This window comes from Salmo salar, chromosome ssa05, assembly GCF_905237065.1.
Source record: "Salmo salar chromosome ssa05, Ssal_v3.1, whole genome shotgun sequence".
Taxonomy (NCBI): Eukaryota; Metazoa; Chordata; class Actinopteri; order Salmoniformes; family Salmonidae; genus Salmo; species Salmo salar.
In genome coordinates this window covers 21431249-22007964 of record NC_059446.1, presented here as the reverse complement: position 1 = coordinate 22007964, position 576716 = coordinate 21431249, and the positions used below count along the sequence as shown (strand labels likewise).

The 576716-nt window shown below is 42.7% G+C and overlaps 13 protein-coding genes, 1 long non-coding RNA gene and 1 other non-coding gene across 28 annotated transcripts; 4 read left to right on the top strand and 11 right to left on the bottom strand.

The window, feature by feature from the left end:
- Window positions 1-19321: 19321 nt before the first annotated feature.
- gfra4b (GDNF family receptor alpha 4b) lies at window positions 19322-107494 on the bottom strand. Of its 2 annotated transcripts, XM_014199109.2 has the most exons (8): window positions 106991-107493; window positions 37080-37355; window positions 35866-35946; window positions 27775-28120; window positions 26860-26969; window positions 25491-25625; window positions 22966-23129; window positions 21260-22648 (listed from the first exon to the last, which is right to left on the bottom strand). In XM_014199109.2, exons 1-8 carry the CDS (start codon window positions 107031-107033, stop codon window positions 22508-22510), a joined length of 1296 nt encoding a protein of 431 aa, XP_014054584.1. In that variant the 5' UTR covers window positions 107034-107493; the 3' UTR covers window positions 21260-22507. The 2 variants fall into 2 exon arrangements, with proteins under 2 accessions (XP_014054585.1, XP_014054584.1); XM_014199110.2 differs by lacking the exons at window positions 21260-22648; window positions 22966-23129 and adding an exon at window positions 19322-19515 and having other exon boundaries at window positions 106991-107494.
- A 30533-nt stretch (window positions 107495-138027) lies between these two features.
- Window positions 138028-152249, bottom strand: LOC106604471 (histone-lysine N-trimethyltransferase SMYD5). Its single transcript, XM_014199111.2, has 13 exons — window positions 152121-152249; window positions 151539-151647; window positions 149951-150090; window positions 147868-147989; window positions 147099-147168; window positions 146563-146667; window positions 143062-143124; window positions 142763-142833; window positions 142516-142622; window positions 142189-142245; window positions 141935-142029; window positions 141547-141617; window positions 138028-139635 (listed from the first exon to the last, which is right to left on the bottom strand). The coding sequence occupies exons 1-13, from the start codon at window positions 152211-152213 to the stop codon at window positions 139518-139520; spliced, it is 1221 nt and encodes a 406-aa protein (XP_014054586.2). The 5' UTR covers window positions 152214-152249; the 3' UTR covers window positions 138028-139517.
- Window positions 152250-158599: 6350 nt separating this feature from the next.
- Window positions 158600-188722, bottom strand: LOC106604472 (sideroflexin-5). 4 transcript variants are annotated; one of them, XM_045717982.1, is made up of 15 exons: window positions 188577-188663; window positions 175103-175187; window positions 174381-174449; window positions 173858-173935; window positions 170270-170296; window positions 170077-170131; window positions 169956-169981; window positions 169626-169679; window positions 169434-169490; window positions 168301-168366; window positions 167996-168086; window positions 160904-161019; window positions 160266-160351; window positions 159868-159985; window positions 158601-159498 (listed from the first exon to the last, which is right to left on the bottom strand). In XM_045717982.1, the coding sequence occupies exons 6-15, from the start codon at window positions 170093-170095 to the stop codon at window positions 159421-159423; spliced, it is 711 nt and encodes a 236-aa protein (XP_045573938.1). In that variant the 5' UTR covers window positions 170096-170131; window positions 170270-170296; window positions 173858-173935; window positions 174381-174449; window positions 175103-175187; window positions 188577-188663; the 3' UTR covers window positions 158601-159420. The 4 variants fall into 4 exon arrangements, with proteins under 4 accessions (XP_014054587.1, XP_045573938.1, XP_014054588.1 ...); XM_014199112.2 differs by lacking the exon at window positions 175103-175187 and having other exon boundaries at window positions 158600-159498; window positions 188577-188722; XM_014199113.2 differs by lacking the exons at window positions 174381-174449; window positions 175103-175187 and having other exon boundaries at window positions 188577-188722.
- Window positions 188723-195644: 6922 nt separating this feature from the next.
- On the bottom strand, window positions 195645-200526 carry LOC123723775 (flocculation protein FLO11-like). The gene is made up of 3 exons (XM_014199115.2): window positions 198188-200526; window positions 197074-197212; window positions 195645-196719 (listed from the first exon to the last, which is right to left on the bottom strand). The coding sequence occupies exons 1-3, from the start codon at window positions 200524-200526 to the stop codon at window positions 196459-196461; spliced, it is 2739 nt and encodes a 912-aa protein (XP_014054590.2). The 3' UTR covers window positions 195645-196458.
- A 197-nt stretch (window positions 200527-200723) lies between these two features.
- On the bottom strand, window positions 200724-212490 carry LOC106604473 (rab11 family-interacting protein 5-like). Its single transcript, XM_045717981.1, has 4 exons — window positions 211634-212490; window positions 202714-203270; window positions 201840-202461; window positions 200724-200849 (listed from the first exon to the last, which is right to left on the bottom strand). The coding sequence occupies exons 1-4, from the start codon at window positions 212011-212013 to the stop codon at window positions 200729-200731; spliced, it is 1680 nt and encodes a 559-aa protein (XP_045573937.1). The 5' UTR covers window positions 212014-212490; the 3' UTR covers window positions 200724-200728.
- An 18037-nt stretch (window positions 212491-230527) lies between these two features.
- Window positions 230528-249509, bottom strand: bend4 (BEN domain containing 4). Its single transcript, XM_014199119.2, has 5 exons — window positions 248680-249509; window positions 244832-245443; window positions 243763-243854; window positions 234930-235170; window positions 230528-234611 (listed from the first exon to the last, which is right to left on the bottom strand). Exons 1-5 carry the CDS (start codon window positions 249191-249193, stop codon window positions 234379-234381), a joined length of 1692 nt encoding a protein of 563 aa, XP_014054594.1. The 5' UTR covers window positions 249194-249509; the 3' UTR covers window positions 230528-234378.
- Window positions 249510-252665: 3156 nt separating this feature from the next.
- shisa3 (shisa family member 3) lies at window positions 252666-262294 on the top strand. Its single transcript, XM_014199120.2, has 2 exons — window positions 252666-253576; window positions 256614-262294. Exons 1-2 carry the CDS (start codon window positions 253306-253308, stop codon window positions 257204-257206), a joined length of 864 nt encoding a protein of 287 aa, XP_014054595.1. The 5' UTR covers window positions 252666-253305; the 3' UTR covers window positions 257207-262294.
- Window positions 260212-470860, bottom strand: atp8a1 (ATPase phospholipid transporting 8A1). 4 transcript variants are annotated; one of them, XM_014199121.2, is made up of 38 exons: window positions 470549-470860; window positions 409805-409925; window positions 395666-395765; window positions 392045-392143; window positions 381984-382029; window positions 378999-379039; window positions 375677-375750; window positions 374144-374213; window positions 373599-373726; window positions 373083-373194; window positions 372769-372934; window positions 372461-372466; window positions 369510-369637; window positions 369168-369245; window positions 368754-368842; window positions 363906-363950; window positions 358834-358906; window positions 342844-342949; window positions 341825-341907; window positions 338860-338909; window positions 336653-336722; window positions 334492-334576; window positions 334016-334155; window positions 319656-319794; window positions 316409-316473; window positions 306309-306481; window positions 304671-304854; window positions 302677-302787; window positions 296879-296953; window positions 294400-294522; window positions 289600-289678; window positions 286855-286916; window positions 286307-286363; window positions 285883-285990; window positions 271018-271106; window positions 269936-270028; window positions 267107-267198; window positions 260212-262719 (listed from the first exon to the last, which is right to left on the bottom strand). In XM_014199121.2, the coding sequence occupies exons 1-38, from the start codon at window positions 470595-470597 to the stop codon at window positions 262622-262624; spliced, it is 3507 nt and encodes a 1168-aa protein (XP_014054596.1). In that variant the 5' UTR covers window positions 470598-470860; the 3' UTR covers window positions 260212-262621. The 4 variants fall into 4 exon arrangements, with proteins under 4 accessions (XP_014054596.1, XP_014054598.1, XP_014054597.1 ...); XM_014199123.2 differs by lacking the exon at window positions 363906-363950; XM_014199122.2 differs by lacking the exon at window positions 372461-372466.
- LOC106604478 (uncharacterized) lies at window positions 462005-463855 on the top strand. Its single transcript, XR_001328678.2, has 3 exons — window positions 462005-462280; window positions 463020-463139; window positions 463264-463855. It is a non-coding gene; the product is annotated as an uncharacterized lncRNA (long non-coding RNA).
- Window positions 470861-480249: 9389 nt separating the features above from the next.
- On the top strand, window positions 480250-485689 carry grxcr1a (glutaredoxin and cysteine rich domain containing 1 a). The gene is made up of 4 exons (XM_014199127.1): window positions 480250-480760; window positions 483679-483918; window positions 484273-484338; window positions 485312-485689. Exons 1-4 carry the CDS (start codon window positions 480344-480346, stop codon window positions 485489-485491), a joined length of 903 nt encoding a protein of 300 aa, XP_014054602.1. The 5' UTR covers window positions 480250-480343; the 3' UTR covers window positions 485492-485689.
- Window positions 485690-495565: 9876 nt separating this feature from the next.
- Window positions 495566-510184, bottom strand: slc30a9 (solute carrier family 30 member 9). Its single transcript, XM_014199128.2, has 18 exons — window positions 509878-510184; window positions 509090-509239; window positions 508760-508954; window positions 507800-507950; window positions 507354-507446; window positions 507072-507154; window positions 506646-506704; window positions 505874-505944; window positions 504821-504923; window positions 504326-504381; window positions 504056-504191; window positions 503769-503808; window positions 503333-503404; window positions 501150-501257; window positions 500563-500728; window positions 499141-499270; window positions 498678-498791; window positions 495566-498243 (listed from the first exon to the last, which is right to left on the bottom strand). The coding sequence occupies exons 2-18, from the start codon at window positions 509196-509198 to the stop codon at window positions 498199-498201; spliced, it is 1731 nt and encodes a 576-aa protein (XP_014054603.1). The 5' UTR covers window positions 509199-509239; window positions 509878-510184; the 3' UTR covers window positions 495566-498198.
- Window positions 510185-511400: 1216 nt separating this feature from the next.
- Window positions 511401-521024, bottom strand: gsr (glutathione reductase). Of its 2 annotated transcripts, XM_014199133.2 has the most exons (14): window positions 520720-521024; window positions 520017-520176; window positions 518698-518724; window positions 518399-518487; window positions 517320-517389; window positions 516999-517146; window positions 515741-515795; window positions 515511-515610; window positions 515304-515390; window positions 514778-514948; window positions 514344-514455; window positions 513950-514081; window positions 513069-513202; window positions 511401-512066 (listed from the first exon to the last, which is right to left on the bottom strand). In XM_014199133.2, exons 1-14 carry the CDS (start codon window positions 520791-520793, stop codon window positions 511917-511919), a joined length of 1509 nt encoding a protein of 502 aa, XP_014054608.1. In that variant the 5' UTR covers window positions 520794-521024; the 3' UTR covers window positions 511401-511916. The 2 variants fall into 2 exon arrangements, with proteins under 2 accessions (XP_014054608.1, XP_014054607.1); XM_014199132.2 differs by lacking the exon at window positions 520720-521024 and having other exon boundaries at window positions 520017-520286.
- A 244-nt stretch (window positions 521025-521268) lies between these two features.
- Window positions 521269-528272, top strand: LOC106604480 (uncharacterized). 3 transcript variants are annotated; one of them, XM_045717978.1, is made up of 2 exons: window positions 521269-521422; window positions 524629-528272. In XM_045717978.1, the coding sequence occupies exon 2, from the start codon at window positions 524853-524855 to the stop codon at window positions 526881-526883; it is 2031 nt and encodes a 676-aa protein (XP_045573934.1). In that variant the 5' UTR covers window positions 521269-521422; window positions 524629-524852; the 3' UTR covers window positions 526884-528272. The 3 variants fall into 3 exon arrangements, with proteins under 3 accessions (XP_045573934.1, XP_014054606.2, XP_014054604.2); XM_014199131.2 differs by lacking the exon at window positions 521269-521422 and adding an exon at window positions 521447-521547; XM_014199129.2 differs by lacking the exon at window positions 521269-521422 and adding an exon at window positions 523289-523533.
- Window positions 528273-543407: 15135 nt separating this feature from the next.
- On the bottom strand, window positions 543408-556205 carry LOC106604483 (cytokine-dependent hematopoietic cell linker). 4 transcript variants are annotated; one of them, XM_014199134.2, is made up of 16 exons: window positions 555966-556205; window positions 549351-549504; window positions 547983-548035; window positions 547794-547851; window positions 547607-547669; window positions 547143-547177; window positions 546958-546977; window positions 546768-546842; window positions 545723-545744; window positions 545503-545527; window positions 545343-545418; window positions 545216-545241; window positions 544984-545081; window positions 544717-544794; window positions 544172-544339; window positions 543408-543778 (listed from the first exon to the last, which is right to left on the bottom strand). In XM_014199134.2, the coding sequence occupies exons 2-16, from the start codon at window positions 549481-549483 to the stop codon at window positions 543626-543628; spliced, it is 1083 nt and encodes a 360-aa protein (XP_014054609.1). In that variant the 5' UTR covers window positions 549484-549504; window positions 555966-556205; the 3' UTR covers window positions 543408-543625. The 4 variants fall into 4 exon arrangements, with proteins under 4 accessions (XP_014054609.1, XP_014054611.1, XP_014054610.1 ...); XM_014199136.2 differs by having other exon boundaries at window positions 544184-544339; XM_014199135.2 differs by having other exon boundaries at window positions 545723-545741.
- Window positions 556206-572063: 15858 nt separating this feature from the next.
- LOC123743270 (U7 small nuclear RNA) lies at window positions 572064-572117 on the bottom strand. The gene has a single exon (XR_006770078.1). It is a non-coding gene; the product is annotated as a U7 small nuclear RNA (small nuclear RNA).
- Window positions 572118-576716: the final 4599 nt, after the last annotated feature.

Below are 576716 nucleotides of genomic sequence, written 5' to 3'. Positions count from 1 at the left end.
AGCGATTATAGCCTCGAGTCTTCTTGGGTATGACGCTACAAGCTTGGCACACCTGTATTTGAGGAATTTCTCCCATTTTTCTCTGCAGATCCTCTCAAGCCATCAGGTTGGATGGGGAGCGTCACTGGACAGCTATTTGTACGAGATCTTCTCTCCAGAGATGTTTGATTGGGTTCAAGTCCGGGCTTTGGCTGGGCCACTCAAGGACATTCAGAGACTTCTCCCAAAGCTGCTCGTGTGTTGTCTTGGCTGTGTGCTTAGGGTCGTTGTCCTGTTGGAAGGTGAACCTTTGCCCCCAAATCTGAGGTCCTGAGCACTCTGGAGAAGGTTTTCATCAAGGATATTGCTGTACTTTGCTCCATTCATCTTTCCCAAAGTCCTGACCAATCTCCCAGTCCCTGCCACTGAGAACCATCCCCACAGCATGATGCTGCCGCCACCATGCTTCACCGTAGGGCTGGTACTAGGTTTTCTCCAGACGTGACGCTTGGCATTCAGGCCAAAGAGTTCAATCTTGGTTTCATCAGACCAGAGAATCTTTCATCTTTATCTTTAGTTGCCTTTTGGCAAACTCCTAGCAGGCTGCCATGTGCCTTTTACTGAGGAGTGGCTTCTGTCTGGCTACTTTACCATAAAGGCCTGAATGGTGGAGTGCTGCAGAAATGGTTGTCCTTCAGGAAGGCTCTCCCATCTCCACAGAGGAATTTTGGAGCTCTGTCAGCATGACCATTGCCCTCTTGGTCACCTCCCTGGAGGCCACTGTGTTCTTGGGGACCTTCAATGCTGCAAAAATGTTTTGGTACCCTACCCCAGATCTGTGTCTCGACACAATGCTGTCTCAGAGCTCTACAGAGAATTCTTTCAACCTCATGGCTTGGTTTTTGCTCTGACATGCACTGTCAACTGTGGAAACTTATATAGACAGGTGTGTGCCTTTACAAATCATGTTGTCGTGTCTTTGGCATCATTACAACTGAAGACATGTTTATCAAATAACTCTCTGTAATTATTATTACGCAATTAAACTGATTAATCGTGTAACGGTAATTAACTAGGAAGTCGGGGCACCAAGGAAAATATTCAGATTACAAAGTTATAATTTTCCTAATATAACTTTCAGATATTATAATATCTGATCTATTAGTCTTCTGATTAATGACGTATTAGTTACCTCGTCAGTCTCATTCCAAACGTCGTAAATTGTTGGTTATCTGCACGAACCCAGTCTTCGCTATGAGTCATCCATACATCAATTGTCTTAAAATCATTTATTTACTAACTAAGTAATTCACAGAAATGCATAACAAACAGATATGGTTACAAGGAAATGATAGAAGAATGTGCCCTAGTGGGCTAAACCGGCATGGCGGCTTGTTAGACAAAAGGGGAGTGGGGTCAACAGAGAAGACACTACAGAGTTGATAAATATTAACAATTGAAATGCTAACCCTTTGCACATGAACGCTCACTCATTTGGGAACAATTGCAATCAATATATATATTTACGCTCAGTGTGTTGTCGGGATCTTTGTTGAAATTTTGTTTCTGTTGGAGAGTCTGTCCCTCTCTCTCTCTCTCTCTCTCTCTCTCTCTCTCTCTCTCTTTCTCTTTCTCTTTCTCTTTCTCTTTCTCTCTCTCTCTCTGTTAGAATGGATATTTCAAAGTGACATTCATTAATGTTGGTATAGGACAGATGTTTCGTCGGTCTTCGCGTTCAATGATATCGAATTCCTAGCTGCAGACTAGTAATTAATATTAGACTTGTTATTATTCTGTCGGTCTCAATAGTCTAAGAGTTTAACCACGTGGTATGGTTAAAGTTCAGAATGAGGAATGCATGGTCAAACCTTTAGCCACTCGTAATGGAGGTAAGCTCTGTCTCATGATAGAAAATCTGGGTGGGGGTTATATTCGGAACATAGAAAAGGCCAGGTCCCGTCTGGTCATGGGGGCGTGCCGATGACTTGGTGAAACTTTAAACAGAGATACAATTCTCTCACATTAACTTGTTGGGGCTAGGGGGCAGTATTTTCACGGCTGGATAAAAAAACGTACCCGATTTAATCTGGTTACTAATCCTACCCAGTAACTAGAATATGCATATACTTATTATATATGGATAGAAAACACTCTAAAGTTTCTAAAACTGTTTGAATGGTGTCTGTGAGTATAACAGAACTCATTTGGCAGGCAAAACCCTGAGACATTTTCTGACAGGAAGTGGATACCTGATGTGTTGAATTACCTTTAAGCCTATGCCATTGAAACACACAGGGGCTGATTAATGTTTTGGCACTTCCTATTGCTTCCACTAGATGTCACCAGCCTTTACAAAGTGTTTTGAATCTTCTACTATGAGATCTGACCGAACAAGAGCCTTGGAACGGTGATGGCCGATTAGACTCTGGCGCGCGAGGTCATGTTGGGTACCCTCGTTCCAATTCGTTTTAAAAGAGAATGCATTCGTCCACCTTGAATATTATTCATGTTCTGGTTAAAAAAGGCCCTAATGATTTATGCTATACAACGTTTGACATGTTTGAACGAACGTAAATATATTTTTTCCCCTCGTTCATGAAGTGAAGTCCGGCGGGCTTAGATCATGTGCTAACAACACGGAGCTTTTTGGACATAAATGATTAGCTTTTTTGAACAAAACTACATTCGTTATGGACCTGGGATTCCTGGAAGTGACATCTGATGAAGAGAATCAAAGGTAATGGATTATTTACATAGTATTTTCGATTTTAGATCTCTCCAACATAGCCATTTGTCTGTATCGCAAAGCGTATTTTTCTGGGCGCAGTGCTCAGATTATTGCAAAGTGTGATTTCCCAGTAAGGTTATTTTTAAATCTGGCAAGTCGATTGCGTTCAAGAGATGTAAATCTATAATTCTTTAAATGACAATATAATATTTTACCAATGTTTTCTAATTTTAATTATTTAATTTGTGGTGCTGACTTGACTGCCGGTTATTGGAGGGAAACGATTTCCTGAACATCAACGCCATAGTAAAACGCTGTTTTTGGATATAAATATGAACTTGATAGAACTAAAAATGCATGTATTGTCTAACATAATGTCCTAGGAGTGTCATCTGATGGAGATTGTCAAAGGTTAGTGCATCATTTTAGCTGGTTTTATGGTTTTGGTGACGCCTGTCTTTGAATTGACAAAACATTACACACAGCTATTGTCAATGTACTCTCCTAACATAATCTAACTTTATGCTTTCGCCGTAAAACCTTTTTGAAATCGGACAACGTGGTTAGATTAAGGAGATGTTTATCTTTCAAAGGGTGTAAGATAGTTGTATGTTTGAAAAATTTGAATTTTGACATTTATTTGGTTTCAAATTTGCCGCTCTTGAAATGCACCTGCTGTTGATAGGGTGCACCACGGGTGGCACGCTAGCGTCCCACATAGCCCCAAGAGGTTAACATCTTACAAGCATCCCAACATATTCCAAATAGCTTTATCCTTATTCATTCATTTTATACAACCATTAGATGTAAGTCTCACAACTGAGGATATTATATAAACAGAGCCATGGTAATGTGGTCGTATCGTCTCTCATGAGTTTCACAAAATTGTACCAAACGGACCAGTTCGCAGCTGGATTCTTCACCGATCTTTTATACCTTCTCCAGAACATAAATGTCGTTCGGTTCTCCAGTCCTGTGAGGTGGAAGAATTCCTGGATTCTTTCTATGAAACCCACTCTCTCTTTATACTGTGGCCATGAGGCGGGACATTTTCTTAGGAATTTACGACCGCTCTCACAGAGCCTGGGTAAGGGGAGGTAGGGGGATGGTACATAGAAAACCCAAAGAGGGCAACGTCATGACAATGTCCAATCAATTGAATTAACCACAGGTGGATGAAGTTGTAGAAACATCTCAAGGATGATCAATGGAAACAAGATGCACCTGAGCTCAACTTCCAGTCTCATAGCAAAGGGTCTGAATACTTATGGAAATAAGATATTTCTGTTTTTCATTTGTAATAAATTTACTAACATTTCTTAAAACCTGTTTTCACTTTGTCAGTATGGGTATTGTGTGTAGATTGATGAGGAAACACATTTATTTAATCTATTTTAGAGTAAGGCTGTAACGTAACAAAATGTGGAAAAAGTCACAGGGTCTGAATACTTTCCAAATGCACAGTATATATATAGATATATACACTGCTCAAAAAAATAAAGGGAACACTAAAATAACACATCCTAGATCTGAATGAATGAAATAATCTTATTAAATACTTTTATCTTTACATAGTTGAATGTGCTGACAACAAAATCACACAAAAATAATCAATGGAAATCCAATTTATCAACCCATAGAGGTCTGGATTTGGAGTCACACTCAAAATTAAAGTGGAAAACCACACTACAGGCTGATCCAACTTTGATGTAATGTCCTTAAAACAAGTCAAAATGAGGCTCAGTAGTGTGTGTGGCTTCCACGTGCCTGTATGACCTCCCTACAACGCCTGGGCATGCTCCTGATGAGGTGGCGGATGGTCTCCTGAGGGATCTCCTCCCAGACCTGGACTAAAGCATCCGCCAACTCCTGGACAGTCTGTGGTGCAACGTAGCGTTGGTGGATGGAGCGAGACATGATGTCCCAGATGTGCTCAATTGGATTCAGGTCTGGAGAACGGGCGGGCCAGTCCATAGCATCAATGCCTTCCTCTTGCAGGAACTGCTGACACACTCCAGCCACATGAGGTCTAGCATTGTCTTGCATTAGGAGGAACCCAGGGCCAACCGCACCAGCATATGGTCTCACAAGGGGTCTGAGGATCTCATCTCGGTACCTAATGGCAGTCAGGCTACCTCTGGCGAGCACATGGAGGGATGTGCGGCCCCCCCAAAGAAATGCCACCCCACACCATGACTGACCCACCGCCAAACCGGTCATGCTGGAGGATGTTGCAGGCAGCAGAACGTTCTCCACGGGCGTCTCCAGACTCTGTCACGTCTGTCACATGTGCTCAGTGTGAACCTGCTTTCATCTGTGAAGAGCACAGGGCGCCAGTGGCGAATTTGCCAATCTTGGTGTTCTCTGGCAAATGCCAAACGTCCTGCACGGTGTTGGGCTGTAAGCACAACCCCCACCTGTGGACGTCGGGCCCTCATACCACCCTCATGGAGTCTGTTTCTGACCGTTTGAGCAGACACATGCACATTTGTGGCCTGCTGGAGGTCATTTTGCAGGGCTCTGGCAGTGCTCCTCCTGCTCCTCCTTGCACAAAGGCGGAGGTAGCGGTCCTGCTGCTGGGTTGTTGCCCTCCTACGGCCTCCTCCACGTCTCCTGATGGACTGGCCTGTCTCCTGGTAGCGCCTCCATGCTCTGGACACTACGCTGACAGACACAGCAAACCTTCTTGCCACAGCTCGCATTGATGTGCCATCCTTGATGAGCTGCACTACCTGAGCCACTTGTGTGGGTTGTGGACTCCGTCTCATGCTACCAATAGAGTGAAAGCACCGCCAGCATTCAAAAGTGACCAAAACATCAGCCTGGAAGCATAGGAACTGAGAAGTGGTCTGTGGTTAACACCTGCAGAACCACTCCTTTATTGGGGGTGTCTTGCTAATTGCCTATAATTTCCACCTGTTGTCTATTCCATTTGCACAACAGCATGTGAAATTTATTGTCAATCAGTGATGCTTCCTAAGTGGACAGTTTGATTTCACAGAAGTGTGATTGACTTGGAGTTACATTGTGTTGTTTAAGTGTTCCCTTTATTTTTTTGAGCAGTGTATATATATACACCCAAAATAATAATTAAAACAAAGTGGATAGCACAGAACATGTCTACGGTTTCCCCTCACTACTAGGACAGACCAGATACTTAGATAGGCAGTTTTAGAAACTGTTCTTCGCGCTGTGAGCACTTACATGGTAACACAGGACTTTCTGATAGTGTACAGGACTGTGGGCCAGAAGATTGCAGGTTCGCAGACCACCATGGACAAGAGTAGGGGTGGAAAGATCTCCTTTATAGTAAAAGCATTCCAATGAACTATCATCGTATTTGCGATATGTGCAATAAACTCTAAATTACCACTGATAGTCACACTCAGTGGTCGCACAATTTGCCAGTCAGTGTTTCCCGTTACTTTAACACTACTTCCCAGATGTCCCAGATGTCAGTATCAACTTCTGATCCAGGCTTGCTTCTAATAAAAGCTATCAGAGCATTGTTTATGGTGACTGAAATGTACCACAAGAGAAATGCGTAATTTATTTCCATGAGATTACCTGGAAGTTCTATTCTAATAAGTGCAGTTTGCCATTTGCAGATATCAACCTTTGGTGGCCTGCATTAAACTTGACATTTCTTGATATGAGTGTCTGACCACCTGTGAAGGATGTCCTCTCTCCACCCCCTGGGTTACCATGACAGCAGTGAGGCTGATTGGCCACCTGCTGCCTAGCCCTAGAGTGTGCTTATTACAGACCTCTAATGTAAAAAAGCTACAGGGACTATTCCATAACCTTGTAATGAACAAATGACACACTGTGTTCAGCCGAGTCCATTCCAAGTAATTATGTTTAGAAATTTTCGAACTATGTGATAAAAGAAAGCAAAATCTTTCTGAACTGGAGTGAACCCGGATTCAAAGTTATTATTGACTCACTTCTGTATACCATTGAATGCGATAGTTTGTTGGAGTAGGTCTGCAGTGCACTTTCTAAACAGAAGGGGGCAGTCTAGCAACAGCCTCGTTTTCTCCACAAACAGCTCCAGGGCTCTGTCGCAATAATTCCTCTCCTCGCCTCTCCTTCAACACTCCCATCTAAAGGAACTGACCAGGTGAAAGCTAACCTTATGAGCTTCCACTACATTGTTTTCACCTGTCCAGTCTTGATTAGGGGGAGGAGATGAGGAGAGGATGGATTTTCAAGCATCTGAGACAGAGCCCAAGTGTGTTATTCATATGAGTCACCCAAGCAAGAGCTCCTACCCTGTCTCCCTCTGTTTCTTCCTCCTTTTGTTAACTAAGGTCTTGCCTTTGAATAAGAGAGCATGGAAATTAGATTGTTGCCTGGGTATCTCAGCAAACAGCAGTAGCCTAAAGCGGACCTGTGTTGCTAAAGCGTTTAATGACCTATATCAGTGTTTGATTGTCTAAGGTACTCTACTGATTGCCTGTTCCGTGTGTTTTGATTGCTAATTGCACCCTGCCTGTGTTCTAACAAAAGTTCACGCCACCTGAACTTAGCTTAGCTGCGGATCATAATTACAATCATACAATTGAAAACATACAATGAGTATTGCCTTGCATCTTGACAAAAATATTGGCAAGCCAAAAGCATTTGTCATCTTTATACTGCACAAATCTGTAAAAAGAAGAAACAAACAATCTGATAAGGATTCAACACAATCAAATACAATCGGAAAGGTTTGCTTTTGAGGACCGGAAACGTGTTATTTTTACTAGGCTATCATCTTTAACATTAAGCTCAGTAATAGGTCATGAGTTGATATCAAGGCAGTTGGTTTCATTGTGTTGTGTAATGTCATTCTGGCTCTTGTTAGGTATAGAGCAGACACATCTGTTTAGGTAACCCTGTTTTCATTGTTAGCTCTAGGTGAGCCTGGGTCAGGCTCTTTATACATTACAGACAGGTGCTGGCTTTGGCTTGCAGCTGGAGCCATATGGATGCAAATACACGGCAGTGATTGATGTCTGTCTCAGAATGTAGAAGAGGGCGAGCGACAGAGTCAACATGCCAACCCCCAGCCCATATCTTTACCTATCCAGAATCTTCGCCCTGGGCAAAATTCTATGCCGGCTCCACTCAGCACAGCTTCCCTCATAACAATACTGACCAAGCGAGGACATCCAGGGGATGTCATGCGAACTGACATCCCCGTGCACTGACCTCACCAGCCTGTTGCGTTCAGAATGTCTTATTTCGCAACCAACCAGAAATGCACAAACAACGCTCAAAAGAGATTTACGGTCAGCGAATCGTTTCGAGTCAAGACATTGAAACCGAAACAAAGGCTCTTTCTCAATTCATCTTTCCTTGATACCTCGTATTCTCTCTCCTTACCTCCTTATTAAAACGCATTGGAGAAGAATGTCCGAGGGGAGGGACCTGGGACCTTCAATTCAAGAGGCATGGCGATTATGCGACCGACTGTACTTGAATTCAGCCTGAACACATCAGTATTGAGTACCAGAACCTCACATTGTTTACTCCTTAAGTTCCCTATATAGGTTGAAAATATTATAACAAATGTATAAATAGTGCAAGCACTGGCGATCAAGGAATCGTGGAGAGATGAATTGAGATTGAGCCACAGACTGAGAACTAGGTTAGTTATTTCTCTCTTTTCAAGCAGGAATAGCTCAAAGCCCACTGTTGATCTGTCAAGAGAGACGACAGATGTAGATTAAGCGATGAATTACTTGAGAAACTTCAAAGTAATTTCCCAATGAAGTATTCTAATGGTGGCTGGAAATCTCGACTTCCCACTTGAGAGTTGTGTAAAGTCAAGGGGTTTCTCAGCTTCGTCAGCCAATTAATGGGAGTCTGGGGCTTTTTCAACTGTCAAGCACGCTGTTGACATTCTGCTTCTCTATTCTTATGCTCAATTTGATGATACCGTGGTGCTTTCCAATTTAAATGTGCAAAACTGGAAGTCCACATTATCTGGAACAGAGCTCTTCACCACCCATCAAGGGTGTATTGACCCCTACTTTCGTCTTCTGTGAGATGAGAATTCCTGCGACGTGTCTCTATTCAGTCTGTTTATTGATTTGTTCGCACTCTTCTCGCTGGTTATTACAGTGCAAGCGTATGTTACCTTGGACCGGCTTAATTAGAGTGCACCCTTTCAGTGACACAGGTTTGACACATATTGCTATGCGCCTGTAAGCAACTCTTCTGAGGCAGAGTCAACGTTGGGAAAACAAGCAATACATATAATACAGAAGTCTCCAAGGATGTGAGGGTGGGAGTTGTGTTGATGTGTCGTTGGGCCTTTTGTCCTCTCCTGTACACAATGCAAACCAGCTATACGGAGCCATAGAGCAGAAATCTCACACTGTCGATGTGTTGTACCAGAATTCAGATGTCACTTTAATATGCACTACCGTGCCTTCTCGCCATGTCTTCACTCACAAAGACTTCACAAGTCTGGATTAACCTGTTAGGGCTAGGGGGCAGTATTGACACAGCCGGATAAAAAACGTACCCGATTTAATCTGGTTACTACTCCTGCCCAGTAACTAGAATATGCATATAATTATTGGCTTTGGATAGAAAACACCCTAAAGTTTCTAAAACTGTTTGAATGGTGTCTGTGAGTATAACAGAACTCAAATGGCAGGCCAAAACCTGAGAAGATTTCATGCAGGAAGTGGCCTGTCTGAGAAGTAGTGTTTCATCTTGGCTCTTTTTATTGAAGACTGAGGATCTGTGCAATAACGTGACACTTCCTACGGCTCCCATAGGCTCTCAGAGCCCGGGAAAAAGCTGAACGATATCGAGGCAGGCTCTGGCTGAAACACTTTATCGCTTTTGGAAAGTGGCCGCTCAGAGTACTATGGGCTTAGGCGCGTGCCCGAGTCGACCGAATGCTTTCTTTTCTTTTGTCTGTTTACCTAAACGCAGATTCCCGGTCGGAATATTATCGCTTTTTTATGAGAAAAATGGCATAAAAATTGATTTTAAACAGCGGTTGACATGCTTCGAAGTACGGTAATGGAATATTTAGAATTTTTTTGTCACGGATTGCGCCATGCTCGCCACCCTTATTTACCCTTTCGGATAGTGTCTTGAACGCACGAACAAAACGCCGCTGTTTGGATATAACGATGGATTATTTTGGACCAAACCAACATTTGTTATTGAAGTAGAAGTCCTGGGAGTGCATTCTGACGAAGACAGCAAAGGTAATAACATTTTTCTTATAGTAAATCTGACTTTGATGAGTGCTAAACTTGCTGGGTGTCTAAATAGCTAGCCCTGTGATGCCGGGCTATCTACTGAGAATATTGCAAAATGTGCTTTCACCGAAAAGCTATTTTAAAATCGGACATATCGAGTGCATAGAGGAGTTCTGTATCTATAATTCTTAAAATAATTGTTATGCTTTTTGTGAACGTTTATCGTGAGTAATTTAGTAAATTCACCGGCAGTGTTCGGTGGGAATGCTAGTCACATGCTAGTCACATGCTAATGTAAAAAGCTGGTTTTTGATATAAATATGAACTTGATTGAACAAAACATGCATGTATTGTATAACATAATGTCCTAGGGTTGTCATCTGATGAAGATCCTCAAAGGTTAGTGCTACATTTAGCTGTGGTTTGGGTTTATGTGACATTATATGCTAGCTTGAAAAATGGGTGTCTGATTATTTCTGGCTGGGTACTCTGCTGACATAATCTAATGTTTTGCTTTCGTTGTAAAGCCTTTTTGAAATCGGACAGTGTGGTTAGATTAACGAGAGTCTTATCTTTAAAATGGTGTAAAATAGTCATATTTTTGAAAAATTGAAGGTTTTGCATTTCTAAGGTATTTGAATAATGCGCCACGGGATTACACTGGCTGTTGAGTAGGTGGAACGCAAGCGTCCCACCTAGCCCATAGAGGTTAAGAAAACAGCATCAATGTAAAACATTATTGCCACCCATTTCCAGGTAGCCATGCAATAGCTACATAGAAGCCTCATGAGTCTGGATGGTGATACTGTATTAACTGTACAGTGTTCATGAGTCTGGATGGTGATACTGTATTAACTGTACAGTGTTCATGAGTCTGGATGGTGATACTGTATTAACTGTACAGTGTTCATGAGTCTGGATGGTGATACTGTATTAACTGTACAGTGTTCATGAGTCTGGATGGTAATACTGTATTAACTGTACAGTGTTCATGAGTCTGGATGGTGATACTGTATTAACTGTACAGTGTTCATGAGTCTGGATGGTGATACTGTATTAACTGTACAGTGTTCATGAGTCTGGATGGTAATACTGTATTAACTGTACAGTGTTCATGAGTCTGGATGGTGATACTGTATTAACTGTACGGTGTTCATGAGTCTGGATGGTAATACTGTATTAACTGCACAGTGCGTTACAAGGGCACCATGACATTACATGTCATGATTAATGAATGTACTGTACCCCAAAAGAGCGACAGTTTCTGGCTAAATGGCCCCTTGCAGGCAGAGTTTTATGTCTTGGGCTAGCCTGGTCGGCCCCCAGGGAGTCTCTAGACTCAGATGGAGGGCTCAGGGGTAGTGTGAGTGGGGCCCCACAGGGACCAATGGGCCAGCAGAGAGAGAGGAAGAGGGAGTGGGCAGCCAACCCAGTCCAGCTGATCCCCCCCATGACTCCTCTCTGTTCAGGGACATAAGTGCATCTGCCACACTGCAGCCGCTGGCCGCTGTGATAAGAGCACCACACACACGAACGCATGCACACACACACACACACACACACACACACACACACACACACACACACACACACACACACACACACACACACACACACACACACACACACACACAGAGAGAGGGGAGAGAGATTGATAAACACAAGATATGCATGTGCATACACACCCACTGCCGGACACACACACAAGCATGTGCTCATATGGAGCCACTCTGACCCATTTGCTGAACCCCCACTGTAACCTGTGTGTGACTTTTCAACTTCCCACAGAAAGCCAGCTGGGAGACAGGAGACAGGAGACAGGAGACAGCCACAAACACACACAAACATGGAGATCAGGGCTGCAAGACACGCACGCACGCACACACACACACACACACACACACACACACACACACACACACACACACACACACACACACACACACACACACACACACATACAGTTGTTATTCATGAATGATGGATTTTATTGCCATACATGGGGGAGCACAGAAAGATTGATTATTTCACATACCCTAAATTTCATAGTCTTCCACTGACATGCACTTGTATTGAATACAATCTCTGTATTTGAGATGAGATTGACTTATCTTGGAGTTCGTACTTTGGGGACTCTTCCATTGGTTCCATTGCATCGGGCAAACCTGTCACATTGGCATGAAGGATCGGGAGACAGGCGCAGGAATGCGTAATAGGGGTTAAGCCCAAATTACGACGTGCCGTGTAAAGGCACGGGGACGAAAACCAAACAAACACGTAACAAAAACACAGGGTTGAAACCTAAACAAAAGAGCGAGGAGTACCTTGAATAAATACACACACGCGCACGATGATTAACACACGGGATGAGACCCGTAATCATCTGCGCAATCCACAAGGCATGAAAGCCCAAAACACACAGCACAGATACTCACACGCACCAACGGACATTGTAGCAATAATCGCCAAGACCATGGAAACCAAAGGGCACAACTTATACAAGTACTAATCAGTGGGAATAGGGGACAGGTGTGCGAAATGAAAGTTCCGGAGGGATCCGTGACAGTACCCCCCCCCCCCCATGCGCTGCAATGACACCGGCCTCGAGGACGATCACAGGAATGCAGTGCGGGTCGATCAGGACCTGATGCAGCTGCCAAAGGTGCGTAGTCGTCGGACAGACCAGTTGCCGCTGCCGAAGTTGCGGCGGCGTCAGACGGACCAGTAGCAGTGGCGTCGGACGGACCCGTTGTTGCGGCATCGGACGGGCTAGTTGCAGCTGCAGAAGTTGCAGCCGCGCCGGATGGACCAGTCGCAGCATCGTCGGATGGGCCAATCCCGCTGTCTCCCTTAATGGTCGATTATTCTGTCACGTTGGTATGAATGATTCGGGAGACAGGCGCAGGAATGCGTAATAGGATTTTTTATTTAGCCCAAATTACGGTGTGCCATGTAAAGGCACAGGGACTTAGACCAAACAAACACGTAACAAAAACACAGGGTTGAAAACCAAACGAAAGAGCGAGGAGTACACTGAATAAGTAACACATGCACACGATGATTAACACGGGACAAGACCCGTAATCATCTGTGCACTCCACATTGGCACAAAAGCCAAAACAACAAGGCACATGTACTCACACGACCAACGGACATTGTAACAATAATTGACAGCCCAATGGTGAAACAAAGGGCACATTTATACAAATACAATCAGTGGGAATAGGGGACAGGTGTGCGTAATGAAAGTTCCAGAGGGATCCGTGACAAAACTAAATCAAGCTCAGCACAAATATTTGAACATGTTTGACATGCATGTGACCCAGGTCGACTACAGTAGGCTGATGTTCCAAAAATACTTTGTTTCAAATGTCATTGAATGCTAGTTGATTGTTCCAGACTGTGCAGTGCAGTGACAGGTTTGCATTAGCCTCAACCCAGTCAGTGTTGAGGACTGAGCTAGAGCAGAGATGAAGCTCCTGCTTGGGAAACACAGCAATGCCCTTCAGACAGATTATTAACACTGAGTTGGACTGATTAAAGCCAAACTGTGCAAACAGACTACAGTATGTGGATTACATTTTCAACCAAATAAAGCTCAAACACAAAGGCACAGCTTTACTCTGCGTGTCCTCCTTAGACAACTAGAGAAAATAGTTATCATAATTTATGATGAAAGCTGTGCAAAACACATAAAACTCACACCTTCTCAATGAAGTTTAATTAGTTATTTGAGTGTATGATGGAAATTTGATAAACTGTGCGAAGCAAACAGAACTCTCACCCATCTCAATGGACGACAATGAAAACAGGGGCATGCTTTTGAATGTGTTTTTTTGTGTACGTACAAGGTCAATATAGTATTACCTTTCCCCAATTTCCAAATTGAGAGTAAATACTAAGTTGATGTGAGCATTTGTCACAGGCTTTAGAGAAGGCAAGCAATGGGGTTTACCTCTGTGTTTCATTGCTAGGGGTTGAACTCATAAAATGACTACAAACAAGACATTACTCAGGAGAGTAGAGCTCAGAGAAAATTAAGTTGACATGTTTCATGAACACAGGCTCTACTTTGTTGCAGTGTTTACAGCAATGAGCTGGGCCAAATCGATCCCAATTCTCCTTTGCAAAGGCGGGCTTTAGAAGGTAATGGAAAAAGCAAGCAACTCCTTGGAATTCAAAAATATGATTGGTAAAAAACTCTGGGTAGATATTTGCAGGTGAACTCGGGACTCTGCAATAAATGGCAAAGGGTTGCAAGACTCCCAGGGCAATACTCGATTGTTTCCAATGATGGTGTCTGAATTCGAAACCGTCATTGGGTAGAAATTGAGGTGAATCGGGCATTGGCCCAACTGATAGTCCCAAAGGTCCCTGCAGCTTTTGGGGGGAATACATGTATATTGGAAGCAAGGGAATGGCAGAGGGAAAAAGTCAGGTACAAATAATTACTGTTATTTTCTTTCCCTTAGCTGTTTATTATGTCAGTCTTCAATTTGTATTCTTATTTGTAATTCTAAATGGCTGCTTGGAACATGAAAGATTGAAGACGGTGGCTTGGAACACGAAATATTGAAAGAGGATGGCTTGGAACATGAAAGATTGCGACCCCATTAGCTTTATTATTGTTCAAAATATTTTTCATCCCATCATCCTCTGGAAATTTGTAGGTCACTAGCTGCCACTGAGTTTCATCACTGTTGGGCAAAAACAAGTGCTGTGGCAATATTCACTCATCCTGTAGAGTACTGTATATAGGTTGTATCTTCTTGCAGAGGGTCATGTCATCACCATGTGGTACCTAAATCATAAAATATTAGTCCCATCTTAAAGGGAGGCCAGAGCAGTGTCTCTGCACTGTCTGGTAATAAGTACTTGAGGGATTCCATGTGCAGCAACATCAATCCATAACTGAAGTCATACCATGAATTGTCCATTAATTGCACATTCCTTTGGAGCTTTTACATGGGAGATAGCATAACCATTTCAATTACTTGTGAAGTTTGTAAGCCCCCAACAGACTTTGATTGCAGTTTTGCAGCTATCCAATTAGTTAAACTCTGCCCATATTGTTGTATTTCAGGTAACTCTTTAAAAAATGTTTTTCCATATTGGACAAAAGAAATATGATACAGTGAATGTTTCATAGGATTCTTGGCTACACAAAACTACATATTCTGGTTTGGGAATCTTGGGATGAGTAATGTCTATCAAATTATATTTTTAAAAAGCAAGCATACATGTGATATTTGTTTACAGTTGTATATCCCAATGAATATTAAGCAATTTCAATGTCAATATGAATTGATTCTTTTATTTTAAAGTAAAAGTCTACTTTCGGCAACTTCCAACCAAGTTTTTATGTTGGTTCTATGGTTCTACGGCAGCGCTTTCAGTAAGTTCTCAGGGTTCAAAGACTACTCTTATCTCCTCCTCCCCTGATGTTTTTGTGCATTTGTGTTTGCAACGGAAGCCGAAAGTAAAACGGATCCACAAAAATAAATGGGAAACAGCCTATTCACATTCTCAGAGGACGGCTATTACTTCTGTAGTCTTTAAATGTCAAAAGCAATTTTCTGCTCAGTAAAAAAAAAATTGAGGCCTAGACTCATCATAAAAATTATAAATGTTCCTTTTATATTCCCCCCTGATGTTGTGGGCTTTCTTCATTCTTTATCACGCCATACATGTTTTCTTGGGCTAATCAAAAGCATTGTCAGAGAGGATAGTGAAAGAAATGCCGACGCATACCTGGGAGTGCAGCCAAGTCCAGTGGTGTACGGTGATACAAACCTGGCAGCGCTGATATCCTCGCAACACCACACTTCCAATATTACTATCAGCCACATTCAGAATCATAGCCACACCATTGTTCTATTTTGTGGTGTTATGGCCGCATGGCATGATACACCACAATGAAAGGTCAGTGTAATTCTTTTTTTGAAAGAGAGAGAGACCTCTTTTCTGGGATACAAAATCCATTGAATACAATTGTAGCCAGGTCATTCGAGGTAAGCCATGTGGACCTGTTCCATGTTTTTCTCACAGAACGTTAAATTAAAAGCCATCAGTCATGCTATGTGATGATTTGAGTATACAGTCGCACCAAGCCAATACATCCCTCTCACTGGAAATCATCCGAACCACTCCAACTGAGTATTCATATTGATTACTACAATCTGTTTCACATCAACAAAGTAGGCCTACAAATGCAAATATGGGTTTTCCCCGTAGTACTGTCTTTTGGAAGTCACCTCTTGAGAATGGTTAAACCACTGATACCCTTGCCACAATCTCACATTGACGTAAACAAGGTATCCTTGATTTAGGGCTCTATCTAATCTGGATCGCTGAAGCGTTACAGATTGAGTGATAGAAGAGTAAGGTCATTTCCGATTGAGACGACATCTCGTTCCTCGCCTTCTTCAACGCGTCATTCTTCGCCAATGCCACCTGACTCTCCGCCGATGACGAGTGACTCTCTGCCAATACCACCTGGCTCTGGACCAATGCATCAGATGATTCATTTTACAATCATGGCTAAAGCGATTTAATTAAGGGTTTCAGTTAGGAAAATATGGCGCTGTACAGCGGGACCGGTCGGGAGTAGGCCTAAGCTACTAAGTGACTGCAAATGAAGAGCAAAATAATCCTAACATTTTCAAATAAAAATTAAATAAAGATTGATTTATCAAGACCAGTCCCCATGCTCTGTCATTCAGTAATATGTATTCCCTATTATCCTACTGATAGTTGAAATAAACATCTGCATTTTGAAAGAGTATTTTTATCATTATGTTATTAACGAAAGCATAAATACTGTACAGTACATGCATCATCTGACATCAGGGTGACAGCGTAGCACAGTGGTTAGAGCGTTGGACTAGTAACCGAAAGGTTGCAAGTTCGACTCTCTGAGCTGAAAAAGTACAAATCTGTCATTCTGCCCCTGAACAAGGCAGTTAAACTACTGTTCCTAGGCTGTCATTGAAAATAAGAATTTGTTCTTAACTGACTTGCCGAGTTAAATAAACTTGAGATTTGGAGTTAGAAATGTACAACTTTAGAGTACATTGCAAGTTGCGGTATTTTTTTTCACTCCTACAGTAGCCGAGCTATTCGATAATCCTTTTGTAAAGTTTGAAGACTCTATTACCCTGCTAATGGCCCATACTGGAAATGTTGTTTGCAGAATTCACAGCCTGCTACGCTTGTGAAAAACAAAATGCCTCCAGCTGTCCATCACTACTGTAAATAAAAACACAGAATATCTAAGGGGCTTTTATATAATTATACTGCAGGGTTAATAATAATAATAATTGTTGGATAACAGATCGGCTCTCGGAACTCAATAAGAGGCGGCTTCTATCTTCAATATAATCATTAATTTAGAAGGTTAAACCCATAGGTTTTTGGCCTGCAGTAGGTTATAATAAACGGAACATTGCGTGTCAATTCATAAACCATGTGCCATGGAATCGGTACATCGAAAATCTCTTCCCAACCATTCTGCAATCTATATGGCACAGCTGTCCATTTTTTGGTCCTTAAATGAAACTGGTATATATTTTTATTTATCACAATTTTCTTAAACCAATTTTGGTCTTTAATTGAGGGCCGACAGTTAAGTCGGCCGTTTTTCCCCCTTCCACTTGATAAAGGTTCCAATTGATAATGTTTTTTTTAATCAATTAGTATATTTGAGTTTAACCACAATATTTGTTGTATTATTTGTTCTGTCTTTTCTGGTGGATTAAACTGAATTTGCAACCAACATTCTATGGCTTGTTTAAAAAAGAATGATATTTTGGAGATTATTTCATTTTCAAATAACCAAAAGTGAGCGGTTGTAATCTTAATAAAGGGAAAAAGGCCATTATTGAACATGGGGTGAGACATTCTTACTCATTTGTAAATAAAGGCAGTTCGTTATTTAGAAGGATTTATTTCTGTTTTTAGAGGGAGAAAAACCAAAAGCCCACCGTGCCTATTTTTCAAAAATCGTCAGTCCACATGTCAAGTGTAATTCCCCCATTGTATTTAAACAAGTTCTCTCTTAAAACTCCAGGACCGCCGACAGTTTTTGTTGTTGTTGCCTGATGCAGGAATCCAGTGCCAGAGAAGAGAGACTCTCAGACTTAAAATGCCTCCATTCCTCTACAAAAAGATAGTCAATTTGTGCCATAGTTTATACTATCAATAGATCAGCGCTCTAACTCCCCCTTGTGATAGTGTGGTGCAATAACAGAATGCCACCATCTACAACTAACGGTTGCGGCACAAGCTCATAACTTTTAAAGGAAGAACCCTTGTATGCAGCGTTAACCGTGAATGCAGTCTCCGACAGAGTATGTGAGCGGAACTCGAGCAGAGCGAGGAACGGAGCAAGCCCAATTTGACTGGAGCGTGTCGGCCTTCTCGCCAACTCCAATTTCGCTCCAGTACCGCTCACTTCACGAGCTCAGGGCATGCCCGACCCAGCATGCATTTGTAGTGTACTTGTGTGCCGCTATAGCCCCTTGCTTCAGCTACTGTCTCGGAGTTCGTGAAATAGCATAATGGTGTACTTACTACGTGCACATGCTAACAGAAAGGAACGAGGTTGGTAGCTAACTAAGTTCATCATTGTATTTATAAATAAAAAATCAGATCTCTTAAAAGTTTAATTTTTGTTCTATTATCTATACAATAGGCCATAATTGATTTTGGCCCAATAGGCTTGACATCCCTGAGCAAGGCACACTGTTCCCCGGGCACCAATGACGTGGGTGACGATTAAGGCAGCTCAGTTTCAGAGGGGTTGGGTTAAATGTGGAAGACACATTTCAGTTGAATGCATTCAGTTGTACAACTGACTAGGTATCCCTTTCCCTTTATTCCTACTTTTAAGGAGCTTTCCATTTTGATCGGGTTATACCTTTAGGTGTTTAGCATCCCCAGTGGCTCTGCAAGCATAGAGAGGATATTCTCAGCTGCTGGCCTGCTCTCTAGACACCATCGCATGAGCTTCAAGCCACAGACTCTGGCCAAACTCGTGTTTCTACAAATTAATTCAAAGGCACTGTAGACTGAGCCTAATAAGGCATTTTTTGTTTCATTTGTATTTCATTCTAAGTGACTATAATGATTTAATACAATGAAATGTTGAACTCCCTATGGTTGAGTTGATGTCCGTGCCTCCGTGGAAATCTAATTAGTATAATAATAATTAAAAAACATAAAAATCTGTCAATTTAAACTAGAGATATCTGTTTTTTTTGCTTTGGATGCGTCTCAATCCACCAAATCCGCCTATGTAACACTTCTGTTAGGCGGAGCAGCACAGGGGAACCCAAGAGCAGACTCAGACCAGAAAACAGGGATGAATGAACCAAGATATTTATTGTAACAGGGAGAGATGAAGTGCGGATCCAGGGAAGTTCAGATGAGTTGTAGGAAACCAGATGTGGAGGCTGAGGTTGGAGTGAGCTGTGTTGGGACAGGGTTAACAGGTCCGGAGGGGAATCCAAGGGAGTGATGGTGAGCTGAATCCAGAACAGGGTAGCAGGATGGTGAGATGTGGAACAGGAGACAGGAACCAGAGTCAGAGCAGCAAGACTGTAGTGAGAGGAGAAACAGTGTTAGGCAAGGAAACAGGCACAGCAGGATAAAGGATCTTAAATAATAACAAATAGCTAGAAGCATGACTGACTGAACGGAGATTACGATCTGGCAGAGTGGAAGTGGCAGGACTGAGTATTTGTAAAGGTCTTGATTATAGAATGGGTTGCAGCTGGTGGGGAACTGCTCTGACTCCAGCACACCTGTCTCCAACCACACAATCACACACAGAGAGGGAGAACTAGGGGAATGGCTGCAGGTCAAGGAGACATCAGATGTCCACTAGGGGGTATGGCAGGAGCAGATGTGATAACCTCCGCATCTGCGGGTGAAATGTGGTTCAGATCATGAGACATCCCAAAAATCGGTCTTCTCACAAAATCATCTATAGCGTCCGAACGGTTTGGCCTTCAAACTATTATAACCCCTCTACGGATAGATGAGACTCTCATGAACACGATGGTTTTCTCGATTTTGCTCTACGACTCATTTGAAGTTGGTACAGGCGATCTGCAAACTTCCGTCTCTAGCATCCGAACAGTTTGGGCTACACACTAATATGTCCCCTCTGTGTAAAGATGAGACTCTCACGAACACATATATGTTGGTTGTTTTGCTCTACACACGTCTAAAGGTCCCCTGGTACCAGTCGAAATTATGGAAGTATATATGGAGACTGTTTAGTGACAGAAATAAGGGGTTAAATACATGTAAATAAAATATATCCAGTATATGTTTCCTGATCTTTCTTATATCTCTCAGATATAGAATAGACACTTCAGAACAAACTTCCTTTAGATTACCAGCCTAGTGTCGCACTCGCAAATGCCTCACAATGTATTTCTTTGTAGGCTATTGCCTTGAAATAATAGGCTCCCTGTCTGGTTCCTGACCTATTTTGAGTGTTTATATGCGATTTAATATGATATGAAATTATGAGTGCTCCTTACATTCACCTTTTCATGTTTATTAAAATACTTTTGTTTCATATCATATGGTTTTGTTTCAGAACTTCATAACCAAATGGTAGTTCCAGGTAGTCACAAAAATAGATTGTTAAATTGTGATTTTAATGAATGGAGCGAATTCGGAGCAGCAGTTTTTTTTCATGTGAGCGTGGAGCGGTTTAAAAGGATGTGGAGTGCCGGAGCGTTCACACCGCTCCATTAGCGATGAGTGGGATTGCCTTTAAATTTCAATCACGCCGTAACGCTGAATTTCCGTGATACGGATAGAGCCCTTGCTTACAGTAGTAATACACACTGCCAACCCACTCCCTGGTTTCTAAATCATTTTTCATAGAAGAGCTGGCCACTAGACGGTTGTTTTTGAGAGTGAAACGGCTTGGATTCACCTGACTGATTCTACCTCACAGCTACTTCTCTGTTTATTTTCTAATCATGGCGCTCTCCAAGGCATCCTTCTCTTCCATTATTGAAATGTGCAGAATACTCAGAGTTGTCATTAGTGTTCTTTGCGTATACTGTGCCTGATAAGACCTCAACTTTTCAACTTTAATTAATCAAGCCGTTAATTGTGTCCAACCCATACCCCTATGGTCCAATTAATATTCGAACAAACATAAACAAATACACATATTACTGTACTCAGCAAAAGCTCTACGGGACAGAAATCTGCTTGAAACGTCATAATCTAATTGCTTGTTTGAAGAACTGATAAGGATGTTTATTGTCCAATCACTGAACAGGACATTTACTGTATATTAGGAAAGAGAGAAGCATTGGATTTTCTGATAGCTTTTATTGGCAGCAATTCAAATGATTCCTATGACATTGGAAAATTTCCGTCCTCCCCATAACATCATTCATGACCATATTTTATTATGAACAGGTAACATATACCGCATTTCACACTATTGTGCTGACCCAAACTGTACTCTGCTATTGGCTCTAAAATAAAATGCCTTTTATTTTCACATTGTGCATTCCAGCATGGTTTCAGCAACTATGGTGGCTGTGTAACAAGGCCAGCACAGTACAGCTCGGCTTCTCTTGGCTAGGCTCAGTAGTGTGAAAAGGGTCAAATTTAGCCCGAAATGTTGAGACACAAGTCCTTCTTCCTATATGGCACACCGATTCCGACACCCTTTAAACAATGTCCATCTACACAATGAGGAACAGAGGGCAGTGCTTCCACACAAACGCAGAACAATGGTACTGTACACGTAAAGAGAATCTGTTTGCTCATACAGTAACTTCATTTCAACAAAGGAGAAGAAAGTGTTTTATAATGAACACTTAGCTAATCATTAGCGAGAACAAATGAACTGGCAGTAGACAAAGAGCCCAATCTTCACTGCGGGCATGATAATCATTAGGTCCAGGTATTCTGAGGTGTCCACATCTCTTGCAGCCGACAGCACTCGGAATGATCTGAGTCAGTGTATTTGTCCAGAATGGCTGAATAAGCCATAGCTCCATTGTCCATCTCTACCATTCCAGTATTGATTAGAAATAATGTTCCTCCTTCACTCAAGTCAAAGCGAACTGTATTAAAGCACTTATATCCTCAAGGGTCTTTTCCAATCAGTTTGTGCAGTTGAGTACCAAATAAAGACAAAGTTCGCAGTTCATTGACAACATTTTAGGTAAGAGCTTTCCATTTATATATAGATCTTAAAGGATAACCGTGTAGTTTCCAATGGTGCTTTTTAAATTCACTCTTGAAAACAATGGATGTGCTTGGATAGCTGGATGGTAGGTTAGTCCACATAAAAAGTACTTTTATCTTGACTTGAAGCGATAACAATGTACAAGTGTACAGATTGGTTTCAATCTGTCTCAGTCCCTCTCTGTACACTTAAAGGGCTCGCAGATGCAGTTGAACCACTAGACACAAAAATATAAAAACGACTATGCTGTACATGTTTCGGAGGAGGAGAAGCCTATTGGCCAAAGAGTCAAATTTCTCTAGAGCCAACAAATCATCCCATCTGCTCTATGGGTGGTCCTTGGCAGTGCTTCCTCCTTTACTGTCCATATAAGAGCAGAGGTAGGAGCACAAGGCCGGTAAAGACCGTTGGAGGCAGAAGGCCAAGTGCGGGGGCAGAGTTTGGGAGCCCATCCAATGGGAGGGTAGAATCTCCCCACAGTCGGTCATTTCCGCTGGCCTAAGGGTGAGAAAGAGAAATCAATGTTGACCAAAAAACATTGAAGCCCACATGGTTAGCCTGAAACAAAACAGAACAAAACTAGGGAGGTATTATTCACTGTCGAGAGCCAAATCTAAGATATGCTCCCTCATTCTGATTCAAATGTCAAAGGTGATCAGGTGGGAGTACTGTAAATATGCAACTGTAACCTCCCTGAACTTAACTGGCAAAGGTTTCAACTCTTGGCAAATCTAAAAAAAAAATATATTGTACAAACAACTGAACATCTATTTTATCCCATTCTAGCTCTGACCCTGATGAAACAATCACCACACCTGTGTTGGTATAATTGGGTCCGGAACGTTCCGTGTGGTCTCCACGGTAGCAGGCAGAGGGGTGGTGGCATGGTTCTCTCTGCCTGCGGCAGGGCTGAGCAGTCCCGATAGACTGGGAGTGGGCGCCATATCTGTCCCGCTCCCAAATGCCAGGAGGGCATTCCCTGTTTAACAAGATGACAACAGGCACAGTTTGAGAAGAGACAATTTGACTCAAGGCTCCCGAAATGGACCTGACACGTCTTCATCAATTTCCAATCACGCCCACATTCAGTTACTGCACAGTCAGGACCCATTCTGCATTCTGTCTGAGCGGCTTGGCTCGGGCAAGTTTGGATTTGCTCGGTGGAGAAGAAAAGGCGAATACTCAGTATTCTCTTCAGGTTTCCCCAACTGCACCTGCCTCTCCACATCCTCTCATTAACTCACAGATGAGTGGCATTGGCCAAACAAGCCTGGAACCTCGCTCTGTGTCCTTTTTTGTCATGGAGAGAAGAGGCCAGCAAGGAGAGGAGAGGCCACTGAGAAGAGGAGAGGTCACGAGTAGAAGAGAGGAGCGGCGAAGCAAGGAAAGAAGAGGCCACCAAGGAGAGGAGACGATGAGGAGAGGAGAAGGAGAGGCCACCAAGGAGAGGAGAGGAGAGGAGAGGAGAGGAGAGGAGAGGAGAGGAGAGGAGAGGAGAGGAGAGGAGAGGAGAGGAGAGGAGAGGAGAGGAGAGGAGAGGAGAGGAGAGGAGAGGAGAGGAGAGGAGAGGCTATCAGATGGCTTTAGAGTAACTGGTCGTCACTGTTTACCACAGCCACAAAGTCATAAAGCCTGCCTATTTCTACAATTTAATTTTAAACCTAACCTTAACCATAACCTTATCCATAGTTCAAACCTTATGTCTATCTCTAACCTTAAATGAAGACCAAAAAGCACATTTTTACTTTGTGCCCATACTATCTAGTGGAAACCAGATTTACCTTGCGCTCTCCGGGAGGAAGATAGCCCGTCTGTTTAAACAGGTCAGATGAAAAACACTGTAGCAAAGTCAATAATAAGGACAATTAAGTATTCACTACATAGAAAGGGCATAAGCAAAATTGGAATAGAGATGGAAGACCATTAGGGTGAGAGAGAAAAAATCGCAGGGAAATGTGTGTACTGAGTCACGGTGCTGAGACAGGATGCTCCTGAAATAAAGCTGAAAGTGAAGGTCTGGTTCATGTGGTTGAAAGCACTCTTCATCTTCTACAAGGGATCATAAACATATCGCACAAGCACCATATTGTCTTTCATCCTTGTTTCCTTCTCTGTAAACCATCAGAAGGTGGAACTAGCTTGTCTCCCATCATGTGAGGTGATATTACACTTATTACATGTAATAACGCAATTATTACTGTGCCATTATGGGTTAAGTCTATAGGTTGAGTCTTCTATGCCAATATTTACATCAACTGTTAAAACAGGAATAAATGCACAAGCCATTAAGACGGAGAGGGTGAAATCATAAATAAGTGATTACTTTAGAATCACAGGGATAACCTATTTCCTTTTCACTCGGGGAAGGCACTGTGAACACCCAGGTGGAATTACCAAGGATACAGCAGGTATTCATCAATGAAAATAGGCTAGGTTCAACACGGAGTAACATCATCCCTTATTTCCATCATCAAGAAAAAACAAGTTGAATAATTCCAAAGGCATTGTTGCGCAGACCAATTATTGTAATAGAAAACCATAGTGTTGGATGAATCATTCCTCAGAGAGAAAATAAATCTAAGCAAAAATCTAAATCAAGTATAGTAAATACATTTACCAGTACATAGTTTGAAAAATAGGTGCTATCTAGAACCTAACACTTTTGGTTCCATGTAGAACCCTTTCCCTAGAGGGTTCTACATGGAACCCAAAATAGTTCTACCTGGAACCAAAAACGGTTCTACCTGGGACCAAAAAGGGTTCTCCTATGGGGACAGCCGAAGAACCATTTGGAACGTTTTTTTTCTAAGAGTGTAGCCTACCGCACATGAGACATGACAAAACACTGACAGGCAAAATCCCCAGAACTCATGGAGTTCTGCTTTATCTCCTAAAACCTGCTACAGATGTCACACATTCACGCTAACAATCACTATGGCTATTCAACTGTAAATTATCACTACCTTCCATGAAACCGCCCCATATCATGTACCATTAGAACATAAGGAACAATACTTTATAGAAATAGCGCTTTTTGAGATACAAGATGATGTTGCTCTTGTTCTTTCCCAGTCTAAACCTTGCAAACATGTTCATTAGGGAACACCGTAGCAAAATGTTTCAAAATGTTTCCAAACGTTGAGATAGTACTTTGGGCTGTTTTCCTTCATTTCATGCCTAGTGAACACAACCCTACACTAAGGCTGCATCCCATATTAAACCCTATTCCCTATATAGTGCATTACTTTTGACCAGAGCCCTATGGAACCTCCAGCCTAAGTCACTGGAGACTGCTTTCAGTGATGACTTGATGGATTAGGAGCCATTGGGAGCCACTCACTGAGACAGACGTTGTCGGTGAAGTATTCCAGGAAGTCGGAGCACTCTTCTCTCTGGTTCCCACTGGCAGAGCAGGAGCACCATGGGGCCACGCTAGACGTGGAGTTATCCACATAGTTGGGAGTTATCGAGCTGCCTGTAGAAACAATGTGTGCTCAGTTCAGTATCAAATATTTATTCCCTCCAAAGACCGATTGTTACAAGACTGTTTTTACAATGTTATACAAACTAAAACATTTATGAACAGTATTTGCAATTCACAGTTCACTCGCACAATGTAAGGTGGAATACTGTTCAAGACATTAGCAGAAATGCAAGTGTGTTGAGGGTAATTCTTGCCAGTTATCTGTTGCTTGTTTTTATGAAGTCAAAGATGCTTCAATTTGTGCTTCCTTTGAAAACGTTTAAAAGTGTTTGTTGTGCCATTTCTCTCCCAAGTTCTGAAATGGAGTGGAAAGTTTTCAAGTGCTTAATAAATACAGGCCAGGAATGAAAATGCCAAGTGTTTGTTTGTGCTAGAGGGCACCATAGGAAGCTCTTGAAATGCATTAGGTCGCTATGTGCTCTTTTGAAGAGCATGAAAAAGAAACGGCCGTTCTTTGAGCGAGTGCATAAAACAAAGCTAATAGCTTAATCACTGATCAAGCAACGTTATGGACTAAACTTTGAAATCCTGTTGCTGCAGGATTGTTTTTCTACGACAATACGGTTCAAATTAAGATCCGACATCTGTACTGATTTAAACCTCCACAAATAAGATCTACTCAAATCCTACTCATACTCATTTATTATAGGCCTACAGTATTAAAGAAGGTACATCTAGCATTTCAACGTGCAAATAGCAAATATTTTCCGTGTAGGTACATGCATCAGCATCTTCCTGTTTCATGATTGGTTCTCGTTCGTAAGGTTGCAAACATAAACAACATAACATTACGCCCATGCAGCAGATGTAATTTGGGTTATGATAAGGTCAGAAAGCAGTGCATAAGCTATTTATGCTATTTCTAAGATATACTTTGAAAACCACAAGGGAATCTGAATTATTGCTAAATTGTTACATGTAGCTCCTTTAAACAGCAACTTTAATTTCCCCTCCAAAGTAATAATTTCCTTTCACTATTTCTCCTGTTCTTTATTCATTAGTTTACCTTTTCTATCCTTCCCTCACTCCTCATTTCCCCTGTATCTAACTGTTTTCTCCATTTCAGTACACTGTAGGCTAGTTACATTTCCTCCACTCACATTCTGTATGTTAAACACTTAATTTTCTCTTTCTCCTGTTCTTTATTCATCGATTTACCCTCTCCTCCACATGTTCGGCTTTCTCCCATCCGTTTCACATTCGCTCTCTCCATCTCTGTACCCACCTATCAGGCCTGTGTAGGCGAGTAGACAGGCTCCATAGTTCCCCTGCTTGCAACCGTTGGCAGACGACTCGGCTGGTTGGCAGTCGTACTGGAACTGAGCCAGGCGGGACCTATACAGAGCCAATACAACTAGTACTGTTTAGCAGTGAGCAAGGGCCGGACACCAATTACAATGATGGCATACCGTAAAGATAGCATGTTTTATTTAATGGTTTTCACTGGAGGAAGAGAGGGTTTCGCTATCTCCATGTGCTATAGATTTGGTACAACACTCGTATGTTTAAGGCTATGTGGCAAACTGCAGTGAGGGGCATTGGTTTATTTTATTTGTTTCATTCCACAAGCCAGAATCATTAGTTCAGCCCCAGAGCAGTAAAAGGGGTGGTGAAAATAATGTTCATGACCAACGATTGCAATGAGCGATAACTCTAATCCATCTTATGTTTTATCTGTGTTAAATATTTGATGTGTTATTGCAGCACACTCTCCAGGGGGTTTGGGGGTAGAATATTGAACCATTTTGTTGATTGAGTGGTTTGCTTGTTCTGTTTTGTGTGCTGATAGAGGGGTGGTTCCCAAATAATGGGTCATGGCCCCACTGGTTGGTCACAGCTGGTACTGTCTGGGTCAGGACTAAAGAATGTCTTTGTTTGGTTGAGTTGGTGGGTTACAAGATAATACAAACAACTACATTTTTCTTTCAAAGTGATAACAAGTTTGGAAGCCACTGTTAAACATTTTACACTGAGAGTAGAAGAATGGAAGAGATGAGCTGGCAGAGATCTACCTCTCTGGGAGCGAGCTGAGGCACAACTTGACCAAGAACAGAAAGAAGTGGTACAGTAGCAGCTCATTGTGCTCTATGTCCCAAAGGATATAAGTCATGATGTTGTGTTATTGGAGCGTCTCACTCACCTGCACACATAGTCAGCCTTGCAAATACGCATCTGTGTCAGGCAGCTGGGTTTTTCCGAGCCCTCGAAGGAGCAGCCGGGAACTATGGTCTGCCTGCGTCGCTCTGCGCACGCCGTATCCGTGCAGGGGCAGAAGAGTAGCTCATGCGTGTAGTCTGGAGGGATGCGATCAAAGAACCGGCGTAAGGCCTTGTTGCACTTGGCCTTGTTGCAGAGGCCAGACTTGGCAGAAGGCTTGATGCAGGCAGATACGTACTCTGTGCGGAGCTTCTGGCACAGGTCGTCGACATTACACGCCTTGGCTGCATCCAGGCAGCGGTTCACCGTCACCATGCCAGCCTCGGAGTCTGTTGGCGGAAGGGGAAGGAGGGATCAGAGAACCATACAATAACAAGAGAAAGACAGAGAAATTATTTTTGGGTAAACGGTATATCACCTATCAGTGATACAGTGCCTTCAGAAATGTGACTTTCTCCACATTTTGTTGTGATACCACGTGAACTTAAAATTGATTACATTTAGATTTTTTGGGGTCACTGCCCTATAATGTCAAAGTGGAATCATGTTTTTATTTATTTTTTACAAATTAATTAAAAATTTAAAGCTGAAATGTCTTGAGTCAATAAGTATTTGACACCTTTGTTATGGTATTCCTAAATAAGTTCAGGACTAAAATGTGCTTAGCAAGTCACATAATAAGTTGCATGGACTCACTCTGTGTGAAATAATAGTGTTTAACACTATTTTTGAATGACTACCTCATCTCTGCATCCTACACATACAATTATTTGTAAGATCCCTCAGTCGAGCAGTGAATTTCAAACGCAGATTCAACCACAAAGACCAGGGAGGTTTTCCAATGCCTCACAAAGAAGGGCACCTATGGTAGATGGGTACAAATAAAACAAACAAAAAAGCAGATATTGAATATCTATTTGAGCATGGTGAAGTTATTAATTACATTTTGGATGGAGTATCAATACACCCAGTCACTACAAAGATACAGGCGTCCTTCCTTCCTAATACAGGCGTCCTTCCAACTTCCTAGTTGCCAGAGGAAGGAAACCGCTCAGGGATTTCACCATGAGCCCAATGATGACTTTAAAACAGTTACAGAGTTCAATGGCTGTGAAAGGAGAAAGCTGCTGATGGATCAACAACATTGTAGTTACTCCACAATACCAACCTAATTGACAGAGTGAAAAAAATAAAATAAGGGTTGAAAAACATGCATCCTGTTTGCAACAAGGCACTAAAGTAATACTGCAAAAAATGTGGCAAAGCAATTAACTTTTTGTCCTGAATACAAAGTGTTATGTTTGGGGCAAATCCAATACAACATATTACTGAGTACAACTCCATATTTTCAAACATAGTGGTAGCTGCATTATGTTACGGCTATTGTTTTAATCATTAAGGACTGGAGCTAAGCACAGGCAAAATCCTAGATTTTGAGTTGGACTGCAGAGTGTAGAGGAAAACCAGGTTCAGTCTGCTTTCCACAAGACACTGGGAGATGAGTTCACCTTTAAGCAGGACCATAACGTAAAACACAAGGCCAAATCTACACTGGAGTTGCTTACCAAGAACACAGTGAATGTTTGAGTGGCCGAGTTACAGTTTTGATTTAAATCTACGGCAGGTCCTGAAAATCGTTGTCTAGCAATGATCAACAACCAATTTGACAGAGCTTGAAGTATTTTGAAAAGAATACTGGGCAAATGTTACACAATCAAGATGTGAAATGTTCTTAAAGACCTACCCAGAAAGCCTCACAGCTGTAATCGCTGCCAAAGGTGCATTTACTAACAGTACCAGTCAAAAGTTTAGACACACCTACTCATTCAAGGGTTTTTCTTTATTTTTACAATTTTTTACATTGCAGAATAATAGTAAAAACATCAAAACTATGAAATAACACATATGGAATCATGTAGTAACCAAAAAAGTTTTAAACAAATCAAAATATATATTAGATTCTTCAAAGTAGCCACCCTTTGCCTTGATGACAGCTTTGCACACTCTTGGCATTCTTTCAACCAGCTTCACCTGGAATGCTTTCCAACAGTCTTGAAGGAGTTCCCACATATACTGAGCACATGTTGTGTCACGTATACTCCCTCTCTGGCCTCTAGGTCAACAGGTTGCTTGTTATGGCGCACACCTGTCACCATCATTACGCGCACCAGCCTGATTACCTTCCCTATAATGTCGCTCCCTTTGGTTCCTTCCCCAGGCGTTATTGTTTCTCTTTCAGTTTCCTGTCTGTGTGTTGTTCGTGTTTCCTGTTTTGTATTATGTTTCATTTATTTATTAAATTATTCACTCCCTGATTTTGCTTCAAGACTCCCTGCGCACACGTTACATGTTGGCTGCTTTTCCTTCACTCTGCGGTCCAACTCATCCCAAACCATCCCAATTGGGTTGAGGTCGGGTGATTGGGGAGGCCAGGTCATCTGATGCAGCACTCCATCACTCTCCTTGGTCAAATAGTCCTTACAGAGCCTGGAGATGTGTTGGGTCATTGTCCTCTTGAAAAACAAATGATAGTCCTACTAAGCGCAAACCAGATGGGATGGAGTATCGCTGCAGAATGCTGTGGTAGCCATGCTGGTTAAGTGTGCCTTGAATTCTAAATAAATCATAGACAGGGTCACACTTCCTCCTCCATGCTTCACAGTGGGAACCACACATGCGGAGATCATCCGTTCACCTAATCTGTGTCTCACAGACAAGGCAGTTGGAACCAAAAATCTCAAATTTGGACTCGATTTACACCCGTCTAATGTCCATTGCTCGTGTTTCTTGGCCGAAGCAAGTCTCTTCTTCTTATTGGTGTGCTTTAGTAGTGGTTTCTTTGCAGCAACATGACCATGAAGGCCTGATTCACGCAGTTGATGTTGAGATGTGTCTCTTACTTTGAACTCTGTGAAGCATTTATTTGGGCTGCAATCTGAGGCTGCTAACTGTAATGAATTTATCCTCTGCAGCAGAGGTAACTCTGGGTCTTCCTTTCCTGTGGCGGTCCTCATGAGAGCCAGTTTCATCATCGTGCTTGATGGTGTTTGCGACAGCATTTGAAGAAACTTTCAAAGTTATTGAGATTTTCCGGATTGACTGACCTTCATGTCTTAAAGTAATGATGGACTGTCATTTGTCTTTGCTTATTTGAGCTGTTCTTGACATCAAATCAAATCAAATGAAATTGTATTTGTCACATGCACCCAATACAACAGGTGTAGACCTTACAGTGACATGTTTACTTACAAGCCCTTAACCAACAATGCAGTTTTTAGAAAATACCAACAACAACAAAAAGTAAGAGATAAGAATAACAAATAATTAAAGAGCAGCAGTGAATAACAATAGCGGAGCTACATACAGGGGGTACCGGTACAGAGTCAATGTCAATGTGCGGGGGCACCTCGGTGTTGAGGTAATTGAGGTAATATGTACATGTATAGGTAGAGTTATTAAAGAGTGATTACACATAGATAATAACAGAGAGTAGCAGCAGCGATTGGGGGGGGGGGACGGGGGGGGACGGGGGTGCAATGCAAATAGTCTGGGTAGCCATTTGATTAGCTGTTCAGGAGTCTTATGGCTTGGGGGTAGAAGCTATTTAGGAGCTTCTTGGACCTGGACTTAGTGCTCTGGGACCACTTGCCATGCGGTAGCAGAGAAAGGAGTCTATGACTAGGGTGGCTGGAGTCTTTGACAACTTTTAGGGCCTTCCTCTGACACCGCCTGGTATAGATGTCCTGGATGGCAGGAAGCTTGGCCCCAGTGATGTACTGGGCCGTACGCACTACCCTCTGTAGTGCCTTGTGGTCAGAGGCCGAGCAGTTGCCATACCAGGTAGTGATGCAAGCAGTCAATATGCTCTCGATGGTGCAGCTGTAAAACCTTTTGAGGATCTGAGGACCCATGCCAAATCTTTTCAGTCTCCTGAGGGGGGATAGGTTTTGTCGTGTCCTCTTCATGCCTGTCTTGGTGTGCTTGTTCCATTTTAGTTTGTTGGTGATGTGGACGCCAAGGAACTTGAAGCTCTCAACCTGCTCCACTACAGCCCCGTCGATGAGAATGGGGGCATGCTCAGTCCTCCTTTTCCTGTACTCCACAATCATCTTCTTTGTCTTGATCACGTTGAGGGAGAGGTTGTTATCTTTGCACCACATGGTCAGGTCTCTGACCTCCCTATAGGCTGTCTCATCATTGTCGGTGATCAGGCCTACCACTGTTGTGTCATCAGCAAACTTAATGACGGTGTTGGAGTCGTGCCTGGCCGTGCAGTCATGTGAACAGGGAGTACAGGAGGGGGCTGAGCGCGCACACCTGAGGGGCCTCCGTGTTGAGGATCAGCATGGGGGATGTGTTGTTACCTACCCTTACCACCTGGGGGCAGCCTGTCAGGAAGTCCAGGATCCAGTTTCAGAGTGAGGTGTTTCGTCCCAGGGTCCTTAACTTAGTGATGAGCTTTGAGGGAACTATGGTGTTGAACTCTGAGCTGTAGTCAAGGAATAGCATTCTTACATAGGTGTTCCTTTTGTCCAGGTGTGAAAGGGCAGTGTGGAGTGCAATAGAGATTGCATCATCTGTGAATATGTTCGTGCGGTATGCAAATTGGAGTGGGTCTAGGGTTTCTGGGATAATGGTGTTGATGTGAGCCATGACCAGCCTTTCAGAGCATTTCATGGCTACAGACGTGAGCGCTACAGGTCGGTAGTCATTTAGGCAGGTTACCTTAGTGTTCTTGGGGACAGGGACTATGGTAGTCTGCTTGAAACATGTTGGTATTACAGACTCAGATAGGGAGAGGTTGAAAATGTCAGTGAAGACACTTGCAAGTTGGTCAGTGCATGCTCGAAGTACACGTCCTGGTAATCCGTCTGGCCCAGCGGCCTTATGAATGCTGACCTGTTTGAAGGTCTTACTCACATCAGCTGTGGAGAGCGTGATCACACAGTTGTCCGGAACAGCTGATGCTCTCATGCATGTTTCAGTGTTACTTGCCTCAAAGCGAGCATAGAAGTTATTTAGCTCGTCTGGTAGGTTCGTGTCACTGGGCAGTAGTACGATTCGATCTTAGTCCTGTATTGATCTTTGCCTGTTTGATGGTTTGTTGGAGGGCATAGCGGGATTTCTTATCAGCTTCCGGGTTAGAGTCCCGCTACCCTTTAGCTCAGTGCGAATGTTGCCTGTAATCCATGGTTTCGGGTTGGGGTATGTACTGTCATGACGTTGGCCTGTGGGTAAGGTTTATGACCCCCCCCCCATAAATACCTTTCTCCCTTCCCATCTCTTTCTGACCCTACTGAAAGACTGTTGAATAGCCTGTGTTAAATATAGAGAGTCTGGGAACATCAAACAAATGGGGAAAAGGAACCATATTTTGGTAATAAAACCAGTTGGAAATATGCTTTTGAACGTAATGAGTATGGATGTCAGTTCGGTTGTCATCTGAGACATTATGACTGATGACAGGACGACATAAACTGTACCTGGGAAAGTATACACCCTCTAGTTATCAGAGTCACATGGAATTGTTATGCAATTGAAATGTTTGATATTGAAATTGTTTGTTAGGAGATTAAATGTAATTTTAGCTTCCAAATGAGAGAATTGCGTTTTCATAAGGAAAGTGCCCTGCTTGATCAGTGGCCCGCCCCTGTGAAGAGACAGGGGTTATAAACGATGAAACACATCCTTCCCCCTCTCCACTATATAAGCCTTTGACGAAAAGATAACCACATGTTCCACTACGTGAGGTCTGCAGCCTCTGCGTTATAAGGACACACATGTCAAGTACAGAACTAAGCCAACCTCGGCGTGAGCTTTGGTGGCGAATGGTATGAACTTTGAGCTTATTCACTACAGAAGTGATACTTCCTAGCCGTTGAGTTAGCAGCGGCCGCTGTAGACATGGCCTAGGAAAGGACGGACGACGGATCCAGTCTAACAACCACAGACGAAGATACCACCACGTATCCACTTTACCACCATTGACATTCTTCCGAGGACAGGAAGATCTGTTGGCCAACCCGGCCAGCATCTACGACCAATCTATCGAAGCGCAGCTTCCAAATGAGCGGTAATTTAGAATGCATAAGATAATGTATTTACGATAGCATAGCTGCTGTTTATTTGTTCCTAAGTCTTCCCACTCTTTCATTTAAGCCAACCCCCTTCCTTTGTGTAACAAATGTCGGCTCCGTCCACCAGGGACGTTTTCTGTATGACATCATTTGTATTCTGTGTATATGTAATTCTGTGTGATTAGTTTAGGTATTTAGTAAATCAATAATTAAACCCAATTTTGTATTTCTGATTCAACTTGTTAGCCAGGGTTCGTGAAGATAACCAATAATTTACAACTTTCATTATGAGACTGAAAATAAGATGATTAAGATGACGGCTATCGATGTAAAATATTAATAAGTATTTTAAGAGTTTATTCGGAAGATAACGTCTCTATAAACGTTCTTCCGTGGTGCCCCGACTTTCTAGTTAATTACATTTACATGATTAGCTTAATCAGGTAATATTAATTACAGAGAAAGGATTTTATAGAATAGCATGTCCTATCACTTAATCTGGCATAGCCAAAGACACGACAGTACATACAGTCACAGTGGGGACGACATCCTCGATGCACTTATTGATAAAGCCAGTGACTGATGTGGTGTACTCCTCAATGCCATCGGAAGAATCCCGGAACATATTCCAGTCTGTGCTAGCAAAGCAGTCCTGTAGTTTAGCATCTGCTTCATCTGACCACTTTTTTATAGACCGAGTCACTGGTACTTCCTGCTTTAATTTTTGCTTGTAAGCAGGAATCAGGAGGATATAATTATGGTCAGATTTGCCAAATGGAGGGAGAGGGAGAGCTTTGTACGCATCTCTGTGTGTGTAGTAAAGGTGGTCTAGAAATGTTTTCCCGCTGGTTGCACATTTAACATGCTGATAGAAATCAGGTAAAACTTATTTAACTTTCCCTGCATTAAAGTCCCCGGCCACTAGGATCTCCCCCTTTGAATAAGCGTTTTCCTGTTTGCTTATGGCCTTATACAGCTCATTGAGCGCGTTTTTAGTTCCAGCCACAGACCGATGTCTGTGGTGATATGTAGACAGCTACAAAAAATACAGATGAAAACTCTCTAGATAGATAGTGAGGTCTAAAGCTTATCATTAGGTACTCTACCTCAGGCGAGCAAAACATAATATGGACTTGGTCTTTTACCAAATAGGGCTATCTTCTGTATACCACCAGTACTTTGTACACAACTGATTGGCTCAAACACATTAAGAAGGAAATAAATTCCACAAATTAACTTTTAACAAGGCACACCTGTTTAATTTAAATACATTCCAGGTGAGTAACTCATGAAGCTGGTCGAGAGAATGCCAAGAGTGTGCAAAGCTGTCATCAAGGCAAAGGGTGGATACTTTGAAGAATCTCAAATATAAAATAGATTTGATTTGTTTAACACTTTTTTGATTACTACATTATTCCATGTGTTATTTCATAGTTTTGATGTCTTCACTATTATTCTGAAATGTAGAAAATAGTTTAAAAAAATAAGAAAAACCCTGGAATCAATAGGTGTGTCCAAACTTTTGACTGGTACGTATGTAAATGTAATATTTCAGTATTTCATTCTCAATAAATTTGCAATAATTTCTAAAAACATTTTTTCACTTTGTCATTATGTAATCTAATTTGAATTAAGGCTGTAACACAACAAAACGTGGAAAAGTGAAGGGGTATGAATAATTTCTAATCTAGTTCCTCTATTGGTCTGGTTCATTGTTCTTCTGTACTTGTCTTCCTCAAAATGAAATGATAAATCAGATGTAAATGAGGGTCTTTGAAACGAACATATAATTTGTAATATTGCTAATTGTGTTCAGACTCTTGGAAAATGTTTTCATTTTTAACTATGCCTCCAGGACACAATGTGGACTATTCTATGCCTAAGGCTGCCTTCCAGGGGACCTAAACGATATAAGACGGGTTCTTTTCTTTCTTTTCTTTCTTTTGGTTCATGGTGAAAAGGTTGAGATCAAAATTAACCGAGGTCACTGTACTTACCAGCCGTGATGGAGGCCAGACGAACGTAGTCGTAGTCTCTCTCCATGGCTTCATAAGGGTAACTCTCTACCAGGTTGAGTCCTGAGAGAATATGGAATGACACATTGCATGACACGGTAATGACACATTATCCCTTTGGAGCTAATGAACAGGATTCACACTAGGATTGGATGGTATACCGTATATACCGTATACCGGGGTATTTGGAATAAGCCATGGGATGGTTTTTCAATACTGTCAATACCATTGAAACTATTTCTTTGAATTTTGTTTTTGACATTTTAATATTTGTAGCTACTTTTTAAATAAATACCTGCAGTCAACTTGTGCAATAGGAGCGAAAGAACATTGTGTTCTTAATTTCACCAGTCATTATTATGAAGCTTACGGTAGTCCCCAGTCACGTAGGGTTGAGACTAGAGACCGGAGCCTTGTGAGTCACTCACCGTTGTGCAGCACCAGGTGATATAATTAAAGTATGGAATTCCCTACTAAATGTTTGCCAGCTGGATATCGTAGAACTATTAAATTAACTGTCTAAAATGTGCTTAATCTCTGCAGTTGTGCATTTGACTTGCTAATTTAGTAGCTAGTTAGCTATCTAGCTAAGTGGTTAGCTTCTTCCAACAGCAGAGAATCCCCTCCTGGATCAAGAGCCTAGCTGGCTAATATTTATTTGGTGCGTGCAGCAAACTGTGAGTAGCATTTTTGAGTTACTTGTATAGTTTAGGTCAGAAACTTTACAAAATATTCGCAATGCGCTCATTAACATTTAGTTAGCATTCTCTATGGGATTTTACATGTAGTTGTTGGCATTGCTAACCTTCGGATGACAGAGTATCAATGGGGTTTGAAAATAGGGCTGGTATTACTGAATATCCCGGTATAGCACCAGGTCAGTATGAAGGCATAACACTCTGGATAATGGCCAAGCCTAATTCACACATTATTAATTTCCTGTAGTCGTTTACTAGCTCTCGTGCAGGTTAATACAGGAAAAAAATACCCCTCTCCAAGGACCTTCAGTCAATTATTCCACAGTGACACCAGGTGTAGTGACTGATAGCTGACTGTTTGCCAGGCATCATGACTCAGCTGCATCAGCCACATTATGTTCTGGGTAGAGAGTTAAATCTGTAACCTGTGTTACATAAATGGACTTGGCCGCTGTCCCATCCAATACAAATGACTGAGCACCTGGCTAAATTGCTCACCGTGTATGACAGACTGATGGAGACTCCAGTAGATGCTGAGGCAGTTCTTCTCCTTCTTCATGCCTCGCTTGCACTGGCAACCGTGCAGGGGGCTGGAGAGCAGGGCCGACACGGCGTTGGCGCACTGGCTCCGGGCCCCGGGGCCCAGCTTCATGCTACCATTGCCCGCTACGCACTGACGCAGGGTCCGCAGACGTGGGCTGCAGGTCTCGTCGCTGGAGCACGAGTCCCCAGCCACCAGACAGTCTCTGCCTGCTGACAGAACTACCTGCAGGGCTACAGGTCAGAGGAGGGGAGAGGGAGGGTGGAGGGGAAGAAAGTCGGGGACAATTAAGATGTACTTTATAGATATGGTAAGAATAAGTCTTGATCTGAAACTGCTGTAGAGGAATAAAAAGACTAATCGAACGTTCAGTGCCAGTTCATAATGATACACGTATTGTAACAGATTATTTCAGGTCGCTGTTCATTTGGGAAACCTCATTTATCATTATGCAGATCACCCAACCCATCAACAAAATCATCGGTGATTACCTTGTATAATCCAATTGAATGAAAAGTCTGACGCTCGTGAAAACGTCTTGTAGAAAATATGTGGCTACAACTAAAGGCTGCAGCATATGTTGGTGTTCGTTGGTCTATTGCAACCAAAACCCTTTCTCTGTATTACCACCAGACCCTTTTCTCTGTTGGTCTACTGTAATACCACCAGAACCCTTTCTTGGTGGGTCTACTGTAATATCACCGGAACCCTTTCTCTGTTGGGCTACTGTTTTAGCACCGGAACCCTTTCTCTGTTGGTCAACTGGATTACCAGTGGAACTATTTCTCTGTTGGTCTATCATATTACCACCAGACCCCTTTCCCGGTTGGTCTATTACCACCAGAACCTTTTCACTGTTGGTCATCTGTATTACCACCAGAAACCTTTCTCTGTTGGTCTATTACCACCGGAAACCTTTCTCTGTTGGGCTACAATATTACCACCAGAACCCTTTCTCTGTTGATTTACTGAATTATCACCGGAACCCTTTCTCTGACGGTCTACTGTATTACCAGCAGAACCCATCTCTCTGTGGGTCTACTGTATAACTACTGGAACCCTTTCTCTGTTGGTCTATTACCACTGGAACCCTTTCTCTGTTGGGTCTACTGTATTACCGGCAGAATAATTTCTCTGTTGGTCAACCGTATTACCACCAGACCCCTTTCTCTGTTGGGCTACTGTATAACCACCAGAATCCTTTCTCTGTTGGTCTATTATCAAAGGAACCCTTTCTCTGTTGGTCTACTCTATAACCAGCAAAAACCTTTCTCTGAAGGTCTACAGTATAGCCAGCGGAAACCTTTCTCTGATGGTCGACTGAATTACCTACAGAACCCTTTCCCTGTTGATCTATTACCACCAGAACCCTTTCACTGTTGATAATCTGTATTACCACCGGAAATCTTCCTCTGTTGGTCTATTACCACCGGAAACCTTTCTCTTTTGGGCTACTGTAATACCAGCATAACCCTTTCTCTGTTGGGCTACTGTATTACCACCAGAACCCTTTCTCTGTTAGTCTACTGAACTACTAGCGGAACCCTTTCTCTGTTAGTCTACTGTATTACCACCAAATCCCTTTCTCTGTTGGGCTACTGTATTACCACCAGAACCCTTTCTCTGTTAGTCTACTGAACTACTAGCGGAACCCTTTCTCTGTTAGTCTACTGTATTACCACCAAATCCCTTTCTCTGTTAGTCTACTGTATTACCACCGGAACCCTTTCTATGATGGTCTGTTACCACCAGAACCCTTTCTCGTTTGGTCTACTGTATTACCAGTGGAACCCTTTCTCTGTTGGTCTATTACCACCGGAACCCTATCTCTGTTGGTCTAATGAATTACCACCGGAACCCTTTCTCTGTTGGTCTATTACCACCGGAACCCTTTCTCTGTTGGGTCTACTGTATTACCAGCAGAATCATTTCTCTGTTGGTCTATTACCACCGGAACCCTTTCCCTGTTGGTCTACTGTATTACCAGTGGAACCATTTCTCTGTTGGTCTACTCTATAAACCAGCAAAAACCTTTCTCTGAAGGTCTACAGTATAGCCAGCGGAAACCTTTCTCTGATGGTCGACTGAATTACCTACAGAACCCTTTCCCTGTTGATCTATTACCACCAGAACCCTTTCACTGTTGATAATCTGTATTACCACCGGAAATCTTCCTCTGTTGGTCTATTACCACCGGAAACCTTTCTCTTTTGGGCTACTGTAATACCAGCATAACCCTTTCTCTGTTGGGCTACTGTATTACCACCAGAACCCTTTCTCTGTTAGTCTACTGAACTACTAGCGGAACCCTTTCTCTGTTAGTCTACTGTATTACCACCAAATCCCTTTCTCTGTTGGGCTACTGTATTACCACCAGAACCCTTTCTCTGTTAGTCTACTGAACTACTAGCGGAACCCTTTCTCTGTTAGTCTACTGTATTACCACCGGAACCCTTTCTATGATGGTCTGTTACCACCAGAACCCTTTCTCGTTTGGTCTACTGTATTACCAGTGGAACCCTTTCTCTGTTGGTCTATTACCACCGGAACCCTATCTCTGTTGATCTAATGAATTACCACCGGAACCCTTTCTCTGTTGGTCTATAACCACCGGAACCCTTTCTCTGTTGGGTCTACTGTATTAGCAGCAGAATCATTTCTCTGTTGGTCTATTACCACCGGAACCCTTTCCCTGTTGGTCTACTGTATTACCAGTGGAACCATTTCTCTGTTGGTCTACCGTATTAACACCAGACCCCTTCCTCTCTTGGGCTACTGAATGACCACCAGAATGCTTTCTGTGTTGGTCTATTACCAAAGGAACCCTTTCTCTGTTGGTCAACTGTATAACTAGCGGAAACCTTTCTCTGATGTCTACTGTATAACCAGCGGACACATTTCTCTGATGGTCTACTGAATTACCACTGGAACCCTTTCCCTGTAGGTCTATTACCACCAGAAACCTTTCACTGTTGGTGATCTGTATTACCACCAGAAATCTTTCTCTGTTGGTCTATTCCCACCGGAAACCTTTCTCTGTTGGGCTACTGTAATACCAGAGTAACACTTTCTCTGTTGGACTACTGTATTACCACCGGAACCCTTTCTCTGTTTGTCTACTGTATTACCCCCGGAACCCTTTCTCTGTCGGTCTACTGTATTACCAACAGAACCTTTTCTCTGTTGGTCTACTGTATTACCACCGGAAAACCTTTCTCTGCTGGTCTATTACCACCAGAACCCTTTCTCTGTTGGTCTACTGTAATACCCCTTGAACACTTTCACTGTTTGTCTATTACCACTGTAACTCTTTCTCTGTTGGTCTACTGTATTACCACCGGAACCTTTCCCTGTTGGTCCACTGTATTATCACCAGACCCATTTCACTGTTGGTCTATTACCAGCGGAACCCTTTCTCTGTTGGGCTACCACATTACCAATGGAAACCTTTCTCTGTTGGTCTACTGTATTACTAGCGGAACCCTTTCTCTTTTAGTCTACTGTATTACCACAAGACCCCTTTCTCTGTATGTCTACTGTATTACCACCGGAACCCTTTCTCTGTTAGTCTATTACCAACCGGCACCCTTTCTCTGTTGGTCTACGGTATTACCACCGGAACCCTTTCTATGTTGGTCTATTACCACCGGAACCCTTTCTCTGCTGGGGTACCGTATAATCACAGAAAACATTTCTCTGTTAGTCTACTGTAATACCACTGGAACCCTTTCACTCTTGGTCTATTACAACCGGAACCCTTTCTCTGTTGGTCTACCGTATTACCAGCAGAACCCTTTCCCTGTTTTTCTACTGTATTACCACCGGAAACCTTTCTCTGTTGGTCTATTACCACCGGAACCCTTTCTCTGTTGGTTTACTGTATAACCACCTGAACCCTTTCTCTGCTGGTGTACCATATTATCATAGAAAACCTTTCTCTGTTGGCCTACTGTACTACCACCGTAACCCTTTATTTGTTGGTCTATTACCAACGGAACAATTTCTCCGTTGGTCTACTGTATTACCACCGGAACACTTTGTCTGTTGGTCTATTACCACCAGAACCCTTTCTCTGTTGGACTACTGAACTACCGGAAATCTTTCTCTGTTGGTCTATTCCCACCGGAAACCTTTCTCTGTTGGGCTACTGTAATACCAGAGTAACACTTTCTGTATTACCACCGGAACACTTTCTCTGTTAGTTGAATGTATTACCACCGGAAACCTTTCTCTGTTTGTCTACTGTTTTACGAGGGGAAGCATTTCTCTGTTGGTCTATTACCACCAGAAACCTTTCTCTGTTGGTCTATCACCACCGGAAACCTTTCTCTGTTGGTCTACTGTAATAACACTGGAACCCTTTCTGTGTTGGTCTATTACTAAAGGAACTCTTTCTCTGTTGGTCTACTGTATAACCACCGGAAACCTTTCTCTGTTGGTCTATTACCACCAGAAACCTTTCTCTGTTGGTCTATTATCACCAGAAACCTTTCTCTGTTGGTCTACTGTATTACTACCGGAACTTTTTCTCTGTTGGTCTATTACCACCAGAACCCTTTCTCTGTTGGTTTACTGTAATAAAACTGGAACCCTTTCTCTGTCGGGCTACTGAATTAACACCAGAAACCATTCCCTGATGGTTTACTGTATTACCACCGGAACCCGTTCTCTGTTGGTCTATTACCACCAGAACCCGTTCTCTGTTGGTCTACAGTAATACCACCAGAACCCTTTCCCTGTTGGTCTATTTCTATAGGAACTCTTTCTCTGTTGGTCTACTGTATTACCACCAGAACCCTTTCTCTGTTGGTTTATTGCAACCAGCACCCTTTCTCTGTTGGTCTACTGTAATACCACCAGACCTCTTTCTCTTTTGGTCTACTGTATTATCAATGGAAACCTTTCTCTGTTGGTCTATTACCACCGGTAACCTTTCTCTGTTGGTCTACTGTAATAACACTGGAACCCTTTCTGTGTTGGTCTATTACTAAAGGAACTCTTTCTCTGTTGGTCTACTGTATAACCACCGGAAACCTTTCTCTGTTGGTCTATTACCACCAGAAACCTTTCTCTGTTGGTCTACTGTGATACCACCGCAACCCTTTCTCTGTTGGTCTACTGTATTACCACCAGAACTTTTTCTCTGTTGGTCTATTACCACCAGAACCCATTCTCTGTTGGTTTACTGTAATAAAACTGGAACCCTTTCTCTGTCGGGCTACTGAATTAACACCAGAAACCATTCCCTGATGGTCTACTGTATTACCACCGGAACCCTTTCCCTGTTGGTCGATTTCTATCGGAACTCTTTCTCTGTTGGTCTACTGTATTACCACCAGAACCCTTTCTCTGTTGGTCTATTGCAACCAGCACTCTTTCTCTGTTGGTCTACTGTAATACCACCAGACCTCTTTCTCTTTTGCTCTACTGTATTACCAATGGAAACCTTTCTCTGTTGGTCTATTACCACCGGTACTTTTCTCTGTTGGTCTACTGTATTACCAGCGGAACCCTTTCTCTGTTGGTCTACTGTATTACCACCAGCCCTCTTTCTTTGTTGGTCTACTATATCACCAACGGAACCCTTTCTCTGTTGGTCTATTACCACCAGAACCCTTTCTCTGTTGTTCTACTGTATTACCACCGGAACCATTTCTCTGTTGGTCTACTGTATTATCAATGGAACCCTTTCTCTGTTGGTCTACTGTATAACCACCGGAAACCTTTCTCTGTTGGTCTATTACCACCGGAACCCTTTCTCTATTGGTCTACTGTGATACCACTGGAACCTTTTCTCTGTTGGTCTACTGTATTACCAGCGGAACCCTTTCTCTGTTGGTCTACTGTATTACCACCGGAACCCTTTCCCTGCTGGTCTACTGTATTACCACCTGAACCTCTGTTGGTCTATTACCACCAGACCCCTTTCTCTGTTGGTCTACTGTATTATCAATGGAACCCTTTCTCTGTATAACCACCGGAAACCTTTCTCTGTTGGTCTATTACCACCGGAAACCTTTCTCTATTGGTCTACTGTGATACCACTGGAACCCTTTCTCTGTTGGTCTACTGTATTACCAGAGGAACCCTTTCTCTGTTGGTCTACTGTATTACCACCGGAACCCTTTCTCTGTTGGTCTATTACCACCGGAACCCTTTTTCTGATGGTCTACTGTATTACCACCAGAACCCTTTCTCTGTTGGTCTCTTACCACCAGAACCCTTTCTATGTTGGTATACAGTAATACCACCGGAACCCTTTCTCTGTTGGTCTATTACCACAAGCAATCTTTCTTTGCTGGTCTACTGTATTACCACCGGAACTATTTCTCAGTTGGACTAATACCACCGGAACCCTTTCTCTGTGGGTCTACCGTTTTATCACCTGAAAACTTTCTCTTTTGGTCCACCGTATTACCAGAAGAACCCTATCTTTGTTGGGCTTCCGTAACAATTACCGAAAACCTTTCTCTGGTGGGCTACTGTATTACCAGAGTAACCCTTTCTCTGTTTGGCTACTGTATTAACACCAGAAACCATTCTCTGATGGTCTACTGTATTACCACCAGACCCCATTTACTGTTGGTCTACTGTATTACCACCGGAACCCTTTCTCTGTTGGTCTATTACCACCAGAACCCTTTCTCTGTTGGTCAACTGTAATAACACTGGAACCCTTTCTGTGTTGGTCTATTACTAAAGGAACTCTTTCTCTGTTGGTCTACTATATTACCACCAGAACCCTTTCTCGGCTGGTCTATTACCACCAGAACAATTTCTCTGTTGTTCTACTGTTTTACCACCAGAACCATTTCTCTGTTGGTCTACTGTATTATCAATGGAACCCTTTCTCTGTTGGTCTACTGTATTACCACCGGAACCCTTTCTCTGTTGGTCTGTTACCACCGGAATCTTTTCTCTGTTGGGCTACTACCACAGGAACCCTTTCTTTGATGGTTTACTGTATTACAACCGGAACCCTTTCTCTGTTGGTTTACTGTATTACCACTGGAAACCTTTCTCTGTTGGGCTACTGTATTACCACCAGCCCCTTTTCTTTGTTGGTCTACTGTATTACCACCGGAACCCTTTCTCTCTTGGTCTATTATCACCAGAACCCTTTCTCTGTTGGTCTACTGTAATACCACTAGAACCATTTCTCTGTTGGTCTATTACCCCCAGCACTCTTTCTCTGCTGGTCTACTGTATTACCACCTGAACAATTTCTCTGTTGGACTAATACCACCGGAACCCTTTCTCTGTGGGTCTACCATACTATCACCTGAATCCTTTCTCTTTTGGTCTACCTTATTACCAGAAGAACCCTTTCTCTGCTGGGCTACCGTACTACCACCGGAAACCTTTCTATGGTGGGCTACTGTATTACCAGCGTAACCCTTTCTCTGTTGGGCTACTGAATTACCACCAGAAACCATTCTCTGATGGTCTACTGTATTACAACCGGAACCCTTTCTCTGTTGGTCTACTGTATAACCACCGGAAACCTTTCTCTGTTGGTCTATTACCACCGGAACCCTTTCTCTATTGGTCTACTGTGATACCACTGGAACCTTTTCTCTGTTGGTCTACTGTATTACCAGCGGAACCCTTTCTCTGTTGGTCTACTGTATTACCACCGGAACCCTTTCCCTGCTGGTCTACTGTATTACCACCTGAACCTCTGTTGGTCTATTACCACCAGACCCCTTTCTCTGTTGGTCTACTGTATTACCACCGGAACCCTTTCTCAGCTGGTCTATTACCACCAGACCTCTTTCTCTGTTGGTCTACTGTATTATCAATGGAACCCTTTCTCTGTATAACCACCGGAAACCTTTCTTTGTTGGTCTATTACCACCGGAAACCTTTCTCTATTGGTCTACTGTGATACCACTGGAACCCTTTCTCTGTTGGTCTACTGTATTACCAGAGGAACCCTTTCTCTGTTGGTCTACTGTATTACCACCGGAACCCTTTCTCTGTTGGTCTATTACCACCGGAACCCTTTCTCTGTTGGTCTACTGTATTACCACCAGAACCCTTTCTCTGTTGGTCTCTTACCACCAGAACCCTTTCTATGTTGGTATACAGTAATACCACCGGAACCCTTTCTCTGTTGGTCTATTACCACAAGCAATCTTTCTTTGCTGGTCTACTGTATTACCACCGGAACTATTTCTCAGTTGGACTAATACCACCGGAACCCTTTCTCTGTGGGTCTACCGTATTATCACCTGAAAACTTTCTCTTTTGGTCCACCGTATTACCAGAAGAACCCTATCTTGGTTGGGCTTCCGTACAATTACCGAAAACCTTTCTCTGGTGGGCTACTGTATTACCAGCGTAACCCTTTCTCTGTTTGGCTACTGTATTAACACCAGAAACCATTCTCTGATGGTCTACTGTATTACCACCAGACCCCATTCACTGTTGGTCTACTGTATTACCACCGGAACCCTTTCTCTGTTGGTCTATTACCACCAGAACCCTTTCTCTGTTGGTCAACTGTAATAACACTGGAACCCTTTCTGTGTTGGTCTATTACTAAAGGAACTCTTTCTCTGTTGGTCTACTATATAACCACCGGAAACCTTTCTCTGTCGGTCTATTACCACCGGAAACCTTTCTCTGTTGGTCTACTGTGATACCACCGGAACACTTTCTCTATTGGTCTACTGAATTACCACCGGAACCCTTTCCCTGTTGGTCTACTGTATTACCACCGGAACCCTTTCTCTGTTGGTCTATTACCACCAGACCCCTTTCTCTGTTGGTCTACTGTATTACCACCAGAACCCTTTCTCGGCTGGTCTATTACCACCAGAACAATTTCTCTGTTGTTCTACTGTTTTACCACCAGAACCATTTCTCTGTTGGTCTACTGTATTATCAATGGAACCCTTTCTCTGTTGGTCTACTGTATTACAACCAGAACCCTTTCTCTGTTGGTCTACTGTATTACCACCGGAACCATTTCTCTGTTGGTCTACTGTATTATCAATGGAACCCTTTCTCTGTTGGTCTACTGTATTACCACCGGAACCCTTTCTCTGTTGGTCTGTTACCACCGGAATCTTTTCTCTGTTGGGCTACTACCACAGAAACCCTTTCTTTGATGGTTTACTGTATTATCAATGGAACCCTTTCTCTGTTGGTCTACTGTATTACCACCGGAACCCTTTCTCTGTTGGTCTGTTACCACCGGAATCTTTTCTCTGTTGGGCTACTACCACAGGAACCCTTTCTTTGATGGTTTACTGTATTACAACCGGAACCCTTTCTCTGTTGGTTTACTGTATTACCACTGGAAACCTTTCTCTGTTGGGCTACTGTATTACCACCAGCCCCTTTTCTTTGTTGGTCTACTGTATTACCACCGGAACCCTTTCTCTCTTGGTCTATTATCACCAGAACCCTTTCTCTGTTGGTCTACTGTAATACCACTAGAACCCTTTCTCTGTTGGTCTATTACCCCCAGCACTCTTTCTCTGCTGGTCTACTGTATTACCACCTGAACAATTTCTCTGTTGGACTAATACCACTGGAATTCTTTCTCTGTGGGTCTACCATACTATCACCTGAATCCTTTCTCTTTTGGTCTACCTTATTACCAGAAGAACCCTTTCTCTGCTGGGCTACCGTACTACCACCGGAAACCTTTCTATGGTGGGCTACTGAATTACCAGCGTAACCCTTTCTCTGTTGGGCTACTGAATTAACACCAGAAACCATTCTCTGATGGTCTAGAGTATTACCACCAGAACCCTTTCTCTGATGGTCTACTGTATTATCACCAGAACCCTTTCTCTGTTGGTCTACTTTAATAACACTGGAACCCTTTCTCTGATGGTCTTTTACTAAAGGAACTCTTTCTCTGTTGGTCCACTGTATTACCACCGGAAACATTTCTCTGTTGGTCTATTACCACCGGAAACCTTTCTCTGCTGGTCTACTGTATTACCACCGGAACCCTTTCTCTGTTGGTCTACTTACCACCGGAACCCTTTCTCTGTTGGTCTACTGTATTATCACCTGAAACCTTTCTTTCTTTCTGGTTTACTGTATTACCACCAGCCCCCCTTTCTCTGTTGGTCTACTATATTACCACCGGAACCCTTTCTATGTTGGTCTATTACCACCGGAACCCTTTCTCTGTTGGTCTACTGTATTACCACCAGAACCCTTTCTCTGTTGGTTTATTGCAACCAGCACCCTTTCTCTGTTGGTCTACTGTAATACCACCAGACCTCTTTCTCTTTTGGTCTACTGTATTATCAATGGAAACCTTTCTCTGTTGGTCTATTACCACCGGTAACCTTTCTCTGTTGGTCTACTGTAATAACACTGGAACCCTTTCTGTGTTGGTCTATTACTAAAGGAACTCTTTCTCTGTTGGTCTACTGTATAACCACCGGAAACCTTTCTCTGTTGGTCTATTACCAGCGGAACCCTTTCTCTGTTGGTCTACTGTATTACCACCGGAACCCTTTCTCTGTTGGTCTTCTGTATTACCACAGGAACCCTTTCTCGGCTGGTCTATTACCACCAGAACCCTTTCTCTGTTGTTCTACTGTGATACCACTGGAACCCTTTCTCTGTTGGTCTACTGTATTATCAATGGAACCCTTTCTCTGTTGGTCTACTGTATTACCACTGGAACCCTTTCTCTGTTGGTCTATTACCAGCGGAACCCTTTCTCTTTTGGTCTACGTTTCCACTTGAACCCTTTCTCTGTTGGGCTACTGTATTACCACCAGCCCCCTATCTTTGTTGGTCTACTGTATTACCACCGGAACCCTTTCTCTGTTGGTCTTCTGTATTACCACAGGAACCCTTTCTCGGCTGGTCTATTACCACCAGAACTCTTTCTCTGTTGGTCTTCTGTATTACCACCGGAACCCTTTCTCTGTTGGTCTATTACCACCAGAACCCTTTCTCTGTTGGTCTACTATATAACCACCGGAACCCTTTCTCTGTCGGTCTATTACCACCGGAAACCTTTCTCTGTTGGTCTACTGTGATACCACCGGAACCCTTTCTCTATTGGTCTACTGAATTACCAACGGAACCCTTTCTCTGTTGGTCTACTGTATTACCACCGGAACCCTTTCTCTGTTGGTCTATTACCACCAGAACCATTTCTCTGTTGTTCTACTGTTTTACCACCAGAACCATTTCTCTGTTGGTCTACTGTATTATCAATGGAACCCTTTCTCTGTTGGTCTACTGTATTACAACCGGAACCCTTTCTCTGTTGGTCTACTGTATTACCACCGGAACCATTTCTCTGTTGGTCTACTGTATTATCAATGGAACCCTTTCTCTGTTGGTCTACTGTATTACCACCGGAACCCTTTCTCTGTTGGTCTGTTACCACCGGAATCTTTTCTCTGTTGGGCTACTACCACAGGAACCCTTTCTTTGATGGTTTACTGTATTACCACCAGCCCCTTTTCTTTGTTGGTCTACTGTATTACCACCGGAACCCTTTCTCTCTTGGTCTATTATCACCAGAACCCTTTCTCTGTTGGTCTACTGTAATACCACTAGAACCATTTCTCTGTTGGTCTATTACCCCCAGCACTCTTTCTCTGCTGGTCTACTGTATTACCACCTGAACAATTTCTCTGTTGGACTAATACCACCAGAACCCTTTCTCTGTGGGTCTACCATACTATCACCTGAATCCTTTCTCTTTTGGTCTACCTTATTACCAGAAGAACCCTTTCTCTGCTGGGCTACCGTACTACCACCGGAAACCTTTCTCTGGTGGGCTACTGAATTACCAGCGTAACCCTTTCTCTGTTGGGCTACTGAATTAACACCAGAAACCATTCTCTGATGGTCTACTGTATTACCACCAGAACCCTTTCTCTGTTGGTCTACTGTATTACCACCAGAACCCTTTCTCTGTTGGTCTACTGTATTATCACCAGAACCCTTTCTCAGTTGGTCTACTTTAATACCACTGGAACCCTTTCTCTGATGGTCTTTTACTAAAGGAACTCTTTCTCTGTTGGTCTACTGTATTACCACCGGAAACATTTCTCTGTTGGTCTATTACCACCGGAAACCTTTCTCTGCTGGTCAACTGTATTACCACCGGAACCCTTTCTCTGTTGGACTACTACCACCGGAACCCTTTCTCTGTGGGTCTACTGTATTATCACCTGAAACCTTTCTATTTTGGTCTACCGTATTACCACCAGACCTCTTTCTCTGTTGGTTTACTGTATTACCACCAGCCCCCTTTCTTTGTTGGTCTACTATATTATCACCGAACCCTTTCTATGTTGGTCTATTACCACCGGAACCCTTTCTCTGTTGGTCTACTGTATTACCACCAGAACCCTTTCTCTGTTGGTTTATTGCAACCAGCACCCTTTCTCTGTTGGTCTACTGTAATACCACCAGACCTCTTTCTCTTTTGGTCTACTGTATTATCAATGGAAACCTTTCTCTGTTGGTCTATTACCACCGGTAACCTTTCTCTGTTGGTCTACTGTAATAACACTGGAACCCTTTCTGTGTTGGTCTATTACTAAAGGAACTCTTTCTCTGTTGGTCTACTGTATAACCACCGGAAACCTTTCTCTGTTGGTCTATTACCAGCGGAACCCTTTCTCTGTTGGTCTACTGTATTACCACCAGAACCCTTTCTCTGTTGGTTTATTGCAACCAGCACCCTTTCTCTGTTGGTCTACTGTAATACCACCAGACCTCTTTCTCTTTTGGTCTACTGTATTATCAATGGAAACCTTTCTCTGTTGGTCTATTACCACCGGTAACCTTTCTCTGTTGGTCTACTGTAATAACACTGGAACCCTTTCTGTGTTGGTCTATTACTAAAGGAACTCTTTCTCTGTTGGTCTACTGTATAACCACCGGAAACCTTTCTCTGTTGGTCTATTACCAGCGGAACCCTTTCTCTGTTGGTCTACTGTATTACCACCGGAACCCTTTCTCTGTTGGTCTTCTGTATTACCACAGGAACCCTTTCTCGGCTGGTCTATTACCACCAGAACCCTTTCTCTGTTGTTCTACTGTGATACCACTGGAACCCTTTCTCTGTTGGTCTACTGTATTATCAATGGAACCCTTTCTCTGTTGGTCTACTGTATTACCACTGGAACCCTTTCTCTGTTGGTCTATTACCAGCGGAACCCTTTCTCTTTTGGTCTGTTTCCACTTGAACCCTTTCTCTGTTAGGCTACTGTATTACCACCAGCCCCCTATCTTTGTTGGTCTACTGTATTACCACCGGAACCCTTTCTCTGTTGGTCTTCTGTATTACCACAGGAACCCTTTCTCGGCTGGTCTATTACCACCAGAACTCTTTCTCTGTTGGTCTTCTGTATTACCACCGGAACCCTTTCTCTGTTGGTCTATTACCACCAGAACTCTTTCTCTGTTGGTCTACTATATAACCACCGGAAACCTTTCTCTGTCGGTCTATTACCACCGGAAACCTTTCTCTGTTGGTCTACTGTGATACCACCGGAACCCTTTCTCTATTGGTCTACTGAATTACCACCGGAACCCTTTCCCTGTTGGTCTACTGTATTACCACCGGAACCCTTTCTCTGTTGGTCTATTACCACCAGAACCATTTCTCTGTTGTTCTACTGTTTTACCACCAAAACCATTTCTCTGTTGGTCTACTGTATTATCAATGGAACCCTTTCTCTGTTGGTCTACTGTATTACAACCGGAACCCTTTCTCTGTTGGTCTACTGTATTAACACCGGAACAATTTCTCTGTTGGTCTACTGTATTATCAATGGAACCCTTTCTCTGTTGGTCTACTGTATTACCACCGGAACCCTTTCTCTGTTGGTCTGTTACCACCGGAATCTTTTCTCTGTTGGGATACTACCACAGGAACCCTTTCTTTGATGGTTTACTGTATTACCACCAGCCCCTTTTCTTTGTTGGTCTACTGTATTACCACCGGAACCCTTTCTCTCTTGGTCTATTATCACCAGAACCCTTTCTCTGTTGGTCTACTGTAATACCACTAGAACCATTTCTCTGTTGGTCTATTACCCCCAGCACTCTTTCTCTGCTGGTCTACTGTATTACCACCTGAACAATTTCTCTGTTGGACTAATACCACCAGAACCCTTTCTCTGTGGGTCTACCATACTATCACCTGAATCCTTTCTCTTTTGGTCTACCTTATTACCAGAAGAACCCTTTCTCTGCTGGGCTACCGTACTACCACCGGAAACCTTTCTCTGGTGGGCTACTGAATTACCAGCGTAACCCTTTCTCTGTTGGGCTACTGAATTAACACCAGAAACCATTCTCTGATGGTCTACTGTATTACCACCAGAACCCTTTCTCTGATGGTCTACTGTATTACCACCAGAACCCTTTCTCTGATGGTCTACTGTATTATCACCAGAACCCTTTCTCTGTTGGTCTACTTTAATAACACTGGAACCCTTTCTCTGATGGTCTTTTACTAAAGGAACTCTTTCTCTGTTGGTCCACTGTATTACCACCGGAAACATTTCTCTGTTGGTCTATTACCACCGGAAACCTTTCTCTGCTGGTCAACTGTATTACCACCGGAACCCTTTCTCTGTTGGACTACTACCACCGGAACCCTTTCTCTGTGGGTCTACTGTATTATCACCTGAAACCTTTCTATTTTGGTCTACCGTATTACCACCAGACCTCTTTCTCTGTTGGTTTACTGTATTACCACCAGCCCCCTTTCTTTGTTGGTCTACTATATTATCACCGGAACCCTTTCTATGTTGGTCTATTACCACCGGAACCCTTTCTCTGTTGGTCTACTGTATTACCACCAGAACCCTTTCTCTGTTGGTTTATTGCAACCAGCACCCTTTCTCTGTTGGTCTACTGTAATACCACCAGACCTCTTTCTCTTTTGGTCTACTGTATTATCAATGGAAACCTTTCTCTGTTGGTCTATTACCACCGGTAACCTTTCTCTGTTGGTCTACTGTAATAACACTGGAACCCTTTCTGTGTTGGTCTATTACTAAAGGAACTCTTTCTCTGTTGGTCTACTGTATAACCACCGGAAACCTTTCTCTGTTGGTCTATTACCAGCGGAACCCTTTCTCTGTTGGTCTACTGTATTACCACCGGAACCCTTTCTCTGTTGGTCTTCTGTATTACCACAGGAACCCTTTCTCGGCTGGTCTATTACCACCAGAACCCTTTCTCTGTTGTTCTACTGTGATACCACTGGAACCCTTTCTCTGTTGGTCTACTGTATTATCAATGGAACCCTTTCTCTGTTGGTCTACTGTATTACCACTGGAACCCTTTCTCTGTTGGTCTATTACCAGCGGAACCCTTTCTCTTTTGGTCTGTTTCCACTTGAACCCTTTCTCTGTTAGGCTACTGTATTACCACCAGCCCCCTATCTTTGTTGGTCTACTGTATTACCACCGGAACCCTTTCTCTGTTGGTCTTCTGTATTACCACAGGAACCCTTTCTCGGCTGGTCTATTACCACCAGAACTCTTTCTCTGTTGGTCTTCTGTATTACCACCGGAACCCTTTCTCTGTTGGTCTATTACCACCAGAACTCTTTCTCTGTTGGTCTACTATATAACCACCGGAAACCTTTCTCTGTCGGTCTATTACCACCGGAAACCTTTCTCTGTTGGTCTACTGTGATACCACCGGAACTCTTTCTCTGTTGGTCAACTGTATTACCACCAGAACCCTTTCTCTGTTGGTTTATTGCAACCAGCGACCCTTTCTCTGTTGGTCTACTGTAATACCACCAGACCTCTTTCTCTGTTGGTTTATTACCACCAGAACTCTTTCTCTGTTGGTCTTCTGTATTACCACCGGAACCCTTTCTCTGTTGGTCTATTACCACCAGAACTCTTTCTCTGTTGGTCTACTATATAACCACCGGAAACCTTTCTCTGTCGGTCTATTACCACCGGAAACCTTTCTCTGTTGGTCTACTGTGATACCACCGGAAACCTTTCTCTGGTGGGCTACTGAATTACCAGCGTAACCCTTTCTCTGTGGGTCTACTGTATTATCACCTGAAACCATTCTCTGATGGTCTACTGTATTACCACCAGAACCCTTTCTCTGTTGGTCTACTGTATTACCACCAGAACCCTTTCTCTGTTGGTCTACTGTATTACCACCAGAACCCTTTCTCTGTTGGTCTACTTTAATACCACTGGAACCCTTTCTCTGTTGGTCTTTTACTAAAGGAACTCTTTCTCTGTTGGTCCACTGTATTACCACCGGAAACATTTCTCTGTTGGTCTATTACCACCGGAAACCTTTCTCTGCTGGTCAACTGTATTACCACCGGAACCCTTTCTCTGTTGGACTACTACCACCGGAACCCTTTCTCTGTTGGTCTACTGTATTACCACCGGAAGCCTTTCTCTTTTGGTCTACCGTATTACCACCAGACCTCTTTCTCTGTTGGTTTACTGTATTACCACCAGCCCCCTTTCTTTGGTAGTCTACTATATTACCACCAGAACCCTTTCTCTGTTGGTCTATTACCACCGGAACCCTTTCTCTGTTGGTCTACTGTATTACCACCAGAACCCTTTCTCTGTTGGTCTATTGCAACCAGCGACCCTTTCTCTGTTGGTCTACTGTAATACCACCAGACCTCTTTCTCTTTTGGTCTACTGTATTACCACCGGAAACCTTTCTCTGTTGGTCTATTACCACCGGAAACCTTTCTCTGTTGGTCTACTGTAATAACACTGGAACCCTTTCTGTGTTGGTCTATTACTACAAGGAACTCTTTCTCTGTTGGTCTACTGTATAACCACCGGAACCCTTTCTCTGTTGGTCTATTACCAGCGGAACCCTTTCTCTGTTGGTCTACTGTATTACCACCGGAACTCTTTCTCTGTTGGTCTACTGTATTACCACAGGAACCCTTTCTCGGCTGGTCTATTACCACCAGAAACCTTCCTCTGTTGTTCTACTGTGATACCACTGGAACCCTTTCTCTGTTGGTCTACTGTATTATCAATGGAACCCTTTCTCTGTTGGTCTACTGTATTACCACTGGAACCCTTTCTCTGTTGGTCTATTACCAGCGGAACCCTTTCTCTTTTGGTCTGTTTCCACTTGAACCCTTTCTCTGTTAGGCTACTGTATTACCACCAGCCCCCTATCTTTGTTGGTCTACTGTATTACCACCGGAACCCTTTCTCTGTTGGTCTTCTGTATTACCACCGGAACCCTTTCTCGGCTGGTCTATTACCACCAGAACTCTTTCTCTGTTGGTCTTCTGTATTACCACCGGAACCCTTTCTCTGTTGGTCTATTACCACCAGAACTCTTTCTCTGTTGGTCTACTATATAACCACCGGAAACCTTTCTCTGTCGGTCTATTACCACCGGAAACCTTTCTCTGTTGGTCTACTGTGATACCACCGGAACTCTTTCTCTGTTGGTCAACTGTATTACCACCAGAACCCTTTCTCTGTTGGTTTATTGCAACCAGCACCCTTTCTCTGTTGGTCTACTGTAATACCACCAGACCTCTTTCTCTGTTGGTTTATTACCACCAGAACTCTTTCTCTGTTGGTCTTCTGTATTACCACCGGAACCCTTTCTCTGTTGGTCTATTACCACCAGAACTCTTTCTCTGTTGGTCTACTATATAACCACCGGAAACCTTTCTCTGTCGGTCTATTACCACCGGAAACCTTTCTCTGTTGGTCTACTGTGATACCACCGGAAACCTTTCTCTGGTGGGCTACTGAATTACCAGCGTAACCCTTTCTCTGTTGGGCTACTGAATTAACACCAGAAACCATTCTCTGATGGTCTACTGTATTACCACCAGAACCCTTTCTCTGATGGTCTACTGTATTACCACCAGAACCCTTTCTCTGATGGTCTACTGTATTATCACCAGAACCCTTTCTCTGTTGGTCTACTTTAATAACACTGGAACCCTTTCTCTGATGGTCTTTTACTAAAGGAACTCTTTCTCTGTTGGTCCACTGTATTACCACCGGAAACATTTCTCTGTTGGTCTATTACCACCGGAAACCTTTCTCTGCTGGTCAACTGTATTACCACCGGAACCCTTTCTCTGTTGGACTACTACCACCGGAACCCTTTCTCTGTGGGTCTACTGTATTATCACCTGAAACCTTTCTATTTTGGTCTACCGTATTACCACCAGACCTCTTTCTCTGTTGGTTTACTGTATTACCACCAGACCCCCTTTCTTTGTTGGTCTACTATATTATCACCGGAACCCTTTCTATGTTGGTCTATTACCACCAGAACCCTTTCTCTGTTGGTCTACTGTATTACCACCAGAACCCTTTCTCTGTTGGTTTATTGCAACCAGCACCCTTTCTCTGTTGGTCTACTGTAATACCACCAGACCCCTTTCTCTTTTGGTCTACTGTATTACCAACGGAAACCTTTCTCTGTTGGTCTATTTACCACCGGTAACCTTTCTCTGTTGGTCTACTGTAATAACACTGGAACCCTTTCTGTGTTGGTCTATTACTAAAGGAACTCTTTCTCTGTTGGTCTACTGTATAACCACCGGAAACCTTTCTCTGTTGGTCTATTACCACCGGAACCCTTTCTCTGTTGGTCTACTGTATTACCACCGGAACCCTTTCTCTGTTGGTCTACTGTATTACCACAGGAACCCTTTCTCTGCTGGTCTATTACCACCAGAACCCTTTCTCTGTTGTTCTACTGTGATACCACTGGAACCCTTTCTCTGTTGGTCTACTGTATTATCAATGGAACCCTTTCTCTGTTGGTCTACTGTATTACCACCGGAACCCTTTCTCTGTTGGTCTATTACCAGCGGAACCCTTTCTCTTTTGGTCTAGTTTCCACCTGAACCCTTTCTCTGTTGGGCTACTGTATTACCACCAGACCCCTATCTCTGTTGGTCTACTGTATTACCACCGGAACCCTTTCTCTGTTGGTCTACTGTATTACCACAGGAACCCTTTCTCGGCTGGTCTATTACCACCAGAACCCTTTCTCTGTTGGTCTACTGTATTACCACCGGAACCCTTTCTCTGTTGGTCTACTGTATTACCACCAGACCTCTTTCTCTGTTGGTCTACTATATAACCACGGAACCCTTTCTCTGTCGGTCTATTACCACCGGAAACCTTTCTCTGTTGGTCTACTGTGATACCACCGGAACTCTTTCTCTGTTGGTCAACTGTATTACCACCAGAACCCTTTCTCTGTTGGTTTATTGCAACCAGCACCCTTTCTCTGTTGGTCTACTGTAATACCACCAGACCTCTTTCTCTTTTGGTCTACTGTATTATCAATGGAAACCTTTCTCTGTTGGTCTATTACCACCGGTAACCTTTCTCTGTTGGTCTACTGTAATAACACTGGAACCCTTTCTGTGTTGGTCTATTACTAAAGGAACTCTTTCTCTGTTGGTCTACTGTATAACCACCGGAAACCTTTCTCTGTTGGTCTATTACCAGCGGAACCCTTTCTCTGTTGGTCTACTGTATTACCACCGGAACCCTTTCTCTGTTGGTCTTCTGTATTACCACAGGAACCCTTTCTCGGCTGGTCTATTACCACCAGAACCCTTTCTCTGTTGTTCTACTGTGATACCACTGGAACCCTTTCTCTGTTGGTCTACTGTATTATCAATGGAACCCTTTCTCTGTTGGTCTACTGTATTACCACCGGAACCCTTTCTCTGTTGGTCTATTACCAGCGGAACCCTTTCTCTTTTGGTCTGTTTACCACTTTAACCCTTTCTCTGTTGGGCTACTGTATTACCACCAGACCCCTATCTTTGTTGGTCTACTGTATTACCACCGGAACCCTTTCTCTGTTGGTCTTCTGTATTACCACAGGAACCCTTTCTCGGCTGGTCTATTACCACCAGAACTCTTTCTCTGTTGGTCTTCTGTATTACCACCGGAACCCTTTCTCTGTTGGTCTATTACCACCAGAACTCTTTCTCTGTTGGTCTACTATATAACCACCGGAAACCTTTCTCTGTCGGTCTATTACCACCGGAAACCTTTTTCTGTTGGTCTACTGTGATACCACCGGAAACATTTCTCTGATGGTCTACTGTATTACCACCGGAAGCCTTTCTCTGTTGGACTACTACCACCGGAACCCTTTCTCTGTTGGTCTATTACCACCGGAACCCTTTCTCTGTTGTTATACTGTATTACCACCGGAACCATTTCTCTGTTGGTCTACTGTATTATCAATGGAACCCTTTCTCTTTTGGTCTACTGTATTACCACCGGAACCCTTTCTCTGTTGGTCTGTTACCACCGGAATCTTTTCTCTGTTGGGCTACTACCACAGGAACCCTTTCTTTGATGGTTTACTGTATTACCACCAGCCCCTTTTCTTTGTTGGTCTACTGTATTACCACCGGAACCCTTTCTCTCTTGGTCTATTATCACCAGAAACCTTTCTCTGTTGGTCTACTGTAATACCACTAGAACCATTTCTCTGTTGGTCTATTACCCCCAGCACTCTTTCTCTGCTGGTCTACTGTATTACCACCGGAACAATTTCTCTGTTGGACTAATACCACCAGAACCCTTTCTCTGTGGGTCTACCATACTATCACCTGAATCCTTTCTCTTTTGGTCTACCTTATTACCAGAAGAACCCTTTCTCTGTTGGTCTACTGTATTACCACCAGAACCCTTTCTCGGCTGGTCTATTACCACCAGAACAATTTCTCTGTTGTTCTACTGTTTTACCACCAGAACCATTTCTCTGTTGGTCTACTGTATTATCAATGGAACCCTTTCTCTGTTGGTCTACTGTATTACAACCGGAACCCTTTCTCTGTTGGTCTACTGTATTACCACCGGAACCATTTCTCTGTTGGTCTACTGTATTATCAATGGAACCCTTTCTCTGTTGGTCTACTGTATTACCACCGGAACCCTTTCTCTGTTGGTCTGTTACCACCGGAATCTTTTCTCTGTTGGTCTACTACCACAGGAACCCTTTCTTTGATGGTTTACTGTATTACAACCGGAACCCTTTCTCTGTTGGTTTACTGTATTACCACTGGAAACCTTTCTCTGTTGGGCTACTGTATTACCACCAGCCCCTTTTCTTTGTTGGTCTACTGTATTACCACCGGAACCCTTTCTCTCTTGGTCTATTATCACCAGAACCGTTTCTCTGTTGGTCTACTGTAATACCACTAGAACCATTTCTCTGTTGGTCTATTACCCCCAGCACTCTTTCTCTGCTGGTCTACTGTATTACCACCTGAACAATTTCTCTGTTGGACTAATACCACCGGAACCCTTTCTCTGTGGGTCTACCATACTATCACCTGAATCCTTTCTCTTTTGGTCTACCTTATTACCAGAAGAACCCTTTCTCTGCTGGGCTACCGTACTACCACCGGAAACCTTTCTATGGTGGGCTACTGAATTACCAGCGTAACCCTTTCTCTGTTGGGCTACTGAATTAACACCAGAAACCATTCTCTGATGGTCTACTGTATTACAATCGGAACCCTTTCTCTGTTGGTCTACTGTATAACCACCGGAAACCTTTCTCTGTTGGTCTATTACCACCGGAACCCTTTCTCTATTGGTCTACTGTTATACCACTGGAACCTTTTCTCTGTTGGTCTACTGTATTACCAGCGGAACCCTTTCTCTGTTGGTCTACTGTATTACCACCGGAACCCTTTCCCTGCTGGTCTACTGTATTACCACCTGAACCTCTGTTGGTCTATTACCACCAGACCCCTTTCTCTGTTGGTCTACTGTATTACCACCGGAACCCTTTCTCAGCTGGTCTATTACCACCAGACCTCTTTCTCTGTTGGTCTACTGTATTATCAATGGAACCCTTTCTCTGTATAACCACCGGAAACCTTTCTCTGTTGGTCTATTACCACCGGAAACCTTTCTCTATTGGTCTACTGTGATACCACTGGAACCCTTTCTCTGTTGGTCTACTGTATTACCAGAGGAACCCTTTCTCTGTTGGTCTACTGTATTACCACCGGAACCCTTTCTCTGTTGGTCTATTACCACCGGAACCCTTTTTCTGATGGTCTACTGTATTACCACCAGAACCCTTTCTCTGTTGGTCTCTTACCACCAGAACCCTTTCTATGTTGGTATACAGTAATACCACCGGAACCCTTTCTCTGTTGGTCTATTACCACAAGCAATCTTTCTTTGCTGGTCTACTGTATTACCACCGGAACTATTTCTCAGTTGGACTAATACCACCGGAACCCTTTCTCTGTGGGTCTAACGTATTATCACCTGAAAACTTTCTCTTTTGGTCCACCGTATTACCAGAAGAACCCTATCTTTGTTGGGCTTCCGTACAATTACCGAAAACCTTTCTCTGGTGGGCTACTGTATTACCAGCGTAACCCTTTCTCTGTTTGGCTACTGTATTAACAACAGAAACCATTCTCTGATGGTCTACTGTATTACCACCAGACCCCATTCACTGTTGGTCTACTGTATTACCACCGGAACTCTTTCTCTGTTGGTCTACTATATAACCACCGGAAACCTTTCTCTGTCGGTCTATTACCACCGGAAACCTTTCTCTGTTGGTCTACTGTGATACCACCGGAACCCTTTCTCTATGGTCTACTGATTACCACCGAACCCTTTCCCTGTTGGTCTACTGTATTACCACCGGAACCCTTTCTCTGTTGGTCTATTACCACCAGACCCCTTTCTCTGTTGGTCTACTGTATTACCACCAGAACCCTTTCTCGGCTGGTCTATTACCACCAGAACAATTTCTCTGTTGTTTTACTGTTTTACCACCAGAACCATTTCTCTGTTGGTCTACTGTATTATCAATGGAACCCTTTCTCTGTTGGTCTACTGTATTACAACCGGAACCCTTTCTCTGTTGGTCTACTGTATTACCACCGGAACCATTTCTCTGTTGGTCTACTGTATTATCAATGGAACCCTTTCTCTGTTGGTCTACTGTATTACCACCGGAACCCTTTCTCTGTTGGTCTGTTACCACCGGAATCTTTTCTCTGTTGGGCTACTACCACAGGAACCCTTTCTTTGATGGTTTACTGTATTACAACCGGAACCCTTTCTCTGTTGGTTTACTGTATTACCACTGGAAACCTTTCTCTGTTGGGCTACTGTATTACCACCAGCCCCTTTTCTTTGTTGGTCTACTGTATTACCACCGGAACCCTTTCTCTCTTGGTCTATTATCACCAGAACCCTTTCTCTGTTGGTCTACTGTAATACCACTAGAACCATTTCTCTGTTGGTCTATTACCCCCAGCACTCTTTCTCTGCTGGTCTACTGTATTACCACCTGAACAATTTCTCTGTTGGACTAATACCACCGGAATTCTTTCTCTGTGGGTCTACCATACTATCACCTGAATCCTTTCTCTTTTGGTCTACCTTATTACCAGAAGAACCCTTTCTCTGCTGGGCTACCGTACTACCACCGGAAACCTTTCTATGGTGGGCTACTGAATTACCAGCGTAACCCTTTCTCTGTTGGGCTACTGAATTAACACCAGAAACCATTCTCTGATGGTCTACTGTATTACCACCAGAACCCTTTCTCTGATGGTCTACTGTATTACCACCAGACCCCTTTCCCTGTTGGTCTACTGTATTATCACCAGAACCCTTTCTCTGTTGGTCTACTTTAATAACACTGGAACCCTTTCTCTGATGGTCTTTTACTAAAGGAACTCTTTCTCTGTTGGTCCACTGTATTACCACCGGAAACATTTCTCTGTTGGTCTATTACCACCGGAAACCTTTCTCTGCTGGTCAACTGTATTACCACCGGAACCCTTTCTCTGTTGGACTACTACCACCGGAACCCTTTCTCTGTGGGTCTACTGTATTATCACCTGAAACCTTTCTCTTTTGGTCTACCGTATTACCACCAGACCTCTTTCTCTGTTGGTTTACTGTATTACCACCAGCCCCCTTTCTTTGTTGGTCTACTATATTATCACCGGAACCCTTTCTATGTTGGTCTATTACCACCGGAACCCTTTCTCTGTTGTTATACTGTATTACCACCGGAACCATTTCTCTGTTTTACTTTATCACCGAACCCTTTCTCTGTTGGTCTACTGTATTACCACCGGAACCCTTTCTCTGTTGGACTACTACCACCGGAACCCTTTCTCTGTGGGTCTACTGTGATACCACCGGAACCCTTTCTCTAATGGTCTACTGAATTACCACCGGAACCCTTTCCCTGTTGGTCTACTGTATTACCACCGGAACCCTTTCTCTGTTGGTCTATTACCACCAGACCCCTTTCTCTGTTGGTCTACTGTATTACCACCAGAACCCTTTCTCGGCTGGTCTATTACCACCAGAACAATTTCTCTGTTGTTCTACAGTTTTACCACCAGAACCATTTCTCTGTTGGTCTACTGTATTATCAATGGAACCCTTTCTCTGTTGGTCTACTGTATTACAACCGGAACCCTTTCTCTGTTGGTCTACTGTATTACCACCGGAACCATTTCTCTGTTGGTCTTAGGAACCCTTTCTCTGTTGGTCTACTGTTACCCCGCCTCTCGTTGGTCTGTTACCACCGGAATCTTTTCTCTGTTGGGCTACTACCACAGGAACCCTTTCTTTGATGGTTTACTGTATTACAACCGGAACCCTTTCTCTGTTGGTTTACTGTATTACCACTGGAAACCTTTCTCTGTTGGGCTACTGTATTACCACCAGCCCCTTTTCTTTGTTGGTCTACTGTATTACCACCGGAACCCTTTCTCTCTTGGTCTATTATCACCAGAACCCTTTCTCTGTTGGTCTACTGTAATACCACTAGAACCATTTCTCTGTTGGTCTATTACCCCCAGCACTCTTTCTCTGCTGGTCTACTGTATTACCACCTGAACAATTTCTCTGTTGGACTAATACCACCGGAACCCTTTCTCTGTGGGTCTACCATACTATCACCTGAATCCTTTCTCTTTTGGTCTACCTTATTACCAGAAGAACCCTTTCTCTGCTGGGCTACCGTACTACCACCGGAAACCTTTCTATGGTGGGCTACTGAATTACCAGCGTAACCCTTTCTCTGTTGGGCTACTGAATTAACACCAGAAACCATTCTCTGATGGTCTACTGTATTACCTCCAGAACCCTTTCTCTGATGGTCTACTGTATTACCACCAGACCCCTTTCCCTGTTGGTCTACTGTATTATCACCAGAACCCTTTCTCTGTTGGTCTATTACTAAAGGAACTCTTTCTCTGTTGGTCCACTGTATTACCACCGGAAACATTTCTCTGTTGGTCTATTACCACCGGAAACCTTTCTCTGCTGGTCTACTGTATTACCACCGGAACCCTTTCTCTGTTGGACTACTACCACCGGAACCCTTTCTCTGTGGGTCTACTGTATTATCACCTGAAACCTTTCTCTTTTGGTCTACCGTATTACCACCAGACCTCTTTCTCTGTTGGTTTACTGTATTACCACCAGCCCCCTTTCTTTGTTGGTCTACTATATTATCACCGGAACCCTTTCTCTGTTGGTCTATTATTACCACCGGAACCCTTTCTCTGTTGTTATACTGTATTACCAGCGGAACCCTTTCTCTGTTGGTCTACTGTATTACCACCAGCCCTCTTTCTTTGTTGGTCTACTATATCACCAACGGAACCCTTTCTCTGTTGGTCTATTACCACCAGAACCCTTTCTCTGTTGTTCTTCTGTATTACCACCGGAACCATTTCTCTGTTGGTCTACTGTATTATCAATGGAACCCTTTCTCTGTTGGTCTACTGTATAACCACCGGAAACCTTTCTCTGTTGGTCTATTACCACCGGAACCCTTTCTCTATTGGTCTACTGTCGTACCACCGGAACCATTTCTCTGTTGGTCTACTGTATTACCAGCAGAACCCTTTCTCTGTTGGTCTACTGTATTACCACCGGAACCCTTTCCCTGCTGGTCTACTGTATTACCACCTGAACCTCTGTTGGTCTATTACCACCAGACCCCTTTCTCTGTTGGTCTACTGTATTACCACCGGAACCCTTTCTCAGCTGGTCTATTACCACCAGACCTCTTTCTCTGTTGGTCTACTGTATTATCAATGGAACCCTTTCTCTGTATAACCACCGGAACCCTTTCTCTGTTGGTCTATTACCACCGGAAACCTTTCTCTATTGGTCTACTGTGATACCACTGGAACCCTTTCTCTGTTGGTCTACTGTATTACCAGCGGAACCCTTTCTCTGTTGGTCTACTGTATTACCACCGGAACCCTTTCCCTGTTGGTCTACTGTATTACCACCTGAACCCTTTCTCTGTTGGTCTATTACCACCAGACCCCTTCTCTGTTGGTCTACTGTTTTACCACAGGAACCCTTTCTCGGCTGGTCTATTACCACCAGAACCCTTTCTCTGTTGGTCTATTATCACCGGAACGCTTTCATTGTTGGTTTAGTGTATTACCAGCGGAACTCTTTCTCTGTTGGTCTACTGTATTACCACCGGAAGCTTTTTTCTGTTGGTCTATTACCACCAGAAACCTTTCTCTGTTGGTCTCTTACCACCAGAACTCTTTCTATGTTGGTATACTGTATTACTACCGGAACCCTTTCTCTGTTGGTCTATTACCACAAGCAATCTTTCTTTGCTGGTCTACTGTATTACCACCGGAACTATTTCTCAGTTGGACTAATACCACCGGAAACCTTTCTCTGTGGGTCTACCGTTTTATCACCTGAAAACTTTCTCTTTTGGTCCACCGTATTACCAGAAGAACCCTATCTTTGTTGGGCTTCCGTACAATTACCGAAAACCTTTCTCTGGTGGGCTACTGTATTACCAGAGTAACCCTTTCTCTGTTTGGCTACTGTATTAACACCAGAAACCATTCTCTGATGGTCTACTGTATTACCACCAGACCCCATTTACTGTTGGTCTACTGTATTACCACCGGAACCCTTTCTCTGTTGGTCTATTACCACCAGAACCCTTTCTCTGTTGGTCAACTGTAATAACACTGGAACCCTTTCTGTGTTGGTCTATTACTAAAGGAACTCTTTCTCTGTTGGTCTACTATATTACCACCAGAACCCTTTCTCGGCTGGTCTATTACCACCAGAACAATTTCTCTGTTGTTCTACTGTTTTACCACCAGAACCATTTCTCTGTTGGTCTACTGTATTATCACTGGAACCCTTTCTCTGTTGGTCTACTGTATTACAACCGGAACCCTTTCTCTGTTGGTCTACTGTATTACCACCGGAACCATTTCTCTGTTGGTCTACTGTATTATCAATGGAACCCTTTCTCTGTTGGTCTACTGTATTACCACCGGAACCCTTTCTCTGTTGGTCTGTTACCACCGGAATCTTTTCTCTGTTGGGCTACTACCACAGGAACCCTTTCTCTGTTGGTTTACTGTATTACAACCGGAACCCTTTCTCTGTTGGTTTACTGTATTACCACTGGAAACCCTTTCTCTGTTGGGCTACTGTATTACCACCAGCCCCTTTTCTTTGTTGGTCTACTGTATTACCACCGAACCCTTTCTCTCTTGGTCTATTATCACCAGAACCCTTTCTCTGTTGGTCTACTGTAATACCACTAGAACCATTTCTCTGTTGGTCTATTACCCCCAGCACTCTTTCTCTGCTGGTCTACTGTATTACCACCTGAACAATTTCTCTGTTGGACTAATACCACCGGAACCCTTTCTCTGTGGGTCTACCATACTATCACCTGAATCCTTTCTCTTTTGGTCTACCTTATTACCAGAAGAACCCTTTCTCTGCTGGGCTACCGTACTACCACCGGAAACCTTTCTATGGTGGGCTACTGAATTACCAGCGTAACCCTTTCTCTGTTGGGCTACTGAATTAACACCAGAAACCATTCTCTGATGGTCTACTGTATTACAACCGGAACCCTTTCTCTGTTGGTCTACTGTATTACCACCGGAACCCTTTCCCTGTTGGTCTATTACCACCGGAACCCTTTCTCTATTGGTCTACTTTAATACCACTGGAACCTTTTCTCTGTTGGTCTACTGTATTACCAGCGGAACCCTTTCTCTGTTGGTCTACTGTATTACCACCGGAACCCTTTCCCTGCTGGTCTACTGTATTACCACCTGAACCTTTCTGTTGGTCTATTACCACCGGACCCCTTTCTCTGTTGGTCTACTGTATTACCACCGGAACCCTTTCTCAGCTGGTCTATTACCACCAGACCTCTTTCTCTGTTGGTCTACTGTATTATCAATGGAACCCTTTCTCTGTATAACCACCGGAAACCTTTCTCTGTTGGTCTATTACCACCGGAAACCTTTCTCTATTGGTCTACTGTGTTACCACTGGAACCCTTTCTCTGTTGGTCTACTGTATTACCAGCGGAACCCTTTCTCTGTTGGTCTACTGTATTACCACCGGAACCCTTTCTCTGTTGGTCTATTACCACCGGAACCCTTTTTCTGTTGGTCTACTGTATTACCACCAGAACCCTTTCTCTGTTGGTCTCTTACCACCAGAACCCTTTCTCTGTTGGTATACAGTATTACCACCGGAACCCTTTCTCTGTTGGTCTATTACCACAAGCAATCTTTCTTTGCTGGTCTACTGTATTACCACCGGAACTATTTCTCAGTTGGACTAATACCACCGGAACCCTTTCTCTGTGGGTCTACCGTATTATCACCTGAAACCTTTCTCTTTTGGTCCACCGTATTACCAGAAGAACCCTTTCTTTGTTGGGCTTCCGTACAATTACCGAAAACCTTTCTCTGGTGGGCTACTGTATTACCACCGTAACCCTTTCTCTGTTTGGCTACTGTATTAACACCAGAAACCATTCTCTGATGGTCTACTGTATTACCACCAGACCCCATTCTCTGTTGGTCTACTGTATTACCACCGGAACCCTTTCTCTGTTGGTCTATTACCACCAGAACCCTTTCTCTGTTGGTCAACTGTATTAACACTGGAACCCTTTCTGTGTTGGTCTATTACTAAAGGAACCCTTTCTCTGTTGGTCTACTGTATTACCACCGAAACCCTTTCTCTGTCGGTCTACTTTTACCACCGGAACCCTTTCTCTGTTGGTCTACTGTATTACCACCGGAACCCTTTCTCTGTTGGTCTACTGTATTACCACCGGAACCCTTTCCCTGTTGGTCTACTGTATTACCACCGGAACCCTTTCTCTGTTGGTCTATTACCACCAGACCCCTTTCTCTGTTGGTCTACTGTATTACCACCAGAACCCTTTCTCGGCTGGTCTATTACCACCAGAACACTTTCTCTGTTGGTCTACTGTTTTACCACCAGAACCCTTTCTCTGTTGGTCTACTGTATTATCAATGGAACCCTTTCTCTGTTGGTCTACTGTATTACAACCAGAACCCTTTCTCTGTTGGTCTACTGTATTACCACCGGAACCATTTCTCTGTTGGTCTACTGTATTATCACCGGAACCCTTTCTCTGTTGGTCTACTGTATTACCACCGGAACCCTTTCTCTGTTGGTCTAGTTACCACCGGAACCTTTTCTCTGTTGGGCTACTACCACAGAAACCCTTTCTTTGATGGTTTACTGTATTATCAATGGAACCCTTTCTCTGTTGGTCTACTGTATTACCACCGGAACCCTTTCTCTGTTGGTCTGTTACCACCGGAACCTTTTCTCTGTTGGGCTACTACCACAGGAACCCTTTCTTTGATGGTTTACTGTATTACCACCGGAACCCTTTCTCTGTTGGTTTACTGTATTACCACTGGAAACCTTTCTCTGTTGGGCTACTGTATTACCACCAGCCCCTTTTCTTTGGTGGTCTACTGTATTACCACCGGAACCCTTTCTCTGTTGGTCTATTACCACCAGAACCCTTTCTCTGTTGGTCTACTGTAATACCACTAGAACCATTTCTCTGTTGGTCTACTTATACCCCCAGCACTCTTTCTCTGCTGGTCTACTGTATTTCCACCTGAACACTTTCTCTGTTGGTTACTAATACCACCGGAACCCTTTCTCTGTTGGTCTACCATACTATCACCTGAACCCTTTCTCTTTTGGTCTACCTTATCACCAGAAGAACCCTTTCTCTGCTGGGCTACCGTACTACCACCGGAAGCTTTTCTCTGTTGGTCTATTACCACCGGAACCCTTTTTCTGATGGTCTACTGTATTACCACCAGAACCCTTTCTCTGATGGTCTACTGTATTACCACCAGACCCCTTTCCCTGTTGGTCTACTGTATTATCACCAGAACCCTTTCTCTGTTGGTCTACTTTAATAACACTGGAACCCTTTCTCTGATGGTCTATTACTAAAGGAACTCTTTCTCTGTTGGTCCACTGTATTACCACCGGAAACATTTCTCTGTTGGTCTATTACCACCGGAAACCTTTCTCTGCTGGTCTACTGTATTACCACCGGAACCCTTTCTCTGTTGGACTACTACCACCGGAACCCTTTCTCTGTGGGTCTACTGTATTATCACCTGAAACCTTTCTCTTTTGGTTTACTGTATTACCACCAGCCCCCTTTCTTTGTTGGTCTACTATATTATCACCGGAACCCTTTCTCTGTTGGTCTATTACCACCGGAACCCTTTCTCTGTTGTTATACTGTATTACCACCGGAACCATTTCTCTGTTGGTTTATTGCAAAGCCCTCTGTTGGTCTACTGTATTACCACCAGACCCCTTTCTCTTTTGGTCTACTGTATTATCAACGGAACCCTTTCTCTGTTGGTCTACTACCACCGGAACCCTTTCTCTGTGGGTCTACTGTATTAACACCCTTTCTGTTTGGTCATACAAAAACCTTTCTCTGTTGGTCTACCGTATTACCACCGAACCTTTGTTGCTACCAGACCCTTTCTCTGTTGGTTTACTGTATTACCACCGACCCCTTTCTCTGTTGGTCTTCTGTATTACCACCGGAACCCTTTCTCGGCTGGTCTATTACCACCGGAACCCTTTCTCTGTTGTTATACTGTATTACCACCGGAACCATTTCTCTGTTGGTCTACTGTATTATCACCGGAACCCTTTCTCTGTTGGTCTACTGTATTACCACCGGAACCCTTTCTCTGTTGGACTACTACCACCGGAACCCTTTCTCTGTGGGTCTACTGTATTATCACCTGAAACCTTTCTCTTTTGGTCTACCGTATTACCACCAGACCTCTTTCTCTGTTGGTTTACTGTATTACCACCAGCCCCCTTTCTTTGTTGGTCTACTATATTACCACCGGAACCCTTTCTCTGTTGGTCTATTACCACCGGAACCCTTTCTCTGTTGTTATACTGTATTACCACCGGAACCATTTCTCTGTTGGTCTACTGTATTATCACCGGAACCCTTTCTCTGTTGGTCTACTGTATTACCACCGGAACCCTTTCTCTGTTGGACTATCCACCCTCTGTGGTCTCTGTAATCACCGGAACCCTTTCTCTGTTGGTCTACTGTATTACCACCGGAACCCTTTCTCTGTTGGTTTACTGGATTACCACCGGAACCCTTTCTCTGTTGGTCTATTACCACTGGAACCCTTTCTCTGTTGGTCTATTATCACCGGAACGCTTTCATTGTTGGTTTACTGTATTACCAGCGGAACTCTTTCTCTGTTGGTCTACTGTATTACCACCAGAAGCTTTTTTCTGTTGGTCTATTACCACCGGAACCCTTTTTCTGTTGGTTTACTGTATTACCACCGGAACCCTTTCTCTGTTGGGCTACTGTATTACCAGCGGAACCCTTTCTCTGTTGGTCTACTGTATTTCCACCAGACCCCTTTCTCTGTTAGTCTACTGTATTACCACCAGAACCCTTTCTCTGCTGGTTGGTCTATTACCACCGGAACCCTTCATCTGTTTGGAAAGAGCTTTGAGGCTGAATCAATCAAGTCTATTTATGAGGTATTCTTCACCTCTAACACATATTCAAGTGCTGTATTTGCATAGTCCTCTGCTCTATTCTCACTCTGAATTTCTCTCTGGCAATGTAAGCCACCCAGATTTAATATGTCTCTGTTAGAGCTATTTGACCCTGTCTCTGACTCTCCGATTAAACCGGGCTGAAACGTTAGGACACTAGTGGATGTTGGGGTTGACATCCGTTTTGTGAGGAGCATTCAAAGGACATAATGACTATAGCAGCACTGTATATGTTATTAAAAACAAAAAAACTATAGTTTGAAACTTAAGCAACCTGCAACATTGTTCACAAGTTCAATAGGCCAAAATAACTACTATAGTAGGTCAAAACTGTGTGCTGGAAAACCTTGGTAGAGCATAGGTGGAGTAGGCATTGTGATGCTCATGTGAATTTCCTTTATTTTTTTGTTTCAGACCAATGCCTACTTCTCACTTAAAACTTAGCTTTTTGTTTTTAATTTCCATGGATTTTACACCGGAAGGTGATTATGCAATTTTTTTATACAACAGCATAACAGCAATACAAGTTAAGTAAAAGTAAACAATAATGACAAATGGCAACATAAATAATGTAGTTATTAGAAATGTGTCACGGTTGTCGTTGGTTAAGGAGGACCAAAACGCAGCAGGTATATGTAAGCTCATCTTGAGGTTTATTAACTCCAAAATGAACACCAAAATAACAAAAGAGAACGAACGATCAACACACAGTCTGGCAAGGCACAAGGCTAAACTCAGAACACAGAAACACAGATCGGCGGCAGCTAGTAGACCGGCGACGACGACCGGCGAGCGCCGCCCGGCCGAGGAGGGGCACCATTTTCTGTGGATACTGTGACAAAATGATTTAATATTAATAGCTGATTTTCCAGAGGGAAGACAAAAAACAGAAACCCCTTCAAGCCAATATGGAGTAAAACTGGAAAACATTTCCCTGATCTCGTTTAACAGGCAATCAACAAAGCTCCTGGAAAATACACAAATAATCAACATGTAGCCTACCCATTAACTATGTACATACATTATTGACTGTCACATTAGATCGCTCAGTGAGCAAGGCATGAAATGGAATAAACTGCTCGGTGTTCTGGGCCAGCAGAGGGCCTGTGCTGCTTCTCCCCCTGACATCTTAGTCATCCACCTCGGTAGAAACGACTTGGAATACACCAAGCGGTCAGCACTGGTGCGGCAGGTGTGTGGATTTAGAGATGGTGATCCGAATGTTTCCTGGGACAACAGTGGTCTTCTCTGACATCATGCAGAGGTGCTAGATATTCCAGTGGGACCATTAGATAAACAAATGCATAGAGAGGGCCCGGCATGCCGTCAATCAGCCAGTGTATGCATTTCAGGGAATTCTTCACCCTGACATTAAGAAGTGTGTCCCTGGGATGTACCATAGGGGTGGAGTGCATCTGACGGAAGAGGGCAATGACGTATTCCTTGAGAGATGAGAGTTGGTATCTCCATTCTCCACCGTTCATTCCTCCGTAGTAGCAAGACGGAGAAGGGTGCAATTGCAGCCCACAAGTCAGGGCGTTCTTGCATGTGGGCATTCCTGCATCTGCAGGAACCCCTCTTTATACTTATAATTGGTCAATATTTACGCTAGGACCCGGTACACAGGCGGGAGGGCTCCAGTACAATAGGTGGCAGTAATGCACCATAACAATGGATGCTAACCGCCGATAAACACCACAGAAGAAGAGGAGGGGGCGACAACGCCAGTAGTTAGCTAGGACAATGGTAGACAGTGTCCTTCCCTCTCGCCTTTCGGGCACGTTTTCGACGGCGAGGGCAGGTGTTCGGCAGGTGTTAGCAAAAGACACTGGGTGCTAGTTAGCTAGTTAGCTAGCTTGGACTCCGGTACAGGGCAGGCGGGATAGGTAGCTAGCTAACTAACGATAGCTAAGACATCAGTAGACAGTGTCCTTCACCCCGCCTGTCGGGCACTGCTTTCCCGCAGTTCTGTTAACAACGGCGAGGACAGGCGGGAGCAAAGGACACAGTGTGCTAGTTAGTTAACTAGCTAGCCAGCTAGTTAGTTAGCTAGAAGGACTCCAGTACACAGCAGGTAGGAGGTGGGGGCAAAAACCGGTAGCTAGCTAGGACACTGGGAGACAGTGTCCTTCGCCCCCCCAAAAACTCAGATAATACTTTAATTTCCCTTTTATTTTGACCCCCATTTTAATTTCATAGACAATCAGGGGAAATCCAGTATATCAAAAGTATCGCACAAGCATGAAAAGGGCGTGCTCGGGGTGGGGTGGAGGGGGGAATAAGCACACGCCATGCGTGACTGGGAGAGGGGTGTCAAAACAATGGTCAAAATATCTCCGCCAAGAGGCAAACCATGGACCTTCAGATTCCATGGTGGTGACGTTAACGCTTATGCTACGAACACTGTCATGAACGCATTATCTGGAGACAGTCTGGTGATGACAGGAAGCTTTTCTTGTTGTTCAGTACTGACTGAACATTTCTTTCTTTTGCTTGGAAATTTTTTCGGGACTGAAACAGTTGATGTGTTGAAAACAGTCATATAGCTAACCAAGTTATTTTGATTGGGCAAAGGTCACGCAAGCAAGCAATGATGTTGGTGTTGTTTAACCTGGCTGCCCCTGCACCCCCCTGGCTACCTTTCACTTGGAGGGCAACTTCAGGTTTTCAGGAATACATTGAATAGTAACTTCACACTGTGTTAATCAGTCAGCGCATATGTGGATTATAAAGACAAGAAAAAAAATGCATTGACAGAAGGGAGTGGACTGAATCAATGCATAAGGTAAGGGCTGTAATGTTAGCTTGCTACATTGCTAAGCAAGCCAGGTTGATTAGCATATGGAGAAACGTTAGCTAACGTTAACGCTAGATGAGCAATGCCCATTGCATGTATTATACACTAGGAGCGTGGCAGTTTCCCAAAGTTTGGTGTTGACTATGAACTTTACTTAGCTAGCTTGCTAGCAACTAGCTGTACTTTGTGGAAGAATGTGGGAGATGTTGTAAATATTGAGTTGTGCCAGTGCATCGCGATCTGTCCATACAGCTAATGTTAAAGCCTTATTGGCTTGTAGCTAGCTAACTGGCATTAGCAGCCAAGGACGTTCGCCATCTTATCTGTGCTTATTTGATTGTGCTCTGATTACACGGAAGTGTCAAGGCCAACAGTTAACACAGATGACTTCAGCAATGGGAAAAAGCTTCCATAGCCAAATATAGCTAGCTTCCTATGCTTGTAGCGTGCCTCTCATTTTACTGGTGTTAGCTAGCTACTAGCTCTGTTGCTGCACAACCCAAGTGCTTTTGTCTGGTTTTAGAAATCTGAGATTCCGTTGAATTTGTTTTAGCCTTGTCAGAAATGCTACAAAAAGGTAGCATACATTTGGTTCTTAACGGACAGAAATGAGTACGTGAGAGTGATAAATTATACATTTAATCAAAACTGTTGCCCCTACAAACTTATTCAGTCCGAAAGGTGGCAAGTCTAATGGTCACTTTATGGACGCCTAGATATTTCCTAATGCTAACAACCTTGTTGAAAATCCGGTATGTGTCTCTCTGGAATGGCCGAGAGGCAGGGAGTGTGTTGTGTACCTCCAATCAAATTTTCATCGACCCTGGTGTCATATTGGCTTACATATGGTAGGGTGATTTGAATTTAAGCTTCAACCAATGCATATACTATTGTGGGGCCAACTCCCCCATAACAATCTATCTCTGCTTTGGGGAGCCTGTCCCAAGTCCTTTTACAGCTCTCTATCTGTCTCAATACAACGACATGACAGCTGGCAAAATTAGGCTTCTATCTTCTTCGAGTGTTCTTCTGAATCTGCTGTTTCTTTACACTCTTTGAAAAAAGGGTTCCAAAATTGTTATTCGGCTGTCCCCATAGGAGAACACATTTTGGTTCCAGGTAGAACCCTTTTGGGTTCCATGTAGAGCCCTCTGTGGAAATGGTTCTACATAAAACACAAAAGGATTGTACCTGGAACCAAAAGGGTTCTACCTGGAACCAAATAGAGTTATTTAAAGGGTTCTTCTATGAGGACAGCTAAAGTACCCTTTTAGGTTCTGATAACACCTTTTTTTCTAAGAGTGTAGAGGATTAAGGAGGGATAACTGTATTTGATACAACCCTGGCCAGTGGTGCGCTCATCAAATGAAACATGATGAGACAATGCATTATTTATACCCGACTTCCTCATTCCCTCTCTATTCCACACTCATATTAATGAGGGATTTTCAAATACAATCATTAACCTACTCTTCATACTCTTTTAATTTGTATTTCTCTGTCTAATTTACGAGTAGCCTTTGTCGGGGTTTTCAAAGGTTTTTTTCAGGGAGCCTTGTGCTGATAGATGAGGAGAAGGACTGTCATGACTGAACATGGTTGATGTAGATGGGCACTCATTGCTGAGGCTTTTACAAACAGTAGTGAAGTGCAGGGGTCTTCATGCTGAGTATGCCAAGATAAGATAATGATCAAATGATGGCGCTGGATGGTAAGCATTTCACTGTAAGGTCTACACCTGTTGTATTCGGCGCACGTGACAAATACACTTTGATTTGATTTGGTGGAAGTAAGTGGGGAAATAACGGCAAGTGGCTAGAGCAGCGTTTCTCAATCTCGGTCCCAGTGGTGGAAGAAGTACCTAATTGTCATACTTGAGTGAAGGTAAAGATACCTTAATAGAAAATGATCCAAGTAAAAGTGAAAGTCACCCAGTAAAATACTAAAAGTATTTGGTTTAACATATACTTAAGTATCTAAAGTAAATGTAATTGCTAAAGTATACTTAAGTATCAAAAGTAAAAGTTTAAATCATTTCAAATTCCTTATATTAAGCAAACCAGACAGCACCCTTTTCTTGTTTGTTTTTTATTTACGGATAGATATGGGCACTCTCCAACACTCAAACATAATTTACAAACGAAGCATGTGTGTTTACTGATTCCACCAAATTTTCAGTAGGGATGACCAGGGATGTTCTCTTGATAAGTGTGTGAATTGGACCATTTTCATGTCCTGCTAAGCATGAAACATTTTACGAGTACTTTTGTCAGGGAAAATGTATAGAGTAAAAAAGTACATTATTTCTTTAGGAATGTAGTGAAGTAAAATTACAAGTTATCAAAAATGTAAATAGTAAAGTAAATTACAGATCCCCCCAAAAAAACGACTTAAGTAGTACTTTAAAGTAACCAAAAAGGGTTCTTCAAAGGGTTCTCCTATGGGGACAGTCGAAGAGCCATTTTAGGTTCTAGATGGCACACTTCTTTCTAAGAGTGCAGGCTTTAGTTCCCTGAGCTCATGCCTATGCTGTAGTTCCCTGAGCTCATGCCTTTAGTTCCCTGAGCTCATGCCTAGGCTTTAGCTCAGCTGGCGAACACAAGACCCTGTGCCTTGACCCAAGATGATTCTCTGTGAAGTGGAGGTCAATGGGGGGGTGAAGGGTAACCCAGATGGTTCCCTGTGAAATGGAGGTCAAAGGGGGGTGAAGGGTGACCCAGATGATTCTCTGTGAAGTGGAGGTCAACGGGGGGTGAAGGGTAACCCAGATGGTTCCCTGTGAAATGGAGGTCAAAGGGGGGTGAAGGGTAACCCAGATGGTTCCCTGTGAAATGGAGGTCAAAGGGGGGTGAAGGGTAACCCAGATGATTCTCTGTGAAATGGAGGTCAAAGGGGGGTGAAGGGTAACCCAGATGGTCCTCTGTGAAATGGAGGTCAAAGGGGGGTGAAGGGTAACCCAGATGATTCTCTGTGAAATGGAGGTCAAAGGGGGGTGAAGGGTAACCCAGATGGTTCCCTGTGAAATGGAGGTCAAAGGGGGGTGAAGGGTAACCCAGATGGTCCTCTGTGGAGTGGAGGTTAACGATGGGTGAAGGGTGATCCAGATGGTTCCCTGTGAAGTGGAGGTCAACGGGGGGTGAAGGGTAACCCAGATGATTCTCTGTGAAATGGAGGTCAAAGGGGGGTGAAGGGTAACCCAGATGGTTCCCTGTGAAATGGAGGTCAAAGGGGGGTGAAGGGTAACCCAGATGATTCCCTGTGAAATGGAGGTCAAAGGGGGGTGAAGGGTAACCCAGATGGTTCCCTGTGAAATGGAGGTCAAAGGGGGGTGAAGGGTAACCCAGATGGTTCTCTGTGAAATGGAGGTCAAAGGGGGGTGAAGGGTAACCCAGATGGTTCCCTGTGAAATGGAGGTTAACGATGGGTGAAGGGTGACCCAGATGGTTCCCTGTGAAGTGGAGGTCAACGGGGGGTGAAGGGTAACCCAGATGGTTCTCTGTGATGTGGAGGTTAACGGTGGGTGAAGGGTGACCCAGATGGTTCTCTGTGAAATGGAGGTCAAATGGGGGTGAAGGGTAACCCAGATGGTTCTCTGTGAAGTGGAGGTTAACGGTGGGTGAAGGGTGACCGAGATGATTCTCTGTGAAGTGGAGGTCAACATGGGGTCAAGGGGAACCCAGGTGGTACTGTGTTGCTGGAGACCTGAAGAATTGGGTTAGCTCCCTGACCTAACGTCTAGTCATTCATTTAGCAGACTTACAAAGTCTTGTGGCATACAGATATCAAATTGAACCCAGTCAGTCACGAAAGCTCCACATCCTTCATAGAGGTTCTATGGATACCAAATCTATAGATAAACATGTAGTTTTAGATGATGAGTTTGTTACATTGTTAAATAAATAATTAGTTTTGTCTCTCCAAGAAAAGTTTACCTCATGCCCTCAAGGCATGTGAGACAGCTTGTGTGGAACTACAGTAACTTCCTGAGATGACAAGAGATGCCACAACAATAACACCACCTACACTACATGACCAAAAGTATGTTGACACCTGCTCGTCAAACATCTCATTCCAAAATCATGGGCATTAATATGGAGTTGGTCCCATCTTTGCAGCTATAACAGCCTCCACTCTTCTGGGAAGGCTTTCCACTAGATGTTGGATCATTGCTGTAGGGACTTGCTTCCATTCAGCCACAAGAGCATTAGTGAGGTCGGGCACTGATGTTTGGCTATAGAAACCCATTTCATGAAGCTCCCGATGAACAGTTCTTGTGCTGACGTTGCTTCCAGAGGCAGTTTGGAACTCGGTAGTGAGTGTTGCAACCGAGGACAGAAAATGTTTACGCGCTACGTGCTTCAGCACTCGGCGATCCCATTCTGTGAGCTTGTGTAGCCTACCACTTCACAGCTGAGCCATTGTTGCTCCTAGACATTTCCACAATAACAGCACTTACAGTTGACCGGGGCAACTCCAGCAGGGCAGAAATTTGACGAACTGACTTGGCTGTGTGCTCGATTTTATACACCTGTCAACAACAATGCTCCATTTGAACATGCTGCTGGACTTCCTCCCATTCTACACTGTGGGTAATTGTGGAGCAAAATTGCACCATGAGAGTTCTATCGATTTTTGAACAACACACTGTTCAATGAAGGACACCTAAAACGGTCAGGTGTAAGTGTAACAACACCGTTCCCCTGTAAGAGTATCGACCCTGAGTCATAGCATGGATACTCCCAACACTTGTCCTCTATTCAACCCAAGTCAACTAAGTTCATTGGACAGAGGGATGTTAGCCATTGTTGCAACAAAAAAACTTGAAATCTCAAAAGTGAGCCAACATCTCAGTAGGACAGATGCGCAGTTGCAAATTTCAGGCAGAACTCCCAGCCTTTCTCTATAGTTTGTGTCAATTTGTGTTCCTGGGCAGAAGCTGGAATAGACACTATACATCAGGAATGCAAATGAGGTGCTTGATTTGACATTTCCAATAATCCCGTCTCAATGTACCAGTGGGTTTAGCCAATTAACCATGTCAGTAATCAATGCCTTCGGAGCCTTGGTTAAGTCCTCAGTTTGTCTGCCACATAAATCATTGGGAGATTAGCCGATCAGTTACCCAGACGCATTTAATGGCCCACTTCAGAAGAGATAAAATGGAAAATGAAGCTTAATGAACTCTGGTGGAATGTTAAGCCTAGCCTATCCCTCTTTACAATATACCTGCAAGGCAGTAAGGCTGTGAGGAAGAGGTAATGCATCAGTCTTCTTAATGCCTATCAGAAAGAGTTTCAACACTCTGAATATACAATTACCGACTTTGACATGAAGTACCAGTGAGATAAATATTTCATCACCATCCAAATGCAAATAAACAATGTTGGATCTGTGTGTCATTTTATTTCATTTAATTTACCGTTATGTCATGTCACGTGTGAATATCTGACGTCACGAAAAGTCAACGTTTTTTTTTAACCTTTATTTATCCAGGAAGTCCCATTGAGGTCAGAAGACAAATGAGATCTTAACGATAGAGATGGAATTTAGGCTGACGAGTGTTTTAACAATTCATCTTTCCTACAACAGCCGAAGTTCCTACATGTGTTTCCCAAAACACCATGCAGAGAGAACGGTCGCTAAATACGTCGTTGGAGCATGTGTCGATACTGATAGGATCAAAAGAAAAGGGAGCGCTGCTCTTGGATCAGCTTTCTCTATTCAAATCTTAGAATTATTTCACAATACTGATGACGGATCAACTCCTCGAGAGATTACCTACTACGGCTGCAAATATTGAGGCGGCTTATCCTAATGCTTATCCTATTATATTGCACCACATCAAGATTTGGCACATCATTGCTCACGTTAGACTACACATCATGAAATATATTGATACAAATACAGACAGTAGCCTACAAGTAGCAACATATAACTCAATTGATTGAACATGAAATTTATTTCAATGTGATTGAAATAGGCCTATAGCCTACTGTTTATTTTAATGCAGTCATCTAGGTTTTCATCTGAAGCATATTTTTATACTTTGCTTGTTTGAATCATTTGCAAAGACATTGGCAACTTTGTATTGTAGTCATCGGCGGGCACAAAGATGGATAAACCATGTGATTCTATGTTTAGCGGAGATCGTCTGTGTATAAAGTGACACGGGATGGCAAAAAATAATCAATGGACACGCTTAGCTGTTCTACGAGTGGTCTCGTTAAAATACGAGCGTTTTCTAGTACAATGCATGTCTGTCCTGTGTAGCTCAGTTGGTTGAGCATGGTGCTTGCAACGCCAGGGTTTTGGGTTCCATTCCCACAGGGGACCTGTATGAAAATGTATGCACTCACTACTGTAAGTAGAGTGTCTGCTAAATGACAAAAAATAGGTTAATAGTACAGTTTTGCGAAACAGCTGGGAGACTTGATGATGGTTGTAACAATGAACTTAGCCTTAAGATGCTTTTTGGAAACCAGGCCCTGACAAATTAGATTTTGATCAGAGGAAGCACAGCTAAGACCGGAAGTTACTTTTTCGTAGCAGGTTAGAGAATTTACTCAGCAGGTTAGGATAATTAACATGGCAGGTTAGGAGGCTTAGGTTAAGGTTAGGAAAAGGGTTAGGGATAGCTAAAATGCTATCCTAACCTGCTACGAAAAGTCACTTCCGGTTGCTGTCACAACCGGCAAATGCAGTATGATTATAATGGCAAGGGGTAGAAGTACTTAGTAGACTTTTCATCAATCCAACTTCAGATTTCCTGCTGGTCTTATTGAAGTCCTTAATAATAATAGTATTAAGCCACTGGAAAGACAAATTAAAGTACTTGAGTGACTGATGATGAATCTTACAAAGGTTATTGAGCTTTCCCAGAATGCTTTGAGCTTAAAGGCATCTAATCATGGGTACCATAATCTACAATTATATCCACAAGCACCACTTCAGATTCCTGAGATATTTAGCTATGTGCCTTCTGACATGTGTCTAACTTAGAGAACTAGAAGCATCTGTGAGGGGTCTACCTGATATCAGTTCCTGAATCCATTTGGTGATGCTAACTCGCAATGATGCTGCATGTTTGATTGAATCATTCATTTGCTTTTTGTTTGAATTCCCCATGAATGTAATCTGCAGAGATTGTTAAAAATAAAACCTTGCACTAAGGACACCTGCTCTTTCCATGGCATAAACTGACAAGGGAAACCCAGGTGAAAGCTATGATCCCTTATTGAAGCCAATTGTTAAATCTACTTCAGTCAGTGTAGATGAAGGAGGAGAATGTGCAAGACAAAATATGGTAGTATGTGCCAGGGGCACCGGTTTGAGTGTGGCAAGAATGGCAACACTGCTGGGTTTTTCATGCTCAACAGTTTCCCGTGGACATCCAGCCAGCCAACTTAACACAATTGTGGGAAGCATTGGAGTCAACATGGGCCAGCGTCCCGGTACGCTTTCGACACCTTGTAGAGTCCATGCCCCGACAAATTGAGGCTGTTCTGGGGGCAAAAGGGGGTGCAACTCAATATTAGGAAGGTATTCTTAATGTTTAGTACACACAGTGTATTAACCCTTTGTGGCCAAAAAGACTTCAGCCTTTATTGTGTTGTGTTTGTGTCCTTGATAATTTTTTATGTATGCAATGTTGTCTTCAGGCTGGAGTAACATACTACTTTTTAATTATTTAATGAATTCAATGAATCAATCAGGATTCACTTCTACTTTACAGTAAAGAGGTGCTGCAAAAAAACAAATCACTTAATGCATAGAGTTTTCTGCACCTCCTCTCTACCGTAAAGTAATATGATACTGTCTGGCCACAAAGGGTTCACTTGGGGGGGGTTGTATCTTGTAAATTAAGTCTTGTGAATTAGCGCACAGGATAAGACAACAATATTTGCATTTCTGGCACAAAAAAACATGAATTACAGACATCAAAGGCAAATAGATTGATGTTGGAGAACTGAGACAGCAAAATACTGAAGTTCTCTTAAAAAGGAGGCAATGTCAGCTCTCCTCAATCTTCATATTCAACATCAAACATATTCTGGTATGAGAGAGGTAGGAAAGACAGATTAACCTGGCATTGTTTTTACAGAGAAGCAATTATTTTTCACGCTGACTTTCAGGGAGAAATGTGTTCTCATGCGACATTACACAGCAGATTTGCGAAAAAGCTCTTTGTCAACTGTAACATTGCTTAGTTTCTTGAAAAAATGATGCACTCATAAAGTATAGCCATTCAATGGTGCTGTGACTTTCAGCATTGCTACTATGCTTTTGATCTCGTACAAAGGCAATCCAGAAATGAAGGATGACTGTGTGATGGGCATGGACAGCCATATGAATCAAAGCGATTGAACATCTGAAAATGAAATGGTACTGTAGTCCATGCAATCTAGAAGTTTGAGATCATGGGCCCATTTGAAAGATGGCAGCTTGAGACATCGTAACAACACACGCACATACTCACACGAACGCGCCAGGACGCGCACTCTCACACATACCCCCACAGACATCCCCAACACAGCCGATGAAGAATAAGAGGCATTGAAAGATCTTGATTCCCCTAATTGACAGTTTACACTCCACCTTGATAAGATCATCATGTCAAGAATGGCGACTGTGTAGGTCTCTGCTAATCTCTGTTCTCTAGCTCCAGTCTTTGCTGAGAGGTGCTTTCATTTGAAAGGCAATGGTTTTGTCAATAGGAAGCGGACCTGAAACACACACAGCGTTCATATCTCCAAACGTTACCTTCGAGTCTGCAGAAAGGAGTACTATGGAAGAGCAGACAAGCACAATCCCTGGGTGTGTGCAGCTGTGTTACATTACCTTGGGGTATTCAAGTCCTTCCATAATAAGCAATTTTGAAAATGCACAATACTGCACATCCATGTAATGATTTGGTAATAAAAACCAAGTAGCAGGGAATGAACCGCCGTCCTGCCCCCTTCCACTCCTTTAATTCTGTTCATGCTCTTATGTCTTTTCCCCACAGCTTTCTGGCATTGACAAACATGGTCCTAGTTATTAATCATGGTCCGTCATTGGAGGCAGGAGCATGTCGTTGCCATAATCTCATGCTACCATTACAAGGACTCGATACATACAGACTAGGCTCTTGTAGGACCAGGGGAAAACGCCTGTACCTCGCTATCTTTTCCTGTTGATTTCCTACATGGCATGCTTTCCCTGATAAGATTCAACAAATTCCAAATTTCAGACCCCAGTGCACATTGAAAAATGCCTATAAATTGCTTTGCAATGCCCTGGCTGCTTTGAAATTGTGTGAACGTAAACAAAATATTATATTGAGAGACACTCTTGAGATGTTGGTTATTATTCCGCCTGAACTGTGTGCTTCAAACAAGCATCCATGTCAGCTTGATCCAAACACTAGATTATGAATGATTGACGCTGTTGCCGTGTAACCGGCCTCATGCACGGCTAGTTGGAGTGTTTGTAGAGTCTGCCATATGTGCACACAAGTAACAACCTGTGTGCCCAAGCCTTAACCCCCGGTTCCCCTTCAGGTGTTTTCCAAAGGTCTCCGAACTGCCAGGGGCTTATATCACAGGCTGGCTGCTGCTGGTCAGGGTGCCCTGGGCTTGTTGCCAAACAGAGTCAAACACAGCACAGGACAACTCACACAAGCACATCAGCAAACCTAGCCTTCATTCTGAGATGATAGGCTAATAACTCTCGGAACCACCTTCGCTTTTATTGACCTGTAAGGAAGACTCCGGTCTCCATGGAATAGGCACACTGGACCCTGTATATACAATTAACAACAGACAATTTGCTACCTAGAAGGGTGAGACAACGAGCTACATTCACAGCCATTTTGCTAAAGCTAATAGGTAGGAGGTTGGACTGTGACAGCAAACATTTATCTCCCCCGTCTAAAAGGCACACATGAGGCGATGAGAGGACAGAGCAGGTGCGCACAATGGCTCAATGGTTTATGTACTGTACTAGAGAATGGTACATGAGAGCATTACGTGGCATGGCAGAGCCCGTCAATGCAAAGGAAGCGTCTGAATTAGCAATGCAATGCGGAGAACAGAGAAAGATGCATGAAACAGTTAATCGAGATACATGTATTTGAGGGACAAAATGGAAGAAAAGAAAACAAATAAATGTCACATAATAATAAAGCTGAGGGTGTTTCTTCTCATGAGATATTGGAGGAGTATTGTGTGAAGCTAGCATGCTATCTTTGGCCCTTGATTAGAGATTCATTCAAGCCCTGTTGATTTGTTAACAGGAACATATTCAGAGAACATCTAGAACAACAGTACAGATGTAAGATATTAATCTGATCACCCTGTTGCAGGAGAAATTTCCTACAATGCAGGAAATATAAAACGTGTAGTGTATTTGAGGTTTAAAAAGGCTTCTGAAGTTTGTGATTTCCTCGTAGAAATTTCAGACTTGATTTTCCCTTACAAAAAATGTATCAACCCCTACAAAAATGTCCATTAATTATAATCCACATAATAATTTACATTTCCTGTTGCTGCAGGATTATTTTCCTGCTGTAGCAAACTGGCTTAAATTAAAATCCTATATCTGTAATTGCTACCTGGATCCTTTCACATTGTAACTCCCCTTTAAAGCAGAAACAGCTGCTGACATTTTATTAACGAGGAGACACAACTAATCGTTAATGAGAATGTGAAAGCATGGAAGCATCCATTTTCCTATGCAAAATAGAGCATGTTTTCTTCAGATTTTAATTTGATTCATTTTGTCAGATTTATTTAAAAAACGACAGTGATATAAAAAATGTCTGATGGCAGAAAGTGAAGGCCAACTCTTATGCTGTGTGTGTGATGGCTTGTCAAGTTCAGTCTCAATGTCACGCCACAAAGGCACTTTATCTCAAGACGGGAACAGTGACATTATAACAGCGTAGTCTATTGGTTCGTAATGGTCGCAATTAACTTATCAGCGTATCGTCCTTCGCTCGTGAGGGTGAGAGCGTGACTCACCGCATTTCTTCCTGTTAAAGTACTGAACGCCCACCAGCACAAAACAGAGGGACACATGCTATCCAGAGCACCAGTTATTTGGACTGCCAAGATGAAGGCTTTCGTAATCTGACGTTCACACTAACCCTGAATCATCAATAGAGCATTTGCACATATTAACATACAGTAAACGGAGGGCAATTAACACCCACATTTATAATGAGACCGCTATGTTTCCTCACTAAAATATGCCACAAGTGATCTTTGTCTATATCATTAATCATTCCATTAGGAGTAGCCTAATCACTATTCACTTCCGACCTGGGTCTCTAATGGGTCTTCTGAATGACACTCATAAAATAACCTTTCACGATTTAAACAGTTATAGATTTAGTCTAACATCATTTGCGCTAAATTGGTAAATTGCTTTCACCCTGTGTGTGATGTGACAGGAACAGTGCAGAGCAAGTCACACTTTTTCAATCACATCCAAGAAGAACCATGATTTAATGTCACAGGTTGTGACACACAAACACACACAAAAAAAGCTCAGTCCTGAGTTCTCCAATACGAGTGATGACCTTCTGGTCTGTGATGTGTCAAGACAGAGCCATCGTGGCCTCCAGCTGCGGCTGCAGTTGGAGGGAGGAGCCAGACACCATTACATCTTGCTGATGAGACTCTTAACTTTGCGCCGCCATAGCCCTATGTGGTCCCCTGGCCACTGAGCATGCTGGGTAAAGGGCCCGCAAGCTATGGAACCGGCAGCAGGCATAATGTGATGGTGGGGTGGGGGAAACGATCGGGCCACTCACATGGATCTTGAGATAGGGCTTTTCAGTTGATTGCCTCGACTTATATCCACTTAGATAAAAAGGTGCAACCAGGGTAATACCTGTACGTTTGTGTGTTTGGGGTAAAAAGAGAGAGGGACAATTGCGATACTCTTCATTTATGAGGCTTGATGACACTCAGCTTTAATTGAGGTCAGGCAATGTAGAATCTGGCTTGATCTGGTTCAGTCTGAAAGCTCAAAGATATTCCAGGGCCTTAATATTCACTCATAGCAGCATTGCTTTATTCCTATTCTCATGTCCCCCACTGTCTATCTAACAAGCCATTGTTACTGTACAACACCACGTCATCCCTATATAACAACCCTATTGTGCATAGGGAGCTTCAACTTGGGACTTTGTTTAGTATCATTTCCAACTGGGTCAACACCAGGACGCGGTAAAAAAAAAGATAATTGACCAGTTAGACGGCATGAGAGTTGTCCAATCACTGGAGGAAACAATGTCTCCCTCAATGTGTGAGGTCATCCAGTGGAGGGCATATAGAGGAAGAGATTGTCCATCACGGGGGCCCTCTGGGGTCTCTCGTGATTCACTGCATTAGAGCTCCCCACGGAAAGGGTCAAGCACTGATCGCAGGGCCAATACAACTTTAGCCTCAAGATCAAAAAGGAAGTACTTCACTGAGTCAATACGAGCTGGAATCAGAGGTCAGAGAAGTTGAGTCAGAGTAGCTTTTGTACAAGACATTCTAAACTCTTCTTTAAAGTCTGGCCAAGAGGAGGTCAGTCAATCGGGCTGTTTGATCAAACAGATTATTTCATGTGGTGCGGTATCATAAGGTGCAGTTAAGGAATGAATGATAACCGATTCTATTATTTAAGGAGGAAAACATGAATCTCATTCAGGAGTGACAATTTGTTTTGCAACACAGAGAGTTAAACATAAAAGCATGCTGAGACACAGACTCATAAACTGGCTCAGGGAGAAAATGGAGTCCAAAGTTTCCCCTCTCCTCATTAGCATAATATGAAAGTGATTCATAACATGGAGATGTGACAGAAGCCACCTGGTCACTGTGGGTTTTAGACAGGTGGTGAGTTACTGTTCCTCTATGTATTTTCGGTGCATTTTGTTGGGATGAAAAGCTAACGACTAGTTTCAGGATCATTTCCTACGCATATCATTATTCCTCCTTTTTTTTATATGAAAAAGATAATTGACATTTCTCAGAATTATATACATGATAAATCAAAATTATCGAACTGGCCTCTGAAAGTGAACCATTCAAGTAAAAACGAAAGGAGAGGGTAGTTTTTTTAATCTTCTGGCTCTGGATTGATTTTCAATTTTAATCTCACAGTTACTTTATAGTCTGTTGTAAACACAAAGTATCGATCCAACTATGCAGCCATGCATTCACATGCCAAGGCCCAATTATATGTTTTGCGAAAAGTCTAGAATCACCAACAATACAGAAAATTAACAACTTTTGTTTGTTGTTGTTTTTTAACTCACTGCAATATACTTCAACATGGAACTAGCTATATATTTTACCTCTTTGCTCTCTAACTGGGGTTTCCTTCGTCAAAAAAACGAAATAATGTCAAACAGCAAGGAGCAGACAAGGAGTGTTGCCTTCTAATAATAAAGAGAATGAAAAATAAAGCATAGTACCTGGAGCTCAGCTATATAATGGTACCTGGAGCTCAGCTATATAATGGTACCAGGAACTCAGCTATATAATGGTACCTGGAGCTCAGCTATATAATGGTACCAAGAACTCAGCTATATAATGGTACCAGGAACTCAGCTATATAATGGTACCAGGAACTCAGCTATATAATGGTACCAGGAGCTCAGCTATATAATGGTACCAGGAATTCAGCTATATAATGGTACCAGGAACTCAGCTATATAATGGTACCAGGAACTCAGCTATATAATGGTACCAGGAACTCAGCTATATAATGGTACCAGGAGCTCAGCTATATAATGGTACCAGGAGCTCAGCTATATAATGGTACCAGGAGCTCAGCTATATAATGGTACCTGGAGCGCAGCTATATAATGGTACCAGGAACTCAGCTATATAATGGTACCAGGAACTCAGCTATATAATGGTACCAGGAGCTCAGCTATATAATGGTACCAGGAACTCAGCTATATAATGGTACCAGGAACTCAGCTATATAATGGTACCAGGAGCTCAGCTATATAATGGTACCTGGAGCGCAGCTATATAATGGTACCAGGAACTCAGCTATATAATGGTACTTGGAGCTCAGCTATATAATGGTACCAGGAACTCAGCTATATAATGGTACCAGGAACTCAGCTATATAATGGTATCAGGAGCTCAGCTATATAATGGTACCAGGAGCTCAGCTATATAATGGTACCTGGAGCGCAGCTATATAATGGTACTTGGAGCTCAGCTATATAATGGTACCAGGAACTCAGCTATATAATGGTACCAGGAGCTCAGCTATATAATGGTACCAAGAACTCAGCTATATAATGGTACCAGGAACTCAGCTATATAATGGTACTTGGAGCTCCGCTATGTAATGGTACCTGGAGCTCAGCTATATAATGGTAGGCGGTTCACATTATCTACATTGTAGCTTAAAATAACTTTTTACCATAAGCAGATACCGTAAGTGGTTGGATTAACGCTATCAATGTGTTTTGGTAGAGGTCAAGATAAGATATTGAAAAATCATCCAGTGGTAGACTAATTATAGTGTTTGCACCAGAATGGCAAAATGAAACCAGATATCTTTGTGAATGCCCAGAAAAGGACAGTTAAATGAACAGAAAAGCATCAAACAATTGTTTCATAACAAGCCTCAACTCCTCACCACCCCTTTGTGATCCGGGTGAATTGCTGAGTTAATGTTATAGTCCGTTTTTCTGTTTTAGTGTGTGTATCTGTGTGTGTGTGTGTAGCTGTATGTGTGTGTGTGTGTGTGTGTGTGTGTGTGTGTTATCTGTGTGTGTAGCTGTATGTGTGTGTGTGTGTGTGTGTGTGTGTGTGTGTGTGTGTGTGTGTGTGTGTGTTTTTTAGAGAGAGAAATGCACCATTGTTAACATCACTAAAGCCTAACCAGATGTATTTACCTGTCAGTCCCATTTTGATGTACTGTAGCTTTCACCTGGATCCAACTGGTCAGTGTTTGTCAAGGAAAAATCTAATAAAATCTAATAAAATGTTTATTTGTCACATGCGCCGAATACAACAGGTGTAGACTTTACAGTGAAATGATTACTTACAAGCCTTTAACCAACAATGCAGTTTAATTAAAAAAATATATATATAATTGAAATATAACTAATAACAATGAATAAAATAACAATAAAATAACAGTAGCAAGGCTATACAGGGGGTTCCTGTACAGAGTCAATGTGCGGGGGTAATTGAGGTAATATTTACAGTACATGTAGGTAGAGGTAAAGTGACTATGCATGGATAATAAACAGAGAGTAGCAGCAGCGTAAAAATAGTTGGGAACAATGCAAATAGTCCGGGTAGCCATTTTATTAGCTTGGGGTTAGAAGCTGTTAAGAAGCCCTTTTGACCTAGACTTGAAGCTCCGGTAACGCTTGCCGTGCGGTAGCAGAGAGAATAGTCCATGACTATGGTGGCTGGAGTCTTGGACAATTTTTTGGGCCTTCCTCTGACACCGCCTGGTATTGTGGTCCTGGATGGCAGGAAGCTTGGCCCCAGTGATGTACTGGGCCGTACGCCCTACCCTCTGTAGTGCCTTGCGGTCGGAGGCCGAGCAGTTGCCATACCAGGCGGCGATGCAACCAGTCAGGATGCTCTTGATGGTGCAGCTGTAGAACTTTTTGAGGATCTGAGGACCCATGCCAAATCTTTTCAGTCTCCTGAGGGGGAATAGGCGTTGTAGTGCGCTCTTCATGACTGTCTTGGTGTGTTTGGACCATGATGGTTTGTTGGTGATGTGGACACCAAGGAACTTGAAGCTCTCAACCTGCTCCACTACAGCCCTGTTGATGAGAATGGGGGCGTGCTCGGGTCCTCCTTCTTCTGTAATCCACAATCATCTCTTTCGTCTTGATCATGTTGAGGGAGAGGTTGTTATCCTGGCACCACCCGGCCAGGTCTCTGACCTCCTCCCTATAGGCCGTCTCATCATTGTCAGTGATCAGGCCTACCACTATTGTGTCGTCGGCAAACTTAATGATGGTGTTGTTGTGCTTGGCAATGCAGTCATGGGTGAACAGGGAGCACATGAGGGCACAGAGCACGCATCCCTGAGGGGCCCCTGTGATGAGAATCAGCGTGGCGGATGTGTTGTTACCTACCCTTACCACCTGGGGGAGCCCGTCAGGAAGTCCAGGATCCAGTTGCAGAGGGAGGTGTTTAGTCCCAGGGTCCTTAGCTTAGTGATGAGCTTTGAGGGCACTATGGTGTTGAACGCTGAGCTGTAGTCAATGAATAGCATTCTCACATAGGTGTTCCTTTTGTCCAGGTGGGAAAGGGCAGTGTGGAGAAAAAAAGAGATTGCATCATCTGTGGATCTGTTGGGGCGGTATGCAAATTGGAGTGGGTCTAATGGTGTTGATGTGACCCATGACCAGCCTTTCAGCACTTCATTGCTACAGACGTAAGCAGGTTACCTTGGTGTTCTTGGGCACAGGGACTATGATGGTCTGCTTGCAACATGTTGGTATGACAGACACGGTTAGGGACAGGTTGAAAATGTCAGTGAAGATACTTGCCAGTTGGTCAGCGCAGGCCCGGAGTACACGTCCTGGTAATCCGTCTCGCCTTGAGACCTTGTGAATGTTGACCTGTTTAAAGGTCTTAATCACATTGGCAACGGAGAGCGTGATCACACAGTCGTCCGGAACAGCTGATGCTCTCATGCATTCTTCAGTGCTGCTTACCTTGAAATGAGCATAGAAGTTATTTAGCTCATCTGGTAGGCTCGTGTTACTGGGCAGCTCGCGGCTGTGCTTCCCTTTGTAGTCCGTAATAGTTTGCAAGCCCTGCCACAGCCGAGGAGAGTCGGAGCCGGTGTAGTACAATTCAATCTTAGTCCTGTATTGACGCTTTGCCTATTTGATGGTTTGTTGGAGGGATGGATTTCTTATAGGGCTGGATTTCTTATAAGCAGGTGTTCATATTGTTTTGTACAATCAGTGTAGATGTAGTGTAGATGCATACATTATGATGTCATAATCAACATCTGAAGTGACCAGATAAGAGTTGCTTGGAAAGTACAGTATCAGTCAAAAGTTTGGACAGACCTACTCATTTCAGGCTTTTTCTTTATTTTACTATTTTCTACACTGTAGACTAACAGTGAAGACATTAAAACTATGAAATAAATCATGTAGTAACCAAAAAAGTGTTAAACAAATCAAAATATATTTTATATTTGAGATTATTCAAAGTACACACCCTTTGCCTTGATGACAGCTTTGCACATGCTTGGCATTTTCTCAACCAGCTTCATAAGGTAGTCACCTGGAATGCATTTCAATAACAGGTGTGCCTTGTTAAAAGTGTTTTTTTGTGGAATTTCTTTCCTTCTTAATGCGTTTGAGCCAATCAGTTGTGTTGTGACAAGGTAGGGGTGGTATTCAGAAGATTTGGTAAAAGACAAAGTCCATATTATGGCAAGAACAGTGCAAATAAAGAAAGAGAAACGACAGTCCATCATTACTTTAAGACATGCAGGTCAGTCAATACGGAACATTTCAAGAACTTTAAAGTTTCTTCAAGTGCAGTCGCAAAAACCATCAAGCGCTCTCATGAGGACCGCCACAGGAAAGGAAGACCCAGAGTTACCTTTACTGCAGAGGATAAGTTCATTAGTTACTAGCCTCAGACTGCAGCCAAAATAAATGCTTCAAGTAACATACACATCTCAACATCAGCTGTTCAGAGGAAACTGGGTGAATCAAGCCTTCATAGTCGAATTACTGCAAAGAAACCACTACTAAAGGACACAAATAAGAAGTCTGATGAGTCCAAATTTGCGATTTTTGGTTCCAACCACTGTCTTTGTGAGACACAGAGTAGGAGAACGGATTATCTCCGCATGTGTGGTTCCAACTGTGAAGCATGGAGGAGGAGGTGTGACGGTGCTTTGTTGGTGACACTATCAGTGATTTATTTACAATTCAAGGCACACTTAACCCTCATGGCTACCATAGCATTCTGCAGTGATACACCATCCCATCTGGTTTGCGCTTAGTGGGATTATCATTTGTTTTTCAACAGGACAATGACCCAAAACACCTCCAGGCTGTGTAAGAGCTATTTGACAAAGAAGGAGAGTGATGGAGTGCTGCATCAGATGACCTGGCCTCCACAATCACCCAACCTCAACCCAATTGAGATGGTTTGGGATGAGTTGGACCGCAGAGTGAAGGAAAAGCAGCCAACAAGTGCTCAGCATATGTGGGAACTCCTTCAAGACTGTTGGAAAAGCATTCCAGGTGAAGCTGGTTGAGAGAATGCCAAGAGTGTGCAAATCTGTCATCAAGGCAAAGAGTGTCTACTTTGAAGAATCTCAAATATAAAATATATTTTTTGGTTACTACATGATTACATACAGTTGAAGTCGAAAGTTTACATACACTTAGGTTGGAGTCATTAAAACTCGTTTTTCAACCACTCCACAAATTTCTTGTTAACAAACTATAGTTTTGGCAAGTCGGTTAGGACACCTACTTTGTGCATGACACAATACATTTTTCCAACTATTTTTTACAGACAGATTATTTCACTGTATCACAATTCCAGTGGATCAGAAGTTTACATACATTAAGTTGACTGTGCCTATAAACAGCTTGGAAAATTCTGGAAAATGATGTCATGGCTTTAAAAGCTTCTGATAGGCTAATTGACATTATTTGAGCCAATTGGAGGTGTACCTGTCGATGTATTTCAAGGCCTACCTTCAAACTCAGTGCCTCTCTGCTTGACATCATGGGAAAATCAAAAGAAATCAGCCAAGACCTCCAGATTTCCAAATGCCTGAAGGTACCATGTTCATCTGTACAAACAATAGTACACAAGTATAAACACCATGGGACAGACGCAGCCGTCATACTGCTCAGGAAGGAGACGAGTTCTGTCTCCTAGAGATGAACGTACTTTGGTGCGAAAAGTGCAAATCAATCCCAGAACAACAGCAAAGGACCTTGTGAAGATGCTGGAGAAAACAGGTACAAAAGTATCTATATCCACAGTAAAAACGAGTCTTATATCGACATATCCTGAAAGGCCGCTCAGCAAGGAAGAAGCCACTGCTCCAAAACCGCCATAAAAAAGCCAGACTACGGTTTGCAACTGCACATGGGGACAAAGATCATTCTTTTTGGAGAAATGTCCTCTGATCTGATGAAACAAAAATAGAACTGTTTGGCCTTAACGACCATTGTTATGTTTGGAGGAAAAAGCGGGAGGCTTGCAAGCCGAATAACACCATCCCAACCGTGAGGCATGGGGTGGCAGCATCATGTTGTGGGGGTGCTTTGCTGCACGAGGGACTGGTGCACTTCACAAAATAGATGGCTTCATGAGGTAGGAAAATTATGTGGATATATTGAAGCAACATCTCAAGACATCAGTCAGGAAGTTAAAGCTTGGTCGCAAATGGGTCTTCCAAATGGACAATGACCCCAAGTATACTTCCAAAGTTGTGGCAAAATGGCTTAAGGACAACAAAGTCAAGGTATTGGAGTGGCCATCACAATGCCCTGACCTCAATCCTATGGAAAATATGTGGGTAGAACTGAAAAAGCGTGTGCGAGCAAGGTGGCCTACAAACCTGACTCAGTTACAGCAGCTCTGTCAGGAGGAATTGGCCAAAATTCACCCAACTTATTGTGGGAAGCTTGTGGTAGGCTACCCAAAACGTTTGACCCAAGTTAAACAATTTAAAGGCAATGCTACCAAACATTAATTGACTGTATGTAAACTTCTGACCCACTGGGAATGTGATGAAAGAAATATAAGCTGAAATAAATCATTCTCTCTACTATTATTCTGACATTTCACATTCTTAAAATAAAGTGGTGAACCTAACTGACATGAGACAGGGAATTTTTACTAGGATTAAATGTCAGGAATGGTGAAAAACCGAGTTTAAATGTATTTGGCAAAGGAGTATGTAAACTTCCGACTTCAACTGTATGTCGTCCTCTGTATGTGTTATTTCATAGTATTGATGTCTTCATTATTATTCTACAATGTAGAAAATAGTCAAAATAAAGAAAAACCCTGAAATTAGTAGGTGTGTCCAAACTTATGACTGGTACTATACTTTCCAACCAACTCTTATACAATGAAAATCTATGTAAATGTGGTCTTCTATTCAAATGAAATCTATAAAATAGTATTTTGTACTTCAGCCGACAGGTTAGTTTGTTTAATTTCACTTGCCTCTATATTACAATTTTTATGATAATCACAGATTGCTTTCCCGCATGGGTTCTTTGTCCATGAATACAGAGGCTGTCAAGGCTATAGCTCATAATTATTTGAGGCCTCTGCAGCCTTTCAAGGATTCTGGGCATTGAAACTTGAATGTACATGAGGGTTCTAAGTTATCTGTGTATATAATACTATTTTATATGGTTCTCCTTCATTTGATACTGTTTAATGATGTAAAGGATGTGTTGTCAATTAAAATTCATACAGATAATCCTATTCTTATGTGAAACCTTTTGTAACCTTCAACTCTTCTTGATGTCAGTATCAGAATAAGTATTGTTGTCCGTTAGTATACTCCAATCAGGGTAGGGGTGGTGGGGGGTGGTGGGGGGGTCTAGATTTTAATATATATATATATAAACAAAATAACTCCTCTTGATGTATTTTCAACTCTTCAACTCTTCATTTCAAAACATAAAAAATGTATGTAGTGTTCATACTGTAGCAGTGCATTCCGGTTTTCCCATAATTTATAACCCTTTACTATAACTTATAACCCTTTACTATAACTTATAACCCTTTACTATAACTTAGAACCCTTTACTATAACTTATAACCCTTTACTATAACTTAGAACCCTTTACTATAACTTAGAACCTTTTACTAGGCAGTTCTATAAAATTATAAAATGGGTAGTTTGGGTCCTGGATGCTGAATTGGCTGAAAGCTGTGGAATATCAAACATTATAAACTGGGTGGTCCGAGCCCTGAATGCTGATTGGCTGACATCCGTGGTATATCATACCGTATACCACGGGAATGACAAAACATTGAATACACCATGGGTATGATGAAAAAAGACTTGTTTAGTATTATATTTATGATGGCAACCAGTTCATAATAGCAAAAAGGCTCCTCTAGGGTTTTGTGGTATATGGCCAATATACCACGGCTAAAGTCTGTATCCAGGCACTCCGCTTCGCGCCGTGCGTAAGAACAGTCCTCAGCCTTGATATAATGGCCATTATAAACTGGGTGGTTTGAGTCCTGAATTCTGATTGGCTGAAAGCCATGGTTTATCTGACCGTATACCACGGGTATGACAAAACATTTAGTTGTACTGCTCTAATTACATTGGTAACCAGTTTATAATAGCAATAATGCACCTCGGGGATTTGTGCCTAAGAACAGCCCTTGGCCGTGGTGTATTGGCCATATACCACACCCCCTCGTGCCTTATTGCTTAAATATACCACACCCCCTCGGACCTTATTGCTTAACTACACCACAACACGGGTGTGATATGGCTCCCCGAAATTATGCCGAAGCGTAACCCAAAATGGTTGCCTTTATTTGTATTTAATTGCACAGCCCGGAGTTGATTATAACTCAGCTACTTGCAGCAGAAGACAATACTAACACACACACATTTTATTCACTGGAGAGAAAACTCATGTTTAGCTTGCTTTGTGCACCTCTGCAGCTAGCAAGCCAGGTAGGTCACTAGCTAACTCAAGGATCTCTCACCAATATAGTTGTTTTCCACCTAACCTTGGAAACAGCAGGTCAAACCAGGAACATATGGGACTTTTTCACTTGTTTTAGTTTTGCCACTTGCGTAATGACTGCATCATTGTAACAGACTAGATAAATTAATGTCCATCTCTGCCCACAGCGAGTCATAAAGCAAATGAGGTAAAGCAAGAGCTTTCAGCAAGAATCTAAGCAAACGCTAGCTAGCCAGCAACCTACATTTACCTGACACATTTCTCCCTGTTATTAGACCTGCGTCATAAAATGATGGTAAACAGCAAGCAACTCTTAAATAGCTATTCTTAACTTTTGGACTTGTTTGTTTGTTTTCTTACATCGACCAAGAATGCTGAACTTTCTCTCAGGAGCAGGAACACCAGTCTGGAAGGTTTGCTGCTTCACCAATGGCCTTACAGAAAAGGGAGAAAGCTTAAGCAATTTCAACATGACCTTTTGTTTCGCACAACACTGCCATATGTTGTCTCTAACCTCAAACAGGTGATTCTCGGGTTCGAAGGGCATGTACAAGACTACTGAGGCAGGTAATCTCAAGCAGCAGCCGGTTTTCTGCATCCATACTGCTGCCTTCCTCCAACATGGCTCATCTACACTGCTGCCTTCCCCCAACATGGCTCATCTACACTGCTGCCTTCCTCCAACATGGCTCATCTACACTGCTGCCTTCCCCCAACATGGCTCATCTACACTGCTGCCTTCCTCCAACATGGCTCATCTACACTGCTGCCTTCCTCCAACATGGCTCATCTACACTGCTGCCTCCCCCAACATGGCTCATCTACACTGCTGCCTTCCTCCAACATGGCTCATCTACACTGCTGCCTTCCCCCAACATGGCTCATCTACACTGCTGCCTCCCCCAACATGGCTCATCTACACTGCTGCCTTCCTCCAACATGGCTCATCTACACTGCTGCCTTCCTCCAACATGGCTCATCTACACTGCTGCCTTCCTCCAACATGGCTCATCTACACTGCTGCCTTCCTCCAACATGGCTCATCTACACTGCTGCCTTCCCCCAACATGGCTCATCTACACTGCTGCCTTCCTCCAACATGGCTCATCTACACTGCTGCCTCCCCCCAACATGGCTCATCTACACTGCTGCCTTCCTCCAACATGGCTCATCTACACTGCTGCCTCCCTCCAACAAGGCTCAGGCACTGCACGCCCTTTTTTCCCTGAGTGTGATGCTGTGAGCTGGAATATGAGGCGCAGACTCATTACAATGCAGGGCAATGGATCAACCCCCGCAAAGAAATAACAAAGCTGCCAAAAACTTGGACTGAGACTCAAGCTCTTGTAGTTGCCGAAGGCTTTTCCCCACATGATGTCACAGCTCCTACCGGTAATGTTATCGAGTCTAACTCGGTGGCTGACCCAGGCTGGCACGAGGGCCTCCCAAACTTCCTCAGCTACTGCCTTATATGGATGGATGCCATGCACTGTATATGGACCATAGGATTGGTCACGCATGGCTTACTCCCAATCTGTGAAATGTCATTCCTCCTCACGTCTTTCGAGAAGATCAGAAGCACTGACTATACAGTGCAATTAAAGTATACATTTGTGCAAAATCACACAATCTGTAGAACTTTATCAACAAACTTTGTTCTTGCATGAAAAAAGCCTACAGTATCTGCCCTCTAATATTACCATCATTATGACCAGTCATCCAGACCATAATTGTTGATACCTATATCGCAAGCCAGTCATGAAAGTCATTAGCAAACTAAGTGCGGTTGGTGCTGCTTCATTTGACTGGTTAACACGAAATCTGTGTTATATCCCCTGCCTCTGAGAAAGAGAGTCAATGGGCCTAATATGGAGTGATCTTCTCCAGGGGCAGAACCCTGGTAGTGGGCCTGTGTTCTTAGCCGCCACTCACACAGACCTGTCAAATGCTTACTGACATTCTCTCAATCCAATTAATTAGGGCCTAACAAGCTATGGGAATGGGTGGGATTGGGTACGGAGCGATGGCAGAGGCACAACCCTTTTACAGATCCAACCGTCAGCATTTCAGAGGATGCCCAGTAATGAGGTGGCTGAAGGAACTTGGTGGCTCGTGTCATGTGCCTTGGCTCACCTAGAGGATACATTTGCTGGTGACGTCTGTGGGAAATCTGGGCTTTCTCCCCTGTAATACTTTGGTAGAGTGCTTAAATTTCAAATCACAGTTATAGTAATGCTGTGAACGCACTGCATGGCTTTGTGAAACAGTCACCAAACTGAAACAAAGAGCATAGCTGCGACATAATCATTTTGCAAAGTAAGACCAAATTTGTATTTGTATTTATTATGGATCCCCATTAGCTGCTGCTTGCCAGCAACTACTCTTCCTGGGGTCTAGCAAAATTAAGGTAGTTTATACAATAATAAAATACATTACAATACATTCACAGACTGTGTGCCCTTAGGCCCCTACTCCACCACTACCACATATATACAGTACAAAATCTATGTGTACGTGTGTGTGTCGTGTGTATGTTATCGTATGTGTCTGTGCCTATGTTTGTGTTGCTTCAGTCCCAGCTGTTCCATAAGGTGTTTTTTATATCTGTTTTTAAATCTAATTTTACTGCTTGCATGAGTTACTTTATGTGGAATAGAGTTCCATGTAGTCATGGCTCTATTTAGTACTGTACGCCTTCCATAGTCTGTTCTGGACTTGGGGACTGTGAAGAGACCTCTTGTGGCATGTCTTGAGGGGTATGCATGGGTGTCCGAGCTGTGTGCCAGTAGTTTAGACCGACAGCTCGGTGCCTTCAACATGTCAATACCTCTCATAACTACAAGCCGTGATGGAGTCAATCTCTCCTCCACTTTGAGCCAGGAGAGATTGACATGCATATTATTAATGTTAGCTCTCTGTGTACATCCAAGGGCCAGCCGTGCTGCCCTTTTCTGAATCAATTGCAATTTTCCTTTTTTGTGGCACCTGACCACACGACTGAACAGTAGTCCAGGTACGACAAAACTAGGGCCTGTAGGACCTGCCTTGTTGACAGTGCTGTCAAGAAGTTAGAGCACCGCCTTATCATGGACATACTTCTCCCCATTTTAGCAATTGTTGTATCAATATGTTTTGGCCATGACAGTTCACAATCCAGGGTAGCTCCAAGCAGTTTAGTCACCTCAACTTGCTCAATTTCCACATGATTTATTAAAATATTTAGTTGAGGTTTAGGGTTTAGTGAATGATTTGTCCCAAATACAATGCTTTAGTTTTAAAAATATTTAGGACACATCCCAATGATGAACAAGGGGAAGACTTGTTCTGTGCATAGAGGATTTGCAATTACAGTTTGCCTCCTCTTCCCTGAGTCTGAAATAATGAATCAAGTAGCGGTGAGCGGAGGTGGCAGCCTCTCCTGCATGGACCAGATGTTGTAAATCCACGGAATCTTCCAGAGACAGGTGCCCTCCAGCCGGTTCCTGTCTGCTGCCTTGGTAATGGTTTGTTTCCTTTCCTGGAACACTGGAGAAATCAGGCAGCACCACTCCAACCTCTATCATCTCCACATTACAAGGTTATACAGCATTTCCAATGCTGGCAGTGGTGTCCTATGACTCTGCTTTATAACGGCTACAATTACTGAGTGGCCAGAGTAAAGACAGTTTGGCCTGTGGGGTCAAAGGATTACCGGTATGTCTGTCTCTTGTTGCCATTATGCCATTTCCTGTATTTGGGCTGCTGTCAAGCAAAGATCTCTGATTTCTTGGTACAGGCCAGACAGTACTGATACGATTTATTACTTGGAGACAAACATTTCAGATCAGACTTTATATCAACAACCACAATGAGGCCACTAGACTGGTTTAATGGATTTGATTAACTGAAGAGCCCCTCATGAAAATAAACGTCACTGGATTCATTTCGGCAAAAAACTATTCGGTGCCATGGCCTGACTGGTATTCTGGCTGTGCCTACTGATTAGACTGGATTTTATTGGGTTGCTGAATTGCAGTGTAATTCACTTCACTGTGCATGTAGGCAAACATTTAAATGGCCCCATAGTAATTACATGCCATGGAGATTGAGGCCACATTTACGTTTAATAAAATAATAACAAACCAAATAATACATGCATAGTGATGGATATAAAACCTGTTCAGTCAGTGGATCCCATTCATCCTGCCTGTCATAAAAGCTGTGTTGCGACCACAATGAAATTAGACAGCTACATCCATCACGGCTTTGCCAGCGATGTCTTCTTAGAGCTCACTCCCGGGCTCTATCTCCCGTTTTTCAATTATGTATTTTGTGTACTCTTCCCCCTGTTTCCTCAGTTTCTTTGGCTTACATCTCCAAAACTTCAGGGATTAAAAAGGGATGAAGAAAGGATGAATACTGTCATAAATCGTTTTAGATTTTCTGGTAGTAAAGATGAGAGGGATACCTGGTGAAAACAAAAATTTCATCCTAAAGATACCAACTGTACACAGCACCTCTCATGTTTACTGATGCAAGAGAAGTTAAAAGGAACGTGAAACAAAAATAACTCCATTAAAACAACACTATGATGAAAGTTATCAAAAGAGTCCAAATTTATCCTAGCAGGAACAGAAAGAGGTCCATGGTTTCACCTCCAATCTCGCCTTTTTTAAACCAGTAACAGTCTGCAATTTCAAGTCTGACATTTAATTAAATAAATTATTTCTCTGAGGATCTTACAAAACTATAGTGGACCACAGGTCCGCAGCTCTGTTTCCGATTGACGCAGGTAAACCGGCTGCTGATGTCGCATCTGAAGGGGAGTCAGTCTTCCTTGAAACACTTCCTCACATTTCCTCTTCATCACAGATGGAATATTAGGTAAACATACTCATTCTCACTCAAAGACCATATTGTCTGTATTAGGTGCAATCTGTGCAATCTAAATATACATTTCACAGCTTACTACAGGAACTTTGAAATATAAGTCCTTGGACAATTGACGGCCATTCTCTTTCCAACAAACCTATCTACCTAAATAAAACTTCAGTCAGTCATCCCAAGATAGCTATGTCCCAGAAACACAGTGGCAGACTGGGTAGCTATTTGGTAGCCGAGCTTAAGCCCTCCATTTGAAGTTGTGTCACAAAGGAGCTGTGTCTACCTGTCTGGAACAGGCTTTCTCTCTGGATAACCGCCGACAGACTCCGAACTAATGAGGCTCTGTTTGGCCCTTGGAGGCCACTGTATGTCTATAACCCCAGAGCCATCTCCTGAATTTCTTAACAGGCCTGGTGAGGGGAGAGCCACAGCTTTTAGCCCTACCAAGAGCCCTACTTCTAACAAGTACCATTTCAGTCCAACTTCGCATTTTTAGCTCCGGTATCAACAGTAATTTCCAAATGACCACAAAGATGAATCCTGAGCCAAGGACCTCAGGAGTTCTTCAACTGTGACTCGCTCCTAACTCCTTACATGATGTGTTGTCTGGAGCTAGTAGGGTTTAATATTGTAGGCAGATGATTACGTGTAGTATTGAATAATGTCAGGAGGAAAGGTCAAAGCCATCAAGCTGATTGACACTAGATGAATGGCAAAGTTCCGGGCAGCAAGGTTTAAAGCATCTATTAGGCCCAGACAATATGGGTTTAAAGCATCTACAAGGCCCAGACAATAGGGTTTAAAGCATCTATAAGGCCCAGACAATAGGGTTTAAAGCATCTATAAGGCCCAGACAATAGGGTTTAAAGCATCTATAAGGCCCAGACAATAGGGTTTAAAGCATCTATTAGGCCCAGACAATAGGGTTTAAAGCATCTACAAGGCCCAGACAATAGGGTTTAAAGCATCTACAAGGCCCAGACAATAGGGTTTAAAGCATCTACAAGGCCCAGACAATAGGGTTTAAAGCATCTATTAGGCCCAGACAATAGGGTTTAAAGCATCTATAAGGCCCAGACAATAGGGTTTAAAGCATCTATAAGGCCCAGACAATAGGGTTTAAAGCATCTATTAGGCCCAGACAATAGGGTTTAAAGCATGTATTAGGCCCAGACAATAGGGTTTAAAGCATCTATAAGGCCCAGACAATAGGGTTTACAGCATCTATAAGGCCCAGACAATAGGGTTTACAGCATCTATAAGGCCCAGACAATAGGGTTTTAAAGCATCTATAAGGCCCAGACAATAGGGTTTTAAAGGCATCTACAAGGCCCAGACAATAGGGTTTAAAGCATCTACAAGGCCCAGACAATAGGGTTTAAAGCATCTATTAGGCCCAGACAATAGGGTTTAAAGCATCTATAAGGCCCAGACAATAGGGTTTAAAGCATCTATTAGGCCCAGACAATAGGGTTTAAAGCATCTATAAGGCCCAGACAATAGGGTTTAAAGCATCTATTAGGCCCAGACAATAGGGTTCAAAGCATCTATAAGGCACAGACAATAGGGTTTACAGCATCTATAAGGCCCAGACAATAGGGTTTAAAGCATCTATAAGGCCCAGACAATAGGTTTTAAAGTATCTATAAGGCCCAGACAATAGGTTTTAAAGTATCTATAAGGCCCAGACAATAGGGTTTAAAGCATCTATAAGGCCCAGACAATAGGATTTAAAGTATCTATAAGGCCCAGACAATAGCAAGGGAACAGAGGCAGCTAACAGCTTTTAACGTCAGGTTCTACCAGGAAGAATATCATGATGATCACATCTCAAACACTAATGACTGGGTCTGGATGGATGGATAACTAGGTGGATGCTACAGTATGTGTCCTTTTGATTAATTTATTTTTATTCAGGGGATGAAATGGCAACGGTACTTAACTGAAATGATACAAGTCTGAGGAGGAAATTGTTTCCACTACTGTATAAAAACAAGATCTGAATGAAATCTGTTCATGTGACCTACTCAAAGACATCAAAATCACATCATTTTATGATGTGACGCTTGTGACAATAGTATAATATTGTTATATTGGTTATTATAGGCATTATAATCCAATATTGAAATTGATTGCTTCCTAATATTTCTTTATAATGTGAAGATCAGTTGCAGTTTTCAGTGATGTATTTTCTATTGTTCTACCTCACAAGGACAAAGGGTCACACTTACTCCTCAGGACAAGTCTTATTATGAAGAGAACAATAAGATTTTTTTTTTATTTTTTATCATCAACAATGATACATATGAGCATCTGATGTGATTGTAATGACTTGGCCATTTCTCCCACATGAGAAACCGTGCACATCTGCTATATGCTCATCATGGGTAATACCTGCCTCAAATGAGATTTGTGACAAATCCCTTACAAGAACACAGCCAATATGCTTGATGATAGCATGCTTGGGGGTGTCTCCATTAAAGACACAGGTCATGCCCCACAATGTCAAAACCCTTAAACATCACATTGCCTATATGATAGAATAGTGAGGTACCCATTGAATCCATAAAATAGTGAGAAACCTATTGAAATCATTAAAATAGTGAGGAACCCATTGACTCCATTAGAATAATCAGGAACCCATTGACTCCATTACAATAGTCAGGAACACACTGACTCCCTTAGAATAGTAAGGAACCCATTGACTCCATTAGAATAGTAAGCAACCCATTGACTCCATTAGAATAGTAAGGAACCCATTGACTCCCTTAGAATAGTAAGGAACCCATTGACTCCATTAGAATAGTCAGGAACCCATTGACTCCATTAGAATAGTAAGGAACCCATTGACTCCATTAGAATAGTCAGGAACCCATTGACTCCATTAGAATAGTAAGGAACCCATTGACTCCCTTAGAATAGTCAGGAACCCATTGACTCCATTACAATAATCAGGAACCCATTGACTCCATTAGAATAGTCAGGAACCCATTGACTCCATTACAATAATCAGGAACCCATTGACTCCATTAGAATAGTCAGGAACCCATTGACTCCATTAGAATAGTCAGGAACCCATTGACTCCATTAGAATAGTAAGGAACCCATTGACTCCATTAGAATAGTAAGGAACCCATTGACTCCTTTAGAATAATCAGGAACCCATTGACTCCATTAGAATTGTCTTCCCTGTGGCTCAGTTGGTAGAGCATGGTGTTTGCAATGCCAGCATGGTGTGTGCAACGCCAGGGTTGTGGGTTCAATTCCCACAGGGGGCCAGTACAACAACAAAAAATGCATGAAATGTATGCATTCACTACGGTAAGTTGCTCTGGATAAGAGCCTCTGCTAAATGACTAAAATGTAGAATAGTCAGGAATCCATTAGAATAGTCAGGAACCCATTGAATCTGTTAGAATAGTAAGGAACCCATTGATTCCATTTAAATAGTAAGGAACCCGTTGACTCCATTAGAATAGTGAGGAACCCATTGACTCCGTTAGAAGTGAATCAATCTGTCTGCATTTTGGTTTGTCTGACTCGTACTGAAATACAGACAGAATCGGGTGTGAACATTACACACTGTAAAAGTGCTCATTTATCTGTGATTAGTGCCTGTTGTATTTTTCTAAAGCAGAAATGTCATAAGTTTGATAGCTTTAAAGCTCATTTTCAGCCATTAGATTAATCCCTACCAATTCAAAACTCTCACTCCTGCTGTGGAGTAGTTGTCAATCATTTTCAAATTGAAATGGTTCCTAGTCTCAATGCCACCAGAGATCATTTCTTACCCATTCAATATGAACCAATAATATTCAATGCAATCACCTTGCGCTACAGTTGGACTTGGCTCCTTGATATCAAATGGTAGTGATCTGACTGATGTACCATAGATGGTATCTCTAAGTTAACATGGTGGGCGAATAAATAGAAAAACCAAAAAGGGAACATTGCATTGCACAAACGTATTCAATCCTGTATCGTTTTGGCCCCCATATGGATCTGTCAAAGGCAAACCTTGTGCACATTCATCATGCAGATACGATCAATGCTTGGACAGTCTCTTCTGGCTTTTCAAATTCTTCTCCTTTCTCATTGGGGTGGACAAGGTGGTTATTCACACTGAGCTCCAACTCATCTGAATGCAGTATCTGGCCTTCCTGTTAGATGAATGTCTTCTTGGAGACCCTAGGCCCTGGACGGAAGATCATCATCCCTCTTGGTCTACATCTCTCTCGAACCCAAAGAGGTAGAGATTACTGTAGTTTCACAAAACCAGCTAGTCTTAATGAGTAATCACTGAGGTTTACAGCAACCTAACATACGGTATTTTGATATATATATATATATATATATATATATACATACATACATACATACATACATACATACATACATACATACATACATACATACATACATACATACATACATACATACATACATACATACATACAAACACAGTGCCTTCAGAAAGTATTCACACATTTCTTGACTTTAAAAACCTCCCTGGTCTTTGTGGTTGTGTGCTTGAAATTCACTGCTCGATTTAGGGACCTTACAATTATCTGTATGTCTGGGGTACAGAGATGGGATAGTCATTTAAAAATCATGTTAAACACTATTATTGCACAAAAGTTAAGTCCATGCAACTCATTATGTGACTTGTTAAGCACATTTTTACTCCTGAACGTATTTAGGCTTGCCATAACAAAAAGGTTGAATTCTTTTTGACTCAAGACATTTCATTTCTAATTAAGTTGTAAACATTTCTAAAAACATAATAACATTATGCGGTATTGTGTGTAGATCAGTGACACAAAATATCAATTTAATCAATTTGAAATTTGTAACACAGCAAAATTCGGAAAAGTTCGCAAAGAAGGACACCTGACATTGAATATCCCTTTGAGCATGGTGCAGTTATTAATTTTACATTTTGGATGGTGTATCAATACACCCAGTCACTACAAATATACATGCGTCCTTCCTAACTCATTTGCTGGAGAGAAAGGAAACCGCTCAGGGATTTATACATGAGGCCAATGGTGACTTTAAAACTGTTACAGAGTTTAATGGCTGTGATAAGAGAAAAATTATGATGCATCAACAACATTGTAGTTACTACACAATACTAACATAAATGACAGAGTGAAAAGAAGGAAGCCAGTACAGAATAAAAATATTCTAAAACATATAATACAAGTAATACTGCGGAAAAATGTGTCAAAGCTGAGTGTACAGAACATTTGGAACATCTTCCTAATATTGACTTGCACCCCCTTTTGCCCTCATAACAGCCTCAATTCGTAGGGGCATGGACTCGAGAAGGTGTCGAAAGCGTTCCACAGGGACTCTGGCCCATGTTGACTCCAATGCTTCCGACAGTTATGTCAAGTTGGCTGGAGGTCCTTTGGGTGGTGGACCATTCTTCATACACACGGGAAACTGTTGAGCGTGAAAATCACAGCAGCGTTTCAGTTCTTGACACACTCAAACAGGTGCGCCTGGCACCTACTAACATACCCTGTATATTTTGTCTTGCCCATTCATCTTCTAAATGGCACACATACACAATCCATGTCTCAATTGTCTCAAGGCTTAAAAATCCTTCTTTAACCTGTCTCCTCCCCTTCATCTACACTGATTGAAGTGGATTTATCAAGCGACATCAATAAGGGATCATAGCTTTCACCTGGTTAGTCTGTCATCGAAAGAGCAGGTATTCTTAATGTATTGTACACTCAGTGTATATTCAGCTGTAGAATATTCTTCTATATTTAACCATATATTCTCACAATGCTCTCCATGGAAAGATGGTAATATGTGTAGGTCTATTTTTTACAGATGGTCACTGATTCCATCCCAGACCGAGTGTTTCCTTTAGTACAGTATGTGCTCTTTTATTGCATTCCTGGAAATTGACATCATTATGAATCCCCAGTGTTATCGATGTGCAATGGGAGCAGTTTGATCAAACAGGCTGTTCTATCTATATGCTGTTGTTTGACATGGTTATGTGAGTTAAACCCCAGTCTTATCAACCACACTGCTGCCTCGTCAGTAGGCCACATAAATGCATAATGTCATCTACAGAAATTGTGATCTATGTACACTGTGCCTTCGTTGTTCTGATGGATTGAATTGTTGCCTGTGCTCATTAGTTTGGACAAGTGGCTCAACAACACTGCAATTACCTCAGAAATGTGCCAATGCAAATACAAAACACCTATAATACTGCAAGTTTGTGTGAGAACAAAAGACAATGATTGAATACTTAAGCTGGAAAATTGCACCATTATGCTTCTGTTGAGGTAAAGCTAGTTATGGATGCATAGCAGCAAGATCCATCCGTTATTGATGACAACTGCAAACACCTAATTCAGAGAAGAAAATGGCAGACCATCCAATTGGCTTAAACAGACCTCTTCTCCACCTTATGCCAATTGAATAGACATTGAATCATATCATGTTATGATTCTCAATGCATAACTGTATTCATTTCCTTTCAGAATTCCCCACCTCCAACCCCTTCATTTCTCTAATGAAAACAGTCCTGGAGTTGCTGAAGAGAATATCAATACTGAGTGTAAATGTCTGTTCTCCTGTTAGCCAGCTGTTGATGAGTTGGGAATGCCAGTTCCCAATTGAGATAGGAATGATCAACTCTGGTGTCATGGCCGTGTCAATAACCATAATGGTATTATCCCCGCCTTGCAACAAGGTCAGGATTAACATGTCAGTGTTGTCTTGACTAATAGACATTGATAGTTTACAACTTGCGGCTCTCCTTTCTCACTTGCACGCATCAGAGGCAAAAAATCGATAGCGACTTCATCCAATCACACTGAGAGCGTCTGTCATTCAACAATGATGACGAAGCCACCCAGGTACCTCTGTGAAATTGGTTGAAATTATTAATATGGGGGAATGTGTCACCTTTTCTATACTGTTAATCTGAAATCATTCAAACGATCAGTAGAACAGTTCAATGCAGTGGCAGTCAAACGATCAGTAGAACAGTTCAATGCAGTGGCAGTCAAACGATCAGTAGAACAGTTCAATGCAGCGGCAGTCAAACGATCAGTAGAAAAGTTCAATGCAGTGGCAGTAAATGAGGGTACCAGTAAATTGTGAAGGTTTCACCAGCACCACTCATAAAGTGAAGGAAAAACGTGATGTATCTTCTTGAATTTAGTAAATATATGCCCAAGTAGGATTAGATAGAATGATATCCACTAGAGTCCTATGAATGCTACAGTTAGATTGGACAAGACTCGTATCCCCGTGGACCAGTTTGTACATTAAACATTCTCCATTCAGGCTACAAAGGCTTCGATTGCCTCCTTAACTCGATTGAATGGCGAGAATACAGAAGAAAAAAAAACAGGAAAAATATGCTTTCTTTATGAAACCCCATTTTCAACCATAATGATAGAGTGGCTAATGCCTAGGAATGATAGCACAGGATGTTGCGTATTGCGTTTAGCCAATCAAGTTGCAATGGTCTGTTGTTTACCCCTGGCTGAAAGCTGGCACAAAATCTGGAAGTAGCATTAGCCACTCTTGCATGGTGGTGGAAAATGGTGTTTCATTTTAAAAAAGTGTGCAAATTTTCCCAGTTTTTTCCCAACCATTAAATCAAGTTGTGGTATTAAAAAAACATTCAGTTAATGTGTTCTGTCACGTACATGAGGTAGAATTGCATGAAATGCGTTTTTTTAAAAAAATGCTGATTTTTATTATGGCTTTATTATAAAGTGGCTATTTCTTCAACAGTAAATTTACTTACTACCCATCGAATTGCATTTTGATGCATGGATTTGTTTACAGGGGTTGTGGTCAGGCAATTTCTTAATCTGGCCCTGTTTGAATGCTAAAATGAAACAACTCATTATCATCATGTGCAGGTCTTTGGGCTAGGTTGTAGCCTAATGTTGTCAGAGAGTAGTTGATGTACACGCACGTACACACACAATTTCAATGAGTTCCTACAATAGCCCACATGTTGACAATATCCCGTCATAATGGTGTATGCGGATTATTGGGCCATATCAATTATTTATATAGGTATCAGGACACCATAGAACACTTATGAAGTGCTAGTCAGTCACTTAATTTCGACCTCATATTGAGATTCAATGTGGCATACATTGCAAGGAAGTAATCGCAGATTCTCCAAATGGCGTAAACATAATATCCGACAACTAAAATGTAGGCAAAATTATTGCGCGGCAACAACTAAATCACTCCTCATAATTTCTACCATAAAATCAACTTCCACCGAAATGTATTATTGTGCTAGTGGGAACATGGTTTTATTGAAATATACATAGGTCAGTGATAGAAAATAAAAGCATACTTTATTTTCCTAAATGTACTTTGGTAGCCTATTCGCTCAACAGAAATAGTTATCTAAATATGCGGGTTTTCTGCATATTGCGAACAGGTTGCAAAACTGAAAATCTCCTTGGTTTCTGTATCCCATGAAATCTTGATCAGATGAACGTGTCTATCAATACTCAATAGTTGCAATATCTCGTAGGGCAGTACAGGTAGAAAATACGCCTGTTTACTTACCGAAGAAGACGAGATGAAATAGGTAAACTCCCCAAAGATCCATTTTGATTTCCGATGTAAAATTCTGTTTAAATGATTCCAGGTAACGCACCACTACACCTACACCTTTGAAATTACACTCAAATACATCCTCCTGTACAAGTGGACTGAATTGTTACAAAGGGATTGATAACCAAAATAACTCCTTGTTCACTAAATGTTTCAGAATTCCAGAAGTTTCCCGAAAGTGGATGGATTAATCAAATGTCATGGACATAAATAAATAAAAATACGGGCGTAATCGTTATGTAAAACGAACATGTAAAACGTGTTATAGACCCTGAAAAGTTATCTAGGCTACATCTAGGATCAGGTATGTGAGAGTTTGGGGTTGCCCGCCGCTGTTCTTTCTCCGCCGAAAGCAAGTCCTCTTCGAACGTATTTTCTGTTGGTAAGTGGGAAAGAGAGTGGCTCGGATGGACTAACTGCTGAGAGCGACGTAGGTGAGCATGAGGGAATGGGAGAGGGTGGGGGAGCAAAAGGGGTTACGTAGAGTGGAAGGGACAGTGACACATGACATGCAATGCTCGTGTAAAAAAAATCACGCAGCATAATATCGCCTCTACAATCCAACAGGCATATAGGTCAAGTTATATTGTACTATTTGTTTCCCAATCTTTCTCAGTTCCGATTGGAAAAGAAGATATACCTACCAATTAAGTGAAACTGACTAACAATGATGGATGAACAACACCATAATAGATAGTCTGACTGAATTCAACAAGATGCATACAAATGTCCCTGCACTTTAGGACTGGTGTTGCATTTAAATCATTGTTTATGTTTTATTATCCCAACTTTGCGTGGCAACTGGCAAGGCCAGCACTGTTGATTCAGATTGAAGACAATTGTAAATAGGCCTACACACAATAAATCTTGAAATTACACTGTGACAGAATGATAAGAAAACATGCAAGAGGGAAAATAAATGTGTAATTAAAAGGGGTGCTAAAACAAAACCACGTTTTGGGTGGATACAATTCAATCTATAGATATATCCATAAATCTATAATAGGAGACAGATAAACTCCTGGGGGGGAAATAATATTTGGCTTTCGGCACTAAAATAATAATTTGCTGCTGTCTGCTTCAGTATCTGTTTATTATTTCTATCTTGTTTGTAAAGCACTTTCCTCAGTCATCGTTTTTTTCCATTCTTGGCTCTTGTATGGCGCTATCTTGGAGGAGACTACCAGATTCCATGACAGCTGGTCCATTTGTGGGTTGTTTTGTGAGAAACACACGAGCCCGGGATTATGACTTTGTTGTTAAGAGTAACAATGACTGGGGAGGGACGAGGGAGGGTAAAGGCTCTGGGAGGTGGTTGGTTGGATAGATGGACGGGTGTTGTGCATTGCAGAATGTCTAGAATATCATGTGACTTGTTGCGCACATAACAATCTCTATAAAATATATCAAAGAGAAGCGTCGAAATGAAGCTGGGGACAGCCTTCTAATACCATGACACTGATTCTTGAACGGTTTAAAATATGACTATTGTGTCAAGTCCATCTTTAATGTGTCAGAGACTCACAGCATCTTCTAACTAGAGAGCAGGGCTGGGAAACTCTGGTGCTGGAGAGCTGCGTTGGTTCCACACTTGATTCAAATGTTCAAATAATCATGGTCTTCAATTTGGACAATGATTATTTCATGACATGTGTGAAGTTTATGGCCCAGCGCCTAATTCAATGACAGCAGTCGTCCAGGAAGTGCATTTGGGCTGTATTGATCCACCTTTTGGCTCAGCTCCAAAATGGTGACAGCAGCCAATTGAGTTTCCACATGATCCATCCAAACAGAGCTGGCAGGAGATAACCACCGGTCGGTCAACCATGTTGGATCACAGTGTAAGGCTGCCTACAGGTCCAGCAGGATTGCTGCCATTGGACACAATGCAACTTGGGCAGTATAGCAGCTTTCTTTGATTTCAAAGGAAGCATTCCCTCAGTGGCTGATGGCTGATGGCAATGCCAGACGTCTGATGGCTGTAGTGCCCACAGGTCCAAGAGGATCATCCAGCTGTTTGCTAAAGACTGAATGGAGACCACTGGAGAACAGTTGTAGCTGCTTGGTGTCTCGTTGATTGTCATTCATGGTTTTCCTCAACTATATTTGAGTGTACAGCAATAACAATCCATTTTGGTTTCATTTTTACCATACCGGCATGGGTGATAATGGGGGGCAATTATAATGATGGCCTATTTCATTTTGAGTGCTGAAATTGGAGTCACAAATGTGTCCATGCAGGGCAATAAATGAATTACTGAAGATTATATGTTGGAGTGCTGTCCAATTCATTTATTTATTTTTTTGACACGCAGGCAGCCATCCAGAGGAATCACTAATTGTACTGTACAACAACCTAGTACACTTTATGTTTGTCCTGGACTAGTTCACTTCCTAATACGCATTTGAAACAAAACAACATTACCATCTCAGTCGGAAAGTGAGTACTGCTTATTTAGGGGGGAAATGAGCTCTGACCATGTTTGATATATAAATAAAAAAATTACAGACACAAAGTTCCTTGGGGATTTTTTGGTAAATCACATATTTGCACTGTGCATTTTGAATTTGTTATTCAAATCGACACTAAATGTTGCAAGAAAAGCAGAAAGCTCTCTCTGAGGAAAAGGGAGCTTAAAAAAAGGAGTACAGCTTGTTTATATTTTTGTCTTAAGCCGTGAGGTCTCCCTGACATTCTCTGAGGGACGTTCTAAGTGCTGAAGGCTATGTGTCAGTCTTTTCCTTACATTAGAGAAAGGGTGACCTAACCTTATCTGACCTGCACCACCTCCACTGAGGATACTCCTAAGGAAACCATTGAGGAGATGAATGCTTTGTCAAGGCAAGCCTTCCTCATAATACATACCCTCTCCATCTGAAGGGCTTTCGTCTCCCGGGTTCTCAATTAATCCAAGCTCTTCTCAGTCCTCTGGACTGCTTAGCTTTCAGAAGGGATGGTGGGTCAGCTTTGAAGGCAAAGGAGATGGACAGGCATCACTTTCTAGCCGCCGGCGAGGGTACACTGATTTCCTATCATTCAGAGCCGAAGCGGTGTGGACATTTTATAATGAGGGATTACTACTGTATCTGTGATCATTTCTATGTCCATGCGGTATAGAGGTAGATGGATGATGAAGTGGGCACTGCCGCTCAGTAAAATGTTTGTTGGACACATTTAATGGCTACTTTTACTGCAGAATTTAGCCCTACATTGGGTTTTGATGTTTGTATGATAAATCAAAGTGCTGGTGGGTTTTCCCGACATTTCTCCCAGTCGAGATTTCCCACTAGGATACTCTGTTTTCAGGCTTTTAAAGTCAACGTTTTATCCAATAGTTTTGCTCTTATTCTCAAGTAGACCAATAATGTTGAGAGTTTTATGTTGAGAGGTATAGCCAGAGGTAGTCGTAGTGATTATTTTAGAGATTAAGAGTCTGACTACATATGTTTCAGCACTTCACACTACACCCCAAACATTCATTTGGCTTGTTTCAAAGGTCTACCATAAGTCCCAGGACAGTGATGTCATGGCTAGGTTCCATTGCACACACAGTGGTGCTTGTTTTGCATGAACTGTGGGATAGATTTTCCTCTTTTTGTGTGTGCCTAACAACTCAGCAAGGCTACGGCTGATTGGCTGATACTTGAAACAACAACATACATAAGAAATGGCAGTGTCTATTTCTCGAATATGTGAAATTAATTTCTACTGGGATTACCAGTCTGCAAGTTAGTTATATAGTTTCCCCCTGTGTGATCACTATTGTTAAATAGGAACACTTTTTAAAGGTTAGAAAGATGCTCCCTTCTAACTGGCAAAGGAAGGATTTGGATATTTGCTTACTATCAGGAGAGGTTTGGGGCGGATGAAGCCACAAAATAGAGAGGGGGTATTTCACAGCTGTTCTCAAACAGAACATTGTTCAAATGCAGTGAGATTTCATGGTGGGCATTCACACACAGTGACTCGGTATCCTCTCACAACAACAGATGGTGGATCTCATGCCTACTGTGTGGGAGGGTTAGGTTACAGCGCTGTGGATGCCTAGTTCTGTCTTTAAACCTATTTTGGGCCAGACACAATCACAGACACACACACACACACACACACACACACACACACACACACACACACACACACACACACACACACACACACACACACACACACACACACACACACACACACACACACACGGAGAAAGAACAGGGGGAAAGACACCACTGGATTAATCAAGCAGTAGGCGTTGATAAAAACATTCAATTTGTACTGCAACAGGAAGCACATTAAGCTTGGCTCCGTCGTGCAGCCACAGCACAACCTGTGAGGAGCTAGACTCTCCTTTGCCTCCTTGCTACTTTAAGGCGACAAAGTCTTCCCTTCCCGTCCTGTCTTATGACGAGCAGAATATAAAACATAAGAGCTCCGTATAATACAGTATCTCAGCATTTCATCTTTTCCATATGGGGCTTCTTTAATGCTTCTCCCTTTGTTCTGATGGCACCTCGGGTTTCAGTCATTATCGCCTGTTTAATGAGAGATTAGTAGAAACTCAGGAAAATAGCAAAAAGATCAGGTTTCCCTGGCAGTATCAGATGTTAGATTCATAAAGTCCTTGTGCAGCAGGGGCCCTTACTGTCTCTGGGCTTCTTTAGTGGGGTGAAGAGGTGAGCCTGGAACATCTATCACCGATTTTCCAGACACTCCTGGTGGCCAAAAATAATCAGATGGCACCTGAATCAACAGCTCTGCGTTTTCAGATCCATAACTCATCATTTGCTGGATGTGTGTGTGTGTGTGTGTGTGTGTGTGTGTGTGTGTGTGTGTGTGTGTGTGTGTGTGTGTGCGTGTGTGTGTGCGTGTGTGTGTGTGTGCGTGTGTGTGTGTGTGTGTGTGTGTGTGTGTGCGTGTGTGTGTGACTTTGATATCCTCATATGAATGTATTCATGAAATTTCTGTTTCATAATCAAAACAGAGACATTAGGTTGTTTTAAGAAATCTAAATTGCAGCCAAATATTGGTCTGTGTGGGATGATTTTACCTGACCTGGGGCAGAGTTCATTGGCTGTGTCCATACTGGTGGTGTTTCACCCCTTCAAAATGCACAATTAACTAAATTAGAATGCAAAACCTTGTGAGGGCAAAGGTCGCAAAGAGACCTGCTGTATTGGACATCTTTGGTTAACAGCCTGACCCTGGTGTTAGTAAAGCAAACATCCCGGCCCTGGTGTTAGTAAAGCAAACATCCCAGCCCTGGTGTTAGTAAAGCAAACAGCCCGGCCCTGGTGTTAGTAAAGCAAACATCCCAGCCCTGGTGTTAGTAAAGCAAACAGCCCGGCCCTGGTGTTAGTAAAGCAAACAGCCCGGCCCTGGTGTTAGTAAAGCAAACATCCCAGCCCTGGTGTTAGTAAAGCAAACAGCCCGGCTCTGGTGTTAGTAAAGCAAACATCCCAGCCCTGGTGTTAGTAAAGCAAACAGCCCGGCCCTGGTGTTAGTAAAGCAAATAGCCCGACCCTGGTGTTAGTAAAGCAAACATCCCAGCCCTGGTGTTAGTAAAGCAAACAGCCCGGCCCTGGTGTTAGTAAAGCAAACAGCCCGGCCCTGGTGTTAGTAAAGCAAACAGCCCGACTCTGGTGTTAGTAAAGCAAACATCCCGGCCCTGGTGTTAGTAAAGCAAACAGCCCGGCCCTGGTGTTAGTAAAGCAAACAGCCCGGCCCTGGTGTTAGTAAAGCAAACATCCCGGCCCTGGTGTTAGTAAAGCAAACATCCCGGCTCTGGTGTTAGTAAAGCAAACAGCCCGGCCCTGGTGTTAGTAAAGCAAACAGCCCGACCCTGGTGTTAGTAAAGCAAACAGCCCGGCCCTGGTGTTAGTAAAGCAAACAGCCCGGCCCTGGTGTTAGTAAAGCAACAGCCCGGTCCTGGTGTTAGTAAAGCAAACATCCCGGCCCTGGTGTTAGTAAAGCAAACAGCCCAGCCCTGGTGTTAGTAAAGCAAACAGCCCGGCCCTGGTGTTAGTAAAGAAAACAGCCCAGCCCTGGTGTTAGTAAAGCAAACATCCCGGCCCTGGTGTTAGTAAAGCAAACAGCCCGGCCCTGGTGTTAGTAAAGCAAACAGCCCAACCCTGGTGTTAGTAAAGCAAACAGCCCGGCCCTGGTGTTCGTAAAGAAACAGCCAGCCCTGGTGTTAGTAAAGAAAACAGCCTGGTCCTGGTGTTAGTAAAGCAAACAGCCCAGCCCTGGTGTTAGTAAAGGAAACATCCCGGCACTTTTGTTAGTAAAGCAAACAGCTCGGCCCTGGTGTTAGTAAAGCAAACATCCCGGCCCTGGTGTTAGTAAAGCAAACAGCCCGGCCCTGGTGTTAGTAAAGCAAACAGCCCAGCCCTGGTGTTAGTAAAGGAAACATCCCGGCACTTTTGTTAGTAAAGCAAACAGCCCAGCCCTGGTGTTAGTAAAGCAAACAGCCCGGCCCTGGTGTTAGTAAAGAAAACAGCCCAGCCCTGGTGTTAGTAAAGCAAACAGCCCGGCCCTGGTGTTAGTAAAGCAAACAGCCTGGCCCTGGTGTTAGTAATCCAAACATCCTGGCCCTGGTGTTCATAAAGAAAACAGTCCGGCCCTGGTGTTAGTAAAGAAAACAGTCCGGTCCTGGTGTTAGTAAAGAAAACATCCCAGCCCTGGTGTTAGTAAAGCAAACAGCCCAGCCCTGGTGTTAGTAAAGCAAACAGCCCGGCCCTGGTGTTAGTAAAGCAAACAGCCCGGCCCTGGTGTTAGTAAAGAAAACAGCCCAGTCCTGGTGTCAGTAAAGAAAACAGCCCAGCCCTGGTGTTAGTAAAGAAAACATCCCAGCCCTGGTGTTAGTAAAGAAAACATCCCAGCCCTGGTGTTAGTAAAGAAAACAGCCCAGCCCTGGTGTTAGTAAAGAAAACAGCCCAGCCCTGGTGTTAGTAAAGAAAACAGCCCAGCCCTGGTGTTAGTAAAGAAAACATCCCAGCCCTGGTGTTAGTAAAGAAAACAGTCCGGCCCTGGTGTTAGTAAAGAAAACATCCCAGCCCTGGTGTTAGTAAAGAAAACAGCCCAGCCCTGGTGTTATTTTAAGGAGTCTAAAGTGAAATTGAAACCAATTACCTTATACAAGCTATCTGTTTTTCTAATCATCTGGTGGAGGTTTTTCTCTCTCTCTTTTTCTCTCTCTCTTTTTCTCTCTCTCTTTCTCACACACACACACACACACACACACACACACACACACACACACACACACACACACACACACACACACACACACACACACACACACACACACACACCCATCTCACGTTCAGAAGCATATTTTCACAGGATCTTTGTGTGTGTGCTATCTCAAACTCTTTGAAGTTGTCATCCTCACAGACATTAGTACTCCCCAGAACATCTCAAGTAATTTGCCCTTTTGTTTTCAGATCACTGTGTCATTAATAGTCTCTTGATTTGTTTGACATGTTTGAAATGACTGTCTTCTTCATCTTAAGTAGAAAAATACATTTGCATTCCATAATGAGCCCTGTTATTGTAATGGTGTCATGAAAATGTTATTCAGTTCTGTGTGTTCGCCAGGGGTACCGTTCAAAGCTTACCAGTGGCACAAATACCTAAAACTGCATGAGGCTTCAAAATATACAGTATATATTATATTGCTTCATACATTGTATAACATACAGAACATACAATTAAGGAGAGGTCAAATCAAAATATGGAGTGGATCCAGATGGCTATAAGCACACCATAGAGACCATTATTGGAACATGGGCCATAAATAAGGGTTGAGAGTAAGAAATATATTTAGATCACTAACTGTGGTGTGTTATCTTTATACAATAGAAGTGTCTCAAACACTTTCCTCAATGCAAAGGTATAATGCATTATAATAGTCATACTGTATTACAATAGTCATAATGCATTATAATAGGCATAATGCATTATAATAGTCATAATGAATTATAATAGTCATAATGCATTATAATAGGCATAATGCATTATAATAGGCATAATGCATTATAATAGGCATCATGAATTATAATAGCCATAATGCATTATAATAGCCATAATGCATTATAATAGGCATAATGAATTATAATAGCCATAATGCATTATAATAGCCATACTGCATTTTAATAGCCATACTGCATTATAATAGCCATAATGCATTATAATAGCCATAATGCATTATAATAGCCATACTGCATTTTAATAGCCATACTGCATTATAATAGTCATAATGCATTATAACTTGCTGTTAGCACCTTATAATGGCTTTCTATCCTGACTAACAGCTGTGTCTGGTGAAGTGTTAGATGTATAACATATTAAGAGCCATGTGATCTCACATAATATGCTGTCGTACATAAGTAGTAATAAGGTATTATAACTGTCTGTTAGGTAAAGTGTTAGCGGTGTCGGTCAACTGCCGAAGGATAAAGAGACTCTGTAGAGAAAAAGTAGCCCACTTGACCAAAATAACTCTCTTTCAAGAGGAAGCAGAGAGGGCTAAGACCTATAACCGAAGTGTTCGGGTGGTATAGGGTCTCAACTTAATCCTCCCTGCAGCAGCAGTGCTCCAAAGAGCTGTCATTGTAAAACTTCTCACACAACAAGCGAGGAAGCATTATAAATAATAAGGCAATTTGCTGGAGGTGTCATCTCCCTCCTGCTTTAATAAATAACCTGCTACAACTACTAGTCTCCAGATCTCACAGAGCATACACCTAGGATTCTACTTAAACTACTAGTCCCCATATCTCACAGAGCATACACCTACTGTAGGATGCTACTTAAACTACTAGTCCCCAGATCTCACAGAGCATACACCTACTGTAGGATGCTACTTAAACTACTAGTCCCCAGATCTCACAGAGCATACACCTACTGTAGGATGCTACTTAAACTACTAGTCCCCAGATCTCACAGAGCATACACCTACTGTAGGATGCTACTTAAACTACTAGTCCCCAGATCTCACAGAGCATACACCTACTGTAGGATGCTACTTAAACTACTAGTCTCCAGATCTCACAGAGCATACACCTAGGATTCTACTTAAACTACTAGTCCCCATATCTCACAGAGCATACACCTACTGTAGGATGCTACTTAAACTACTAGTCCCCAGATCTCACAGAGCATACACCTAGGAGGCTACTTACACTACTAGTCCCCAGATTCTACTTAAACTACTAGTTCCCAGATCTCACAGAGCATACACCTAGGAGGTTACTTAAACTACTAGTTCCCAGATCTCACAGAGCATACACCTAGGAGGTTACTTAAACTACTACTCCCCAGATCTCACAGAGCATACACCTAGGAGGTTACTTAAACTACTACTCCCCAGATCTCACAGAGCATACACCTAGGAGGTTACTTAAACTACTAGTTCCCAGATCTCACAGAGCATACACCTAGGAGGTTACTTAAACTACTACTCCCGATCTCCAACATACACCTAGATTACTTAAACTACTAGTTCCCAGATCTCACAGAGCATACACCTAGGAGGTTACTTAAACTACTAGTTCCCAGATACACAGAGCACGGACTCAGGAGAGGGGAAGGTTGAGAGCTGTGCATCCTCCGAAACACAACCCAGCCTGCTTCTTGACACAATGCCCACTTAACCCGGAAGCCAACCGCACCAATATGTCAGAGGAAACATCGTACACCTGGCAACTGTGTCAGCATGCATTGCACCCAGCCCGCCACAGGAGTCGCTAGTGCGCTTTGGGACAAGAACCTCCCTGCTGGCCAAACCCTCCCCTAACCCGGACGACGCTGGGCCAATTGTGCGCCACCCCATGGGTCTCCTGGTCGCGGCCGGCTGCGACAGAGCCTGGAATCGAACCAGGATCTCTAGTGGCACTGCTAGTAACTGCGATGCAGTGCCTTAGACCACTGCGCCACTCGAGAGGCCACACTCCGGAGTCTTAAGCACAATAAATATTTGTAACATATTGTACTAATTGGATTTGTAACATATTATACGAATTGCAAAACTCGTATGATATCAAACTAATTGTGAAATTCGTAACATGTCACGAAATGGATGACCTAGTACACAAAGAACAGGGAGACGTTTTGGATCTTGAGCACCACTTTCAAAACTATTGGCTGAAATTATGCAAAAGTTTAAGAGTGCATCTTTAAGCCGGGCTACACACTCATATAACATGGCTTGATTTTCACTGGGAGAGGAGATTTGCTATTATCTGTACAACTTCTATACAGTATCAAGTGGATTTTCTGTTTGTATACACATTTTCCCAAGAGCCTATACTGTTTGGTTGGTTAATTTTGAGAGTTGTTACTGCTCCAATCTACGTTTCCTGTAAACTTATTCTCCCCTTCACACGGGCCTATAATTGATAGATGTGAATAAGGTGTAAGAAACACAGAGCAACAGTATAGTGTATACTAGTTTACTACCTAGTCAAATCTCATGAACTTCAAATAAAATGTTACTTTATGTTAGAACTGTTTACTCTAACTTTATTGAGTGATATGGCATAAATCTGTTAAGGTGGTCAGCTCCCGTTCGACAGTGGGTCCACAGCAGCACATTAAAGCATATCAGCACGATTTGTACATCAATCACTGAGATAGTCTCTCATCACCTTGGAAACAAGACCGAGTTTTTCCCTCCTTACATAACCCACTCGAAAGGTGCCCAAGTAGGCTACTGTCAAGTGCTCAAAGATGTCAAAACTTTTCAAAGCAATGTCAAATGTTAGAGGCTTCCCATAAGTGAAGAGTAACCAAATTAACAATTTAATTCCTCCAATTAACTTTTCAGGGGTTTCCTGCACCTTAACCCTAATCAAACTAGCCGCTCAAAGGAAGGACTGTATAATAATTCTACAATCAAAGCTGGTTGGAGATAATTATGGAATATCCATTAGTTTAGGTGACAATTCTCATTACATTGTTGAGAAGAATGGGGAGGCTTGGCAATATAATGTAGTTGAACCATTTGGACGGCATCTACTGAGCGATTTCCCATTAACGCCTGTGGCAAGGAGGTTAGCATTCCCATTTTAATAGGCGTTTTAGCCTTGTTCCACATGCATTTTTAAAGCAAACTAAACCATACCCGTCTTGCGAACGTGTTGATCAGTCCCATAGAAAATTGATCATCATACTGTAGCCCCTGTGTGTTCTGTCTAGTAAAGTACTCATTAGTTTGCATGGTGAACTATTGAAATCAAGGAAATGCTGTCCTCTGTGATAATTTAATCACTTCACTGTGTTGATTTATACTGACATCAACCCATTCGTACATCGCTAGACAGTGTTCTGAGTTCATGTAAAATTCCCATGGACTGACTCATCGTTATTTACTCTACATGTTAGTGAGTGAAATGTGAGCCAGGGACACCAGTAAATAATGTGCGGTGTGTAGACACTCCCTTGTAAACGAAGGCAACCACAACACTTAGTTTGATCTATTATGTACTTGGATGCGTGTCCCTAGCGTGAGTGACACACCTAGCCCAGTTTGAAAAGGAGCAAGTGAAGTCACAGTGACTAGCACTAGCGACTTTCCACATACAATTTATATGTCAAAGGTCGCAATATCAAGAATGAGCATTATGTTTCAGGAAGGAATTCCAGAATGCAACAGGAAGGAATTCCAGAATGCAACAGGAAGGAATACTGGAATGAGATATGGTCATTCAAACATATTTGTTCCTATAGGGGCAATATGAGTGGTCTTGCACTAAATCCTATGTTTAATGGTATTTGTACCTCATTGAATTTCATGGGAAATATGTTTAGCTGATCCTCTTGGGAGAGAATGAATAGGAAGATTCCTGATCCGCTGGCGGCTGGGAGGAACAGGGATTACATCCCAGCCTCCTGGGGAGATTCACAGATGCAGCATTGATGGGGCTGGTACACACTTAATGGCTGGATACAAGGACCGGTGTCAGGTTTCTACAAATGGAAACACCAAGATGGCTTGGGATGGGGCTTTAGACACCATATGGAGGGTTTGGAGATCCATGTAAGATTAGCCAAAATCCTAGACTATTTCTCAAACAATCTGTCTACAGTTACATTGGCTACTTCCACATAGTTGTACAATGGGCCGAATTTGTACAGATGGAAATTAGATCTCATGCTCTTGCTCTTTGATTTGCGCAACATGCAATGACTGTTTTCAAGGGTACAAACAGTGCCCAGTGGCCACCCACTAGGTAGGAACTCTATAGAACTGTAGAATGTGCTGGGTTTCGTGAGGCCCTCATAAATTAGAGATACATTCAGTGAGTTGCAGGGGAGGCCAGCTAATTGCCTTTAGCTCTACTAATTGATTAGGTACAAGGTCAGAGCTTGAGTGACAGAGGGTAAGGGGGAGGAATTTCCTGTTTCTGTATCTATAATTCAGTGGCTTCCTGTAGGCCTGTGTTCCTGTGTGTGTGTGTGTGTGTGTGTGTGTGTGTGTGTGTGTGTGTGTGTGTGTGTGTGTGTGTGTGTGTGTGTGTGTGCCTGTCCATGTTTGTGTGTAATATGTTCATAACGTTTGTGTGTACGTAGTGTGTGTTTAATAGGGTGGTGGGGGGGGTTGCAAGCTGTCCAAACCACCAGTCTGTCAACACTCCCCCAAAGAGCTGTCCCTTTGAAGGTCTGGTGGAGTTCCCTCTCCCGTACCAAGACGCTGAACCAGTCACACAAACGTTTCAGTGAGTTCTGTGAGAGCAAGCTTTGTTCCTGTTTTCGCTGCAAGAGTTAAGCTGTCACATTGCCATTAAACAAATGGAGTTGTGTTGCAACTCCCAACACAACCTCCATTACAATTATGTGGGCTACCGAACGAGGATGAACCGTATTGCTGTAGAGAGATGTAGAAAAAGATTTCTATAGAAAATTATATTTTAAGCAATTTCTCATTAACTTCACATTCGCAAAGGGTCAATTGTCATCATGGAAGCTCACAAATCTAGACTTCCTCTTGTAATTAAATATGCATTCCTTTATGAATCTTTCCAAACCTCCTACAGCCTATGTTGTAATGTATAAGGCCCATGTTAAGTCACCGTTGGGAGAGAGCACTCATATGGCTAGGCGTTTAATTCTGGGGAAGTGCCCTGCTTGAGGGCAAAACAGCCAGTCTCCTCTCGTGGGATTTGAAACAGCCGCCCTCTGATCACCATTTCCTCAACCATCAACCACTGGACCAGGCTACCGCTGATGAACCACTGCTTACTAAATGAAAGGGGGGAGGTGTGTGTGTGTGTGTGTGTGCGTGTGTGTGTACGTGTGTGCTCGCGTGCACATGTTTGTGTGTGAATTTGTGTATCCTCTCTCAGGAAAGTGAGAAGGTGTATTTCCCCAGTAGCACCCAAGAGTTTCAGTGAGTATGTTGGAGAGCCTGGCTCAGCTCTGGATTTCAAACAGCCCAAAGCAACTGCAGACTCTCTTGCCTATACCTAACCCACAAAGTGTCCAAGAACTACTACCGCATTAAACAGAAGCATCTGTCACTTGAGGGGGCTTCATCATTTGTCACAGTAAACAGGTTTATGTCAAATAAATGCTAAGTGTTTCCTGAGGAACCATAGTAGAATTATAGTGTTGGGTTGAAGGCTCTGTGGATCATTCTCTTCCAAAGCAGGTTCAAGCCCTAATCACATTTCCAGCTCATGTCCCAGGCCAACTTTGTGTCCTGATTAGGTTTGCAAAGTTACTGGTAATTTACTAAAGTTACTGGAATCTTCAGTAATTGGTAATTAACAGAGAATCTATGGCAATCTATCATAACTTTGGTAATTTATATCTATAATTGTTTTTATTTATAAACAGTATTCATTTTGTACATGTGTGTCCATATTGTCCATGAGTTTATAATACATAGACCACATGGTTAGGGAGAAAATAGCCTAATACTTTTTTTTAAAGCATCTAATCAACAATGGAATTATATTCAATTAACTCTGCAACTCTTCCAACGATTGACTGTTTTCATATTTCATGCTGAAACCCTCATATTAAACACCAATTGTGTTCACTAAGTTGGTTTAAACTGAGGATAATGTTTAACAGCTTTGTCATTCTATTTTAAAATCATCTTATTTCATTATTTAATATATTTTACATGTAATTGTCATATAGTTCGTCGTCTGAAGAGGAGAAATCATCGAACCAATACGCAGCGTGGTAAGTGTCCATACTTATACTTTTATTTACTAGTGAACACTGAAACAAAACAAGAAAACGAACGACAGTCCTGTAAGGTACACTAACTATACACGGAGACAACCACCCACAAAACACAAGACAAAAAACCCTACTTAAATATGGCCTCCAATTAAAGGCAACGAAGAACAGCTGCCTCCAATTGAAGGCCAAACCAAAACCCTGAACATAGTCTATTTCTATCTAGAAATACAAACATAGAAATACATGACATAGAACAGTAACCAAAAACCCCGAAACACACAAAACAAACACCCCCTGCCACGCCCTGACCAAACTACAATAACAAATAACCCCTTTTATTGGTCAGGACGTGACAGTAATAAAGCCACACAGATGGCCAGATACTGCAATTACAGACACCTGTGATAATGTGAAGTACCCAAAAGGGCCACTAGATGTCTTGTGATAGATTACATAAAATCCTTGAAAATATACCAAAATTCTGGTTGTTTACTGGTAAACTTCGAAAGTTACCAATAATATTGCCTCCCTTTGCAACCCCAGTCCTGATGGATTTGCACCTTGAATCTTACTCTGGAAACTTTTTGGAACACTTCAAGTTAGATAGTGCAGACATGTGGCGCCATAGGAATTTGGAGTGCAACACTTTTAATGGAGACAGTGATAACCCACTGGGGCATATTGTAAGATGGACTGTCAATTGGCTAAAGGCTTATTACCCTTTTAGCTGCAGACAGAATTGGCCTTCAGACTACCTTACTACCCAACACTGTCAATTATAGAATACAGAGTATTCTATGTAGAGCCTTTAGATTTATCAAAGTGCATATACAGTGCATTCAGAAAGTATTCAGACACCTTGACTTTTCCACATTTTGTTACGTTAAAGCCTTATTCTAAAATGGATGCAATAATTGTTTTTCCTCATCAATCTACACACAATACCCCATAATGAAAAAGCACAGACAAGATGTGAGATTTTTGGGCAAATTTATTCAAATTTGCGAAGAGACTCGAAATTGAGCGCAGGTGCATCCTGTTTCCATTGATCATCCTTGAGATGTTTCTACAACTTGATTGTCCACCTGTGGTAAATTCAATTGATTGGACATGTTTTGGAAAGGCACACACCTGTCTATATAAGGTCCTACAGTTGACAGTGCATGTCAGAGCAAAAACCAAGCCATGAGGTTGAAGGAATTGTCCGTAGAGCTCCGGGGCAGGATTGAGTCGAGGCACAGATCTGGGGAAGGGTACCACAACATTTCTGCAGCATTGAAGGTCCTCAAGAACACGGTGGCCTCCATTATTCTTAAATGGATGAAGTTTGGAACCACCGAGACTCTTCCTAGAGCTGGCCGCTTGGCCAAACTGAGTAATCGGGGGAGAACGGCCTTGGTCAGGGAGGTGACCAAGAACCCGATGGTCACTCTGACAGAGCTCCAGAGTTTCTTTGTGGAGATAGGAGAACCTTCCAGAAGGACAACCATCTCTGCAGCACTCCACCAATCAGGACTTTATGGTAGAGTGGCCAGACGGAAGCCACTCCTCAGTAAAAGGCACATGACAGCCCGCTTGGAGTTTGCCAAAAGGCACCTAAAGGACTCTCAGATCATGAGAAACAAGATTCTCTGGTCTGATGAAACCAAGACTGAACTCTTTGGCCTGAATGCCAAGCGTCACATCTGGACACTGGCACCATCACTATGGTGAAGCATCGTGGTGGCAGCATCATGCTGCGGGGATGTTTTTCAGCGGCAGGGAATGGTAGACTAGTCAGGATCGAGGGAAAGATGAGCGGAGCAAAGTACAGAAAGATGCTTGATTAAAACCTGCTCCAGAGCGCTCAGGACCTCAGACTGGGGCGAAGGTTCACCTTCCAACAGGACAACGACCCTAAGCACACAGCCAAGACAACGCACGAGTGGCTTCGAGACAAATCTCTGAATGTCCTTGAGTGGCCCAGACAGCCCGGACTTGAACCCGATCGAACATCTCTGGAGAGACCTGAAAATAGCTGTGCAGCGACACTCCCCATTCAACCTGACAGAGCTGGAGAGGATCTGCTGAAAAGAATTGGAGAAACTCCCCAAATACAGGTGTGCCAAGCTTGTAGCTTTATACCCAAGAAGACCCGAGGATGTAATCGCTGCCAAAGGTGCTTCAACAAAGTACTTAGTACTTTGTAAATGGCAGACATATCAGTGTGGATGACGGATCACCACCTCAAGCTGAACCTCGGCAAGACGAAGCTGCTCTTCCTCCCGGGGAAGGACTGCCCGTTCCATGATCTCGCCATCACGGTTGACAACTCCATTGTGTCCTCCTCCCAGAGTGCTAAGAGCCTTGGCGTGACCCTGGACAACACCCTGTCGTTCTCCGCTAACATCAAGGCGGTGACCCGATCCTGTAGGTTCATGCTCTACAACATTCGCAGAGTACGACCCTGCCTTACACAGGAAGCGGCGCAGGTCCTAATCCAGGCACTTGTCATCTCCCGTCTGGATTACTGCAACTCGCTGCTGGCGGGGCTCCCTGCCTGTGCCATTAAACCCTTACAACTCATCCAGAACGCCGCAGCCCGTCTGGTGTTCAAACTTCCCAAGTTCTCTCACGTCACCCCGCTCCTCCGCACACTCCACTGGCTTCCAGTTGAAGCTCGCATCTGCTACAAGACCATGGTGCTTGCCTACGGAGCTGTGAGGGGAACGGCACCTCCGTATCTTCAGGCTCTGATCAGTCCCTACACCCAAAGAAGGGCACTGCGTTCATCCACCTCTGGCCTGCTCGCCTCCCTACCTCTGCGGAAGCACAGTTCCCGCTCAGCCCAGTCAAAACTGTTCGCTGCTCTGGCACCCCAATGGTGGAACGAGCTCCCTCACGATGCCAGGACAGCGGAGTCAATCACCACCTTCTGGAGACACCTGAAACCCCACCTCTTTAAGGAATACCCCCCCCCCCTCAAAGGTCATAAGGTGAATGCACCAATTTGTAAGTCGCTCTGGATAAGAGCGTCTGCTAAATGACGAAAATGTAAATGTATTGTAATGTAAATGTGATATTTCAGATTTGATCAAATTTCCCCAAAACTTTTTTGCTTTGTCATTATGGGGTATTGTGGGTCTTTTGATGAAGGAAAAAACGATTTAATCAATTTTAGAATAAGGCTGTAAAGGAACAACATTTTTTTTTTAAATCAAGGGGTCTGAATACTTTTCGAATGCACTGTAAAATTAAAATATTACTACTACTACCACCAATACTATTACTACTACTACTACTATTATTACTACTACTATTATTACTACTACTACTATTACTTCTGTTACTACTACTACTACAACTACTATTATTATTAGGGAGTAAAGATCTGGTCACATATTATACCATATATATTGGTATAATATTGATAAACCCTCCCATTGCATCTTGTAGTACATTTGTCATTCTGTCTATGACACAATAGGAGTGGATGTAAGAGATCCTGTAGGGAGTCAGCTTTGAGCTGTCCCATTAGGGCCACCGTAGTCCCCACAACTTATCAGAGAAATCACATGAGTGTGTCAAACATGAGATGAAACCACACGCTGTTCCCATTACATACTAGGACATCCTCTTACTGAAACCCAGGTCTCATGCTACCCTGAACCATTTACTGTAGATTCACTCTCCTCTTTTTTTCTGCATAATAATTCAATGATAGGAAATCAACTGAACCCACTGACCGCTCCTAATGACTTCTGTTTATATCAACTGCTTGTTTGTTTGTTGAAACCATCATGTTGCTTAGTACAGTCATTTCCTGAGTAAATTGTGACAATTCTATTGACTAAACTTCAGTTACTAAAGGATATGTCATTCAGCTGTTCATAACTGTATCAACACAGATTATGCTTTGTCTTGTCTCACTCAAATTGTAAGTGTTTGAAGACCCACATTTTACCCAAACTTCAAATCACCAGTATGGTTGTTTGTGAATAAACAGAACATCCATAATCAATCATTTCCCTCCAACTTGATCATTACAATAAGAGTTTTTAATAAACCTTGATCATTACAATAAGAGTTTTTAATACACCTTGATAATTACAATAAGAGTTTTTAATAAACCTTGAAAATTACAATGAGTTTTTAATAAACCATACTGTTGCTGCATGAACGACAGACAAATAAAGCCCTTTGTTTTACTTTTGCGGGCCAAAACAAAGAAGAGGGATCATGTGAAACCAGTCGCCCTATGTGGTCTCTGATCAATGGAAATTGTGGGACCCACGAATAACTGCTCAAAGCGTTGGTATTTTTAATGGTATGAACTTCCTCTCTCCTCCCCCGTGGTGGTCAAAGCATGACTGGAGGGTATGCTGATGGGGGTGGTGGGGTGGGGGTGCTGCTCACTTTCACTCACAGGCTTTCATTTGAGACCGGGGACTGAATATTTACAGAAGAAGGGATCTGTTTCTTTTGGATCCAAAAAACGGACGCCATACATCTTGAAAGGGTCTGTTCCCAGCGGAACTCAAGCCTCTTAAGGGCATTTCCATTAAAGATTGACAGGAACAAGAAGTTCCCATGGGACCCACAAAATGGTGGCTGAGCAGGACTGGGTGATTGGGAAAAGTGAATGGGGGTAGGCTTACACACAAATAACAGAAGTAGAATTTACACGCCTAGTATTAGAATCAATTATTGTGGGTTATTGTCAAATCAACAGGTACTCCTTTCTATATAATCATATTCATTCTGATCCAAAACTGATCCTAGATCAGCACTCCTACCCTCATACGCTTCATGAATACGTGCCCAGATTTCTGAATATTCACATATAAAGCAAAGAATAATGAACAATATTGAATACAAGCAACATCTACATGGTGTTTTCAGTATAATACACCAACTGCAAATTGTAGAAGTTAATAGAGACCTTTTCTCCATGATGAGCTCTCCTGACATCAGTAAGACTCCCAAACAGATGGTATTAGTCCATATTGACTAGATCTGTCTAATGGAAAATCTAATGGTAAACGACCAAGTCTTCTGAAGTCAACAGCCTGCCTCCATTGTGTAGCTACTGGCTAATATTCGTAACCAGGAAGGAGCATGCTCACATCATAGCACCAAATCAGCGAGACGTCTGAGGGCTTTTCTCAGTCAGTTTCATGACATAAAGGCTTTGGCTTTCAATGTCATGGAAACCTTTTATTAACGTTGCTTATCACCACCACTTCTCCACTTTAGCTTCTTGCGACCACTGAGCTCAATCCACAGAACACAAATCCATGCTAATTAAGGTGAAAGTTAGAGCATTCAGTCGGTGTCATTTTTTTTAGATCACTGAAGTGCAATTAATCAGTAGCAAATTCACAGCAAACACAATGGAATCAATTAAAAAGTCTAAAGTCTACTTCACTACTTTATGTTTGAAAGTGAGGCTTAAATTGAGTGGCTATTATTTTTCAGCAAGTCTCTCACTCTAATGAGCTCATAAATGGGTATTGAAATTAGACGATTTACTGTGCTGTATGCTAGGAGAGTGCCACATTGTTTGGGCCCAAGTATCCCGGTCCAGTGAGTCCAGCTAATGAACATGTTTGATTTTCAAATTCACTTTCTTTTTATTTCAGCCTTTCCTATTGGTTTCAGTTCCAAGCCTCTGGGGTGAGGTTGTGACCATAGGAGAGAGATGCAGGTCTTATCAAAAGATAACACAGTGGGCAAAATTTGGCATAATAACATCATATTATGGTAGTAAACTGGTTTTCTGGTTCTACAAATTTCAGGCAAAGTTTTTTCATGATGTCAAAAAATATATAAAGATGTCATATTTTGGTTGTTATCTTTCAGTTAACCAGTTGAAGCTATAATTTTCTGGTTTCAACTAGCAAACAACCTTACAATGACCCCACAAAAGAACCCATTTTTCCTGCTGGGAATTAAGTATCAATAAACTAACAGACTGTAAAGCCAAGTTTTCAATCACCAAAGATCAGAGCTATGCATTCCCAAGTGCCATAGGCTCATCCTTACTTATACTGTACTGTTATTGAATACAATCATATACAGAGCCTTGGAAAATAATTCAGACCCCTTGGATTTCTTCACATTTTATTGTGTTACAAAGAAGTATTAAAATGTATTTAATTGTCAACAATCTACACAAAATACTCTGTCAAAGTGGAAAAACATTTCCAAAAAACATTTAAGATGAATACAAATGAAATAACTAAAATATATTAATCTCAATAGTATTCAGAAACACCTTTGCCATCGATTACAGCTGTGAGTCTTCTTGGGTAAGTCTATAAGAGCTGTACACACCTGGACTCTACAATATTTGCACATTATTTTTAAAAAGATTCTTCAATCTCTGTCAAGATGTTGGGGTTCATGGCTAGACAGGCATTTTCAAGTCTTGACATAAATTCTCAAGCAGATTTAGGTCAAAACTGTAACTTGGCCACTCAGGAACATTCACTGTCTTCTTGGTAAGCAACTCCAGTGTAAATTTGGCCTTGTGTTGTAGGCTATTGTTCTGCTGAAAGGTGAATTCCTCTACCAGTCTCTGGTGTAAAGCAGACTGAAGCAGTGTTTTCTCTAGGATTTTGCCTGTGCTTAGCTCCATCCCATTCACTTTTATCCTGAGAAACTCCCCAGTATTTGCAGACGTCAAGCACACCCATACCATGATGCAGCCACCACAATGCTTGAAAATAAGGAGGCAGTTACTCAGGGATGTGTTGTGTTGGATTTGCCCCAAACATAAGGCTTTGCATTTAGGCCAAAAAGTGTATTCCTTCACGTTTTTTCCCCCCTCAGTATTACTTTATTGCCTTGTGGCATACAGAATGCATGTTTTGGAATATTTTTATTTTGTATATTTGTATTATTTTCACTCTGTCCTTTAAGTTATTATTGTGGAGTCACTACGATATTAATCCATCCTCAGGTTTATCCCTTTACAGCCAGTGAACTAGAGTAGCTGTTTTAAAATCACCAATGGCCTCACAGTAATGTCCCTGAGCAGTTTCCTTCCTGTCCTGCAGCTTAGTTCAGAAGGACAACTGTATCTTTTATGTGTCTGGATGGTTTAATAGATCATTCCCAGCATAATTATGAACTTGACCATGCTTATAGAGATATGCAATGTCTAATTTTATATTTTTACCGATCTACCAATCACTGCCCTTCTTTATGATTCTTTCAAAAAGCTCCCTGGCTATTGTAGTTGAATCTGTGCTTTAAATTCAACACTTGACTGAGGGACCTTACAGATGTTGTATTTATGGGGGACAGAGGAAGAGGTAGTCATTCAAATATCATGTCAAACCCTATTATTTCACACAGACTGAGTCCATGGAACTTATGTGATTTGTTAAGCCACATTTTACTCCTAAACTAATTTAGGCTTGCGTAAACAAAGGGGCTGAATACTTATGCATCAATTATATTTTAGCTATGATTTTTTAGTGTAGATTGTTGAGATTTTTTTTGCAATTAAATCTATTTTAATACCACTTTGTAACACAATAAAATGTGAAGAAATCCAAGGGGTCTCAACACTTTTGCAAAGCACTGTATCTCAATGCATACAATGGTGTTCATTTCAATTATAGATGATGATTCGGACTAGAAACCATGTGCTAGTAAAATAACAGGATTGTCTTACAGAGTTCTACAAGTCTATTTTGTTGGAGTCCAGAAAATTATTCTGATGGAATTGCTTCATGAATGTGACCTTTTGTATGATAACCAGCCCATCAGAAAGCTACCCGCAGGATTTGAGGGAAGCTCTTGATATTAAAAAATGTTTTATCCAGCGGAGCCATCTCGCTAGCCTGCAAAATATTCTGACTACTAGCATTGGCTGGACATAATTGGATACTGTTCATCCTTTTGTATCCCAGATTTTTTAAATGCCACAGCGAAAAGAAAGCATCAGCTTTATCCAACAAGGACGTGTAGAATGTCCAACAGAAAAGGATCTGAAATTGAGATAGTAGATAAAGCTGAATAGCTGGAGTGTTTCAAAAGTCTCATTTGCACTTTGTGACCAGTGGCGGTTCTAGACCATTTCAACTGAGGGGGGGGGCAAGCTGGGGCCAGTTGTACTGTTAGAGGGGCCAGTTACATTAGACGTTATTGTTGTCATATCATTTTGCATGTGGTACGATACTGTTGTGTTCCACCTAAAGCCGTCCCTCTAGAAAATGTGTGGGTTAGTGTTCCGCGTTGCCACTGTCTAATAACGGATGTAAAAAAAGAACGATAGCAAAAATGAGTTATGTAAAAATGATTTCATACTCCATATTTAGGGGGGCCACAAGGGGATCCAAAATTGTTGTCACAGGGGCACTGGCCCCCCCAGAACCGCCATTGTTTGTGACTCCAACCACATTTTGGTCTCTATGGGACTGCCTGGTCTGGCCTTCAAGAAACAATTCATCTGGACATCCACGCTTCGCTTCTTTCACAAGAAAGTTGGGCGGTTTTATTTTGATTGTCTACAACTCAAAATTGGAAAGGGTTGGAGAAATTCGGAAATGTCAACAAGTTCGAAAGGTCCCAAACCACCAGCGGGGAGAAATAATAAAGGAGAACTTCAACTGCCCGTGTTGAGGAATTAAAAAACACTCAAACCAGTTCCTAATACAAATAAACACCCGTCATTTTGTAGCAATATCATAGGCCTAATATTATTTCAGGTTAAGATATGGCTTATTCAGAAGACTTGACTTAATCACAAAAAGATGTCTGTCGACACAAATGTTAGTTCTCTATTCCTGCAGCCTGTACTCCATCTGCTGCAGAATAAACTAATGATGCAGTAAATCTGTTCTTGAGTGATCCTGTTCTCTTGTTCTGGGCTAGACCTGTACATGACTTCTGATGGAGTTCCTGTTCTCTTGTTCTGGGCTAGACCTGTACATGACTTCTGATGGAGTTCCTGTTCTCTTGTTCTGGGCTAGACCTGTACATTACTTCTCCAGATGAGTTTCCACCATGGAAGAGGTTGCTGAACTAAGATTATAAGATCCTAAACACATGACAACCTGACACTCTCCAAACACATGGAATAAACTAAAAACAAAGGAAAATGTTTGTGGTACGATAACTTTACACAAACTTTTGCATTTTGACAAATTTGAATAAGCAGACACTGATAAAACACTCGACCACACTCCAAACATTTCTTCAAAACAGCAACAACACAGCTCATAGCACACATGACCTTCAGGCAGTGGTGTATAGTGCTTAAGTAAAAATATTTTAAAGTACGTAAATAGTTTTTTGGGGTATCTGTACTTTAACTTTACTATTTATATTTTTGACAACTTTTACTCCAATACATTCCTAAAAAAAAGAACGTACTTTTTACTCCATACATTTTCCTTGACACCCAAAAGTACTTGTTACATTTTGAATGCTTAGCAGGACAATGTTAAAATTCACACATTTATCAAGAGAAAATCCCTGGTTATCCTTACTGCCTCTGATCTGCCGAAATCACTAAACAAACATCCCTCGTTTGTAAATTATGTTGGCGTGTCCCTGGCTATCCATAAATTTAAAAAAAAGAAAATCATGCCATCTGGTTTGCTTAATATAAATAATGTGAAATGATTTATACTTTTGATACTTAAGTATGTTTTAGCAATTACATGTACTTTGATACTTAAGCATTTTTAAAACCAAATACTATGACTTTTACTCAAGTAGTATTTTTCAATTTTCTATTAAGATACTTTTGTGTATATATAGTGTATGTGGACACCCCTTCAAATAACTGGATTCAGCTATTTCAGCCACACCTGTTGCTGACAGGTGTATCGAATTGAGCACACAGCCATGCATTCTCCATAGAATTGGCAGTAGAATGGCCTTGCTGAAAATCTCAGTGACTTTCAACGTGGCACCTTCATAGGATGTCACCTTCCAACAGATCAGTTCATCAAATTTCCGCAAAGTGGTAGGCCACACCAGCTCACAGAACGGGACTGCCGAGTGCTGAAATGCGTAAGCACTTAAAAATCAGGAGAACGCTACCTGCCCCAATGCATAGTGCCAGTGAAGGGAAATCTTAATGCTACAGCATACAATTACATTCTAGACGATTCTGTGCTTCCAACTTTGTGGCAACAATTTGGGGAAGGTTCTTTCCTGTTTCAGCATGACAATGCCCCCGTGCACAAAGTGAGATCCATACAGAAATGGTTTGTCAAGAGCGGTGTGGAGAGTTTGACTGGCCTGCACAGAGCCCTGACCTTAACCCCATTGAACACCTTTGGGATGAATTGGAATAACGACTGCGAGCCTAATCGCCCAACATCAGTGCCCGACCTCGAATGGAAGCAAGTCCCCGCAGCAATGTTCCAACATATAGTGGAAAGCCTTCCCAGAAGAGTGGAGGCTGTTATAGCAGCAAAGGGGGGGGGGGGACCAACTCCATATTAATGCCCATGATTCTGGAATTAGATTTTTGATGAGCAAGTGTCCACATACACTACATGACCAAAAGTATCTTTACTTTTACTCAAGTGTGACAATTGTGCACTTTTCCCACCACTGCAGGGACAAAAGCTCTCACCTGGACAAGTTTAAGGAGTGGTTTTATCAGAGAGGAAGAGGCGAAGCGAGAGGGTTTACTCCGACCAAAATCTGCAGCAAAAATAATCCCGGGATCATGTGCTAGTCGGAACTAGGAAACTCTGACATTTCCGGCTTGCTAACTGGTTGAACAAGTCACATGTATAACTACAACCAGCTAGGAAGTCTGGAATTTCTGAGTTTCCTAGTTCCTACATGACATACTCTATAATGTCAAAGTCGAAGAAAATTAAATCATTTGTAAAAATAACAAAAATATGAATATTTCTTGATTAGATAAGAATTCAACCCACTGAGTCACCTTTGGCAGCCATTACAGCTGTGAGTCTTCTGGCTAAGACTCTAAGAGCGTTCCACACCTGGATTGTGCAACATTTGCCCATTATTCTTTTCAAAATTGTTAAGCTTTGTGAAATTTGTTTTTGATCATTGCTAGACAAGCCTTCTCAGGTCTTGCCATAGATTTCCAAGCAGATTTAAGCCAAAACTGTAACTCGGACACTTCATTCACTCTATCCTTGGTAAGCAACTACAGTGTAGATTTGGCCTTGTCTTTTAAGTTTGTACTGCTGAAAGATAAATTAATCTCCCAGTGTCTTGTGGAAAGCAGACAGAACTAGATTTTCCTCTAGGATTTTGACTGTGCTTAGCTCTATTCCATTTATTTTTTATCCTGAAAAACTCGCAGTCATTAATGATTACAAGCATACACATAACATGATGTAGCCACCACTATGCTTGAAAATATGGAGTGGTACTCAGTAATGTGTTGAATTGGATTTGCCCCAAACATAACACTTTGTATTCAGGACAAAAAGTTAATTGCTTTGCCACATTCTTTTGCAGTATTACAGTACAGTCGTGGCCAAAAGTTGAGAATGACACAAATATTAATTTTCAGAAAGTTTGCTGCTTCAGTGTCTTTAGATATTTTTGTCAGATGTTACTATGGAATACTGAAGTATAATTACAAGCATTTCATAAGTGTTAAAGGCTTTTATTGACAATTACATGAAGTTGATGCAAAGAGTCAATATTTGAAGTGTTGACCCTTCTTTTTCAAGACCTCTGCAATCCGCCCTGGCATGCTGTCAATTAACTTCTGGGCCACATCCTAACTGATGGCAGCCCATTCTTGCATAATCAATGCTTGGAGTTTGTCAGAATTTGTGGGTTTTTGTTTGTCCACCCACCTCTTGAGGATTGACCACAAGTTCTCAATGGGATTAAGGTCTGGGGAGTTTCCTGGCCATGGACACAAAATATTGATATTTTGTTCCCCGAGCCACTAAGTTATCACTTTTTCCTTATGGCAAGGTGCTCCATCATGCTGGAAAAGGCATTGTTCGTCACCAAACTGTTCCTGGATGGTTGGGAGAAGTTTCTCTCGGAGGATGTGTTGGTACCATTCTTTATTCGTGGCTGTGTTCTTATGCAAAATTGTAAGTGAGCCCACTCCCTTGGCTGAGAAGCAACCCCACACATGAATGGTCAGGGGATGCTTTACTGTTGGCATGACACAGGACTGATGGTAGCACTCACCTTGTCTTCTCCGGACAAGCTTTTTTCCAGATGCCCCAAACAATCGGAAAGGAGATTCATCAGAGAAAATTCCTTTACCCCAGTCCTCAGCAGTCCAATCCCTGTACCTTTTGCAGAATACCAGTCTGTCCCTGATGTTTTTCCTGGAGAGAAGTGGCTTCTTTGCTGCCCTTCTTGACACCAGGCCATCCTCTAAAAGTCTTCGCCTCACTGTGCGTGCTGATGCACTCATACCTGCTTGCTGCCATTCCTGAGCAAGCTCTGTACTGGTGGTGCCCCAATCCCGCAGCTGAATCAACTTTAGGAGACTGTCCTGGCGCTTGCTGGACTTTCTTGGGCGCCCTGAAGCCTTCTTCACAACAATTGAACCGCTCTCCTTGAAGTTCTTGATGATCCAATAAATGGTTGATTTAGGTGCAATCTTACTGGCAGCAATATCCTTGCCTGTGAAGCCCTTTTTGTGCAAAGCAATGATGACGGCACGTGTTTCCTTGCAGGTAACCATGTTTGACAGTGGAAGAACAATGATTCCAAGCACCACCCTCCTTTTGAAGCTTCCATTCTGTTATTCAAACTCAATCAGCATGACAGAGTGATCTCCAGCCTTGTCCTCGTCAACACTCATACCTGTGTTAACGAGAGAATCACTGACATGATGTCAGCTGGTCCTTTTGTGGCAGGGCTGAAATGCAGTGGAAATGTTTTTTGGGGGGGATTCAGTTCATTTGCATGGCAAAGAGGGACTTTGCAATTAATTGAAATTCATCTGATCACTCTTCATAACATTCTGGAGTACATGCAAATTGCCATCATACAAACTGAGGCAGCAGACTTTGTGAAAATGTATATTTGTGTCATTCTCAAAAACTTTTGGCCACGACTGTAGTGCCTTGTTGCAAACAGGATGTATGTTTTGGAATATATATATATTTTTTTTGCTCTGTCAATTACATTAGTATTGTGGAGTAACTACAATGTTGTTGATCCAACATCAGTTTTCTCCTATCACAGGCATAAAACTTTGTAACTGTTTTAAAGTCATCATTGGGCTCATGGTGAAAGCCCTGAGCAGTTTCCTTCCTCTCTGGCAACTGAGTTAGGAAGGACACCTGCCTGTATCTTTGTAGTGACTGTGTTTTGATACACCATCACCATGCTCAAAAGGATTTTCAATGTCTGCTTTTTTTGTACCAATCTACCAATAGGTGCCATTCGACGATTAATGTGAGGCAATTGGGCAGCCCACAATGTTTCCACAAGATAAAGTTATTCCTGATGACTTTGCAGTCAAGGTACTTTTGACACACTTCAATCCCATTTTGACTTTTCCAGGGAAATGGTTTGGGAAAACTGGACCACAGATATCCAATGCATTCTATCTAAACCCTAAAAGTGTTATTTTACTACGGTACTGGTTGTGATCATGATATTGCTGTCCATCATGTTTGTTTTCATACATGGTTAGCTACGGTGCAACCACCCTCCCTCAGGTTGGCTGGTCACAACTCAAGTGGCCATCTATCACTCAACCTTGGAGTAACCCTCCAAGGCAGTCATGGTATCCATTGCAGTAACCGATTTGGACGGGCCTAATGTAGATTCTAGATTGTTTCCATATGGTACCCATTTCAACCCCAGTGACTCGTTCCTTCTCGAAACGGCTTCCATTTCAACACTGCCCTGTCAATCATGGTGTGCCCACTTTAAACACATTTTGGTATAAATCTATAATATTGGTAAGTATTAGCAATATCACTCTCCACCTAGAGGAAATGGACTGACAAAAGAGAAACTGTTGGACCAAAATAAAACAAAAAGTAATCTGATGCCTCTAAGATGAGAAAGCAATCCAATATGTTACAAGTAGGTGCAAATTCAGTCAAATAAGACTGGGAAACATAAAGCCTATATTTGTAACTGATGACTTTGAATGTTTGTCATTACTTGTGGGGGACTCCTGGTAATTGAAAATGTCAGTTATATTCAGAAGTCAGTTGGGTAGATGTGGCACTGAACCCCATAAAATAAAAACTTATTTCAGTGTGACAGAGTGGTGCCATGTTTTTCATATTGTGATGCTTATTATGGAATTTGGCTACATGTTAAAATTGATTACATTTTGATTTTGTGTCACTGATCTACACACAATAGCCCATAATGTCAAAGTGGAATTTTGTTTGTAGAACATTTTAGAATTTAATAAAAAATGAAAAGCTGAAATGTCTTGAGTCAATAAGTATTCAACCCCTTTGTTATGGCAAGCCTAAATAAGTTCAGTAGTAAAAATGTGCTTAACAAATCACATAAGTTGCAAGGACTCACTCACTCTGTGTTCAATAGTGGTTAACATGATTTTTTTATGATTACCCCATCTCTGTACCCCACACATACAATTATCTATAAGGTCCCTTAATCAAGTAGTGAATTTTAACAGATTCAACTATAAAGACCAGAGAGGTTTTTCAATGCCTCGCAAAGAAGGGCATCTGTTGGTAGATGGGTAAAAATACAAAAAGCAGACATTGAATATCCCTTTCAGCATGGTGAAGTTATTAATTAAGCTTTGGATGGTGTATCAATACTCCCAGTCACTACAAAGATACAGGCGTCTTTCCTCTAACTCAGTTTCCGGAGAGGAAGGAAACTGCTCAGGGATTTCACCATGAGGCCAATGTTGACTTTAAAACAGTTACAGAGTAATGGTTGTGATGTGAGAAAAATGAGGATGGATCAACAACACTGTAGCTACTCCACAACACTAACCTAAATGACAGAATGAAAAGAAGGAAGCCTGTTCAGAATACAAATATTCCAAAACATGCATCCTGTTTGCAACAAGGCACTTAGTAATACTGCAAAAAAATAAGAAAAAATAAGATTTTTTAAACTTTTTGTCCTGAATTCAAAGCATTATGTTTAGGGCAAATCCAACACAACACATCAATGAGTACCACTCTCCAAATGTTAAAGCATGGTGGCGGCTGCATCACGTTATGGGTATGCTTGTCATTGGCAAGAACTGGGGAGTTAAGGATAAAAATAAACATAATAGAGCTAGCTATGCACAGGCAAAATCCTAGGGGAAAACCTGGTTCAGTTCTCTTTGCAACAGACAGACAAATTCACCTTTCAGAAGGACAAACTAAAACACAAATGCCAAATCTACTCTGGAGTTGCTTACCAAGACAGCGAATGTTCTTGAGTGGCGTAGCAATGATCAACAACTTGAGAGAGCTTTAAGAATTTTAAAAAGAATGGGCAAATATTGTACAATCCAGATGTGCAAAGCTCTGAGACAAAAACTACAATCAAATCCATTTGAATCTCACTTTGTAACAAAATGTGGAAAAAGTCAAGGTGTGCGGATAGCTGTCAATATGAGACTCTATATGAATATTTAATCAGATACGGAAGGTTTTGTATTATAAATCACAGTGTGAACGTCAAACCTGCACATCTAAGTCTGACATGATTTGATCTGATTTTACCGTTTTAAATCATGAGATGCTAATTTTATAATTTCTCTCCATCTGCATGTCTTGGCAATGATTATAACGCGCCAACTTTTCTTCCCTTCCAATCTCATTACTGAAATATAGATTGTGAGTGTTTTGGCCTTGGTGAAATAGAATAAAAGCCTCTTTCTCTACACGCGTATAATTGCCTTTTATTTAGACACCGCCACCCCCCTCAACCCACTTCCTGTCCCCTTCCATCTTCAAATGAGGCTCTGGGTCAGCCCCTTTCTCCTGGGGTGTGACCTTTGACCTTCACACTTTCTCCATTTGAAGGGAGTGCAGTGTGTGGCAAACTGCACTCGACCCCTACTGTGGACTGCTACGCCAAAAGCAGCCACATTCCAGAACTGCAGAGGCCCCGTGGGGATGCTGGCATGAGCTCAGAGGATGACGGCCGATGGGTGTTGGACTTCACTCCAAGACGCGTCCAGAGGTCCAGCCTCCCGCCATGCCAGATCCCAGGTGTGCATCCTCTCATGGAAGTAAAAATATGTTCCCTTTCATCTCTCATGTGAATGTCCAGCGTAAATTTGCATTTGACTCTTCTAAACCAATCCCGTAGGGAAGATAGGCTGACACTGATGATGTCCACAGAGAAAAATTTGCGTCACTGAAAAAATTGGGGGCAGGTGTGAAATTACAAAATAGGTCACTTAGAAAATGTGGCTATCGGATCTTTTTTCTTCCTATTCTAAAGCTCTGCCGTTTTCTCGTTTCCTGGGTCAGCATCTTAACATCCAAGCAGAGTGGGAACAGCAAACACATGTTCACAGCTCCAATAAGATGTAGATGTATTTGCAAGGCTGTTCTTGAGTCACAATCTAGTATCAATAGAAAAGAGCCTATAGCAAAGTCAAGGTCGCATGAAGAGTCAACAGGCACAAATGAAACGGTCATTAAAATACCCATTGAGGTAGAAAATATGACTAGGAAGGAATACTTGTCATATCTTCATGGTCTCACAGATGTTGGCGATAACTCACAAATAAGATTTCATGACTTCCCGAATATCCAGTTATCCACAGGGTATCTGTCTGCTTCAAGGCAATGCTGACGTGGTCCTAGTTGGTAAAGACTGCCAGTTGGCTTAACTTCTGCACACAATCAAATTGCACTAAGCAGAATACAAATAAAGAAAATAAGAGAAGACATTTTAATCTCAATGGTTTATGCCAGAGTGGTAAAAATTACAATTGCTAGGATTCTCATACAGTGTTTGCTGCTGTTCTTATGCTGCAGCATGTCCTTGTGTGACATCAAAAGCAATTTGTTCTCATGCACCAGTGCTCTGAATGCCAACTGAGATAATTGAGGTTAGTCATTTGATGTTAGCCATATTTGTTCGGTAACATTGAAAACGTTGGCATTGAAGATTACGGTCATTGTAGTTCTATTGATTCATGAGTGGGCAGTAGCAGCAATTTCACTCATGTGGAAATAACAGTTCTCCTCAATAAACGGGAAAATAGTTAACAGACAATAGCTTTCTACTGCTCAAGGTTATTCTGGCTGATGGTTAACTCAGTCTTGCAATGAATGTTTCTAATGTTCCTTGATAGATCTCACATTACATGAAAATCAATGTACTTAATTTGGCCTGGTTACTTCAGCTACACTGTACATACTTTCATGTTATCACTACTAGATTGGCCAAGTGCATTATCCTTCTCAGAACAGCCATACTCACCGGACAGTTTATTAGGTACACACATCTAGTACTGGGTCGGACCTTCCTTTTCCTGAAGAACAGCCTGAATTCTTAGGGGCATTCTACAAGGTGTCAAAAGTGTTCCACAGGGATTTTGGTCCATGCTGATGCAATGGCATTACACAGTTGACACAGATTGGACTACAACAGTCATGCTGAGAACAGCCTGTGAAAGCTATGATCCCTTATTGATGTCACTTGTTAAATCCACTTCAATCAGTATAGATGAGGGGAGGAGACAGGTTAAAGGATTTTTAAGCCTTGAGACAATTTAGACATGGATTGTGTATGTGTGCAATTCAGTGGGTTTAGTAGTAGGTGCCAGGCACACCGGTTTGTGTCAAGAACTGCAATGCTGCAGTTTCCCGTGGGTATCAAGAATGGTTCACCACCCAAAGGACATCCGGCCATCCAGCCAATCAATTGTGTGAAGCATTGGAGTCAACATGGGACAGCATCCCTGTGTAACGCTTTGATACATTGCAGAGTCCATACCACAACGAATTGAGGCTGTTCTGAGGGCAAAGATGCAAGCAACATTAAGGAATAAATTACATCTTGCCTATTTAATGGTTTCTACCATTCTAGAGGTACTAAACTGTGATATATTTAATCTGGATGTCTTTAATGTAAACGTTTCCAATAAGCAGAAGCTACACTAGAGGTGAGAGACGAGGGCTGATACTGCAGAGTCACGTGACCAAATGCTTTTCAACCGGGAGATCCAAAGCTTCAGGCCATTGAGTGACTTTTTCCTTGAAAAATTATATTTTGGTACACAACTGAAGTTGATATGCTTGGAGTTTGATATGTCGTCTTTGAAATTGGTCTTCACTGGGCAGAGATGCAGTTAGCTAGCGTGGCTGAGAGTGGGACTGGGAGGGGGTGAGTAGGAGGGAGGGAGCTGGTCTTTGTTCCCCCTCAGACATCCGTTATCTCCTCCTCCATGTCATCCCCCTCCTCCTCCGACGACGTCAGATCCAGCTCATCCATCTGAGAGACACATTTTGGACACGAGCAGACGAACAGGTAGTTCTCTCTGGGGAAGACAATAACGATGTTACATAAGTCACACAGCTGCCTGTCTCGTTCTGGAGAGCGAGAAAGAAGATAACGCAGCCTGATGGAATGCATTTGCGTCAATCTATCATCACTTCTCTGTTAAAAAAGAAATGCCATTATTCAACATGCATACTGTAAACACTATGTATATAACATAATAAAACAGTATATAAGCATAATACACAGTGAGTCTGAATTGTTATCATTTGCTGAGAAAAAGAGACAGAGGCCAGTCTTTGTTCACGCTTCACTACCTCCAGTTTCTGGGAGTTACGGCGTTTCAAGGTAAAATGCCTTTCAACAGGATACAGTGAATGTGAATCCAAAGTGGGCTTGCAGAACAAGCCTGCCCTGGGTTTAAAGTGCGACTGAACCAAAAAAAAGCTTCTTCTACTTTTGAAAATGGCATATGTGGCATCGATATGAGTCAGAAACATTTATTCTAGTGTCAAAATGTAGTACTAAGTGTAAATAGGATAACTTTGGTCATGAAGTCAGTCTGAGATTTGCGAGATAAATAAGGAATAAAATTGTGACAAATGAAGATACCCTAAGTTACAGTAGAGTTGGGTTTATTTCAATCCTGCCCTCAGCTGGCAGCACCCAAGTAATCATCAATTCGAAGCTCAGCTGCATACGAGCCAATCGTAACGCCCATGGTCAATTTGGTTTGACATTCAATATCCCTATGGGGCAAGTTACATTACAAAACGTACATGGGAGAATATTCTTAAATGTCAATAACTCCAAATTTCATTGACTTAAAAACCTAAAACCAACTACAAATTGCAGAAATTCACACAAATATTGAAAGCATTTAATGAAACTAAAAAATATTGTCCCATTTACATTGTGCAATTTCTTTGCGGCACCAACTATCCCCACAGATGGGTTATCCAAAGACAAACCAACTTTGCCACAGTCGGCTGAAGCGAATAGGTGAAAGTTGGCTTGCTACTTCCAGACACAAGACCCGGTTAGACTGTTTCCAGTTACCTACACTGAACAAAAACAAACGCAACAATTTTGCTGACTTACAATTCATATAAGGATATCAGTCAATTGAAATAAATAAATTAGGCCCTAATCTATGGATTTCACAATCCTAGGCAGGGGTGCAGCCATGGATGGGCATAGGTCCACCCACTTGGGAGCCAGGACCACCCACTGGGGAGCCAGGCCCAGCCAATCAGAATGAGCTTTTCCCCAGGTGGCTAGTCTCAGACGATCCCGCAGGTGAAGAAGCCGGCAAAAGCTCTGGTGGACATTCCTGCAATCAGCATGGCAATTGCATGCGCCCTCAAAACTTGAGACTTCTGTGGCATTGTGTTGTGTGACAAAACGGTACATTTTGGAGTGGCCTTTTATTGGATGGATTATTTTAGCAAAGGCGAAATGCTCACTAACAGGTATTTAAACAAATTTGTGCACAAAATTTGAGAGAAATAAACATTTTGCATATGGAACATTTTGGGGATATATTATTTCAGCTCATGAAACCAAGACTTTACATGTTGCGTTTATATTTTTGTTCAGTGTAGAAGGGTGAGTTACTAACTATACTGTTTTGGCAATGAACGTACAAACGCTTCCAACGTTCAAACACACACGCCTCCAAAACCCAAATCTCGTTCTCAGTCGCATTTCCCAATGAGGAGAATTAAAACAGAGGCTAAATCAGGAAGTGCAGCCCCCCTTTAAGGGGGTAAAATCGGTAGTGGATTGACAGCTTGCTAATCGATCAAGAGCATTGTTAGGCACCGGAATAACCACCAGAACCCCTCGGCTGCGCTGGCCCAGGACTGACTGTTATTACCTAGGAGGGTGGCCATTGAACTGGGAACAGTTTGAGTCTGTCAAAGGGACACAGGGGATTTCAGTTGTTTACCTCAGGATTTTCTGTCTGCTATGACAGCTACGGTCACGCTGACAGCAGTCCAAGTAACTGATGCAGATCTCCTGGAGATGTAAGGAAACAAAAGTTAGCAGATGAGGACATTCACATCAAAAGACCTCCCATTACTGTTACTATATTTACACAACAATGCGCTATTATTTTGGTGCCAGAATTCAATCGATGGCTGGCAAAACATTTCTCTGGCCTCCTCAGACGCTACATTTACAGGCAGATGCAAGCCTTCTCAATATCTGATAGCTTGACACAGCTCCAATCCTCAGTTTCTGACCGCTAAAACTGACTGACAACTGAGCACAAAGTTCTCTCCAGTTTATCCATGGCCAGAATGTATCCCCCCGACCCAGCATCCTCTTCTGACCTCTCCAGGGCTGATGTCACTAAGGGCACTGAGGTGAAGCAAGAAGTTGTTGTTCGGGAAAGATGCCTCCGCTTTCGGTATGCAGCTGTGGTTACCTAGAGAGTAGACGACACAACCAAAACAAAAGTATTTGATAACGACTGTAAACATGGCCTTTGACCAGGGCAGTAGTTCATTTCATTTATCCTGTATGATGGGTGTGTTTGTGGATTATGGAAGCTGAGGTCAGAAGCCACCTGATTGTGACGACTCACATGAGCTTTGAAGTAGGAAGAGCCCAGAACCCTCGCAGTTCAGGAAGTCACCGGTCTCTGTGGAGACAAATCAAATTCAGCTCTGACCTCCATTCTCAGTAGCAGAGATTTATTCCATTTTAGTAACGATTTCAAATATGCTGAGTCAAGCCAACCCAATTCAGAGGCGCCAAGTATCCTTTACAATCGATTATAAAATGTGAGCTGCACAAAGCCTTGCTTGGTAATGTAGGTTTAGACAAATATTTTATCAGACAGCTTTTCCCCAGTATTCCTCAATAAACAGAACAGATGTCTCATGAAGCAGTGTAAGAAGGGAATTGTGACCTTTCTCGATGTCCTTGTATAGTTGATCAATGAAGGAATCCAATTGCTCCCTCTGCTGGCTAGACAGCTCCAACGCATCACATGCATGAACCCATTGGCTGAGAGAGCTATGTAAAAAACATGATAAAACGATGTCGGCACTTTAAAAAAAAAAAAATATTGGGACTAATGGCACTCCATAAGTGCATCATTTATGTCCGTATCATCAATCATTTATGAGTTGGAAAGATTGAGAGCTGAACCTTACCTGGTACCTATGCCCTGTCCATTGGTCCCTACAAGGGCGAAGAGGGAGCGAAATCCCTCAGGTGTAAACCACTGTAACGTGAAAGGACACCCCTTATATAGCATACAGTATCTGCATCATAATCACATATGTTCAGCTCAGAGCTCACTCATGGGAAATTATTCAATCCAAGACATATATTATTTTATATTCTTGTCTCCAGGCTGACAAGGAAGTAGCCAAGTACCTAGTATTAGCTTGACAAACATGTACGTCCATAAATAAATTGGTCACGTAAAGGGAAACTGTGCCATACTTACCATATCGAGATGATCATCGTAAAGTGCTGTCGTAAACAGGGCTTGTAGTAAGGTCAAATGTCCCTACAAAATGCAACATACCATAAAACTTCAATTAAACGCAGTCTCAAATAGCCGCACGTAATTTTTTATATCCGGGCAACAGCACCCATTTCAGCAAATAAAGGCTTAATCTAAATTAAATGTTTATGAGGTTTAATGTTTGATTTGTTACATTATATACACTGAACAAAAATATAAAACGCAACATATAAAGTGTTGGTCCCATGTTTCATGAGCTGAAATAAGGCCGCCGAAATTTGTTTGTTAAAATCCCTGTTAAGTGAGCATTTCTTCTTTGCCAAGATAATCCATCCACCGGACAGGTGTAGCATATCAAGAAGCTGATTAAACAGCATGATCATTACACAGGTGCATCTTGTGCTTGGGACAATAAAAGGCCAATAAAATGTGCAGTTTTGTCACACAACACCACAAATGTCTCAAGTTTTGAGGGAGCGTGCAATTGGTATGCTGACTGCAGGAATGTCCACCAGAGCTGTTGCCAAAAAATGAAATGTTACTCTACCATAGCATCGTTTTAGAGAATTTTGCAGTATGTCCAACCAGCCTCACAACCGCAGACGGTGTGTATGGCGTCGTGTGGGCGAGTGGTTCTCTGATGTCAACGTTGTGAACAGAGTGCCTCGTGGTGGCGGTGGGTTTATGGTATGGGCAGCCATAAGCTACGGACAACAAACAATTGCATTTTATCAATGGCAATTTGAATGCACAGGGATACCATCACGAGATCCTGAGACCCAATGTGAGGCCCACTATTTTTAAGGTATCTGTGACCAGATGCATATCTGTATTCCTAGGCATGTGAAATCCATAAATTAGGGCCTAATGAATATTCCAATTGATTGATATCCTTAAATGAACTGTAACTCAGTAAAACCTTTGACATTGTTGCATGTTGCGTTTATATTTTTGTTCAGTATAATTTGAAAACTAACAAAATGTTTAATCACCTGTAAGAAACTGCTAGCCATTTGGCTGCTAACAGCTGAGAACTGCTAGCTAACTGGCAAGCACAAAAACAGTCAACTTCGAGAGTACAGAGCCCTAACATTTGGCTAATCGCCCTCTAGCGGCGAAAGTACGAACTGACAAAAATGCAAAGTTGAAGGAGAATAATTATGTCAATTTTTTGTTTTTAAATGGAGACATACTAAGACAAAAGAAACATCACAGTGTGTAAATGATAGCAGTGCAGGAAATGTATTAAAATGTTGGAAGAGAATGCTGGAATTAAACAATTAAAGATGTGCCCATTTTGAATGTTATATTGTTTTTGTGCATCTGAGCAGTTGTCGTTCAAGCAGGCAGAAATTCGGCAAGTGTGACATAGCATTGCGATAAAGACGCCCTCACTACACTTAACAGGAATGCAACTTTTAGATCACGAAAATGTCTATCATGCATGTCAGATTTCAATACTGGCCAATGTCATAACGCAGGAGGTTGTCTTCTTTCGAATGTTCTTTTGTGATGTTCCTACCTCAAGAAACATGTAAATTAACAGAGGGTCTAACACATTTCTCCTAATTGTCTGCCTCTTCAGTCCAGGGTGCATTGCATGATGCCGTTGAGATTGTCAAACTCCACTCTGTGAGCCACATCAATCTGCAGGTTAACCTGTTAGGGCTAGGGGGCAGCATTTGCACGTCTGGATAAAAAAAATGTACCCGATTTAATCTGGTTACTAATCCTACCCAGTAACTAGAATATGCATATACTTATTATATATGGATAGAAAACACTCTAAAGTTTCTAAAACTGTTTGAATGGTGTCTGTGAGTATAACAGAACTCATTTGGCAGGCAAAACCCTGAGACATTTTCTGACAGGAAGTGGATACCTGATGTGTTGTATTACCTTTAAACCTATCCCATTGAAAAACACAGGGGCTGAGGAATATTTTGGCACTTCCTATTGCTTCCACTAGATGTCACCAGCCTTTACAAAGTGTTTTGAGTCTTCTGGAGGGAGATCTGACCGAACAAGAGCCATGGAACGATGATGGCCCATTAGACACCTGGCGCGGAGTTCATGTTGGGTACCCTCGTTCCAATACGTTATAAAAGAGTATGCATTCGTCCACCTTGAATATTATTCATGTTCTGGTTAAAAAAGGCCCTAATGATTTATGCTATACAACGTTTGACATGTTTGAACGAACGTAAATATATTTTTTCCCCTCGTTCATGACGAGAAGTCCGGCTGGCTTAGATCATGTGCTAACAAGACGGAGATTTTTGGACATAAATGATGAGCTTTTTTGAACAAAACTACATTCGTTATGCACTGTGATACCTGGAAGTGACATCTGATGAAGAGAATCAAAGGTAATGGATTATTTACATAGTATTGTCGATTTTAGATCTCCCCAACCTGACGTCTAGTCTGTATCGCAACGCGTATTTTTCTGGGCGCAGTGCTCAGATTATTGCAAAGTGTGATTTCCCAGTAAGGTTATTTTTAAATCTGGCAAGTTGATTGCGTTCAAGAGATGTAAATCTATAATTCTTTAAATGACAATATAATATTTTACCAATGTTTTCTAATTTTAATTATTTAATTTGTGACGCTGACTTGACTGCCGGTTATTGGAGGGAAACGATTTCCTCAACATCAATGCCATAGTAAAACGCTGTTTTTGGATATAAATATGAACTTGATAGAACTAAAAATGCATGCATTGTCTAACATAATGTCCTAGGAGTGTCATCTGATGGAGATTGTAAAAGGTTAGTGCATCATTTTAGCTGGTTTTATGGTTTTGGTGACCCTGTCTTTGAATTGACAAAACATTACACACAACTCTTGTAAATGTACTGTCCTAACATACTCTAAATTTATGCTTTCGCCGTAAAACCTTTTTGAAATCGTAAAACGTGGTTAGATTAAGGAGATGTTTATCTTTCAAAGGGTGTAAAATAGTTGTATGTTTGAAAAATTTGAATTTTGACATTTATTTGGATTCAAATTTGCCGCTCTTGAAATGCACGCGTTATGTAACACTAAATTACAGGAATGAGTGGTTTTGGGTGGATTTTTCCTTTAACTATGCAAATAAGCAAAAACTCTGTGCATTAAGTAAATAGACGCTGGGCTCAAATAGAAGCCTGTCTGTAATAAGCGCCTGTTGTGTTCAGTGATTTAAGCAAATAAACACCCAGGCAATTAATTTACATTTTACACTAGTCTATAATCTATTACAAGAACAATGAGTCAAATCTAATAGTTAGCACAAATGTGAAAAAACTAATTTGTAGCTCAATCCCTGTGTCCTCAATTCCTCTCTAAGCAGATTGGCGGAGAGGTTCCAAGGTCTCTTCCTCAGACCTCCTCCTCCAAATGAGCCTTAAGGGGAATTGAGGAAACATGGATGAAGAAGCAAGGATTTGACAGCTAGTAGTTAACATTTTCAGGCACAGCCACTACCTCTATTCTTACCTGGAACTTCTCTCCCAGCAGCTTGTGTGCAATTTCCTCCTCTTCGTTGGCCGCACGGCTGCAGAACTGAAAGAACAACTTCTGCCAGCAGCATTTGTCTTGGGCCTGCATGACAAATCCAAACATTATATAGTGTTTGAGTTACCTAGTATGCACAGGTATGCACATATAGTATTATAATGTCAAACTGACAGGTTAAATGGTTCTCCAAGCATTGTGAAGGTCTGTTCATCTACACAGACACCAGATTCTCAAACAAACATTCACTCCAAATCGTCACTGTCTGATAAACCTTTCAACTCTATTTTTGCAAATGTTCTTTTCCCCCCCCACATTTATTGAAAGCAGTAACTTCCCTCAATGCACTCTGAACATGACTCTAGGACCAAGAAAACATTCAAAATAGCTTCTGACATTTCATAATTGAATTTTTGTTTTTTCAGCCGACAATGAAATATAGAATGCAAATATAGAGAGCAAATAACTTTGGAATTAAAGCAGCTGAACAAAAAAGGCAGAGGTAGGAGGCGGCTCACCTGTTTGACAGTGGCCACCATCCTGGCCATGAGCATGATGCTGGAGGTCTCAGGAGGGTAGTGCATACTCCTAGGGGACAGATGGAGGGGGATCATGTCACCTCATGCAATTACAGCCAAAATATCACAGAGGCTGGATCTGAAAACATTGCTAGCTGCCAAATCCTTGCTCTCTCGTCCTCGTTTCCTCCAATTCCTGTCTCCCCCAATTCCTGTCTCCCTGTCAAAGCCAATTGAAAGAGGAGTTGCAAGGGAGGGAGCTTTGAGAGGGAGATAAAGAATTGGAGGAAACAAGGACAGAGAAAGCTAGTAACATTGTTTCAAAACCCAGAGACTCAGCAGACCAGGGTTTGGCAAGTCAATGGGAGAAGTGAAATGTGTCAGTTAATTTCCTCAAAATTTAAAGGCAAAACCTAGATTTGAGATAATGTCTTAGGTAGCTGAAACTGTAATTACTACAACCTCGTGAAATTGACATACTGACGTTTTTATTTTCATCAAAACATTTTATCGAAGTGGTGCCTTTGATTTGACTACCTGCACGTAAGCTGTTCGGCGCGACAACTGTTAGTGCCGATGACGTGTTTCTGCGCATGAGCTTGGCTAGCTAACGTCGCCATGACATTTACCAGCATGATCTGGGATTCTATTGGAGAAGCAGTTTAGACATCTTCATAATGTACTGTCTTTGGTAAAATGTTCAGATTCAGTGCAAGAGAAATATGGGCTCCATCAATTGGAATTAAATTAAACAGCAAATCCATCTCACCTCCAGGCGTCCTTAAGTTTGTTGACAGGGTGGTCCGGGTCCTCTTGGGAGTGGCCTAAGCACAGGGCCCGATGGTACTGGTCTGCCGCAGCCTGGCGACACTCGTTGCTACAGTACATCACCTGGAGGGGGAGACAAAGTCTACTTCAGTGAGACGTCTTGTTTGGTCCAATAAGTCGGACCCGTTCCTGACCCGAATAAATTTGTTTTAAATATAGAGACCCGGTTCAAATGGACCCAAAGACAACCAGACTCGGCCACGTAGAGACCCGGTCTGATCCAATCCCAGTGAAGGAAGCAGCAGAAAATATATATTTTTAGCTACGTTATTAAATGAAGCGGTTAATGCATGCACCGAGGGAGAGCGGAAAGGAGCTAAAAGGGGACTTGCTGTGTTTGTGACTGGGTGGCGCGAGGAAGAGACATCAGCAACCAAGCCGACTCGCACCACTAAATTCTAGCTGCAAAAGCTAGATGAATTTTCATCCAATCTTACATAGTACCCGTTTTGACTGCATCAAACCAAGAAGAGAAGCTAGTTAAGTTAGCTAGCTAGCTTGGCTAAGCAAGCTATTTAGGATGCACTTCCCCCCGTCCTACACAATAACTCCATTCAAAGTATTAAGCAGCAGATCATCTGCTGGCTCTTGGTCTTTAAAGGGAAATACATATCCTTCTCATTTAACTTTTAACTCCATGGATCTCCTAAGTTGTTTACCAATACACATACGGGGCCAGAGTCTAGTGCCGCTTTGATGACTTGTGATTGGCCAACAAAAAAACAAGCTACACTCCTGTGAAAAATACGCATCTCTCAATAAGCCGAAGCAGCATAAATGAGACAATTCTCTCCCTCCCTCTACTGCAGCAGTCGCAGTCGGGTCTGTACGGGGCCTTACCGGCAAATCAGTTCTAATTACACATACCCGAGACAATTAAATCAGAACCAGAACAGAGGTCAACTACAGTATTTCGGACCTAACCTGGTCGGGGCCTGGGTAATAGAGTTTCGGGAGGACCCTTGAATAACTACACTGAAGACCAAAGCGAAACACTGGACTAGACTGGAGGAAGTAGCTACAGTATATCAACACATCTCCATATGGAGAACAGGCATTGGGTAGGAGTATCACATTTAAGTGGCTTCTAATCCTTCATCTTCACAAAAGGCATGCTCCATTTCGCTTTCAACAATGTGTTTGTAAGGGGCCTCCCGGGTGGCACAGTGGTCTAAGGCTGTGCCACCAGAGACTCTGTGTTCAAGCCCAGGCTCTGTCGCTGCCGGCCGCGAGGGAGGCCCATGGGGTGGCGCACAATTTGCCTGGCATCGTCCAGGTAAGGGAGGGTTTGGCCGGCAGGGATATCCTTGTCTCATCGCACACTAGCGACTCCTTTGGCGGGCAGGGCGCAGTGCACACTGACCAGGTCGCTAGGTGTACGGTGTTTCCTCCGACACATTGGTGCGGCTGGCTTCCGGGTTGGATGCACGCTGTGTTAAGAAGCAGTACGGCTTGGTTGGGTTGTGTTTCGGAGGACGCATGGCTCTCGACCTTCGCCTCTCCCGAGTCCGTGCGGGAGTTGTAGTGATGAGACAAGACAGTAACTACTAACAATTGGATACCACGAAATTGGGGAGAAAAAAAATAATAAACAATGTGTTTGTAGATCAGTAGTGTCCAGTCCTTAAAGCTTAAATATGTAACTTTTTGGGCGATCCAACCGAATTCACATAGAAATGTGATTTATAGATCTGTCATTCTTAGTGAAATCAAGTCTAAGAACCGGGAGATGTGTTCTTTCTATGCCTCCCATTATTAGGTTTTGTTTTTGCATCTTTTAATTTCGGTTTTGTACACCAGCTTCAAACAGCTGAATATACAATATTTTTGGTTAGGGAAAAGATTTCACAGTGGTTCAGATGGTACAATGACTCTATACTATACTTGCTTGTTTGTTTGTTTTGTCACAAATTAAAGTTAGGTAATCTATAAGAATTTTTGCAAACAGGAAATGGAAGCGATTTCTGCATAGTGCACCTTTAATTGGCAGTGCAGATGGGGTAAGACTTGTGAGAGACACTCACCTGGCATTGTGGGCAAGCTTGGTGCAGCTCTGGGCGCACCTTGCACAGCTCAGTGTGGGGTAGACTGAGGCCAGGGTTGCCACTCAGTCTTCGGGCATTAACCTCAGCTGTCTCCAGAGCACTCAAGCAGTATTCACAAGCTGGAGGAGACACAGGGATGGATGATTAAATGGGAGATAACTAAGGGTGATTTTATCACTAAATACACTACATGACCAAAAGTATGTGAACTGCTCGTCAAACGTCTCATTCCAAAATCATTGGCATAATGGAGTTGGTCCTCCATTTGCTGCTATAAACAGCCTCCACTCTTCTGGGAAGGCTTTCCACTAGACGTTGGAGCATTACTGCGAGGACTTGCTCCCACTCAGCCACAAGTGCATTATGAGGTCAGGCACTGATGTTGGCCGATTAGGCCTGACTCGCAGTCACCATTCCCATTCATCCCACAAGTGTGCGATGGGGTTGAAGTCAGGGCTCTGTGCAGGCCAGTCAAGTTCTTCCACACCAATCACAACAAACCATTTCTGTATGGACCTCGCCTTGTGCACAGGGGATTTGTCATGCTGAAACAGGAAAGGGCCTTCCCCAAACTGTTGCCACAAAGTTGGAAACACAGAATCATCTAGAATGTCATTGTATGCTGTAGCGTTAAGATCTCTTCACTGGAACTAAGGGACCTAGCCGGAACCATGAAAAACTGCCACAGACAATTATTCCTCCTCCACCAACCTTTACAGTTTTGGGGCAGGTAGTGGTAGTGTTCTCCTGGCATCCGCCAAACCCAGATTCGTCCGCCAGACTGCCAGATGGTGAAGTGTGATTTATCACTCCAGAGAACAAGTTTCCACTGCTCTACAGTCCAATGGCGACGAGCTTTACACCACACCAGCCGACACTTGGCATTGCATATGATGATCTTAGGCTTCTGTGCAGCTGCTCAGCCATGGAAACCCATTCCATGAAGCTCCCAACTAACAGTTCTTGTGCTGACGTTGCTTCCAGAGGCAGTTTGGAAAATTGGTAGTGAATGTTGCAACCGAGGACAGGCGATTTTTAAGTGCTACACACTTCCGTTCTGTGAGCTAGTGTGGCTCGTTGTTGCTCAAACGTTTCCACTTCACAATAGCAGCACTTACAGTTGACCGGGACAGCTCTAGCAGGACAGAAATTTTACAAACTGACTTGTTGGAACGGCAGCATCCTATGACGGTGCCATGTTGAAAATTACTGAGCTCTTCGGTAAGGCCATTCTACTGCCAATGTTTGTCTACGGAGATTGCGTGGTTGTGTGCTCAAATTTGATTCACCTGTCAGCAACGGGTGTGGCTGACATAGCCGAATCCACTAATTTGAAGGGGTGTCCACATACTTTTGTATATACAGTAAGAAACACCATTAATAAAAACTCAACAGTTCCCCCTGGCCTATGTTCATCTAAAATATGGATTACAAATGCAAAGCCAGCTGGAACATTTTGCTCCAAGATTTTTTGTCATCAACAGGAACATAAAAGAAGGATCTGTTGTAACTTCTGAGTTGTTCAGTCTGTCAACCACCTAAATCTTGAACCTATATGGCACCCCACCTTTATATTTGTACTGGGAATTCCACAAGAACTGGGAAGAGACAAGAGGGCGCTCTACAAAAATGGTGTCTCCTTTCTTGATGGCCTTCTTGGCAAATAATCCTTTGCCCTAAAATAAAAGCAAATGTTTGTTAGTTTGCTATGACCATTTCATTACGCACCTAGCTACATATACTTTATCTATACCAAGTGCATCCTATTGAGCCAGACCAGGATATCCTTTGCACTTTATTAGCCCCTTCAAAAAGGTATAGTTGGAGACTAATCTGTGCATACCTTTCCTTAGCTAGCTAGCTAGCTAGTTAACGTTACATGACGCTAGCTAGCTACATTAACATGGCTGGTAGCTAAGTAACCACGTAGATACTTAGGTAGCAAAGTTTTTTTTAACCTCAGTGTAGTAGCTAGCTATGGCCAGCCAGTAAACATAAACAAAAAAAATGACAAGAGATTATATCCTGCTCATAATTTGGGCCAGCCAGATTGACAGCATGCGTAGCACTGCATTTGACATCAAAACCGGTGCTAGAAACGACAAACTTGAAATTAGCCTTTTCAAAAGAATCCCTGTCGGCACATTACCTTAACCTTGTCAATAAATCGGACTTCCACACAACTGCTAACTTTAGTTGTGTCCACGCAGAAAGAAAGCATGTCATCTTGGGAGGCAGCCATCTTCAAATTAACCCTTGGCCTTTGAACTCTAAAGTTTCTAGAGGAGCTTACGCGTAAACATTTAGCGGCCTCTATTTTTTGAATTTGATTTATTTGACCTTTATTTAACCAGGTAGGCTAGTTGAGAACAAGTTCTCATTTACAACTGCAACCTGGCCAAGATAGAGCAAAGCAACACAGAGTTACACATGGAATAAACAAACATACAGTCAATAATAAAATAGAAAAAAGTACAGTGTGTGCAAAAGCAGTTGATATAGTACTTTTATTTTATTTTCAGTAATACGCTACAGTGAGTGCCTTGCAAAATTATACTACATGATTTCATCTTCCATTAGATGCAATGAATTATATCATGAAGACCAAACTTCACTGTTTTAAAAAGTACACAGTGCCTGATGAATTAATTCAAGATGCTGGAAGCATAGCCTCAGTTGTCACACACACTCGGGGAGATGGCTCACATCGTCTGTTACACACATATGACTGGAGACAAATACATTTTTTATATATTTTATCAAACATTTTGATATACCATTGAATCATAGATAACGTTTAGTACATTTTGAGTAGCAGAACGTCCATTGAAGCTTGAGTCCTTACTTGAAACAATAACAATATGCAAGCAGTCACCCGTTTCTGTAAAAAGCTGAGGGATGGGCCTGGAGAAATGTAACCACTCTCAAATTCATAGAGCTATAGATGCAAGGACTGACCATACATGATATCAACATTATACACTGAACAAAAATATAAACGCAACATGTAAAGTGTTGGTCCCTTGTTTAATGAGCTGAAATAAAAGATCAGACACTTTCCATATGCACAAAAAAGCATCTCTCTCAAATTTTATGCACACATTTTTTATATACTTTTTAGTGAGCATTTCTCCTTTGCCAAGATAATCTATTCACCTGACAGGTGTATTACACAGGTGCACCTTGTGCTGGGGACAAATGGCCACTCTAAAATGTGCAGTTTGTCACACAACGCAATGCCACCGATTGCCGTTGGCATGCTGACTGCAGGAATGTCCACCAGAGCTGTTGCCCGAGAATGTAATGTTAATTTCTCTACCATAAGCCGCCTCCAATGTTGTTTTAGAGAATTTGGCAGTATGTCAAACTGGCCTCAAAACCACAGACCATGTGTATGGCGTCGTGTGGGCGAGCGGTTTGCGGATGTCAACATGGTGAATGGGGTGCCCCATAATGGCGCTGGGGGTTATGGTTTGGGCAGGCATGAGCTACCGAAAACGAACAACTTGAATGTACAGTGGGGAGAACAAGTATTTGATACACTGCCGATTTTGCAGGTTTTCCTACTTACAAAGTATGTAGAGGTCTGTAATTTTTATCATAGGTACACTTCAACTGTGAGAGAAGGAATCTAAAACAAAAATCCAGATGTCATGCAATAAAATGCAAATGAATAACTTAAAAAAAATCATACAATGTGATTTTCTGGATTTTTGTTTTAGATTCCTTCTCTCACAGTTGAAGTGTACCTATGATAAAAATTACAGACCTCTACATACTTTGTAAGTAGGAAAACCTGCAAAATCGGCAGTGTATCAAATACTTGTTCTCCCCACTGTACATAGATACCGTGAGAAGATCCTGAGGCCCACTGTCTTGCCATTCATCCACCGACATCACCTCATGTTTCAGCATGATAATGCACGGCCCCATGTCACAAGAATCTGTACACAATTCCTGGAAACTGAATATTTCCCAGTTCTTCCATGGCCTGCACACCAGACATGCTACCCATTGAGAATGTTTGGGATGCCCTGGATTGACATGTTCAATAGTGTGTTCCAGTTACCGTCAATATCCAGCAACTAAGCACAGCCATTGAAGAGGAGTGAGACAACATTCCACTGGCCACAATCAACAGCTTGGTCAACTCTATGTGAAAGAGATGTGTTGCGCTGGATGAGGCAAATGGTCACACCAGATACTGACTGGTTTTCTGATCCACACCAGTACATTTTTTTGAAGGTATCTGTGACCAACCGATGCATATCTGTATTACCAGTCATGTGAAATCCATAGATCAGGGCCTAATTAATTTATTTATTTATATCGACTGATTTCCTTATATGAACTGTGCCTCAGTAAAATCTTTGAAATTGTTGCATCTTGCGTTCATATTTTTGTTCAGTATAGTTTTAACCTTGTATCGAGGCGATAGTGTTTGTTTACAAACATTGGAGTAAAACGCGTTTATTGGGATGTGATGGGGTACGACTGTTGAACTAAGCTCATTGTGCATTTCTAGGTTATATTCTAAAATAATTAATGAGCATATAATTTATTTCTAAGTCCAAAAATGGATGTAGCAACTAAGAATTCCAGCTTTAAATACAGCGCATTCAGACACCTTGACTTTTTCCACATTTTGTTACGTTACAGCCTAATTATAAATGGAATTAAACAAATAAAAATCCTCAATCTACACACACACAATACCCCATAATGACAAAGCGAAAACTGGTTTTTAGATTTTTTTTGGCAAATATAATAAAAATTTAAAAAAACAGAAATACCTAAGTATTCAGACCCTTTGCTATGAGACTCAATTGATCTCAGGTGCATCCTTTTTCCATTGACCATCCTTGAGATGTTTCTACTTGATTGGAGTCCAACTGTTGTAAATTCAATTGATTGGACAAGGCACACACTTGCGTATATAAGGTCCCACAGTTGACAGTGCAAGTCAGAGCAAAAACCAAACCATGAGGTCGAAGGAATTGTCCGTAGAGCTCCGAGACAGGATTGTGTCAAGGCACAGATCTGGGGAAGGGTACCACAAAATGTCTGCAGCATTGAAGGTCCCCAAGAACATAGTGGCCTCCATCATTCTTAAATGGAAGCAGTTTGGAACCACCAAGAGTCTTCCTAGAGCTGGCCTCTGGGCAGCTGAGCCATCGGGGGAGAAGGGCCTTGGTCAGGGAGGTGACAAAAACCTGATGGTCACTCTGACAGAGCTCCAGAGTTCTTCTGTGGAGATGGGAGAACCTTGCAGCACTCCACCAATCAGGCCTTTATGGTAGAGTAGCCAGACGGAAGCCACTACTCTGTAAAAGGCACATGACAGCCAGCTTGCAGTTTGCCAAAAGGCACCTAAAGACTCTCATACCATGAGAAACAAGATTCTCTGGTCTGATGAAACCAAGATTGAACTCTTTGGCCTGAATGCCAAGCGTCACGTCTGGAGGAAACCTGGCACCATCCCTATGGTGAAGCATGGTGGTGGCAGCATCATGCTGTGGGGATGTCTTTCAGAGGCAGGGACTGGGAGACTAGTCAGGATCGAGGGAAAGATGAACAGAGCAAAGTAAAGAGAGATCCTTGATGAAAACCAGATCCAGAGCACTCAGGACCTTAGACAGGGGCGGAATGTTCACCTTCCAACAGTACAAATGACCCTAAGCATACAGCCAAGACAACACGAGTGGCTTCGGGACAAGTCTGAATGTCTTTGAGTGGCCCAGACAGAGCCCGACTTGAACATCTTGGAGAGACCTGAAAATAGCTGTGCAGCGACACTCACCAGCCAACCTGACAGAGCTTGAGGATCTGCAGAGAAAAATGGGAGAAACTCCCCAAATACAGGTGTGCCAAGCTTGTAGCGTCATACCCAAGAATACTCGAGGCTGTAATCGCTGCCAAAGGTGCTTCAACAAAGTACTGAGTAAAGGGTCGAAATACTTCCGTAAATGTAATATTTAAGGTTTTTATTTGTAATACACTTGCAAAATTTCCCAACATTTTTTTTTTGCCTTGTCATTATGGGGTATTGTGTGTAGATTGATGAGGTGAAAAAGCAATTGAATCAATTTTAGAATAAGGCTGTAACATTACAAAATGTAGAAAAAGTGAAGGGGTCTGAATACTTCCCGAATGCACAGTATGTACAAGAGGATGTGGCTAACACACATTGGTTAGTACAATATATTCTGGTAATAATGTTATTATATATACAGACAAAAACATTTTACTGTGCAAAAATAAGTTATTCACCAGTTATTTAAGTTATTCGATCAGTCAATGCTGTACCATTTCTCATAGTATGATCATTTAAAGGGGAATGTAAGGAATACCTGGGATAGGATTAAGTAATCCTTCTAACCCCCCTACCCTCCCCCCCAAAAAAGATATAGATGTACTATTGTAAAGTGGTTGTTCCACTGGATATCATAAGGTGAATGCACCAATTTGTAAGTCGCTCTGGATAAGAGCGTCTGCTAAATGACGTAAACGTAAAATGTATAAAAATATAAAACGTAGAATATAAAACGTTTTTTTTTTTAGCAACCATGGTCCACAAACAGACTTTCCTCTAGAATGTCCTCGAATGGGCCTTGTCAAGAAACAGACCTAAGCTGCATCCCAATTCTCCACCCTTCTCCCGAAGCGTGCACTTGCACATTATCCATCATAGTGGCAGAAACGTCCTCCAGCCAACGCTTACAACAATCCAGTGCTTTTAAATCCATGCTGGTGTACACTTAGGGAGGAGAACTGGGATTCAACAGTAGCTTGTAGGACAGGGTGTAGAGGCTAGTGCAGGGTGTAGAGGCTAGGGCAGGGTGTAGAGGCTAGGGCAGGGTGTAGAGGCTATAGGCTGTTTCTGAACAGGGTCCTCTTTGTTAATCTTTCCATCAGAATCAAGTAGCCTACTGTGTAGCCTAGCCTACTGTGTAGCGTAGCCTACTGTGTAGCGTAGCCTAGCCTACTGTGTAGCGTAGCCTAGCCTACTGTGTAGCGTAGCCTGATATGTAGCGTAGCCTAGCCTACTTTTTAACATTATATGGGGCATCATAAGACATTAACAGCCAATCAGGATCTATCACTCAACACAGATTGATATGCTAGTAAAACTCTTGATTTAAAAAATACAAAATAATTCAGGAAAATCCTAAAAATGTTTGATGTCAGTACAGTTGAAGTCGGAAGATTACATAAACGAGTTTTAATGACTCCAACCTAAGTGATTCAACCAGTCCACAATTTTCTTGTTAACAAACTATAGCATTGGCAAGTCGGTTAGGACATCTACTTTGTGCAGGACACAAGTAATTTTTCCAACAATTGTTTACAGACAGATTATTTCACTTATAAGTCATAAATGTACATACACTAAGTTGACTGTGCCTTTAAACAGCTTGGAAAATTCCAGAAAATCATGTCATGGCTTTAGAAGCTTCTGATAGGCTGATTGACATCATTTGAGTCAACTGGAGGTATACCTGTGGATGCATTTCAAGGCCTACCTTCAAACTCAGTGCCTCTTTGCTTGACATCATGGGAAAATCAAAAGAAATCAGCCAAGACCTCAGAAAAGAAATTGTAGACCTCCACAAGTCTGGTTCATCCTTGGGAGCAATTTCCAAACACCTGAAGGTACCATGTTCATCTGTACAAACAACAGTACGCAAGTATAAACACCATGGGACCACGCAGCCCTCCTACCACTCAGGAAGGAGACGCGTTCTGTCTCCTAGAGATGAACGTACTTTGGTGTGAAAAGTGCAAATCAATCCCAGAACAACAGCAAAGGACCTTGTGAAGATGCTGGAGGAAACAAGTACAAAACCATCTATATCCACAGTAAACGAGTCCTATAAATCGACATAACCTGAAATCCGCTCAGCAAGGAAGAAACCACTGCTCCAAAACCGCCATAAAAAAGCCAGACTACGGTTTGCAGCTGCACATGGGGACAAAGATCGTACTTTTTGGAGAAATGTCCTCTGGTCTGATGAAACAAAAATAGAACTGTTTGGCCATAGTGACCATCGTTATGTTTGGAGGAAAAGGGGGAGGCTTGCAAGCCGAAGAACACCATCCCAACCGTGAAGCACAGGGGTGGCAGCATCATGTTGTGGGGGTGCTTTGCTGCAGGAGGGACTGGTGCACTTCACAAAATAGATGGCTTTATGAGGAAGGAAAATTATGTAGATATATTGAAGCAACATCTCAAGACATCAGTCAGGAAGTTGAAGCTTGGTCGCAAATGGGTCTTCCAAATGGACAATGACGCCAAGCATACTTCCAAAGTTGTGACAAAATGACTTAAGGACAGCAAAGTCAAGGTATTGGAGTGGCCATGAGAAAGCCCTGACCTCAATCCAATAGAAACTTTGTGGGCAGAACTGAAAAAGTATGTGCGAGCAAGGAGGCCTACAAATCTGACTCAGTTACACCAGCTCTGTCAGAAGGAATGGGCCAAAATGCACCCAACTTATTGTAGGAAGCTTGTGGAAGGCTACCCGAAATGTTTGACCAAAGTTAAACAATTTAAAGGCAATGCTACCAAATACTAATTGAGTGTATGTAAACTTCTGACCCACTAGGAATGTGATGAAAGAAATAAAAGCTGAAAGAAATAATTCTCCCTCCTATTATTCTGACATTTCACATTCTTAAAATAAAGTGGTGATCTTAACTGACCTAAGACAGTGAATTTTTACTCTGATTAAATGTCAGGAATTGTGAAAAACGGAGTTTAAATGTATTTGGCTAAGGTGTATGTAAACTTCCGACTTCAACTGTATGTCCTCCCACAAACATTCAAACTACAGCAGTTTGGGTGAACAATAAAAACACATTTCATATTAAAGTTAAAGACAAATGGGTTGATCAGCACCACTAATTGTAAAATAGCTGGTATAGGCATAACATTATAAAGTTCCATCATAATATATTATTAGTCTATTATTTCCTTAACTTCCTCAGTCATTACTGATTGGCCTCATAGGTGGCAGGTAGCCTAGCGGTTAGTGTTGGATCAGTAACCGAAAGGTAAAAAAGTCTGCAGATGTGCCCTTGAGCAAGGCACTTAACCCTAATATGCTCCAGGGGTGCTGGACTGGTATGGCTGACCCTGTAAAACAACACAATTCACTGCACCTCTCTGGTGTAAGTGACAATAAAACACATTTTTTTATATGTTGTATTAAAACCATTGGTTAAGACAGCACATGATAATATATGTTACACTATATTAATGCAGCAGAAAGTGTCTGGACCTGTTACCATATTAGGCTATGGGAGAGAGTGCTCTGGGGTGAAGCGTCCCCTAGGTACAAATCTAGGATCAGCTTCCCTTCCGCCAATCCATTAGTGGGGAAACTGGAGTGTCCGTGACAGCCAATCAAAAAGGAGGCTCATTTGAATCGCTGTTCTCAGGACGGTCATCACAGTCCCTTGTTGTAGGTCACCACCTTGCTATTGGTTGCCATGGCAATCTCAGGCTCAAGCTTAGACACCTCAATCTATTGACATTGAACCAGAGAAAGAGAAGTAAGTACACAATACACCATCTCTTAAATATTATGAATAGATCCACCATTGAGCACAAAAACAACACTTGTTACAGAATATTTTACATAGAAATAACATCTGTCAGACAAACCATGCCTGACAACATGATCCAATAAGACAGAAAAATAGAAGAACATTTAAAGGCTGTGGACATTGTGAACTGCAACACCTAATAGCCCTTCACAGTACCTCCAAACCCAAAACCTTTGTAGTTCGTTCTTAATTACAAGTGAAGAAGGAAATGACAAGTGAAGTGTGTGTGAGGTGAATTCCTCCCCAGCTGTCCAGGCAGCCTCCAGGGATAGCAGCAGCAGTAGTACCTGAGACATCTGTGGGAATAGGCTGATGGCCAGGGGCAGCGAGAGGCTGAAGGTAGCCAGACACACCAGGCTGTGGATGGGCAGCAACAGCCTCCGATTCGTGAGCAGGAATGGAAGTCTAACAGACATGAAGGGAAGCACACATTTTGATATTGCCATTTGTATGGAGTACAATCTCAACACCGATACAATATTTCTTACACACGATTCCAATAGTAATTGTCAACAAGACAAAAAAATGTATGCCACAGACTGTTGATCTGTAATAAACATTGTCCTATCCAGGACCCCGTTTCTCAGGCTTTAGGTATTTCAACTGATACTATCCTGACATTAATGCAGGGGCTTGACAAGGCAGTACACTAAATATTTCTGACCCATCTAGAAGCATGACATACTTTTCTAGGTAGGACATGATGATGGGAGGAAGGACAAAGATTGGCATCGGGAGGACCACTCTGGTAAAGGCAGTTTCCATAATTGCCTGGAGGGGGGAGAAAAATATTCTGCACATGATTCAATTCAAAATATTGCAATGTGTTGGATAAAATTCCCCCTCCCATGAGATTAGAAGGATATGGCATATGTGGAAAAAGGTATAAATATGTTAGACTAATAATAAATCAAATAAACCTGTTGTTTATTCAACCTCATATGATGAATCATACTGACTTCAGTAGTGGACAGACTATTCAGAAACAGATTCTCCACACAAAAATACAAATTTCGCATTGAATATACAATATTAACAGTTTACAGACAACATATTTTGTCAGGAACACATCAAATAAAACACTAGAGTGGTCATAGGCATATCGACAATGTGATAACAGGACGGCCATCTTGGTCAGGGAATCTTTCAGTCTAAAGACCCCTCAAATTTGGTAAAATATTGCATTTGATATATCTGCACAGTATGTTTGATAGTTAGCTAGCCAGTCAGTTTTTGTGGAATGATTTCATACATTTCATGGCCAGGAAGGAAACAGTGTTTTTATACAGGCTAGTCTGAGTTCCCCGATGGCCAGCCACTCACATGTTTGGCAGCAATCTTTGAGGAGCCCACCACGTTCCCATTTCCGTCCAGCACGTCGATGCCCTCCGACAGCTCATTGTTCCTCATGAGGCCCACATTGCAAATGTTGGCACTGGCTGAGGAAGTGGAGAAGACTGGTTGTGAAAGTGCCGCTGCATACCATTCAGCTGACATTGAGACCTACCTGTTTAAAGACTGTAAAAATGTGTCTTTCCTCCCTTCCATCCTTGAAGTAATCACTATTCCAACAACTAGACTACTTTAAAAAGGGAAGGAAGTATAGATGCATTTTAAGAGTATTCCAACAGGGCCAACGCATACATTTCACATGAATTTGTTTGGAGGATTCCACTTCAGCAAGTGATTTCTATTGACCAGCCCTCAGTAAGGACATAGGTTTCACATGTACAACTAGTGAGAGCTAACAGTATAACCTTGACAACATTGAACAGTGATCTAGGTAGGAGGATAGCTATTAGCTACACAATGCTAACCACACAAAGCTTAGGGAGTGAACGTTATTTATAATAAAAGGGTTACATGGAGAAAAATCGGGCTTCTCTGAAATGAAAATGGTTGGCCCTCCCTTCAGCAAAATATATTTTACCGAAACTCTCCCTGAACGTAAAAAAAAAAAAAAAACAAGTGACCATCCCCTATACCCAAAATAATAACTAAAACAAAGTGGATAGCTGAAAACATGTCTATCCATCTTGGATAGACCAGAGCCTTAGATGTGCAGGTTACGAAACTGTTCTTCATCCAGTAAGCATTACATGGCAACACAGACATTTTGATAGAGCAGAGGGCTGGAGGGCCATAAGATTGTGGGTCCGCAGACCAAGAGTAGGGGTGGAAAGATCTCCTTTAGATTAATGTAATGCTTTTACTAAATCATCGTATTTGCAGGTCCAAGAAAAAAGTGCCTTTTATAAACATTTCATGCAATTCCACATCATTTTACATATCAGAATGTTTTTTTTATACCACAGAAATTACAGGCTAAATTTAACTAGGCAAGTCAGTTAAGAACAACATATTTACAATGACGGCCTACTCCGGCCAAACCCGGACAACGCCGCCCTATGGGACTTCCAATCATGGCCGGATGTGATATGGCCTGGAATTGAACCAGGTACTATAGTGACACCTCTTGCACTGAGATGCAGTGCCTTAGACCATTGTGCCACTCGGGAGCCCAAATCAGTGTGCCTTGTTTGCAACAAAACTGTCAGTTTGCAAATAATTAAATCTGAGATGTCATTAGGAATCTTTCAAAAGCTAGGCCTACCTTTCCACCCCAGGCAGAGTAGACCTAACGACGCAGAAAAATGTAAGCTTTAACTGCTGGCTACTCTTCTTTTGTGGCCTAACCCAATGAGAGAAGGTCACAAATGTTTCTCTAAAAGCTGTCTGAGTTTAAATAGCTTCTGTTCTACAGAACGTGAATAGCTTAATTAATTGATAGTGACAGAAATAGATTACTTCCTAAGCAAAGTACATTTTTTGTCTCCTCGGCTATAGAAGGTTGTAGCTCAGCCTTTAAATGTCAAACAAACGAAACAATGATATCCCCATATGCATTGGAGTCACGGTCTTTCTAGCATAAAGCAACACGGACCAAAGCTCTGCTATAAATCCATTTATTTTCTTCAAAATTTAAGCTAACAAGGGGTAGTTGTGTGATTTTCGCCATTTTCTTTAATAAAAGGTAGGCCTATGGCATACCCTCTCATACCCCCTCAATTCGAGTCTTGGTTTGAACTTAACAGCCCTTCACTGACACGAAGGTAGGCTATTTAAAGAGTGCATGGTGGGTGAAGGATATAGCAGCCTATAGCCTAATTTCGTCATTCAAACAGATAGGCCTACCTCTTATTTCTTAAATAGGAATAAATAGGCTCCAACACAAAGCCATCTTGATGGTAAGTGTAATTAAAATGAGGGCTGTTGAAATGAATTATGCCTACTCGAATTTGCCGATTGATTGTGCTGTGGCTGCTGCTTCAAGGTTCAGAACCACAATGTAAGTTACTAGAATCTGGCATATATTTAAATATATACAGTTGAAGTCGGAAGTTTACATACACTTAGGTTGGAGTCAATAAAACTCCTTTTTCAACCAGTCCACATATTTCTTGTTAACAAACTATAGTTTTGGCAAGTCGGTTAGGACATCTACTTTGTGCATGACACAATACATTTTTCCAACAATTTTTTACAGACAGATTATTTCACTGTATCACAATTCCAGTGGGTCAGAAGTTTACATACACTAGGTTGAATGTGCCTTTACACAGCTCAGAAAATTCCAGAAAATGATGTCATGGCTTTAGAAGCTTCTAATAGGCAAATTGACATCATTTGAGTCAATTGGAGGTATACCTGTGGATGCATTTCAAGGCCTACCTTCAAACTCAGTGCCTCTTTGCTTGACATCATGGGAAAAATCAAAAGAAAATCAGCCAAGACCTCAGAAAAAAACTGGAGACCTCCACAACTCTGGTTCATCCTTGGGAGCAATTTCCAAACACCTGAAGGTACCATGTTCATCTGTACAAACAATAGTACACAAGTATAAACACCATGGTACCGCGCAGCCGTCGTACCGCTCAGGAAGGAGACGCGTTCTGTCTCCTAGAGATGAACGTACTTTGGTGCGAAAAGTGAAAATCAATCCCAGAACAACAGCAAAGGACCTTGTGAAGATGCTGGAGGAAACAGGTACAAAAGTATCTATATCCACAGTAAAACGAGTCCTATATCAACATAACCTGAAAGGTCGTTCAGCAAGGAAGAATGCAGTGCTCCAAAACCGCCATAAAAAAGCCAGACCACATGTTTGCAACTGCACATGGGGACAAAGATCATTCTTTTTGGAGAAATGTCCTCTGGTCTGATGAAACAAAAATATAACTGTTTGGCCATAATGACCATCGTTATGTTTGGAGGAAAAGGGGGGACGCTTGCAAGCCGAAGAACACCATCCCAACCGTAAAGCACAGGGGTGGCAGCATCATGTTGTGGGGGTGCTTTGCTGCAGGAGGGAGTGGTGCACTTCACAAAATAGATGGCATCATGAGGTAGGAAAATTATGTGGATATATTGAAGCAAAATCTCAAGACATCAGTCAGGAAGTTAAAGCTTGGTCGCAAATGGGTCTTCCAAATGGACAATGACCCCAAGCATACTTCCAAAGTTGTGGCAAAATGGCTTAAGGACAACAAAGTCAAGGTATTGGAGTGGCCATCACAAAGCCCTGACCTCAATCCTATAGAACATTTGTGGGCAGCACTGAAAAAGCATGTGCGAGCAAGGAGGCCTCCAAACCTGACTCAGTTACACCAGCTCTGTCAAGAGGAATGGGCCAAAATTCACCCAACTTATTGTGGAAAGCTTGTGGAAGGCTACCCGAAATGTTTGACCAAAGTTAAACAATTTAAAGGCAATGCTACCAAATACTAATTTAGTGTATGTAAACTTCTGACCCACTGGGAAAGTGATGAATGAAATAAAAGCTGAAATAAATCACTCTACTATTATTCTGACATTTCACATTCTTAAAATAAAGTGGTGATCCTAACTAAGACAGGGAGTTTTTAACTAGGATTAAATGTCAGGAATGGTGAAAAACTGGAGTTTAAATGTATTTGGCTAAGGTGTATGTAAACATACGACTTCAACTGTATGTGTATATATATTAGAGGTCGACCGATTAATCGGAATGGCCGATTAATTAGGGCCGATTTCAAGTTTTCATAACAATCGGTAATCGGTATTTTTGGACACCGATTTGCCGCCAATTGAAAACAATTTTTTTACACCTTTATTTAACTTGGCAAGTCAGTTAAGAACACATTCTTATTTTCAATGACGGCCTAGGAACGGTGGGTTAACTGCCTTGTTCAGGGGCAGAACGACAGATTTTTACCTTGTCAGCTCGGGGATTCAATCTTGCAACCTTACGGTTAACTAGTCCAACGCTCTAACCACCTGCTTTACATTGTACTCCACGAGGAGCCTGCCTGTTACGCGAATGCAGTAAGAAGCCAAGGTAAGTTGCTAGCTAGCAGTAACTTATCTTATAAAAAACAATCAATCAATCATAATCACTAGTTAACTCCACATTGATGATATTACTAGTTTATCTAGCCTGTCCTGCGTTGCATATAATCGATGCGGTGCGCATTCGCGAAAAAGGACTGTCGTTGCCCCAACGTGTACCTAACCATAAACATCAATGTCTTTCTTAAAATCAATACACAAGTATATATTTTTAAACCTGCATATTTAGTTAATATTGCCTGCTAACATGAATTTATTTTAACTAGGGAAAATGTGTCACCTCTTGCAACAGAGTCAGGGTATATGCAGCAGTTTGGGCCGCCTGGCTCGTTGCGAATTAATTTACCAGAATTTTACGTAATTATGACATAACATTGAAGGTTGTGCAATGTATCAGGAATATTTAGACTTAGGGATGCCACCCGTTAGATAAAATACGGAACGGTTCCGTATTTCACTGAAAGAATAAATGTTTTGTTTTCGAGATGATAGTTTCCGGATTCGACCATATTAATGACCTAAGGCTCGTATTTCTGTGTGTTTATTATATTATAATTAAGTCTCTGATTTCACATTTGATAGAGCAGTCTGACTGAGTGGTGGTAGGCACCAGCAGGCTCGTAAGCATTCATTCAAACAGCACTTTCGTGCGTTTTGCCAGCAGCTCTTCGCAATGCTTCAAGCATTGATTGCGCTGTTTATGACTTCAAGCCTGTCAACTCCCGAGATTAGGCTGGTGTAACCGATGTGAAATGGCTAGCTAGTTAGCGGGGTGCGCGCTAATAGCGTTTCAAACGTCACTCGCTCTGAGACTTGGTCGACCTCTAGTGTGTGTGATATATAGATTAGATTTTTTTTTACTTATTTTTTTTTTTAATTAAATAACAAATATCAACAATCAAAAGAGGAATAGTTACATGCAAACAAGCATACATACAAACTATTTACATTGCCAGGAATCCTAAACTATCAAACATATTCATTAAGAATAAAAGTTTTAATTGCCTTTTTTAAGAAAAGATGTTTAAATTAAATTTTAAAGTGAACCAAAAATATATTGGAGTAGCATAATTTTTGTTGTTGTTGTTGTATATTCTCTCTGGGTTATTGGAATTCTAAACTTATCAAGAAATTCCCCATATGAGAGTAGATATCCATCCTCATTCAGTAACTGACCAACCAAAATAAATGTATTCTCAAACCAGTTCCGAAAAAATAAAACGTATTTTTTATCTTTGTTGTTCCATAGAAAGTATCTGTGTGGGGGACAATTATGTTTATACACCAACATCCATGCTAAAAGTGCCTGCTTATGAAATTTGGCCAATTTTATTGGGATTTTATAAACATCGAAATTACACGGAAGCAGAAATTCTAAACCACCACCAGAGTCAAATAAATACTTAGGGAAGACATTCCAAATACTGTCCTGGGTGGCGCAGCTGTCTAAGGCACTGCATTGCTTGAGGCGTCACTACAGATCTGGGTTTGATCCCGGGCTGTGTTGCAGCCGGCCGTGACCGGGAGACCAATTAGGCGACGCACAATTGGCCCAGCTTTGTCCGGGTTAGGGGAGGATTTGGCCAGCCGAGATGTCTTTGTCCCATCGCACTCTAGCGACACCTGTGGCGGGCCAGGCGTATACACGCTGACACGGTCGCCAGTTGAACCGTGTGGCTAGCTTCCGGGTTAAGCGAACCATGTGTCAAGAAGCAGTGCAGCTTGGCAGGGTCGTGTTTTGGAAGACGCATGGCTCTCGACCTTCACCTCTCCCGAGTCCGTAGGGGAGTTGCAGCGATGGGACAAGACAAACTACCAATTGGATACCACGAAATTGGGGAGCAAAACGGGTAAAAAAAGTTTTTAAAAATAAATATAAAATAACAATTTATTATTTAGAGTATTGAAATCTAAAACCTCCTTGTTCTTGGGTAATACTGAGAATATATTTCCATAGATAGTGAGGCTTGTTCTGAACCTGGCTTATTTTGAGGTCAATAACTCTGATAAATACATCATGGGCAATAAACATTATTTTTAATCAAATCTATCAAAGTTGACCTCTGGTCCTCCTCCTCCTCATCTTCATGCTCTCCTTCTCAAACTGAACAGAACATAGGCTATAGGCTAGTACACGACGCAAGATTTAAAAAAAAAATGTGTGCTCTGTAGGTCTAATCAAATATTAGTTTTGGAAAGAAGCTTTTGACTCTCTTCCTGAACTGCCACCGTAGGCCTACACAGCACAGCCATTGGTTAGGCAGCACACAACACAGTTTTTGATCAGCAAGAGCAGAGCAGGCCGGGGCTCAGGGTTGGAATATTCATTGCAATGTGTAATGCAGCCTAGTTGTATTTACACCATCCCAGCAGCTATCTTAGAAATATAACTTTGCTCTGAGCATGCACTTCGCAGTATATAGTCTATAGCCTATGGATCATTTGATTGAGACCACACTAAATATTCTATAGACACTTGATATTGCACGCCCAGCGGAGAATCAGAGATGAGGGGTGGCATCGGGCACACATCGATATGTAGCCTAATAAGCAACTAATTCTAAAACACTGAGAAATATAGAAATGTCATCAATAACAAATTACATGACCATCCCTGGACTAGATAAAAAAAATTTTTTACCTTCCCCTTAACTGAAATGGAAAAAGCATGACCCTCCCCCATTATCCTCTAGGTAACCCTTCTGTAAATTTTGATCCATCCCTTTTGAGTAGAAGTCAGCAGCAAAACATCAGCAAGGACATTTTATAAGCCTGCAAAACTCTGCCTCCTCTGACACCAGTTTATTTGCAGCTCTTGTTAAAGGTGATTTATCCATGTGGGGGATGCAAAGGGGGAGACCTACATACAGGAGAGGACAGAGAATGAACCCAAACGTAATGGCAGTATTTATTTGCACCTGTAGCTCATATTACATTGTGGTAAATGGGTGTTTTAATCAAGTCTAGATTTTCACATTAATACTGTCATGATAATCACTTAATAAATCATTATTTATGAATACATACCCACAGCTGGGAAAGGGATGAGTCTCTGTATGATTATTTGGGTTGCTGGACTCAACCTGTTGGCTCTCTGAATCAGTACATTCAGTCCCACCTAAACACAGCACAAACTTTAGGATAAACGCTCAACTAAATGTGTACTGTTTTACACTGTCGTATCCTATGCATGTGGCAAATAAACTTTGAAACTTAAACCCATTTAACTTGTAGCACCTATGTTATTACATATAACACAAATAGGCAGGACAGAATCCCTGCTCTGAGACTGAATATTAATTACCAGAAATGTATAATAATCAACAACTGACCGCAAGGGAGACAGCACTGGTCACAGCTCCGAAGTAACCTTGAAGAAACTTGGATGTTGGTGTAGGCTAATATGAACAACAACATGAATGACTTAGTATTTCACAGCCTCTCACATAAGTCTAACGCTGGCTAAAATCATTGCCTTGAATACCAAAACTCTAAATAGAAAATGGACACTTCGACATCAGCCATATGTGCAAAACACTTTTTTTTGGGGGGGGGGGCAAACCGTAGCAAAACATTTCTTATTGCAAGTCCAGGTAATCCCTCGCTGTTTCAGTACATTTTATTCTGTTTGGGCCTAATGAACATGACCCATGGTTAAATAGGTCATTATTAATACATCACAATAAGGTGCAGAGTTCGATTTGCCTGCTGGGGAGAAGTTAATTGCTGTATAACTCTGATGATGGAACTAAAAGTGCACAATTGTTTTGCATTGAATAATCTGAAATGTGTAGTTCTGACTATGCTGTTCAAGAGGTGATGATAATACAACAAAATAGTTAACATTTATTTAACAATCCCTTGAAAACAGAACGTACTTGTCAATGGTTTTAGCTGAGCTGGGGTTCTCCTTGCCCCCCAGCAGCCAAATCAAACGTATTGTGATGTTTTATTGATAACCACATATTGAAGGAAATCTACAGTACCAGATGGAGGAGGTGCAGTGCTAGTTGCTATTGAGCAGCACAGTCTGTGGACCAAAAACACTTACACAGAACTGTAATTTAATAGCTTTTCTGGGAATCAAGCCGTAAACAATATCCATTATCCTCTCATACGCTACCTTAGCAGCAACATCCTGCCGCTACCTTAGCAGCAACATCCTGCCGCTACCTTAGCAGCAACATCCTGCCGCTACCTTAGCAGCAACATCCTGCCGCTACCTTAGCAGCAACATCCTGCCGCTACCTTAGCAACATCCTGCCGCTACCTTAGCAACATCCTGCCGCTACCTTAGCAACATCCTGCCGCTACCTTAGCAACATCCTGCCGCTACCATAGCAACATCCTGCCACTACCATAGCAACATCATGCCACTACCATAGCAACATCATGCCACTACCATAGCAACATCATACGCTACCATAGCAACATCATACGCTACCATAGCAACATCATACGCTACCTTAGTAGCATTGCGGTTTGAGTAGTTGACACAGGCATTGTGACTTTGGTTCAGCCACTGAAAGGAGAAAAAAACATTCAGTGAAATTCAATTACATCAGTTAACCCAACTGGGAAGGAGAGCATTTCCAATGTGGATAGTAACAATATGGTAAAAGGTTATTGTTGAAAAGGTGTCTTGGCATTTCTTTACCTGCCAGAAAATAGTAGATACCACAGTCTGATTTGGAAGAAGAAGGCCCACAACCTAGATGACACCAGATAGGGAGACAATAGTTCAACTATGCTCTTACATTGTCTCTATCAGATACAAAATGATGGCTTCCATTAGCTCTGGTCCATGTTGTTAGCGCACATTCCACTACTAAGTGCAGTAAAGCACACTAAAACCCTGGACCAGAGCTAAGCTTCCATCTACCCCAAGAAGTCAGTAAAGACAATGTATAATTAAACAAATGGCCATAGTTGAATATTCTTTCCATAGATACATATGAAATACAGTAATATTTCATATAAGACTTACAATTGGTGTTCCAAATGGGACATAACCTGTGTAGATACAAAATAATATAAATCAGTGTAAAAATGACCAGTAACAAAATAAAAAACTCACTCTGTCGAGAATCTTCATTCGGAAGTCATACCTGACATTCGGAAAGGCATGAAAATCTTCTCTCCTGTGTCAGGATGAATGATGGCCTGCATTCAGATATGAGATATAGAGTGTAACATCATCATCATGCTGCCAAGAGGAGAGGGGGAATGTACTGTATGGCAATAAATACATGGGGTCAAAATGGGGTCAAACTGCTTTATATAAAGCAGACCAAAACTTACCTGCTTCACCTTTTGGGCTTCCCATAGCTAGAGAGTGAAAAACAACAGCTGTGTCATTTCAGAGCAGTGAGGGAAAATGTTGGGCTGCTGAATGTAAGGAGTATGTTACAACTACATATTGCAAGCGTCATAAACAATATGCTTGAAAACAAAAAACCTCTTTGGAATAGTACAGTGCCTTCAGAAAGTATCCATGCCCCTTGACTTACTCCACATTTTGTTGTGTTACAGTCTGAATTCAAAATGGATTAAATGAAACATTCTCTCATCCATCTACACACAATACCCCATAATGACAAAGTGAACAAAATGTTTTTAGAAACTGTTGCTAATATATTGAAAATGAAATACACAAATATCTCATATCTCACAGCTGAGTAAATACTTTGTAGAAGCACCTTTGGCAGTGATTACAGCTTGGGAGTCTTTCTGGGTAAGATACTAAGAGCTTTGCACACCTGGATTGTGCAACATTTGCCCAAGCTATGTCAAATTGGTAGACAACCATTTTCAGCTGAATAAAAACATAAAACGCAACATGCAAAACTTTCAAAGATTTTACAGAGTTACAGTTCATCTAAGGATATCAGTCGATTTAAATAAATTCATTGGGCCCTAATCTATGGATCTCACATGACTGGGCAGGTGTGCAGCCATGGGTGGGCATAGGCCCACTCACTTGGCAGCCAGTTCCAAACACTGGAGCAAGGCCCAGCCAATCAGTTTTGAATTTAGGACAAAAAGTTAATTGCTTTGCAGTGGCATGTATTCATGGATGCCAAGGGAAGCCAGGCTTCCCCCAAAAATTCCAAGACAAAAAGAAAAAAACATACAAAATAATGTGTTCCATACATTTCCATCAATTCACAAGAGGCTGCTGAATGTATCTTACCGGAGAAAGCATCAGAGCAAACGAAACAGCGCTTCTCTGTCTCAGTATGTGTAAGGTATCTATCTGAAGCTGTCTGGTCAGAAAGAGTATGACATTGTTGCCTCCGTAGCATTGTATGCAAGGGAAGCCAGCGAGCATTTGGGCTCCCTTGATTAAAAAAAAAAAACGAACAAATAAGCCAATAAGCATTGAGCTAAACTGAGTAATCTCAGCTGTGAATGGTCCTGCCACACAAAAAAATAAAAATAAAAATAAATTAATTTAAAAAAGGGTCAAGGGACGTCAGTTTGGATTTGGCTTCAGACCAATTACATCACAAGCCAAAACGTCATTATTGATAGAAAAAAAACTTGAATTGTTGCATCTCGTTGTGTTGTTGTCCTCTGGTGGCTAGCTAGCTAAAATCATCCCTTTCCTAAATTAACCATGGATGGAGATTTGGACTTGTGGTTTAACTTAATTCTCTGTACTGGGCAATGATTAAAATGCTGATTCTGATCCAACCATACATTGTGATCCTGGCCTGAGAGGATGGAAGTTCAACATGTAGCTAGATGTAGAATACTAATGTTAACTGGCCTGGCGTATCGTTGCCCATGAAAGGAAGTTAAGCTAGCGAGCAACTATTTTAGCCAGGTAGCCTAGGACAACAAAAACTAAAAGCGTGTACTGTATGACATAGTCATAGACCATTTAGGCAACATGAAGAGGATGGCACTGGCGTTTCTCTACAAGTAGGGTGAGTAAACATGTTTTTTTTATTCTACATGCAAGCACACACACAGAGAGAGAGAGAGAGAGAGACAGAGAGAAATCAGTACCATGCACAGCCACATCATATTTAGCTTACATTGATTGGACTAAATCGTTTTTGGTATCTTTTCGTTGTCACTGGATTAGACTAAGCAGAGGTGATTAGAGGATGAAATGTTGAAGTTGAAAAGGTGCTGGAATAGTCGAGGCAGCTCCTGTTTTCTTTGTGACTTCCGGTAACTCTCCATGGTTCTAAATCAATAGCTGTTTAGTAGTCCGAAACATTACCTTGCTTGACCATGCTGTAAGTCATGTAACTGTTACATGCAACATGTTTTGTGGACTTCACGGACAGATTTTGCTCTCCGGTTTTGTAATGAAACAAATGTGTGGTTGAATGTATTCTACCACTGTCTTGTTATTGTCTCAGCCTTAGGCATATATATATATATATATATATATATATAAATAAATAAATAAATAAAAACACAGCATCAAGGCATATGAACTAATTATAGAGCAAACAACGCAATTATCACAACACATAAGTTGTAATACGCCTTCCTTTTCCTGAATTGGCTTCCCCTGTGATTTTACCCATGCGTCGCTACTGTTGCTTTGCCAATTTTTTTGCAGTATTACTTTAGTGCCTTCTTGCAAACAGGATGCATGTTTTGGAATATTTGTATTCTTAACGGTCTTCCTTCTTTTAACTCTGTCAATTAGGTTAGTATTGTGGAGTACCTAAAATGTTGTTGATCCATCCTCAGTTTTCTTCTATCACAGCCATTAAACTCTGTAACTGTCACCATTGGCCTCATGGTGAAATCCTTGAGCGGTTTCCTTCCTCTGGCAACTGAGTAAGGAAGGATGCCTGTATCTTTGTAGTAACTGGGTGTATTGTTACACCATCCAAAGTGTAAATAATAGCATTTTGCCCATCTACCAATAGGTGCCCTTCTTTGTGAGGCATTGGAAAACCTCCCTGGTCTTTGTGGTTGAATCTGTGTTTGAAATTCACTGCTCGACTGAGGGACCTTACAGATAATTGTATGTGTCGGGTTCAGAGATGAGGTAGTCATTCAAAAATCATGTTGAACACTATTATTGCACTCAGAGTGAGTCTATGCAACTTATTATGTGACTTGTTTATCAAATGTTTACTCCTGAACTTATTTGTGGTTGTCATAAAGGGGTTGAATACTTATTAACTCAATACATTTCAGCATTTTTCAATTTCAATGAATTTGTAAAAATGTCAAAAATATATATTTTCACCTTGACATTATGGGGTATTGTGTGTAGGCCAGTGACCAAAAATCTCAATTTTTAATACACTTTAAATTCAGGCTGTAACAACAAAATGTGGAAAAAGTGAAGGGGTATGAATACTTTCTGAAGGCACTGTAAATAATCTGTAACACTGACAAATGACTTTTTTATGGAAAAAACCTCACCTGCAGATCTGTAACTCCAGGTAGTAGTGTTCCATGTTTAAAACCTCACCTGTAGATCTGAAACTCCAGGTGGTAGTGTTCCACATTTAAAACCTCACCTGTAGATCTGAAACTCCAGGTGGTAGTGTTCCACGTTTAAAACCTCACCTGTAGATCTGAAACTCCAGGTGGTAGTGTTCCACTTTTAAAACCTCACCTGTAGATCTGTAACTCCAGGTGGTAGAGTTCCACATTTAAAACCTCACCTGTAGATCTGTAACTAAAGGTGAGTGTTCCACATTTAAAACCTCACCTGTAGATCTGAAACTCCAGGTGGTAGTGTTCCACTTTTAAAACCTCACCTGTAGATCTGTAACTCCAGGTGGTAGAGTTCCACATTTAAAACCTCACCTGTAGATCTGTAACTAAAGGTGAGTGTTCCACATTTTAAACCTCACCTGTAGATCTGAAACTCCAGATGGTAGTGTTCCACGTTTAAAACCTCACCTGTAGATCTGAAACTCCAGGTGGTAGTGTTCCATGTTGAAAATCCTCCAGGAGTTTGATGCATTCTCTCAATCGTCTCTGGAGAGATAAGAGTAATTTGAATCAACAAGAGAATTAACAGTAGGTAATTAGGTTTCTTCTTAATGTGTTATCTTAGAGAAGGACTAGGTAATGGCAGTTCTGGAAAATGCCAGATGGGCTGGTCCATCCCTAGCCCAGTGGGCCTGTCTAAATTGTTTGTTTTTTTGCGAATAATTATAATTATTTGGCTAATTATAGGGACTTTGAGGGGTGGGGAAAATTGTCTGTTGTGTGAGAAATTCTGTTCCAAGTCCATCCTGTGCTATCAGATTGGATTCCAGATCTACAGTATAATGTGGATGGCATTCTCCTGTTGCCACAGTTCCCAAGTCTCATTCAATCAGAAAGTCAGTGGAAGGCCACGTTTTTTTGTATCTCTTACAAAAACTATAGCTGAAGTATTAAAACAATATGTGGATGGATGTTTTCAACTGTACCTTACCTCAGACACAAAGAGTGTGCTGGGGTCAATGATCGCTACAAAGTGTCTCAGCCGGCCAAGAAAGGTACTCTGGAAGCGAGAAAGAGCCTAATTAATTATTGATGAGCTAGCCATACAGTAATACCAAATCTTAACACCCCATCTCTCTGTAAATAGGTTAAAGCCTTTGCAGATTGTACAATTTTAGCTGTCTTATGCCACGATTTTGCCATCCCAGACAAAATGTCCAAGTTGTGGGCAAATTCTTAGGTCGTTACCGACTGCCAGACGTCTTGGCTCGTTCAGTGTGACAGTGTCTAGGTCTGCCGATTAAGTACTTTACGTGAGGTCGTAGGCTCCGACAGTTCTGGCAATGTCCGATTTTTGTGGCCTTTATCGTGTAGTGTGGCTGGTGTTACGAGACTATACTGACCAATAGGAACACGGTCAGCACTGAGTATGCACACAATAATATGATCATTGTGAATAGTCAGATTAATATTATAGTTTGATTCAAACTGTGCAAGAAGAATGATTTACCTACTAATCTTGTTAACATAACACATATGAAATCAATCTACATGACTGGGTTTTGATAAATGCACAAAATAGCCAATCAGAATAAACGTTCTACTACAGCTCCCAATGTTATTTTGGGGAATCCTTTCTGATTCCGAGTTCAGACATATAAAGTGTATGTGAATTATTTCTACGATGCATTATTTCAGTTTTTCTGTACTCACTTAAGCATAAAGTGAGGCTTGTGGTGCTGCTGCTGACAAATGCACAGATCAAATGCGCTGCTGCAGTTGACATAGCCTACGTCGGCTAACCTTGCAAGCCATTCACAGAATAACAGGGGGAAAAAAGAGGGAGAGGACATCTTCAACAGCTACGCACGTTGTCAGTGATGCAGAGTGCACTGTTAAAATAGAAAGACTCAAAACACCATCATTGTCTAGTAAAACCATGAAAAGTAGTGCACCTAAATGGAGATCTGGTGTTTGAATGTAAATCTAATGTATGTGTTACGAAATACTAAATGTATGTGTTATGAAAATACATTGTAAATAAGTATTTCAAAACAGAATGGAAGTACTCTGAAACACCCAAAGTGGTTCTTCAATCTGAATAATTGTGCTTTTAAGAGAGTTGTGAAAACCCTTTTTGGTGATTCTGTGTATTTAAAAATGGTGCATACTCCCGAGTGGCGCAGTGGTCTAAGGCACTGCATCTCAGTGCCTTAGGCGTCACTACAGTCCCTGGTTCGAATCCAGGCTATATCACATCTGGCCATGACTGGGAGTCCCATAGGGCTGCGCTGTGCACAATTGGCCCAGCGTCGTCCGGGTTTGGCCGGGGTAGACCATCATTGTAAATAAGAAGTTGTTCTTAACTGACTTGCCTAATAAAATAAAAGTTAAAAAATAAATTAAAAGGGCAGGATCAAAACACAAAAACAATGTTTTGGCAGACTGTCTCTCATACAAACAGTTGTAATGTTTTTTATAGCATAACTGTTGATTGATGGTGATTTTCAGCCAATATTTTGATCAACATTTTAAAGAAGAATTTAATACTTTGACACTAATTATAGGCTACAGTTGCTATGCCCATTGCGAGATTATAAATAATGGTACAATCAAGACGTTTAGAACTATGGAAGTTATAGCAGAGGTAACATGTGTAAAGTGGGCATTCATGTGAGAAGGTGGATGTGAACCCGGGTCTCCTGTTTGTCAAATCACTGCGTTAGTCCACTCAGACAGTCTTCAGGACTGAACTGTTGTGCTGATTCAAACTTGAGATAAGTAGACTGAATATGGACTCAATAAATCACTTTTCATGTCACATCCTTCGTAAACAACAGGTGTAGACTAACAGTGAAATTAAAATATTATTATGGCATTTCGAGTCCTGTGTAGTGCACAATAAGATGCCTTTTGGTGTTGTTTCCTCTTTCTGAGCTCCTAAACACTATTGTGGCGTTTCCAGTCCTGTCTAGTGCAGAATTAGATCCCTTCTCCTGGAGTTTCCCATCACTGTAAATTGGAGTCCCTCCTCTTGTTGTTTATTCCCTGCTCTTTTACAGTGTTTATAAACTAATCAGTAATTCCAAAAGGTCAAATGTACAGCATTATGCTCAAACAAAGGACACAAGAAAATATATTTTTGTGAAAACAAAAATTACAACGTTTGTCCAGGATAATAATTACAAAACATGATTTTCACACTTCAAGTGCTTTATCTTTTCAGATTATCAAAATTACATAGCATTAATAGGTCTTTCACATTTTTATATTGATAAAGTAAGACAGTTCAAAGATCTGTAAGGTATTTATCATATTAATATTCTTAAAAACCTACAGAAATATGGTATTATGTTTGACATTCATGGGACAACAATACAAGCAATGACTGCTAATGTCAGCAGTAGCAGTCATACAAAACTTCAGTCCAGGGCTCAATGCGATCCACCAGTCATCCATTACGTTAAGGTTTCGTCTCCTCAAGGTTTCGTCTCCTCAAGGTTTCGTCTCCTCAAGGTGGTGACAGCTCAGTCGTCACTAGTTTTAGTGTTACAAAGCACTTCATTTTTAACAGTGGGTGGGTCCAAGAAGGACAAAATTCAAACCACCCGATACTTTACTTTATTGAAGACCATTAATGTTGCATAGGCACATCTTCAATAATCTGGTCCCACTCTAAAGAAGATCACTTTTAAGGCTCAATGAAGCCTTCATAAACACTTTAATAAGGCCTATATGGATGGCCCATGGCTCAGAAATCACCCAGAAGAAAATCCCATGTTATGCAAAGGGTGACAAAAGGGTTATGCCACATTTTCCAAAGCACCAGATGTAGGGACTTTTTATAATCACCCTTTCTGTAGTATGACATTACTTATAGATGCTTTGTAAAGTCATGTAGGGCTTATGAATACTTTATGAATGCTTAAATACATTTTAGTCATACTCATTTAGCAGACGCTTTTTATTAACGTGTTGTTTGTCCAAAATTCTACTTCAAAATACTTAACATTTCATTTCACATGACTTAATGTGGATTGAATCAAAGTGTTTAACCTGCTAATTGTTGTGTAGAGTTCAATTATTTAATGTTCAGGGGATACAAAGTAAGACAGAGCAGCTGTGTGGGTTGACTCTTAAGACACAGTGCAAGAGCTGCTAGCAAACATGCAATCTTTGGACGAGTTACTGGGAAGGTTAAACTACCAACGGGACATTAAAAACTGTAACATCTTATGCTTCACGGATTCGTGGCTGAACGACGACAATATCAACATACAGCTGGCTGGTTATACGATGTACCGGCAGGATAGAACTGTCACAGTATCCAACGAAGGTGGCGCCCCTCCTCGGTCGGGTGGCGCTCGGCGGTCGTCGTCGCCGGCCTATTAGCTGCCACCGATCTATGTTTCTGTGTCTTTTGGTTTTGTCTGTCTATCCCTCACCTGTTTCGTGTCTGTCTTTAGTGGGGGGTTATTTAGTGTGTATTTTCAGTTTGGGTTCTCGTGCGGGATTGTTTATTGTCCACTCAGGACAGTTGTGTGTGTGGCCTGTTTCGCTGGCCTGTGTAAGATTTATTGCCGGGCTGCTTTTCCTCGTGTTTTATTTTGGGAATGCGTTTTCCTGGCGGACTTATTTAAGCGCCCTATGCCTTTCGGCTATTGTGTTTTGTTTACCGTGGCATTAAAACACTGTTGCTCCGGCCCTCTGTCTCCTGCGCCTGATTCCGCATCTCCACTGGTCCTAGAATTCCGTGACAAGAACAGCGGCATCTGGTAAGATAAGGGGCGGCGGTCTATGTACAGTTGAAGTCGGAAGTTTACATACACTTAGGTTGGAGTCATTAAAACTCATTTTTCAACCACTCCACAAATAATTTGTTAAAAACTATAGTTTTGGCAAGTCGGTTAGGACATCTACTTTGTGCATGAAAAGTAATTTTTTCAACAATTGTTTACAGAGATTATTTCACTGTATCACAATTCTAGTGGGTCAGAAGTTTACATACATTAAGTTGAGTGTGCCTTTAAACAGCTTGGAAAATTCCAGAAAATTATGTCATGGCTTTAGAAGCTTCTGATAAGCTAATTGACATCATTTGAGTCAATTGGAGGTGTACCTGTGGATGTTTTTCAAGGCCTACCTTCAGACTCAGTGCATCTTTGCTTGACATCATGGGAAAATCAAAAGAATTCAGCCAAGACATCAGGAAAAAAATTGTAGACCTCCACAAGTCTGGTTCATCCTTGGGAGCAATTTCCAAAAGCCTGAAGGTACCATGTTCATCTGTACAAACAATAGTATACAAATATAATCACCATGGGACCACACAGCTGTCATACCGCTCAGGAAGGACACGCGTTCTGTCTCCTAGAGATGAATGTACTTTGGTGCGAAAAGTGCAAATCAATCACAGAACAACAGTAAAAGACCTTGTGAAGATGCTGTAGGAAACAGGTACAAAAGTATCTATATCCACAGTAAAACAAAACGACACAACCTAAAAGGCCGCTCAGCAAGGAAGAAGCCACTGCTCCAAAACCGCCATAAAAAAGCCAGACTACGGTTTGCAACTGCACATGGGGACAAAGATCATACTTTTTGTAGAAATGTCCTCTGGTCTGATGAAACAAGCTGAAGAACACCATCCCAACAGTGAAGCACGGGGGTGGCAGCATCATGTTGTGGGGGTGCTTTGCTGCAGGAGGGAGTGGTGCACTTCACAAAATAGATTGCATCATGAGGTAGGAAAATTATGTGGATATATTGAAGCAACATCTCAAGACATCAGTCAGGAAGTTAAAGCTTGGTCGCAAATGGGTCTTCCAAATGGACAATTCCAAAGTTGTGGCAAAATGGCTTAAGGACAACAAAATCAAGGTATTGGAGTGGCCATCACAAAGCCCTGACCTCAATCCTATAGAAAATGTGTGGGCAGAACTGTAAAAGTGTGTGCGAACAAGGAGGCCTACAAACCTGACTCAGTTACACCAGCTCTGTCAGGAGGAATGGGCCAAAATTCACCCAACTTATTGTGGCCCACTGATGAAATATATCACACTCTATTAATATTCTGTCATTTCACATTCTTAAAATAAAAGTGGTGATCCTAACTGACCTAAGACAGGGAATTTTTACTAGGATTAAATGTCAGGAATTGTGAAATACTGAGTTTAAATGTATTTGACTAAGGTGTATGTAAACATCCGACTTCAACTGTATTTTTGAAAACAACAGCTGTTGCACGATATCTAAGGCAGTCTCGAGCTATTGCTCACCTGAGATAGAGTTTCTCATGACAAGCTGCAGACCACACTACCTACCGAGAGAGTTTTCATCTATATTATTTGTAGCTGTTTACATACCACCACAGTCAGAGGCTGGCACCAAGATAGCATTGAATGAGCTGTATTCCGCCATAAGCAAACAAGAAAACGCTCACCCAGAGGCGGTGCTTCTAGTAGCCGGGGACTTTAATGCAGGGAAACTTAAATCAGTTTTACCAAATTTCCATCAGCATGTTAAATGTGCAACCAGAGGGAAAATAACTCTGGACCACCTTTACTCCACACATAGAGATGCATACAAAGCTCTCCCTCCATTTGGCAAATCTGACCATAATTCCATCCTCCTGATTCCTGCTTACAAGCAAAAATTACAGCAGGAAGCACCAGTGACTAGATCAAATTAAAAAAAAGTGGTCAGATGAAGCAGATGCGTGGACTTCAGGAAACAGCAGAGGGAGCACCCCTTATCCACATCGATGGGACAGTAGTGGAGAAGGTGGAAAGTTTTAGGTTCCTCGGCGTACACATCACGGACAAACTGAAATGGTCCACCAACACAGACAGCATGGTGAAGAAAGCGCAACAGCGCCTCTTCAACCTCAGGAGGCTGAAGAAATTTGGCTTGTCACCAAAAACACTCAAACTTTTACAGATGCACAATCGAGAGCATCCTGTCGGGCGGTATCACCGCCTGGTACGACAACTGCTCCGCTCACAACCGCAGGGCTCTCCAGAGGGTAGTGAGGTCTGCACAACGCATCACCGGGTGCAAACTACCTGCCCTCCAGGACACCTACAGCACCCGATGTCACAGGAAGGCCAAAAAGATCATCAAGGACAACAACCACCCAAGCCACTGCCTGTTCACCCCGCTATCATCCAGAAGGCGAGGTCAGTACAGGTGCATCAAAGCTAGGACCGAGAGACTGAAAAACAGCTTCTATCAAGGCCATCAGACTGTTAAACAGCCATCACTAACATTGAGTGGCTGCTGCCAACATACTGACTCAAATCTCTAGCCACTTTAATAATAAAAAATTGGATGTAATAAATGTATCACTAGTCACATTAAACAATGCCACTTTATATAATGTTTACATACCCTACATTACTCATCTCATATGTATATACTGTACTCTATACCATCTACTGCAGCCATCGCTCATCCATATATTTATATGTACATATTCTTATTCATTCCTTTACACTTGTGTGTATAAGGTAGTGGTTGTGAAATTGTTAGATATTACTGCACGGTCGGAACTAGAAGCACAAGAATTTTGCTACACTCGCATTAACATCTGCTAACCATGTGTATGTCACCAATAAAATTTGATTTGATTTGATACAGGACTGTTTTGCTAGCACAGACTGGAATATGTTCCGGGATTCCTCCAATGGCATTGAGGAGTGCACCACATCTGTCATTGGCTTCATCAGTAAGTGCATCGATGACGTCGTCCCCACAGTGACCACTAAAGGCTAGAGCTGCCGCTTTCAAGGAGCGGGACTCTAACCCGGAAGCTTATAAGAAATCCCGCTATGCCCTACGACGAACCATCAAACAGGCAAAGTGTCAATATAGGACTAAGATCGAATCACCGGCTCTGACGCTCGTCGGACGTGACAGGGCCTGTAAACAATTACAGACTACAAAGGGCCCGTAGCCGACCTGTAGCACTCACGTCTGTAGCTATGAAGTGCTTTGAAAGGCTGGTCATGGCTCACAACACCATCATCCCAGAAACCCTAGACCCACTCCAATTTGCATACTGCCCAAAAAGAACCACAGATGATGCCGTCTCTATTGCACTCCACACTGCCCTTTCCCACCTGGACATAAGGAACACCTATGTGAGAATGCTGTTCATTGACTACAGCTTAGCGTTCAACACCATAGTGCCCTCAAAGCTCATCACTAAGCTAAGGACCCTGGGACTAAACACCTCCCTCTGCAACTGGATCCTGGACTTCCTAACGGGCCACCCCCAGGTGGTAACAGAAGGTAACAACACATCCACCACACTGATCCTCAACACAGAGGCCCCTCAAGGGTGTGTGCTCAGCCCCCTCCTGTACTCCCTGTTCACTCAGGCACGACCCCAACAACATCATTAAATTTGCCGATGACACAACAGTGATAGGCCTGATCACCGACTTCAACGAGACAGCCTATAGGGAGGAGGTCAGAGATCTGGCCGTGTGGTGCCAGGACAACAACCTCTCCCTCAACGTGATCAAGACAAAGGAGATGATTCTAGATTACAGGAAAAGGAGGACCGAGCACACCCCCATTCTGATCGACGGGGCTACAGTGGAGCAGGTTGAGAGCTTGAAGTTCCTTGGGGTCCACATCAACAACAAACTAACATAGTCCAAGCACACCATGACAGTCGTGAAACAGGCACAACAAAACCTATTCCCCCTCAGGAGACTGAAATGATTTGGCCTGGGTCCTCAGATCCTCAAAAGGTTCTACAGCTGCACCATCGAGAGCATCCTGACTGGTTGCATCACTGCCTGATATGGCAACTGCTCGGCCTCCGACCGCAAGGCACTACAGAGGGTAGTGCGAACGGCCCAGTACATCACTGGGGCCAAGCTTACTGCCATCCAGGACCTCTATACCAGGTGGTGTCAGAGGAAGGCCCTAAAAATTGTCAAAGACTCCAGCCACTCTAGTCATAGACTGTTCTCTCTGCTACCACAAGGCAAGCGGTCCTGGAGTGCCAAGTCCAGGTCCATTAGGCTTCTAAACAGCTTCTACCCCCAAGCCATAAGACTCCTGAACATCTAATCAAATGGCTACCCAGACTATTTGCATCCCCTCCCACCACCCTCTGTTGTCATCTATGCATAGTCACTTTAACTCTACCTACATGTACGTACTATCACAACTAACCGGTGCCCCCGCACATTGACTCTATACCGGCACCCCCCTGTATATATTGTTCTTTTTTCCTGCTGCTCTTTAACCTGTTGGGGCTACAGGTTAGCAATGAACCCCGAGACGGGATTGCTAACAAGGCTGGAAATTCAAAACATCAAAAATCTAATAATTTCAATTTCTCAAACAATCAACTATTTTACACAATTTAAAAGATAAACATCTCCTTAATCTAACCACATTGTTCGATTTTCAAAGAGGCTTTACGGCAAAAGCATAAAGTTAGATTATGTTAGGACAGTACATAGCCACAAAAGTACAAACATCCATTTTCAATTCAAGGTCAGGCGTCACCAAAAGCAGAAACCAGCTAAAATTATGCACTAACCTTTGGCAATCTCCATCAGATGACACTCCTAGGACATTATGTTATACAATACATGCATTTTTTGTTCCATCAAGTTCATATTTATATCCAAAAACAGCATTTTACAGTAGCGGTGAAATTCAGATTTTTTCTTCTCTGAAATGCTTCTGGTGAACAACGTTACAATTTACAAAATTACTATTCGAAAACATTGGTAAATTATAATATTGTCATTCAAATAATTATATTTTAACATTTCGTAAATGCTACTGTATTGCCAGATTTCAAAATAACTTTACTGGGAAATCACAAGTTGCAATAAACCGGGTGCTGTGCTAAGAACAATAGGCTAGGCTATATAGGTTAGCATCATCTTGTAACCATCTAATTTCAATAATACTATCGTCAATAATCCCTTACCTTTGATTATCTTCATCCATTGGCACTTCCAGGAATCCCAGGTCCACTACAAATGTGGTTTCTTTTGACAAAGTTCATAATTGATGTCCAAATAACTCCAAGTTGTTCCATGTTGTTAGCGCTTCGGTGGCTACTCAAAAGTAGCGCGGGCGGGGGGGGGGGAGGTAGGAAGTCACGGCGAAAAGTTTAAAAAATAATCTATTTACGTTCGTTCAAACATGTCAAACGTTGTTTAGCATCAATCTTTAGAGCCGTTTTTAACGTGAAACATCAGTAATGTTTCAACCCGACCTCTCCTGTGTCTTGAAAAACGTATTTGAAAATTGTCTCGCGTCAAAAGATTGAGCAGGTGCAGGCAATAATGGAAGTGACGACATCCCAGGGAGGTCAACTTCCCTTCCTTGTCATCCGGTCTCTGTTGATCATAGACGCTTCAAACAACTTTATAAAGATCGCTGACATCTAGTGGAAGCCGTAGGAGTTGCGAAATGAATCCTTTCTCACTGTGGTATCTATTAAACAATGATTCTAAAAAAAATAGTACAGCCACAAAATTCTTTTTTTCTCTCAGGTTTTCTCAGGTTTTTGCCTGCCATATGAGTTTTGTTATACTTACAGACACCATTCAAACAGTTTTAGAAAATTCAGAGTGTTTTCTATCCAGAGTGTTTTCTATAGGTGGCAGTTAAAAATGGGCACATATTTTTTTCTAAATTCTCAATACTGCCCCCTAGCCCCAACAGGTTAATTACTTTTATCTCTTCTTCTTATCCGTATTTTTTGAAACTGCACTGTTGGTTAGGGGCTCGTAAGTAAGCATTTCACTTGAGCATATTTTCTCCACCGCAGTCAGAATTGTCATTACTTCGTGGTGAAGCATACCCCTTTTCCAGTCCCCTTACTAGATGGGCCTGGCTGAACATTGTGTGCCAACAGTTTGAAAAGGCCTGATGGCAGTGCATGCCAAGAGTCTTTTTGGCAACCAGATGGACTGAAACATTTCAGCTTCAGTCAGATGCCTTCGAGCCATTTATCACTTATGAAGGGCAGGCGACGAAAGGCAAGACAGGAGAGCTAATTTATCCATCATTACCTTTCCTATATTCAGTTTTAATTTAAAACACGCTCCTCAACCTCTCGTGACATGTAATTGTGAAGAACGTAGTAGCTACCATTCTGTAAATCTTTGTATCCTTTCATTATTCAGTGTCCTCACAGCCCCTAGACTGTATAATGTCCTCACAGCCCATAGACTGTATAATGTCCTCACTGCCCTATAGACTGTATAATGTCCTCACAGCCCATAGACTGTATAATGTCCTCACAGCCCATAGACTGTATAATGTCCTCACAGCCCATAGACTGTATAATGTCCTCACAGCCCATAGACTGTTTAATGTCCTCACAGCCCATATGTGTAGCTCTGTTTTGTATGGCTGGGTGAAGAGAACAGGCTCCATGTGAGAAGACCGCTTTAATTATGCATGTGCTTCAGCTCACCAGAGAATACAAAACACAGCTAGCAGAGATGTATCACGTGCAGCTGCAATAAGAGACAGGGAGATTTATGCTGATTCACGAGATGGCCTAATTGTAACTGCTTTGATGCAATAAACTGAAAATGTTACTGCATATTACTGTGCTGAAAGTTTTTGGGGCAGAGAAAAAGGTGGATGTTCCATTTGTGAAAAAATGAAACCGTCCATCGCCCACTGATAAATGCAGTGTTTGACATATGAATGGATGCTTGTAATGATGAAATTCCAAATTTGAAATGCAGGATGACTCAATGATTTTTGGAACAATTCACATGAACAAAATTGTTTGTGTTTTGCAATTGCATCAGAGGTTGCAAAATGGAAGTCTAAATAGACTGTTATTAAGCCTCTTGGCGCTGAGAAGAGACTACTTGGTGCCATGCAATATCCTGATAAAAATTACTATCATCAGTTATCTGTGAGGGATTGGGTTGGTTCCAAGAGAAGGGGCAAGTGTCCCTTATTGATTGGCTTCTTGTTATTGAACAAGGTTATTGAAGGCAATAAAGATGGCCAGACGATAACAAATGAGACTTTCTTTGGATTTTGTGCTTTACTATTTCAGCAGGTAAATCATTTCCTTATAACATAATATTGCATTCACAGCTGTTTTAATATAGGCTAGCCTCGAACACTGAATTCCACTATACAGAAGGCCAATTACAAGTGAGGCTACAGACCTTTTAATCTCATTAATTGCCAACGGTCGTGAACGGTTTCCAAAAACAGAGTTGCAATTTGAGCCAACGTGAAGGTCACATTATCGGTCTAGTTGACCACTGCAAGTGCATAATCACTTCACAGGATGGACATTTTGACGGATGTGCTAAAGAGAAGGACAGACAGAAATTGCAATATGAGATAACCCAGACTCTTAGGAGCTCCACTGTCTGATTTAGCCAACAAAGTTTGGAAGATGCATAATATCCTACAAAAATCAGAAATTAAAGTGTTTTTTGCTAAACATATTTAAAATGGGTGGAAGGGGGGAAAAAATTGTTTAGGAAAATGAAGAGCCTTCTAATACTGAACAAAAATATAAAAACGCAACATGTAAAGTGTTGGTCCCATGTTTCATGAGCTAAAATAAAAGATCCCAGAAATGTTCCATACGCACAAAAAGCTTGTTTCTCTCAAATTGTGCACAAATGTGTTTGGATCCCTGTTAGTGAGCATTTATTATTTGCCAAGATAATCCATCCACCTGACAGGTGTGTAATATCAAGAAGCTGATTAAACAGAATGATCATTACATGGGTGCACCTTGTGCTGGGAACAATAACAGGTCACTCTAAAATGTGCAGTTTTGTCACAACACAATACCAAAGATGTCTCAGGTTGAGGGAGCGTGCAATTGACATTCTGAGTGCAGGAATGTCCACCAGAGCTGTTGCCAGATAATTTTACATTAATTTCTCTACCATAAGCCACCTCCAACTTCTTGGGGTTATGGTATGAGCAGGCAGGAATAAGCTACAGGCAACGAACACAATTGCATTTTATCGACGGCAATTTGAATGCACAGAGATACTGTGACAAGATCCTGAGGCCCATTTTTAACGCATTTGTGACCAACAGATGCATATCTGTATTCCCAATCATGCGAAATCCATATATTAGGGCCTAATTTATTTATTTCAATTGACTGATTCCTTATATGAACTGTAAAATCTTAGAAATTGTTGCATTGATATTTTTGTTCAGTGTACATAAGCTACATTCTTAATTGTCACTTTTTATCCCTCTTGAAAGTTTGAGTTTGTGCTAGACATAAAACTGCACAAATGTAGAAATCTATTCCGGATGTCACATAAGAAGTAAGAATAAAGCTATTCTATTTTGGCTGTTCTATTCTATATTAGGTGCAGTCTACTAAGGTGTAATAAATGCTGGGCGCACATGCGCAATAGGTTAATTCAAGACAGAGATTGTAGTTTGTATGCCCTGATATCAGGAGCTGGCTGCAAAAAGTTTGATTAAACAATTCAGAGATGGAAACGAACAGATCAGATGACAAATATTTAAGGAAAGCGAATTGATATACAATCCCTTAAATCAGCTGTAACTGTCAATAGTAAAACAAAACTTAAAATAATTGAGTGAACATGAATTCTGAAAACAAAGTGCTTGCAGACAGAGCAGACAGACTCCTCCTCCCTCTCTATAATTATTATGGCCATAGGATGTCCCAGACTGGTCTCATAGACTAGATGTAACATAGTAAACATAAATCCAGGACACTCAAATCAGTTTGAATGTTACATTTGGTATGGTTACATAAAGATAGAAGGTTACTTATGGCAAAAATGAAAGGAGGGTGGATGGTCAAGTTGGATGGGTGGGCGTATAACGTGGACATCTAGCAACCCAAAGGTTGCGTGTTCGAATCTCGTCAGCTAACCCTTTTAGCTAACCCTTCCACTGATCCTTTAACCTAACAGCTAACCTTAACACTTGACTGACCCCTAGAGCTAGCTAATGTTAATCACAACAAATTGGAATTTGTAACATATTATACGTTTTTCAAATTCATAATATGCTGTACTTTATGCAAATGTATAACATATTGTACAAATTGTAATTCGTAAAATATCATATGAATTGTAATTCTTGACATATCATACAAAATGGATGATGGACATCCACAAATGAATACATACCATAAAGTACCACAGTACCAGTCATAATACCCATAAAACCTAGCAGTCAAACAAGGAAATGGTTCCAATTGTTTTTCCACCATTCATTTTTTTTTTTTAAACACTTAAAATAAGGGCTGTGTTTCGTGTGGCCTTACCCTGGTGTGACGTTTTGATAACCGTGTGAAACTCATCAATATATTCTCCTGTATTTAACTCCTCAAAATGAAATTCTAATTAGCTGCTAATGTGGCTATCATAAAAAAACGACAAATGCCATGATCTGGACTAGACTGCAGAATCGAGGCAAAGGTAAGAATCTCTGGATTAACTATCTAAATGTTAGCTAAATTTAGTAATGAATAAATTGGCTACATTTCTTTAAAATTGACAATTCTGTTAACTGTCTTGTGCAAGTTTTAAATTGACCCAAATCCTCTTAGCAAAGGTGTCAGGAGCTTGCCGGGATTTGTAGTCTTGCATGAGGTCTACTTTGATGGTAATTAGCATTTTCAAATCTGAGAGTAAATAGAGCCGAATATATTGATAAGTCACCTTGTCCGAGAGAGATCTACATGGTTATCAAAACGTCACAGGGGTAAGCCTACACAAAATGGGTATAATCATACCTCCACTGTGGGGCTCTATGAAACACAGCTTTCTAAATTAAGTATCTCGGATATACGTACAGAATAATACGAAATGCTCCGAGACCACGTTGGATGTCCGCAAAGCATTGATGAAGAAGCTTCAGTATCTAGCTACACTGGGGCGGCCAACCCTGCTATCAACTCCGAAACACATCCCCGCTACTTGTTAATTCCAAGAAAGTAGCATACTTTCATGCATTTACACTGAGTATAAAGAGAAATTGCACTACAAAGACAAAAACATTTTTCGTGCGGACATCAGAGGCAACTTTCGCTACAAAGTAAAAAGCAGCGAGCATAACAATGCGCTCGCAGGAACAGGTCAGAGATCTGCAAAAATGATGTGCTTTGCACCCTTTTCAGAGATAACAATGTGATTAGTAAAAAAATATCCTTTACCTGATCATATCGAGGTCTTCCAAGCTGGAACGCAGGACAGGCTGCATATTGCGCCATGACAGCGAATCAGTTTATTTATTAATGAAGTGAATCATGAAACTGGATTATTAAGTAGTGAACTACTCCCAGTGAAACGGTTGTCACTAGTTACTACAACCACAGTCATAAACTCCGCCTATTTCTACAAATTATCTTCTTAATTAAAATGGGATTTTAAACCTAACCTTAACCACACTGCTAACCTTATGCCTAACCTTTAATTAAGACCAAAAGCAATTTTTAGTTTTCATTAGTTGTTACAATATAGTACATTTTGACTTTAACTGTGGAAACCCAGTGAAACGAGTGAAGCGATGAATCGCGATGTTACATGGGAGGTGTAGTTTCTGTCACGTCGCGTTACACAAACAAAGTCAGTCAAGATGACTACACATCCCAAAGAACTGATCAGTTGAGAGGTTGCATAATGGATCTTGTGGTGTGGTCATTCATATATGTTGCATAGATTCTCAGAGGAACCCCTGTTGACCCAATTTTACTTGCACAGTGTTGCACTGTCTGTACCACAGGAGGTTGGTGGCACCTTAATTGGGGAGGACTGGCTTGTGGTAATTGCTGGAGCAGAATCAGTGGAATGGTATCAAAGACATGGGTTCAATGTATTTGATGCCATTCCATTCCCTCCTTTCCGGCTATTATTATGTGATGTTATTGCCTACCCTTACCACCTGGGGGAGGCCCGTCAGGAAATCGAGGGTCCAGTTGCAGAGGAAGGTGTTCAGTCCCAGGGTCCTTAACTTAGTGATGAGCTTTGAGGATACTATGGTGTTGAACACTGAGCTGTAGTCAATGAATAGCATTCTCACATAGGTGTTCCTTTTGTCCAGGTGGGAAAGGACAGTGTGGAGTGCGATTAAGATTGCGTCATCTGTGGGTCTTTTGGGGCGGTATGCAAATTGAAGTGGGTCTAGGGTATCCAGGATGATGCTGTTGATGTGAGCCATGACCAGCCTTTGAAAGCACTTCATGGCTAACAGCGTGAGTGCTATGGTGCGGTAATCATTTAGGCAGGTTACCTTCGCTTCCTTGGGCACAGGGACTATGCTGGTCTGCTTGAAACATGTAGGTATTAGACTCGGTTAGGGAGAGGTTGAAAATGTCAGTGAAGACACTTGCCAGTTGGTCCGCGCATGCTTTGAGTACACGTCCTGCTAATCCGTCTGGCCACGCGGCTTTGTGAATGTTGACCTATTTAAAGGTCTTGCTCACATCGGCTACTGAGAGCGTTATCACACAGTCGTCCGGAACAGCTGGTGCTCTCATGCATGCTTCAGTGTTGCTTGCCTCGAAGCGAGCATAAAAGGCATTTAGCTCGTCCAGTAGGCTCTCGTCACTGGGCAGCTCGCGGCTGGGTTTCACTTTGTAGTCCATAATAGTTTTTATAGCCCTACCACATCCGACGAACATCAGAGACGGTGTAGTAGGATTCAATCTTAATCCTGTATTGATGCTTTGCCTGTCTGATGGTTCGTTTGAGGGAGTAGTGGGATTTATTATAAGCGTCCGGATTAGTGTCCCACTCCTTGAAAGCAGCAGCTCTAGACTTTAGCTCGATGCAGATGTTGCCTGTAATCCATGGCTTCTGGTTGGGATATGTACATACGGTCACTGTGGGGACGACGTTGTCGATGCACTTATTGATGAAGTCGATGACTAAGGTGGTATACTCCTCAATGCCATTGGAGGAATCCCGGAACATTTTCCAGTCTGTGCTAGCAAAACAGTCCTGTAGTGTAGCATCCGCATCATCTGACCACTTCCGTATTGAGCGAGTCACTGGTACTTCCTGCTTTAGTTTTTGCTTGTAAGCAGGAACCAGGAGGATAGAATTATGGTCAGATTTGCCAAATGGAGGGCGAGGGAGAGCTTTGTATGCATCTTTGTGTGTGTGGTCTAGGATTTTCTTTCCTCTGGTTGACCATGTGACATGCTGGTAGAAATTAGGTAAAACGGATTTAAGTTTGCCTGCATTAAAGTCCCCGGGCCACTAGGAGTGCCGCTTTTGGATGAGAATTTTCTTGTTTGCTTATGGCCTTATACAGCTCGTTGAGTGCGGTCTTAGTGCCAGCATCGGTTAGTGGTGGTAAATAGACGGCTACGAAGTTATTTTCAGTCATATGGTAGCAGCAACATTATGTACAAAATAAGTTAAAAAAATTAGTTTCAAACAACGTGAAAAAACTAAGAAAATAGCACAGTTGGTTAGGAGCCGTAAAACAGCAGCCATCCCCTCCAGCACCACTCTCTCTCTCTCCCTCTCTCTCCCCCTCTCTCTCTGTCTCTCTCTATATATATATATATATATATATATATATATATATATATATATATATATATATATATTTTTTTTTATTTATTTTTTTTTGATTTTTTTTTCAGTGTGTATATATATATATACTGAAAAAAAATTCGAAATAAAAAATTACAAAAAAAAAAATTGCTTTGGAAATGTATTATAATTTATCTCACGCTTTGAAAAGTAGTGCTTTTATTTTTCGAATTAGTACATTGTACAGTCCGTTAACCTTTTCAACTGTGCTCCAAATCGTTTTGAAGTCGGAGCATCTGCGCCTTCAATATATCATCATCACGATTGGAACCTCTATCGTTGTCCTGTCTTGCCACAGCATGGAGCACATTTAAGAAATGAATGGTCTTGTTATGTAAGGGATCAAGGGGATTGGATGCATGTTTTAAAGAAACGCCCCTCAACATTAGAGTAAAAAGAGCAGCGCGGCTGTTTTATGTACAATGTTGTCAACAAAAGTAGGTTACTCTTACTCCCGTCCCTATTGCTGAATGCAGCCCTTTGACAGCATGTACTGAAATCGATTGAATTCACACTTGCATTAGTCCCCTCGTTTGGTGATTGGCATTTAGATAAAAGCTTATTCATGCTTGATCTGAAAGTGTGGTCTGAGGCTCCATATGACGCAAATCGCGGAGCCTCCATAGGCATGCGGTCCCCGTGGCCTCCCAAATTTTGGAACAATGCGGAGGGCTCCTAATAGTTAACTATAACTCCGCATTGACATGATTGGTTGAGGGTAGGTGGGGGTGGGAGGTCCTGTTTAACCTGTTGGGGATAGGGGGCAGTATTTGCACGGCCGGATAAAAAACGTACCCGATTTAATCTGGTTACTACTCCTGCCCAGTAACTAGAATATGCATATAATTGATTTGGATAGAAAACACCCTAAAGTTTCTAAAACTGTTTGAATGGTGTCTGTGAGTATAACAGAACTAATTTGGCAGGCCAAAACCTGAGAAGATTCCAAACAGGAAGCGCTCTCTCTGACTATTTCTTGGCCTTCTTGATAATCTCTATCCAAAACAGGGGATCTCTGGCATAACGTGACATTTTCTAACGCTCCCATAGGCTCTCAGAAGGCGCCAGAATGTTGAATGATAACTTTGCAGGCCATGGCTGAAAAACAGTAGCGCATTTGGATAGTGGTCGATCTGAGAACAATGAGACTGGCTCGCGCGTGCACGAGACAACTCCATGTTTTTATTTTCAGTCTTTGAACAAAAACAGGGTTTTCCGGTCGGAATATTATCACTTTTTTACGAGAAAAATCGCATAAAAATTGATTTTAAACAGCGTTTGACATGCTTCGAAGTACGGTAATCGAATATTTAGATTTTTTTTGTCACGAAACGCGCCGCGCGCGTCACCCTTCTTTACCCTTCGGATAGTGTCTTGAACGCACGAACAAAACGCCGCTATTTGGATATAACTACGGATTATTTGGAACCAAACCAACATTTGTTATTGAAGTAGAAGTCCTGGGAGTGCATTCTGACGAAGAACAGCAAAGGTAATCCAATTTTTCTTATAGTAAATCTGAGTTTGGTGAGGGCCAAACTTGGTGGGTGTCAAAATAGCTAGCCTGTGATGGCCGGGCTATCTACTCAGAATATTGCAAAATGTGCTTTCACCGAAAAGCTATTTTAAAATCGGACATAGCGATTGCATAAAGGAGTTCTGTATCTATAATTCTTAAAATAATTGTTATGTTTTTTGCAAACGTTTATCGTGAGTAATTTAGTAAATTCACCGGAAGTGTTCGGTGGGAATGCTAGTCACATGCTAGTCACATGCTAATGTAAAAAGCTGGTTTTTGATATAAATATGAACTTGATTGAACAAAACATGCATGTATTGTATAACATAATGTCCTAGGAGTGTCATCTGATGAAGATCATCAAAGGTTAGTGCTGCATTTAGCTGTGGTTTTGGTTTTTGTGACATTATATGCTAGCTTGAAAAATGGGTGTCTGATTATTTCTGGCTGGGTACTCTGCTGACATAATCTAATGTTTTGCTTTCGTTGTAAAGCCTTTTTGAAATCGGACAGTGTGGTTAGATTAACGAGAGTCTTGTCTTTAAAATGGTGTAAAATAGTCATATGTTTGAGAAATTGAAGTAATAGCATTTCTAAGGTATTTGAATATCGCGCCACGGGATTCCACTGGCTGTTGAGTAGGTGGGACGCAAGCTTCCCACCTAGCCCATAGAGGTTAACACAAACTCACTTCCTTGACAACAGTCCTACTCAACAGCTCTACGCTGCTCCGCTAAACGCAATATGTATGAATGCCCTGACTTCTGCAGAGGCCGTATCACCATAAATGCTACAGTGACAATGCAGACGCCAGATTAACCATGTAGCCTTTTAGGCTTTAACAACGAAAAGGCAGCAGACAGATCTACAGTATGTTTTAGCATGGCTGTGACAACGAAAAGACAGCAGACAGATCTACAGTATGTTTTAGCATGGAAGTTTGGTAGCGTGACCGGATTTGTAACTATGAAAATAATTTGTCAAACAGACTGTAAACCGAAATGTGTATGTTTGATTCTAGAGAGGGGACAATAAATAATTTGGTTAGGGTGTAGGGGCAGATATGTCATCTTGTCTTCAGGAGATTTTATTATCTATTTACATGATTTAGTCTGATCAGTGGAACAATTCTTAACAACTTGGGTCTTTTTAAAATGAGTTTTATGAGGCTATGTATTATTGCAGCGATTAATGGACAGTTTTGAATATGTCATACCAATAAGCATTGGATATTAAATGCTCCTGGAATCAAATGTAATTTTTTACGTTTTTGTATTATGCACATGCTAGGCAGAAATGGTAGGGGGACTCACAACTCAAACACGTCATATTTTGTCTATGTAGAGTAAAATAATGGCAAGAATTTTCAACTAGTAGGCATAAACTACGTGAATATTGATATTCATTAAATGTTTCTTGAAGGTTGGGTGATTGAGAAATGAATTGTTATAACAAAAACATTTTCAAACACCAAGCATGTGGGAAACATAGAAGTCGTGGCCAACCTTACTGGAAATTGAACAGGATTTCTTCACCCAAATGACAAATACAAAGTGTTTGTGTCCTTACCTTGAAAGCAGTCTATGGACAAGCAGACTGCCATCAACATTAACTTTTCCTGTGCAGAGCCTTGTAGTGGTAACACCCCCCAGCACGTGTCTCATACAACTTTCCACCTGAGAACAGGGATCAATCCCTGCTTCTAACCTTCCCACTGTTTCTAGAATTTAAAGTGTGAAACCACCTAAAAATATATTTAAAAAAATATTAGCATACTTTCAATTTAGTAAGCAACAAAGTCGTCGAATTATGAGTGTTCATTTAATGTTCTAAGCATCCTAAATACACCTGACCTGTGGTTTTTATTAGAACATTTTCCACCCTGGTCATAGGCCTAAGCCATGTCAAAATATGTGGAAATTAGTTTTTTAAACAGTAACATTTTCCTGGGGGAGGACACCCAGTCCCCCATCTAGGGGTTGTGCCAGGGGTCAATGAAATTCACATAGCAAATCTCACTCCAAAGCTTTCTTCAAAGGTTGGCAGCCCTGTATCTATTGTTATCTCCAAAGTTTTGGCATATTCCATAAATTGAGGCAGCGATAAGTAAGGAAACCGCTCAGGGATTTCACCATGAGGCCAATGGTGACTTTTAAACAGTTAGAGTTTAATGGCTGTGATAGGAGAAAACTGAGGATGGATCAACAACATTGTAGTTACTCCACAATGCTAACCTAATTGACAGAGTGAAAAGAAGGAAGCCTGTACAGAATACAAGTATTCAAAAACATGCATCCTGTTTGCAATAAGGCACTAAAGTAAAACTGCAAAACCATGTGGCAAACAAATTAACTTTTTCCTGAAAACAAAGCATTATGTTTGGGGCAAATCCAACACATCACTGAGTACCACTCTTCATATTGTCAAGCATGGTGGTGGCTGCATCATGTTATGGGTATGCTTGTTATCGGCGAGGACTAGGGAGTTTTTAGGATAAAAATAAATGGAATAGAGCTAAGCACAGGCAAAATCCTAGAAGAAAACCTGGTTCCGTCTGCTTTCCAACAGAGACTGGGAGACAAATGTGTCCTGCAACAGGACAATAACCTAAAACAGAAGGCCAAATGTACACTGCATTTGCTTACCAAGACAACATTGAATGTTCCTGTGTGGCCTTGTTACAGTTTTGACTTAAATTAGCTTGAAATCTATGACAAGAGTTGAAAATGGCTGTCTAGCAATGATCAACAACCAACTTGACAGAGCTTGAAGAATTGTAAAAATAATAATTCATTGGCACGAATTTGCACGAAGGGGGCAGGTCGGTTTCGTCACTTCAAGCCCAAATATATCATCCTTTGATTAAAACGATTACTTATTGACTTACATCGTTGTGCATTGTCATGCGTAAGCCCTGGCCATTGTCTTTCAGCTCGAAAAAGTGGATTTCTAGTTGTGTGGGAGTTTAAGTACTATACTAAATAATACAGGCAATGTCATACAAAAATTATATATGTCACACAATGTCATTCAAAAATTAAACAAACCAATATACATAATTATATACATTCGCTTTGCAAATAACCAAAATGTGAAAATATAACTTAAATAGCATAAATAAATGCCTTTGAATTCATTGTAATACCTATCTTACCACATGAACATTTATCACTTTATTCTTTGCACACACTTCATCCATGAATAGTAAAAAAAATATATAATTATTTACTAAATATGACACTAGCTCAAGTTCACCTTTCTCCATGTAAACAAACTGAAATTCAGTGGAATTCTCCTCGAGTCGGTCTGTTTTTGAGTCAGTGTCTTATGGCAAATAATTACAGTATTTACCATGATGAAGATAATTTGGGTCCATATCAAACTAATTCAGACACTTACATGTTTTTCTGAATTTGAGGCAATGTCATATCAAATAAGAACAATTTATACCACTGAATATTACATTTTCTGTATTCTTCATCAATGCACATGTATAATAATTCTAATGCAGTACATTTGACAAAAGCTGTGCCACTTTCCTTATACTAAGTAGCAAGTGTAAAGTGACCAGTAACATTTGCTATGACTACAGTTTCTGATTAGTACTTGCAGCCTGACATTTGAGCTATAGCAAGCATGCACAGTGGGCAATATTGTGTCTTTTATCAACGAGGCAGGGTATCAGCAGTGAAACCTGGATGGTTGTGAGATTTACTTTTTGCTTAGGGATGTGTTGAACTACACCTGCCTCTGGAGAAGTGATCACCAACCCTGGTCCGGAAGAACTACTTGGATGTGTAGGCTTTTGTTTCAGCCCTGCACTATAACTCCTGGTTCAGCTAAACAACTAACCACCAAGACCTAATCTGGGACTGAGCTGGAACAAGAGTCTGCTCCACCTAGTAGCTCTCTGGGACTAGGGTTTGATGGTGACCATGGCCCTATATTATACTATATTATACTAGCACTAGCGGTCACTTGTGTTGGGAGCACACTTGAAGGAGTGTGGGTGTCTGCTCCATGATCTGCACCAGCAGCTTGTCGATGTAGTCCTCCAGGTCGCGCACCTGCGCCTTGATCTTCTTCATCTCCGCCTCGTGTTTCTTAAGCAGCACCGCCTGCTGGTCTGAGGCCGCCTGCTGGTTCTCCATATCCATCTGCTGCTGCAGCAGAAGGGAGATCAGCTCCATTTTGGTCAGCTGCTCGTACTGGGCAGAGCTGTCCGTTAACGATTCCTGAGAAGACAAACACAGGCCCTGTCAGAATACTTTGAGAATACATCCTTCATTCCTATCTTGAAGTAATCACTGATCTGACAAGATTGGATCTGTTACATAAAATGGGAAAACACAGATTAACAAGAGGAGGTACTCAATTGATAAAAATCTATTTCTGTCAGAAGACATTTTATTGTCACATACACCGGATAGGCGCAGTGAAATGTATTGTTTTACAGAGTCAGCCATACATGACCAAAAACTTTTCCACTGGATTTTGAACTGCCCAGTTATCCCAAAGTACATCCCATGTTTTGAGAACGTTCTGGTTGGAAAGTCATTCATTATGTGAAATCATGGACTCTTTTATACCTCAATCTCAGTCTCAGCCAGTGTCTGCTTGGCAGCGCGGCCTGAGTGGATGGAAGACTTGAGCTTCTCTAGAACTGACCGGCCCTCTTTCTTCTCCCCCTGACTGGCTGTGGTGGTCAAGGGCTTCACTGGGTGGGGGCTGCAAAAAAAACATCACCATCAAAGGTTCACTGCATTGGATTATGTGTACATAACACTTTTCACATGAAAATCAATATATAGTACAGTACAATGTCAGGCACTGGCATTACATAGTATGTGGTCAAATTCATAACAATGCACCAGCCTGGATTTAGAATTTTCTGTATATATCTCTACAAGACAACAAAATGTATTCAGCAACAGGTTTCAGCAAGAGAGCATAAAAAGAGCTTATGTTGTCTGATTTTAGTATAGCACAAAGCCGGTATGCCTCAGCAGTAATGACAGGCTCCAGGGTGAAGTTTCCTTAGGTACAGATCTAGGATCAGCTTCCTTAGTGAGAAAACGGAAACTGACCCAAGATCAGCATCTTGAGGAAACGTCACCCTATACCTAATGAGAGTGGAGGAAGGTACTTCCAATTTGCTTTCATTTACAGATGGTCAAAATTTCAGCACAGACAGCTGAAGCAGTTGTTTAAATCATCAAGGCTGAGATTTTCATTGCGGTGACTGTGATTGTGGATGTGGACTCCTAGATGTGATGGGACAGTCAGCAACACAAATGTATGACACATCATTTAATTACACAGAAGTGAGATGAGCAACGTAAAAGATTAAGCAATTTACAAAACTGTAGCAACCAATGGGTTTGCATGGGCAGGTGGTACTGGTAGGGGATATATATAGATTCATTTAGAGAACTTCCTCTTAAGGAAGCTTACTTGAATAGATTAAATAAAAGGAACTGGAAATATTAGTTTTGTTTGGAATAATGAGAATATAGTCTAACAATATGTAGGTTCAGGTTTTCAAGCTATGGCTTGTAAACAGCTAGCAGGTGTGCTATGTCTAACTATTTCTAATTCTTGCATCCCATTGTTGACTACAACCTGGCAACCCAACCTGATATTTTCTCAAGAGAGGTCGAGTGGCTACACTCTGCAGAGCTTAAGAGTGAGGAGAAGTCTCACCTGCTCTCCTGTCGGGGCAGGCTGCTAGCTGGCTGGGTCTCCTCAGGTAAAAGTGTGTGCCGTGCATCGACCAGGGGCTGGACAGTGGTGGAGGAGGTAGAGGAGGAGAAGGAGGAAGAGGTGCAGGGGGCCACAGCCAAGGTGGCATTGGCTCCGGTACTGGGTCTCAAGGTCGGGGGGTGATGTATGGAGGAGGGGCCGGGGGTGGGGAGTAGCTCAGCCTGGGCATTAGTTTCAGTCACCAGGGAGGGGGCCATAGAGGAGGGATTGGAAGCATGCAGAGAGATGCCAGGCCTTAACCTGGCACTCATGGGGCTTCTGACGTTCGGGGCTACTTTGGCGTGGAGGTCTTCGAAGCTGATGGTCCCGGCATGTTTGGATGGGGAACGTTCCGTTAAGCAGTTTTCTTTTGTAATTGACTGAGTGGAACTATTTGTGTTTGTTTGTTGCAAGGAAACAAATAATTTAGCCTCCTTGAGCGTTGTCTCTCTATCTGGTGACAAAGGTGAGGAAAAAATTGATTTGGTGGGTTGATATGAGAAGGGTACTTCAATGCTCTCTGAGAGTACATGCCCACGAGACAGTGATTGGTGAAGAGGGCTCTCACGCAATCCTTTGCCAGGGCTATTTGCACCACCGTTGCCATAGAGCTCTCGTATCATTCCCTTGAGACTTCTGTGTGAACTAGCACCCCTTGGTGAAGACTCATTGACAGGCTTGGTTCGTTTGACCAGAGGCTGACTCACTTCCTGTTTATTGCGTACAACTTCCTGTTGCATTCCAATCTGTGGATTAACTGGAGAAGTTCTAATGTGACATGAAGGGTCTACTATTGAACTGTCTATCTTTGATTTAGAAATGTTGCCTTTTCTATTCAGTGGAGATTGTGTGTGTTTTATATCTACAGTGTCTCTAGTGATGTCTTCAGACTCAGGCTCTATGTTAAGACTGTCAGGCGTAAAAATGCTATTGTTCTTCTTATTGCTTGCAGGATCTCTGCCTGATGTGTTCAATTCACAACCTCCATCTTGCCAATTGTCTTGACAAAGCGAGGCTTCTGGTAAATTCGCTTTTAGGGCAGAGTTGACGTCTATAGTACTAGGCTTCTGAAAAGTTAACATATCCTCTGCAGATAACCGAATATCATGAGCAGAAGATGCTATGTGAGTAACTTGTGGAGGTTGAGGAAAAATGCCACCTAAACTTTTGAGGGTATGCACTGTAATCATTTCAGATGGAGATGGGGAAGCATCAGAAGCAGAGTCAATAAAACTAAAATCAGAATTACTTAGATTTTTACTTAGATCTTCCAAGGTTAGTGGAGGCGATTCACAATGGATGTTTCTGGACTTGGTAGGCTTATCTGGGTGAATTGAGAATAATTCCATTGTTGGGTCTGGTGTAATTGATGCAATGTCAAGCGTCTTAAGACCGGATTTAGAGTGTTTTGGGGAAGACATATACAGTAGGTCGGCAACAGTCATTTCACTATCAAGAAGCATTACTGGTAAAGATAAGGCTTTGATTTCAGAATGTGAAGTGTTCGTTACAATGGCGTCTTCTCTAACAGTGGGACTGGTGTCTGTCGAATCCTTTACATTCGGGTTTAGATGGTTTTCTGTTGCATCTGGCCATAAGTCCTGCTCAGTAAACATAATTTTACAGCTATCATCTTCATCTCGCAATGGTTCATAGTCAAACTTCTTGAACTCATCTTCAGACTTGAATGGAGATGGAGACTCTGGAGAAATATTGGCATAATGTTGTGAGTGTTCAGTATGAAAGTCCAACATGTCACTGCTGACGAGAAGGTCTTTGCCTGGGCTTGGGTACAGGTGGGGACTTGGTGTGCATCTCTTGTGCCCGCCTTCTCTTGTGTGCTGCAGGGAAGCTGCGCCCGTTTGTGACAGGAGACAGGCCTCTTTCTGCACAGCCAGCTCCTGACCCCTGTGCAACCAGCTGTCAGAAGATCTCTTGTTTACCAAAGGTCTTGTTATGGGCCTCCGTGGAGGCAACGGTGGAGGCTCTGCTTCTTCTTCACTCATCTGCATCTCCTCAATGGGTGGAATAGTGTTACCCTCATGTGGAGGAGTGCTTCTTACTTGAGCTTGCCACAAGGTTGCATTTGAAGGGTGATTGGTAGGAGAGCCCTTTGGCGAATTCAGCCTGCTGGACGCAAAGGTGTCAAAGGACTCGTCGCATTCTCTTCCCCCGCTCTCTGATATGGAGCGAGAGGTGAACGGATTCGGGGGGCTGGCAGTAACCGCTCTCGGGAGTAAGGCAGGGAGGGACGTCTGCCTGGCTACAGGCCTGGGCCGCTCTCGCCGTATGGCGGCCATTTTCTTTTGCACTGCGACATCGTGGGCGGTATTGGGGATGCAAGGTAAAGCTGTGGAATGACAGGGGAAGCAGGCAGCACGAGGGGGGGACCTCCGGGCCTCTTCGGTTATGAGGTCCTCAAAAAAGGGGTTACACTGCAAACACGGGAGGAAGGGGTTGGAGGGAGAGATGGGGTTGGGTGTCAGAGAGGGGGTGAAGGGGTTAGTGCGATGGCCACTGTCGGGTGAGGCACGGCCAGTGGAAGAAGAGCACTGGGTGGGAATGGGGGAGCGAGGGGGGAGGGGTGTCTGAGTCGCTTTCTACCTTAGAAGAAACTTCCAGCCTGTGGAGGGAAGTCACAAGCAGTCCTCTTTGTTAATTCTGTGCAAGCTGACCCATTCAAAATACTGTCTATTTGAGGACTAGCTTCAAATATTTTCATATGTGAATATGCTACAATTGCTGAAAAATGCAAACAATAATGTGTTATGGAAAACAGCAACAAGAGTTTACTACAAAAATCAAAACAACATTTAGCAAATTACTGAAGCAAGGTGAAGAGCAAAAATGCAAGATGTACTACATTTGGAACAGTAATAGAAACAGTAATACTGCAGATAATTTAATAGCAAAAACAGGTGACTAGTGTACTGGGCCAGTATTCATAAAGCATCACAGAGTATAGTACTAATCTAGGATCAGGTTGGACTTTTAGATCATAATGAATAAGGTTACATGGACGGGGGGGATCTGATCCTAGATCAGCACTCCTATTCTGATATGCTTTATGAATACTGGCCCAGATGTTCCACAACATACCAAACCTAAAGCTTAAAGTGCATGTAGATCTTTCTCTGTATACAGTATCTGATTCAATTTGACCCCAAGCAAGGTTAAGAGTGAAATATACTTTATATGCCATTATTTCCTTTTCAACTCCAGTCACATGGACTCTGTCTTTGATTTCCTCTGATTTCAAAGGACAGTAACGTTACATATATTGTTATACAAATGGCCTAGATGTCGACTATTATCCTGTGTTAATAGTACAGTATGAACCTTATCATTTTGTAGCTTACATGAGGTGATATGAGATTGCAGCACTTTGTGACAACTGCTGATGTAAAAAGGGCTTTATAAAATACATTTGATTGATTTGAAATGGTAGATGAACTGGCCACATTTCCATTTGAAAGGAACAGGGGGCAGCATAAACACTGAACACAAGGAAATCAAAACCTTCCAAGATGTAGATGTCTGTGTGCTTTTGATGGAAGGCAAAACTGTATGAAGCCCTGGAGTGTGGAGACATCTGAAATGACCCTCCACTCACCTTGGCTTGTTCTGGGAGTCACTGGAGCCAAACCAGCCTCGCAGTCTCCCCTCGGCGAGAGGACAACCCTGGCTCGGCGCCAACTTGGCAGGTAGAGAATCACTCCTCCCTCCGGAGAATAACGACTTTCTGAGCTTTTTCCTTTTGTCTGCTGAGTCCACCGTGGTAGTGGAAGACAGCATTGAGGCAGCTGCCTTCACCGGACGACCCCCCACCCGTGCGCTTTGAACCTGGGAGACATGAGGTTCGGCCTCCTTCTCCACGTACTTCTCTTCCTTATTCACCTTGTCGAAGGACCAGCGCCGTCCCTCGCCGGCTGAACCATTGTCCTCGCTCCGCTTTGTGAGGTTCTGCAGCGAACGAGAGAGGGGGGAGCACTTCTCAAGGAGGACCAGCTTGGATGGGAGGGTGCCTGAGCCCTTGGGACCCACTGGTTCGGATCCGTAGATGTGGCTTCCGTTGATGCACAGAGAGGATTGGGAGAGAGTCATACCCTGACCCTTGAGGGATTCCACTGCAGGACAGGGCTGGGGAACGGCAGTAGTGGTGATCCTAATTGCCTCGTCGCTGAGGGCTCGATTGTGAGTCAGTATCTTTGGGGAAGACTGTGTGGTGTTGAGCACTATTTGGGGGGGAAAGAAAGGGGGTCAAAGTATTGGCCTGAGATGGATCGACCTTAATAATAACCTCTCTTCCAAAACAATTCCTTAAAATGCATAAGCTTGCTAGATCCTTTAGATACAGTACAGGCTTTTTTGTGTCTGGTAAAGATTCTGTCAGAATATAATCTAAATACAGGTCACTGCATATTACAGACATATAGGGCAATTTAATGAAAATGAAACACTTGGACAAAGGAAATCTGCATGCTTACCTTTTTTAGTTAGGTCTGTGTCTCTGTGGTGGGTGTCAACTTTGACCTTGTTGCTGTAGATGGGGGGGCTGGGGAATCTGGGGGGACTGGAAGGGTCCACCAGGATGCCCAGGCCCAGAGGAGGGGGGCAGGGCCTCTCACTGGTCAAGGACAACACGCTGCTCTCCGAGGCCAGCGATGAGCACGACCTTGTGTCGGACGACCTCGGCAGCTTTCCCTTCCCCTGGAAGAAATCCTTCACCTTGCTCCGCTTCTCCTCGGCTACCTCCACGGGGCCCTCTCCCCCTTCCCCTCGGTCCCCCTCTCGGAATGGCTTTCCTAGGGAACCCGACAGGGCGGCGAAGCGTCCCGGCACGATGGCTGATGAGGACTCCATGTCGCCGATCTTCCTCCCCGTCACGCGGTCCTTAAGTTTTCCGAAGACAGACCGTGGCTTGTCCTTCATGGTTAGGTCGAACATGCTGGCTGTCATGTTGTTGCGGGTGAACTGAACCGTCACCTGCATCTCGCCACGCTCCTTCTCCTTCCGGCCGGCCTTGGAGCTGAGTTTGAGCCATCTGGACCCACAGTGAGAGGAGACTATAAGGCGTCAACCATCCCCAGCGCTCCACACATGCATTGTCATGCAACTTAAACGCATATTTTATATTATAAAACGTGTTGTTTGGATCCTGAATGCTGATTGGATGAGCAGCATTCCAAGCTGTGCTGTATTGGCCGTCACAGGCACACCATGCCTGCTAACAGTTCCATCTCAAATGATCACTGCGCCTCCATAAGACTATCATGTTCACGTTGCTGTCCCAATCATCTCTTGCATTTATCTCAACTTTCACATTATTTACCCTTGCTTCCAGTCTAGCATTTAGTTTGGTACAGCGGGGGTTAATATAGGCATAGCTGTCTGCCTGTCAGACATCTGAAGATTTATTTCACTTTTTAAATGTGAACTCCCCTGGAGCCTATCATAGAGGGCGAACGGGTGTCCAGACGCAACTTTTTCTTAGCCAGGCGAAATCATGTAGCAACCTCATTATTATGGATATATCCAAGTAAATCTCAATAAAATTGTGCTACTTGCTTTAGATTTTTTATAAAGTATTTTTTTGTGGTAGTGGAAGACGTGTTCTGATTTTAGATTTGAAAAGCAGAGAAGTAGAATAAGATTTCATACTCTCCAAGTTACTGGGAGTGGTAAAAATGTCTGTTTTTAAAATTTAGATAAAATGCATCCTGAACAAAAATATAAACGCAACATGCAACAATTTCAAAGATTTTACTGAGTTAGTTTATCTAAGGAAATCTGTCAATTTAAATAAATTCATTAGGCCCTAATATATCGATGTCACATGACTGGGAATACAGATGCATCTGTTGGTCGCAGATACCTTAAAAAAAGGTAGGGGTGTAGTTTACAAAACCTGTCAGTATCTGGTGTGACCATCATTTGCCTCATGAAGCGTGACACATCTCCTTCACATAGAGTTTATCAGGCTGTTGATTGTGGCCTGTGGAATGCTATCTCACTCCTCTTCAATGGCTGGGTGAAGTTGCTGGATATTGGCGGGAACTGGAGCACAATGTCATTCATGTCGCTCCAGAGCATCCCAAACATGCTCAATGGGTGACATGTAGGGTTGGGGAGAAACAGATTACATGTAAGGGATTACAAAAAAACGGTAACTGTAATCCGTTACGTTACCAGCTAAAATATATCAGATTACAGATACTTTTGAAAAACTAGATAAAATTCCAAAAGGATGTTTGCGAGAAAAAAAATCTTTGACACTGTTTTCTCAATGACATCCAAATCAGCATTGAAAAAGGCGCAAGTTTAAGTTTGTTCCACTTCAGCGAGTCTGACCACTATGCTGACACACCAAATGGGTTTGATGGATTGTGGGAAAAGAGCAGGAATAGGTTTTTGTAAGCTACAGTCCAAGCTATGTCTTCCAATGGTGCGACTGCTGTCGGCATCCAAAGATTATACAACTTAAATAAACGCTTGGAGGTAAGGATGACAGCAATGGTGTAGTATACGGCGATACGGATATCACTTATTATTGATATCTACAGTTGAAGTCGGAAGTTTACATACACCTTAGCCAAATACATTTAAACTCAGTTTTTCACAATTCCTGACATTTAATCCTAGTAAAAATTCCCTGTCTTAGGTCAGTTAGGATCACCACTTTATTTTCAGAATGTGAAATGTCAGAATAATAGTAGAGAGAATGATTTATTTCAGCTTTTATTTATTTCATCACATTCCCAGTGGGTCAGAAGTTTACATACACTCAATTAGTATTTGGTAGCATTGCCTTTAAATAGTTTAACTTTGGTCAAGCATTTCGGGTAGCCTTCCACAAGCTTCCCACAATAAGTTGGGTGAATTTGGCCTATTCCTCCTGACAGAGCTGGTGTAACTGAGTCAGGTTTGTAGGCCTCCTTGCTCGCACACGCTTTTTCAGTTCTGCCCACAAATTTTCTATATGATTGAGGTCAGGGCATTGTGATGGCCACTGACTCCAATACCTTGACTTTGTTGTCCTTAAGCCATTTTGCCACAACTTTGGAAGTATGCTTGGGGTCATTGTCCATTTGGAAGACTCATTTGCCACCAAGCTTTATCTTCCTGACTGATGTCTTGAGATGTTACTATAATATATCCAGATCATTTTACTCTTCAAGATGCCATCTATTTTGTGAAGTGCACCAGTCCCTCCTGCAGCAAAGCACCCCCACAACATGATGTTGCCACCCCCATGCTTTATGGTTGGGATGGTGTTCTTCAGCTTGCAAGCGTCCCCTTTTTCCTCCAAACATAACAATGGTTATTATGGCCAAACAGTTTTATTTTTGTTTCATCAGACCAGAGGACATTTCTCCAAAAAGTACGATCTTTGTCTCCATGTGCAGTTGCAAACCGTAGTCTGGCTTTTTTATGGCGGTTTTGGAGCAGTGGCTTCTTCCTTGCTGAGTGGCCTTTCAGGTTAAGCAATGGGTTAGAAGAAGCCTACATCACCAACTCATAAAGTAAAATGTAACATCCATATATGGCCAGCTATGTACACTTTACACAGATTTTTTTGTCTTCTTCTAAATGCCTCTTAAAGGGAAACTAATCTAAAAGTAACTGAATGTAATATTTTAGAAAGTAAGTAAAAAAGGAACAGCCCTTTTTCAGGACCCTGTCTTTCAAAGATAATTCGTAAAAATCCAAATAACTTCACAGATATTCATTGTGAAGGGTTTAAACACTGTTTCCCATGCTTGTTCAATGAACCATAAACAATTAATGAACATGCACCTGTGGAACGGTCGTTAAGACACTAACAGCTTACAGACGGCAGGCAATTAAGGTCACAGTTATGAAAACTTAGGACACTAAAGAGGCCGTTCTACTGACTCTGAAAAACACCCAAAGAAAGATGCCCAGGGTCCCTGCTCATCTGCGTAAACGTGCCTTAGGCAAGCTGCAAGGAGGCATGGGGACTGCAGATGTGGCCAGGGCAATAAATTGCAATGTCCGTACTGTGAGACGCCTAAGACAGCACTGCAGGGAGACAGGACGGACAGCTGATCATCCTCGCAGTGCAGAGACCATGTGTAACAATACCTGCACAGGATCGGTACATCCGAACATCACACCTGCGGGACAGGTACAGGATGGCAACAACAACTGCCCGAGTTACACCAGGAATGCACAATCCCTCCATCAGTGCTCAGACTGTCCGCAATAGGCCGAGAGAGGCTGGACCGAGGGCTTGTAGGCCTGTTGTAAGGCAGGTCCTCACCAGACATCACCGGCAACAACGTCGCATATGGGCACAAACCCACCGTCGCTGGACCAGACAGGACTGGCAAAAAGTGCTCTTCAGTGACGAGTCACGGTTTTGTCTCACCAGGGGTGATGGTCGGATTCGTGTTTATTGTCGAAGGAATGAGCGTTACACCGAGGCCTGTACTCTGGAGCGGGATCAATTTGGAGGTGGAGGGTCTGTCATGGTTTGGGGCGGTGTGTCACAGCATCATCGGACTGAGCTTGTTGTCATTGCAGGGAATCTCAATGCTGTGTGTTACAGGGAAGACATCCTTCTCCCTCATGTGGTACCCTTCCTGCAGGCTCATCCTGACATGACCCTTCAGCATGACAATGCCACCAGCCATACTGATCGTTCTGTGCGTGATTTCCTGCAAGACAGGAATGTCAGTGTTCTGCCATGGCCAGAGAAGAGCCCGGATCTCAATCCCATTTGGGACATGTTGGATCGGAGGGTGAGGGCTAGGGCCATTTCCCCCAGAAGTCCATGAGGAAGAGATGCACTGCAGTACTTATTGCAGCTGGTGGTCACACCAGATACCGACTGTTACTTTTGATTTTGACCCCACTTTGTTCAGGGACACATTATTCAATTTCTGTTAGTCACGTCTGTGGAACTTGTTCAGTTTATGTCTCAGTTGTTGAATCATGTTATGTTCATACAAATATTTACACATGTTAAGTTTGCTGAAAATAAACGCAGTTGACAGTGAGAGGACATTTCTTTTTTCGCTGAGTTTAGTACCAGTGCCACCAACGCTACCATCGAAGTGCTAGACCGTCAAGAGGAAGATGCTACAACCCGGTTGGCGGGTAAACGAGTAAACGGAGAGGACAGCGAAGCCAAAGACAGTGCAGCCGAAGCGATAGATGTGTGTTTAATGTGTTACAAATACAACATGTTATATCAGAATTTATGAGTGAAATGCAAATACTATTGGTCAGCTACTGATGTATAAATGTACCAGAAATAAATAATTGAGGTAAACTGGGTGTAATCGAGGGTTCAAACCGGCTAGCATAAAAACTCATTGGACGTCGAGCAAAGCTCTGAATGCCTAGATTTCGCCTTTTTGTGGGGATTTTGTGGGAAATGGCAATGACTTGAGTATCAGTGACTACTGTTGTATAATTTTACTTAGCTAAAATAAGCATTTATTTGATTCTGATTGCTTTTGCCTTGTCGTTCTATACGCTAAATTGCATTAGACATATACAAACGTTAATTAGCTAATTATATTTCATGTCCATACAGCCATTGGTTGCAAATAGTATACATATTGTAAAACCAATCAAGTCCTTTCCCTCTCAAATTCATATTTTGTGCGGGAGAATATGGCTACAGTGATTTTCTAGCTATGATCCTCATCGCCACGGTTTCTACCACTTCACCTCTTACTAGACAACGCATTGAAACTCATCATCATGCCAACAGTCTGGTGTGAACGGCGAGTTAAGCCACACAAAAAAAACGTGTTGTGTTGTCATTCTTGATATGAAATAGTGGGGCTGCTGCTGTGTTTTTGTAGTTCTTCAAAATTGGGCCTTTTATTAGTTAATTTATATATTATTTTATTCATATCCATGTTGATGATAGGTCCAGTCCAGGTGGTGGTGGAATGTCTCTAACTTACATTTCTTCAGTGACCAGTTCACAATAACATTGTTCTCGCTTAGCTATATTGTGTACATGTGGTTAACATGTTCAATTAATAAATTATAATTATTAATAATGTAATGGATGTTTGTCTGTTTTCATTAAGATGCAAAACTTTTTTTTCTTAAGAAATTAAGTTTATGTAATATAGACTTTCTGTATCAGTCTCAGAAATACATAAATTACTTTAAAAGCATTGCAAATGATCTAGACCCATGTTGGCATATTATATATATATATATATATATTAATATATATATTAATTTTGGGACAGTTCAAATTTAGTTTGGGACAGTTGAATTGCTTATCCATGATGGTACCGGGACGGTAGGACAAAAGTTAGTTGCGAGCCCTGTTTGGATGTACTGCCAAATTCTCTAAAATGAAGTTGGAGGTGGTTTATGATATAGAAATTAACATTCAATTCTCTAGCAACAGTTTAGATGGACATTCCTGCAGTCAGCATGCCAATTAAACGCTCCCTCAAAATTTGAGACATCTGTGGCATTGTGTTTGTTGCGTGAGAAATCAGCTATATGATATGCCACACTTGTCAGGTGGATGGATTATCTTGGAAAAGGAGAAATGCTCACTAACAGGGATGTAAACAAATTTGTGCACAAAACTTGAGAGAAATACGCTTTTTGTGCGTATGGAACATTTCTGGGATCTTTTATTTCAGCTCATGAAACATGAGACCAACACTTTACATGTTGCATTAATATTTTTGTTCAGTGTAGTTTATGCGGTTACTAAAATAGCTATACATTTTGATTGGTAGAAGATAATTCTGTTCTGCAGAGATGTACACCAAGATGTTATTCCCATACAACTTGTTTTTGGGAAAGTTGTCAAAGTAGCTGATTTGTCAAAAGTTACATTGTTTAAAGTGAATAGAAAATAATATTGGAAATCATGACGTCACAATGGGCCTCTTAGAATGTTGAGAAAAACCCATGAAAGTGGATGGAGGACAAAAAAATGTAATAGTTTAAAAAGTATAAATGGTATCAAAAAGTTGCATGCAAGCAACTTAATCAAGATCAGTCTATAACTTTTAAAGTTTGAATTGTGTTTCTATCTTAAACGGTGTTAGAGGAGTAACCTTCCAAATAATAGTAATAAGTAAGAAATAATTCTTACAACATTTTAAAGTGTGCCACGTTAAAAAGTCAGAAACAATTTGGACAACATTTACAGTGTGGCTGCTGTCACAAGCCACACTAATAACTCAGAAGTAAGATGAAGAGTTAAACTTAAGGTATAAGAAGATTCCAAATAATAATAACTATAAGTATATGGTAATTTTCCATTAAGAAAAAGTGTGACTTGCATCAGCTCTTTGAAATTATTTTTGTGGTAGTGTAAGAATTTTAAAACGTTTTACTTAAGCGAAGCAGTGAAATATAGTCAGTTAAATGTATTAAAATATCTGGTCTGATTACTTTGATAGGCTATGTAAAGATTATAATTTTGGACTGTGGTACATTTTGTATTTTTGCTAACAAAGATATCTACATACACTACATGGCCAAAAGTATGTGGACACTTGCAAGTCAAACATCTCATTCCAAAATCATTTAATATGGAGTTGGTCCCCACTTTGATGCTATAACAGCCTCCAGCTTCTGGGAAGACTTTCCACTAGATGTTGGAACATTGCTGCGGGAATTTCTTCCATTCAGCCACAAGAGCATTAGTGAGGTTGGGCACTGATGTTGGGCGATTAGGCCTGGCTCGCAGTCGGCGTTCCAATTCATCTGAAAGGTGTTCAATGGGGTTGAAGTCAGGGCTCTGCGCAGGCCAGTCAAGTTCTTCCACACCGATCTCAACAAACCATTTCTGTATGGGCCTCGCTTTGTGCAAGGGGGATTTGTCATGCTGAAACAGGAAAGGGCTTCCCCAAACTGTTGCCACAAAGCACAGAATTGTATAGAATGTAATTGTATGCCGTATCGTTAAGATTTTCCTTCACTGGAACTAAGAGGCCTAGCCTGAACCATGAAAAACGGCTCCAGATCATTATTCTTCCTCCACCAAACTTTACAGTTGGCCCTACGCATTGCTGCAGGTAGTGTTTTCCTGGCATCTGCCAAACCCAGATTAGTCTGTCGGACTGCCAAATGGTGAAGCGTGATTCATCACTCCAGAGAACGCGTTTCTACTGCTCCAGAGTCCAATGGCGGCGAGCTTTACACCACTCCAGCCGACGCCTGGCATTGCGCATGGTGATCTTAGGCTTGTGTGTGACCGCTCAACCATGGAAACCCATTTCATGAAGCTCCCGACTAGAACAGTGATTGTACTGACTTTGCTTCCAGAGGCAGTTTTGAACTCTATAATGAGTGTTGCAACCGAGGACTGATGATTTTTACGCGCTACGCGATTCAACACTTTCCGGTCCCGTTCTGTGAGCTTTTGAAGCCTGTTTCGCTCCTCCGACATGAGGGGTTGAAGGACACTGTCTACCGGTCGCCCCTGCCTCCCGCGTGCTAGCTAACTAGCTAGGTTGCTAGTTAGTGATACTGTGTGCTAGCTTGCTAGTGAGCTGGCACACAATGTCACCCCTGCCTCTGGCCTGCTGTGTCCTGGAGAAAACCATGCCCAACTGGCAGGGGCGAAGGACACTGTTTACCGGTCGTCGCCGCCTACTGTGTGCTAGCCAACTAGCTAGCTTGCTAGTTAGTGACATTGTGTGCTAGCTTGCTAGTTAGCTAGCACACGGTGTTGCCCCTGCCTCCCAACTGTTGTCACAGAAAAAACCATGCCGACAGGCAGGGGCGATCATCCCCGCCTCCCGCTAGGAAGCAGGCGGGAGGCTGGGGGTGACAACATGTACTAGCTAGCTTGATTGTTAGCTAGCACACGGTGTTGATATCTTGATAGTTAGCTAGCCAGCACACTGTGCCGCGCCACCCTGCTGTGTACCGGAATCCTCCTTAGGACTAGCTGGATAAGATGGCACAAAGCGTCCTTCGCTCCCGCCTGCTGAACAACTGCCCTTGCCGTCATTAACATAACTGCGGGAAAACAGTCCTGTGGGGTTTATCGGCGGCTGGCATCCAATGTTATTGTGCATTAACGCCACCTTTATACCAATAGAAGTATAAAGACGGGTTCCAGCAGATGCAGGAATGCCCACATGCAGGAGCACCCCAAATTGCAGCCCGCAATTGCACCCTTCTCCATAGTTGGGCCTGCCCCAGTATCTGTGCATTAGAGATGATGAGTATGATGTGTCATCGTTGACATCTTTAATGCACAGATACTTGAGCAGATTGGGTTTATAAGTGTTACTGTCAATCATGGCAAATTACTATGGCCATAATGGCCTATAAAGTGATGTGATATTATTATAATTTAGCCTACATTTCAATGTAATCAGCGGAAATAAGTTCATCATCATTAGCAAATTAACTTAGTAAGTGAGAGGAACCTACTCATCTCTAGGGCACATTCCATCTTGAAATATTTTATCCAAAGGGAGGATTGCTTGACCAAGAAACACGTCAAGTCCGATAAGCACCCGGTGCATAATGGTGAGGACCAAATCACCGCTCCCTGAGGGAAAAGCACTGCGACCCTCATCCTCCAGTATTCCGGGTAGAAGTTCGAAACAGCATTCCTCATTCCACTCTGGCACAGTTTCCTTCTCGACCAAACCGGTGGTGTATTTCTCCTTCCCCACCTGAATGATTGTGTAAACATAACGGCTACCCCCGTGCTTGCCCTTAGTCCGCAAACCCCTTGCACGAAGGACAGTTACATTCACATGTGTAGGCACCCATCTCTGGGCATCATTTAAATCTATAAAGGACATAATTTTAAATTACGTTGCATGGATTGGGGGAGCGTGGCTGCATAGAAAGTCCAAAATAGCCGTCCCTTGACGCTTCTTTTTTCTTGTAGCCTCGCCCTTGCATCTGTGTCCACCGGTTTGCTAGCACAGACACAGGAACACTGCAGAATTTCTCCAAAATGCTCCGGCATATCTCAGACTTCAGTTTGTGGATATGCTGGCTGTCCCGCGCTTGCGGCGCTCGCATGCCATCTTCAAAACTGCGTGCAATCTGCTAATTAGAATACTTGCTACTCGCTGTTGGCTGGTCAGTCCTCATCACTAGTCTACTGTCCGAAAACTCAATGTGCTGTCGGCCCGCCCTCCTTAACAAAATAGGTCCCCATACCGTATAGGTAGCACAAAATTAAATATACCCCCCCCCAAAAAAAATGGTGGGAAAAAAATAGGCCTATCATAAGCCTTACTGTGACACTACTATGTTACAACCATGCATGCAATAACACAATGCGTTTTCTTTGTCAATATTGCAACAATTGGATAATAGTAGCCTGGGACTAACCCAAAAAATACATCCCACCCAATCAAGTTATAGTCTGGTTGAACGCGACAATGGAGGGCCCCTCTGTGCAATGTAGGCTAGGCTAAATATTAGCCTATCATAATGAAACTGTTCTAAATTGAAAACAAGTGCTTAACAATTGAGTTTTGACTGGTTGCGACAATGAATCAAGATGACAAGTAGTTGTGCGATCATGTAAATATTTTATTTACTTTTGTTTTTGTATTTTAATCCAATTAACAGTAGCCTAACATGCCTTTCTCATGTCATATGTTCAGATGATGAGGGTTGGGCAGGGCGGCTGTCTGTGGAGGATTAGAGTTTAACAGATGTTGTAAACATGAAACTGTGTAATTCTGAACTTTATCCGCAACGTTATATTCCATTTGGTTAAACTGAAGCAATACCTCTGCCATGTACTTAATTGAAACATGGACAGCTCATTGTATTGTAGGCTACAGTGGTCGCCAACAATCCGTTATGCCAGGTTGAGTTGAGTGAATCTGTCACTCTGGAAGCAATGTTTGAGAAATTGATTATTAGTTAGATAAGCAATGCAACTCATGCTTCAAATGGCACTTATCACAATCCCCACATCAGGAATGATTCAGAACGTCCTCCCTGTGATTTACTTGTTCCTGCTTTGTAAAATATAGAAGTTCAATAGAACCTTCAATGTTATTTATGCATTTCCATTGGCAAAAGACATACAAGTATTGGCAAAATACATGTATAGAGAAAAGACGTGTACAGGCAAAACACATACAGTAGGCAAAACACATATATAGACAATAGAACATGTACATATTATTCCTCATTAATAAATTCAACATTAATTGATTGTTGTTTCAATATACAGTATATGTTTTTTGGGGGGATTTACTGTAACTTACATGTAAGCACAAATTATTTTATTCACCCAGCTAAATGTTGAATAAGTAGAGGACAGGTTAACTTTTTACAGAAACTTTTTTTTTGCAATTTCACGTCACTTACATTTTGAGAAATGTACCCCAGCAGCGATAGACTTCCTCATGCTCGTTCTGCAGTTGCAGGTTCACAGATAAAACATTAACAAACGCTCCAAAAATACCCAAATACGTCCTTTAGAAACAGTAATGCTCTCAGTATGGTGATGCAGGTCTTTAGATGGTTGTACACATGAAATTGTGCCATTCCAAACTTCATCCGCAACGTTATATTCCATTTGTTTGGGCTCCAGCGATACTTTTCTGTGTGTGCATGCACAGGCTACACGTGCAGGATATGTGGATATGTGCAGTGGCGATTTTAGCATGTAAATCTTGGTGGGGCAAACTCCCCCCAAAAATGTTAGATGCATGCCAGCAAAGCCACAACACTAAACAATACATTAATTGCACTATAATGGTGAAAAGTGGTGCCCACAAACTGTTAGGGCCTACATAAAGCTGTCCCAACAGCAGAGCCTTCTTTTCAGCACCATAGAGTGAATCCTTACCACCGCTACACTTAGCTATCAGCGAAGCCATGTCTGGCAGCGAAACAGTTAATTCAGCCTCATTTACTGCCTTTTTAGAAAACATAGCTGATATGGCTGACTTGCTTAAACAAATGTGGTTTTTACTGACAATTGAGATGTACAAACTATGGCATAAGGGAACGACTAGTGGATAAGAGGAAATTCGTAATTTCGATTAAGATATTGAGCGAGCTAGGACAGACATGGTCAATATAACTAATTGTTCAGCACTTTTGAAATGTACAGCGACAGAATTCTGAACATGGGCCGTTCTTACAGTATTCTCCCTGTATACCAAGTCAGAATCGTTGGATAAATAAAGGGGGCATATAATCAGACAATGAAAGCTCTTACAATATTCAATGATAACATTTCTCTAAAACAGGCTGTAGGCTACATGTGCATCACCAAGTCAGAACAATAGGCTAAGTTATGAGGGAAAGGAACGAAATTATTAGGGTGAGGCACATGGGCTACTAACAGCTTACTACACAACATACACTTAGTATTACTTTCTTAGCTACTGTATATAGTGTTTACAGAAGTGGACAGATGTAGAATGTTGTGTGGCGAAGCTGCAATATACAAAACCTTCTATGGGTGTGATCCAACTTAATGTTATGCATTTGATCTATATTTGTGGTTGCATTGTGTTTTTGAATTGCAAATAAATTACATCAAATAAACAACTTTTTTCACGTGTGGTCTTTATGCATCTCAAAGAGACCCTTTGATAGTAAGTATTTGAAATTATTTGAGATGCTATGCTCTAAAAATTCACTTTTTGAAACTTCCTGAAGTTGACGCCAGTCAATAGGGAAGCATGAACAATGAACGTCAGCCACACCCTTTCACCTTGTTTGACAGAAGGCTTTCTCCCCCTCCCTCCCTCCCTCCCTCCCTCCCTCCCTCCCTCACTCATCTCTACATCAGGCTGGATGGTATACATACTCTATATAGACAGTGTAACAAAATTCTTCTTCTTGTCCAGGCAGTTTTAATACCAAGTTAAGTTTAATAACTTGAATTGGGGGAGGAAAAACATAGTATAATACAAGTATGTAATATAAAGTATTGTACATAAGTATTTAATATGAAACATTTATAAAGGGAGATTTTTACCCAAATCTCTTGTGTTTTTTTAACCTCTCATCCTCATTATTTTATATTTTATTTGTATTCCTATTTCACATTGTTTTGACTATTTTGTGTACATAACAGCATATTCATCAATACTGTAAAAAGCGATGTATAATATTTTGTATGGTTTGATAAAGACTGCAATGACATTTCATTAGATAATGGGGTAATAATTCAAGTACTGTACAGATTTTAGGGCTGTGATCAATTTAATCAAGATCTAGAGGTGGTCTTTGTTGCCACCCTGTGGTTATTGGCAGCTATGAATCAAGAAAGCTCAAACAAGTAAGAAATAAAATGTAGTGCACCTTTTACATATTCCAATTGTAAAAGGTGATAATATCCCATTTATATTTTTTCCAATTATTTAGATTTTATACTCTTTACAAAATATTTACACTTCCGTTCAAAAGTTTGGGGTCACTTAGAAATGTCCTTGTTTTTGAAAGAAAAGCACATATTTTGTCCATTAAAATAACATCAAATTGATCAGAAATACAGTGTAGACATTGTTAATGCTGTAAATGACTATTGTAGCTGGGAACGGCAGATTTTTTAATGGATATCTACATAGGCGTACAGAGGCCCATTATCAGCAACCAACACTCCTGTCTTCCAATGGCACGTTCTGTTAGCTAATCCAAGTTGTATTTTTTTTAAAGGCTAATTGATCATTAGAAAACCCTTTTGCAATTATGTTAGCACAGCTGGAAACTGTTGTTCTGATTAAAGAAGCAATGAAACTGGCCTTCTTAAGACTAGTTGAGTATCTGGAGCATCAGCATTTGTCGGTTCGATTACAGGCTCAAAAAGGCCCAGAAACAAAGAACTTTCTATTGAAATTCGTCACTCTTTTCTCGTTCTGAGAAATGAAGGCTATTCCATGCGAGAAATTGCCAAGAAACTGAAGATCTGGTACAGAGCTGTGTACTACTTCCTTCACAGAAAGCGCAAACTGGCTCTAACCATAATAGAAAGAGGAGTGGGAGGCACTGGTGCACAACTGAGCAAGAGGATAAGTACATTAGAGTGTCTAGTTTGAGAAACAGACACCTCACAAGTCCTCAACTGGCAGCTTCATTAAATAGTACCCGCAAAACACCAGTCTCAACGTCAACAGTGAAGAGGCAACTCCGGGATGCTGGCCTTCTAGGCAGAGTTCCTCTGTCCAATGTCTGTGTTCTTTTGCCCGTCATAATATTTTATTTTTATTGGCCAGTCTGAGATATGTATTTTTCTTTGCAACTCTACCTAGAAGGCCAGCATCCCAGAGTCGGTTTCTCGTTTTGGTACTAACACTTTTAATACAGCAAGTCTTCTATTTAAAACCTTTTATTGTGCATCCATTTTGTCTGGAGACATATTTCACCACACAACCATTGATCCAAAATGTAAGTTTACTGTGAAATACCATGAGAACATGGATTTAATCACCAAAACACAACATAATATATTCTCAGTTCAGCTGTTTTAATGACGAGTTAATCCAAAGGCAAAACATGCAAGATACATGTATCAAAATTGCCCTTTGAATGTAGTATGCTGTGGCCAAAAGTTTTGAGAATAACACAAATATTAATTTCCACAAAGTTTGCTGCTTCAGTGTCTTTAGATATTTTTGTCCGATGTTACTATGGAATATTGAGAATTACATGAAGTTGATGCAAAGAGTCTATATTTCCAGTGTTGACCCTTCTTTTTCAAGACCTCTGCAATCCGCCCTGGCATGCTGTCAATAAACTTCTGGGCCACATCCTGACTGATGGCAGCCCATTCTTGCATAATCAATGCTTGGAGTTGGTCAGAATTTGTGGGATTTTGTTTGTCCACCTGCCTCTTGAGGATTGACCACAAGTTCAAAATGGGATTAAGGTTTGGGGAGTTTCCTGGCCATGGACCCAAAATATCGATGTTTTGTTCCCTGAGCCACTTAGTTATCACTTTTGCCTTATGGCAAGGTGCTCCATCATGCTGGAAAATGCATTGTTCGTCACCAAACTGTTCCTGGATGGTTGGGAGAAGTTGCTCTCGGAGAATGTGTTGGTACCATTCTTTATTCATGACTGTGTTCTTAGGCAAAATTGTGAGTGAGCCCACTCCCTTGGCTGAGAAGCAACCCCACACATGAATGGTCTCAGGATGCTTTACTGTTGGCATGACACAGGACTGACGGTAGCGCTCACCTTGTCTTCTCCGGACAAGCTTTTTTCCGGATGCCCCAAACAATCGGAAAGGGGATTCATCAGAGAAAATTACTTTACCCCAGTCCTCAGCAGTCCAATCCCTGTACCTTTTGCAAAATATCAGTCTGTCCCTGACGTTTTTACTGGAGAGAAGTGGCTTCTTTGCTGCCCTTCTTGACACCAGGCCATCCTCCAAAAGTCTTCGCCTCACTGTGCATGCAGATGCACTCACACCTGCCTGCTGCCATTCATGAGCAAGCTCTGTACTGGTGATGCCCCGATCCCGCAGCTGAATCAACTTTAGGAGACGGTCCTGGCGCTTGCTGGACTTTCTTGGGCGCCCTGAAGCCTTCTTCACAACATTTGAACCACTCTCCTTGAAGTTCTTGATGATCCGATAAATGGTTGATTTAGGTGCAATCTTACTGGCAGCAATATCCTTGCCTGTGAAGCCCTTTTTGTGCAAAGCAATGACGACGGCATGTGTTTCCTTGCAGGTAACCATGGTTGACAGAGGAAGAACAATGATTCCAAGCACCACCCTCCTTTTGAAGCTTCCAGTCTGTTATTCGAACTCAATCAGCATGACAGAGTGATCTCCAGCCTTGTCCTTGTCAACACTCACACCTGTGTTAACGAGAGAATCACTGACATGATGTCAGCTGGTCCTTTTGTGGCAGGGCTGAAATGCAGTGGAAATGTTTTTTGGGGATTCAGGTCATTTGCATGGCAAAGAGGGACTTTGCAATTAATTGCAATTCATCTGATCACTCTTCATAACATTCTGGAGTATATGCAAATTGCCATCATACAAACTGATGCAGCAGACTTTGTGAAAAGTTATATTTGTGTCATTCTCAAAACTTTTGGCCACGACTGTACATTTGAACATTGTCTTCTAGGGTGTGAACTGATATGGTCAGATTGAATTAAAACCGCTATCCTTGCACTGGCCAGACAGGTCTGTTGCATGCTCCCGCAAGGGTATAAAAATTGCCCTGAGCCTGATAGTGTTATCGTGGGTGGAGTTATGCACATTATGCACATTTTTCCCCAGGTGCATGAACAATGAGGACATTTACTGCGATGCCGATGAGAACCTATGCCCAAATGCTCAAGACAGGCTTGATGCAAACTAATGCCTGCTAAACATTATGCTAATTTCATTCATTTAATTTGTTTACAGTACACTTATGTTGTAATTATATCAGAACAATACATTTATTTTTTGGGTCAATGATTGTGAAAGATGTCTTCAATGATCACACCTTTGATTACAAACGGATAGAAATGATGGATTAAAAAAAAGTACTGTTCCGATATACTTGCAACATAGGTGTACTGTAATCAAATTAAACAAATGCTGATGACTGGTTGCCCTATGCTGGACAGCTGGCATCGACCTCCCCTAAATAAATAAGTTACTCATCAGGGAGAAGGGACATGGCAGAGCAGTGGTTGGATCTAAAGAATGTAAAAGAGATGCATGTGAAGAATAGAAGAAAAGCGCAGTTATGCTGTAATGGAAAGTGTCATATGGAATGTTTGATTTAAATGACATGTCTGCGTATACGTCTACCCCAGCCATGCCGTATGAGATATGCATGATTAACATGAAACACTAATCGAGCGTTGAACCCAACAGTGCATGCTGTAATGCTATATGTATGATTGACATGAAACGCTAACCGTGCACACCGAAATGCAGGAAGATATAGGCACCTAACCGAGTTTAGCCCAATGCTGATCTGCTGAGTGATTCTTATTGTTACGCTAATTTATTTAGAAGAAACGTTACGCACGATGGTACGTAGAACCCGACCACACATTCTGTAATGCGATTTGTGAAATATGATACGTTTGCTCCTTTTGAACCCAGTCGTGTATGCAGTAAACGAGGGATGGTGATGCATGCCTAAAGGTGTGTGACCCAAAAGCCAGGTGTAATATGAATGACTGCCACATACATGCATGTCATTGAAAGCTTGCCAACTAAATTAGCTATTGATAGTTATGGTAAGGAGCCATTGCTGAGAAGATGTCAAATAGATTTGGCCTAACAAGTGAGGTGTAGCAGCACATAGCCAGCAACCTAGTTGCTGGAGAGTGATGGTGGAATTATACCTAATGTAGCTGCAGTGGTTACTGCTCCAGTTCTGAACGAATGACCAGTGAGTGTATCATAGATAGGACCTTTATATTACTTAAGAAATGAGAGGAATGAAACAGAGAGTTGAATGGGAGGGATATAAATAAAATGTAATATGAGGAGCAGAGCACTGTCCAGCGTGGAAAAATATAAGCATAAAGCAAGAGAAAGGATAAGTGTAGGTGTGAGCTCTTATGATAGTACTGCAGGAACCCAATTTAAAATGCTTGAATGAAGCTAGTGATTAAGGTGAAGAGACCAGATCAGAATCCCTAAATCACGTGAAGAAAATGTATAATAGAAGGAGTTGTGAATGCCATTGAAGGGACCATGAAAAAGAAAGACCTTACGGAGACGTCAAGCGGAGGGAACTGCCTTGCCTGAGACTGCAAGCATATGCTGCAAAACAAGTAGCAAGTAGCTTAGGGTAGAGATTAAAATGGTTGTGTTGCGATGAAAAGTCATTCTAATTGGATATAAATGGGAAAAGATAGCATGAGACGACAACTAGACGTAATGCCTGACTAATGTGATTCGCCTAGTGTGCGACATGCTGACACTAGGCCTTTGAGGTCCACTAAAGATTAACCAATTATCCGTAATGTAAAAACGATGAACTGCGGACTACTAGCCTAAACATTTCCACAAAAGTAAACGGATGGGAAGCGTCCATATTAAACCCATACTCAGACCCAACTGTCTAACCCATAATGATATCTGAAACAGGCGCTATTGCAACATGACCGCAGAAACTGTGGGGCCAACCCTAAAAAAGGCACTTGAGTAAAAGTGTCATGAAAAACTGAGTGCTACCCAAACCTGTGCAGGTACCAGATGAACCTTGTATGCTCGTAGTAAAGGAAACAGTGTGGTAAACCCATTGCTTGGCAGCCTTAATTTGCAACCAGAAGGTAGTGGCTGTGGGACCAAACTGTTGTCAGTAGGGTAGGATGTTTGAAGCTGCATAAAGAAGCATTTTCCTGGATCAGTTCGGCAAGGTGTCACCCGATCTTAAGATTGAAGCTCCACCTGTAACAATAACACATTATTAGAATGAGGACAAAACCATGAAATTACATAAATAAGCTACGAGCAACAACTGAAGCTGAAAGCCACAGTTCTTGATTGACATACAGTTGAAGTCGGAAGTTTACATACACCTTAGCCAAATACATTTAAACTCAGTTTTTCACAATTCCTGACATTTAATCCTAGTACAAATTCCCTGTCTTAGGTCAGTTAGGATCACCACTTTTATTTTCAGAATGTGAAATGTCAGAATAATAGTAGAGAGAATGATTTATTTTAGTTTTTATGTTTTTTCATCACATTCCCAGTGGGTCAGAAGTTTACATACACTGAATTAGTATTTGGTAGCATTGCCTTTAAATTGTTTAACTTTGGTCAAACGTTTTGGGTAGCCTTCCACAAGCTTACCACAATAAGTTGGGTAAATTTTGGCTCATTCCTTCTGACAGAGCTGGTGTAACTGAGTCAGGTTTGTAGGTCTCCTTGCTCGCACATGCTTTTTCAGTTTTCCCACACATTTTCTATAGGATTGAGGTCAGGGCTTTGTGATGGCCACTCCAATACCTTGACTTTGTTGTCCTTAAGCCATTTTGCCACAACTTTGGAAGTATGCTTGGGGTCATTGTGCATTTGGAAGACCCATTTGCGACCAAGCTTTAACTTCCTGACTGATGTCTTGAGACATTGCTTCAATATATCCACATCATTTTCCTACCTCATGATGCCATCTATTTTGTGAAGTGCACCAGTCCCTCCTGCAGCAAAGCACCCCCACAACATGATGCTGCCGGCTTGCAAGCCTCCCCCTTTTTCCTCCAAACATAACAATGGTCATTACGGCCAAACAGTTCTATTTTTGTTTCATCAGACCAGAGGACATTTCTCCAAAAAGTACGATCTTTGTCCCCATGTGCAGTTGCAAACCGTAGCCTTTCTTTTTTTATGGCGGTTTTGGAGCAGTGGCTTCTTCCTTGCTGAGCAGCCTTTCAGGTTATGTCGATATAGGACTCGTTTTACTGTGGATATAGATACTTTTGTACCTGTTTCCTCCAGCATCTTCACAAGGTCCTTTGCTGTTGTTCTGGGGTTGATTATCACTTTTCGCACCAGAGTACGTTCATCTCTAGGAGACAGAACGCATCGCCTTCCTGAGCGGTATGATGGCTGCGTGGTCCCATGGTGTTTATACTTGCATACTATTGTTTGTATAGATGAGTGTGGTACCTTCAGGCATTTGGAAATTGCTCCCAAGGATGAACCAGACTTGTGGAGGTCTACAATTTTTTCTCTGAGGTCTTGGCTAATTTCTTTTGATTTTCCCATGATGTCAAGCAGATGCACTAAGTTTGAAGGTAGGCCTTGAAATACATCCACAGGTACACCTCCAATTGACTCAAATTATGTCAATTAGCCTATCAGAAGCTTCTAAAGCCATGACATAATTTTCTGGAATTTTCCAAGCTGTTTAAAGGCACAGTCAACTTAGTGTATGTAAACTTCTGACCCACTGGAATTGTGATACAGTGAATTATAAGTGAAATAATCTGTAAACAGTTGTTGGAAAAATTACTTGCATCATGCACAAAGTAGATGTCCTAACCGACTTGCCAAAACTAGTTTGTTAACAAGAAATTTGTGGAGTGGTTGAAAAACTAGTTTTAATGAGTCCAACCGAAGTGTATGTAAACTTCCGACTTCAACTGTATTACTGTCAATGGCCACCCTGCCACATAGTCCCTGCAATCAGTTCTGACATGATATCTCAAGGAAACGGAAGACATTTTGTTCATAACGAGATTAAATACAAATAAATTAAATAAAAATGCCAAGAGTGATGAGAGTTGAAGGCATTAGTAGCTCATAAATCATGGATGAAATATTCCATTTGAATCGCTGACGAATCAATTGATAATGACTAATGTTGCAAAGCACCACTTTTGCAAGGCTACGATTATGTGAGCCAAGTTAATATCAAATATAAATTAATAGCTTATAAACTTAAACGTGGTCTCTTATTATACAACACCAATCCACGATTTCTGAAATGGATTGTCGTCGAGGCCGTTCGACAAACTCTCTCGAGTTCACCTTAGTAGTCCACTCCAATGCAACCAAGTAGCTCTGAACAGCAATCAGCCTGTGTAGACCAGTGGACAGGAGTGCTCACGGCCGGTGGGGTACGACCATGAAAGACGTGCGGATATTATATAGCATTCCATACATTGTAATATAATTAATAGAGAGGAGAGAGTAATAGCGAGGGAAGAGGAAACAGTAGTGATGGGATACCGAAGCTTTCTGAAGGCGTCGGTGCTTTCACCAAATTTTGCTGAAAAACTCTACATTACTCAGAGCTTCATTATCTGTTCACAATGCACATTAATGGCATCTGCTGGTTAACAATAAATAGCAGCGTGTGATCATCAAATGTGTTTTTTTCTCCACGGTTTTCATGAAAACTCTGTGGCGCAGCGGTATGTCGTTGGCTTTAGTAGCCTATAATTAATTGGAATACCAGGTTTGCATCTTACATTGATTCCCTTTTTAACCTTCAAGTTTACTCTTTTCAAAAGCTATGGCATTATTTAGGATGCTTATGACAGAAGCTTATACTATACTAAATAAAACAGTACAGAAAGTGTGGTTCACAACTTTCTAAATAGTGTGCTTTCAACGGGATTCAACCTCATACCCTCACATCCCTGAACGTTCCATAGTTCCGTATGCGACATGTAAAGTGTTGGTCCCATTTTTCATGAGCTGAAATAAAATACCTCAGAAATATTCCATACACACAAAAAGCTTATTTCTTTCAAGTTTTGTGCGCAAATTTGTTTGCATTTCTCCTTTGCCAAGATAATCCATCCATCTGGTGTGGCATATCAAGAAGCTGATTAACAGCATCATCATAACACAGGTGTGTCCAGTAAAGGTCGTTGTTTGAAAGCAGCTTGGAATCAAAGAAATCAGTGGGAAGTCACATTTTGCAACATACGCTTTGAAAAAGCATGTGATCAAACGACGCTTCGGACGTCATTGATGAAGTACTTCTGATCCGCACACATCAGAACCCGTGTTGCCAACTTAGCGAGTATTCAGACCCCTCTAGCGACACATTTTCAATAAAGCGACTAGCGACAAATCTAGCGACTTTTTCTGGTGTTATTAGAGACTTTTGGAGACTGACGCGAAAGCACGTATCGTTCTTACTCTTCTCAACGAGCAGCGGGTGCTGCCGTGGGCCCCACCCTAGTCCCAAAGCACTCGCAGGCGGCCCAGTCCTCGCACAGCAGTCCCTCCCAGCTGCAGTCAGAGCAGGAGATGTTCACCCCTTCACGTCCAGACTGCAAATGAGTCGTGCATGTGGGAAGCCGCCGCTGGCTGATCCTGCCCTGGCTTACATTAAAAAAAACAATTAACCTGAATTAGGGCCAGACTAGTTACCATAATTTTCTCACATTGCCATTGACAGTTTTTTCTATTGTCTCTTTTTGGTCCATTTAGATTGTTAATGTAGACTGTATACCATATTTTTTTTTTTAAATGTTATGTTTAAAAATGTTCATGTTTTACTGTTGTAGGCTCCTAAGTGGACCATAAGGTTAAAAACCAAATCAAATTAAGAAAACTAAACAAAAAAATTTAATAAAAAAATTAAATAACTCCGCCAGAGTCTCTTTTGGGTCACTTTTGCCAGTCCCAAGCCCAGATAAAGGAGGAGGGTTGGAATTGTGATGTAAAAAAAAACAAGAATCAGCAGAAGAAAGTTCATTTGTAGTTCTAAACATATTTAGTTTTTTTTTTATCACTTTTTGTCTCTCCCACGACATTATTCCTCTCTCCTACAGCGTCCATCACAATTACATGCACATGGCCAATTATGCAAATTAGGTGATGATGTCATTTAGTGACTTTTAGGACAGCCAATAGCTACTTTCCTTACTGAGGAGTTGGCAACACTGATCAGAACAAGGCATTTACCTGCTTAGTGATTTCGACACATGGCCTGGAGCCCTCGTATCCAATGTAATATCACTAGGAAACAGCACAACATGTTAAGGGGAAAGAGTAGTCCCATGGGCTACACATCTGAAACCAAACAAGCCTTCACTGCAAATGTACGCTAGATCAACATGATCTAATAAAATTGGCATCACCCTATGGATGAGTGAACAAGATTGCCACCAGTAAGCATGTCATTGAACTGTGAGGCCTACACCATGTCTATCCTATATGACGATACAATCTGATTGTATTGATTTGTGCAGTCACAATATCCGCTACAAAGGCTATATTATAATGACTATGCATTGCATGGAGAACTCAAGAATGAAGTGACAATGAGTAATTGTTTTATTTGATATTTAACTAGGCAAGCCAGTTAAGAACAAATTCTTATTTACAATGACGGCCTACACCGGCCAAACCTTAACCCGGACAACGCTGGGCCAATTGTGTGCCGTCCTATGGGACTCCCAATCGCAGTCGGTTGTGATACAGCCTGGAATCGAACCAGGGTCTGTAGTGACGCCTCTAGCACTGAGATGCAGTGCCTTAGACCGCTGCGTCACTCGGGAGCCCTAATAATGATGAATATCTTCAGATAAACAGGCTAAACAGGGATTACACTTGCGAGCCAATATAAACAGAACATGTACCCTTGTCCCTGTAGAGGATAGATTTGGATATGTCTGTGCACTTCCTGCAAAATAACATTTGACACAAGACAACATATTGTTTACCGGACAGGTCTAGTGGGTCTAAAAATGCCTCAGAGACTATGCCTACATGTGCATTTACAATGCTTCATCTGGATCTGATAGCTGAAGTTAATTCATTTATATTAACATGGGATGATGGCTAGACGTGGTAGCATGATGGGGGAATCAAAATGCCCCCAGGGTTATGCGATGTAGTGATGAGAAACAAAAGTAGGCTACAGTAGTAGGCTACGGTGATAATTAAGTGGCAAACATCAGCTGGGCAAGTAGCCTGTAGCCGTGCATGTGCTTGACTGAGATGGGAGATGAGAGCTATCCCTGCGAAATTGAAATACAGCAGACAATGATGATCTGTCCGAGTGGCCAGGGTCCACCCCTTTCATCAATTTGCGCAAATAATTCCACTTGTTGAATAGCCTACAGTTACCGGCTCAGCAATCATGAATTCTAAAATATGTCATGGATAGTGAACTGAGCTGATCAAAATGAGCAACAATTCCCACTCAGAAATGCCATTCAAGCACAGGCTGAAGCCTACACGATTGCCATGACGGCTAAGCATGACTGTGTAAATTATCCAGGCGACGTGGAGGAGTTGTCGAAGACTGTTGCTGCAAAATAACAAGTGTGACACAAGGTTTGAGTTGACATATACACTACATGGCCAAAAAGTATGTGGACACTTGCAAGTCGAACATCTCATTCCAAAATCATGGGCACTAATATGGAGTTACGACTATAACAGCCTCCAATCTTCTGGGAAGGCTTTCCACTAGATGTTGGAACGTTGCTGTGGGGACTTGCTCCCTTTCAGCCACAAGAGCATTAGTGAGGTTGGGCACTGATGTTGGGCAATTAGGCCTGGCTCGCAGTCGACATTGCAATTCATCCCAAAGGTGTTCGATGGGGTTGCGGTCAGGGCTCTGTGCAGGCCAGTCAAGTTCTTCTACACCAATCTCAACAAACCATTTCTGTATGGACATCGCTTTGTGTTTCCTGCTGAAACAGGAAAGGGCCTTCCCCAAACTGTTGCCACAAAGTTGGAAGCACCGAATCATCTAGAATGTCACTGTATGCTGTAGCGTTACGATTTCCCTTCACTGGAACTAAGGGGCCTAGCCCAAACCATGAAAAACAGCCTCAGACCATTATTCCTCCTCCACCAAACTTTAGAGTTGGCGCTATGCATTGGGGCAGATAGTGTTTTCCTGGCATCCGCCAAATCCAGATTCATCTGTCGGACTGCCAGATGGTGAAGTGGGATTCATCACTCCAGAGAACACGTTTCCAATGTTCCAGAGTCCAGTGGCGATAAGTTTTACACCACTCCAGCCAACGCTTGGCATTGCGCATGGTGATCTTAGGCTTGTGTGCGACTGCTCAGCCATGGAAACCCAAAATTTACAAACTAAGCATGTGTGTTTATTAAGTTCGCCTGATCAGAGGCAGTAGGGATGACCAGGGATGTTCTGTTGATAAGTGCATGAATTGGACCATTTTCCTGTCCTGCTAAGCATTCAAAATGTAACGAGTACTTTTGTACTGTAGTGTAGTGAATGTAGTGAAGGTAAAGTAAAAGTAGTCAACAATATAAATAGTAAAGTATAGTACAGATACCCCCCAAAACTACTTAAGTAGTACTTTAAAGTATTTTTACACAACTTTACACCGTAGGCCTTAATGTTGAAATCAGTTTTGTTGTTTTAAATCACTTTTTGGAATACTGACTGTTCAAACAGCAAGTTACCAAATGGGATTTGTGTGTAAAGTGGTGTATTTGTGTGTGTTCAGACAGCAGTCATTTTCTGACATGGCTACGCTAGTTGTCATAGTAACGACTGGTGTGTGCACAGTGGTGTAGCCAGATTGGTGGTGGTCCTTGTGCTTCCTATCACTCAGAAGTTATGTATCAAGCTAAGGTGACAACAATGCCTCCCATGGACGTTTCCCAATTGTTTTGAATGTTCAAAATCATAGTGTAAGAACACTTTTAAAGCCGAAAGATGACCCAACTTTCAAAATGAGTCCTTTTTGGCTAGCCATAGCAGTCAACTAGCTAGCACATTCACTAATTTGTTTGTAAACAAGCTAGTTATCTACTACATGTTCTTGTCAAACAGAGTAGCTAGCAAGCAACAAGATATGCCAAATAGCAGTCTAAAAACCACTTGAGGACAAATAAATCCGATTTCACCGTTCAGACAAGTCGCATAGCCAGGACTTAGATTTGTATCTGATTTTAAACCACCTACGAAGGTGGTTTAAAATGTAGCTTGAAATATCAGATTCCATTAGCCTTTTGGCTATTCAGACTGCAGGAAAAATAACAGATTCTAATCAGAAAGGCAAACCAATAGGATTTGAGTCACTTCAAACTGCCAGTGTGAACAAGGCTTTAATCACAAGATAAAACAGATACTACAACGACTGATTTCAGTCTTAATTTAAACCAAATGTGTAGTTACTGCTGTTTGCAGTTGTACTGCAGAGTACATATATGAGCTTGTCAATATCAGATTTTTAAAAACTTACTGTGAAGTAAAATCATAATATTCATCATCATCATCATCATATCATAGTATATTACATACTTTATATTTTTCAAACATACATTTTCATTATGTAGTTCTCAGAATCTGTAGCATAAAAACCAGTCTAAAATCTTTAGGTTTACCAAACAGTTAAGTGATTATCAGTTAAGTCGTATTAAATACCTCTCTGGGATATGTGTGTGGGACGCTCGACAACAGCCAGTGAAATTGCAGGGCACCAAATTCAAAACAACAGAAATCTCATAATTTAAATTCCTCAAACATACAAGTATTATACACCATTTTAAAGATAAACTTCTTGTTAATCCAGCCACAGTGTCTGATTTCAAAAAGGCTTTACGGCGAAAGCATACCATATGATTATGTTAGGTCAGCGCCTAGTCACAAAAAAACATACAGCCATTTTCCAGCCAAAGAGAGGAGTCACAAAAAGCAGAAATAGAGATAAAATGAATCACTAACCTTTGATGATCTTCATCAGATGGCACTCATAGGACTTCCTGTTACACAATACATGTATGTTTTGTTCGATAAAGTTCATATTTATATCCAAAAATCTCAGTTTACATTGGCGCGTTATGTTCAGTAATGTTTTGCCTCCAAAACATCCAGTGATTTTGCAGGGAGCCACATCAATTTACAGAAATACTCATCATAAACGTTGATATAAGATACAAGTGTTTCACATAGAATAAAAGATACACTTCTCCTTAATGCAACCACTGTGTCAGATTTCAAAAAAAGCTTTACGGCAAAAGCACACCATGCGATAATCTGAGTACAGCGCTCAGCCACCAAAACAAGCCATACAGATACCCGCCATGTTGTGGAGTCGACAAAAGTCAGAAATAGCATTATAAATATTCACTTACCTTTGATGATCTTCATCGGAATGCACTCCCAGGAATCCCAGTTCCACAATAAATGTTAGTTTTGTTTCGATAAAGTCCATATTTATGTCCAAATACCTCCTTTTTGTTCGCGCGTTCAGTTCACTATTCCAAATGCACAAGGCGCATGCAATCTTTAGGATGTTTTTATCATAAATCTTCAATAATATTCCAACCGGACAATTCCTTTGTCTTTAGAAATGAAAAGGAACACAGCTCACGCTCACGGCCGCACACGTGACTTAGCTCATTGCATTCTGCCAGACCCCTGATTCCAACAGCTCTTATTCTCTCCCCATTCACAGTAGAAGCATGAAACAATGTTCTAAAGACTGTTGACATCTAGTGGAAGCCTTAGGAAGTGCAATCTGACCCCACAGACACTGTATATTGGATAGGCAATCCCTTGAAAAACTACAAACCTCAGATTTCCCACTTCCTGGTTGGATTTTTTTTCTCAGGTTTTTGCCTGCCATATGAGTTCTGTTAGACATCATTCAAACAGTTTTAGAAACTTCAGAGTGTTTTCTATCCAAATATACTAATTATATGTATATTCTAGCTTTTGGGCCTGAGTAGCAGGCAGTTTACTCTGGGCACCTTATTCATCCAAGCTATTCAATACTGCCCTCAGATCCCAAAGTAGTTTTAAGTAATAGTACAATGTATTTTAACAAATGAGAAGACAATCATATCAAAAGTAATGTGAGCGTTGCATTGTAAAAGGCAATTACTTTAAATGAACATGTATTGCAATGTGAAACATATATTTCTAGATGAACCACTGACTAAGTTTGGTGAAAAAGTGACTGTATGATTTTGTGTGTTGTACTGTACTTAGTCAATAAAAAATGTGCTTGAGTTTTGAAACAACTGCCTTTTGATGATCTGTTTTGAGTTTTGTACTAAGCGTTGTAAAAATGTAACACATACTTGTGAAAATTGCACCAAGCGATAAAAAAAAACTGCCATTCAATTTATGTAATTCAGCATGGCGACCTTCAGAATGGCGATATTCTCACTTCAATGGGCGAATCTGTCTGCACTGGTTCATGGCAACAAGGTTGCGTTAGAATGACGCCGTCTGTCGAAAGACAATGGGAAATGGCTTTGTCTGGGTTATGCCAAAGGAACTGCAGATGAGTTTGCATGGCTCCCTTTCATGTACGGGTTGAAGCTAAATTTGGCGACAATCTCTGGACAAAGAGTTGACCAGATTAAGAGATGAATCAGGTGTGTTATCTGTGTCAGCAGGCTCAAACCTGAGTGTGTGTGTGTGTGTTTGGAGAGCAAGTTTGAGTTTCCCAGCAGACAGAAGCACTTGGAAAGCATGAGACCAGCTTGTGAATACAGTGAGGTGTGTGGAGAGAAAGTTGGTCCATGCATCCAGTGCAACTTTTAGAAGGAATTGGCTCACAAGCTGCTCCTTGAGAATATCCTGATGATCAAGAACCAGAGGGTGGAAGCTGAGGTGTAAAGGCTATGCAGACAGCTGTCCATCAAACTGGTGGTTTACAGTATTTAGCTGACCTGGCGAATACATGACCCTCTTGAAAACAGCCACAGAAGTACTGGCGCGAGTAGGCCTGCCGTGTTGTGTAAGAGGGTGTGTGTGTGGTTCAATGGGCAATAGTAATTACATCTGCCACACTGCATTGATCTGTAATTGTAGGTCAGTAAAACCAGTTAATTTATCTCATTGAGCAACCCCCCCAAAAATGACATAATTTAGAATAACAGAATGTATCACTATATAATATCTGCTAAGTATGTGAGGTGATTGTATACATAAATCATGTATGATCAAGTCAAATAGGATGGAATGTTTATTTCATCATAAATAAAAACACAAGCATCATATTGTTGTAAAAATCTACTTGGGAGTTTCACAGTGTTGACACAGTCACTTGGAGAATAAAGGATTATTTGTCAGAATGTGCAGTAATCACAGGGAAATATTTACATTCAAAACAGTACGCGTCACGACAACAGAACCTCACTGACAAGGTCTCTGTGGCACTTTTCTACTTAGCTGAGGCATTTAAGAGAGAATATGTATTTAAAGATTACCTTTACACACTTTTCAAAAGGGCTATTGTTATTAACAATTATGTTATTATTATAGTTATTCACCACACACACACTGCATGTCTTTGTTTTTCAATGTAACTTTACCAACTTGTAGTCAACAGTAAAATGTTATACATTCAAATGTATAAAACGAGTGCAGTACTCTATTGAAGGACAAGAATGTCCCAAATTAAATAAGTATAATGAAAAACACAGCAGACTTCTCTCTCCCTATTGGTACAATGATTCACAATGAATCACTGCTTTGGTTGAAGCCACATTGATAGATATTTAGTATAGTTAAGGACTGAGAAAAAATGTTTGGTATTGATGAACATCTTCACTTATTGACATTCTCTATTATAATCAACTCCAGAAATGACTGAAAGACCAGGAAGTAACATAATGATGAATTCTGCAACAGTTAGCATAATGGCAGGTGTTTCGGAAGGTGAAAGGCTCAAATCTCTTCATTAGATGTGTACTAGAGAGCTCTTCTCAATGGTCGCTTCTGTGACAGCTTGGGCAGCGCATTGAGGGATATCTACATTTTTAAGTAGACAATTTCTTCTTCTTGTACTTCAAGTTTGAGTGTAGGTAGTTTGAAAATAAACTGAAAAGGCGCATACCAACACCTACTGTGCTGGAGTGTGTAAAGAACAGGTATAAAGTCAAGGTTGGTGATTTACTGCCACCTGCAGTTACGGAATGTTTGCTCTGGAGTATAATTAATTGGCTGACTGCCCCTGCTGTCCTGGATGGAATTCTATGATCCTTCCTTAACTCATAGCAAGTCCTACCCAGTTGATGACACCAAAATGGGGAAAGCCCTATGAGGCGCTGCCCATGCTGTCACAGAAGCGGCCATTGAGAGGAGCTCTCTACTACACATCTATGGTATCTAATAATAATCCAAATAATAAACTTGGTGGGTGCTTACATTTGTCCTATTTCACACAAGTGTGTATTAATTGGGAATGTGTTTTTTGCATATGCCACTCTCCCTTAGACACCTGTGGTGAGTGGAGTCACAGGTCAGGGTCTGCCATTATCAACGGTGACCATGGAGCAATTAGGGGTAAGTGCCTTGCTCAAGGGCACATTAACAGATTTTTCACCTTGAGGATTCGAACTAGTAACCTTTCGGTTATTGGCCAAACGCTCTAACCGATAGACTACCTGCCGCCCTTATCTTCTGATTTTAGTAGTCTAGAAGCAGTCTGACACTAGCTACAATTATGGGTACTGTAGTTCTTGGAGTATAATTATAATATTATGGTCATTTAGCAAACACAGTTAACACATACACAGTACACTATTCAGTATTATGTGGCCCATGTGGCAAACCCATAACTCAGTGATGCAAGCACCATGTTCTGAACAACTAAGTCATCAGAACTACAGATGTGTTAAACTTTATCTTAAAGGTCCAATGCAGCCATTTTTATCTCAACATCAAATCATTTCAGGGTAACAATTAAGTACCTTACTGTTATTGTTTTCAATTAAAATGGTAAAAAAGAAACAGAAATAGTCTCTTTGCTAAGAAGCTATCTGTGAGTGGTCTGAGTGGGGAGGGGAAAACAGAAAACTAGCTGTTATTGGCAGAGAGATTTGGAACTCTCTTTCTTATTGGTCTAACTAATTTACCACCTGGTGATGTCAACAGGCAGGCCAAAACTCCATCCCACCAAAACAGGCTGACATTTCTGGCGGTCTTTTCAAACAACTCTTACACGAAAAGGGCATTATTAGGATTTTCACAGTATTATTTCAACCTCATAGTGTGGAAATATATATAAAACACAGGAAATCTAGTTTTGACTGCACTGGACCTTTAAGGAATTTCAAATATAGTGTTTCTTGCTGTGTGTGTGTGTGTGTGTGTGTGTGTGTGTGTGGGGTGTTATCATTCCAAAGTTTCAAACTAGTCTGGGCTTTTGTGGTTTGTCTCTACCACCAATCTCTTGAATATTTACCATCAATGAATTGAAATGTATCACGATTAAATACAATCAATGGCAATCCATCAATCAATAGTCATCGTACAGTTGCACAAATCCTGCATGTCTACTTTAATTATCTTTGGTTAACATAAGTTGCCTGGCTGATACCAAAGATCCAGGCCTCTGAGTCTGGGGAGGGAGGCTGTTTGATGTTGTCAGCACGATGTGTCAATAATGAAATGGGCTGTGCTTTTTCTGGTTGGTTCTCATCTGTCTTTCGTACTCAAACACCCACAGGCACAGCCACACACATCCGCCGGGCGCCGCCCCCTTCCAATACAATTGATGGCTTTTCAAACCCCCAGGAAAAAGTTTCAGAGAACCAACCAATCAATGTAGCTGCTCTCTGAGACAACCGGAATATTACTTTCTGAAGACTGTCCTTAGACCAGTGGGGCGCAGTGTGTTGTGTACCATGTGGGTCTGCGTGTCAGCCAGAACATAATACAAGAGGGAGTTTTATCTAAAGTAGCCAACATAATTTATCTGTAGAAGGAAGGATAATGTCTCATTTTCATTTTCTCTTCTCATTACAGATATCATAATGACCATCTCAATCAGTACATCATAGTACAGTATATTCTTGGCAATGTTCTATAGCAAAAGGAAACTGTTATAATCCTCATTGAAAAACTGCACACTAGATTTGTCTTAATTGTCATTTGGAAATGACCCAGCTACAGTCAGACCTACTGATTTCTGTAGCTCCCTTAGTTTGCGAAAATCTATATTACTGTATGTAACCTTTTTCTAACATTTTCCACAAAGCAGTAACAGAAGGAAGACTGAGGGAAAACTAGCATTGTAGTTTTACAAACAGTTGAACATGAATTATACAACATTCTGCTGCTTTCATGTACCTTAATAAATGCATGTTGCAACATTGGAACATTTGAGCAGAAACATCCTTGCCCCCCCCCCCCCCAAGAAAATAAGCCCCAAAAACAGCTGTTTTAGCAAGTTGAACGGGGAGACTACTTCCTCTTGAATGTTGTTTGAATGTTATTTTCCTGCCCTGCTCTGTAGCATTACGGAAGAAGAGCAGGTTAGTACCACTCATCCTCATTGTCTTACGTGAGATAGCGTCAGTTTCGTCTGAACCAGTGTTATGATACTGATGACTTGGCCTACATCGCCATCTAGTGGGCGTGTCGGGGACAACAGTTGTTGACAACTAGCATTGTAGCTAAGACTAACTCTAACTCTTTTCCTAACCTGCCACGCTAACTATCCTAACCTGCCATGCTAATTATCCTAACCTGCTATGTAAACAAACCATTTGTGGTGACAAATCAGCAGTATCACCACCTCGGGTTGAGGGACTAACATCGCGTAGGAGTGACGCCACATGTTATAAGACAGTGGCCAGGATTAAATCAAAGTCGCGTTGTAGAGCAGTGCCCTAGACAGCCAACAATGTGCCTTTTAAAGGTAATTTACGCTTGAGCCAATATTTGCAGTGTTCACCATGAATGCGATCTCTACGAAATTGCCTTTAAAAAGGCGCACTGTCGGCTGTCTAGTGTGCTTCCCAATAACGCACCTTGGATTGAATCCTGACCAAGGCTTCATTCCTTCTCCTTTCAATCCCCCAGGCCATTGTGAGAGCCCTTCAGGTACACTTCATCCTGTGACAGGGGCCCGTCGTAAGCCTCCATGTAAAGACTGCTAGTGCTACTGCCACTGCTGCCCAGGAAGGTGCCCACAGCCCGACCCTGGCGCGCATGGCCCACCGCGTCGCTGAACACCTTGTTGATCTGCTCCTCAGAAGGCATCCACCAGTCAGGGTTAGAGGCACAGTGCATTCGGATAAACTCTGAGGAGTACAAGTAAATATTTGTTATGATTAGAAAAACAAACTGCACACAATTTGATGTTGTAAACATCTGTTCACCAATCTCTTTAGTAGCATACATGTTGCTGTAGTACCCATCTCTTTAGTAGCATACATGTTGCTGTAGTACCCATCTCTTTAGTAGCATACATGTTGCTGTAGTACCCATCTCTTTAGTAGCATACATGTTGCTGTAGTACCCATCTCTTTAGTAGCATACATGTTGCTGTAGTACCCATCTCTTTAGTAGCATACATGTTGCTGTAGTACCCATCTCTTTAGTAGAGATGCCGCCAGTACCTCTGAGGCAGGTGACTTTAACGGGGTTGAGGGGCCGTCTCTCCGGCCCAGGCTCTCCTGAGTGAACTGAGCGTTTCCTCTTGCCCAGGCCGCACGAGTACTTGAGCTCGTCCGTAGTGAAGACGAAGCGGATCAGGTAGCGCAGCAGCCGCCGGCCATCTTTCTTGGACGAGTTGACTGCCTCGTCCCACTGCTTGTTGGTGATGAAGAGGGGGTAGTTCCCAAGGAGCTGTTTACTGCCCTGAGGAGGGGTACGAAGAAGTGAAGAGGGTGAGAATGACAGGAGGTTGGTGAGGGAAGGACGGCTCATAATGGCTGGAATGGAGTGAACGGAATGGTATAAAAGCATGTTTTTGATGTGTTTGATACCATTCCATTTATTCAGTTTCAGCCATTACTATGAACCTGTCCTCCCCATTTAAATTGCCACAAGCCACAACTGGTGAGAATGGTACGGCTTAGTTATGAGCTCTGAGTACCCTGCCATAGAGCCACCAGGGTTGGGGCCAATTCCATTTCAGTTCCGCCAATTCAGAAAGTCAACTAAAGTCAACTGAAATTCCTTTTCCAATTTTTTTCCCTCATTGAAAAGCAATGAAATGAAAAAGGAAAATTGGATCACAGTTGATTGACTGAATTGAAATGAAATTGACCCCAACCCTGAGGGGCACTAGCAGGGTATTGAAAAGTGCATTCAAGCTGTCAAAGCATTCAGAAGAAGTGCAGTCATTCATGTGTTATAACAAGGTCGTTAACTTCATGCTCAATATGTGATGGAGAACTATGATATTTTTAGTTAGTCTAGTTTCTCAAATAAATCTAAAGCATTATTTGTGCTATACACCTGATACCAACAATAACCAATTCCTATCGTTGTAAACCCATTGAACAAGAAGTTATTGCCAGATTTAACTGCAATGTTGAGGAAAAGGCGGTGGTGGTGTCCATTAACCTTTTCTCCATTTAACAGAACCTATTTTATCTTGTTATGCAACACTGTTGCAAGATGATATTTTCACATCCTTAACAGAGAAGCTGATTTGAATGGCAGTTTCACATCTTGTGCCACTAGTTTCGGTTTTATCTATAAAGCTGCTGTGCAACTGAGTTGAACATTACTTAAAGGGAGTCAGTGACAACATCCCCAAAAATCTATATATCCACTCCCCTATTTAACTGGGCTTTTAAGTGATTATTTACTCCAAAATCAAAGTGTGTTAGTCTGTCAGAGAGGAGTCCATGCCATTTGTTGTGTAGGTCTAGCTATAAGCTTGATTAAAACATGAATGGGAAAGATAGGCCCCAGTTAATTTCACATTTTAGATGGATCTATATAACAGATTGTGAAACTCTTTCTAATACTGGACTACTTTTGAGGTCTCAAAATGTCTGACAAACTAGGATGGGGGTGGGGACGACGACGCTTCTCATGCTTCTCATGCCGAGAAAGCCACCAAGGTGAGTAGGTGATATTTAAGGCCCATTAGAAAGACACAAACTAAGTGAGGGGTCATTCCGTTACATACAGTAAGAAAACACATCTTGAAAACACAAACCTCATATAATGTTTTCTGTTCTTCTTCCTGTAGAGATAGAGCGCTCTTTAGATCTAAAAGTTCACCCTGGTGTCTTATTTTGCATCTCTCATGTAACATCTATAATATACACAGTGGCCGTGTCCGAATACCCATACTAAGCTTCTAAATAGTAGACATTTTGAGTATGCAAAAATAGAAAGTTTTATAGTATGTGAAATTTCAGAAATGTAGTATGCTATATAAAGGATGTCATACTGTACTCACTTCGGCTTTTCTGAAATGAGTATTGCCGGGGTCAGCCCTAGCCCTCCCTGACCCTCTCCACCCATCTCCCTGGGTCAGGGAGCTGGCTGGATGGAGTTACGTCCCCTGGCGGCCTTGGCAGGGGTCGCCCCCCTCCCTTGGTCGACCCCAGCCCTACCTGGCCCTCTGGAGCTATCTCTCATTCAATTCAATGAAGCACAGGTAAATGGTTGGAGTGACTAGGACTCTCTTGGAATTCATGATTCACCTGTCGGCCGGCTTCTAAATGGTTCCTCGCTCCCCATGTGGATTGGCCTCCATGGGTGGAGGCACTTTCGGAGACGGTTCACCTTTGGTGACTCTAGATAACCTTGAGCCGATCGCGCGCCCTTTGTGGCGGTGACGCTCCAATAGCGTATCTTAAAGTTGCTGCAGTTAAAAAGCATATAGTTGGATCTCGGGGCCGCCTGTCCCAGCCCCTGCCTCTCGGTGCCCCCTTGATGCGCGTCCTGAGTGTCCTGTGTGGTCCAAAGCGTTTACTTTGGAAAAAATTGTGTTCAAAGTAGGCCCAGTCACTTGAATACCTCAGCTAGGGTTAATGGAATAGGACTTTGGTTCTATTTTGTGGGTTTTTCTTCTGAACTGGGGCCATGATAAAGAGGGACGGCCGGGGGCATTCGTATTATGCTGCTAGAGGTGAAATTCTTAGACCGGTGCAAGATGGACAAAAGTGAAAGCTTTTGCCAAGAATGTTTTCATTAATCAAGAACAAAAGTTGGCGGTCCGAAGACAATCAGATACCTTTGTATTTCCGACCATAAACGATGCCAACTTGCGATCCGGCGGCGTTATTCCCATAACCTGCCGGGTAGCGTCCGGGAAACCAAAGTCTTTGGGTTCTGGGGGACATGGAAAGGATTACGCAATACCCTGACCATTGTGACCCATGCAATAATTGTATGAAAAGAGTCTACTGACAAGATCAACCGGGAAATGGCCTCAAAACACTTGCCACACCAGGGCGACCAACCTGGGTCATCAAAACTGGCACCTACGGTGGGCGTTTACCGACCCCATCAGGTTGAGCAAGCAAGATCTTCCACAGTCCTATGTTCCGGGGACTCTGGGGGCAAAAGTTCCGGGAGATTAGATGCATCAGACTCGCAAGTGCAGAATACGCGAAGGAAACACCAGAAACACCTTGCTGGCACTGGCCGATATTACAAACTTGAACGAACCCCGGTCTAGCCGTCAGAGAAAATGCCGCTGCCTAGATCTTTCTCAGTCCACAAGCCGGGATCCCCCCAGACGGCCGAATGCCGGGGAGGGGGGGGACCCAGGTATTGTGGCGCCTGAGTTGGTGAGCAGATTAATGTCACCTGCCCTGGCATCGGATAATGGAGATGAGGATGTCGTGTTGCCACCACAGCCAGCTCAGTCTGAATCAATTCTCCTACCCGACCCTACTCCAGCCACGGCTGTTGATTTTGTCCACCCACACCAGACGCGATCAGGACACACAGGTTGAAATATCAAAACAAACTTTGAACCAACTATATTCATTTGGGGACAGGTCTAAAAGCATTAAACATTTATGGCAATTTAGCTAGCTTGCTGTTGCTAGATAATTTGTCCTGGGATATAAACATTGGGTTGTTATTTTACCTGAAACGCACAAGATAAAAGGGTCTCTACAGATAAAAGGGTAAACCGAGTTTGTTTCTAGTAATCTCTCCTCGTTCAGGTTTCTTCTTCTTCTCTGGACTTTATATGGCAGTTGGCAACCAACTTTAAGGTGCATTACCACCACCAACTGGACTGGAGTGTGGACCTCAGCTCATCTTTCAATCACCAATGTGGGTATATGCTCCTAAAAACCAATAAGATGAGAGAGGCGGGACTTGCAGCGCACAAAGCATATAGACCTAAGTTCTATTTTAGAGCTTGACTACGCAGACAGTCATTGACGCACGCGAGCAGTGTGGGTGCAATGATTGAATAACATGCATATTTATTTTGCAACATTTTCACAAGCAACGCAGGTGGTGTGGTCAGCATGTAAGACCCTTCATAGCTTCGTGAAAGTTCTATATAAGTGTAGCTCTTGTGGGGGAACCGGTATCAGTCGTCATGCAATCTCCTGACATGTTCCTAAGTGTAACTGCGTGCCAGAGGCCCAGGTTGCGGTTGCAGCAGTGATTGTATACAAACATTTCCCAAAAAGCTTTGGTTTTGGGGTCAGCCTCTCCCAGCATAAGCCTTTTATTGCCAGCAAAAGTCTGAGGAAGCAAGAGCGAACAATGGAAAACAGATCGGAAGGAGAACTACCAACGATGGCTGGACAGAGTGGGAAGAGTATAAACTATTCAAGAGTCACAAATCCATCCATAGCATGGTTGTGATTGGCCGACTGGGAAGGATTCGATAGCAGGTGAGGTATAAACGAAGAGTCCTGAGAAAGGCAGTGACTCGAAACAAGGGTCCTGAGGAAGCCCATTTTGTGAATGATGAATTCTGTCTGTCCCAGGTGAACCACCACCCTCAGTACACGAGCTGCGGTCGAGGCCAACATGGGCGTGGATGGAGATTTCGAAATCGGGGCCATCACATTATCTTTAAGGGGTGTGGATCAGAATCCTGCACTGATCGAGTCTTCGGCACTGGAAATAGAGAAGTTGCTGGGCAAAGTTGCTTGAGGAACCGTTAGGCAGAGCGATACAGCGGGAAGCAGGCCTATGAGTGGGAATAAGAGATGGAAAGAAAAGAGGGCTGACTTACGTCAGCAACAGTTATTATTTGACAAAGACCTGCCCTAATCTTAGATGGAGAGGTGTTCGGTTCATGTGCCATCCCCATGACAGAACTCACTCTGGCCTTTGCCAACCGATGGCGGGCCACGAAGCCGTTCAACGGGCTGGGCCAATTCCGCACGGAAGGAGGAGCTGACAACGTCTGATCTCAGCATATCTCAGCAGCGGAGGTATATGAAAACCGGCACAGCAGCAGGTCCCGATGGAGTCACCAGAGAAACTGTTAAGTTGTGACCCCAGAGGAGAGAAGTTGGCTCGCTTGTTCTTGATGTGGCTAGTGACAGGGGCCCTATCGTTGACCTTCAAAGAGTGCCGCAGTACATTGATACCAAAAACGTCCGACCCAGTGGAACGGGGACAGATCGGAGGGTGGCAGCCTATCACCATCAGAATCCATAGCCGCACGGCTCTTCTCTAGGATTATTACAGCCATGCTGGTGCGTGCCTGCCCAAGTCTGTGACAAAGGGGCTTCATATTTGCCCCGAGGGGTGTTCTGAAAATGGTATGTCACTCCAGGGGCTCATCAAACAGAGTAAAAAACAATGTACACCCCTAGCTGTGGTATTTGTGGACTTTGTGAAGGCTTTCGACTCGGCATTGCATGAGCACCTTCTGGGTGTTCTTGGGCAAAGGGGCCTTGACCGGCACATCATGGAGTTGATCGAGAGCATTTATGAGAACAGCGTAACAAAGGTCATTCTTGGAGTGAAATCCTTGATGATTGAGATGTTGGTCCGACATGTTGGTCCAAGGTCGCAGCTGCTGTTCAATCCAGACACTCGAACCCCACTGCTCTGGGGTCGGGCCAGAAGGCCGCCAGACTACCACTTTAGTGTTTGCCGATGACTTGGTACTGTTGAACAGCTCGATGAAAGGTATGGGAAAAAAAACATGGCAATTCTGGAACAATATTGCCAACTGACGGAGTTGAGAGTTCAACCCAAAAAGTGCCACAGTTTCTTAATTGAGAAAGGTGGTAATGACCACAGCAAGTCCTCATTCAAGGTTAATGACTGTTTATCCTGGAAACTGAATGGAGAGGACTTGCACTTAATTGGGCCTGAGGAATCCTAAAAATATCCCGGAATGCAAGTGAACCAGTGGGCAGGCATTGTTAAACCGGAACTGATCGGGCTACTTTGTGATTGGATATGCAAGATCGGATGGGCGGCGCTAAAACCTTCTCAGAAGGTCAAGATGTTGAACTCTTTCGCTGTCCCGAGGCTAATCTACAGAGCTGACCACAGCAACCGAAAGGGAGTCGACCTGACCAAAATAGATGGAATGATAAGAACCGCTGTGAAAGAATGGCTCCCCCACCCACGAGCACATGTAACGGGTTGCTCTATGTGAAACACCGATACGGGGGCCTAGGTATCGTGAAGCTGGCCCCCCAGATTCCATTGATCCAGGCCAGAAGGATCCACCAGCAGTGGCTCTCGACAGATGAGGGAATATGGCTGCAAGCCGGTGGGAGCGACACAAAGATGCCCTCCCTCGACAACAACACAACTGGCTTAGTGACGCTGCATTTCCCAATACCGTGTGATTGGAGGCAGGAAGAAATGTGAAAATGGATATGCCTAGCAACTCAAGGTGTGGGGATGCAGGCCTTTGGCAGTGATAAGATCAGCAAAACTAGGCTTACCTCCTCAGTGGGATTCCAGTACGGCCAGTATAACAATGGACTGAAGTTGAGGGCAAATGTCTATCCTACTCGGGAGATGTTCAAAAGGGGAAGGCCGGAGAAGGATTCCTCTTGGAGGCACTTTCCAGCCCTGTATGAATCTTGCTGACATATACTGGGTCATTGCCAGTTGATCCAAGGAGCCCGCATAAATAGGCACAACAAGGTGTGTGACCTATCAGTAACGGAAGCCGAAAGCAACGGATAGAACGTTATCAAGGAGATGCATATCTCCACACTGGATGGGAGACTAAGGAAACCAGACTTGACATTCGTGAAAAATGGTGCAGCTTTGGTGGTTGACGTTACAGTGCGATACGAAGTCGCCGTTGACACCGTCGAGGTGGCTAGATCTGAAAAGATTGCATACTACATCACTGTTGCTGCATCAATCATTAACAAGCTGCCGGGAGTCGATATGGTCATCTCGTTTGGCTTCCCGAGAGGGGCCCTGGGCAAGTGGCCTACTCCTAACGATCAAGTATTGCAAGCCATGGGACTATCTCGGTCTCGAAGGGCGGACTTCACAAAGCTGGAAAAACAAAGAGTCCTGCACTACTCCATAGATCTGCTGAGAGATGTCTTCCATGCAGATCGGCTCGACGAAGAGGCACAGAGTGATGAAGGTGTTTAAACCACATCAGGCCAAGTGGGTCTGATATTCCTCTCTACTCCATAGAACGAAAACCCTAACCGTGGTCGAGAGTCCACTTAGGTGGCCGTCAGAGCATGGTGGAATACAAGGGTTGGCCGGGACAAGATCCGATAGCCCGGGTCAGTTACCCTTATTATGTGTCCATTAGTGATTAACATGGGTAACTGGGATCCCGAGACAGTTTTAACAGAGTTGGTCCCCGTTAAGATATAGTACCTTGATACTTAAACTATTTCTACTCTTCATCTCCCCCGTTATTCATGATCGATCTGAAAAATCATCAACTTGATTCAGCCAAATATAGGATATATTTATTATATTAAATATTCTGTCAATCATTGAAGGAGGTTATCTAGCAAGCTTAGCACCTTTGTTCATTTTACTTTTGTTGGACTGCCATTACAAAGTTTGTATGATTCGACAACGCTATACGCGGGGTGCACTCCGTGCGTCCTAAGCATGCTCTGTGTCCAGATAGCCTGCTGCTGAAATACTCAGAATTAATTCAGGAACATTATGAACGGCCTGTTTTGCTATTAAAAACAATGTCGTTGGTGATCAAAGATAGTTCCTCTATCATTACTGAATATCAGTTTAATTTGCCCTGAAATCCTTACACAGTGACACAGCCAAGGTGGCACAGCGACAATCTTATTTGGGGAGAACCCTGGCATAGTGACCATATCTTGGTTTTAAACGCTTTAAATGGGCACTTCTGATTTCTGCCATATTTCCCGGACTCTCTGGATAAATATGAATTATTTTCGGTATTGAAACTGGAAAATATGAATCCCTCCATGGAACAGAGTCCTGCATGGGTAAACGGCTAGGTTGAACTCACCTGGCCCCTGGATCAGCCTAAATGTATGTCAAAGTGAAGAAATTCTAAGTGTAGCTGTGGGACCGGCCTAGACCAATGAATATCAAAGGGAAGAGGGGACTCAGAGGACAATGCACAGCGAAGGGAGTAAACACTAGATGACACGATAAGTGCCGTCCTCTCGCAACACACATCCACCCATACTCACACACATACGCACACACATACAGTATGGTAACAAGTATCACAAACACACTCACACTGGCAAAACACAGTCTTACACTTTCATACATTGGCCGAGGGCGCTACCATCCGATTCCTAGCCAAATAGTCCCTCTTGTGTTGCCTTAGGTGTTTTCAAGTGCCGGACAGAAACAAGCAGTGAAAATAACACTGATTACCGCTCACACCAGCTGAAGCACGCTGGTTAGTAGTGTCAGCCCTGGGCTCTCTCTTCTCCAGGTAAGTAATGCGTAGCACATTGATGACTAGATAGGGGGACTGACAGCCAGTCTGTAAGCCAGAAATGTGGCTAAACCGAATGACAAGCCTCGTTTCGCCAGTGCTCCTCATCTCAAAGTGAAGAAATTCAATGAAGCGGGTAAACGGTGGGCAACTTTGAGCCTCTTTAGGTAGCCAACTAGTTACCAGGTACACGGCTGGACCCCCAGCCCACTCCTGAGGGCCCCTGGCCATTGACTCCCTGTCAAAATAAAGGTTAAATAAATAAAATAAAAAAGATAAGGGGACGCACTCTACCAAAATGAACGAATGGCGGGAAACATCGCAATTGCATATTAGATGACGCCTTCTCAGAATAGATGAGCTTAGTATGTTGATATTTGCACGTACTGCATTCGTTTTCTACTGAACAATACGTTCTAAATATAGTATGTAGTACAATTAATACACAGCATGCAGTAAGTAGTAGGCAAGACAGGTTTCAGACACGGCCAGTATGACTAGTGATAAAACATATAAAAAGGTACAGTACAGTACCTGACAGAAACTGGAACAGACCAAGAGTATTTCTTTCTAGAAAGACACGGTCTGTGTTTTGAGACAAACTGATTTCTTGCCTCTGTTAGTTGTTCCTCTGCCATGGGCTGTATAAACTGGTCATGGTGTTGGAGAACAGTCTTGAAGAAGTCCAGCACATTCTGGCAGGGAGCTGGAAGGAGATCAGGGTTATAAAAGCCATCAAAAAGATTTGATTGAAGCCACACCAAGAATGCAATATATAAATAGAGTCTGGGGTGTCTAACTCTAAGTCGCTCTAGATAAGAGCATCTGCTTAATGACTAAAATGTAAAATACAGCCCTCCCCCCGAAATGATTGGGACAGTGACACGTTTTGGCTCTGTACTCCAGCACTTTGGATTTTAAATGATACAATGACTATGAGGTTAAAGTGCGGACTGTCAGCTTTCATTTGAGGGTATTTTGATCCATATCAGGTAAACCATTTAGAAATTACAACAGTTTTTGTACATAGTCCCCCCATTTTAGGGGACCAAAGGTATTGGGACAAATTCACTTCACTCAAACTTTTCACTCCAAAGTTTCTTATTTTATTTATTTTTTATTGACCCTTTATTTAACTAGGCAAGTCAGTTAAGAACAAATTCTTATTTACAATGACTGCCTACCCCGGCCAAACCCTAACCCGGACGACACTGGGCCAAATGTGCGCCGCCCTATGGGACTCCCAATCACGGCCGGTTGTGATACAGCCTGGAATCGAACCAGGGTCTGTAGTGACGCCTCTAGCACTGAGATAAAGTGCCTTAGACTGCTGCGCCACTCGGGAGCCCAGAAAAGTGCTCGAGTACAGAACCAAAACAACAACAAAAAATTCCAGAGGGCACTGTAAATCTTGAACTTGACATTAAAAGTTAGGTACTTCACCACATGGTTACCCCCCTCCTTTGCCACTGTGTCATTATTGTGACATGCTATGTCGAGTCACAGGGTAAAGACCCAAATCCACGGAGTTGTCTTGGGCAGCAAAATTAGCACATCGTCTCACTTGAGGCATTTACAGGTGACGGCCTTCTATCGTATCCACATACCATATCACATGAATCTGCATAAACTGTTGAAATTGCCATTACTGGGTTCTATGATCCTGAAACCCCGGTACTGTACCTGGTATGTTGTCCATCTTGTTGCGCAGCTCTTCGTTCTCCTGCTGCAGACACAGCACCTCCTGCTCCAGCTCCACACAGCGAGGGCAGCAGCTCTCCTCCTCCTCCTCCTCCTCTTCCTCCTCCGGCAGAGTGGACGAGGGGTGGCCATACGAATCCGAGGGGGCCGGGGAGTTCCAGCCCCCCAGGTTGTGGCCCGGCGACCCCCCAGACTCTGGCTCAGCTGGTGGGCATCGCTCTCCCTCGAGGCCCGGGCCCGGGTGGGGCTGCTGGTTCCCGGTGAGCAGATAGCTCTGGAGGGACTCAGTGAAGATGCGCAGGAAGGCAGATGTTTGTTGTTGGCTCCAGTGGCTGTGCTGGGCTTCGTCATCAGGGTCGACGGTGGCGCTCTCGTCAAGACGTGGCGTGCCCGGGGTGGGGTAATGACCCACCTGACCCGCGACTGGCCTTGACTCCCCCCCAGGTCCAGAGAGGCAGCTGTCCTCCTGCTTGATGTGGGAGGTGAGGGAGGAGGGCAGAGGAGCTTGAGGCTCCACAAACCGGCCGTTGTTGTTGAGAAGAGTGAGGACCCGGCTACACTGCTGTGCGAAGGCATCCAAGATGAGACGGTTTTCTAGAGGAACAGAGAGCGAGTAGATAAAGATAGCCGAGGCATTCACTATGACATTCAAGCCAACCAGCATATTTTGGAGTCAACTTTTGGGCGTCAACACATTTCTACATTTCCACAGTCCTTGACTACTTGGCATTGAATTGATGGCATGGATTTTTTTTTAAACACAGAAGAGCGTGGACTAGATTGGTTGTTCATAATACTACAGTAGGATTGCTTCAGTCTTATCCCTTTCTCAGTCACCTCTACTTGACTCTCAAATTCTATATAAAGGTGTTGGAGTTGCTGCTTCGCTGCTCTGGCTTCCTCCCCTCACCCCCTCTATCTAGCTCTTCCTCTTTTTCTACAAGAGTCATATTTTACCCGAGTACAGGTTCCCTCCATTCAATGGCAATCTTGTACAAAGAAGCTGGTTGAGTCAGACATCAATATCTAGGCCTACACTAGTCCTTCCCTTGCCATTGTTGCCTGTGCTTGCTCTTTGGGGGTTATAGGCTTTGGTTGCAGTTGAGCACTTTTTGACAAATGCATTTGATTTGATGATATTTGATGTGCCCCCCCCCTCTTGAGCTTAAATAATCACCCAAGCCAAACAAATGGGCTTATGATGCTACTGAGCTATAATATCATCCATAACAGCTCATAAAAGCAGCTCTCCCTGTGTCCTTCTCCCAGCAGTCTCAGCACATCGGAATGAGATGATCTCGCACATCTCCCCTCTAATGATTACGAATGTGTTGCCTTCACACACAAAGAGACAAGGCAGGTAATTATGAGCGCAGACAGCTACCCACGGCGCCCTCGCTGCAACTGGGCGGGAGGCCCGGCACTCTGGCAGCCGCTGAGACGTGTCTATCGGCCTGGCGCAGATGTGTCGCATTTATTAATATGCGTGCCGTCTTTGTTTACCCGCCGAGATGTATCTGATATCATCCCCCGTGCCTCCGTCCCTCCCACCCGTCCCTCTTCTCTTGCTCCCTGGTACTGTGCACGGGGAGACAGCCTCATAAAATGTCATTAAATACAACATGCTCCGCGGAGGCAAATTTATGAGCACCATTTATTTTAATCACAACTCTTTGGAAAAGCTTTTAAATGCAATTTGCTTTATTGTGTGTGGATCTCAGGGCCGGTGTCCTTGGGTTCCTCCTTCTGTCTGTGGGATGCATAATGGGAAAGAAACACCACCTCTGTCTGACTGTCACCTCCAGGGAAATGTGGAATCATTAAATCACATGAATACTTAGTTGTATTGACTAGCTTTTGTCGTATGGTTAACATAATATATACCCTTTTTGTACTATTGCGCCGAACTGACCCAAACGTGCTTGCTCGATTATTTTCTTTGCGCGCTGTTCTTTTCAGCACAATTACAACAGCTTGGTTTAGGTCAACTCGGTTTGGCTCAGTGGAGTGAAAAGACCTATACTGTATTGAATGCAGATACCTAAGAATTGTGTACAACTGGGCTTTGAATTGGGTTTTCAAGACAACATTGGAAGCCCCAGTACCATAAGGGCAGGTTAGTTATAACGTAGTGATTGTTCAGGGAAGCCTATAGGCCTACCATAGAGCATGTAATACTGTATGAGGCCTGTACTTTGTCACTACGATGGATAATGGCATGAGGCGACATTACAAGTATTATACCTATTTGGCTTGATGCTACACCACAGTGCTAATACAGTAGACAGTATAAGCTAGATAGTGCTGTGTCAGCATAACAACAATCTCAGAATACTGACGCTCAACCTCCCCTGTTAGTGGAGTGATAAGGAGATCTATATCTGTGGGGGAAATATGATATCTGTTTAACTTAGTAACAAAACTGCTTCCGGCTCTGGTCAAAGGTAGTGCACTATAATAGGGATATGGTGCCAATTGGGACGCAGATCAAGGTTCCAATAGAAATAGAAGTGTAGTGTATTTCTATGCTTACTCTTTCTTTGAGAAACTAGTTTGCCTGCTTTTGCTCAAAAGCAGTGCACATCATTACAATGGATATTTCCGAAGACAACATTTCACACAGATAAACACAAACACACTTCAACAACTGCACAAGCCTATCACTCATTTGAGCACACACAGACCCTATAGTGGGCCTGCTCAGTCATGACTGCTATTTTCACTAGTACATAATACATCTTTCACAGGAAATTATGGAGAAATGGGAGGATCAAATCAAATCAAGTTGTCACACGCGACCAATACAACAGCTATTTTATGGACTTTACCGTGCTTACAACAAGCCCTTAACAACAATGTAGTTTTTATAAAATAAGAGTTAAGAAAATATTTACTAAATAAACTAAAGTTAAAAAAAGTAACACAACAAAATAACAATAACAAGGCTATATATATAGGGTGTACTGGTACAGAGTCAATGTGCGGGGGTACAGGTTAGTCGAGGTAATTGAGGTAACATGTACATGTAGGTAAGGGTATCCATTGATAATAAACAGCGAGTAGCAGCAGTGTAAAGTGGATTCGCCTGGTTAGTCTAGGACGTGGTAAGAGCAGGTGTTCCTAATGTTTTGTACACTCAGTTTATAGTTACTACTCTCTGCTGGACTGATATGCCATTATAGTTTAATTTGTTGTTCTATGACTATTTTATTAGGCTATCTGTATCATTTTAGCCTATAATACCTAAAATAGGCCTAGGCCCTACTTGTGGTGAATCAATAATTGTCTTTGTGCAAAATACAAAAAAACTTAACCAAAAACTGTTGTTTGTCAACAAATTTGTGTCATATTGGGTCAACCATGCAAATAGCATACTGAGTAAGGTCTGGATATGGCTAAAGACTTACAGCATATTTAAAAACTTGTGTTTTATTACACTCTTAGAAAAAAAGCTGTCCCCATAGGAGAACCCTTTGAAGAACCATTTTTTGTTCCAGGTAAAACACTTTTGGTTCCAGGTAGAACCTTATTGGGCTCCATGTATAACCCTTTCCCCAGAGGATTCTACATGGAACCCAAAAGAGTTATACCTGGAATCCAAAAGAGTTATACCTGGAACCAAAAAAATGATATGCTTTTTGGGACCCTTTTTTGTGTGTTGGAAAGGATTGTAATACTAACCAGAGAATGTATTTCTAACAGTGGTTGCATTGCATTTACGCGCCCAGGCAACAGGCCTAGACATCCTCTAGTCTAGTCCAACACCTAATTCCTAAAATAAAGGCTAAACTTTTCCTAATTTCACTTTCTCAACAAGTTTGAAAACATACCTGAGCTTATCCCGTAAGTGCAGTCGGGAGATTCGTGGTTGAGCGCGGTTTTTCCAGGCGAATACGTGGGGTCCTGGCGCACCGCGGTGCCGCTGCCGACCCTCCCCTGGAAGCCAAGTGATGCTGCCGCCACACTCCCCACTGTTGCTGAGGTAGATGTCGCGGCTCTACTGCTGGGCCTGTTATCGCATGGGAAACGCTGTTGCTGCTGCAGCTGGGGTGTCGCGAGATACTGGCTGCTGCTGCTGATGGTGAGGGAGGTTTGGTGGAGCTGCTGCCGCTGTTGCTGATACTGTTGTTGATATGGATGATGGTGATTGAGATTATGATTGTAGTGATGACCGCCTCCGTCTCCCAGCAGCGGGATATCGACCATTGTGGGTCTGTCGAACCGCGCCTTCCCCACCAACCGCTTGTTTGGGAAGGTCTTGAGGCTGCTGTATGGACCCCGCTGCTGACTGCACATCTTTGGGGCGCAGAGACCCTCGTCGGCAGGTTGCATTTCCCCCTCCATCACTGCAAGTTTCAACACGCAGTGGTGACTCGAGCTCGCTCTTGTCGCGTCCTTGTCTGGTGACTGGTTATTTTTTTCGTCACCGTCTCGCTGTCTGGCTCAGTTTCCCCCCCAGTAGTGCACTTTAATATTCAGAGGGTGGGCTAATTTACTGACAAGACACAGCTCCAATCCCCAGACGGGGGGCGCCGCGTTAAAAAGTGATTGTGCCAAGAGGGAAATACAGGCGCGATCTGCACATCCCGCTGTCTGTACGTTGTGTCTCTAATCGCCTACATGAGCATACACAGTTTTAAAGCAAAATTATATCGATGAAACTATAGCGGCCATTTTGCCTCTGAGGACAAGCTGGGTGAAGTGAGAATACGCTACCCCTTCACTATGTCAACGGCCTCAAATAAGTGTGTCTCTCAAAATGACAGCTAAAATGAATAGGATAGCCTAATTGGGTTGTGTTTGGTTTTTGGAATGTTTGAAATAACCTACATGAGACTAAACATGGCATGATTGTGTACCTTTACATGTACACTAATAATTCGATATTAAAGTGATTATGGCAGAAGGCCGAGTATGGCATTAGTCATGTAAACCCTTTACTCTGTTTATCTTAATCGCCGTAAGGTCATAATCGAAGTAAGCATACGCCGATTAAAACACCTGGTTTTCTGAGCAATCTTTCGAATTATTAGGACATGTAAACAGCTTAAATCCGCGTTCCAGCGGTTTATTTGATCTGCGCATGTGCCAGCACCGGGTAGCGCAAGCCTCCCTATGCGCAAGTGAGGTGAGTTCAGAAAAACTGTAAATGTGCGTCTTATAAGTAGTTTTCACATACAATCAGTGTTGGAAAAAGTACCCAATAGTCATACTTGAGTAAAAGTAAACATACCTTAATAGAAAATGACTCAAGAAAAAGTAAAAGTCACCCAGTAAAATACTACCTGAGTAAAAGTCTGAAAGTATTGGGTTTTAAATATACTTAAGTATCAAAAGTAAATGTAATTGCTCAAATATACTTAAGTATCAAAAGTAAATGTAATTGCTCAAATATACTTAAGTATCAAAGTAAAAGTATAAATCATTTCAAATTCCTTATATTAAGCAAACCAGACGGCACATTATTATTTTTTTACATTTAGGGATAGCCAGGGGCACTCTCCAAAACTCAGACATAATTTACTAACGAAGCATTCGTGTTTCGTGACTCAGAAGGAGTAGGGATGAACAGGGATGTTCTCTTCATAAGTGCGTGAATTGGACAATTTTCCTGTCCTGCTAAGCATTCAAAATGTAACGAGTACTTTTGAGTGTCAGGGAAAATGTATGGAGTAAAAAGTACATTATTTTCATTAGGAATGTAGTCCATAAAATGTTTCATAATTCACTAATCAACAGCGTTTCTCATAGGCCTACGTACCATGTTATTATATGACAAAACAAATAAAAGCTGGAAATTATACAAAATAAAGGTGTCATTGTTGTTTTCGTTAGATTTACTTTTCTATCCAAAAAATATAAAGTATAGGCCTACACTCTTAGAAAAAAGGTCCCAAAAGGGTTCTTCGGCTGTCCTCGTAGGGAACCCTTTCTGGATCCAGGTAGAACCCTTTGTGGTTCCAGGTAGCTTCTGTAGAAAGGGTTATACCTGGAACCAAAAGGTGTTCTTCAAAGGGTTCTCCTATGGGGACAGCCACAGAACCCTTTAAGGTTCTAGATATCACAGTGAGACGCCATCTGTGTATGCTTTCCTCTATTTTATTTTTATTGAACCTTTATTTAACTAGGCAAGTCAGCTAAGAACAAATTCTTATTTACAATGATGGCCTACCAAAAGGCCTCCTGCAGGGACGGGGCCTGAGATTTAAAAAATAAAATATAAATATAGGACAAAACACACATCACAACAAGAGAGACAACACAACACTACATAAAGAGAGACCTAAGACAACATAGCAAGGCAGCAACACATGGTAACACAGCATGGTAACAACATGGTAGCAGCACAAAACACGTTACAAACATTATTCGGCACAGACAACAGCACAAAGGGCAAGAAGGTAGAGACAACAATACATCACACAAAGCAGCCACAACTGTTAGTAAGAGTGTCCATTATTGAGTCTTTGAACGAAGAGATTGAGATAAAACTGTCCAGTTTGAGTGTTTGTTGCAGGTCGTTCCAGTCGCTAGCTGCAACGAACTGAAAAGAGGAGCGACCCAGGGATTTGTGCTTTGGGGACCTTTAACAGAATGTGACTGGCAGAACGGGTGTTGCATGTGGAGGATGAGGGCTGCAGTAGATCTCAGCTAGGGGGGAGTGAGGCCTAAGAGGGTTTTATAAATAAGCATCAACCAGTGGGTCGTGCGACGGGTATACAGAGATGACCAGTTCACAGAGGAGTTTAGAGTGCAGTGATGTGTCCTATAATGAGCATTGGTGGCAAATCTGATGCCCGAATTGTAAAGAACATCTAGCCGCTCGAGAGCCCCCTTATCTGCCGATCTATACATTATGTCTCCGTAATCTAGCATGGGTAGGATGGTCATCTGAATCAGGGTTAGTTTGGCAGCTGGGGTGAAAGAGGAGCGATTACGATAAATCTAGATTTAATTTTAGCCTGCAGCTTTGACATGTGCTGAGAGGACAGTGCATCAAGCCTCTATCAAGCCTACATTTAGCTATTAGATGTATAGAAGAATATCCATTAACCTCTAGATAGAATAACCAAAACATTAATCGAATAAAGTAATACATCCAACCTATACAAACGGCAATAAAATAAGGTGACAATCAAAGCTTTTGAAGGCCACCAGAGGGCGACACATCAATATAAATTTGGCGATTTAAGGGAAAGTTACAGAGTTGAAGCTACGCTGCAAACAAAAGACAACTGAAAACTTAACCCGAGCATATGTAACTTCCTTTTAGTAATATGCATAGACTATATTATATATATTTCTAAAAATGTTTTTCATACAGGGTACAAAGATAAAGATACCAAATAATGGTCACTAGCATAGGCTACTGGAAATTAAAGACCAGGGATCATCAACTAGATTCAGCCGCGGGCAGGTTTTTTCTTGAGGGGATGGTCAGGGGGCTGGAACGTAATTACACATTATTTGTAGACTGCAAATTGATGGCAAGAACCCCAAACAGATACAACATTAGACTAAAACATAATAATTTCAAACCTTGCTTACATTTTCATATGATCACATATACATTATATCTCCATTATGCGTGGGAATACTTTGCAACAGATTTCCAAAATGAAAATCACTTGGCGCTGATTTGCTGTTTCTTTTGTCTTTTACCTCCTTTTTGTTGTTGTTGCATATACGCACTGTAATATACTATCACAGTGGTTGGCTCTGTATTGATATTCCTTGTCCTATTGATAAGGACAGATAAGGGCACGCATGACTACTGAAGCCTATGTCCTCTCAGCATCACTTTGCGATAGGCTTCTTTCCGCGTAGGGACGCAAAAGCGACCGCTCCATCATGAATGCGCACGTCTGGTGGTCAAAGAGATGCGTGCGCGCCTACTGAGTCGGTCAAAAAAGCAGCAGATTTCAAATGAGGCTGGACACAAGACGACCGTAGCCATCCGTAACACGTCGTCTTCACCGACCTGAACAACCTTGGATTAAGAAAGTACACTTTTTTTTTCTTGTTTCCAAAGGAACGCAGTGAAGAGAAGAAAGGTTTGGGTAAAGGTCGGATACACTCTTGGCTAGTTATATTTCTGATGTGTTTTGCCTATGCAATAATGACATTTTGAGAGGAGAGAAACAGTCATTCATTTGGACAACCGTGAGAGTTCAGTTAAAGCTTATTTTACACCTGTGACCTGATACGACTTTGGTTGAGGAGATTATATGCCAAATGGGTGTGAATGCAAACATACACTTAAATGCAAAAGTATTCGTATGGTTAAATTGAAATCAAACGAATGATGACAATTCTAACAAATTGAACCAGTTGAGGATTCAACCGTGGAATTGTTTCAAACCGCATTCATCATGCAAATGTATTAAATACAAAGACCTCGCAAGAGATAAAGAATAGTGCGTAGGCTACTGGGCTGCTAATAAAGTGTTGTCGTGATGGTGCGCCTGCTAAACTACCTCATGCTTGGGTACCTGACCTGGAATCTACGGATATCAGACGCACAAGGAGAGTACTGCCATGGGTGGCTGGACAGTAATGGAAATTACCACGAGGGCTTTCAGTGTCCGGAGGACTTTGACACCATGGACGCAACCGTGTGCTGCGGGTCTTGTTCCCTGCGGTACTGTTGCGCGGCCGTGGACGCACGGCTGGACCAGGGAAGCTGTACCAACGACAGAGAACAGGAGAACACGGAGTTTGCAGCGCGTAAGTTTAGACTTCCAAAGCATGCCGAGCCTGGCAGGAGTGGACAAGTTAATGCACAATTAACTTCAATGCAAAACATTAAACTTGGGAGTGTTGTTATTATATTACATTCAAAGATTTCATATAGTGAAATATTTCAAAATAAAAAATGGCATCTAGACACGCTTTTAACGAGCCATGTCACTCAAGATTCATGTTTATCACCATTCAGCCTCTTCAGGTCATTGCCAGGCATGTAGGCATAGCATAATATATTTCATTATAAAGGTTTTTGTTTTCAATCGGTTTAAATGAGTCTATATTAAGATGATATATAACCTGTAAATACATAATCGTTTGGCCTGTTTGTAAAAATAATTTAGAAGCCAAAAATTTAGAAGCCAAAAATGCTATTATATTTCATTTATCAAGGCCTATATTTTGTTTTCATTAAGCACATTGTACAAATAATCTCATTAAAATGGATCTTGTCACCTAACATAAGCACTAAAAGTAACTTCATTGAGTTATAACAACGCAATTGCTCTATCAAGATTCAGAAATTACAGCCTATCTTGATTTACAAAGAAACTTTGTGGGGGTGGGGGGAGCACTAAGCAGCTCCAATTCCATGCATGTGGGGCACCTGTTTTTTGGCATGGGCTTCATTTGACCTCAGGTTAGGTACATTGTGGGCATGAGATACACCTGGAGTGTGTCACCATGCATTCCTCCAGTTACATGATATGCAAGAAAAAACATTGTGTGATACTATCCCAGACCTATGTGAAAATAAGTGGATGGAGTTTGACCAGAAGGCCCTATTTAAACCATGCAACGTTGAAACAATCCTGCAATTTAAATGATCATTTTGCACACCAATGGCAGAATAGCCTATCCAAAGATGGCATCAGATTGTGTATTTGATACCTTAGGCTATTTCACTATACTTCACAATATTTTGGCATGCCTGTGTAGCAGAGGTTATTAGCTTATAATTAATTACCAATTTAAAAACAAGCGCTTTCATTCACATAAAATATGCTTATTCAGGCAATTATTCATCATCATTAGTTCAAAATGTATACCATTTATGGAATAAAACTGAATCTAGACTTACATTTAACTAATTTCACCAAATCTCAATTTAATTGTTCTCCAGGGTTGCTAAGCCCTAGCTGGTATGGTCAATACAATTTCCTGTTTTTTTTTATTGAAAATAAATTATCTTCAAATGATTTCCTTCCCTTGGCGCCAATTGCCATTTTAAATTGTAATCTGAACATTTAATCTAAATTTTGGAAAAATGTATTCAGACAAAAACGCTTCTGTTAAATTATTTTAAGAACATTCACAGTAATTGTTGCATAGTCTAATTCAGGCCTAAAACAATTAATATAAAGACAATTACTCAACAACACCCAAGAAATATAAGGCTGAATGATAGGCCTATTAATAACTACAAAACAGATGGTTTTGTCGGTGGATGTTGGTTACATGCAATTTAAAAACTATAGTATAAACATGCTTTCTAACACTTTGAATACATTGACAGCCTACCTGTAGTTGCTTATTGTTATAGTAGCAGATGGTTCTGTTTTTGCAGCATTGTATTGTATAATTCACCTCAGTGGCCTACTTACATTATATCGTGCAAACGTTTACTACCAGTATGACATTAAAATGGGCTATTGAAAATATGTTTTGCAACAATAAAAAATTGTCTTGTGAGTTAATGTAAAGAAATACTGTATATTAAGGGCATTTAGGAAAGGATGAGTAAAGAGTAACATTTCACCTTTGTCTTCTAAAATTTCCTTTCCCCTGAATCCCTTTCCATAAAAAAGGTGTAAGCCTGGATTCTGTATAAAACAGAAAGAGAACATACAGTTGAAGTCAGAAGTTTACATACATTTAGGTTGGAGTCATTAAAACTCGTTTTTCAACCACTCCACAAATGTATTGTTAACAAACTATAGTTTTGGATAGTCGGTTAGGACATCTACTTTGCTCATGACACAAGTAGTTTTTTCCAACAGTTGTTTACAAGGTGAAGAACACCATCCCAACTGTAAAGCACAGGGGTGGCAGCATCATGTTGTGGGGGTGCTTTGCTGCAGGAGGGACTAGTGCATAGATGGCATCATGAGGTAGGAAAATTATGTGGATATATTGAAGCAACATCAAGACATCAGTCAGGAAGTTAAAGCTTGGTTGCAAATGGGTCTTCCAAATGGACAATGACCCCAAGCATACTTCTAAAGTTGTGGCAAAATGGCTTAAGGACAACATAGTCAAGGTATTGGAGTGGCCATCACAAAGCCCTGACCTCAATCATATACAACATTTGTGGGCAGAACTGAAAAAGCAAGGAGGCCTACAAACCTGACTCAGTTACACCAGCTCTGTCAGGAGGAATGGGCCAAAATTCACCCAACTTATTGTGGGAAGCTTGTGGAAGCCTACCTGAAATTAAATGTTTGACCCAAGTTTAACAATTTAAAGGCAATGCTACCAAATACTAATTTAGTGTTTGTAAACTTCTGACCTACTGGGAATGTGATGAAATAAATAAAAGCTGAAATAAATCACTCTCTCTACTATTATTCTGACATTTCACATTCTGAAAATAAAGTGGTGTTCGTAACTGACCTAAGACAGGGCATTTTTACTAGGATTAAATGTCAGGAATTGTGAAAAACTGAGTTTAAATGTATTTGGCTAAGGTGTATGTAAACTTCCGACTTCAACTGTAGGTCTGTACACATTTGCAATACAGTTTATTATGCACACTTGGTATCACAAATATTTTCACTGACTCCACATGGGGTTATTAACTATGAACTCTACTTCTTATTGGCCCTGTTTCCATAAGCTTAGCACAGGTCTGTAAGTGATTGATAGGGGAAAGCAATGTTACCACCCTATTACCTTCACCAATCAAACCAGTATTCAGATCTGTGATTACTGAAAGGTTAAATTATGACTTTAAGTATTCAAACAGGTATTCAAGTTAAAGTTTAAGTACAAGTATTCCAACACCTGTTCCTCCTTGCAGAGCCCATCTACGTGCCCTTCCTGATGGTGGGCTCCATCTTCGTGGCCTTCGTGGTGGTGGGCTCCCTGGTTGCTGTCTACTGTTGCACCTGCCTGCGGCCCAAGCAGCCTACACAGCAGCCTATCCGTTTCCCGCTGCGCAGCTGCCAGACCGAGACCATCCCCATGATCCTGACCACTGCGCCACCCAGCCTGCGCACCCCCTCGCGCCAGTCCAGCACGGCCACCACCAGCTCCAGCTCGGCTGGCGGGGGCAGCTCGGTGCGCCGCTTCTCCCTCGGAGGTCAGGGGCAGCAGCAGCACGGGTGCTTGGTGTCAGCGTCTGCATCCTTCTCCCCCTCCACGCCCCAGCCGCTGCTGCCACCACCCCCGCCGCCCCCCTACACCTCCCCCACTGCCTGCATGCCAGGTGGCTGCCAGCAACCCCATCCCCATCCCCACCCCCCTGCCCACCCTCACGCCCAGCTGCACCAGCCCATGCACCAACATCCCGCCCAGAGCACGGGCTTCTTGCTGCCCCAGCAATACTTCTTCCCCCTGCAGCCGGAGCCCTTCTCCGGGGCCAAGGGCTTTGCAGACTTTGGACAGAGCTGACGGTGCTCCACGAGCAATGTGGGGGATTACAGGAGCACTGTGTGATGTGAGCAGGGTTGTGTTCATTAGGCACCAAACGGAAGAAAATGGACCGAAACAGGAAGGGACTACCTGAACCTGTCCAGTATGAGTTAGTTTAACGCTGTGAGACGTTTTAAATCAGTGAACGTTACTGAACATGAGCCTGGTGTGTTGTGTTGACAGTCAGCGGCTAAGGGGAGGACTGCCCTGACGTGCAGTACAGTTGGCCTGTTGAATGGAGACTGGGTGACAGGACAGTTAGGCGGTGCTCAAGATGAACCACAAGAAAGCTCCCTAGTCGAGCAGAGTACATGGGTCTTGTCTGTGCGGGTCGGTGGGGGGGGGGGGACTCAGTCCGGCTTTCAACTTACTCTTGAAAGTTGTAATAGTAGAATGCACAAGGTGCAATTTCAAAATTGGGTAGTGCATCATCAGTTCCTCTCGTCATGTCAGTCATTTCATTACTTACAGAGCTATTTATAACTCGTCAGAAATGTCCACATGAACTAGTCAATGTCAGCTAACGGTTTCTTTTTGCCCATAGATATTGTTGTAATTTTTTTGTCACTCAATTATCACATGAATACACATTAGAAATGGGAAAATGTGTAGAATGGCTGGAAATAAGCTTTAAAGCTGCAACAATACAAAATCTAGCAACAAGAGGGGTGTGAACAGTTTGTCTTGAACACTGCTTGTGCCCATAGAAATAGACGAGGTACACTCATGCGCGGGTGGTGACAGATGTTCTCCAATGCTGGAAGGGGAACCTGAGTGAAAAGGTTTTGGAAACCCTACTCTAAGTTACAGGAATGGAATCTGCTCAGACCAGACCGGACCTGTTTATTGGTCTTTATCGGTTTCAATTTCATGCACTTTTTATATACATTTGTATTGTAATCAAGAGTATCTTCTTTTATACACACTTTGGTTAAACTGTGATTTTCAATTGTCACAATAACTTTGTGGCATCAACATTTTTAAGAAGTGTTCTGCAATTTTTTTGGCAAGCTGTTGGACATTTAATGCAATGGAAATCCAATTATAATTTTGACAATCACAAGCCCCTGTAAAAAGAGGGAAAGGACTGACGCCAAGTTGTGCAGTAGGGTGGACAAAGCCAAAGGATGTACTGTGTAGTGTTCACTGGTTTGATGCTCTAGACCAGATGTGTCCCAACGTCTTATGTAGGGCTACGACACACAAATCAATAAACTATCATATTAGCCAACACCAAATAAGAGTCCAGTATTGTATCTTGTCATGCAACGCTACAAATACATGTAAATTACAAAATGTGAAAAACACTCCCCAGAAAAATGTTACCTACTCTTAAATAATTTAACAACAGATGGTTGAGAATTGCTTCATTGCTCATTTATGAATACATTCGGTAGTAGTACTTACTGTATAGTACAATCTTCTGAAAATAGCTTTTCAACGGTTTCCTTTAGGCTGTTAAAGCCACAATCCTGAGTTGGTATTTTAAACTTTCAGCCCAACTGCAGCCTCCCCATTTGTTAATGTTCTACCTATTATACTGAAGAGGGGATGATGCAAAGATATTCAAACACGAATGCCACATTCACCATTAAATAAAGAAACAAGGCAAAAATATGGCTGGCAAATAACGGACTTTCCCCTTTCTTCAGCCGCAGACATATAGGCAACTAAAACGGTTGGAGATCAGTTATTCGCTACCTGTCGCTCACTCTTACGCCATACTTCACATGAGGAATGTGGCAGTGAGATCAGTCATTGTCAATGCTCAATGAGCATGTCATAGCCACAGTGTTAAAAACAACTGGTCCCAGAAATAGGGAAAAGTTTTGGGTTGCACGAGCAGGTATGGCAAGAGTCCACAAAGACTGCTCTGTTCCCTAGTCATTCAAGCGTGAAATCAACTTGGAAATCACTGTCCTATTATGGCAGATAAGATGGAATAGTTCATAAAGCGGATAATGTTTGGGGCTAGATTCTGAACTTGCCAAACAAAGGAAAAATGACAGCAACACCCAAAGACCCAGCAAGTTGTTGCTGTCATTTCAAATTTTTTGGGAAGTCTCAGAATAAACAATGTTTAGCCAGACAAGCACTCCAGTCCAATAGAAACCTTTACAAAGGCAGACCTGCATCCTACTGTTTGGAGACATTCTTGCTCAGATGTCACCACAATAGTTTTCCTATATTATTAAGGGTCTTGTTAAAGCATTTCACAGGGCACCTCTAGTCACTAAAAACACTAGAACTGACCTTTCAGATACTGCATTTTAGAGGTATCATACTGCTCTGAATCATCTCATAATTCAAACAAAATACTTCACAAATTTCCACTTTTTGAAAGTTACATTGGCAGTAATACAAGTACTTTTGTATGAATACTCTAGCAAGGGTACACCTGGTTGGGAAAATATGGCTTTGTAAACTAACGACTAAAGAGAAACTACCGATTCCCAAATAGGGTAGATTGCTGGACACTGGACGGATCATCTATGTTGGTTTTGTGATACAGCTATGATAGTGGATACTTTGTCAATAACAGAGACAAATATTTGTAACTATAACGGATGTGATATCCTACCGCACGGCCGCACAGTAAACCTCAGATGACCAGTCATCAGGGAATACGACAGGAGAAGGTCAGCTAAATCATAAATGATAACCATAATGACGGCATTTGTTTGTTTGTCACACATGGAAGGGAATGATGTTTTCCCTGAGTCTCCCCTGCCTTTTCCTGTTTAGGTTCTCAGCGCTCTGTATGCCCTGTTTGCTGTCGCAACTTGCTGCCTTCCCTCATTTTGGACAGTTACAAAGTCCTAAATTAGGGATGGCACTTTATCCCAACATAGTGCACTACTTTTGACCAGAGTAGTACACTACATAAAGAATAGGGTGCCATTTGGACTGCAGTCAGACATTCATAGATATTGTGATAGTGGAACATTCCATTTATGTGATGGTAGATGATGACAAAGGTTGAATTCCATGTTTGAAAAGTTTATTTTAGTAGTAGTCCTTTATGGCAGTAAAAGACAGAACACTTAAAAGTTCGCAGTCCCAACATGCAGAACAATCATTAAATGATATTCAAACAAATTGAAAAGTGCATTTTTTTCTGTAAAGTGACCAACACTTGAGGGAGAATCAAAGTAGTACAATAAACACTTAACCGGAGAAGGTTTTAGTCCATTCATGCAGCCCACAACTTTCACAGACAAAAAGCCACAGTCCAAGCCTTCCACGACCACTTTCACATCAGAAGACTCACATTCAGCATTTTGGAATTGTGACAGCAGTTGACATCTAATCAATCGAAACACAAAAGTATAGCGTAACAAATACATTTTTACTGATACCCTCACTTAAACCAGGAAGAAACAAAAAAAGGTTTGTAGTCAAGTAGAGGTACACCGCATGTGACGAAAAAAAACGAAACAAGTTACAAACATGTAGACCCAGAGAAAATACACTGAAACCAATAACCAGATAATACCAAAATATCCACTATTGGAAAGGTAACAGAGTGCATTGTGCAACATCTCCTGTCAAGCGAGAGCCTTAGCGTCAGAGCCCAGGACCCCCAGGGCTGAGGTCTGGCCATACACAGAGGGCCATACAGCAGCAGACAGTACACCATCATTATACCTGGAGTCATGCAGACAGACCAGAGGAGCAAGCGGCACCACACACACAGTCAGTCAGTCACCCACACATCCTCAAACATATACAAAAACACAGTCAAAGAATGCAAAAGGAGACCTGAGGTTCTAAGGGCTCCCAGTCTCACACAAATGACACAGACATGCGTATGTAGAAGTTACCCACAGTAGAAGAGGTTACACACACACATACGCACATGCACATGCAGATGGCGGATTAGCGCACACACATACACACGCAGCCGGTATGGAAACCGATCTCCCATAGGGAGAAGAGAACAAACACAGTTAATTATGAAATAAACAAAGCAGGTACTATAATAATAACAACAAGACATTTAAGAAATATATTTTTCGGCATTCATTTGGGCATTCTTTTTTTTGTCTGAGAGAAAAAAAGGAAAAACCATATGGACAATTATTCATTACAAAGCCGGTCAATGCAAAAATTCGTACTTCTCCAATATAAAAATACAAATTCTCAAAATAACTATAGAGAAAGTCGTTTTGATACTGTGTGGAGTTTCCTGGCAAATTTTCTCTCTCCCTTAAGCTAATGGCACTTATGTTAGAAGGATAAACTCTCCATTCGAAGGGAAAAGACGTTTTTGAAAGAAGAGCCGCCACTGTAAGCTGACGGAAATTCAACAAGATCGTCACACAGCCACCCCCAAAACACTGGGTAGAAAGAAAGCAACAATGGAGCCTGTGATTTTATATATACCGCTTTACTTTTTACCACATTGTGTACTGGAGAGCAATACATGGGGGACAATGAGCTCATCTTGCCAATTAGTGGGTAGAGCACTGTTCTAAACTAGCTAGCTAGGATATCTTACGTATTCTAAATCGGGGAAAAAGTCTAGTTAGGCACCATTGTGATTGTTGCAGCCGAGTAACGTGTGGAATGCAATTACTTGTATAGAGCAATCGAAGTGCTGTAATAAAATGGTGGAAATTGGACGAGTTGCAGGCGGCTATCAGTAAAAAAACTACTCAATTTGGGCACGATAACTACATAATTCTAAAATAAAAACATTTAGAAGAAAAACAAAGAAGTATGGCTGAAGGCATGAACAAATGTAAGGCCTTTTTATACAGTAGAAGTGCAAAATAACAACAAAACAAAATGTCTGTTCTGAAGTGGTCCATTCAGAGCTGGAATAGACTCAGGAGTGTCAATATTCTTGGTTTAGATTTTTTTTTAAATCGAAGCTATAGCCGACTTGAAAGAGATTGCATTTACAACTGCTATTTTGCAATCTGCATTTACAAACAAAACAAAATATTTGGTGGGGTGGTCAAAATCAAATCTGGATTATTCGGTCACCAATTGGAGTACACATACAACAGTTTTGACGATTTTGGCGCAAACTACATATTTTTTGGGGTCTATTAATAGGAATGGAGGAGACATTAAGAAGTGAAACCTCTTCATTAGATAGAGCAAGAACAGAGAAACTTCAGACCACAGACTGCTAAAAATTCAAGCACAGTGCTCATGTCTGCTGGACACACAACTACAGCAGTGAATACTTTTTGAACACTTTTTTTGTTCCTATTTTTTTCCCTTTTTGAAGTACAAGACATCCCTCTTTCTTTTCCTTTATCATGTCCAATATCCTGCGATGCTCGGGCTGGGGTTATCCGGAGACTTCCCCGTCAGGTTCAAATCGCCGTCGGAAACGGCTGTGGCTCTTAAAAGGCTGGCCGGGCAGAGAGGGGCGTGGTTTCACCACTCGTTGGTCCGCTGTTTGGTGGTGTCGTACGCCCGGATGACCTCCGACTGGGAGACCACTCCGTTCTCGTCTTGAGAGAAGGCGTAGCCGTCTGCAAACAGGACAGATGGACAGAGTGAGAAACGATGGCTGACGTTCAAATTCTAAACGTGATTAGAAAGAAACAAACTTCGCTTGAAGTAAACCATTTCGGAACAAAAGCAGAAAACTCTAAACATTTTTTATAAACTGAATAAAAATGGATTAAAGAATGGCTTTAATAATAAACCAAGAAAGAACTTGTAAAATGGCATTGAATATAAACATTTTTTTTTTTTGTCTTTCAAGTTCCCAAAGAAGCTTGACCAGTGCTAAGCGAGGGAGGGGCAGTCATGTTACCTGACACCTCCTCTCTTTACTTAGCTATACAGCTACTACCTACAACTACGGGAGTTCTTATTCTAACCTTTGACCCCCTAACTCACCTTTAGGTCTCAAATGATTTCAGTCACTACCTGCTGGCCAGCAGATGAGTTCAAAAGCTCCGGTGAGAGGAGTGCATTGTGGGAATAATATCGCAGCATTTAATGAATCGTTAAATATGTGTAACCACCACTCACATACAGTTGGAGTCGGAAGTTTACATACACCTTAGGCAAATGCATTTAAACACAGTTTTTCACAATTCCTGACATTTAATCCTAGTAAAGATTCCGTCTTTGGTCAGTTAGGATCACCACTTTATTTTCAGAATATGAAATAATAGTAATAGTAGAGAGAGTGATTTATTTCAGCTTTTATTTCTTTCATCACATTCCCAGTGGGTCAGAAGTTTACATACAGTCAATTCGTATTTGGTAGCATTGCCTTTAAATTGTTTAACTTGGGTCAAACATTTCGGGTAGCCTTCCACAAGCTTCCCACAATAAATTGGGTGGATTTTGGCTCATTCCTCCTGACAGAGCTGGTGTAACTGAGTCAGGTTTGTAGGCCTCCTTGCTCACAAACGCTTTATCAGTTCTGCCCACAAATTTTCTAAAGGATTGAGGTCAGGGCATTGTGATAGCCACTCCAATACCTTGACTTTGTTGTCCTTAAGCCATTTTGCCACAACTTTGGAAGTATGCTTGGGGTCATTGTCCATTTGGAAGACCCATTTGCGACCAAGCTTTAACTTCCTGACTGATGTCTTGAGATGTTGCTTCAATATATCCACATCATTTTCCTACCTCATGATCCCATCTATTTTGTGAAGTGCACTAGTCCCTCCTGCAGCAAAGCACCCCCACAACAGGATGCTACCACCCCCGTGCTTCAATCAAATTTAATTATAAATCCCTTCTTACATCACCCGATGTCACAAAGTGCTGTACAGAAACCCAGCCTAAAACCCCAAACAGAAAGCAATGCCGGTGTAGAAGCACGGTGCCTAGGAAAAAGTCCCTAGAAAGGCCAGAACCTAGGAAGAAACCTAGAGAGGAACCAGGCTATGAGGGGTGGCCAGTCCTCTTCTGGAGAGATTATAACAGAACATGGCCAAGATGTTCAAATGTTCATAAATGACCAGCAGGGTCAAATAATAATAATCACAGTGGTTGTCGAGGGTGCAACAGGTCAGCACCTCAGGAGTAAATGTCAGTTGGCTTTTCATAGCCGATCATTCAGAGTATCTCTACCACTCCTGTCTCTAGAAAGTTGAAAACAGCAGGTCTGGGACAGGTAGCACGTCCAGTGAACAGGTCAGGGTTCCATAGCCGTAGGCAGAACAGTTGAAACTGGAACAGCAGCATGGCCAGGTGGACTGGGGACAGCAAGCAGTCATCAGGCCAGGTAGTCCTGAGGCATGGTCCTAGGGCTTCACGGTTGGTATGGTGGTGTTCAGGTTGTAAGCCTCCCCCTTTTTTCTCCAAACATAACAATGGTCATTATGGCCAAACAGTTCTATTTTTGTTTCATCAGACCAGAGGACATTTCTCCAAAAAGTACAAACTTTGTCCCCATGTGCAGTTGCAAACCGTAGTCTGGCTTTTTTATGGTGGTTTTGGAGTAGTGGCTTCTTCCTTGCTGAGCACCCTTTCAGGTTATGTCGATATAGGACTCGTTTTACTGTGGCTATAGATACTTTTGTACCTGTTTCCTCCAGCATCTTCACAATGTCCTTTGCTGTTGTTCTGGGATTGATTTGCACTTTTTGCACCAAAGTACGTTCATCTCTAGGAGACAGAACACGTCTCCTTCCTGAGCGGTATGCGGTTGAGTGGTCTCATGGTGTTTATACTTGCTTACTATTGTTTGTACAGATGAACGTGGTACCTTCAGGGGTTTGGAAATTGCTCCCAAGGATGAACCAGACTTGTGGAGGTCTACACATTTTTGGCTGATTTCTTTTCATTTTTCCATGATGTCAAGCAAAGAGGAACTGCATTTGAAGGTAGGCCTTGAAATACATCCTCAGGTACACCTCCAATTGACTCAGAAGCTTCTAAAGCCATGACATCATTTTATGGAATTTTCCAAGCTGTTTAAAGGCACAGTCAACTTAGTGGATGTAAACTTCTGACCCACTGGAATTGTAATACAGTGAAATATAAGTGAAATAATCTGTCTGTAAACAATTGTTGGAACATTACTTGTGTCATGAGCAAAGTAGATGTCCTAATCGACTTGCCAAAACTATAGTTTGTTAACAAATTTGTGGAGTGGTTAAAACAAGTTAATGACTCCAACCTAAGTGTATGTAAACTTCCGACTTCAACTGTAGGTCACAGCACACAGGGGAGGAGAGGTGGGTACATAGAGGGCTTTTCACACTAATTGAACTGAACCAAACCAAGCTGTACTAAGATGGCCTGGTTACACATCCACCATAGTTGCTGAAAGCCTGCTGAAAAGGACAATGTGTTTTGGATTGGCACGATACTGTGAAAAGGGCATAGGTTGGGTTTCTAATAGAGATCGGGGGTTTCATTTCTCTACAGGTAAGAACGTCAAAATAAAAAGGGGTCACACAAGAACGATCCCTTCCCCACCTACGAGACAAACAGGGGTCACACAAGAACGATCCCTTCCCCACCTACGAGACAAACAGGGGTCACACAAGAACGATCCCTTCCCCACCTACGAGACAAACAGGGGTCACACAAGAACGATCCCTTCCCCACCTACGAGACAAACAGGGGTCACACAAGAACGATCCCTTCCCCGCCTACGAGACAAACAGGGGTCACACAAGAACGATCCCTTCCCCGCCTACGAGACAAACAGGGGTCACACAAGAACGATCCCTTCCCCACCTACGAGACAAACAGGGGTCACACAAGAACGATCCCTTCCCCACCTACGAGACAAACAGGGGTCACACAAGAACGATCCCTTCCCCACCTACGAGACAAACAAAAAACATAAAAAAAGATCAGCAAATCAAACAGAAATAAGTCCAATTAACCACTAAGGCCTGAGGGGGTGTGGTATATGGCCAATATACCACGGCTAAGGGCTGTGTCCAGGCATCACGCTTTGTGTCGTGGATAAGAACAGCCCTTAGCTGTGGTATATTTAAGCAATAAGGCCCGAGGGGGTGTGGTATATGGCCAAGGGCAGTTCTTATGCATGACAACGCGGAGTGCCTGGACACAGCCCTTAGCCGTGGTATATTGGCCATATATCACAAACCCCCAAGGTGTCTTATTGCTATAATAAACTGGTTACCAACGTAATTACTGCAGTAAAAATAAATGCTTTGTCATACACGTGGTAAACGGTCTGATATACCACGGCTGTCAGCCAATCAGCATTCAGGGCTCGAACCACCCAGTTTACAACCCAAAATAAAACCCATCTATGTTGTCTTATAGATTCCATCTAGACTACTAGGCCTATGAGATTTGTATTAGATGGGACGTGACTGTCCATTAGGGTGCGCCATAAAAAGCCCCTTATTCTCTATATAGTGCACTACATTTGACGAGAGCCCTATGGGCCCTGGTCAAAAGTAGTGCACTGTAAAGGGGAAAGGGTGCCATTTGGGATGCAAATATAGTGGGGGGGGGGGGGAATTGTATTAGCAGGCGGAGGGACACCAACGGGGGAACAGTGGGATGTTTTTGTGTTACTTAATGAGGTTAACGACAGGATCATGGATATCGAATTGTAAAGAGCGGTGGGATCAGCAGAGTATTAGCAATTCAACGCTGAGGCAGCATCCCAAATGGCACCCTATTCCCTATGCAGTACACTACTTTTACCAGGGCCCATAGGGTGTCTTTTAAGACACAAGCGGAGTCCCCTTTGAAGCTACAGTATATATAGAATCCCCATAGCATGGAGCTATGTATCCACATAGGAACTACACTCAATTCAAAAGCCTGTCTTGGGGTGTTGTACCAGTGCTGCTACAGAGAGAAAATGGGTCTCTTTCTCTGAGAAAAACAGCATGAGGGCTTTCCTTCAGGTCAGGGTGTGAGGTGTGTGCATGTTTTAATATTGTGTGTGTGACTTACGTAGCAGATTCTGCTGCATGGAGTCCGATCGGTACATACTGACAGTGCTCTTCTTGAAGACGTTCTTCAGGAGCTGTGCCCTCTCCGTCAGACTGCAAAGACAGAGACAGAGAGACAGTGAGTGCCACGGTGAGCCCTTCAGCCAGATTTAACCACCCATACACCAAGCCCTCTCTCTCCCAGTACAGTCCTCCACAGGACAGAGGAGAGACCAGCCAACTGCACTTCCTGCTGAGGAGAGACCAGGCATGGGGGAGAGGAAGAAGGGGTGGATTCTGTGTGTGTGTGTGTGAGAGAGAGAGAGCGTGCATGTGTGGTGTGTGTGTATATAATTGTGTGAGTGTGAGAAAGGAACTGAGTGAGTGCATCTACATGCGTCCGGTCCAGGGCCAGGTTCCTAGCCTGCTGGGCCTGGGCCTGTGGCCAGATAGGGGAGATCACTTTCAGCCGGCAGGAGATTTCACACTGGTCTGATCCATGCTAATGCACTCCACAGGCCATCAATGGGACCCGGCTAACTGATCGCTGTGTCCCAAATGGCACCCATTTCCCTATGGGCCCTGGCCAAATGTAGTGCACTATACAGTGCCATTTGCAACGCAAATCATCTCTGGGAGTTTAGCTCAAGATGCAAGTCTCTAATTAGCTGGAGGCTCTACAGTACACTACAGTCTCTCTTCACACAGTTTCAGAGGGAGAGAGTCATGTTCCAAGCATGTATAACAGCCTGGATGGATGGCCTGGAGCAGAGTTCAAAGAGTAGAGGTAAGAGTGAACTGTAGTGTACAGTAGGCAGACCGTGATTACACCATACGTACTAAAAACAGGGAAGCCAAGATAAATATTATTGAATCCTCAGGGGGTAAATAGTCTATAACTTCTAAAAGTTTAAATGTGTAAGTCAAGTGTTGTACATGCGGTGTATGAAGTAATATAAAGAGTATTTGTGAATTTGTGATATGGAAAAAAGTCATTGAGATGTTCTGGTTGTAAACTCAGCAAAAAAAAGAAACATCCCTTTTTCAGAACCCTGTCTTTCAAAGATGATTCGTACAAATCCAAATAACTTCAGATTTTCATTGTAAAGGGTTTAAACATTGTTTCCCATGCTTGTTCAATGAACCATTAACAATTAATAAACATGCACATGTGGAACGGTCGTTAAGACACTAACAGCTTACAGACGGTGGGCAATTAAAGTCACAGTTATGAAAAATTAGGACACTAAAGAGGCCTTTCTATTGACTCTGAAAAACACCCAAAGAAAGACCCTGCTCATCTGAGCGAACGTGCATTAGGCATGCTGCAAGGAGGCATGAGGACTGCAGATGTGGCCAGGGCAATAAATTGCAATGCCCGTACTGTGAGAAGCCTAAGACAGCGCTACAGGGAGACAGGACGGACAGCTGATTGTCCTCGCAGTGGCAGACCACGTGTAACAACAGCTGCACAGGATCGGTACAGCCGAAACATCACAGCTGCGAGACAGGTACAGGATGGCAACAACAACTGCCCGAGTTACACCAGGAATGCACAATCCCTCCATCAGTGCTCAGACTGTTCGTAATAGGCTGAGAGAGGCTGGACTGAGGGCTTGTAGGCCTGTGGGTAAGGCAGGTCCTCACCAGACATCACCGGCAACAACGTCGCCTATGGGCACAAACCCACCGTCGCTGGACCAGACAGAACTGGCAAAAAGTGCTCTTCACTGACGAGTCGCGGATTTGTCTTACCAGGGGTGATTGTCGGATTTGCGTTTATCGTTGAAGGAATGAGCGTTACAATGAGGCCTGTACTCTGGAGCGGGATAGATTTGGAGGTGGAGGGTCCGTCATGGTCTGGGGTGGTGTGTCACAGCATCATCGGACTGAGCTTGTTGTCATTGCAGGCAATCTCAACGCTGTGCATTACAGGGAAGACATCCTCCTCTTTCATGTGGTACCCTTCCTGCAGGCTCATCCTGACAATGCCACCAGCCATACTGCTCGTTCTGTGCGTGATTTTCTGCTGGACCGGAATGTCAGTGTTCTGCCATGGCCAGCGAAGAGCCCGGATCTCAATCCCATTGAGCACGTCTGGGACCTGTTGGATCGGAGGGTGAGGGCTAGGGCCATTCCACCCAGAAATGTCCAGGAACTTGCAGGTGCCTTGGTGGAAGATTGGGGTGACATCTCACAGCAAGAACTGTCAAATCTGGTGAAGTCCATGAGGAAGAGATGCACTGCAGTACTTAATGCAGCTGGTGGCCACACCAGATACTGACTGTTCATTTTGATTTTGACCCCCCCTTTGTTCAGGGACACATTATTCAATTTCTGTTAGTCACATGTCTGTGGAACTTGTTCAGTTCATGTCTCAGTTGTTGAATCTTATGTTCATACAAATATTTACACATGTTAAATTTGCTGAAAATAAACGCAGTTGACAGTGAGAGGACGTTTCTTTTTTTGCTGAGTTTATAAGGGTCTTGTGTACTGTGAAGGATAAAAGCTAACCTAAAAACAAAGAATTTTCAAGTTAGGATAAGGTTAGGATAAGGTAATCCTTCTAACCCCCCCCCTTAAAATATTTAGATGCACTATTGTAAAGTGGTTGTTCCACTGGATATTATAGGTGAATGCACCAATTTGTAAGTCGCTCTGGATAAGAGCGTCTGCTAAATGACTAAAATGTAAATGTAAATGTAAGTCTGCGTCCCAAATAGCACCCTATTTCCTATATGGTGGGACCTGGTCAAAAATAGTACACGTTATAGGGAATAGGGTGCCATTTGGGATGTCCTCTTGGAAAAGGAGGAAGGTGAGAAAAGGGTGTGAGACGGTCCAGTACCTCTTCCCGTGCACCAGGGCTCCTGGGTCCTTGGATAAGGCTTCCAGCTCCTGCACCTCATCCACCAGGGTCTTAAAGCACACCTTCTTCACACTGGCTCAAAAGGAGCAGACGTCACCAACAGGCATTCATAACCACAGCGTTAAATACAACACTATTCCTTATATTATTATACAGTTGGATTATATTGTATCTCTATGTAACACACCATCCCAAATCAGTCCAAGAAGCTTTCTCAAAACTGTACATGCAATCTGAATCAATTCTGCATATCAGAGGCGAAGTAGATGTCTGGTAAATAACACCAAAATTAGCTTTTAGTTGCTGGTTCAATCTGCTGTAAATGTGATTCATCTGGATTTCCCAGAACTATGAGACTGATTCAGAGTTGAGATACCTAAACTAAGTCTCCCATTGACCTCAATTAATAATTTCATTCTGAATGGTCCACACTTATATAAACTCTGAATCGGACAGTATTAGAATACATCTCTTGCTATGAATCAAATAGCTATAAAATGTTACACCGCATGTTATTTATTGGTGGTCTAAATAGTTTCTCAAGACATTTCTCCTAGAGCAGAATCTGCAAAAAAAAACATGATATACCGGTAACTATAAATGTTACACCTGCATGTCTGAGACCTGTTTAGTATTTATTTAGTATTTCCCATTTCCTGACTTATTTATTTTTAAGCAAAGAATTTTCAGCTGACACTAGAATACGTTTCTGAGTGACAGGGTGAGGGCTTTGCATAGGTGCTTTGTTGTGTTTCTTGTGGGATTGGAAAAACATGCCTAGAGTGTAAAATAAAGTTATTAACCGGTTCTCATGTTTTAAAAATAACAGTTCTGTTTCGGGAACAGTATGGATCGCTTTCTTTTGCGGTTCTGATTCTGTTTCTCAAAAAAAAAAAAAAAATGGGGCCGGTTCCAACCCCGGCCCCACAGAGATCCTATAAATTACTTCTATATGTAATTCTACATTTATTTCTATATGTAAATGTCTACATGTGATCTAAGGAATTTCCCACGAGCAGGACATATGGAGGGGGTGGTGGTGATGAGTGGGGGGAACTCACACTTTGTAGGCTACGTCAAAGACCAGGGAGGTGACAGGGATGAATATCAGGCCCATCCAGAAGACTCCCGAACTGAACATCATGTCCGCCTGAGGCACGCACATACAGAAAAACATTCCTTTTTATTTATTTATTGTTTTTATTTCACCTTTATTTAACCAGGTAGGCTAGTTGAGAACAAGTTCTCATTTACAACTGCAACCTGGCCAAGATAAAGCAAAGCAGTGCGACAGAAACAACAACAGAGTTACACATGGAATAAACAAGTGTACAGTCAATAACACAATAGAAAAAAAAGAAAGTCTATATACAGTGTGTGCAAATGGCATGAGGAGGTAAGGCAATAAATAGGCCATAGTAGCAAAGTAATTACAATTTAGCAGATTAACACTGGAGTGATAGATGTGCAGATGATGATGAGCAGATGGATGGTGTGTAAGTAGTGATACTGGTGTGCAAAAGAGCAGCAAAGTAAATAAAAACAATATGGGGATGAGGTAGGTAGATTGGGTGGGCTATTTACAGATGGACTATGTACAGCTTGCAGCCATCGGTTAGCTGCTCAGATAGCTGATGTTTAAAGTTAGTGAGGGAAATGTAAGTCTCCAGCTTCAGCGATTTTTGCAATTCGTTCCAGTCACTGGCAGCAGAGAACTGGAAGGAAAGGCGGCCAATGGAGGTGTTGGCTTTGAGGATGACTAGTGAAATATACCTGCTGGAGCGTGTGCTACGGGTGGGTGTTGTTATCGTGACCAGTGAACTGAGATAAGGCAGAGCTTTACCTAGCATAGACTTATAGATAACCTGGAGCCAGTGGGTCTGGCGACGAATATGTAGCGAGGGCCAGCCGACTAGAGGTCGCAGTGGTGGGTGGTATAAGGCGCTTTGGTAACAAAACGGATGGCACTGTGATAGACTGCATCCAATTTGCTGAGTAGAGGTCATTGCAGACAAAACAGGGCTCAGTAGGTGCAGCAGTAAGGGCTCAGATTGCTTTAGGCAGTCTTGTTACATCTTTTATAACAACCAAATTACCCACAATAAACAAATGAATAGGCAAAATAATTACATGGGTCAACCCAGTTTGACAATACATGGTAATCCACTGTGACTAAATAACACATGTTGCTGTTTGGGTTTTAACTATGATCTTGAGAAGCCTGGGGCTAAGGAAGTAGCTTTGGCAGTTAGTTACTGTGGTGTTCTTTACCAGGCTAGTTAGTTACTGTGGTGTTCTTAACCAGGGTAGGCGGTAACTGTGGTGTTCTTAACCAGGGTAGGCAGTAACTGTGGTGTTCTTAACCAGGGTAGGCATAACTGTGGTGTTCTTAACCAGGGTAGGCTGTAACTGTGGTGTTCTTAACCAGGGTAGGCGGTAACTGTGGTGTTCTTAACCAGGGTAGGCGGTAACTGTGGTGTTCTTAACCAGGGTAGGCGGTTACTGTGGTGTTCTTAACCAGGGTAGGCAGTAACTGTGGTGTTCTTAACCAGGGTAGGCAGTAACTGTGGTGTTCTTAACCAGGGTAGGCAGTAACTGTGGTGTTCTTAACCAGGGTAGGCAGTAACTGTGGTGTTCGTAACCAGGGTAGGCAGTTACTGTGGTGTTCTTAACCAGGGTAGGCAGTAACTGTGGTGTTCTTAACCAGGGTAGGCAGTTACTGTGGTGTTCTTAACCAGGGTAGGCATAACTGTGGTGTTCTTAACCAGGGTAGGCTGTAACTGTGGTGTTCTTAACCAGGGTAGGCGGTAACTGTGGTGTTCTTAACCAGGGTAGGCGGTAACTGTGGTGTTCTTAACCAGGGTAGGCGGTTACTGTGGTGTTCTTAACCAGGGTAGGCAGTAATTGTGGTGTTCTTAACCAGGGTAGGCAGTAACTGTGGTGTTCTTAACCAGGGTAGGCAGTTACTGTGGTGTTCTTAACCAGGGTAGGCAGTAACTGTGGTGTTCGTAACCAGGGTAGGCAGTTACTGTGGTGTTCTTAACCAGGGTAGGCGGTTACTGTGGTGTTCTTAACCAGGGTAGGCAGTTACTGTGGTGTTCTTAACCAGGGTAGGCAGTAACTGTGGTGTTCTTAACCAGGGTAGGCGGTTACTGTGGTGTTCTTAACCAGGGTAGGCGGTTACTGTGGTGTTCTTTACTAGGGTATGCAGTTACTGTGGTGTTCTTTCACTCTCCAAACAGACCAATGGGAACCATGTCCAAACATCTTATTCCAATTATTCCCTATCAGTAGAGAAACCTTGGGTAAAGCTCAATTTCTGACAAGGAAGAGGTATTGGACAACATACCTGTGGACAGAGTGGAGCGGGGGGTGGGGTAGGGTGTAGCTGATCTAAGGTCAGTTTTGCATTCAACCCTCAAATGATTAAGGTAAGCATGTAGCTAATCCTAGATCTGTGCCAAAAGGCAAGTTTTAGCTAGAGTGGAGGAAATACAGTAGGAAACACTTCTTCATACTTATGACATTTTCAATGGCATTTTTGCCCCAACCCATTAATTTCCTATCCTGATGGCAACTGTTAGCTACAGTGACTGGCCTCAAGAGCAGGTGGGGAATGACGGTGCAGCGGAGCGGGATGCCTCCTCAGCAGACAGGCCACTGGTGAGGGATCAATGGGAAGAAGGGTAAAGGGGAGTCTCAACTTGAACCCCCGAAACCCTTCTCTACTAGCAACCTGTTGCCCTGATGATGCCTGAAGGGCGTTCACTCGATCCTCAGTACAAGGAAAGAGAAACATTAGAAGGGGAGCAGCAACACATGAAAGTCCACTGAGTTCAGTTCTAAAAGGTAGTCTTTCCACTGATCTATAAAAAGATGGTGGGCAACTACAGCTGTGTATGTTCCATTTGGTTTGGCGGGGCGGAGACAGAGAGGAACCCTCTTGGCGTGGGCCGTCACATCCAGCCGTCTGCGCAGGGCTTTGTTTGCTTTGGCCTGGCTGCTGTGAAACTATCGGTCATTACATGTCAAAAAGCAAAACACACGCCTCCTCGCATCAGCAATTTGGGCAGTACATGCTTGTGCCAGTTGTTCAAATCGCAGGGGCCCCCAGACAAGGGTCTTCCTGTAATTAGGAACAGGCCGGACCCTGGGATGGCGCCTTAGGAGACACACACACGGATCAATGTCAAAGTTATCAAAGGGTTCAGGTGTTCCTAAATGAGCTAATCTGCTCTCCATTATCAGGCAAATGGACTATGATGTCTGACAAAACATCGGGGAAAGAGGAAATCCCAAATGAGTGGAAATCAAAATGGCCTTTTCCGAATGTTTGAAATGGTATTGGAATGAATGGAGCTTTTCTATTTTGGCCAGCAGTGACCAAAATACAAGTAGAGGGAAAACTACATAAGCGTACAGGACATATTCACGTCAAGTTTGAAGTTAGGCAGTCCTGGGTAGAAACATAGACTTTTCTTTATCGTAACGCCAACTTTAATTATTTTTGTTTTCATCCAATGTATCACACATTTTAATAGCCGCATTTAAACTGTCTCGAAAAATTAACAAAAATAAACCGTGGACAGTGTCTCAGCACATTAAATACATTAAATCGAAGTCAAGGAGCATGGAAAATAAACCAGCTCCTAATTTAAACCACAACTTCTTACAAAATATAAATCATCAAAATATAAATCATAAATAATTCAAAGCACAAAAATATATCCAAAACAACAAATCATTACCAAAACATTTACAGCAAACTATCTACACTGAAGGTCTGACTATTTCGCTAATCTGTAAATTCAACGCTCAATTAAATCTTAATAAATGTTTATCTGTTGAGGATTTGAAGACAGACACACTAAATACTGGCCGAGCCAGACATTTTGGGAGATGCTAGCGATGGAGCTGGGGTGCAGGTGGGTGTATTTTTAGGACAAACGAATAAACTCGTCTGGGCGGGCAGACAGTGGTGTCCGCAGCTACAGGGCAGAGTGTTTTGACAGGCTGTCAACCCCCTCACAGCCACTGGACACACACACACACACACACACACACACACACACACACACACACACACACACACACACACACACACACACACACACACACACACACACACACGTTAGAAACGTTCATAGCCATAGGTGAAAGAACATTCAGTGTGTACACATTCTAAATGTATTTAGATCTACAAAATGAAGCAGTGGTTTCACTCTGAATACGATATGGACACGCCAACAGTCGTTTGTCATTTTTCACATTCTTAAAACTTTCCGTCTCAGTCTAAGAAAACTGATTTTTCAAACCATCCTTTATGCGACTGTCAAGGGACAGACTGATCCAATCGGCTCAGAGTTGCGGCATCTGATTACTATGCTTGGATGCATTGATCAGGGGGTCTCAGCGCAGCGGCAGTTGGCTGATCATGCCTGGCAGGCCACAGTGATAGTGTGGCTCCAAGAATGTTAATGCCTGCCATTGTGATGGTAAATATGAAGGAAGGACAATCAAGGCCTTCACTATTCACCCCGTTCTGAGGCCTTTGGCTTTAGAAAGCATGGATTGAGAAAAGCCAACTTTCCACACACGCCCACTACGCACACACACACACACACACACACACACACACACACACACACACACACACACACACACACACACACACACACACACACACACACACACACACACACACACACACACACACACACACACACACACACACACACACAGAAGCATGCAAACACACACCTCACTCTTACCACGTCTCTTTCTGTCATATCTGAAAGGCTGTCAGATTTGAGTCTCTCCCCTTTTCTCTGCACGGCCCTGGTGTTGCCATAGCCAAAGCCTCTGGATGCTAATATTTGGACCTAGCAGCCTGGGCGCAGTCTCTTTGTATGGCAATTTTTTTTATTGGGCCCGATGAAAGGATGAGTTTAAAAAAAAAGTTAAATCCAGTCCCAGTGAGTGATTTGGTCTACCTCCATCCATGTCCGTTTGGCTAAATTCAGCTGGCTCTACCGGACCATACGACTGGGGTGGAAATTGGAACAGAGGGGTAGACTGTTCTGCTATGGAGCTAAGGATCTAGGGAAATGGCTATTGGGTGATTTGAGGGTGCAGATTGCTATGCTACAAGTTGAAGCTGGATCTGTACGTTTGGCCAAAAAAGCCCCCAAAAAGTCCCTCATGACCAGCTCCATGCTACCACCCGAAACCAAATCCTTAAGGTTATTGAGTGGTCGGATAGGCTGTGTAAACAGCCGCAGAATGAAAAAGCCAGTCCCTGAGGATGATGGGAGAGAAAAGAGATGGAGGCAAACTTAATGCCCTGAAGAGAAAGCGAAGGACAAAGAGAGAGCGAAGGAGAAAGAGAGAGCGAAGGAGAAAGAGAGAGCGAAGGAGAAAGATAGAGCGAAGGAGAAAGAGAGAGCAAAGGAGAAAGAGAGCGAGAGAGCAAGAGTGTGTGAGGGGCCTTGTTCGGATACGGCCCACAAATTTCCTGCATGTCATCATTGGAACGCAAAAGCAAATCCCTAACACCCCCACCCCACTAAGCTTTTACTATGGAAAACTTAAACTGGGCCTGCTCAATTGGGTCCATCTGTTTACTCTCTGCGTGTCGCCTCTCAATAGCCCTGAGATATCCCGAAGAAAAACAGAGGACAGAACGCTAACAAAAACAGTAATAGCTCAACAGAAGTCATCCAGGCACAACTGTCCGATAGTGATTTACAACGTGACTCAAGAATTATTAAAGTGAGATAGATTAGCCGACAGACTGTGTCAGTTTGACATGTATTAGCTAACGGATAACGACAAGTACGCCCATATCCATGGCCATTCAACTACATATACTGACACGCATAACACACACACACAGACAGCAAAGTCTCACACCATGGACTATCCCGTGGCTTCCACAGCCGCTCAAGTCTTCCATAAATCATTGGGTTTTCAACGACAGTGCAGAGTGGGCTACCATACGACACAGGCGCGGCTCTTAAAGGCCTTAAGTATTCCTAAAACACAGACACAGAGGGAAACCAGTGGAGGGGACAAAGTCAACAGAAATGCTGAAGTGCCTTTAACTCCATCATAGGGCTGTCACAGGTTTAATAGTGAGGAACCTTGTGGGTTCTATAAAACCACAGTGGGCTGGGAGCCTCGTTTCACTCGTCCCCCAGAGTTTTTAGGGGTCCCTGGTGATTTTGGAGATAGCGGAGAAATTACGAGATCTGTCATCTGTGGCCCTGCTACTTCAATCGCAGGGCCACTGGTGATCGTGTACACACACACACACACACACACACACACACACACACACACACACACACACACACACACACACACACACACCCGCACAGGGACACCTGCACCGTCAAAACACACACGCACACACCATCTCTATGGTCCTAGACTGGTCCTTGCTGGGTGGAGCTGGCCTGAGTGTAGAGAGGATGGGTTATCTAGTGAGGTGCAGCTGGCCTCTGTGGCATTCTGTAGGGGCATTCTTGTTCTTCAAAGCAAGTGAGTCCTGATGAGCTGCCTGCACTAGAGGCTCTACAGTTGCACTTCAATATAAATAATTCCATTCAAACAAACGTGTGAGTGAATGTCACCATATTCCATACAGAGTGCACTACTTTTCACCAGAGCCCAAGGAGACGGCGAACTTAACTTACATTATCGGTGTCCTGGATTTCTTCTTTTTTTTATTTTTAAATACCTTTTTATTTTACATGAACTAATATGTAGCCCCTCCACGTACTGTTAACGTTTCATGACTACGACTGATCAAAATAGTAACCCAAAAGGCTTTGTTAATCCGACATTTTTGGGGGGTTCAATTTCAGAAAAGTTAACTTTCAGTGAAGGTTCTCAGGACACAAAAGACATACAAATTGTGAAGGTAACCTTTAATTCTACTCTCTTAAATGTTCATATTTCATTCGTATAGAAAACTTCTCCATCTGTCTCTCTGCTGTACGTCTGTAGTATGCCAAAATATGAACCTCTCCCTTCTGAGCAAAACACTATGAGGAGAACGTGTTGCTTATCGCTTGGCACAAATTGCGGGAGGAATGTGATGCGCACCTGTTGAGGGGTGAATCCAAAGTGTCGATGACAAGCGGTCAAGTGAGTGTGAGGGGAAGTACTGTTCCCTGCAGACGCTGGCAAAAGCAAAGGAAATGGCAGGTGTCGGAAAGGCACAGAGTTATCTATGCTCTAACATCCTTACAGCTGTGTTGTTGATAGCGACAGGAAATCACCAGGAGACGGGCCAGGGTGATGGCGTTTGCCGTGTCATCTCGTAAGGTGTGCCTAAGCCCCTTTCTATAGCAGCTCATGTCACTCCTCTGAAAAGATCAGATTTGAATCTTCCTTTTTCATCCACGTCAACTCAAGGCTAAAATGTATGTGAGGTTTGGGCCTCGGCCAACCAAGCATCTTGTCAAACTTAAGATGTCTGTTTCAAGATGTTAGGGGATGGTCCAAGGCACCTGTCTTGTCAATGGTCCAAGTAAAGCTCAAACTCACTGACACTGACAAATGCTATCGCATTAAGTCAGCCATTGCTCAACGTCTTTCTTGAATGAGGTGAATTGTGGAGTCAGAAACTGTAGAACAAGAAGTGGTGTCTATATCATCATGACCCTCAGGCATTACAAACAGAAAGACAGAGACAGAGGGGAGGATGGGTGATAGAGGGAGAGGGGAAAGAGAGAGAACATGGAAAAGAGAGAATATGGGAAAGAAAGAGGAGAGGGGAAAGAGGCAGAGAGAAAGAGTGTTAGTAAGTGAGAGATCAAGTGAGAACGACAGAGCAACAGTGACAGAGGGAAAGCGAGGTGTTTGCTGCTAGTGCAGGGTCGTTCCATGTCATTTCAGCAATCCAAAGCAGGTCAATAGTACCTATTGCATTGCATTTTCGCTCTTCATATGCAAATCATCTACAGTTGAAGTCGGAAGTTTACATACACATTAGCCAAATACATTTAGCCTGTTGGGGCTACAGGTTAGCAATGAACCCCGAGCCGGGATTGCTAACAAGGCTGGAAATTCAAAACATCAAAAATCTAATAATTTCAATTTGTCAAACAATCAACTATTTTACACAATTTAAATGATAAACATCTCCTTAATCTAACCACATTGTTCGATTTTCAAAGAGGCTTTACGGCAAAAGCATAAAGTTAGATTATGTTAGGACAGTACATAGCCACAAAAGTACAAACATCCATTTTCAATTCAAGGTCAGGCGTCACCAAAAGCAGAAACCAGCTAGAATTATGCACTAACTTTTGTCAATCTCCATCAGATGACACTCCTAGGACATTATGTTATACAATACATGCATTTTTTGTTCCATCAAGTTCATATTTATATCCAAAAACAGCATTTTACAGTAGCGTGAAATTCAGATTTTTTTCTTCTCTGAAATGCTTCCGGTGAACATAACAAAATTACTATTCGAAAACATTGGTAAATTATAATATTGTCATTCAAAGAATAATATATTATCATCTCGTAATTGCTACCGAATGGCCAGATCTCAAAATAACTTTACTGGGAAATCACATTTTGCAATAAACGGGGTGCTATGCTAAGAACAACAGGCTATGCTATACAGTTAGCATCATCTAAAATCGATAATAACATTGTAAATATCCCCTTACCTTATCTCCATCAGAAGGCAGGCATCCCAGGTCCGGAAGGCATCCCAGCTCCGGAACAAATGTGGTTTCTTTTGACAAAGTTCATAATTTATGTCCAAATAACACCAAGTACTTAGCGTTCATTATGCTCCAACAAAACGTGGTGGGGGGAGCGTAAATTCACGCCGAAAAGCAAAAAAAACCTAGTAAATAATCTATTTATGTTCGTTCAAACATGTCAAATGTTGTTTAGCATTAATCTTTTGGTCCATTTTTAACGTTAAACATCAGTAATATTTTCACACAACCTATCCTATGTCTAGATAAACAATGAAGACAAAACTCACGTTTCTCAGATTTATGCGCAGGCGCAAAAAAATGAAGTGATGACATGTCAACTTCCTTGGATTCTAATTTGCTCTCTGTTTATCATAGACGCTTCAAACAACTTTATAAAGATCGTTGACATCTAGTGGAAGCCGTAGGTGTTGCGAAATGAATCCTTTCTCACTATGGTATCTATAAAACAATGACACTAAATAGTACAGTCACAAAATTCACATAATTTTTGGATCTATTTTTCACAGGTTTTTGCCTGCAATATGAGTTTTGTTATACTTACAGACACCATTCAAACTGTTTTAGAAAATTCAGAGTGTTTTCTATCCGAATGTGTTAATAATATGCATATCCTAGCTTCTGAGTTGGTGTAGGAGGCAGTTAAAAATGGGCACATATTTTTTTCAAAATGTCTCAATACTGCCCCCGAGCTCCAACAGGTTTTAAACTCAGTTTTTCACAATTCCTGACATTTAATCCTAGTAAAAATGCCCTGTCTTAGGTCAGTTAGGATCACCACTTTGTTTTAAGAATGTGAAATGTCAGAATAATAGTAGAGAGAATGACTTATTTCAGCTTTTATTTCTTTCAACACATTCCCAGTGGGTCATTGCCTTTAAATTGTTTAACTTGGGTCAAACGTTTTGGGTAGCCTTCCACAAGCTTCCCACAATAAGTTGGGTGAGTTTTGGCCCATTCCTCCTGACAGAGCTGGTGTAACTGAGTCAGGTTTGTAGGCCTCCTTGCTCGCACACGCTTTTTCAGTTCTGCCCACAAATTTTCTGGCTCCCAGGTGTCTTTTATACAGGTAACGAGCTGAGATTAGGAGCACACTCTTAAAGGGAGTGCTCCTAATCTCAGTTTGTTACCTGTATAAAAGACGCCTGTCCACAGAAGCAATCAATCAATCAGATTCCAAACTCTCCACCATGGCCAAGACTAATGAGCTCTCCAAGGATGTCAGGGACAAGATTGTAGACCTACACAAGGCTGGAATGGGCTACAAGACCATCGCCAAGTAGCTTGGTGAGAAGGTGACAACAGTTAGTGCGATTATTCGCAAATGGAAGAAACACAAACAAACTGTTAATCTCCCTCGGCCTGGGGCTCCATGCAAGATCTCACCTCGTGGAGTTGCAATGATCATGAGAACGGTGAGGAATCAGCCCAGAACTACACGGGAGGATCTTGTCAATGATCTCGTCAATGATCTCAAGGCAGCTGGGACCATAGTCACCAAGAAAACAATTGGTAACACTACGCCGTGAAGGACTGAAATCCTGCAGCGCCCGCAAGGTCCCCCTGCTCAAGAAAGCACATATACATGCCCGTCTGAAGTTCCCCAATGAACATCTGAATGATTCAGAGGACAACTGGGTGAAAGTGTTGTGGTCAGATGAGACCAAAATGGAGCTCTTTGGCATCAACTCAACTCGCCGTGTTTGGAGGAGGAGGAATGCTGCCTGTGACACCAAGAACACCATCCCCACCGTCAAACATGGAGGTGGAAACATTATGCTTTGGGGGTGTTTTTCTGCTAAGGGGACTGGACAACTTCACCGCATCAAAGGGACGATGGACGGGGTCATGTACCGTCAAATCTTGGGTGAGAACCTCCTTCCCTCAGCCAGGGCATTGAAAATGGGTCGTGGATGGGTATTCCAGCATGACAATGACCCAAAACACACGGCCAAGGCAACAAAGAAGTGGCTCAAGAAGAAGCACATTAAGGTCCTGGAGTGGCCTAGCCAGTCTCCAGACCTTAATCCCATAGAAAATCTGTGGAGGGAGCTGAAGGTTCGAGTTGCCAAACGTCAGCCTCGAAACCTTAATGACTTGGAGAAGATCTGCAAAGAGGAGTGGGACAAAATCCCTCCTGAGATGTGTGCAAACCTGGTGGCCAACTACAAGAAACGTCTGACCTCTGTGATTGCCAACAAGGGTTTTGCCACCAAGTACTAAGTAATGTTTTGCAGAGGGGTCAAATACTTATTCTCTCATTAAAATGCAAATCATTTTATAACATTTTTGACATGCGTTTTTCTGGATTTCTTTGTTGTTATTCTGTCTCTCACTGTTCAAATAAACCTACCATTAAAATTATAGACTGATCATTTCTTTGTCAGTGGGCAAACGTACAAAATCAGCAGGGGATCAAATACTTTTTTCCCCTCACTGTAGATACTTTTGTACCTGTTTCCTCCAGCATCTTCACAAGGTCCTTTGCTGTTGTTCTGGGATTGATTTGCACTTTTCGCACCAAAGTACGTTCATCTCTAGTAGACAGAACTCGTCTCCTTCCTGAGCGGTATGATGGCTGCGTGGTCCCATGGTGTTTATACTTGCATACTATTGTTTGTACAGATAAACGTGGTATCTTCAGGCGTTTGGAAATTGCTCCCAAGGATGAACCAGACTTGTGGAGGTCTACAATTTTTTTTCTGAGGTCTTGGCTGATTTCTTTTGATTTTCCCATGATGTCAAGCAAAGAGGCACTGAGTTTGAAGGGAGACCTTGAAATACATCCACAAGTACACCTCCAATTGACTCAAATGATGTCAATTAGCCTATCAGACGCTTCTAAAGCCATGAAATCATTTTCTGGAATTTTTCAAGCTGTCAACTTAGTGTATGTAAACTTCTGACCCACTGGAAATGTGATACAGTGAATTATAAGTGAAATAATCTCTCTGTAAACAATTGTTTGAAAATTACTTGTGTCATGCACAAAGTAGAGGTCCTAAACGACTTGCCAAACTATAGTTAACAAGAAATTTGTGGAGTGGTTGAAAAACAAGTTTTAATGACTCCAACCTAAGTGTAGGTAAACTTCCGACTTCAACTGTATAAGTAACATCATTGAGTTACACAATTTTTTCGATACTTTGGGATGATTTGAATATGAAGCTTGAAAATACTAACATGGTTATTAGGTACCATCGACTGGCATTGGATTTGTGCCACAAATGCTAAAAAGTTAACATTTGACACAGTGACCGACAAAACCAAAGCATGGGTGCTGTCATAACTTGTCCATAGACTGCTTACACGGTAAGCAAACCAATATGTAATTTTGTAATATAGTGGTCAGAATCTGGTGTCATGACGTTGGCCTGTGGGTAAGGTTTATGACCCCCCCCATAAATACCTTTCTCTCTTCCCCTCTCTTTCTGACCCTACTGAAGGACTGCTGTCCTGTTAAATATAGAGAGTCTGGGAACATCAAACAAATGGGGAAAGGAACCATATTTTGGTAATAAAACCAGTTGGAAATATGCTTTGGAACGTAATGAGTATGGATGTCAGTTCGGTTGTCATCTGAGACATTATGACTGATGACAGGACGACATAAACTGTACCTGGGAAAGTATACGCCCTCTAGTTATCAGAGTCACATGGAATTGTTATGCAATTGAAATGTTTGATATTGAAATTGTTTGTTAGGAGATTAAATGTAATTTTAGCTTCCAAATGAGAGAATTGGGTTTTCATAAGGAAAGTGCCCTGCTTGATCAGTGGCCCGCCCCTGTGAAGAGACAGGGGTTATAAACGATGAAACACATCCTTCCCCCTCTCCACTATATAAGCCTTTGACGAAAAGATAACCACATGTTCCAGTACGTGAGGTCTACAGCCTCTACGTTAGAAGGACACACGTCAAGTACAGAACTAAGCCAAACTCGGCGTGAGCTTTGGTGGCGAATGGTATGAACTTTGAGCTTATTCACTACAGAAGTGACACTTCCTAGCCGTTGAGTTAGCAGCGGCCGCTGTAGACGTGGGCTAGGAAAGGACGGACGACGGATCCAGTCTAACAACGAACAGACGAAGATACCGCCACGTATTCAATTTACCACCAGAGACATTCTTCCGAGGACAGGAAGATCTGTTGGCCAACCCGGCCAGCATCTACGACCAATCTACCGAAGCGCAGCTCAGAGTAAATATTTATTGCATTTTCCTTTTCCAAATGGGCGGTAATTTAGAATGCATAAGATAATGTATTTACGATAGCATAGCTGCTGTTTCTTTGTTCCTAAGTCCTCCCGCTCTTTCATTCAAGCCCAACCCCCTTTCCTTTGTGTAACCAGCTTTCATACAGGTTCCGTCCACCAGGGATGTTTTCTGTATGACATCATTTGTATTCTGTGTATTTGTAATTCTGTGTGATTAGTTTAGGTATTTAATAAATAAATAATTAAACCCAATTTTGTATTGCTGATTCAACTTGTTAGCCAGGGTTCGTGAAGATAACCAAGAATTTACAACTTTCATTATGAGACTGAAAATAAAATGATTAAGATGACGGCTATCGATGTAAAATACTACTAAGTATTTTAAGAGTTTATTCGGAAGATAACGGCTCTATAAACGTTCTTCCGTGGTGCCCCGACTTTCTAGTTAATTACATTTACATGATTAGCTTAATCAGGTAATATTAATTACAGAGAAAGGATTTTATAGAATAGCATGAAATATCACTTAATCTGGCATAGCCAAAGACACGACACTGGTAAGAAGGAAGTAGGATGGGACAAACACATAACTTCGATGACAAATGTATCTGAACAGGGGGACGAAAACGTCACCAATTTCACTGAGAATACATTAGAACGGATGACAAAACAATACCCGAGCTGCAGCTCCATACTCCTGGTCAGACAGAGAATACATTAGAACGGATGACAAAACAATACCCGAGCTGCAGCTCCATACTCCTGGTCAGGCAGAGAACTGATACTGTATACTCGTTGTGGGATTGGTGTGGGCGGTCCGTGGTCGGCTTTTGACTATTTCTTTGGATTCCTCATGTCCCTACTCATTGTTATAAAACAGTTTGGTCCAAATCGAATATTAGGGACTATAGTTATTGAATATTACATGAATCCTATAAATTAAAATGGCCAATTTGGATGCAATCAATTAGCTCAAAGAGATCTAATTATATTTCAACACAATAATGTTGCAGGAATGTAATCTTATCTGTTTCTAACAGAAACAATATCAGAACAATCTGAGATGGTGGGTTTCGAGGTGAAACGACCCTGTAGAGACCTCCCCTCTTCCTCAACTGGGGCCTGGAAGGCCTGGTGTCATTTAGCAGGACTCTGATATGTTCTCGGGTGTCAGGAACATAATTCCAGTGTGATAATGTACTGAGGTCCCCACGGCTGAGCTAGGCATAGGGTTTCCAAGCTGTCCAGAGAGCACCATCACTCCCTTTACTCCAGAACTGCAGGGAGTGGATGAAAGCACCAGTGTGTGTGTGTGTGTATGCACCAAGGGAGGAGTGCCTTACACGTGTCATACCGCAAAATGCATTTTATACACTACCTTAAACAGAACCGAACAGATATTCAGAACAATTTACAAATACAATGCTTAGACACAAATACCTGCTATAATATAACTTTGCTGACAACACCACCACAAATACTTCAGGTTTTAGTGTGAATTGTTGAATCGCACCTTCGTACAGCGACGAGGTTTCACCGTCACCTGCAGATACTTAGGGGGCAAGCGAGGGTGACATAACACAAACAGTGGGCTAATTGGGCCCAATTAAGTCATTCCGCAACACAACCCAGAATCTGTCAGTCCGACAGTCTAGATCCCCTCTGGCCCTCCGTTGAGAAACAGAGTTGGGTTACGGCATAGACACATTGAAATCCTTCCCAACAACTACCACCCTTAGTCAGTAACAGAAATGTTAGGAGATACTGTACATTCTGTTGAGTTATGAATGACAGCATGATACAGCAGGGTTTATCACTGTTGGGGGGGGGGGGGGGTGAACGTTCCTAAAACATTTGTTAATTTTCCAATGGAGCCCTTACTAACGTTCTGGGAATGAAGATGTGATCAGACATGTTTTGCTGGGTTTAAAGGAGGGTGGAGGGTAAGATGAGTGTTTACCTCGCCAGACATGTCCGGAGCCAGAGAGATGAGCGGCCACAGAGAGGAGTAGATACCGAAGAACACCACCCACAGGCTGATGCTGCCCCAGATGGCAATGTGACTGAACTGGAGGAGACAGAGAATGTTACTTCCTTTTGTCTTTACATAAATACAGTGTTGGCAGTGAGAGTTCCAACAGTAAATACAGAGTACTAACCATCTTATTGTACAGTAATTAAACAATGACAGTTATTCTGCAAGTAGCTCTGCTGAAAAGCCTATGTCATGTGAATGGTTGCCAGGAGTGGCAGGAGGAAGAGGAAAAGCTGGATGGAGCATTACTTTGGACCTTTTAAGATCTGCCTTTGTTACAGGCGTCTGTGGTACCATAAGAGAATGACGATGAAAAGACAAGATATTGTAGTGAGAGGAGAGAGCCTACCATAGTCCACGACGAGGTCTCCAGGCCAGCTTTAAGGCACACGGTGATGACCACAAACTAGAAAACAGAACATCAATGTTAAATGCTAAACCAACATCTTCCTCGCCATTGAGAATAAGTTCAAATCAAAGTCAGAAGTTTTGACAGGAAAAGGCACTGACAGATAGAATTTTATATATGACAGCTAAATGTGTATTCCTTAGTTTAGAACTTGAAATACTGTTTGACTCACACATATTTGATCAAAACACAGTAATGACGCTCAAAAATAAATCGAGAAATCCAAAACAAACTGATAAATAATCTCACAGCAAGACGCTGAGGCTAACACAAGGTTACGGATAGACAGACAAAGATGTCTTCATTCTCAAAGCTAAAAAGCAGAAATACAACACTGGTTATCAGTCAGGGGAGGGCTGAACTGACTGTGTGCTCATCCAAAAAAGACTCAGGCTGTGTCCCAAATAGCACCCTATTCCCGTCATAGTGCACCACACACACACACACACACACACACACACAGGGAGCCATTTGAGACACATACTTACTGTATAAACCATGTTGCCTAAGAGGAGATAGTCCGGGGTCTTTCCGTTGCCAAAGACCGTATCTGTGAAAAGGATGAACATGAAAAGCTTTTAGACGTATGGTCATATCCCTCTTTGCTAGTTCCACTAAACCAGAGGAAAAATGACATCTCGGCTATGGAGGAAACTACCAAAGAGCAGACAGACTGTCTGCATTTATTTTATTTCACCTTTATTTAACCAGGTAGGCCAGTTGAGAACAAGTTCTCATTTACAACTGTGACCTGGCCAAGATAAAGCAAAGCGACACAAACACCACAGAGTTACACATGGAATAAACAAATGTACAGTCAATAACACAATACAAAAATATATATACAGTGTGTGCAAATGTAGTAAGATTAGGGAGGTAAGGCAATAAATAGGTCATAGTGGTGAAATAATTACAATTTAGCAATTAAACATTGGCGTAGTAGATGTGCAAGTACAGATACTGGGGTGCAAAGGAGCAAAAAAATAAATAACATGGGGTGAGGTAGTTGGGTGGGCTATTTATAGATGGGCTGTGTACAGGTGCAATGATCGGTAAGCTGTTTGACATCTGATGCTTAAAGTTAGAGAGGGAGATATAAGACTCCACCTTCAGTGAATTCTGCAATTCGTTCCAGTCATTGGCAGCAGAGAACTGGAAGGAAAGGCAGCCAATAGGAGTTGGCTTTGGTAATGACCAGTGAAATATACCTGCTGGAGCGAGTGCTACGGGTGGGTGCTGCTATGGTGACCAGTAAGCTGAGATAAGGCGGCATCTCAAACGGCACCCTATTCCGTCTATAGCGCACTACTTTTGACCAGAGCCATATGGACCCTGGTCAAAAGCAGTGCACTATAAATGGAATAGGATGCCATTTGGGATGCAGCCTGTGAGTACTGTATGTGCAGGCGAGCATAATTCCCCATTAGAGATGCAACACTGGACATAATGCCCCATTAGAGATGCAACACTGGACATAATGCCCCATTAGAGCAGTGAGATGTAACACTGGACATAATGCCCCATTAGAGATGCAACACTGGACATAATGCCCCATTAGACATGCAACACTGGACATAATGCCCCATTAGAGATGCAACACTGGACATAATGCCCCATTAGAGATGCAACACTGGACATAATGCCCCATTAGAGATGCAACAGTGGAAATAACGTCCCATTAGAGCAGTGAGATGTAACACTGGACATAATGGCCCATTAGAGATGCAACAGTGGAAATAACGTCCCATTAGAGCAGTGAGATTTAACACTGGACATAATGGCCCATTAGAGCAGTGAGATGTGTGTGGACATGTTTAACTATTCTTGTGGGGACCAGAATTTGAAAAACTGGGGATAGTTAGTCCCCACAAGGTAAAATGCTATTTCTAGGGGGTTTAGGGTTAAGGTTAGAATTAGTGTTAGAATTACATTAAGGGTCAGGAGCTAGGTTTAAGAGTACGGATTAAGTTTAGGGAAAATAGGTTTTTGAATGGGACTGAATTGTGTGTCCCCAAAAGGTCAGCTGTACAAGACTGTGTGTGTGCGTGTCCATTGCATATGCTTAATCGAGCAACCTAATAGAGGAATCAGGAAGCAGTCTGGACTATGGTTGACATGACCAGTTAAGCCAGGTTATTATTGAAAACAAAAACAAGAATTAGTCCAGTCATTTTTGACTAATAGAATTAGTCGAATAATCTTTGACAAATTAAGTATTCAAATCAAAGCAAACTGCTACTCAAATACCAGTAAAGGCATGGGTCAACTTTTGTTCAGTTTAAAAGAAAATTGCCTCATTGATTGTACTAGAAATATTTACTTTAACACCCCCTAATTTCTGAGCATCCTCCAAATTCAACACATGGGCGTGCTTGGGGAGAGTGTTAGGGCGGGAGAGAAGAACGAAAGAGGGAGAAAGAGAAGAAGAACTAGGGAGAGCGAAAGACTGGTTCCTTTTTGCTTTCGGGTAGTCGCATGCCTATGTGTGCTTCGAAGCCTTTCTGACAGCCTGTCAGTCAGACTGAAGGGGCTTCACTCTTCGCTTTATTTGGAGAGCAGGCCCAACCCTGTGTGGTCCTCTGGCTCCACCAGCCAAGACTCCATTGACTCAAAGATACCCATTCTCTCAACCCTGAGCCTTACCACAGTCTGAGAATTGTAGCTACTTGGCCATATAGTGAAGTGTGAGCTGAACAAGGGAACTTGAAAATGTGTGTGTGTGTCAATGTTTGAGTGTGTGTGTGTGTGTGCGTGCCAAGCATTCCAATGTTTATAATTCATGAGGTTGTGGGTAAAAAAGAAAAGTAATCAAGATAAGGTATGTGTTAAGTGGCCTCATTCCACCCAGAGCATGTAGAGACTAGAAATCCAGGCTCAGTCACAAATACAAAAGATGCCAGATGAGTCTCTGGGAGGTTAGGGTTAGAGTCCCTGGGAGGTTAGAGTCCCTGGGAGGTTAGAGTCCCTGGGAGGTTAGAGTCCCTGGGAGGTTAGAGTCCCTGGGAGGTCAGGGTTAGACATGTCAGGGTTAGAGTCTCTGGGAGGTTAGAGTCCCTGGGAGGTCAGGGTTAGAGTCCCTGGGAGGTTAGAGTCCTTGGGAGGTCAGGGTTAGAGTCTCTGGGTGGTCAGAGTCCCTGGGAGGTCAGGGTTAGAGTCCCTGGGAGGTCAGGGTTAGACCGGTCAGGGTTAGAGTCCCTGGGAGGTCAGGGTTAGAGTCCCTGGGAGGTGCTTACCGTGCTGGAAGGCTGTGAGGGGGACCCAGAAGAGGATGACCGAGTGGAAGAGGCCATTCAGACAATGGGCCCAGAAGACCTGCAAGGAGGGGGAGAGAGGGATGGAGGAGAGAGGGGGTTGGGTAGGTTGGGGGGTTCCAGGGAGAAAAGGAGAGGAAAAAGCATGAGAAACCCGTTGGCCGACCCAACCCGCCTAGCGACCACTGACCTTGGTTCTTTGTCCCGGCTCAGCAGTTGGCTAAGTGGCGGTTTTGTAGGGCCTCCTCTCTGAATGGCCACCCCGCTGACACACACTTTGTATATCCTCCTGTGTGTAGGACTGGAGAAGAGGGTGCAGGGATGTGTGTAGGTTTGGTGTGTGTGTGTGTGCATGTAAGTCGGGTGGACTATGTGGGGGGAGGGGGGGCCGGGGGGGGATTTCCCTATCCCTGTCCTTTCCTGTAGACCCCCCCCCACATCATCAGTCTTTCATATGCAGATTTAAGATCGGGAGGAAAATAAATGAAGAGGGCACTGAACAAGCAGAAATCAATCTAAAAACACGGAGAAGTTGACATGTTTGACGTGGATTAACTTGTTTTTACGGTAATTAGTAAGAAGGTGGAAAAGGGGCACACAGTAGTTTGTGTGTTTCCACACAGGCGACTCTACAGTATGTGTGTGTTGTTGGTGTGTGTTTGTAGATTTTGGATGAGCCGTTTAAATCAATAGTTCCTCTCCCAAACCACAGTGTTTCAAATGTACATTATGCTCGGATGTCGCCAAACACAACACTCAAGTGTGATGTAGCATGAAATGGCCGTGAAATCAACTCGGCCAAAAAAGTCTGTATTCATGCCCCCTCGTTCACATACCCTGCTCCACAAAAAAAAGTTGAAATAGATTCTAATGAAACAGGGGGGGGGGACACTTCACTCAATATTCACATTTTAATTCATTTTTGGCAGGCAGCAAGACCAAATTATTTCTATGAACGCTCAATTTCTTATCCAAGACAAATTATAAAACCGTCGGCTTATTGAAGTCGATGCGTTTTTCACAGGTTTAAGCAATTTTGGAATAACGATCAACTCTTAGTGCTCGAGCCAAACAGTTGTTTAAAAGAGCGGGCGTATGCAGCATGGTTTTCCTTGTACTTCAACTTGTTTCCCTTTAGGGCAGATTCCCTAATGGTGGATCCGTGTCATGTGTAGTTAAGTCGGCAATTGGCGATTCTGTGGTCGGAAGTTACGTCTGGGGCTGCGGCGCGAAGTCTGGGGCTGCGGGGCGAAGTCTGGGGCTGCGGGGCGAAGTCTGGGGCTGCGGGGCGAAGTCTGGGGCTGCGGGGCGAAGTCTGGGGCTGCGGGGCGAAGTCTGGGGCTGCGGGGCGAAGTCTGGGGCTGCGGATTATTTGTAGTACAAATGCGAAAATGTCTCAGTATTTCTGCAAAAGTTAAATAAAATAAAAAGCAGGCTACATACAAGAAACAGATGAGGAAACCAAGTGTTGTTGTCCACAGGTGGGGAGGGGAACAGGAGGTTGAGTGTCTTGTTCTGGGCTCTATGTCATACCTTGGCCTCTCTGGCATGACCTTCTCACCTTTACTATCGCCTTAACAAAACAAGAGCCCTTAGTCCCACCCTTATCCCCCTTACTTCACCTCCCACCCCGCGAACAGGCTCCCACGCCAGGGCAGGAGCACCCCCCTCTCTATGTGGTTCAATGTGTGATAGATGATCTCCAATGTTACAACTACACGTTTAAACCCAATTAGCCTCCCACTGGCAAGTCGCCTACAACTTTCCCTTCTGTCCCCAACTCTACCCCTACCCCACCTCATCCTCCAACACAACAGTGTGGAACAACAACCCCACCTCATCCTCCAACACAACACTGTGGAACAACAACCCCACCTCATCCTCCAACACAACAGTGTGGAACAACAACCCCACCTCATCCTCCAACACAACACTGTTGAACAACAACCCCACCTCATCCTCCAACACAACAGTGTGGAACAACAACCCCACCTCATCCTCCAACACAACAGTGTGGAACAACAACCCCACCTCATCCTCCAACACAACAGTGTTGAACAACAACCCCACCTCATCCTCCAACACCACAGTGTGGAACAACACCCCACCTCACTCTGCCCAGCACAACAGTGTGGAACAACACCACCTCACTCTGCCCAGCACAACAGTGTGGAACAACACCACCTCACTCTGCCCAGCACAACAGTGTGGAACAACACCACCTCACTCTGCCCAGCACAACAGTGTGGAACAACACCACCTCACTCTGCCCAGCACAACAGTGTGGAACAACACCTCCTCACTCTGCCCAGCACAACAGTGTGGAACAACACCACCTCACTCTGCCCAGCACAACAGTGTGGAACAACACCACCTCACTCTGCCCAACACCACAGTGTGGAACAACACCACCTCACTCTGCCCAGCACAACAGTGTGGAACAACACCTCCTCACTCTGCCCAGCACAACAGTGTGGAACAACACCACCTCACTCTGCCCAGCACAACAGTGTGGAACAACACCACCTCACTCTGCCCAACACCACAGTGTGGAACAACACCTCCTCACTCTGCCCAGCACAACACAGTGTGGAAAAAACACCACCTCACTCTGCCCAGCACAACAGTGTGGAACAACACCACCTCACTCTGCCCAGCACCACAGTGTGGAACAACACCTCCTCACTCTGCCCAGCACAACACGTGTGGAAAAACACCACCTCACTCTGCCCAGCACAACAGTGTGGAACAACACCTCCTCACTCTGCCCAGCACAACAGTGTGGAACAACACCACCTCACTCTGCCCAGCACAACACAGTGTGGAAAAAACAGACTTTCCAAGTGCCCAGCAACCTAACGAATACTAATGAAATCAATAAATAGTTTTTAAAATGTATTTAACATTTATTTAACTAGGCAAATTCTTGTTTACAATGACGGCCTCCTGGGGAACAGTGGGTTAACTGCCTTGTTCAGGGGCAGAACGACAGATTTGTACCTTTTCAGCTTGGGGATTCGATCCAGCAACCTTTCGGTTACTGGCCCAACGCACTAGGCTACCTGCCGCCCCGAATGTTCATAATCATTTGTCACAGTGAAGCCTCACTCCCCTCCCCCCACTTCTACCCCCCCTTCGCTGTATCCCGGCGAGTTTCGAAGAACACCAGTGTGAATGCCTGCCTGTCCTTGTTCGTGCCCAGGCTAAAAGATTCAAGCCCATTGTGCAGCGCCTAATTGCTTAAAAAAGCATGAATGCATGTACTTTATATCGAGCCAAATATTTCCAGTCCACGCCCCTTCCTCTTTAATGCTGTTGCACAGAGCGGGTGGGGGGGGGGATGGTGAGGCAGTGTAATTACTGGTGGCCACATCAGGGGACTGAGGTTTATTAGAGTGACTTAAGTGTCAAGAATATGTAATTAAAAGTGAAAGGGGACACAGTGGTGAAAGGGGAAACAGTGACAAGGGCGGGCGACGTCTTAAATATTTCACACCCTTCCCCTGCCCCCTCAACACAAATGCCTTTAATTCGCCCAGACAGTATCTGTTTGTGTACAAAAGACCCAGGCGTGCAGAAAGAAAGGGGTTTCGGGCAAATTCCTGCTGGATTTTTGGCACCTCGCCTAGGGCCATGTGGCAAAGACAATATTAGAGGGAAAGAGTTGACAGTCCATTTAAAACACAACGGTGACCTGGACAAGTCATTATTTACATGTGTTTAGAAATTGCTGGTCAAACAAAAATGGAGGAAAACCAATATGAATCAACAAGTCCGTTTTTTTTAGAGACTGTGGCCTGTCTTGCACAATATCACCCTGCTATTCCCTGGAGGGTCATGTAACACTGGGCCATACGGAGCCCTTCTCTCACCCAGACACAACTAAAAGCTATGAGGGGGAAATGCCGGCTGTGGTCCGTGGGTCACTAACTGAGGTGACTGGCCCCATGCAGGCCAACTTTCCGGGGAGAGAGAGAGAGACCAGTAGACTGGGGTTGTCTTATTTACAGTACTTAGGCCAAGCTAGGCCAGACAAGGCAGAAGGCCTCCAGTGCAAACAGGCCCTTGCTTAAACAAATTGCATAATTTTCCACATTGGATGCCATCACACCCTGGCAGAAGAGCACTCTTCCTTTACACCCCCCCCCCCCACTTCTCCTGTCCCCCATGACCTCTGTGGTCACTCGGGCTTTAATCCGTCTCCATGCTGCACTAACCGGCTCTCCACGGCGGTAAAGTAAGGGAGTTAGGCGGGGGTGGTGGATGGAGGGAGGGAGGGGGTAGGCGTGGAGAAGGGGCCACATCTTCATTAACAGACAGCAGGGAAAGCTAACCGACAGCCCCCCCAACAGACAGACAGGCGGAAAGGCAGGCAGACACCCTCTGACCATTGCACCTGGTCAGACTGGTGGTAGAGACCCCATAGGTCAGACACAGGCCAATGGGGACAGACGTGTTTGGAGCGTTTCGGAGCTTATCAGGTCTCCATTGTGTGTAAAGGATTGCAATTCGGAGACAGAACGGAGGTTTAGAAAAAAACAGCCTGGATAATTGCAGTCCTCTGTCTCGCTTTTTGTTTGTTGGTGTCAAGTAAACCTAAGTTAACCTATTTAAGCTTAGAAAGACTTAAGCATTGACTATACTATGAATGGAAATGTGTCCCAGACAAACATGACGCATAAAACATGAGGCATAAAAGTGGAATGACAGAAAATTATGGAATTGTTGAGACAATGTTCCTCTAACGTTCTTCAACGCAGCACAAACGGACACATGACCTACCTTGGTGTTGAAGCCCATGGCATTCTGGGAGGTTTTGTAGAGTTCCGGGTACTTCAGCATGTTCTCTTTCCTGCATGAGCGCTCAAATATGCCCAGCGTGAGAGGAGGCAGAGCGGTGAAAATCTAAACACAAACACACTAATGTCAACATTTCCCCTCACAAAACTCAGAAATTAGGATAAAAGGTAGTAAACTCAGAATCCCAGCAGATTAAATTAACGGCCTGTTAGCAAAGACCGTATCAGATACAATTTTAGATAGGAATTTTATCGTTCCACAGTGAATAACCCAATAAAAGCCAGGGTTTTTATAATGGCGAGGACCTTCAAGACGTTATTGATTCCATTACTTCGTTAGTGAAAACAAGGAGACACTAATGATGTCCTATTAAGATACATGTCTGGAAAGACATAATTTGCTCACTATGATCAACAACATGAGATTATTCATCCTGTCCACTAGACAGGTCATGCCCAGTTCATCCCACATTTGGGACAGCATGTAATCTAGCGGTTAAGAGTGTTGGGCCAGTAACCGAGTCGACTAAGTGAAAAATCTGTCGATGTCCCTTGAGCAAGGCCCTTAACCATAGCGATTTACAGGGGCAATTAAGGTTAAGAGCGTCTGCTAAATTTACAAACTTTCTTTTCTTTTTTTATGTGATCATAAAACATTTTGGGGAGGAAACCATGTACACAGCATCATTGAAAACACACAAAATGCTTCACTTTGCATTGATGGCCATATGCTGAAGTTATGACTGACTGATTTTATTGAGTGGAGGCTGTTGAGTGTTTAGCACTTTTGGGCTTTTATTTTAATTTGACACGCTCCGTCTTGGACGAACATCTGCAACGCCCTATTTTCGCGGCGCAAGTGTCACTTTATGTGGTGTTGTAATGTTTCTCTCTTCAGAGAGAGAGATGGCGAAGAGGAGTGAGAGAAGAAGTGAAAGGAGTGTCAGTATTGTACAGTATGGCTGGGGTGCTTTGCGGACTGGTGGGCCGCAGAAGGACATGCTCCACTGCATGGGCTCTATTCTCATTCAGGGTGCCAAGCATCGCCAGCCACAGAGCCATGGTTTATTGAGCAATTTTGAAAACAGCCAGAGCTGTGACTATGTCCTAATTTCTTGGTCGGTGATGAACTCACTTCCGTTTGCGGGCCGTCAACAATGTGCGGGCAACTTCTCTCATCCCACTTCCTTCACTTTTTTTGTCTATGGACTTGGGTACATCTTTAATAAACAGTATAAAGCTACAAGTTAAAACAAAAACAATGCAATATTACATGTTTATTTTTTAGTTGGTGTTAAAATAAATATTCTTTCCATCCGTTCACGCACTTCATTTGACAGACGAGAAACATGGTCCACACACACCAACACAGTTGTGAAGAGGGCACGACAACACCTCTTCCCCCTCAGGAGGCTGAAAAGATTTGGCATGGCCCCTCAGATCCTCAAAAAGTTCTACAGCTGCACCATTGAGAGCATCTTGACTAGCTGCATCACCGCTTGGTATGGCAACTGCTTGGCATCTGACCGCAAGGTGCTACAGAGTAGTGTGTACGGGACAGTACATCACTGGGGCCAAGCTCCCTGCCATCAAGGAACTCTACACCAGGCAGTGTCAGAGGAAGGCCCTAAAAATTGGCTAAGACTCCAGTCACACAGGTCATAGACTGTTCTCTCTGCTACCGCATGACAAGCGGAACCGATGCACCAAATCTGGAACAAAAAGGACCCTGAACACCTTATACCCCCAAGCAATAAGTAGTTAAATAGTTAACCAAATAGCTATCCAGACTATCTGCATTGAACCTTTTTGCACAAACTTTTTTGACTCACCACATACAATGCTGCTACTGTTAATAATCTGTCACATTTCTAGTTATATGTACATATCTACCTCAATTACCTTGTACCCCTGCACATCGACTCGGTACTGGCACCCCGTGTATATAGCAAAGCTATCGTTACTCATTATGAATATGTTAATAGGCAATTTATTTTCTAATTACTCTATTTTCTTTCTATCTGCATTGTTGGGAAGGGCCCGTAAGCATTTCACTGTTAGTCCACACCTGTTGTTTATGAAGCACGTGACAAATACAATTTGATTTGACATTGGTTCAATAGGAGGGGACCCAACACAGAACCCTGTGGGACACTAGCTGCTCAGAGCTGGTTGTGTGCTGCTCTATTCCACCGGTTCCTTTATAATTCACAAATGACCGCATTCACTAACTACACTCTTTAGGGGCATGCAAGGCTGTTGTTCTCACATTCGGTACATAGTTCGGGGCACGAGGGGAATATGGACTTGACAACAGGTCATAAATAAATGGGACATTTCCCGCAGTAAAGGGATCACGTCTGGAGTGCCATGGCAAATTCGTTTTCTTGCCAGAGAGCAACAGGGGAGGAGAATTATATAACATGCGCTTCCACAGTAATGTAAATCACATGAACACTCACCACATTGTACAGGCCGATGCACCAGCGCTCAAACAGAATCTGACCAGAGAATCCATTGACGAAGGCAAACCAGATCTAAAGGTGACAAAAAGAACATTAGAAGTGCAACATTGAGGAAGAAAGGGACGCGAGGTAATTGTCATTAATGACACCGGTAAGATAAAAAAACTAAAACATTTTGCCAACACAAAGGCAATGGTTTCACATCTTTACTCAAAGTGAATATTTTCCTTTTCAGCTGATATCACATTTATCTTTTAGGTGTTTTTTCAAGCGGTAGATTGGGTTCCTTCATCAGTGATAGAAGTGCATGTGGTTTCTCCCCCTCCCCGTTTGAATGCATGCTTTCCATCACTGATAGTAATGGAGAGAGGTGCCCCCATTGGTCAATTAGCATGCAGATATCACACCATTACCCTCCATCTCTGATGGGACATTCTTCACTGTCTAATGACAATACTGCACATACTGTACCAATACAATACAATATCATTCATTCCTAGAACGTTAACTTCGGTTAAAATAATGTATTTCTATTAGGTATAATCACAAAGACATCCTGACATGAAGTAATATGCCCTTCACTAAAGGAATTGAAGAACATTTTTCCAGGCAATGTAAAAAGAGCTAGAATGAGTCTAAAATCTAATATTGGTCCTTTTGAAGTTCTGACCTGTGCTCAACACATCATTAGTCTCTGAAGGCACTGCCTCTCAATCTTTTTTTTTGGGGGGGGGGGGAACAGGAGACAGGGACCAAGAATGACTGAATAAGTGGGAGTGGCAAAACGAAGCCTAAGAGATACCATTTCCACAGTGTAATATTTCCCATGGATTTAGCTCGAGATTACATATGAACATATAGTATATCAAGCCCACCGTTTCCCTCCAATGAGCCAGCCAGCGACATCCAAGTGACAGCCAGCCTTAGTGATGAGGCAGGAGCCATGGGATTGGACAGACTGACTGGATAAAGATAGCCTTGGATCTGCTCACCGAGGGGGGAGGTGAAGATAACTAAGATTCATATGGTTTAGATACATGTTATCACCTCATATCTTCATTAGTCAGACTTGTCTGGACACAGCTTCAACTGTCAGGCCAGAAACAAACTGCCACCGCTTTGGAAAACAGGGAAGGGTACATTTTGCTGGTTGTTGCTCTAAAACTAACTACTACCGAAAAATACTACTTTTTGGAGAAATATCCAGAGACTGCAATGATAACACATTTTGTTATTGATGGTGGACTTGTTTCCATATAAACAACGTCGATTGATTTCCAACCATGTTAATTAAAGCATATGACAGGCACAGAAAGGGCTTATTGTTTTCCGGGTGAGAAACAGTGAAACAGCCTGTCTGTCTCTGTGTAATTGTGTGGACAGACAGTGGCGTTGGACAGACCCTCTCTGTCGGGTTGCTGTTCTGTGCCACGGCCAGGCTGCGAACATTTCCTCGCTTAATTTAACTGCATTATGAAGGCCTGAATTACTACAAATTCTCAGTTCGGACAAAGGGCCTCACCCGCCACCGCCACCCACTCTTTACATGCCAAATTCCCAACCCACCAGCCAGGACCTTCCCATTCAATCGAGCGAATGCGCAAAAATGTTCCCAAAACAAATGTCTGTCACCCGCCCACCCCTCCTGTTCATTCCCTTGGGCGAGGAGAGTGAAGCAAGTGTGTGTATGTGCGCTCCTAAACCCCACCCCCTCTTCCAGTTCCCAATCTTCCCTCCATCAGGTGCATGCATTCAGTTGTACAACTGACTAGTTATCCCCTTTTCCTTTCTACCATGATGCTGCTTTTTAAAGTGGGGGACGCTGGTGGTCAACTCCTGTTTTTCACACACACACACACACACACACACACACACACACACACACACACACACAAGAACACGTGGCTCCCCTGGATGTGTTGGGCATTGTGCTCCTTCACACAGAGGAATCTGCATTTTTGGGGAAGGGCGTGTAAGTAAACATTTCACAGTAAAGTCTACACCTGATGTATTCGGAGCATGTGATGATTTGATTTGATTAGAATCCCATGTTACAGTACATCCATCAGAAATAAAATTTGTGTTTAAGGGTCTGTCTTCACTAAATAATATATAGGCCCTGTTGCTACGGGTTACGGTGAGACGAGGCAAAAGCCATGGAGCAGGTTAAACCGGCAGTATGATGTGGCTGGCCTAGCGGGCGGGTCAAAGTGCTGAATTAATTAAGGGCTGGCTCAATGAGGGGCTCCGGGCTGATATATTGTTGTGCTAAGTTTAAAAAGAAGCCTATTCAGAGCATGCTGTAACAGCTTCTGCCTGAGTGTTTTGGCCTGGTCCTTCAGGTTCCGCCAGCACCCCTCTCACCCGCTCTCCCTCTCTCTCGAGACAGATGCATTGATTGGCTCATTAGGGAAAGGTCCAGGCAGGGGTTTTTCCTTCTTATTTTTTCCCCTCAGCAGAGGGCTGCAGCTGACCTCTCGCTCCCAGTGCACATTTGGAAAAACAGATCGGAGGAAGGAAAGCGAGCCGCCAATAAAGAAGGTCCCTGGTAATTCATCAGCAGAATCAAAAATCAATGATTCCGAGACGCCGTCCCACAGCTCCGTAGGCATCTCTGTGGGAAGAAGTGGGTGGAGGGAGAGAGAGGAGTGACATTTGTTCTCAACAAAATGACAGCACTCTTTGCTCCTATGCAGAACCCCTGAAAAAATACCAACAGACTCCTTATCCCCCATATAAAAAGGCAAAGGAGAAAGAGGGATGAAGAAAGAGGAGCTAGTAAATATGCTGGATGGGTTGGTGGATGTATTCACAGTGTGGCACCAGTCAGCAGGCTCTGCACTAGGAGAGTCTCACACACACACGCACGCACACGCACACACACACGCACACACACACACAGGAAGCTGGACCAAACATTTGAATGAAGTCGCTATGACAACATCATTGAAAATGTATCTTCTTTGAATGTGGCTCATCCTTCCATTTTTTCTAATAGTTTTTGTTTAGTATGTTTAGCTTTGCAAAGATTATAGACAGAGGAAAGTACCGTATGACTGCTGCGTTAAATATCCTTTGGCACGTGTGTAACATAACTCTTTAGAGTATATTCAGCTCCCTCATTTCCCCCGTAATGTTCTGATCATTATGGTCTTCCTCCAACTATACCTCAAAAAGTTATGAAAAAGTTAAAAGTCCTGTCAAGTTAGAGTTCTCCCTCTGAATGAGTGTCCTGTCAGAAAAAGACAGCTCATTAGCTGGGGGAGAGAGAGACCATGAGAAACCTGACTGGGGCATTGAGTGGCAGCCCCACCTGTCCCTCCCTCACTTTCTGACTCTCAATTAACCTCCATCCATCCAGGCTCCCAACAAAACAGCAATTATAAACACAGCTGCTGCTCCCACCACCAGACATCTGTATATAATGACAAGACGGTCATGTCGCCGCCCTAACCAACGGGAGTCGTTGTCCCAAATGGGGGGAAAGCACGCGACAAGCTTAGGTCCAAAATAAGCCCATAGAAACGCATTGGGCATATTTTGGACAGATTTTGGCGAGAATGAAAACTCTCACTTTGCCTCTTCCTCTCGGTCTACACTGACATTTCCCTACAATGGCCTTGAAAAACCCTTTTCCCCCCTCTATGCTTTTGAAATCACCAAAGGTTAATGCTAGACAGAGAAGGAGAGAACAGAACAAATGAGACCAGAGAAGGCCAGGCCAGGCTACAGTCCTCTATACAATCTCCTAGCCATGCTATTCAGTTTCTAATGCGCACTGAAACAGACAATGTTCTCAGAGAAAAGTTAAAATGACCCTTTACTACTTTTCTCCCCGTTTCTGATTCAAGGACATGGCCTGGGAGCCGGAGAGTAAAAACATGTGCCTACAAAAGTAAGCCTATTAGTGCAACAAATGTAACTTTTAGCCCTCCCCTGGGTTGCTAGTGTCTTGGCGTCAGGCCCTTACAAAACAGGGGTGTTTTATACTTTACAAAGCCGCAAAACAGTGAAGAAAATCCTCTATTATGTATATGAATCCCCTGAAGGAGGGTACAGCGAAGAAGGGGGAGTTACATTTTCAGGGCGTTAACAAAAGGTGTGCTGGGAAGAGACTCGCCTTGCGGACAAGCGGAGAGAAACAACCTACTTTTATGAAGAGGGAACTAGTATATTTGAAAGAGCGCTGGTGGCTGGACACAAGAGGCTAAATAAAGTGGGGGGGGATTCAGACAGGAAAACCACCACTAGTCAAGTCCATGGATCATTTACAAAAAGGAATGAGAGAGGGTCATACGGCCTGGTGTGTGATGAGAACCTCTGGTCTTTTGCATCCATGTCAACATTTTTGCCAACTATTTCAATGGATGCAACAAGACGGGGGCAAAAGCCAAGACAACATGAAAGGAATTAGCATTTACATTTAAAGGTCTAATTTCTGACCATACTGTGTATTTGCCTCCAGCAGCGGCAGCCCTTGTTTGCAATTTGAATGTAATTTTTGTTTCTCATTTACATTTGGTATCCTATACCTAAATGGTTTGACAGAAATCCAAGCTGTACTTAGCGTGTACATTGAGTCAAAGGGAAATGGTGAACGAGACAAAATTCAAGGACCTTTGCGTCTATGATGCCCTATGAAAATGGGTTTCCTGTTGCCATGTCAACAAAGGCAGATTACTACCATTCAAAATGGTTATGTTATCTTGGATATCTATCTCTCAGAAGTCATGTCCCAACAGCGCAAAGTTAGAGAAAACAGTCTTCCATTGAAAGACATATTTTCTATAGTCGTGGGCCTTCATACAAAGACTAGATGCAGACATGCTGGAATCCTTTGGGTTACGCCGAGATTTACCGCAGCACATAAACCAAAACCAAGATGAAAAAGGAGTTCAAAGATCAAGTGAGCCAGAAAAAGATGGCACATATTTCTGTACGGGTTGTGTCGCTTACAGCGTACAACCCTACGGTCTCTAACGCGCCGGGAGCATTTTGTCAGTAGTGGTGACATTCTCATGACATCATCAGGATGATTGGGCCCAGAAGACCCTTGTCTAATCTTCCAGTGCGCCTGGGAGCACACAGTGATGTCTCACTCTGGGGGAGAGGGGAGTGTGTTATTCACTGTGTCTGTATCACTGGCTCCCCAGAGGGACAGACATTTCGGGCACAAGGATTGCCAGCCAAAAGAGAGGGGGTAACTGTTTTTGAAAAGCTGTTGTTGAAAAAAGTATTGCCCGATGAGAACTGAGTTTATTTATAATGTTTCCTTACTGTGGGGACGTCAGACTTTATGTATATTAGTCATACCAAAAGCTAATTGGCAACTTCACTGCTTCAGGGACTTTCAGAAAAACATTGAGCTGTTCCAGAGGTGCAACTTCCTTCAGTCAAGTGTGTTGGGCTATAGATGAAAGCGTCCAAGCACCCTGTGATAAAGTTGGTGCTGATAGCAAGCCCTCAGCTTGTCAGGTCACTCTTGTTGGTAGATCTGAAGCTGCTATCAGCACGAGGTCTGGCTTCTGTCAAATGCCATCCCAGACCACAGAGGCCAAGAGGTTTAACATGGTGAACAGCATTCCTATTATCTATACTGCAGCTTTCTAAAAACTGGCAATGGATTCTTGGCGACTGGCTGTCAGTAAACCTGAATATATATATATATATATATATATATATATATATAATGTCATGCGGAAAATCCACCTTTTATATACCAATCTAGTTTACTGCCTTACCACTGCCCTGGGAACCCTACTGAGGCTGTTCGTGTCGAGAGCTGCATGACTTACCTCGATGATGTACAGGACAATGTTCTTGTAGAAGCAATACAGGATACACTTGGATACGCGGTTGTAATTCCAGGCGCCGTGGACCAGCAAAAGATTCTTCAAGTATTTGAACTGCGTGGGAGGGAAGGGAGGAGAAGGGCCAAGATAAATGAATAACCTAAAAGTTGTAAGACAGGCATTATACAGTTTATATACAGAGTGTTCCTGGACAACCCAGGACCGGGGCTATGCCTTGAGAAAAAAAAACAGCATTTGAGAGGAACTCTTGGATTAAATAAAGGAACAATCTTATCATCGTTTGAAAGCAGGAAACTGAAGGGCCAGAGGGGAGTTGAGGGCAAGGTCTTCACAGACACATTCCAGGCATTTCTTGTCAGAGTTTAATACAGCTTGGGCTTAGTTTTGCCTTAAGTTGTTGAAAAGGGGAGAGGCAGAGAGGGGGAACACTCTCCCATGGCTCAACATAATATTTTAATGGCTTTTTGATAATCCTACTATTTCAGGCATGCGGCGGATGTCATATTCGTGTAATCGCTTTTTGATAACATTGATTAGATTGAGAAGGCTGCTCTTGGGGAACTGTTTTGTCTTGGTCACCGTCAAGCTTCGCTTTTAGAAACAATGCACATACTGTAATGCTGCTGTAGGGAAGCTCAACATCTCATCCTGTTTTCCAGTTCTACGGACCTTGAGTTGTATGTGACTTTAAGTCATTTACTTTTATGTAACATATAGGCCTTTATGAAGTCAAACGCCAACAGAATTGTGATTATTTTAATGGCCAAGTCGTCTTTCAGAGAAACAGTAGGGAGGAGACTGTATTCCATAGCAAATTAAAACGTTTAAGGGGATTATGCTCTGCTGACCCCCGGCACTCTGGGATCAAACGGCCTGTATTCCCACAGCCATGAGCTGATGACGGATGGACAGCAGAGGTGCCTGGGCCCTGAACTTCATTCACCTGATCTCAGAACAAGTTTCACAGTCCTGTTTATAGATCTCAATCACATAGAGCTAGAATGTATTGCTGACCTCACAAAATCGATTTCTAAGTAAATGGACAGTATTGTACTGTGCATTGTATTCAGGGAGTGTAATGCTGAACTGTCCTGCTATGCAGCTATGATGCTACAGTCTATATATAAATATATACATTGGAGTGAGTCTGGACAGGGCTGTGGCCTGTATAGTACAATTCAAGGAAATATCTATTGCAACTGCAAAGGTCGATTTTATTGCACAGTAAATTGAAGAAAGAACAGCAATACATGCCAATGAGGGTGAAACACGCCTGGAAGGTAATTCGATACGTTACCGGGATGCTACCTAAACTGATTAAATGAAGCCGTCTGCATTCGTCATTCTGAATGTCATGTAGATAGATAATGGGGGCACTTAAGACAAGACAGTCTTTGTCAGAGTAATCCGATGCTATGGAGACAGCATTGTGCTTTAGTGAACTGGCCTTGGCTCGCTCACAGGCCCTGTGGCTATATGTACAGGCATATGCAGCACATACCACAAAATAATGGAAGGAGACTGAAGAAAAACAACCCATGATGCAGTAGATAATGATGCAGTAGATAAACCCTGTCGCTTTTGTTACCGGCACAATGCTGCTTATGCAAGATGATTTTCAGACAAACTGGTTACTGATAGAGTAATGCGTATACATTAGGATTTTCAAGATAGGGTTTCTATATCAGTTCCTAACTGTGGCTATAGAATAAGGTGTTAACAGATGCCTGTCCTGCTGCTGCTCACCTGGGTAAGCTAAGATGACCCATCTGATCCAGTGATACTAGCACACCAGCACAAAGTAAACCCCTTGAACCCTAACACTCCTTCCAAACTCCTCCCCTGTGGGGGTAATTAGATGCCCCTTGACGGGGTCAGGTTGACATTTTCCCCACTAATGGTTAATGTTAGGATTGGGGGAGGGAAAGCTGATCCTAGATCTGTACCTAGGAGAAACTTCACTCCGGAGCCCTCACCTGTGCGATAGAGTAGTCGGAGGAGTTGGCGGCCTGCAGGCCCTCGTTGCCAGAGATGCCCACGCCCACGTGTGCCGTCTGGATCATTCCCACATCGTTGGCGCCGTCGCCGATGGCGAGTGTGATAACCTTCACCTGCTTCTTCACCATCTCCACCACCTCAGACTTCTGCAGCGGAGACACCCTAAAGGAGAGGACGTGACGCTGGACGTTAGAATGAGATGCGATATGCCTGGTTTTACTGTCCGTTTTCACGGAAATTCTTATTTTTTTGGGAGTCTGCAAAACAGATTTTACACTTTCAGCCATTTTCCAGAACTGACCAATCTAAGCGAGGTGCAGACATCTAGACAATGCGGATTAATACAAAATAAAGCATTCTGTACAGTTCATCACATAATGCTTTCCTCAAACTAAAGAACAAAAAATGGAGTTACAAAGGTGGGTTGGTGCCGAGTCGACTTACAACAAAGCACAAGGCCGAGGCTGTACTCGAAACGACGTCTTTCAAACAATGTCGCTTTAGGTATTACACAAGCAATTTCTAATTTTCTGGATGATAATTCTCGACGAATTCCCCGTGTCTGCGGATCTCATCCACCCCTGACCCCTGGCTGACCTCCCTGGCTGCCTGCGCCTGTAAAACCACTCGTCATGTGATGGATCTCCCACTTCCTGTGGCCCCTCCTTTTTCGAGCTCTCCAACTTTTACCCCTGAAATGACAGGCTGAGTCTTACAGGCTTCCGGAGCTCCAAGCTACAGAGCTTTCTTTGCCTTGGCCCGGGTCGAAGACATGGTATGCATCTAAAATGCACCCTATTCCCTATATAGTGCACTATTTTTGACCAGGGCTCTATATAGGGAATAGGGTGCCATTTGAGATGCACTCCATGACGTACAGCTACAGTACAAAAACTCTCAAGAGAAGGTGTTGCAAACTGGATGTCGTGGTTAGGGTTAGCCCAACCCTGTGAGACAGGTTTATGTTTGTTCTACATGCCTAAAGAGACCTCCTTGTTCATCTCCCAAGGTCTGTTAGCGCTCAGGGTGCTGTATAACGAGAGAAAGTAGCACAAAAAAAAGCTGATGTCTTGTATTGGATCACGGCAGTGTGGCACCTGTATGTAGTTTGTTGTCCCTAAGAAACGTGGCACTGATTTCTGTCCAGACCTCTTCACAGGCTCCTGAGCACTCCAGTACTTTATTTATGCGGCAAGTGCAAATCAACACACGCCGGTACCTTCGTATTTCTAACGTTACCATTTTTTGGGGGACTACCTCCGGTTTTAAATTGCTCTTGTAAAATACATGAACTACACACTAAATGATTACCTTTCAGGGCAGAGCATAAACCTTGAATGCTCAGGTTTGTCCTGATTTGCTCCGACGGTACATTAGGCTAAAATTGTACGCCGATTTAATGCCAACTGAACAAACAACTTTGGGATTCTCTGTACTTGGAGTCTTGGTTCTCAGTTCAACAGGAAACATCCAATGAGCGTCTGAACCAGAGTACAGTGTGTCTACTGTGTGGTTTTAACACTTTTCGAACAGTAAATGGGTAACTTATGAAGTTGAATGCATGTACTATGTACACACGCTATAGTGTAATGCTGTTATAGGTGACTGGGCCTTACCTGCAGCATATCACGGCTTTACAGGACAAGGCGAGGTCTAGGAAGTACTGCCGTGCTCCAAACGTGAGGGCATATTTTAGCGTATTTCCATCGATGATGAGAGCGAAATCGTTCTCCTTGTAAAGGGCGTCTCCCAGCATTCCACAGTGGTGGCTGAGGGTCTCCCTGGTTGCCTGAAAAGGCACACATTTTCTCATCATTAGAACTATCTAGACAGAATATATGATACAAATTACAATGAAGCAAATTAAATATGGTTATCAATGAAATGCTTTTGATAGAACACGATGCTCGGTAACCCTATCCTCCAGTGATTTCAATGACATCATCGATCCCGTTATAATTTTTACAGTGCTATGATGACATATGGTAAAGATTATTCAAACTTGCCAAGCCAATTTACATTTACTAGATGATAGAACATCATAAGAAAATAAATATACACAACAATACATAAGGCATACTCCATTAGAAATGGTTCGATGGTTCATTTGGAAAAGCATAACGTCACACGGCATTAATACCAATAGTATAGGAAAGAGAAAAGAGGGATTCTACTCTCTCACTGCACAGTTCCATCATTTCGTTCTCAGCAACCAAGTACTGTACATTCGTCTGGGTTTACGAGCAATTTTTCAGGAATGTCCCTAGCCAGCTGAATTTCTCCAAACTGGAAGCCAGGAATATTTCCATATGCTGATTAAACCTGGATGATTTTAATAACTGCCGACTTGAATAATATGGATACTACATTTACCCCTCTGTTGGTTTTATGTTTCAAACTCAGAATTACTCTTCAAATGGCAAATAGGGCCTTAAATAAGAGACTGTTATTCTAAGGCTTAGGGTGTGCTGGCGGATGGGTGGCGTTTGGCTTGGGAATGCACTGAACCTCTATATAATTTCCCCCATAAAGAGTGATTCCTCAGATCATCTGCTGGAGCGAAAGCTCATATGTATGGGCTCCCGTGAGGACAGACACCCTAGACATATGTCATTGGGATCCGCCATCCTCTGCGTTTCATGTCGGAAACCAAGAAGTGCATACAGGTCCCTGCAAGATACGATTTCCACAGATCTCAGGTCAGCGCTGTGCTTGAAAGCCCATTCGAAAGTCCTAAGTCGTAACCTGGCTTGTGAGCGTCCTCGGAGGCCCCATCTTTTATAAGTCCCTAAATCAATAAGGGCTGTTAAAAAGATAAGCCCCTGCTCTCTCCACTCTCCGTTCTCTTACTAAGCTGTCGTAAAGCAGCTGTCCTCCATGTTTGACCTGTGTTTTACATGCCTATTGGACAGACTATCCAGACGCCTGGCCAAGAGGCGATTACTAAAACCCCAAACCGAGCAAAAGGTTTGGGACGTGAATGGATGCATTCTCGAGTCGTGTGTGATATAGTGCTATGATGACAAGCAATGTTGAAATGCCATAAATATTGAGGATGGCCAGGAAGATGAAGTGCCCTCTAATAGGGGCGGCTATAGCCAACATCCTGCACTCAGGAAAGCCCAGGATGAAGATGGACCTAGTCGTGGTGACATCATCTGTGCATCTGGAGAAAACTTCTCCAACCATTTCCCAGATGCCAAACCCATCAGGAAATGAAACCCCAAACAAGGATCCATTTCCAAGAGTGACCGGAACAAGTATGGATCTGCTTATAAAAAAAGAGGATTGCGAGCATGAAGTTCTGGGCCATGGGCTTGGTTAATGGAAATAAGATATACGACTGCTTAAAAACAACATAGATGAAACCTGATAACCTGGTAATATTTCTTTGGGCAGTAGGATACATTGCATCTCCTAGAGCAACTTTTTTACTCTGGCCTCACTTCCATTATTGGGGATCAACATTGTCCTGTATATTCTCCTGTATGACTAACAGCCCATAACTATGAAGTGACTCAAACGATTGTAAAGGGAAACTCATAAAGAAGGGTGGAAAGTGGCCCTGTTTGCCCATGGGAGTGGTAGACTCCGGCGGACTGGTGTGGTCTGAAAAGTGAGATCAGTGTGTGAGACTCATAGGTATCCGCTTCCGGCTGTGTACGGAATCGAGGGCATGAACTGGGTTACGAGGCCTAGGTGGGCCCTTCCACCCGAAGGTGGTCACACCTAACGCATTGAACAGATGGTTCGGCCGGGCATGAGCATTATGCAACGCAGGAGTGACCTAGTGGTCATGAATGAGGCTTGGAAAGGGTCCGTTGAGGAGGGTTAGATACCTAAGGGAACTGACGGGGCCATGCAACCCTCTCCTGGCATAACAAAGCTCTGAAACCCAAGCTTGAAGGACAATATTTGGAGAGAAAGGCCTCAGGTTTCAAAGCTGACCGACACACACACAGAGAGAGAGAGAAAGAGACAGATGGGGGAGGGGCTAGAGGTAGAGAAATTGAACAAGAGAGAGGAGACAGGGAGGAGTGCAGCTGTCAGGACTTCTCCAAATGAGTGTGCCCATTCCTGATCGGGGCCATAAAACAGCCCACAGGCTTGCAAGCGCTGGGGTGTGCTGCGGTAACAGCTACATCATACAGTGAGCATAGTATCACATTTGATATCGGAATTCAACCATGGAACAAAAAAAATTGAGATTCTAACAGGGTGAACTGGCAACACACTAAGAGGGAACACTAATGTATGGAAGCATGTGTACAGTACTGACTTTGTAAAGTATATGTCTGGGAACGTATGTGCTTGGATACAAGTGATTTATCACAAAATCACGATAACCACAAACAGTGCAGCCATTTGCTCAAGTAGGGTGCCCATTCCCCCCCCCCCCATTTCCACTGAGGTATTTTAGTGCTAATGCTACTTGTCTCCTTCTAAAGCCTCTTTGTTATGGCTATACTGACCAGTTTAGCCTATGTGACTAGTTTTGTGTTTGGTTTAAGAGTGGCTAATCAAGACTTTGAGCTCCATTGTTGATGCAACTCTTGAGTGATGTAGCAAACATGACATGACACACTTGACAGGGATTCCGAATTAGAGGACGTGTATCCATTAGTCTCGTACAGTTCTATACAACCTTGGACTGACCCAAAGAGGGGCATATCCGACCCAAAGTGGGGCATATCCGACACACAGATACATAAAGCACACAGACCTATGCACATCCGTGAACACACCAACATCGACAACCCACGCAGGCACGCACACTACCCAGTCAGTGTGTTCTCCAGGCCCAGTGTTCAGCCATGGCAGCTCCACCAGTCAGTGTGTTCTCCAGGCCCAGTGTTCAGCCATGGCAGCTCCACCAGTCAGTGTGTTCTCCAGGTCCAGTGTTCAGCCATGGCAGCTCCACCAGTCAGTGTGTTCTCCAGGTCCAGTGTTCAGCCATGGCAGCTCCACCAGTCAGTGTGTTCTCCAGGTCCAGTGTTCAGCCATGGCAGCTCCACCAGTCAGTGTGTTCTCCAGGTCCAGATTTCAGCCATGGCAGCTCCACCAGTCAGTGTGTTCTCCAGGTCCAGTGTTCAGCCATGGCAGCTCCACCAGTCAGTGTGTTCTCCAGGTCCAGTGTTCAGCCATGGCAGCTCCACCAGTCAGTGTGTTCTCCAGGTCCAGTGTTCAGCCATGGCAGCTCCACCAGTCAGTGTGTTCTCCAGGTCCAGTGTTCAGCCATGGCAGCTCCACCAGTCAGTGTGTTCTCCAGGCCCAGTGTTCAGCCATGGCAGCTCCACCAGTCAGTGTGTTCTCCAGGCCCAGTGTTCAGCCATGGCAGCTCCACCAGTCAGTGTGTTCTCCAGGTCCAGTGTTCAGCCATGGCAGCTCCACCAGTCAGTGTGTTCTCCAGGCCCAGTGTTCAGCCATGGCAGCTCCACCAGTCAGTGTGTTCTCCAGGTCCAGTGTTCAGCCATGGCAGCTCCACCAGTCAGTGTGTTCTCCAGGCCCAGTGTTCAGCCATGGCAGCTCCACCAGTCAGTGTGTTCTCCAGGTCCAGTGTTCAGCCATGGCAGCTCCACCAGTCAGTGTGTTCTCCAGGTCCAGTGTTCAGCCATGGCAGCTCCACCAGTCAGTGTGTTCTTCAGGCCCTGGGTGGGGTGGAAGATTTAGCACAGAAGAGATCTCGGGCCGCTTTCAAGCCTTCACCCTCTCCTTGAGAACTGTTCTAAACACGGAAAGGTGGGGGGGGAGGGGCACTCCAATTACTCTCGGGCACAACATGAGAAGATCTCCAATTCCCAGCAGCACCGCCGACAGGACCTCTGTTCATTGAGGAGAGAATTCCTCCATATTTTACAAGCAAACTTATAGGCATCTGCTGAGCCACAGGAGAATAGGAGCTGACATTTCAAAATGGGCCATCCTCGTGTTTTATGCTTTATGAACGGCGGTGTCTGAAACTTCTCCTCTCTACCTCCATTTATCACGCTAACCAGCCGGGTTGACAGAGTGAAGGTCGTCGGTCATCGCTGTATCCCCTCCCCCATCACCTCCGTGCATCCATCACTCCTGCTCCGGCACACTGGGCTCACATAGTGAGCGCTTCCTCCTCCATCCTCCGCTCTGCTCCCTCGCTTCCTCTCCTGGAGAACGGCAGCAGTCTCTTTTCCACCTTTACGTCCCTCCAACAACATTCAAGACTCCCTGCTGACCTCTTCCCCCTCTACTTTTAAAGGGGTTTAGGATTGGGTGGAGGGGTCCTCCCCGAGTCGCCTTCCCTTCTTTTCTCAATCTTGCAGAAGGCAGCATGCAGGGCTCTGGCTATGTGCTGACCGACATCTCCCTCTCCAACCAGGCCACTAGGCCCTGTCAGAGCCCCACAGCCCCAACAGAGCCCCCGGCCCCAACCACGTCAGAGGCCCCGGCCCCGCCAGAGCCCCCGGTCCCGCCAGAGCCCCTGTGACTAGCTGGGGTATACTTCACTACAACCCTCTGGATGGAGGCATCTTTGGACCAATCAGATCAGCTCTGGAAAAAGATTTGAAGTGAAAAGATTGTTTATTTAATTTCACCTTTATTTAACCAGGTAGGCCAGTTGAGAACAAGTTCTCATTTACAACTGCAACCTGGCCAAGATAAAGCAAAGCAGTGCGACACAGAGTTACACATGGGAAAATAACACAATAGAAAAAAATATATATACAGTGTGTGCAAATGTAGTAAGATTAGGGAGGTAAGGCAATAAATAAGCCATAGTGGCGAAATAATTACAATTTAGCAGTAACACTGGAGTGATAGATGTGCAAGTAGAGATACAAGGAGTGCAAAAGAGCTAAACAAATAACAATATGAGATGAGGTAGTTGGATGGGCTATTTACAGATGGGCTGTGTACAGGTGCAGTGGTCGGTAAGCTGCTCTGACAGCTGATGCTTAAAGTTAGAGAGGGAGATATAAGACTCCACCTTCAGTGAATTCTGCAATTCGTTCCAGTCATTGGCAGCAGAGAACTGGAAGGAAAGGCGGCCAAATGAGGTGTTGGCCTTGGGGATGACCAGTGAAATATACCTGCTGGAGCGCTACAGGTGGGTGTTGCTATGGTGACCAGTAAGCTGAGATAAGGCGGGGCTTTACCTAGCAAAGACTTCTAGATGACCTGGAGCCAGTGAGTTTGGCGACGAATATGTAGCGAGGGCCAGCCAACGAGAGCATACAGGTCGCAGTGGTGGGTAGTATATGGGGCTTTGGTGACAAAACGGATGGCACTGTGATGGACTGCATCCAATTTGCTGAGTAGAGTGTTGGAGGCTATTTTGTAAATAACATCGCCAAAGTCAAGGATCGGTAGAATAGTCAGTTTTACGAGGGTATGTTTGGCAGCATGAGTGAAGGAGGCTTTGCTGCGAAATAGGAAGCCGATTCTAGATTTAATTTTGGATTGGAGATACTTAATGTGAGTCTGGAAGGAGAGTTTACAGTCTAACCAGACACCAAGGTATTTGTAGTTGTCCGCATATTCTAAGTCAGAACCGTCCAGAGTAGTGATGCTAGGCGGGCGGGTAGCGATCGGTTGAAGAGCATGCATTCAGTTTTACTAGCATTTAAGAGCAGTTGGAGGCCACAGAAAAAGTGTTGTATGGCGTTGAAGCTGATTTGGAGGTTTGTTAACACAGTGTCCAAAAAAGGGCCATATGTATACAGAATGGTGTCATCTGCGTAGAGGTGGATCAGAGAATCACCAGCAGCAAGAGCGATCAATAAAAGAGTCGGCCCGAGAATTGAACCCTGTGGCACCTCCATAGAGACTGCCAGAGGTCCGTACAACAGGCCCTCCGATTTGACACACTGAACTCTACCTGAGAAGTAGTTGGTGAACCAGGCGGAGGCAGTCATTTGAGAAACGAAGGCTATTGAGTCTGCCGATAAGAATGCGGTGATTGATAGAGTCGAAAGCTTTGGCCAGGTCGACGAAGACGGCTGCACAGTACTGTCTTTTATCGATGGCTATTATGATATCGTTTAGTACCTTGAGTGTGGCTGAGGTGCACCCATGACCAGCTCAGAAACCAGATTGCATAGTGGAGAAGGTACAGTTGGATTCTAAATGGTCGGTGATCTGTTTGTTAACTACCGTAAATTCTGGACTATAAGCCGCAACTTTTTTCCCAGGCTTTGAACCTCGCAGCTTAAACAATGACGCGGCTAATATATGGATTTTTCACGCTTTTTTCCCCCAAAAAACACATTCTGTGACGTGCTCAGTTTTTTGGCGGCATGAAGCTTTCATTAGACCAATGAAATTGCCGAACAGGTTACGGTCAAACAACTTTTTTGTTTACTGTTTAGATTAAATCGAGCGCTCTCAAACGGTAGTCATTTTGTCACCCTCATCATGGCAAAGACACGGAGAAATGCATATGATGCAGCTTTCAAGTTGAAGGCGATTGATCTGGCTGTTGGAAAAGGAAATGGAGCTGCTGCACGGGAGCTTGGTCTTAAATGAGTCGATGATAAGACGTTGGAAACAGCAGCGTGAGGAATTGACAAAAAGACAACTAAAGCTTACTGCTAATTTTTTATTTTTTGTTACAAGCCGTGTTTCGTTAAAGCCTATTTATTGTTGTTACAAGCCGTGTTTCGTTAAAGCCTGTGTAAAGATCATTTGTTTCAATGTACCGGTAGGCACCTGCGGCTTATAGACATGTGCGGCTTATGTTCAAAATAATATATATTTTTTAAATTCAGTGGGTGCGGCTTATATTCAGGTGCGCTTAATAGTCCGGAAATTACGGTAACCTCTCAAAAGACTTTAGAAAGGCATGGCAGGTTGGGTCTAGAGTGTCTCCCCCTTTGACGAGGGGGATGACCGCGGCAGCTTTCCAATCTTTAGGGATCTCAGACGATACGAAAGAGGTTGAACAGGCTAGTAATAGGGGTTGCAACAATTGCGGCGGATAATTTTTTGAAAGAGAGGGTCCAGATTGTCTATCCCAGCTGATTTGTAGGGGTCCAGATTTTGCAGCTCTTATTCTCCATGGACTTTACAGTGTCCCAAAACTTTTTGGAATTGGTGCTACAGGATGCAAATTTCTGTTTGAAAAAGCTAGCTAGCTTTTTTTTGAATGGGGCATGCTTATTTATGATGGGGAGGAAAGCACCTTTAAAAGAACAATCAGGCATCCTCTACTGACGGGATGAGGTCAATATCCTTCCAGGATACCCAGGCCAGGTCGATTAGAAAGGCCTGTTCGCTGAAGTGTTTTAGGGAGCGTTTGACAGTGATGAGGGGTGGTCGTTTGACCGCGGACCCATTACGGACGCAGACAATGAGGCAGTGGTCGCTGAGATCCTGTTTGAAGACAGCAGAAGTGTATTTGGAGGGCAAGTAGGTTCGGATGATATCTATGAGGGTGCCCATGTTTACAGATTTAGGGTTGTACCTGGTAGGTTCCTTGATAATTTGTAAGAGATTGAGGGAATCTAGCTTAGATTGTAGGATGGCCGGGGTGTTAAGCATATCCCAGTTTAGGTCACCTAACAGCACGAGCTCTGAAGACAGATGGGGGCAATCAATTCACATATGGTGTCCAGGGCACAGCTGGGGGCTGAGTGGGGTCTATAACAAGCGGCAAGAGTGAGAGACTTATTTCTGGAAAGGTGGATTTTAAAAGTAGAAGCTCAAATTGTTTGGGCACAGACCTGGATAGTATGACAGAACTCTGCAGGCTATCTCTGCAGTAGATTGCAACTCCGCCCCCTTTGGCAGTTCTATCTTGATAGAAAATGTTGTAGTTGGAGATGGAAATTCTAGAATTTTTGGTGGCCTTCCTAAGCCAGGATTCAGACACGGCTAGGACATCAGGGTTGGCAGAGTGTGCTAAAGCAGTGAATAAAACAAACTTAGGGAGGAGACTTCTAATGTTAACATGCATGAAACTAAGGCTTTTATGTTTACAGAAGTCAACAAATGAGAGCACCTGGGGAATAGGTGTGGTACTGAGGGCTACAGGGCCTGGGTTAACCTCTACATCACCAGAGGAACAGAGGAGGCAATGGATAAGGGTACGGCTAACGGCTATAAGATGTGACTGGTCAAAAGATCACTTATTTGAAATAAGATCAGAATTGGGCTGCCTGTGTAAACACAGCCTATGGGCTTGAAGCATTGAAGCATCTGCACTCTGGTCACTAGAGGCAACTAACACAACAGGGCGGGTTGTTTGTTACAGGAAAGTCAGAGAAGCCACCGACAGAGAGAAGCGACAGAGAAGGAAAGAGACTAAGGAACAAAGAAAAATGTAAAGCCAAGCAACATAAGTTTCCCCTAGGCGTGGTAGTGGGCATGGTCAAGGACGCTGTCTCTGATTTTAGAGGCCCTCCTCTTGGCCGCAGAGACAAAATTGTGATGTTTTAAAGCTAATTTACAGCAATTCTACACATTTTGCCATGACTTATGCCGTGTTCTTATGCAATCTGAGTGACTCGAACAATATAACAAAATCAATGTCGGCCCGCATTACTGTCTAGTTTTTTTTTTTTGGGGGGGGGGGTGATTGTTAGTTCTCAAACATGACCTTATTAACAAATATATAGCTCCATTATGTTTTCTACATACAGAACCAGTCAAAGGTTGGACACCTACTCATTCAAGGGTTTTTCTTTATTCTTTATACAAGAGTGTGCAAAGCTGTCATCAAGGCAAAAGGTGGCTACTTTGAAGAATCTCAAATATATTTTGAATTGTTTAACACTTTAGTTACTACATGATTCCATATGTGTTATTTCAAAGTGTTGATGTCTTCACTATTATTCTACAACGTAGAAAATAGTAAAAATAAAGAGAAACCCTGGAATGAGTAGGTGTGTCCAAACTTTTGACTGGTACTGTACTTTCTATCTGGTTTCATTCATGGAAGTCTACACAAAACTTTTTTTTCTCCAGCATTTATTGGAGTGACGGCAACGATTTAACGATCAACTAATGAGCTAACAGTAATCAACAGCCCTATCTGATTGTGGGACACCAGGACACACACCGAGCTTGGTCTTAAGCAGGATTACACTGTCAGGCATTGGTGGTGGTGACGTACCTTTGGTACAAAGAGCGTGTTTGACATTTTTAGCGGGCTCCAGGGTACAAACCAGACCAGATTGGTATTTTTGTTTCACACACAGGGATGGATTATGATTATAATTGAGGTTGAGAGGGAGCGTTGCGATTTGGATTGTGCTGAGTGACAGCACTACTAACATAACAGTAACTCAAAACATAGGAAAATCCATTGCAACAGTTCAATAAAATAGCTTTTTAAAAGGGACAATCTGGCATTCAAAAAACAACAAAGCTGGAGAAATGTAACCACTCTTCACTGGAGAAATGTAACCACTCTTCACTGGAGAAATGTAACCACTCTTCACTGGAGAAATGTAACCACTCTTCACTGGAGAAATGTAACCACTCTTCACTGGAGAAATGTAACCACTCTTCACTGGAGAAATGTAACCACTCTTAAATTCATAGACTGACCTACATCATTAATTTACAATTCCAAACATGGACGTACCAATCCCAGATTGTCCCTTTAAGGATCTTGTGGGACAGTATACAGTCCACAATGTAAGCCTACAGGTTGCTAAAATATAGAGCATTCCCCTGTTCAATGAAAGTGATATTGGAGATTATTATTAATAACATGACGCCAGTCTGTCATACTCACGTCAAGTGTGTCTTCGTTGATCACCAGCATGCCCATGTTCTTGGTCAGAAGTTTGCAGGAGTGTCCTGGAGAGGGTCAAGTGAAACAAGAGATGAGCTGCAATGTCAGTTTGTGCAAATATCAAAAACATACCGAAGTACTGTGGAAAAGATTTTTCACGCTGTCATACATTATATTGGTAACACTTCATTTGGATAGTCCATAGAGCATCTACAGATGGACTATATACATTACTATCAGTAACATTTCAACTAATCCTAGCCCTCACACTAACCCTCACACTAACCCTAGCCATAACCTAAGCAAGCAGTTGCTTATCAACAAATAGTATGACCATCTCAAGAGCATCTATAGAAGGACTAGCTGGACAATCCAAATAAAGTGTCCGTTATATAATTAATTATACATCATGATTATATTTTCTAAATAAACTAATACTAAATACTGAATAAATGACAAATAATAGGTAATATGTACTCCCTCCTGAAATTGAGCTCTCTGTTTGCTTTCCCTTTGTTATTAGCTAAAGTCACAATGGGGTGAAAAGACAAATTATTGGAACTTCATTAGGTGCACAGCGACAGTCTTGAGTCCATCAGTGGTAAAAACCATGAGTAATACTCGAGGTTACATGTCTGTCTCCTGGGTTAAGGGGGCAGTTACACCATTGTTTGTTCAACATGGTTCCCCAGGGAGAGGCCATTTTGGCTCCGGTCAGGGTCACTAGAAAGGTGAGAGATAGTGGCTCTCAGGGGGATACAGTTGTGCACCCCCCAAAAATGAGCCTACCTAAATTCTCAGGCTAATTCCTGAGCAATATCAGAGTGGACCATCTGTGAAGTGACCACACAAGCATTGTGGGCTTGGTCGAGCTTGGAATTGACTCCCGTTTCACATCTGCATGTATAAGTGTGTGTTTGGGTGTGAATGTGTAAGAGAACCACACACACACACGGGGGGGGGGTATGTATGAGGAGTGTGCAGGTTTCACCTCCAGAGGCTCAAATCAACAACAAACAGGGTGGAGGTCTGGACCTGGTGGATTGTTTTCTTAAATGTTAATGCACAAAAATCTGCCAACGTGTGTAAAATATCTCCCGCCTCTATACCCCCCTGTCAACCCCTGCAAAAGCCCCTAGCTTAATTTGTTTATCTTAAAGGTTCAGTTGACTCTGACCAAACTGCCCTTTTTATTCACCAGAGAAAGTAAATTCCTTGTTTTTTGGGGCCTGGCGGAACTAAACAACAGTGCTCTCCAAGGAGTTGGGGAATGCGAACGGCGCGACACCGTGTCACACGGTAACACCAGAGGTTTGTTAGTTGTTTGGGGGGGTAAGTAATTAAAGCTGCACAATGTGGTCATAGTGGGTTCTCAAAATGGCTGCCGGGGCAGTGGGTATTAGGAGGGAGGGTGGGGGTGGCACTCCGCTAAATCACTGGGCATGGTGAGGGTAGAGTGGGTTGTTAGGGTAGGCCAGTGTTTGCGTTGGCAGTTTGGAAGGCGTTTGCCCTTTCATGTCTGCCTTCCAAGAGGGGACGAAGCCCCCCTCAGCCAAGACTAACATGGTGCTGTTTGCCTGGCCGTCCTCGCGCCAGTGATGTGCTGGGAGACTGAATACACTCTGAACACACTACACCAGCAGGCAGTGTGCTTTCATGGAGTCGTAGTCCAAGTGGTCCTGCCTAAAGCATCAAGGGCAGCTTTAGAGTCAGGTCATTTAATGTGAAATCATTGCTGATTCTGCCAGGGCAGAGACGTTCATAAGGTTTCAGAATGGTTGTTGTCACGATGTGTCATTTCCAGTGGACTGGATTACAGCTGTGACAGTTCTCTCTGCGCTCTCAGCCTCTAGAGCAGCAGAGGTCAACGCCAAACAGGCTCAACCATGTTTTCAGCTCCCAATGAATTTTAAAACGGGTAAACAGAGATTTACAAGCTCGTCCCAGGGGTGGCATGAGGCCATTTTCATGGCATGGGCCACCACAGGCAGGGAGACGCTGGGAAAAGAGAACACGGAGAACGGGAAAGTCTTGTTCGCCAGCCCGCCTTTAGCCACGAAAGGTGTGCCACAAACCTAGGCAGCAGTTTTAAAACCTTTTTTTTCAGGAGGAGGATGAGGAAAGCGGTAAAAAACAAAGTAAATATTCAGAGGCGTTTTACAGAGCGACTCAGTCAAGCGGCGGACCTGTAAAAATACTTCCCCTGAGCTTCTAGCGCTCGCAGGCCCCCGCACAGCTGGCCAGTGGGGCACAAAGGGCTGATTCAGCCCCAAGGAAGGTAGGTGGCCACAAACGGACACCTTTTATTATCTATTTTCCCGGACGCTCCTGTAATCGGGTTTGCTGTTTCGAGGCCTGCACGTTTTTTAGCAATTTTACTATTACGGCCACAGCTGAGGGCTAAGCAACGCTCTTTGTGGGGGAACATGGGGAGGGAGGGTGCACATGCCCAACGTCAGCAATGGTAATGTTGAAACCCCTGTGAATACCAGGTACGTATGTGAGATGTTTTGCGTGTGTGTGTGTATGCATTCTTTTGTGTGTATGAGTGTGCGCACGCAATGTTATTCCTGTCAACATCAATGTGGTGTAGCAATACATCATGTGCATTTAGAAACATGTTGTGCCAACTTTTATAGAGAAAATATTCTTGTCAATAGACCGTTTTGCCCCCATGGCCACTCCGCTGACTGAGCTTTGCCCCATGGCCACTCCGCTGACTGAGCTTTGCCCCATGGCCACTCCGCTGACTGAGCTTTGCCCCATGGCCACTCCGCTGACTGAGCTTTGCCCCATGGCCACTCCGCTGACTGAGCTTTGCCCCATGGCCACTCCGCTGACTGAGCTTTGCCCCATGGCCACTCCGCTGACTGAGCTTTGCCCCATGGCCACTCCGCTGACTGAGCTTTGCCCCATGGCCACTCCGCTGACTGAGCTTTGCCCCATGGCCACTCCGCTGACTGAGCTTTGCCCCATGGCCACTCCGCTGACTGAGCTTTGCCCCATGGCCACTCCGCTGACTGAGCTTTGCCCCATGGCCACTCCGCTGACTGAGCTTTGCCCCATGGCCACTCCGCTGACTGAGCTTTGCCCCATGGTCACAGTGCTAACTGAGCTTTGCCCCATGGTCACAGTGCTAACTGAGCTTCCTCAGTAGAGATTTTATTTCACAACGTTAGGGAATGATGTCGTTTTAATGTTATGTTTTTTATGTTTCTGGTTCACTTTACTGTTTGTGTAGTCTTACCGATGTTGATGGCAGTTTCCTGCTTGTCCCCGGTCAGGATCCAGATCTTGATGTCGGCCTTCATCAGCGTCTCAATGGTCTCAGGCACCTTGTCCTGGAGCTTGTCCTCGATGGCTGTGGCCCCTAAGAGCTGCAGGTTCTAGAGAGGGAGAGAAACATTAAAGAATGTCTGTGGCCCCCAAGAGCTGCAGGTTCTAGAGAGGGAGCGAAGCATGAGGGAATGGCTGTGGCCCCTAAGAACTGCATGTTCTAGAGAGGGAGAGAAGCATGAGGGAACAAGGAAGAGATAATGTAACAAGAGAAGGGGCTTTACAACGTCAAGTGTCAGAAAAATTAAGGGCCGGACTGTGTCACTCATTCACTTCCTGTTTTTCGCTCAAGTCAGCTGCTCGTTTTCCCACCCCTCCAAAACTGGGCCATGGATTGGGGGATTTGGGGTTAGGGTGGGGAATAGAGGGGAGAATGAGACTTAGGGGCCAGTTGTAGTCGCAGCACAGTGGTTAATGTGTTTTCTTTTACAGGAAGCCAGGCGGGTCTTTGGGACGGGGCCTGGGGGGACCTGGAGGGGCCCGATGCTTTGACAGGGCCCCGGAGAGGAGAGAGGAGAGGCAGCTGCAAAGGGGAGGCCAGAGTTTGGCCGAGGGTGCAACGGTCAATCCTCCCCAAAGAGCTGTGACCTAGGCCGGGCTGCAGTATATCTTTAGCCCACTACCCATATGAAACCACGCACGGGGGGGAGGGATGCGTGTGTTAATTAATGTTGCGACTTCCCAGTTACATTGTCTCAACATTGATAATGTTAGTGTTTGCTGGGAAGACACGACATGAGATCATCATTTGTGCATTAAATGACAACACGTTAAGTGAATCATGGACATTGTTAATCGTTTACGTAGGTTAAATGCAATCTCATGCAAGTCAAACGCAAATAGGCAATATGGCAACATGTTGACCTTCAAGAACAGATTAAAAAGTCACAGGGTTCATAGTCGAACAGTTGTTTAATTCAGGTCAACAGGGACTGCAGTACACAGGTCACTAAAAGGGGAGTCAATGAGCTTTCGGATCAGGAAGTTTTGCTCATTAATTGTGGTCATGGTCCAAGGTATTGGCCTCTGACCCTTTTTCCTAGGATTTCAATGTGTCTGCGTCACATTTGCTGTTCTCTTCATTGATCACCTGACTCAGTAATATGGGTGACTCTCCCTCTTTACTGTTCAGAAACCATATACACAAAGCATCTCAGAGTAGGAGTTCTGATCTCATTATGATCTACAAGGCAAAACCGATCCTAGATCAGAGACGCTGGATACATACAGCCCCAGATAAACGACAGGCCTTGGTTCAAATACTATTTGAAAAGTCCCAAAAGCGCAAAACCCGCCCCTCTGGCAGGCTAGAACAAACGCTGAAAGTATTTGAATGGTTTCAAACAGGAGGCCTATCTGAACCCAAGACTGCAACTAGGTTTCAGTCAAGACGACTGCTGAACATAAACCAGAACATGGACTAAATAAACTAACAGTCATAAGGTGTGTATTTCATTGAAGCCCAAGTAGTGGCTGTTCCAGAGTAGCTTGTCAAAAGAGTTCTGCAAAGAGAAGTGATGTGGTGGTGGGCTTTCCTTTTGGTTTGCTTTAAAAGGACATGGTGAGGTCACAGTTCCTAAACATCAGCACCACGTATACGTCTCAATGATCTCTCCTTCCTCATGAAGTATGCACTTGTTCACTTCCCTTCACCGATTTGAAAGGGATGACTGGTATAAGAAATATGGTGGAAACTTCCAATAGCCCATGCCTCCACTAATCCCATGCTTTTAGGAAGTGAGAAAGTGCACACTTCAGGAGAAAGGACAGATTATTGGGACAAGGGCCTTCTCTCAGAGATACTGTAAATCTAGCCTCATTCAGACTGCCATCTAGTGGTCTTCTCATCCCTGCACCCCTCTTTCTCAGAACTTTTGTGTTTACACTGTGATTGAGTCCATTTGTTCTGGGTAGCGCTGAAGGTCTGGCAGGAGTGGAGCCCTTGATCAACGAGCCTATGTTTGACTAGTATTTCAACACCACGTTTCACACAGAGGAACTGACTGTTGCTTTGCCGTACTGGGCCGACCCAACCTGCCCCATACATTCATTAAGCCCCATAGTATATCGTGCATCCAACCATCAAAACCCATTCGGATTACATTTCCGTGCACCATATGGCACCATATATTCCCAACATAAAGTACTACTATTTGGTCAAACGTAGTGCAATATATAGGGAATAGGGTGCCATTTCGATTGCAACATGTATGCTTTCAGCACCGGCCCGACATTAATCAAGTTGCTCAATTCAGGTCTGAATTCAGGTCAACTGATTTAGGTTCAGCGAACCACTGGAAAGAAGTTTAAAATGGATGCCTTGTGCGATGTTGGTGTCCTTAAGATGAACCTAGCAGGCAGGTAAGTCAATAACTAAGTCATAATCTTGTTTGTAGAGCTGATTGCTCAGCACCGGAATGTCTTGTCTGATATGAGTTCACATAAGGTTCTGGGTGTGGGTTGGGGAAGATGGGTTAGTGGTAGAGTTAGTGGTAGAGTTGGTGGTAGAGTTGGTGGTAGAGTTGGTGGTAGAGTTGGTGGTAGAGTTGGTGGTAGAGTTGGTGGTAGAGTTGGTGGTAGAGTTAGTGGTAGAGTTAGTGGTAGAGTTAGTGGTAGAGGTATTTGTAGAGGTAGTGGTAGAGGTATTTGTATTTGTAGTGGTATTTGTAGTGATAGAGGTAGTGGTATTTGTAGTGGTAGTGATAGAGGTAGTGGTATTTGTAGTGGAAGTGGTATTTGTAGTGGAAGTGGTATTTGTAGTGGAAGTGGTATTTGTAGTGGAAGTGGTATTTGTAGTGGTGGTAGAGGTAGAGGTAGTGGTATTTGTAGTGGTAGTGGTATTTGTAGTGGTATTTGTAGAGGTAGTGGTATTTGTAGAGGTAGTGGTATTTGTAGTGGTAGTGGTATTTGTAGTGGTAGTGGTATTTGTAGTGGTAGTGGTATTTGTAGTGGTAGTGGTATTTGTAGAGGTAGTGGTATTTGTAGAGGTAGTGGTATTTGTAGAGGTAGTGGTATTTGTAGAGGTATTTGTAGAGGTAGTGGTATTTGTAGAGGTATTTGTAGAGGTAGTGGTATTTGTAGAGGTAGTGGTAGTGCTACTCGTAGAGGTATTTGTAGAGGTAGAGGTAGTGGTAGTGCTACTCGTAGAGGTATTTGTAGAGGTAGAGGTAGTGCTACTCGTAGAGGTATTTGTAGAGGTAGTGGTATTTGTAAAGGTAGTGGTATTTGTAAAGGTAGTGGTATTTGTAGAGGTAGTGGTATTTGTAGAGGTAGTGGTATTTGTAGAGGTAGTGGTATTTGTAGAGGTAGTGGTATTTGTAGAGGTAGTGGTATTTGTAGAGGTAGTGGTATTTGTAGAGGTAGTGGTATTCGTAGAGGTAGTGGTATTTGTAGAGGTAGTGGTATTTGTAGAGGTAGTGGTATTTGTAGTGGTAGTGGTAGAGGTATTTGTAGTGATAGTGGTAGAGGTAGTGGTATTTGTAGTGGTAGAGGTAGTGGTATTTGTAGAGTTAGTGGTTTTTATTTTTATTTATTTATTTCACCTTTATTTAACCAGGTAGGCAAGTTGAGAACAAGTTCTCATTTACAATTGCGACCTGGCCAAGATAAAGCAAAGCAGTTCGACAACATACAAAAACACAGAGTTACACATGGACTAAAACAACATACAATCAATGATGCAGTAGAAAAAAATAAGACTATATACCATGTGAGCAAATGATGTGAGATAAGGGAGGTAAAGGCAAAAAAGGCCATGGTGGCAAAGTAAATAAAGTAAATAAAGTATAGCAAGTAAAACACTGGAATGCAACTCAGGTTTGGAGCGAGCAGTCGCACCACGCTTCGCTCCACAGGTAATATTACACTTCACTACATTACAACGGCTTGATTTGTTTGATCTGAGCAATTCTTCTTAGCTAGCTACATAGCCGTCTTTGTATCAAAGATAATTGTGTAGTTTAGAGTAACTGAGTAATTATCGTGGCTAGCTATCTTCGTCCTCCTAACGTAGTCAACACTGCTAGCTGCTAGCTAGCTAGTCATCACTGCTAGCTAGCCAACTTCTACCGACTAGCAGCACCGCAGAAACTATTACATTACAACGTAACGACGTAACGACTTGATTAGTGTGGTGTTAGTGTTAGTTAGCCAGCTACATAGTTGTCTTTGCTGTCTCTGTATCTAAGATAATTGTGTAGTTTGAGTTTGAGTATTATCGAGGTGAGCTAGCCAGCCGCGACGCGGCGCCAGACTTACTCAACACACCTAGTCATCATTAACCCACTGCCAGCTAGCCAACCGTTACCGACTAGCAGCGCTGTAGATACTAATACTTTACAACGGAACGATTTGACTAGTGCAGTGTTACCTAGCTAGCTACTTAGTTGTCTTTGTCATAGCTTGATAATTGTTAGCTAGCCAGCCATCGAGGTTAGCTAGCCAGCTATTTCCGTCCCCCGCGACGCCATTTTTCCTAACCCAGCCTACTATTACCGACGAGCAGCATTGTTGAAACTAAATACACTACAAGGAACGTCTTGATTAGTGTTATGTTAGCTAGCTAGCTACAAAGTTGCTTTGTCTCATGACAAGGTGTAGCACTGAAACCACCGAGGTTACCTAGCCAGCTACACGTTCAAAGTCAACAACGCAGCCACTGCTAGCTAGCCTACTCCACCAGCCAGCAGTACTGTATCATTTTAGTCAATAAGATTTTTGCAACGTAAGCTTAACTTCCTGAACATTCGAGACGTGTAGTCCACTTGTCATTCCAATCTCATTTGCATTAGCGTAGCCTCTTCTGTAGCTTGTCTACTATGTGTCTGTCTATCCCTGTTCTCTCTCCTCTGCACAGGCCATACAAACGCTCCACACCGCGTGGCCGCTGCCACTCTAACCTGGTGGTCCCAGCGCGCACGACCCACGTGGAGTTCCAGGTCTCCGGCAGCCTCTGGAACTGCCGGTCTGCGGCCAACAAGGCTGAGTTCATCTCAGCCTATGCTACCCTCCAGTCCCTAGACTTCCTGGCGCTGACGGAAACATGGATTACCACAGATAACACTGCTACTCCTACTGCTCTCTCCTCGTCTGACTACGTGTTCTCGCATACCCCTAGAGCATCGAGCCAGCGGGGTGGTGGCACTGGAATCCTCATCTCTCCCAAGTGGAAATTCTCTCTTTCTCCCCTAACCCATCTGTCTATCTCCTCATTTGAATTCCATGCTGTCACAGTTACCAGCCCTTTCAAGCTTAACATCCTTATCATTTATCGCCCTCCAGGTTCCCTTGGAGAGTTCATCAATGAGCTTGACGCCTTGATAAGTTCCTTTCCTGAGGATGGCTCACCTCTCACAGTTCTGGGTGACTTTAACCTCCCCACGTCTACCTTCGACTCATTCCTCTCTGCCTCCTTCTTTCCACTCCTCTCTTCTTTCGACCTCACCCTCTCACCTTCCCCCCCTACTCACAAGGCAGGCAATACATTTTGAAAAGAAGGTTGACGACATCCGATCCTCGTTTGCTAAGTCAAACGACACTGCTGGTCCTGCTCACACTGCCCTACCCTGTGCTTTGACCTCTTTCTCCCCTCTCTCTCCAGATGAAATCGCGCGTCTTGTGACGGCCGGCCGCCCAACAACCTGCCCACTTGACCCTATCCCCTCCTCTCTTCTCCAGACCATTTCCGGAGACCTTCTCCCCTACCTCACCTCGCTCATCAACTCATCCTTGACCGCTGGCTACGTCCCTTCCGTCTTCAAGAGAGCGAGAGTTGCACCCCTTCTGAAAAAACCTACACTCGACCCCTCCGATGTCAACAACTACAGACCAGTATCCCTTCTTTCCTTTCTCTCCAAAACTCTTGAACGCGCCGTCCTTGGCCAGCTCTCTTGCTATCTCTCTCAGAATGACCTTCTTGATCCTAATCAGTCAGGTTTCAAGACTGGGCATTCAACTGAGACTGCTCTTCTCTGTGTCACGGAGGCTCTCCGCACTGCTAAAGCTAACTCTCTCACCTCTGCTCTCATCCTTCTAGACCTATCTGCTGCCTTTGATACCGTGAACCATCAGATCCTCCTCTCCACCCTCTCCAAGCTGGGCATCTCCGGCGCCGCCCACGCTTGGATTGCGTCCTACCTGACAGGTCGCTCCTACCAGGTGGCGTGGCGAGAATCTGTCTCCTCACCACTGGTGTCCCCCAGGGCTCTGTTCTTGGCCCACTCCTATTCTCGCTATACACCAAGTCACTTGGCTCTGTCATATCCTCACATGGTCTCTCATATCATTGCTATGCAGATGACACACAATTAATCTTCTCCTTTCCCCCTTCTGACAACCAGGTGGCGAATCGCATCTCTGCATGTCTGGCAGACATATCAGTGTGGATGAAGGATCACCACCTCAAGCTGAACCTCGGCAAGACGGAGCTGCTCTTCCTCCCGGGGAAGGACTGCCCGTTCCATGATCTCGCCATCACGGTTGACAACTCCCTTGTGTCCTCCTCCCAGAGTGCTAAGAGCCTTGGCGTGACCCTGGACAACACCCTGTCGTTCTCCACCAACATCAAGGCGGTGACCCGATCCTGTAGGTTCATGCTCTACAACATTCGCAGAGTACGACCCTGCCTCACACAGGAAGCGGCGCAGGTCCTAATCCAGGCACTTGTCATCTCCCGTCTGGATTATTGCAACTCGCTGCTGGCTGGGCTCCCTGCCTGTGCCATTAAACCCCTACAACTCATCCAGAACGCCGCAGCCCGTCTGGTGTTCAACCTTCCCAAGTTCTCTCACATCACCCCGCTCCTCCGCTCTCTCCACTGGCTTCCAGTCGAAGCTCGCATCCGCTACAAGACCATGGTGCTTGCCTACGGAGCTGTGAGGGGAACGGCACCTCCGTACCTTCAGGCTCTGATCAGGCCCTACACCCAAACAAGGGCACTCCGTTCATCCAGCTCTGGCCTGCTCGCCTCCCTACCTCTGAGGAAGCACAGTTCCCGCTCAGCCCAGTCAAAACTGTTCGCTGCTCTGGCACCCCAATGGTGGAACAAGCTCCCTCACGACGCCAGGACAGCGGAGTCAATCACCACCTTCCGGAGACACCTGAAACCCCACCTCTTCAAGGAATACCTGGGATAGGATAAAGTAATCCTTCTAACCCCCCCTTAAAAGATTTAGATGCACTATTGTAAAGTGGTTGTTCCACTGGATATTATAAGGTGAATGCACCAATTTGTAAGTCGCTCTGGATAAGAGCGTCTGCTAAATTACTTAAATGTAAATGTAAATGTAGATTTATAGTTTGAAGAAAGTTCAAAGTTAAAATATAAATAATATGGTGCAAAGGAGCAAAATAAATAAAATAAATAAATACAGTAGGGGAAGAGGTAGTAGTTTGGGCTAAATTATAGATGGGCTATGTACAGGTGCAGTGATCTGGGAGCTGCTCTGATAGCTGGTGCTTAAAGCTAGTGAGGGAGATAAGCGTTTCCAGTTTCAGAGATTTTTGTAGTTCGTTCCAGTCATTGGCAGCAGAGAACTGGAAGGAGAGACGACCAAAGGAGGAGTTGGCTTTAGGGGTGACCAGAGAGATATACCTGCTGGAGCGCGTGCTACAGGTGGGTGCTGCTATGGTGACCAGTGAGCGGAGATAAAGGGGGACTTTACCTAGTAGGGTCTTGTAGATGACCTGGAGCCAATGTGTTTCGCGACGATTATGAAGCGAAGGCCAGCCAACGAGAGCGTACAGGTCGCAGTGGTGGGTAGTATATGGGGCTTTGGTGACAAAACGGATGGCACTGTGATAGACTGCATCCAGCTTGTTGAGTAGGGTATTGGAGGCTATTTTGTAAATGACATCGCCGAAGTCGAGGATTGGTAGGATGGTCAGTTTTACGAGGGTATGTTTGGCAGCATGAGTGAAGGATGCTTTGTTGCGAAATAGGAAGCCAATTCTAGATTTCACTTTGGATTGGAGATGATTGATGTGAGTCTGGAAGGAGAGTTTACAGTCTAACCAGACACCTAGGTATTTGTAGTTGTCCACAAATTCTAAGTTAGAACCGTCCAGAGAAGTGACGCTGGACAGGCGGGCAGGTGCAGGCAGCGATCGGTTGAAGAGCATGCATTTAGTTTTACTTGTGTTTAGGAGCAGTTGGAGACCACGGAAGGAGAGTTGAATGGCATTGAAGCTCGTCTGGAGGGTTGTTAACACAGTGTCCAAAGAAGGGCCAGAAGTATACAGAATGGTGTCGTCTGCGTAGAGGTGGATCAGAGATTCGCCAGCAGCAAGAGCGACATCATTGATGTATACAGAGAAAAGAGTTGGCCCAAGAATTGAACCCTGTGGTACCCCCATAGAGACTGCCAGAGGTCCGGACAGCAGGCCCTCCGATTTGACACACTGAACTCTGTCAGAGAAGTAGTTGGTGAACCAGGCGACGCAATCGTTTGAGAAACCAAGGCTACTGAGTCTGCCGATGAGGATGTGGTGATTAACAGAGTCAAAAGCTTTGGCCAGGTCAATGAATACGGCAGCACAGTATTGTTTCTTATCGATGGCGGTTACGATGTCGTTTAGGACCTTGAGCGTGGCTGAGGTGCACCCATGACCAGCTCTGAAACCAGATTGCATAGCGGAGAGGGTGCGGTGGGATTCGAAATGGTCGGTAATCTGTTTGTTGACTTGGCTTTCGAAGACCTTAGAAAGGCAGGGTAGGATGGATATAGGTCTGTAGCAATTTGGGTCAAGAGTGTCACCTCCTTTGAAGAGGGGGGATGACAGCAGCTGCTTTCCAATCTATGGGAATCTCAGACGACACGAAAGAGAGGTTGAACAGGCTAGTAATAGGGGTTGCAATAATTTCGGCAGATAATTTTAGAAAGAAACAGTCCAGATTGTCAAGCCCAGCTGATTTGTAGGGGTCCAGATTTTGCAGCTCTTTCAGAACATCAGCTGAATGGATTTGGGAGAAGGAGAAATGGGGGAGGCTTGGGCGAGTAGCTGTGGGGGGTGCAGTGCTGTTGAATGCAGTAGGGGTAGTTAGGTGGAAAGCATGGCCAGCCGTAGAAAAATGCTTATTGAAATTCTCAATTATAGTGGGCTTATCGGTGGTGACAGAGTTTCCTATCCTCAGTGCAGTGGGCAGTTGGGGGAGATGTTCTTATTCTCCATGGACTTTACAATGTCCCAGAACTTTTTAGAGTTTGAGTTGCAGGAAGCAAATTTCTGTTTGAAAAAGCTAGCCTTGGCGTTTCTAACTGCCTGTGTGTATTGGTTTCTAACTTCCCTGAAAAGTTGCATATCGCGGGGGCAGTTCGATGCTAATGCAGAACGCCACAGGATATTTTTGTGTTGGTTAAGGGCAGTCAGGTCTGGGGAGAACCAAGGGTTATATCTGTTCCTGGTTCTAAATTTCTTGAAAGGGGCATGCTTATTTAAGATGGTGAGGAAGGCATTTAAAAAAAATAACCAGGCATCCTCTACTGACGGGATGAGGTCAATATCCTTCCAGGATACCAGGGCCAGGTCGATTAGAAAGGCTTGCTCGTTGAAATGTTTCAGGGAGCGTTTGACAGTGATGAGTGGAGGTCGTTTGACCGCTGACCCATTACGGGTGCAGGCAATGAGGCAGTGATCGCTGAGATCTTGGTTGAAAACAGCAGAGGTGTATTTAGAGGGCAAGTTGGTTAGGATGATATCTATGAGGGTGCCAGTGTTTGCGGCTTTGGGGTTGTACCTGGTGGGTTCATTAATAATTTGTGTGAGATTGAGGGATTGGATTGTAGGATGGCTGGGGTGTTAAGCATGTCCCAGTTTAGGTCACCTAGTAGCACGAGCTCTGAAGATGGATGGGGGGCAATCAGTTCACATATGGTGTCCAGAGCACAGCTAGGGGGCGATGGGGGTCTATAGCAGGCGGCAACGGTGAGAGACTTGTTTTTGGAGAGGTAGATTTTTAAAAGTAGAAGTTCAAATTGTTTGGGTACAGACCTGGATAGCAGGACAGAACTCTGCAGGCTCTCTCTGCAGTAGATTGCAACACCGCCCCCTTTGGTTGTGGTAGAGGTATTTGTAGAGGTAGTGGTATTTGTAGTGGTATTTGTAGTGGTAGAGGTAATGGTATTTGTAGAGCTAGTGGTAGTGGTATTTGTAGAGGTATTTGTAGAGATAGTGGTAGATTTGTAGAGTAGATAGTGGTATTTGTAGAGTTAGTGGTAGAGGTAGTGGTATTTGTAGAGTTAGTGGTAGAGGTAGCGGTATTTGTAGAGTTAGTGGTAGAGGTATTTGTAGAGGTAGAGGTATGTGTAGAGGTAGAAGTATGTGTAGAGGTAGAGGTATGTGTAGAGGTAGAGGTATTTGTAGAGGTAGAGGTATTTGTAGAGGTAGAGGTATGTGTAGAGGTAGAGGTATGTGTAGAGGTAGAGGTATGTGTAGAGGTAGAGGTATGTGTAGAGGTAGAGGTATGTGTAGAGGTAGAGGTATGTGTAGAGATAGTGGTATTTGTAGAGGTAGTGGTATTTGTAGAGGTAGTGGTATTTGTAGAGGTAGTGGTATTTGTAGAGGTAGAAGTATTTGTAGAGTTAGTGGTAGTGGTATTTGTAGAGGTAGTGGTATTTGTAGAGGTAGTGGTATTTGTAGAGGTAGTGGTAGAGGTATTTGTAGAGGTAGTGGTAGAGGTAGTGGTAGAGGTATTTGTAGAGGTATTTGTAGAGGTAGTGTTAGAGGTATTTGTAGAGGTATTTGTAGAGGTATTTGTAGAGGTATTTGTAGAGGTATTTGTAGAGGTAGTGTTAGAGGTATTTGTAGAGGTAGTGTTAGAGGTATTTGTAGAGGTATTTGTAGAGGTATTTGTAGAGGTAGAGGTATATGTAGAGGTATTTGTAGAGTTAGTGGTAGAGGTAGTGGTAGTGGTAGAGGTAGTGGTATTTGTAAAGCTAGTGGTAGTGGTATTTGTAGAGGTAGTGGTATTTGTAGAGGTAGTGGTATGTGTAGAGGTAGTTGTAGAGGTAGTGGTATTTGTAGAGGTAGTGGTATTTGTAGAGGTAGTGGTATTTGTAGAGGTAGTGGTATTTGTAGTGGTAGAGTTAGTGGTATTTGTAGAGTTAGGGGTAGTGGTATCTGTAGTGGTAGTGGTATCTGTAGTGGTAGTGGTATCTGTAGTGGTATCTGTAGTGGTAGTGGTATCTGTAGTGGTAGTGGTATCTGTAGAGTTAGTGGTATCTGTAGAGTTAGTGGTATCTGTAGAGTTAGTGGTATCTGTAGAGTTAGTGGTATCTGTAGAGTTAGTGGTATCTGTAGAGTTAGTGGTATCTGTAGAGTTAGTGGTAGAGGTAGTGGTATTTGTAGAGTTAGGGGTAGAGGTAGTGGTATTTGTAGAGTTAGTGGTATTTGTAGAGGTATTTGTAGAGGGAGTGGTATTTGTAGAGTTAGTGGTATTTGTAGTGGTATTTGTAGTGGTATTTGTAGTGGTATTTGTAGAGGTATTTGTAATGGTATTTGTAGAGGTATTTGTAGAGGTATTTGTAGAGTTAGTGGTAGAGGTAGAGTTAGTGGTAGAGGTAGTGGTATTTGTAAAGGTAGTGGTAGTGGTATTTGTAAAGGTAGTGGTAGTGGTATTTGTAAAGGTAGTGGTAGTGGTATTTGTAGAGGTAGTGGTATTTGTAGAGTTAGTGGTAGTGGTATTTGTAGAGGTAGTGGTATGTGTAGAGGTAGTTGTAGAGGTAGTGGTATTTGTAGAGGTAGTGGTATTTGTAGAGGTAGTGTTAGAGGTATTTGTAGAGGTAGTGTTAGAGGTATATGTAGAGGTAGTGGTAGTGGTATTTGTAGAGGTAGTGGTATTTGTAGAGGTAGTGGTATTTGTAGAGGTAGTGGAAGAGGTATTTGTAGAGTTAGTGGTAGAGGTATTTGTAGAGGTAGTGGAAGAGGTATTTGTAGAGGTATTTGTAGAGGTATTTGTAGAGGTATTTGTAGAGGTAGTGGAAGAGGTATTTGTAGAGGTAGTGGAAGAGGTATTTGTAGAGGTAGTGGAAGAGGTATTTGTAGAGGTAGTGGAAGAGGTATTTGTAGAAGTAGTGGTATGTGTAGTGGTAGTGGTATTTGTAGAGTTAGTGGTAGTGGTATTTGTAGAATTAGAGGTGGTGGTATTTGTATTTGTAGAGGGAGTGGTAGTGGTAGCGGTATTTGTAGAGGTAGTGGTATTTGTAGTGGTAGTGGTATTTGTAGAGTTAGTGGTAGAGGTAGTGGTATTTGTAGAGTTAGTGGTAGAGTTAGTGGTATTTGTAGAGTTAGTGGTAGAGTTAGTGGTATTTGTAGAGTTAGGGGTAGTGGTATTTGTAGTGGTAGTGGTATTTGTAGTGGTAGTGGTATCTGTAGAGTTAGTGGTATCTGTAGAGTTAGTGGTATCTGTAGAGTTAGTGGTATCTGTAGAGTTAGTGGTATCTGTACAGTTAGTGGTATCTGTACAGTTAGTGGTATCTGTACAGTTAGTGGTATCTGTAGAGTTAGTGGTAGAGGTAGTGGTATTTGTAGAGTTAGGGGTAGAGGTAGTGGTATTTGTAGAGTTAGTGGTATTTGTAGAGGTATTTGTAGAGGGAGTGGTATTTGTAGAGTTAGTGGTATTTGTAGTGGTATTTGTAGTGGTATTTGTAGAGGTATTTGTAGTGGTATTTGTAGAGGTAGTGGTATTTGTAGAGGTATTTGTAGAGGTAGTGGTATTTGTAGAGGTATTTGTAGAGGTAGTGGTATTTGTAGAGGTATTTGTAGAGGTAGTGGTATTTGTAGAGGTATTTGTAGAGGTAGTGGTATTTGTAGAGGTAGTGGTATTTGTAGAGGTATTTGTAGAGGTAGTGGTATTTGTAGAGGTAGTGGTAGAGGTATTTGTAGAGGTAGTTTTAGAGGTATTTGTAGAGGTAGTGTTAGAGGTATTTGTAGAGGTAGTGGTATTTGTAGAGGTATTTGTAGAGGTAGTGGTATTTGTAGAGGTATTTGTAGAGGTAGTGGTATTTGTAGAGGTATTTGTAGAGGTAGTGGTATTTGTAGAGGTATTTGTAGAGGTAGTGGTATTTGTAGAGGTAGTGGTATTTGTAGAGGTAGTGGTATTTGTAGAGGTAGTGGTAGAGGTATTTGTAGAGGTAGTTTTAGAGGTATTTGTAGAGGTAGTGTTAGAGGTATTTGTAGAGGTAGTGTTAGAGGTATTTGTAGAGGTAGAGGTAGTGGTATTTGTAGAGGTAGTGGTATTTGTAGAGGTAGTGGTATTTGTAGAGGTAGTGGTATTTGTAGTGGTATTTGTAGTGGTATTTGTAGTGGTATTTGTAGAGGTATTTGTAGAGGTATTTGTAGAGGTATTTGTAGAGGTATTTGTAGAGGTATTTGTAGAGGTAGTGGTATTTGTAGAGGTATTTGTAGTGGTATTTGTAGAGGTAGTGGTATTTGTAGAGGTATTTGTAGTGGTATTTGTAGAGGTAGTGGTATTTGTAGAGGTATTTGTAGAGGTAGTGGTATTTGTAGAGGTAGTGGTATTTGTAGTGGTATTTGTAGAGGTAGTGGTATTTGTAGAGGTAGTGGTATTTGTAGAGTTAGTGGTATTTGTAGAGGTAGTGGTATTTGTAGAGTTAGTGGTATTTGTAGAGTTAGTGGTAGAGGTAAAGGTAGTGGTATTTGTAGAGGTAGTGGTATTTGTAGTGGTATTTGTAGTGGTATTTGTAGAGGTATTTGTAGAGGTATTTGTAGAGGTATTTGTAGAGGTATTTGTAGAGGTATTTGTAGAGGTAGTGGTATTTGTAGAGGTAGTGGTATTTGTAGAGGTAGAGGTAGTGGTATTTGTAGAGGTAGAGGTAGTGGTATTTGTAGAGGTAGTGGTATTTGTAGAGGTATTTGTAGTGGTATTTGTAGAGGTAGTGGTATTTGTAGAGGTATTTGTAGAGGTAGTGGTATTTGTAGAGTTAGTGGTATTTGTAGAGTTAGTGGTATTTGTAGAGGTAGTGGTATTTGTAGAGGTAGTGGTATTTGTAGAGTTAGTGGTATTTGTAGAGTTAGTGGTAGAGGTAAAGGTAGTGCTATTTGTAGAGTTTGTGGTAGAGGTAGTAACTTCAAACAGAGAAGAAATATGTCCTGTTTACTGGTGGTGTACAGGACCATTGAGGGGACAGGGAAAGATGGTGATTGGTGGATAGGGGTTAGTTGGGGAGTGCTGTGATGTGTATGCAAGCATGTGTGTGTGTGTGTCTGTGCATGCGCAAGTGTTCATATGCGCGTGTATGTGTGAGTGTAACTGACCTTCTCGATGAGCTCATAGCTCTCTTCCAGTTTGAGGGCTCGGTTCTGCAGGGCGGTGGCGGCACGGTGGAACACCTCCAACCATTGCTGATAGGATGACTCACTAATCTCAGTCACAGCAAAGCACAGAGTACGCAGCCCTGAGACACAATGGACATATGTCACCTGACGTAAACCCAGAAGGCCTACATAACACCCGTTGTGTCATTATTAGGTTAACTTATGGCGATTGACATTACTCTGCATTTCTATTTAGATATTTTATTTAAACAAAAAAAACTGGATTATAAATTGCAGAAACTAGAAATATGCTGATTTTAGCACTGGGGATATGTTGATGTAATTCTGCCAACCTCTCACAAGGGGGTAGTATATTCATTGAGGTAAAGCAATGAAGGACGAAAGGTTTCTGAAGGGTTTGAATAGGTCCTATGTGTGTTAGGTAGCTAGACAGGGGGAGCTGTTCCCTCACTCACCCTCTGTGGCAAACTGCTCCAGGTGTTTCAGAGTGATCTCTTTATACCTGGAGCTGTCGGCCAGACGATCGTAGACCACCGTGTCCTGTTGAAACAGCACATTCACACATACTGCCTGGACAGTCAACAAATAACTGCCATGTAAACAATCAACCATGTAAAATCACTGGCTACCAAACACCAGTGAGCTCCAAAATAATATTGGGGCAGAAATTACAGCACTTTTTGTACATAGTCCACCCATTTTAGGGGACAAAAGGTTTTGGGACAAATTCACATATACAGTACCAATTTGGACACAAATACTCATTCAAGGGTTTCTCTTTATTGTTATTATTTTATACATCGTAGAATAATAGTGAAGACATCAAAACTACGAAATAAGACATGCGTAATCATGTAGTAACCAAAAAATACATTTTATATTTGAGATTCTTCGAAGTAGCCACGCTTTGCCTTGATAAGAGCTTTGAACACACTTGGCATTCTCTCAACCAGCTTCATGAGGTAGTCACCTGGAATGCTTTTCCAGTCTTGAAGGAGTTCCCACATACCCTGAGCATTTGTTGGCTGCTTTTCCTTCACTCTGCGGTCCAACTCATCCCAAACCATCTCAATTGGGTTGGGGTCGGTGATTGTGGAGGCCAGGTCACCTGATGCAGCACTCCATCACTCTCGTTCTTGGTAAAATAGCCCTTACACAGCCTGGAGGTGTGTTTTGGGTCGTTGTCCTGTTGAAAAACAAATGATAGTCCCACTAAGTGCGAACCAGAGGGGATGGCGTATTGCTGCAGAATTCTGTGGTAGCCATGCTAGTTAAGTGTGCCTTGTACTCTTAATAAATCACTGATGGTGTCACCAGCAAAGCACCCCCACACATCACACCTCCTCCTCCAAGCTTCACAGTGGGAACCACACATGCAAAGTTAGCCAACTCTGCATCTCAAAGACACAGCGGTTGGAACCCAAAATCTCAAATTTGGTCTTCTACTGGTCTAATGTCCATTGCTCGTGTTTCTAGGCCCAAGCAAGTCTCTTCTTATCCTTTAGTAGTGGTTTCTTTGCAGCAATTCGACCATGAAGGCCTGATTCACGCAGTCTCCTCTGAACAGTTGATGTGTCTGTTACTTGAACTCTGTGAAGCATTTATTTGGGCTGCAATCTGAGGAGCAGTTAATTGTCGATTTCTGCGGCTGGTAATTCTAATGAACTCTGGGTCTTCCTTTCTTGTGGCGGTCCTCATGAGAACCATTTTCATCACAGCGCTTGATGGTTTTTGAGACTGCACTTGAAGAAACTTTCGAAGTTAGTATTTGGTCACATGTTCATAGCATTCAATGATTACGTCAAGATTGTAACTTTACAAACTTGTTGGATGCATTTTTCATTATTTTGTGCCCAATAGAAATGAATGGTAAATAATGTGTGTTATGGAACAACTTTCGAAACCCTTCTACATTAATGTGGATGCTACCATGATTACGGATAATCCTGAATGAATCGTTAATAATGAGTGAGAAAGTTAGACGCACAAATACCATACCCCCAAGACATGCTAACCTCTCACCATTACAATAACAGGGGAGGCTAGCATTTTTTTTTGGGGGGGGGGGGATGATTGTGCATCTGTAACTTTCCCATAGAGCCAAAACAACAACAAATGTGTCACTGTCTCAACACTTTTGGAGCTCACCTGTCTATGAATACGTTCATGAATATATGAACTGTACGTCTATACCGAGCACCCAATAGTTAGACAGCAATTAAACAACTGCAGTACTTTTTCTATCGAAATTTGAAAGGGAGAGGCATTTCATTTTTGTGTGTGTGTGCAAATTAATAATAAAAATAAAAGAGAACCAGTGTAATAAATAATATGTCTAATAATGTGTGATCTTGATATGAGATCTTTGGTCTGTTACAGGAAGAATATTTATGTCGGAATAGAAGCAATAAGAGAAGCATTTGACAACAGCGCTGTGCTATGGTAATGGTGGTCTGTCACATGTGTTGCCATGGAGAGGGAAAGAGAAAGCGAGTGCTAGAGCGTGCAAGAGAGCGGGCAAGAGAGAAAGAGGGAGAACTAGAGAGAAAGAGCGAGCGAGAAAGCGATAGAGAAAGCGAGAGGGCGAGAGAGAAAGTGAGAGCGAGAGACACTCACAGCTCCTTTGCAGTAGAGGCGGATCTTGCCAGATGGAGTACGCATGATGACTGACATCCTCTTCCTAGTACTGAGAGACAGAAAAGCATCACAATGTTAAAGCTACAGTACGACGGAACATGATCATCTGTAACTAGCAGAGTCAGAACACGACACCTCCTGTAACTAGCAGAGTCAAAACATGACCACCTCCTGTAACTAGCAGAGTCAGAACATGACCGCCTCCTGTAACAAGCAGAGTCAGAACATGACCACCTCCTGTAACTAGCAGAGTCAGAACATGAACGCCTCCTGTAACTAGCAGAGTCAGAACATGAACGCCTCCTGTAACTAGCAGAGTCAGAACATGAACGCCTCCTGTAACTAGCAGAGTCAGAACATGACCACCTCCTGTAACTAGCAGAGTCAAAACATGACCACCTCCTGTAACTAGCAGAGTCAGAACATGACCACCTCCTGTAACTAGCAGAGTCAGAACATGACCACCTCCTGTAACTAGCAGAGTCAAAACATGACCACCTCCTGTAACTAGCAGAGTCAAAACATGACCACCTCCTGTAACAAGCAGAACATGATCACCTCCTGTAACAAGCAGAACATGATCACCTCCTGTAACAAGCAGAACATGATCACCTCCTGTAACAAGCAGAACATGATCACCTCCTGTAACAAGCAGAACATGATCACCTCCTGTAACTAGCAGAACATGATCACCTCCTGTAACAAGCAGAACATGATCACCTCCTGTAACAAGCAGAACATTATCCCCTCCTGTAACAAGCAGAACATTATCACCCTACTGTAACAAGCAGAACATTATCCCTCCTGTAACTACAGCAGAACATGATCACCTCCTGTAACAAGCAGAACATGATCGCCTCCTGTAACTAGCAGAGTCAGAACATGATCGCCTCCTGTAACTAGCAGAGTCAGAACATGAACGCCTCCTGTAACTAGCAGAGTCAGAACATGAACGCCTCCTGTAACAAGCAGAGTCAGAACATGAACGCCTCCTGTAACAAGCAGAGACAGAACATTATCGCCCTCCTGTAACTAGCAGAGTCAGAACATGATCGCCCTACTGTAACTAGCAGAGACAGAACATGATCCCCTCCTGTAACTAGCAGAGTCAGAACATTAACCCCTCCTGTAACTAGCAGAGTCAGAACATTAACGCCTCCTGTAACTAGCAGAGACAGAACATTATCCCCTCCTGTAACTAGCAGAGTCAGAACATGATCGCCTCCTGTAACTAGCAGAGTCAGAACATGAACGCCTCCTGTAACTAGCAGAGTCAGAACATGAACGCCTCCTGTAACTAGCAGAGTCAGAACATGAACGCCTCCTGTAACTAGCAGAGTCAGAACATTATCCCCTACTGTAACTAGCAGAGACAGAACATTATCCCCTACTGTAACTAGCAGAGAGAACATTATCCCCTACTGTAACTAGCAGAGACAGAACATTATCCCCTACTGTAACTAGCAGAGACAGAACATTATCCCCTACTGTAACTAGCAGAGACAGAACATTATCCCCTACTGTAACTAGCAGAGACAGAACATTATCCCCTACTGTAACTAGCAGAGACAGAACATTATCCCCTACTGTAACTAGCAGAGACAGAACATTATCCCCTACTGTAACTAGCAGAGACAGAACATTATCCCCTACTGTAACTAGCAGAGACAGAACATTTGTGAAAGAAAAATATATCACACCTTCGTATTAAGCTAAATTCACCAAATTTATAACAAGTAAATCGAGAATATATGCCAGGGTGGTCACATAAAAATGTGTCTATTGTAAAATGTGTGGCAAGGTTGTTGCATAGCCAACATGGTGTCATAATTACCACCGTCAGCCTCCTGTATTTTAGTGGCACCTCACCACCTGCATGCCACTTTGACCGAGGCACAGTACCGGACCATCTTTAAATATCTATAACACGTGTCAAACTCATGCAGGTTTTCACTCCTCCTTTGTACTTGATTGATCAAATAAGGTCACTGATTAGTAAGGAACCCCTCGTGTGGTTGTCGAGGTCTTAATTGAAAGGTAAAACCAAAAGCCAGCAGACACTCAGCCCTCTGTGGAATGAGTTTGACACCCCTGCTCTAAATGAAGACATCTGCAGTTCATTTAGAAGTAGAACCAACAGATTCAGAGGGAACTTTAAGAGTGGATGGAATGAAATGAAGCCGTACCTGGTGAACTCTAGAACATGGAGCAGTTCATACTTCTCCTCGGCTCCAAGCTGAGAACAAAACAACACACAGAGACAGTCAGTCAGTCATTGCACTTTAAGTCATTGACTCTAAACTAGCCTTCCTTTATCACGTTTCACTATGCAAGTAACCCAACGCTCCATTTTTGACCCTTGTCTAATCTTAATTGAACTAAATAGTGCTCAGTCAGCCCGCCCCACTCGGATGTGGAGAGTAAGCAAATTTAATGAATTTCCTTATAATTGTCAAGACCAGGTACAATTGCTGATGATCACATGTGTGTCAAGGGGCTTTCGCAGGCCTAATAAAGTTTGAGGACCTAGACAAATATCTTGGAAATGTAGTACTCTGGAGAAAAATTTGAAGAGGGCTTAGGCTTCCGTGCTGCTCTACCTCCTCCCTAAGTGCAATCATCAGGTTAGCCAATTACAGGAAACAAAGTGCCCTTAGGTTAGAGGGGGATGCGTTCACAGACGCAATCGCGTACCCGTAATCTAATTGAGTAATTTAGAAGAGTCGTTATTTTCCATGACAGGGCCTGTGCTCTATCTACATCCTCCATGAAAGGACCTGGATCCAAATAGTAGGATACTTATTTTTTTACCCTCCAAATAAACTTTAGCCGAGTTGAACGTGCCAATGCAATGGTCCCAGAAGTACAAACCCCACCCATCTGTCACTCCAGGCAGGCGCAGTCAAACACTCAAAGCAGTGCTCTATGTATTGCATTCTGTGTATTATAGTGCATTGATTGTGTCATTTTTATGCTGATCTCACAAAATTAATTTCCATGTATATAACTGTATATAGCCTCATTACTGTTATTTTATTGTGTTACTTTTTACTTTAGTTTATTTGGTAAATATTTTCTTAACTACATTGTTGGTTAAGGGCTTGTAAGTAAACATTATACAGTAAGGTCTACACCGGTTGTATTCGGCACATGTGACAAAATTTGATTTGATTTGTAAATGGACAAAAAAGATTGCATCGTACTCGAAAGTACTCGAAAGAAAACAAATCCTACTTGAACCCAGGTCTGCTCCACTGTACATTGGTCCGATCCTCAAGGATTTCCCATCTCTCACAAAGGATACATCCCAAATGGCACTCATTTCCCTTTATAGTGCACCGTTTTTGACCAGGGCCCATAGGGGTACGGTCAAAAGCAGTGCACTATAAAGTGAATAAAGTGCCAAATGTTGAGATGAAGCCTCAAAACATTTAATCAGACAGAGGCCTCAAAGTGCTGAGTGATTGTCATAGCGACAAGCTCCTTGATGATATTTTACAGTGAGAGAGAGCACTCATCTGAGCTCTGAGGGACAAGAGAGGTTTTTCTGTGTTTACACAAAAAGCACAGCGTCTGTCCCTGTGGTGGCTAAACAAAGGCTTTCATTCCCAGTGTATGGTGAAAAAAAATAAGCCTAATTATTGTGTTGTATACGGGATGCCGTGCTATTTCTTCATTGAAACATTTTGCAATGCTATTTCTACCAGGGATGGGCATTTGAAATTATTTCACTATTCGAATAATATACACTATATATAGACAAAAGTATGTGGACACCCCCTTCAAATTAGTGGATTCGGCTATTTCAGCCACACCCGTTGCGGACAGGTGTATAAAATTGAGCACACAGCCATGCAATCTCCATAGACAAACATTGGCAGTAGAATGGTCTTACTGAAGAGCTCAGTGACTTTTAACATGGCACCATCATAGGATGTCACTTTTCCAACAAGTCAGTTCGGCACATTTCTGCCCTGCTAGAGCTGCCCCAGTCAACTTCAAGTGCTGTTATTGTAACGAGGAAACGTCTAGGAGCAACAATGGCTCAGCCGCGAAGCGGTAGGCCACACAAGCTCACAGAACTGGACCGCCGAGTGCTGAAGCGCATAGCGTGTAAAAATCGTCTGTCCTCTGTTGCAAAACTCACTACCGAGTTCCAAACGGCCTCTGGAAGCAACATCAGCACAAGAACTGTTCTTCGGGAGCTTCATGAAATGAGTCTCCATGGCCAAGCAGCCGCACACAAGCCTAAGATCACCAAGCGCAATGCCAAGCATCGGCTGGGGTGGTGTAAGCGAGGCACAAAGCGAGGTCCATACAGAAATGGTTTGTCAAGATCGTTGTGGAAGAACTTGACTGGCCTATTTATCATACCATCTGCTAGGGCCTGTCTTGACTGCATCAAATCGTTGTAAAGAAGCTAGCAAGCTACAGTAGCCAGCTAGCTAGCTTAAGTAGCAAGTCTAACTATTTTGCTGCACTCCCCACACTGGTCTACAACAAATCCATTTATATGAAACAACAGCCTACCTGTTGGTTGATCATTGTAGCCTATTCCTTCTCATTAAGCCAACTTAATTCCGTAACTTTAATTCCATTTCGCATTGATTAGAATCTCCCACTTTACATGGAGCGTTTGACTGTAGCGTCACTTTGATTGGACAGTAACAACAAGATAAACGTGTGAAACGTGTGTAGGCTACTGATGCTTTTAAAAAAAAAAAAAAATAATTTTTTTAATGGGGCACACCGTCATGAAACTGTTGTTTTACTAAAATGTCAAATGTAATGGTCTATCCTTGTAGGCTATGTAGCAATGTCACATAGATCATTTTAGACAAAGCCTTTTCATTGTCAAAACAGGCCAAACAATCAGAGCACTTTATTACTAGAACGCTCTGCACACAATGACTGTAGCCTTTCAGTACTGGGCAATGTTTGGCAGGCCTACCTCAAAACGTTTGCACACAAGTGGTACTGTAGATGGTTGAGTTTCCACCTTACAATGTATAGAGCTTTAAGAGCTACAAAACAGCAGTGAAAGGCACAATAGCATTGTGTTCATTTTCATTAGACTTCATTTTGTTAATGCCATAGAAATAGAATCAGAATAAGAATTATATTTATATGTATTCTGCTGCATCTACTCACCGCTTGAATGATGACACTGTCTGGGGTTCTACCAGAGAACACAAAGCCCAGGTTCGCCGCTGCCCTCACCAGAGCCCCTTCGTCTGTATAACCAGAGGAGAGCCCAAGTTAGGGCTGGAGATGAGAGGTGCACCAGAACAGCAACACAAGTATCACAGAGACATGAGATGACCAAGACAGTTGGGGTCTAACTGAGCACTTGGAAGAATTTTGCTCTAGACCTCAAAAATGATCATACAGTTTATAAACACAAAAATGAGCGGTTCTTATTGGACTGGTCATGGTAGTGCCTAAATAGTTTGGTCCGTTTTCTTCCGTTTGGTGCCTGTTGAACCACTTCAAAACATCTAGCCTTGGTGCCTGTGTAACACGACCCTGCTCTCTACCACTACAAAACATCTAGCCTTGGTGCCTGTTTAACACGACCCTGCTCTCTACCACTATAAAACATCTAGCCTTGGTGCCTGTTTAACACGACCCTGCTCTCTACCACTACAAAACATCTAGCCTTGTTGGCTCAAAGCATATAAAGTCAGATTGACCTTGTATAATATAATAGAGAATACTCAGGGTTAATGCGCATCCTTTTGTATTGTTCAGATGTCTGTTCCACTCCTGCACAACGAAATTGCTGTCTTTTGTATACTGGTCACATCCCAGTTTGTGTCACTCCCATCTTCAATAAGGTATTGATGTCATTAGTTGATATCAATGTGATGGTGTTGTCATATGTCCGCAGACGATACTGAGAGGTTTGAGGGGCTTGGCAAACAATGAGACAGGAACACAGGAAATTGAGGCATGACAATATAAGTGATCGCCTAGAGACAGCCATTTATTCAACGTCAACTGGAGATCCTTTGCTTCTGTATTCTTATATTTGATTGGTAGACTGACTGACGGACGTTTGGTGACTGACCTGGCATTTCAAGCTATCATAAGGCTGTTAAAAGGCTATTAAGAGCGGTTGTAAAACTGTTACAGTGCAGCGCTGTGAGGTCAGGACTGGTGGGCCATACCTGGTGAGGCAGCCTGGTAGACGATCGTATCGTCGGTGCGCTCGGGGACGGCCGTGTGACAGATGGCCAACATGGTCATGAAGTCCAGGATGACAGGAGCTGTGGGCTGCAGAGGGACAGGGAGGGAGGGGAAGAGAGTGAGGGGAAGAGGGAGAATGAGAAAGGGAAGGGAGCGAAAAAGGGAGAGAGTGAGGAGACATCATTAGAGAGCATGACCAATTACCACTGGAAAATGATGACAAGACACGTGCAAATAATAGCCTATATTGACTGACTGATGATCAAACTGAATAAGACGCTGGAAATCTCTTGCCTTTATCTGTAATTTCTTTATGGGAATAACTTTACCCTCAAAGGACTTGTCGGTCCCAGGTGATGATCACAAGTATAAACATTAAGTACACAAGACTGCTTCGTCATATCGTCTGTTCCTCCAAGAGCATATGTAGTAGCATACGTTGAGTTCATGAGATGTTGCACAGTGCTGGGTTAGGAGTAGGGCTGCATCCCAAATGTACATGTTAGTCATTTAGTAGATACTCTTATCCAGAGCGCCTTACAGTAGTGAGTGCCTATATTTACATACTTCCTCCCCGTACTGGTCCCCCGTGGGAATCAAACCCACAACCCTGGCGTTGCAAGCACCATGCTCTACCAACTGAGCTACATGGGACAGAGCCAAATCGCACCCTATTCCTTACATAGAGCACTACTTACAAAAACAGGAATAGGGTGCCATTTGGTATGCAGGCAGGGTTAAGGCATAGAGAGAGGTGGAGCTGGAGGGCTGGTTGATGCTACTGAGGCTCCGATCTGGGCTGAGATTGAATGAACACCAGCCCAGTGTCAGTGACCTCAGTTGGGCCAAGAACGACAACAAAACCCCAAAGCAACAGCATGGATCTACAGTAGGGTGTAGTTAGCCAACAGCATGGATCTACAGTAGGGTGTAGTTAGCCAACAGCATGGATCTACAGTAGGGTGTAGTTAGCCAACAGCATGGATCTACAGTAGGGTGTAGTTAGCCAACAGCATGGATCTACAGTAGGGTGTAGTTAGCCAACAGCATGGATCTACAGTAGGGTGTAGTTAGCCAACAGCATGGATCTGCAGTAGGGTAGGTTAGTCAACAGCATGGATCTACAGTAGGGTAGGGTTAGTCAACAGCATGGATCTGCAGTAGGTTAGGGTTAGTCAACAGCATGGATCTGCAGTAGGGTGTAGTTAGTCAACAGCATGGATCTGCAGTAGGGTGTAGTTAGTCAACAGCATGGATCTACAGTAGGGTGTAGTTAGTCAACAGCATGGATCTGCAGTAGGGTGTAGTTAGTCAACAGCATGGATCTACAGTAGGGTAGGTTAGTCAACAGCATGGATCTGCAGTAGGGTAGGGTTAGTCAACAGCATGGATCTACAGTAGGGTGTAGTTAGTCAACAGCATGGATCTGCAGTAGGGTGTAGTTAGTCAACAGCATGGATCTACAGTAGGGTGTAGTTAGTCAACAGCATGGATCTGCAGTAGGGTGTAGTTAGTCAACAGCATGGATCTACAGTAGGGTAGGTTAGTCAACAGCATGGATCTGCAGTAGGGTAGGGTTAGTCAACAGCATGGATCTGCAGTAGGGTAGGTTAGTCAACAGCGTGGATCTGCAGTAGGGTGTAGTTAGTCAACAGCATGGATCTGCAGTAGGGTGTAGTTAGTCAACAGCGTGGATCTGCAGTAGGGTAGGTTAGTCAACAGCGTGGCTCTGCAGTAGGGTAGGGTTAGTCAACAGCATGGATCTGCAGTAGAGTAGGTTAGTCAACAGCATAGATCTGCAGTAGGGTAGGGTTAGTCAACAGCGTGGATCTGCAGTAGGGTAGGTTAGTCAACAGCATGGATCTGCAGTAGAGTAGGTTAGTCAACAGCATAGATCTGCAGTAGGGTAGGTTAGTCAACAGCGTGGATCTGCAGTAGGGTAGGTTAGTCAACAGCATGGATCTGCAGTAGGGTAGGTTAGTCAACAGCATGGATCTGCAGTAGGGTAGGGTTAGTCAACAGCATGGATCTGCAGTAGGGTAGGTTAGTCAACAGCGTGGATCTGCAGTAGGGTAGGGTTAGTCAACAGCGTGGATCTGCAGTAGGGTAGGTTAGTCAACAGCATGGATCTGCAGTAGGGTAGGTTAGTCAACAGCATAGATCTGCAGTAGGGTAGGGTTAGTCAACAGCGTGGCTCTGCAGTAGAGTAGGGATAGTCAACAGCATAGGGTGTGGTTAGTTTACTGGTTTCCAGTAGAGTATACTGTACATATTCAGAAAATATGGAAAACAGGTATTAGTACTGACCCTCTATATAGCTTACTATGGGGTTTCTTATTTTATATACACAGTAAATTCAAGTCCGGGTTTTAGCTGGGCAACTCAAGGACATAGAGACTTGTCCCGAAACCACTCTTGCATTATCTTGGCTGTGTGCTTAGGGTCAATGTCCTGTTGGATGGTGAATATTCACCCCAGTCTGAGGTCCTGAGTGCTCTGGAGCACATTTAAAAAAAAAAATCAAAGGATCTCTCTGGACTTCGCTCCATTAATCTGTCCCTTGATCCTGACTAGTCTCCCAGTCCCTGCAGTTGAAAAACATCCCCACAGCATGATGCTGCCACCATGCTTCACCGTAGGGATGGTGCCAGGTTTCCTCCAGATGTGATACTTGGCATTCAGGCCAAAGAGTTGAATCTTGGTTTCATCAGACCAGAGAATCTTGTTTGTCATGGTCTGAGAGTCTTATGTACCTTTTTGCAAACTCCAAGCGGGCTGTCATGTACCTTTTACTGAGGAGTGGCTTCCGTCTGGCCACTCTACCATAAAGGCCTGATTGGTGGAGTGCTGCAGAGATGATAGTCCTTCTGGAAGGTTCTCCCATCTCCACAGAGGAACTCTGGAGCTCTGTCAGAGTGACCATCGGGTTCTTGGTCACCTCCCTGACCAAGACCTTTCTCACCTGATTGCTCAGTTTGGCCAAGCGGCCAGCTCTAGGAAGAGTCTCGGTGGCCACCGTGTTCTTGAGGACCTTCAATGCTGCAGAAATATTTTGGTACCCTTCCCCAGATCTGTGCCTCGACACAATCCTGTCCCGGTGCTCTACGGACAATTCATTCAACGTCACGGCTTGGTTTTTTCTCTGGCTGTCAACTGTGGGACCTTATACAGACAGGTGTGTACCTTTCCAAATCATGTCCATTCAATTGAATTTACCACAGGTGTACATTTTTTACATTTACATTTTAGTCATTTAGCAGACGCTCTTATCCAGAGCGACTTACAAATTGGTGCATTCACCTATAATATCCAGTGGAACAACCACTTTACAATAGTGCATCTAAATCTTTTAAGGGGGGGGTTAGAAGGATTACTTTATCCTATCCCAAGTATTCCTTGAAGAGGTGGGGTTTCAGGTGTCTCCGGAAGGTGGTGATTGACTCCGCTGTCCTGGCGTCGTGAGGGAGCTTGTTCCACCATTGGGGTGCCAGAGCAGCGAACAGTTTTGACTGGGCTGAGCGGGAACTGTGCTTCCTCAGAGGTAGGGAGGCGAGCAGGCCAGAGGTGGATGAACGGAGTGCCCTTGTTTGGGTGTAGGGCCTGATCAGAGCCTGAAGGTACGGAGGTGCCGTTCCCCTCACAGCTCCGTAGGCAAGCACCTACTCCAAGTTGTAGAAACATCTCAAGGATGATCAATGGACACAGGATGCACCTGAGTTCAATTTCAAGTCTCATAGCAAAGGGTCTGAATACTTATGCAAATAAGGTATCGTTTTTTATTTTTCATACATTTGAAAAAAATATATATTTTTCGCTTTGTCACTATGGGGTATTGTGTGTAGATTGATAATCCATTTTATAATAAGGCTGTAAAGTAACAAAATGTGGAAAAAGGGGTTTGAATACTTTCCGAATTCACTGCGCACACACGTGTGTCAAAAGTTCAGACACACCTACTCATTCAAGGGTTTTTATCAATTTTTACTATTTTCTACATTGTAGAATTATAGCTAAGACATACAAACAATGAAATAAAACAGAATCATGTAGTATGCAAAAGTCTTAAAACATGTCAAAATATATTTTATTTGAGATTCAACATAGCCACCCTTTGCCTTGACAGCTTTGCACATTTGGCATTCTCTCAACCAGCTTCACCTGGAATACTTTTCCAACAGTCTTGAAGTTGCCAAATATGCTGAGCATTTGTTGGCTGCTTTTCCTTCACTCTGCGGTCCAACTTATCCCAAACTATCTCAATTGGGTTGAGGTTGGGTGACTGTGGAGGCCAGGTCATCTGATGCAGCACTCCATCACTTTCCTTCTTGGTCAAATAGCCCTTACACAGCCTGGAGGTGTGTTGGGTCATTGTCCTGTTGAAAAACAAATGATAGTCCCACTAAGCGCAAACCAAATGGGATGGCGTATCGCTGCAGAATGCTGTGATAGCCATGCTGGTTAAGTGTGCCTTGAATTCTAAATAAATCACTGACAGTGTCACCAGCAAAGCACCCCCACACCACCTCTTCCATGCTTCACGGTGGGAACCACACATATGGAAATCATCTGTTCACCTACTCCGCGTCTCACAAAGACACGGTGGTTGGAACCAAAAATCTCAAATTTGGACGCAGAACAAAGGACAGATTTCTACTGGTCTAATGTCCATTGCTCATGTTTCTAGGCCCAAGCAAGTCTCTTCTTATTATTGGTGTCCTTTGGTAGTAGTTTCTTTTCAGCAATTTGACCATGAAGCCCTGATTTACACAGTCTCCTCTGAACAGTTGATGTGGAGATGTGTCTGTTACTTGAACTCTGAAGCATTTATTTGGGCTGCAATTTTTTTTGAGGCTGGTAACTCTAATGAACTTATCCTCTGCCTCAGAGGTAAGACTGGGTCTTCTTTTCCTGTGGCGATCCTCATGAGAACCAGTTTCATCATAGCGCTTGATGGTTTTTGCAATTGCACTTGAAGAAACATTCAAAGTTTTTGAAATGTTCCAGATTGACTGACCTTAATGTCTTAAAGTAATGATGGACTATCATTTCTCTTTGCTTATTTCAGCTGTTTTTTGCCATAAAATTGACATGCTTTTACCAAATAGGGCTATCTTCTGTACACCACCCCTACCTTGTCACAACACAAGTGATTGGCTCAAATGCATTAAGGAAAGAAATTCCACAAATTAACAAGGCACACCTGTTAATTGAAATGCATTCCAGGTGACTACCTCATGAAGCTGGAAGAGAGAATGGCAAACGTGTGCAGAGCTGTCTTTAAGGCAAAGGATGGGTACTTTGAAGAATCTCAAATATAAAATAGATTTTGATTTGTTTAACACCTGTTTTGTTTACTACATGATTCTTTGTGTTATTTCATAGTTTTGATGTCTTCACTATTATTCTACAATGTAGAACATAGTGAAAAGAAAGAAAAACCCTGGAATGAGTTGGTGTGTCCAAACTTTTGACTGGTACTGTATGTATACACACACACACACACACACACACAAATATTTATATTAGTTATACTATTTTGATATTGATTATGTAAGTTAAGCATTTCACTGTTAAAACTTCTTATGGATCCCTTCGCGCGCCAATCCTGTTAGCGGGATCGATTTGACAACACCCAGTGAAATTGCAGCGCGCCAAATTCAAAAACAGAAATACTCATTATAATAATTCATAAATCATACAAGTGTTATACATCGGTTTAAAGATGAACTTCTTGTTAATCCAGCCGCAGCGTCAGATTTTAAAAAGGCTTAACGGCAAAAGCAAACCATGCGATTATCTGAGGACAGCGCCCAGCATACCAACACATGAAAATCAGATTTCAACCAGGCAGGTGCTACACAAAAGTCAGAAATAACGATATAATTCATGCCTTACCTTTGAAGATCTTCTGTTGGCACTCCAATCTGTCCATTAAACATCACAAATGGTCCTTTTGTTCGATAAATTCTGTCATTATACCCCCAAAATGTCAATTTATTTGGCGCATTTGATTCAGAAAATACACCGGTTCCAACTCGCCCAACATGACTACAAAGTACCTAATAAGTTACCTGTAAACTTGATCCAAACATTTCAAACAACATTCCTAATCCAACTTTAGGTATTTTAAAACGTAAATAATCGATCAAATTTAAGACGGAATATACTGTGTTCAATAGCGGATAAAATGATAGGGTTTCAGGTCGCGCACCCCAAACAACACAGTCCACTTGGCTCTACACTCAGAAAGGAAAGGGCTACTTCTTAATTTCTCAAAGGAAAAACATCAACCAATTTCTAAAGACTGTTGACATCTGGTGGAAGCCATAGGAACTGCAACCAGGTCCCTCATAAATCTAGTTCCCCATAGAAACCCATAGAAAAGACAGTGACCTCAAAAACAAACAAAAAATCCTGGATGGTTTGTCCTCGGGGTTTAGCCTGGCAAATAAGTTCTGTTATACTCACAGACATCGTTTTAACAGTTTTAGAAGCTTTAGAGTGTTTTCTATCCAAATCTACAAATTACATGCATATCCTAGCTTCTGGGCCTGAGTAGCAGGCAGTTTACTTTGGGCACACTTTTCATCCGGACGTGAAAATAGTGCCCCCTAGCCCAGAGAGGTTAATTGTGCATATGAAAAAACTTGAAAACCATAAAGGAAGAAAAATGATGTGTCAGCTTCAGCTCTCTGAATACTGTACATATAAATCCCAAAAAATTAACTTCTGTACTTGTTGTCCTGACAATTTGTATTTCAGCTACCCCTCATTTGTACCAAGAACTTCTCTATCATATGATAAACTCAAAGAAGGATTTGACTATAAAAAAAACCCACTATGCATTTGATTACTGCTGCTTTTGTCATTATTGTCCTCGGGTCTGTGACGCAAGCTCTTTGAAGAGATATCGCCCGGCGGGGAACAGAGGAGCGATAAAAGAATAAAGCCGGAGAAAAATCAAAGGCCTTTTTCCAAATGAGAGTACACCGAGACTATTACAGACCAGGTGGCTGTTTGGCCGCTCCCTGTCACAGCAGAATGCTAAATCGGGTTGGGTGACAGGTAGGGATCGCTGCAGAAGGTGTGTGTGTGTGTGTGTGTGTGTGTGTGTGTGTGTGTGTGTGTGTGTGTGTGTGTGTGCGCGTGTGTGCGTATGGCAGAACAGGGTGATGGTCACCTAAGAGGACAGAGAGGCCACTACAGACAGCTCCAATGTTCTGATTAGATGTGACAGCTAATAGGACCGACGCAACACTACTGGCTCGGCCCCATGGCCCCGTGGGCACCTTTGTAGCGTAATCTGTGTCATGGTGCCAGTGACAGACACTCATTGCTTCGGATGTGACCGGTGCTGGAAGTTTAGCGGGACTTGCAGGAAGTCGTGTAAAGGGATTCTGCCTCCTCCGATGGAGAACAAGCTATAAAGGAAAGATTCTGGAGTTTTGGTGCAGGTACAGCCAACTAGCGCAAAAATATTGTCAAAACTACACGATATATTGTTAAAAATAATATACCAATATGCAACTATATCGATTCCCCCCACTCCCCTCTCACCTATATAGGGAATAGGGTGCCATTTGGGACAGCTAGACAGACCACTCCACGGCCAGAGAACATGTCCAATGACTCGAGAATTTGAAAAGCACCAGAGGGTGATGTTTATTTTTTTTTTAGGTACCCCTGCGACCACTTGCTGCTGTATCCACAGGGTTTCCCACAAACAGCCAGGGGCTGTGTTAAACTGTTGTCAGTGGCTGGGATTCATCGTGTGACCTCAATGTGACCTCCGAGTATAGTAAGCCAAACCAGACGGGCAAAGGAGGACGTGTTTTAATATAGTGCATGGAAGAGGTGCTATGGTAAGGTTATCAGCCGGTTGGTTAAGCAGCTTTAGCACAGGTTTGCTGGTTTACGATCCCAGGTAAAATCTACTAATGTTGAGGTACTTAAACCCAAAACGACCTCAAGGGGTGCAGTACTGTGGCTGGCCCTGTGCTCTCTCGAATATGGTAGTGTTAACAGCAGAGCAGAAGATGCATTTCCGATGTATTCGAGGTCGACCGATTAATCGGAACGGCCGATTAATTGGGGCCGATTTCACGTTTTCATAACAATCGGTAATCTGCATTTTTGGACACCGATCATGGCCGATTACATTGCACTCCACGAGGAGACTGCGTGGCAGGCTGACTACCTGTTATGCGAGTGCAGCAAGGAGCCAAGGTAAGGTGCTAGCTAGCATTAAACGTATCTTATAAAAAACAATCAATCTTAACATAATCACTAGTTAACTACACATGGTTGATGATATTACTAGTTTATCTAGCTTGTCCTGCGTTGCATATATTCGATGCAGTGCCTGTTAATTTATCATTGAATCACAGCCTACTTCGCCAAACGGGTGATTTATCAAGCGCATTCGCAAAAAAGCACTGTCGTTGCACCAATGTGTACCTAACCATAAACATCAACGCCTTTCTTAAAAACAATACACAAGTATATATTTTTTAAACCTGCATATTTAGTTAATATTGCCTGCTAACATGAATTTATTTTAACAAGGGAAACTGTCACTTCTCTTGCGTTCTGTGCAACAGAGTCAGGGTATATGCAGCAGTTTGGGCCGCCTGGCTCATTGCAAACTGTGCGAAGACCATTTCTTCCTAACAAAGACAGTCAACTTCGCCAAACGGAGGATGATTTAACAAAATCTCATTTGCGAAAAAGCACAATCGTTGCACGAATGTACTTAACCATAAACATCAATGTCTTTCTTAAAATCAATACACAGAAGTATATTTTTTTAAACCTGCATATTTAGTTAAAAGAAATTCATGTTAGCAGGCAATATTAAATTAGGGAAATTGTGTCACTTCTCTTGCATTCAATGCACGCAGAGGCAGGGTATATGCAACAGTTTGGGCCACCTGGCTCGTTGCGAACTAATTTTCCAGAGTTTTACGTAATTATGACATAACATTGAAGGTTGTGCAATGTAACATCAATATTTAGACTTATGGATGCCACCCGTTAGATAAAATACAGAACGGTTCCGTATTTCACTGAAAGAATAAACGTTTTGTTTCGAAATGATAGTTTCCGGATTCGACCATATTAATGACCTAAGGCTCGTATTTCTGTATGTTATTATATTATAATTAAGTCTATGATTTGATAGAGCACTCTGACTGAGCGGTGGTAGGCAGTAGCAGGCTCGTAAGCATTCATTCAAACAGCACTTTACTGCGTTTGCCAGCAAGCATGCTTCAAGCATTGCGCTATTTATGACTTCAACTCCCGAGATTAGGCAATACTAAAGTACCTATTAGAACATCCAATAGTCAAAGGTATAGAGAGAAATAGTCCTATAATAACTACAACATAAAACTTCTTACCTGGGAATATTGAAGACTCATGTTAAAAGGAACCACCAGCTTTCATATGTTCTCATGTTCTGAGCAAAGAACTTAAAGCTTTTTTACATGGCACATGACACTTTTACTTTCCTCTCCAACACTTTGTTTTTGCATTATTTAAACCAAATTGAACATGTTTCCTTATTTATTTGAGACTAAATTGATTTTATTGATGTATTAAAATAAGTGTTCATTCAGTATTGTTGTAATTGTGTGTGTGTATATATATATATATATATATATATATATATATATATATATATATATATATATTTTTATATATTTTATTTGCATTTTATTGCATGACATAAGTATTTGATACATCAGAAAAGCAGAACTTAATATTTGGTAAAGAAACCTTTGTTTGCAATTACAGAGATCATCTGTTTCCTGTAGTTCTTGACCAGGTTTACACACACTACAGCAGGGATTTTGGCCCACTCCTCCATACAGACCTTCTCCAGATCCTTCAGGTTTCGGGGCTGTCGCTGGGCAATACGGACTTTCAGCTCCCTCCAAAGATTTTCTATTGGGTTCAGGTCTGGAGACTGGCTAGGCCACACCAGGACCTTGAGATGCTTCTTACGGAGCCACTCCTTAGTTGCCCTGGCTGTGTGTTTCGGGTCGTTGTCATGCTGGAAGACCCAGCCATGACCCATCTTCAATGCTCTTACTGAGGGAAGGAGGTTGTTGGCCAAGATCTCGCGATACATGGCCCCATCTGTCCTCCACTCAATACGATGCAGTCGTCCTGTCCCCTTTGCAGAAAAGCATCCCCAAAGAATGTTTCCACCTCCATGCTTCACGGTTGGGATGGTGTTCTTGGGGTTGTACTCATCCTTCTTCCTCCAAACATGGCGAGTGGAGTTTAGACCAAAAAGCTCTATTTTTGTCTCATCAGACCACATGACCTTCTCCCATTCCTCCTCTGGATCATCCAGATGGTCATTGGCAAACTTCAGACGGGCCTGGACATGCGCTGGCTTGAGCAGGGGGACCTTGCGTGCGCTGCAGGATTTTAATCCATGACGGCGTAGTGTGTTACTAATGGTTTTCTTTGAGACTGTGGTCCCAGCTCTCTTCAGGTCATTGACCAGGTCCTGCCGTGTAGTTCTGGGATGATCCCTCACCTTCCTCATGATCATTGATGCCCCACGAGGTGAGATCTTGCATGGAGCCCCAGACCGAGGGTGATTGACCGTCATCTTGAACTTCTTCCATTTTCTAATTATTGCGCCAACAGTTGTTGCCTTCTCACCAAGCTGCTTGCCTATTGTCCTGTAGCCCATCCCAGCCTTGTGCAGGTCTACAATTTTATCCCTGATGTCCTTACACAGCTCTCTGGTCTTGGCCATTGTGGAGAGGTTGGAGTCTGTTTGATTGAGTGTGTGGACAGTTGTCTTTTATACAGGTAACGAGTTCAAACAGGTGCAGTTAATACAGGTAATGAGTGGAGAACAGGAGGGCTTCTTAAAGAAAAAGTAACAGGTCTGTGAGAACCGTAATTCTTACTGGTTGGTAGGTGATCAAAATACTTATGTCAAGCAATAAAATGCAAATTAATTACTTAAAAATCATACAATGTGATTTTCTGGATTTTAGTTTTAGATTCTGTCTCTCACAGTTGAAGCGTATGCATGTATAAGCCGGTATCGGCTTTTTTTGGGGTCCTCCAATAAATCGTTATCGGCGTTGAAAAAAATCATAATCGGTCGACCTCTAGTATTAGTTGGACAAATAAAGTTGTTTTAGTAGAAGTACAACTAAGGCACCATATTCTGGTTCAGGTTGACTCAGAAGGTGTTCAAGAACAAGGAAGAGGACGCTGATAAAATTAAATGACAGCACCACCAATTCTACAAAGCAGGTTCAACTCCTGTGCTTTATGGAAGAGAGCTTTCATTCTCTACATGAGTGGCATCACAACTACAATCTCTCCACACATGAAAAGGTCTCTTCAAATACCACAGGGGGTAAAATAAAAATAACAAATATACGTTTTCCAATCCAAGCCTATCAAATATATACATCTCCAAAAGAGAAGAAACACCAATAGCTCCCATACAAAAACTGTTAATTAATTAATTAGGCCTAATTAATGTAATACCGCCAGCGACCACTTCATTATCATCAACAAATCCTTACAGGGGATTGTGATTTACAAACAACGAACCAGCGCTTGTTCACTTTGTATGTAATTAGGGCTCAGAGTTGGCAACACACTACAGATATCTATATGCCATTAAAACGGATCCTACCCACAAACTCATTAACGGCGCCGAGGAGTTTGTGCTGTCACAACACAGCAAACATCACAGCGGGATTACTTAGTCTCCCCGGGCGACACCGTGCTAGCTAGCCACATAATCAGAAGTGACATCCTGCCTCCTACGCCGTCTGGTGACCCGATGACTCAACCAGCCAATCAATCATGGCTTTTTATCCATCTCGCTTCTCACAGACAGAGCGATACACAGCTACGCTACAGGAGGTGGTTGCTGCCTTTGAGTGAATCCAGTGTTTGCAGGATTGAGGCAAATTAATTTTACGTAGTTTTTTGAAGTTCGATAGCATGACACAGACTTGAACAAAGTGAGGAAGATAATACTGTATGGCCACCTGCCTCTATGTATTCCACAAATAATATACGCTGTATAGCAAATGTTTTTATCCAAGCCACTTAGTGCCCAGCATGTCAAATGTTTTGTTTGGGTGGCCCCAGCGGGAATCTAACTCAAAACCAAATCGCCATGCTCTGCCAACTCAGCGACAAAAGGACCACAGTCAAGCAGTCAATCACCCAACCCCCACATGGATGTTTCAAAGGGACAACCAGAGTAAGATGGGACTAGATAAACTCAGCAAAAAAAAGAAACATCCTCTCACTGTCAACTGCGTTTATTTTAAGCTAACTTAACATGTGTTCATACAAATATTGACACATCGAGATTCAACAACTGAGACATAAACTGATCAAGTTCCACAGACATGTGACTAACAGAAATGTAATAATGTGTCCCTGAACAAAGGGGGGGGTCAAAATCAAAAGTAACAGTCAGTATCTGGTGTGGCCACCAGCTGCATTAAATACTGCAGTGCATCTCCTCCTCATGGACTGCACCAGATTTGCCCGTTTTTGCTGTGAGATGATACCCCACTCTTCCACCAAGGCACTTGCAAGTTCCCGGACATTTCTGGGGGGAATGGCCCTAGCCCTCAACCTCCGATCCAACAGGTCCCAGACGTGCTCAATGAGATTGAGATCCGGGCTCGTCGCTGGCCATGGCAGAACACTGACATTCCTGTCTTGCAGCACAGAACGAGCAGTATGGCTGGTGGTATTGTCATGCTGGAGGGTCATGTCATGATGAGCCTGCAGGAAGGGTACCACATGAGGGAGGAGGATGTCTTCCCTGTAACACACAGCATTGAGATTGCCGGCAATGACAACAAGCTCAGTCCGACGATGCTATGACACACCGCCCCAGATCATGACGGGCACTCCACCTCCAAAATCGATCCCCTCCAGAGTACAGGCCTCGGTGTAACGCTCATTCCTTCGACGATAAACGCGAATGCCACCAATACCCCTGGTGAGACAAAACTGCGACTCGTCAGTGAAGAGCACTTTTGCCAGTCCTGCCTGGTCCAGCAACGGTGAGTTTGTGCGCATATGCGACGATGTTGCCAGTGATGTCTGGTGAGGACCTGCCTTACAAGCCCTCAGTCCAGCCTTTCTCAGCCTTATGTGGACAGTCTGAGCTGATGGAGGGATTGTGCGTTCCTGGTGTAACTCGGGCAGTTGTTGTTGCCATCCTGTACCTGCCCCTTGGGCATCTTTCTTTTGGTGTTTTTCAGAGTCAGTAGAAAGGCCTCTTTAGTGTCTTAAGTTTTCATAACTGTGACCTTAATTGCCTACCGTCTGTAAACTGTTAGTGTCTTAACAACCGTTCCACAGGTGCATGTTCATTAATTGTTTATGGTTCATTGAACAAGCATTGGATTTTTACGAATTATCTTTGAAAGACAGGGTCCTGACAAAGGGACGTTTCTTTTTTTGCTGAGTTTATTTAGGGTCATAAAATCAGTTTTATTTTTTGACTGATTCAATTTTGTTTTTCCCAAATTCCATTTTCTCTTTTGTTTTTCCAGGTTACCATTTCAGGTTTTTGCTCTCAGAAATCACACTTTTATCAAATATAAAAAATACATTTGATGTTCGAAGTCCATAACAATGCTTAAACCACATCAAGACATGTTCTACTAAGCCAACATATGGAATTGTTTTAAGATGGTCATACCAAGCAAGGATCATTTAGCTTTAAAATAAATAAATATTACCAAATGATGATGAAATTTTGAATTTGGCCTTACTGCTATTAGCCCATAGAATGCATTGAATAACAGATTCATAAATAGAAAAACAGATAGTAAAACATTTTATCAAAAGGAAGTTGGTTTTCAAGTGTCTATATCTAAAAGACAAAACAAAAGTAAGTATTATGTTTTTTTTACCCATATTTAACAAACAAAAAATTGCCACTAAACTACTTCCATATAAACTGAGGGTACAAGACATTAGGAACGTATATCGATTCCTAATATTGAGTAGCACCCCCTTTTGTCCAATGCTTCCCAGAGTTGTGTCAAGTTGGCTGGAGGTCCTTTGGGTGGTGGACCATTCTTCATACACACGGGAAACTGTTGAGCATGAAAATCACAGCAGCGTTGCAGTTCTTGACACACTCAAACCGGTGTGCCTGGCACCTACTAACATACCCCATTCAAAAAGGCACTTCAATATTTTGTCATTGCCCATTCACCCTCTAAAATGCACATATACACAACCCATGTCTCAATGGTCAAGGCTTAAAAATCCTTCTTTAACTTCATTAGCATACTGCTTTTTGTCCGGAATTTCGGATGACTGACGTGCCCAAAGTAAACTGCCTGTTACTCATGCCCAGAAGCTAGGATATGCATATAGAAAGGGTTTCAGGCTTGTTTTTTGAAAAATGAGCAAATAGTTAGAAAAAGGACAAAGTGTCTCTCATTAGAAATGTAGTCTTGTTGGAACGTGAATGAGGTGTGCGCACTTCGTTATTTATCTTCCATGTTGAACATACTATTCTCCGTCTTAAATATTATCATTTATTTAGATATTAGCGTACCTGAGGATTAATTAGAAACATCGTTTGACTTGTTTGGATGAACTTTACTGGTAACTTTTTGGATTCATTTGTATGCATATTGAACGAGTGGATTACTGAATCAAGCGCACCAACTAAATGGACATTTTTGGGGTATAAAGAAGGATTTTATCGAACAAAACAACCATTCATTGTATAGCTGGGACCCTTGGGATTGCAAACAGAGGAAGATCTTCAAAAGGTAAGTGATTTATTTCATCGCCATTTGTGATTTTGTGACGCCTGTGCTGGTTGAAAAAATATTTTGTTGTGGGGTGCTGTCCTCATATTTTTTTATTTCACCTTTATTTAACCAGGTAGGCAAGTTGAGAACAAGTTCTCATTTACAATTGCGACCTGGCCAAGATAAAGCAAAGCAGTTCGACACATACAACAACAGAGTTACACATGGAGTAAAACAAACATACAGTCAATAATACAGTAGAAAAATAAGATAATCGCATGGCATGCTTTCGCCGTAAAGCCTTTTTGAAATCTGACAACGCAGTTGGATTAACAAGAAGTTAAGCTTTTAAATGATGTATGACACTTGTATTTTCATGAATGTTTAATATCACGATCTTTGTATTTTGAACTTCCGCAATTTCACCGGATGTTGTCGTAGGTGTCCCACTAGCGGTTCATGCGCCCAAACAGGTTTTAATCTGTCTCCTCCCCATCATCTACACTGATTGAAGTGGATTTTACAAGTGACAGCAATAAGGGATCATAGGTTTCACCTGGATTCACCTGGTCAGTCTATGTCATGGAAAGAGCAGGTGTTCAAGATGTACTGTATATACTGTACATACCACATTCATAAGTAGGAACAGGGTTAGGGGCAATTCAGTCCATTCAGGAAGTAAACTGAATTTCCAATTCCAATTTTCCTCAAAGCTTTCCTATGATGACAATGTAGAATTTAAATTGGAATAACATAACTTGACAGAAACATTTATGAAATGCCTATGTACTGGTTATCAATGTGGTATGTACACACATATCTACCCAGTCAGAGAGGCCCACTAAAGAACACAAAAGCAGCGTTGGGTTCATTAGGCACCAAGAGCAAGAAAACCGACAGCCACATGGATGGACAAAAAAACCTGCTTACGCTTCCTTTTCCATTGCAAAATGCTTTAATACATGTCCCTAATGTTCACGACCCATGCCTGACATCTCTCCTAACGTCCTCATGCACACCTAATGACCAAGACCCACACCTGACATATCTCCTAATGACCAAGACCCACACCTGACATATCTCCTAATGTCCTCCTGCACACCTAATGGCCATGACCCACACCTGACATCTTTCCTAACGTCCTCCTGCGCAGTGGCGGGGAACCCTAGAGTTACTTACGTGATTACTTTGGAGGTTTTCCAGCAAGCTGGGGTCATTAAATCCGGCCTCCTCAGACGACTGTGTGCTGTGGCTGTGAATGAGAAAAAAGAACACTGGTGAAAATACTAACACTACACCGACAACACAAGAGCATAAGTAGAGAATTTTTTTTTTAATCAAGTTTAGTCAGTTAAAAAAAAATATCCAGAGTGTATGATATAATTGGAGACTGCATGAAGTGTGTGTTGGGAATTATTTCAATTGCAGACAGATGTGAAGCTGGTCCCGAGGGCTTGTGTATACAGTTACAGTCTTCACACAGTGCTGGCCAACAGGGATTCTGTACCATGTTGACAGTAAAAACAAAACAACAAAAAAACTTTGTGAAAGCCAGCAGCCAGGGCTGGCCTGAAATGACTCCATAATGCACCAGACGCAGGGGAAACGGGAGAGGGGGTGGATTATTAAGTTCCGCAAGCCTGGAGTCCCTGGTGACTCTCAACTTCTGGGTAACATTAATTCATTTGCCTCCCACTCACACATGCAACCCCCATCCCCCTCCTCCCCTACCCATCTCCAAGAATCCCTACATGACCTTTTGGTTTTCTCTCAATAGAAACACAATGCAACAGAGTCGGGTGCATTGTTAAATTGGCAGAGAAGAAACTGTAACCAGACAGGAATCCTGTATTTCTTTCATCAGAAAAAATACTAAGCAAAATACTAAATATTTAACAAGCATACGGGAGTTTGTGACTAAGAAACAGAGTCACTACCGCAAGAAAACACAACTTTGTGTTGGTATTGACCATTTCGGGTATGACAATTGACTTATTTTCCACTTTTACAAATCACCGTTACAACAGGATTTGCTGTTGGCATTTTCAACAGATACACTCAGACATCTAGTAAGGATACGGTACATAATATTGAAAAGGTTCAGTAAAGGTTTTTAGATGCTTTCTGCTGACGTTCACACGATAAGACCAAGAAAAATGGAACTGGTCCTGTACATTGACAAAATGTATTTTTCTCAATAACACCCCAGAACAAATAGGATGACCATCTATTACCCTTGTAAAAAAAAAAAAACATATGGTCTGGTCATAATCAAGAAATCTAATTGCAGGTAGGCTGTGTTGGCTGTGAGTGCAATATAATTGGATGTAAAACCCTGAAAGCATAGAAGTGACACGTCTTGTTGGGAAGCCTTTTAGCATCGCTACCAAATCTTGGGTGAATCGAGTCTAGGCAGAAAAGTGGTTTACTACCTCCGGCAGAAATCGATTGATGATTACGTGATAAATACGAGAAAATGGATCAGGTCGGGCTTAATAGGAATGTACCGTGGTTGCCATTAGCCACCATAATAAGTTACCTACAACCCAGGGGAAGGATCGTTAAGATTCTTAAGAGCCAAACGGCAATAGTCCTGGAAGTTCACCGCAAACAAATGTTGCTTTGGGAACGGGGGAGAAGGGAGAGAGCAATGCAATTATACCAGGGCTGTGGCAGATGTGCTACACCGAGAATAGATGTGGTGGAGTAGAGGGAATCTATCATACTCAGAGGCATGTATTAAAATATGGCATGCAGGGAGAAAGCAATTTCTCCTGTTTCTCTCTCCTCCTGCCTGTCTAAGGAGGGATACAGAGAGACACAGGAGGGGCAGAACGCACCTCGCTTTATGACTAATATTGTAGTGTTGAGTATGTGGTCCTCTCATTTACATGCCGAATAGACCGGGCGCGTGCGCTATCGCGCACATGTTGATTTTGTCCATCCACACCAGACGCGATCAGGACACGCAGGTTGAAATAACAAAACAAATCCTGAACCAACCATATTCATTTGGGGACAGGTCGAAATGCATGAAATATTCATGGCAATTTAGGTAGCTTGCTTGCTGTTGCTAGCTAATCTATAAACCAAGTTAAAACACAATTACCTATAAACAGACATGACTATAACACATGTAGCTGATAAACTAAGACCTATAGTAGCCCACACACCTAGGCCAGGAGAGCAACAGTAGATTGTAGTTTTAATAGAATCCACACTGAGTGTTGTGTCAGCCCTACTCCAGGGGTTGGTAAAAAATGTGTGCTTTAGGAAATCTGTTCACCAAGTATTCCCACAAATAGGAAAAAGGGATGTGATCGTGTCTCAATGTATGAAATCATTGTTATTATCAAATACAATCTCTTATTGGGCTTAGTTGTGGTCAATTTGCAGTGTGCAAATTATTATAATTCTGTTCCACCCACCTCCCCGACCATCTACTCCTGCAGCTGAATGTAGTTGCCTACCCCTGCTATATCTAACAACCTACAGTGACTTCGGAAAGTATTCAGACCCCTTGACTTTTTCCACATTTTGTTACATTACAGCCTTATTCGAAAATTGATTAAATACATTTTTTCCCATCAACCTACACACAATAACCCATGACCAATCAAAAACTGTTTAGAAAGTTTTGTAAATGTATTAAAATAAAACTGAAATACCAAATACCAAGAACCCGATGGTCACTGACAGAGCGCCAGAGTTCCTCTGTAGAGATGGGAGAACCTTCCAGAAGGACAACCATCTCTGCAGCTCTCCACCAATCAGGCATTTATAGTAGATTGGCCAGACGGAAGCCAATCCTCAGTAAAAGGCACATGACAGCTCGCTTGTAGTTGCCAAGAGGCACCTAAAGGACTCTCAGATCATGAGAAACTAGATTCTCTGGTCTGATGAAACCAAGATTCAACTCTTTGGCCTGAATGCCAAGCATCACATCTGGAGGAAACCTGGCACCATCCCTACGGTGAAGCATGGTGGCAGCATCATGCTGTGGGGATGTTTTTCAGCGCCACGGACTTGAACCCGATCAAACATCTCTGGAGAGACCTGAAAATAGCTGTGTAGCTATGCTCCCCATAGAGCTTAAGAGGATCTGCAGAGAAGAATGGGAGAAACTCCCCAAATACAGGTGTGCCAAGCTTGTAGCTTCAACCAAGTACTGAGTAAATGGTCTGAATACTGTAAATGTGATATGATTTTTTTTTATTTGATAAATTACCTAAAATTTCTAAAACCTGTTTTGGCTTTGTCATTATGGGGTATTGTGTGCAGATTGATAAGGGGAAAAAACGATTTAATCCATTTTAGAATAAGGCTGTAACGTAACACAATGTGGAAAAAGTCAAGGGGTCTGAATACTTTCTTAATGCACTGTATATAGGCATGGAGAACTGAGGCAGTGAACAGAAAACTAAGCCCTTTGCCTAGACTGACAAAGCAACGGCATCACCGCCGTCCGAGTCCATCGGCTTGATGTGATTTCTGAGGCTAAAGCTGATCGTGAAGGATGGTCATTTATTGATTACCTTCTACAGCCCAGCAGCGATCTATCCTGTCACTATAGGAACAAGAGCACTAGTTGTACACACTCTGTATCTTTGGCCTCCTTACTAACTCAACAACAGCTCTGTTACAGCACATTCTGTTTTTGTCACCAAGAAGCAACAGATGGGTCAATACCCAAAATGGCCGATGTGTGTTACCAGTTTCTCGGGACGTAATGGATTTCACTTGATGCTGAATGGGTCCAGAATTTCTTGGCTGCAACTGACAATGTTACAGGACAATTGCTCTCATCTGGCTCTAAGGACCATGAAAAAGAGTGCCAAATTGTATGGTTTCCCACAGAGACAGTAAGGAATGTGTCTGTAATGCTCATACCACAGATGGTCTAGAGATTGAAGAAGGGCAGCAGGCAGGCTGGAGTTTCATTTCCTTCTTCTCCAAAGAGGCTCACCTCATCTTTCCATGTTGTACACTCTAGGCACCGCCATATACATATCAAGACCCACAATCTGTGTCTGGCCAAATTATACTCCCAATGAATGACTGTGACTAATACAGGCTTTCTTTATTAACCAATGGTCTACACCTCATCAACCATTTGGGTTGGTGTTTCAGCGTTTTAGAGAGTGCACCGCCTCTAATAACGAAATAAAAACAATGGAAGCAGCACCCGACCCACCAGGCCGACCCGACCCACCAGGCCCACCAGGACTGGGATTGTTTTTAGGATTGCAGATGTATTACACGGGGGATGATTGTTGTCCCTGGCGTAGGCCTAAGTGAGTTTGAGGTAGTATATTTGAGGAATGGAATAATCCAATGAGATTTCACACTGAGCAGCCTGGCAAGAGAAGTGTATTTTTTATAAAGTATATATCAGTGAGCAGATATTCTTTCAGGAAGGAGGGAGAACAATTCTTGCAGTCTGGTAGTATCTATTATTCATGACTATGGCAAAGAAGAAGAAAAGTACTTCTAATAAATATCTGCCTCGTTTTGTGTTGGTATCTGTCCGTATGTTCGCTAAGTTACCTCATATTAAATGTGCTAAATTCAACCCGGTTGCTTCACAGACAAAGGCAGTAAAAAAAAATATTATTATTCTTTTTTTTTTAAAGGCATGCTTTCACACAAGGTGGGAAACTGGCGACAGCCACGTCTGTCTCGCCAGCAGCCTGCGAGGCACCACATTTGGCATCAACAAAAAGGCCAAATTCTCCCATGCAAAATGGATGAGACACATCCATGCTGTGGATTACAACACACTGCAGCAGATGGATCACAGGAGTGTGTGTGTGTGTGTGTGTGTGTTGCCTGGGTCTCAACAGCTAGATTAACGCAAATGGAGAGAAAGGAGTTTGTGCCGCAATAGTCAGCGTCACAGTATAATAAGTAGAGAAATGCTTCACAACATGCCAAGCAGACTGCACTGTGTCGCATTTCCAGACATCTATTGTAAGCTATAACATTGTATACTATACAGTAGCTGAGAACCCATAATCCTTTAACTGGTAACTCATTTTGATGCAGATTGTTTTTTTTCCTCTAACGCCTGGAGAAAAAACTATCTTGGTGCCATACAGCACAATGCCCCAAGTCAGTGTATCAAAACACAGCAAAAAAAAACAGATGCACAGTGATTTATTTCCAAAGTACTGCACCCACAATGCAACACTATACATCACAGAAGCGAGAAGAGAGCAGTAGCACACAGAACACCACCACAGCAATCTTACCAGTCATCCTCAGCAAAACTACCATCCTCAGCCTCGGGTATGTGACTGTTGAGAGAAAATCATGTTGCAGAACACTGTACAGTCAACCATGTTGTGTTAACATGGTGTGTTAGCATGTTCTGTTAACGTGCAGACAATGAAAAAAATGACATTGACTGGTTGGTTATCCAAAGGTGTTGGGTTAATTTGGGGATATTAAAGGGAGATTGTTGAGAGAGGGCTGGTATCTCACATGAGGGTAGACCGCTGGGATAGTGGTTAGTGATGAGGATCTGTTCCAATGGAAGTGACTGACCATCTTCACAGTAGCGGACTGCTAACAAAGCAGCAGAAGCTTAGGTAAGTTTTAATAAAGAAACAAAAGATGGCTTCCACTCCAGTAGACTTTGGTCAGGTGAGCAAGAGGACAGCTGGGTTAGGCCTCTCAGCCCCACATCCTGTCTGTATGTCTGTCTCAGTATGTGTGTGTGTGTGTGTGTGTGTGTGTGTGTGTGTGTGTGTGTGTGTGTGTGTGTGTGTGGCTCATGGGCTGCCAAGTGTTCCCCACTGGGAACTCCAAATGTGGTCACTGCGCACACTGCTCCAAGACGAGAGTGGCAAATTATTTTCACATCTCCGCTCTGGCAAACTAATTACGGACCACAGTCCGGGCTTTTGTTAATTGTACATGGGAGGATTTGAGTTGACCGGACACTGTCCTGCTATCTAGATGACAAAAGAACATTGTGGCTTGGCGACTTTGACTGGCCCAAATAAGACTCGGAGGCTGGGAGTGAATTCACTATTCTGAGCTTTGTATTCGCCACAACACCCATTCAAATACACTGTGAATGGACAAAGCACACAATACGCATTCTTAGGTCTTTTCACAGATCTAACTCCCGTTACCAGACATGCCCGATGCTATGTTCAAGTTAACCACATACACAACTCTTGAATGCTATTACTTCTCAGGTGTGTCAAAGAAAGGTCTGAAATCAGCTTACCCTCCCTCAATTCCTAACATTCACGATAACGGTTGACCTTGGACCAGTGACTAGAGGCAACTCCTAAAAGACAAGCACACATCTCTTGCTACTATATGTCTCTAAGAGCTCTAGTGTGCAGCTGAATTCATTAATGTCTTCACGCATAGGGATGGCTATATTAATTACTGCTCTAGTTAATTAGTCTTTGAGGAGGACGACGTGGTGGAGTGGATGTGTGTGTGCGTGTGTAACATTACACTGGGCCTCTGACTCCAGTGGGGCACTGTGCTGTCCAGGCTGACAGACCACAGACCACAGACTGGAACCCTGTGAAGAGCAATTAAGACTTGCAGTGGGAAGCAGTAGTAAGGACATGAACCCATTACTAGACTTCACCCAGCCAGAGGGAAAAGCCGTTTGAACTGGCGTCGTCACAACCAGAAGAAGAAAGGTCATTATGACACCATTTCAACCAGAAGAAGAAAGGTCATTATGACACCATTTCAACCAGAAGAAGAAAAGGTCATTATGACACCATTTCAACCAGAAGAAGAAAAGGTCATTATGACACCATTTCAACCAGAAGAAGAAAGGTCATTATGACACCATTTCAACCAGAAGAAGAAAAGGTCATTATGACACCATTTCAACCAGAAGAAGAAAAGGTCATTATGACACCATTTCAACCAGAAGAAGAAAAGGTCATTATGACACCATTTCAACCAGAAGAAGAAAAGGTCATTATGACACCATTTCAACCAGAAGAAGAAAAGGTCATTATGACACCATTGACACCATGGCTTTTTTATGGCGGTTTTGGAGCAGTGGCTTCTTCCTTCCTGAGCTGCCTTTCAGGTTGTCGATATAGGACTCGTTTTACTGTGGATATAGACACTTTTGTATCAGTTTCCTCCAGCATCTTCACAAAGTCCTTGTTCTGGGATTGATTTGCACTTTTCGCACCAAAGTACGTTCATCTCTAGGAGACAGAACGCATCTCCTTCCTGAGTGGTATGACGGCGGCATGGTCACATGGTGTTTATACTTGCGTACTATTGTTTGTACAGATGAACGTGGTACCCTCAGGCGTTTGGAAATTGCTCCCAAGGATGAACCAGACTTGTGGAGGTCTACAATTTTTTTTTCTGAGGTCTTGGCTGATTTCTTTTGATTTTCTCATGATATCAAGCAAAGAGGCACTGAGTTTGAAGGTAGGCTTTAATACATCCACAGGTACACCTCCAATTGACTCAAATGATGTCAATTACCCTATCAGAAGCTTCAAAAGCCATGACATAATTTTCTGGAATTTTCCAAGCTGTTTAAAGTCACAGTCAACTTAGTGGATGTAAACTTCTGACCCACTGGAAATGTGATAGTGAATTATAAGATAAATAATCTGTCTGTAAACAATTGTTGGAAAAATGACCTTTTGTCATGCACAAAGTAGATGTCCTAACCGACTTGACAAAACTATAGTTTGTTAACAAGTGGAGTGGTTGAAAAACAAGTTTTAATGACTCCAACCTAAGTGTATTTATTTCACCTTTATTTAACCAGGTAGGCAAGTTGAGAACAAGTTCTCATTTGCAACTTCGACCTGGCCAAGATAATGCATAGCAATTCGACACATACAACAACAGAGTTACAAATGGAATAAACAAAACATACAGTCAATAATACAGTAGAACAAAAGAAAACAAAAAGTCTATATACAGTGAGTGCAAATGAGGTAAGTTGAGGCAATAAATAGGCCATGGTGGCGAAGTAATTACAATATAGCAATTATACACTGGAATGGTAGATGTACAGAAGATGAATGTGCAAGTAGAGATAGTGGGGTGCAAAGGAGAAAGATAGATAAATAAATACAGTATGGGGATGAGGTAGGTAGATAGTTTGGCTGTTTACAGATTGGCTATGTACCGGTGCAGTGATCTGTGAGCTGCTCTGACAGCTGGTGCTTAAAGCAAGTGAGGGAGATATGAGTCTCCAGCTTCAGAGATTGTAAACTTCAGACTTTCCGGCTATAGGCCTGCAATGGCAGACAGCTTCCTAAACCTGATCCTATATGTTTGTGTGGTCATGCCAAATTACCATAGGAGCTGGCAAGACAGCTCGAGAAGATCCAGGACCAGGCAAAGACCTTGTGTCACTGTAGTAGAGCCCCTTTCTCCATGATGGTCCCCAGAAACTCAACAGTTAAAGGAGATCGTAAGAGAATTTAAATTTAAATGTGATTATGACTGACATCTTAGTGGTTAAATGGGTAGATTACAGCAGGGATGGTTACACAGTTCAGCACACTATGCTTTGATCACATTCTAACGTATCAATTTCCCCCACTCGATTTGGGGATACATATCAGAAACCTGCTGTCAATGTGTTTATGGCATGCTTCTCTAGCTTTGAAAAAAAAGAAGAAACTGATATTCTTGAACACTCCACAAACAAATCTAATGGTTCTTTGATTGATGTGTTTTTTCCCCTCCTTGCACCTGAACCTTGGCCGGAAAGGAAGGCGTGGCAACCTGAACCTTGGCCGGAAAGGAAGGCGTGGCAACCTGAACCTTGGCCGGAAAGGAAGGCGTGGCAACCTGAACCTTGGCCGGAAAGGAAGGCGTGGCAACCTGAACCTTGGCCGGAAAGGAAGGCGTGGCAACCTGAACCTTGGCCGGAAAGGAAGGCGTGGCAACCTGAACCTTGGCCGGAAAGGAAGGCGTGGCAACCTGAACCTTGGCCGGAAAGGAAGGCGTGGCAACCTGAACCTTGGCCGGAAAGGAAGGCGTGGCAACCTGAACCTTGGCCGGAAAGGAAGGCGTGGCAACCTGAACCTTGGCCGGAAAGAAAGGTGTAGCAACTACTTGTCCTTCTCTAGCTCGCAGGTCGGACAGCTTCACCAGTGGCACTGGAGATGAAACAGGCGTTCTTGTCCCCCAACCCTGCACTTCTTCAAGCATGTTTTTAATTGAATTAATCACGTATTGTCACACTCTGCTGAGATATTCACAGTCTGCACCCTATTCCCTTTATAGTGCACTACTTTGGACCAAGGCCCATAAGACTCTGGTCAAAGTTAGTGCACTATATGGAATAGGGTGCCATTTGGGATGCACCCACAGTTCCCTTGGAGCTTCTTAGCTGCCTGTATCACACTAAGCAATGTGTGTCATTTTCAAATTGCAGAAAGGAACTGATACCATATTCACAGAACAAATGCATTAGGAACTAACAGGACAACCCCCTCCTGCAGTGTAAGACCATCAAATAAAAACACGGGCTGAGATTAAAGCGCTCGGTTACAACATTACATGAGTTTTTGAAGACTCAACTAACTACACAGTCTAGGCTATCCCAGAGGTGGTATACTTTGAACAGCCTTACTGAACAGCTGTGAGCAGTTGAGTATACCACAGCTGATCTGATGGGTAAAGGCCCCTAGCATCTATTTCAACCACAATATGCACTGCATTAATTCCTGGTCAGTGCTCCAATACAGAGCTAAGCCACAACATGGAAGCTCTACCCACCATCATCACCCTATCATAAAAAAAAAAAAAAGACAGACAATTCTCAACTGTTCTGGGGGAAAAAATCCACGGGACAGTAGCAAAAAATAAAAAGAAGGCCATTGCATGCAAACAGTACGCTGTGTTATTTATAGTCTGCGTCGAAGAGTGGTACGCACTGATGCAACTGCTAATGAGGCGGCTGGGGACAGGACAAGGAGTGCCAGATGTACAGCTGTACACCACAGTACACACTTCACTTAATGAAGGTGATTGGGAGAGAGGAGGGAGGAAGGAGAGAGGAGTGGTAGAGGGAGAGAGGAGTGATAGAGGGAGGTAAACATGCGAGGAGTAGTGGAGGCAGATCTTACCCGTAGGCCACGCCGGCGACGGTGCACTTCTTGAACTGCATCACGTTGCAGGTCAGAGTCCCCGTCTTGTCAGAGAAGATGTATTTCACCTTTAAGACAAGAGTGAGACAGCTAATCACTGCTTAGTGTCGATCGGAGACAGCCAATCATTGCTTAGTGTCGACCAGCGGCACACCAGCGACAGGAATGTTGAGCCATGTGGCGCTCCGTTTAAATCAGTAATGGAATAAGATCAGACTGCACAAACGCTTTACTTCAAATGGTAACCAACACCAATTCATGGGTGACTAGAATTTATTTTTTGTCAACATTGGAAACAAATGTGTATTTGCTGCAACTACTATGTGCAGGGGAAGGTGGATATAATTCATGAATTAAATGTAATTCATAAAAATGTTGAACAAGCAGCATTACCTGTCCTAGTTCTTCATTCAGGTTGGAAGTGCGAGCCACGGCTGGGGTGTTAGTGGGCTCATAGAGCATGTCTGTATCCTGAAATAATCATATAGAATGTTATGAGACAACAACAACAACTTCAAACATTTCAACTTTGACATCAAGTGACTAGACAGCAAGAGACCTGTGTGCCATGCTCGAAAGACTTGAATTGGGGTCAGAGCTATATGAGACATTAACAGGGTTGGGGGTCAATTACATTTCAAATCAGGAAGTAAACTGAATTAACAATACATGTAATTGACCCCCAACCCCAGTCAATGATAACCACGGGGCTCCAAATCCTGTGTCTTCTCTCACCCAGTTGATGAAGAAGGCCTGTGTGAACTTGATGACCTCCAGAGTCACCAGCAGACTGATGGGGATCAGGTTGTTGAAGAGAATGATGAAGGTGAGGAAGTTGAGGCCAAAGTTTGCGGCACCACCATCTGTCAGCGGGACGGCAAGATTCGGGGGGAGAGAGGAACAATAGACCAGATTTTTGTCAGCATTGAATCCCACCCAAAACCGTCGGGAAAAAGCCCAGTTCCCAGAGTTCTAATGCTCAACGTTTTCACAATGCAGTGTATGCCTTGTACAACATTGTATCAAAGTTGTGCATTAGGTGAGATTTAATACCCATCTCTTCCACCCCACCTCATCCTCTCGCCACTGAAATTGATATTCACTCCAATTAAGGTCCCATAATTCTGGCTACAGAAATGGGACTGATCTAGAGTAGAATCATTTAGGTCATATAGCAGCAGCCTTGGCATCCAGCATGATCCAGGCAATGAATTCCACAACGCACTGTGAGGAATTATGGATTCTCCTTCACCCGATCCATGATGAAACAATCAAAAACACCAAAAAGGAGACATACAATCCCCACTGTCAGAGTAGTAGCTCACACAAAAACATGAGTGATGTGAATTACCTTTCCTCAGCTTGCAGGAGTCGCAAGAGAAACTTTCCTCAACCAAAGCGTTTCCCTTTAGTTTAGCAGTTGCGAGGAGCCCTTTTCCCCACAACAGAATGATTTAAAGATGAAATCATAAAAAAAGATGGAGTTCAAAATGGAAGCTACTGCTATTGGAACGACAGCACACAGAGAGGAGAGGAGGGAGGACTTGCCAGAGGTGGGGTGGAAGACAAACGAGTTTGATGTCTCAAGACAAAAGGAGAGGGATTCAGTCCAAAGCACATTCCTGTCCCAACCAACAAGGAGTGTAAAAGAGCAGGATGGATTTAGAGATCAACATTGAGCAGTGTGATTGGCCTGTAAGTAACTATTTTCTCTGTAGTGTGTGAGGTCACCTTGTTACACATGAACTGATATATTCTCAGAGGGGTAAATAAAGGTTGGGATCAGATTAAATTGCAGCCATGAGCAAGTCAATCACAACAAACCAAGACATGCACCATCCACCCCTCTATCTCCTTCTTATGTCTGACTATAGCTGTGATATATTGGAGTAAAATTCAGGTAATACGTGATTTTGCATCAGTATTTGCTTCTATTTCAGAGCATGTGTATCCAAAAGTAAAACCAGCCCAGCCCATCTCCTCTACTATAACTTTCTACTATAGTAGAGCAAAGAGCACCCACAACCGTGGGCTAACTTTTAGGGGACAGCGAAAACCCACACCGCGCTAAGATGAGTTAATGGGTGAAGTGCGGGGTAAGCTGTTTAAGCATTGGGCAGTCAGCAGAAACCGACAAAATCCGCAAAAAAACCAACAACCTGCTTTTTAGTGGACGGGGATTTAACCGTGAACGTATAACAAATGGCCGGACGTTATTTTCAACTCTTCATCTGCATAAAGGCTGTTACGATCTAAAGACTGGGGACCATGCCAGTTTGGATGTCAGCAGTGTAGGCTGTGTCATTGTCAAATTCATTATTTATTGTGTATGCATAAACATAAACGTGCCCTCTTTGACATACTGTATGGGTAACGTACAGTATGTGGTTTGATGTGTGGTGATCCAGCTTCTCTCCCCACTGACCAGCATGCACTGCCAGTCCATTCATCTTGACATTGTGCTCTCCATCTGACTACAGATTGTGTTGACATGTCTCAATGTGCAATTACAGTCAAGTAATTTGGGTAAGCAGTATGTAAATGCTACAGTGAAAGTTAATATGATTTGATGAATTCACCACCTCTCTCTTTTGACACAGGTCGAAAAAATCTTCAGTGGACTGAGCCCCTCCCTCCCTAAAAGGAACAGTCAGTCTCAAGATGGACGCCTGCTTTATGACTCACATCACCCTCATTTGTACACCACTCTCTGCTCTACCCCATAGGATGGAGTCTTTTAGGTGGGAGTTTCAAAGCTACAAACAAGAGCAGTGAAACCCCTGGAGATCGAGTCAATCAAATTTTCTGAGACTGAGGGGAGAGTAGGTCATAAAACAAGCATGAAATTGACAACCTCTCCTAACACAGGCCTAGTTGAAAATAGAGTAATGGCTGTAGTGAGACATTAATCAGTTTGCAAAACGAGGCTCACAGACTCATTGGAAAAGAAAGCCATCTTTTGCAATGGGGAAAAAAATACTAAAAGCACTTTTCAAGTAGCCACAGAGGCTGTAAAGTTCTATTACCTGTCGCTTTTATTCTTTCAATAGTAGTTAGTCTAACACCGGCTTTAATTGAAAAACATGTCTCAAGAGTGGATGTGAAAATCTATCTTGTGCTGAAATAGGTTTTGAATCACTCCTTCGCTCTCTGTTTTGCTTTATAAAGAATAAACACTGGCAGCGGGAGGGAGAGAAAGAGGGAGGCATTTAGAAAATGTCACCGGTAACCCCTGAGTTGTACTGCAGCATCTATGTTCATCTACACGTAGAAGCATCCTGCCTACCAAGAGCTTCCTGAGCGCAATCTCATCTCTAGCTCTCACAGGACAAAGAGCAGAAGTGAAGTTTCTTGACTCATAGTCCATTTGTGGTAAAAAGGCACAAAAAAAGGGTGGCTGGATCTGAGGCCTAGGTTTGCAAAGAGTTTAACGCATCACACACGAATGGAGGAGAAAGGGGGAAACACTGTGTGGATCAGGCACTAAAAGGAACTAAAGAGTAGAGCGTAAGAGCTGGAGGGGTAAACCTAGCGTCGGATCCCTGGCCTGTGCTGTCCATGGCAAGGGGGCCCTTACAAAATACGACAACCATATAGAGGGGGCTTAGCATAGGCAGAGCTTCAGTTAGGGTGTTAGTATGGAAGGGTCATTCACGGATTGGCCAAGGCTTTTAAATGGTTGTTACCTGGAGCTGTTAAAAAACAACAAAGAAAAACAAAGAACCAAAACAGAACATTAGAAATGAACCAAAATGTACAGCAGCGCACTGATATTCAACCATTCCTTTCATTCACATCACGTCTATGCATGTCACAATCAGTTATGTTTACATGGGAATACCATCAATCCCCATCGCCACATATTTGACTTGTGTTGCAAATACATACTTTAACAGAGGCAAAGTAAAAGAAACAATGACACAGCGACATCAACAAAACATAACTCAAAAAGCAGACACAATATGTGGACTATAACTTGCGTTGGTGCTCTTACAGTTCAAGTCCATGTACCAGGCTGCATTGCCGTACTGGTACTTCCAGATGGTCTGTCCGATTGAACAAACCAGAGAGATGGCCAGTAGACAGCCGAACAGCAGTAGAATCTGGAAGTTTGTGATGCGCTCCACGTTGGACAGCTTCAGAGGCGGCCGTGTGGAATTCTGGACAAAAGTAACAGACATAATAGAAGTTATAATACAAAACCCCCTAAAAATGACTGATATGTGGATTTCTTACAAACCTACGTGGCTCTGGATAAGATTGTCCGCTAAATTACAAATGTACATGTGGACCAGCAGAGGGCTTCACCTGCATGAGCTTGGTGTCGTGTCCAGTGTAGACCACAACGCCATGGACCCACTGGGTGTTCCTCAGCTGGGCACCTCGCAGCAGAATCTGGTCCGGACCCAGAGGCACGGTGCTGGAGTCACAAACAGAAGTGTCCATGAGTCTCCAGCATAGGCGTAGTGTGGAGGAGCTTGCAAAACTATGGAACTCAAATCCAACGTTGAGCTTTCACTGCTACAGTGACGCTGTCACTGAGTACGGAGGGAACAGAAGTCCTCACTTCTTCCAGTTTTCAGGGACTTTGTTCTACCTCAGGATTAAGATGCAAGTCTGTATTTCAGATGACTGACACCATGTTCTTTATTACTATGGATTGGCAAAGCCCCCAAACAAACACATAAACTAACACTAAGCAGGTGCTTCTAATCTTCTCTTTACTCCATAGAAACATGAAATTAGCCACAAACCCACACAATTCACTGTGCTGGAAAAGCTGCTAGCTGGTTGAAAAAGGCAGAGCGGTGTGTTGTGTCCCACCTGTGTCCGTCCAGACGGATGTTCCCCACAAACTCATAGAGATGGCGGTTGGGGCTCTCGCACTCCATGCGCCCAGAGAGACGCATTAGGCTGTCAATGTCCTTGATCTCCGAGGTGATTTGCAGTCCCTGTGCGCACGCACGCACACACACACACACACACACACACACACACACACACACACACACACACACACACACACACACACACACACACACACACACACACACACACACACACACACACACACACACACACACACACACACACACACACACACACACACACACACACACGTTCCAATTCTATTTCAATTAAGGGGATAGCCTATATTGAGAAAACACTTCACTTTCGTAATGGACTGAGCTAAAATTGGTTAATGTGGTTTCTGAAATATCAGAAAAAAATATCAGAACATCTCATCTGGGAAACTCCTGGAAGGCTGACTAAAAGTTATCCCTGGCTGACTTTCAGTTCAATACTTCCAAGTTGCCTATTTCCCAGGAGATGGAGTAAACGAAAATGTAGGAGAGAGAAATAATCACCTGTCGGATTTTGAGGTTTGTTTCTCCATCCAAGTTTGACGTCTCAATGTAGCACATGCCTTGGGGCTCACTTGTTTAAAAAGGGGACGTAAAAGAGCATCAAATTGAACATCGGACCTGGAGAACTTAAGATAAAAGTTAATTCTATATAATAGACTCATTCATCCATTTAATGATGATTTTTGATAGAAATAGAGAGGTGGGACTCCAACAAACAAAGGCCGCAAAGTTTTCTGATACCAGGTTGTTTTGAACTAATACAGCCAAGCATTTTATGACAGCCCCAAGTCCTGGAAAAGCGGCATAGGCAAGGCTAACATCTGTTTGCAGCTGACCTTGAACTCAGTCGACTTTCAAAGACAGAGAAAGTAAACAGGCATGCCAAGCGAGCACTAGAACCACAGCAGAACAAAATGGGGCTCTGACAGACACAGGGACAGAGTTACAGAGCGCACCGGACCAGGTGGGTCGCTGGTTTGCCGCTTTTTTAATAGAGTGATTGATGCATGACGAGGGCCCATCCAAAAACAGGGGAAGAAGGAGAAAATCCAAAAGGGTTTTTTCCCACTCAAACCCTAACCTCAATCAATGAGGTTGTAGTTTCAGCTGTTTTGAGTCATTGGGTGATCAATAAGGGCTTTGGACTCCTGACGACAGACAATTGCTTTGCAGGAATGTTCTAGAACCAGTCAGTCATGCTTCAAATGTCCTGTTGACAAGATGGGACCAGTGCATCAACAACACTGTTGGAGTATTCATGAATATTTAGTATTAATCAAATATTCCAAATATCTACTTGATTATAGTAGATGCATTGTTGTAAGCATGTTACAATATGCTATTATGCCTGGTTCAATTCCAGGCTGTATCACAGCGTCGTCCGGGTTAGGGTTTGGCCGGGGTAGGACGTCATTGTAAATAAGAATTTGTTCTTAACTGACTTGTCTAGTTAAATAAAGGTTAAATAAAAATATAAACAAATATGCCAAGATTAATTAAAATGTTGTCATGTCAGTCACAGAAATGTCACTATTTCTATGGTCCCAGCATGCAACGTTTTAGTGTTGACTTATAGAGCCATGCACAGTTAGGAACATGGAAACCCATTCACAGTTCACACACAAACTTATGCTCTTGTCTCAACCTTAAGCATGCTTTTCTGTGGTGCTACACTAAGAAACTAACTGAAACACTTTCCATGTTTGCTTAACGAATAACAGTTTGGTTACAGGTCTTAAAGAGCAATTCAATAATTTATGTCTTGTCTCGCTATATTTTCAAGCCATAAAAACATTTCTTGTTAAGGCATCTGACTGTGCCTAGATGGGATCAATGTGTTCACTGACCCATTCACCTTAATCTCTGGCTTTACCTTCCTGCCTTAGAATGTCAAATCCAATATTTATCATTAATGTTGGCAGTGCAAGACAAAACGTCCTGAGTTGTAGTTGACTTGTATGCTATGCCCCTCTTCCCACGCTCCCACCGCCACACTCCCACCCTCATGCTCGGCAGTGTGGTTCGGTTCCTGACCTGGAAGACAGAATGACAAGGTCGGCCGGGAGGTGATCCCCATTGGCCGCTTTCACTACCTCCCCAACGCCCACCTGATAGTACCCAGCACGCACCAGGAGGGGTCAGCGAGAGCAGGGGCATCCAGGAGAAGGACATTAGGGAGAGAAGAAGGGGAGGAGGGTGAGAGGTAGAGTACAAACAAACACCAAAACAAGGGAGGGGAAAGAGAATGGTTTAATTTTATGGAATAATAAGGACAGTGTAACCCTTGCACGTCCAGAGGGTTTGGTATAAACTGGTTTCAAAAGCCATTTGGACAAGGTTATTACAAACTATATCAAGTCATTTAGGATCGTCATATACAGTACTATACAAATACAATAACCCAATTTATTCAATATAAATAATAGGGCGAGAGGAATTACAATTTAATGAGATTTTAGATGAGGTCTGGAAAACGTGCAAATAAATTGCTACTGTGCAAACAGACAAAACAGTGTGCCATCTGGATTCAGTACAGCGTGTAGGCCTGTGCCATCTGGATTCAGTACAGCGTGTAGGCCTGTGCCATCTGGATTCAGTACAGCGTGTAGGCCTGTGCCATCTGGATTCAGTACAGCGTGTAGGCCTGTGCCATCTGGATTCAGTACAGCGTGTAGGCCTGTGCCATCTGGATTCAGTACAGCATGTAGGCCTGTGCCATCTGGATTCAGCACAGCATGTAGGCCTGTTGCATTGTTTCAGCTTTTTCAAAGTATGGGTAATAGGTCAGAAAGGACATAATCAGACAGTAAACCGAGGCAGGGCCCAAAGTAAGACCTGGTCCAAATTAAGTTTGAAAAGGTGAAGGAGGAAAGGACGTGAAGACATGTTAGAAGGAAGTGATGATTCCCACAATGCAATACCGTTTCTCAGTCTTTAAAAAAACTCTTTAATAGCAGTAGCAGCAGATCTGGATCTTTACAACATTGAAAATGTAGCATGCACTTAACCTGCTTTGATAGTAGGCCAACGTTTTTAATCGAGGCACTTAAAATGTCTGCTCTTATTTGGAATCAATCACCACTTCCTTGTGTGAGCTGACAGAGAGAGGGAGGGAGAGAGAGAACAGAGGAGGAGATGTCCTCAGGGTCTGGCGGGAACAGGTAGGTGAACCCACAGACTTCTACCTGGATGACAGGAGGATAGAGTCCGCAGGTACGTAATCTGAGCATCCTACTCGAATTACATCTCCCACCACTGCCTGTAAGAAACACACTGGTTACTGATGGATAGAGCCCACTGCCTGGAAGAAACACACTGGTTACTGATGGATAGAGCCCACTGCCTGGAAGAAACACACTGGTTACTGATGGATAGAGCCCACTGCCTGGAAGAAACACACTGGTTACTGATGGATAGAGCCCACTGCCTGGAAGAAACACACTGGTTACTGATGGATAGAGATCACTGCCTGGAAGAAACACACTGGTTACTGATGGATAGAGCCCACTGCCTGGAAGAAACACACTGGTTACTGATGGATAGAGATCACTGCATGGAAGAAACACACTGGTTACTGATGGATAGAGATCACTGCCTGGAAGAAACACACTGGTTACTGATGGATAGAGCCCACTGCCTGGAAGAAACACACTGGTTACTGATGGATAGAGATCACTGCATGGAAGAAACACACTGGTTACTGATGGATAGAGATCACTGCCTGGAAGAAACACACTGGTTACTGATGGATAGAGCCCACTGCCTGGAAGAAACACACTGGTTACTGATGGATAGAGATCACTGCCTGGAAGAAACACACTGGTTACTGATGGATAGAGCCCACTGCCTGGAAGAAACACACTGGTTACTGATGGATAGAGATCACTGCATGGAAGAAACACACTGGTTACTGATGGATAGAGATCACTGCCTGGGAAGTCATGGAAATGATCATCATGTGAAAAATGAGAAGTAAACAATCGTAGTGAAATAATATAATTTATAAAACAGAGGAATAAATAAGCCAGTCGTCTTTCCAGGGTTGGTCAACCAGGCAGAAAACCTGGGTCGTGTTTATTAGGCGCCTAACGGAAGAAAGTGTCATGAAACAGGAAGGGACAACCTAGACTTGTTTTCATTTTCTGTTGCGGTGTTTGCGTGCTCTAATGAAAACGACCCTAAATATCTTATGTTCCACTGCCACTTCAAGTGGATTACACCGTTTCTTTTCCTGTGAGGAACAATAAAAGCTACAGGGCAAAGACGTGCATCTGTATTTCATACCCCAGCAAACTCCTTGTTTCTGCCCAAAATGTCAGAATGAGGTCTTCCCATAAGCATTAATATAATATCTAGAACAGTAATTCACCTTGTTCTGTATCCTCTGGGGTTCATCATTAAGTGTTTGGCTTCCACAATTTCAGAGGCAATTTCTCACAGTAATGGTAAAAAATATGCAAGAAACCTCTCCCGGTTTGAAATGACAATATATTTACCTGGGCCACTAAAACCATGCATTCTCCAGAACCAGAGGCAACGGTGAACCTTTCTTAATGTCTTGTCCTGCCTCTCGCCCCCCCAGCAGAGCTGTAGTAAGGAGAAACCAGTTGCGTGTGCCTTCTATTTAACGGCCAGGCTATTAATATCACGCTTCCTTACCTTTTTTCCTTTTTCACCTGATTATTGTGGGTGGACCATTTCTGACACGGTAATTAACTGGGGTGTTTTATGACCACTGGACTAAAAGCTGCTCTCTCTCTCTCCATGTCTGTTATGTTCTCGGGCATAGCCTTCCTTCTCTTCTTATCGTTGTCCGTCCACATGGAAGCAGTGGATTAATTAGTGACCAGGCCAGGCTGATGAAAGGGGCCGGATGGTGAACAGGAGGTGTTGGTGTGTGTGTACTTAATATAGAAAGATTGGATAGGAAGAGACTGTTGTGGACACATCCTCATCAACATCTGTTCTTTGTTCCAGTTCTTGTGGGATGTCAGTGGCTGTCTATGAATATCTCTCCTAGAATAATATCACACCCCTGCCTGATGCCGTTGGTTAAAGGGGAAGTTCCGTATTTTACAAATTAATGTTAGATGATCCCAGCATCCTTAAAAAAGGTTATTTGTCCATTACTTTACTTATTTGCATGGTTGCCCCTATCACTCCCATTGATAATCAACTACCTGTGGCTAAAGTTAGCAGAAGTTTGTAGTGGCGGTTCCAATAAAACCGATCCATGGATTACCCTACTGTCTCTCCTGGTACATAGACTACTTTCAGAGTGGGGAACAATCTAACACTGAATTGTAAAACACAGAACTTTCCCTTTAAGTTAAAAGGAGGTAGTCTGGTAATGTACCTTGGCCCAGTGCACGATCTCCCAGGCACCATTCCTCAGCACTTTAAAGAGCAGAGACAAAAAGGTAAGAGAAGTGTTGTGACACGCAAGATAAATCACTACCACCATGCTTTGTTTAGCCTACTTAGAAGGCACAGTGTTACACAATGCATACCGAGCCATATATTCTGTCTTGTCATTTGACAACAAAGAAATGCATTCATGTTTTGAAGGCTAGGCCTACATACACACATAATGTACACACACACACACACGTTCAAAAGTTTGCGGTCACTTAAATGTCCTTGATTGAAAGAAAAGCACATTTTTGGTCCATTAAAACAACATCACATTGATCAGAAATACAGTGAAGACATTGTTAATGTTGTAAATGACTATTGAGCTGGAAACAGAAGTTTACCATTTTAAAAAGGCTAATTGACCATTCGAAAACCATTTGAAAACTGTTCTACTAATTAAAGAAGCAATAAAACAATAAAACAATAAAACTGGCCTTGTTTAGACTAGTGTATCTAGAGCATCAGCATTTGTGGGTTCAATGACAGGCTCAAAATGGCCAGAAACAAATAACTTTCTTCTGAAACTTGTCAGTCTATTCTTGTTCTGAGAAATGAAGGCTATTCCATGCGAGAAATTGCCAAGAAACTGAAGATCTGGTAAAACCCTGTGTACTATTCCCTTCACAGAACAGCGCAAACTGGCTTTAACCAGAATAGAAAGAGGAGTGGGAGGCCCCTGTGCACAACTGAACAAGAGGACAAGTACATTAGAGTGTCTAGTTTGAGAAACTGACGCCTCATAAGTCCACAACTGGCAGCTTCATTAAATAGTACCCGCAAAACACCAGTCTCAACGTCAACAGTGAAGAGGCGATTCCGGGATGCTGGCATTCTAGGCAGAGTTGCAAAGAAAAAGCCATATCTCAGACTGGCCAATAAAAAGAAAATATTAAGATGGGCAAAAGAACACAGACACTGGAAGATTGGGAAAAAATTGTTACGGACAGACAAATCTAAGTTTGAGGGGTTCGGATCACAAAGAACAACATTCGTGATACACAGAAAAAATGAAAAGATGCTGGTGGAGTGCTTGACGCTATCTGTCAAGCATGGTGGAGGCAATGTGATGGTCTGGGGGTGCTTTGGTGGTGGTAAAGTGGGAGATTTGTACAGGGTAAAAGGGATCTTGAAGAAGGAAGGCTATCACTCCATTTTGCAACCCCAGGCCATACCCTGTGGACGGCGCTTAATTGAAGCCAATTTCCTCCTACAACAGAACAATGGCCCAAAGCACAGCGCCAAATGAGATGATTGTGGACTACAGGAAAAGGAGGACCTAGCACGCCCCCATTCTCATCGATGGGGCTGTCGTGGAGCAAGTTGAGAGCTTCAAGTTCCTTGGTGTCCACATCAACAACAAACTAGAATGGTCCAAACACACCAAGACAGTCGTGAAGAGGGCACGACAAAGCCTATTCCCCTTCAGGAAACTAAAAAGATTTGGCATGGGTCCTGAGCTCCTCAAAAGGTTCTACAGCTGCAACATCGAGAGCATCCTGACTGGTTGCATCACTGCCTGGTACAGCAATTGCTCGGCCTCTGACCTCAAGGCACTACAGAGGGCAGTACGTACAGCCCAGTACATCACTGGAGCTAAGCTGCCTACCATCCAGGACCTCTACACCAGGCTGTGTCAGAGGAAGGCCCTAAAAATTGTCAAAGACCCCAGCCATCCCAGTCATAGACTGTTCTCTCTACTACCTCATGGCAAGTGGTACCGGAGTGCCAAGTCTAGGACAAAAAGGCTTCTCAACAGTTTTTACCCCCAAGCCATAAGACTCCTGAACAGGTAATCAAATAGCTACCCGGACTATTTGCATTGTATGACCCCCCTCCCAACCCCTGTTTTACAATGATGCTACTCTCTGTTTATCATATAAGCATATTCACTTTAACTATACATTCATGTACAAACTACCTCAATTGGGCCGACCAACCAGTGCTCCCGCACATTGGCTAATTGGGCTATCTGCATTGTGCCCCACCACCCACCAACCCCTGTTTTACACTACTGCCACTCTCTGTTCATCATATATGCATAGTCACTTTAACCATATCTACATACTACCTCAATCAGCCCGACTAACCGATGTCTGTATGTAGCCTCGCTACTTTTATAGCCTCGCTACTATATATAGCATTGTCTTTTTACTGTTGTTTTATTTCTTTACTTATCTATTGTTCACCTAATACCTTTTTTACACTATTGGTTAGAACCTGTAAGTAAGCATTTCACTGTAAGGTCTACACCTTGTATTCGGCGCACGTGACAAATAAAATTTGATTTGATTTGAAACTATGCAAGAACTATTTAGGGAAGACGCAGTCAGCTGGTATTCTGTCTATAATGGAGTGGCCAGCACAGTCACCGGATCTCAACCCTATTGATCTCAAGCCAATCTGACTTTTGGGAGGTGCTTCAGAAAGCATGGGGTGAAATCGCTTCAGATTACCTCAACAAATTGACAACTACAATGCCAAAGGTCCGCAAGGCTGGAATTGCTGCAAATGACGAAAGCAAAGTTTGAAGGACACAATTACTTAAATTAAGAAATCATTATTTATAACCTTGTCAACGTCTTGAATATATTTCCTATTCAAGGACATTTCTAAGTGACCCCAAACATTTGAACGGTACTATCTATCTATCTATCTATCTATATATATATACATACATACATATATATACACATATATATACACATACATATATATACACATACACATACATATATATACACATACACATACATATATACATATACATATATACATATACACATACATATATATATATATATACACATACATATATATAACTTGTGACCTTCTTAGTGAGCTATGAAAAGAATTACCATTTGAAGGGCAATAAAACATCAATCAATCTAGGATTACAACAACAAAGACCGAAAGAATTGGGCCGTACCTTGACATTCCTTCTTGTTGACGACACTGTCAGCGTTGTGACGTTTCTGCAAACAGACAAAATAAACCTGTTTAGTCAAGACAGAAAGTTACGCCATTGAGACATTACACAAGTAATACAGTCAAGGGAATGATGACTGCATTGAAGAAGTGGTAGACTACATGGGGAATAGGGTGCCATTTTGGACTGAAACTATCTGTTGTGGCGGATTACAACAGATTCCTATGATCCAACCCTAATAGGGAAACAACCCGGAGTCTGATGCCAAATAAAGTTTGAAGTTGTATTTGTCGTACGTACAGGACACACATGGTGAACACCTTCCAACTAAACGTTTACTCACAGGCTCCTTCTGGACAATGCAACAACAATAAGAAATAATAAAGGATAAGAATATGAACAAAGAAAATGGCTGAGTCAAATACAATACACATTTTAGCCTAAGTAAAACACAGGAAGGCACAATTTATAGTCCAATAATTACAGTTGAAGTCGGAAGTTAACATACACCTTAGCCAAATACATTTAATCTCCGTTTTACACAATTCCTGACATTTAATCCTAGTAAAAATTCCCTGTTTAAGGTCCGTTAAGATCACCACTTTATTTTAAGAATGTGAAATGTCACAATAATAGTAGAGAGAATTATTTATTTCAGCACATTCCCAGTGGGTGAGAAGTTTACATACACTCAATTAGTATTTGGTAGCATTGCCTTTAAATTGTTTAACTTGGGTAAAACGTTTTGGGTAGCCTTCCACAAGCTTCCCACAATAAGTTGGGTGAATTTTGGCCTATTCCTCCTGACAGAGCTGGTGTAACTGAGTCAGGTTTGTAGGCCTCCTTGCTCGTACACGCTTTTTCAGTTCTGCCAACAAATGTTCTATAGGATTGAGGTCAGGGCAATGTGATGGCCACTCCAATACCTTGACTTCGTTGTCCTTAAGCCATTTTGCCACAACTTTGGAAGTATGCTTGGGGTCATTGTCCATTTGGAAGACCCATTTGCGACCAAGCTTTAACTTCCTGACTGATGTCTTGATGTTGTTTCAATATATCCACATCATTTTCCTACCTCATGATGCCATCTATTTTGTGCGCCAGACCCTCCTACAGCAAAGCACCCCCACAACATGATGCTGCCACCCCTGTGCTTCACGGTTGGGATTGCGTTCTTCAGCTTGCAAGCCTCCCCCTTTTTCCTCCAAACATAACGATGGTCATTATGGCCAAACAGTTTTATTTCATCAGACCAGTGGACATTTCTCCAAAAACTACGATCTTTGTCCCCATGTGCAGTTGCAAACCCCAGTCTGGCTTTTTTATGGTGGTTTTGGAGCAGTGGCTTCTTCCTTACTGAGCGGCCTTTCATGTGATGTCGATATTGGACTCGTTTGACAGTGGATATAGATACGTTTATACCCGTTTCCTCCAGCATCTTCACAAGGTCCTTTGCTGCTGTTCTGGGATTGATTTGCACTTTTCGCACCAAAGTACGTTCATCTCTAGGAGACAGAACGTGTCTCCTTCCTGAGCGGTATGACAGCTGCGTGGTCCCATGGTGTTTGTACAGATGAACGTGGTACCTTCAGGTGTTTGGACATTTCTCCCAAGGTTGAACCAGACTTGAGGTCTACAATCTTTTTTCTGAGATCTTGGCTGATTTCTTTTGATTTTCCAATAATGTTAAGCAAAGAGGCACTGAGTTTGAAGGTAGACCTTGAAATACATCCACAGGTACACCTCTAATTGACTCAACTGATGTCAATTAGCCTATCAGAAGCTTATAAAGCCATGACATTTTCTGGAATATTCCAAGCTGTTTAAAGGCCCAGTCAACTTAGTGTATGTAAACTTCTGACCCACTGGAATTGTGATACAGTGAATTATAAGTGAAATAATCTGTCTGTAAACAATTGTTGAAAAAATTACTTGTCATGCATAAAGTAGATGACCTAACCGACTTGCCAAAACTATAGTATGTTAACAAGAACTTTGTGGAGTGGTTGAAAAATGAGTTTTAATGACTCCAACCTAAGCGTATGTAAACTTCCGACTTCAACTGTACATGTGTTTTGGGGGAAGGGGGTGTTTAAACTGTACAGTATTTAGCAATCATAATAAGAGTCTGGGAGAACAGTTGTGATGTGTGTGTAGCATAAATGAGTGTGTGTGCGTGCTAAGATGCAGAGAATCACAGCAGGTGGTCTGTCCAGTTCTGTAGGAGTCGATCTGATCTCTGCTGCAGACACAGATCATGATTTATGATGTAGGCTAAACATCTTACAGCCTGCTTCTTGATTAAGTCGTAGTAAAGGTCTGATTAATGAATATTTGCATGTTTGGCTAGAATTGTATTCATCTACCCATGTATTTACAGTGCATTGAAAAGTACTCAGACCCCGGCAGCCTTAATCTCAAATGTATTCAATAATTATTTTACATATCAAAACCACACAATGCCCCATAAAGACAAAGTGAAAACAGGTTTAGACATTTTTGATAATGTATTAAAAATAAAACAGATACTTCATTTACCTAAAAAGTATTCAGACCATTTGCTATGACACTTGAAATTGAGCTCAGGTTTTTCCACTGATCATCCTTGATGTGTCTACAACTTGGAGTCGACCTGTGGTAAATCCAATTGATTGGACATGATTTGGAAAGGCACACACCTGTCTATAAGGTCCCACAGTTGACATTGCATGTCAGAGAAAAAAACCAAGTGATGAGGTCAAAGGAATTGTACATGAAGCTCCGAGACTGGATTGTGTCGAGAGCTGGGGAAGGGTACCAAAACATGTCTGCAGCATTGGATGTCCACAAGAAAACAGTGGCCTCCATCATTCTTAAATGGAAGAAGTTTGGAACCAGCAAGACTCTTCCTAGAGCTGGCCACCCGGCCAAACTGAGCAATCGGGGGAGAAGGGCCTTGGTCAGGGACGTGACCAAGACTCAATGGTCACTCTGACAGAGCTCTAGAGTTCCTCTGTGGAGTTGGAAGAACCTTCCAGAAGGACAACCATCTCTGCAGCTCTCCACCAATAAAGGCCTTTATGGTAATGGCCAGACGAAAGCCACTCCTCAGTAAAAGGCACATGACAGCAAACGCTTGGAGTTTGCCAAAAGGCACCTAAAGGACTCAGACCATGAGAAACAAGATTCTCTGGTCTGATGAAACCAAGCGTACAATCTGGAGGAAACCTGGCATCATCCCTACGGTGAAGCATGGTGGTGGCAGCATCATGCTGTGGGGATGTTTTTCAGCGGCAGGGACGGTGAGACTAGTCAGGATTGAGGGAAAGATGAACGGAGCACAGTACAGAGATATCCTTGATGAAAACCTGCTCCATAGCGCTCAGGACCTCAGACTGGGGCAAAGGTTCACCTTCCAACAGGACAACAACCCTGACCACACAGCCAAGACAACGCAGGAGTGGCTTCGGGAAAAGTCTCTGAATGTCCTTGAGTGGCCCAGCAAGAACCCGAATAAACATTTCTGGAGAGATTTGAAAATAGCTGTGCAGCGAAGCTCTCCATCCAACCTGACAGAGCTTGAGAGGATCTTCAGAGAAGAATGGGAGAAACTCCCCAAATACAGGTGTGCCAAGCTTGTAGTCATACCCAAGAAGACTCGAGGCTGTAATCGCTGCCAAAGGTGCTTCAACAAAGTACTGAGCAAAGAGTCAGGACTACCTGGCCTGATGACTCCTTGCTGTCCCCAGCCCACCTGGCCGTGTTGCTGCTCCAGTTTCAACTGTTCTGCCTGCGGCTATGGAACACTGAGCTGTTCACCGGACGTACTACCTGTCCCAGAACTGCTGTTTTCAACTCTCTAGAGACAGCAGGAGCGGTAGAGATACTCAATGATCGGCTATGAAAAGCCAACTGACATTTACTCCTGAGGTGCTGACCTGTTGCACCCTCGACAACCACTGATTATTATTATTTGACCCTGCTGTTCATCTATGATCATTTGAACATCTTGGCCATGTTCTGTTATAATCTCCAACCGGCACAGCCAGAAGAGGACTGGCCACCCCTCATAGCAATGTTCCTCTCTAGGTTTCTTCCTAGATTCTGGCCTTTCTAGGGAGTTTTTCCTAGCCACCGTGCTTCTACACCTGCATTGCTTGCCGTTTGGGGTTTAGGCTGGGTTTCTGTACAGCACTTTCTGACATCAGCTGATGTAAGAAGGGCTTTATAAATAAATTTGATTGATTGATTGATTCTAAACACTTATGTAAATGTGATATTTCAGTTTGTTTTATAGCCAGGTAATGTTACTACAGTAACGTTGTCCGGCTGCAGCACTACGCCAGAACAGTAACGTTGTCCGGCTGCAGCACTACAGTAACATTACCCGGCTGCAGCACTACAGTAACATTTCCCGGCTGCAGCACAACAGTAACATTTCCCGACTGCAGCACTACACCACTACAGTAACATTTCCCGACTGCAGCACTACACCACTACAGTAACATTACTCGGCTGCAGCACTACACCACTAAAGTAACATTACCCGGCTGCAGCACTACACCACTACAGTAACATTACCCGGCTGCAGCACTACACCACTACAGTAACATTTCCCGGCTGCAGCACAACAGTAACATTTCCCGGCTGCAGCACCACACCACTACAGTAACATTACCCGGCTGCAGCACCACACCACTACAGTAACATTACCCGGCTGCAGCACTACACCACTACAGTAACATTACCCGGCTGCAGCACTACACCACTACAGTAACATTTCCCGGCTGCAGCACAACAGTAACATTTCCCGGCGCAGCACAACAGTAACATTTCCCGGCTGCAGCACCACACCACTACAGTAACATTACCCGGCTGCAGCACCACACCACTACAGTAACATTACCCGGCTGCAGCACCACACCACTACAGTAACATTACCCGGCTGCAGCACCACACCACTACAGTAACATTACCCGGCTGCAGCACTACACCACTACAGTAACATTACCCGGCTGCAGCACTACACCACTACAGTAACATTACCCGGCTGCAGCACTACACCACTACAGTAACATTACCCGGCTGCAGCACTACACCACTACAGTAACATTACCCGGCTGCAGCACTACACCACTACAGTAACATTACCCGGCTGCAGCACTACACCACTACAGTAACATTACCCGGCTGCAGCACTACACCACTACAGTAACATTACCCGGCTGCAGCACTACACCACTACAGTAACATTACCCGGCTGCAGCACTACACCACTACAGTAACATTACCCGGCTGCAGCACAACACCACTACAGTAACATTACCCGGCTGCAGCACTACACCACTACAGTAACATTACCCGGCTGCAGCACTACACCACTACAGTAACATTACCCGGAAGTGAAAGTTAAAGACCTTTACAAAGCCCATTCAAAGCCCAATTTCTCCAATTGGTAATTTTACTAATATTGGAGGACAATACGCATCTTGGTTGCACAATATTTAACATGTCAAACAATATGCTGACTTTAAAGGACTATCCTCCCCCTAAAAATATTTCTCCAGCCAGAGTCCAGACTTGAACCCAATCAAACATTTCTGGAGCGACCAGAAAATAGATTTGCAGCGACGCTCTCCATCCAACCTGACAGATCTTGAGAGAATCTGCAGAGAACAATGGGAGAAACTCCAGAAATACAGGTGTGCCAAGCTTGTAGCGTCATACCCAAACAGACTCGAGGCTGTAATCGCTGTAAAATGTGCTTCAACAAATTAGAGTAAAGGGTCTGAACACCAAGGTAAATGTGATATTTCAGTTTGTTTTGTTTTGACTTAGAACAAAGTAGCCTAGCTATTAATACTGCTGAGAACAATGAGGAGCTCCTTCTGCAACTTAAATACCCTTCAAATATCTGGAGGTGTAGCCTACAAGTATCCCTACATCAGACAGCCAACATTCTTCAGGCATGAAGAAAAGGAAAGACTAAAATGTCTTTGTGAGTAGGAAACTATACCGCTGTGAGGTTTTGATGTGCACCAAACGCAACCAAGCGTACTACTCGCCCAGCAGTCTTTGTTAAGTCCCTTGAGGAATTGCACATCATTACAGGTTGCCTTAGAGATGTTCTCTACATTGTCTCCCTCCCTCACTCCTGCGTTCTCATTCACTCTGAAATCCAATAGAATTAAATCTAATTAAAAATCCCTGCAATGTGCTGGAGTGGCTGTACGTCACGTGGAGGAGCACTGGCTCTCACCCACCGGCTGCACCCCTGCAGCAACGTCGCCTGGCTGCAGCACTACACCACTGCAGCGACGTCGGCCCGTCTGCAGCGCGACAGCAACGTCGGCCCGGGGGCAGCGCGACAGCAACGTCGGCCCGGTTGCAGCACTACACCACTACAGTAATATTACCCGGCAGCAGCACTACACCAACGTTATCCGGCAGGGAAAGTTAAAGACCTTTACAAAGCCCATTCATCATCCAGCATGCATGAGCTGTTGGCTAATTTTTCCAGCTGGTGATTTCACTAATATTGAGGATAGTATTTTCGTTTTGGCAATATAATTTGTGCGCTAGTTGGCTGTACCTGCATCAAAACGCAAGTATTTTTCCTTCATAGCTTGTTCTCCATCTTTTTAAATAGGGAGGCAATTTGTTTTCAGTATTTTTATTTCCATGGCTGATCAAAAGGTGTTTCCTCACGGCTCTCTTGTCCCTCTGTAGCAGATTAAATAACATTATTGAATCACAATACATATAGAATTGTGAGAATCGCAATACATATCGTCTCGGCGCCTAAGTATCGTGATAATATCGTATCGTGAGGTCCCTGACAACTCACAGCCCTACTATGTAGGGAATAACAGGCTGCCATCCCTACGGTGAAGCATGGTGGTGGCAGCATCATGCTGTGGGGAAGTTTCAGCGGGCAGGGACTGGGAGACTCGTCAGGATTGAGAGAAAGATGAACGGAGCACAGTACAGAGACATCCTTGATGAAAACCTGCTCCAGAGCACTCAGACTGGGGCAAAGGTTCAACTTCCAACAGGACAACGACCCTAAGCACACAGCCAAGACAACACAGGAGTGGCTTCGGGACAAGTCTCAATGTCCTTGAGTGGCCCAGCCAGAGCCCAGACTTGAACCCAATCAAACATCTCTGGGGAGACCTGAAAATAGCTGTGCAGCCACACTCCCCATCCAACCTGACAGAGCTTGAGAAGAATGGGAAAAACTCCCCAAATACAGGTGCCAAGCTAGTAGTGTCATACCCAAGAAGACTTGAGGCTGTAATTGCTGCCAAAGATGCTTCAACAAAATTACCGAGTAAAGGGTCTGAATACTTATGTAAAATGTGCCATTTATTTTTTTTATTTTTAATAAATTAGCGAACATTTATAAAAACCTGTTTTTGCTTTGTCATCATGGGGTATTGTGTGTGGATAAGGCTGTAATTTTAGAATAAGGCTGTAACCTAACAAAATGTGGAAAAAGTTAGGGGTCTGAATACTTTCCGAAGGCACTGCATCTGCTCAAACATGAAATAACAAAAGCACAGCATATACAGGGCTCCTAAAATACACACACACACACACACACACACACACACACACACACACACACACACACACACACACACCGTTGCCTACACAATGCAGGCCTATTTATTTCATATAGTGATTAGTTCAGCACAAAGCTATGAGGCGATACTGAGATGGAACTCATGGATCAATGATGAATGTTTTATGAAGCATGCGGGTCAATCATTGTGCCGCCGTTTCATCATCGGGCGCCGATGGGAGGGGGACAGGGGGGTGGGCGTGGTGCAGATGACCTTCAACCTAATAAAGACAAAGTCATCACCTTGCTGCTCCAATATTTATCGCGAGGCCAGGGTGTAAATTGCTGCGCTGGCCACTTCACCGCTAGATGCCCGATATAAAGACAACATTGCTAACGTTATAGGATAACTATTACAGTCCACTGGGAGCTGTGCTAGGCAGAGAGGATCGCATTGCAGGGGCACAGCTAAGCAGTGCAGCATACTGTGGCTTGGTACAGGACTGAATTCAATTCACTATTGGCAATGGGTCTTGGGAAATGTAAAAAAAAAAAAAAAAAAAAAGAATACATTGACTCTTGTTATTTGAAACTGAAGCAAAATGTGTTAACCTTCAAAATATAGACAGGCCTAAATGCTGGTCCACATTTTCAAACATCTGTTAAACAACATGAATTTCAGCAAATGGACAACTGTTTTTGTGCATGAACTTATATAGGCTAATTTATGGACTGAGTAGCCCAGTGTAGTGCCCAGCTGTGACCGGTCCAGTCTGTGTGTGTCTGTGTCTTGCTGTGTTCCCATCAACATCAGTCTCCTCTCTGCTCCAGGAATCCCATACAGAACACTCAAAGGACAAGTGGCCTGAATCCAACAATACCAACCAGACCGTGCAACTGAACATCTATTCACTCTCATCCATTTACAGTGGCTACCGTATTGAGTTAGAGTATGGTCAATTCAATCAAGGCAGGCAAACATCTTGCCTAATACTAAAATTAAAAAAATAGAACCTCTATTGATAAAGCCTAGAAGTGTGCCAGTCTCACACAAATGCTCAAATTCAACAGATTCTTCCTTGAGAATGCATTATGTCCTTTAGGCTATACGGTTAATCAGCCTATTTTTTTTATAAATGTTTTATTCAGCCTTAGGCTAATTTAGGTCCCATTGAGGTCAGAAGACTTAAAAGATTGAACGGGATTTTAAGCACTTACAAATGTGTAACATATTGTACAAATTGGAATTCATAACATATCATACCAATTGGATGAGGTACACAACTGTGCACAATTTTCTGGGACCTGTTTTGGTTTGTGAGTGCTACTTTCAAAACAACTGGCTGAAATTATACAAAACCTATTTAAAAGCCTTGAAAACAAACAGGTGTTGTTAATGTCAGATTAAGGTATCAAAGAGGCAATTTGAGTTAAGTGTTCCCCCAGTGTTGGTAGTGTTTCCCCCCAGCGTTCAGTGTTGGTAGTGTTCAGTGTTGGTAGTGTTCCCCCAGTGTTCAGTGTTGGTAGTGTTCCCCCAGTGTTGGTAGTGTTCCCCCAGTGTTGGTAGTGTTCCCCCCAGTGTTGGTAGTGTTCCCCCCAGTGTTGGTAGTGTTCCCCCCAGTGTTCAGTGTTGGTAGTGTTCCCCAGTGTTCAGTGTTGGTAGTGTTCCCCAGTGTTCAGTGTTGGTAGTGTTCCCCAGTGTTCAGTGTTGATAGTGTTCCCCAGTGTTCAGTGTTGGTAGTGTTCCCCAGTGTTCAGTGTTGATAGTGTTCCCCAGTGTTCAGTGTTGGTAGTGTTCCCCAGTGTTCAGTGTTGGTAGTGTTCCCCAGTGTTCAGTGTTGATAGAGTTCCCCAGTGTTCAGTGTTGGTAGTGTTCCCCAGTGTTCAGTGTTGGTAGTGTTCCCCAGTGTTCAGTGTTGGTAGTGTTCCCCAGTGTTCAGTGTTGGTAGTGTTCCCCAGTGTTCAGTGTTGGTAGTGTTCCCCAGTGTTCAGTGTTGGTAGTGTTCCCCAGTGTTCAGTGTTGGTAGTGTTCCCCAGTGTTCAGTGTTGGTAGTGTTCCCCAGTGTTCAGTGTTGGTAGTGTTCCCCAGTGTTCAGTGTTGGTAGTGTTCCCCAGTGTTCAGTGTTGGTAGTGTTCCCCAGTGTTCAGTGTTGGTAGTGTTCCCCAGTGTTCAGTGTTGGTAGTGTTCCCCAGTGTTCAGTGTTGGTAGTGTTCCCCAGTGTTCAGTGTTGGTAGTGTTCCCCAGTGTTCAGTGTTGGTAGTGTTCCCCAGTGTTCAGTGTTGGTAGTGTTCCCCAGTGTTCAGTGTTGGTAGTGTTCCCCAGTGTTCAGTGTTGGTAGTGTTCCCCAGTGTTCAGTGTTGGTAGTGTTCCCCAGTGTTCAGTGTTGGTAGTGTTCCCCAGTGTTCAGTGTTGGTAGTGTTCCCCAGTGTTCAGTGTTGGTAGTGTTCCCCAGTGTTCATATTCTTCAGTGTTGGTGGTGTTCCCCAGTGTTCAGTGTTGGTAGTGTTCCCTCACCAGATCCTCAATGAACTCCTTGACTGCTGCCACCACCAGGATGAAGAGGAGCGGCACCAGAGTTGTCCAGCGACCCGTGGGAGACACATCCGGAATTTGCTGAAAGGAAAAGCACACGTCCCAGTTCAAAATCAAACATCACTGAATCACATAGCATGCGTCCCAAATGGCATCCTATTCCCTTTATAGTGCACTATTTTTTGACCAGGGCCTACAGGCTGATATTGAAATAAAAAATATCTAGCTATCTAGCTACAGTGTAGCACCTGTTCAGTCAATATTGACCAAGCCAGCACTCTTGGAAGTAATTTTTCTCCCCCGAGAGCATCCCATGGTGCTCACTCATATCTGCGCACAAACGCAGATAAGGACAACCTTCTGACACTGAGCTTGGCAGGGGGCTGTTTGTCAAGCAGAGGTCACCAGAAGCGACCCACTAGGGGGCTATTAGAGGGACAGGAGACAGGCCAGGGGACACTGGGGGTGCATCTGTCAATCAAATCAGTCAATCCGTGTACAGTGCAAACTCCAAGCAGGCTGTCATGTGCCTTTTACGGAGAAGTGGCTTTCATCTGGCCACTACCTGAAAGGCCTGATTGGTGGAGTGCTGCAGAGATGGCTGTCCTTCTGGAAGGTTCTCCCATCTCCACAGAGGAACTCTGGAGCTCTGTCAGAGTGACCATCGGGTTCTTGGTCAAATCCCTGACCAAGGCCCTTCTTCCCCAATTGCTCAGTTTGGCCAGGCGGCCAGCTCTAGGAAGACTCTTGGTGGTTTCAAACTTCTTTCATTTAAGAACGATGGAGGCTACTGTGTCCTTGTGGACCTTCAATAGTGCAGAAATGTTTTGGTACCCTTCCCCAGATCTGTGCCTCAACCTGGTTTTTGTCCTGACATGCAGTGTCAATTGTGGGACCTTATATAGACAGGTGTGTGCCTTTCCAAAATCATGTGCAATCAATTTAATTTACCACAGGTGGACTCCAATCAAGTTGTAGAAACATCAAGGATTATCAATGGAAACAGGATGCACCTGAGCTCAACTTCAAGTCTCATAGCAAAGGCTCTGAATACTTATGTAAATAAGGTATCGTTTTTTTATTTTGTCATGAATTAGCAAACATTTCTAAAAACCTGTTTTCACTGTCATTATGGGGTATTGTGTGTACATGAGTAATTTGTTTTATTTAATCATTTTTAAAACAAGGCTGTAACGTAACAAAATGTGAAAAAAGTCAACATAAAGTGCACTACTTTTGACCAGAGCACTATGGGTCCTGCTTAAAACTAGTGCACCAAATAGGGAATAGGGTGTCCTTTGGGATGCAGACAGTGTTCTGGGACATGTAAGGGTGGGGTGTCACTGGCTCTTGCTAGGTTGAGATGGATGGTATGATAGTCAATATTCATTACATAGAAGGGGAATGGGAGATTCATTGTGAGTCTCTCCAAGGCGCCCATTGTACGCTTTTACAAAGACTGCAGGACACAGTCATGCAGTATAATGAATAATATCATTAATTTGATTTAACTTTACAAAGCTACTATTAAAGAAATTCCACGCAAAAACAATCTTTTGGTATTTGTTTCACTAGTCCATTGTTGATATAGTCCCAAATTCTTTGCTTATTAGCAATCAAGTTGTCAAGATCTGTGACCGACCGCCTCGCTCTTCTGTAGCAAAATTTGTTAAGAGTTTTTTGTTGTACTTTTTCTCCCCAATTTCGTGATATCCAATTGGTAGTTACAGTCTTGTCCCATCGCTGCAACTCCCATACGGACTTGGGAGAGGCGACGGTTGAGAGCCATGCATCCTCCGAAACACGACTCTGCCAAGCCGCACTGCTTCTTGGACTAGATAAAGTGTATTTTTACCGGGAGTTTTCCCTATTGTAGGCTACTACTTTCACCACTTTTAGTCTTAAAATATTTGGTTGTTTACTAAACCAATCACTCTGTTTAGCAAATGGCCTCACATTTGAATCCTTAAAGAGATAGGTGAGGCTAAGGCTTAAGAGGGTGTGAACGATGCAGAATGGGTGTAGACAAAGAGCTCTCCAGTAAGTGTACCAAAACATACAAGGGTAATTTTCTCAAACGTGAGTTTACATGTTTATCAACTTTCAAAGCAGAATTACTTTCCCCATTGTTAATATCTGGAAATGTAGCTAGACTTTTTCCCGTATACATGGATGAACGCTCACGGCAGACTGCAACCCCTTGAATTAAATAAGACGTCCTGTGTCGTTTCCATTTTCTTTGTACAGCTTGCTTGGCCCATTGCGTCAAGTCATTCTGGTTCACACTGACTGTGCAATGCCATAAGAATCATCTTAAGCTTTAGCCCCCACCCAAACTCAGACCATTTTACTCGCCCTAGCAGAGCTGGTTTGGCTGTTATCATGTTATCAATAGCAATGGTGACTAACTGTGCTCCTGGAAACAACTTAATTATGCTTTTTTGCCAATGTTTACTGACACCGGCCATATTCAACGGGTGTTGAGCGTTCATAAATTCATCAGTTATTCTGCGCTCAGATGAGTGCACGCTGAAACAGTTGCAGTGACATTCTATTGAAATGGATACTTGCATGGTGGAGTCTTTTTGTTTAGTTTTACTACCCAATATATATATTTTTTAAAGCCTCGTTAGACAGGATTCCCTACACATACTGACCAGCTCAAATAGACAGAAGTGTGCTATATGGCAGACCAATCCGAACTCATCTCTCGGCATGTCCAGCCCACTCATTATCTCAGCCAATCATGGCTAGCGGTAAGGTTGCTGTGGCTAAACCGACTAGGCTCATACTTTAACAATTTTATTAGTATTTACAGATGGCATACAACTTTGTTATTAATGCATGTGAAAGTTCACATGTTCGAGAAAGTTCGAGAAGGCATTTCTGCAAAAAAACATTGACGTACAAACCGCTCTCCTGTGAAGTAATGACCCGCGATGTACGCCTAGTTTCCTGAAGCGGTCACGTTTAGCATCAAACACTCTCATTAACGCTGTGTTAGTCAGCTCTCATTACCGTTGCATTAGTTAGCAGAATCCAGAGTGGTAAAAGATTGAGGTTTAAGTCCTGCCCTGAATCCATTGTCCTAATCAGTTACGTGGAGCTTTGAACTCCTAGGAGAGAGTTGTTTTTTTAGATTCACACTAAGGTTCTATAAGGTCAAGTCCAGGTAGTCCCTCCATGTTTCGGTCCATTTTCATCTGTTTGGTGCCTAATGAACACGACCCTGATCTAACCATATAAATCCCAGCTCCACCATCCAAATGATAATATTTCCACGCTATCCATGTGAGCACTGGTCTGTGTTAGGAATCTTTGTTTGTCCTCTGCTACAACTCATGTCTGGGAAAGCACTCAAATATAGTTGTGGTGCTTCTCCACAGCAGCCTCTGATGTGTGGAATGATGTGTGTTGAGGAAGAGGAAGTAAAACACTAATTTCCTTTAGACAGGGACACTCACGTTCCCACATGTATTTTTCAGTAGTGTGTGTATTCAGTTTGGGAATGCATGTGAGGTATTCAGTGTGTGTTTGAATATTAATGTGACCTTTACTACAGATGGCAAATCTCTAGCAACCAATACAAATAATCTGTCTTACCTGCAGGAGAGCGATGAAGAGGAAGAAGGAGTTGGCAGCCCTTCTGAACTGAGAGTAGAGGAACCGAGGTAGGAAGGTGAGGACATTATACTTTGCAGTGCTGCAGGGCAGAGAAAAGGACATGTAGGGAGATTGAGAGAGAGAGTGAGACAGAGAAAGAATACAGAAAGGCAGAGAGAAAGAGAAAACAGTTCAGTTGCATGAATCAGTTTCTTTCCACTAACAGACATCTTATACTAGTACACAAAATATACAGTACCAGTCAAAAGTTCGGACACACCTACTCATTCAACGGTTTTTCTTTATTTTTTACTATTTTTCTACATTGTAGAATAATAGTTAAGACATCAAAAGTATGAAATAACACATATTGAATAATGTATGAACCACAAAAAAGTGTTAAATATTTTAAATATATTTAAAATTTAGATTCTTCAAAGTAGCCACACTTTGCCTTGATTACAGCTTTACACGCTCTTGGCATTCTCAACGAGCTTCACCTGGAAAACTTTTCCAACAGTCAAAGGAGTTCCCACATATGCTGAGCACTTGTTGGCTGCTTTTCCTTTACTCTGCGGTCCAACTCATCCCAAACCATCTCAATTGGGTTGTGGAGGCCAGGTCAACTGACGCAGAACTCCATCATGCTCCTTCTTGGTAAAATAGCCCTTACACTGCCTGGAGGTGTGTTGGATCATTGTCCTGTTGAAAAAGAAATGATAGTCCCACAAAGCTCAAGCCAGAGGGGATGGCGTATCGCTGCAGAATGCTGTGGTATTCATGCTTGTTAATTGTGCCTTGAATTCTAAATAAATAACTAACAGTGTCACCCAATCCCCACACCACCACCTCCATGCTTCACGGTGGGAACCACACATGCAGAGTTCATCCGTTCACCTACGCATCTCACAAAGACACAGCAATTAGAACCAAAAATCTCAAATTTGGACTCATCAGACCAAATGACTGATTTCCACTGATCTAATGTCCATTGCTCGTGTTTCTTGGCCCAAGCAAGTCTCTTCTTCTTATGGGTGTCCTTTAGTAGTGGTTCCTTTGCAGCAATTTGACCATGAAGGCCTGATTCACACAGTCTCCTCTGAACAGTTGATGTTGGGATGTGTCTGTTACTTGAACTCTGTGAAGCAATTATCTGGCCTGTAATTTCTGAGACTGGTACTTCTAATGAACTTATCCTCTGGGTCTTCCTTTCCTGTGGAGGTCCTCATGAGAGCCAGTTTCATCATAGCGTTTGATGGTTTTTGCGACTGCACTTGAAGAAACGTTCAAAGTACTTGACATTTTTCGCATTGACTGACCTTCATGTCTTAAAGTAATAAAGGACTTTCATTTCTCTTTGCTTATTTGAGCTGTTCTTGCCATAATATGGACTTGGTATTTTACCAAATAGGGCTATCTTCTGTATACCATCCCTTCCTTGTCACAACACAACTGATTGGCTCAAACACATTAAGAAGGAAAGAAATTCCACAAATTAACAAGGCACACCTGTTACTTGAAATGCATTCCAGGTGACTACCTCATGAAGCTGGTTGAGAGAATGCCAAGAGTGTTCAAAGCTGTCAAGGCAAAGGGTGGCTACTTTCAAGAATCTCAAATATAAAGTATATTTTGATTTGTTTTACACTTTTTTGGTTACTACATTTATTTAATAATTTTTCTACTACATGATTCCATATGTGTTATTTCATAGTTTATGTCTTCACTATTATTCTACAATGTACAAAATAGTACAAATAAATTTTAAAAAACTTGAATGAGTAGGTGTCCAAGCTTTTGACTGGTACTGTATATATCCTGATACCACATCCAGCCTGGAGTTGATAAATTTCACCCTCATCTCCACCCCCCGCAATCCACCATTCCTGGAAGCTGCTTCTCCTGTGTGGAGGGGGAGGTGAAGCTCTGAGCTGTGGTTGAACATGTACTGTGTGAGTGATGAATGGCAGGCCAGTCAACTAAATTACCATAAAGCATAACTAAGGGGAGCTCCCCTGGCAGACGTGCGCTTTGGCAGAGAGGGGGTGCCTGGCAGAGCACCTCCAGACCAGACAGAGCCTGATTTACAGCCGCATTAAGGGCCAGCCAGCCAGAGCACTTTGGGGGGAGATATACGCTGTGATGTAGACCATGCCACCAGGCTACAACATGTTTGTCTGTTAGGGTAGGCTACACTATGGCATTTTTAAAAAAGCTGACGGAAAACCTCTGGAGACATAAACAGCATTTTACTTGTCTGTAAAGTAATGCCGCTTCCATCACTAGGTAAACAGAACTGTCAATCCTAGCATGCCTGCGCGCAAACCACTTATTCCTAAAAGAAAAGTACTTTGAAGTTTTTTATATATTGCGACTTAACAAGACATTTAGTAGAATGAACGCACATTTAGCTGCCCTATCATTAAAAAAAAATCATAGCAGGACTTCAAATCAGCAAAGTTCGTTGTTGTCAGGGAGACAACATTACATGCCGGAGCTGAATTACATTGTCTAAAAAGGTATTGTCTGAAAAGTAATCAATTATGGACATGTTACTGAACTGTGTTCTGTCTTTAAAGGGTTGCGGTAGATATAATTAATTGCCTGGCCCTAGCTGTCATACATACGTAATAGGCTTATTATTCTGCATTGTGAATTGACAAAAAAGTTTGGTTTATAAAGTAACAGGGCTGACCGTAACAGGCCTGACAACCTCATCTTAAAAGTCATTAATCCCCTTGTGACAGGGGGAATGGAAGCTTGTTGTGTGCAACAGGGAGGGGCAACTGAACGCAAGGCAAGCTTCACCAAAGAAATTGACATTGTTAAAACATTTCTACCCTGTCTATCTATTGGTAACAGGGTTGAAGGGCTATGGTCGACTTGCTCAGTTTTCCACCACAAAACACCAGAAACTGGCAACAACAAACAAATCTATGTGGTCTAGGCTATATTAAAGGGCACTTCATTTAATAATGTATATTTTTTCACACATGACGTTATCTACTGGTGTAGATAAGGTAGCATAATGCAACGCCAATCAAGCTTTTACACACACAGATGATATACTGTAAGCACAATCCATAATAGGCCTCCCTCCATAGACAATGCACACGATCAGACAGACTGCGATAAATCAACAACAAGCAGACACACACACACACACACACACACACCACACACACACACACACACACACACACACACACACACAGTAATACAAACAGACTGGGCGGGGATAGTACGCCAGTGAGCGTGGAGAGAGACTGGCAAACAGTCAATGATAAGAGATAGTACTCCATTCATCTTCTCCCCGTCACATCCGTCTGGTGGGGCTCTGTCTGTGCGAGAGGCGGCTATCAGACAACAGCAGAGCACACATGGCAGTAGATTGCTATACAATAGGGCATAGTACCATAATGTACCAGCTTTGCAGAGAGACGTAATGGAAAACCTCATCAGTACACAAATCAAGCCTCCATTGAGTTTTTCTTGGAAATCCTTTTTTGTAAGTAACTTGTAAGTAAAACTTAAATGGTGGTTTGAACAAGATGACATGAAGGGGATCTGTGTCTGCACCACATGGTCTCTCTACTGGTGTCTACCAGAGCTCAGATCTAGGCCCTCTCCTGTTCTCTCTGTACACCAAGTCGCTCAGCAATGTAATATACTCACATGGTTTCTCCTACCATTGCTATGCTACGTGGATGATACTCAACTATTTTTCTGCGTCCCCCCTCTGACACCCAGCCGAAAATGTCTGAACAAAAGCTGACAAAAAAAGGGTGGACACTCCACTGCTTCATGGCCAAGCTCTTTACTGGACCTGGCCTAGTCTACCTAATTTACCTTCATGGCCAAGCTCTTTACTGGACCTGGCCTAGTCTACCTAATTTCCCTTCATGGCCAAGCTCTTTACTGGACCTGGCCTAGTCTACCTAATTTCCCTTCATGGCCAAGCTCTTTACTGGACCTGGCCTAGTCTACCTAATTTCCCTTCATGGCCAAGCTCTTTACTGGACCTGGCCTAGTCTACCTAATTTCCCTTCATGGCCAAGCTCTTTACTGGACCTGGCCTAGTCTACCTAATTTCCCTTCATGGCCAAGCTCTTTACTGGACCTGGCCTAGTCTACCTAATTTCCCTTCATGGCCAAGCTCTTTACTGGACCTGGCCTAGTCTACCTAATTTACCTTCATGGCCAAGCTCTTTACTGGACCTGGCCTAGTCTACCTAATTTGAACCCCCTAGCACCAGGGGAAAAAAACAAAAAACACAGGCTAGTCATACCTGTGGGGGAAAAATATTGTCTAGGCTTAGTTACCTTGTCCTTTGTGTTACGTTGAGGAGTTGGCCAGGTGGCATTGGGTTACGTTGAGGAGTTGGCCAGGTGGCATTGGGTTACGTTGAGGAGTTGGCCAGGTGGCATTGGGTTACGTTGAGGAGTTGGCCAGGTGGCATTGGGTTACGTTGAGGAGTTGGCCAGGTGGCATTGTGTTACGTTGAGGAGTTGGCCAGGTGGCATTGTGTTACGTTGAGCAGCTGGCCAGGTGGCATTGTGTTACGTTGAGGAGTTGGCCAGGTGGCATTGTGTTACGTTGAGCAGCTGGCCAGGTGGCATTGTGTTACGTTGAGGAGTTGGCCAGGTGGCATTGTGTTACGTTGAGGAGTTGGCCAGGTGGCATTGTGTTACGTTGAGGAGTTGGCCAGGTGGCATTGTGTTACGTTGAGGAGTTGGCCAGGTGGCATTGTGTTACATTGAGGAGTTGGCCAGGTGGCATTGTGTTACGTTGAGCAGTTGGCCAGGTGGCATTGTGTTACGTTGAGCAGTTGGCCAGGTGGCATTGTGTTACGTTGAGCAGTTGGCCAGGTGGCATTGTGTTACGTTGAGCAGTTGGCCAGGTGGCATTGTGTTACGTTGAGGAGTTGGCCAGGTGGCATTGTGTTACGTTGAGGAGTTGGCCAGGTGGCATTGTGTTACGTTGAGGAGTTGGCCAGGTGGCATTGTGTTACGTTGAGGAGTTGGCCAGGTGGCATTGTGTTACATTGAGGGGTTGGCCAGGTGGCATTGTGTTACATTGAGGAGTTGGCCAGGTGGCTTTGTGTTACATTGAGGAGTTGGCCAGGTGGCTTTGTGTTACATTGAGGAGTTGGCCAGGTGGCATTGTGTTACATTGAGGAGTTGGCCAGGAGGAATTGTGTTACATTGAGGAGTTGGCCAGGTGGCTTAGGGAGTGTGGTCACCTCTGCACCACAGAACCCATGACCCGGTCTAGTTACCTCGTTTGAACCCCCGGGGGATGGTGTTAGCTGTTACAGTAGGTAAAAATAATAACCAGTGTTTTGCTCTCGATTTAATATTTTGTTCCTTCAGCTACTTCCTTGTCATCTTCCATCTCGCCTATCACTCTCTTTCCTTCTGTGTTTCTTTGGGGCAAAACCATGGCAAATGTCATCAATAAAAAAGTGCTCCTTTAACACTCCTCTTCTTAAATGGAGATTACTGCACCGGCTCCCCATTCATTATGTACCCGTGGCCTCAGGACCGAGACCACTTCCTCCTCCTCTCATCTCTCCACTCAAAAAATAAGGAGATCAAAAAAACTAAAAAACTCCAGGGTTACGTCTCAAATGGGAACCTATTCCCTATTTAACGCACTACTTTTGGCCAAATCCCTATGGCTCAATGGCCAGGAGCCTGTGAAGACATTTGTAGCAATTTTGGGGATAGTCGAGAGAAGATGATCGACATTACATTACCTGACGTCACCATTATAGCTTCAAATCTGACCATGTCAAGTTAAATGTTGTGTGCAAACACAATTGCACAAAAGCACTTAACCTTGAAATGAAAAAGCAGAAAGACAGGTTTCCCTTAACTGGACATTTACATATGAGAGCACGAACTCTGAGTGTGTCCGTGTGTGTCTCTCTCCATGTGTAGGGCTGTTGCGGTGACTGTATTACCACCACACCGGCGGTCACGAGTCAAATTCCACGTAACCGTTTAGTCACGGTAATGAGGCTAAACGGCTCTGATGCTGCTGATGGTCATTAGTAGCCTACCAAACTTGCTAACTGCCTGGTACTCAGCACTATATTGTCCCTCTAATCACTTTGACATCAATGCAAATGTATCAAAATCAAATCTAACACTTCATGAGAGCCCATGAGCTCAAGTTGTGCAACATTTCTATAGGCTATGCAATTGCGCAACACGTTTGTAGAACTACTAAAGTATTTTTTGTTGTTGTATTTTACCCCCTTCTCCCCAATTTTGTCATATCCAATTGCGATTCAATTACGATCTTCTCTCATCACTGCAACTCCCCAACTGGCTCGGGAGAGGCGAAGGTCGAGTCATGCGTCCCTCGAAACATGACCCTCCAAACCACGCTCCATTACACCCGCCTGCTTCACCTGGAAGCCAGCCGTACCAATGTGTCGGAGGAAACACCGCTCAACTGATAACCGAAGTCAGCCTGCAGGCGCCCGCCCCCCACAAGGATTTGCTAGAGAACGATGAGCCAAGTAAAGCCCCCCGGTCAAACCCTGACACAGCAGGTCTGTATTGACGCCTCAAGCACTGCAGTGCCTTAGACTGTTGCACCACTCGGGAGAGCCCAGAACAACTAAATGGTACATTAATAACTCTAAATTAAGCATGTGTGCATACATGCATCCTTTCGTGAGTGTACGCGCGTAACCCCTTGTGCCTTATTCCCTGCATGGATCCACCATGTCAGCTTTTCACAGAACACACAATGAACAGCAGCTTGCCCTGCCTGACTCTCTGGTTTGCCCTGGTGGAATTCATGCACATCCCACCACCGACTCCCATGTCACATTACATTAGCACAAGACCTGGTCTGACAAGTAGTGCAGCTGAACAAACAGTTTCCATCACTCACACGACCAGCAGGCTGTGTACCAAATTGCACCCTGTTCCCTATATCGTGCACTCCTTTTGACCTGGGCCCTCTTGTGTCTGTGTGATAAGATTCCATTTGGGACAAGGCCACCACAGTTGCGCAACAGATCATTATGGAGATGCTGGTGGTGATAGTGGTGGAGCGGTGCGGTGAATGAAGAAATGGAGTAACACACAAGGAAAAATATTTAGTTTAAATAGAACATGTGAAAGTGATTCCCTGAGCCCTATACCACGAATCAGGTTTGGAGAGGTACAGTCAAAGTTCACATAAAAACTCATTTTTCAACCACTCCACAAATTTCTTGTTAACAAACTATAGTTTTGACAAGTCGGTTAAAACATCTACTTTGTGCATGACAAGTCATTTTCCCAATTGTTTACAGACAGATTATTTCACTTATAATTCACTGTATGACAATTCCAGTGGGTCAGAAGCTTACATCCACTAAGTTGACTGTGCCTTTAAACAGCTTGGAAAATTCCAGAAAATTATGTCATGGCTTTAAAAGCTTCCGATAGGCTAATTGACATCAGTTGAGTCATTTGGAGGTGTACCTGTGGATGTATCTCAAGGCCTACCTTCAAACTCAGTGCCTCGTTGCTTGACATTATGGAAAAATCAAAAGAAATCAGCCAAGACCTCTGAAAAAGGTTGTAAAAAGGTTGAAAAAAATTGTAGACCTCTACAAGTCTGGTTCATCCTTGGGAGCAATTTCAAAATGCCTGAAGGTACCACTTTCATCTGTACAAACAATAGTACGCAAGTATAAACACCATGGGACCAGGGGCGGAAATCCCGGGGGGGACACGACCCCCCCATCCTGGGAAAAATATGATTTGTCCCCCCCAATATCACTGAAACATAACTATGTAATTTAAATAATATTAATAATACGCAATGAAAGCAATTGTGCTGATTATAGACACTTAATAGCGCGTTTTTAAGTTTCAAAAGATTGCAACCCCCCCACCCTTTGCCTCAATGGTTTGATCCACTGCCAGTTCCTTAGCTTGCTAGGTAACAGAGAGGTCGTATCTACTGTCTGAAAGGCACTCAATGCACGTAACTGACGTGAGGTTAATCCAGTCAATCGCGCACACACACTAGCTGAATATGCAGAGCTAGCGCGCAAATATTAACTATTAAGCTAGCTAGTACCTATTCCGTTTATGTGGTGTCGTCAAAGATGGAATCAGCATGCAGATGATGTAAGTTAGTGCTTCAAAGTCCCTGTGATAAGGTTAGCGATAAACTGAAATCCAAACTGAACAGAACTACACTCTCTTCTACCATTGTCTTAAATATATTTAATGGTCTCGTTGCAAAAGCTAAATTGTCGCAAGTGAACTTTTATTTATTTATTTTATTTCACCTTTATTTAACCCGGGTAGCAAAGATTATAGCAAACACCACTGAAACTGAATTGGTGCTCGCTAGCTTTGCAAATTCAGCTATTGTTGGAAGCCAGCCAATATGAAACAAACTATTAAAATTACAAAAAGGTTGCAGCATATGTTGTGTAAATGGTGAACTCATACAGCTGTCAACTCTTGTCATTTTAATCCATTTCACATTTGCTAGCTACCTTTTAGATCGAAGCCCAAATAGAATGATTGAAGATAAGATGATAGAAGCCCATCTCCTACTGTAAATAACCTACACACTGTGTGTGTAGCCAGCCAGCCAGCCAGGTAGAAAAATGGCAGAAAAATAAAAGACGGACATCAGAGTATTTTTCAATACACCAAAACGCATAGTAAGAACCCTAGCAGCCTAATATCTCAAAGACTAGTTGATAAAATGTTCATAAGAAAGAAATGAAATTCTAATGGAAATGTTTCACAATGATGTCATTAGGCAGAGCAGGCAACAGATGGCACACAGACAGCAGAGTTGGGGACAGATATGCAGGGACAGACTGGCAGAGACAGGGAGTCTCAGGTAAGTTTGTTGAGTCTTTGTTTGGCAACATTATGAAAGGTTCTCCATTTTTTTTACTTGTAAAATAGGAACATAATTGGAAAATGCCATGGATACCCCCACTCTCAACTTAAACTGGTGACTGAACTAAGATTTGTTAAAGGCAATGGTATTGCTGTTGTGATTAGTTGTGTAGTTTTGGGTACCGGTAGTTAGGAGTATGGCAAACACCTTATTTCTTTGGTTCCTCAATATACATTTACCATATTACAATGTAGGCTATGTTTTACAGCACTACTTTTGGTGTCCCCCTCAGTAATTGCTCTTGAGAAAATTTCATGTAATTGTCCCCTCCAAAGTTGATATCACATTTTCCCCAATGCATGGGACCACGCAGCCGTCATACTGCTCAGGAAGGAGACACGTTCCTAGAGATGAACATACTTTGGTGCGAAAAGTGCAAATCAATCCCAGAACAACAGCAAAGGACTTTTAAAAAAAAAAATATTTCACCTTTATTTAACCAGGTAGGCAAGTTGAGAACAAGTTCTCATTTACAATTGCGACCTGGCCAAGATAAAGCAAGCAGTTTGACACATACAACAACACAGAGTTACACATGGAGAAAAACAAACATACAGTCAATAATATAGTAGAAAAATAAGTCTATATACAATGTGAGCAAATGAGGTGAGATAAGGGAGGTAAAGGCAAAAAAGGCCATGGTGGCAAAGTAAATACAATATAGCAAGTAAAACAATGGAATGGTAGATTTGCAGTGGAAGAAAGTGCAAAGTAGAAATATAAATAATGGGTGCAAAGGAGCAAAATAAATTAATAAAATAAATACAGTAGGGGAAGGGGTAGTTGTTTGGGCTAAATTATAGATGGGCTATGTACAGGTGCAGTAATCTGTGAGCTGCTCTGACAGCTGGTGCTTAAAGCTAGTGAGGGAGATAAGTGTTTCCAGCTTCAGTGATTTTTGCAGTTCGTTCCAGTCATTGGCAGCAGAGAACTGGAAGGAGAGGCCGCCGATGGAGGAATTGGCTTTGGGGGTGACCAGAGAGATATACCTGCTGGAGCGCGTGCTACAGGTGGGTGCTGCTATGGTGACCAACGAGCTGAGATAAGGGGGAACTTTACCTAGCAGGGTCTTGTAGATGTGGGTTTGGCGTCGCCAAACCGCATAAAGTGTTAAAAATAGTAATATTTCCCGAGCGGCCTAAGGCACTGCAGTGCTTGAGGCGTCACTACAGATCTGGGTTCGATCCCGGGCTGTGTCGCAGCCGGCCACGCCCGGGAGACCCATTCGCGATGCCTCAATTGGCCCAGCGTCTTCCGGGTTAGGGGAGGGTTTGGCCGGCCGGGATGTCCTTAGCGACTCCTGTGGCGGGCCGGGCGCATGCAGGCTGACACGGTCGCCAGTTGTACAGTGTTTCCTCCGACACATTGGTGCAGCTGGCTTCCGGGTTAAGAGAGCAGTAAGTCAAGAAACAGTGCGGCTTGTCAGGGTCGTGTTTCAGAGAACGCATGGCTCTCAACCGTCGCCTCTCCTGAGTCCGTACGGGAATTGCAGCGATGGGACAACTACCAATTAGATATCACCAATTGGGGAGAAAAAGGGGTTAAATTATTTATTTTAAAATACCTATCACATCACACATTTAGCAATGACGGGATGCATTTGAAAGTTATGTAGAGTAAAACTATTGAATGACAATTATTTTATTGATAGGAGTGGGGGAAAAAAGGTGTTCGTGCTTTTCTACACCAAAGCAAAGGCGGCATTAACGATACAAAAAAAACTCACTTCTAAAAGCCTATTTCACACCATAGCCTACTGAATTTGCAAGAAGTTTGATTTCAGGAAAACATTTAAAATGTTGCACTGACTCGCCCATGGATTGATGTTTCAGCATTGTCTCAATCAAGAGTTTGGAGATCGACTAGCAGTTACAAGCCTGATAGAGTTAGTGGCAGGCGAATGAGCAACAGCCTGAGTAAATCTAGCTTCCATTGTAGGATACCCCTCTGGTCCCAGATCTGTTTGTGCGGTATAGACAACACCTATATAACAGTTGCCATGCCAAACATAATGACCATAGGAGTTGGCAAGACAGCAAAACCAGATCTGAGACCAGAGTCTGAAAGTGACTCTCTGGGTGACTTTTTATGGGCAGCAACATACAGTGTTCAAGGATCAGATGGAACCAAATCAAATCGACACAAGTCGGAACAAGAATTGGAGATCCAAGATAGCAGCAGATAAGAGGATTCCAAAAATGCACATTTTTGGGCACAGCATGACTTGCTTGGTTACTCTATGCTAAGATGCTGAACATTGACTCATTGTCATTTCATTGTGTCCATATGGTCCTTGATTTTGTGTTTCATCTCATTCTAGTGGTTGGCTGTATGCTGCTGAGGCTCTATGTTTTCCCTGTGGCGGTGGATCGGTGTGTCTGTGTGTGCAATGCAGACATCTCCAGCCGCTCATGCAGCAGGAATGCTAACGCTAATATTCCCTGACAGAGGATGGCCAGCCCAGACCTGACCTTTCAATGCAACACAGCTCCCCACAAGGAACGGAGGAAGGAAACGCCAGCGAGCCAACTAAGGTTCAGTCCCAAATGGAGCCCTTTTCCCTATATAGTGCACTATTTTAACCATGCTAGTGCACTATATAGAGTATAAGGTGCCATTTGGGGTGTAGCCCTAGCGAGGTAGAGTTTCTGGACGAATCCGCAACGAGAGCCCTTAGTGGTTGTAAAAGGGCTTCAGTGAGTCAGAGGGGGATGGGGGGGTGGGGCTCGAGTCAGTCTAATGTATAGCAGCCTACAGTGGAATAGTGTACGCAGCCTACAGTGGAATAGTGTACGCAGCCTACAGTGGAATAGTGTATGCAGCCTACAGTAGAAAAGTGTATGCAGCCTACAGTGGAAAAGTGTATGCAGCCTACAGTGGAATAGTGTATGTCGGCCTAGTAGTACTACTGATGAAACATGACTCAACGAACGACACTGGTCTGTTGTGTATCTGTGGGGTTAAAGGGTTAAGAAGGTCAGATATGCCGGGGGCTGATATGGGAAAAAAAATGCTTACCTCCGGGTCACCGTTGCCAAATAGTTAAGATCCTCACGCCAGCACATACCTCAGAGTACGCCATATGGATTATCTCCAGATGTCACAGAATGATCAGCTATTCATAATTCTCTTCTACTTGTCAAACAGACAATGACCTTTTCAAACTGGAAGAGTTGCACCTTGTCCGTTTGTCATGTTGCCTATGCCTCCCGCCAAGACAGGCAGGCACGTGTAGAAGCAGTACATTTCTATCAGGGTTTAGAAGCTGCCTGCCTGCCTGTCCTCCTTCCACCCCCACTATAGATCATCCCGAGCCCATATTTCAACTCAGGCACATCGACATACATCCATGTCTTGAACTTTGCTGCCGCCTCAGCAACAATTCCTCTGCTTTGACACTGTTGTTGTTGTTGGAGCCCCCCCCCTCCTTCCCAGCAGGTGTCAGGGCAAAGCGGGCCAGGTGGGAAGGGGGAAAGGGAGAGAGAAAGAGAGAAAGAGAGAAAGAGAGAAAGAGAGAAGAGAGAGAGAGAGAATGAGAAGAGGACGTGAAGAACTGCAGTGTGACTTCATCTGGTAATGATATACAGTGGAACAAAATAACCCGGAGACCCAAAGGCCTTTTGCTACCTTTGAGGCCCAATACACACATAAATAAGTCCTGACAACTTGACGATGCCACACGATTGGTCTCTCCTGACCTTATAGTTTTAGTATTCAAATCAGGTTTCTCGTTGGGTTCTATGCAAGCTGGCTAGTTAATAAATGACAATATTGGCCCTAGATGGAGCTCAACGTTTTATCATCCATCAGATCAAGAAAATATCTGACATTATAAAATGCAGCCGTACTTGAATTGCTCTTCTCACCGGTCAGCTCTGGAGAATTGTGTGAGGAAATGTATGAAAAATCCAGAGTCATGTTATATTTAGCAGGAGATGAGTAACATACTGTAAGTAACTCTAGTTGTTCTCTAGTAGGGGTGTGAACATTTAAAATGTTAAAACTAAGTTGGGATCCTTAACGTGAAGAAAAATCCATAACCGCAAAACAATGTTTTGTAGGGGGTGCAGTTATCACAAAACATATTATTTTCCGTGTTATAGCCTACAGTGAGGGAAAAAAAGTATTTGATCCCCTGCTGATTTTGTACGTTTTGTACGTTTGCCCAAATACTTATTTCCCTCATTAAAATGCAAATCGATTTATAACATTTTTGACATGCATTTTTCTGGATTTTTTGTTGTTGTTATTCTGTCTCTCACTGTTCAAATAAACCTACCATTAAAATTATAGACTGATAATTTCTTTGTCAGTGGGCAAACGTACAAAATCAGCAGGGTATCAAATACTTTTTTCCCCCACTGTAACTAGATGATAGGTTGTAAAGACATGGCGAAAGTTGTGTCATTTAAATCTAACCAGTGAGGAAGAGGCAAACTTTAGGCTACTGTGGTGAATGTGCGAGGCATGAAAGACTACTGTGGTGAATTTGCGAGGCATGAAAGACAAAACATTGCGAGATAAAATGTTTTGATAATCTTTCTTCCTGCCTCCTCCTCTCTCCCTCGCGCTGGCTCGCCTGCTCTTGCTCTTCGCTAATGATCCAAGTGTGTGTTCAGCCTTTGGTCTGTTGCGTGTAGAATATCTTTGCCTATTCATTCATGATATTCCCTGCTTTACTGAAGTTGAGACAAGATACAGCCTTCCATTGTGCGATATAGCATTTGATTGCCGTCCCTCACTAGCTTGCTATGCAAGATGCGAGTGATTGTGTTGGAAGTACGGCAACTAATCAGTCTCCTCCATTCCAAAAATATTAACTGTTAGGAGCCGAATCCTAGCTAAATCGAATCTTGACACTCAGAAATGGGAGTTGACATCAGGAGTCGACCTTCAAGAGTCGAAGAATCAATTATTTTGAAGTCAACTCTACACCACTACGTCATCGTGGTTAACTTTGTAAAAATGGCAGAGAAAGGCAAGCTATAGAAGCGGTCTTGTATGGCAATACTTTGAGAAGCTAAATGAGAAGGAAATGCTAACTTTGCGAGCCGGAATTGAAGTACAGTAATGGTAGTACAGGTGCAATGCCATCTTTGCGAGAGGGAGGGAATCTGTGGGAAATTGTATCGCCACAGTTAGTCTTTCAACATTATGTAAGCAAAGAGGATGATAGGCCAACTAATGAACAGACATCTTACCTGACGTGATTACTGCAGAACTTGGTGAACTGTGGCTGATTGAGGAATATCAGTCGTGCATCTTCTTGGTCAGCTAAGGAGGTCTTTGCGGAGGTTGCCGTGTCCTCTGTCTTTTCGTACCCTGAGGGAAGAAAGGAAAAAGAAAACGCATTCAAAAAACAGATTTTCCCAAGTCATTGCCTACGTGTACAAAATTGTCTTTTCAGCACCAGATTTACCCAGATAGCTTCATTCGTTTAATAGAGTCACCTTCTAGTCAGTGTATTTGCAATGTGAGACGTAGTATAAAAAAGGCACAAAAGTCAGTACTTTGTATAGATTTTGTTAATGGCAGTTCTCTGTGCTGAATAGAACCAAAGCTAAAAAGGGGCCATTTCGATGAAAATTTGAGGTTGACTCAAAGAAAGGCACTGAGAACTTTTGGACAAGGTCACAGAAGGGGGAAAAAAAGTATGACAAGGTTGGTCCAGGCAGGGCTTATTTTCAAACAAGGCTTTCTTAGAGCAGATGGCAGAGTCGAAGGTAAATCTGTGTCTCGGGGTCATCCATTCTGCAGGGTTCAGGTGGCACTCTGTCTGTCTGTGTGTGTGTGTGTGTGTGTTACAGAAATCAGAAGAGTGGATTACGACTAGATAAAATGCCCTTTACACAATGTCCCTTCAGGGTGCCTTTTTAAGGAGGATCAGACGCTGCAGGTACACCTTTAACCTGTCTGGGCTAGGGGGCAGTATTTCCACGGCCGGATTAAAAACGTACCCAATTTAAAACAGGTTACTACTCTGGCTCAGAAACTAGAATATGCATAATATTAGTAGATTTGGATAGAAAACATTCTGAAGTTTCTAAAACTGTTTGAATGGTGTCTGAGTATAACAGAACTCATATGGCAGGCAAAAACCTGAGAAAAAAATCCAACCAGGAAGTGGATTGTAGTTTTTCAAGACTGGGCCTATTCAGTATACAGTGACTTAGGGTTCAATTTGCACTTCCTAAGAATTCCACCAGATGTCAACAGTCTTTAGAACGTGTTTCAGGCTTTTGCAGTCAACAGAGAGCGAACAAGACCTCCTGGAGTCTGATGACCGAGAGAATGACAGGACACAATTATGCAAAATCACATGAGGTAGCTGTGTTCCAAAACGTTTTTCAAGACACTGGAATCGCCCGGTTGGAATATTATTGAAGTTCTAAGTTAAAAAGGCCCTAAAGATTGATGTTTTACATGTTTCAACGAAGGTAAATATAACTTTTTGTCGTGAGATTTTCGGCGCGCTTCCTACATTTGGAGTAGCTTACTGAACGTGCAAACAACAAGGAGTTATCTTCCCTGTGGCTCAGTTGGTAGAGCATGGTGTTTGCAACGCCAGCATGGTGTGTGCAACGCCAGGGTTGTGGGTTCAATTCCCACGGGGGGGCCAGTACAAAAAATAAAATGCATGAAATGTATGCATTCACTACTGTAAGTCGCTCTGGATAAGAGCGTCTGCTAAAATGACTAAAATGTAAATACAGTATGGGGATGAGGTAGGTAGATAGATGGGCTATGCACAGGTGCAGTGATCTGTGAGCTGCTCTGACAGCTGGTGCTTAAAGCTAGTGAGGGAGATATGAGTCACCAGCTTCAGAGATTTTTGCAGTTCGTTCCAGTCATTGGCAGCAGAGAACTGGAAGGAAAGGCAGCCAAAGAGGAATTGGCTTTGGGGGTGAACAGTGAGATATACCTGCTGGAGCACGTGCTGCAAGTGGGTGTTGCTATGGTGACCAGTGAGCTGAGATAAGGCGGGGCATTTACCTAGGAGAGACTTGTAGATAACCTGCAGCCAGTGGGTTTGGAGAGGAGTATGAAGCGAGGGCCAACCAACGAGAGCGTACAGGTCGCAATGGTGGGTAGTGTATGGGGCTTTGGTGACAAAACGGATGGCACTGTGATAGACTGCATCCAATTTGTTGAGTAGAGTGTTGGAGGCTATTTTATAGATGACATCACCGAAGTCGAGGATCGGTAGGATGGTCAGTTTTACGAGGGTGTGTTTGGCAGCATGAGTGAAGGATGCTTTGTTGCGATATAGGAAGCCGATTCTAGATTTAAATTTGGATTGGAGATGCTTAATGCGAGTCTGGAAGGAGAGTTTACAGTCTAACCAGACACCCAGGTATTTGTAGTTGTCCACGTATTCTAAGTCAGAGCCGTCCAGAGTAGTGATGCTGGACGGGCGAGCAGTGATCGATTGAATAGCATGCATTTCGTTTTACCTGCGTTTAAGAGCAGTTGGAGGCCATGGAAAGAGAGTTGTGTGGCACTGAAGCTCGTCTGGAGGTTTGTTAACACAGTGTCCAAAGAGGGGCCAGAAGTATACAGAATGGTGTCGTCTGCGTAGAGGTGGATCAGAGAATCACCAGCAGCAAGAGCAACATCATTGATGTATACAGAGAAGAGAGTCGGCCCGAGAATTGAACCCTGTGGCACACCCATTGAGACTGCCAGAGGTCCGGACAACAGGCCCTCCGATTTGACACAGTGAACTCTATCAGAGAAGTAGTTGGTAAACCATGCGAGGCAATCATTTGAGAAACCAAGGCTGTCGAGTCTGCCAATAAGAATGTGGTGATTGACAGTCGGGGGTATCATCGGATGGGGCCACAGTGTCTTCTGATCCCTCCTGTCTCAGCCTCCAGTATTTATGCTGCAGTAGTTTATGTGTCGGGGGGCTAGGGTCAGTCTGTTACATCTGGAGTATTTCTCTTGTCTTATCCGGTGTCCTGTGTGTATTTAAATATGCTCTCTCTAATTCTCTCTTTCTGTCTTTCTCTCGGAGGACCTGAGCCCTAGGACCATGCCTCAGGACTACCTGGTATGATGACTCCTTGCTGTCCCCAGTCCACCTGGCCGTGCTGCTGCTCCAGTTTCAACTGTTCTGCCTGCGGCTATGGAACCCTGACCTGTTCACCGGACGTGCTTGTTGCACCCTCGACAACTACTATGATTATTATTATTTGACCATGCTGGTCATTTATGAACATTTTAACATTTTAACATTTTGACCATGTTCTGTTATAATATCCACCCTGCACAGCCAGAAGAGGACTGGCCACCCCTCATAGCCTGGTTCCTCTCTAGGTTTCTTCCTAGGTTTTTGGCCTTTCTAGGGAGTTTTTCCTAGGGAGTTTTTCCTAGCCACCGTGCTTCTTTCACATGCTTTGCTTGCTGTTTGGGGTTTTAGGCTGGGTTTCTGTACAGCACTTTGAGAATATCAGCTGATGTACGAAGGGCTATATAAAAATAAATTTGATTTGATTTGATTTTGATTTGATGAATACGGCTGCACAGTAATGTCTCTTATCGATGGCGGTTATGATGTCGTTAAGGACCTTGAGCGTGGCTGAGGTGCACCTATGACCAGCTCTGAAACCTGATTGCATAGCGGAGAAGGTACGGTGGGATTCGAAATGGTCGGTAATCTGTTTGTTAACTTGGCTTTCGAAGACCTTAGAAGGACAGGGTAGGATAGATATAGGTCTGTAGCAGTTTGGGTCTAGAGTGTCACCCCCTTTGAAGAGGGGGGTGACCGCGGCAGTTTTCCAATCTTTGGGAATCTCAGATGATACGAAAGAGAAGTTGAACAGGCTAGTAATAGGGGTTGCAACAATTTCAGCAGATAATTTTAGAAAGCGAGGGTCCAGATTGTCTAGCCCGGCTGATTTGTATGGGTCTAGATTTTGCAGCTCTTTCAGAACATCAGCTATCTGGATTTGGGTGAAGGAGAAATAGTGGGGGCTTTGGCGGGATGCTGTGGAGGGTGCCGGGCAGTTGACCGGGGTAGGGGTAGCCAGGTGGAAAGCATGGCCAGCCGTAGAGAAATGCTTATTGAAATTCTCAATTTAGTGAATTTATCAGTGGGAACAGTGTTTCCTAGCCTCAGTGCAGTGGGCAGCTGGGAGGAGGTGCTCTGATTCTCCATGGACTTTACAGTGTCCCAGAACTTTTTTGAGTTTGCACTACAGGATGCACATTTCTGTTTGAAAAAGATAGCTTTTCTAACTGCCTGTGTAGATTTGCTCCTAACGTCGCTGAAAAGTGGCATATCACGGGGGCTATTCGATGCTAATGCAGAACGCCACAGGATGTTTTTGTGCTGGTCAAGGGCAGACAGGTGTGGAGTGAACCAAGGACTATATATATTCCTAATTCTACATTTTTTGAGTGGGGCATGCTTATTTAAGATGGTGAGAAAGGCACTTTTAAAGAACAGCCAGGCATCATCTACTGACGGGATGAGCTCAATGTCATTCCAGGATACCCCGGCCAGGTCGATTAGAAAGGCCTGCTCACAGAAGTGTTTTAGGGAGCGTTTGACAGTGATGAGGGGTGGTCGTTTGGTCGCAGACCCATTACGGATGCAGGCAATAAGGCAGTGATCGCTGAGATCTTGATTGAAAACAGCAGAGGTGTATTTGGAGGGCGAGTTAGTTAGGGTGACATCTATGAGGGTGCCCGTGTTTACGGATTTGGGGTTGTACCTGGTAGGTTCATTGATAATTTGTGTGAGATTGAGGGCATCAAGCTTAGATTGTAGGATGGCCGGGGTGTTAAGCATGTCCCAGTTTAGGTCACCTAGTAGCACGAGCTCAGAAGATAGATGGGGGGGGGGCAATCAATTCACATATGGTATGGAGGGCACAGCTGGGGGCAGAGGGTGGTCTATAGCAAGCGGCAACAGTGAGAGACTTGTTTCTGGAAAGGTGAATTTTTAGAAGTAGAAGCTCGAATTGTTTGGGTACAGACTTGGATAGTAATACAGAACTCTGCAGGCTATCTTTGCAGTAGATTGCAACACCACCCCCTTTGGCAGTTCTATCTTTGCAGAAAATGTTATAGTTAGCGATGGAGATTTCAGGGTTTTTGGTGGTTTTCCTAAGCCAGGATTCAGACACGGCTAAGACATCCGGGTTGGCAGAGTGTGCTAAAGCAGTGAGTAAAACAAACTTAGGGAGTAGGCTTCTAATGTTAATGTGCATGAAACCAAGGCTTTTACGGTTACAGAAGTCAACAAATGAGAGCACCTGGGGAGTGGGAGTGGAGCTAGGCACTGCAAGACCTGGATTAACCTCCACATCACCAGAGGAACAGAGGAGAAGTAGGATAAGAGTACGGCTAAAGGCTATACGAACTGGCCGTCTAGCACGTTTGGAACAGAGAGTAAAAGGAGCAGGTTTCTGGGCACGATAGCATAGATTCAAGGCATAGTGTACAGACAAATGTAAGGTAGGATGCTAGTACATTGGAGGTAAACCTAGGCATTGAGAGAGATTTAGTCTCTGGAGACGTTTAAACCAGGTGATGTCATGGCATATGTAGGAGGTGGAACAACATGGTTGGTTAAGGCATATTGAGCAGGGCTAGAGGCTCTACAGTGAAATATGACAGTAATCACTAACCAGGACAGTAATGGACGAGGCATATTGAATTAGAGAGAGGAATGCGTAGCCAAGTGAACATATGGGTCCAGTGACTGGTTGGGCTGACTGGGGACACGGCGATTCAGACCGTTAGCAGGCCGATGTTAACAAGCTAACAGTTAGTAGGCCGGGGCTAAACAAGCTAGCAATTAGTAGACCGGGGCTGGCAAGCAAGCAGTTGGCAGACCGGAGCTAGCAAGTTAGCCTTTGGGGGACGTCGCAATGGGGGTAAGCTTGTTTTTGCCTCTTCGTGCGGTGACGTCGATAGACCAGTCGTGGAATTAGTAGGGTTCCATGTAGCTCTAGATAGCTAGCAGGCCGGTTAGCAGAATGGGCCTTCAGCAGACATCGCGCCTGAGGGGCCTGTTGGAATCCTCGGGCAGATTATGTCGGTATTCCAGTCGTAGAAGATCGGCGGGGTTCCGTGCCCCGTAACGGCAGTAGAAGAGGTCCGGATATTGTAGCCCAGGAGTTTGTAGCACAGGAGCCCTGGCCGAGCTAGTTTCAGGCTAATTGGTGCTTGCTCCGGGATGGAAACGCTAGCCAGTAGTCACCCGGGATTGCGGTTAGATAGTTGCAAAGATCCAGATTAAAATGTTCAGAGTTTGCGGTAGGAATCCGGGGATATGGGGGAAAAAAATATATAAAATATTAAATAGGTCCGTTATGCTCTGGTTTGAGTCACGTTGTTCGAACTGGCGAGAGCTTTCCGAGCTAAAGGTTAGCTGATGACCACTAGCAATGGTTTGCTATCTGATAGCTGGTAGGTAGTTAGCTGGCTAGCTTCAGTTGAGGGATTCCAGATCCGAAGTAAATAGAAATACTTTAGAAAATAAAAAAAAACAGATCCACGCCACATTGGGTGAGGCGGGTTGCAGGAGAGTATTTAGAAGTTGAGGCCCAGAAAAACATTTGAAGACATGCGAAGAAAAGATGTAAAAAGATATATACAAGGGACACGGCAGGACAAAGACGTCTGACTGCAACGCCATCTTGGATTCAAGATGGCATTATTTTTGGCTGCAATTTCTGAGGCTGGTAACTATAATGAACCTATCCTCTGCAGCAGAGGTAACTCGGGGTCTTTCTTCTCTGGATCATTAGAAAGAGTTCCACAAAATCCACCTCAATGGATTTCTGCAAATATGTAAATACCACGGGAGTCCTCTTACATTTGGGAACTTTACATTGCTATTGCTCAAACAACCACGAACAGATAGGCTGTGTCTCTGTTGCCTATGCACATTAACAACATCAACAACTAATGTGAGCAAGAGTGAGGGAACATTAGATATACCCTCTCAAACCTTCTCAGCTTAGAGTTGGCCGTAAAAAATGGCATTGATAAAAGATGGGGAATAGTAGCCTGCTCGCCCTTCTCAGCTTATAGTTTGCCTGACAATGAATGCTTGTCCCAACCCACCTTTTGACAACTGAGTGGGAACTTACCTGCCCATTTGATCGACGCCAGATATATTTGATTGAAACAAGAGATATGCTAACTCGGGCTGACCCCAATTAGTCGACTGGTCTATAGGTCGACAGATATTTTTTGTTGAGCAGTAGCACACACACACACACACGTCAAGTTTGGACACACCTACTCATTCAAGGGTTTTTATTTTTACTACATTGTAGATTGATAGAGAAGACATCAATGAAATAACATATGGAATCATGTAGTAACCTAAAAAGTGTTAAACAAATCAAAATATATTTCATATTTGAGATTCTTCATAGTAGCCACCCTTTGCCTTGACAGCTTTGCACATTATTGGCTTTCTCTCAACCAGCTTCAGGTAGTCACCTGGAATTCATTTCAATTAACAGGTGTGCCTTGTTAAGTTAATTTGTGGGATTTCTTTCCTTAATGTGTTTGAGCCAATCACTTGTGTTGTGACAAGGTAGGTTTGTTATACAGAAGATAGCCCTATTTGGTAAAAGACCAAGTCCATATTATGGCAACAAATATTCAAGAACTTTGAATGTTTCTTCAAATGCAGTCGCAAAAACCATCAAGCCCTATGATGAAACTGGCACTCATGAGGACCTCCACAGGAAAGGAAGACCCAGAGTTACCTCTGCTGCAGAGGATAAGTTCATTATAGTTACAAGCCTCAGAAATTGTAGCCCAAAAAATGCTTCAAGTAACAGATACGTCTCAACATCAACTGTTCAGAAGAGACTGTGTGAATCAGGCCTTCATGGTTGAATTGCTGCAATGAAACCACTACTAAAGGACACCCATGAGAAGAAGAGACTTTCTTGGGCCAAGAAACACAAGCAATGGACATTAGACCGGTGGAAATCTGTCCCTTGGTCGGAAGTGAGATTGTTGGGTTCAACCACCGTGTCTTTGTGAGACGCAGAGTAGGTGAACAGATGATCTCCGCATGTGTGGTTCCCACCGTGAAGCATGGAGGAGGAGGTGTGATGGTGCTTTGCTGGTGACACTGTCAGTAAATTATTGAGAATTCAAGGCCAGCATGGCCACCACAACACCGCATCCCATCTGGTTTGCGCTTAGTGGGACTATAATTTGTTTTTCAACAGGACAATGACCCAACACACCTCCAGGCTGTGTAAGGGCTAATTGACCAAGAAGGAGAGTGATGGAGCTACTTAAGATAACCTGGCCTCCACAATCACCCGACCTCAACCCAATTGAGTTGGACTGCAGAGTGAAGGAAAAGCAGCCAACAAGTGCTCAGCATATGTGGGAACTCCTTCAAGACTGTTGGAAAAGCATTCCAGGTGAAGCTAGTTGAGAGAATGCCAAGTGTGCAAAGCTGTCATCAAGTCAAAGTGTGGATAGTTTCAAGAAACTCAAATGTAAAATATATTTTGTTTAACACTTTTTTGGTTACTACATAATTCCATATGTGTTATTTCATAGTTTCGATGTCTTCACTATTATTCTACAACGTACAAAATAGTAAAAATAAAGAAAAACCCTTGAATGAGTAGATGTTTACTAACTTTTGACCGGTACTGTATATATCGAGAGCAAGAGAGACCTATTTCAGTGAACTAATCCATTGTGGAGGCCTAGACTAAAAGCCAATTTATGCTTGATCTGGATTTGTGTTCGGAGGCTCCATATGGAGGGTGTGACGCAATTATGGAGCCTCCGGAGTCATGCAGATGCAACATTTCGAGCTCCATACAGCATCGCCATGCGTCTCCCAGATGTTATAACAATGCGGAGGTCTCTGCATAGCTCAGCATTGACATGATTAGTTGACGGAAGGTGGGTGCAGTACATCCTGTATAAAACACCAACTTCCTTGGTCATTTATGTCAATCTAGAAATATTCCTTTTACTGTTCTCATTGTCAAAGTGGACACATTGTTTGCAGTGCGGACAACCTATGCAAGTTATTGTTAATTTCATTCCATTTACGAGTTTTGTAAATTCAATTTAGTTATTGTCATTTGTTTGGAGCACTCATGTCAATGTTGCGTAAGGACGCGCACCTGATTACGCTTACACGGAACCCAAACCGGCTGTGCGCATGCGCCATCGTGCATAAATGTATTTTGTTCCCCCACACCAAACGTGATCACGACACGCAGGTTAATATATGAAAACAAACTCAACTATTTATATCAATTTGGGGACAGATCAAAAAGCATTAAACATTTATGGAAATTTAGCTAGCTAGCTTGCACTTGCTAGCTAATTTGTTCTATTTAGCAAACTTGCTGTTGCTAGCTAATGTGTCCTGGGATATAAACATTGAGTTGTTATTTTACCTGAAATGCAGAAGAAGAAGGTCCTCTACTCCACCAATTAATCCACACATAAAACGGTCAACCGAATAATTTCTAGTCATCTCTCCTCCTTCCAGGCTTTTTCTTCTCTTGACTTTATATTGCGATTCGCAAATTTCATAAATTAGGTGCATTACCGCCACCGACCTATTTCGTCTTTCAGTCACCCATGTGGGTATAACCAATGAGGAGATGACATGTGGGTAATTGCTTCTATAAACCACTCACCCACTCATCAAATGACATGACATCCTCCCCGCAGCTTGCTTAATAAAAAGCTACACAAATATACTGAACAAAAATAAAAAGGCAACATGCAACAAATTCTTACTTTTTACTGAGTTACAGTTCATATAAGGAAATCAGTCAATTAAAATACATTCATTAGGTCCTAGTCTATGGATTTCATATGACTGGGAATACAGATATGCATCTGCTGGTCACAGATACCTTTAAAACAAAAGGTGTGTGACAACCATTTGTCTCATGCAGCGCGGCATCTTTGCATAAAGTTGATCAGGCTGTTGATTGTGGCCTGTGTAATGTTGTCCCATTCATCTTCAATGGCTGTGCGAAGTTGCTGGATATTAGCAGGAACTGGAACACGCAGTCATACACATCGATCTAGAGCAGGCCTGGGCAATTATTTTCCTTGGAGGGCCACATTAGAATATATTTTTGCCATTGTTGGCCAGAATGAAATTACAGGATTATACATCATGTGTATGACTGTGTTGACAGATATATCTACTGTAAATCACATTCAGATATGCTACTTATTTTACATGCACAGAAATAAACCATATCCATGTTCTCCTTTTGGTTGATATTTTCATTATTAAACATCCAATAAACTACACGGAGGGAAAAGTATAATGTGCATTCAGCACCATGGACAGAACTCTTGTTAACGGGTATGCACAAAAACACAAGAGAGCTCAACATTACATTTAAACTACTCAATCAGTGTGAGGAGTCTCTGATGGGCATTGACTAGAGCAGTGAAGTCATGTATAGTTTCTGACATCGCTATGCGCAGGATTGCTGAGAAGTGAGTCAGTAAGAGATGATCTGTGCCTTGACTTATATTTCATCACTGAAAATGTCTGTTCACACTCTTTTAAGCATCTTCCCCAAACTCAGCCATCTCACGTTTGTGTGGTAGGGGAGATCTGCATGACCCAACTGTCTCGTCCAACAGTGAGACAAAGTGCCTGTGGTTTAAAGATATGCTCATATGAAGTTTACCACTTTAGTGACTATCCACAACATGGCTCATTTTCAGAACACATTTACAGAGCACCTCCTGATGAATAATGCAATGCAGGAAAATCATTTTCTGATTTGGGTTCAGCTCAGCTACTTGATCTTGTGTCCTTTTCAAAAGGCCAAAGTTTGGGCACCCATCAGTGGTCACACTGGATAACTTTTCAAAATTCAGTCCCAGCTTTGCCACACACTTATTAACCTCCAATACATATTTCCCTGTGGTTATGCGCTTCATTGACTGTACTGAAGCAAGCTCCTCTGTAATTTCAAAGTCTGGGGTTATGCCTCGTAAGAATATCAACAACTGCGCCGTGTCACGTGCATCACTGCTCTCATCCAGGGCCAAGGAGAAATGTCTTTCAACTGTTGTTCCATATTCTCTGCGATGTCCTCAACATGCTGTGTCACTGTTCGTTTTAACAGGGAAATATTTCAAACAGCTCTTTCTTGTCGAGGCAAAGTATTGCTGAAGAGTCAATTAAACATTCTTTAAATTAATTCGCCCTCAGCGAATGGCTTGCTACGTTTAGCAATTGTGTGGGACAGTACATAGCTAGTTCTCGCAATTCCGTCGTTTGCGGAATGCAGTTTTGTGAAAAGTCCTTGCTTGCTGCTTTTGCAACTGAGAATGCAACTCTATCGATGCACTTGCCCTCTGCTCAGAAGACATTCCTATATTTCTCTGCATGCTTCGTCTGGAAGTGTCGGGACGGGTTGTAGTCTTTCAAGACAGTGATGCTTTCTTTGCACACTAAGCACACAGCTTTCCCTGATACCTCAAAGAAATATTTTGATGTCCACTCTTGCTGGAGCACCCTACATTCATTGTCTACTTTCCTTTTCAACTCATTTTTGAGCAATTTCTAGCTAGCTACTATTTGTAACTGTGATGTGTGACAGCCTGTCAGTCACTGTCTGTCCTCGTGCAGTTGATATTTATACGTGCCTTCAAAATAAATGTCACACAAGCAGTGGGAGTTAAATCATTACACAAAGGCGAGTATTCATTGGGCTTTTCATTTGAATAACAAATACGTTTTCAAAACATTACTATCGCAAGCTCTTCATGTGATCTGAGCATGATTCCGCGGGCCGTATTGTATCAGGTTGCGGGCCGTATATGGGCCGGCCTTTGCCCAGGCCTGATCTCAATGGGTAACACTTCTGGTGAGTATGCAGGCCCTGGAAGAACTGGGACATTTTCAGCTTCCAGAAATTGTGAACAGATCCTTAAATATTGGGCCGTGCATTATCATGCTGAAATATGAGGTGATGGCGGTGGATGAAATGGCACGACAATGGGCCTAAGGATCTCATCATGGTAGCTCTGTGCATTAAAATTGCCATTGAGAAAATGCAATTGTGTTTGTCGTCTGTAACTTATGCCTGCCCATACCATAACCCCACCATGGGGCACTCTGTTCACAACATTGACAATCAGCAAACCGTTAGCACACACACACACACACACACACACACCATACAGTTGTGAGACCAGTTGGACATATTGCAAAAATCTCTAAAATGTGGCCTTTTATTGTCCCTAGCACAAGGCGCACCTGTGTAATGATAATTCTGTTTAATCAGCTTCTTGATATGCCACACCTGTCACATGGATGGATTATTTTGGCAAAGGACAAATGCTCAATAACAGGGACGAAAACAAAATTTGTGCACAACATTTGAGAGACAAGCTTTGTGTGTGTATGGAACATTTTATTTCAGCTCATGAAACCAACACTTCACATGTTGCATTTATAATTTTGTTCAGTGTAGGTAAGCTACATTCGTCCATTTTTGTTAAAAATATTGAGTCATTGAAACAAACAGTGCATCCTGAATGGCTGGAGTTAGCAAACAATGTACCAGACCAGCTGTGATTTACAACCTGATAGTAATATTTCTTGGACTACCAAAAATGTATTGGTAAATTATATTCATCATGCATTGAACTGCATCCATCTATTCTGCCAACAATGCCCTAGTGTACATCATGGAATGTAAAATTGAACCTATTTTTAAAACCTGAAGTTTGTTTTGTACCATTAACTGGGGATTTGATATTATAATACTTTGCCGATATGAAACAAACTATTTAAAACGCTATCAGTTCCACTTCCACAAAAAAAGTTTGTTGATTAAAACCAACATATTAGTCTGACATATGGCTGGTTTCAGCTCAACGCAGTGCTCCCAATGGTGTGTATTAAACTTCACAACTTCGTTTCATAAGAGCCCTGCTAAATGTTAATAGGCTAAGAAAGGCTCATGTGATGCCAACAGCTTCAGACAGAGTTCCGTGTGAGGTAAATTGAACTGCAAGATACCGTTTTACTCATCTAGTCAGGGGGGAGAATACCAAACAAAGCGGCTGGGCCTTGTGAGTTGTTGATTTATCGTTTGTCCATGTCCGACAAACAATACACTTCAGCAAAATTAAAGGAACGAGTGCCCCAAAATATGTTTTTTTTTAACAGTGTAACACAAATAATCCTTTGTGTCAAGTCATGAACCCTCTGTTTGAAATAATATTTGTAAAGGATAAAAAGAGTGAAATGCTTTATTCATTCACATGAATAATTGATATAATTTATTTGATAGTCAAGGTTTTTTATAGAAAAATATAATATTTTTGTGTTGTATTTGCACCTGTGCAGTGCCATTTCATTAAGTCTCACAAATATGGTCCAGCCCACTGTATTCTACAGCTCCCAAGCTTTCTGTGGATTTAAGAATTTCCTAGTCTATTCTTTATGGCCCTCTCTATATTTTATTTTATCTGGCATAACAAATATAGGAAAACATCGCTCCAAGGCTGTCAGCTCAAGAGGTTAAAAAGTCAGGGACCTAATCACACAAATCTCTCTCACATTTCAATCTAGGGTTTTTTCTGGCTTTGAGTTCCTGCTGGGAAGCCTACTTGATCGGAGTTGGGTATTTCCTGAGCAGACTTGTCTACAGTAACGTTCAGCTGGCATGCTGGATACATAAGCTCGATCGTATCTACTTTGAATCTGCTGCAGTCTCTATGGTAACAGCTAACTCTAGAGATGTGCAGGCAGGAGATCCATGCCTGCTAGTTCCAGATGACGGGAGTGAGAATAATATAACTCGGCATGAGGCAACAGTCAAAAGTGTAGCCGAAATGAGGAAGTTAGTCTATACAGGCCTGCCATTGCCAGGAGTGTAATGCTAATCTACAGTGCATTCAGAAAGTATTCAGACCCTTTGACTTTTTCCACATTTTGTTACGTTACAGCCTTATTCTAAAATGGATTAAATAGTCGTATTCCTCAATCTACAGTCGTGGCCAAAAGTTTTGAGAATGACGAACATTTATTTTCACAAAGTCTGCTGCCTCAGAATCTATGATGGCAATTTGCATACACTCCAGAATGTTATGAAGAGTGATTCGATTAATTGCAATGTCCCTTTGCCATGCAAATGAACTGAATCCCCTAAAAACATTTCCACTGCATTTCAGCCCTGCCACAAAAGGACCAGCTGACATGTCAGTGATTCTCTCGTTAACACAGGTGCGAGTGTTCACGAGGACAAGGCTGGAGATCACTCTGTCATGCTGATTGTTATTCGAACTCAGACTGGAAGCGTCAAAAGGAGGGTGGTGCTTGGAATCATTGTTCTTCCTCTGTCAAACATGGTTACCTGCAAGGAAACACGTGCCGTCATCATTGCTTTGCACAAAATGGGCTTCACAGGCAAGGATATTGCTGCCAGTAAGATTGCACCTAAATCAACCATTTATTGGATCATCAAGAACATCAAGGAGAGCGGTTCAATTGTTGTGAAGAAGGCTTCAGGGCGCCCAAGAAAGTCCAGCAAGCGCCAGGACCGTCTCCTAAAGTTGATTCAGCTGCGGGATCGGGTCACCACCAGTACAGAGCTTGCTCAGGATTGGCAGCAGGCAGGTGTGAGTGCATCTGTGAGGCGAAGACTTGGAGGATGGCCTGTGTCAAGAAGGGGAGCAAAGAAGCCACTTCTCTCCAGGAAAAACATCAGGGTCAGACTGATATTCTGCAAAAGGTACAGGGATTGGACTGCTGAGGACTAGGGTAAAGTCATTTTCTCTGATGAATCCCCTTTACGATTGTTTGGGGCATCCAGTAAAAAGCTTGTCAGGAGAAGACAAGGTGAGCGCTACCATCAGTCCTGTGTCATGCCAACAGTAAAGCATCCTGAGACCATTCATGTGTGGGGTTGCTTCTCAGCCAAGGGAGTGGGCTCACTCACAATTCTTCCTAAGAACACAGCCATTAATAATGGTACCAACACATCCTCTGAGAGCAACTTCTCCCAACCATCCAGGAACAGTTTGGTGATGAACAATGCGTTTTCCAGCATGATGGAGCACCTTGCCATAAGGCAAAAGTGATAACTAAGTGGCTCGGGGAACAAAACATCGATATTTTGGGTCCATGGCCAGGAAACTCCCCAGACCTTAATCCCATTGAGAACTTGTGGTCAATCCTCAAGAGGCGGGTGGACAAACAAAAACCCACAAATTCTGACCAACTCCAAGCATTGATTATGCAAGAATGGGCTGCCATCAGTCAGGATGTGGCCCAGAAGTTTATTGACAGCATGCCAGGGCGGATTGCAGAGATCTATAAAAAGAAGGGTCAACACTGACAATATTGACTCTTTGCATCAACTTCATGTAATTGTCAATAAAAGCCTTTGACACTTATGAAATGATTGTAATTATACTTCCGTATTCCATAGTAACATCTGACAAAAATATCTAGACACTGAAGCAGCAAACTTTGTGAAAATTAATATTTGTGTCAACCTCAAACTTTTGGCCACAACTGTACACACAATACCCCATAATAAAACAGGTTTTTAACAAAAAAATAAATGGAAATATCACATTTAGATAAGTATTCAGACCCTTTATTCAGTACTTTGTTGAAGCACCTTTGGCAGCCTTGAGTCTTCTTGGGTATGACGCTACAAGCTTGACACAGCTGTATATTTGGGGAGTTTCTCTCGTTCTTCTTTGCAGACCCTCTCAAGCTCTGTCAGGTTGGATAGGGAGCGTCCCTGCACAGCTATTTTCAGGTCTCTCCAGAGATGTTTGATCGGGTTCAAGTCCGGGCTCTGGCTGGGCCACTCAAGGATATTCAGAGACTAGTCCCGAAGCCACTCCTGTGTTGTATTGGCTGTGTGCTTAGGGTCGTTGTCCTGCTGTCCTTCAACCAAGTCTGAGGTCCTGAGCGTTGTGGAAAAGGTTTTCATCAAGAATCTCTGTACTTTGCTCCGTTCATCTTTCCCTCAACCTGATTAGTCTCCCAGTCCCTGCTGCTGAAAACATCCCCACAACATGATGCTGCCACCACCATGCTTCGCTGTAAGGATGGTGCCAGGTTTCCTCCAGACGTGACGCTTGGCATTCACGCCAAAGAGTTCAAACTTAGTTTCATCAGACCAGAGAATCTTAGTGTCTTTAGGCAAACTCCAAGCAGGCCGTCTCTACCATAAAAGGCCTGAATGGTGGAGTGCTGCAGAGATGGTTGTCCTTCTGGAAGGTTCTCCCATCTCCACAAAGGAACACTGGATCTCTGTTAAGAGTGACCATCGGGTTCTTGGTCGCCTCCCTAACCAAGGCCGTTCTCCTCCGATTTCTCAGTTTCCCCGGGTGGCCAGCTCTAGGAAGAGTTTTGGTGGTTCCAAACTTCTTCCATTTAAGAATGATGTAGGCCACTGTGTTCTTGGAGACCTTTAATGCTGCATACATTTTTTGGTACCCTTCACCAGATCTGTGCCTCAACACAATTCTGTCTCAGAGCTCAACGGCCAATTACTTCGATCTCATGGCTTGGTTTTTGCTCTGACATGCATTGTCAACTGTGGGACCGTATATAGACAGGTGTGTGCTTTTCCTAATCATGTCCAATCAATTGAATTTACCACAGGTGGACTCCAATCAAGTTGTATAAACATCAAGGATGATCAATGGAAACAGGATGCACCTGAGCGCAACTTCGAGTCCCATAGCAAAGGGTTTTAATACCTACGTAGATAAGGTATCTGTTTTTTATAAAATTTGCAAACATTTCTAAAAACCTATTTTCACTTTGCCATTATGGGTTAGTGTGTGTAGATTTAGGATTATTATTAATTTAATCCATTTTAAAATAAGTCTAACGTAACAAAATGTGGAAATTGGGAAAGGGTCTGAATACTTTCGAATGCACCGTAAGTAAGCCTGCCATTGACAATGTTCACTATTACCTGTAAAATGAAAACATTTGAATGTAGCCCATTCATATACTTACTCTATGGTTATATAGAGAGTACTACTTTAGGTGACCCAATTTAATTATTTCTACACAAAATAAGTTGTAAGTCAAAAGCAGGAAGTTTACCGTCAACGCTTAAAGGTCGGTGAGCCATCACCACAGAACTACCATTTGTTGACATGTTCAACAAGTAGGGATTGTGCCTAGCTCTCCCAGCAGCACACATTAGGACTAATAACCTTGATCTAAGGCGCTCAGTCTTAACACAGACAAGAGCCCCAAGATCACTCAACAGGAGCATGTGACTTCCATCAAAGAAGTGCTACTGCTCTGTTCTGAGATCCAAAATGTATCACATTTACATTCTTGGAGATAGAACACTGTTTTCAATATGAAGAACCGGTGTTTATGGTTACTGGGGAACAACGCTTTCAATATGAAGAACCAGCACGCATTCATGGATACTGGAGTTTTGGTGTCTGGTACAGCTAAGGTACACATGCAAAAGAGCTGAGAGCAATTCAAATCTGACTAGGTCAAGATGTTTAAAAGGAAAGTTTGGCTGCAGTTGGGGCCGTTGGTTAAATACACATTCCTGGGCTAAAAGCACGGTCTTGGCAAAAATACGTTAACTTGTAACACGCCTACAGGTCCATTTCTATTTGCTTTTAATTCAAACTGAAATGTGTTGCATAGGTTTAGGTTGACTGTCTGCACAATACCATTTAGAGAGATAAGGGCTAAGGTGACAAACCCCTTTTGCAAACACACCCGCAGAGTAGGCAAACGCACAGTAACATTTCAAACAGATGGGACGAGTGAAAATATAATAAGCAGTGGGGTTTATGTTGTACATTTTCATTGACAATATCCATGAGGAAATGATGGCCTAGTTAAAGTAGTTATATAGCCAACCATAGTAATGTGCTGGAATTGTAGTAGCCTACACACGCAGCTCGTAATGTAATGTAGGCCTAATTGAGAGATGCAGTATGAGATCATCTGTTAATTAAAAATGTTTACTCATCAATTGTTCTCATAGTAAAGTGTTTACCTATAATACATTCTGATAGTAATGTGTTTACGCAATGCGTTGTCATAGTAAAGTGTTTACTAATAATGCACGTGTGTTAGTTAGAGGACAACGCCACCCATAGAGGCTAGACATGTTAACCACACAAAGTATTTAGAAGATATGCTCCTGATCAAGGGTGGTGGTTCCTCATGACGCACTTTCATTTTCTGGAATTTCCCCTGACCTTTCAGCCAATGCAAACACTTTTATTCCGTGATACTTGTAGAACAAAACAAACATGCATGCAAATATGCATATGAAGTAGGCCTAAAAATGTATTCAGTGAAACCATTAGCATAGTGCCTCACAGTGCTATTGTGATTAGGTCATCAATGAGTCAGTCTCAACTAGTAGAGTTAGCCTCTCACTATCCTTTCCATTTCCTCGATTGTAGCAGTCACAGATATTGATGGAATCTAGGTTAGAGACCACTCATTATTTGAATGTATCCACTCCATCCAATTTCCCCTCAGACTTAAATTACCCTCTGTAAAAGAGCCCTTACGATTGAGCACCAATAGCACTGCCAATCACATTAGTTAGCTTAGCTCCCTACTTCAGAACACACACAGCTCTGACAACGACAACTATATTGTGTGTAGCTAGAGCTACCAGTCCAATTAACAACCATAACTATACTATACGTGCCTGGTATGGCAAGCGCTCCGCCTCCGACCACAAGGCACTACAGAGGGTAGTGCGTACGGCCCAGTACATCACTGGGGCAAAGCTTCCTGCCACCCAGGACCTCTATACCAGGCGATGTCAGAGGAAGGCACTAAAAATTGTCAGACTGTTCTCTCTGCTACCGCACAGCAAGCGGTACCGAATGGCCAAGTCTAGGTCCAAGAGGCTTCTAAACAGCTTCTACCCCCAAGCCATAAGACTCCTGAACATTAATCAAATGACAACCTAGACTATTTGCATTGCCCCCCCCCCTTATACACCACTGCTACTCTCTGTTATTATCTATGCATAGTCACTTTAATAACTCTACCTACATGTACATATTACCTCAATTACCTCGACCAACCGGTGCCCCCGCACATTGACTCTGTACCGGTAGCCCCTGTATATAGTCTCGCCATTGTTATTTTACTACTGAACTTTAATTACTTGTTACTTTTATTTCTTATTCGTATTTCTTAAACTGCATTGGTGGTTAGGGGCTCGTAAGTAAGCATTTCTCTGTTGTATTCGGCGCATGCGACTAATAAAATTTGATACTCACTGGCCCAATTAACAACCACAACTATACCATACGTGGCAAGAGCCACCGGGGTCTGACAATATGGATGGATAATAGCAGATGATATTGCCAGTCCTATTTTCCACATCTTCAATTTAAGCCTACTAGAGAGTGTGTGCACTCAGGCCTGGAGAGAAGCTAAAGTAATTTAGCTACCCAAGAATAGTAAAGCCCCCTTTACTGGCTTAAATAGCCGACCAATCAGCCTGTTACCAACCCTTAGTAAACTTCTGGAAAAATTGTGACCAGATACAATACTATTTCACAATAAACAAATTGACAACAGAATTTCAGCATGCTTATAGGGAAGGACACAAATGACTGATGATTGGCTGAGAGAAATTTATGAAAAATGATTGTGGGGGCTGTCTTGTTAGACTTCAGTGCAGCTTTTGACATTATTGATAATAGTCTGCTTCTGGAAAAACTTGTGTTATGGCTCTACACCCCCTGCTATAATGTTGTTAAAGAGTTACTTGTCTAACAGATCAGAGGGTGTTCTTTAATGGAAGCCTCTCAAATATAATCCAGGTAGAATCAGGAATTCCCCAAGGTAGCCGTTTAGGCCTCTTACCGTTTTAACATTTTCACTAACGACATGCCACTGACTGAATAAAGCCAGAGTGTCTATGTGTGCGGATGACTCAACACTATACACGTCAGCTACTACAGTGACTGAAATGACTGCAATACTTAAAGAGCTGCTGTTAGTTTCAGAGCGGTTGGCAAGGATTAAGTAAGCCCTAAATATTTCTAAAACTAAAAAGCATTGTATTTGGAACAAAACACTCACTTAACCCTAAACCTCAACTAAATCTTGTAATAAATTATGTGGAAATTGAGCGAGTTGAGATGACTAAACTGCTTGGAGTAATCCTAGATTGTAAACTGTCATGGTCAAAACATATTGATGCAGTAGTAGCTAATATGGGAAGAAGTATGTCTATAATAAAGCAATGCGCTGCCTTAACACAAACAAGGCAGGTCCTACAGGCCTTAGTTTTGTCACACCTTGACGACTGTTCAGTCATGTGGTCAGGTGCCACAAAAAAGGACTTAGGATAATTGCAATTGGCTCAGAACAGGGCAGCACAGCTGGCCCTTGGATGTACACAGAGTGCTAATATTAATAATATGCATGTCAATCTCTGCTGGCTCAAAGTGGAGGAGAGATTGACTTCTCACTACTTTTATTTATGAGAGGTATTAACATGTTGAATGCACCGAGCTGTCAGTCTAAACTACTGGCACACAGCTCGGACACCCATGCATACCCCACAAGACATCTCTTCACAGTCCCCAAGTCCAGGACAGACTATGGGAGGCACACAGTACTACATGGAACTCTATTCCACATCAAGTAACTGACGCAAGCAGTAAAATTAGACAAAAAAAAAAAAAAACAGATAAAAAATAAAAATAAAAACACCTTATGGAACAGTGGGGACTGAAGCAACACAAACATTGGCACAGACACATGCATACACACACAATAACATACGCACTATACATACACATGGATTTAGTACTGTAGATATGTGGTAGTGGTGGAGTAGAGGCCTGAGGGCACACAGTGTGTTGTGAAATCTGTAAATGTATTGTAATGTTTTTTAAATTGTATAAACAGCTACTGGTCCAATTAACAACCACAACTACACCATATGTGGCGAGAGCTACTGGTCCAATTAACAACCACAACTACACCATATGTGGCGAGAGCTACTGGTCCAATTAACAACCACACATGTAAGAGTGATAGTGTTAAATTAGAAATGTACATAAGGACATCTGTTAGAGTTGAGGGATCCAGATGAGATCAGGGCAGCGATAACGATGGAGTACTACAGTATTAGGCTACGTCCTTGTGCTTTAGGGATTATCCAGTGAGAGCGAGGGCTTCTCCATTCCACTCAGGGATTTCTCTCCACGCTCCAACCTACCAGCAGCAAGTCGAGTGGAGTGGAATGGACAGAGACGTGTGGAGACAGCTCACTCAGCTCCCCCATGACACTACACAACGTGGAGGGGAGAGGGGGAGAACGGGAATCACACTAGTATGGCTCTCCTACTATGCTCCAGTGGGTACAGCACTATGGCACAACCTGTGTGGCAGACACTTTGACTATTCCAGAGACAAGGATGGGAAGTACAGCAAAAAAGCACCAATTAGCCTAGGTGGCTATCTTAGCTAGCTTCTTTACATCAATTTTATGCAGTCAATGCATTCTGGCAAATAAATATGGACCAGGAGGATGTGGCATTCTAAAAGTGGGGGAACGAAGCTGGCAAGGGAGATGCTAACAACAACAACAAACTGCAGTGTCATGAGGGGCTGCAACTGGAGCCCTCACCAGATATAACCCAGTTGCAATGCGACCCCCCCCTTTTCTTGGCTTCCCGAGGAGGAAATAGAGTGGAAGTCTGACAGATCTCAAAGCCAATCTCATCTACCCCCGCCTCTCCCATAACACCCTTACTCATGTCACGCAAACCTTCGCTGTCTTTGATTGCATATCTTGTCAGTTTTGTTATTGGCATGGGCTCTTATCAGGATGAACAAAAAGAAACTGCCAACTACCTCTCTCGCTCACTCTCCCTCTTCTTTGGTCTCTGGCGTGTGTTCTAAGGCTATAAATAGCCCGGCCCCCCTTGCAGTCCTTTGGTCACCGGGGGTTACACGGGTTGGCTGTCGATGCCTGGCCGGTTACGCAACGGCCCACCCACATGACAGCTCAGGATGGGTGGCTTATTGGATTAGTGTGGAGTCAAGAGGGTGGTTCAAGGCAACAACTGGGTTTTAGGGAGTTGTGCCTCCGCTTAAGTAAAGAAATCACTAGCATTCATGCTAGCAAGTTATCACCTGTGGTAGTTTAGCTGTAAGGGATTTGTCGCTTGACAAGAAGCAGGTTAGACAATAGAAAAAAGCATTGTGAAACAGACAAATATCTAGCCATGATGAGGAAGACTGTCTAGTACACAGGCGGTGAAACCAAAATTATTTTCCAATCTTTTTGTTCTGAACAGATCAATTATTTGTTTTGTTCCGTTCCACTGTTCCGACAAGCAAAATAAAAGTTCAGAACAGGTTAGAACCACACAAAAAAGTACTGGTTTATGTTGTTCCTTTCTGTTCCTTTTTAAACCTCTAAAATCATATTTTTTTTAATTTTTTTTTACATTTAGCGTGACATTAACCTGTACGGGCTAGGGGGCAGTACTTTCACGGTCGGATGAAAAAACATACCCGATTTAAACTGGTTACTACTCTTGCCCAGAAACGAGAATATGCATATTATTAGTAGATTTGGATAGAAAACACTGAAGTTTCTAAAACTGTTTGAATGGTGTCTGTGAGTATAACAGAACTCATATGGAAGCCAAAAACCTGAGAAAATTCCAAGCAGGAAGTGGCCTATCTGCGAATTTGTAGTTCTCCATTTGCTTCTCTATCGAAACTACAGTGCCCATGGGGTTATGTAGCACTTCCTAAGGCTTCCATTGGCTCTCTAAAGCGTTCAGAAAGCGGATTGACGCGTCTCCTTTCTCTGGGCAGATAACAGGAGCACAGTTAGTCACCGGGCAGTCCACTGACAAAGAGATTGGAAATGCGCGTTCACGAGACCTCGCCATTTTTTCTCTTCCTTTTTGAATGAATACAGCATTGTCCGGTTGGAATATTATCGCTATCTTACGAGAAAAATACCATAAAAATTGATTTTAAACAGCGTTTGACATGCTTCTAAGTACGGTAATGGAATATATATATATTTTTTTAATTGTCTCGAAATGCGCTCGCGCGTTACCCTTTGGATAGTGACCTGAACGCACGAAGAAAACGGAGGTATTTGCACAACTACGGATTATTTGGAACAAAAACAACATTTGTTGTGGAAGGAGCAGTCCTGGGAGTGCATTCTGACGAAGAACAGCAAAGGTAATCCAATTTTTCTAATACTAATTCTGAGTTTAGTGAGCCCTGAAGTTGGCGGGTGTCTGAATCGCTAGTCTGTGATGGCTGAGCTATGTACTCAGATTATTGCAAAATGTGCTTTCGCCGAAAAGCTATTTTAAAATCTGACATAGCGATTGCACAAAGGAGTTCTGTATCTATAATTCTTAAAATAATTGTTATGTATTTTGTCAACGTTTATCATGAGTAATTTAGTAAATTCACCGGAAGTTTTGGGTGGGAATACAATTTCTGAACATCACACACCAATGTAAAAAGCTGTTTGATAGAAATATGAACTTGATTGAACAAAACATGCATGTATTGTATAACATAATGTCCTAGGAGTGTCATCTGATGAAGATCAACGGTTAGTGCTGCATTTAGCTGTGTTTTGGGTTTTTGTGACATATATGCTTGCTTGAAAAATGGCTGTGTGGTTATGTGTGTCTATGTACTCTCCTAACAATCTAATGTTTTGCTTTCGCTGTAAAGCCTTTTTGAAATCGGACAATGTGGTTAGATTAACGAGAGTCTTATCTTTCAAATGGTGTAAAATAGTCGTATGTTTGAAATATTGAAATTATAGCATTTTTGAGGTTTTCGTATTTCGCACCACGCTCTTCCACTGGCTGTTGAATAGAGTGGGACGCTAACGTCCCACCTAGCCCATAGAGGTAAAATTCCTTTACCAATCAGTGTGGCTAGAGCAGATTGCTACGGAGCGGGAAAACTATAGCCAAGTTGTTTCCATGCGCAATGGACATACAAGTGTAGGGCGCAATATGCGACTGAAATTTTCCGGGTGGGAAAAAGTGAGTGAGTTTGGAGGAGGAGGCTTGGCGTGATGCACTGGGCATCTTGTTATGACAGAATTATAGGCTACCTGCGTGTGTGCAGAGCGACACGAGAAAAAGACAAATCACGTTTTACCTTTTTGTAGTTAATAAACCAATGTGAAACATAACTATAGTATCCTTTACTAGCATTGAAAAAAGTAATCCATTCCTCTCCAATTAAAAATCTCTCCCCAATTTCTGAGTCACGCTTCTAACGTCAGTAGGCTACAGTAGTCTATGCTTCGGAGGTGGAGGGGCAGGTAGCCTTGACGCGCACTGGCAGAGATTTTCAGGTGGCAGGCAGACACTGGTATACGTTTCTGAGTGACAGAGTGAGGGCTTTGCATAGGCGCTTTGTTGCGTTTTTTTGTGGGATAAAACCAAAATTGTTATTATTATCTGGTTCCCATGCTTTTAAAATAATGGTTCTGTTCCGGAACATTTCACTTTTGCTCCCAGTTCTGATTCGTTCCCTGAACCGGTTCCAACCCCTGCAAAACAACAGATGCGTATCCAGATGCATGGAAGATGAAGGCCTAACCAGGCTGTGCTCCAATCTGTTAGAAAAGCCTCAGACATGATATTCAAAACTACGCATATGAGCCAATCTTCGCCTTAGTTTGACAAATATGGAATGGCGTTTGGGTCTTTGCGTATCAAAAAAAGAGGCACATCAAATAACACTATTTGGCTATGGCGCTGACAGAGGGCACCTCGCCTTGAGCTCCGCTAAAACATTGCAATTTTCTACTTTTTGTGTTTTTCTCAAATGCTCTTAATCAGTTTGTTTTGTGATTTACTACATACACACGGGTAGAACTATTTGAATACAAATCGCTGGGTACTCACTGTCCACCCAACCTCCCCGAATTCCCTGAGACGACGGAACAATGGACTAGCTTCTTGGGCGAAGCACCAAGCTGCTTAGGAGTCCTACCGGAAAGGAGGAAGTGAAGACGCCGAAGGAGAGGAGATGTCACCCTTTTTACCTTCCAAGAGTGTTCTCAGGGATTATCGCCATGGCGGTGTACATCCCACCCCAAGCAGACACCAAAATAGCCATCAAAGATCTTCATTGGATCCTGAACAAACTGGAGACCACAATTGTTGCGAGGGACTAAAAAAAATAAAAATTAAAAAATAAAAATAAAAAAGAACCGTGCTCCAAAATTATTACCAACACATCGACTGTCTAACTCGTGGAATTTCTACTCTTGACCACTGCTACACACCTTTGACACAGGTATAAGGTCCTCTCCTTCGGTAAATCGGACCATGACTCCATCTCGCTTCTACCCGCCTACAAATAAAAACTAAAATCAAAAACCATGGATTGAGAGTAGCCTTGTAGGAAAACTGAAAGAGAGAGGCTGCTTATAAACAGTGTAAGGTGAACGGGGATAATAGTTTGGTTGAACAGTACAAATACAATAGGGATAAAGTGGAGGAGCAATTCAGCGGGTCGGAGACAAGGCGTAGGTGGCAGGGGCTCCTTACAATCTTGGATTACAAAAAGAAAGCCAGCCACATTGCGGTCATCAACGCCACTCTACCGGAGGAGCTAAACACCTTCTCACAATTCGAGCACAATAACCCTGAGCTGCCGAGGACAGCCCCCGAAGACAACGTGGGCTACACACTCAGTCTCCACGGAGGATGTATGTAAGTCATTCAAATATGCTAACTCTCGCAAGGCTGCTGGCCCAGACAGCATCCCTAGCCGTGCCCTCAGAAGCATGTGCAGACCAGCTGGCTGTTGTGTTCTGACATTTTAAATCTCTCTCTAGCCCAGGCCACTATACACGCCTGCGTCAAGATGTCCACAATCATCTTTTTGCCCAAGATAGGGAAAGTAACTGAAAGACTACCGACCAGTAGCACTCACTTGTCATCATGAAGTGCTTCGAGAGGCTAGTCAAAGACCATATCGCCTCCTCCCTCCCCAACACACTTAACCCTCTCACACAGTTCCAACTCCATCATCAAGTTGACTGACAGTACTACAGAAGTAGGCCTGATTACCAACAACGGCGAGACAGCCTACAAGGAGGTAGGCACTCTGACGGTGTGGTGCCAGGTAAACAACCACTCCCTCAATGTTAGCAAAACAAAGGAGCTGATTGTGTACTTCAGGAGGAACCAGACAGGACACGCCTCCATCCACATCAACGGGGCCATCATGGAGACGGTCAATAACTTCAAATTCCTTTCTGTAAATTCCCCCTCCAACAGATTTCCCTCTGCCCCCACCCCATTCATCACTGTTGCAGTTGTTAATAGGATCACCATCCTTTCTTCCTTGGTCTGGTTGTATGTCGGAGAGAATGTTGGACTACCTTGCTAACTTTTTTTTATCCTGCTCATTTGATCCTGCTCTTATTTCAAATGCTTACACAGACATTTTCCCGATTCGGTCGAACAAATAATGGCTTATTACCAACATGGTATTGTAAGCACATTGTGGCCTGTGTGTGCTTGTTTGCAGAATAATTTTTCTACAGCTTTGACAGTGCTACTGACCGTAGTGGTGGCGCTTCGCATTCTAAAATATAATTGTTGTTTTTTGACAAAGACCCAAATGTGACCCGTTTCAAGAAACTAAACGTATGTCGAAGGTCACTACTTCACAGGAGCCATTTGAACGTAAACTTTTTTTTAATCAAAATGCATTTTTTTGCAGAAATTCCTTCTTGAACATGTGAACTTTCATGTGCCTTAATAACAAACTTGCATGCCATCTGTAAATACTAATAAAATTGTTAAAATTACGAGCCTAGTTGGTTCAGCCGCAGAAAAAGTCAGCAACCTTCCCGCTAGCCATGATTGGCTGAGATGAGTGGGCTGGACATGCCAAGAGATGAGTTTGGATTGGTCTGCATCCAGAGTGCGCTCTAAATGCTCTGAGAGCAAAACGCTCTTAATTTACAAACTGACAATCTGACGGCACAGTTGCTGTCACCGACGCTCTGGATAACATAACAGCCCAACCAGCTCTGCTAGGGCGAGTAATATTCAGTGAGCTGTTCTCTCATTTGTGTCTGGAAGTAGCTAGCAAATTAGCTTGGGTGCTTGACTGCTTTTTTTATTATGAACAAAACAAATAAACGGAAATATGCAAACAAGAGTACATAAATCTAAATAGACAGGACTATTAGATAGAGATACATTTTCAATTTGTCATAAAGTTATGATACATATTGCTTTTTTGTTTTTACACTTACAGATCATTTCAAAATAGAATTTAAATATTATGGTGAGGGGTTTGTTCTCCACCAACTTCATTTTATGGATAAAAAAAAAACAGCCATTTGGATCAAAATAAAACAATTTCAAATTAACATTAATAGTTTCTTTTAAATTAAAATCTAACTCACTCCAAAATCTTGACATAAGAACAGTCCCAAAATAACTGGCCAAGAGTTAAATGGGTCACAACCACAAAATACACGTGTTATCAATAGCTATTTTGAATCTGTGTATAATAAAAATAAAAAAAATAAAAAAGTATTTACAGGAGTGTTTAAATGCTGTTAGTACAGAACGCTCAGATCAACCCTTAAAGAGATGGGTAGGGCAAAAGCTTAAGAGGGTGTCAACGATGCTGAATGGGTGTAGACAAAGAAGTGCTCTCCTGCAGTAGTACCAAAACATTCAAAGGCCATTTTCTCAAATGTGAGTTTGAGAATTACTTTCCCATTGTTTCTCAACTGTAGTGTATGATAGACCATGTTGTAGCGGAGTCTCTACTTTTAGCCAACGTAAAAAAAAAAAACACAATTTCAAATTTTGCTACATAAGACCGATTTAAACCAGTCGGTCACAAATGGTGTTCCATAGAAAAAAAGCGCTCTGGTTTGCTCACAGTGGGTAATTGTCACTTTCATTTAATGTAACGTACGGAGAAGAATTACATTCCTTAAACCTAGGCAAATCACTCATTTTGTCACAGACGTTTAAGGCAGCCAAGAGTTCCCTTGTAACTTTGGATGGCCAGCACAGGGTGACAGAATGGGCTACAGGGGAGAGTAAATGTACGGATTCAAATTCAAAGTGGGACCTACTGCTTTGGTGACCTTCAGCTGAAAAAATACACACTTAAGGATGTTAAATTTGTGCCATACAGGTATAAAGAATGTTGTCAGAGTCCAAGACGACGCCAACAACGGGACCAAACAAATACTAACCAAACTATATAGGCTATCTATCCGGGCTCACGTTTGAAGAAGCATACAATGGGTGTACAAAACTTTAAGAACACCTTCCTAATATTGAGTTGTGTCAAGTTGGCTGATGTCCTCTGGGTGGTGGACTATTCTTCATACACACAGGAACTGTTGAGCGTAAAAAACATAGCAGCGTCGCAGTTCTTGACACAAACCTACTACCATACACTGTTCAAAGGCACAAATCTTGAGACTTAGCCATTCACCCCCTGAACGGCACACATACACAATACATGTCAAGGCTTAAAAATCATTCTTTAACTGATTGAAGTGGATTTAACAAGTGAAATCAATAAGGGTTCATAGCTTTCACCTGGATTCCCCTGGTCAGTCTGTCATGGAAAGAGCAGGTGTTCAAGATGTTTTGAACACTTAGTGTATATTTGGATCTTTTCAATAGGGATGCAACGATAGGGATGCACATTCATTGTTTCATACGCATTGATCCCAGAATTAAAGTGTCGTGGACGCCAAACCGATCCAAATGTAGCATGCGATAAAAAAAAAAAATCAATTCAAGCGTTAATTGCAGATTCACACATTTTTTTGCTAATATTACATCTCTTTCTACCTTACGAAAATACCGCTCATATTGTGTGACAATTGACACATCCTCCCATTCAGTAACAAACTTGCATACTGTGTTGACAGTCATTGATCTACAAGTCATTTTGCACGTCAAACAACAATATCAGTAGCACAGGAGGTTGGTGGCACCTGAATTGGGGAGAACGGGCTAGTGGTAATGGCTAGAGCTGAATAGTGTCAAATACATCCAACACATGGTTTCCATGTGTTTGATGCCATTCCATTTACTCTGTTCCAGCCATTATTATGAGCCATTCTCCCCTCAGCAGCCTCCACTGATCAGTAGCCTAGTCAAACTGCGTGCTGTGCCCATCTTCACATGCTGACCAACGCGAGGAAGGCGGTCTATTCCTGATCTTGCACATCTGTACGGCACCTTCAGCGCTCACATGCTAAAATGGCTTGCGTGATATTAGGCTTTTTTAGTTGAGTGACAACCTGCACTATGTAATTTGCTAGGTTGTTGTTTTCTATGTGCTGTTGAAAATTGTGTTTACCAGAATAAAAGTAAGGTACTGGAGACAACTCATCATGCTACAGTATACCTGCTGAACGGGGCTTACAATAGACTTTAATTTGATCAGGTTCACCATCAGCATATGGTCATTTTTAGATATACAGGGTAAAGTTGATAATTTTATAGCGAGGACAGCAATCACTTTTGCGAGGCGCACTGCAAGGCCGAAGCAAGAGAGGAGAAGATCACTCTGTAAAAACTTCCAAACTGTCAAAACCATTTGATTTTGAGATGGGGGTGAAATCCAAAGTTGTGCTACGTATTCTGTTGGCTATGTCATTGCTACAATGAACAAAAAATATAAACGCAACATGTAAAGTGTTGGATACATGTTTCATGAACTGAAAGAAAAGATCCCAGAAATGTTCCATTTTTCCTTTACCAAGAGAATCAATCCACCTGACAGGTGTGACATATCAAGAAGCTAATTAAACAGTATGATGATTACAGGTGCACCTTGTACTGGGGATAATACAGGGCCACTTTAAAATGTGCAGTTTTGTCTCAACACAATCCCACAGAAATCCCAGGTTGAGGCAGCTTGCAATTGGCACGATGATTGCAGGAATGTCCACCAGAGCTGTTGCCTGAAAATTATGTTAATTTCTCTACCATAAGCTGGCTCAAGTCACTTTAGAAAATTTGGCAGTATGTCCAACCGGGCTCACAACCGCAAACAATGTGTAACCATGCCAGCTCAGTACATGTTCAGTATAATTTGAAAACAATAAATATTGATACATTACTAGATCAAAAACGTCAAATGTAGGAAGCATGACGTTTTTACTCATCAATGTAACACACTGTTGTCAAAGACTTAGTAATTTAGTTGTAGTCACGATCTGGTTACCTATAACTACAAATATTTGTTATAACATATTTATTAACTTATTTCCGGATATCTTCTAAACTACCCACAACGCACTAATTCTTAACAAAATATGGAGGATCTACTCTGCGCTACAGAGTATGTATGCTAGCTCGGTAGCTAGCACAAGCTGGTTAACATTAGCCACAATAGCATATAATTACATTCTAGACCAAGTGTTGGCGGTGGAGAGTTACAATCCACCAACCACAAGGAAGTGTGGTGTAAAACAAGGAGCAGTGGGAGCACGTGTGGCCATGCAGCATTCTCTTCTCAGACTTTGTGGCTGTGTTATATAGTGGGACCCAGTTAACACGGCAGGCTCTGGTACTAGGGTTGGGCGGTATACTGTATATACAGTTTCCCTGGATATTTCACAATATGTGACTAGTTTCAGAAAACTAGGCGTATGTCGCACGTCACTACTTCAATTGAGCCATTTGAAGGTAAACTTTTTATTTTGATCAAAATACGTTTGACAGAAATGCCTTCTGGAACATGTGCCTTAAACTTGTATGCCATCTGTAAATACAAAATACAATTGTTAAAATTACGAGCCAAGTTTGTTTAGCCATGGAAAAGACACAACCTTCCCGCTAGCCATGATTGGCTGAGATGAGTGGGCTGGACATGCCGAGAGATGAGTTTGGATTGGTCTGCCATATGGCACGCTTCTGTCTATAATATGAGCTTGTCAGTATGTGCAAGTTATAGTTTATAAATGTGGCTTTTTTGAAAGATATCCGGTAGTAGAACTACATAAGTGTTGCTCTCCACCTTCTGTGCGACAGAATTTTGAAATTAAGTGGATTTAAAGTATGATCGCTAAGGAGATGGATAAAATTATGGCTTTTGATTGCAAATATGCAGACGGATTCGAAAAGAGAACACACAGAAGGCTCTGGATTACATCTTCAAACTAAGGGCAACCATGGCATCTGTGAGAGAGGGAGAAGCGTCCATCCAAGTATACGGCTAAGATAGTCTAGCTAGCTACATTTTCAGATATTGCACGTTTCTAACTCTCAGAAAGTCATCTTCATTTCAAGTTAGTGTACTGTTAGCTAGTTAGCTAACGTTAGCTGGCTGGCTAGCTAGCATTGTGTATGATCTGTGTAGTAATATTATTCGTATCAGAGCCATTTGCATTCCTAGTTATTGCCTAATGTCAGCTAGCTAACACTGAATCTTGTTGGTTAGCTACCTGCAGATTCATGCAGTTGGGATTATGATTCATTGTTCAACTAGCTAGCTACATGTCTGTCTAAATGAAAGACTCGAACACAACACCTGTTGAATATGGCCGGTGTCAATAAATGTTGGTAAAAAAAATCGTTATTAAATTGTTGCCAGCAGTAGAGTTGCAGTCACCAACACTCTGAATAACATGTAACCAGCTCTGCTAGGGCAAGTAAAATGGTCAGAGTGAGCGGTTCTCTCATTTGAGTCTGGAAGTAGCTAGCAAGTTAGCCAACGTTAGCTTGGGTGCTTGAATGCCGTTAGGTTCAGGATCAACCCTACTTTTTGGCCAGAGCATCCAGTGAGCACTCTGAACGCTCCAAGAGCGAAACGCTCTGAGTTTACGAATGGCCAGAGCACACTGGCACTCCAGATTAAATTGACAAACACACCCATAGTATAAACCAGCCTTTAGTGTTGAAATCTTTGGATGTTTAGCACATAGCCTCATATGTGAATCCTTAAAGACATGGGTGGGGCTAAAGCTTAAGGGTGTGAACGATGCTGAATGGGTGTAGACAAAGAGCTCCAGTAGGTACTCTACCAAACATTTGAGGGCTATTTTCTCAAGTGAAGAAAGTTGATCAAGTTTCAAAGCAGAATAACTTTCCCATTGTTCCTCAACTGTAGTGTATGATATACCATTTTCTAACTGAGTCTCTACTTTTACCCAAAGTAAAAAACACAATTACAAATTTTGCTACATAAGACTGAATCGAGCCTGTCGGTCACATATGTATGATTTTCCAATACAGTCTTCTTATACATTTGAATATTAGTACTTTTTAAATGAATACCTGCAGTCACATTGTGCACTAGGTAATAGATAAAGCTGATGATGTTCATCATTTTGCCTCTTAGATAATTTTTTATTATGAAGCTCACCGGTACTAGTTTCCCAAAATAGCTGTTTCAGCCAATCACGTGTGTTTGTTTACAAAGGAGCAGACGCTCTTATCCAAAGCGACTTAAATTGGTGCATTCACCTTATGATATCCAGTGGAACAACCACTTTACAATAGTACATCTATATCTTTTTTTGGGGGGGGGTTAGAAGGATTACTTAATCCTATCCCAGGTATTCCTTAAAGAGGTGGGGTTTCAGGTGTCTCCGGAAGGTGGTGATTGACTCCGCTGTCCTGGCGTCGTGAGGGAGCTTGTTCCACCATTGGGGTGCCAGAGCAGCGAACAGTTTTGACTGGGCTGAGCGGGAACTGTGCTTCCGCAGAGGTAGGGAGGCGAGCAGGCCAGAGTTGGATGAACGCAGTGCCCTTCTTTGGGTGTAGGGACTGATCAGAGCCTCAAGGTACGGAGGTGCCGTTCCCCTCACAGCTCTGTAGGCAAGCACCATGGTTTTGTGGGGTCAGCCCAACAGGTGTGCCTTGTTAAGTCAATTTGTGGAATTTCTTTCCTTCTTAATGCATTTGAGCCAATCAGTTGTGTTGTGACAAGGTAGGGGGGTATACAGAAGATATTCCTATTTGGTAAAAGACCAAGTCCATATTATGGAAAGAACAGCTCAAATAAGCAAAGAGAAACAGCAGTCCATCATTACTTTAAGACTTGAAGGTCAGTCAATACGGAACATTTCAAGAACTTTGAACATTTTTTTCAACTGCAGTCGCAAAAACCATCAGCGCAGTGATGAAATTGGCTCTCATGAGGACCGCCACAGGAAAGGAAAACAGAGTTACCTCTGCTGCAGAGGATAATTTCAAAAGAGTTAACTGCACCTCAGAAATTGCAGCCCAAATAAATGCTTCAGAGTTCAAGTAACAGACTCCTCTGAACAGTTGATGTTGAGATGTGATTGGTGTCCTCGTTCTGCTGTGATATCCCATCTGGTTTGTGATTAGTGGAACTATCATTTGTTTTTCAACAGGACAATGACTCAAAACACACCTCCAGACTTCCGATCGACCACGATTTTCTGTGGTCGGGGACAGCCCTACAAGTTACACTTGTATGAAAGTCACTTCTAATGTCTGCTAGCTAGCTAGGTTGTCTGTCTTCGTAGTAAATGTTTGTGTGCGCTCGTTAGCATTTACCTGCTATGGAGATTCCTGAGTACTTGTTAGCATTCTGGTAAGCGTCCCTAAAATAGCGCCCATTCTGTGCACTACCGGTAATACCGTGTATCCCAGGATGGCACAGGCACGGTATGGAAATCTGGATACTGCTCAACCCTATTCTGGTGCCTTCTTGCTGTGGGCTCAAAATGAAAGAGAAAATCATACCTGCTTGTTCAAATTGTGTAGTACCTCATCTGTTCTCATTTTTGTTTTGTCAACTTTTTGGCATGTTCTGTGAAGTAGGCTACCTTGGCTTAGTGCTAGCTGACAGACATCTGGAATCTATCCATTTGGGAGTTCCCCGACTCTCCCTCGGCCTGGCGAAGTGCCCCCCTCCCCTAGCTTTTGGTAGCCGACTCAACCTACAATCACACCTACAAGTGTCATAATCGGATGAGCCCCAGCCATCAATCTTTAAGTCTGATCTCTTCGCTTTAATCTGGGGTTTAGTTGGGCTCTAGCTTGCTGACCATAACCGTGGAGGTTGGCTAGGCTGGCTAAGCTAATAGCTGTTGGCTAAATAGCCAACATTCACTGGCTGGCTAGCATGCTGGCTAAGGTAATTGCATATAGTGAACACTCTTTGATAACTAGTTAGATGGTGTTATGTATTTCCAAAACATTGGTTTACTTTACTGTAGCTTGTAAGCTAGCTGTTGATAGCAGTGCATGAGTCAGCCAGTTGCTAACATAACAGTGAGCAGGCAAGTTGGGCTAACAGTGAGCAGGCAAGTTGGGCTAACAGTGAGCAGGCAAGTTGGGCTAACAGTGAGCAGGCAAGTTGGGCTAACAGTGAGCAGGCAAGTTGGGCTAACAGTGAGCAGGCAAGTTGGGCTAACAGTGAGCAGGCAAGTTGGGCTAACAGTGAGCAGGCAAGTTGGGCTAACAGTGAGCAGGCAAGTTGGGCTAACAGTGAGCAGGCAAGTTGGGCTAACAGTTAGCAGGCAAGTTGGGCTAACGTTAGCAGGCAAGTTGGGCTAACGTTAGCAGGCAAATTGGGCTAACGTTAGCAGGCAAGTTGATTTGTAAAATTCATAAAGTATTTGCTTGTAAACATTTTAATTGAAACCAGTAGTCATCAGTGCAAACAATGGTTTAATTTGAATGTATACATTTTAAGTTATTAGTGTTGGAGTTTATATTATAGGGAATATGCTGGCTTGCTGGGTCCTCCATATTACATCACACACTAGAAAAACATTTTCCGACATGACTTCATGACTTCTGATCAGTTTTATGAAATAACTTGAAAAATACTTCCCATTGGGACTTTTGATGAATTTTAAAAAAAAATCAATTGTAGACTCCAAAATTGACCGCAAGGGGCCCAAACAGTTATATTTTTGAAAAAAAAACAACTTACATTTGTATACAATCACGTGTATTTTTCAATTATGCGTGGGAATACTTTGGAACAGATTTACAAAATTAAAATCACTTGGAGCTGATTTTATGGTGTTTTACATCGTCTTGTGTCCAACAATCAATCAAAATCGTATCAGAGCCCATGTATCTAAATACGTATCAAATCATCTTGAAATGGAAATATGCCCAGGGCAGTTTCAGTCCCAGGTGAGAAATGCACTTCGCACGTCACCAAGCATGTGTAGCACGTCACCAAGCATGTGTAGCACGTCACCAAGCATGACAGTTGTTAAAGAGGGTGATATGACATTCACATGAAACCTTTTGTAAATCCCGATCAAATAAGTGTAATTAAGAAAAAACAGCCTGGACTAATCCAGTCACTGACAAATGAGAATAAGGAGTTGGTATAATTGATGACTGCAGCATAAGGTCTGTGGACTAGCGGGGGTAGGGACAGCGGCAAGCACCGGCTGAGCAGCTGTGATTGATGTAGTGTCTCTCTCCGCTCTGAACGAGCCCACACAGTGGGAGTCTGTGCTATGGAGTAGGCTAGGTGGTGCATTGCACCAGCAAGGGTTGGTGCTACTGCAAAACGTGGCCCTCACTCCCTCCCTTTACGTCTGGTAAGCTGGTGAATACAATTCATGTAGGAGGATGATGCACCAAAGAATAAGATGGGCCCAAAAGACATTCTAATTTGTACATTAGCCAATGTGCTGTGGATCTTGAAGTGAGGTGACAGTCCATTGACATTAGTGTCATAAAGGTGGGACGAGACAGTTGTCTTTTCCTACTAGCACCGACTTTGCTGATAATTTCTTCCTCAAAGTATTTATGACTGAAATGTGGTTCTCACCCAGCCATCATAAGATGAATGCACTATGTGTAAGTCACTCTGGATAAGAGTGCCTGATAGAGAACATTTTAGTCATCTATTAATCGTATTTTTAAGGCATCCACTAAGTTGTAAGCCAAGTGGTAATTACTGACTAGAGCAAAAATGTAGCAATGCTGCCAAGCAATCTAGCCTACCTAATATTATCTCTGCCTTTTGTTGGAAACATAAAAAGGATTATTGCCTGTTGAACAGTTACATAATTCCACCTAGCTAAAGCTCCCAGGAAGAGAGAAAATAAACATGGAAACCTCTTTGATGTGCGTACATGCATGGCCCCAATTCTAAATGAACTGAACAGCAGTGCCGTTCACTAGCTTCAGCAAGCACGGTTTCAGTTTACCTCGGCATGTCAACCCACGGGGGGGGGGGTTCTATTATCAGAATAGCCTTTTGCGCCAACTTCCCTGACAAAGGCTTTTACTGGACGAGTCTTACCCCTATCAATTTCACTTCCTCCAAAGACACATTGTGAGAATAAATGGCTCAGCCACTGACATTCTCAGTGGGACGCTGCTCTTAGTATTCCCCAGTGGACTCGTTGCATCGGTTCGGTGCTAATTTCATTAACCTTAGGCAAGTCACGGCTTAACTACCCATACGCCAATAAAGACAGAGTGAGGGAGAGCAAGAAAGAGAGAGAGACAGGCAGAGAGGCAGAGAACCTCATACACTGTTTCATAATATAACCCCCTCCCTAATGTACCCCCAAAATAATACAACCCCCCTCCCCCTCCTGCTAATACAACCCCGCTCCCCTTCCTCCTGCTAATACAACCCCCCTAATATTATACCCCCTCCACAGCAACCAGGTCAGCTATGCTAGCTGCCAATATGACTGCCAACTGTGAGAGGGTGGAGGAGTTGAGACCGGGTGAACCATATATCTCTCTAGTTGTTTTGGGCCCGGCGTATGGAGAGATCGAGCAGAAGCATGCCACTCTGGAGGGGAAGCCTACGGAGGAGGGATCAATGGTGGCAAGTGGCGTAATGACTTTGGACGTGGGCCAGATGACAGGATTATTGCTTGTCAGCTAACAGACAGACAGAACAATGGACACTAAGAAGGAAACAGATTGTGGAAGGGGTGCCCACCAGGGAAAAACTGGGCCTGGTATCTCCCTCTCTCTCTCTCTGTTTCTCCCTTTCTGTCAGAGGAAACGAGTGCGCTCCGTTTCACAAATACTCTGGAACCAACAGACATGGGAAATCCTTTCTTTGTTTTATTCTCAGCCTCCAAGATACAGCAATAAGCTAATCAGTCACCAAGACCTGTTCTTGTCATTTCTAAAGCCACACCATTTTAATAGGAGAGAAGCCTAATACTGCAGATAGCGGTGTCATTTAAATGGGCCAACAGCTCTGCAGTAAGCAACATGCATGCGTTTAGACATTCTTCCAAGTGTCTTATATTTCACAAGAGAACATTTGGTGGATAACTATGTACCATTTCTTTCAGAAAAATAGGTTGGAATACAAAAAGTGAGAGTAAATAGCATAAAGGCTTAAGCTCAAATGCTGTCTCCATTTATATCTGAAAGGCCAATTGTCCAACTGTGCTCAGTGCATAATGAATGAATACCAAAAACATAGGCCTATGGCTAGTAGCCACATTACAAACATGTAGGTTTTGAAATGCTATACTAGTATGAAATTACACTGTATAGCATAGTGTAGCTTAATCTCTGCGCATATCTGGTTTATGTCCATGTCTGTAGATGGGGAGAGGCAGAGGAGTAATGTATTAGCACGGGTCAGGCTGGGGGGGTGGTGAAACATTATTGCTGCATGACTGTCAACACCGGGAAAGATTAAATGCATCTGGTGGCAGCATGACAGTAACAATAGAGTTGATACTAAAATGTGTTACTCTACACTGCCTGTCGTGTCCAGAGTATCATTCAGGATAAACAGAAGAAATGGCCTATTGACCTGGAAAAGCAGACGTGCCAGAAGTTGAAAACATCACACAGCACCTTCACTGATGTTAAACAAATTGTCACAGTGAAAATAGTGAAGTGGCTTATTATTATGGTCCGGGATGAGAATGGTCATGGCCTTTTAATGCATGTCGTTTCAGCTCGGGGACAGAGCCCAGAAATCAATACCAGCATAGCCATTTGTGATAGCAAAATGGCTATTCCGGTTATTCGGGCTCTGGTTCAAATTGAGCCATCACAAAAGATCTCGCTTGCCGTGCTGCCGTTTATAGAGCTTTCCCCAGTCAATAGCTGCTATGACTATAATTACAGTCATCCACTCCAGGTGTCTCGATGACTAAGGCATACTAGAAATATAATACCAATATAATAATCGTTCAAATACCACTCAACCCCTGGGGTGTAGAAGCCATCATCAAAAGGATACAAAAATCTATATTACCGTATCCAATAGAAATGGGTCGAAGCATTGCAGTGTAACCGATGGGGTATTGAACAAGCCCCTAATGAAGTCGTGAGACTCATGGGCAGGTCGATAACAAGATACAATGGAGGCATATGGTCTTGCCAGAGCAGTGGCGCTCTGATCTTTCATTCAATAAAACCATGGAGGGGAAAAACAGCTCCAGGCAACTGCATGAACGAGGAGAGAGGAGACTGGCAATAGAAGACGCACAATAAAAAAGAGAAAGTGCATCATCATAGCACTTGGCCCGGTATTGACGCAATCAAAAATACACTGAACGTAATAGGCGATGATACAATGAAATGATGATACAATGAAATTAGGAGGCGGTTACGAATGGTCAAATATTTGTGACGTAGGCCTAGCTAAATTGTCTCCTCGATTGTCAATTTCTGAGTCATTTGGAGACGAGAAGCTGTCGTTATGTAGCCAAGCCATAACCCTGGACTATCCAGTATGATAGTCATGGCACAAGTCTATTATGAGCTAATGAGTCCCGAAGACATGGTCTATAAGCCATGCCTGACCCGTGATCCACTGAACGCATTGTCCTGTTTGTGTACAGCCCCATCACAACCAATGGCGTTGTATAATTCATGTATGGTTGATACATATTTCAGCAGGCAGAGAGCCATGTATTCATGAACAGTAAGGTCCTAGCTAGTCCTGTGTAGTTCTTCTTGTAGAGCATGGCGCCAACGTTGTGGGTTCGATTCCCACTGGGGAACAGTACAAAAAAAAATATTTAAAAAACGTATGCACTTACCACTGCAAATCACACTGGATAATAGTGTCTGCTAAATGACTAACATGTCAATTTAGCTAGAAAGGGATTACCAGTAGGCCTACTTCAACGCATCCCTCATTCATGGTTAGAGAAGAAATTCCTTTATACTTGGTAGCATCAACCCCCTGGCTGGTCCCTAGCTAGCTAGCTACTGATCTAATTAAACTCTTGAGAGTTATACAACCATCTCATCAGATCACAATACTGCAACCAGTGCTCACAAAAACAACAGCACACTATGGAATTAAGACTCCCCCCCCCATCACTCTAGCGGTCTTTCCATAGGCTGAGGCAGACTAAAGTAGGATGTTCCATGAACTATACTGGGCAGCTGGGGGCTGTGACATAAGCTGGGAGCAGGGGGCTGGAGCAGGGGACTGGGGGTTGTGACATAAGCTGGGGACTGGAGGCAGGGGATGGAAGCAGGGGACTGGGGGCTAGGAGCAAGGGACTGTGACATCAGGAGCTTAGTGTGGGATCATCAGAAGGGGGAAGAGACCTTTTGGCTACATGGGAATTTATGAATGATGGAGCGGAGATGCCAGCACGTGGTGTCACAACAGCAAGCTATGCGTCTTTTTATAAAGGTGGGAGGGCAGAAAATAGACAATACCAGTCGGCCAGACAGGCACGCTATTGTGTCAACGTCAGTTCCTCACGGCTCTTTTGTTTTCAAAGCTGCAAAATCATGTGGAGGCATTCAAAAGTAAGACTTTGGAAAATAAAGTAGTGACTGTAGGCTACCTGTTCTGTGTTTTGTAAAATGTAAAATGACTCAATATAATCTATTTAATTAGTGTGTACAAAGGATTTTAGCCCATCACATTACATGTTGGGTTCCTTCGCTGTTATCGTGGCAACAGACCCAGCTTTCATAGTCGCTTCCTGATGATGTTATCAATCTCATAGAAGCACTTTGACAACCTGCAGCAGCATCTACAGATGTAGGATCTTAATTTGTTAACTTTTGTTGCTGAGAATTTTCCTGCATCACTTCGTGATTTACATGAACTCACTGAAAACCCACAATAAAAAACACAGTATATTAACATTAATGCTGAGCGATTTGTGCTTCGAGGTCTGTTTGATAAAAAAAAATAATCACATTTTCGATTTGGTTTTCAATAAAAAAATGTTTTTACATTGAGTGCATTATGCATTGTGGGTTGAATGTCTTAACACAGAATAAAACAATTAATAAAAGTCCCATGATGCTAGTGACTGCCCATTACCGCTTTTCACTTAACCATTATGTATTCATATTACTTTAATAAAATATTTCAGTTGTTTAAATTACATTTGTTTAATTTGATTACTTTATTAGGCCCATTTCATTCCAAGTCGTCATCTCACCTCTATAGAGATGCTGCCTATAGGGTCTGACAAAAATCACGATTTTAATAGTTCTTTAAAGTAAATAAGGCATAGTTGACTGCAGAATACCAACTATCAATCACTTAGATAATGTATTTTCAGGTTGAGATGCCTCGCGAAGCAAATGTTCTCTATCCCTCTTGATTGTGAATTCTTGTGTCTCTTCTCTCCCTCTCTGTCTGCCCCACACTAACCGAACATAGCAGGCATAAAAGAAACAGACCGTACAAGTAGCCACATAATTGATTTTGGTCATTGTAGTTAATTACCAATTTTTTGGCACTAAACTATGTATATTTAACAAAAATATAAAACGCAACATGTAAAGTGTTGGTCCCATGCTTCATGAGATTAAATAAAATATCCCAGAAATTTTCCATGAGCACAAAAAGCAGATTTTTCTCAAATTTTGTGCACAAATTTGTTAACATCCCTGTTAGTCTGCATTTCTCCTTTGCCAAGATAATCCATCCACCTGACAGGTGTAGCATATCAAGAAACGAATTAAACAGCATGATCATTACATAGGTGCACCTTGTGCTGGGGACAATAAAAGGCCACTAAAAATGTGCAGTTGTGTCTCACAACACAATGCCACAGATGTCTCAAGTTGAGGGAGCATGCAATTGGCATGCTCACAGCAGGAATGTCCAGCAGAGTTTTTGCCAGAGAATTGAATGTTAATTTCACTGCCATAAGCCACCTACAACGTAATTTTAGAGAATTTGGCACTACATCCCACAGGCCTCACAACTGCAGACCACGCCAGCACAGGACCTTCAAATCCTGTTGCTGTTTGATAATCTTACTGTAACAATATAGGTCAAATTAAGATCCTACACCTGTAGTATCCATGTGGGGCAAAGCAGTGCTGTGTTTCGTCTGTAAGGATTGCTCAAGACAACAACAAGAGGGACTACCTGGACTTGTCCAATAAGAAGCGCTCATTTTCTCTTGCATGCCCTAATGAACACGACCCTGGGTGTTTCCATGTCAGCTAGGAGAGTGCTGATTCACATCCAATTAAATTCATCATGACTAACCACATGTCAATAGACCTACTTTACATTAGTCGGTCCAGTTGCACTCCAACAGACGCTGAAGGATTTCCAAAACTCACTTAAGCACACACACCACAGGGACATGCATATTAGATGCTTCCTGTTGAAATATTAAAGGGACAGTTCGGTATTTTGGCAATGAGGCCCTTTATCTACTTCCCTGATTAACTTGTGGATAGCATTCATGTCTGTGTCCAGTATGGAGGAAGTTAGAGGTAGTTTCCCAAGCCTAACTAGCGTTACCTATAGACTTCGTCATTGTGCTATCTGCTAGCATCCGTTACACTTTGCTGGGGATCTTGGGAGGTAACTGACAGTTCTGACACCTCAGCCAAGCCACATCGGATAGTAAATAACAAGCAGAGGCTGACTGAAACACATGGTTGTTCCTTTGAACTATTAGGTTCTAAATAAACAAAGTTAAAAAAAACTCACGGAGAACTAGTAAAGCTCAAACCAAGTTTATTAGCCCACTGGGTCACACAGCTGCATTAGACAAAAACCCATTTACACAAGCCCTGGCATTTAAACCTTCCTCCTACACCGAGTCTCCTCCTTACACATCTGGACAACCAATACATCTCTGTTGCTAGGCAGGAAGTTAAGTGATATGGGTAATAAACTCTTCCTTCTCCCTTAATGTGCCCTGACCTGGGCCCCCATTCCTCACTAATCCACCCTTATCAGTGACTGCAACCATGTGATTGCCTTTCCCTTACTTCGTAACATTCCTGGCTCATATCCAACCTTAATTTACCCCACCATACACATTCCTCCTACAAATATCCATCATCTTCTGGTGTAGCAAGTATTTCAAATTACAACCCAAACAACTGAAACCAGACTGTGGCCCTTCTCCTTTCCATAGGATACCTGATGTCTAACAATATCCAATGTTCTGACAGAGTGTAAACGTTCTGCATTCCCCTCTCTCCCTCATTACCATGAACAAGGATATTTCAAGTTTAGAAGTCAGAATCAAAGGCGTGACCTTGCCAGATGAGCCAGATATCAAATCCTAAGCTTGCAAAAGGCACAGTAGCTACATCAGTATTCAGGTTTAATTAATTAAGGATCCGCCACCTTTTTTTCCCCATTTTCGCCTAAAATGACATACCCAAATCTAACTGTCTGTAGCTCAGGCCCTGAAGCAAGGACATGCATATTCTTCCTACCATTTGAAAGGAAACACTTACTTTTGTGGAAAACTGAAAGGAATGTAGGAGAATAACACACAATAGATCTGGTAAAAGATAATACAAAGAAAAAAAAAAACGTTTTTTTTTTTGGTACCATCATCTTTGAAATGCAAGAGAAAGGCCATAATGTATTATTGCAGCCCAGGTGGAATTTAGATTTTGCCCACTAGATGGCAGCACTGTATGTGCGATGTTTTAGACTGATCCAATGAACCACTGCATTTGTGTTTAATTTTGTACCAAGACCGCCCAAATGTGCTTAATTTGTTTATTTATAACTTTATGTTCAAAATTGTGCTCTCTCCTCAAACAATAGCATGGTAGTATTTCACTGTAATAGCTACTGTACATTGGACAGTGCAGTTACATTAACAAGAATTTAAGCTTTCTGCCAATATCAGATATGTCTATGTCCTGGGAAATGTTTTTGTTACTTACAACCTCATGCTAATCGCATTAGCCTACGTTAGCTCAACATCGCCTTCTGGATGGATATGCTGGACCCGCTCTCTTGATGATAATCCACCAAATGCATTTTTTTAAGCACTCCGAAACCAGATATACACGAACAAAAAAAAGCATCAACCCCAACAAATATATTAATTTATTATTAACCCTGCATTATAATTGTAATGCAGATGTTTATTTTGTTATGGATCCATAATGAATTACTATGGGAATAAATATCACTGAATTACATGTGGTCAACTTTTTCAGCACTGATTCACACTGCTCTGAGACAAGCATGGGGACTGGCATTGATAAATCAATGACATTTTTATTTTCACTGAATCTCTCTGTGGGTATTGGTTAGCCTACAATTAGGGTGTGGAAATGTTAGGATTATCTTGCTCTTAATACAGTAGCCTACTCTCGACCGGTCACGTTGTCAGGGTTTCGTTTTTCTTGGAATAGAAACTCCATAATATTAATAACATTTCTTAAAATCAACCCCATATACTACGTTCTTCCAAAAAAGGTTTTACATTTCTCTAGTACAGCCAATATTAAAAAAGTCAAATGCTTCTCAAAGATTCCCTTTGGTGGTCCAACTGGCACTAACTAGCATTAAAGGCAACAATAGCTGACACTTAAATAACGTGCCATAGAATTCTGCGGCAGCCCACAAGGTGTGCTGCAGTACTACAAAACTTTTAAAGGAAGAACCACTGTAGGCTAGTTGTACCAAGTCAAGTCACGAGCGGGTCGTAAAACACACGAGACTCCGGGCCCATGCTCAAGGGCAACTTCAGTTTCAGTTTCCTGACCATTGATGGTGTTGCCTTTCCGTGGAATGTCAGCCATCGCCTTCTCACCTGACCTTGCAGTCCTGCTGTGGCATGATCGCATTGACCGCTTCCTAGAATGTGTGTTGTTCTACAGTGGCCTGCTCATGTAATAACCTCGAACTTCAATGGCAAAAAAAAAACGAGGAGCTGATCGTGGACTTCAGGAAACAGCAGAGAGTGCATGCCCCTATCCGCATCGACAGGACCACAGCAGAGAAGGTGAAAAGCTTCAAGTTCCTCGGCGTACACATCTCTGACAATCTGAAATGGTCCACCTACACAGACAGTGTGGTGTGGAAGGCGCAACACTACCTGCCCTGTAGGACACCTACAGCACCCGATGTCACTGAAAGGCCAAAAATATAATCAAGAACAACCAACCACCTGAGCCACGGCCTGTTCACCCAGCTACCATCCAGAAGGCGAGGTCAGAACAGGTGCACCAAAGCTGGGACCGAGTGACCGACAAACAGCATCTATCTCAAGGGCCAGACTTAAAATAGCCATCACTAGCCGGCTACCACCCGGTTACTCAACCCTGCACCTTAGAGGCTGTATTTTCATTATTCTTAGCAATGATTTAGGAATCCTTGTGAGCAAGAATTAGCTAGGTTGCCATTTGTTGTTGGCTATTTGAAATTGAATTTCAGTTAATGAAAACAAACAGCTAGCCAGCTAATTAACCCTGTTGCCCAAAGCTAACGCTATAAGCAGCCAGCTAGCTTTATCTGGCTAGTGAGGTTCGACCGGACCGGGTTGTGTCGTGAAGCTAGCCACAATAAGGAATAGGCACAATAGTGGAATTTTCGGTTTGCCTTCAAAATAAAAGTATGTCATTGCCAGTGATGCAAAGAATACAAATAGAATGCCATACTTTTATTTTGAAGGCTAATCGCAAAGTCCACTATTGTGGCTAATCCTTATTGTGGCTGACTTAACATAGATGGGTACGACCACCATTAATCAAATAAGAACTGTCTTATAAAGTTGGGTTGTTTTCGATGATGACACCTAGTTTGTCGTTTTGCTATGTTTTTGGGGAACAATATTGTTTGCATCTATGAGCTAGCTAGATGTTTTTATGACCAGCACTGTAAGTGCGCAAGACAACTCTACCAGCATATCATAGCATACGTATCGATGAATCGAGTGTGACATATGAAATACGAGTGATAATTTAGTCAATGTGTAATAACTATGTGAAAAATTTAAGAACGCGTTAAATGATGTGACGTGCAGTCATATCCAAGATGGCGTTGCAGTCAGACGTCTTTGTCCTGTCCCTTGTATATATCTTTTTACATATTGTTCTTCGCATATCTTTTAAAAATATTTTCCTAAACTTCTAAATACTCTCCTGCAACCCGCCTCACCCAATGTGGCGTGGATCTGTTTTTTTTTCTCTAAAGTATTTCTATTTACTTCGGATGTGGAATGCCTCAACTGAAGCTAGCCAGCTAACTACCTACCAGCTATCAGTCAGCAAACCATTGCTAGTGGTCATCAGCTAACCTTTAGCTCGGAAAGCTCTCGCCAGTTCGAACAACATGACTCAAACCAGAGCATAACGGACCTATTATTATTATTTTTTAAATTCCCCCCATATCCCCAGATTCCTACTGCAAACTCTTTACATTTTCATCTGGATCTTCGCAACTAGCTAACCGCAATCCCGGGTGACTACTGGCTAGCGTTTCCATCCCGGAGGAAGCACAAATTAGCATGAAGCTAGCCCGTCCAGGGCTCCTGTGCTACCACCAAAGCCCACTCCTGGGCTACAATATCCGGATCCTTCTACTGCCGGTACGGGGCACGGAACCCCGCCGATCCTCTACGACTGGAATACCGACATAATCTGCCCGAGGATTCCAACAGGCCCCTCAGGCACAACGTCCGCTGAAGGCCCATTCTGCTAATCGCGGCCTACTAGCTACCTAGAGCTACTTGGAACCCTTCTAATTCCACGACTGGTCTATCGACGTCACCGCACGAAGAGGCAAAAACAGACTTACCCTCATCGCGACGTCTCCCAAAGGCTAACTGCCAACTGCTAGCTTGTTTAGCCCCGGTCTGCCAACTGCTAGCTTGTTTAGCCCCGGTCTGCCAACTGTTAGCTTGTTTAGCCCCGGTCTGCCAACTGTTAGCTTGTTTAGCCCCGGTCTGCCAACTGCTAGCTTGTTTAGCCCCGGTCTGCCAACTGCTAGCTTGTTTAGCCCCGGTCTGCCAACTGTTAGCTTGTTTAGCCCCGGTCTGCCAACTGTTAGCTTGTTTAGCCCCGGTCTGCCAACTGTTAGCTTGTTTAGCCCCGGTCTGCCAACTGTTAGCTTGTTTAGCCCCGGTCTGCCAACTGTTAGCTTGTTTAGCCCCGGTCTGCCAACTGTTAGCTTGTTTAGCCCCGGTCTGCCAACTGTTAGCTTGTTTAGCCCCGGTCTGCCAACTGTTAGCTTGTTTAGCCCCGGTCTGCCAACTGTTAGCTTGTTTAGCCCCGGTCTGCCAACTGTTAGCTTGTTTAGCCCCGGTCTGCCAACTGTTAGCTTGTTTAGCCCCGGTCTGCTAACTGTTAGCTTGTTTAGCCCCGGTCTGCTAACTGTCTGAATCGCTGTGTCCCCAGTCAGCCCAACCAGTCACTGGACCCATATGTTCACTTGGCTACGCATTCCTCTCTCTAATATCAATATGCCTCGTCCATTACTGTCCTGGTTAGTGATTACAGTCTTAATTCACTGTAGAGCCTCTAGCCCTCCTCAATATGCCTTAACCAACCATGTTGTTCCACCACCTACATATGCAATGACATCACCTGGTTTAAACATGTCCAGAGACTAAATCTCTCTCATCATTACTCAATGCCTAGGTTTACCTCCAATGTACTCACATCCAACCTTACCTTTGTCTGTACACTATGCTTTGAATCTATGCCATCGTGCCCAGAAACCTGCTCCTTTTACTCTCTGTTCCAAACGTGCTAGACGGCCAGTTCGTATAGCCTTTAGCCGTACCCTTATCCTACTTCTCCTCTGTTCCTCTGGTGATGTGGAGATTAATTCAGGTCCTGCAGTGCCTAGCTCCACTCCCACTCTCCAGGTCCTCCATTTGTTGACTTCTGTAACCGTAAAAGCCTTGGTTTCATGCACATTAACATTAGAAACCTACTCCCTAAGTTTATTTTACTCACTGCTTTAGCACACTCTGCCAACCCGGAGTTCTTAGCCGTGTCTGAATCCTGGCTTAGGAAAACCACCAAAAAACCCTGAAATCTCCATCGCTAACTATAACATTTTCTGCGAAGATAGAACTACCAAAGGGGGCGGTGTTGCAATCTACTGCAAAGATAGCCTGCAGAGTTCTGTATTACTATCCAAGTCTGTACCCAAACAATTCGAGCTTCTACTTCTAAAAATTCACCTTTCCAGAAACAAGTCTCTCACTGTTGCCGCTTGCTATAGACCTCCCTCTGCCCCCAGCTGTGCCCTCGATACCATATGTGAATTGATTGTCCACCATCTATCTTCTGAGGTCATGCTACTAGGTGACCTAAACTGGGACATGCTTATCACCCCGGCCATCCTACAATCTAAGCTTGATGCCCTCAATCTCACACAAATTATCAATGAATTTACCAGGTACAACCCCAAATCCGTAAACACGGGCACCCTCATAGATGTCACGCTAACTAACTCGCCCTCCAAATACACCTCTGCTGTTGTCAATCAAGATCTCAGCGATCACTGCCTCATTGCCTGCATCCGTAATGGGTCTGCGACCAAATGACCACCCCTCATCACTGTCAAACGCTCCCTAAAACACATCTGTGAGCAGGCCTTTCTAAACGACCTGGCCGGGGTATCCTGGAATGACATTGACCTCATCCCGTCAGTAGATGATGCCTGGCTATTCTTTAAAAAAGTGCCTTCCTCACCATCTTAAATATGCACGCCCCACTCAAAAAAAAAATTGAACTAGGAATAGATATAGTCCTTGGTTCACTCCAGACCCGTCTGCCCTTGACCAGCACAAAAACATCCTGTGGCGTTCTGCATTAGCATCGAATAGCCCCCGTGATATGCAACTTTTCAGCGAAGTTAGGATCAAATATACACAGGCAGTTAGAAAAGCTAAGGCTAGCTTTTTCAAACAGAAATTTGCATCCTGTAGTACTAACTCAAAAAAGTTCTGGGACACTGTAAAGTCCATGGAGAATCAGAGCACCTCCTCCCAGCTGTCCACTGCTCTGAGGCTTGGAAACACAGTTACCACCGATAAATCCACTATAATTGATAATTTCAATAAGCATTTCTCTACGGCTGGCCATGCTTTCCACCTGGCTACCCCGGTCAACTGCCCGGCACCCTCCACAGCAACCCGCCAAAGCCCCCACCATTTCTCCTTCATCCAAATCCAGATAGCTGATGTTCTGAAAGAGCTGCAAAATCTGGACCCTACAAATCAGCCAGGCTAGACAATCCGGACCCTCTCTTTCTAAAATTATCTGCCGAAATTGTTGCAACCCCTATTATGTTCAACCTCTCTTCCGTATCATCTGAGATTCCCAAAGATTGGAAAGCTGCCGCGGTCACCCCCCTCTTCGAAGGGGGTGACACTCTAGACCCAAACTACTACAGACCTATATCTATCCTACTCTGTCCTTCTAATGTCTTCGAAAGCCAAGTTAACAAACAGATTACCGACCATTTCGAATCCCACCGTACCTTCTCCGCTATGCAATCTGGTTTCAGAGCTGGTCATAGGTGCACCTCAGCCACACTCATGGTCCTAAACGACATCATAACCGCCATCGATAAGAGACATTACTGTGCAGCCGTATTCATCGACCTGGCCAAGGCTTTCGACTGTCAATCACCACATTCTTATTGGCAGACTCGACAGCCTTGGTTTCTCAAAGGATTGCCTCGCCTGATTTACCAACTACTTCTCTGGCAAATCGAAGGGCCTGTTGTCCGGACCGCTGGCAGTATCAATGGGTGTGCCACAGGGTTCAATTCTCGGGCCGACTCTTCTCTGTATACATCAATGATGTTGCTCTTGCTGCTGGTGATTCTCTGATCCACCTCTACGCAGACGACACCATTCTGTACACTTCTGGCCCCTCTTTGGACACTGGCCTCCAACTGCTCTTAAACGCAGGTAAAACTAAATGCATGCTATTCAATCGATCACTGCCCACACCTGCTCGCCCGTCCAGCATCACTACTCTGGATGACTGACTTAAAATACGTGGACAACTCCTTCCAGACTCACATTAAGCATCTCCAATCCAAAATTAAATCGGCTTCCTATATCGCAATAAAGCATCCTTCACTCACGCTGCCAAACATACCCTTGTAAAACTGACCATCCTACCGATCCTCGGCTTCAGTGATGTCATCTATAAAATAGCCTCCAACACTCTACTCAACCAACTGGATGCAGTCTATCACAGTGCCATCTGTTTTGTCACCAAAGCCCCATACACTACCCACCATTGCGACCTGTACGCTCTCGTTGGCTGGCCCTCGCTTCATACTCGTCGCCAAACCCACTGGCTACAGGTTATCTACAAGTCTCTAGGTAAAGCCCCGCCTTATCTCAGCTCACTGGTTACCATAGCAGCACCCACTCGTAGCACGCGTTCCAGCAGGTATATCTCACTGGTCACCCCCAAAGCCAATTCCTCCTTTGGTCGTCTTTCCTTCCAGTTCTCTGCTGCAAATGACTGGAACGAACTGCAAAAATCTCTGAAGCTGGAGACTCAAATCTCCCTCACTAGCTTTAAGCACCTGCTGTCAGAGCAGCTCACAGATCACCGCACCTGTATGTAGCCCATCTATCTACCTACCTCATCCCCATACTGTATTTATTTTGCTCCTTTGCACCCCAGTATCTCTACTTGCACATTCATCTTCTGCACATCTACCATTCCAGTGTATAATTGCTATATTGTAATTACTTCGCCACCATGCCCCATTTATTGCCTTAACTTACCTCATTTGCACTCACTGTATATAGACTTCTTGTGTTCTACTGTATTATTGACTATGTTTTGTTTATTCGATGTGTAACTTGTTGTATGTGTCGAATTGCTATGCTTTATCTTGGCCAAGTCGCAGTTGCAAATGAAAGGCTAGTTGAGAACAAGTCATCTGGTTAAATAAAGGTGAAATAAAGAAAATAAATATTCAGATCCTGATTGTCTACAATCTTATTTGACATGTCAAAAGGTGTTATTTGACCTGTATCTTTTTTGACATGCAAGACCCAAACAGCATTCCATAGAAATTCTGGTTGAGAATGAAACGACTGAACAAGTGAATAATGAAACAGCACAGCAAGTAAGTGAAAGAAATACGTTTTGATAATGTTTTACTGGTAATTTGTACATAAGTAAATGCCAACAAAATCCATTTTTGGTCAGTGTGGCATGTGTGTGTAACCTTTATTTAACTAGACAAGTGAGTTAAGACTTTGTTCTTATTTACAATGATGGCCCGGACAACACTGGGCCAAATGTGCGCTGCCATATGGGACTCCAAATCACAACCAGATTCGAACCTCTTGCACTGAGATGCAGTGCCTTAACACACACATGAACGCAGTGGTCTAACTATTCAACTGTACTAGAATGCTTAAAAGGCTGCTAAAATCTTAAATATCGTATAGTTTTTTTGGCAAGGAAGATATCGGTCAAAAATGTTATATTGGTGCATCACTAGCAATAACATCTACCAAATATGTGTATGTGACCAATAACACTTGATTTGATGTGCCGGCTTGACCCCTCTCCCTCACAAACATATACCAGGCAGGTAGATGGTAAGAGAAGCCAGAGAGGAAAAGGCTCTCTCTCAACGCTCTCCAATAGAGATTCCATAAATGATGCTGGAGCCGCGTATTGAGTTATGTTCCCGTGCTGGAGCGGCGTATTGAGTTATGTTCCTGTGCTCTGCGTACACTAGGCTGATGTGTGGGGTATGAAATGTGGGTATGAAATGTGGTTATTATAGGTGTGGTGGACCATGGTTGCCAGAATAGCTCAAATAAGATTAATCTGGGCTGAGATCAAAGGATCAAATCGATTATAGTGGAGGGGCAGAAAGACAATCATTACCTGTCAGCAATGGGGTCCTACTGATGAAAATGAGTGCAATAGGCTCTCTTTCATGTGCTGGCTTACGGCATTGGGCTTCTAGGCCCTCTTCATCTTAAGACCATGAGCCAATCAATAGTATGAGCATCTTTGTATGGCAGTGCACAAATTACTGCATATTCACACAGCTCTGTGCATGTGTTGAGTGGGAGTGAGAGAAAGTGGGAGAAAAGCTGGGAGGGTTAGGCTATTGTACCAACACTTGCATCAACCCTCATCTGCCATCTACACTGACTTAGAGACGGAAGAGTGGTTGTCTCTTCGAGGTGAGCCGAAGAGAATGAGAGAATGGGGGGAAATGGATATTAGCCTGAGAGTAGCGCGGTGATGGAAGGAAGGACGTGAAGTGGAAAATAGAAAAAGGAGATACCCTCATGTGCGGCGCGGGGAGGGAGGAGGCGAATAGAGGGGGGCCTTGGTATGACAGGCTTCTGACCCCAGACAAGGGATTTGATGGCGGGTTGGGCTTTTGTGTCACATTATCAGCCGGTGATCCGCCAGGCACATGGGCAGACCAGACGCCAATCCTGTCAAGGTCGCTCTGTCATTTCAGCAAGCCATGCACACACACCATAGCCAGATTGTTCTTACATCGTTTCTGTAGTTAGAACCAAATAATATTATAATTCCTACAACTTTATTTTCTTTAAATATAATTTGTTCTGAGAAATTAAGCGGACTGCACCCAAATTGGTGATTTTAATTGATAGGATTCATATAATATTCAATAAATAGAGTAGCCAACATCCAATTTGGGCCAAAATGCTCCATACCAATGAGTAAGACCTGAAGAATCCAAATAAATGGTCAAAAGCCCCCATAGGACCCTCCATACCCCATGCCAACCCCACCCCAACAAGTATTTAGTATTAGTTCTCAATGTCTGACAAATAGTATGGAGCGGCGGCTTGGCATTTTGTTTCTTCAATCTATGTAATGTGTGTTTTTTCCCCTGTTTAGGGAAATTTGGCATTGAAGTTGTTATGTCCCATCCTACATTTTGAAATGAACAGGTTCTGACCACTAGATGGAGCCGTTCCTGCTATTAGTTATTTACATATTTGTTTCCAGTCTATGAACCAGTTATGACCAAAACCCATGCTTTGGTTTTGTTTACCTGGCCACTGTTTCAAATGATTACTTTTTAGCATGTGGCAAAAATACAATGCAAGTCAATGGTACCTATATTAGCATTTTCGCACTTCATATCCAAAACATCTAATAAAGTAACATAATTTAGTTACTTTATGATTTGAATATACAGCTTGAAAATGCTACTATAATATCTCGTCTGAGTGTGCCAGAGCGAAGAATAACTGATGGATTGAAGAACGGCCATATTCAAACGGGTGTTGCACGGTGTCAGTAAATGTCGGCATAAAAGTGTAATTAAATTGTTGCCAGGAGCACAGTTAGTCAACAAAACTCTGGAAGACATGAAAACAGCCTAACCAGCTCTGCTAGGGCAAGTAAAATGGTCAGAGTTTGGGTGGGGGCTAAAGCTTAAGATGTTTCTTATGGCATTGCACAGTCAGTGTGAACCAGAGTGACTTGACACAACAACGGGCCAAGTAAGCTGTACATACAAAACGGAAAGGGGTTGCAGCGGTACATATTTAATGAAAGGGGTTGCAGTCTGCTGTGAAGCTTTCATTATTGTATACGGTTAAGAGTCTAGTTACAGTTTGACATTTTAAGTTCCTAATTTTGTCAGAAAGTTGTTTTCATTGCAAGTTAAAGCTTGCTGTTAGCTAGCTAGCTGAAGTTCGATGGCTGGCTTGCTAGCTAACATTGAACCTACTATATTTTGGTTAACTTTAGCTAGCTATGATAATCGGTTTGTTTTGCTAGAACTCTATGGTTTGGGATTAATTGTTTAGCTAGCTATGACAATCAGTTTGTTTTGCTAGAACTCTATGGTTTGGGATTATGGTTAATTGTTTAGCTAACGTTAAATGTCTAAACAAAAGACCCCAAGATAAAAGCTTGCTCACAGCTAGCTAACGTTAGATAGCTGGCTGGCTTGATAGCTAACATTAATTTACGTGTATGGACTGTGTGTAACATTACTATAGTGATGTTCTCTCAGAATGCCATTTAACATTGCTAGTTATAGCCTAATGTTAGCTAGCTAACATTGAATCTATTTTGTGAACTTTAGCTAGCTATGACAATGGTTTGTATTGCTAGTGCTCTATGGTTTGGGATTATGGTTAATTGTTTAGCTGGCTAGCTACATGTCTAAACAAAAGACCCCAAGTTAAAGCATGCTGTTATTATATAATAATGCATCTGGAATCTGTCTTTCAGCATCAGTAGAAAACGCCTGACTCTCCACCAGTCATACAAAGAGAACAGTCTAATGCCTGCTGGTGGAAAGCCATGGCTGGCAACGCCACCTGACTCCGTACCACAGATCCAGCACTTCAGGTGAAAATAATGTTTATTGCATTGTATGAGGTGATTCTTCATATATAAACTTCAGAGGTGAATTGATGTTTTGCAAGGTTGTAGTCTTCTGATTTTTTTGTTGTTGTTATTCCCTGTTTTACAGCTTCGAGGCTCTGGAGCCTGGTGGTGTTGTCGCCAAGGAGCATTCAGACTGTCAGGACCAGGGTTCAGCTGCTGCGCAACACTGACATCCTTCCTCCCATAGATGGTCTGCCTGTCCAAGCACCACCTGGACTGGGCACAGCTAGACAAACTTATCTTTGAGAAGATAAAGCAGTTTTGCAACAAAAAGACTATGTACATCACATGCCCTGCACCAAAGTCAAGGGCAGGACAGAAACAGACTCTCCAAATGCAACTATTTTTTATTCTACTGCTCAGACACTTTACCCCTGATTGTATGCATATTACTACCTCGTCTATCACTGATATTGATTACTTTATTTACACTACCGTTCAAGTTTGGGGTCACTTAGAAAAGTCCTTGTTTTTGAAAAGGCCCCAAAAAAAAAATTGTCCATTAAAATAACATCAAATTGATCAGAAATACAGTGTAGACATTGTTGATGACTATTGTAGCTGTAAACGACAGACTTTTTATGGAATAGCAACACAGGTGTACAGAGGCCCATTATCAGCAACCATCACTCCTGTGTTCCAATGGCGCTTTGTGTTAGCTAATCCAAGTTTATCATTTTAAAAGGCTAATTGATCATTAGAAAACCTTTTTGCATTTATGTTAGCACAGCTGAAAACTGGCAGCTTCATTAAATAGTACCCGTAAAACACCAGTCTCAACGTCAACCGTGAAGAGGCGACTCCGGGATGCTGGCCTTATAGGCAGAGTTCCTCTGTCCAGTGTATGTTCTTTGCCCATCATAAAATTGTATTTTTAATGGCCAGTCTGAGATATGGCTTTTTCTTTGCAACTCTGCCTAGAAGACCAGCATCCCGGAGTCGCCTCTTCACGGTTGACGTTGAGACTGGTGTTTTGCAGGTAATATTTAATGAAGCTGCCAGTTGTGAGGCATCTGTTTCTCAAACTAGACACTAATGTACCTGTCCAATTCTTCAGTTGTGCACCGGGGCCTCACACTCCTCTTTCTATTCCTGTTAGAGCCAGTTAGCGCTGTTCTGTGAAGGGAGTAGTACACAGCGTTGTACGAGATCTTCAGTTTCTTGGCAATTTCCCAGAAATTTCAGAACAATTCTCAGAAAAAGAATAGACTGGCGAGTTTCAGAAGAAAGTTATTTGTTTCTAGCCATTTTGAGCCTGCAATCGAACCCTCAAATGATGCTCCAGATACTCAACTAGTCTAAAGAAGGCCAGTTTTATTGCTTCTTTAAAATCAGCACAACAGTTTTCAGCTGTAATAAAATAATTGAAAAATGTTTTTAGAAAGATCAATTATCCTTTTAATTACAAAACTCGGATTAGCTAACACAACGTGCCATTGGAACACAGGAGTGATGGTTGCTGATAATGGGCCTCTGTAGATAATCCATTTAAAAAAATAATCTACAGTTTTCAGCTACAATAGTCATTTACAACATTAACAATATCTACACTATTTGATCAATTTGATGTTGTTTAAATGGACCCAAAAAAAGTGCTATTCTTACAAAAACAAGGACATTTCTAAGCAACCCTACATTTTTCTACGGAAGTATACATGCATATAAATAAACAATTATCACTAAATTCACTGAGAATACATTATATAGGATGAAGAAGCAATACTCTGTCCCGCAGCGCCATACAACTTGTCAGACATAGAGAACTGATACTATACATTTGTTGTTCGGATGAGGTCCGTGGGTGGCTTTTGACAATTACTTCAGATTCCTCATGTCAGAGGAAGGCCCATAAAATTGTCAAAGACTCCAGTCACCCAAGTTAAACTGTTCTCTCTGCTACTGCACGGCAACTGGTACCGGAGCGCCAAGTCTAGGTCCAAAAGGCTCCTTAACAGCTTCTACCCCCAAGCTATAAGACTGCTGAACAATTAATCAAATGACCACCCGGACTATTTACATTGACACCCCCCCTTGGTTTTTACACTGCTACTACTTGCTGTTTATTATCTATGCATAGTCACTTTAACCCAACCTACATGAACAAACTACCTCGTCTAACCGCTACCCTCGGATATTGACTCGATACCAATACCCCCTGTATATCTTCATTATTGTTATTGTTTAGTAAATATTTTCTTAACTCTATTTCTTGAACTGCACTGTTGGTTAATGGCTAAATTGCCTGCGTCCGTGGTCAAACGACCACCCCTCATCACTGTCAAAAGCTCCCTAAAACACTTCAGCAAGCAGGCCTTTCTAATTGACCTGGCCCGAGTATCCTGGAAGGATGTTGACCTCATTCCATCAGAGGATGCTTGGTTATTCTTTAAAAGTGCTTTCCTTACCATCTAAAAATAAGCATGCCCCATTCAGAAAATGTAGAACTAAGAACAGATATAGCCCATGGTTCACTCCAGACTTGACAGCCCTTGACCAGCACAAAAACATCCTGTGGCATACTGCATAAGCATCGAATAGTCCCCGCGATATGCAACTTTTCAGGGAAGTCAGGAACCAATATACACAGTCAGAAAAGCTAAGGCTAGCTTTTCAAACAGAAATTTGCGTCCTGTAGCACAAACTCCAAAAAGTTCTGGGACACTGTAAAGTCCATGGAGAATAGGAGCACCTCCTCCCAGCTGACCACTGCACTGAGGATAGGAAACACTATCACCACCGATAAATCCACAATAATTGAGAATTTCAATAAGCATTTCTCTACGGCTGGCCATGCTTTCCACCTGGCGACCCCTACCCCGGTCAACAGCTCTGCACGCCCCACAGCAACTTGCCCAAGCCTCCCCCATTTCTCCTTCACCCAAATCCAGATAGCTAATGTTCTGAAAGAGTTGCAAAATCTGGACCCCTACAAATCAGCTGGGCTAGACAATCTGGACCCTCTCTTTCTATCCTACCAATCCGTGACTTCGGCAATGTCATTTACAAAATAGCCTACTCAGCAAATTGGATGCAGTCTATCACAGTGCCATCCGTTTTGTCACCAAAGCCCCATATACTACCCACCACTGCAAACTGTATGCTCTCGTTGGTTGACCCTCGCTTCATATTCGTCACCAAACCCACTGGCTCCAGGTCATCTAGAAGTCTTTGCTAGGTAAAGCCCCGCCTTAGCTCACTGGTGACCATAGCAGCACCCACTCGTAGCACGCGCTCCAGCAGGCATATTTCACTGGTCACCCCTAAAAGCCATCTCCTCCTTTGGCCACTTTTCCTTCCAGTTCTCTGCTGCCAATGACTGGAACGAATTGCAAAAATAATAAGCTGGAGACTCATATCTCCCTCTAATCATCAGCTGTCAGAGCACCTTACAGAGCATTGCACCTGTACATAGCCCATCTGTAAATAGCCACCCAACTACCTCATCCCATATTGTTATTTTTTGTTGTTGCTCCTTTGCACCCCAGTATCTCTACTTGCACATCTATCACTCCAGTGTTTAATTGCTAAATTGTAATTATTTCACCACGATGGCCTATTTATTGCCTTACCTCCCTAATCTTACATTTGCACACAATGCATATAGATTTTTCTATTGTGTTATTGACTGTACGTTTGTTTATCCCATGTGTAACTCTTGGTTGTTTGTGTCGTACTGCTTTGCTTTATCTTGGCCAGGTCACAGTTGTAAATGAGAACTTGTTCTCAACTGGCCTACCTGGTTAAATAAAAGCGAAAAAAGAAAAAATAAGTAAGCATTTCACAGTGTATTCGGCACATGTGCAATTTTTTTTGATAACTCATTATTAGAAAAAGCTACGGGGGGAGAGCGCGCACGAGAGGGAGAGAAAAGGGGGAAAGCGAGGGTGAGAGCAGGTGAGGGCGCGGGTGAGGGCGCGGGAGAGAGAGAAGGAAGGGGGGAGCGAGAGAAGGGGGGAGAGCGCGGGAGAGCGCGAGAGAAGGGGGGGGAGAGCGAGCACGAGAGAAGGGGGGGAGAGCGCAGCACGAGAGAAGGGGGGAGAGAGCGAGCACCGAGAGAAGGGGGGGAGAGCGAGCACGAGAGAAGGGGGGGAGAGCGAGCACGAGAGAAGGGGGGAGAGCGAGCACGAGAGAAGGGGGGAGAGCGAGCACGAGAGAAGGGGGGAGAGCGAGCACGAGAGAAGGGGGGAGAGCGAGCACGAGAGAAGGGGGGGAGAGCGAGCACGAGAGAAGGGGGGAGAGCGAGCACGAGAGAAGGGGGGGAGAGCGAGCACGAGAGAAGGGGGGGAGAGCGAGCACGAGAGAAGGGGGGAGAGCGAGCACGAGAGAAGGGGGGAGAGCGAGCACGAGAGAAGGGGGGGGAGAGCGAGCACGAGAGAAGGGGGAGAGCGAGCACGAGAGAGATAAGAGCGAGAGAATTCTTCATAAGCCTTGTCTAGACCCACTCTGTTATGTGTGTTTCTTGTGAAGAACATTTGTTAGAATAAAGCAGAATGGTGGAGGATTAGGCATTTATGTGAATGGACAGAACAGACACACAAGCACTAAGCTCTTGATATGACCAATGTGATTCTCTCTGGGCTAGTTTGCCTGGCCAGCTGGGGTCCGGGCTACTTTGCCTGGCCAGGTGGGGTCCGGGCTACTTTGCCTGGCCAGGTGGGGTCCGGGCTACTTTGCCTGGCCAGGTGGGGTCCGGGCTACTTTACCTGGCCAGGTGGGGTATGGGCTACTTTACCTGGCCAGGTGGGGTCCGGGCTACTTTACCTGGCCAGGTGGGGTCCGGGCTACTTTACCTGGCCAGGTGGGGTCTGGGCTGGGGTCTGTGCTGGGGTCTGTATGTGGTGATTGCAGACAAGCAGGTGAAACAGGTCATTAAACAAAAAAAGAAAATGGTGGTTGCTGACATCTGTCAATTAAGACTTATTGAACCCATTTCATCTGGAGATATCCCTCAACAGCAATCATCGCTCCTTTCAAAGGATCTCATTTGAGCTAAGAGCGCACACACGCACGCACGCCTCCTCGTAAGAGATGTGGACAATTCACAGCGCACACCGAACCCATCTTTGAATGTCCTGGGTGCCACTACCTGTCAATGCCTTGCCTGGTTCTGTACACGTGTAGATGGCCTCTCATATCACCCAGGCCACAGTCTACACACAGTTCTCAGATAAGGCTGTTTTAGCAACATGGCCTGGGACCAGTGAGGGCAGCGCGAGCCGTGACGTCTGATGTCCCCACAGCGGAGGGAAGCCAAGCGGCACGTGGTGGAGAGACTGGGGAGTGTGATGTCGCACAGAGAAGCTGACAGACAGGCCACGGGTGGATTAGGTGGTAAGCCTGGCAGAGGGCTGCCCTTTCTAGATGGAAATAGGGCCCTGATGTACTGCAGTGATTAAAAAAAAAAAATCACAACAGGAAGGGAGGGGATGCAATGAACGGGAGGATGGGGCAGGATAGAAATGCAGCAAAATAACAAGTCGAGGGAGAGAGAGAAAAAAAGTACTTGCTGGGACAGGATAGGTCACGACGGACTTGTCGGACACAGGGCAGGCCCTAATCGATTCCAATGTTCAGAAAAGTGCTTCCGCAGAAAAATAGGATACTTTTTTTTTTTTTTTTTTTTAGATAGGTGGGTGTGGCATAAGGCCCAGACAGCTTCACAGCCAAGTAGAAAGGGAAACGTTTGCTCTTTGTAACTGGAAAAAAAAATAAGTGGAGGGCAGTAGTGAGGGTGGGGTTGTGGTGGTGACAGGCCTTGCATAATTTATGTTCTCACTCTTGTGACTGCAGCTGCAGCAGTCAACAATCTTCTTTGGAATCTATGCTTTCGTTTAATTATTTAGAGTCCTACCTACCAATACAATGCATTGAAACTCATCTCACTCATCTCACTCTCCTTTGAAAGGCCAGGCTCCTTCGATTGAACACAATGGAATGATGCCATGAGATGATCACCCCTGGCTTCAGCTGCATTGGGAGTAATTCAGACCTTTCACTTTCACAGGCTTCATAGTCATCTAGAACAGATGACACAGAAAAAGCAGCCCCAGTTATGCTAGGCGGCTTGTATTGTCATAAAATATGTGTTGGCTAGGGGAAGGCTCGTGGCATACACTTCAAGGATTTGGTCACTCAGGTTTATAATAGGCTCATTAGGCTGAAGTGCAACGTTGTCAATTTCCCTTAGGCTTACAGACATTTTTAATAAAGTAACATAAGGTGCGGTAGGCTATTTGTTCAAAGTTCTTTCGTAATGCTTGTTTAATAACACCCACTAAACAAGCAATCCAAATGCCTTGGTGGGAGTGCCTAGAAGACGATAGGTAGCCACATCTGCTATAATAGCTTTACTATGCTTTTGCTGTGGAATAGTTGTAGTGAAATATACTCTATTCAAAATGGCCTGAGCTCAAAATGTCTAGATTTCATGTACAGTGCAGCTGTGATGCATTGAGGAAGAATACAAAAAAATATTTTTTTTAAATAAAGGGTTCACTCAAATTTAGATCACGTTCCATGGTCTTCGTAGAATTATTATTATTAAATTTTTTTAACACTTCCATTTCACAGAACACTTGGTCCTTCAAAGCAGCTGGAGATCCGGGTATTTCATTTGGGGCATGGTATTTCATCCAGAGTGTTGACAAATGGAAACAGCGATCGATACAAATCAAACCGACTGCAACTTGCCTCGAGCATATGTCTAAACTTTCAACACCATAGCCAGAGTAAGTCACGACCCCGCCTTTGTCAACACGAGTATAGGGATCTTTAGCTACAAATAAGTAAAAGTATATCAAACGTCTGTCTACAAATAGCAATACGTTGTTTCTATACTATACACACAGTGGTCCTTCTATCTTCAGGGACTTGGATAACCTTTGGAGTCATTAGTAAACTAAACAGATATCCCATCTTTGAGTATGCCATCTAGCATCACATTTTCTTATGACAGGTGTATCCTATTTCCATTGTAACGTTCGTGGGGATGAGGGGGAATTGCATGTGATTGAAAAGGTGTATTTATGCATCAGTTTTCAAACCGCAGTGGTGGTGACGACTGCAGAAAATTGCCTGGCGGTCATAATACTAGTCACCCGCCAGTATAATATTCTGCTGTATGATATCTGCATGCATACTTGCTATAAATCTACCTAAGTAGCTAGAAGAGGTCAAGTTTAGCCAACTAACGTTAGCTAACTAGCTAGCTGGATAATAATAGTTAACTAACGTTGGCTGCAGTAATTTAACTAGCCAACACAGGCGCCCTGTTCATAACCACACATAACGATATCAATCTCACAGGGGCATCACGTTGGAATTTAACTTGTAACTAACCCATGCACGTAGCCGGTTATCTAGCTACTCACCCTCCACTCGGGAGCGAAGATCAGACATCGTTCTCTGCACGGGCGGCATCTCTCCACACAGAGCTCGAGCGATGGCACCTGTCAAACGCGGCTTTGCTCCCGCCGGTTTGCTGCCTCTTTTCACCCGTCTAGTGATTCAAGGCCAGTCTACATTCAACGGAAGAAAAACCTATCTTTAAATGCTGACGAATAACGACAAACAATGTACTCGCGACTTCGTGGGTCCCCCCTGCATATCTTTACACATAGAATTGATGAAGAAAGACGTTGACAGAACCAAAACGGGGTTTCACATGAACTGAAATGAGGCTGATACCGCTCCACAATGTGGACTGTACCATCGCAAATGCAGGGGAGGGGAAACCGATTGCTAAATGAAATATTTCTGCCTGGCTCACATCAAATCAACAAATAGATCATTAAAATGCTATTGCAAAATAATATTGAAATATGCAGATTCACAGTTAATTTAGACTATATCGATAAGATATAAAAATACAGAAATAATTGGTAAGGAGTATTACCCAACATAGCGGATGCATTAGCGACTCCTGTGGAGATTCCCGACTGCAGTTTAGTCATGAAGGGGGTAGCAAGTAGGGTAGTAATGACAGTGCCTAGTTCGCTATTTATGAGTCTCTGCCTGAAGCAGTCACCACTGTGCGATTTCCTGAGTTTATAATTATTTTAGGATATTAAAACCCTAAAACAATTCATTTCTTTTTTGTTGAGGATAAGTTATTTGTGTGTTTACTTGTGGTTTAGGCTGAAATCCCAAGCATCAACATTTTGTTTTCTTGTAGGCTGTTTGCAAAATTAAAAGCCAACTGTAGTTACTTGTCATATGCAATTTATTTTGTGGTCTCAGAAATCATGAGTATTTGGAGTCCAGAAGTTTATTTAAAATAATGTTGTAAAACATTAATGGCTACCATATAATCCCCAAACAGGTTAAATTAAGCTTTATCAACCCAACACTTGAAAAGGGAATGTCATTTAAGACAAACAATAAACTGTGAACCTTTAGCCTAATTGATGGCTTTCCAGTTGTCTGTATACAGATCTCCCTAATTCATTGTACATAATGGTGTAACCTACAATATGGTACTGTTGTGAATATGGTTACAAGGCTTTCTACTGACGGAGAAGACGTTTGTAAAGAAAATTATATACAGTTGAAGTCAGAAGTTTACATACACCTTAGCCAAATACATTTAAACTCAGTTTTTCACGATTCTTGACATTTAAACATAGTAAGGTCAGGATCACCCCTTTACTTTCAGAATCTGAAATGTCAGAATAATAGTAGAGAGAATTATTTATTTCAGCTTTTATTTCTTTCATCACATTCCCAGTGGGTCAGAAGTTTACATACACTCAATTAGTATTTGGTAGCATTGCCTTTAAATTGTTTAACTTCGGTCAAACGTTCCAGGTAGCCTTCCACAAGCTTCCCACAATAAGTTGGGTGAATTTTGGCCCATTCCTCCTGACAGAGCTGGTGTAACTGAGTCAGGTTTGTAGGCCTCCTTGCTAAAACACACTTTTTATGTTCTGCCACAAATTTTCTATGGGATTGAGGTCAGGGCTTTGGGATGGCCACTCCAAATACCTTGACTTTGTTGTCCTTAAGCCATTTTACCATAACTTTGGAAGTATGCTTGGGGTCATTGTCCATTTGGAAGATCCATTTGCGACCAAGCTTTAACTTCCTGACTGATGTCTTGAGATGTTACTATAATATGTCCACATAATTTTCCTCCCTCATGATGCCATCTATTTTGTGCAGTGCACCAGTCCCTCCTGCAGCAAAGCACCCCCACAACATGACGCTGCCACCCCGGTACTTCACAGTTGGGATGGTGTTCTTCGGCTTGCAAACCTCCCCCTTTTTCTTCCAAACATTACGATGGTCATTATGGTCAAACAGTTCTATTTTTGTTTCATCAGACCAGAGGATATTTCTCCAAAAAGTACGATCTTTGTCCCCATGTGCAGTTGCAAACCGTAGTCTGGCTTTTTTATGGCGGTTTTGGAGCAGTGGCTTCTTCCTTGCTGAGCGGCCTTTCAGGTTATGTCGATATGAGACTCGTTTTACTGTGGATATAGATACTTTTGTACCTGTTTCCTCCAGCATCTTCACAAGGTTCTTTGCTGTTGTTCTGGGATTGATTTGCACTTTTAGCACCAAAGTACGTTCATCTCTAGGAGACAGAACGCGTCTCCTTCCTGAGCGGTAGGACGGCTGCATGGTCCCATGGTGTTTATACTTGCGTACTATTGTTTGTACAGATGAACGTGGTACCTTCAGGCATTTGGAAATTGCTCCCAAGGATGAATCAGACTTGTGGAGGTCTACAATTATTTTCTGAGGTCTTGGCTGATTTCTTTTGATTTTCCCATGATGTCAAGCAAAGAGGCACTGAGTTTGAAGGTAGGCCTTGAAATACATCCACAGGTACACCTCCAATTGACTCAACTGATGTCAATTAGCCTATCAGAAACTTCTAAAGCCATGACATAATTTTATGGAATTTTCCAAGCTGTTTAAAGGCACAGTCAACTTAGTTTATGTAAACTTCTGACCCACTGGAATTCTGATACAGTGAATTATAAGTGAAATAATCTGTCTGTAAACAATTGTTGGAAAAATTACTTGTGTCATGCACAAAGTAGATGTCCTAACCGACTTGCCGAAACTATAGTTTGTTAACAAGAATATTGTGGAGTGGTTGAAAAACGAGTTTTAATGACTCCAACCGAAGTGTATGTAAACTTCTAACTTCAACTGTACATGTCAGCTGGTGTTTTTTTCTGTGTCATTTTACTCAGACAGAGTTTGCAGCATGACTAGCCACACCAAAGAAATTAGTTCTAGCAGTATCAGTAGCTATCTTAGTATGTTATTATTGTCTAGAGAGATGCTTAGCAGACAGTCTAATCCAGGATGATTGTCAGGGTATGAGCTACTGGTGTTGAAGTCAGGTGCAGGAGAGCAGAGAGTTGTGATCAGGCGCACACTTTATTCGGCAGAAGTAAACAACAGACGGACGCAACCGTGTCCAACAAACCTAAAAAAATTGCAAAAGTGCAAAGCGCGACAAAGTCACAAATAAGCAAAAATGTATAACAATCAAACATCCTCCCGGTTGAAACATAGTACCCGGGAAAAAACCAGCTAGGCGCGTCAATACAAACACGTAACAAAACAATCTCACACAAAGACATGGGGGGAACAGAGGAATATATATATGCAGTTGATTAGGGAATAAACCAAGACAAAACAAATGGAACAATGAAAAATGGAGCGGCGATGGCTAGAAGGCCGGTGACGTCGACCGCCGAACGTCGCCCGAACAAGGAGGGGAGCCGACTTCGGCGGAAGTCGTGACAGTGATTTACATAGCCATCAGTGGAGGCTTGTGGTAGTAGCTATAGGAGGACGGGTTCATTCATTGTATTGGCTGGGATGGAATAAATGGAACCGAGTCAAACGTGGTTTCCATATGTTTGATGTGTTTGACACCGTTCTATTTATTCCATTCCAGCCATTACAATGAGCCCGTCCTCCTATGGCGCCTCCCACCAGCCTCCTCTGACATTCATACAACTTATTATGAACCTGGCTGCTTGATCAATATTTGTGGCTGGACACAACTGAGGTCTGTGGCTTCCCCTCTAAGATATATGAACATATAATAGTCTGTCAGTCTATCGCACAATCAAACGCCATCTTGGATTGTTTTCACATTCAACTTTTATAGAATAGAATAGAATAGAATAGAATAGAATAGAATCACTTTATTTTTCCCAGAGGGAATGCCGGTATGGTCAGGATTGTAGGTTTGATTCCCCCTGGGACCAAGGATACGAAAATGTATTCATGCACTACTGCAAGTTGCTTTGGATAAACACATCTTCTAAAATGCAATATATTGTTTATTATGCCATAGTATAAATCTTTGTTTCTATTCAAATTACATGAAATGATTGATTTGTGATAATTCAAGGAGATGGTAGTACCAGATACACCTATGACATACAACATGCCTCCTGCTCCTGTCAATCCACTGATCTATGAGAACTATGTTTGGAAAGTAGAAGATACATTAAAGCAGATCAGCATATCTGTGGAGGTGTGAGAAACGCTGAAAGTGTGAGAAGTATTAAATCTACAAGAACACGATGCTATTCATGTTTAATGCATGTTAAAGATATTCAAATTTGAATGGCTTATGGATATGATGATGACATCTCCAGAGGGAACTAGAAAAGCCACACCCACAGTTGGATATATAGGCCATCTCAGAGCATTGCGTATGAGAAGGGACTTTGAGATCATTGACATACAACCATACAAATAAACACTTGAACATGCACACTCGAGCAGGCTTCTAGAGACGCATCTCTTGCAAAGATTTCATTTTTCTCTCTCCACCTAATTCAACATCGGCATGCTACCACAGGGGTTTTGGTTCTATGGCTCCTGAGGTTGCTTAGCAACAGTGACAAGAAGCCTGCCCCTTGATTAAGTGCGTGGTGTTTTTTTTATTGCATATCATTCTAAAAAATGACAACTCACCCCTCTACATGCCTTGCCCCTGTCAAATCAGTTTGAATTGTCATGAAACCCTGCATGTTTTTGGTTTTGTTCAGTTCTGCTATTATGATCACAATGACTCCCATTGTTCGACCGAATTGACATGTGGGACAATATAAGCTAAATCCAATATGTTAATAAAACATTCTAGGACAGAGCATTAACAACTCTAATTACACCATTGGTTGGATTGGACAGTGATATATAGACTAAACATGACAGCATTGTAAGGGGAATTGAGCAATTGAATTGTCTGAATTTCCTTCATGCCTTGGATTCAATCCTTTTTATCTGCACAATAAATGATGTAACGCACCTCTTAACTGTTATGATTGCACAGATCTTATTTAATGCCCCTGAGAAGAGCATATTGCAAATGTAACTTGAGCAGGAGATTTCTTTAATAAAGCATGCGCTGCTCATCAAAGATAATTTCCCCTCAAGGCTCTGGCAATAGCAGAGATACAATTCAGAAGCAAGGAAGGAACAGAGCTACGATTCAAAAGCAAGGAAGGAGCACCAACTGAAATGGTTCACTACATTTACATTTAGACTGAGTAGCCTATCTTGCAATATGGCTTAAAGGGCGGTAGGCCTATTGATAGACATGAACACCATAGAACGCTGTAGCCACTCTATACAAAACTCACGTCCTTACCATAAAGTACCTCATTTAATTCGTTAATAGCTTATGTCATTTGATTTAAGATTACAGTTACTTCCGGTTTTCCATCTGAGGAATGGTCATTTAGATAAACACAATTACCATGAAGCAGGAAGTTCAATCTAATGCACCATCCTCTCGTTGTAGGAGTCGTGAGGCCATTTGGCCGGGTAGACCACAGTCTTTCATGGACTCAGCTTGTTTGATTTGATTTGATTTCATTATGTTGGCATTACTGCCCACTCTTGTTGTAATGGGACCTGCAATTATCTTTGCCTCTCTCTACAGTCAAAGGTCTTGGGTCTGAGAAACCGGCAGCACTGCTACTGACCACAGGCTAGGACTGTGCAGCGTAAGTCTGACCACACAGAGAGATGAGTGTGTGTGTGTGTGTGTGTGTGTGTGTGTGTGTGTGTGTGTGTGTGTGTGTGTGTGTGTGTGTGTCTATATGTGTATTTGCATGTGCGTGTGCGTTGCTGTCTGTCTGTCTGTGTGTGTGTGTGTGTGTGTGTGTGTGTGTGTGTGTGTGTGTGTGTGTGTGTGTGTGTGTGTGTGTGTGTGTGTGTGTATGCAGCTTTCTCTATAATCAGATAAGAGCCCAGTAAATGCCGACCACTGAGCTGAACTAATGTAACGGAGTCAAGGACAGATGATCTTAATAAAGATGTGAACACCAAGAGGACCTTCACCTCTCCTGAGTCCATACGGAAGTTGCAGCGATGGGACAAGACTTTAACTACCAATTGGATATCACAAAATTGGGGAGAAAAAGGGGGTAAAAAAAGATATATATATATTTGTCATCTTAATAAATGTCTACTAAAACATGGTGCATGCTAGCCTAAGTACCAGTCTGTTTGGCATGACAATGAGTTGCCATGCTAGCCTAAGTACCAGTCTGTCAACTACAGACCCGGGTTCGATCCCAGGCTGTGTCGCATCCGGCCGAGACCGGGAGACCCATGAGGCAGTTGCCCAATTGGCCCAGCATCGTCCGGGTTAGGGGAGGGTTTAGCCGGACGGGATGTCCTTGTCCTATCGCGCTCTAGCGACTCCTTGTGACGGGCCGGTCACATGCACGCTGACTTCAGTCGCCAGCTGTACAGTGTTTCCTCCGACACATTGGTGTGGCTGGCTTCCGGGTTAAGCGAGCAGTGTGTCAAGAAGCAGTGCTGCTTGGCGGTGTCATGTTTCGGAGGACGCATGGCTCTCAACCTTTGACTCTCCTGAGTCCGTATGGGAGTTGCAGCGATGGGACAAAACTGTAACTACCAATTGGATATCACAAAATTGGGGAGAATATATATATATATATATATTTGGCATCTTAGTCTCTTTCTGATTATTAGTATGGCCGTCTCTCAACGAGATGTACTCCTCTCACTCTTTCCTGTTCAGTGGGTTGGAACGATTTGCTAATGGGGGGAGATTGATCCCTCGTTCAGCCCCAGGGAGTGAGCTGAGCCAGGCTCATAGATACAGGCATGAGTCCTTGTCTCTCTAGCCCTTTGGGAGGTAATGGGCCAGCCTGATATTTCACTGCAAATTTAATTCCAGTCTGCCCTCTGGTGGATGTTGTTCTATTATACTTGGGGGATGGATCAGGTTGATTGCCATGTAAAGGGAACCTTTGAGTGAGCGCAAAGACTTTGACTCCTAACAGCTAAAACAGAATATAATAGAATGGAGTAGAATGGAATTGAATTGAATAGATACAATTTTAAAAATATAAACTAATTTGTGAAGGGCTTATTCTTGATCACAGTCTCTCACTTCGATGCATGAGGCAACACTCTGTTTAATATTGTGAGTATATTTGGTTGATTGAATCACCCAAAATATTTGCTTTTCTGAATCTGATCAAACCAGCGTTGTGTTCATCAGGGCACACAATGTTTAAAAAGGTTTCTTATTGGAGTCTAGATAGTCTGGCCTTGTTTCAGTCCATTTTCTTCCATTTGGTGCCTAATGAACATGGCCCAGATAAAATGGCAGTTGTTTTTTACTGAAGTCAGTGACACTACAATGAATGTACAGTTTTTCAGGGTTCTCTATCATGTGATGTTTTGTTTTTACATGATTCTCTTTACTGATCACTAGCCTACTCTTTGATGCCTTGGGTGTGGGAGGAGGTGCAGTCTAACATTGTGTTGTGATACATTTGATAAGCCAATAGCTAATCCCAGAACCATCTGTCATGAGAGACTAGCCAATAGCATGAAATGTGGGGATGAAGGCCGGGTGCTGATAGGTTAAGGGAAGGTCCCCTTTGAGTCCCAGTTGCTCTGTCAGACACAAATATGACATTTAGAGGGAAAGACACTGCCCTTAACCATGGAAGACCTATTGGGTGTGCAAAAGGTCATTCCCTACCCACTTTTATTGACATAGCTTGAAGTTTTGTTGATTTTACATATAATTCACGTTAGTTGACTACTCAATAAAATATTGGCTAGTCGTTGAACTGACCTCTGTGCACAGTGGGTGCATGGCGGTAACTAGCCTTACAGACACTATAACTACAACAGCTTCACCACAGGGGGTATTGGCGTTGACTGTCCAATGTACCCTGTGCACCTACTAATCCACGAGAGACATACTGTTCTGTTCTTGTCACCTTCCCACACTAGCTTCTCACCACTGTCCATTTGGCCCTAGCAGTAACATGAAATAACCCACTACAGACAAAACTACATCTTTACAGCAGCTTTAAAGGGGCAATCAGCAGTTGCTACATTCATTTTTGGACTCGGAAATAAATGATATGTACCTTTTGATTCTTGAAAAATATAACTTATAAATGCCTCATGAGCTTAGTTTAACTGTCATACCTCACCAGAACCCCAAATATAAGCTTGTTTACTCCAATGTTTGTAAACAAAGTAAATGTCAACAAACACTGTAGCCTCAGTACATGGTTGAAACTATAATTGTGATAACATGGATGGTCATTCCTTGCATCTATAGCTCTGTCTATGAATTTGAGAGTGGTTACATTTCTCCAGCCCCTTCCCTCAGCTTTTTACCAAAACAGGGAAAATGCTTTGTTATTGTTTCAACTGCTGATTGCCACTTTAACGTTCTCATATCATCCAAAAATCTACGAGAAAATGAGAGTCACCTCAGATCAATAGGAGTTGGTACCACAGCCGATCTCATAGTACTAGGCCTCTGAGGCACCAGTAAGAGCTATCCCACTTCCCCCTGGTCTGTCTCATCAGCACATGCGACGACAAGGACAGCTGGGCACAGGGAAGACGGGTCAGGGCCCATCTTACCTCAGAGGCTGACCAGTGCCACTCAAACAGAGTGGTCTTGTCACGGCTCTAGCTAAAGTACCATATTTGCACAGAGAAACTTCAACACCTGTGACACAATAAATGTCTGAGGCGAGGTGTTTCTGCAGGTCAGGCCGTGGTATTGTGTGGCTGTGATACATTATATGGTCTGGTCCACTACTGTTGGGTGAGGTGTGTTTGATGAACACCTTTCCCTGAAGCCGGCTCTACGATGGGTGTAACAGCAGCCTTGCTTTCCCCCAGAGTTCAAAGGGAGGGAAATGTACACCAATGAGGACAAAGGATGGATGGACGTCCCCTTATGTCATTCATTCATGCTCAACAGGTGTGTGCGTGTAGTCACAACACAATTCTGAGGAGGCACTTACTGCCAAGCACAATGCCTCGGCCTTCACACAATTCAAATGGTCACAATCTTCCTCATCCAGGGTGTGTGTTGGTGTTGGAGACTTGGAATGTCTGTAAGACAATAGATGAGATTTTCTTCCTAAACAGACATATTATGTAATGAATGATCACCGGTTCAAATCAGATCCCTATGGAAAATCAGTCACACAAGTCCAATGTGAAAGTGTACCTTGTTCAGGCAAAAGTTACTTTGTACAATTTTGGCAGGTTGGAGACAGGTTAGAGACTCCTGCAGTATGAAACAGTACTGCAATAGCCGTAATGTTGATTAATATTCAATAATGACCCTCAGATAATCTACCCTAAATTGATCTACTGATCCATCCCACTGGGCACACACTGGTTGAATCAACGTTGTTTCCACATCATTTCAATGAAATTACGTTGAACCAACGTGGAATAGACGTTGAATTGACGTCAGTGCCCAGTGGGATCTTACAAAAGAAAAGAGAATTCTGTTGTTTGATGTACCTCATAAAAAAGGCCAGTTTGTTCAAAACTGCTTTGTCAAATCTTCAGAGAAAACTGCAAAGTGTGATAAATTATTCAGCAGGGGCTATCGGTTTACTTTAGGTCGCTTTTCTCTGTTACCATGGTAGAAATACATGCATTATTTACTGGTCCTGTACTGCAACTTCAAGAGCGAGGCAGCTTAGGACTGCCAGTCTTTTTTAGAACTCTTCAAACTGTGAGGATTACTCTAGTAATCCATGAGGAAAAAATAGTTTGTCTAGTCAAAGGTGGTTATGTTAAGCTTCGAATGAAAGAAGAAGAGGACTGCAAAGCACCTTTCTGGACCATGTAATCTACTACTGGGTTTTCCAATGGAGGAGACAATGTTGACACTGCCGGGTGAAGAGAAGCCCCAGAAGCAGCTGAGGTTCCGCGTGGCTTCGGGGAACAGTGGTCGGGTGCTGAAGGAGATTTTTAAAGATGAGGGGCCGTCAGACTCGTTGGATTCAGACTGCACCAGTAGTTTGGATGTAGACCGGATCAGTACACCTTCCACAAGTGGAGATGCTAACGGACATGGTTTTCTGTATGGGTTTCCGGGCTCCGAGTTGGATTATAGCGAGAGTGAGCCAGATGATCTGCTCATGTATGCGGAGGCCTCAAAGGACAGAGCACCGATCAGCCACAAGCGTGTCAACATCCTCAGCAACAATGGGACTGTGAGGGGAGTCAAGCACAAAGTCAGTGCAGGTCAGGCCTTATTTGAAAATCTCCCTAATGCATTTGGGGTAAGTGATCTAGGTGAAAGTATGATGAATATGTGTTGCACCTTTTCAGTGTTTTTTCATAGTTCTCATTTGTTTGCTAGTACATCACAGCAAAATTGCAAATGGTAAATAAATTCTAGTGTTAAATTCAACACCCAAAACTGTTAATATTGTCCCACACTACACAGAGTAAACGTAACACTTTCGAAAGTATTAGCGTTTTAACACTTCCACAGAATGTTAACTCAGTAAATAGATAAAAGTAACATGTCAACACTGGTTATTATTGCATTCACTCTACACAGTGTTAAAAAAACAGCAGGGTCTATGTTTTAATTGAATAGTTGACTACCTTTTAACAGTGTAGGGTGTGAGCTTAAATTATAGGCACTATAAATCTTACAGGCTCCATATAACATAATAAACATTATTTAATATTCTAAACATTTGTCTGCATAAAATATCAAAAGATGCTTTTTAACCTAGAAAGTATCTTTATAACCCAGGGAAAATAGGTGCTTTTTATATCCTCGTCTCATATAATCAATTACAAGACCGAGAACAGCACAGCACACATTCTAATTAGTATACAAGGTAAACCAGGTTTAAATATCCAAATAAACCCATCACTCTCTCAATATTGTTTTTCTCTCAAAACCCACTACGGGTAAAAAAACAATAATGAAGCAAGTCCTGCTGAGACTGAGGCTGTCCTAATATGGACACCGTAGACCGCTTAGTGTTAATGACATCACATAACTGTTTGTCATCTGCATTATCAGTCCATATATGTAAGAGGCCAGTAGTCACCCTCCTCCACAATGTCACTGGCTGACGCCTGGTTACAGGTAGTCACTCTCAGTCCCTAGACAAATGAACACAAATGAGGACAAGGTCACTTGGGAATTAATGATGCATTTCGTTAAATGTTTCAAGAGAAGCTAATCAGGTTAATTAATTGTCTATACTTTGCTTTCTAGCATTTTCTGTGTAAAGAGTTAATGAGCAGTAAGCATCGTTAGATAACTTGCATTAAAGCACAATATGGGAATTATGTGAGACACCTAGAGCAGGATTTGGTGGTAATGGAATGAGGCCTGTGAAAAGAGTGCATAGTGTTGCCAGCCAGGCATAGAGAGGGATTACCTGTGTGGTTACTCAGGGCTGTAGTAGATACACAACACTGTCTACCGGATATGGTGTACTGAATACTGTATGGGCTGCAGAGGTTGGTGGGAGGAGCTATAGGAGGACGGGCTCATTGTAATGGTTGGAATGGAACTAATGGAACGGAGTCAAACGTGGTTTTTTGACGTGTTTAATAACGTTCCATTTATTCCATTCCAGCCATTACAATGAGCCTGTCCTCCTATAACTCCTCCTACCAGCCTCATCTGATAGGCTGTAGTGTTACACAGACTAGATAGTTGAGTTACTGTTGCTGCAATTAGTAACAAACAAAGAGGAAGCGCCCTTTTGAAACAAGATACTTGTTGAATACATTTCCACAGTCAAAGTTGAACTTCACATTAAACAGAGAGGATTTTGTTAACTCATATTTTCGAGTCAGATGGTACTTTTCCCCTCTATGTTCGTAAAATTGGAAATCTGGTCTGGCCATTGTTACGATTGTGAAATGTAATCTTTAGGAGCCAGTTTTCTGGACAAAGATTAAGTCTCAAAGCTATTTCAACAGAGATAAACCATTTATTTTTAATCCATGACTAGGTTTATTAATCTGTGTCTGGGAAACAGGCTCATAATATGCTATACTTAAAGGGTCTGCAGTATAGTGTTTTCAAACTACTGTGTGAAAAGAAAGTAAATGTAAAGAAAGCTACAAAAAAGCTCAAATATGCCTGAAATATAGAATTAAAGCTCTGTCATTTTACAGTATATGAAAACTTGATTTTGAGGGATTGGAACATTGCAATACTACAAGATGTCTGTATTTAAAATACATAGATAGAATATAGCAAATACAGAATATAGCAAATTCCAGGTACTGTAGTGAGCTTCAAAAGTATTGGGACAGTGACAATTTAGTTGTTGTTTTGGCTCTATACTCAATCATTTTGGATTTGAAATTACACAATGACTAAAGTGCAGACTGTCAGCTTTAATTTGAGGGTATTTTCATCCATATCGGGTGAACCATTTAGAAATTACAGCATCAAAAATGCTAACCTCCCCTGTTATTGTAATGGTGAGAGGAGGTTAGCACGTCTAGGGTGTGTGATGTTTGTGCGTCTGTAACTTTTTCACTAATCAATATTCACAAATCATTCAGGATTATCCATAATCATGGTAGCATCCACATTAATGTAGAAGTGTTTAGAAAATATATTATATTCTTATTTACAATAAAAGTGACTTCAAAATGGCACAATACATTATTTTCCATTCATTTCTATTGGGCACAAAATTATCTGAAAAACAACCAAAACAAACAGCAAATGCATCCAACAAGTTTGTAAAGTCACACGCTTGATGTAGTCATTGCGTGCTATAAATATGGGACCAAATACATAACTTTTTACTACTTTAATACACATATAAGTGAATTTGTCCCAATACTTCTAGGTCTTCTAAAATGGGGGGACTATGTACAAAAAGTGTTGTAATTTCTAAATGGTTACCTGATCTCAACCCAATTAAACACTGGAGACTCTGGAGCGGGGACTGAGACAGCGTTTTCCCTCACCATTAACAAAACACCAAATTATGGAATTTATTGTGGAAGAATGGTGTCGCATCCCTCCAATAGAGTTCCGGACACTTGTAGAATCTATGTCAAGGTGCATTGAAGGTATTCTGGTGGCCCAACGCCCTATTAAGACACTTTATGTTGGTGTTTATTTATTTTGTCAGTTGCCTGTTTATAGATGGTTAATCACATACAGCAACTCATTTAATTTTTGGTGTGTTTTCCTTTCTAGCCGAAGTTGACACTAGAGTTTGGGCGGATAGTGATATACACCACCAGCTTCCGGGTAGTAAGGGCCACATTTGAGCGGTGTGAGTTGGTCCGGAAGATCTTCTCCAACCACAGGGTCAAGTTCCTGGAAAAGAACATAGCCCTGGACTGTGAGTATGGGAAGGACCTGGAGGAACGATGCAAGCGTGTGGGCGAACCTCCCTCGCTACCAGTCGTGTTCATCGATGGACACTATCTCGGGGTCAGAGCTTTCACTTGGTCATATAGTTCATTTTAAAATTCCTGGGCCTGTATTAATAAACCGTCTCAGACTAGGAGTGCTGATTTAGAATCAGTGTGGCATTTTATATCATAACGAATAAGATAACATGGACAGAGGGACCTGATACAGCACTCCTACTCTAAAATGCTTTATGAGTACTGTTGACGTTTGAAATTACTAACGTCCTATTGTGAAACATTATAGCTCGTATTACCCTCAAACAAAATATATAATCCACCTTGAACATATCAGTGTTATGACCATAAATCTATGAAATAATCACATGTTTAGTAGGGATATGAGGAATCTTACACTATGATAATAACTTTGCAGGGTGCTGAAAAAATATTGGGCATGAATGAATCAGGAGAACTTCAGGATCTTCTGGCCAAAATTGAGGTAATTGTTCATCAAGTACCACCATGCGACAGATATAATACGTTCAGTAATAACACCGGTAACTGCACAGTTATTAACTAGTTAAATGTCATGTGATGCCTCTGAGTCCAAACAAACATCAATGAAACACAGGCTAGCAGAAGAGCACTTCTATACCACATTGGCTACTCATCTACTGTGACAAAATACCAGTTCTATGTATCTGTGATCTAGAACAGTGGTTCTCAGTCCTGGTCCTGGGGACCCAAAGCCTGATGATAAGTTGATGATTTGAATCAGGTGTGTAGTGCTCGGGCAAAAACAAAGGACCAGGATTAAGAACCACTGATCTAGAGAGCTACACAGTACAGAATAGGAATAGAAGAAAACAAAGGACCAGGATTAAGAACCACTGATCTAGAGAGCTACACAGTACAGAATAGGAATAGAAGGACTTGATTCCATTCCTCCTTCAGCCCAGCAGTGGAGAATGAATGAAGAATAAACCTCAGTCAGATATGACATAAATAATACATCAGGGAACTGACATAAATGATGCACTGGCATCAATAAATGGCCATCAATAATGGAAGGTTCGTTTTTGATTCTCATCCAACAAATTTGTTCACACACACGGGGGAGAGTCATATCACTCAGGGGTGGGAAATTGAGGTTGTGTGAACTGAAGTGATTCAAACAGAGCCAAGATACTGACACAGGCACAGTGCACTGAAAAAAGCTCTGTATTTAACCCTTTCCTCTCAGGGAAAATTACAGCAGAATACAAGACCATGTTGGCAAGCTATCAAAGCAGAGTCCAATTAGGCTTACTACAATGCAGCAGAGCAAACCCCCAAAGATCTTGCATACAGTAGCGAACTATGCTAAACTATGAATTTAGCCAGTGGCATGACTTGTGTGTGTGTGTGTTTGTGTTTGTGTGTGTTTGTGTGTGTGCTTGTGTGTGTGTGAGTGCATGTACCTTTTCCCCCAGAGGGTACAGCACCCCCACACGTGCCAGACCTGTGGGGGCTTTGCCTTCGTCCCGTGCCCCATGTGCCATGGTAGCAAGATGTCTGTTTTCCGCAACTGCTTCACAGACTCTTTCAAAGCCCTGAAGTGCACCTGGTGCAACGAGAACGGCCTGCAGCCCTGTTCCAGCTGCAGCCAATGACGACTCCAAGTGCCTGACCCCAATATCCCCATTCCCTAGGCCCTTCCCCAGGGCCACATGTTGTATGTTGCCCATATTAGGACAGCCTGAGATAAAAACATGTCCTGCTGAGATTGTCCTAATATGGACACCATACATATGGACCGCATCAGAGATAATGCTTTGCACAGCATGTTTTTTTTTGTCTCAATAAAATTGTTTTTAAGAAAATATGATTTGATGTATGTTCTATTATCTGCGGTGCATGTACACCCCATTCATCAATAGCAGGTTTTAAGTTTGAATTTTCATGATGTGAAATTCTCAGGGATCCAGTGTCATTCCACTGTTGAACTGACACATCCTGGGTCAGTCTGGGACTCAACCAGGACAATCTAGGTCTGGTCATTGAGGTGTAAGACCATCGCTGATATGTAACAGTGTAAAGGTGGCCTGATGACCTAAAGCTTGTTATATGATTAAGGCTGAGGAGGCTGACTCATTAATGAAGCTTTCATCCCTAATCCTATGGCCGACATGGATCAGGATAAAGGAGCAGAGAGGGAAAGTAGAGTATTCTGTGAACACTTTATTGGGATACTCCACTTATATAAAATTGTATAAAAAATAAAGGAGAATAATATTAGAAGCCCTGATTCAAAGGTAGAATAAAATAATATCAAAGAACACGAGGAGAGAAAATCGCTTTCCTTAGAGTCATAAAATAGTGGAAGCAGTAAAAGCAGATTAGAAATGTGTGCATAGAAACAATGGAAGCATAACAGACGTTAGGCATCAAGACCACTGACTAACAAAGGTTGCTGTTAAGGAGCTTAAAAATGTAAGTGTATGTCACCAATGGATTTATACTAGTTACAGTACTGTGAAAAAGTATTTTGCCCCCTTTCTGATTTTCTCTATTTTTGATACGGAATGTTATCAGATCTTCAACCAAACCCTAACATTAGATAAAGGAAACCTGAAATAACAAATAACATATAAATGTAAACTTACTTTATTTATTTAATTTAACAAAGTTATGCAACACCCAAATTCCCCTGTGTGAAAAAGTAATTACCCCCTTACATTCTAACTGGTTGTGCCAGCTTCAGATGCAATGACTCCAACCAAATGCTTCCTGTAGTTGTTGATCAGTTTCTAACATCACTGTGGAGGAATTTCAGCTCACTCTTGCATTTGTGGGTTTCCAAGCATGAACTGCTCATTTTTATGTCCTGCCACAACATCTCAATTGGGATTAGGTCTGGACTTTGACTAAGCCATTCTAAAACTTTACATTTGTTGCTTTTTAACCATTTCCATGTAGACTTGATTGTGTGTTTTGGATCACTTTCTTGCTGCATGGCCCAGCTGCGCTTCGGCCTCAGCTCACAGACGGATGGCCTGACATTCTCCTGTAGAATTCTCTGATACAGAGCAGAATTCATGGTTCCTTCTATTAAAGCCAGTCGTCCTGGTCCTGAGGCAGCAAAGCATCCCCAAACCATCACACTACCACCACCATGCTTGACTGTTGGTATGAGGTTCTTATCAGTGGTATGCAGTGTTTGGTTTTTGCCAGGCATAATAGGACCCATGTTGTCCAAGAATTTGACTCAAGTTTGCCAAAAAGCACCTGGATGATCATCAAGACTCTTGGAAGAATGTTCTATGGACAGATGATTCAATAGTATAACTTTTTGGAGTCATTGCAACTGAAGGTGGCACAACCAGTTATTGAGTGTAGGGGGGCAATAGCTTTTTCACACAGGGGCATGGGGTGTTGCATAACTTTGTTTATGAAATAAATTAAATAAGTGTGTCATTGTTGTGTTATTTGTAAACTCAGGTTCCCATGATCTAACATTAGGTTTTGGTTGAAGATCTGATAACATTCAGTATCAAAAATATACAAAAGTAGAGAAAATTAGAAAGGGGGCAAATACTTTTTCACGGCACAGTAGGTTCCGTTAAATTATTCAAAGCACAGAAAAGACTTTGACTGCAACTCCATGTCTTAACCTGAGGTGAAATAAGAGGGACCGTTTTACAGAGTTCTGTCTTTGTGACTACTAGTGTGCATTAGGGCACAGCACTGCTTTGCATTTTCTTTACACATCAATAATACCATGCAACTCAATAGGTCAGGGGAACTCAACTCTGACCCTACGAGGTCCGGAGCCCACTGCTTTTCTGTTCTACCTGACAATGAATTGCTAAATCAGGTCTAAATCGTCCCTAATTAGAGGGGAACAATGAAAAAATGCAGTGGAACTGGCTTCAAGGTCCAGAGTTGAGTTTGAGGGCAATGGGAGACGGATTTTAAAAAGCCAGCATTTAACTTGCATGTTTAGAGTAACACAATTATACTGTGTGAGACAGGTGGTACCTTCATATCTCTTTTGTTGAGACTATTTTTTGATGGATGATGTCATTCTCTCCGTCTGCCATCCACTGTCAAAGAAATACAGACATGTATCTCTGCGGTGAGGATCTCTCTACGCTGTCATAGCCCTGTACAATGCTGCTTGAACATGATTCTACAAGGCAGCACTGTAAAGAGGCTAAAAGCAAAGAGCAAGGCGCATCACTTTCATTCACTCTTGACACTTGACTTTAATAGTTGCCACACAATCTGTTTACCATACACTCACTGACTGATAGTCATTGTTTCCTGTTCGACGTAGGCTATACATTCATGATCTGCTTGACACATTCGGTGGAATGTGTAGCCTAATCCGATTTCTTTCATACATTTTTAATCATAATCTAATCGTTGAGGAATAATGTTAGGACATGTGTCGTGGAGACGAAATAAACCCAATAGCATGCCCAATTGCGGTATATTGCGCCCCCATCCGTAGGCTAAATCTTGGAAAAGAAAACAAATAAAAATACGGTGCAGGAATAAAAATATTTGTTTATCTAACAATGCATTGGCCATATTATTAGCCTATATAGCATGAGCTTTCCACTCTACACAACGCAGTTTGTTGGTATATGAACGATAGGGAAGAACAGGTGATTATTATAGGCTACACATATTTTGATAACGTTGATTATCTCAAGAGCGCGCGCGCCATCGATGCAACGTTATTTCCCACAGGGTTGCAATATGAGACATTTGTAATCATGCTAGTTTTATAGGCGTTGTTAATCCCACATTACAAACGCCTGATATTCCCTAAGGGAGAAAATGAGACATGAAAGAAAAAGACATGATGGTCAGAAGAACAATTGAATTGGAAATTGCATGACGACACATGACATTGATGCGCGCGCTCTCACACCACCCGGTTAAATGTGTTAGACAACATTTAATGACAAAAAAACCTGGAACGTCGCGTGTCCTTTTCAGCATTTTCTGATGTGCCATGGTGGACAATTGTTTCTCCGTCGGAGAAGCATACTTGGTCCTGCGGTGATGCTGTGTGCAATGCTTCTCAATGGTTGGTCAATGCGCAGTTTGGTTGAATATGACTGTTTTTATTGACGTCACCGCATAGGCTACAGCTTTTTTCTTATGATTTCCAGAGCCTCATTTCTTATAACTCATTTCTCCATCGGGAACAAAGATGCGCACCTAGGCTACGAACATGACATGATATTTGTTTTGTTGTTGCTGATGATTCGAAGTTAATGGGTTTTATTTTAGATATACTCAAAGACTCCAGCCACCCAAGTCATAGATTGTTCTCTCTGCTACCACACAGCAAGCGGTACCGGAGCGCCAAGTCTAGGTCCAAGAGGCTTCTAAACAGCTTCTACCCCCAAGCCATAAGACTCCTGAACAAATGGCTACCCAGACTATTCGCATTGCCCCTCCCCCCATCTCCACACCACTGCCACTCTGTTGTCATCTATGCATAGTCACTCTACCTACATGTACATACTACCTCAACTAACTGTTTCAGTATGATATATTGGATAAAGTAATAAAGACAGACACCAATGTCTAGTTCAATAGCCTTGTTCATGCATTGTACAAATCCCTACACGCGGAGTCCGGGGAACAGTCCGGCTAGTCGATTACCTATCAACTAGACTCCGTAACATCATCCTTTTCAATAGAAAGTGCAAACATAACAGCATAACATTAAATTCTTAACAATCAAGTCATAACAATTAAGAACGCATGACATTTTCTTTTTACTTCAGTTGTCATCTTCCTTTCTTTTTAAATTTTCTTTTTTTCTTTATTTTCTTTTATTTTATTTATTTTTATTTTTTAAATGTTTATTTTTATAAACAGGAGGACAAGTTAACACAGTCTCTTGCTTACAGAGTAAGCCTGTCCGGTGGCTTGCACAGCCGACCCACCCGTGAGTAAGTATTGGCTCTGACAGGGGTAGGATTAGGGCCACGAGCTGGAGAGCTTGGTGGGGTAGAAGCCTCACCTTCAGTTGGCTCATGTCTCAATTCTGCACCTCTTACCCTTAGGCCTGGACTGTGATCCATCTCATCTAGGTGAGTGTATGGCGTGTTCTGGTTTGTCCGCTCTGCTATGCGCAGATCCACCCGATTGCGACGATAGAGGGAGCCACCAACATCCACCAGGTAAGAGCGTGGTGCAACTCTCTGTAGGCACGTGCCCAGCCTCCAAAGTCCTGTGTGGTCTCCCGGCAGCGGTTTCATCCTTATCGTTTCACCCACCTCCAGTTCTGGTAGGTCTCGAGCAGTCCGGTCGTAGAAGCACTTAGCGAGCTGCTTTCTGCGACGCGGTTTGTCCGTGACGCCAACCATGACGCAGGGGCTCAAGTAGCTTGTTAGCTACGGGGATGGTAGTCTTCAGACGTCTGGACAGAAGGCGTTGTGCTGGGCTGCTGTCCATGTTTTCGGTGGGTGTGTTCCTCCACTGTAAGATCGCTTTCCATGGGTCGTTGCTGTCGCGCGCCCCTGCTTAACAGGTTTTTTGCAATCTTGACAGCTGACTCTGCCTTGCCATTTGCTTTTGGGTGTCTTGGAGAGGAGGTTACATGGTCAAACTCCCATTCTGAGGCGAAACGCTTGAACTGTGCAGTGAATTGTGGGCCATTGTCCGTGATTACCTTGTCAGGCTGACCTTGCCTGGCAAACTGCGCCTTGCAGCGCTTTATGACCGTCTCTGCAGACAAGTCAGGGAGCAGTTCAATTTCCCAAAAGTCAGAGTAGTGATCCACAATGAGAAGATAGTCCTTTTGTCTGTGGCTGAATAAGTCCATGCTGACGATTTGCCAGGCCCTTGTGGGCAGTTCGTGTGACATCATGGTTTCCTTTTGCTGTTCATGAGCGTACTTCGTTGCACGTGGTACAGTTGCTGACAAAGTCTTTAATTTCTGCTTGCATGTTTGGCCAGTATAATGTTTCACGAGCCTGGCGGTAGCATGCGTCACCTCCAACGTGACTGGAGTGTATGCGGGTAAGCATCTCTGGACGTAGTGATTTGGGAATAATGACCTTCTGACCTCTGAACAAGACGCCATTTTGCACGCTGATCTCATCTCGAAAGGTCCAGTATTCTCTCACTGTGAAAGGTGTCTCCTCTTTCAGGTATGGCCAACCTGCGAGAGCCATGGACTTCAGTGATTGTAGGTGTTCGTCCTTGTCAGTGTGTTGCCTGATCTGGGCTAGGCGGTGATCTGTGACATTTAAGTAGTCTGCCTGATTGATCTGTTGAACATCTTGTTGTTCCTGCTGTAGCGAACAGATGGCCTGCCGCTGATAGGCAGTGCCTCTGCCTGTACATTGTGCCGTTGCCCTGCTCAGTGTGTCGCTGATGTACATCTCTGGTCCTGGCTTGTAAATGACCTTCAGGCTGTAGTTTTGCAGAGTCAGGAGCATGCTTTGAAGCCTCTTGGGCGCGTTGAGGAGAGGTTTACTGAATATGGCAATGAGTGGTTTGTGGTCAGTTTCAGCGGTGACCAGCTCTCGACCATACAAGTAGTGATGGAATCGCTGGCAAGAGAAGACGATGCTGAGGCACTCTTTCTCAATTTGTGCATAGTTCTGTTCGGTGGGGGTGAGCGCTCTCGAGGCAAACGCAACGGGTTGGCCTTCCTGCATAAGGCAGCATCCAAGTCCCCTTTGACTGGAGTCACTCTGGATTGTGACAGGCTTCGTGACGTCGTAGTAGCGCAACACTGGCATGGATGAAGCCAGAGATTTCATCTCCTGCACCGCTGCCTCGTGCTTGGGTAGCCAGTGCCATGGTGTGTCTTTGTCCAGCAACCGGCGCAGAGGCTCACAGACTGCTGATAGGTGTGGCATGAACTTTGCAAGATAGTTTGCAAAACCGATGAGACGCTGTACTCCTTTTGCATCAGATGGGTTTGGCATGTCGAGGATCGCTCGGACCTTGTCTGGGTCCGGCTTCAGGCCTTTTGCCGAAAGAATGTGGCCATGGAAGTGGACGTCTTTCACCTTGAACTGTAGCTTCTTCAGGCCAAGACGAAGCTTAACTGTTCGACAGCGCTCCATCAGTGCCAGGAGCTTCACATCGTGGTCGCGTTCTGCTTCATCGTCTGTGTCACCACAGCCTACGATCAGGACATCATCAGCGATGGGTTCAATGCCCTTGAGCCCAGCCAGTAACTCGTGCTGCTTGCGTTGGTATACCTCAGGTGCCACTGAGACACCAAACGGGAGCTTGAGCCAGCGTTTCCGACCCCAGGGGGTCCAGAAGGTAGTCATGAAGCTGCTTTCTTCGTCCAGCTTGCATTGAAGGAATGCATCTCGGGCATCCACCAAGGTGAAAATCCTGGCCTTGGGAAGCTTGTAGAGGACATCCTCTAGTGTCGGCATGATGTAGTGGGATCGTTTCAATGCTTGGTTCAGATGCTTTGGGTCGATGCAGACCCTCAGCTTCTCTGGTTTTTTCACTATGACCATATTGCTGATCCAGTCAGTTGGTTCGGTCACAGATGTCATGTGGCCATCGGCCTCATACTTGTCCAGCTGGGCCTTCACAGCCACTTTCATTGCAATGGGCACATTGCGAGGAGCACACTGGACTGGAGTGATGCTCTCATCCACTTCAAAGTGTACCTCACCAGGCACTGATTCAACGGGCATGTTGAATACATCGTCATATCTGTTGAGTAGTTGTTCTTTGGACAGGGGTCCATGCTGGACATGATCCACAATGTGCAGGTCATTTGGTACAGTGAACTGCATCAGTCCCAGGCGTTCGCATGTAGAGCCTGAGAGGAGAGGATGTTGACTGGTTTTCACAATCTCAAACTCCAGCTTGTGTTTTGCGTCCCCGAATAACACATTCGGTCTCAAAGGTGCCCATAGAGCTCATTAGCTCTCCTGAGTACAGCTTTAGTCTAGTATCGCTGGGCAATAGATGCGTGTCAGGTGCCAGATTGATTTTGTCTTTGTAGCTCATTACGTTGCATGTAGCACCGGAATCCAGTTGACATTGTTGTTGCTTGTTGTGTAATCGTAGTGTCACAAACCATTTCTTCCCTCTTGAGTGTACAGCCCCAATGGATTCATGCATGTAAATGTTACTTTCACTGTTCAGCCCTGAACATTGAGTGACATCATCAACACAGTGAATCTTGCCCTCACTCACCCTTCTTTTGCTTTTGAGACACACTTTTGCAAAGTGATTATTAGTTCCACAAGCTCTGCATGGTTTTCCATAGGCAGGGCAGTGCTCTTTGCCACGTGTGTGCGTATTCCCACAGTATATACATGCTACTGGGCTCTCTGTGTTCACCGTTCGTGGTGAATTACTCTGCCTTGATTGGTTTTGCCTGAATGTCTGCCTAGCAACAGCGTGAACAGTGTCAACGTCGGAGCGTGGGGTTTCGATTTCCATTGCTCTCATTCTCATGTCAGTGACTTCAGCAGTGCGGCACATTTCGATGGCAGTTACTAATGTTAAGCCTCTCTCTCTCAGTAGACGCCGGCGTGTATCCTCATTTGCAATTCCCAGTACTATTTTGTCACGAATCAATTCATCTTTCAATCCCCCGTATTCACAAGTGGCGGATTTTTCTCTCAAACGGGTTACAAAATTGTGTACTGACTCACCCTCTTCCTGTTTGCAGCTTCCGAAAACGAACCGCTCGTAAATTACGTTTCTGGCGGGTTTGAAGTAATTCTCCAATGCATCCAATATAGCCTTTGCATCACACTGTTGTCGCGCTGTGAGGGTGAGATTGTGCCGGTAGATATGCCTGCATTCGCTGCCCATTAAACTCCTCAGAGTTGCCGCTTGTACCTCGTTGGGTTTCTCATGTAGACCGGTCGCCAGCGCATAGTCCTCGAATTCATCCCTGAAATTGTCCCAATTAGTATTCCAGTCCCCTGTGAGAACCATGGGATTAGGTGGCGGAATGTTCGCTGCCATAGCGATGGAATAGGAGACTTCTTTGCCTTCAGTCATCGAGGTAGGTAGTGATGCTAGCTAACCAGCTAACAACTAGTTGATCAGTGTTGTGAGTAGGAATCGGCGTGTGTTCGCATATGGAACGTAACCGCGCCTATACTGTACTTAGCTACAAAAATAACAAACGTATGGTTTTCGAGCCACTTCTGATACCATGTTTCAGTATGATATATTGGATAAAGTAATAAAGACAGACACCAATGTCTAGTTCAATAGCCTTGTTCATGCATTGTACAAATCCCTACACGCGGAGTCCGGGGAACAGTCCGGCTAGTCGATTACCTATCAACTAGACTCCGTAACACTAACCAGTGCCCCCGCACATTGACTCTGTACCGGCACCCCCCTGTATATATTGTTATTTTTACTGCTGTTCTTTAATTACTTGTTACTTTTATCTCTTATTCTTATCCGTATTTTTTAAAACTGCACTGTCGGTTAGGGGCTCATAAGTAAGCATTTCACTGTAAGGTCTACACCTGTTGTATTAGGCGCATGTGGCTATTAAAATTTGATTTGATTTAAATTCAGGGTGTTCCACGCCAATCCTGTAGCCTATGTTGGTTATATATTGATAACCAATAATTGACTAATGTTTTACGCTTCAGCAAATGCAGCATGAAACATAAAGCATCCAATTGATTGATGGGTCATATTAGCTTAGTGCAGAGGCCTGGAGTACTTTAAGGGTAAAATACATCTAAAGAGTCCGCGGGAATCAAATCGTTGCGCACTATTACTGGCGCACAAACATTCAGCACCATGGACAGGACACAATAAATAGCGAAGACTGATCGTGGTCTCAGCACCACAGCCGCTCTGCTCATAATAAGCGAAGATTTAACATACCTAGCTGTGTCTAGTTGTGTAGGGCTGTGGCTGTACGAAGTCCTGCACGATAGACTGCAATGCGTTTTGCTATTGTACGACCCAGCTAGCTAACGTTAGCTAGGTTAGGAGTTAGGGGTTAGTGTTAAGTTTAGGAGGTAGCTAAAAGGGTTAAGGTTAGGGGAAGAGTTAGCTAAAATGGTTAAGGTTAGAGGAAGGGTTAGCTAACATGGTTAAGGTTAGGGGAAGGGTTAGCCAACATGGTTAAGGTTAGGGGAAGGGTTAGCTAACATGCTAAGTAGTAAGTAGTTGAAAAGTTGATAATTAGCTCAAATACTAAAATTGTCCGTGATGAGATTTGAACTCGCAACTTTTGGGTTGCTAGACCTTCACGTTATATACGCCCAGCCATCCAGAACAGGGTGGGCCTTAAGCAACCATCGGTCTTGTGTAACCATACCAAACGTAACATATACTAATTTGAGTGTCCCAGATTTACATTTACTATGTTACATCTAGTCTATAAGACCAGGCTGAGATTATTCAATGAAAGTGCTTCTTAGTTCAAGAAGAAGCCTAATCTGTGTCTGGGAAACCAGCCTACATTTGAAGATTACTGCAATACTGTTCTCCCTGTAGGTATCCGCTCGTACCATGCCCCACCACTAAGATAGTGGAGCTCCACAATAGAAAAAAAACAAGGTACCTAATGGGAAGACAGAATATAAATATCCTCCCCGTCTCCCAAGTGGACAAATACCTATAGTGTGGAATTGTGATAGTTCAACACAAGGAATGTCCTCCCCATTCAAAATAATTACAGGACTAATTCATCAGTCTTAAGGAATACTAAACAATACTACCAACTCAAAGAAAAAAGCTAATGATAAATGTTCATAAATTCAGATTTATTTGAACTCCTTCAGCAGTAGTTCCATTGTTCTATAACCAAAGGAAATCTTACATTATCAATGAACACCTTTACAAATATATATATCCACCCCAGCCCCGACAAAATTCAGAAACAACTCCAGCCCACCTCTAAAGAAAGCTGAGTATGTATTCACCATTGGGGTATAAGCTTACAGCTGTGTCCCTGCAACTTGTTGTACATTGGCCAGACTGTCCGTTACATCAACACAGACATGAACACAGAATTCAAAGAAAAGCAGTCATTGAATGCAATGGGTCTTCTCAGGCAGGTGAAATGTTATAGAACATTCAGGTAGAAATTAATGATATATCACAGCTATGATTTTCTGTCATATAGAATTAGGAATCATGTCAGCTCTATTCATATTTCTATCTGCAACATTCTGAACATTTCGCCTTACTGACTACACCCGTTTAAAGCTGAACTATCAAGCTGGGAAGGTCAAAGTTGGGACAATGGCTGTACAAACATCACAATCTTTTATGGATAGTCAGCATTAATATTATTTATTTGTCGTTGTCTTATTAGTCTTTACACAGAACGTCCATGGTTAAACATGAGTTTTATTTCACTTAAGGCTCCGAAAAAAAATGGCTACCGACAGAGCACTATTATTTATAGTGGTACAGGAGAGGACGTTCGCTCTCTCTGGTTGTCCGAAGACCACTTCATCTTTGGAGCAAAAACACAATCTGTCATCTGCTGATAAGCCATCTGACAGAGCAAACAACTGACCGTCCCCATTTTTGCAGAATTTCACAACACGCAGAGGTCCACAGCTGTAGCAAGAGTCTTTTCATAGCATTGGTGTGATTTTTTACACTAGTGCTACTGTATTCAAGATCAGTCATCTCACTCAATTCTCTTAAATATTTCAAATCAATAATTCTTAGAACCCTTTCGAACAACTTCTTTCATCAATGGTATTACGCTACCAATAACATGTTATAGTAACGCAATCTAGTCATCACTAATGCACATTTCCATTCAATGAACTGGCGAGATCTGAACATGCCATCTTGCAGTGTGCATAGGTACATTACCTAAAATATAAGAAAAGGGAAAAAAATACTTTCTCTACATACTGAAAATAAACTCTTCTCTGCTGCTTTTGTTAAGTGTAATTTAATAATTATTTGCATTCATAAGGGAATACTTGCAGAGGGAGTACGGTTCCATGTAGCTTCATAAGCTTTATGTATAATGAACAACAATATAAATGCAACATGTAAAGTGTTAGGTCCATGTTTCATGAGCTGAAATAAAAGATCACAGAATTGTTCCCTACGCACAAAAAGCTTATTTCTCTCAAATGTTGTGCACAAAAGTATTTCCATCCCGGTTAGATGAGGATTTCTCCTTTGCCAAGATAATCCATCCACCTGACAGGTGTAGCATATCAAGAAGCTGATTAAACATCATTACACAGGTGCACCTTGTGCTGGGAATAACAAAAGGCCACTAAAATCTCAAGTTAAGGGAACATGCTGACTGCAGGAATGTCCACCTGTTGCCAGAGACTTAAATATTAATTTCTCTACCATAAGCCACCTCAAACTTCATTTTAGAGAACCACCTCAAACTTCATTTTATAGAATTTGGCTGTACTTCCAACCGGACCTCACAACCGCAGACCATGTGTAACCACGCACGTAAGCCCAGGACCTCCACATCCGGCTTCTTCACCTGTGGGATCACCTGAGACCAGCCACCCAGACAGCTGATGAAACCGAAGAGTATTTGTCTGTAATAAAGCCCTTTTGTGTGGAAAGATGTATTCTGATTGGCTGGGCCTGGCTCCCCAGTGGGTGTGCTTATGCCCTCCCAGGCCCACATTTCCCAGACAGGTGAAATCCATAGATTAGGGCCTCATTTATTTATTTCAATTGACTGATTTCCTTATAAGAAATGTAACTCAGTAAACTGTTGAAATTGTTGCATTAATATTTTTGTTCAGTATATAACTGCTTATTGATACTGGTCCGTTTGAATAGTCAAAAGACATGATTTTTCAACTGACTTGTTTTTTTGTTCTTGTGGAAAGATGAATAAAAGTCAACACATGAGAACTATATTCAAAAGGTAACTGTACAGCTACAGTGTGAGTGAAACGCACCACGACCAAGTCCAATTTCAGAACTTCCGTGCTTTGAGCCCAGACTTCACTGCCACACCAGGAGTGCCACTGTCTCTAATAGCTCTGTGCTTTCGAACAAACACTTGGTAACATTGGTAACGCAATGGTCAAATCAACATGGAAAGAAGTGGAACTAATTAAATCACTGTCCCAGCACGTGTCTGTCGCTTATGTAGTTTTGTCCTTGAGCTGTTCTTGTCTAGTAATGTTCTGTATGTCATGTTTCATGTGGACCCCAGGAAGAGTAGCTGACGCTATCGCAACAGCTAATGGGGATCCTAATAAATTACCAAAAAGGACTATTCTACAGTAAGACTTGTTCAGATGAGTTGGAGAGGATGGGAGACAGTGGGAGGCAGAGTGCAGAGGTCGGCTTGGCTATCCTCCAACCCCCCTTTCTCTAGTTCCTTCTTGCAGTCGCACGACTTTCCCTGCGTAGATCCGTAGTGTTATAGAATCTCCAGGTCGACGTGCCGTACCTCTGGGTTGCGTTGCTGTTGAGTGACAAAGAAACATGATGCATTAGATCTTCCACAAAATATTACATGAATGGCAGCCATCAACTTGGATGACAATGTATAAGAGTACAGTATGCATTAGAGTTCATATTTGTGGTTTTGATCACCAACCAACAATTAATACAAGATGTCTCATGTGAAATATTGCTGAACTGGACTTAACAAGCTGCAACAGTGTACTCAGGCCTGTTTGGTTCTGAATCCCTAACCTTTTCCCTGAACTGTGCACTTCCTTACCCTCCTTTATTAATGGATGGGTTCTTCATGAACTGATTCGATGTATGCATGTGCTCGAGGGAGTTCACCATATTTCTTACACCTATCCAGTACTTTTTAAATTCACAATGGGGATTGAATGTGTGCACACTAGGGAGAAAGGAACAGAGAATGGGAGTGTAGCTCCTCTCTACCTTGAGCTCTTTCTCTAGGCGGTCCACCTCAGCCCCCAGGGTGTCAATGATGTTCTCGCCGTGCTTCAGCATAAAGTTCTCCAGCTCATCAGTGGTCTTCACCTGCTGGATGTCCTACAAGCCACAACAAAGACACACACTTGACTAGATAATCATAGCTTGCACTGTTACATTCAGGGAGTCATTAAGCAATATTCATTCACTTAAAAGAAAAGTGTATTAAATCAGTTTGAAACAAAAACTAATTTCCCCAGCCCTCGGCTGTATACCAAAACAAGTGGAAGTGCTACTGTTTGGCTGAAAAACAAATCCCAGATTGCAGCTTTATAAGGATTGTACAATGGCTACCAATGCAGATAGTCAACCCTAGTAATCCAGGCATCCAACTTTCCAAAGCAGAAGGCTAAAAATCTATGGTGAAACACAGTCTCCTTAATGAAACACTTGTTAGCATCAGCCTTACGTTGAGGATCTGTTCGATGTCCTGCTTCTCCAGGTAGGAACGGGTCACCACCCGCCCGTCAAAGTCCACCTCCGCCTTGAAGCGCACTTTACTAAGCCCCAGGTCTGTGGCCTTCACATCGTGGATCGCCCTGGTAACAGCAAAGACAAAGCGGGGTTTAAATAGCACAAATTAAAAAATATATATTTTGAAATAGGGCCCACAGGTGTAAATGAGCTAAGTAGCTAACTCTTGTGCAATATTTATTTTGTGCAAGGTCACTGACAAACCATAACATGAATACATTAAGAGCATATCTTGGGGCTGCATGTATCAAGCATCTCAGAGTAGGAGTACTGATGTGGGATCAAGTCGCCCTCTGTCATTGCAATCGTATTCATTGTGATCTTAAAGGCAAAACTGTATCTTAAATCAGCTCTCCTACTCTGGCCATGACTCCAGCAGATCTGCTCTGACTTAGAACCAAGGTAACAGTCTTGAATGATGCAGAGGTTGTTGTTTCTGCTCATCACAAGTCTTTAGTGTCACACTCCTGATGGAAACACCACAACGCTAGAGCTGACAGTAAGGTAAAACACTGGCGGCCAACTGGTGTAGGGGTAAGTCTCAATGGAAAAGCACCAAGTGAGTCTACGGGGCAACTTCACAGCTTTACATAAAGCCCCATTGGCAAATTGGCAACACTTCCCTCCCGGACCTCCTGTAGGGCAAAGCATGTACATGTCAAGTGCAATAAATATTTTATGATGGATCCTTTGGAACAGCATGATCCTGGACCATGGTTTCCCAAACTCGGTCCTGGGGCCTCCCAGGGGAGCACATGTTGGATTTTTCCCTAGGAATACACAGCTGATTCTAATAATCAAAGCTTGATGAGGAGTTGGTTATTTGAAATCAGTGCTATGGCAAATACATGCACCCAGGGGAGTTTGGGAAACCCTGTCCTGGACTATAATGTCAGTGCTGAGAGCTGAGGCCTGGATCGTGTGGGGACACTGACCAGGGTCATGGTCACTAGGGCCCACGACAGAAGACGTTTTCAAATGCTTTGTGGGGGAAAATTACCAATAGTTGGCCTATTTCTTGTTGGTTGTTCCACAATGTTTTAGTCTGTTTTTATTCCATTCAGTACCTTATGAACGCAACCCTGGTACAGGGACATAGAGGCCTGGGTGCCATGGACTTAAAGGCAAGGTCATAATGGAAAACTAAAATGAGCATTTCTCATCGAAAACTCCAGGTAGTGCCTCCCTGTTTCAGTCAGTTTGCATTTAGCTTTGTGGTTAATTAACAACTGTGGGACAGGGGCCATGGAGGCCTGGGGGGGCCGCTCCAAGGTGAAGATTCCCCTAGGTACAGATCTATGATCAGCTTCCCCCCCCTTAATTCTAACCCAGATCAGCATCCAACGGGGCTACTGACCTGACAGCGGGGTCGTTCTCCAGGAACTCCGTGAGCTTCTGGACGTGCTCGGCCTGGATGGAGCGACCCAGCAGGGCCTCAGTGTTGGTGTAGATGAGGAACGCAGACACGGCCCCCAGGAGGGTTCCCACACCCAGAGAGCCCAGGCTGTCGTACAGCGGGTTACCTGGCACGATGAGAGAAAAAATAAAATAAAAAAATTAAAAAAGAATTGGTCTATGTCCCAAATGGTACCCTATTTGCTATACAGTGCACTGTGTAGGAAATAGGGTGCCATTTGGGACGCAGACTAGATAAAAGGTGTTGCGGCCTAACGCGTTCCAGGTCATCTTTACTGCATTTGAAGGCTACATAGGATGTTAGTACCATGTACAGATTTCAGACTCAGAATACACAGCATTTGTTTACTGGTAATATCAAGTCTGACTGTCCAGAGTTCAGACAGCTGGGTAACTGGAGAACTCAAGTTGTACAAAGTTGTCCTACTGGAAGCGACATATGTGTGTGAGCGCCTGTATGTGTGGGGAATGTATACGTGGGGGATGTATGCGTGGGGGAATGAAGTGTCTCTGAGTTGGTGTGTGTACCTGTGAGCGATGTGAGCCCCATGCAGCTTGAGGCCATGATCACTCCCAGTACGGCAGCAGAGTCTTCCAGCAGCACCACGTTAGTGCTGGGGTCTCGACTCTGCATCACTGCACATCAAAACATACTGCTTTACTGATCACAACAATAACTACTGATGCACATACAGTACCAGTCAAAAGTTTGGACACCTACTCATTCCAGGGTTTTTCTTAATTTTTTACATTGTAGAATAATAGCGAAGACATCAAAACTATGAAATAACACATGGAATCATGCATGTAGTAATCAAAAAATAAATAAAGTGTTAAACAAATCAAAATATATCTTATATTCTTCAAAGTAGCTACCCTTTGCCTTGATGACAGCTTTGCACACTCTTGGCATTCTCTCAACCAGCTTCACCTGGGATACTTTTCCAACAGTCTTGGAGTTTCCACATATGCTGAATACTTGTTGGCTGCTTTTCCTTCACTCTGCTGTCCAACTCATCCCAAACCATCTCAAATTGGGTTGAGGTCAGGTGATTGTGGAGGCCAGGTCATCTGATGCAGCACTGCATCACTCTCCTTCTTGGTCAAATAGCCCTTACACAGCCTGGAGGTGTGTTGGGTCATTGTCCTGTTGAAAAACAAATGATAGTCCCACTAAGCGCTAACCAGAGGGGATGGAGTATCACTGTGGTAGTCATGCTGGTTAAGTGTACCTTGAATGCTAAATAAATCCCAGACTGTCACCAGCGAAGCACCATCACACCTCCTCCATGCTTCACGGTGGGAACCACACATGCGGAAATCATTCATTCACCTACTCTGCGTCTCACAAAGACATGGCGATTGGAACCAAAAATCTCAAATTTGGACTCAGACCAAATGACTGATTTCCACCGATCTAATGTCCATTGCTCGTGTTTCTTGGCCCAAGCAAGTCCTCTTATTGGTGTCCTTTAGTAGTGGTTTCTTTGTAGTAATTCAACCATGAAGACATGATTCACGCTGTCTCCTCTGAACAGTTGATGTTGAGATGAGTCTTACTTGAAGCATTCATTTGGGCTGCAATCTGAGGTGCAGTTAACTCTAATGAACTCATCCTCTGTAGCAGAGGTAACTCTGGGTCTTCCTTTCCTGTGGCGGTCCTCATGAGAACCTGTTTCATCATAGCGCTTGATGGTTTTTGCGACTACACTTGAAGAAACATTCAAAGTTCTTGACATTTTCTGGATTGACTGACCTTCATGTCTTAAAGTAATGATGGACAGCTCATTTGAGCTGTTCTTGCCATAATATGGAGTTGGTCTTTTACCAAATAGGGCCATCCTCTGTATACCACCCCTACCTTGTCACAACACAACTGATTTGCTCAAATGCATTAAGGAAAGAAATTCCACAAATTAACAAGGCACACCTGTTAATTGAAATGCATTCCAGGTGACTAGCTCATGAAGCTGGTAGAGAGAATGCCAAGAGTGTACAAAGATATCAAGGCAAAGGTTGGCTACTTTGAAGAACCTCAAATATATTTTGGTTAGTTTAATACTTTTTTTGGTTACTACATGATTCCATGTGTTATTTAATAGTTTTGAGGTCTTCCCTATTATTCTACAATGTAAAAAATAAAAGAAACACTGGAATTAGTAGGTGTCCAAACTTTTGACTGGTACTGTACATATGTTAAGGGATGACATGCTGACAACTTCAACAATTGTTCAGTATTAAAGCAGCCATCAGCATTAGATAATAAAAAAAAGCATGGTCCCTTCCCCCGTTTCGGTGAAAAGCTGAGGGTTGGGGCTGGAGTAACGTAACCACTCAAATTCATAGACAGCCATGGATGCGAGGACTGACCATCCATGATATATAAATTATAGTTTAAACCATGTTGAGGGGATACAGTGTTTCTTACATTCATTTAGTCTAAAATAAATTGAGTAAACAAGCTTATATTTTGGGTTCTGGTGGGGTATGACAGTTGAAATAAGCTCCTGAGGCATTTAGAAGTTTTTGTTCTTCATGAATCAATGGGTACATATTTATAAGTCCAAAAATGGATGTAGCAACTGCTGGTTGCCCCTTTAATATTAGGGGTCATGTAAGAACTCTGGGTAGATTAGCATTTGGGTGATACTCAAGTAATTGACGCATACATCAAATAAAAAGGTAACAAAATACATTAACATTGTACGAACCATATTCATAGAAGGACACCCCTTGCTGGCCAGCACTCTTTTTGATCTCATTGATGGCCACTAGCAGTGTTGCTGAGAGGGAGGGAGAAGAAGAAATATTACAGTCATGGGTTCCATAGAACAGTCACAGCGCACCATCCCAGTCAATACATATAGTGCATTACATCCATTATAAATGAATGTACACATCAGGGGCTATCAAGCATCTCAGAGTAGGAGTGTTGATCTAAGATCAGCCCCCCCCATCCAGATAATCTTATTCTTTGTGATCTAAAAGACAAAAACTGAACCTAAATCAGCAATCCTACTCAAAGATGCTTGATAGCCCAATGTGTACATTGGATGTAATGCAGTGTCGAATGGGAAGGTGCAATGCAATTCTACACTTGTTAAATATGGCCCCAGAGGGTGATGGTAACATCAGATCATAACCTACCTCCTTCTGAAACCAGAGAGCCTGCCAAGATACAGTAAGCCTGCAAGAGACAAAAACCAACTATTAAGAGGGACGGAGCTCCAAAAGCACTGTTAGATCAACCACTTTAGCCAATAGATAAGAGGGAGTAACAGTGACTCAGTAAGACTACGTGAATGTTTGATACAGAGTACATAGCAGTCGGATTGTGCAGAATCACTGTACAAATTTTGCATCCCAAACAGCCACTTATTTATGTGTGATCAAGATTAGCGATTCTGCACATGGACAATAAGGCCACCACTCACCCAAAGCAGAGACTCGATTGGCTGTGGGTGCAGCAGTCCCATGATGCCATGGTACCAGGAGAGACCCGCCCCCATCATGAAGATACCTACGCCACTGATGAGCGAGGCGATGTAGCGCATGTTTGAGAAACCGTACCTTAAATCAGGGAAGAAAAACAGAGTTTGTTTTTTATCTGCACTCAACCCCCTCCGGAAGACAGACACGTTGAAGCAGAGGGTGAACCGAGACAGTAACACCATAAGTATAATTAACGGTAGTGTGCTCCTCACGGGTGGACAGCGTCAGGGTTCCGGACAGACTGGCTGATGCCGATTGCAAGAAGAGCCTGCAGGAGAGAGTGATAGCAGGTTCCATTAACACCTGCCTTTCCAAAATATACTGTATAGAAGACCGTTTACGATGACTATGATACATTTCAACTAACCATGGCAACTGGCGTTATCTATTGCAAAGAGATGGGACCAATTATATTAACAAATAATTCTAACTCATCCCTAATTGCAATATCAGGACATGTGACGACATGTGAACTTCTTGGTAGCCAGTGGATAGCGGGTGCGTCCCAACAATATCTCCTTTCTCCTGGAGTGTGCACTTGTTCACTACTCCCCACACATCTGAAAGCAGTGGATTGACTGAGGCATGGGAAGTTTCTACAATATTTCCAGTACCAGACATTTCCTTCCAAATCAGCGAAGGGAAGTGACCAAGTGAACCCTGTGGGAAGAAGGAGAGATAATTTGGACATAGCCACTGTATCTGACCTGGTTGCAGGTGTCAGCCAGGGAGTGAATGGCCTCTGAGAACATGCTGGCTGATCCAGTGTACACCCAAGCCAGGAGCTTGAAGAAGAAATTCAGTCCATTACTGAGGGCAGAGAAAAACAAAATCAACCTTACAACGTCTAAACATCAATAAAATAGTAGTTTTCACACAGGGCAGTTAAAGGTTCAGCCTGTCTTATAAACCTGCAATAGAATTCAATGGGTGGTTGCCAGTGTTTCTAAAAAAAAAAAATATTCTACTACCTTTTCTTTGCATGATCGAGCATATTTTCCAACTGAATGTATCAACGCGTTTGATAGCGGCTGTATACAGAGAGTTAAAGCTAGAATTCTTAATTGAAACGATAAAGCGGTCACTCCGCCCGTTTCAGTAAAAAGCTGAGGGATGGGCCTGGAGAAATGTAACCACTGAAATTCATAGACCGAGCTATGGTTGCAAGGACTGACCATCCATGATATCACAATAATAGTTTTAACCATGTTGAGGCTATACAATGCGTTTACATTTACAAACATTGGTGTAAAACAAGGTAATATTTTGTGTTCTGAAGGGGTACAACAGTTGAACTAAACTCATGAGGCATTTAAAGTTGAGTATATTTTTCAAGAATCAAACGGGCATATATTTAATTAATTTCCAAGTAAAATAAAAATGGATGTAGCAACTGCAGATTGCCCCTTTAAGACCCATACCATGTCTTGTAAATGAATTACACTAACTCCTGTACTTCCTGCCTGACATGGGGGTCAATGTGAACAGACCTAGTGGAGTCCCTCATGTGACTGCTAACTCAATAGCCCGACAGTGTCTGGTGTAAGAACCTACCCCTGAACAACTTGTACTTACATTTGAATCCCCGGATGAAGAAATTGAAATGTAACTACATTAAAACAATTCTGGCATGCATAAGAATAAAAAGCCATTTCTCTGTGGTGTTTTGAGTTCATGACTGTCAACTTCACAGTAGGGTATAAAACAGAGTAATGATACTATGCCGGGAGGGGAACACAGACGAGGGAAAGGAGACTTACATGCATATGGCCACCATCACCACCTTCCCCGGCCCTTGTGAAAATGTTGCCCTCTTGCTGCCTGATCGGGGCTACATGACATGAGAAGAAGGGAGATCAAGCCTACTAGAGACATGTCACCTATATCAGACTTATTCTAGGAAAAACACTCAGGTCAATTCCATTTTAATTCAATTCTGAAAAAACATTTTTATTTATTAATGTTTTAAAATCGAATTCACTTTTGAAATCTAGGTTAATGTAGAATTGACCCCTTTCAGCTAAATGGTACAAAAAAAGTAATCAAGACATACTAATGCAAAAACACATTTTGTTTTACCATAAGAGCCCTTCATATAGGCTACAGTTGCGAGCTAAATCAAAGGTAGCATATTTAGATGATATTCTAGCACACAAAAATTAAGCACATTATAGAATGCACCATCACATGTTAGGGGGGTGCAGATTGTCCTGCAAAGGAGTCCGGCACTATACAGAGGCACTGTGTCAATGACAGTCGGTGTGAATGACATTGTCATGTAATGCAGTGATAAAGGGCTTTGTGGATTAAATAACCCCACACTGGGTCAAAGGCCACGTGAGGGACATTGACAGCTCTGGTTTTGGGTAGTGGCCAGCAGGACATGTAACTACTGTACTGTGGCCATTTCTCTGTCTATCACACACAGTCTGGTCAGGAGATCCTGGCTGTACATCCATTTAGTCATAGCTTGAGGGCATTCCATAGAAAACAACATCACACTGCTTCAGGTCATGTAGGGCCTAAACTCACCTTAGTGTTTCCCCAGAAATCTTTGTACTCCTTTAGCAACTGCTGATTCCGGAAAATATCTGAATGACACAATAAAAAGGGGTGAGGAGACCTCAAACAGACTGAGTGCAAGCTTATAGGAAACAGACCCTCAGTGATTCCTCTCAAGAACACTAAGGAACCAGGGAGCCATCTGAGCTTAAGCCCAGGTCATATTCATTAAGGGATGCAATTGTAAATGGAGCCGAAAACTTAAATGAGCCTTCTTGCACCTCCCTGTTTCAGTCAGTTTTCTTCAATCTGTTGCCTAATTAATACAACCCATTGGAGACTAAGCTAGGTTACAAAAATAAAACAAAGCATATCATAAACAGCGCAAGTCTAGACGTTCTTCCGATTTTTGTACAGTTAGTCACAGAATGTGTTTGCAGGGTGGAGGACACCTACTCTCTTCGTACTCCCTCTCCTCCACTTTCCTGAGTTTCCGCTCTCTGTCAAGGGCTTCAGGACTTCCCCACACATCTAGAGCTCTGGAAGTCAGATTGAAAGAACTGCTTGATGGAAAGCTTTCGTATCGTATACAATATGGTCTACCTAATAGCATCACATTATGTGCTGGTCAACTGTAAAGTGCATGATTCCAACACTTGATATTAATTTTGGAGCTGCCAACACTTGCTTTTCAATGACATGATTTTATGAGTAGTAAGGAATGTAAAATGTACTAACTTGACTTCCACGTCTGATCGCAGGAATACAGTGAAAGCCTCGGTGTCATCGTGGGGGCTGCGTCGACGGATCTTTCTTAGCTGCACCAGGTCACTGAGGTCACACGAGAGAGAGAGAGAGAGAGACGGACAGACTAACAGTCAGTGGGCTGAGTATATTAAGAGTCTTTGCATCAATGACTGAGTCATGGGCATGTTAACGTCCCATAATGTGATAATCACAACAGTGTGTTTCCCATTAGCTCAGTGGACACTTGTAATGCTAAGCAGCACTGGTACGTCAGGAATACACTGGTTACAGAAAAGGATGTGTACAACTTCCTTCAATGTGTACATTACCAAAGCACCAACAGAAAACACACAAGATAACAATCCTTTTGCCTTGATTGACTTGCCCTGTATCCAGTCATGCTTCACTGTCTCAATTCACTGTTGTAGAGGGTTTACCTTGGCTTGAGACAGAACTCGTTCATAGCTCTCACTGCAGTGATAAAGTTGTTCTGGGTGTACTTGGATCCATAGTCCCTCTTCTTAAGGACAGCCCGCACTTTCACTTGAATTGTCTCCATTTTTGTCAGACCTTGTGGTGTTATTGAACCTGAGATAAAAAATGAAAAATATATTCTATAAAACAGTGGCGATGAATTTCCCAATTCAAATAGAGTATCTAAGAACATAACTGAATTCATTAACTGAAGACGTAATGCTTACTTACCAGAAGTACTTCCAGCTGCTTTAGGGGTTAGGGTCAAGCATGTTTCAACAACATTCTAAAGACTGATATTTAGATTTTCCGATCTCGTCTCAACGCTGCAACTCCCCAACGGGTTCGGGAAAGGTGAAGGCGGAGTCAAGCGTCCTTCGAAACATGACCCGCCTAATTGTGCTCCTTAATACCCACCAGCTTAACCCGGAAGCCAGCCACACCAATGTGTCGGAGGAAACACTGTTCAACTGGTGACCGGGGTCAGCCCGCAGACACCCGGCCAGCCACAAGGAGTCGCTAGAGCACGATGAGCCAAGTAAACCCTAGGGCCAAACCCTCCCCTAATCCGAACAACGCTGGGCCAATTGTGCGCCGTCCTATAGGACTCCCAGTCACGGCCGGTTGTGGCACAGCCCGGGAATGAACCTGGGTCTGTAATAACGCCTCTAGCAATGCGGTGCCTAGACGGCTGCGCCACTCAGGAGGCCCCAAGACATACTTTTCATTCCTATTTTGATGTAGCAAGACTTCAAGGAAAGAGACTTCTGTTCTTACACCTCAACAGAATACTGGGGTGTATTTATTAGTGGCACCGTAGCAAAATGTTTTATCAACGGGTGGAAACAAGTTTGCTTCCGTTTGGTTCCTAGTGAACACACTCATGTATGTATTGCCAACACAGGACAAACAGTGGCTCTTACCTGGGGAGTCTGAATAGGCTTGTGCTGGCCCAGCCAGCACCTTCTCCGGAGTAGGTGGTCCTTGTGTAGGAGGAGGAGAGGGGCCATCCTTATTGCTGCCTGAGGTACAATAGTACTGGACCTGGCCTGTTGCTAGAGAGGCTACACGGATGTCATGGCTGAACCACAGATTGTGCATCCCTACCTTGTGCCACCCTGTAGGGAAATTAGTGTGTTAGCTATAACATGTTTATTACATAGGTCCACAACACACACACACACTTTGTATTGACAAAGAGTGTGATGCATAAAACAGTGCATCAAGTATTGACTTTAACATGTGAGCCTCACCGTGGCACGGTCGGGCAACCCTGGGGGTTCGTTGTGACAGTGGGGCTCTTTGCTGCAGGTAGACCCTGCAGAGGACTTGCCATGGTCTCTGTGCCAGGCCGGTGAACATCCTCGCCGTTGCGGGGCTTCGTATAGCAATGCTGGAACTTGCTGTTTGAGTGATCACAAGACAGCACTGTCAGTGAGCATCGGTTGAGGGCGGCCAAACAACTGGCATCACACACCTCAGCTAGCTAATTTCACAGCCATTTACGTTGGGTTAAAATGATAAAAACCGACTCTCCTCCCAAAGAGAACATCATGATGTAACTACCATCTAGAACACTCTCTGGACCTGGCTGTAACGTTAGCTAATGCCGCCTCATTTCCCGACTCAGATCAGCTAGCTACAATAACAGTAACACAGTTCCAAATTATCTGACTGGCTAGTAAAGCTAGTTAACCTAGCTAGCCAAGAACTAGCTAACAGGCAGAAGTTCAAATGACACATAACTTGGAATTGCATTGACAGCGTCTTATAAACCTGGTCAATCTTACAGCAGTACTATCAATTCATACAAACGGATGGATACTATGCAGTCTACTAGCTAACTCGATCTTGGGAAGCCAGATAAAGCTAGCCAGCGCCATCGTCGGACGCCGGTGCGACACCACCAAACAGTTTTGGAAAAGCTAGCTAGCTAGCTAACTAGCTAAAGTAAAGCGTCTTCCTACGTATACATTGTACGTTTGTTTTGGTTGTCAGATAGTCGGTTAATACATGTTGATTTATTTCAGGACGGCCTTACCTTCTTGTGTTACATTTGCTCCGCATATCTCAGTCCATTTTGAGTTCCGTGTACCGGTTAGCTACTGACACAAAGGTCGCGTCCACTGCTCAAACGTTGCACTTATTAACCGATGGTTGCGTTCTACGTCATCGACAGTGTCATCGACTGACAGATTGCAATGAGACAAGATCGAAATTGGGGAGAAAAAGGGGGTAAAATACAACAACAAAAATGATGTGCTTAGCTGATACGTTAAATACCTATCCAGACTTTGTATGATCTGGCAGGCGTCAGTAACGCCTGGGCAACACACAAAGGTAGAAGTGACGCTACTCTCGTGAGAGTATGATGGTTTCCACGAAATGGTAGTTGCCTGTTATCGCGATGATTTTTTAAATTTATTTAACCTTTATTTAACTGGGCAAGTCAGTTAAAATAACAAATTCTAATTTACATTGACGGCCTACACCGGCCAAACCTGGGCCAATTGTGCGCGGCCCTATGGGACTCCCAATCACGGACAGTTGTGATAAAGCCTGGAATCGAACCAGGGTGTCTGTAGTGACGCCACTGAGATGCAGTGCCCTCGACCGATGCGCCACTCGGGAGCCCAAATGTGTTGCTATTGAGCCATCCTGTGTATGTAACAATAAATAAATAAATAATGATGTAACTCAAATAATCTACCCAGGGCCTAAAATGCTGGTAGATTGTCTATTTCACCAGCCAAGTTAGTGGGTGGTCAGGGGTCCACAATGCAAGCATTTCACTCGCAGTTGTGAATAAAACAAATAGTAAAGTATGCTTACATTTTTAGTATAAAGTATTTCTGACGTTATGTTTCATAGCTGGTCAATTGATCTCACAAAATCAAAGAACTACGAATCCGTATACCCTATTTCACCTCGCGCTGCAACACTGCCTGGTAGGGGTCTGTGCGTACATACAGCTGAGTGGGTGAAATAGGCATACAAGTTGGTCTAATTTACTTGAAACGAAAGTCTACTGAAGTAAGACTTTGTGCTTGTGTTTCTTGGTTATTTCCATAGTTTTGTTCACAAGATTGAAGAACAATCTCTGTTCGAAATTCAACTGCGAGGAAAGAGAAATATACGCTTCCGCCAGTCAGACTCAATCTCACAGGAACAAACATGAATCAAAACCCGTTACCACGGTAACCTCCCGCACTTAAAGGGGCAGGTGAACATCTGTCTCGTAATATTTTGGTTAAAAATAAATTAAACAATATACCAAATTACTTCTTACTAGTAATACATTTGTTTTAGAAACATTACAAAAATGCTCATCCGTTTTTGTGTTTTGTTGGGTGTAATTCTAGCAGGAAAAAAATATATTGTCTGGTAAAAAAAAAATCAGAGTGGCTGGTAGATTTTTAAAGCCAAGTTGGCATACATTGATCAAAGATAGTTAATTCAACATGGTAAACGTACCAAATTCCAAAATAAATTGCAATCAAAAACTAGTGCTAACAATTGGCATTAAAAAGGTGGAAAAGTGGAAAATAAAACATGATACAATACTTAAGAAAAAACTGCAGGTTTATTCAATGTGTATTACAATACAGTAGTAGTGAAATTGCGACCTAGTAGTAGTGGTGGTAATTGGGGGCAGTGTTTGCAGCGTTCTAAAACAATGACTGACAATCAGGGTTTCACATACACTAGGAGAGTTATCCTTACTCCCAACGCAATGACTTGACAACAATGCCTGTAGAAGATCCCCCCACTTCCATTTCACAGTCATGAGAAAAATCTTGCATGTTTAATAAATTGATAAGCAATGCTTAAACACCCACAGTACAGATGAAGAAAGCAGTAACTTCATTGTCTTGGTCCATCTAGGCATTTTCAAAAATATTCATACGAGGTGCACAAAAGAGGTCACTTAAATGAAAGAAAATGGAAGTAGAGAGCTGTTATTGAACATTGCGTTGTCAAGCCCTTGCAAAAGAAGACGGTTGAGCCACTTGTTTCCTGGTATAGTGATTCTCGCTGGTGCTGTATAGGAAATTAAGGATCGTCGAGATGTTTGCGTTGTTAACGCATCGTAACAAACTCCTCGGACGAGGTGGGGTGAATGGCAATAGTCTTGTCAAAGTCTGCTTTAGTTGCGCCCATCTTGATGGCTACTGCGAAGCCTTGCAACATCTCGTCACAGCCAATGCCCTGCATATGAAGGCCAACCACCTTGGGGGGAAGGAGATAGGTCATTTTTGTTAGATTGAGGCAGGCTAAACATGCTGGCATGAATGGTTTGCTCATTAAGCATAATATAGAGGGGTCTAGGGTAGTGTTCTTCAATCCTGGGTTGTGTTCATTAGGGCATGCAATGTAGAATTCAAAATGTATCGCAACGGAAAAATAAAATGATAGTTTCCTATTGGATCGAGTCCCATAGGGCGGCGCACAACTGGCCCAGCATCGTCTTGGTTTGGACGGTGTAGACCGTCATTGTAATTAAGAATTTGTTCTTAACTGACTTGCCTAGTGAAATAAAGGTTAAATAAATACAAAAATGGACAAAAGATTTATAATTTTACAAAAAAGTCCCTCCCTGTTTCAGTCTCTTCCGTTTGGTGCCTAATGAACAAAGATTTATTCAAACCCATCTATGAACACACCTACTTCATCAAATCAAGGGCTTCATTAGTTGATCAGGGGCCCGATTCAAATCAGATCCGCTTTAGGCGAAATCCGCATAGGTAAGAGCTGTCAAATCCACAATGGTTCCCGGCTTTTTACCTAAAGCGGACATTGCAATTGTCTGCACAGAGTCGCATTGAGAGAAATACCATGCAGCCTTGTTTACAAGTTTGAACATTGGATTGTTAAATGTAATCTACACCTTGATTAGGCTGATATAAATGATTTTCAATTTGAGCGTAATTACTTCTATATAGGGAAAGGGGTATACCTAGTCAGTTGTACAACTGAATGCATTCAACTGAAATGTGTCTTCCGCATTCAACCCAACCCCTCTGAATCAGAGAGGTGCGGGGGGCTGCCTTAATCAACATCCACGTCTTCGGCGCCCGGGGAACAGCAAGTTAGCTGCCTTGCTCAGGAACAACAGATTTTACCTTGTCAGCTCGGGGATTCGATCCAGCAACCCTTCGGTTACTGGCCCAACGCTCTAACCACTAGGCTACCTGCCGGGGTCTCCAGGACCAGGTTTAAGGGGCCTCTCACCTTCTCCTCCTTGCCCACACACACCAGCTTCATGATGCACTGAGTCTTCCTGGTGGTGATGGCGTGATACATGGGGGTGAAGGAGGTCTTGTAAGACTTCACGTTCTCCTTCCCCCTGTTTTTAATCGCCTCCTCTGTAACACAAGGAGACCAAATGTAAGATCATCAGCTTCTCTACTAATGAAAAACACAAACACAAGGCTGCGTTCCAATTGACACCCTATTCCCTAAAAAGTTTGCTACTTTTGACAAGGGCCCGGTTTTCCAAAAGCATCTTAAGGCTAAGTTCATTGTAAGAACCTTTGTAGGAGCATCGTTAACTCTCCAAGCTGTTTCCCCAAAACTATCGTTAAAGTTGCACTTGAATATGCTCGTTATTTATTTAATTTTTGCCTCAATATAGTTTATGATGTGTAACATGTGCACAATGATGTCTTGATTTAGTGCATTATTATAGGGTAAGCATTAGAGTAATATTTGCAGCCATAGGCGATAATATCTTTCTAGGAGCTGATCCGTCATCAATATTGTGGAATAATTCTAATGTTAAGGTAAGATTCCAATGGAGAAAGCCGAGAGCAGCGCTTCCTTTCTTTCAATCCTATCAGTATCCACACTATGCCTCAACGATGCACTTAGCGAATATTCTCTCTGCATGGTTTTTGGGAAACGCATGTTACAACTTCGTCCGTTGTAGGAAAGATGCATTGTTAAAACACTTGTAAGCCTAAGTTCCATTGCTATTGGGAAACCGGGCCCTGGCTGGTTATTTATCCAACAGACTGACAGAGAAACACGCCAACTCATCCCACTTCAGCTGAGAACATTTATAATAAGGGGAACCATCCACCTGAGGACTTCTTTGCTAAGAGCGCACTCACCTTCCGTGAGGCCCACCGTGCCGATGGGTGGGTGGCTGAAAACTACCGTGGGAATGTTGGAGAAGTCGACCTTGGCATCCTCTTTGCCGTCAAACAGTCTGTGTGCCAGCTTTCTGCCCGCTGCAATGGCGACTGCCCACACCCAACAGAAAAAAATGTCCCAATTGAGATTTGCAATGCAAAAATGTGTCTGAACTATCAACGGTACACTGTGCGATTATATTTAGTTATCTTCTTCCTTATCCATTACAGACAATCTATTCACATTCAACATGATTCTTAGGTGAATTGCAAGCTGTATACAGTTGAAGTTATGTCTGTAACTAGACACAAGTATGGTTCAAAATGGCCACTTTTTTCTCTGTCATGCCCCTGATGAGTATTAACAGCCTACCAGGAGTAAGGAGGGCCTTCCCGCACACGTCTCCTACAGCGTAGATCCCTTGGCGAGTGGTGTTCTGGAACTCATCTACAACGATGAAGCCTCTCTCATCAATATCCACACCCTGTCGAATAAGACATCCAACCTTCAGTAAGCCGCCACATCCCATACACTGACACAGGGTTTGTACTTTATATTGAAATCATTGGGACTATTATTCACAACACTCATAGATGTAGCTCTAGCTGCTTTAAAAACATTACATTTCTCTTTTTGCAACATCTATGAGAAAACAGTGAGCAATGCAGGCAATGGAATCGCAGTGTACAGCATTCCAAACTCGTTTCCGAATCCCTTGCCACGTACTGAAACTATAAAAGGTTTTAGCAACATCTCCACATTTTTTTCTAGAGACCTTTGTAAACAGTCTGAGGAGTGATCCTCACCATCTGGCTGAGGTTGAGGCCGGCGGTGTTGGGCTCTCGGCCGATGGCCCATAGCAGACAGTCCACCTCCTGGATGGTGCCGATTTTCTCCTCCTCGTTCTTCTTCTCTGGGTCTTTGGTGACCAGTGTGACCTCCAACAGGCCATTGCCTGTCTTACTCACCAACTTCACCTGACAACAGACACAGGTTATAGCAGACTATCAGCATGTTTCAGGGGATCAGTTTGAGCAAGGCAAGGTGCAGAATCACTTGATCTTGAGGATCACATAATGAGTAGTTATTTGGGATGTAAGGTCTGCGTTGTCTACCTATAACCTAGTTGATCTCACCGAAACAATAATGACCACTTTGGGATAACAGTGGAAGGACAATGTGCATGTTATACATACATGTTCATTGACAAAATGTTGGATGCATTATAATAGAAATGTTCATGGTCAAAATGGTGGATGCATTATAATCATAATGTTACTCAAAACAAGAAAAATAGTAGTTAGACTATCATCATTAAAGAAATGCTTTTACCTGAGTATTTTTCCACAACTCTATGCCAGAGTTCTGCAATTCTTTGGTGCAATTTGAGCTTATCAAGGTGTCGAAGTTTCTCAACACCTGTAGGGAAAAGGTAAAAAGGATTAGACATGCCCTCTTGTACATGCCACACCTCTAAAAACTGTCACTCGTGTTTGTGGGATGATATATGGGCCAATGTCTGCCTGGATTGGTTCTTACCCCTGTCTGTCGACATATGATGGATGTTTTGGACCCCAGTGTGGAAAGGATGCCAGCCATTTCCACAGCAATATATCCGGCCCCCACTATGACGCTGCGCCTGTTGGGAGGAAACATTTAAAAGGATGAAACACAAACTTACACTGCACACAACACAATCTGTCAAACAGCCAAGCCAAAATATCAATATCTCTGATGGAAATTATTGTCTTTAACAACATTAAACTTACTTAGGAAGGCTTTCAAGTTCAAAAAAGCCATCACTGGTGATGCCAAGACTTGCCCCTGTAATTATATGAAAAGTTAAAGCTAGAATCGTTAAAGGATCTCTCCACCTGTTTCACTAAAAAGCTATGGGTTGGGCCTGGAGAAATGTACGCACTTTCAAATCACAGACAGAGCTGTTTGCAAGGGCTGACCGTCTTTAGTGTCACAACTATCGTTTTAACTATGTTTTGAGGCTATACAGTGTTTGTTGACATTTACTTTGTTTACAAACATTGTAGTAAAACAAGCTTATATTTGGGGTTCTGGTGAGGTATGACAGTTAAACTAAGCTCATGAGGCATTTATAAGTTATATTCTTCAAGAATGAATGGGTATATATATCATTATTTATAAGTCCTAAAATGGATGCAGCAAATAAGGATTCTAGCTTTAACCAAGCTTATTATTTCATTTTATATTTGAAAAGCCCGATTTCTTCAAGATAAATAAAAATTCTGTGAAAATAATTTGATAAAATAAAAAGAATGATCAATGTATACAATTTGAAGAGCAACAATGAGCATATAGCAAACATTTAGGTATAGCAATTTTACATAGTAGACTGCAATACCTTAATCGAAAGATCAGTTATACTTTAAAGCTACAATATGTAACTTCTTGGGGGACCCGACCAAATTCACATAGAAATGTGAATAGATCTGTAATTCTCATTGAAAGCAAGTCTACAAAGTGGTAGATCTTTTCAGTGCTTCCCGTTCTTAAGTTTCATTTTTGCGTCTTTTACAGTTTTGTACACCAGCTTCAAACAGCTGAAAATACAATATTTAGGGTTATGGAAAATATATTTCACAGCGCTTTAGATGGTAAAAGGATTCTCTACACTACGCTTGCTTGTTTTGTCACAAACTGAAATTTGGCGAACTATTCACATTTTTTAGCAACCAGGAAATGGCAGAGCGATTTCTGCATGGTGCATCTTTAAACTAAACATAACTTTTCAAACTTAACGAAGACTTCATTAACTTAACATCATTAACCCTTTCTGAAGCTTAAATAGACACAAATTACATGCTAGATAAAGAATGGCAAAAGGGTTGTCCCTTCTCACAAATAACTCTTTTAGGTTGTTGTTCATTTAAATATGCACCCTAGGTTATACTGCAATGTTGAGGGAGCGAGCACACAAGGCATTTCGCTGCACCTTTTATACCTGCTGTAAACTGTGTACGTGACAAATACAATTTAATTGTGTATTCTTACCTGGCACATCATTGTCACTCAAGACAGAAGGGAACCCTCCTGTGGCAATGAGGATATGAGGCGCGGTGTACTTCTTCCCATTCACCTCAACAGTGGGGTCAGGGCCGTCAATGAACCTGGCGTGACCCTGAATCGTTTCAATTTTAGCCTGTGGGAGACGACCAGTTACCATTCCATTCCATGTGCAAACATGTGAAGGAAAACACAACTGTCATAAATATTGGCTATTATGGTGTATGTCTATGCATGTCAAAACCTGTTTTATGGATGATGAGGGAAAGCAAAATATACACTCCAGTCAGTGAACTGGTTTAAGCTTACCTTGTCAAGATTGTTGCGATAGATGTGATTAAGCCGACTAACATATGCATCTCTTTTGGTCTTAATAGTTCTGCACACAAAAGAAAAAAAGACTGATTACAGAACTGGAGACATTTTCCTCTTAATTATTATCAATTACCCCAGTCAAAACTGATATTAATGGATGACATTATTATCACCAATGATTACTGATGTGCTCCCGAGTGGCTCGGCGGTCTAAGGTACTGCATCTCAGTGCTAGAGGTGTCACTACAGAACCTGGTTCGATTCCAGGCTGTATCACAACCGGCCGTGATTGGGAGTCCCAAAGGGACAATTGGCCCAGCGTCGTCCGGGTTAGGGTTTGGCCGTCATTGTAAATAAGAATTTGTTCTTAACGGACTTGACTAGTTAAATAAAAATATATAATTAATTAATTTTATAAACACACATTTCTAAATATGTTCCAATGTTGCACATAATGTCAAAATGTAAAGTTGGTGCGCTCACAGAAAAGCTTGATGGCATAATAATAATTGAAAAGCAGCATGTTATGTTGCGCATGACGAATTAAATGATATCAGTTTTAACTGGTTGTGGCCACTTCCTTAGTCTACCCTATCACTCACAGTCACCTGGGTAACACAATCTGTGTGGAGTTAGTTGCCAAATACATTAACGCAAAGGAAGGCTAAAGTTGGGCAACAGACTGCTATGTAAACTGAGAACTGGATGGGGAACAAAAGGAGCATGACTTGCAGATAGTTCAAATAACAACATCTTAACAAAGCCTCTGACTGTTATCTTAAAGGTCAGTTCATGAAAAATCTGCAATGTCTCATCATGAATCTGCCATTTCACATCAATAGAAATGTGTGGTACCCTTTCACACAAACACCCCCACATGAAAGAATGAGGAACCAAAGAAAAAGCTTGCCTTGTGCAAGAATATCACATTAACACGTCAATGCGAAAATAAACATAAATGGTGTGTGAGGGCTCTAACTAAATTGACAGGATGCAGTAATTTAAGGTGTGAGAGGAGAAGCTGATGTCAGAACAAGTCCGTCAACTGTGGCGACCTCAAGTCAGATACTTACTCCCAGCTGAAGTGAACGTGTCCGCTGTCAAAACCATAGTCAGAGTGATCGTGGAGATATTCTGCATGAACTGCAGCATTCCACATAACCTGAGACCAAAAACAAACACTTAATTGCGGGATCACATTCTTCTGGCCCTTTCTATTACTGTACCCTACAAATCGTGTGTGTGTTTAATAAATGTGTATTTAATATTCCACCCACACAGCACAAAACGTACTCTACTAACAGTGCCTAGGCTACTTACACATGCCCCCCACCCCCCACCCCTTACCAGGAGGCTGACTATAAAACAATACCTTCTTAGGTACACAGCCGACATTGACCTAAAGAAGAAAAGGACAAAAAAGGTGACAAACATGAGCATGACTAAAAAACAAGCAAACACAGGAAGTGTCAAGTCCTTCAAGGAATTAGTTAACTACATTGCATCATTAAATATCTAGTAATTGAAATATAATAGCAATGTATGAAAAGGAACCATCCATGCTCCTACCCAAGAAACATGTGTGTGTGTGATTGATGTTGAGACACAAAGCAATGGGGAGCCGAAGAATCGTCTTGCATTTTGCAAGAATACTGGCCACAGCTCTGAAATTACATTTCACCAACTCAGATTGGAGAAGTTCTGGTATGTTGTGTGGGAGAGCAATACTTTATACCAGGGATGGGCAACTGGCAGCTTTTGTAGGATTTTTCTTTAAAAAAAAATTATATACAAGTTTTTGGGGGAACGGACTGTTGAGAGTTAGAATACACAATCTTACATTTTGACATTTGGTTGTGCATCAGCAGTTACTTAATTAGCCCATGTCAGCTAACATTTTTTAGATTGGTAAATTAGTCAAGCTATCTAAACTTGTAGTAAGCATGGTCAAATTACCGACCGGGTTGGGGCCTATTGATCATTAGTTATCATATTCATACACATGGCAAAATCTGTAGAATTGCAGGAAATTAGCTGTAAAACTGCAATTTTTTTCTCTGCCCCATGGCAAAATGAGTAGAATAGTATGAAATTTGTTTAAAATTGCGAAATATTCTCTAGGCCCCATGGTAAAATGTGTAGAATTACAGGAAATTAACTTAAATGAAAGGTTTCTCTTTGCTGTCAAAGAGGAGCTGCTAAAATGTTTTCCTTGTGGCCCCCACTGTCATCAAAGTTGCCCATCCCTGCATTATACACTTTAGCTCAAAAGATTGTACAATTCATTACAGCTATATAAGGTAGACCAGGCTTTGTGGATGTCAGTCATGGTAACTATAATCGCTTATCTTCCATAGACTGAAATGTTGAGAAGGGGGTGATGAACACCTGTGGCCATAACTCTAGTACTGTTAAACAAAATTATTATGTACCAGTAGAATGCTCGTGCGCTGGATCGGTGCCCACTGCTTTTAACTCTAACAAACCACAACATTGTGCACAAAAACATCCCACAAAAAGAGTATGGTCTCGAGGCTTCGCAATGAATCCGTTGTTAACTACACGTGACAACTTTACAGAATATCAGAGACTGAACCGTGGAAATTAGGCCTATGCGATGTCATTTCAGAGTTGCTTTTGGAAGTATTCATATAAGTACAGTGGCTATAACCAGGATAACTTTTTACTCACACAGGTACCTCCGAGTTTGTGACTCTCGACCACCGCGGCAGTGGCCCCGAGCTCCGCTGCCCTGCGTGCACCGGCAAGACCCCCAGATCCACCTCCAATCACTAGAAAATCGAACCGGGTTGTCGCATCTGAGGCCATACTCCGACGGATAAGTTTGTGTCTGTGGGAGGGTGAAAGCAATCGCCGGAGTGAGAAAAGAAGAACTTGTATCCGGGCAAACGGTATTATTATTGCCATAACCAGGAAGCCAGCACACCACCGGACGCAGTTGTTTGGGCGAATGGGAGGGTCAATCCCCGAAGTGAAAGCTAGTGCTTAGTCATTGTGAATTGCAACAATGGTCTGTAAATCCCAGAAACAATTTTAACATAGTCATGGTGATGTGCAGTCTATTAGCCTACAATGATAGGCTAATCTCACAATATGTGATATGAGGAGCACTGACAGATAGAATGAATGGCAAATGAAAGTCAAAATATAGGCCTACAGTCTACCCTTTTTAATGGAAGGATCATACCTATATAATATCAGCAGTGTCATCATCCTAAGGGATATCTTATATGAATAGCTAAAGCCACCACATAGGGGACACAATTTCATTTTCTTTTTGATCATGCACGGGGATGGCTGACAATTTTTTAGTCAACTATTCAATGATTCATAGAAAAACAGTTCAAGTTGACTTAGAGAAAAAGAGACTCACCTAGACAGTGCCACTGTCAAAGTCGTGTTCACAGTACTTGAAAGCGACTGTCTGCATATTTTGACCCACTGCATGTTTCACGGTCTGTAGTTTAATTCATATTAACATATTTTGCTGTGTACTCGGTTGTAACGCGTCTTTAACACATTTAATGGATGGAAACAAAGTATATACAACATTCTGCTTACAAAATAAAGCTACTTCCTGAGCCGTTAGAAAGGACCTTTCAAAATAAAAGCTCGAACCCTCATAGGCTATAGACAGTGCTATGGGCAATTTGTAGCCAAACATATGCGTAATGCTTCATTAAATATTCCTAAATTAGCTATGGAATGCCGTTTTTGGATGATAGCTCCAGTGATATTTCAGCTGGATAAACGACGAAAATATAGGACGTATATGTCAATCACGCTAGGGGTTAACTCGAGTTGGTCACGCGTGACCAGCGGAGCCAATCAAAATCTCTTTCGACCCGCACGCATTTCCTCCGTAGGCCTTCAGAGCTTTCTTCAACCTGAAACAGTGTTGCCATGTTTGTAATTTTCCTGCAGTTAGGCTACTTTGAAAGCGATGTTGCGGGTGAAAATGTATTGGTTGCGGGCTTTTGGACTATTTCTAATTTACACCACGGCCGCCATGGCATTTCTATTAAAACATATATATTTCACTGTGACCTGCTGCTGACTGTCAGGGAGGGAGGGAGGTAGGCTATGCGGAGGAGTGAGTGAGTGGGTGGGTGGTGTGTGTTGAGAGAGCACTACAGTTATTGGCTGAGTCATGTAGAGGGAGCAGCACGCGCACGTTGTGACATCTTTTTACTACTTATAGGTAGGCTATTTACATTGTCAATATAGAGACAACTATTTCCAACCCTTTTCCCGTAAAACACGAATTAAGCTAGAACTGGTGCACATCAATAAACAATGAAGACAATGCACTGGAAAACGACTTTGAGCGCATTACATAAATTCGCTCGGAAGTGGTTTAAACTGCATTCTAATGTTGACTTTACTTAAAGAAAACGGCATCAAGCTAAGTGATTATCCACATGTTTAATTCACCCTCACATGGTTCTCTTTATAGGGAAAAGTCCTCAATGAAACTGACATTAAATGTGGATAATGATACATTTGATACAAAAATCGAAAAAATAAAAACTGTCTGTTGTTGAGCATATTCAGTGTGTATATATATATATATATATATATATATATATATATTTATTTAATTCAATGATTTAAATGATGACCCCAGTAGCCTATTCCAGCAGGCTACTGGGAAACAAGCACTTCTTACCTCGAAATCGCCTCGCTATTCATGCTGAATAAATTCGTCTGTGGTAATTTAGCAAGCTGCTAAATCGTTCAGTTTACATCTTGCCTACATCTTGTCTAGGCTACTGTAGACTATCTGAGATGAGATGTAGACCTATCATGGGATATAGGCTAACTGTCTTTAACTAAGCAAAACATGGCAAAGTTGAATTACAATCATAAACCCAGATTTTAGTTTGTAGCCTATGCCTATTGCAATGACAAGTCAATCTCGCACATTGGCCATTTATAACGGGTTGTAGTCTTAACATCAGGTACTTAACATCGGGTACATAATACCACAATTGATAGAAAATAGCCTAACATTAGTTTTTTTTAATCTTCGTCCAAGTAATTCTTGCTCAGAGATTTTGAGATCCTCGGTCCAGCTTTCATCACTCAAACTCTCCTGTCGGATTTTTCTGTAGTTAAACACATGCACAAAGGGGATTTATTTACAATTATAAACTGGGTGGTTCTTACTTACTGACTTTATTTTCCCCATGGGGAAATTTTGTTGCAGTGTCATGTACACGTTTAAAGTGGCGTTTAAATACAAAACAAAATTGACAATACAACTTTCATAACAGTTACATGCCAATATTTTTTTTTTTTAAAGACTAGCCTGCTGGCCTTACTAAGTTGATAGGAACATTAGCCCGAGCTATTTAGGAGGGATATCACACCTGGCACAAATGATTGTCTAGTTCTGTTTGTCTAGTTCGAGCCCTGAATGCTGATTGGCTGAAAGCCGTTGTATATCAGACCATATACCATGGGTATGACAACAACAACAAAAAAGTGTTTTACTGTTCTAATTACGCTCGTAACCAGTTTATAATAGCAATAAGGCACTCAGGGGGTTTGTGATATATGGCCAATATACCACTGCTAACAAATGTATTGAGGCACTCCGTGTTGTGTCATGCGTAAGCACAGCCCTTAGCCATTTGCCATACCCCCTTGTGCCATATTGCTTAATAATAGCAGTCAAACGAGTTAAGTCAACATCCATTGATTGAAAATTATTTGGCGAATTTAATAAGGGCAAATTGAATTTTCTCTTGAACATATTAAAATTCCTTTATTACATTATGTCATAGCTCACAAATATTATTTTGAGGAAAACCGAATTTTGCTTCTCATGTCGTTACAAGTTACTACGATATGCGTTCTTAATTGGCTCGATAACGTTATGGAAAAAGGTTTTATTGTTTAAATGTGGCAACTCCTGTCATGCAAAAAAAGGGTTCGTTTTCAGGTCTTTTGAGCGGGTTTTGAGTGGTCATTGCGACTGAAATTTTTGCTTGACCTGGCAACATGACCTGAAAGTATGTGCAGAAAAATAACGGAGAAACGGAACATCGTAACTGCTCGAATTGTATTTGCTGTAAATGTTGTGATTATTTCAAGCATTTGAAATCCACTCGTCGGCGTATGGAAGTCAGCGTGTCCCAAATGTAGCAGAACATGACCGCACAAAGTCAAAATGTCAACAAAGGTTTGTTCACCCAAAATTGTCACATGCTAATGTAGCTAGGCTAACGTAGTATCCTCTGACGGTTTTAATCTCGTGGAAATTATTATTAAACATGTTCAATTCGATAAAGGGGCAATCAGCAGTTCATACAACAACAACGCGAGAAAACGCCAATTTCATAGTAAAAAGAGGGTGGGGCTGGAGAAATGTAACCGTTCTTAAATTCATAGTTATTTCTCGATTCATTGATTTTTCTACTTGCTTCCTCAAAACGCTTTGGAGAAGGTCAGCGGCAAGGGTTCTTCTCTAATAGGAGGCGAGGAGATGCCTAAGTAGCACAGAAAGACGAACCATGTTTTGAGACTATAGTGTTTGTTTACAAAGTGAAACAAGCTTATCTATATGGATTGTGTGATTTAATATGTCCAGTCATCTAAATGTTGACATGTGGTTGCATGATCCCAAATCAAAATAGGCACTAGTCCAATATTAAACCTTTGATTTTAATTATTGCATTAATCTAAGGGCATTCCATAATGATTGCTTTCAAGATAACTCATGGTCCAATGCCTAGCTATCCCGAAGCTACATCCATAATCGGTAGACGGTTCTGAATGGAGAATTGCCGTTTGCAACACAGAGCAGTGAACAAGAAACTATTCAATCGAGTTTTTAGATAGAGCACCTGGCCGTTTTGCGGGACTCATTAGCTAACAACAGACAGGTGAACCACCGACAGGTGTGTGCAAAAACAAATAATTGGCATCCATATTCGATTTAGATTTGGGGAGGGGTAGCATCTAAAAACGGGGTTGAATAGTTTCTTATTCACTGCTCGGCAATTCAAGCTGAGATTCTCCAATCAGAACCGTCTACTGATTATGGCTGTCGATTTGGACACGAACACATGCTGCTAGCAGGTAAAGTCATTGGGCCATGTGTTATCTCCAATGCAGTCGCTATGGAATGCCCTTAGATCTTGTCTTATAAATTAATAAAATAATTAATCATAGGTCTAATATTGGGACACCTATTTAGAGTACAGTCGTTGTTACTAATAATGTATTTTTGGGGCATAAATCAACACTAATTTCTATTATTCTGTTCTCCACACAGGAAGGAAGAAGACAGCCCAACCTGGAGTAGCAGGTCTGAACAACCTATCAAATGGGAATCCTGCAAATCAAAACACTCACATTTCATTTGTGCAGGATTCAAGAAGGCCAGATGAGTTTGACTTTGAGTGTGTGGTAAATTCCAAATTCAAAAACTCAAAAGTCTGGTTTTGTGAGAAATGTCGCTTTTTGACCACAGATTTTGACGATTACAGCAGCCATATTATGGAGCATGCGGTAATGAGATTTTACTGCTTCTATTGTAACCATGTGTCATACAGCGAGGCTGAATTAAACCACCATGTAGAACAGCACACCAGAGTACACCCCTTCAAGTGTCAGTTCTGTGATTATAGAGCTGTGAAGAAAGACTATGTTGAAATGCATATGAAGCGAATACACAATGTGCCTCCTGAGAAAGTATCCAATGCTTTGCCCAGAGGTCCCAAACCTGCCTCTCTCCCCAGTGCTCTGCCCAGAGATCCCACATTATCAGGGATCTTAAATACAAGGGTCGCACCTTTGCGCACTAAGAATATCACGACCAGAGTGGATGAAGGAAGACCTATGGATGGGACACTGGATGCAAACATATTGCCCAAAGTAGAGGTGGAGCTGTTGGCACCTTTAAATGAACCAATTCAACACAACAGGCCTTTGACTGTCTCTTTCCCTGAAGTGGGGACCATCCCCCCTGGCTGCCTTGTTGAACTTGTTGAGGTGAAAACAGTCAATGGGACCAAGGAACTAAAGTTGAGACTTGTCTCACAACAATCTAATGGGTCTGTAGCGAAAGCCTGTCGGACCACAACTTCACAAAATGCGACTTTGTGTAAATCATCTGTGTCCAACGCCACTCCAACTAGAGAAAAGCCAGTGAAGAAGAGAACTTGCACAGCCAACATATCAACCCGACAAATAAATAACCAGAAACAAAAGGATTTAACAACTGCCCCCTCCACAAATGGCATACAACTGAAAAATCACTCTGAAGAATTGCTGGTGATGGTGAAAGATGTAAATCAGCCATTTGAGATAAAGAAAGAGGAAGTGAAGGAAGAGAACTGTGTTTCTGTGCAAAAATCTGAACGCTTGACTTCATTTACAGCTGTCTCAAGTGTGTCCATGATGGGAAACGTCAATGGCACCAAATCACCCTCTGTTGCACCTGCTGCAATGTCGTCTCTTGTATTGTGCAACCCTAGAAGTAGCACCCTGGTCATTCCCTCTCCAACAAACCAACCTAAAGAGGATGAGACATGTCATGTGACTGAGTCCAACCAGAGGTGTTTGAGTCAATCTGAGAATCCATTAGTAGATGATGTGCCAGGACCAAAAGGTTTCCCAGTCATTTCAGCTGTATTTTCTCTAAGTAGCCCTCAACTCTTGGCGGTGGCTCTTCGGACCATAGCTTTGGGTAACAATTCGCCCTCTGCAACGGTAGAGCAAGGAAATGTCAAGAATTCTTTGATCCTCACACCTGCTAAGACAACAGCAGTGTGCAAAGGGCATGAACACAAGATAAAGCCAGGAAACACTGACATGGCCCCCGAGTGTTTGTCCTCTGTTCATGCACCTCAAACGACTCCCAAATCCTGTAACCAGGTGCAGAGTGCTCAATGTTCTAGACACACCCAATCACTAACAAGTAATCCCTTGAGCACCAAGGGGGAAAATAACAGTGTTACAATAAAGCTTCACAAGAAAACAGTTTTGAATATGAAAAAAAGTCCTCCAAATGTGGCCAAAAAAACAGTAAACACGCGGGACAGTTGGATTGGCCAAATTGACACTGAAAAAGGGTCAGTCCCCAGACACTGGAAAAGTTCAGCAAACAAGCGAGACATTTCTGGTAGACTCTCTTCCTGCCTGAAGCTCTCATTGAAAAGGATGCGAGTAGAAGAGGAAAGTAGCCTTCAATGTTGCTCACCTGAGTTGAACCAACGAAGGAAGAAAAGAAGACGACGAGACATGGTATCTGGGTCAAAGACTTTCGCCCACCTATTAGATACCACAGGTGACAGGGTTATTATCTGCCCAACTCCACTGAAAGAAGACCAGCTGGTGAAGCAACCAGGCCCAAACCAACCTGTTGTGGTTCTCAACCATCCCAAGCCTCTGGTTCTGAGAGGGAGGGTAGGAATGGAGACGATTCCAGACATTGGTCCAACATGTCACATAATGAAAATGAAGTTGAGCAAAGTAATGGGACATACGTATGAGGTGATTGGATGTACCGTTAAGGCCTCTCCTTAGGGTGATGGCAAATTGTTATGGAAAATGATAGATTTATTTGCTGGGGACAGAACACTAAAACATTGAGTTATCAAGAGTCTGATGCATTGCGCCATTAAGGGTTGGCTTGCACTCATTTCCAGGGTCCCTAGATGGGCTTCAGAATAATAATGGATAGACATTTCCTACAATTTGTTACTTCATAGATGATGAAAGACTGAACCCCATTGAGAGAAATAAGTGGGCATTCAGGCAGGCATTTTGCTGCAGTATCATTGGTAGCACAGATCTGTGTAAATATGATTGTATATTTCAATGAACTGACATTGTAATTTTTTTCTGATGGATGAACAACTGCTTAAATTAAATTAATGTCAATTATTTTGAATGCATTTTGAATAAAATAATATGTAACCCCCTGGTTACTTTTAGCCGGACTGCATTGAATTACTGTGTTCAACACTAGGCAACAGTCGGACACGAGGGAGAATAGAACATCAGCGAACTCAGAGTCAGCAACGTTGCTAATTTGTTGTTTTGAGTATTTAAGTTAATAACTCACTCTTAATTAAATAAATAGCTACACAAAAATAGTGTATGAGGACAGCAAGGGATTTTTTTTTTTTCAACTGTCATCGGAAGACCAGGCACATCTCTCTGCTGTTGTCTCTGAAAAAATCAATTGTAGCTAGAGCTGCCACCCGATACCAGTGTTTTTACATCAAAATATAAATAGTTGTCAATTCTACTACAGAACTCTGAAAATGTTACCACATAGTGAATAGAATGTTCATGCTAAACCTCTTTCCATTGATCACTGAGTTTTTGTATTGTAGCTTTGAAAAAAGTTTGGTTATATTATCTAACCTCATCATTCCTGTTTTATATTTTGCATTTATTATGGTTGACTGGCTTGACATTAACATTTTAAGTTCCTAGTGGAGCAAAGTAACTCAGTGCTACTCTATTGAACCCTTTTGTGGACTTTTACATTTTTAACCATAATTCCAGCTGGTTCCTGCCATCGTTATTCCTTTTTCATAAGTCATTCATGTTTTCTTTGGACTTTTTGTCATGGTTACTGCTGTATATTGCTAGAAGTGTTTGAACCGCTCCCTCAATCATCTGTTTTTCTGTATTTTTTTCTGTAAAAGTATCAGAGAAAATATTTAGTTGTTTTAGGTTGGACCATAACAATATATTTATCAAAATATAGCTCTTGTTTAGATGTGGTGCGGATCTTTAAATGTACATGTATTTTGGTTTCCTTTGAAATTTCTCTCATCTTTTAAACGGGAGTTATTCGCATAATAACAATTATAGTTGTCGTTCTCATGTTGTCAGTGTTTTCTGTCCTCTATATTATGTATTATCTTAATGTGCCATTTTGAATAAAGATCTTTTTTCATACATTCGCATTGCTGTATTATTTACATGTACAGGGCTTAAAGAAAGTCTACACCCACTTGAACTTTTTTCACATTTTGTTGGTTTACAAAATGGGATTAAAAATCATTTAGTTGTACTTTTTTTTTTGTCAACGATCTACAGAAAATACTCTGTCGAGTAAAAATTCAATATTTTTCTTTTTTTAAAGATGAATACATTTTTTTAACACTAATATACCTTTATTGGATAAGCATTCACCCCCCTGTGTAAATACATGTTAAAAACACCTTTGGCAGCTATTACAGCTGTGATTGTTCTTGGTTAAGTCTCCTAAGAGATTTGGACTGCTGTATTGTGCAGAATTTGCATTTTCTTTTCAAAATTATTCAAGCTCTGTCAAGGTGTTGGTTCATGGCTACATGGCAATTTTGAAGCCTTGCCTATAATTTTAAAGCAGATTTAAGACAAAACTAACTTGGCCACAGGAACATTCACTGTCTTCTTGGTAAGAAACTCCAGTGTAGATTTGGCTTTGTTGTAGGTTATTGTCCTGCTGAAAGGTGAATTCCTCTCCCAGTCTCTGGTGTAAAGTAGACTGAAGCACGTTTTCTTCTAGGATTTTGCCTGTGCTTAGCTCCATCCTGTTTCTTTTCATCCTGAAAAGCTCCCCAGTCTTTGCTAATGTCAAGCATACCCATACCATGATGCAGCCACCACCATGCTTGAAAATAAGGAGGCAGTTACTCAGTGATGTTGTGTTTGATTTGCCCCAAACATAATGCTTTGCATTTAGGCCCAAAAATGTATTCCTTTGCTATGTTTTTTTTCTTCTCCAGAATTACTTTAGTGCCTTGTTGCATACATATATGAATGTATTCTGTATATTCTTCTTTCTGGTGCAGCAGGTAGCCTAGTGGTTAGAGTGTTGGACTAGTAACCGAAATGTTGCAAGATCGAATCCCCAAGCTGACAAGGTAAAAATCTGTTGTTCTGCACCTGAACAAGGCAGTTAACTCACCGTTCCTAGGCCGTCATTGAAAATAAGAATTTGTTCTTAACTGACTTGCCTAGTTAAATAAAGGTTAAAAAATAAATACAAATTTCACTCTGCCATTTGGATCACATATGTATATTTGATGCAGATTTATGACAACTCAGCATCACAATGGTAGGGATTAACTGAGCTGGTCTTGGGTCATTCATAAGTCACTGTCTCAATGCAGCCTTGAAATGTATTAAACAATCCAGACACATCAAAGATGCAGTTGTCCTGATTGGAGCTGCAGGACAGGAATGAAACTGCTGAGGGATGTCACCATGAGGCCTTTGGTGATTTTAAAACAGCTACAAAGTTCAATGGCTGATGGGAGAAAACTGAGGATGGATTCACAATAATGAGGTCTTTATTGTGGACCAATCCTCAGTTTTCTCCCATCAGAAGGACAAGTGCATCTTTGATGTGTCTGGGTTGTTTAATACATGATCTACAGCATAATTAAAACGCATTTCAAGGCTGCGTTGAGACAATGACTTATCAATGACTTCAATAGATCCGTCCTCAGTTTTCTCCCATCAGCCATTGAACTTTGTAGCTGTTGGGCCACGGGTGTGAAAGATTCAGCAGGCTACTGGCATTACACACCTGGCCAAAAGATTACTGTAGCTCTGATGGAATCACTTTTATAGATAAATTCGACACCTGGGAAAAGAAAATACTCCACAGGAATTACGGAGTCCATCCAAGTCATCTTGGCTCCTGGACTCTGTCCACGCATTTCAAGGCTGCGTTGAGACAATGACTTACAGTATCAATGACACAAGAACAGTTCAGTTAATCCCTACCATTGTGTCCCTGAGTTGTCATAATGCTGCATCAAATATACATTATCCCAGGGGCATTGGCAGACACAGTGTAAGTAACTTAATGTATGTCCCCCTAACTGCCCTGAATACTTCTGTAGATCCTACAGCTATTGTATGCAGTAATCATGTGCCTATGAACCAGAGTTATACTGTTAGCACTGAGGCGGTGTGCCCTAGTAGGAAGTCCACTGAGTGTAGCTCACCCTGCACAATCAGTGCAATATAAATAACATGAGCAAGTCTACTTCTGATAAGCTTCCCAGTAAAGCATTAAAAACAATCAAGCAACCCAGAAAATTACATATGTAGCCTAAGAAACAAGATTCATGAAGTCAATAACTTGCTTGTAACAGATGACATTCATATTCTGACTATCTCTGAAACTCACTAAGATAATACCTTTGACGATACAGTGGTAGCAATAGATGGTTATAACACCGAAAAGACAGAAATACCAATGGGGGCGGTGTTGCAGTCTATATTCAGAACCACATTCCTGTAAAGCTCATGTTAAATACTGTTGAAGTAATATGGCTACAGGTTCATCTGCCTCACCTAAAGCCCATTCATGTGGGAAGCTGCTATTGACCACCAAGTGCTAACAGTCAGTATCTGGATAAAATGTGAGAAATATTTGATAATGTATGTGATATCAACAGAGAGGTATATTTTCTGGGTGATTTAAATATTGACTGGCTTCCATCAAGCTGCCCACTCAAGAAAAAGCTACAAACTGTAACCAGTTCCTGTAATCTGGTTCAGGTTATCAGTCAGCCAACCAGGGTAGTTACAAACAGGACAGAAATGAAATCATCAACATGTATATATCATATCTTCACTAATGCGGCAGAAATGTGCTTGAAAGCAGTATTCAGAGCCATCGGATGTAGTGATCACAATATTGTAGCCCTGTCTAGGAAAACCAAAGTTCCAAAGCCTGGGCCTAATATAGTGTATAAGAGGTCATACAATAAGTTTTGCAGTGATTCTTATGTTGATGATGTAAAGAATATTTGATGGTCTGAGGTGTGTAATATGGAGCAACCAGATGCTGCACTTGACACATTTATGAAATGGCTTATTCCGGTTACTAATAAGCACACACCCATTAAGAACACGACTGTTAAATCCCCTTGGATTGATGAGGAATTGAACAATTGTATGGTTGAGAGGGATGAGGCGAAAGGTATGGCAAATAAGTCTGGCAGCACAACCGATTGGCAAATGTACTGCAAATGGACAAATCATGTGACTAAACTAAATAAAAAGAAGAAGAAACTATACTATGAAACTATGCAACACCGCCCCCATTGGTATTTCCATCGAGAACATTCTGACTGGTTGCGTCACTGTCTGGTTATGCAACTGCTCGTCCTCCGCCCGCAAGGCACTACAGAGTCTAGTGCGTACGGCCCAGTACATCACTGGGGCCAAGCTTCCCGCCATCCAGGACCTCTATACCAGGTGGTGTCAGAGGAAGGCCCTAAAAATTGTCAAAGACCCCCGCCACCCTATTCATAGACTCTTCTCTCTGCTACTGCACGGCAAGTGGTACCATAGCGCCAAGTCTAGGTCCAAAAGGCTTCTTTACAGCTTCTACCCCCAAGCCATAAGACTCCTGAACAGCTAAGCAAATGGCAACTCAGACCCCTCTTTTACACTGCTGCTACTCTCTGTTTATTATCTATGCATGGTCACTTTAACTCTACCTACATGTACATATTACCTCGACCAACTGGTACCCCCTGTATATAGCCTCGGTATTGTTATTTTACTGCTGCTGTTTAATTATTTGTTACTCTTATTTTTTATATTTTTTTTACTTAGCTATTTTTATACTTAACACATTTTTCTTCTTAACTTCTTAAAGCATTGTTGGTTAAGGGCTTGTATGTAAGCATTTCACTGTAAGGTCTGTTGTATTCGGCGCATGTGGGCAAATCATGTGATAAATTATATAAAGAATGATAGTAAAACGCTTTGGAGGACCTTAAATGAAATGTTGGTTAAAAATGCAAACTCAGCTCCATCATTAATTGAATCAGATGGCTCATTCATCACAAAAACCACTGATATTGCCAAATACTTTAATGTTTGTGTAAGGGCTGTCGTCGTAATGAGACCAAGGTGCAGCGGAGGATGTGTATTCATCTTTGGTATTTAATGAAAAGAGAACACTTTACAAAAATAAACAAAAACGACAGCCAAACAGTCCTGTCAGAAAAAACTCTAAACAGAAACAATCACCCACAAAAACCCAAAGGAAAAACAGGATACTTATATGTGACTCCCAATCAGCAACAACAAACTACAGCTGTGCCTGATTGGAAGCCACACGGCCAAAATCAACGAAACAAACCAACCTAGAAAAAATAACATAGAACGCCCACCCAATGTAACACCCTGGCCTAACCAAAATAACGAACAAAAAACCCCTCTCTATGGCCAGGGCGTTACAGTTTGTTTCATTCGCAAGATTAGCAAATTTAGGCATGACATGCTAGCAACAAACGCTGACACTACACATCCAAGTATATCTGAACAAATTATGAAAGACAAGCATTGTACTTTTGAATTCTGTAAAGTTAGTGTGGAAGAGGTGAAAAAATTATTGTTGTCTATCAACAATGACCAGACACCAGGGTATGACAACCAAGATGGAAAATTAATTGCCACTCCTATTTGCCATATCTTCAATTTAAGCCTACTAGAAAGTGTGTGCCCTCAGGCCAGGAGGGAAGCAAAATACATTCCGCTACCAAAGTATAGTAAAGCCCCCTTTACTGGCTCAAATAGCTGACCGATCAGCCTATTACCAACCCTTAGTAAACTTTTGCAAGCAATGGTGTTTGACCAGATACAATGCTATTTTACGGTAAACAAATTGACAACAGACTTTCAGCACGCTTATAGGAAAGGACATTCAACACGTACTGCACTTGCACATATTACTGATCATTGGCTGAGAGAAATTGATGATAAAAAGATGTGGGGGCTGTTTTGTTAGACATCAGTGCGGCTTTTGACATTTTTGAGTAAAGCCAGTGTGTCTATGTATGCAGATGACGCAACACTATACACGTCAGCTACTACAGCGACTGAAATGGCTGCAACACTTAACAAAGAGCTGCAGTTAGTTTCAGATTGGGTGGCAAGGAATGTTAGTCTTAAATATTTCAAAAATTAAAATCATTGTATTTGGGACAAATCATTCACTAAACTCTAAACCTCAATTAAATCTTGCAATGAATAATGTGGAAATTGAGCAAGTTGAGGTGACTAAGCTGCTTGGAGTAACCCTGGATTGTAAACTGTCATGGTCAAAACATATTGATAAAACAGTAGCTAAGATGGGGAGAAGTCTGTCCATAATAAAGCGCTGCTCTGCCTTCTTTACAACATTATCAACAAGGCAGGTTATACAGGCCCTAGTTTTGTCACACCTGGACTACTGTCCAGTCGTGTGGTCAGGTGCCACAAAGAGGGACTTAGGAAAATTACAATTGGCTCAGAACAGGGCAGCACGGCTGGCCCTTAAAAGTACACTGGGAGCTAACATTAATGACATGCATGTCAATCTCTCATGGCTCAAATTAGAAGAGAGATTGACTTCATCACTACTTGTTTTTGTAAGAAGTGTTGACAAGCTGAATGTTCTAAGCTATCTGTTTAATCTACTAGCACACAGCTCGGACACCCATGCATACCCCACAAGACATGTCACCAGAGGTCTCTTCACAATCCCCAAGTCCAGAACAGACTATGGGAAGCGCACAGTACAACATAGAGCCATGACTACATGGAACTCTATTTCACATTAGGTAGCTGATGCAAGCGGTAGAATCAGATTTAAAAAAACAGGTAAAAATACACCTTATGGAATAGAGGGGACTGTGAAGAGACACACACAAAGATACAGACACACGTATACGCACACAAGTGCTAGCACACGCACTCTACACAAACGTACATTGTAATATTGTTGTATGACTGTATTATAGATTTTGTATTGTAGATATGTAGTGGTGTAATAATGTTATATGATGTACTGTTTGATATTTTATTTTATATGTAATATAAGTGCCTTAATGTGTTTGGACCACAGGAAGAGTAGCTGCTGCCTTGGCAACAGCTAATGGGGATCCCTAATAAATACAAATCCAAAAGTCAGTAAAATCTTTGAAATTGTTTTATATTTTTGTTCAGTATAATTTAGGCTTGCCTAAACAAAGGGGGTGAATACTTATGCAACGACTATATTTTAGTTATTTCATTTGTAGAATTTTCTTTTCACTGACATTATGGAGTATTTTGTGTAGATCAATGACAAAAAAAATACAATTAAATCTATTTCAATCCCACTTTGTAATGCAACAAAATGTGAAAAATAGTTGAAGGGGGTGTAGACTTTCTATAGGCCCTGATAGTACAGACCAGGAAGACCACTTCTCTACACGAACAGGCAAACACAGAAACTTGAAGGGGAACACATTTTCTAGACCAAATATGTTTTCACTTCAGTTAACCTTTCTGTTACCAAGCTCATAGTTACTATCCATGTAGTAACTATAGTAACTATCCATGGAAAATCCACCATAGATTGTAACAGACAAACTGTGGGAGAGGCAGTCTTTATATCTGAATTATGTGATGTTAATCCCCATAGAAGGCCCACAAGGAGCTTTGGCTGCAGTTTCTCCTCTACAATGAAGAAAGCCTGGAGGACAGATCCTAATGGTCGGAGAAAAGGATCTGACTTTTTGCATTAGAATGCTAACATTAGCTTGGTTCTATGTAGCCAACTCCAGTCATTCTAGGTTTCTCCGGAAGGTTTCTCAAGACATTATCCAACAAGATTATAATTTTGAGGTCTGGTGGTCCTGTGAGAAGTTATTTTCTGTTTTCTGTTTTCTGTTCTCCATACCCCCATAATTTTAACCACTAGAGGAAGTCAGTTCATAACTTGTTGGTTCCAGCACCCATCCTGTTAAGAGTGTCTCACGACTTCCGCCGAAGTTGGTGCCTCTCCTTGTTCGGACGGCGTTCGGCGGTCGACGTCACCGGCTTTCTAGCCTCCACCGATCTACATTGTCTGTATTGTTCACACCTGGTTCCCATTACATTTGAATTATTTCCCTATTTACCCTCTGGAACCATCATGGTTTTGTGCGTGTTTATTGTCAGTTGTCTCGTTTATGTGATTCTGGATTTTCGTTCTCCTTGTTGGAAGATTGATTTTGAGTAAAGTTACTATTAGTACTCATCTCTGTGTCCTGCGCCTGACTCCGCCTTACCCACATCACCTAGACTCTGACAGAGAGAGGAATAAGGCACTGAGTTAAAGGCCCTAAAGAACTCACCATCTCCACCAGTACCTGTTACTTCTGTTTTATGGACAGTGCTCCACTAAACAATGTTGCAAGTCATATTTGGACAATATATAATACCTTTTTCCCCCACATGAATGCACACACATGAACGCACAGTGGAATTATAGATATAATTAGTGGCATTCTTTGGTGTCCATTTCCTTCATGAGGAAAAAGATCTGACCAAGAGTTGTAAGACTGGTTACCTGGACACAGATTACACCTATAGTCCTGGGCCTGGTTCCCCATCCCAAAAGCATTTTAAGGCTAAGTTCACCAGTAGAACCTCAGTAGGAATATCGTTAAATCTACAAGCTGTTTCCCCAAAACATTGTTATTAACGTTGCACTTAAACTCTTGCAATCTAATGCCTGCCTCAGACCACTCGTAGAATAGCTACAGTGAGGGAAAAAAGTATTTGATCCCCTGCTGATTTTGTACGTTTGCCCACTGACAAAGAAATTATCAGTCTATAATTTTAATGGTAGGTTTATTTGAACAGTGAGAGACAGAATAACAACCCAAAAAATCCAGAAAAACGCATGTCAAAAATGTTATAAATTGATTTGCATTTTAATGAGGGAAATAAGTATTTGACCCCTCTGCAAAACATGACTTAGTACTTGGTGGCAAAACCCTTGTTGGCAATCACAGAGGTCAGACGTTTCTTGTAGTTGGCCACCAGGTTTGCACACATCTCAGGAGGGATTTTGTTCCACTCCTCTTTGCAGATCTTCTCCAAGTCATTAAGGTTTCGAGGCTGACATTTGGCAACTCGAACCTTCAGCTCCCTCCACAGATTTTCTATGGGATTAAGGTCTGGAGACTGGCTAGGCCACTCCAGGACCTTAATGTGCTTCTTCTTGAGCCACTCCTTTGTTGCCTTGGCCGTGTGTTTTGGGTCATTGTCATGCTGGAATACCCATCCACGACCCATTGTCAATGCCCTGGCTGAGGGAAGGAGGTTCTCACCCAAGATTTGATGGTACATGACCCCGTCCATCGTCCCTTTGATGCGGTGAAGTTGTCCTGTCCCCTTAGCAGAAAAACACCCCCAAAGCATAATGTTTCTACCTCCATGTTTGACCGTGGGGATGGTGTTCTTGGGGTCATAGGCAGCATTCCTCCTCCTCCAAACACGGCGAGTTGAGTTGATGCCAAAGAGCTCCATTTTGGTCTCATCTGACCACAACGCTTTCACCCAGTTGTCCTCTGAATCATTCAGATGTTCATTGGCAAACTTCAGACGGACATGTATATGTGCTTTCTTGAGCAGGGGGACCTTGCGGGCGCTGCAGGATTTCAGTCCTTCACGGCGTAGTGTGTTACCAATTGTTTTCTTGGTGACTATGGTCCCAGCTGCCTTGAGATCATTGACAAGATCCTCCCGTGTAGTTCTGGGCTGATTCCTCACCGTTCTCATGATCATTGCAACTCCATGAGGTGAGATCTTGCATGGAGCCCCAGGCCGAGGGATATTGACAGTTCTTTTGTGTTTCTTCCATTTGCGAATAATCACACAAACTGTTGTCACCTTCTCACCAAGCTACTTGGCAATGGTCTTGTAGCCCATTCCAGCCTTGTGTAGGTCTACAATCTTGTCCCTAACATCCTTGGAGAGCTCTTCGGTCTTGGTCATGGTGGAGAGTTTGAAATCTGATTGATTGCTTCTGTGGACAGGTAACAAACTCAGATTAGGAGCACTCCCTTTAAGAGTGTGCTCCTAATCTCAGCTCGTTACCTGTATAAAAGACACCTGGGAGCCAGAAATCTTTCTGATTGAGAGAGGGTCAAATACTTATGTCCCTCATTAAAATGCAAATCAATTTATAACATTTTTTGACATGCGTTTTTCTGGATTTTTTTGTTATTCTGTCTCTCACTGTTCATGTCACGTCCTGACCATAGAAAGCTGTTATTTTCTATGGTAGCGTAGGTCAGGGCGTGACAGGTTTTTTTTCTAGGTTAGATTCTCTATGTTGGGTTGTTCTAGTTTTGTATTTCTATGTTGGGCTTTGTTTGGGATGATCTCCAATTATAGGCAGCTGGTCATCGTTGTCTCTAATTGGAGGTCATATTTAAGTTGGTGTTTGTCCCACCTGGGTTTGTGGGAGATTAATTTTGAGTATTGTATGTTTCACCTCTGCGTCACGGTTTGTTGTTTTTTGTCATTCAGTTTATTTATGTATTGCATAGTTTCACAGTGTAAATAAAATGTGGAATGACACACACGCTGCACTTTGGTCTGCTCATTCCTACAACAACCGTGACAGTTCAAATAAACCTACCATTGAAATTATAGACTGATAATTTCTTTGTCAGTGGGCAAACGTACAAAATCAGCAGGGGATCAAATACTTTTTTCCCTCACTGTAAGTGTGTCGTTAGATGCTTTTTTTGCCCTCCAGTGTCACTTTATACACAGATCTCCATTAGACATAGATTCACTGTTTATCCATCTCTTTGACCACAATAACATCAAAATTAAGTTTACTACAAATACAAAATTGCCTTACAAAAAAAGATGCTTCAAATAAAAATGAAGATGACTGCATTAAAATATAAATGGTCTAACTACAGTATATGCCTATATATAATTCAATTTAGTTTTATTTTGCTATTTGTCTACTGTCCAATTTTTGCCTTAATATATTTCATGATGTGTAGCCTAACATGAGCAATGATGTGCCAAATCTTGATGTAGTGCAGTATAGAGTAAGCATTAGAATAAGCAGCCTCAATATTTGCAGCCATGGGTAATAATATCTCTCTAGGAGCTGATCGTTCCCTGCTGAAACCTCCTCCCCCCAGCATAGACCAGCATACATTTCAAACTGGTCCATGCTGGTAAGATGCTGGTCAAGCTGGTCTGTCAGAGCAGTTCACAATAAAAAAAAGTTTGAACAGTGCTTGGGCATAACAATGACATTGATGAAAGAATGGGAATGAGGAAATAGAGATACCGGTAAGGTAGTGGCAAAATGGCACTAAACCACTCTTTTTGAAGGTGTTTAATAACAGAGTCATATGTTTCCAGGCTTTTATTTTGCAACTTTGTATTACAGGCTATATAACCATCACAGCATTACATACAATACACCGTTTTTTTGACTTCTCTAAAACTGATTAACACGGTTAAATTTAGCTGACAATGTCAAGGAGCTGTTGGCCAAGGGCAGGATGGCCACACTTGAAATTAGGTACCAAATACCTTATCCCTGTATTCACTGCGTCTAAGAGACTTTATTGCATGTTACAAATAGCTGAAGTAAAAATGTATCTTTACAATGTAATAATTAAGGTATCACTGTAGAAACATAATGTAAATGGGTTCCTTCACCTGATGAAAGAAAAATAAACTGCAAAAATAAGCACTTTGTTGTCATGCGCTACCCTGAAATCTCCCTAATGATGATTTATTAAACTTCTATGGCTGCTTTTCATAACAGAAAGACATCTCAAAGTGCTTACCCTCCTAGGCCCTTAACACTCTACTTTCTCACTGGCTAATGTTAGCAAGTTTAAGAGAGCTGGTGGGAATGTTTTGTGATTTCAAAGTCATTAAAAAACACAGTACTGTAACGTCTGTCTGGTAGAGGGAACCAAGGTGCAGCAGAGGATGTGTTCATCATTAGAATTTTAATTAAAAAAAACAAGAGAACACTACAAAATGAACAAAAACGACAGCAAACAGTCCTGTTAGGAAAATCCTCAAAACAGAAACAATTACCCACAAAACCCAAAGGAAAAACATGCTCCTTATGTGTGACTCCCAATCAGCAACAACGAGCTTCAGCTGTGCCTGATTGGGAGCCACACACACACACGGCCCAAAACAAAGAAATACCAAAACATAGAAAAAGGAACATAGAACGTAACCCAATGTAACACCCTGGCCTAACTAAAATAAAGAACAAAAAAAAACCTCTCTATGGCCAGGGCGTTACAAGTACTTGATTTAAAGAACACATTTGACCTGTCACACACACATACCATAATAAAACAAATCTTCCTGGAAACTAGAAATCACGAAACCTGTGATTAACAACTATTGCACACTGTAAATCCAGGTGTTAACATAACTGAACACATAACTAAAAACTTTTCTGTAACACTTTAAACACTTCAAGGTATTTATAATTTCAATACAAAATACACAGAGTTTAGATTGTAAACACCAGAACATATTTATTTGCTAAAACACTATTTACACAAATTAAAACGTTGTTTTAACACTGTAGGGTTCATGTAAAGCCGTATCTGTATATTTCCCAGTATGCCTTTAAAGTGAATATGAGTGATACCCACCCATGACTGTGTTTGTTAGTGGCATAGTTAAGGTTGATGTGTTCAAGAACTTCTAATACTGAAATGTTTACTGACTCCCTTAGTGAATGTGTTTTATCAATTAAAGGTGAACCCCTTTTTGACCACATTATACATTTCATAAGGTCTTTAGTTTTGCCTAGTTATCCTCGACATTGTGGTCTGAAAATCCTGTCTCATGGGCCAGATCAGACCTGCAAGTCACAATACACTGATTTATGAAGTGATTTACTTCTTCTTATTTGAATCCAACCAGAGACAGAATTTCCAACAATTAGACCATTTTATCACCCACAACCTGCACTCAAAATGACTGCTATAGTGAAAGACCTACAGTTGAAGTTGGAAGTTTACATACACCTTAGCCAAATACATTTAAACTCAGTTTTTCACAATTCCTGACATTTAATCCTAATAAAAATTCCCTGTCTTAGGTCAGTTAGGATCACCACTTTATTTTAAGATTGTGAAATGTCAGAATAACTGTCACGTCCTGACCAGTAAAGGGGTAATTTGTAATTGTAGTATGGTCAGGGCGTGGCAGGGGGTGTTTGTTTTGTGTGTTTTGGGGTTTTTTGGTTCTAGGGGATTTTGGCTCTAGTTTTCTATTTCTATGTTTCTTTTTCTATGTGTGGCCAAGTATGGCTTCCAATCAGAGGCAGGTGTCTTTCGTTGTCTTTGATTGGAAGCCATACTTAGGCAGCCTGTTTTTCCTGTGTTTGTGTGGGTGGTTGTTTTCTGTATAGCCTGTGTGCCTTATGGAACTGTTTCGCCGTCTGTTTATTTTGTTTTGAGTGTTCTTTCTAAATAAAGAAGAAAGATGAGCACTATACCCGCTGCATTTTGGTCAACGTTCATCGACGCCTCTGACAATAACAGTAGAGAATGATTTATTTCAGCTTTTATTTCTTTCATCACATTTAATTTTTTTTTACATTTAAGTCATTTAGCAGACGCTCTTATCCAGAGCGACTTACAAATCACATTCCCAGTGGGTCAGAAGTTTACATACACTCATTTAGTATTTGGTAGCATTGCCTTTAAATCGTTTAACTTTGGTCAAACATTTCGGGTAGCCTTCCACAAGCATCCCACAATAAGTTGGGTGAATTTTGGCCCATTCCTCCTGACAGAGCTGGTGTAACTGAGTTAGGTTTGTAGGCCTCCTTGCTCGCACACACTTTTTCAGTTCTGCCCACACATTTTCTATAGGATGAGGTCAGGGCTTTGTGAAGGCCACTCCAATACCTTGACTTTGATGTCCTTAAGCCATTTTGCCACAACTTTGGAAGTATGCTTGGGGTCATTGTCCATTTGGAAGACCCATTTGTGACCAAGCTGTAAGTTCCTGATTGATGTCTTGAGATGTTGCTTCAATATATCGACATAATTTTCCTACCTCACGATGCCATCTACTTGTGCACCAGTCCCTCCTGCAGCAAAGCACCCCCACAACATGATACTGCCACCCCCGTGTTTCATGGTTGGGATTGTGTTCTTCGGCTTGCACGCCTCCCCCTTTTTCCTCCAAACATAATGGTTATTATGGCCTATTTTTGTTTCATCAGACCAGAGGACATGTCTCCAAAAAAGTACTATCTTTGTCCCCATGTGCAGTTGCAAACCGTAGTCTGGCTTTTTTTGGCCGGTTTTGGAGCAGTGGCTTCTTCCTTGCTGAGCTGCCTTTCAGGTTATGTCGATATAGGACTCGTTTTACTGTGGATATAGATACTTTTGTACCCGTTTCCTCCAGCATCTTCACAAGGTCCTTTGCTGTTGTTCTGGGATTGATTTGCACTTTTCGCACCAAAGTACGTTCATCTCTAGGAGAAAGAATGCATCTCCTTCCTGAGCGTTATTGTCACGACTTCCGCTGAAGTCGGCTCCTCTCCTTGTTCGGGCGACGTTCGGTGGGCGACGTTCGGTGGTCGACGTCACCGGCTTTCTAGCCATCGCTGCTCCATTTTTCATTGTTCCATATGTTTGTCTTGTTCCCAGCACACCTGGTTTACTTTCCCAATCACACTGCATGTATTTATTCCTCTGTTGCCCCCCATGTCTTTGTGTGGAATTGTTTCGTGTCACGTGTTTGAGGTTACGCGCCAGGCTGGTGTTTAATGATCCGTGTTATTGCTCATAGTATGTTTATTTGGTATCATTAGCTTTTGTGACTGTGTTTAGCGCTCTGCACTTTTGTTGTTGTGGCTGGAGGTTTTGACGCAGTTGCGTCCGTCTGCTGTTTTCTCCTGCCTCAATAAAGTGTGCGCCTGTTCACAACTCTCTGCTCTCAAATACTATTGGCTTATTGTGGGATAGTCACATTTAAGCCGCTCATTTAAATACACAGACGGTAACATCTTATTATCTTACCAAATGTAGGGCTCTATTCAATCTGTATCGCTGGTGTAACATATAGAATGCTAGAAATGTAAAGGTCATTTCCAATTGAGCCGACATCTGCAGCGGATTGAATAGAGCCCTTACATAAGCCTTAACCATAATCAAATGTGCGCAGGGTGTTGTTTACATAGCTAGCTAGTCTACTGGTGCTTAGAACTGTCAGTCAAGGCAAGCTTTTGAATGCTTTATAATGCTTTTTTATAATGCCCCCGGTGCATGTTTTTCTTCCTCCTAGCACCACACAGCTGGTTTCAAATAATCAACTTATCATCAAGCTTAGATTATTTGAATCAGCTGTGTAGTGCTCGGGCAAAAACCAAAACATGCACCCGAGGACTGAGTTTGGGAAACACTGCTCTATAGTACGTTCTCATTAGGAAACTCTAATTCCACTGTGCACCATTTTATGCTCACATGTGCAGAACTCTGAAGAATTCTGGGATTTGGTTATACCCCTCTGGACATTAACAGTAGAATGACCAAAGATAATGAAATGTAGAATAATATTTAGAATTGTGCTGAGGTGTAAACTGCTCCAGTGAGAACCAGTAGAATCACGGAGTAGTTCATCTCTAAACTCATCTTTGTGTTTGAGCGAGCACGGCAAATTCTAAGTCACTAGGACTCTTAGTCCTAGTGATGCAGCCAATCAGGATATTCATTTTATTCTTACATGACTGTGGCCAAGTAGACCAGTGTTTCCCAAACACTGGGGCGTGCCCCTAGCCCCAAAACATGTTTATATATATACACGTTTAAAGCCGGAACTCAGTTAAATGTACTCTTGAAAGTTGTAATTGTAGAATGCACAAGGTGCAATTTCAAAATTGGGTAGTGCATTATCAGTTCCTCTCGTCATGTTAGTCATTGCATTACTTACAGAGCTATTTATAACTTGTCAGAAATGTCCACATGAACTAGTCAATGTCAGCTAACGGTTTCTTTATTTTGGTTTTTCAGGCCATAGATATTGTTTTAATTTTAGTCACTCAAATATCACATGAATACACATTAGACATGGACTTGTTGGTATTCATGCATAAATCTTTGTTAGATGTCTACTGATTTGTTCTTCACACAGAAGTGTGACACAGAGAAATTGCCTTCCTGGTCTGTATTAGCAGTGACTCCTTTATTTATACTTGAATTATCTGTTCTACTTTTGCAACATAAAAAATGATTTCTAAGTCAGTCTCAATGCTTCCTTAAAACCTTTTATTTAGGCAAGTTTACATAATGTCTATACAGTACATGTACTCAGATGCAAGACAATGGTGAGTCTATGTACAGAGTAGAGAGCGAAATGTGACAATTTATAATAAAATATAGCACGTTACAAAACAGATAAATACAGACAAATCTAGTGGATCAACTCAGACAAAATGTGATAGTTATTGCTTGGGCACAGTAGGCCTTTCATTCCAACAGTTGTTTGACAACCTCTTTTGTGATTGGGTATGTCAACACACAGTTCCCCTGATATCTGTTAGCTAATTGGTTCCTCCCATTGATCAGGACTACAGGGAATATGGAGTGGAATCTGACGATGTCTGCCACAGAATCAAACATCTAGGGAGAAAATAAAGCATTAATGAAAGCCATGCAAGGATAAGCTTGATACTTAAAGTGTGATAGAGTGATACTTAAAGCAACAATCCATATTGGTGAAACTGCCACGTCCGTTTGCAGTATTACAACAACAAAGATGTTACTTTAAAACAACGAACACAGTTTTTGTTCATTGCAAGTGCGGTAGAACAGCAGGGTACATAGGCCTACTACCATGTTTGTTTTTACTGTGATGCTGGAGGCTCATTTCCTCAAAACAAAAACAATAACAAAGCTGCCTGGGGCGGCCAGTGGCGCTGTTTCAGCCATGGCGGATCTCTGCGTTACAGTAAAGTAAAATCTACTCAAGTAAAATTAAAGTAAAGTCTACTAAAGTAAAGTACTCTTTCTTACTTGTCTACTCACATCATTGGCACTTTCCCCAGTCCCAAGGACATACTTGGAGGTGCTGTCAATGAACCGAATTTTAACGTTGAAAACTCTCTTGTCATGAAACACTGCTAAGACAAAGGGTTCGCTCTTCGTGTTCCTTGAGCAATTCCGCACCAAAAATGCCCCATCCTGTTAGGGAGACATTTGGGTAACCCTTTATTTAAAGAGTACATATACAAGGACTTCATAACAGAGTTACAACCCATACATAACACATTCATAAGCAGTACGTAATCATTTTATATAGATTGTATCATTAATATTACTTAATTACTACTGTACATTAAAATATACAGTGCTCACTAGGATAACATCCATTAATACTTAAAGAAACTCTGCTGTTGGGACTGTTCTAGCTCTTTGCATTTCCATTCATTAAGATTATTTCATATTATAAACTGGGTGGTTCAAGCCCTGAATGCTGACTGGCTGACAGCCATGGTATATAAGCCATATACCACACCCCCTCGGGCCTCATTACTTAAATAACACCTCACATTACAAACCTTATTCACCAGGTGTAAGGCATGTTCAGCCTCTGCTCGATCACAAGCTCCTATGTACCAGTCTTGTTCATTGTACGTCTGGAAAAAATAAAGCATATTGTAATTTCATAAATGTGCCAATCATGTAAGCTACAGTACATTGGCATTTTCTGTCAGTGTTGTGGTTCTTTCATTACTTCCAAGTAATCTTCAAGCACATCATTGTCCTGTTTGGTTTGGTGGATATCACCCATTTGGAGATGTGCCTGGTGTATTCAGGCAGCATACCTGACAAGGTCTTTCCTTGGGGACAAAGTCATGCTGCTCCACGTCATCTTTGGTTTGAGGCCACTCATGGTGTTGTTGGCGCTTCACTGACGACTCTTCTACATGGCATAAAATAAGACAGGCTTTCAATTGCATTCATCATACTCGACATAGTAGTTTATTTTCTATTGGTAAATTGGAGATCAATGCAATGAAACTATACAAAATGTTGAGATGGCAAGGTCTTATTTACCTGGGGTATTGTGCCTTTGTTGTGACCTGATTCAAGAATCAAACAATGTGTTATCATAAACATAGAAAAATACTAATGAACTATTGTAGTGGTTTTAAAGAACTTCACAATAATTCCTCCCATGTACCTTATGTCTGTGTTGAGATGAGATTCAAGATCCAGTGAATATCTTTGGATAGTTTGCTCTCTCCTTAAACAATTACCTAAAATATGTTAACATTTCTATTATTATTATTACAACCTTAGAATGTTTGGTTTCTTTAATATGGAATTTAAATAGTACTCACTAATTGAGGGTGTATTGCAGTCCACCTATAATTAATATGAAGCATACGTTATATGTGATGAATGTGAAGCAAACGTCCTTAGTAGCTATTCATTTACGTGTTACTCAGTTTTAGCAAGAACATTTTATGGACTGCTAACACTGCATCCATGTAGATAGATTCACCCAAAGATAGACATTTAGCCAAAATTAGGCATACAATATGTGATTTAACCTCTTACATTTTGTTGTCTTCTCTGTCTGCTGGAGGGGAAAAGAGACAGACCCATTTTACAATTCTCTTTCCATTGGAAATATAACTATAGGTGAACGTACTTTCTGAGATGGGTCATGGTGGAATCACATTCAATCAACAGGTGGCACTAATACTCCATATGAAGGAAAAGGGAAACCGCACACTGTTCTTGATAGTATCACTGATATTTAATAAGCTTACGTATCGGCCTAACGGCCTTCGTCAGAGCTTTTGTGAATTTTCTGAAAACAGCACCTCTATGTAGACCTAGCCCCACCCACATCCGTTCCACGTATGGAAAGGAGTTGGAGGCAAAGGAAAAATAAATAAGTGCTACCAAACATAACAATATGCATTTCACAAATATTACAAAAGTGTATAGACAAGACGCACCGAACACGTCCATAAAAAAAAAAAGAAGTGGTATAGAGAAAGTCAAGATATCAGACAGGGGAGGTGATGTTAATAATACTCTGAGCAAAAGAGAATGTTTTTGGATTTTCACCCTCCAGACATTATTTCCTTAAGGACTTAATGATGAAATGCCTATGTATGTTATGTTGTGAATTTAAAATATGTTCCTATTTAAGATTACTTTGTTTTTTCGTATGATGTACCCAATGATTAATGAAAACTTGCTATGTCCTCGTTGTGATTTTATGGACGTGTTCGGTGCGTCTTGTCTATACACTTTTGTAATATTTGTGAAATGCATATTGTTATGTTTGGTAGCACTTATTTCTTTTTCCTTTGCCTCCAACTCCTTTCCATACGTGGAACGGATGTGGGTGGGGCTAGGTCTACATAGAGGTGCTGTTTTCAGAAAATTCACAAAAGCTCTGACGAAGGCCGTTAGGCCGATACGTAAGCTTATTAAATATCAGTGATACTATCAAGAACTGTTGCCATGCACCTGTAACAAGATTGCTCAGATGTGCGAGTGCCTTTTGAATCTAATAATACTCCATATAACATTGCATTAGTGTCCCCTTAATGTCCCTATGCTGTTAGGTAGATGGACAATAACTCACTCTCTCCTGCAGGGCCTCTGGAGGTCCAGCCCAGACAGCTTGTTCATTAGGTCCTTAGGTAAGGATGGTGGGGACCTGGAACCAAACAGTATTAAAGTCTCAAAGGTTTCAAAATGAACATACTGGACTTAGAAACATAATACTGATACCAATGTCATGAAATGTATAAAGAGATTAGAGGGACTATTACCTTGGTGGGAGTAGCATGTTCTGGAAAAGAGGAATATCAAGAGGAATATATTTTAAATTTGGCACTTGTTTCCAGTTTGGGAAAAAAATGTTGTTTGTAAATCTTAAGTGTCAGCCTCTTGGTCTTTCCCAGAGCTTTTGTTTGAAATGCTGAATAGTATTCTTTTTTAACTGTAAAACATTTACCTGTTGTGTAGGCTCCATGACTTGTGCTCTCTCATCTGTAAAAGAACAGCTCTTGACCTGGATTACCTTTGCTGTGCTACATCACCATCTTGACATCATCATGTTTATGAATTGGAATACGTGCAGTCATTTTCTGTATGCACCGATTATTATCAATTACCCCAGTCAAAACTGATATTAATGGATGACATTATTATCACCAATGATTACTGATGTGCTCCCGAGTGGCGCAGCGGTCTAAGGCACTGCATCTCAGTGCTAGAGGTGTCACTACAGTCTCTGGTTTGAATCCAGGCTGAATCACATCCCACCGTGATTGGGAGTCCCATAGGGCGGTGCACAATTGGCCCAGCGTCATCTGGGTTTGGCTGGGGTAGGCCGTCATTGTAAATAAGAATTTGTTCTTAACTGACTTGCCTAGTTAAATAAAGATAAAATGACAACTCCTGTATGGTGATTATTACCTAACTGGTTCCTCCTTGGTTTTCCGGGCTTCAGTTGGCGGTTGACAGAAGGTCCGGTATTTCCTATTCAAAACAATGCCATGGATCCTTTGACCAAACTTGAAACATGACCAAGGAGTGTCTGTATTGGAACTCTCTACCAACTCTTATATGTGCTTCAATCAGTAATTGTTTGGGTTTCAGTTACCTGGAGAAGTACAAGGGAGGCCTCTTATGGGATGCCGTGGGGGTATGATAGGGCTGCCCTACAAGAAAGACAAAACATGGCAATAAACATGAATATCATGTTTAAATAATGGGTTTTAAACTCACGGTTGATTGGATGTAAACTGGCAAATTGTGTGATGTAAAAGAAGAACTGAGGAAAATCACGTACACTTGAAGTGGAGCTGATACTCTGAGCGTAGGAGGATCTGGAAATGTCCCTATCTTTAAAAGAAAGAATATAATTATTATTAATCTCAATAGTTTTGGTTGACGTGGCAATTGCAAGTTGTTCCAGTAGATGGAAATATAGAGTATTATTCCACCTACACAACAAAAAACATCTTACTGTATCCATAGTAACACAGCCAAAAGTAGAGCAGCTGTGGGGCCCCTGACTGTCATATTACTACAGAGCAGCTGTGGGGCTCCTGACTGTCATATTACTACAGAGCAGCTGTGGGGCTCCTGACTGTCATATTACTACAGAGCGGCTGTGGGCTCCTGACTGTCATATTACTACAGAGCAGCTGTGGGGCTCCTGACTGTCATATTACTACAGAGCAGCTGTGGGGCTCCTGACTGTCATATTACTACAGAGCAGCTGTGGGGCCCCTGACTGTCATATTACTACAGAGCAGCTGTGGGGCTCCTGACTGTCATATTACTACAGAGCAGCTGTGGGGCCCCTGACTGTCATATTACTACAGAGCAGCTGTGGGCCCCTGACTGTGGTATTACTACAGAGCAGCTGTGGGGTCCCTGACTGTGGTATTACAATATAGCAGCTGTGGGGCCCCTGTGGTATTACTACAGAGCATATGTGGGGCCCCAGACTGTAATATTACAATATAGCAGCTGTGGGGCCCCTGACTGTGGTATTACAATATAGCAGCTGTGGGGCCCCTGTGGTATTACTACAGAGAAGCTGTAGGGCCCCTGACTGTGGTATTACTACAGATCAGCTGTGTGCCCCTGCGGCCCCTGATTGTGGTATTACTACAGACCAGCCATAATCCATGAGGAGTTTACTCACACAACTCATGCTATTCTCTCCCCCTTCATTTCAGGATAATTGTATCTCTCCCACAGTGTGGATTTGATTGGCCTACAGATGGCTCTAGAGATCCACACAGAGGCCTCTCTCAGCAGCATGAGATCTCACTTACAGCTCCGCTTTCTGTCTCACATTGGATTTGGATGTCACACTTGTTCTTAACCACACTTTATTTTCTTCCCTCTAATTAGACTGGGGCACAATGGAGCTTCTAATCAAGTCTAAATCTACTTTGTGCTTGAATGTCTTAAAACGTCTCGTAAAATACACAATGCAAAGTAAAACTTTTTTTTTTTTTTTTTACATATTACATTTTAAGTTTAATTATAGATATACAGTATGTTAATTATAGGTACTTTGTATTTGTCATGTGTGGATAGGCAATCATACCTTTAATACAAGATGGAAGAGCAACTTCTCTGTTTTCTACGTTTTACCTGCTATAATTCTATCTAATAGATTGTCAGGGACTAGAGTTTTTACCTGCATAGTCTCTGTCTGACCCAGGGGCTCTGGCAGGAAGGATGTGCACCAAGAACTCTTCTTCATGGTTATCAGGGACATGATACTCATCCTCCTCCATGTTGCTATAGCGACCATATTTCTGTTTGGTCATGTTGCCTCTCTTCCAAGGTTCCTGTGGAGAATGAGAAGGAGCTACTTCAATGTGAGATTCGCACACACTGTAGACTTCACACAAACTGCATGAAACTGGTGACTCGTTACCTAATAGTTTGTTTTTGTCTGGTGTATATTAGAGTCATCAATAGCTACACACAAAGTACCATCAGGATGTTTCCCCTGAAATCAGTAAAACCTATGCACTCTAATCAGCAATGTCTCAGAAACTTCATTATTCATTTACTGTAACTGAGTCTACTGTGGTGTGAGTGCTGGTGTTGGGCCATGTTTTAACATGAATGTGCTGCAACCCAGAAGGAGACAATGCCCTCTTCACGCGGCCCACCACATTAATGCCACAATAATGCTTTACGCTCACTTCACCCACTTTGGCTAAACAAGCCACAATGTGACAGATGGTGGAACTGGCAGTGTGGGTGGTGGAGGGTTGGAGGGCAAAGGACATTAACAACATTTAAGAGCCCTTGACCGACAATACAGTGATATCTCTCACACGTCTGAAAATACATGTCTGAAATGAAATGGTACTAGACAGACAGACACACAGACAGTTGGTAAGAGGGACAGACTGACTGACAGGAGAGAAGAGATGCATAAGGGAATTTACTCTATACATTCACTCTCAAAAGTCGTTGAATGTAGTACCTCACTGAGGGTCTATCAGTAAAGACCTACAGTTGAAGTCGGAAGTTTACATTCACAGCCAAATACATTTAAACTCAGTTTTTCACAATTCCTGACATTTAATCAGAGTAAAAATTCCCTGTCTTAGGTCAGTTAGGATCACCACTTTAGTTTAAGAATGTGAAATGTCAGATTAATTGTAGAGATTTCTTTCATCACATTCCCAGTGGGTCAGAAGTTTACATACACTCAATTAGTATTTGGTAGCATTGCCTTTAAATTGTTTAACTTGGGTTAAACGTTTCGGGTAGCCTTCCACAAGCTTCCCACAATAAGTTCATTGTGAAGGCTTGGTCGCAAATGGGTCTTCCAAATGGACAATGACCCCAAGCATACTTCCAAAGTTGTGGCAAAATGGCTTAAGGACAACAAAGTCAAGGTATTGGAGTGGCCTTCACAAAGCCCTTCCCTCAATCCTATAGAATATTTGCGGGCAGAACTGAAAAAGCGTGTGCGAGCAAGGAGGCCTACAAACCTGACTCAGTTACACCAGCTCTGTCAGGAGGAATGGGCCAAAATTCACCAAACTTATTGTGGGAAGCTTGTGGAAGGCTACCTGAAACGTTTGACCGAAGTTAAACAATTTAAAGGCAATGCTACCAAATACTAATTGAGTGTATGTAAACTTCTGACCCACTGGGAATGTGATGAAATAAATAAAAGCTGAAATAAATCATTCTCTCTACTGTTATTCTGACATTTCACATTCTTAAAATAAAGTGGTGATCCTAACTGACCTAAGACAGGGGATTTTTACTAGGATTAAATGTCAGGAATTGTGAAAAACTGAGTTTAAATGTATTTGGCTAAGGTGTATGTAAACTTACGACTTCAACTGAATGTTTTATAGGCTCCTCAGTACTAGACTAAGCCAATTTGAGTGTCATTCCCATTTGCCAACACTAAAATTAATGTCATCTATATACATTGTTTTGCAAGCTTGCGTCATAATTTTGTCTCACATGCCAAAAACACAGCCTTGTTGATTAGATTTTACACTTCGCGGCCACCGGAGTTTGACACGTGACTACAGTTTGCATTGAATTGTGGGTCATATCAACCCCACTAGTGATCAAAGTTCTTTACCTAAATCTAGGGCCGAGGGGGCAACGTTTGTGAATTGGTCCTCTACTTAAGATGGCAATCAAACTGCATCCGGTTTCGACGTGGATTCCCCAGAGGGAAAGTCGCTTACGCAAGGGCTGAGGAGGTAAAATGAACGTGTTTGGACAACAGCCCTAATAACAGGAAGGGTTGCAAGCTCTAAAACTGTCCCCCCTCCCCTCCCAGGTACATTGAAGTGGAACCAACAGGTCAGCCATTACTAACCATAATCACTGCAGACTCATAGCTGGTCCCTCTCTTCAGCTAACAATGAGGCCAAACACATAATTAGCTTGGCATTTAACACAAGGCTGCACGTTCCAAAACAGCCCGTCCTTGGAACCTTTCATCCACTGACCACATGCAGAAGTACTGTGGGTACGTCCCAAATAGCACCCGCACTATAGCGGGAATAGGGTGCCATTTGGAACGTACTCTTAGTATTCTTTATGTTTGAAAGAGGACTTTCATTGGCTTCATGCTTGTTTCATACCATCTTACATTCCATACCTTTATACTCTCTGCCCTATGGTGTGTAAGTGGTTTGACAAGTTAACCTGTTATGGCTAGGGGGCAGTATTTTCACAGCCGGATAAAAAACGTACCCGATTTAATCTGATTATTACTCCTGCCCAGAAACTAGAATATGCATATAATTATTAGCTTTGGATAGAAAACACTCCAAAGTTTCTAAAACTGTTTGAATGGTGTCTGTGAGTATAACAGAACTCATTTGGCAGGCCAAAACCTGAGAAGATTCCATGCAGGAAGTGCCCTGTCTGACAATTTCTTGCCCTTCTTGATTATCTCTATCCATTACAGAGGATCTCTGCTGTTACGTGACACTTCCTACGGCTCCCATGGGCTCTCAGAAGGCGGCAAAAAGCTGAATCGTGGCTTTGCAGGCTCTGGCTGAAAAAAAGTAGCGCGTTTGGATAGTGGCTGGTTACAGTACTGTGAGACTCAGGCGCGTGCCCGCATCGACCCCATGCTTTGTTTTCTTTCGTCTGTTTACCTAAACGCAGATTCCCGGTCGGAATATTATCGCTTTTTTACGAGAAAAATGGCATAAAAATAGATTTTAAACAGCGGTTGACATGCTTCGAAGTACGGTAATGGAATATTTAGAAATCTTTTGTCACGAATTGCGCCATGCTTGTGACCCTTATTTACACTTCAGATAGTGTCTTGAACGCACGAACAAAACGCCGCTATTTGGATATAACGATGGATTATTTTGGACCAAACCAACATTTGTTATTGAAGTAGCAGTCCTGGGAGTGCATTCTGACGAAGACAACAAAGGTAATCAAACCTTTGTAATAGTAAATCGGAGTTTGGTCAGGGCTAAACTTGGTCGGTGTCTAAATGGCTAGCCGTGATGGCTGGGCTATCTACTGAGAATATTGCAAAATGTGCTTTCACCGAAAAGCTATTTTAAAATCGGACATATCGAGTGCATAGAGGAGTTCTGTATCTATAATTCTTAAAATAATTATATTTTTTGTGAACGTTTATCGTGAGTAATTTAGTAAACTCACCGGATGTTTGCGGGGGGTATGCTAGTTCTGAACGTCACATGCTAATGTAAAAAAGCTGGTTTTTGATATAAATATGAACTTGATTGAACAAAACATGCATGCATTGTATAACATAATGTCCTAGGATTGTCATCTGATGAAGATCATCAAAGGTTAGTGCTGCATTTAGCTGTGGTTTTGTTTTTTGTGACATTATATGCTAGCTTGAAAAATGGGTGTCTGATTATTTCTGTCTGTAAAGCCTTTTTGAAATCGGACAGTGTGGTTAGATTAACGAGAGTCTTGTCTTTAAAATGCTGTAAAATAGTCATATGTTTGAAAAATGGAAGTTTTCGGATTTTAGAGGAGTTTGTATTTGCGCCACGCCCATCATTGGATATTGGAGCAGGTGTTCCACTAGCGGAACGTCTAGATGTAAGAGTTTAAGAAATTAGCATGAGCACCTTGAAGTGGGGCTCCTGATGGAATAAAATAGGTGACACAATGGCTAGCACGACCGTTTCAGAGAACACAAATATATATTTATTGTGATATTAAGCAATGTTCAGATGGAGATGATATTAGTAGATGTACATCACAACAGACACAGTCGACTGAAGGCTACAGAGCTGGTCTGATCAGATAAGAGGCACTATACCATTAAATGTTATAATTCAACAATCTAAAAAATATATACATTTGTAATATTTGCTTTTTTTTGTTTTCGGTGGGGTAATAATTACTATAACACATACAGTACATGAGTAAAGCACTGAAAATGCTTTATAAAATGATTTATTAACACATACAAATAGGTATAAGCAAAACAACTCAGAGGAGTATGCAAACAACAACAAAAAACTATGGGTCTTACAGTAAACATTTCACTGGCATATTTTGCATAGGACTCATACTGTAGATGTCAGGGCATTTGCTTTCCAGTTAACAAAAAAGTTAAGGATGACATTGCTCAGAGATTTCCAGTCACGTTTGGTATCAACAAGCGATCACTCAATAAATTTGGCTTCATGCACACTGAAATAAACCCTAATCAACTCTGACATGGAGTTCATTGAATGGGGAACAGATGACTGCTACATTACAGCTTTTTTTTTTATTTTTTACTTTCGTCGCTAACCTCAAGGGAGAAAACAAACAAATAAAAGATGTAGCTAGTTGAGAGTTAGACCTTCACTGGGCAACCTAAATTTGAGTTGCAGAGATTTGGTCATAAAAAAAAACAGTAACTGGAATGTTCATCAATTAGGACAGAAATAAATACATTTGTGTGTTTTATTTGATCTTCACTCCCCGTAATTCATAAAAGGTCAGTATCTGTTCCTCATAATTCCTCATCATGTGCTAATATGCTTTTTCTGAAGCTGTTACAATAAACAAGTGACTTATAATTTTTTAAAGAGCAAAATATAGAAATAGCCGGTGGTGCATCTTCCAACAGTGCTATCATCAATCATCAACCAAACAGAGGATAAAGTATGCATAACCATTGCCAAAAGAATCTCACTAAATATCAGTCACAGCCAAATCCCCATGAAGGGATGAACCAGAGCATGTTTGCTTATATAGTACAGATGATTGAGATGCTACATCCAAATCCCACTAGAAAATTGCATACGTAGGGAAAAACACAGCCATTAAAAAAAAAGCAACACTTTCAGGAGTTCTTGGCTACTAGGCTCTTAGAGTCATGTGTTTTCAAAGCCTGCCTGTTCCCTTTGTTTTCACATTTATTTTCGACTAGAGCCTATCAATTATCTTTGGCTCCTGATGCTGTTGCTTTTTGCATGTTCACCAACTGAGACAGATGCTGAAAGGAGAAACAGAGAAGAGAGTGGATGCCATGCATTTACTCTCAAAGACAAACTACCTCGTCAACATGCTTAGGCCACAATTGTAGAACAAGCCAAATAAGGGTTTCACAGACTTGTTACCACTCTATAACCAGTAACATTTAGTACCCACCAATGTGGTATTACCATCATTCCTTTAGTATTACCCGGATGTCATTGCACAGAAGTCTACTTGGCTAATTTTAGCCTTGCAACAACCGAAAATGACTTCCTGTGTTGGTGAGCAATGAGCATCAGCTACAGCATACCACCCATGGCCTTATCACTTCTTCTTCAAGCGATTGTGGTCTGGCTAGAGAGATTTGGCCTCAATAGTGTCAGCTCAGAGAACAAACATCTGCACAAACATACATAAATGCACTATAGTCAAACTGTCGTCAAACTGAAAATACAGATTTATTTGCTTTTGACCTGACATTTGACTATCTGATTGATCTTCTATTTTTATGATTTGAGCTGTCTGCTGTCCAATATTTCGTAGGCGGACATTTTGGTGAAGTAGCTTCAGTTAGACATGTTCTCCACTTGTTTGATGTGGATGTGGACTTGAACTGGTATAAATAAATTCAGGTATGTGCTTGTCCCTTTTACATTCCTTTTCACGTGCAGTATTCTCATCATGCTGCCGCCCACAGCTGAGTATCATGGTTTGAAAATTGCACATTGAAAGTAACTGTGGAGCACCAATAACAGGGCTAGATCGACAATCTGTGAAACCAATTTACCATCTGAAACAGAAGCCGGGGAGACATGTTTTCTACAGGGAGGATTATTCTCCACTCATATATTTCTCAGATGATATTTCTCATCACACAGAACATCCAGTAATGTGGGTTAAAAATAAATGGCCTGCAGAAGCCTTCTCTTAACAGGTATTGCTCTTAATTTAAGCCTGAGCATCGTGACATTTCAACATCTGCTCTCCAAAGTGCAAGGGTGGTGTTGTGACATTTACTTTTTTCTCATTAGATTAACTCTCCATCTGTGCCTACGTCTATTTCAGGAGCGTCAACTCGCACCCATTTATGAAGAATAGTATATTCAAGCCCGGAGATGAACTGCTTGTAGGAACGGGTTTAAAGTCTTGCAAAAGCGTTTGTAAGCAGGAATTGTAGGTTTAAATTTAACTCATAAATACAAGTACCCACATACAAATCTGGGTTAACTTTTTACATAAAGGTACCAAGAATAAATAGGCTGATCTTCCAATCAAATGGCTTTATTGTTTATGTCTCCATCTTAAAGAGAAACCAGGAAGGTGTTACAGAAATGCTTACCTTATAAGTAGAACGCAAAATATTGCACCATTGTCCACCCACAGTACAATCCAGGCCTCAGTATGGATACTTTAGAACTTTTTGGCCCTGTTTTTGATGAGAACAGTTTTAGGACACCACAATGTCTCTGTGTCTGTCTGCAGTGTAACCCGAAAGCTCTGCAGCAGCAGTACAGGTGCACAAGGTCAGCCTCTTTCCTGTGGTTTCCTTTGCGATGGTATAGTCTCATTTCCTCTAAAACGATTACCATCTGGCCTCTCATATTCTCACTGATGCTTATCTGTGATCTGTGAGCTACACCTCCTCCCTCCTCCACGACACACACCACCCTCATCTCCCTGTCAATCTGGCACCTCATCCCTGTGCCAAGAACCCCCCCCCGTGTTCCGAACCTGTCACTGATACAGAAGATTCAGTTACCCAGCCTGGGAGGGGGTGAGGTGGTGGAGGGGGGTGACGGGACGGGGGATTATGGGGGTGGTGGAAGGGGGTGATGGGGGGTGAGGTGGTGGAGGGGGGCTGAGGTGCTGGAGGGGGTGGGGGTGAGGTGATGGAGGGGGTGAGGTGATGGAGGGGGATGGGGTGAGGTGGTGGAGGGGGTGGGGGTGAGGTGGAGGAGGGGTGAGGTGTTGGGGGATTAGGTGATGGAGAGGGGTAAGATGGTGGAGGGGAGTGGGGGTGAGGTGGTGAAGGGGTGTGAGGTGGTGGATGGGGGTGAGGTGGTGGAGGGGGGTGAGGTGGTGAAGGGGGGGTGAGGTGGTGGAGGGGGGGTGAGGTGGTGGAGAGCTTATGCATGATACCACTCTATCAGGCTGTTACAACTCAATAGGATACACTGGATGTGTTTGATGAAGGTGATAAAATACATGCACCAATTGAAGTGAACGTACAGATATGCAGAGACTTCTTAAGAGTACCAGCTCAACTCTGTGGACTCACAACAAGTGAGTTAAGGGCTGGTTGTCAATTAAATTGATGCAAGGAGGATGTGTAATTGAGCAAAGACATTTCAATAACATTTACAATGTATGCATGCTGTCACGTTCTTCATCATCTGATAAAGAGAAATCACTGTCGGAGAAAGTGTACCAATACGCAGAGGGTTGCGTGCTCAACATCATATTTATTAAATACGTTGACCACGGAAAAACAAGAAATGCAGACAACACGACAGGAGACAGTTTCGCAGGCTAAACTACTAGCAGTGCAAAAGACAACTACCCACAAATCCCCAGGTGAAAACAAGCAACTAATATATGACTCCCAATCAGGAACAACGACGTACAGCTGTTCCTGATCGGGAGCCACACAGACCACACAGAAATAGACAAACTAGAAAACCATACAAAACACAAACCCTTCTGCCACCTCCTGACCAAATACTAATACAATTACTCCCTCTGCTGGTCAGAACGTGACACATGCTTTGGTCGCTTTGGATAAAAGCGTCTGCTAAATGGCATATATTATTATATTAGAGATTTATTAAAGAATCCAGGAATAGTGCTATATAACTTGTTATAAACCGGGTGGTTTGAGCCCTGAATGTTGATTGGCTGAAAGCCGTGATATACAGTTGAAGTCGGAAGTTTACATGCACCTTAGCCAAATACATTTAAACTCAGTTTTTCACAATTCCTGACATTTAATCCTAGTAAAAATTCAATGTCTTAGGTCAGTTAGGATCACCACTTTATTTTAAGAATGTGAAATGTCAGAATAATAGTAGAGAGTAATTTATTTCAGCTTTTATTAATTTAATCACATTCCCAGTGGGTCAGAAGTTTACATACACTCAATTAGGACTTGGTAGCATTGCCATAAATTGTTTAACTTGGGTCAAACATTTCGAGTAGCCTTCCACAAGCTTCCCACAATAAGTTGGGTGAATTTTGGCCCATTCCTCCTGACAGAGCTGGTGTAACTGAGTCAGGTTTGTAGGCCTCCTTGCTCGCACACACTTTTTCAGTTCTTCCCACAGGATTGAGGTCAGGGCTTTGTGATGGTCACTCCAATACCTTGACTTTGTTGTCCTTAAGCCATTTTGCCACAACTTTGGAAGTATGCTTGGGGGTCATTGTCCATTTGGAAGACCCATTTGCGACCAAGCTTTAACTTCCTGACTGATGTCTTAAGATGTTGCTTCAATATATCCACATCATTTTCCTACCTCATGATGCCATCTATTTTGTGAAGTGCACAAGTCCCTCCTGCAGCAAAGCACCCCCACAACATGATGCTGTCACCCCCGTGCTTCACGGTTGGATGGTGTTCTTTGGCTTGCAAGCCTCCCCCTTTTTCCTCCAAACATAACGATGGTCATTATGGCCAAACAGTTCTATTTTTGTTTCATCAGACCAGAGGACATTTCTCCAAAAAGTACGATCTTTGTCCCCATGTGCAGTTGCAAACTGTAGTCTGGCTTTTTTATGGCGGTTTTGGAGCAGTGGCTTCTTCCTTGCTGAGCGGCCTTTCAGGTTATGTTGATATAGGACTCGTTTTACTGTGGATTTAGATACTTTTGTACCTGTTTCCTCGAGCATCTTCACAAGGTCCTTTGCTGTTGTTCTGGGATTGATTTGCACTTCTCGCACCAAAGTACGTTCATCTCTAGGAGACAGAACGCGTCTCCTTCCTGAGCGGTATGACGGCTGAGTGGTCCCATGGTGTTTATACTTGCGTACTATTGTTTGCACAGATGAATGTGGTACCTTCAGGTGTTTGGAAATTGCTCCCAAGGATGAACCAGACATGTGGAGGTCTACAATTCTTTTTCTGAGGTCTTGGCTGATTTCTTTTGATTTTCCCATGATGTCAAGCAAAGAGGCACTGCGTTTGAAGGTAGGCCTTGAAATACATCCGCAAGTACACCTCCAATTGACTCAAATTATTTCAATTAGCCTATCAGAAGCTTCTAAAGCCATGACATCATTTTCTGGAATTTTCCAAGCTGTTTAAAGGCACAGTCAACTTAGTGTATGTAAACATCTGACCCACTAGAATTGTTATACAGTGAATCATAAGTGAAATAATCTGTCTGTAAACAATTGTTGGAAAAATTACTTGTGTCATGTACAAAGTAGATGTCCTAACCGACTTGCTAAAACTATAGTTTGTTAACAAGAAATGTGTGGAGTGGTTGAAAAACTAGTTTTAATGACTCCAACCTAAGTGTATGTAAACTTCTGACTTCAAATGTATCCGACCGTATACCACGGGTATGAAGAAAATGGCTTTTTAATTACTGCTCTAATTACTTTGGTAAGAACTTTATAATAGCAATAGCCATACACCAGACCTTCTAGGGCCTTACTGCTCAAATTACAGTATGTAGGAGCCTTTATAATGTCTTAAATTGAGGCTTACGATATGTTTATGATTGTGTTTCTTAATGCACCTTTTCAACTATCTAAAACTTGCTGTTATTTAGTCGAATCATAATGAGATGGTTATAAGACATTATAAAGGGGTCAAGACTAACAATGAGTTACAACTGCATCATGATGCATTATGCCTGGATGTTTTAAGTAAAGTGTTACACTGTAAACAGTGTTACACTGTAAACATTTATCTTAAACGTGTGGCTCAAGTTGCTGGGTCTTGGCTTGTGTAAAAAGGTTAGTGTGGAAATGACAGTAAAGACCCACAGGAAACTTGGGGTTGCTAGTGAGGTGACGTGTCACAGGTGGGAGCGGTATCATTTTTACCTTACAGGCTGTCCAGAAGCCCTCTATTCCCTACTCCATCGCACTCTGAGAGAGAAATTTGTGTGTGTGTGTGTGTGTGTGTGTGTGTGTGTGTGTGTGTGTGTGTGTGTGTGTGTGTGTGTGTGTGTATATATATATACACCGAGCAGGAGGGCAGGCAGTCTGGCCAGTGGGTTATCTCCCTGATAAGACTATTTGATTCAGCAGCGTTAATAATTAACGCTGTGGAGATAGAGATCTGTAGACAGCGGGCAGGAGGCTGTTGGAGGGATAACAGGGAGGGGGTGTTGGTTGTGGCTGGAGCAGCATTACTCTGACCTTTAGCTAGATAGCAGGAAATACTTTGTGAATATCTGCAAGAGATATTGTTGCTATCGTTTGTATGTTTATGAGGTCCGAGATTGTTATTGTAATCATGGTTTCACACAATAAAGGATTCAGCATTCAGATTGGTTTTTCATCAAAGAAAAAAATAAAACCCTCTAGGATTAAGGGTATTAGGTAATTGGATCGAAGGTTTCAGGTAAAAGTGCACTTCCCCTGTGCCAGGGCGTGGTTGCTTGTTGTGGAAGCCATACTTCAGGAGGGAATATCCCATATCCTGCTGAACTGTAAAGTGGTACCTGGATTCAGTGTTTGAAATGATGTGGTCCTTTCCGTCAAAACGTGGTAGTAAAAACTGGCAGTAAAAGCTACTATGTTACTCCTGTGTTCAGATGCATACCTCATTTAGCTGTCTGAAAGCACCGTGAACCTGTGGGTGAATGTTTCAGGGTAGCTAAGGTATCATATCTTACACAACAACAAACTTGATCTCTACCCATGGACAACAGACTTGACCTTTAGCCCTATCCCATCTGGACAAGAGGAATACCAATGTAAAAATGCTGTTTATTGACTTAAGCTCAGCATTCAATACCCTCCAAGCTCATCATTAAGCTCGAGGCCCTGGGTCTGAACCCCGCCCTGTGCAACTGGGTCCTGGACTTCCTGACGGGCCGGCCCTTGCAGTGAAGGTAGGAAACATCACAAGGATGCGTGCTCAGACCCCTCTTGTACTCCCTGTTCACCCATGACTGCGTGGCCAAGCACGCAAGAACTCAATCATCAAGTTTGCAGACGACACAACAGTAGTAGCCTTGATTACCAATGATGACGAGACACCCTATAGGGAGGAGGTGAGGGCTCTGGGAGTGTGATGCCTGGAAAACAACCTCTCACTCAACATCAACAAAACAAAGGAGATGATCGTGGACTTATCTAGCTTACCCCCTATTTACATCGACGGGACCGCAGTGGAGAAGGTGGAAAGCTTCAAGTTCCTTGGCATACACATCACTGACAAACTGAAATGGACCACCCACACAGACAGTGTGGTGAAGAAGGCACAACAGAGCCTCTTCAACCTCAGGAGGCTAAAGAAATGTGGCTTGTCACCTAAAACCCTCACAAACTTTTACAGATGCACAATTGAAAGAATCCTGTCGGGCTGTATCACCACCTGGTACGGCAAATACACTGCCCGCAACCGCAAGGCTCTCCAGAGGGTGTTGCGGTCTGCCCAACGCATTATTGGGGGAAAACTACATTTTAGTCATTTTAACAGACACTCTTATCCAGAGCGACTTACAGTAGTGAATGCATACATTTCATACATATTTTTTGTTGTTGTACTGGCCCCCCGTGGGAATTGAACCCACAACCCTGGCGTTGCACACACCATGCTCTACCACTGAGCCACAGAAAACTACCCACCATCCAGGACATCTACAGCACCCGATGTCACAGGAAGGCCAAAAGGATTATCAAGGACATCAACCACCCGAGCCACTGCCTGTTCAACACGCTATTATCCAGAAGGCGAGATCAGTACAGGTGCATCAAAGCTGGGAGCGAGAGACTGAAAAACAGCTTCTATCTCAAAACCATCAGACTGTTAAATAGCCATCACTAGCACATTAGAGGCTGCTGCCTATAGGCATAGACTAGAAATCACTGGCCACCTTAAGGAATAGAACACTAGACACTTTAATAATGTTTACATATCTTGCATTACTCACCTCAAATTTATATTGTCACGAATCCCACCGAAGGCGGTTCCCCTTCCTGTTCGGGCGGTGCTTGGCGGTCGTTGTCACCGGTCTACTAGCGGCCACCGATCCCTTTTTGGTTGGTTGAGTCTGATTGTTTTCACCTGTTCCTTGTTGAGGTTTGATGAGGAGCTATTTAAGCTGGTAATGCCCACTTGCTGTTGTGTGGGCTTGTTTCTCCTAGTGTAGTGTTGGTGGATGTGTTATTCTGCTTTTACACAGCACTGTAGTGGGTCCTGTTTTGGCCCGGTCTGGTTTTGTGCCTAGTGTTTTGGCGTGACCTTATTTTCAGTCCTACATTAAACTGCATTCGTCCTACCCTCTGCTCTTTGCGCCTGATTCCTGCACCCACGCGTTACAGAAGCCCGCATGGAGCGATGGGAGAGGAGTGGTCTCCCTACCTCCTCGTCAGCTCTGCCTTCAGCGACACCACCTATTCCACCGGTGGCGTCCGGCTCCAGCACAATTCGTCTCTCACCCCCGAGGGTGTACGATGGAGCGGCTGCTGGGTGCCAGGGTTTTTTGCTCCAGCTCGAGCTATACCTGGCTATCATTCGTCTGGCTCCCTCGGGTGAAGAGAGTGTGAGCGTCCTCGTCTCCTGCCTGACGGGTAGGGCCCTGGAGTGGGCCAATGCAGTTTGGAATGGCCCAGACTCCGCTTGGGACCACTACCCAGAGTTCACCCGCCGTTTCCGGGCCATGTTCGACCACCCTCCTTAGGGCCGAGCGGCGTGTGAACGGTTGTTTCACCTTAGGCAGGAGACGAGGAGTGCGCAGGACTTTGTGCTGGAGTTCCGGACCTTGGCTGCTGGCGCGGGGTGGAATGACAGGACCCTGATGGACCACTACCGGTGCAGCCTCCGGGAGGATGTCCGCAGGGAGCTAGCTTGTCAGGACACCACTCTCTCCCTTGATGAACTTGTCGATTCGATTGGACAAACTGCTAGCTGCCCGCGGGCGTACAGAAAGGGTCCTGTTGTCAGCTCCATCTCCTGGACCTCCTGTTCCCGTTCCGATGGAGTTAGGGGGGGCAGCATCGAGGGGGACCGGAGGAGGAGGCTCTTCCTGTACCAGCTGTGGTCGGAGAGGGCACACTTCCGACCGGTGCTGACGGAGCTTGTCTGGGAGTCGAGAGGGCAGGCAGACCACTTCTCGATCACCCCAGGTGAGTCAGCACCAAACTCACCCAGAGCTCCCTGTTGGTCACATGTTTTTATTAATTTATTTTCCTGTGTTTTCTCCCTCTCTCCAGCATAAGGCGCTATTCGATTCAGGCGCAGCTGGGAACTTTATGGATCGCAGACTCGCCCATAGGTTGGGGGTTTTGTTGGTGCCGATAGATCCTCCCTTCCTCGTGCACTCCTTAGATAGCCGACCGTTAGGGTCAGGGCTGGTCAGGGAGGCCACGGTTCCACTGGACATGGTAACGCAGGGGGATCATAGGGAGCGGATTAGTCTCTTCCTTATTGATTCACCTGCGTTTCCGGTGGTGCTGGGGGTTCCTTGGCTGGCTAAACACAATCCCAGTATTTCATGGAAACAGGGGGCTCTCAAGGGGTGGTTAGAGGAGTGTTCAGGTAGGTGTGTAGGAGTTTCCATCGGTGCTATGTCGGTGGAGAGTCCAGACCATGTTTCCAACGTGTGCATTCCCTCAGAATATGCCGATTTGGCTATCGCTTTCTGTAAGAAGAGGGCGACTAAATTACCTCCTCATCGACGATGGGGATTGCGTGATAAACCTCCAGGAGAACGCTATACTTCCCAGGAGTCACGTGTACCCATTGTCACAGGAGGAGACGTTGCCTATGGAGACATATGTCACGGAATCTCTGAGACGGGTACATTCGGCCCTCCATGTCACCCGTCTCCTTGAGTTTCTTTTTTGTGAAGAAAAAGGAGGGAGGTCTGCGTCCGTGCATTGATTATCGAGGTCTAAATGCCATCACAGTGGGGTTTAGTTACCCACTACCTCTCATCGCTACGGCGGTGGAATCATTTCACGGAGCGCGTTTTTTTACAAAACTGGACCACAGGAGTGCGTATAATCTGGTGCGTATTCGGGGAGGAGACGAGTGGAAATCCGCGTTTAGTACCACATCGGGCCACTATGAGTACCTCGTCATGCCGTATGGGTTAAAGAATGCTTCAGCTGTCTTTCAATCCTTTGTAGACGAGATTCTCAGGGACCTGCACGGGCAGGGTGTGGTGGTGTATATTGATGACATCCTGATCTATTCCACCACACGCGCCGCGCATGTGTCCCTGGTGCGCAAGGTACTTGGGCGACTGCTGGAGCATGACCTGCACGTTAAGGCTGAGAAATGTGTGTTCTCCAAACGAGCCGTCTCTTTCCTGGGTTATCACATTTCCACCTCGGGGGTGGTGATGGAGTGTGACCGCGTAAAGGCCGTGCGTAGTTGGCCGACTCCGACCACGGTAAAGGAGGTGCAGCGGTTTTTAGCGTTTGCCAATTACTACCGGAGGTTTATCCGGGGTTTTGGCCAAGTGGCGGCTCCTATTACCTCACTGCTGAAGGGGGGGCCGGCGCGCTTATGGTGGTCGGCGGAGGCAGACGGAGCTTTCAATCGGTTGAAGGCGCTGTTTGTTGACACTCCCATGTTGGCGCATCCGGACCCCGCTTTAGCGTTCATAGTGGAGGTGGACGCATCCGAGGCTGGGGTTGGAGCCGTGCTATCACAGCGCTCGGGTACGCCACCAAAACTCCGCCCCTGCGCTTTCTTTTCAAAGAAGCTCGGTCCGGCGGAGCAGAACTATGATGTGGGGGACCGGGAGTTGTTAGCTGTGGTCAAGGCCCTGAAGGTGTGGAGACACTGGCTTGAGGGGGCTAAGCACCCTTTCCACATCTGGACTGACCACCGCAATCTGGAGTATATCCGGGCAGCAAGGAGACTGAATCCTCGTCAGGCAAGGTGGGCCATGTTTTTCACGAGATTCAGATTTACTATCTCGTATAGACCAGGTTCCCTCAACACGAAGGCCGACGCGCTGTCCTGTCTCTATGACAGTGAGGATAGGTCCATCAATCCTACTCCCATCCTTCCGGCTTCTAGGCTGGTGGCACCGGTGGTATGGGAGGTGGACGCGGACATTGAGCGGGCGTTGCGTTTGGAACCTACACCTCCTCAGTGTCCTAGGGGTCTGAAGTACGTGCCGCTTGGTGTTCGTGATCAGTTGATTCGGTGGGCTCATACTCTACCCTCTTCGGGTCATCCGGGTGTTGCGAGGACAGTGCGGGATCTTAGGGGGAGGTACTGGTGGCCCATCTTAGCTAAGGACGTGAGGCTCTATGTCTCCTCCTGTTCGGTATGCGCTCAGAGTAAGGCTCCTAGGCACTTGCCTAGAGGGAAGTTACAACCCCTCCCCGTTCCACAACGGCCTTGGTCTCATCTGCCGGTGGACTTTCTGACCGATCTTTCCTCCGTCTCAGGGGAACACCACGATCCTGGTCGTTGTGGATCGGTTCTCTAAGTCCTGCCGTCTTCTCCAGTTGCCCGGTCTCCCTACGGCCCTACAGACTGCGGAGGCCTTATTCACTCATGTCTTCCGGCACTACGGGGTGCCTGAGGACATCGTTTCTGATCGGGGTCCCCAGTTCACGTCCCGAGTTTGGAGGGCGTTTATGGAGCGTCTGGGGGTCTCGGTCAGCCTGACCTTGGGTTATAACCCCGAGAGTAATGGGCAGGTCGAGAGATTGAACCAGGAGGTAGGCAGGTTTCTGCGGTCGTATTGCCAGGACCGGCCAGGAGAGTGGGCAAGGTACGTCCCATGGGCAGAGGTGGCCCAGAACTCACTCCGTCACTCGTCTACGAACATGTCTCCATTTCAATGTGTGTTGGGCTACCAGCCGGTCCTGGCACCGTGGCATCAGAGTCAGACCGAGGCTCCTGTGGTGGAGGAGTGGGTGCAGCGCTCTAAGGAGACCTGGAGGGCTGTCCAGGAATCACTTAAGCAAGTGGTTGGACGGCAGAAGAAGAGCGCTGACCATCACCGCAGTGAGGCCCCCGTCTTCGCACCGGGGGACAGGGTCTGGCTCTCGGCCCGAAACCTGCCCCTCCGCCTGCCCTGCCGGAAGCTGGGTCCGCAGTGTGTGGGGCCCTTTAAAGTCCTGAGAAGGATAAATGAGGTGTGTTATAGATTACAACTCCCATCTTCTTATCGCATTAACCCCTCGTTTCATGTGTCTCTCCTCAGGCCGGTGGTCGATGGTCCCCTGCAGGAAGGTGAGGTGCCGGAGGTCCCTCAGCCCCCTCTGGACATCGAGGGGTCCCTGGCGTACACAGTACGTGCTGTTCTGGACTCCAGACGCCAGGTGAGTGGCCTGCAGTACCTCGTGGACTGGGAGGGGTACGGTCCGGAGGAGAGGTGCTAGGTCCCGGTGAAGGATATTTTGGATCCATCACTATTGAGGGATTTCCATCGCCTCCATCTGGATCGCCCTGCGCCTCGCCCTCCGGGTCACCCTCGAGGCCGGTGTCGACGCGCTGCGGGAGCCACGCATTGGGAGGGGGGGGTACTGTCACGAACCCCACCGTAGGCGGTTCCCCTTCCTGTTCGGGCAGTGCTCGGCGGTCGTTGTCACCGGTCTACTAGCGGCCACCGATCCCTTTTTCCCTTTTTGATTGGTTGGGTCTGATTGTTTTCACCTGTTCCTTGTTGAGGTTTGATGAGGAGCTATTTAAGCTGGTAATGCCCGCTTGCTGTTGTGCGGGCTTGTTTTTCCTGTGCAGTGTTGGTGGATGTGTTATTTTGCTTTTACGCAGCACTGTAGTGGGTCCTGTTTTGGCCCGGTCTGGTTTTGCGCCTAGTGTTTTGGCGTGACCTTATTTTCAGTCCTACATTAAACTGCATTCGTCCTACCCTCTGCTCTTTGCGCCTGATTCCTGCACCCACGCGTTACATATATACTGTTTTCTATATTATTCTGCTGTATCTTAGTCCGTTCCGCTCTGACATCGCTCATCCAGATGTACAGTATATCGTTTTAATTCATTCCTACTTAGATGTGTGTGTATTGGGTATATGTTGTGTAATTTGTTCGATATTACTTGTTAGATTTTACTGCACTGTTGGAGCTAGAAGCACAAGCATTTTGCTACACCCACAATAACATCTGCTAATTACGTGCATGTGACCAATAACATTTTATTTGATTTAGACATGGACAACAGACTTGACCTCTTGCCATGGACAACAGACTTGACCTCTAGCCATGGACAACAGACTTGACCTCTACCCATGGACAACAGACTTGACCTCTACCCATGTACAACAGACTTGACCTCTAGCCATGGACAACACACTTGACCTCTAGCCATGGACAATAAAAAAACACTCCACCTGCACCTCCTCCACATAAAAAAAACAATAGCTGCATCTCAACACTCTGATGTGGCCTCCTCTCATTGTCTACTTCCCTTCATCTACCCTGATCTGTAATGAACAGGAATGGCAAAACTGTTGCTTTCATCTATCCTTTCTGTCCAGATCATTGCAGATGAAGGGAAGGAAAAGGTGAGAGGACATTAATGTAGATTAGTGAGATCCAGCCAATGTGTATCAAACTGATCTTCCTCCACTTGTTACACTGTGTTAAACAGTGAGAAAACCTAGCAGACCTTAACCTTAACACATGGAAACTAGCATTCTATTCAACATCCATTCCACAACACATGCATACTCAGGCATCGCCATTCAGCACAGGGCCTACTACACCATTCATCATTGTGGTGGGGGCATTGTGGTGGAAGCTTACACGCCAGTGAGGGAGCCTGAATTCAGGTCAGATCGCAGTCAGAGAAGTCTCCCAGATTATGCTTTGTTTACCCCAATCATTCCTCCTGCTGTGGCGCGGAGTCCCTGGAAGATGTACCTGGGAAGAGCCAAGCTAATGATGTGAATGCTTTATTGCTGATTACTAGCAGGATAGTGTGATCTACGCTAACTGTTAGTACTCATTTAAATATTATGCCCAAGCGTCTGATTTAGCTAGCGCCCCGAGGCTAACATCTAAGATAATCTCAGTGTAATGCTAACTGTTAGCACTCATTCAAATCAAATTTAGAGTATCTCACTTGGCCTTATGTCAGCACTAGCTGAATTTAAAGGTCTGATGCAGCCGTTTTTATCTCAATATCAATCATTTCTGGGTACCAATTAAGCACCTTACTGTGATTGTTTTCAGTTAAAATGGTCAGAAAGAAACAAAAATAGCTTCATAGCAAAGAACAATTTCTCAAGCAAGAATTGTGCTAGTACTAGCTATTATTGACAGAGAGGTTTGAAACTCTACTTTCTTATTGAGGTCTATTAACTAATTTACCGCCTGGTGATGTCACCAGGCAGGCCAAAACCCAATACCACCAAAACAGGCTGAAATTTCAGTCGGGCTTTTCAAACAGCTCTTACACTAAAAGGGCATTAATATAATTTTCACAATTTCACAGTATTATTCCAACTTCATAGTCTGAAAATATATATAAAACACATGAAATTCATGGTTTTGACTGCACTGGGCCTTTATTGCTAATGCAAGCTAGCTTTCCATAAATGGTTTGTGTTTATCATATCACCTGGTGCCCGAAAGTCAGCTCCAAGGCTAAAAGGGTATGCTTTCAGCACCAACAAAGTAGGCTAATTGACAGAGAAAGGAGATGTCTAGACTGTAAAATGTCAAATGCATCTCTGGAGGAAATGCACAAGGTTTTGTTATGACAGAGTTTAATTTTCTCTCTCTGCACTTAAAAAGATGGGACTTAAGTAACAATAGATACATACATTCAAAATATTAAGCTTGCTATGCTGAGCAGGGATGTCAGCAGGATCTGGTTTTCGGGGCTTCAGCCTCAAATGATTTTGTGTCAGCCCTGAATCTTTTGCGTTGCTGCAATGGTGTAAAAAAAAGTGTCCTCTGAATGCGTTGCTTAGTTCATAGAGCTGTGGTTACCTGAAACTCCCAAAGTCATCCAAGCAGTGTACTGCCACTTACACCTTCTTGGAATGGTGCTATGTCTTGCAAGATCACTTCATAATTAATTAGTAATCTACATAACAAATTGAATATAATAGCATGGATAATGTTAGGCTACTCTTATACCAAAAACAGTACGTCATTTATTATGACAATTTAGGATGATTGTTCTGAAATAAAGCATTTTTTTTTCTCATGTGGCCAGAACTCAACAGCAGGTGTCATATGTCTAAAATATGCTGTGATTAAGTGGCTGTGTTGAACTCCATCTACTCTAACATTAGATTAAACAAGTAGTTAGACTACTTAGCCTACATCATTCAAGAAGATTGAAATGCATATTCCCATGAAACTGATTGGGATCAAACGGTTGGCATGCATGCAGCATGGACGTTTCAGGTGTAAAATGTGATTAATTATCATTCACAATTGACAGTGATGCCTAATTTACAATAAGGCAGGCCTAATTTGGTGTTTTAGGATTTTTAAAAAAACAGCACTTCACCACTGGTTAGAATAAGTGTAAAGCATTTGCCATTTGTAGTCATCTGATAATTCCAGCTCTGTTTTGATTGAGCCAGTGTCATTGTGCTGCATTGAACAAGCATTGGAACTGGTCTTGATAAATCAATCAATGTCAGATTTTTGTTTTGACTAAATCTCCGTTTGGATATTTGGTTACAATTAGGCTAAGAAATGTTAAGGTGAGTGGTCATGATCATTAGTCTAGCAATTGAAAGCAATGCAGATCTTCTCTATCCGCAAACATGTTAGGCCTATAGCCTACCTGGTGAGCTTCCCTGATGTTTTTCTGAACCCCACCACAATGATGAATGGTGTAGTAGGCCCTGTGCTGTATGGCGACGCCTGAGTATGCATGTGTTGTGGAATGGATGTTGAATAGAATGCTAGTTTCCATGTGTTAAGGTTAAGGTCTGCTAGGTTTTCTCACTGTTTAACACAGTGTAACAAGTGGAGGAAGATCAGTTTGATACACATTGGCTGGATCTCACTAATCTACATTAATGTCCTCTCACCTTTTCCTTCCCTTCATCTGCAATGATCTGGACAGAAAGGATAGATGAAAGCAACAGTTTTGCCATTCCTGTTCATTACAGATCAGGGTAGATGAAGGGAAGTAGACAATGAGAGGAGGCCACATCAGAGTGTTGAGATGCAGCTATTGTTTTTTTTATGTGGAGGAGGTGCAGGTGGAGTGTTTTTTTATTGTCCATGGCTAGAGGTCAAGTGTGTTGTCCATGGCTAGAGGTCAAGTCTGTTGTCCATGGGTAGAGGACAAATCTGTTGTCCATGGGTAGAGGTCAAGTCTGTGGTCCATGGCTAGAGGTCAAGTCTGTTGTCCATGGCTAGAGGTCAAGTCTGTTGTCCATGGCTAGAGGTCAAGTCTGTTGTCCATGGCTAGAGGTCAAGTCTGTTGTCCATGTCTAAATCAAATAAAATGTTATTGGTCACATCATCATTTCTGATGCGAATTCACATTTTTACACTCTTCCCATATGCTATTCAAGTAATTTGACATATTTTCTTATTGGTTAAAAAGGTCATAAGGCCTACATCATTTCAATAACAATATAGCTGAAACCACTAGCCTATTGGCTTCACTGAATTACTGAATTTATTCTCTTGTAATTGTATTATTTAAAATATTATTGTAACAGTAGGCCTACCTACACAATAACCTCATATGGGGTTACTGACTAAAATCCATTTGAATGAATAATAAGAAGTGTTGATTATTTGGCCTTGGGGAGAGCACAGTGCATGGAAGAAAACATAACACCTCAGGAAGGGGTGCTGGAAGTGCTGCAGATAAATTGAAATACATTTGCCAAGTTATATAATTACTAATGTATCTATAGAAATAAATGAAATTATTGAAAATACTACACCAGAGAGCATAATTTAGCCTCAGAGGATCAATAGCTTATTAAAAGAATTGCTGTAGATTGTGTTTTGTCACATTAGGAGCGTATAGGCCTACAGTTGGGAATCCCACAATTGGGGAGCCTGCACGGCAAATATCAAACAGCTGATTGTTGAGTTGTGGCTGTCAATGAACAGAATGAGAAGCTAAAAGGTATTTTGCAATATTTCAAAATATAATTGCGTGGAAAAATAGTTTGGATAAGTGAGTGCCACTGAAAAGGTCGCAATTGTAAATGAGAACTTGTTCTCAACTTGCCTACCTGGTTAAATAAAGGTGAAATAAAAATAAATACATTTTAAAAAAGCTGGTGGACTATAATTTCCTCATATTGTAGGCCTAAGATCTGTGTATCCACACTTTCATTGGCCTATGCTATTGGTTGCATTTAAGACATGGGTCGTTCATTTTATTGATCTCAGTATGTCAATGTCAGAGTAGCTTGTCATTTTGTGTGGTATAAAAAAATATGATTTTAATTTCTCTAGTCATGTAAAATGAAGTAGAATTGCAGGAAAATATTTCTCAGACACGCCAACCCCTCAGCTCCTGGTATTCAGGACTGAGCCTAGAATGTTATGAAATTCTGGTGAAGGCCCTGATGCTAGGTCAAGTTGATTCCATCTGTGGTTCTTTAAAATAGAGAATAGGGATTAGGAGTGATGCTCTCTGAAAGTGGGGAAACAAACCAACAAACCAAACCTTAAGAAGAAAAGATCCACTTCCCAAAACAGCTTTTTCAGAGGCAAGCAAGCCCTGTTCTGTTTTAAACATTTATATCCTCCTTTGCATGCAGTACTTGGTAAACAGCTTTTGAGTTCATGTTTTTTCTACTCAAGTTGAGTAAGCAGAGACAAAATCAGCTGAATAGCTCTATATAGGGGAAAACAGTGAACAGATTTGCACAGAGAGAGAGAGAGAGATACAAACTAAATGAGAGCATTGTGAATACTCAAACAAACAAAGCTCTTGTACATTATTCAACCATAAACACCGCATGTACCCACGCACTTCCCCATCCAGCCATCACTATCCACTTGTCCCACATGAAAAAATACTATAGTATACTATGGTATAAATACTACAGTATTCACTGTAGGGTTTTTGCAGACTTTACTGTAGCATATACACTGTAATGTTTTTGCAGACTTAAGTCAGCAAAAACACTACAGTGAATACTGTAGTATTTACAGTTAACTATAGTATAAATACTGTAGTAAAATAAAACTGTAGTATATACTATAATAATTAATGTATTTTTTTGGGGGGGGGATGGTAGTATACTGTAGCATTTACTGTAGTGTATTTGCAGAGAGAACTGTAGAATTTACTATAGTGTTTTTATTTTATTATCTTTGACATAGAAGTGGAGGCTTTCTCCTTCAGGAAACCTACTGGAGAAATACTAAAAGAGCAATTTTTCCATGACCTGTTGGAATGGATATCTCATCACTTACAGTATACTACAGTAATGTACTATACTATAGTAAATTCAAATATTTTTTCATGTGTGGTGAGTCACCTGCTAAAATAATAGTCAGGTAGAGAGTGCTCCGCTTCAGTGGCTCCCAATGAACAGATATCAGCTGTAATTGATGGGGAGTCTGAGGTCCAGGTTAATTACTTAGGATGTCCCAAATGGCACCCTATTCCTTTTGTAGTGCACAGGTCTCTATGGGTCCTGGTCAAAAATAGTGCACTGCTAAGGGAATATAGGGTGCCATTTGAGATAAACTCTATAGTACCTGGACCGTTCCACTCTGGTCTTTACCAGCCTGACCACCTCTACTCTGGTCTTTACCAGCCTGACCACCTCCACTCTGGTCTTTACCAGCCTGACCACCTCCACTCTGGTCTTTACCAGCCTGACCACCTCCACTCTGGTCACATGTTAAATTGACTGTGGGGAGTTAGTTATCTGTCTCCCGACGGTGTTGTGTTCCAGCTCTCAGACTCTGCTGTAGCTTCCAGTATAAGTACCACTGCATCACTCTGGTCCCAATCCATCCACATTATCTTCAGCAGGGAGAACTTCTTTCATCACCACTCAGTGTCGGAGAGCAGGACAACCATTCAATCCACATAATCAATGGTTTCACTATGGGTGGGCCTGTTTAGTGTACTGTAGTATGTACACCTCTAAGAAGGAGAGGGTATTAGAGAATATAAATGAATGGTTAGGAATGTGCTTTTAATTCAACAGGCATAAGATGGAGGGTAGCCATTTGTAGGATGTACAGTGTATTACAATAATAATTTGTGAAATTACATATTGACTTAACAGTGATAAATGAAGTGTCAAAGAAAGTCACGGTTGGCAGTATGCCTTGGAACGTTTGTAGGGCACAGACACCTGGGCTGGAAGTGCCTCTTAAGATGTATTCTATCAGATCTGGCCAGACAGGTCATATTTCAGGATCCTGTTAAATCATGTAACACCATAGAAATAGAATAACTAGAAGCGCCAAAGCCCCTCAACCACGGCAATCTGAACGCTAAACTTCCTGCTTTTATTTCCTGCTTTACTCCTATGGGCACACTAAATTATGCTGCCAGTCCACCTATCACAAAAATGTACTGTAAGCTGTGATCATATCTGAAGTCCTTCTCCATGATTGTAGGCTGAATAGTGAGAGAGAGGGGTTAGGCTGAGCAGACTCACTCAACTTCATCACTGTAATGAACTGCGGTATCTTGAAAGAAGCTTGGACAGTGGCATTGTTTGATCTTGCATTTGTTCACTACTCCCTACTACCACTGGGTGGTGTTAATTTACAAGTCACTATTCCTCCAGTTTTCCTTGTCATAAAAGGGGAAAGTCTTATTTTGGCAACATTTTGACAGACATAAATATTTAGATGTGGTCGTAGTAGACATACTTATCCTACTGATATGTCTGTTCCAAACATTCCAAAGCATTCCATCAGAATTCTGAGGCTGAAGCCTTGAGCTACCATACAAAAAGAAATCTGAAGAAGTTTGGTACAAAGCTAAAATCGAACATTATAAAGGTGGACAACACAGGGTGATAATGACATTAAGCTCTTGTAGAAAAAAAATGCCATAGTGGGTCAATTTAGGGCTTATGGATTTTAGGAAGCTACAGGCACATATGCGTCTTCCTCCCCAGACTTTTTCTGTCTCAACATGATGAGAAAACAATTCAACTCCCCCAGTTCACCCTATTACAGTTGAATTACATAGAACCCTGACTGTAAGCCTCCAAAGTCATATAGACAAACGTTAATGTCCTATTTGAACCAGGCTGTTGTGAGGTTTTGTAAGCCAGGATGAGGCCTTATTTGAATTGTGGTGTTCAGAGTAAACTGCGATGAAGAGACTCTTCCCCTGGAAGAAGAAGAATGGCTTGTGGTGAGCACCATTAGATGGGGCAAATATACATACGCACGCACGCACGCACGCACGCACGCACGCACGCACGCACGCACGCACGCACGCACGCACGCACACACACACACACACACACACACACACACACACACACACACACACACACACACACACACACACACACACACACACACGCGCGCCCTTACCGACAGTTTTGTCAACTTTGAACAAGGTGATGTATTTGGAGCCCTATCGTGATTTCACAATGGAAATGTTTTGTTGTATTTTCCCTTTTCTCTGTAGTCTCCTGTGGCACAACTCAACCACAAAGTTCAGATGGATATGTCTAAAACCAAAGAATATAAATACTTTCAACTAAGCCCAGTCTTGGATGCTCTGCCACCCTAGGCAAGACAAAAAATCACTGCAAAACTGGTATAGTGTATAATGTCGGCAAACAAAGCAATTTTATGAATGCCCATCAATGTGGTACCGTTTGTAAAACATGCATTTGCATTGGCTTTATTAGTCGTGATTCCTGACAAAGGCTTAAGACTAATCAATTTGGCTATTTAAGACCTGAATATCAGCTATCCATGTTTATCAGGAGTTATCTTGACCCTATTTTCAATGACAATCAATGTGTTTATACAGCGGGAAATGCAGAAGTATTATCGTCTTCGTTATGATCTGCTCGTCCAAAATGTACAAATACAAACTTGAGATCACTGATTATCATGACAATTTAGCACAGTGAAACTCCCGGAAACCAGTCGTGGGTAACCTAATTTCATTCCATATTGTCCATGTCATTTTGACCTGTCCTGTTTTGATGATATGGTGTTTGTTAACATGCTAAGTCATATTTCCATCAAAGTGCATTTTTATTTGATAGGACACCATTTAGGCCAGAGATCATCAATTAAACGGATGGTATGGGAGCCGAAACAATTGCAAATAATTTGGCGCGCTGCCAGTTGGGGAACCTGATTTAGGCAATTTGATCAGAGACAAGTGCATGATGTAAAAACTGTCTCCAGTCTGAATGGCTACAGAAAAAACACATACTGTAGGCTACTACTCTTTCTATTGTAGGCCTATAGGATTCATTATTTATGTTAGATGACTTTGGCGGATCATTGGTGGAGACGCGTGGCAACTGGACATGGATAAGCTAAATATTTAGCGCCCCTGCAGAACTGCTTAAAATGGGGAGGCGTCAGCGCTCACCTAAGTAGCTCATATGCCAATGGGTGAGAGAAGTTATCATTGTTTTTAGGCAGAATAATGTGAGGTGTTATGTGCTGTTGGAGGTGCATCTTGGTCAGTTTAGCTCAGAAAATGCCGCCTTTATCAATTTGCCGCCCTGCGCGGAAGTCTAATCCTTCATAATCCTGCCCTGTTTTTAACACGGATCATTACAAACTTCAACTCTTACCCAAATAACTACTATCCCACTCAATATTCCAAATGTAGCCACCTTTTATACTTGAAAGTCAACTGTTAAAGTTTGAGACTTATAGATACAACATGGCGGCATCACAAAAGCTATAAATGGTACACTACATTTGATACACAAAGCTACACCTTTTTCCAACTTCCATGATCCTGAAAATGTACCTGGTTTCATAGACCTACAATGGACAAATTAAACGCTCTTCATTTCTCTTGCTTGTTGTTGCATGTCTGAAAACACCATGTCATTTTACTGAGATGTACAACATGGTATGTGAGAGAAGGATGGGTTTTGAGGCTATACAGATAGTGAGGGTTTCCAAGCATAACATTATCCTTTCAATTTGAATCCTCTCGGAGCAGAACTGTGAAATTATTACATCAAATGTAATGCATTTGAAAAACATACAGTGAACACGCTTATGTTGAGGGAACCATTAAATGATAATGCCATTTCGTTCCAGTACATGTCATAACACATATTGCCTCATCCCGTGCTTCAATGATTATTGGTGGTATCTATGATCATATTCTTGAGGCCTCACTCATTCAAAAGGTCAAAGGTTACCACCACAAAAATATAATTATTGGAATGTCAAACATCCTGCTTGTCTTCTCTAAATACGCCTCCCACCAATCACAGAACATTGACTTGAATGGGAATGTCCAGTCTAGTAATTCTGTTTCTATGGTTACTGCAACAACACCTCCCCTTTTATAACGGTTCAATATTTACATTGAGTCACAGCTCATATAGACACTCTACAGCATGGATCTCCGACTCTTCTCCTGGAGAGTTACTGGGCAAGCTTTTTATTCCATCCCGGCACTAATCTTAGCCTCAACAATCAAATCTTGTGTGCACACACGGCAGCTATTCAATTCATATGTCACAAGAGGCTATGCCAGAAATAACACACCTGTTTCAAATCATCAACTATTGATGGTCTCCAGTAGCTGTCCAAGACCAGAGTTGGAGATACCTGCTCAAGTTGGGGGAGACCCCTGCTTTACAGTCTGACTCTGGTCTGGTTACATTCAGTTCTACCACACAGCAGAAGTAGAAGCACTGCTAAACTACGGAACGGTAAAAATGTGAATCTTTGAAAGGAGAAAAGCGAAGACTTAAACAGAGCTCTCCCTAACTCCCTCTGCTTTCTTAATCCAGAGACCCCTGCCTTTCATCTCCACTCCCCATCACAGTACCACTGGAAT

Bases quoted from the DNA above. Each gene is read 5' to 3' on its own strand.
- shisa3 (XM_014199120.2), top strand. From the start codon at position 253,306: ATGGTGCGCCTGCTAAACTACCTCATGCTTGGGTACCTGACCTGGAAT. The intron at 253,577-256,613 runs GTAAGTTTAGAC...TCCTCCTTGCAG, and splicing joins GAACACGGAGTTTGCAGCGC to AGCCCATCTACGTGCCCTTC.
- atp8a1 (XM_014199121.2), bottom strand. From the start codon at position 470,597: ATGCCGCCCGTGCAGAGAACGATGTCTGATCTTCGCTCCCGAGTGGAG. The intron at 392,144-395,665 runs GTAAGACAGATT...TTTTCCTTTCAG, and splicing joins TCTTCATCGCTCTCCTGCAG to CAAATTCCGGATGTGTCTCC. The intron at 341,908-342,843 runs GTATGGCCCACC...CTGGTTATACAG, and splicing joins CTACCAGGCTGCCTCACCAG to ACGAAGGGGCTCTGGTGAGG.
- LOC106604480 (XM_014199129.2), top strand. From the start codon at position 523,503: ATGACCGCACAAAGTCAAAATGTCAACAAAG. The intron at 523,534-524,628 runs GTTTGTTCACCC...TTCTCCACACAG, and splicing joins AAGTCAAAATGTCAACAAAG to GAAGGAAGAAGACAGCCCAA.
- LOC106604473 (XM_045717981.1), bottom strand. From the start codon at position 212,013: ATGTCCTTTATAGATTTAAATGATGCCCAGAGATGGGTGCCTACACAT. The intron at 203,271-211,633 runs GTAGGTTCCTCT...CTGTGGGTCCAG, and splicing joins GGAATGTGCCCTAGAGATGA to ATGGCTCAAACTCAGCTCCA. The intron at 200,850-201,839 runs GTGAGTGGAGGG...TTCCCTCCACAG, and splicing joins GACTCCCAGAACAAGCCAAG to GCTGGAAGTTTCTTCTAAGG.
- LOC106604471 (XM_014199111.2), bottom strand. From the start codon at position 152,213: ATGGCTGCCTCCCAAGATGACATGCTTTCTTTCTGCGTGGACACAACT. The intron at 150,091-151,538 runs GTGGGGTGCCAT...TGTCTCCTCCAG, and splicing joins TTCCCAGTACAAATATAAAG to CTTGTGAATACTGCTTGAGT. The intron at 147,169-147,867 runs GTGAGATGGATT...TCTGTCCCCTAG, and splicing joins AAACTTAAGGACGCCTGGAG to GAGTATGCACTACCCTCCTG.
- LOC106604472 (XM_014199112.2), bottom strand. From the start codon at position 188,633: ATGGCGCAATATGCAGCCTGTCCTGCGTTCCAGCTTGGAAGACCTCGA. The intron at 170,297-173,857 runs GTGAGGTTTTAA...TTCACTCTCTAG, and splicing joins CTGGAGTTTCAGATCTACAG to CTATGGGAAGCCCAAAAGGT. The intron at 170,132-170,269 runs GTAAGTTTTGGT...ATCTGAATGCAG, and splicing joins AAGCCCAAAAGGTGAAGCAG to GCCATCATTCATCCTGACAC.
- grxcr1a (XM_014199127.1), top strand. From the start codon at position 480,344: ATGGAGGAGACAATGTTGACACTGCCGGGTGAAGAGAAGCCCCAGAAG. The intron at 483,919-484,272 runs GTCAGAGCTTTC...ATAACTTTGCAG, and splicing joins TCGATGGACACTATCTCGGG to GGTGCTGAAAAAATATTGGG. The intron at 484,339-485,311 runs GTAATTGTTCAT...CTTTTCCCCCAG, and splicing joins ATCTTCTGGCCAAAATTGAG to AGGGTACAGCACCCCCACAC.
- LOC123723775 (XM_014199115.2), bottom strand. From the start codon at position 200,526: ATGGCCGCCATACGGCGAGAGCGGCCCAGGCCTGTAGCCAGGCAGACG. The intron at 197,213-198,187 runs GTGAGACTTCTC...TTTTTTTTGCAG, and splicing joins CTGCCCCGACAGGAGAGCAG to CCCCCACCCAGTGAAGCCCT. The intron at 196,720-197,073 runs GTATAAAAGAGT...TTGTCTTCTCAG, and splicing joins TGGCTGAGACTGAGATTGAG to GAATCGTTAACGGACAGCTC.
- gfra4b (XM_014199109.2), bottom strand. From the start codon at position 107,033: ATGGATCTTTGGGGAGTTTACCTATTTCATCTCGTCTTCTTCG. The intron at 37,356-106,990 runs GTAAGTAAACAG...TCTGACCTGTAG, and splicing joins ATTTCATCTCGTCTTCTTCG to CCCTGCAGGTAGTTCTGTCA. The intron at 26,970-27,774 runs GTGAGTGAGACG...GGCTCTGTATAG, and splicing joins AAGGCTGACTATGTGTGCAG to GTCCCGCCTGGCTCAGTTCC.
- bend4 (XM_014199119.2), bottom strand. From the start codon at position 249,193: ATGGAGGGGGAAATGCAACCTGCCGACGAGGGTCTCTGCGCCCCAAAG. The intron at 245,444-248,679 runs GTATGTTTTCAA...CTGTTCCTCTAG, and splicing joins CACTTACGGGATAAGCTCAG to AAAACCGTCTCATCTTGGAT. The intron at 235,171-243,762 runs GCAAGAAATCAG...ACCCCTCCTCAG, and splicing joins CAGAGGAACAACTAACAGAG to GGCAGTAAACAGCTCCTTGG.
- gsr (XM_014199132.2), bottom strand. From the start codon at position 520,253: ATGGCAATAATAATACCGTTTGCCCGGATACAAGTTCTTCTTTTCTCA. The intron at 514,082-514,343 runs GTAGGCTGTTAA...GGGTGTGGGCAG, and splicing joins GAAGGCCCTCCTTACTCCTG to TCGCCATTGCAGCGGGCAGA. The intron at 513,203-513,949 runs GTGAGTGCGCTC...CTTGTGTTACAG, and splicing joins CACGGTGGGCCTCACGGAAG to AGGAGGCGATTAAAAACAGG.
- LOC106604483 (XM_014199134.2), bottom strand. From the start codon at position 549,483: ATGACCAAACAGAAATATGGTCGCTATAGCAACATGGAGGAGGATGAG. The intron at 547,852-547,982 runs GTACGTGATTTT...TCTTTCTTGTAG, and splicing joins GTATCAGCTCCACTTCAAGT to GGCAGCCCTATCATACCCCC. The intron at 544,340-544,716 runs GTTTGTAATGTG...TCTCCCTAACAG, and splicing joins CCTTACACCTGGTGAATAAG to GATGGGGCATTTTTGGTGCG.
- slc30a9 (XM_014199128.2), bottom strand. From the start codon at position 509,198: ATGTTCACCGGCCTGGCACAGAGACCATGGCAAGTCCTCTGCAGGGTC. The intron at 504,924-505,873 runs GTAAGTCTCCTT...CTCTGCCCTCAG, and splicing joins GTGATGGTGGCCATATGCAT to TAATGGACTGAATTTCTTCT. The intron at 499,271-500,562 runs GTCAGTAGCCCC...TGCTGTTACCAG, and splicing joins GAGAACGACCCCGCTGTCAG to GGCGATCCACGATGTGAAGG.